This window comes from Pseudonaja textilis, chromosome 1 (genome assembly GCF_049901715.1).
Source record: "Pseudonaja textilis isolate UNSWEBS1 chromosome 1, rPseTex1.2, whole genome shotgun sequence".
In the NCBI taxonomy this organism is placed as follows: Eukaryota; Metazoa; Chordata; class Lepidosauria; order Squamata; family Elapidae; genus Pseudonaja; species Pseudonaja textilis.
Window position 1 is genome coordinate 180,610,039 of NC_141990.1, and position 576,716 is coordinate 181,186,754.

At 37.5% G+C, this 576,716-nt stretch overlaps 1 protein-coding gene and 2 long non-coding RNA genes across 3 annotated transcripts; 1 reads left to right on the top strand and 2 right to left on the bottom strand.

Moving 5' to 3' along the window:
- Nucleotides 1-43,507: 43,507 nt before the first annotated feature.
- LOC148127951 (uncharacterized) lies at nucleotides 43,508-44,078 on the bottom strand. Its single transcript, XR_015741233.1, has 2 exons — nucleotides 43,818-44,078; nucleotides 43,508-43,689 (listed from the first exon to the last, which is right to left on the bottom strand). It is a non-coding gene; the product is annotated as an uncharacterized LOC148127951 (long non-coding RNA).
- A 32,524-nt stretch (nucleotides 44,079-76,602) lies between these two features.
- ZNF804A (zinc finger protein 804A) lies at nucleotides 76,603-330,630 on the bottom strand. Its single transcript, XM_026696720.2, has 4 exons — nucleotides 329,787-330,630; nucleotides 142,373-142,516; nucleotides 93,316-93,446; nucleotides 76,603-82,420 (listed from the first exon to the last, which is right to left on the bottom strand). Exons 1-4 carry the CDS (start codon nucleotides 329,895-329,897, stop codon nucleotides 79,174-79,176), a joined length of 3,633 nt encoding a protein of 1,210 aa, XP_026552505.2. The 5' UTR covers nucleotides 329,898-330,630; the 3' UTR covers nucleotides 76,603-79,173.
- A 151,251-nt stretch (nucleotides 330,631-481,881) lies between these two features.
- Nucleotides 481,882-493,784, top strand: LOC148127952 (uncharacterized). Its single transcript, XR_015741234.1, has 3 exons — nucleotides 481,882-482,038; nucleotides 488,433-488,583; nucleotides 493,187-493,784. It is a non-coding gene; the product is annotated as an uncharacterized LOC148127952 (long non-coding RNA).
- Nucleotides 493,785-576,716: the final 82,932 nt, after the last annotated feature.

Consider the following 576,716-nt stretch of genomic DNA (forward strand, 5'->3'; position numbering starts at 1 on the left):
AAACCTCCAAGGTACCTTCCAACTCTGCAATTCTGTAATTCAAGTCTTTCACATAGTTTGTTATTTCCTCATAAATGACAAGTGTTTAGGAAAGGATTTGATTTGATTATGGGCAAGTCTGACCTCAGGTGAAAGATCATTCTTGCCCATCAGGCTATTTGCTTCATCATAAGGCTATTTGGGGGCAAGCTAATCCCAGATCCTGATGTAAAGTGAGAAATCTTTATTGTTTTAAACAACATTTCAGCCCTGTATCTTCACCAATCTTCCATGCTGAGCAGAAAGGATGCTTTTTGAGCTACAACAGTTGTTTTAACTGAAGTAGAAACTACTTTATTTTATGGGAAAGGACAAGAAATTCATCTCTTATCTCTCTACTCAGCACCTGCTGATCAGCTCCAGAATTTCTGTAAGAGACATAATTATTTCTTGCAAATATCTGTTTGAAATGTGGCATTGGTATGTCCATGTGGAATATAATAGTATCACAAATCACATTTTATCCCCAGCAGCAAAGTTATAGACACTTGGAGGGGAAAAAAACCCAAAACAAAAAAGAAAATTACAAACCTTTACACTGATTTCTGCAAATTGTGAGGCTCTCTTATTGCCTTATAAAGTTGGACTGCACTTTTTATACTCTTGGGCTGAGAAAACATTACCAATTGTGACTTTCCTATAATTTGGGAAAATAAAGTGCTTTCTTAGTCATTTACTTTTTCTTCAGATCTGGACAACAAATCTGACTTGTTTATCTCCTGGCCGATGTATACACGTTACTTATTTCCAGAACTCTAGATTAGGCCTCCAAACTAGACAACATTCAGTTCTGCTCTACTTAATGCCAAGTATACCTTTATAATAATTAGTTTAACCATCCGGCTTTCTAATTTCTGCTGCTGTGAGTTAGCACCAATATGTCTTCCTCATAATGCCATTTGAAACTGTTTGGTAAATGGCCTATCGCACAGAAAACACGAAGAATCTTTAGTTCATAACTAGAGCAAGATAAAAGATTTGAGTCAGTACAATGTGTAAAACTCTTGCTTAATACATTTTAGAGCTGAAAGCAGGGTTGGCCCTGCTATACCTTGCCTTAATTTAAACTGACAGCTCACTTCAAGTTACACCAGGGTATGAAATTGCTGGTCCAAGACCCTTTCTTCACAGACCGAGCTTGACAAATTGGATTAGAAACTTTTGTCAATATTAAGGCAGATTGGTGCTCCTTAACCCTTTTATGCCTAAGAAAAGAGAGGATGCACCTTTATGAACAGGGTTAAGTGCTTCTTTGCCTTGGGCTCATAATTCACTTCCATTTAAGATAAACCATATATTCATATTCTGTTTTGATGTGGGAATTTATATCAGGCAGGCCAGAATCTATTATGTGAGTCACTATCTGGTTCTTTCCAAATCAATGTCATAATTTATGAAGACAAATGGAAAAATACTCTATAATGGCTTGAACATTATGGTTCGAATGGCTTATATACTAGTAATAAGAATAATTTCAAATCTGTTTAATTTTAATAATGTCATACAACTATATTAATTTTTGTCCGAGACCAAACAGTACATTTTGGACAATAATTCCATCAAGCCACTCAAAGCCTTTATATGGCTCTTTGCCCAGATATAGTTTGAAGGCTTGTATTGTATATACTGTAGCTGGATATTAGTGATGCTTTTTTGTATGTTTATTTCCATGGAATGCTGCCAGATAAACTGAATCTTCTAAGTTACATTGTAGTACATATGCACTTTATCATATCCTGCAGTTTTGCTGATCATTAGTATGTAAATACAAATGAACCAGAGTAAAAAACCTAAGAACTGTGTACTTTTCCTAGTTGTTGGTAATGTGATTGTCACTGAATTGATGTCAGGTGAGGACCTTGTAGAGGAAAGTAAATGTAACTTCTGAGTAGTGGCTCTCTCTGGATTACTTTTGATGCCCCTCAAAACTAGCCTGCCATTTCTGTATACTGGAGAATTGTGGGACATCACAGGGACAGGCTGACAGACAAACAAACAGAGGGTTTCTTTCCCTCTGTTGGTTTAAATGTTGATTTAAGATAAGATTGCCACCTGGGATGACATCCTCTTCCATTCCATACAGAAATATTGGCTAATTTTTAAGACTAGCAATAGAACCAGTTTGACCACCATATCTGAGGAAAACATTCTTGTTTCATAAGTTCAGGGCACTTCTGCCATCTGCTAGTTTCTAATGCCTGAAGTAACTAACTTGCTTGACAAGTCAAAAAGAGGTGGAAGTGCCAAAAGTCTTTATTTTTTCAAATATTTAAAATTGATTGCCTCAATCTAATCCCAAATTTTCAACAAAGATGCTCTTTCATTTGAAGCTGCTAATATAGCAGTGGCAATAGCACTTAGACTTATACACTGCTTTATAGTGCTTCACAGCCCTCTCTAAGCGGTTTACAGAGTCAGCCTATTGTCCCCAACAATCTGAGTCCTCATTTTACCCACCTTGGAAGGAGGGAAGGCTGAGTCAACCTTGAGCCTGGTGGGATTTGATCTGCTAAATTGCAGGCAGCTGGCTGCAGCAGAAGTAGCTTGCAGTACTGCACTCTAACCACTGTGCCACTCAGGCTCATTATTTCATATTTTTCAAATATTTCAGATTTACCCTGTGGTTTAATTGGGAAGCCTTACCCATTCATTTTGAATGGTGCTTTATTGGGCATGAGGTACCTTTTGCTTGAATGAATCTTCCTCCAATGATGTCTTCCACAATGGGATCCAAATGTGAAAGGGATCAATTATATTGTGGATGTTTCCTGCGGAAAATTCCAACCCATAATGGCAGATGGCTGCTCTGATCACCAGAATCCCATTTCTTAATGGTTCATCTTCAGTTCATCATTTCCATTTTGATAAATAGCAGCTAGTTTATATTAGGGACTATATTTTGAACTGAGGAAGAACTGGCATGAAAGCCTGGGGCATTTGGAAGTAAAAGCCTGGATTTGGATGAAGCTTAATAGATGGGAGTTTATTGGAGTTCTTGCTCACGTACTGCCACAGGCAGACCAAATCTGGGAGGTGAACCTGAGTGTAATGAAAAAAATAAATAAATTCCTGGCCTAGATCAAGTGAAGGGAACTGGCCCCTGCATTATCTTCCAGCCTGAAATGAGACAAAAGGATCATTAATTAACCTTTTACTACTCAACCTGTAAAACAACAGAGGTTTCAGCCTATTGGTAAAAAGCTGTTTAAGTCTGTCTTCGGCTCTGTTTCACTTACAGACCTAAGATCTACAAATTTGGAAATCCATGTAAAATTATGGGCAGAACACATTTCTTATCTGTCCTCAGGATTTGCAGTGTGATTACAGTACAGCTACTCCTCAACTTACAACAGCTCATTTAGTGATCATTCAAAGTTATAATGGCACTGAAAAAAAGTTTTTCACACTTATGATCATTGCAGCATCCCTGGGCTCACATTATCAAAATTCAGATGCTTGTCAACAGACTCATATTTATGATGGTTGCAGTGCTTTTGGGTCAAGTGATCAGCTTCTGAGACCTTCTAACAGGCAAAGTCAATGGGGAAACCTGATTGAATTAACAACCGTGTAACTTAACCAACACAGTGATTCACTTAACAACTATGGTAAGAAAGGTCGTGAGATGGGGCAAAACCCACTTAGCCATAGAAATTTTGGACTCAATCACAATTGTATATTGAGGACTAACAATACCATCTGGCAGATGCTACAGGATATAATAAAAACAAGGACAAATAGGCTGAAAAACAGCTTCTATCCCAGGGCAGTAACTCTATTGAATTCTACTGTATCATGCAATATTAATGCAATATCAGGGGTTTTCAATTCAATGTATAGAATGTGAAGGATGTGTGTTTGTGTTTATTTTCATAGTCATAATGTGCACTAAAGATGGTATTTAATTTTGTTGTACGAGGTGCAATGACAATAAAGTAAAGTAAACTAAACTAAATTAAACTAAACTAAACAAGTGATAAAAAAGGAATCAGATTCAATATTTCTGATTTCAGTCAATAATGAAGGAGGAAAATGTAGAACATAACTAACTGTACTTAGTATTTTAATTTGATCTTTTTGCACACCAAGATCCATGGAACATTCTTCTGAGAAAATGTGTCAATTACTGTTGGAAACATGAACTACTTCGATGAAGTGTCCATTTATATGTCTTTAGGTGTTCCGTCTCATGCAACTTCATGTGCTTTACACCTTGGTTTTATTTTTGCTGCATGGTTATCTCATCTTTACCAGTCATTTCTAGTGATGAGGAAAGCTTTCCTAGGAGGAGAGACATGATCATACATTATTTCAGATCAAAGCTAGCTGCCTGAAAGAAGCCAGCTCAGTCTTAGCCAGACCAACAGATAAATTTCATTCTTTCCATGGGGATAGTTCAGATGGACCTTCAAAGCAAAGAATGGATTTGGGGGAACTAAAACCATTGTGACTAGCCTCAGATTTTAACAGCTTGTATTTTTCCAGATGTAACTTGAACAGGATGGATAGCACCTGCAGTGCAGAGTTCATATCTGTTGCTACACTAAAGCAGCTTGAAAACAAGAAAACAAGGAGTGAAAAGTATTAGTCTGCCTTTGTGCAGCTCTTGTAAGTCACCTTTTCATAGTTTGATGGGGGAGTTTAAGGAAGATAGATTAATCCTCACAAACATTATCCTACTACACAATTCCACGACACAAACCTACCTGTCCTTTCAGTTCAGTATCTGTACCCTTTAAAAGCCTATTCTTATCTGCAGAGGCAGAGCTCTTGATAACGCTCCTACAGATGAAGCTTTATATATGAAATTCTTGTCCCAGATAGTTTGGGACTACTCAGCCTGTTGTAGTTGAGCAATGAGAGGCTAGACCAGGGCTAGGATGCAACAAGACTTTATTGTAACAATAAAGGACTGAACGTGTTAGCCCTGCCTGGAGCAGGCCACAGCGATCAGCGGCTGGCCGGACCCTGCAGCTGGCTTTTATAGCCGGCTGTCGAGGGAGGCCAGCCAATAAGGGGCAGCAAACGCCCCCGCAGCATGAACGGACCTGGGTGGGGACTTTGGCAAGTTCCAGGGACATAACACCCTTCCCCCAGATGCGAAAACGCATAGTCATTTAAATAAGCGGGCGGTCTGTGCTGGCGCCCGAGCGTCGTAACTCCGGTGAGTTACCAAGTGTCTCAGAGTTCAAGGAAACCGTTAGGGTTGGTGATGGGGTGCAGCCTCGCTCTGAGGTTTGCGCTGGTACCGTGCAGTGCTTCTGGTCGGCGATGTCGTGGCCCCGTCTGCTGGTTCAGGTGGAGGACCCATCGGGCAGTCCCGGTCTACTGCCTGCTCCTTGGTCCGGGGTGGTGGCGAAGAGCTTCTGGCATGGTCTTCGATGAGAGTTTGGTGTGGCACCTGGGGTCGACCTGAGCCCACGATCCGGCACTGGCAAAGGTACCCTGTCGCTTCCTTAGCTGATCCAGGTGTCTTCTCCAGATGCGGCCATCTTCCAGCTGGACTCGGTACGACCTGGGACCGGTGATGGCTACTATCACTCCTGGAATCCAAAGTGGGTCTCCGGCATAGTTCCTTGCAAATACATGTTCCTGCAAGACAAAATCTCTGACCCCCGTCATTGAAGCAAGAGGGTGTCAGGGCAATAGTGAGGGTGGAGCCTATCCAATACAGTTCTTAGGCGTCTACCCATCAGAAGTTCAGCAGGGGATTTGTTGGTAACCATGCAAGGGGTCGAGTGTTGGCTTAGCAAGAAACAGGAGAGTCTGTGATGCCAATCTTCTTTGCTGAATCTGGCTAACGCTTCTTTTGTGGATCTAACGGCTCTCTCCGCCAGTGCGTTGCTGGCAGGATGAAAGGGAGCCGTGAAGATATGTCGGATGCCAAGATTTGTGGCAAAACGGCTAAATTCTGTTGAGGCAAACTGGGGCCGTTATCCGAAACTATGGTATCAGGTAGCCCGTGTGTTACGAATAGGCGAGTTAGAGCCTTGGTGACTGCTAGCGTGGTGGTCGTGGATAGTTGGGCCACATCAATCCATTTAGAGTATGAGTCTCACGACCACCAAGAAGGTTTTGCCGTGTATTGGACCCGCTAAGTCAATGTGTAGCCTTGACCAAGGCGCGTGGCGCTCTCCCACTTTGTGGGGGTGGTGACTGGAGGGATGGTCTGGATTCCTGGCAGGGTTGGCATGAGCTTACCCACTTGACGATGTCGTGCGTCCAAGCCAGGCCACCAGACGTAGCTCCGTGCCAACGCCTTCATCCGGACGATGCCCGGGTGGCCTCGTGTAGTGCCTCTAAGACTGGTGTGCGAAGTGAGGCCGGAATAACAACCGGGTGCCCCACAACAGGCAGCCCTGTATGCTAGACAGTTCCTGTTGACGGGTCTTAAAAGGTGTGAATTCGGCTGCGAGGTTAGAGCCCGGCCACCCCTCCTCACCCAGTCCAGTACCTGGGCGATGGTTTTGTCCGTCTTGGATTTGGCGGCGATGTCGAGGGCGGTGACAGGAAGGTCGAGCTCGGTGACATCGAAGATGGCATGGACTGGTGCCGGGTCTTCCGCTGGAGCTGGTAGGGGCAGCGGCTGAGGGCGTCTCTGCGTGGCTTAACGTTTTTCCTGGGCGGGGATGAGCTTGTACGAATAGGCCGCCAGGAACAAGGTCCACCTCGTCATTCTGGGGGACAACACTTGGGGAGTCTGCTTGTCTCCAGAAAGAAGACCCAGGAGAGGCTTGTGGTCCGTGATTAGCTCAAAGTTGTGGCCAAACAGGAATTTATGAAATTTCTTAATCGCGGCCACTGCGGCTAAAGCCTCCTTGTCGATCTGACTTTAGTTACGCTCTGTCGCTGAGAGCGTTCTGGAAAAAAAGCGATTGGTGCCTCGGAGCCGTTGGGTAGTCTATGGCTTAATACGGCACCAATCCCAAAAGGGATGCATCCGCGGCTAGTACCAGTGGAAGGTGTGGGTCAAATTGAATAAGGACCCGCGCCAGATGTGAGCAGTGATTTGACTGCGCAAAAGCGGTGTCTTCCTTGTGTCCCCAGTGCCAAGGTGCTTTTTATCTAAGAGCCTGTGTAAAGGCTCTGCTACTGATGCTTTGTGAGGTAGAAATGATGCATAAAAGTTCAATAATCCTAAAAGGCTTGTAGCTCGGCTTTAGTGGTTGGTGTGGGTGCCTCGTGAATTGCCTTGACCTTGGACTCTAGGGGGTGAATGCCTGAGGCGTCAATTCTATAGCCCAGAAAGTCCACCTGTCTAGTGGCAATGGCACATTTCTCCTTTTTTAATTTGAGGCCATGCTGTCTGAACCTGTCTAACACTGCTCTGACTCTCTGGAAGAGTTGGGGTCTGTCCCTGGCCGAGACCAATATGTCGTCGAAGTAGGGCACTACGCCAGGAGGCCCTGAAGTATACGCTCCATGAGGGATTGAAGATGCCCAGGGCAACACTTACGCCAAATTGGAGACGCTTGCACCGGAAAGCACCCCTGTGGGTCACAATGGTCTGCAGTTCGGCTGTTTGGTTGTCAACAGGGAACTGTTGATACACTTGTGACATGTCCAATTTGGCAAAAATGTTGCCAGGCTCAAAGGTATGCAATAAATGTTGAATGACCGGGACTGGGTACGCGCTAACTTGTAGAAAGCGGTTGATTGTTGTTTTGTAATCTGAACAAATTCTCAGGCTGCCATCCTTTTTAAGGGGTGTGACAATTGGCGTCTCCCATTTGGCGAAGTCTGTCGGCTCAATGACCCCTTGCTTTAATAATTTATCGAGCTCTGCGTCCAGTTTAGGCCGAATGGCGAATGGGACTCTATGCGGTTTCAGCCGGACTGGAACCGCTTGGGGGTCAACTGCAAATGAGATGGGGGTACCATTATAACACCCTAACTCATTGCTGAATACGTCTGAGTAGTCAGTGAATAAGGAGTCAGTGTCAGAAGCTGAGACAGCATGGACTCCTGTTAACCCTAGGCCGAGGTAGGGGAACCAATCAAGCCCCAGAAGACTGGGAGGTTGCGTTAACTACCACTAGAGGCAGGTGGCCTTTGAAAGCTTTAAAATTAACAAGGAACTTGCCTTTGCGAGTACTGGAATGTCTTTTCCCTGATAATCCCTCAAGGAGATCTGGCACTTCTGGAGCTGGTTTCTGGATAGTCTGGGCTGGATTCTCTTGAGGGTGCTCCAAGAGATGATTGAGAGCGCTGACCTCGTGTCAACCTCCATACGACAAGGTTTACCTTCTAATAAAATGGAGAGTGTTATTTTACTAATAGAGTGACAGGTGTGGTTAGCATGGTAGCAAGTGTGACAATTTAGTACTTGCCTTTGGGGCCCAGAATGGGAAAAGGAAGGAACCTTTTGTGCTGAGTTGTGCGCGGCCTGGCAGACTCTAGCGATGTGGCCTTTTTGTGGCAATGGTTACAGATGGCACCCTTGAACTTGCACGTAGCTCTTGAGTGAGGTCCGCCACAGGGTAGGCACAGGATGATGTGTTTGGGTGCGCTGTTGCTTTCTTGCCTGGCTCCTGCCTGTGGTTGTTTGGCATAGGTGAGGCGGTGGATGTCTGTTTGATCGTTAGGGTAGTCTTCGTTGACTACCTCTTCTGAATGAACGGTGGCGCAGCTTTGTTTAGGAATGGGGCCTTGAATTTCAGTGGCTGACTGGGTTGCCAGCTCTGCTGCCAAGGCTTCCTCGACGGCCTGGGATAGGTTGAGGTCCTTCCTGGCAAGTAGTCGCCTTTGGAGGTGAAGGTCTTTGACCCCGCAGACGAGCTGGTCGAGGAGCATGTCATCAAGATAGTTCCCGAACCCGCAGTGGAGGGCTGCAGTCCTCAAGGCGGCCATATATTGGTTGATGGTTTCTTTTTCCGCTTGCTTCCTCATCCGGAAGGTGAAACGCCTCGCGATTTGTGATGGTCTGGGGGAGTAATGATTGGTGAGATTCTCTAGCAACTCTGCCCAGGGGACATTCTTTAACTCATGTGGAGCGACGAGTGCTGTGGCGGTATCATAAACGATGGCTCCGCAATAACTGAGGAAGAATGACTTTTTTCTGTGCTCCCCAGCATCAGCCAGACCGATAGCGTCGATGTAGTGGTTAAAACGATTCTTGTATGACTCCCACTTCTCCTCTTCCGGCTTGAACAGTGGGAAGGCTGGGTTGGAGTTCATGATGAGGACTCCTGCGCGTTAAGCTGTTGAGAAATCTCTGGGACAACAAAATGGCACTTTGTGCTCTTGTCAGGCTAGTGACTACAGCTCTGGAGAGGCTCCACAGACCCTCTCTGCTCTCTCTCTGGGCTACAATTGTGGCTAAAGCTGCAACGGCTGTTGGCAGCGTTTTGAATTTCGCGCTCCTGGAGAGCGTAGGCAGTGATGGCTTGCCGCCTCTGATAGCACTTTGAATTTCGTGCTTGCGTAAGTGTCAGTGACTCGGAATAACAGCACCGCGCTGTATTCCGGCAAGAAATCCAAACGACAGCCGTTTGAATTTCGCGCTCTTTTGTATTGAGCGGCTGCGGCTCGCAGCGCTTCACTTTCCCCTGTAGCTTGCTAACAAGCAGCTACAGACGCTTATTACTTTCGCTCTTGCTGACCGAGCTCTCCGGCGGCGCGGCTGCGGCTCAGCGGTTTTAGTGATTTCAGCTGTTGCGAATTGCCTCTGGTAGCCATCCCATCCTCGTCGCCAGTGTTGTAGTTGAGCAATGAGAGGCTAGACCAGGGCTAGGATGCAACAAGACTTTATTGTAACAATAAAGGACTGAACGTGTTAGCCCTGCCTGGAGCAGGCTCACAGCGATCAGCGGCTGGCCGGACCCTGCAGCTGGCTTTTATAGCCGGCTGTTGAGGGAGGCCAGCCAATAAGGGGCAGCAAACGCCCCCGCAGCATGAACGGACCTGGGTGGGGACTTTGGCAAGTTCCAGGGACATAACACAGCCCATCAGCTCCAATACCATTGGCCAAGATTTCAGGCACCATAGCTAAAACAAATGTGGAAAGAGAAGCTGCTTAAGCCATGTCTAAATCACCATTTCATTATTAAACAAATGACATATTTAAAACATTTTATGCTGCTGTTGCTTAGTTTTATATTTTTGTGATTTGTGTATATGTGCTTTCACACATTCCTGCTTGCCATTGCTCTTAGCTTGGCATTGGTTTTATGATTCTGCGTTTGTAAATTTTTCCCTTTGTGGATAGCAGGCATAACAGCAAAGAAATGCACACCTGATGTTCTTCTTTGTATTCCACTTAAAGGTGGAATAGAAAAAGGAGAAAACGTATTAAGTGGTATGTCCAATCTGCAGTTTGTGGTCACTTGAGTGATCTTTCTTATAGAATATAGGACTATAGAATATAGAAAAAGCTTGTAGAATATCCTGTCCTTGGCAGCATTATTTTCCTCCTGCTTTGGTACAATTATTATAATTACTGCAATAAGCTTCAGGAGGCTTAGCGCATTTATGCACTATTTCCCAAAAGCTGTCTGCAAATAGCCATTAAATTATTCCTCTCCTGTAATTTTTCCTCACTGAGAAAAGCTTCTTTTAGCCTTTGCCAATGAAAACAAAAATAGAAACACACCCACTAAGGAGCCAAAATGAAGCCCAAAGTGTGCCTTCAATTCCTGCTTTACAGAACCCGGGAGACCTAAATTTACCAAATCTAAGTATACATATCATGAGGAAAGATCTACTGGATTTAGCAGGACTTGCTTTTGAGTACAGAATTACACTGTTAGTCATTTGGTCCTATTTTAGGCATCCTATTGATCTAAAAAGATTGATAATACTCTACCAGTCATTCTTCTGCTGACCTCAGAAGAACAATTTATCATTCACCAAAGTGCTTATTTCAAATTTCTGCTACATCATTTGAAAATTGACAACTTGATGCTTTGGATGGATGGCAGAAGATAAGCTGCATTTTAAATTGGCATTTTGGCTGCTCCATTTTGCACACTTCTGTACATTCCTCAATGAACATAGAACAACAGAGTTGGAAGGGACCTTGAAGGTCTTCTAGTCCAAACGCCTGGTAGAGCAGAAAATCCTATATCCATGATGGTGAATGTATGGCACGTGTGCCACAGGTGGCACCCAGAGCCATTTGTGCAGGCACTCGAGCCCCAGCCAAACTTACCTCACTGCACATGCACGTGCCTCTCAGCTGGACCTGTTTCATCACTTCCGGTATTTCCGGATATACCGGAAGTGATGAAACGGGCCTGTTTTTCGGCCTTCAAAGGCTGCAGAGGCTCCCCTCGAGCCTCTGGGAGGTTGAAAAAGGCCTCAAATGGGCCAAAAATCAGCTGGGAGGCACACACATGCACAGTGCAGGTAAGGGAGCGGCAGGGGAATTGCACGTTCTTGTGCAGGGGGCAGCCCCCCCCCTGTATGCATTGCCTTCTTAGTGCTGGCACGCGAGCATGCAAGTATGCGCACGCAAGCACGCACACAATTTTTTGCACAGGAGCCCAAAAAGGTTAGCTACTACTGCCCTATATCATTTCACACACATAGTTGTCCAATCTCTTCACTAAGATATTGTTCAAATCTTTGACATCCATATGCAAATAATTATTAGTACCAGGAGGATGCCTGGGCTATACAAACTGGCTCAGCTATCAATCTTAGAACACACCTAGTTGTTGTCCTGTTTTAGTCAAATCTTAAGGATTAGGGATGTCAGATAAATCTGCTATACATTTTCATGGGTGAAAACTGGCAAAATCATGGAATGATTGCCATGGAATGAATTGGCAGCAGTGAAGTGAGCTTGCAAACAGCAATAATGGAACACAGGCACAAAGAAAATTTATGTTCCCCCAAAATGTTTGTGTTGTGTTCTCATTTAATGGAGGTGATTTTTTTTTAAAAAAATAGAGGTAGATTATTTTTTAAAAAAAAGATTACATTGTTCATAAAAGTCTATATACTTTTTAGGGTAAAAACAATGAATATAGATTTCTTAGCACACTTTTTAAATTCTCTGTTCTTTTTTAATTCTAAAATGGTCTCGTGCTAGATTCTGATCGTTCTTCATATTTTTGTATGTAACACAACAATATTTTTCCTGGTTTGTCGTAATTTCCTTTGTTCATATTCTGGTAAGAATTAAATCAAATTAAAAATTCTGCTTTTTCTAGGAGATAAACAGGATTGAAACCAAAATTAGGAATGTTAATGGATTTCATATGTCTCCAGTTTTACATGACTAATAGAATATGATGCCTTAATGGAAATGCTTTTTTGGCATTTAATGACAGCTTAGATGAATTATAAAAAAATGCTTCAAAGACCTTCAATGGTTTTTTTGGTTTTTTTGGACCTGCAAAGCAAACCTCTGCACCAGATCTTTGGTGGCAGCAAAGAAGTCTATTTTGATGTTTTGCTTGGAAACTTCGAGATGGAGCATCTTGCTGCTAAATCTGAGGTGCTGTTACAGACCGAATGGTTCTTTTGATACGCTATTTGATTTGATCTTGAGAGGGACCCACATTTCATAGGCTTAACAGATACCTGAGAGCAAATTTGGGTTTGATATACTTGGTCATGGTCTCAAAGAAGAGAAGACATCTTAGGAATTCCCCAAAGCCTCATCATTAGTTTCCAGTTTTTAGCATTTGATGTTTGCTGTAGTTTTCAATTCCTTAATTCCCATCTCTGGCAATTATTATTGTTGCATCTGTGTATGAAAACAATACACTCTTGATGTGATTCAGATGGAATTTAATGGTCCTTTTCTGCTGGCAGAGCTCCCTCTTCAATGGAATTGGGAGAGGAGGTTGATTCTCCCTCCTACAGCCTCTTGTTTCTTCAAAATTTGCTTAAAGGGGATTACTGAATCTTTCAGACAATTGAAACAAGTTACAAAGCAATGAATTGTGTATCCTATATTTGCAAATTACAAATTCTGTTGAAAAAAAAATCAACATTTAGGATAGAAGGAATATATCTAAATGTGATCCAAATGTGATGAAATACCCCACATAAAAGGATTTGTCTACTAGTCTACACTTGCTCATAAATTGTTAAGAAACATAGTTTCATGGATATAAATTTTTGTACACAATAATCAATCCAATATTCTATTTAGTAAAGTTTATATTGTATATATTGCTTTATATATTGCAATGAACTGTGTATATCTATATATATAAAAGTAAAATACCACTCATGCATCATCACAAAATTTCAAGAACCGTAAAGCCTACAAACTTGAAATTTGGTATGTATGTTCCTCTTGGCTTCTAGGTGCTCACTAAGAAAGGATTTTTCGAATTGACCATCAGATCATTAGTATTTTGTATATTATTATTAATACGCTTTGATGCTAAGGAGTCCTACTCTCCCTCCCTACCTGAAAAGAAATCTGTTTCAAATGCAAGACACAAGCACAAGAGAGGAGTTTCAGTTGCAGTTTTAGTTTCACAGCAACAACCATCTTCAGTACAGAACAGTTGAGCTAAGCAATGCCCAGGCTTCTTGCTGTCTTCTTGTTCACACAGCAAATACTGTTTCACTTTCCAAACAGCCCTCAACTCTCTCACACAATGACAGGACACTAGCCAGATGAATACCAATGGATGCTGGTAGGCAGAGGCAGATTTTTTTCACCTTATTTTCCACCCCCAAAACTAAGCCCAACCAGATAGTTTCATAGCCAAGCATAGGTATCGAGCTAGTTGTATATATTGCAGTGAATTATCAAAACTTGGCAAATATCAATTTATCTGTAATATAGAAAATATCAGATGAATAACTTACATAAATGCACACAAAAAATGACTTTTTTTTGCAAGGTACATATTTACAGGATTTCTGATGCCTAAATGACCATCAATATTTTGAGTTTTAAGCCGGGGCCAATAACATGCAAGCTTATTATTTCACATACATAATTTTAAAATAAATGTGTATACTAATTGGCTGAAACCATGAACCCATTGTAGGAAGTTAGCACCCACTCCTCTCCTAGAAAATTGAAATAGCCTAGGACTGATTAAAAAGGCAGAATATTTCCTTTAAAAAGAGTAGAAACTCAGAAGCAGAAACTCACCCCAGAAGCAGAATCTCACCCCCACCTTTGTTAATGGGTGGGCCATTAAGGCCTGGGCCAGAATACTTTACATAAGAAAGATCTCCAAGGAAAGCTATAACAATTGTCAAAAGCCCTTTTAAGGGCATAAATCATCCAGCAAGCTAGACCAAGCCTGGAACTCAGGACAGCCTACAGCAGGGGTCCCCAACCACCGGTCCCCGGACTGGTATCGGTCCGTGGAACGTTTTCTACCGGGCCGCCGGTTTGCTGGGCACCGCCATCTTGTTTCGATGAGAAAGTTTTTTTAAAAGACTCCAATTTTTCTTCTTTCCTTTCTCCCAAAATGAAAATACAAACAATGAACTGCATAAAGTTCTGCTACAGCAGGCATTCTTTCCCCCAAAAAGGAACTCACAAATTACAGAACAAAAAAACAAAGAGAGGTAGGACCAGGGTATAGGCAGACGCAAAACTTTATATGCAAAAAATAGCCAATCTGGGTGGTTAGCCCTGAGGGAAGTGTGGGGGGACGGGGAATGGTAACAGCCGGCACGCATTTTTCAAAAGAACCACACAGGCTGCTGAGCCCTGGTCAGAAAGAGTGAGCCGAGTAACATTTTGTTGCTTCCTGATTGACTAATTTCAAGCTCCCAGCTGCACTAATCGGGCAGGGCCTTGTCGCTCACGTGACCTCCAGGCGCAAAATTAAATTCAAATGGCCGTGTAGGAGGATATCAGGGAGTCGGTTGCACCGCTTCTGAGGGAGAATCTTTTCCTTGCAAGGCAAGCGGGTGGGTAAGCGCCGTGAGGTGGGGGGGGTCAGATGGGGTGCCGCTGTTAAAAAAAAAAACTGAGCGAAAACAAATTTAATTTGGATTTAGTGGAAGGACAAGTTTTCCACTTTGTCGGATGGGTTCTAGTTGAACAAATGAAGCCGAAAAAGGGGGCTCTTGCTTTGGGGTCGCTCGGCTCGCCTTGCCTTGTCATGTGTGCTGTTGCCGGTACCGGGCCACGGATCATTTTGTGATGCCAGTACCGGGCCGTGGCACAAAAAAGGTTGGGGGCCACTGGCCTACAGAGTTGCCCATGGGAGTCTGACAACCAATCAGAATACAAGCTCAAATTCAAATCCCAACAGAGGGTTTAAAACCCCACTTGGAACTGAACCCAGAAGGATATTTCTTTCAACATCATATTATAGAAGTACAAGCTCATCAAGTCATTTTGATTGTTTTCTCCCTCTGTTTCTTGTGGAACCATCTGGTTAGAACTTTTTAAAATCACTTATAAACAAATACTTTTATTTCAGTATAGAAATGAAACCTTGTTTTTGTTTTAATGTTGGAACTTTAATGTTAGAAATAAGGAATGCTACTTGGAGATAATATATGTGTGGGTGTGGGTGTGAATTTGTGTGTGTATATATTATTTTGAAATATCAGCACACAATATAAATAATTCATTTCCATATGAAGTAGTTTCAACAATTCCCTTTAACTGAATGCTTTTTTTCTTCCTAAGCAGCCTTGCAACATTACTGAGATATTAGTATTAACATATGTCCTCATCACCCCACCCTACCCCTTGTCAAAGCAAGGCCCTTCTTCTAAGAGATGCAGCCTTCATTCAATTAATATGCTTTCATGCCACAGGACTATTATGATTTGACAGATCTTCTGCAGCCAAGTAAAACATTCCAGCCAACTTATGAGACAGGAATCCTGCCATTTCAACAGATGGCTGGGATTGCTTGCAGCCTAGAGACCATGTATGTAATTCATGTGTGGGTGTTGACAGAATTTACAAGCTGAAAATCCAAATGGCAGTCAGTCTCTGAATGTGTCAAAGAGAGGTGGTCACATGATTTGCTTGAGAACTTCTCTGTTTTCTCTTGCTTTCGGACAGGAGAAGACGCTTTTGCTCAAACATTACCACCTCATCTGATTGTAGCTTTTCTATTGCCAAAGGACCCTTTGAGGAAGTGATAAGGGAGCACTTTGTTGCATATCCTCCTTGTAGTGTTCTCCCAGCACTTGGGAAAATGATAATCTTTCCTGGTTTATGTTAGATCTGGGAGGATGGTTCAAGAACGGAGGCAAGACTCAGATAGCAACAACAGCTCTTTATTAGTGACTTCAGATCTGAGCGAACTATCCCAGCCGCAGCAGCCCCTTATATAGGGCTGGCTGCGGCTAGGCAGCCAATGAAGGCGATTTGAGTTTGCCGCTCTTGGCAGGGCCAATCGCGGCAGCCCGTTTACTGGCCAATCGCATCAGTCTATGGCGACCAATCATGATCGGCTATCCGCGGGCCAATCAGGTTTGCAGGCTTCGAGCCTGCTAGTCCGGAACAGTTTATGCAACTGCTGGAAATTGACAAATCAAATAAATAAATAAAAATAAAAATTCTGTGAGGAGACTGTTGCCTTGTTGCTTCTTTTTAACCTCCTCTTTGACTTGAAAAATCTGTTCTCACTGAAGCTCCAGGGCCAGAGGACAAATGATGAGGGCTGAAAACCACTTCCCTTCACTCTGAGACCGGGAGGAGGGGCATATTGCCATAGAAAGCAGCCTCATCCAAATGAAACTTCAAAAGAGTTGTACTTGATGTTGTGCATAGATTTATTATGATGGCTTCCTTCCAGTGGGCTTCCTTCCAGAACCTATTCCACCTTTGCTTCCTGCCTTGGCAAAATGGTTCGGATGATGCTGTATTCTGTGTGGGGTTCATAACATCTGATAAATGACTAGAGGAGGTCTTTTTCTTCTTTTACCCCCTCTGTCCCTTCTTCCCCACTTTTCTCCTTCTTCCCTCTTGTTCTTCTGCAAGCATTGCTATCATCATCTTGCATGTAAGAGAAAAGCTTAAATTACAAAAGTCAAGGGAAAGCATAAATGTTTGCCTGCCTATGACATCACTTATATTTTTGTCATCATCAATATGTATATCAATAGGTCAAATACCCCTTAAAAGTGTGTGCGTGTGTATGTGTTTTCACTATTTGAAAAAGTTAAAACAAGATGTGATTTGTTTACAAAAACACATCTTGGGGGAAAAGGTGTAAAATATTTAAGTTATAAAAATTTGGGATTTTTTTTCAGCAAAAAGGAAAACAATGAAGCTATTTCCGATATAAACTCCCCAAACTATATGCAAAACTTCTATTGACTGATGATAATGGCAATACTTTTGAATGGAAGTTAATTTACAGGAAATTAAGGCTTTGATATTGAGTATTTTATGCCCCACGTGAAGATAGAAAAGCATTTTAAAAAGACCTATGGGTGAACCTATGAAAATTGGTGTCTCCTGAGGGATTATAATGAAGTACTTTCTCCATAGAAAGATAGAACCTCTGAGAAAAATATCAAAATAACATATGATAGAAAAAAAGTTTAATTTAATGAATAATTTAAAATTGAGTGATGCATAGAGCTATAAAATTGTGATTCAAAAGAATATGCTTATTTTTCTAAAGGACGTAGATGTAGATCTTTTTCAAAAATAGAGAAGATTTGGCTCTCCAAGACTTTTCTAATAATGTTTATAAAATGGAGATATTAGCAAAGACATTTTTAGATCATATTCCAGTGATTTTTGAAATGAAGAATGGATCATGTAGGTAGAGTTTGAATAGATGTTATTTGAAAAAGAAATAGTGGTGAAAAATTGTAAAAAGGTGTCAAAGGAATTTTTTGAGAATAATCTTAATAAAGGTACAGAAGTAAGGACGGTTTGGGATGCAAATAAGGTTATTGTAAGAGGCTATTTCATACAATGTAATAGTGAATTTAAAAGGGAATAGAAATGCAAATAATTTTGGATGAGATAAAAAAGAATAAGAATTTTAAAAATCTCCAGGGGTAACTAAGGAGAGAAGGTTGGCGTACAAGTTGAAGGGGTGGGAAATGGAATTAATATTAAAGTTATAAGAAGGAGTTAATGTAATAACAGATAATGTGAATATACAAAAAGTGTTTTATCAGTATTTTACTATTTTATACAAAGATCAAGAAATTTCCTCTGAAAAAGTGGATGAATACCTATAGAAACAAAACTTATCTAAGATTACAGACATCAGAGATAAGATGTCACAGTGTTCTGTGGTCACATCAATACAGATACGTGTGACCTTCACTGTTGGCTTCCAACATTAAGGCAAAGTCAGTGGGGAAGTTGGCAAGAGGTCATTGTAATGTTGTGTCAGGCAGTAGCTAAGTGCCAGACAATTGGTCCTTTGAGGATCCAGAGACAATGAACGCACTGGTAAGTAAGGATACTTTATTAGTAAATTAAGTAGACAGATTTAAATAGAAACACAAAAACACAACATATGAAGCAACTGTTCACCGGGGACTCCCAGTGAAACAACACTCACATTAACATATGATCTTTAAACTATCATATGGACATTTTGTTTCATAAAGTACAAATTGTTTTTAAAACAATATTAGATCAGTTGAAAATCAGAATTCCAAATTATCTTATTTATTCAAGGCAGATATCACTTTTTGACCAGTTCTATACTCGCATTAGTAAGTCCAATTATGCAACAGACCTTTTATATTTTCTTTTTCAATTTTTGTCTTTTCTTTTCATTCCCAGGATTTTCAAAAACTTCAAACAGGAAAAAAAATAAAAATAGTTTTAAACAGCAAAAGATATATGAAAAGAATAACCCCAAAGCCATCAGATGGTCTCTGAAAAGAAAAGATTGTGATTTTGCTTTTCATAATACAGAGAATAATTCCTGGGCAAATTAATTTATATTTCACATACTTTGTTAAATGTATTAAATAGTTTATAGATATATAAAAATGCTTAAGTTGTCTTTGTTAATAAAATGTTCTTATTTTTTGAAGACTGGCTTCCCCATCCATCCCATCTTGCTTTGAAAATTCAGAACTAAATTCATAAAGTATATTAAATGACCCAGGAAGTGGCACTTGCTAACATCATACAAAACTTTCGTCAGAAAATTTGGATTAAAAGGAAGCTCAGTAAAAGATATGAAGACATGAAATACACTTATGCACATATACTCAACTACACAGCTAGCAAAATGGTAGAATGGAGGGGGTTTTTTAGTCAAAGGTTATCCTACAAGAATAATTTACTATAGAGTTAGAACTACCTTGTGCTAGTATTTCTCTGGAGCTGTATCCTTTCAGACGAAAATTCTGTTTTTGCAGAGTGGTATTAGTGTTGTGGTCTTCAGACTCTCAAGACATTTCAGATCCAATTTTGAGTGTTGAGATAATTCTTGACCCTGTGATCCAAAGCCACTGAGACCTTTTTTCTAGAATGATCCGAATTTATGCTATACATTCCTGTCTTCGTCTTCTTGACTGAGACTAAAATTTTATACTCATTTATCTGGCAGAGCTTCACTATAATCACAAGTGATCTTTAAAGAGACATGCATTATAGAAATGTAATGTAATGAAGAGGGATGGATTTTCTGCATCTGCTACCGTTCCCCCTTTTCATCTTTTCATTCTCTTTGCTTTTCATTCTCTTTGCTTTTCATACTCTTTGCTGAGCTGATCATGATGGGTGACTGAAGGGTTTGCAATGCCAACATGCCCTTATGCTAGTATAGTAATATAAGGGCCTCACTCATGTGGAATTGCCTGAGATTCCCCGCAGACATATTCGGTGAACATTGCAAGGAACCAGCATAATTAAAACAATAATAGCAGGCCTAGTAGTTAACTGATAATACTATGGTTTGACAATGCCTGGACAACTGAGTGGCTTGATTGAAATACATGATTTTTAAAAAAAAAGTGAGCAAGAAGGAATTAGTTTCCTTCCAGTTTTTTCTTGATGTCCACCACCCTCAACAAGCATTCTGTGCATATTTTGTTTCTAATTTATGCTTTCCATATAGTTTAGCACCCCATAAGAGAGGAGGTAAACATCCTAGACTGTTGTCATTTTTACTTTTCAAATCTATATGTCTGTGTACATGTACAATAATAAAATGTTGAAACTGGAATAGATCCAGGTTCAAATCTACTTTCAAGCACAGAAGTTCCCTGTTGATGTTGAACCAGTCTTTCTCTTAACCCAACTTAGCTCCCCCTTTTTGGGAAGAGGAAGTGTTCTGTACACTGCCTTGATCTCCTGATCAAAATAGAATAGAAATCTAACAAATCTCTCTCCCCCTCCCTCCCCTCCCTCTCTCCTTCCTTCCTTCCTTCCTTCCTTCCTTCCTTCCTTCCTTCCTTCCTTCCCCCCTCTCTCCAATCCTCTCTCCCTACCTGCCTACCTCTTTCTGTAATCCAAATAAGCTTTGGCAGTCTCAAAGGGCCATCTCTTTGCTTAATCAGTTCACTACTTTAAGCTACTAATCAAGAGAGGTGCTCTCTATGAAAACACCCTCCTGACTCTGCTTGTGCCTACCAAAATTGCTCCAGAAACCAGCAGCTGCTTCTCCTTTCAACAAAGGAATATTATTCATGGGATGTTTTCACTTCCTCCAGGAATTGATCCAAGGGCTTGGCCCTTCAACACCGGAGAACAGAAGGCAATGTGGGACCTATCCCTGCAACTCCTCAAGCCAGCTGCCACATTGTTCAGCAATCTCCCAAGGCAAGATCTTCTCCCGCTTTTCCTGCAAACCTTCTAAGAAAAGGCTCACGAGCAACAATTCCAACATGAAAAAGGAGGGTCTTCCAAACAGATGAATCATGAACCATGCACGAGATGCTCATTTGAATTTCTCCTCTAATTGTAAAGGCCCCCTTGAGGAGAATAAATAAACTCTGCCGTGTCTCTTAATCTTACCATATTGGCTGTTGAGTGCCACGTTCGCTCCTAATGATGACACAAAAGCTGTTGTAAGCTTTTCTTTTCAACCTCGACTCCATACATCAGCTGTTATTCAGCCATTCGGTCCTAAATGAGAAGGGATTTTTTTTTCTTTTTTGCACTTTTCATTCTTTCCTCCCAGAGGGCAACAGATGTAATAACTTATTCCCTGTCTAGCACATTAAAGCTTGAAAAATTAATGCAGTGCTGCTCTGTTCTCTGCTTTTCCACTGTACTTAGAATTTAGGTGAAAATATATTAAGTAATAAAAAGCTTATTTTAACATTGTTAATGTACTTGTCTGTTTTAATGCCTTCTTGGTGGGTTTCTTTTTTCTTTTTCCCCATGAAAGAAGGATTACAGTAGCTAATCTTCAGGAACCTTTTCAGCTAATTTACAGTCCTGCTTCTCTTCTTCTTCTTCTTTTTTTCCCAGGGAATCAGCTACTATGAGCATAGTCTATAGAGACTAAGAACTACAGTTTCCTATTTATTTCAGTAGATGATTTATTTAGTTCTCTCGCACTAAAGTGGGGAATTCTTTAATGTAGAGGAAACAATAAAGCTTGCACTGCTCTGGATTCATAATGCCTGAGTGGAATTACATTCAATAAATGATTTGAGAAATGATCCTTGAACATTTTTGAATGTGAAGAAATTAGCTCACTCTCACTTTTTCCTCATCCCTGTTAACCCCCGCTCCCCCAAAGTATCCTGTCCATGTTTTCCATCTACTATAGCCATCCAGCTTTGCTTGCTTGCCTTGCTTGTTCATTCATTTATTTATTTTATATGGCCACCCATGCCTGTGTGTATCTATAACTGAGACTTTGGTTCATCTCATAGAATAGAATAGAACTCTTTATTGGCCAAGGAATCATGAAAAGAAAAGGATAATGTTTCAACCATTTGTCATGCTTACTTTGTGTCTCTGTGTATGTGCATACATACAGATTCATGCGTAGTACAGGGGTCTTCAAACTTCACAGCTTTAAAACTTGTGGACTTCTATTCCCAGAATTCCTCCTCCAGTCATGTTAGCTCAGGAATTCTGGGAGTGAAAGTCCACAAGTTTTAAACTGCCAAGCTTGAAGACTCTTGCATTAATATTTCTGTGATACAAATGGCCCTTTGCAACCACAAAGGCAGATCTTTGTGTTCTGTCAGTTCACTATCAACAGGTTTTCTTAGGCTACCGATCAAAGGAGGTGCTTTTTATAAAAACACCCTCATTGCTCTGCTGGGTGCCTGCTAAAATTGTTCAAAAAACCAGCAGATGCTTCTGCTTTGAGGCAAGGGAGAAAACCTTCATAGTGTTTTCATTCTTCAAGGAATGGATCCAAGGCTTTGGCATATTTCATTGCACAAGAGCAGAACATAACATAGGAACTTCCTCTGAAACACCTGAAGTGGAACTGTCATTATTGGCCCCCACTTCTTCAATGGTTCATATTTTGGATCCAGTTTTCCAAACAAAATAAAAAATTCTAGGGGAAAATGTATTTGGCGGGAAGGGAAACAGTGGTATACATGGGGTGGATGGGAGATTTCTAGTTAGCTGATAATAAAACATGATAATAAGAAAAAAATGTCCACAGAAGTTTTACATTAAGAAAAATGTTCCCCTTCCGGTTTGAAGTCTCTTCGGCAACAGACAGAAATCTGCGATCGTGCACAGTTTCAGTCTGGGCTCGCTGCTGGAGTGCCCCGAGCAGGCTAGTTTCAGGGCTAAGCCACCCCGTAGATGTGGTGAAGAGGGGGGAGACCACCAGCAGGGTTGAGGAGAGCCGCATCTCTCCTGCTCAGCTGGCCATTTCTCCCTTTCCCAAAGGCAGTTGCAGCGGTGGTCAGAAATGGCCACCACAAAGAAGAACTAGACCAGAAAAGAATGTGCAGGAGAAAGATAAGAAGTGAAAGTTTTGGCTGACCGGGTTAAATTGTAAAAGTAACAACTAAGGTACCCTGGAATTTAAACTAACATCGCTCCCAAAGAAGAGTTGGAAGCAGTGAGGGAAAGTGAAAAGGGAAAGGTTTGGCTTTTTTTTTCTCTCTCTCTCCCCTTCCCTATACTGACAACTAAGAGACTTAAATAAGAAATCGGAAAAATCCGCTTTGACATCAATAGGCAATTAAACTGAAAATAAAACAAAATGCCAAAGGGATAATAAAGATTTCTGGACACTATTTTTTTTTTTCATAAGCAGGAAGGGAGAGAAAAAGAATAAGGGCAGGATCTGGAAGAGGGAGGAGACTGCCTGGAATTAAAAAGAATCTACAGTAAAACTTCAACAAGACTTCTAAAAGATACATTTTAGCTGAAACTTTGTAACTAAATAGTAACCCCAAGAAGAAAAAGTAAAAAAAAAAGAGCAAAAGGAAACAGCTTGCATGTATTTGGATTATTTGGTGATCTTTGCATTCTTGGTTATTACATTTGAATGACTAAAATTAATCAGGTGGTTGTTTAAAAATTTATACAATGGTACCACTTCTGGATGAATTGAAAATGGAACTTAAAAAGTACAAAGAAGATGCACAAGAAGGGAAGGGTTCTTTTGGCTTCATTTTTCAATTCTTAGAAATGGAGATTTGGAACTATGAGAAACAACAAGAAACATCTGCAAAACAAGAAGACTGGGACAAAGAAGAAGCCATCTTTAATGAACAAGTAATTTTATGTGGGGAAGAAAAAGGAAAGGGGGGAAAGAGAATGGAGAATTTAAGATTTAAAAAACAACCAAAGAAAAGAAAAATAATTCGAAAAATAAGCATAATACTGGAAAGCAACAGAAAAGGGGAATACAGAAGAGAGAAATAGAGGTAGAGAGACAAGGGGGTAAAAAGGGGAGAGAGAAGAAGAGAGGGAAGAAGGAAAGGAAAAGAAGTTACAAAGGACCGGAGCAAGATATAGAGAAACAGGACCTATTTAGAGATAATGGGTGAAAATCTAACTGAAAAAGGGATTCTGTAAAGGTATATAAGATTGTATTGTTATATTAGTAATAGAAATAACTTTAGAAAATGTATGATTAAAATGAGGGATAAAATAGTTAGCGTAATTTAGTGAAATGTTTGTGAATAAAATAAGTAAAATAAAATAAATGAGAAAATTGAATTAGGAAGGAACGGGAACATTTTAATTAGTTAATGTTTTATAAAATATAAGTGAAGAGTGGGGGAATTAATTATGGAAAGCTTATAATTGTTCCCATAGAAGTATGATATTTAATTGAAAAGTAATGTTAAAGAAGTTAAGACTTTAATGAATATTAATATTAATGATAGAATAGAATTGGAATGGAATGTGTTGTTTTAATTACTTACATTTATAATTTTTTCTTTTTTTAAGAATATAGTGTGTATTTTAAGAATGTACCAAGCAGAATCCGAATGGAAGTGATGTATTATATTGAATGTTATAACTTTAGGGTGTATATTGAAGCCTAAATAAGAGTTAAATGGATAAACTTAAAAGATATAAAGGCGTCATACTCCAATCAGTAACGACAGGAGAAATTTTGTTTTATGAGAAAAGATAATAGGTAATTGAAACAGGACAGACAAAAAATATAAATACAATGATTTGAACTGAGATGAGATAATTAAAATAAAATCGAGAAAATTAAAAGAGGAGAGAAGCTATGCAGAAAATGTAAAACAGTAATAAGATATGGAATAGAATATAAAAATGAGCATGAACCTGAATTTGTGTCTGTACGAAGAAATGTAATCCGGGATTATGCTACTTTCAAAAAAGATGTTTTATTTGTATTTTTTTTCTCTTTGTGAAAACTCAAATAAAATTTACAAAAAAAAAAAAAAATGTCCACAGAAGTGTTACATTAAGAAAAATATGTGCAATTACAAATATGTGTGTGGCTGGACAAATATGTATGAAAATTTATACAAGTCTTTGTTTTAGTAAGAAGGGCGCCTGATCCTGATATTGTTTGAATAAATTTAAAGCTGAGAAGCATGAAACCAAATTGAAATGAATTTGAAAAATATAGTGACAGTGACAGCTCCAAAGGTCATCCACTCAGCAATTATTTTACAGTGTATATTTTTATTTACTACACTGTATACAATTGTACTTTGTTTTTAAGTGTTAAAAGAAAATCACAAAATATATCCCATTCTCACAGCCATCTTTTTGGATTAAAGAAAATAGCTATAACCAACATCAGAGTACACATATGATTTGGCCTGTGGGGGTATTCAAGGAACAGTTGATGGAATCACTAGATGGGAATAAGGTTGTAGTTCAATTTTCTTTTCTTACAAGTGTATTCTGCAACTCTCTTACTTCTATACCAGTGATGGCTAACCTTTTCAGCTTGGTGTGTCGAAAATCGGGAAAAAGTGTCGCCTTCCTCGGATCATGTGTCAGTTCAAGAAATATCAATAATTTCGTAATATTTGCAGCCCTAATAAAGAAAGTTATATTTTTAATATATTTATTATATTTATTAGTTCAAAAAGCTAAAAGTTTTGGAGATTTTTTTTGGAGGGTTTGCATGGTGCTCTGTGAGGATGGTGAGAAGCAAGAACTGCAAGAGCTGCTATGGAGGCAATTAAAGCTTAGAGGAGCTGGAGAGGGGCTGAATGCTGCAGACTAGACATCCAAGCGTTTTACAGTGGGAGAGAAAAAGGGAGAGCCACAAAGACAGAAATGCAGATTTTAGTATTAATTGCACTTACAGGACAGCCACCCGATGCTGCTTATCGTGAGCACTGTGTCTGGTTGTTGTGGTGCAGTCCTCCTGCGATGTTTATGACGGACTGGGCTGGAGTGATCACACAGGGCTGTGAAACTCGTCTCCCTGGTCTCAGGGCTGCAGGTGCAGGATGAAGGCCATCCTACAGGGCTGTGAACCTCATGGATCTCCTTTCCTCCTGTAGCGTTCCTGAGGTAATGAAACTGACAAACCTCAGTTTATGGCGGTTAAAACTGGTTCTCTGCTGCAAAGATCTCGCAGCAGCGGTGACACCATGCCTCCATGCAACAAGCAGGGAACAGGGATTGGAGCAGAACACAGGCAGCCTCTAAATGTGCAGGTTTTCCCCACACCAACAGGCGTGTCAGTCAAAGTGCCTCGGCGTGTCACGAGTGACACGCGTGTCATAGGTTAGCCATCACTGTTCTATACCCTTTGATTATCAATTACTCTGCCCTGTGTCACCTTGCTTGCATTAGGATCCCATATAAATATCTTAAATGAATATATTGTACATATTTCTTTATTAAATGTATACACCATTGTACCTTATGATTCGTCAACCTAGAAATAAGGAGAAATTTCTTGACAGAACAGTTAATCAGTGGAATGGCTTGCCTTCAAACTGACTTTTTAGAAACTGGACAACCACTTTTCTGAAATAATATAGAGGTTTCTGCTTGAGTAGGGGGTTAGACCTCCAAGGTTCCTTCTAACTTTGTTATTCTGTTATTCACTTCCTCAATTGCATTATTTGCTAGGACTCTATTCTTCTAAAACTAACCCTTATGAAGTCGCAACTAATTCTTTCTTCTTTGCATCAAGGAAGTAACAATATGGTGAAAAAAGCTTAATGGAAAGATTTTTCTCTAATGAATATGTACATTTCAAATTTAAAAAGTACAACCATGAGGGGGTCAATGGCTGTGACCCACATGTATGCATTGATTAAAAAATGAAAAGAGAATTGAAATTAGTTACATTTCCATCTGGTTTTCATTTAAGCTCCCCAAATGTCTTATTCTTGCTAAATATAGATTTTTCTAAATTCCTTTTGGTACAACTTGTGAATTGTGCAGCACTGCCCTAATTATATTCTATGTCTCTATTGCTTTTATCATCTCAGCATAAAGCAGTGATATTGAACTGAGTCTGTTGCGTGTGGTTTTTCCTTTTCCTTTTTGTTTTTTCTAAAGTCTCATTCATTCACTTTTATGAACCAGATACATTTACTGATATATAAGAGCAGCAGGAAATGAGAAAAAATTAAGTACTAGGCTATGCAGAGTAGCTTTAGGGTTACAACCTCATTATTAACACCGTTTAATGAAATAGCATTATATATTCATAATTTTGTTATCACCTGAGATGCTATTCTCTGATATGTTATTATATTTTTATTTTAAGTTTGTTTGACTGCTTCTGTTTAATGCTAGTCATTAACCAAGGCAAAGATTGACTACTGAGTTATATAGTTTTATAGACTTTATTTTACATCAATTACATTTACTCTAAATGTATGAAAAAATTTGACACTTACAGAATGTAAGCCCTAGAAGGGGGACAGAGGGATGTCAGCAGCAAGACTCAGTCCTATTCTACCTAAGATATGAAATCAGTAAACGATTTTTAGATACACAGCTTGTGATGTAATGTCCCAACAGCCTGCAGATATCTCTGCTATTAACAATTTTTTCTGTTTCTGTTTGACTTAAAAATAGCTCATCATCCCTACTCAGGTCTGTGACACCGGCCTGTTCCAGACAACCTTTAGATATAGTGTTTTCCCTTTTCCTTCTTTCAAGTCTAGGAAGTCCTTACTACTATAGTGAATTTTCCAGATTTCCCCAGTGACTGATCTACTTATTTCTTACTATCACTATCTTAAAAAAAATAAACGGTACCTTGGAGTTTATCTGTTTCCCCCACGAAGGCCTGCGGGGCCAGTTGTGGATTTGCTAAATAAATATAGTGGGGGAAGAATAACTGCAGAATAAACATGCCTCAGCATAGCCATCTGGTCTTTTTAAGGATGCTACTAGTCTCCAAAAATTAAGTTTCAGATCATTGTTCCCAAGGTACATGTGTGGTTATGCATTCTTAGATTCTTAGAAAATGCACAGAAAATGCAAACAAGCAACAGGCTTTCTTGTCTAATCAGTAGTGATCTCTTCTACTCAATCCCAGTTGATCAACAATGGAAACTCAGAAAGGCAAAACCCATTTGCTCTATATATACTCTCTTCATCTATCTAATTTGGGAGATAACTTTTCCCTCCTTGCCAGCTCAAATTACTTGTTTTGGGAATATTAGATTCCATTTGGAAGAAAACATGCCTCATCTTCTCAGAGATGAGATTAAAATTCAGCCAAAATTGATGTCCATTTCTAAGAAACTTAAATGAATTATTTACTGAAATCATAGGGGAAAAAATGGGACAAAATATTCTTCTCTGATGTGACTAGGAAATGAAACATCCTGAAATAAAAATTTCAAACTATAAAAGCCTGCCCTGCAAAAATGTAAAAGAGACAGCGAGGAAGACATTTTTGGATTCTTCCTCCAAAATTTTTAGCAGCATTAGAAATTTCTGCATATTCTACTGTCACCATTGGTTTAAGCAACTGCTTTCATTCTTTATTCCCAGCTCAGAAACGTACCTGGTGAGAAAACAAAAGTTTCTCTTGAACAAGAATGTGAGACTAGCTAATATTGTCAGGTGCAAAGAATCAGGACCATATGTTAAGTTCTAGTTAATCTGATTTCTTGCTAGACACAAGAATCTAGCCAACTAACAGTCAGTACTAAATTGGCACTAGATACGAGTTAATGACATTCAAGAGTTGTTGGACTTAGACCATTGGTGGGAATGTAAAAACTCCATACTGATTCCTCTCTGGACAGGTTCAGCCTCCCCTTTTCCTAAAATATTCTTGTTTATTCTTGTGGTATAGTGATGAATATTGAACAGTTTTTTGCTTCTTAGAAAGAATAGGAAATGTGGTTATGACATGAAAAATGACCATAAACACCTGTTGGGGCAACTGCTCTGAAGAACAGTAGGAATTTTTTGAATCAATGCCACTGCAGGCAATGAACAACAGTTTAACCCCCTTTCTGAAAAAGCAGAAAACCAGTCTTCTGCATGCTGCTGCAATGTGAAATCCTTACACCGACAATCCTTACAAATGAATCAATACATACTCTTTTCTCCCTTCTTATTTCTAAAGGATGAAATCTCACTGATGGTGTCTTTGTTTGGTCAGGTTTCTATTGAAGGCATTCCTATTGCATAGCAATCATGGCAGAGATTAAATATAGGGTCAAAATATTTTAATATTTTAGATTCGCTAAAGTAGCCAAGTTTATTTTTCTATCAAAAAGCAAAAATCTACTATTACAGAATCCCTGCTAGAGGTATATTCTCAAAGTTGTTTCTCCAACTTTCTCCTCATTGCTATTTTTTAAATTTTAATTATTTTAGTATTTGTAGTGTTTTAAATAACATTGGCCAGGGAACATTGGCCATGCATAAAATAAAAGCACAACAAATAAATATTCATAAATAAACATGGGCTGCAGCCTCTGAATTGAAAAAAAAATGAACTGAAGGAAATTTTATATTTGAGGGCATTTTGTTCCACTTAAGAGTAATTTGTATCATCAAAAAGTACTTCAAATCTTTAAACCAACTGCTCTTTTATTTCATTTGCGATGTTCATTTTAAGTCCTATCTTCTGGAGTAATCTAAAAGAAATTTGTACAGATGATTATACCATATTCAACTCTTTCTCTCTTTAATGGTCCAGAGTTGCTTGGAGTTGAGTGGCAGATAAATATAAATAAACAAACAATAAACAAACAAGCAAATAAACAAATAAATAAAAGCAATATTTAGATTTATATATTGTTTCATAGTGTTTTGCAGTCCTCTTGAAGCAGTTTATAGAATCAACATATTTCCCCAAACAATCTGGGTCCACATTTTACCGACCTTGGAAGGATGGAAGGCAGAGTCAACCTTTAGCCTGTCAAGTTCGAACTGCTGCCAATGGGCAGAGTTAGCCTGCAATACTGCATTCTAACCACTGCACCATCAAAGCTCTCTAATTAACTATAATATTTAACTGTTTCATGTCTCATTCAACCTGTGTTCAAAGATCTGCTGTTGACAGTTCCTAGCATCTTCCTTGCTGTTTTCTATAAAGTTCTCTATTGCAGAAATTGAAACACGTGCCTATTATATACACAAGTTGTACTGGACAAGATTAAAAAAAAATAGGACCCATAACATCCCCATCATGAATCAAATCAGTTGGCCATCAAATTGACTGTGATCTGCAAAAGGAACTAAAGACTAAAACAACTTTATTGGGGCTACAACACAAGAACAAAGAAACAAATACTGATGTAAGTGGATGAATCATTTTCTCACCCTTGTTTATTAGTGGTTCAGCATTTCAAAGGATTACTTCAGTCTGATGAAGCTACAACATAATGACACAGTAAGTGAAGTGGACACTTGCTTTGAAGCAGCAAATGGATTCAGCTGACTTTGAGGCACTTTGTATTTCTTTGAGGCACTCCTCGGGTTTGATGTTTTTCTATAGCACTGGGGTTATTAGAGACCAGATGCAGTGTTCTATAGGAAAATTCCTCCCACACATGGGTAATACTCTGAAGGAGGAAAGTATAGAGATGTGGTGGGCTTGCTGACATGGACATGAACACTTATTTTTAACATCTCATTCAATATCTGTTCTTCAGAAATCTTCTGGGGATGACAAAAATATACACTGCCTGAGCCTTTACTCACTTGCTTAACTCTAAACTTCTTCACTGTGGCTGGATACAAGCTTTACTTTGCTCTCTGTTTGATAATAGGAGATGGTTGATTATATTATCATTATTTTATATGCCATACAGAGTTACAAATTATGAAAGGGACAGTCTTATCAATCAAATCAATCCATCAATCATCTCCCCTTAATCATCTCCCCTTGAAGAGCATTTGGAAGCTACAACCGGTGCAGAGTTCTCAGGGTTTCCACAGGCCTTGGGCTTCCTTTCTGCTCTGCTCTTGAAACCCAGACACACAGTAAAATGTCAAATCCAGACAAAAATAAGTTTAACGGATTTTTTAAACAATAAGTAAATGAAATAAAATAACACACAGTCACCATAAAGCTCTGGACTCAAGAGGAATCCTGTACCACCATGGCTTAACCAGAGCAGCAAGGGTCATGGGGCACCACTCTGGTGTGGAATGAGCAGAACTGAAGGAGCTCACACTCAATCCACATGGTAGCAATGCCCAGCAACCCTCATTGCTGCAATTAAGCTAAGGTGACCTTAGCCCAGGCATCAGGAAGAGTCCTTGTCTAACCAGGCTGTGGTTGCTGACCAACCACAGATTCGAGAACCTCCTGCATTTAAAGGAACATCTCCTTTAAAAGATACTTAATCCATTTCCCCTTTCTCTCCAAAAAAACAAAAGGTTTAATTAATATCTATTATGTTTTGGGTTACCCACGGTCCATGATTATTGTTAATGTTATAAAAATGTCAATGTTTACATTAATAATAATTAAAGTTTAATAAGTTCAGGATACATCTAGAGAAGAAGGAAAGAATGGGGGGAAATGAAAGAAAGGGACTATTCAAATGCTTTTTGTATACAGGTTTTCTTTCTTTGTCCTTTCCTTTTCAAAAATTTCTTTCATGGTGGTATCAAAATCCTCTCCCCAACAAAAAACCTGAAACAATTTTTTTCAAATAAGTTCTTTATTTTCAATATAAACATACATATTTTATGAACATTGCATTGTCTGGGTAAAGGCTTTTTTAAAACAACAATAACAATAATAATACCAATAAATATATGTAGTTCTAATCTTCCAACTTCCACAACTTCGACAAGGCTAATCTTTTTTCATAATCCATTTCTCATTTTCCCATTAATTCATTTAAACATAGATAACATTTCTTTGCACCTTGTATTTATAGTCCCCAAATACTATTATTTAACATGTTCTAAGAATTATTAATAGTTCCACCATAATTTCAATATTAGGGTTAATAATAACACTAAATAGTGAAACAATTTAAATGCTTCCAAATATGCATTTGTGATATGTTATGCATTAATGATACCTAAAGAAGGCAGCCCTATGAGATTAAGACATACATACATGTCAAATTAAGTAGAAATACATTTATAATTGCTGTCATATATGCTGTCATATATTGTGGTGCACACTTTTATACTTGGTCTGGGAACAGCTAAACAAAGCTGTTTTCTTCCATACACAGCATGTCAGAATTTAGACGGCACATGGAATGGGGCAGACTTAGGTCTCTCAATAAAAGGAGAATGTATCAGGTTAATACTCCAGACATTAGCTTTAATCTTTGCTATTTTTAAGAAGAAACAAGGGCATGAGTGACTTGCCCTAAACCCAGGTTTTTGATCTCCTCACTGCCCCTCCCTCTGTCTCTGGCATTGTACTTCATTGTACCATCTGCCTCTCTGGCTTATATTAGCTAGCATTGAATATTGCCAGCAAGTCATAACCTGATCTACTAGAGTCTTGCCACTGATCAGGTGATCCTTCTCAGAGCAGTCCAAGCTTGTTGATGAGTTTTGCCAAGGTATCAAAGCTTGCTACTCTCTAATGTCAGGCCAGTGGTCATTTTTCAGTATTATGCCAAGTCTGGCATTCCCGAAAATAGAATATTAGGTTTTCCTTTGGAAACAACTGTTGAATGTTTTCATGCTTCAGTTGGATTGTACACATTTGGCATTGGTTTGACGCCATTTGAGCTGGTTTTTAGACAATTTAGATTGACTTGGCTGTCCTTTTCTCATCCTTCTGCCTTTAGAGGAGATGAATACAAAATATTTTAAAATATACATATATATTGCAGTGAAAACCTTGATGATATCCAGCTGAAAACTTTGGCAGGGTTAATGTTTTTGAGGCAGCAGTTCAGAAGCAAAGTGAAAAAATATCATGGAGTGTTTGGAAGTTGTTTTCTAACACCTGCTGGCAACTCCATAAAAAGGCCTCCAATATTAGAAGGAAACATCCCCTTTTTATTTTGACAGTCAAAGGATAAGATATCCAAATGCTGTTTTCATTAGATGTTTTTTGTTATTCTCTTGCTTAGTCTGTTACTTATTTGGAGTTTTCTGTATTGTATGGCATAATACATGGTCGTTCTGGTGAGTTCACATACTCATGGCCCAGATGGGAAGCCAATAGTTTTTTGTTTTCTTTTTAAGAGAAAGGAGCTGATTCATTTTGTCTGGTCTTTTGCATTCGTTCATGGGAATAGCAAATCAGCTGTTCCCAGAGTTGCAGTGCCCCACTGCAGAGGATAGCTGGGAAATGTGTGCAAATTAAGAAATAATGGAACTAGAATCAGATTAGGATTTGTATTTTTTTTAATGAAAAATGATTTGGGGTGTTCCATTGTTCTACATGTTCTGCCTCTCTCTTTCTTTTATTCCTCTCTTGGTTTTTGGATAGGTAGTAGCAGTTACTAAGATCTTCCTTCCTCCCTCCCTCCCTCCTCCCTCCCTCCCTTGTCTGCTTCTTTGTTTAAAGTTAGAAGGTCACCCAAGTCAAAAAAATGACTGGTTAGCTGACTGTACATAGTTTAAAAAAGAAGAGAAAAAAAATCAAACAACAGAAGAACGTATATGCCAAGATTAAAACATAACTTAACACATGCTAATTCATGTATGAAGTTTCTTAGCCTCAATAAGTCTCATAAGGACTGGAACTTTTATTGAATCATTATTTTAAAAAATAAAATAAAACTGAAATCCTAGCACAAGTCTTTCCCAATCAGTAAAGCTACAAAATGGACAGCAATATGGGGAGGATATATCACTTTTACCTATAGAAAATGTCTTTACCAGGCTCATAGCATTAAGTGGCAACTAGGTTCTCTCAACTAGACAACACGTTGCAAATCTTGATGCCAATTTTGTTTCCTGTACATTTAGTAGGTTCCCATTTTTAACTTGCAACACTGCTTCTTCTTAGCTGTCTTTTATGTAATCAGCCAATGCACACTTTCCTTCTTCTTTGACAGTTTGTTTGACCTGAAATAAACCTTGGCCTCCATTTCTGGAGCAGGTATGCTCTTTCAATATCACTACAGGGATGTAGTATATAGTGAATAGTTATTGGTTTCCATGTACTCTGGTCTTTGGGTCCAAACTTCAGCTTTTGTCCAGTTAATCATTCCAATACAGCATCGTATCACAATTATGGCCCACTTTTTTGTGCCTAAAGTGGGACTACAACTCACAGAGTCTCAGTTTCTAGCCTGGCGCCTTTCTCACTGCACCAAACTCATTTTCAAATATTAATTGATAGTACAATCTAATTAAATTACTGTATCATGTTAGCATATATTTTATTAAATGATTATATTTCAATATAATTAAATACTGGAGAATTGGGAAATAGCAGCTGCATGATGTGTAGAAGGGCTGGCATGTTTTTTTGAAAAACTCTAGACAGACATTGCTAAACAGTGTCAATAGGAGTGAATGAGGATGTCAAATCATTTGGTTTGGCATGAAGCTGCTTCCTATGTTCTTAAATCAGAGGAATGTTTTGGGTTCCTATTTGGGGGAAACCATTGTCAAGGATTTAGCTCTATTTAAGTGTAGGTCTGAAATGGCATCATGGACTCATGTTCTAGTAATGCATGACTTCATACACTACTGATGTATACAAGATATACATGGGGCTGTAGTGGTGCAGTGGTTAGAATGCAGTTCTGCAAGTTACTTCTGCTGACTGCCAGCTGCCAGCAGTTTGGCAGTTCAATTCTCACTGGCTCAAGGTTTACTCAGCTTTCCATCCTTCCAAGGTTGGTAAAATGAGGACCCAGATTGTTAGGGCCAATTGTTATGCTAACTCTCTAAACCATTTAGAGAGGGCTGTAAAGCACTGTGAAGTGGTACATAAGCCTAAGCGCTATTGCTAAGTGCTACATATCAATATATATTTATTTTATTTATCTCTTTCTGATTTTATCTATAATCGACACTGCCTTCTTATCAAAATAAGCTGAATGACATGCTTAGCATCCTGGCAAGGGATGGCTAGTTATTTGAATTTTTGCAACTCATGGATGTCATTTATCAATGGGTTCCCTTCCCTTCTGCATTCCTTTCCTCAATCACCACAAACCTTTAAGACAGAAAGGTCACAGTGGCAATGTCATAGTAGGGTAAATGTCACTGTTGAAAAAGGCTGGATTGGGTTGAGGTACTATCTCTAGAAATCCACATTATTCCAATTTATGAATGTGCTCTCTGTATTGTAAATGTGATGCTCTCCACATGTACCTAGCATAAGTATGATGACGTTTGCATCAAAGCTACAAGACGTGGTCCCACAATGTTGATATATGTTTACTACCTCTGTTCTCCTTTGTTAGAAATATTGGAACAAATGCAATAATGCACTCCCAAACTGAAGCAGGTAAAGCTGCCTTTCTAATATTATTTAAAAGCCTATGGATGTGGATTACACAAACACTTTATCATCTTCAAATCTACTACCTACTGGCTGAAGAAGAATAAATGGCTTGTATTTGTTTTATTGGAACACATTATGCTATTAATCTTCTCCTCTTCTGAACCACACTGAGGATTCTTTTGGGTGAAATCACTCCTGAAATAACCCTCAACAATTGAAAACCTGATTTAATTTGCAGTACCAAAAATGCACTGCAAGAATAACAAACCGTTTCCTAATTTATGATTATTGAGAAACTATCTGAAAGAAGAATGCTTAGACCTGCCTATGATTTTGTATGGTGCTAGTGGGAGACGGAAGTGGAGGGAGCTTCCCTTAGAGACAAGATAGTTAAAGCAAGTGAATTAAAGTAGACAATGGAAATAATATGAGCAAATGGAGACATATTGGTTGAAGGTTCTATGGGTTATATTGCATATATTACATATAATATATGTAATAGAACCAATATATATTAATACATATAGGTCTAGGTGTGTTTGGGCCTTTACATATAGTTTCGGGTCTAATACATATAGGTTTATACATATAGCTCAATCAGAGGGTTGGACTAGAAGACCTCTGAGGTCCCTTCCAACTCTATTGTTTCTATGAAAGACAGAAGGACAGGAAAGTTGAGATTGTGCAACTGTGGTCTGGGAGCCGAGAGGGATGGTTTAATAAAGGTCTCATTCATACAGTATATTTAAGCCATCACAAATCATAATGGCTTGCTTCCCAATATCATTTTGGGTCAAAACCCAAACAAACCATACTATAGCTTAGAAAAATGTGTGAATTCAGCCATTATTATATCTGAAATCTAGGCATATAATAGAAGGGAAATTGTCAGGCCCCAAATAAAGAATGGCATATGGCAGATCTTCACAGCTGAGTTCTTATGGTTTCATACCTATAGACAAAATCTTTTCAGACTAAAAGACTCTACTATCTACATCTGCTATATATTTTGTGAGGGAGGTGCTGTCTTTACTCACTTTCATTCACACAAAATATCACACATATTTCTCTCACAGAGTTTTCCCTTACATCTTTGGAAATCACTCCCTCCCTCTTGGGCATTCACCTCATTATTATTCCACAATAGAGACTGCCTATTATAACCTCTTAGTTCAATATAGTATTATGACTGGATTCTTTATATTCACAAATATCTACCCACGTACCTTGGAGTTAATTTTATTGGACTCAGTGGGACATATTTTTAGATCAATGTATGCAGGACTGCATTGTGAGAAGATGACAGTCAAGAGAAAGTTGTGGCTGATAGGGGTGAACTGCACATATGGATTTGAATTAACCAGCCAATTCATCACTGCAGCCTTTTAGTGCTTCCAGCATATGTTAACATGCATAATGAATGGGCACAACTTCTGAACACATCTCTGGCTCAGAGCTAAAATTAGAGTTTCTCTTTTATTCGCTTGCTAGAAGAATTAGGTAATGTTAGGAACAAGGGCTGTTCCTGAACTATGGTACTGCAATTTCAAAGAAGTGCTCACACATTCCATATCATTTCTTTTTTTTTTTTCTTGTCCCATTATTGCAAACCTTGCTGCATAGCACCATTGTTGTCCTAATAATTGAGTTATGTGCTTGTTGTTTCTTTACTGGAGGATCCAAGCTCTCCACATTCACATTTCCTCTTAAATAGCCCTACAATGAAAAAATTAGGACAGCTATTTTAATTTAAGAGTTTTGGGGTGGACACACAAAGACCACTTCCTACTTCAAGTTAAAGTATGCATGATTTGGGGTTTTAATCTGACTCTGAAGCAGGTGTCGCATCTGCTTCCTCCATCAGGCTATCACCCCAAAAATCAGATCATGATATATATAGTCATTACAAGGGGACACAATGTTATCAGCTTTTCAATAGCTTGCAATTCAGAGAGGACATGGTGAGAGGTTGGTGTGGTTATGACTGAAGGCTGTAAACTCTCTTCTTATTTATTCAAATGATGTGCAGGATATATCGAGAGGTAACTGTTCTGACTCATCCTTCACGAGCCCCACTCAACAGCCTACTCGTGAGGAGAAATCCTTTTTTATTCAGAAAGGCAGGAACATACAGCATTCACTGACAAAGCCCCAGGTCACACATTTGAATTCACAAGATGTAATTCACCGAGTTCCACAGGAAGCCTCAATTAGCACCTCAATCCCAACACAAAGAGTCCTGACCAGGGGTGGGATTCTACAGGTTCGCACCTATTTGCTAGAACCGGTTATTAACATTCTAAGCAGTTCAAAGAACTGGTTGTTAGAAGAAATTACTGGCCTAATCCTATAAGGAAGGCAGGAAGGAAACATTCTGGTGTTGCTTAGAGAAACTGCCTCTCCATTTACCCTTATTACATTCTTGACAGGACTAGACTTCCTGTCTCAGGAATTTCTCTGGAGTTTTTTCCCCCTTCTTTGCTGGTATTTTGCTTGTGTGGAGTGACCATTCAAAGTTATAATGGCACTGAAAAAAGTGACTTATGACCATTTTTCACATTTACGACTGTTGCAGCATCCCCACAGTCATGAGAGGCCAGGTGAGGAGATGCGGTGCCTCGATGTGAGTGATGTTGAGTTGGCCACACCCAGCCAGTCACATGACCACAAAGCCATGCCCACCAACTAAGCCACGCCCACAGAACTGGGTTGTTAAAAATTTTGAATCCCACCTCTGGTCCTGACCAGCTTGCTGAGTGGCAAGGAATCCACTGGAGGGAACTCTTCTAGAACATGAATGGATGTCTCTGACAACCATGCCTCCCACACCCCTCCTCCATATATCCCAGCCAGGGAAGGGCTTGTTTTCCTGGATAGCTGGCCCTCAGTCCTGCATTGCTCTCCTCTGCACTTCTCTTCTCTGCATCTGGAACAGGACCCAGCTGTTTCTTCTCCTCGCTCAGCTCAGCCCCCCAAAACAGTTGTCTCACTGCCTGAGCATGAGTAGATGGGTCCTGCTCTGCATCTAGCTCTGAGACCTCCTGCTCCTCAGAGCCCTCTGCCAGCTACTAATCCAGGCACCCCCTCCTTCTCCTCTGACTCATCTGATTCGACTGCCATCTCTATTGGCAGTAGACGAGCCACAACAGTAATTGGAATAATTAGATTGTTAAAAGGTAAATTAAAAACAGAGGATGAAACATCAATAACCTGTGCTATGCTGAGAGTCAAAAATACAAAGGATCTGTAATCTCTAGCAGTGAAAGCTAAGGAACACCATAAAGAAACGAAACTATGATTCATGTAAAGAAAACCAAGCAAATGACAACAACTACAGAGATTACAAATGTCAGTCAACTCTAACTTGAGTGGATCATCCATTGATCCATCAGTCAAGAAATCATACTTGCATCCAACAAGCACCTATCCTGAGAGTTGAATGTTTTGGGAACAATTCTCAGGCCAAGATATTGTAACTAGGATCTTCCTTTTTCACTAATACTAATTATTATTGATTTGGTTTATGATGTCACTTTTGTTTCTGATATACTGCAATGTTTGTAAAGACCTACTTTGAGAAATATGAAACAGAACAGCAGTAGGCCTAGTAACCCTAGTTGGTTTGTTGGGATGACAGATTAATTAATAAGCAAAGCAAATCATAAGGTGGTCTTACTACTGTAATCTTGAATACTTGATTGAGATTCCTTTAATTTCTCTAGAAACAATATCTCTAGAAGCAATCTTTTATATCAGGAGTCCCCAACTCCTGGGCCATGGACTGGAACTGGTCCACATCCTGCCAGCAATTGGGCTGCACAAATGAGCAAAACTCCATCCATGCAGGATCCAAGTAGTGTGTAAAACCATATCCCCTAGTCCAAGGAACCCTCCCCCCCAAGACCCAGTCCCTGGTGCTCAAAAGGTTGGGGTCCACTGCTTCATATAGAAAAAGGGAGATAAGAGGCTCTTTAAAAAATACTACTCAGTAAACAAATCCACTTCCTTCTACTAGCTTCTGTAACTTCCCCTTTGACCTCCAATGTTCAGTTTCTCACATAGTCTCAGCTCTCCTGTACTAAATTTTTCATAAAGCCATATTAGGGGTTGTCATCATAATCTGCACATGGAAGGAGCCTTGTTCTGTCCAGGAACATTCTTTCTAAGATTTTAAAATAGTGAGATTGGGTAAGAGAACATCTTTCTGTTAACTGCTCTACTATTTTATTTTTCTTTATACAGTATGTATATATTTTGCTCATACCACTGGTCACAAACAACCAAAAGTGAAGAACTCCAGCCCTTCCTGGACTAACTGAAGGAGGTTTTTAGGCCAGCCTGTGGAAAGGCCTTTTTCAAATACCTGACTTGACAGAAGAGGTCAGTGAAGTGATGAGGAACATCCCAAAGAGGGAATGTTGTAGAAGAGCGGTGTCAGAAACAAGATGGACACAGGCTTGACTCGTGTGAATAAAGGGTTGCTGCGGCTGCCGGGGCTAACTGGCAGTCAGCTGGCAGCAACAGCTGATGCCGTTTGACAGCTCCTTTTATAGCCGGCTGTCAAACGGCATCAGCCAATGGGAGCGGTCGGCACTCCCACCCGGATGGCGGACCGGAGTGAGGACTGCTGTCAGTCTATGAACACAACACTCCTTTCCCCTGGCCAGGAGCATACGTAGTCCTGCAGTCGGGTAGGCCGCCTTCGCTGGCGGCCGGATCGCTGCAGTCCTGGGGACTCGCTTGCTGGTAAAGAGTCTCTCGCCTCCAGGGCTTCACTGGAAGCTGCAGGAGCTCGACTTTGGTCCTCTGATGCCCTCGCCCGAGTGTCTGGCTGCTGACCAGGTAGGTCCCTCTGATCGGCTTGCTGTGGGAATGGCTCAGGGTCCGGTGAGTAGACCGGATCGTCTGGCGGGGAACCATTGGCGACCGCTGGGTAGACCGGTTCGCTCGGCGGGTAGACCTCAACATTCAGGTGGTAGACCGGTACATCTGGCGGCCCCTGGGAGTTAATGGCAGCTCTTTCCCAATGCCTTCTTAGCTGGTCTATGTGTCGGCACCATACTCGACCGTCCTCCAGGAGGATCCTGTTGGACTTGGGCCCTGTAATTGAAACTATTTGCCCTGGCATCCATAGAGGGTTCCCTGCATAATTCCTGGCATAAACCAGGTCTTGCAGGATGAATCCCCTGGCATGGCTGTCAGCACCTAGAGGGGTGCCAGGGGCATAATGGGGGTGCAATCTGTCCAGAACAGTCCTAAGGCATCTGCCCATTAACAATTCAGCAGGGGACTTGTTGGTGGTGGTGCATGGGGTTGTATGCTGTGTGGGCAAGTAAGTGGACAGTTTGGAGTGCCAATCCACTTGGCCAAACCTTGCCAAGGCTTCCTTTACAGACCGAACAGCCCTTTCAGCCACCCCATTGCTTGCAGGGTGAAAAGGGGCTGTGAGGGTGTGCCTTATGCCCAGGTTGGCTGCGAAAACTTCAAATTCACAAGAGGTGAACTGGGGGCCATTATCAGATATCAAAGTGTCAGGGAGGCCATGCGTGACAAACAGTCTGGTCAGGGCTCTTATGACAGCCAGCGTAGTTGTGGAGGGCAGTAAGGCTACATCAATCCATTTCGAGAATGAGTCTACTATGACTAAGAAAGTCCGCCCATACACTGGGCCAGCCAGGTCAATATGTAGTTGGGACCAAGGGGCCCCAGCATCTTCCCACTGGGTAGGGATGGCTGCAGGTGGTGCTGATCTAGTTGCCTGGCATGGCTGGCACATGCTTACCCAGCTGGAGATCTGGGCATCCATGCCTGGCCACCACACGTAGCTGCGGGCCAGAGCCTTCATCCTCACGATGCCTGGGTGGCCTTCGTGCAGGGCCTTTAAGATTGGCTCTTGTTGTGTAGTGGGGATGACCACTCTTGTCCCCCATAGTAAACAACCCTGTAGGGATGACAACTCTTGCCTGCAGATCTTGACTGGCATCAATTCAGGGTTGTACTGAATTGCAGGCCACCCCCTCCCCACCCAGTCCAGGACTTGGGAGATTACCTTGTCCCTTCTGGAGTTGGCAGCAATATTCTCGGCAGAGATGGGCAGGTTGAGTTCGTTGCGATCAAAAATGGTGTGGATGGGCATGGGGTCTTCTACTGGTACTGGTAGAGGGCATCTGCTGAGGGCATCTGCATGGCACAGGTTCTTTCCTGGGCGATGTACCAGCTTGTATGAGTAGGCGGACAGGAACAGGGTCCATCTGGTCATCCATGGGGATAGTACCTGTGGGGTTTGCTTGTCTCCTGCTAAAAGGCCTAACAGTGGCTTATGATCTGTTATAAGTTCAAAGTAATGACCATAAAGGAATTTGTGAAATTTTTTGATAGCAGCAACTGCAGCCAAAGCTTCTTTATCAATTTGACTGTAGTTTCTTTCTGCTGCAGAGAAGGTTCTTGAGAAGAAGGCAATTGGAGCCTAGAGCCATTTGGCAGCTGAGCACTGCCCCTACGCCAAAGGAGAAAGTGTCTGCAGCCAAAACCAGGGGAAGCTGTTGGTTAAACTGAATTAGCACTGCATTTGAAGTCAGCAGGGACTTAACTGCCTGGAAGGCATGAGCTTCTCTTTGTTCCCAGTGCCAGGGAGCTTGCTTATCTAAAAGTCTATGTAAAGGTTCTGCTATGGAAGCCTTGTGTGGGAGGAAAGCTGCATAGAAATTTAGAAGCCCTAAGAAAGCTTGGAGTTCCGTCTTGTTGGAGGGTGTGGGTGCCTCATGGATGGCCCTGACTTTTGATTCTATAGGATGTATTCCAGAGGTGTCAATTCGATAACCTAGGAAGTCCACTTGCTTAGTGGCAATGGTGCACTTGTCTTTCTTGAGTTTTAACCCATGCTGCCTGAAGCGGTCAAGAACTGACCTGACCCTAAGCAATAATTGTGTTTTGTTGGTGGCAGAGACCAAAATGTAATCAAAATATGGGACTATGCCTGGGAGTCCTTGGAGAATCCTCTCCATAAGAGACTGAAAAATCCCAGGGGCCACACTAACTCCAAATTGTAAACGTTTACATCTAAAAGTGCCCCTGTGGGTTACTATTGTTTGTAAATCAGCAGTATGTTTGTCTACAGGAAACTGCTGATATGCTTGTGACATATCTAGCTTTGCGAAAATTGTACCTGGCTCAAAGGAGTGCAACAGGTGTTGGATTACGGGGACCAGGTATGCACTAATTTGGAGGAAACGGTTGAGGGATGTTTTATAGTCTGCGCAGATTCGCACGCTGCCATCTTTTTTTTTAAAAAAAAAACAATTTTTATTGATTTTGTAAAGACAAACAAAACATAAAACATAAAGGCATAAAACCTCCTTTCTAAAAATTACTTATAAGTTTTAACAAGACAAATAAAACATTATTTTTTAAGACATAGTTCCACATTATCACATTTCCATTTAAGCACATATATATCTTTTCCAAATTTCTCATTATTTCTCCCTTCACTTTTATTCATTTATATTTCTTTCTATCAAGGTTTTATTAATTCTCAATCAAATATAAACATTTATACAGCATGGTTCCAGATTATCACATTTCCATTTAGACACCTATATATGTTTTCCAAATTTCTCATTGTTTCTCCCTTCACTTTTATTCAATTATATTTCTTTCTATCAAGGTTTTATTAATTCTCAATCAGACATAAACACACAAAATACAAAACATAAAACAAGACATAAAAGCATAAAACCTCCTTAATTATCGTTTATACATGTCTTTTCCAAGTTTCTCATTGTTTCTCCCTTTAGTTTTATTCCTCCAAGGTTTTATTAATTCTCAATCGAACATAGCTAACCAAAACATAAAACATAAAACTTCTTTTGAAAAGTGGCTTAGCCCTGGGTTACATCTTTTTTTACAGACCTATATCAAATTCATGCTCACCTTATATACCATTCTTATCTTATTTACCATTCTATATTTTCTATATAACTTCTCCCTTCTTTTCACTCTCTTAATTATATTTTGTTTATTTCATCTTATTTTAAAATCATTATATTTGTATCTTTTGTCCGTTCTTTTCCAATTATCTATATATCACTTCTCTTTAACAGAAAATTCCCCGTGTGGTCACTTTTAAAGTGTAACGCCTTTCTATCTTTCCCCTAAATTAACACTTAAAACAGTAGATAATTTCCATTCTGATTCTGCTTAGTACATTCTACATGTTGCATTTTAAAATAAAGAAATAATAAATTTATAATATCGTTAGGTATATAATTTCCATTCTAATTCTAATTCTACTTAGTACATTATTTTAAAATAAGAAAATGAAATAATAAATTTATAATAACATTAAAGCAATAACAAGTTAAACTGCAACTAAACATTAATCATTTTACACATTCTCTTTGATATTTTATTGAGTATTGAGATCTATCATTATTAAATATTTTAATATTTTAATATTTTATTAAATCTTGTAATATTCCAATGGACTATTTCAAATGCAAATACTACAATACTATCTTATGTACTCTTGCAGAATCTTTCCTCAATACTCTATCCTTTATCTCTGAAAAAATATGCTTTTTTACATCTTGTTTCAGGCCTTTATGGCTTTTTTTCCCTTTTTCCCTCCCTTTCTTCTCCAGTCTGGTCTTTTTGCCGCCCCCCCCCCCTCCTAACCTCCACCTTTTTAACTTCCCCCCTCTGTTGTATTTCTCTTTTCTGTTGCTTTCTAACATTGTACCATTTTTTTCATCTTATTTTTCTTTTTCTTGGTTGTTTTATTAACTCTTAAACTCTCATTTTTCCTTCCTCTCTTCCTATTTTCTTTCTTAAGTGGACTTTTTTGTCCATTAAAAATGGCTTCTTCTTCTTCTTCTTCTTCTTCTTCTTCTTCTTCTTCTTCTTCTTCTTCTTCTTCTTCTTCTTCTTCTTCTTCTTCTTCTTCTTCTTCTTCTTCTTCTTCTTCTTCTTCTTCTTCTTCTTCTTCTTCTTCTTCTTCCTCAGCTCCTTTTATAGCCGGCTGTCAAACGGCATCAGACAATGGGAGCGGTCGGTGCTCCCACCCGGACGGCAGACCGGAGTGGGGACTGCCGTCAGTCTATGAACACAACAGGGAAGTTGTGACATTACTGTGCCTTGTTGAAGTAAATTTTGTTGCTTTCATGATATAAAGCGCCAAGGTAAAGTGAACGGCAGCCACTACACATAGGCCTACAACCAGATTCTGTTGCTGTGGTTTTTTTGCTCCACAAAGTATCAGTATTCCCTTCACTTGGGAGCACTATTAGCCAGAATGCAGCCTGAAAGTTTGGTGAGCAAAAGTAGTAAGTCTATCAAATAAGTGTAGGAACATGCTCTTTCCATGGTAATCTCACAACATTCTGTTGTAAATAGAAAGTGACATTTTAAAAGCATTTGGACAACGTCTACTTATATCTTTCAAGACAACCTCAAAGAAGAACTCAACAACATATTATTCATTGCCATTTAGTAACAAAGAAAGAGCTTGTGAGAGAGCCACTTTTCAATAATTGTAAGGCAGGTACACAAAGCCCAATAATCAATTACTTTTTATAGATAATAATGTATTAGCCCTCATGTTCTTTGTGGAAAAGGTGAACATTATTGTTTTCTATGAGGGGACCATAAGTCAGTAATTTGATTTTAATTATCCATTGAACTTGTCCTCTCTAATTCACATTCTCTTTTTAATATACATCTGATTTTCAAAACAACAGTTGAGTATACACATGTTTGGCACAAACAAAGTGCAATACCTTGGCAATGGGGTGATATTCTTATGGTTTTCTGTTTCCAGGCTTAAACCCTCACAAGCAGTGGGTATATTTGTTTTAACTTCTGCCAACTTCAAATGTTCACAACAAGGAACAGATATGAATAATTAATATTAATTCTATCTGACACAAAAAGGAAAGAACGAAATGCAATAGCCTGGCATTTTGCAGGCTATTTGCATGCCAGTTTGTCTCTTGCTGAAGAGAGGAAATTTGACCCAAAAAACCTTTCATGCTCATGTCTGGGTTTTTTTTGGCTTGGACTAAGGAGCAGGAACTATGAAACCATCACATTTGCATTTCACTTTGGACCAGCATTTTCACATTTTGATACTGTCATCATCTTCTTTTAATGAACCCATAATACCTTGTGGGGTGGAATGTAGAAAGTTAGCATCCACCCCTCTCCTGGAAGAATGAAATATTCTAGTAAATATTAAAAAGGCAGAATATTATATTTCCCTGGGTGAGAAAAGGACAAACATGTTTTAAAGACAAAGCAGTTTTCTGCAGCTCCCTGCCCCACTTCAGCGATGGGATTAAGACATGGCCCTCAGGAAATGATAGGATTACCCATCTCACCACATGGCATCTGAGAAGATTGCATTAGCCGGCACTCAGGTGAAGCCATGTGCTCCAGACAAAGTCTACCAAGTTAGCTAAGACACCCGCCCCTGGGAGTCTGACAGCCAATGGGATACATTTCTTACATGGGAACAGGAAACACTAAGGTGGGGCCCAACAGAGGGTGTAAAACCAAGGGATTCTCAGCATCTCTTCCCTTTTTGCCCAGGAACTCCAAGGCATGTGGTTCTGTCCACCATTAAACCTTCTTTGCATGCAACTTCTATGAATCCAGTTCCATGAATCTTTTTCCCCACTTGGAACTGAACCCAGAGGATATTTCTTTGAACAGGAGTCTGGGCATTCAGTTGGCCAAACTCCTCACATTTTGATACTGTGACCCCATAAAATCAATTTGTGTGATTCCTCCATCCCAATACTACATGCAATTGTTGTCCAAAAGCTGAGAAGTGATATCCCTGTACAATTTCTTACACTGCTTTGTTTTAGCAATTAAAATTACATATGTATGTATGTCCCATACACCTATGATACAAAGTTACAACTTTGTAAAATAATATTGTTTCATTGGAAATAAGGAACAAATAGTAACATTTAAGACTATGTTTTTAATGAGAAGGATGAGCTGGCTTATTTTTTGCATAATTTCTGAAACCTGTGCTTCATTTTGAAGCAAGAAAAGCGAAGAGAAATCTTAAAGTATTGCTCCTTGGCTAAGTTCCCAGGACAGCCATACTGAGATAACAGCTCATCGTCTTTTCCTCCCAGTCTCATGCTTGTAAATTCCATGCCCACTCTTACCACTTTGGCTGCTGAGAGCTGAATTGATTGTGGTGGGGTAGAAATGTAGTGCAGAAAATAAAAATAACTGTCCTTCTTGCTGAACCCTGTTTGTGTTTCCCCTCCTTTTCACTGAAATTCCCTCTGTAGAATGTCATGTTGGAAGGTCAGAGTTTGCAGTAGAAGCCTCCTGCCTTCCAGGTCTGATTCATCTTCCTTTGAAAGTCAAATGTGGCATGTGGAAGCAAAAACAAAAGCCATAACAATAGCACTTAGACTTATATGCTACTTCACAGTGCTTTACTGTCCCCTCTAAGCAGTTTACAGAGTCAGCATATCCCCCCCAACAATCTGGGTCCTCATTTTATTGACATCAGAAGGATGGAAGGTTGAGTCAACCTTGAGCCGATTAGGACCGAACTTCTGAAGTGAGCAGTGAGTTAGCCTGCATTCTAATCACTGTGCCACTATGGCTCTTATCCTGCTGCATGACAACACTCCATGCAGAGCTCTGGAACTGGCATGCTGCTTTGTTTTCTTCCCATTCTCCCATAAGACTAACAAGCTTTCTTTGAAGAAGGCTTGCAATCTCCACTCCTTCCTTGCCTCAACACTCCAAAGTCACAAACCCTGCTCTCAAAAGCATGTCCTGACAGGGCCTGCTCAGCGGGCCTGAGCTATGGTAATCAACAGGAGGATTAAACCAAAAGATCTCTCCAGTGGGAAATAGATGTCCTATTTTGCCCTATGACATTCTTAAAATACAGATACATTAAGACTTTCAACCACACAGCTGCAGAGCCAGAAATATAACAATCCACCTCTCCAATATTGTGATTTCATGGGGCCTACAGGCCTATTGCTCCTTTCAAACAGATGTAGAACAGTCATGTGGAAGTGGCTCAAAGAGACAGAAACACTGAAAGTGTGTTTTTCTTAACCCCAAATATATTATATATTATTGCCAGTCATTAGCCCATAGACACCTTGTATTGATAATGCATGAACAGCACATTTGATTTTAAGCTCATTACTGCCAGTAGAACACAGACCATCCCTTCCCTTCTCTTCAGGCACCCATGCATTTTTAAAGAAATCACACAGACTTTTAAATTAGATCCAGCAGCTCAGTGTGCATTGTTGTTCCAGCTTTTCTGGTTTGGAATCCTGCCCTCTGACAAACGTATATGATGCTTAGACATGGTCTCCTGGATGCTTGCACTTGTCCCCATCTGTTGCAATGGCACCATGCCTGCTCACAAGGTAACATGCCAGTTCTGCTTATGCGCCAAGCAAAATGAGTTTGATGGTTAGCTCACAAATGGCACCACTTGGAGAGGACATTTGTCTTCTTTGGTTTGGAGTTGAATTAGCACTGAAAATTCACCTAAAACAAACTTTGAGGAAAGCAGAGCTCCATTTTAAGCAGAATTTCTGAGAAGGTCGATTTGAGTTTTAGAAATGGTCAGCAAAATTTGGCCTGCAGGCACTCACATGCACACATCCCTAGGCCTGGAGTTAACCTGAAGCCAAATTTAGAACCAATTGGGAAGAGTAACATTGAAGAATGCCAAAAAGAATGCTTAAAAGCTAGTAGATTGCTCATACTCCCCTATATTGGACAACTATTAATTGGGTTTCATGAATTGCACTAGCTCCCTTAGCCCTGCAAATGATTATCCATGCAAACTTGTTAAGCCATATTCTATATCCAGTTGGTTTCAAATGGTTTTACTGTGGAGCAGATGGTTGAGAAGTATTAGATATGTTTTATTAACACTATCATGGAAGAGGATGTCCATCAGAAATATTTTGTCCAGCTAACTTTGCAGAATCAGCTACAGAAAGTAAAAGCTCACAAACACTTTTCCTCTAAATTCCCCTAAGACAGCTATCCATGGTGAAAGATTCACTGCCTAAATTGCCTTCATGATGGTTATGGCCTCTTCGTTCCCTTCAGGATGTTTTGGCAGGCTAATAGTATGAATGGCAGAGAGATTAGTAAGATGACTGCTACAACCAGCTTATTCTTCACTGTAATACCCACAGTCACTTATCAAAGGAGGTCTGTTCTGAAGCTGATTAAAGCATTATGGGAAGCTGATTTTTTAAATAAATAAATACATTAATTTACTTACTTACAGGACATATATAGCTAGCTATCTCATGCAATAATTTTCAGTGGCTCAGAACAATACATAAAACATGGCTAAAAATGAAGGTGTTCTGTCCTCACTACACATTTGTCTGTTTGCAGCTTGACGTGCAGCTAAACCCACCTATCCTCCACTAAAATAGACTATGTGCATAGATCTGGATGCTTTATAGAAAGAACAGGATATGATGAAATTGGGGAAAATAGGAATGCATACAATAAGAACCAAATACAAGGTAGGCAGCATTGAGTTATTGCTGAACTAAAAATTAACAAAACAAGTAATCTAAATTTCACCAATGATGTTCTGTGTGTGGGATGTGGGTTTGTCCCGGATGAACATGTGCCACAGATTAAGATGGATTCTTCTTTGTGTTTGTTCCTCCTCCAAATGTTAAAAGAAAATGGAGTTGACTTCCCAGCATGTGCTTGTTTTGAGAGTGTGGACTGATGGGTAAAGGGGTTGGGTCAACTTCAAAACAATATCATTGGTATTTGTCCCTCTGGCCACTAAATGGGGCTAGAGGGCAAAAACAAAAGCATATAAAGATTATATGTTGGGGCATGATAAAAGGTACTCTTTGCTCTGGGGACCAGGCAAACATTCTCATTGATAAACTCATTCTTGACCAACAATGAGAAAAGATCCAGGTTTTCACAGTTCTCCAGAAGGAAAAAAAAAAGGGAAGGGATCCCTCTGATCTCAGGTGGGATACCTACAGTATGACATGAATGTAGTTGTATAAAACCAGGCCTGGGAAAAAAGAACTTGTTGTTGTCGATCTTTCATATTTGCCATTGTTCATTCTAACATGGCTGACTGGACCATCACATTGTAAAAGCTGATGGCTTCCAGACAAAGTGAAGTTACTCTGTACCTATAATACCTCTGATTGTTTCAGAAAGCACCTCCTGTTTTGCTTTTGATTTTTTTTTAATGTATTGAAGCTATAGTCTGAAGAAAGATATAAGCAGATGATTAGCAGGGTGAAAAAAAAGGAAGCAATATTATTTTGTGAAACATTATCTTCAGAAAATCCCATTTCAGCCTAAACATTTTAATTGGTAACTTTTAGTGCAGCTCTACTTTCCTTAATACTTTTAATTGCTTCATTTCTTACCCTTCCCTTGGCAATTGTGAGCATAATTACAGATTAGGTTGAGATGAAGATCATTTCTGCCATCTTGCAAAACTGCACACAATCATGGACTTTGAAGGCTACCACCAAATGAAGCAACTGACCTCATTTAATCTTCCCACTGACATGCATTTGATTTTATAACATGCACTCTGATTTATTAAAACAAGTCTGTGTATTTTGAGTTCCTTTTCTCTTTATAAATGTTCATTTCCAAACCATTCTAAAAATTATCTTTTAAAATGATTATTTGGGACCAGAAGATAGTGTAACCTGGCTGACTTTTTCTTGGCTTGAAAGCTAAACACGGTTAAGCCAGGTTAATACTTGTGTAGGAACTATACTGGGGAATATTAAAGCTGTAAGTAGAATTTGAGAATCAGGGAAAAACAAACCAACAAATAAAATGGGATCCCACCTCTCTGTATTGTTGTCAAGAAAGCTTTTGGATGTGTCCATGAAGCCAGCAGTCAGAATATACTCAAACAAGGTTTATTTTACTTACTCCTTCATTGCTTTAACATGGAACTGCATGGAACATTGCATTTTTACAGTAAAACTTTATGTCTTCTCTTTGTCATAAAGTATGCTTTCTTTACACAATACCTTGATATTAACAGCAGCAGAATCTAAAAGCACAAACTTGGCTATTTATATTGATGCGGAGGGCATTTCATCTGGAATTATTGATAATCCAATGGGACTAACCCTGATGATGTTTATGGAATAACATCCTTTGATGAATGTTACTGGGCCAACATTGAATAAAAACTCCTGATATAACTCGAACCACAAGCCCAAAGACCAATCAAGTTTTTAAAAGGGACTTTCAGGATAATCAGAGAAGAGCTTCAGCCATTTAGAACAGAGGTGTCAAACTCAGTAGTCATGGCATCATCACATGACGTATCAAATTTTTCCCCCTTCGCTAAACTGGGCATGGACATGACCAGTGTGTGACAACTTTGGCCTGTAGGCCGTGAGTTTGACACCTCTGATTTAGAACAATTGCAGTGTTGTTTCAGTAAACAGACATATCATATTTTAAGGTAACAGCTCATTGTAGCCCATGTGATTTAGACAATACACTGCTCTACCTTGGGCCAGGAAGTAATTTGCTCAGAGGAGAACAGATGGGGATATTATCAGGCTTAAAAAACATCAAAGTTTCAGAAGTCTAATAAGAACAGTAAATAATATAGCTAGGTTGGTGTCTCATATGGTCTATTTGATCCTACTACTTCAGAGTGCTAGGGAAACTCTTTCTGAAACCCAGTTGGCACCTTTTGTATTCTTAAAGGTAGTAGTGTTTATATGCTGGAGTAATGAAGCACCAATCATAACCTCTGAGAAATGTAATGAAAAATGAAGTTTACAAGAGATGATGTAGCAAACTTTTGCATGTTTTTGACTAAACCTAACTGAGAGCTAATTCTCCTTCACAGGGAGTACAATGGTTGTAAAAGCCACCTTGATTGACAATATATCATACCATGAAAAACAGAAATCTAAATTACTGCTTTGTGTCTATTCCATTTGGATATCCTATTTTGTTTCTGTTAACTTCTTCAATTGGATGATCTAGTATTTACAGAAAAGCAGTAATATATGGAATACATAAGTCAGTTCACTGAATTTTGATAAATGAGGGGAAAAAAAATGAATGAACCAGCCAGATAGACAGACAGACAAAATAGACAGTCACAAAGCTTTCCTATTTGAAGATAATATATTATTCATTACTGCCTTTGTTGACCTGTTATAACTACCCAGAGCCCCTTTAGCCAGGCTGTTTCAGGGTGACCCAAGAAGTCTGCTGTAGCAATTCTGTGACACAAGGCCATGCCAGACTTCACCCAATCCTAGCAAATCCTTACTTTATCTTGTTACCACCTCTCATGATGTGGATATAGGGTTGGACACTGAGAGGCAATAGAGCTATATAGCACTGGGAAAAAATATGAAGAAGGAAACATTTTAATTATGCTTTCTTAGCTATTCTGCACTTTATTGTTGAGTGTCTTTATTTTGGGAAGGAAAGCATACATCAAATATTTAGGCTGAACAAAATATAAGTTGACTAAAAATATTAGGAGGAGTAAAATGAAAAGTGGTAATAGTTGCCAGAGAAAGAAAATGGGAAGGCAAGGCAACCAACATTCTGAGTGATCCTTTCCTTTTGCTGAATCATATTTCCACATGCTTTATTTATGTAAATAAACAAATAGGTCAATAGGTTATGTATGTAGCTGAAAAAACCTTGGACCATGGAGGAAAGGGCCCATGGGAAATGAATCCTATCAGTCATTCTTTTATTATAGTCAGAGATCAGAATTAGAATTAAAATATTAAAACGGTACGGAACAAGATGTAATAATACATTACAGTTAGTGGTGAGATGATCAATAGATGGCCAAAGTCTGCTTATTTTACCGAGAGTATAGCAGAATTTAGTTACCTTCAAAGAAACTCTATCATACCGATCTAATAATAAAAGTTGAGATCAGAATTTCCCAGGTTTTTACCAGATAAGGATTTGTAAAGCGGGTTCTTGAGCCCTTATAGATGGTGCAATATAAGATGACATGAGCTGTGGTTTCAATGGGCCCTTATCCATGGGGGCACAATCAGGGGTGGGATTCTACCAGTTCGCAGTTATTTGCTAGAACTGGTTGTTAATATTCTAAGCAGTTCGGAGAACCGGTTGTTAGAAAAAATTACTGGCCTAATCCTGTAAGGAAGGCAGAAAGGAAACATTATGGTATTGCTTATAGAAACTGCCTCTCCATTTACCCTTATTACATTCTTGGCAGGACTAGACTTCCTGTCTCAGGAACTTCTCTGGAGATTTTTTCCTCTTCTTTGCTGGTACCTTGCTTGTGTGGAGTGACCATTCAACATTACAATGGCATTGAAAAAAGTGACTTACCACCATTTTTCACACTTACGACTCTTGCAGCATCCTCACAGTCATGAGAGGCCCGGTGAGGAGATGTGTGCCTCGATGTGAGTGATATTGAGTTGGCCACACCCAGCCAATAACATGACCACCAAGCCATGACCACCAAGCCATGCCTACCACCTAAGCCACACCCACAGAACCGGTTGTTAAAAATTTTGAATCCCACCCCTGGGCACAATCTCAACTGATATGGAACTTTTGGGGTTTAGTCTTGCAGAACTGCTGTGGGAAAAGCATTACAACATGCTAGAGTTAGTGCCCTGTGAAATTTATAGATAGTTATATAATATAATTATCTCACTGGTTTGTGAAGGAGGGCTTGACTGCTCAAGAAAATGTTTTTGGATAGGAGAAGAACCCTATTCACTATATAGCAATAGCAATAGCACTAAGACTAATATACTGCTTCACAGTGCTTCACAGTCCTCTCTAAGCAGTTTACCGAGTCAGCATATTGCTCCCAAACACGTTGGATCCTCATTTTACCAACCTTGGAAGAATGGAAGGCTGAGTCAACCTTGGGCTGGTGAGGATCAAACTTCTGGCAGTGGGCAGGATTAGCCTGCAATCCTGTGTTCTAACCACTGTGCCACCTCGACTCCATAGCATAGAACGTTAATACCGTAATATGTTGATTACAGGTTCTGAAATGTCATCAGAACTATTTATTTCTAAATTATCACTTCTTGCTTTTGAACAAGCTCCTGAATTTGATTTGTCTTATATTTTTGTGTATGTGTGCCTTAATATTTTTTTTGAGAGCAAGTACTCTGCCCAGTATCTCATGGGCTATCTCTAGAAGCAGATGGTCTGAACATTTATGTCTATCAAAACAGAGCACAAAGAAAAAAGGTAAAGCAATTTCATGCTTGTCATTAAGCTGTGAAATACACAGTACTATATTGAATTATTTTCAAATAAAGCTTCTTACTTTCTATGGATCGCAGCACATAAAATATCAGAATATATTAATTCGCTGATCATGACCTGAGACTACAGTGCATTGTAAAAGGTATAAATCAATGCATTTGCATCCACAAACATACACATACCTGTTTTAGCATCCTGCTATTTATAACTCCAATTTGAAATGGAAGAATGGTTTTGTCCTATCTTTTTTTTAACCTTGAATCACCTTTTTTGTTTGTTATCTTTGTTGATGTAGCATTCAAACTAGAAGTTGAAAATTGTCTTGAGTAAAAGTTTCAGATATTTCAAACTTTCCTTAAGTAATCTCATATTCCCTATTTCTTCTTCCTCTGTTAGACTTCCATATCTCTGAAATTGTGTAATAAAAACTGGTATGGGTTGTGTTGTGTTGAACAGTAAACTTTTAATAAAACCTTTTAATAATAGAAAACATTTAATAATAGTAAAGTTTTCATGTTAAATTATTTTTAGTCATCAGCATACAAATTATTACCCTATAGTCATTCACCCAAACTTCAACTCCCTTGAGTAGAAAAATCTGGCTGATCAATGGAAGGAAACAAAGAGTGAGCCTCTTCTAAATTTTTTTGCTACAATCCAGATCTTACTCAGATTGGTTAACCTTAGTTGAGACAGAAGGAGTTGAATCCAAAGGAGTAGATCTTTAATTTATCTGAACTCTTATAGGCTTTGGGATTTTCTAACCATCACACTCAGAACTTCCATTCTCTTCACTAAATACCTTAGTTGTTGGGACCCACAGGCATCCACAGTGAATTGACATTATCTCAAAATGACAATACATGCATAGTGACAACATGGCACACAGCCCAACATTATATTCTTGCATTTTGTATACTGCACACCTCCCTAGAGGAAATAAAAGTAGCAAACACTTTGGGGAAAATAAACTGTGAAGCGCTAGGGTTCTTATCTTAAGAGTAACTAAAACTGAATATGGTTAAACATGAATTTGAGCTAAATAAATGACCTACTTTCATAAAGTCAAGCAATGCTAAGTAGGATCTCATGGCAGAAGAAACTAATGAGAAAAGGACTCAAAATTAGTGGGAGTATTAAATATTAATAATTATATTCATTATGTAAATATAATTTATATACACCCGTATTACTATTATTACTAATTTAATATGAAAGGCAACATTGCAAACCACCCAAATGGAAGAGGAGGGGGAGAACAGAAGAAACCAGCATGTCTATGCTAAACACTTAGAGAAGCTTTGAAGACAGAGAATACAAATGGGGAATGCAAACTAACAGTGATAAAAGTACAAACAGTTAACTCAGAACTGTGTCCGCTAAGTGTAAGTTCAAAAGAGTAGAATTAGTATACTAGCTATTCAATAAAGGTGATAAAATGCATAACTATTCCACAGTTACATTGGTTCAGTTCTTATCAATTAAATGTACATGTTCCTTCAGATAACTGGAAAAACCCATATGAACAGCAGGACAGAAACATTTGAATACCACTTTACTTTTAATGAGTTTAAATCTCCAGGAACAGATGATTTGTACAATAGGATACTGAAGCAACCAGGCCAAATGTATTATGTATTATTTTTAAGAATTCTAAATTTTTAAATTTCTTAGTCTGGCCTATTGGTTAAGTAAGGCATCAGGCCAGAAGTTTGACTGTGAGTTCTAGTCCCATTTTAAACATGAAAGCCAGCTGAGTAATTTTGTGTCAGTCCCTCACTCTCAGCCCAACTCAGCATACATGGTTCTTGTGAAGAAAACAGAAGGAAAGAGTATTATGTATGATTGTCACCTTGATTTATTTATAAAAATAATAAGGTAGGTTTTTTTTTTTTTAAAAAAAGGGTTTTAAAAAATCTTGAACAACTTGCAAAATGCCAAAAAAAAAAAAAAAAAAACCCAAACCCTGGATAAAAGGGTCTCAAAAGAGTGAACAAGGAGATCCAGTCTGGCTGAGATAATTGAGAAACTTTTAGAGCATTTCATAAAAAATATTGGATTGAAAACAATTACCAGAATCAACATGGATGTTCCTAGAACAATTTTTCCCAGATTAACCTTCTCTCATTTTTTTTGATTGGTTCAAAAAATTATCCTTAACAGATGGGAAAGTTGTAGATGAAATGTAGGTTAATTTCAGCAAAGCATTTGACAAATTACTCTGTGACAACATGCTGGTTAGGTATGGATGAGTTTGTATGCCATATTTAGTTCAAAAATGTACACCGAGAAGACATAGGTGATTTCTTGTGAAAGTAGAGCTCTTAAGAAAGTTACCAAAATGAACATTCCTAAAGATATTCTTCTGTATTTTTTATTAATGAATTGCACAAAGAGATAGAAGGTTCATCAAATTTACCAAAGACACAAAATTAGGTAATATAGTTAAAGCCCTAGAAGCGATAAATAAAATTCAAAAAAATCTCGATAAGTTACAGAAATCGGCTGAAAGAAACAGAATAAAATTTAGTGGAAGATTGGGGGTTCCTATTCAGTGAATGTGTTTATACTTTCATATGGATATTTTCATATTATTTTTTCATTGAATAGAAGGAGGGACATGATGGGCTAAATGACTTATAATGCCATTAGTCAAATGCAATGCATAAAATGATCTAAAAGATTCCCATGCAGCCTTAAAACCCAACAGGCTTTGTATCCCTGAAGTAAATATTTAGAATACATGCTGATGTCTGGATCAGGTCCAGGATATGTTCTGTACTGTAGGATATATAAAGAAGGGTGAGGGTTTTTTTTGCATCTGACTCTCAGGCTAGGCCCTGTTCTTCAATGGCATACAAATTTCTGTACAAAGATTTCTTCCCTAAAAAGAAAAAGAAGCATATGCAGGCAGAATTGCTGTTGGGAATATTCCTCTCTGAGCTGTCATTCTAAATTTCAAACAAAATAACCCCTCTTTTGTATAGAACTGCTCACAAAAGACTGAATGAGGCATTTCTGTTTTTTCAGATGAAGTCAGGTGCTTTTCTCCTTGTTTGCATTTCTGAACCAATGACATTCTTATTTAATTTATTCCCCTGTGCTTATTGTTACTCAAATTAAATCTCACATTAATGCATAATGGTCTGTGACCTGTGCCTCCTCTATCTACCTCTAAAAGAATATTAAGCAATTGTTTGAAAAATAATTTTGATGGGGGAAAAAAGGGTTCCTGGAAGAATACTAAATCAAGCAGAAATGGAATTGTGAACTGGTAAATTATCCTGGGGAAAAACAAATGCCAGTTTATTTGATAGGACAGGATGTACTTCTTAGATATTGTGCACACAAAGCTTGGAAGTAATTCAGCTGATTTTTTTTCATGCTCAGAAATAGAAGAAGATGTACTTATAAACCAATACTATAGTGGGATGGGAAGATCCCAAGAAATTTTATTTCTTTAACTCTGCATATCAGCATTTTTCAAGTTGGGTACTTTTCTAGTAAGAATCTTTTTTTAAAAGTTCCCCAAATATTGGTCCAATCTGATAGGAGTTATGCTATTTTGTTGAGCATACAAGTTAGCTGAAGTGGCTCTTGTAGTTAAAATAATAAATAGAATGTTTTTTAAAGATATTTTGTTAGCAGTTGTGAGCTATTGTGGAGGAAAGCAGTTTTCTTTGATTTCTAGCATTTTGTGGAATGAAGAGGATGTTGTCAATATGAACCTTTGATAGACTAGCACAATCCTATTCATGAAAGGGAAGAGCAAAGTTGAACTGGAATGAAACTAAAGGAAGGAAAATTCACAGAAATTAACTTTGAATTTAGGATGGAAGTGAGGAGATGGAAATGGATGCCTCATTACTAAAAAAAAACATTGATGCACATTAAAAAGAAGGGTTTTACTTGTGTGGTCATGTCCACCATCTTGGCATCCAGAGCACCACTTATACTGGTTTTTAAAAGCCAAACAAAACTGAACCTTTTCCCTTTTTAAAGAGAGAAGGGAGAAATGTCGTGTTTTCATTCAGTGAAACATCCTCAGCATGGAAAAGCCATGTTTTAACAATAACAGAATAACAGAGTTGGAAGGGACCTAACTAAAGCAGGAAACCTGTAATATTCCAGTCAAGTGGCTGTCCATTCATGTCTTAAAAACCTACAGAGTTGGAGCACCCACAACTTTTTAAGGCAAGTTGTTCCACTGATTAAATATTCTAACTGTCAGAATATTTCTCCTTAGTTCTAGGTTGCTTCTTTCATTGGTTTTCCTTTTTTGCTTCTTGTCCTGCTTTGGAAAATAGGTTGACCCTCTCTTCTTTATGGCAACCCCCTAGATATTGGAACATTGTTATCAAGTCCCACCTAGTCCTTCTTTTCATTAAAGTAGATATACCCTATTCCTGCAACTGTTCTTCGTATGTTTAGCCTACAGTCCCCTAATTATCTTTGCTTGCTTTTCTCTACACTCTTTCTAGAATCTCAACATCATTTTTATATTGTGGCAATCAAAAATGGATACAATATTGCAAGTGTGGTCTTACCAAGGCATTATAAAGTGGTACTTCATATCTCATGTTAATCATGAGGAGCTGGTAAAAAGTTAGGCATCGGTACTGAACAACAAATATTGAAAAGGTAAGTGACCACATATCTCTGCTTTTCTTCCCCAAGCATATTTGAAAATCTCACTTTCTTTTCAGCCTGAAACAAATGAGATCTTTTCAAAAGAAAGCCATTTGCTGAAGCACAGAAGAACAAGCTCTTAATTTCCGCTTACATTAAACTGGTTCATTTTGCAAGTTCTGTGCAAGGAATCTGTTGATGTCCCATCCATTAATTAATCCACATTAATGTGATGAATGTGTTTCTGTATGTGTGTTGGAATTTAGATGAGGGAGGGAGGGAGGGAGGGAGGGAGGGAGAGAGAAAATGGACTCAGGATTATCCTGGATCCAGGCAAAGCAACCTTAAATCAATGACAGGTCAATCAATAGGGCAGTCTAATGGGACCAGAAGAACACAAGATGAAATTGTAGAAGCTGAGCACAGATTTTGAATGAATCTGCCGCTATAAATGAACAATAACTTAAATTATATGGAAGAACAAAAGGCCCTGTGACCTCATTCTTTTTTATGGCACAAATCAACTGGAAATTGAATTCAACTGTGAAATAGTCAATATAAGTAATAATTCCCATAATAGCTACATATGAAGGGACTGTACATATGGCATATATATTTATGGTACAATTGTTATTTCTTCTTGTTCAGATAACACCACAGAAAAGCTGAAGTAGATTGAGTTATCAGCTATATTACGCTGATATTTTTTTTCATAAGTTATTGTAAATGAAATACAATATCTTTTTCCAAGCTAATTCTGAACTTTTATAATAGAGGCTTTTTCAGAAGGAGAAAAAAAATACATTTTATGTAATAGGGGAATCCCTAACCTGATATTTGCTGGAAATAGAATATTCCAAAATTTAAAATGTAAGCGTCTTTTCATGTGTTATAACCAGAAATATAGCTGTTCCATTTTTCTGTTAAAGAAAACACCAGTAATTTATAATTCTGAGAAAGAATGATCAATTCCCCCTGAATTCTCCCAGGTTTTGGTTTAGAGTGTCAGTTGAACATCTGTTGGAAGGTGGGGGGTTTTTCTTTTATTTCTTTATGTTTGTCTTTGGGTCATTCATATTTTCTGGGAGGTTTTTTTGGAATTTTTCTTACTCTTTAACTCTAAGCCACCCAGAGTCATACAGAGCTGAGTGGCCTCCAAATTAAATAAACCAATAATTTAAAATAAACAACAACACTGTATGGAAAGATAATCAAATAAATATAGTGTCAGAGGTCCTTGGGGGTCTCAGAGCTTGCTTGTTTTCTTGCACATGTTTCATTACCCTAACTAGGTAACTTCATCAGTGCTAGTAATCGAAACCACTTTTTTAAAGTTGTTTTATTGGACTGCTTTCCCCAATGTGAGCAGCCTTAAGGTTTGTCGTCTTTAGCTTCCAGAACTTGCCAGCCATCATGGCTATAGCTTTATTCACTAACATCAAAAATGTGTAAGTAGATGAAAGTTGTTTTAGGAAAATGACTTCTCAAGGCACAAATTTTCTCTTCCATGTCCTGTTTAGATCCTGCTGTTAATAAATTAAAATGGCAGAGTCAGCTGGCAAAGTAAGCAATACAATGAAATATAAGCATCTGGACAGAACAAAAATGAAGGAAATGAAGAATGGGACAATAAAGAATATTTAATGTGACTGAGTAGTTTTAGAGAAAAATGAACACTATTTATAAGAATGGGGATGTAAATGAGGAATTCTGATCGAACAGTGATGTGATTCATGTAAGGAAAGAAGAAAAGAAAGAAGGAGTTAAATTCTAGAAATGTACACCAACGTGTGTAGAGAAACGGTCAAACAGTCTGCCCAAAGCTGGCTCTTTAGAAAATAGTTCCATTCTCCAAACCAGAAAATCACAAAGAACCTTTTCATTTTAGTGATGCTTCTAATCAAGTCTAATGGGAATCCCGAATGTAGGAATTTTAAAAATTGTTACAATACTATATCCTGGATGTGAAAATGTCAATGGGAAAATGAACTATGCAGATTTTTAAAAATATGCTTGTGTAAGCTTGGCCTTTTATGCTTTTTCAAGGATTGTCTATGCCTTTCTCAAAATGTCTTCAGTTTGAGGAAGCTGAAGGACTTTCAGGAGCATCCAAAAGGTATGATAAAACAATAAAATTAAGACTGTGGCCTTGGCAGTGCAAACAAATTCTGCCCATTGTTTATATGCATAATTTTTGACCATACCTTGTGGACAGCCCTGAAAAGTTTGACTGTTGATGGTCTTCCTTGTCACAAAAGGAACTTGTTAACATAAACATGAAAGCCAAATCTGCTCTGTCTTTTTAAAATATACATAAATGAATGAATGAATTCAGGTTACAATCTCTAGCATGATTGGTGGATTTTATTACGATTCTATCAATCATTTGTTTTCTTTCTGAATGAATGAAGCTACACATTCTCTATAACACAGTACTTAAAGGTAATTAAATTAAGCTGTATTCTTTATATACATTACAGTTATTATTCATTTCAGGATTGGAGCAGTTTAACCAAGAGGTTATAGTTATTATGAAGTAGCCATTAAAATGAAGTTATAGTCAGATCTATTTTTATAGTTGTCTGAAGCCCTGTGATTTTTTTCCCAGGTAATTACAACAAAGGAACCATTTTAGGAAAGCTTTAACATAATTTGTGGAGTATACTGGTACTGTAGTGTAATAATTGCTTAGCACAGGTATGCAGGGTCCATTATTTCTACCCATTCTGCTTAGCATGTAAATCGGGTTTTTTTTTTACATTTTTTTCATCAAAAGTATTTAGGTTTAAGTAGCAATTTGTCTCTACCATCCAGTTATGGAATAATTTTGTTGTCTTGAAGAGTAGCTATTTTTTAAAGAAACCACGCACCATATTTTGAGTTGAATGAGAGAAACCAGATAAAGGATATTTAATAGTCTCCTCCCCAACAGAGGTTGTAACAATCTCAGGTGCCCATAACACCAAAATACAAAACTCTTACAAACAAAGACAAATCAGCAGCTGTGCACTCAATAAGCATAGCAGAGAGATTAAGGCTGATATATGGAAAATCTAAGAGCTGTGTTAAGGTTAAATGTAATAATTGTGGTTCTCTAATAAAGAACCGGTAACTTGAAATCTTTAATTTGGTAACAATGTAGACATCTGCCATTTCTTGGGCAAAGGATTGACTGAAGTCTATTACCCAGAACTTGAATTCTAATTGTTATCTTTAATTAATAAGTGGGTAGGGGGAGGGAGCCAGAAGGTATCATGCATATCCATACCAGCTTTCTTGTATCTTCTTTGGAATTTCCATCCTTTCATCCCCTCTGTATAAGGCAGAGGTGGTATTTAGCAGGTTCTAAACAGTTCTGGAGAACCGGTAGTGGAAATTTTGAGCAGTTTGGAGAACCGGCAAATACCACCTCTGACTGGAGATTTTACAGTACCTTTCCCCTGCCATGCCCACAGAACCGGTAGTAAAAAAAATAAATTGAATCCTACCACTGATTAAGGGCCAGATGCCAAACTTTTCTGGACAATATTAGAAGTGTACTTGGTATGAGGGTGGAGCACTGAACAGAAACAAAAACTAGTCCTTATACAATTGTTTACTGCCAGTTTTACCTTCCTGGTTCCCATTTTCCCAGGGTTTTCTAGGATTTGTGCCAGACATGATGCCCTTGAAATTCTCTCTCTCTCTCTCATTAATTAAAGAGAAAGAGATTTTGATAGATAGACAAAGACAGACAGACAGACAGACAGACAGATAGATGAGATATAGATACAGTTATTCTATCTACTGTATCTATCTATCCATCTTTCGTCTATCATGTGTCTGTCTATCTATCTATCTATCTATCTATCTATCTATCTATCTATCTATCTATCTATCACCTGTCTATCTATCTATCTATCTATCTATCTATCTATCTATCTATCTATCTATCTATCTATCTCTATCTCTATCTCTATCTCTATCTCTATCTCTATCTCTATCTCTATCTCTAAATACCTATGTCTACATCTATCTTTATCTGTGTGAGCAGCTTTGACTCTAGAATTCCTTGGACATCATTTAGTTAACCATCAAGCTACTCAAAATTAACTTATTGCCAACCTTTTGTTTATACCCCTGCATAATACTTTTTCTAATTTTTGGCAAACCTGGTTCTTGCAATAGCAGCTTCCACAACTCAAAGAACCAACAGCCAAGGAATACTTATTGACTGCTATAGTTATCCAGCCACATAGCTTTGTTCATGACAAATGGAGAAAAAGCTTCTCACTATGCAGTATCTTTAAACCATACATAATTTAGGGTATTCTGTATTTTTGTACTTTATCTCTTGAGGGCTGAGCCTTGGCACTGGAAAACAATCTTCAGAAGACTGAAGATTCAGAAATACTTTTTATCTTCTGATTAGAATTGGCTCAAATTGAGCTTTCTGCTTTCACATTACCAGTCCCAGCACACCATTGTTTGAGATAAAGTTTCACATATAATTTTTTAAATCTCTTTTTAAAAAGAACTCATGCTAATTCTGGTTTTTTGAACTCACACTAATTCTGTTTTTTGAGCAAGCTGTTTTTCCTGTTGTCTTGCTGATGCAGCTGCTTATGTTATGTCAAATCAAATCCATCATCTAAGTTAAGTCACTTAACCGTGCACAATAATGAAAAACGATGGGCAAAACTCACGTAGGTACTGATTATCACTGGGTGAATCTCAGGCAGAGAATGTGAAAGCAGCCAACTTAGATCCTCCCAGTTGCTTAGGCCTTTGAAGAAAGAAAAAAATAGGCAGTGCTGGTGTGTGGAAGCTTTTACTCAGTGTGAAAACGAAAATATTCCAGTAGGTGTTGGCTTCTGAACTCTTTGCAGGTAATTAATCTTTTTGCTGCCTGAGGTTGCTGAGAGCTACTGCAATTAGTATGAATGTCACACAGCTTTCTATCAAGAAAGCCCATCTCTTCTATATCTGACATGTATGTGCAGTGTGTAAGTAGGTGCACATAGGGTGTTAGAAAGGGAAATCAATTCTTAATGAGAAATTGATAAAGGAACTCAATGAGCTTTCCTGGAGTTGTTACTAATTTTTCCTTCAAGTCATATCACCACTTATGCTGAACCCGTGAATAGTTTTCTGAAGAAATGTGTAAGTTGCACTCTCTTCATTTTCTCTTTCAGTAGCCCCAAACATTTCTCTTTTCAGGTGTTTATAGTTACACCTTGGTCTATAATATGGTTCAGTAAGGCCAAGAACTTTTTTTTTTCAATTTACCTATTTATGCTATTTTGTATAAGAAACAAAAGCCTTGTCTCACAATGGACAAATGGCTGCAAAACTTAATGGAGTTAGCAGAGATGGCTACATTGACTGCTTCGATTAAAGAAAAGAATACAATTAATTTTGTTTCTATTTGGAAACCACTTCTAGACTTTGTTCTTGAGTGGAAAAAAAAAGAAACTTTGACTTTGGGTTTGGTTGATTGGATAGGTTTTTGTTGTTGTTGTTGTAGAAATGGCTAGGATATATTATTATGTAAAAGTAAAAAGTTGAGGTTTGATATTATTATCTTATTCTACTGCACCACAGTGAATATTTCCCCTTCTTTTCTATCCTTTTCCCTTCCCTTTTCCCACCCCTATTTTTCCTATTATTTGTTTTTGTATTTTTGTATGTTATTAGTTTATTGTACTGCACTGAATAAAAGGAAGTCAATTCTTTCTTTTTTCCTTTTCCCTTTAATTGTACAATTGTTCCTCTTTCCCTTCTCCTCTCCTTTCCCCCGTTATTCAAATTTTTCTTTATATTTCTGTATTTCAGATTTTAATAAACTAATAAAAATTTGTAATCAAAAAAGGAAGCTTTTCAGAGTCAGAAGTCTGCCTTTTGCATACCCCTGACAATTATTCAGCTTGCTGGAAACACATTTTCTGTTTTTGCTAACTTTTCGAAGGAGGAGTGCTCCTCATGAGGTTTCTTCGGGTTGAGAAATGGGCACATATAGGAAGGACATAGAACAAGAGAAAAAAGAAGGAAGGAAAACATCGGGAACACTGTTCCATTTAGCAACAGAGAAGCTTCTGAATATAAGAGTAAATGTTATCCTTAGAGGGCAACCCTGAGAGATTTCTTGCCCCCTTTTCTTGCCCCCTTTTCTTCATTATTTTTTTATTTATTTGATTTGTCAATCACTTACAAGGTAATAGATATAAGTATAAAAATGGGTAAGAATACAGGAAATAAATATAAGTATTAACATGAGTAAGAATACAGGACATAGGTACAAATAAATGGGGACAATAGGACAGGGATGGTAGGCACAATGGCGCACTTATGCATGCCGCTTACAGACCTCTTAGGAATGGGGTGAGGTCAATAGTGGTTAGTTTGAGGTTAAAGGAGTGGGGGTTTGAGGATGTAACAGCAGAGTCAGGTAGTGCATTCCAGGCACTGACCACTCTTTTGCTGAAGTTGTACTTTCTGCAATCATGTTTGGAGCGGTTTACATTGAGTTTGTATCTGTTGTGAGCTCTTGTGTTGTTGTGGTTGAAGCTGAAGTATCATTGACTGGTAGGATATTGTAGCAGATAATGTTGTGTGCTACGCTTAAGTCTACCCAGGGGTGGGATTCAAATTTTTTAACAACTGGTTCTCTGGGCGTGGCTTAATTGGTGAGCATGGTTTGGTGGTCATTTGACTGGCTGGGTGTGGCCAACTCAACATCACTCACATTGAGGCATGCATTTCCTCGCCTGGCCTCTCATGACTGTGGGGATGCTGCAACAGTCGTAAGTGTGAAAAATGGTCATAAGTCACTTTTTTCAGTGCCACTGTAACTTTGAATGGTAACTCCACACAAGCAAAGCACCAGCAAAGGAAGAAAAAAACTCCAGAGAAGTTTCTGAGGTAGGAAGTCCAGTCCTGCCAAGAATGTAATAAGGGTTAATGGAGAGGCAGTTTCTGTAAGCAACACCAGAATGTTTCCTTCCTGCCTTCCTTACAGGATTAGGCCAGTAATTTCTTCTAACAATCAGTTCTCCGAACTCCTTAGAATGTTAACAACTGGTTCTAGCGAATAGGTGCAAACCTGTAGAATCCCATTCCTGAGTCTAACCATAGGCGGCATAGTTCAAGGTTATGTTAATTTTCCCTAGACATTGGGAGGCAGGCAAATTAAAAGCATCTGTTTGAAGAGGAAATTGCTTTCAGAGACTTGTCTTAAGCAGGCAGAAGAGCCCTAATAATGAATTCTGTCTTTGTGCACGTGAACTCATTTGTACTATGATGAAACCATCTCTTGGAAAAGAGAAATATCCATTATCCTCATGAGAAGGAAACCTGCTAGAGCCAAGGAAGGAGATGGCAATATATAAATCACTCTTGTGACATGGTAGATGAGATAGCCTAGTAGACAATATAAAGGCAGTGAAGGCAATTCTGCTTCTTCCCTCTCTGAGACTTAAATCCCATTGTATCTCAAAGTAGAGAGAAGGAAAACTCCACTGATCCTTGCAGAGGCTATTATGTTACCTAATTCTTCACTGCAAAATGTCTGCAGTGTTTCTAAACAGGCCTTGGGAAAATCTCACCGTACTTTAGACTTGTGAAACCTTTCCAACCAAAGTAGAATGAATATCTATGCCAAAAAGGGAAGAAAGAAGAAACATAGTATGCAGGAAAGGAGGCATGATGGATTTATTTTATCTGAATGAATGAAAAGTTGGAAATTGCCCCTGAAAGTAGCCTTTGCATGATGCAATCTGTGTTGTTGTATTTTACTTTTAGGATATAACAAAACATTAGAAAATGTATTAGAACAAGAAAATGCTCTTTTTTTTCTAGAAAAAAAATAAATATTGGATTGATATAGATCCTGCAGCAAGACATAAAGTATAGGTGGTAAAATATGTTACAATCATGGTGACTTTTTTCTCCACAATCATTGTGGTATTTGGTGGCAAGTAATCCTCTGCAGTGGTAGGATTCAATTATTTTTACTACCGGTTCTGTGGGCATAGCATGGAGTGCATGGCGTGGCATGGTGGGCATGGCTTGATGGGCGTGGCAGGGGAAGGATACTGCAAAATCTGCATTCCACCCCCTACCCGGTAACCTTCTTTCCAGCTCCCTTCTCCTGTGCAGTACAACAAAAGAAGACCCAGCCAATCAGCTGAGTCTCAGGAGGCAGAGAAGAGATGGGGGCGGGGACAGTCAGAGGTGGTATTTTCCAGCTCTCCAAACTACTGAAAATTTCTGCTACCGGTTCTCCAGAACTGGTCAGAACCTGCTGAATACCACCTCTGATCCTCTGGATTGAATGCTCCCCAAAATATTTTGGAATCTAGAGGGAATACAAATCTATCTAGCATCTATCTGCAGGTTTGGAAAGTAGATTCCGCCCCCTCCACCACCACCACCCCGGAAATCACATGGCAGATACAGAGAGCAACTCTGCAATTATGGGAAAAATGCACTGCTTTCAAGAGTTGCAGATAAGTGCTATATTTGCGCTTCTGTGAGCTCTGAAGTACCTTTCAAAATTATTTATGAAGTGCTGCACAGCTCTAATAAGCATATCTTGAGCCAAGTACATAAGTATTATTTAACTTTCATTTCAAACATATACACTGCGGAGTATGATGGATGACTGTTTCAGTTGAAAAGTAGGCCGTTGGAGTGAATTGACATCTATGCTCTTGTGATCTGTGATGGTTTTTTTTTATATTGAATCACTGAAAGGGATAGAAAGTATCTTAAAGGTAATCTAGTCCCGCATTTTCCAACCTCAGCAAGTTTAAGGCGTATGGACCTCCATTCCCATAATTGCCTAGTCAGCATGGACATTGCTAAGAATTCTATGAGTTTAAGTCTACTCATCTTAAAGGTTGGAAACACTATCAACTTCCTGATCAGGTCAAGGAATCTGTTATTACAGAAACCTCAATGGTTGGCCATCTAGCTCTTGTTTAACCACTTTCAGTGAAGGAAAGTGTCCCTCCACTTGAGACAATTTCTTCCATTGATAAACAGCTTTTTCTGTTAGGAAATGTTTCCTGCTGTCCAACCCAAATATACTCAGTTGTATTTTAAGCCCACTATTTCTCATCCTGTCTTATGAAACAATAAGACATTTTCTACTTAACTTCTCTTCAGATACTTGATCACAGCTATCATGTTTCCCTGCAGTTTTTTTTCCTCTCCAGGCTAAATACATGCAGTGTTTCCAACTGTTCATAATTTTTCTCTCAAGGAATGGTATCATTGTGGATGTTGTCCTTTGGACAGTTTGTCAGCGTCCTGCCAAAATATGTGATGCCCAGGATTGGATATAATATATTAGGTGTACTGTGACTAATGCAGAATAGAAAAAAAGAATATTGATAATTTTACTTCTGTTGATATGGACTAACATTTTTTCTTCTTTTTTTTTATTGCTTCTTTTGCTTCTTTGTCTCTTGGTTCACATTTAACTTCTGATTCATCGAGAAATCCAGACCTTTCCTATTTACTGTTACAGTGTCATTTAAGGTGTTGGCTATGCCCCAATATCTTGTTGATTCTGCAAAACATATGTTCTAACCACTCATTTGAGTCAGATGCATAGATAGATAAATGACAGACAGATAGAACTGTGCAAGGCCTAGACTGAGATCTGTAGTATGACATTTGCCACTTCTATCAAGTTTGATGTGGACATATTAATATAACGTATGTTGGCTATTCATCAAGCATTGTTGCCCACATTTTCTGATCAACTCTACAGAAACTCTTGGGAGATTTTGTCAAATGGTCTGCTGAACCCATAACTTGCTGATACATAAGGGTGAAGGTTCATTCTCTGAGCTTGTGGATTGGTTTCTGAACATTTTGTTACCAGGCTGGGTAACATTTTCAACAGAAATTAGGGAATGTGGTGTTGGTGTTATTGGTGTTCTTCTGCTTATAAGGGCTTCATGTTGTCATTCAGTCTTGTGATGGGTCTTATAGTGGGGCTCACATTGGTTGAGGGTCATTGGGAAGGGAAGTGCTGGTTGGGAAAGATGGGATGGTTGTGTGGATTAGTTGAAATTTGGGACTGTTGCTAGTGAGTTGTGTGGTTGATTTGAAATCTCATAGGCTAGTTGTAGGTCAATGTGTCTGTTAATGGAATTGTTTGTGGAGTGCCAGGCTTTGATAAATTCATGGGCATGGCAGGTGCTAGTGTAGCCAAGGATATTGCTCAAATCGAATTGGTGCTGCTTGGTGTCAGTGTGGGTAGCGATTAGAGATTTAGGATCATGGCAATTGACTGTCAGCTGGTGTTCATGGATTCAGGTTTTCAAATGACATGATGTTTATCCCATGTAGAATGTTTGACAATTGCTACAGTTGATTTTGTAAATTACATTGTTGCAATTTACACTTCACATGACCCACATCTGACCCCTCACACAATCCATCACAAGACCCTCACTGACATAACCCACACCTGACCCCTCACAAGACCCCATCACTATCCCCTCACCTGATGTGACATTCCCTAAATTCTGCTAAAGATGTTACCTAGCCTGGTAATGAAATGTTCAGAAACCAACCCACAAGCTCAGAGAACAAACCTCCACCTTCATCCTAGACCCGAGCTACAGATATTCACCACTATTGCTGATACATTCATTATATGATTCATAGTTACATGTATATCAGTTGTTTGATATGTTGAGAAACCTTCCAACACCTACCAAATTCTAGGATTAAATAAACAAGGAGACAACAAGGGCTTGCTCTGTCTAGATGATCTTCATAATCTCCATGGTTTTCCATGTACCATGACTTTTATCTTAAAAAGAAAATATGTAAGTGTCCCCCAGCTATAAAAGATAACTGTTTTCATGTTAAAGGACCTAAATATCTGAAAATAAATTAAGAAAAAATATTCATAAAATCTTATGTGCAAGGATTTTCTCCATAGTGGTACCTTTATCTAGTTTTGTATCACACAGCACTAATTCAAGGGGATGTAAAATACAGAAGATAGAACATTCTACAGCTTTTCAATGAACAATTGAGCTATGTAGGCCTGTAAAAAAAAATGGTCCTAGAAGGTCTTCTTATATTCAGGTTTTCTCCTCTAGAATATGTTAGTGGTGTATAATCTACGTAGCAAGTAGAAAATGTATTTGGAAATTTCAGCACTGAACACTTGAACAAAAATCATATAATCCATACAGCAGTACAATTTTATTTGTTTTACAAATAAAAATACAAAAAAAAAATTCTAATCCTTATTTATTAATATAAATCCTAAGAAACTTTAAAGATGTCACTAGCTGACAAACAAGAGAAGATTAAATTTTTAAAAAGGGCCAAAAGAGAAAAGGAGACTGAAAAGTATCAGGAAAACATGTTTCAACATCTAATTGTTATATTACATAAATCCAGAATGCTCTACAAAATGCATATATACATATTCTATAGCAAGTGACATTAATTTATTTTGCAATTAATCACATTTTATACACAACCTGCTTTATAAAATCTATCTCTACAGTTGATAAAAAATAGTTGAAGAAATATGATAAAACTTTATAGTAGGGGGGTGTATATTGGATGTGTTGGATATTATGATTATGTATATGGGTATTTGAGAAAATAGACTGCAATAGAAACAACGTGAATATATTTCAAATGTTATTTAAATTAGTTTAGGTCCCAACAAGATGTTAATTGTACTTTGTTGGATTAATATGTGTTGGATGTAGTCACACTGAAGTTGGAACACCAATTATTCAAATGGAGAGAATAAAGGTATACCAGGTGTTTGTTTGTTTTTTTATTACTGCCTATGCTAGAGCTGACAGGTGTCACTGGATCTTGAATTATCTGTTTATTTAAAGAAGCCAAGACCAGCTTGAAATTAGCTGGTAAGGGTGGTGGCACTGAGCAACAAGATTGATGTAACAAAGAATCTCAGGGAGAAGTTCTGAAATTTTTGATTGATAATATATATACATACAGTCAGCCAGATGTTTAAACTGGATTTGCATTTTTATCTAATTATTGAGTCTTTCCCAAGGACCAGGGTTGTTGTTATTGCTGATGCTATTATTATTACTGATGCAAATGGAAGGATGCCTCTGGGTTTTGGTTCGGGAACAAAATTCACCTTGATATGAAAACCATGAAAAATACTTGAATAAACAATACTAAGGTATTAAATCAATCAGTTATGATTTAAAACCTCTCACTCAGGGCAAAAGAAGATGTCTTAATGGCAGTGGGGGTATTTGGACCAGTTTGGCCAAACCAGTAACTCTGATGATCATCTGTGAGCGAACTGATTTGCTCCAACGATCACCTGCTGGGCCTTCCCACCCGCCCTGGCTCTATGCTGATCTTTATTTCCTACTTTTCAACCTCAGCTGCTTTGTGCAGCACAAGCGATTGCCATGCGTCAGCTGTTTTATACACAGGGCTTGCAGCAGAAGGTGAGTGGCAAATGCTATGCCCAAACCAGTAGGATTTTTTTTTGAAACCCACCACTGGTTAATGGGCCACTCGGTTTTGATTCGATTTCTACTTTATGAAAGACAAAGATACTTTATGCTACTGTGATTGTGTCTGAAAGCAGGGAAGCTACTGGCCTCAATATCGTGAAGGAGGGCCCCAAGCCTAACCTACTTTTTTTCTACAGTGTCTGCCGGCCAGGCACTTTACCCTCTTAGGGAAAATGGAAGGAAGGCAAAATGGAGCTCCTTTAACAGCTTTAGGTACTTGACAACATCTATATCTTCTGTAATAAGTAGAAAGACAATTTCAAAAAAGGTGAAAAACACGAATGGCTGTTAAGACAATGGAGAGTTTGTAGGATGTTCTATGAAACTCATTTTCATTTTTCGTTGCTGTTGTTTCTTTCTTTCTTTTATGATACATACAAAGTGCCAAATTGTGAGCAGGGAAGTTTATCACCATCGTCACCATCCTCCTCCTCAATGTGGTTAAAGGCAGAGGCGAATATTGAACTTCAGTCTGCTTTTGAATTTACACAATTCAGTCTTTCAGCCTTTCTAAATGAATAAAAGTAATGCCTTCTTCTAATCCAGCTCAAAACTATGACGTAGAACACGGTTTATGCTAAAATCATCCTAGAAATGTCTACTGTTTTAGCAGGTTTTTTTAATTTTTTCCTATTTGTAAAAAGCCTCAGTAAATAATACCAATATAACAGAAAACCAGCTATATCATACCTGTGTCTTGATGTGCTTGTTGTCGGATTAGTGTAATTTATGGCTCTAATATATTGTGGCTTAGCATCAAGTGGAATGAGGCCGCTATGCATTGCTCAAAGATTCATTGTTAAAAGGTGTAATGCTTGTGCATTAAATGTGACTGACATTTCCTCTCAAAAAGACATAGTCAATTTTCAAGTGCAGCAATTGATAGTAAAAAGTGAAAGGAAGTGACATTTATTCTACTATTTGCAAAGTGTCTCATTGTTACAGCTTTATTAAATATATTTCTACAACCTCTCATCTGCAGAACTTTCTTATGGTTTTCAGCAAGGCTTCTCTAATACTGCACCTTCCATACTTGGAATTACAATTTCCCTAATCCTCCAGCCTTGATATTGGGGGAAATCCAAGTACAAGGTACCTTAGTTAAGATACCTTAAGGTACCGCAATGGGAAAAATGTTCTTAAATGTTGAAATTTGGAAAATACCAAAGACAAATACAATCCAAAAGTTATCTTTGATGCAATGGCATCTGCAATGGAAGTCAAAAAGGCCAAGATGGTGGCCACTATGGCACAATTGAAGCCTCCTCCCTTTAACAAGCATTAATGTACAAAAAAAAAAGCCATACATTTTATCATGCTGCTGCAACCCTCTTGACTTTCTACACATTCTTTTGATGGCCCAGTAAAGCTGTTTTATTTTGTTTTTGCCTGGCATTAGCTGCAAATAATGCTTGGGTTCTCAAACATATCAGAACATGATAGGGAGGCAATGTGAATTTAGAGAACTTCCAGATGTTTTGACTTTCTTTAGTTACCTTTAACCATGCAGAAGTCTTGGGACTTCCAGTTTGGGTCTCTTCAGTGATAAACCGAAATCCGCAATCGTGTGCAGTTTCAATCTGTTCTCGCCACTGGAGTGCCCTGATCCTTTGGATTCGGGGCTGAAGCCACCCTGTAGAGGTGGTGAAGAGGGGGGAGATTGCTAGCCGAGTGGAGGGGAGTCACATCTCTCCTCCTTGGCTGGTCTAAACTCCCTTCCCCGAAGGCTGTTGCAACGGTGGTCAGAAATGGCGATCTCAAAGAAGAACCTGACTGGATAAGATTGTGCAGGAAGAAGACAAAGAGGAAAGCAGGACAGACCGGGCTAAACAACAGAGAACATCTAAGCAAAGTAACCTGAATTTAAAGTACCTAGAGGGATACTTCTGAAAGAAGATCTTTAAGCGACGAAGGAGAGAGAAAAGTAAGTTAAAAACCCCTTTTTAAAAACCTTTATATTGACAATTACAAATGGTATGGAAAGAAATTTATATTAATCTATTTTGACACTAATAGGCAACCTTAAGCTGAAATCTAAGTGTCAGAAGGAGAATAAAGATTTTTTTTTCTTGGTCATTTTAAAGCCCTAAAAAAGAGAAGAGTGGAAGCAAAAGGGTAGGACTTGGAATAATGGAAAAATGGAGTGCCACCTGGAAAAATAAAGAGGATTAACAGTGAAACTTTGAAAAGACTCCCAAGGATACATTGTAACTAAAATCTTATTAAAAGATACAGTAACCCACAGAGAGGAAAAGTAAAGGAAAGAAACAAGAAGGAACAGTCTGGGATCATTTAGTGATTCTAAAAAAAAGTTTTGGGTATTGGTTTTTTCTTTCTTTTTCTGTTTTTACTTAATCGGGTGGTTGTTCAAAAGTGTTTAAAATGCCATTACTCCTGGAGGAATTGAAGATGAGTCTTAAAAAACAGAAAGGAGATGCAGAAAGGGGAGGAAGATCCTTTGGCTTCGTATTTGAATTTTTTGAAATAGAAATCCTGAACTATGAAAAGCAAAAGGAAAAGCTTCAAGAGCAAGAAGAAGGGCGGGACAAAGAAGAAGCCATTTTCAATGATCAAATAATGCAAAGTGTGGTAATAAGGGGGAAAAGGAGGAAAGGAGTTAAAAGTTTGAGATCAAAGGGAACAACCAAAAAGAAAAATAGTCTGAAAAAGAAGTATAACAGCAAGGAGAAGCAGAAAAGAAAACTACAGAAGGGAAAATTAGAGAGAAAAGGGTATAAAAAGGGGATGAGAAAAAGGGGGGAAAGATAGAAAGGGAAAAAACTTATGAAGGACAAAAACAGGAAATAAAGAAAAAGGGGAAACGTACTAGGATTAAAGGTATTTGCTCAGCTAGAAAACACAGAGACAATGGTTAAATTTAGTTAAAAGTGAGGATTCTGCAAAGGTACAAAAGATAGTATTGTGACAGTAGAATACTGTAATGAGTTAGAAATGAAATAAGTAAATAATCTATGAGATAAAACTGTATTGCTATGTAATGGTATGTTTATTTATAATTAATGCAATAATAAAGAAGAAAGGGAAACTTGCAATTGTTTCTAAAGATTGATAAAATATTGAAAAGAAATGTGAAAAATTTATAAGGAAATTTATACCAGTTATTAGAATGAATTTGAATTATTATTTGGCTTGTTAATAGTAAATAATTTATAAGATAAAACTGTATGACTACCCAATGGTATGCTTATTAACAGTTAAGTAATAATGAAGAAGGGAGGGAAACATTTCAGTTGTTCTCAAAGATTGATAGATATTGAAAAGAAACGTGAAAGATTTACAAGGTTCACACCAGTACTAGAATGATTTTGAATAACTATTTTGTTTATATATATTGTTTTTGCTATGTTTTCAGAATTTTTCTTTTTACATGTTCAAGGGGAAGTATCAAGCAGAGTCTGAATGATGAGATCTACATGATATAAAATAGATATTAGAAATTTGAATGTTATAATATTAGAATGCACAAATTTAATGTTTAATGAGATTTCATATAATAATAACAATAAGATTTAAAGGTGTTGCACTTCGATTGGAAATCATAGGGGGAAATTTGCTTCTTAAGAATGTTGGAAGAGAACATATAAATTGTAAACAAGACAGACAAAAGTATAAGTACAATGAATAAAAAGATATAGAAATTTAGGTAAAAGAAATACAATTGAATAAGAAGAAAATGAGATAACCGTAAAAGAAAATTAAGAGAAGTAAAGGGAGAAATAGTGAGAAGTTGGAAAAAGAGTAATAAGATATGAAGTTGAATACATAAGATGAATATGCATATGTGTCTGTATGGAAATGTGATAATACGGAACGATGCTGCACTCAAATAAGATGTTTTATTTGTTTTGTTAAAACTCAATAAAATTTTATTTTAAAAAAAGAAGTCTTCAGCTAGATGTATTTGAGTTCAGGCTTATATTGTGATTCTCCCCCCGCCCCCACTATAGTTTGGCAGTTACAGTTTGTGACAAATTAAGAGCTATCTAAGGAGAGAGTTCTGATTCCTATTCTAGCAAAATGACAAGCATACAAAAGAAAACCTCCTTCAAACTCTTGTTTTATAGTACATGTTATCTGAGAAATTATAAACTTCCTAAATGTTTGTGGAATGGTCAGATCACTGTTTTCCAAGGTCAGGGAGTTAAAAAAAAATGATATTTCTCATTTAGGTGGAACATATTAACTTTTCAATCAATTGCCCATGTTTCTCTTTTGGGAACGAGAAGCAATTTAACAAAATCTATGATCTCATTTAGTATATCATTGCAATCCAAAGATTAATTAATTGTGTGGACCCAAGAGATTTAGAAAAAAAGAAACTTTGAAGAAACAAAACAAGAACAAAACTTGCTAAACTTTTCCAAAGCTTGACAGCATTATTCAGAGTAAAAATATTTAACCATATGGGAAACTGACAGAAGAATTCCAGCATAGCTGATATTCTTGTAATTGAATGCTTCTTCAAAATTGCTAGTTTTAGTTGAATTTGTATTCTCTAGAAGTAAGTTCACTGGATTTATATCTTCAGTTTTATGGTCATCCACACAAGCCCCTTGACCTGGTTCTAAGAAGGGTTGTTTACCAATTAGTGGAGAAGTGCTTATATCAGAGCTTTTATCTTGGAATCATTCTGAGGGAAACTGAAGCTGTATGGAAATAGTCTAGACAGAAATTCGGTTCTCCAATGGATTTGCAAAGAGGGTGAGCCTAAGGGTGGTCAGCAATCTTCAGGGCTCCAATTGGTCACTCCAGGATAAATCCTCCCATCCCGCTACATGGTGCAAAGAAACCCTTCCCTGCTCCTTTTCCTCCAAAAGCAAGCATGGCAACTGTTTGCCCTTTGTTGTGTGCAACATTTTTGCCCTTGTTTTCAAGGCAGGACCAAAGGACCACCTTTCTTCTACTTCTCTATCAGGAAGATGACATAATCCTGGAGATCTGTGGAACTGCTCTTAGACAAATAGTTACAGTGCAATACTATTCTGACAACAAACATCCTGCAGGACCCAAAGCTCTGCTAACATAAATCCTGCAAAGTGGGAAAAAAAGGAAGATGTAGGAGATAACCAGACTGAGCCCAAGGGAGGGGTCAAACACGTCATCAGTCTTGGGTTCCCTTGCTCCCACAAAAGATCTAAGTCCATTCCACCTTGAATTCCATTGGCTCTTCTCTACCACCAATTTGCTTTGACCGTTCAGATTCTTGTAGAAAGCTTTAGCATGCAATAAATCCTTATATACATTTGAACTGCCTGAATTACCTGATGTCCACACTTGACAGAAGAGCAGTATTTCCATTTTCCTATTCTGGAGGGAGGGTGGGAGAAAGAGAGGAAATGGATGACCAACCATGGCTAAAATATGTATCAGTCCCTTCTTGAAAATCAGGAGGCTATGGATCCTATAAATCCATATCTTATCTAAATTAATGTTCTGGACCACTCTCAAAATGGGTACAACTCAGCTAAATTAACATCCAATATAATAAATACTGGGGAAAAATGTTATATTTTCCAGAGAATTTAATTTAGACTTTCAGCTCTGAAGGTCAGCTTCTCCCTCTGTTGCTGATGGAAGAAACTGTATAGGATTGCAGCTGAAAGAATATCATGAAACAAGCATATTGAATATTAAGAAATAAGCACATTTGCAAATTAAAAATAATATTTTGGTTTATTATTTGATTTATTAACAAACTATCTAATCAACTATTTTAATATCTCATTCTTGGCCTAATTACACATTCTCATGACTGTTGGCAAGATATTCACAGAAAGCCACCAGGGAAAGGAGACTTCCTCTTCCAACTTCTGAGACCCAGAAGCCAAACTGCAATATGAAAATGTGATACTACTTGTCTATCACTTTTGTTTTCAGTTCTACCTCCATCATCACCTTTGGACTGGAATTGGAAAAAAAAAAAACCTAAGAAACCCATCATGTTGTATCATCAAGGCAAACAAGTATGTGTTGAATAGTAGCAAGGTCCTTTTCATTTTGGTGTTTAAATTTTTTGATTATAATGTCATTTTATCTTGAGTAGATTATTAGACATTCCAAGCATCACTTTTTGTCATATAAAAGAAATGAATAAATGTAGCATAAGCAAAGTAAGGGGAATACTAGACACAAAACAAAAGGTGATCTGTTTTGACTATAAAAATGGCAGTGTGAACCTAAGAAAAAAATCAGAAGTAAGATGTTGTAAAGGTTTTATCCATTTAAGGATCAATCTCAAGTGTAAGGATGCTACTATTCTTGCAAAAGTGTAGTATTCTTGAATGCAAAGTTAAGGGTTGGTTCTTACACACATCATTTTATTTCTCTATGCTTCCTTGTGCACAGTTGCTGACAGCTCAATATCAATGTTCAAAAGGATGTTAATAAAAAGTATTGCATCTATGATTAAGACAGGTCTCCAGAGGCTTTGCAGCTCAACTTTCATCAGTTTCAGCCAGCATCACTAATGGCACAGGATTGTGCCTGTTGTTGACCAAACTGGGATGAGATTTTTCACCAGATTTTCCTCTTCAAAGGGAGTGCAGAGTAATTAAACTGCAAAGAACTGAGTAATTTGGGAATTTTTCATGAACAGACAGTGTTTCTTCTCTTTTTTCACATCAACAATTGTGCTGGTGCCCATGAATGCTTGCACAGGAGAATGGGAGACAATTGACATATTTGTGATGACATCATCATGCAAATATGACTTACATAATTGTGTTAGATGTTGTGGCATGGGTATAATGCATGATATTACCTGTCATTTTGACATCACTGTAGCTTGTTCTGAATACTGCCACCATGACTCTATATTGTATGTTCTTCTCTCTACTCAAAATCTGTTGAGAGAAATTCAATAGGCCCTACTCAACTGTTATTTTTTGAATTGTTCCGTTTATTTGCCTGAACCAGTGTTCTCCAAACTTGACAAGTTTAAGGACTGGCAGCATTGGCTGAGGAATTGTAGGAGTTAAGTCCACAAGTTGCCACAAGTAGAGAACCCTGGCCAAACCATTTCTGTCCATAAATCCATCTTAAACAGAAAAGATGTTGTACCTAACAAATTGAAAATCTACCTTAAATAGCTAATTTGGAATAATGTCGAACAACTAAGAAGTGTTGAAACAAGGGAGCTTTTGTATGGGAGAGCATGAAGAAATATAGGCTAGACAGTTAATGTAAAAAAAACAACCCTAGGAAAAAAGCAATGACAAACTGCTTTTGAATGATTATTAAAAAAAAGAAAATTATAGTTACCAGAAAACAGACACAGCATGATAAATGTTTCATATTTTTAGACTTAAAGCTGATTACTTGTCTTGTGAGTTTTCTACCTAGCACAATAATCGTTAGGAATACACAGCCACCACTTGCCATCAAGATCACAATCCATTCCTCATTTATTATTGGCAGTGGGCGGGGAATCATAGCAAAGTGATCCACTGCCAAATATTTCTAAAAGTTTAAGGTGGGATAACTGACCTTTGCTGAATTCCCCTGCTGAACCTGCCTCTGCCTCTGTGTTGATTGCATTGATGGAGTTAGCAGGAAGTTTCACTCTTTTCAGCATGAGTATGAAGTATAAAGAAGATGGAATCAACAGCATTTCCTGTGGTTGTGACCGGTTGCTTGAGGCAGTCAGGCTAAATGATGGGATTGGATTATTTGATTTCTCACTCTGGCTTTGGAGATTTTTTAAACAAACATGCAGAAGAAGAGTTAGAAAAATCAGAGGAGTAACGACTTGACCAGAGCTGGATTTTGGAATAATTCTGTTTACCCAGAGGTTGGCTATTAACCAAAATAAAGCATCTGCTTTCCTTTAGATTCCCACCCCCTCAAATTAGCCACTGAGGCATACCACAAAATTGGGGGATATTGTCTCAATCCACAGCATCAAGCTGCTAATACAATCAGATCAATTACCCTTTGTCTTCTGTTCAATAAGATTGTTCCCCTTAAGGATTTTACTTCCTGGTCTTAATGATAAATCACAGTATACTTGGAGTTTTGATTATCCAAAGCTAGAGGAAACTACTGTTTAAATGGTAGAAAAAAGTATATATAAGGCTGAGAATAAATGCTTTTTCAAAAAACAACAAATTTAAATTCATAACAAATGAAGATTATTGCAGGAGAAATTTTCTCACTATATTTATGTTTATAAGGAATGTTGTACAAAACATAGTGCATCGGCTTTGTCTAAACATTACTTAGGTGCAAATACACAAATATATTTAAAAAAACAAAGTGCATACTTTACAACATAACTTACAGTACTATAAATATAGTTTATATACATGTTAACATATTTTAAATCATGATCTTCATACATACATACATACATTTATATCTATATCTATATAAAGACTATTCAGTGCTTTAACTTTATTATGAATCTGCACTTTACACATAAATATTTGCATTGTTAACCCAATAGCAAATAAATTCCCAGTCCGGAGGCTTTAATAACCTTTTAATTTTAGGCTACTTGTAGAAGGATTTCTCTTGGATTTTGATCAACAGTATTTGTGTTCCTTCAATGTAAGATTTCCTCTTTCATTTAAACTGTTCAGAAGGTCCTAAAAGAGGGGCTGCAATGGAATAACAGCAGGATGTGGGGACAGGAGGGATGGGAACAGAGTGTGCGGCAAAGGTGGAAAAGCCAAGTGGCTTGAGTGGAGTATTGATGCTGGGATGACCGGCAACTGGGGTGGCCCAACCATGGCTGTGTGGCCTGTAGGACATAGCCTCGGCCCAAGGGACAAATGAGGTAAAGGGACTCGTGAAAGAGCTGGGACCTGGGAAAGAAATTGCTGGTGAGGCTGAAGGACCTTAAACGTACTTGCTGTGGCAGCAGCGGCGGCAGCTGCCGCCGCCGCATGCTGCTGAAGAACAGTGTGGTGGATCATGGTGACAGAGGTAGAACAGAGAGGCTGCTGCTGCAAGGGGAGGGGTGGGAGAGGAGCACTGGAAGGTTGAAGCACAGCTGGAGGAAAGGTCAGCTTCATTTTACTTGCCAACATGTTTTGCTGAATGATCTGGTGGTAGGCCTCCAGCTGTAGATCCTTGAATTTGTTATGGTTTTCGTTGGGCAAGAGCAGAGCATGTTCAGGGAAGGTGAATGGAGTGAGGATCTGTTCTGTGGTTAAGAAAGCATGGCTGTTCATGTGAGTTTCCTTCAAGTGCAAAGGAGGCATACTGTTCAATATATCCGGGGCATACCTCAGCCACTCGTTGGCTGATGGATTTCGTTTCTCCTGTGGTGCAGGCTCAGCAGCTTCATTAGGACACAGAAAGCCTTTAGGGGGAGATTGGTTTGGATGTTTTTCAGAGGTGGACATTTTAAGGGAAACCTGGATTTCAGGGGCATTCACATTTTTCTGTTTTTGTCCTTCCAGCATATCCTTGGATTTTCCTGTTGCTGAAATGCTATGTTCAATAACAGGAGAAACAGAAAGTGTGGATTCTTCCAGACAAGGAGTAGGCTCCGTGATGGAACAATTTGAGTCTTGGATATTTTCTGATGAAACTAGATGTTCCGATGGTGAATCAGTTTGACTTCCAACTGGCTGCATTTTGCTTTCTATGCTTTTTGCATAATCTGCACTGGAATGGGAATTCGTTTGCTCTGCATTTTCTTCAGTTAATTTTTTGGGCAAATCCTCAAATTTCACAACTTCGGTTGGAGATCCAACACTGATATTCTTTCCTGGTATCCTCTCTATAAATATATCATGAATCCTGATTCTTTTTCTCCTTCGCTTCCGTTTCGGCTTATAAGCTACTTCTAATTTGCTAAGCTGCCTGACGTTCTCTTCTGAAAAACATGTTTGTGCCGCTGAACTTTCATCTGAAGAATAGGAGTGGGTATGATATCTTCGCTTTCTGTGGGATCTTTCTGGTTCATCAGTGACAGAATTGTAAGCTCTTTTGATGGGTTGTGACTGATTTGTGCATTTTTTATCTGAATAATGGCTTAAATGTTTATGGTCTGGGCTACTGCATTGTCTTGTGGTGGTCCAATCACAAAATGGTCTAGAATAAACTGAATTACAGCTTCCAGAATTAGATCCCACTTTATTTGATTGTCTGTGGCAGATTGGTTTGCTCTTTGTCCATAAATGGTTAGAATTAATGCAACAGTTCCTACTGTCATTTGTGTTACAAATTGTCTGAGGACTTTGATTCCTATGGACATGTGTAATTATAGATATAGTCCTAGGATAGTCATCGTCCTCTTTCTCAGGAATTTTGTCTGTTTCCTCTAATTGTTCCAGAACTGAATCTCCTAACTGACTTTCATTTATGCCTTGTTCCATGGTGCTGTGAAGCTTCTGATGTTTATCAAATTCAATAAAGTTATTTTTCTGTTCGGCTACTGGAGAAATTTTAGCAGTGAGCTCAGTCATTTCCTCATAATGGTGATAGCACTGCTTTCTTCTCCTTTTCCTTTTCTTATTCCTATAAAATCTTTTTTCATGTGTCCTTTTGTTCCAGCCTTTGTTTTCTTGTTCACCAGCAGACTTGATAATGTTTTGATGTGTTTCATTTTTCCCAGTTGACTGTGAAGGATCTAAGGATAATTCATCTTGTTTTTTCTCAAGATTACAGCTCTCTGTTGAGGAAATTGGTGCCACAGCTGCACAAACACTATTCTCTGAAAGAGATTCATTTGGATGATTGCAGTCCAAATCCTGGCCAGACTCAATCTTCTGCGCTGAATTAGGAATATTTGATGGCTGTTTATTTTTCTCCAGGGACTCACTTGATTTTGATGACCGGAAGTCAAAACATAAAGGATTACAACTGTATGAAATAGATGGCTCTGTTTTTGTGTAAAGTAACATTTCACATGGCCACTGAAGGATAGTGTATCCATGTTTGTTAAGTACAGGAACAAATGGCTCACAAAGCCTCTTTGATGGAATTTGTTTATTAGGCAGAGTTCTAATTTCCCCTTCAGAATTAGCTGGAATTGGTCCATCAGGTGTGCATTCTTTAACTTCAACTTCTGAAGTGACTGAATCATTGCTAATGTTTGAATCATTGTCTTCTTGGGTATTGTGCTGTGATAAATGTTTTTCATTCACAGGTAAGACTACACCTTCATTTCCCATGGATTCATTACCATTGCTTTCCACAGGAAGGGTTTGGCTCCCCAAAGTTCCCTTGGTTAGAATTTCATTGGGTAATGCTAAAGAATCTACCTCAGTGCCACAGCTGTCCGAATCAACAAACCCAGGTCCTTTTATATGAGAAAAAGGGTGTCTCAATTCTGGAAAATGCTGTATCCCATTCCCTTCAGTGGGTGGTCCATTCGAATCTTGTGCTGGGATTGACTCTGCACTGTCAACATCATGTTTCTCCATCAATGGAGCAATGGAACTAGGTTTCTCATCAAAACACAAGGCTATTTCTTCTGCTGATGAGACTGGAAGATTCCCTGGCCCAGGAACAAACCGACTTCTTCGACTAACTCCATGTTCAGCTGATGTTTCATCATTATATTCATAGAAAGCAGCAGCTGAGGATTCTAGTTTGATGGATGCTTTTTTTGGAAATGCAAAAGAAAACCCTACTTTATGCCCATGGAATCCCTGTAGTTGATCTCCAAGCTTAATGTCTGGTCCACTGCTAGCCGGAGTTTCAGGAATCACTGGTGCAACAGATGAAACATTGCTAGCGGTCTTCGAACTGTGCAACAGAGCAAAGTTGAAGTTTTGTTCCTTTTTGGTAGAGTCAATGAGACTACATTGAGGAATTTCATTAAAATTATCTCGGACCATAACCGTGGTAGATCTGAACATAGGACCACTTCCTGGAGCACTGAAACAAAACAAAACAAAACTTTTCTATCAGTGCAAATCATACTGAATTCAAATGCATGAGAAATGCTCAATTAATAATGCAGCGATGTTGTTTTCTTTTATAATATAAAGTTTTACAATATAAACATAATCCTGACAATTTAAAGTCAAAAGCTTTTCATATACAGGTAATTCTTGATTTACAACCATTTGTTCAGTGACTGTTTGAAAGTATGGTAAGGTTGAATAAAGACTGATTGATAAAGTCATAGCTGTTGCAGCATCCCTGTAGTCACATAACCAAAATTTGGGTCCTTGACAGGCACTTAGAACCAGTGGGGCACTTTATCCCACCACCTAGGTCCCCCTCATCTATGCCTTTTCAGCCTCCTGCACTCTGCCATCTCTGCCACCCTGGTTGGTCATTTCTATCTTGCTCCTGCTGTTGACCAAGCATTCCCCAACTGACACTTTGTGGGGCGACTGTTGGCTGCATGCAACATTCTTCCCAAGGTTGCCTAAGATGACTTTCTCATGAAACCTGGGTAAGATGGCCTCATGTGGCCAGCAACTGCTAGGGCAGGAGCAACAAAGGCAATATTAGGAGCAAAAAATATATATATGGAGAAGAGTGGAATGTGGAGTGGCAGAGGACTTAGTGTGAGGCAAGTGAGGGCAGTTGAGCTGCCATTTGCACCATGCTTGTAGAGTTTCCTGTCATTTTATGGCTTTGCACCATGTTATTTGGTCTTCTTGCAATGCTGCAGCTTTGCTCCATGCTGTTGGGGTTGCCATGGCTTTGGGCTGTGCTGTTGGGACTTCCCAGGGAATGGTGGCTTTGTAGTACCTGGCTGGGATGGGTGGAGGGCAGCTGCAGCTTTGTGCTACACTGCAGCTTATGGCCTTCTCGCAACCACAGAGCCATGGCATGCCAAAAAGCCCATGAGCCACAGAGAGACAAGAAGCCCCAGATTTGTGCAGTTCTGAGACTGGTTGCCACTCTGCAAAGAAAGGTTCAGGCAGTCAAAACAGCACAGATGGGGAGGGGAGATGTGTTGGGTGCAGTCAAAGGCAATCCCTTACCTTATCTTAGTTTGGAGCTGGAAGGGACCAAGCCTGGAATGGCTTGACTTGGGATGGGTCATCAGCTAATGACCTATGGAATTTGCTTAATGATAGCAGTGGGGAGTGCAGGGAGTTCTGCTGCTAAGTGACATCACACTTTATGACCAAATCACTTAGTGATAGAAATTCCAGTCTCAGTTGTGGTCATAAGTGGAGGATTACCTGTACTGACATCTTTTTTTTAATTTCTAAAGACAGTGTTATATCCAAACTTTCTTAGGCTTTTATGGAATAGTTACTAGTAATTTATAACTTCTATCACCAGCAGCTTTAATTCTTCATACTACTGAGCACAAATTGCTTTTCAACAGCCCATCATCCTCAGATACCATATGCTTGGCAAGCAAACAACACACAACCCATTCACCAAAATTGAAACATACAGCTTCATTCCATTAGCCAAACAACTCTCATTCAATGCAACTAATCAGTTCCACAGACTCACCAGCTGTCTTCTAAGTTTCCCCTATGTTTCTGCTTCACTTCCTCTTCACGTGTGATTTTGAATTTCCAATCAAATAATACTGGCTAAGTGGATGATTTCTCCAAGGGAAAAAAGTTCCACCAATCATTTTTCAAGGATATGTATTCCCCTTTCCAGTAACAGCAATACTGCCACTGAGAAAGCCCAATGGGAAGAATTCCCTCATGACATTTTCCTTTGGAAATGATAGAAGGTATCATGAATGCAGCTGTAAAATTCCCATATGTTACATATAAGAATTTTATCTCAGCCTCATATATATTGAAATTCTCTCCTCTTCTGTAATAATTTCTAAGCTTTTTGTTAGGATGGCATAAAAAGGGGTAAAAATAAAGGCAGAAATATTTCTCTGCCCAGAAGTAGTTCCAAGAATTTGGAGTTTCTTGAGCATGATGTTCTCAATGGCTCGTTGGGAACACCTCTCCCACCTTTCCATTCCCTTCTTCCACCGACTTGTCCTTTTCCTCTGAGATCAATTTCTGTAACTGCCTGCACTTAGCCAGCATTCCCTATTTAGACATTCTGCAAATATATTAACGTAACTCGTAATGAACTAGAATTCTTAGAACCATTAACCTAGGTGCCAATAAACTATAGAAAAGCACATTGAATGAGAGTGAATGGATTGCACCTTGCTTTTCTTTCCCTTATGATTCCTGGGGACACTAGCTCCTCAGATTGAGGAGCACTAATACTGAAGAGGATACCACTTACAACCTTCGTGAGGTATGGATCTTGTAATTGTCCACTGATGACTCACTTTAAAACCCCGATCAACACCAGAATTTCTGTTAGATAAAACCTGCCTAAACAAACCATTCTCTAATGTTTTTTTTTTTCCTCTTGGAATTTTTAAGATTACCCCTGCATTAAATATTACCGAAGATTCTGGAACACAGATCAATGTGTGCAACTGCTTGACACTTTATGTTAGTCTTAGTAACACTCTATCCTCACAAAGAACCCCTATTGTTTACTGTGGTGCCTTGAGGGATTTTGATATAAATAATATGCATTAATATTTATTGTGGTAAAGACAATTACAATTTTAAAAAAAGAAATATAACAAGATGATCTAATAAAACTTTTACCACACAGAGAAGTATGCTGCAAAAATATTCAGGTATTCCACTCAGCCTCATTAATTAGGTCACATTTCTTTCCATGCAAAAAATTCAGTTTCCTGGAAAACTGAGCACCTATACAGTAGTGAAATCTTTCATTTGGTCTAATGTAACCATCTTTTATGGAAAATGTACTGTGATTCTAGTCTACATTTAACTACTAGCTCCTTCCCTTATATCTGGGCAAATGAACTAGCCAATTATAGTATCTGCAAGCTACAGGGACAGAATAACAATTGAGCATTTTCCATAGGCTTTTTGTGTCAGAGAAAGATAGACACAAAAAGATAGACTTCTGTTGCTGAAGTCGTATTTCCTGCAATCAAGCTTGGTGTGGTTAACCTTGAGTTTGTATCTATTGTGTGCTCTTGTGCTCTTGTTATGGTTGAAGCTGAAGTATTCATTGACAGGTAAGTCATTGCAATGTATGATTTTATATACCATACTTAGATCAGAACGAAGACGGCATAATTCTAGGTTTTCTAGTCTGATTTTCTAGTCTAATTTCAACTCTGGTGGCATAAGGTATTCTACAACGAGTAGAGGAGTGGAGAACTCTTCTTGTGAAATATTTCTGGACTTTCTCAACTGTGCTAACATCAGATACATAATGTGGGTTCCAGACTGATGAGCTGTATTCGAGTATTGGTCTAGCAAATGTTTTGTATGCTCTAGTTAGTAGTGTGATATTACCAGAGAAGAATCTACATAGGATTAGGTTAACAACTCTTAATGCCTTTTTGGCTGTGTAGTTACAGTGGGCTCTAGCACTTAGATCATTAGAGATGAGCACTCCAAAGTCCTTTACAGAGCCTGGATCATCAACAAGGTCTTGACTATTCAGCTTGTATTTTATTTTCTGGTTATTTTTTTGCCAATATGTAAGACAGAGCATTTATTTGTTGAAATTTGAAGTTGCCATTTGTTTGACCATTCTAATACATAGTCAAGATCTTTCTGAAGGGCAGCAGTATTGTCTGTGGCATTGAACAGCTTTACATCATCAGCGAAGAGAACGCAGTTGCTCTTAATATGATCACAGAGGTTTATTATGTCCAGATATGACATGGTGGCTCACATGGTTATGCTGCTGGATTGGAGGTTAACAAGCCCGTGTTTGAGACCTGAGTGCTGCTGCATGGTGGGGTGAGCTCCCTTCATTCACTCCAGCTCTTTGATGAGACATGAAATGAGCCCTCACAAGTGTCCCACTACAATGATGATGTCATGATAATGGTGCTCCATCACTGGACACTTTTAAGAAGACTGGATAACCACTTGTCTTGAATGGTATAGTATCTCCTTCTTGAGTAGCGGGTTGGGCTAGAAGACTGCCAGGGTCCCTTCCAACTCTATTATTCTGTTCTTATGTTACTCTGTTATCAATTAATTCTTTCAACCCAGAAGCGGCTTGAATGGTGCTTCAATATGAACTGGACGGGGACTTGTACTCTCTTGAAGAAAATGACATAAGCATAAGAATGAGCACTATTCATGAACAATTCTGTGCACTATATTCAATTTTTTTTTTCAAAAGATGAACATAATTAACTTCAACAATTACAGGAAAGAAATATAATTTAATAATTGAGATGTAGAGATATGATTCTCATAATTAGAATTGAACAAATGGATGGGATTTATTAAAAGGAGGACTGGAATTGCTTAGTCCTCAACCCAGTGCTCTTTTAAAATTTCATTAATGGGTTTGAGAAAGAAGTGAAAGTAATACTCATTAGATTTTCAAAAGGTTCAGAATTGGATTAGAAAGATAAAATAACAGATAGAGATCTGCTAATTCAGACAATTTTAATTGATCATGATAAGTTAGAGAAATGTAACCAAGACAAAGTTCTCAGGGACAATATCAACTGGGCAAGTATATGATGGAGAATATCTGTGAAGAGGTTCTTGGTATTCTACTTGCTCATCATTTGATTTGGTTTCCAAAAGGCAAATGTAACTTTAGGCTGCCTCAACATAATTTCCAAATTATGGGAAATATATTTATTCTATCAGACACATCAAAACAGAAGGATCCGATCCTTGTCAGCACACTTTAATAAAGATTCAAATAAACTGGGCTCAGCTTATAGCAATCCAACTAGGATGGAGAAAGGGTAGAACGTGAATGAAGACTAGTTTGATGGAAAAGGCAGTACTGAGCTCTGGGATATGTAAGAGAGAAGACAGTGTTCTTAAGATATCTGCAAGGATGTTTCACAGAAGGACAAGACCTATTCATTCTGGAATGCAGGGTGAGGAATAATAGATTTAAATTGCAGGAAGTCAAACTTTAACTTATTAGGAAGGGGAGGGTACTTTTTGACTGTAAGAGAATGTAGCAATAGAACCAATTACCTAGATAAGTTGCCCCCCCCTCCCTTCAGTGCATATATTTTAGCGGAAGCTATCATGGATGTTTAATCTGGATTTCTGTTCCTAGCCTGGAGTTGAGTTTGATGAGGTAAATGGCTCCTGCCCACTGTATGGTTCTATGGCGTGCTCTCTCAGGTGACTGGGGCTCTCTAAGCCCTTTTAAGAGTCTTGCTGTTGATGATGATTTCCAAGGAAGCAATCACAGCTGAATCAGAAGCCTCATAGCAGCCCCCTCTCTAGTGTTATTAACTACTTTTTAATACATGGTGTGGAAACAATTTTAAAATGACCTTTAAACACATTCCTATTAGATGCCAAAATTGTTGTGAGAATAGAAGCATAGAACCTCCTGTAGTCATTTGGAACAGTTGCTTTAAGAGCCACAGCAACCCTCTACCAGCCGGGCTTGCATTTTCTCTGATGTAGGACTCTTTAACTGCAGTTCTAAAACATTTATAGCAGCATCTAAATGTATACTGTACCCCAGGGATCCAGCTTGCAATTTCAGATATGTATAGGTTGATCCACTGTCCTTCACCCTCTCTGAAGTACCCCCATTAATAAATATACCATTAAGTATAACACTATCATTAGCACAGCATGGGGAGTTGGATATGGCCCTCTAGCTGTGAGTTATTTAAAGGTTACAAAGGCTTGAGAAGCAAGAGAAAAAGAAATAATATAAAAGCTAGGCTGCAACAAGCAAAATTCTTAGTTTTATATTGCTTAGCGGAACTCTATGAGGCTAAATATTTTTGGTGAGCCAGATCTTTGCTGTGTATTAGGTTAAAAGAAGGACCTGAATATCACCCATTTTAGTTACTTAGGTTCTGACTATATAAATTAATATATTCTTTGATACATTTTCTGATTTGGAGTAAAATACATCATTTAACACAATTAAAGCCATGGGTAAAAGAAATAACGTAATCAACTAAAAAGTATTAATTTAGCTTTAGTGGAGATCCAGAGACAGAGAATGTAGAAGAAACAAGAGTTATGTTAATTAAAACTGTTGACCTAACTGCAAACTGAAGGCAAATTCTGAAGATCATCTTTGCTTTTCTGAAGACTTGGACAAAATGGCTCCCCCAAACCCCATGGTGTTCTTCTGTTCTACAGAGCAGAGGCATCTGTGGGTTTTCCTCAAATGGAAGAAGCTCTATGCCATTGCAAAATAAGGTCCAATCATTTGATTGATGAGTGTGACATTATGTGAATAAAATTTATATAATGTACATGTACAAAAGAAATGGAATTTGTATTGTTTCCCCCTTTGACTCTTCATGCTGGCATGAATAGCTACTGCATTTTGCTAGTATAACAAAGAAACTCCTTTCACTGGAGTGTTGTCTCAACACTTACTGAATCCAGGCAATGCTGCTTTTCCAAAAGCTAAAAGATTTTGTTTTTACTTCTACAAGGCCTTATAAAAATTTAAAAGGGCAGAATTTTAGAAGTAGGCCTAGGAACAAACAAATTCAAGTGCCTGGTCATTGAGATATCCCTGAAATGGCACAAACAATATCCATATAAGTGGAAATAAAAGCAACTACTAAAAGGATAAAGAATTTATGGCCCCTCACACTTGGCAACCTAGATTTCATATCTATTTGATTTTAGAAAAATGATAAGCCTACCATAGAAAATCGTGGATTTGTTTTGATCATGGATAAATTGTGAAATGAATTTTTCATGTTGCAATTCTTTCTTGTTAGCATTCCCTTTGCTGGGGAATCTTGTTTTTTCAGAGGACTGTAATTTTTCCAGTCACATTTTTATCACTGGGGAAAAAATAGCCACCATATTGCGATAGGTTTAATATTTCCATAATTAGGGCAAAGCTGAAGCACTTTCAAAAATGAAGGAAATGACATTAAAATGGCAGCCAGACAATTTAGAGAGTGCTAAGAGGTTATGATATACACTATTAGCAGTTTGAATGTGTGGCTGCATCTCAGTAAAGGTTGTAAAACTTGAGAGATCTAAAAGTATGACAGAGTTCAGCAATCACAAGGCATCATCAGTGTTCAGTTTCTACACTATAGGTTGACTTGTGTAGGCTTGTGTGGGTGTTACTACTTAATGTAATTAAACATTTGACTAATCATACATTTTCATAATGGTTCCCAGGTTTTTGAAGATCACCTTATGTTTGTCTAATTCCAGACTGTCAAGCAATTCGAATATTTGAAGACTATCTTTAGGGAACATACAAGGAGCACTGATAATCAGCAAAAGATGGAGTGAAATTATTTCCATTTTAGATCTGCTTGACATTCCCGTGTTACATCAAACTAACTCTCTCTGGGTTTATAGCAAATGCACCAAGGACAGAAAATGTACATGAAAAGGAAGGCCATATTTCATATTCGTGTTTCATCCTGTAGTCTTTAAATTAAACCTTTATTTGTGGCTGCCAGAATGTTAGAAATCCAGTGTCAATTTTTGACAAACTGTTTAAAAATGGTGTCGTAGTTTCTCACCTCTGTTTTATAGAGGGGAAGAAAAAAATGATACAGAAACATATGTTATGCTTATACATTCAACAAATACTCTCCAAACTTTTTGGGAAAAAAAGGTAAACTATAAAGTGTCTGTTTATTTCTGTAAAATCATTCTGTCACCTTTCTCTCAGCTACACTTAGGCAAAATAAAACAGAACTTCAGCCAGTAAAAAGTTATCTGTCCAGACTGAAAAAGTCAGCTTTGAATAACTGTCACATCTGTTTTTCTTTGCTCTGAAGGTTTTTACAAATATCCAAATATTCTTAAGGAATTTTATCCCTGAAATGGTAATGTCTATTCTTTTTCATGTTCTTAAATAGCTTTCAACTACTGGAAATCTGACAGCTTTGATTTTGCTTTGTTTCCTATTTTTTTTAATCTCAAATCTTTAATTTCTGTATCGTTCTCTTCCTTGTTGTATAGCTTTCTTCTAATATGTGCATTTTTATACATATTTTGAAGCTATTTGATCAAATATGTTTTTGTGTAATTTCTTCATAATATCCATGTTCTTATGTGCAATTTCTCATAATGTACAGAGTTTGTATATATGTTTGAGGCAAACTGTCTCCCAAATTTCAGAAAAGGTTATATCAACTTTATCACATCTATGTTCATATACAGGCTCAGGAATTATATTGTATTAAACTGCTTCCCATCTCTACTTGTTTCTATGGACTTTATTTTCAGTTAGGCAGTAGTCCTGGTAATGAAAAAGAACTCTTACATTGAGGTTCTCCCACTCATGAGTTTTTGGATCATTGTGGCCTTAAAATATTCAGCTATTTGTTGACATGAGATTAATGGGAGTATAGATAGTCCTCAATTTATGACCACAATTGAGCCCAAAATTTCCATTGGTCAATTTAACAATATTGCAAATTATAAATAATTTTTGTCCCTGTGGACACAGACTCAGATTGTCAACTATGTACTTTTATTTCAAAACTTTAACAAGAAGAGTCTGATTTTCCCTATATTATGAGCTATACCTAGAAGAGTGATTGGTAACTTTCTATTTAAAGAATTTGTTTTGTTTACTTTGCTAAGAAAACGGCTGAGATATTTTACCCAATTATAACTAAGAGTTCTTGCTTGATTCTGTTCTTTGTTACGCATCTCATGATAACATATTTAATCTATTTATATCAGAGATGTCAAACTCAATTTGATAGGGTAGAGGTGATGATTTTCTATCATTTCTATTATTCATTTTATGCTATACTTTTTCTGAATTCATAATATCAGAAACATGATCCTTAGGAAGTAGACAGGCCAAGATGGAATAATTTTGTTACACTTATTTTATTCATCCTTTTCCCCAATAAATCATGGGAGACATTGCACACATAGGAAGGCAGAAAAGGGGAAATATGAGCATAGTTGACTATATAATAGCAGATTATATTCAAGCCTTTGGCAGACCACTGGCTATTAATTGCTCATATGTGTGTTAATAGGCTGTCCAAGACCATATTTCAGGTATAGTATCTATATTATCTACATAGCAACTTCGATATAGATGCTTCTTTACAGATTAAACTAAAAGAAATACCTGACATGAAAGCTTAAATATTATTTTCCAAATTATTGGTATGTAATAGGAAGTTCCCAAAACAGGTCCGATATGTGATGAGGTTGAAGTTTAGAAATAGAAATAAAATAACAGAGTTAGAAGTCTTCTAGTCCAATCCCATGCCTAGGCAGCAAAAACTCTACACCACTTCAGACAAATAGCTATCCAATCTCTTCTTAAAAACTTCCAGTGTTGGAGCATTTACAACTTCTGGGGGCAAGTTGTTCCACTAATTTATTGTTCTAACTGTTATCTTTAGTTCTAAGTTGCTTCTTTCCTTGATAGGTTTCCACCATTTGCTTCTTGTCCTACCCTCAGGTCCTTTGGAGAATAGCTTGACCCTCCTCCTCTTTGTGGAAGCCCCTGAGATATTGGAACATTGCTATCATGTCACCCCTAGTCCTTCTTTTCATCAGACTAGACATACCCAGTTTCAGCAATTAATTTTGTCACTTTGTCATAGAATGCAATAAGATTAGTCTGGCATGAACTGTTTTTGACAAACCCATGTTGGCTTTTGGTTATTACGATGTTTGCTTCTAGGTGTGGGCTGATTTGTTGCTTGATTATCTTTTCCAGAACCTTCCCTGGTATTGAGGTCAGGCTGATAGGTCTGTAGTTTCCTGAATCTATTTTTTCCCTTTTTTGAAGATGGGAATTACATCAGCTTTTTCCCAGTTCTCTGGCAATTCCCTGGTGCCCCAGGATCTTTGAAAGATATAATTCAGTTTACTATCCATATACTGATTTAATTAATAAATGAGTAGTAGTACCCAAGTTCAGAGCAGCAGTACCCAAGTTCAGAGTTATGACCAAGTCCAAATGTTACAGGAATTGATGGAACACCTACTGAAATATGGCAAGCAAAAGAAGAATAATTTAAGGTTCTAAACAGCTGTGCCAGCCAATCTGAAGGACAACACAGGCCAACAGATTGGAATAAGTCCATTTACATTCTAATTAAAAAGGGGGGAGACAACAGAGGATGTAAACTATCATACAATATCCTTACTTTCACATGCTAACAAAATAATGGTTCATCCAATACAGATTACGTGGAATAAAGAAATTACATAGCAAAAGAGATGCCAGCTGTTCCTGTCAAGGAAGAAGAACTCATCTCACCTTCTTCTTTTGGCAGAGATAGGAGAGTCTGTCTCCCTCCCAGCAGTATTAATGAAAATGTTGCATAGAGTCAACAGCACACCAAAATATCTCTTTCCTTCAAATACTTAAGTTATCTGTCACTGACTTTAATTCCTCTGCTTGCCTTTATCAATAAATACAAACATATGTCCACACACACACACACACATTCCTACACACACACACACACACACACACACACACACACACACACACGACACAATCAGTGGTATCTGAGGGTGAGTGGTCAAACTGATGCTGGATGTGTCATCACAGCCTTCAAATGGGATGAGCTTGCACTGAAATGGTACTTCTGCCATCCCATAGACAACACTATCAATGATGTTTTTAAATTAAATGTATGCAATTTATTCAATGTTTAACTTTCTTGAAAAGCAACAATATTTTTAAAATGCTTATTTCTTTGCATTGTACCAAGTCTAATTGTCATGTACAGATTATCAGGAAAAAATATTTATGTTGTTCTGCTTTGGAATCACAATGGTCAATTATATCCTTCCTCCCTCCCTTTCTTTGATTTTTTTTTTGCCTTTTAATAACTTCTCACTCACCATGCAGCTTCTTTTCTGAGTTCAGCTAACTTGTGTAAGCGTTGAAGAGCTTTCTCTTGTTTCTTTTCATCCTTTCTTGATTTGGATGCTACATTCCGAGCAAACTCCCTCTGCTTTAGCTCCTTGAGCCTCTGTTAGAAATAATTGGAAGCAAGCAAGAAAAAGAAAAACATTAATGCAAAGAAAGGAACTTCTATGAAGATATCACTTTGCAATACCACAATTTAGTGTTGACTATGCTATTTGACAGGAAGAAATGAATATGCTCTGGCATTGCTGTGATGAAATTTGGGGCTGCTTATATTTTTATACGTAGTAAGATCTGCCTTTCAATTTCTCAAAAATTCTCTTTCTGTGTTCCATTCTCCTATCTTATTCACAGGCTACTTCAGAATTTATTTCTCAGCATGGTATTTTTGACTTTATTGATAAATATGCTTGAAGTGGCTGTAGTGGTTATTTTTCTTGTTTGTCTCACATAGCTTCATCACTCTGAACAACCCTGGTACTCAGTGGAAATAGTTTAGAGGAGGATTACTCTACACTGTCTTCCATTGGGAAGTTGATCCATGGGAAGTTAGCAAATTTGGGATGTTGGAACAATAATTGAGCACTGAAACATTATACATTTTAAAACACAGTGTGGCCATCTCCTAACCAGGAAAGTATCAGAAAACCATATTCTAAATATGAGGTTACTGAGAATTTCTTCTCCTTGAAATAATTTTCAGCAGTTATTCTTTTTCATGAAATCCCATGAGAATTGATCAAGAAAAAAATAAAGAAGTTCCTGGCAGAGACTAAATAAAATGCTCTATTTCTTTATTGTTAAAAATATTAGTTTAACATGAGACAGAATTCCTTACATTTAGGGGAATGTGCATTTTGGGGAATTGTTTTTTTTTAATTTCCAAAAACACTTTGCCTTATAAATCTCAGTTTCCCTTGAGAAAACCTCTATTCAAAATTAATTGTTTGACTGGAAGATTCCCATTGTAAGATATAATGTTTAATCTTTCCTTATTAAATGTCATTTTAATTGTCCAGTGAAAGATTCTCACATTGCAAGCTTATGTTTGTTATCATTCAGAAGTCATCTTCACTGATTTCAATGGGCTTTAGTCCTAGCTGATTTGTGGTCTTATACTATACATAAATAGCAGAATAAAACAATCACCTGGTCTGTACCTCAAAGTAAGTTAAAATGTTTACTCTGGACTTAGCATTTTATGCAATTTACCATTATCATTACAAACCATGGTTTATGGGTTACCTTATTATATAATCAACTATGGCTTATTTTGAAGAAGAGCTCTTTTAAGGAGTTGGTGATCTGCACCCTTCCTCAAGAACCATGCTGGATGCAATAAGGTTAGATAATTTCCAACCAAATTCCAACTTTCTGTTTTGGGGAAAAGATTGTAGATGAGGTTACCAGGATCAAAGAACACTATTGGAAGCAGATCTAGATTCCTTTCAGTAGATTCAGAGCCATTCTGAGTATACTTTTGGACAACCTCTGGCAGGACTGGAATCAAAATAATGCAGGCTTTCTAGTCCTCTAGTCCTTCTCACTTAATCGGTGGCTTTCAATATGTATGTTAATGGTGTGCTTCTGAACTGAATCTGAGGGCTGAGAATGGGGAGAAGAGACACTATTTTGTTATAATTCTACTCCTTTCTCCAGGGCTGATTCCATTAAATGTTAGTGGGGAGAGCTCAAACCCAAGGTCACTGGTTTGTGGGATGCCACAGGAATCATCACTCTCCTTGCTCCTATTTAACCTCTACATAAAGCTGCTGGATGATGTATGGGACAACACAGATGAGGCATCATTGGTACACCAACCATAAATCTCCATCTCTAGACATACAATCATACTGTCAGAATTCTGTTACAGTTTCAAGAGGCTATGGGAGATGTCACCTTGTTAAAGTTTCAGGTGGTCTTTAAAGACAGCCCAGCTGGGTGCTAATGAACGCATAGGTTACTGTACTTAGGTCCTCCTACACCAAGTTGGATCACAACTGGTGCGTCAACCAAAGCTGAGAAAATATGTCATTAACCATGGCCTCAACTTGTTGCTCAAGCAAACACCATGAGTCTTGAAGATTCAAGACAGATTTCAAACTTTTTCCTTCTGCACATCTAGAAGCTACTCTAATATCAACAGAAAATCTGAATGTACAAACAGTAACTCTGTTTTTCTTGACTTTTCAACTGTCCAAAATTTGTCCTAACATGTTAGAAAGTTAGGAAGGCATGCCTGCTGAATATATTTTTGCCCAAGGCTGCACTAACCCTCAGTCCAAAATGAACACCTTTCAAGTTATGACCAAAGTGACAGTATTTTTAAAGCTGTTTTAGAGTTCAGCCTGCACAGGCACAGCACAAGAGGAGTGTGCATAGTCATTCCATTGAGTTAATCAAAGATTAAACTTTTCAATCTGCTGTATATCCAGACAAGCTCCAAAAATCAAACCCATTACATGTTCAATCTTGGAAGATAAACACATTCCATTAGTGTAATAAAAAAGGCCAGATGAATCAACCAAACACTGCACCACTTTATTAAGAGCAATCTTTAAAACAAATATTTACACTATGGTGAGCAGTAGCAATCCTTCTCCTGCAAGGCTGCCCTAAAACTACTACCAGTTGTGACAAGGATCCTTTTTTTTAAAGCAAGTTTGAATTCATAAAAATGAAGCCTGTGATGACAGATATTGGGATAAACAAATTGCAGGAAAAATATTTTCAGAGTAACATGAATACCTGCAAAGAAACAGAATTCAAGTCCCCCCTCTCTTTCCCTCCCTCCCTCCCTCCCTCCCTCTCTTTCTCTGTCTCCCTCCCTCCTCACTCCCTCACTCCCCCCTCTCTCTCTCCAAAATTTCTCAATGTTTTGCCCTATGGCTTCATTAAAAAAGTTTGCTCTGATTTCCAAGTATATAAGGAAAATATATTTTGCTGTCTATCTGAGCACTTATATTAATATAATCACAGGTTTTCTTAGTAACGAATTATAAAAATAAAACTAGTAAGTTGGAGAAAATTGTTCATATTGAATTTTAAGATGAATTTATTTAATGCTGCATTTTAAAACTAGAACAGAAACTGAAAGTAAATAATCCAGTGAAAATATGTAGCTCTCTAGCAACAAATGTTAATGGAAAATTGCATCCAAAATATGCATGTTTTGAAAACTGAATAAAACAAAATGTTTGTGAAATATGCAGTGAGAACACCTTGTGGTAGTCCAGAATATTGTCAGAAGAAAGGGGATAAACATTATTCTAAACCAGTGCAGCTAATGATGACTTAAGCCTGTTTTTTATGCCCTACAAACATGCAAATGGAATAAGACTTCATCTTTGAGTAATGCAACTCAGGGGGAAAATAATCAGAATAATCAGTCCTTCCACAAAAACGTTACTTGAATTTTCTCTAAACCTTGTATTTTGCAACCAAATCAACTCTTTGTAATACTTGTTCTGCAGCATAACTTACTCAACTGATTGTTCTTCACTTGGTACTCCTTACTTCTCACCTATTTACTTCAAAGATTTGGAAACTTCTTGGTTTGATGTTAGAGTTAGAAACACTCAGCATATTCATATATATTTGGTTTCCGATTGATAGATCTCATTTTCCTTAGGGTGTCTCCTGGGTTTTTCTTCTTCATTTGTATTTCTTTCCTATTAGACTTTCAGCTGTCCTGAAGGATGTTTTTTTTTTCCCCATTGCTCTTAGTTTCTTTTTATTATTATTTTCTATTTAGCTGCCAGGATTTTGCTTCTTTACCAGTAGCATGCTTTATAGAGATGTTTTCATTTCATTTTATTTGGGAGGCTAATATTTACATTTCCTTTTCTCCGTGTTTCTGTTCTTACATAGTAAGAGTAGTAAATACACATTTACTATGCAGGTAGCTTCACACAAGGTGTGACAGTACTGTGATCTTGAAACTTCAGGCACTAACCTAAGCTTCCCAAATATAACTTGGCTCCTCAACTGCTTTCCTGAATACAATGATGAAGTCATGTATGTATAGAAAATATGACTACTGCAGAGAATGGAAACAAGGTCTTTCAGTAAATGTGCCTTAAGGTTTACATTCTAGGCTCTTTACTCCTGCCTTTTGAGTCTATAGACTTTTAGCGTCTACATATAAAATATTATTTCCTGACCTGAGAATTGCTGCTCCTTGTCTTACCAGTTTTAGCTGTCACCATTACAGACTCCAAGTTTTTAGTTTACTTTTGTTCTTATTTTTTAAAAATTGAGAACTGTCTTGATTGGATCATAGCATTCAACCACATGCATAAAGTCATTAATGAGTAGGTATGAAGTGATGACCTGCACTTATCATTTGATTGCAGTCTTTAGGATTTAAATAAAGCCACAAAGTCTCTGGGGACCTTCAGACTTTTGCAATTCATTCTCTCCTTCTCCTTCCTTAAGGGACTCCAATGCATTTTAAGGAGTACCAATACATTGTACAGCCATTTAAATAATCATGACTTCTACTATTACTATTTTTCAGATGGAGCTTAAAAAACTTTGTAGGTTCTAGCAATAAGAAAGTAGTCTTGTTTGAATAAAACATCTGGATCTTTTAAATAGTAGAAATCCTCACCCTGAGACTTCTTTTTATGAAAGTTAATTCTTCTTTGGATTTCTCTCTCCATCATAAGAGAGAATACTCTGCAGCTATGATCCTGGACATACTCTATGTTCCTTTTTTCTCGTTAGACTCCAAGTACAGAAACTGATTTAATATTCATGTCCTGTTCTTTGAATATTAATGTGGCCCCACAAGAAGAATGTAAACATATTACACTCTGGACCATTGTGTACTATTCCAGTACTAGGCATCACACTTCAGCAAGATTCAGAGAAACTGGAACAAGTGCAGAGGAGTATCAGAGGAGCCTTAGTGCAATATACAGAGAGAGAGATAAATGTGGTATGTTCGGCCTTAAAATAAACGTATATGATAGCATTTACAAGTTTTGGAAGGAACATTAAAAATTATACTGAAAACTTTACTTAGAGAGATGGTGGACTTTCTTCCACTAGATGATCTGAAGAAGAAGCTAGACAGCAGCTGAGGGTGTTTTCATTTAAATTTCTGCAATAAAAAGTGGCCCTTGATGCTCTAATAGCCCCTTTATAAACTCTGATTTTATGAAATGAAAGTTCAGCATTGCTGTGTGCATTGGGATAGATTCAGTGGACAGTGAGAGTCATTGTGAAATAGGTATCTGATGGAATGCCAAGCTGTAACCTTGTAAGTTTCTTAGGTAGATATAAGACAATTGAGAGGAACATGGCCCATCTCATGGGCAGGACTGAATTATAGAAGTCCCTAAAATTATAGCAGGAGATAGGAAGGCATACAGAAGAACATTAGAGGCACAATAAATGGAAAGAGGAAATAGAAGAGGAAATGGATGTGGGTGGCAGAAATTCAAGGATGGGTTTAAATTACGAGTGCTCTGTTTGTAGAATAGGATTGGGCAAGGGACTTAAGCTTCTATGAATAAGTGGAAACTTTCACATGGGTGGGAGAAATCACAGGACCAATATAGGGATGTTAGCAGTATTGGGAATAAGGGAATCGGGATGTGCAGATCGATTCATTTAACAAGGTCGTTGTGGGGAAAATAAGAGGAGGAAGGTGCATTGGCTAGGTTCGCTACCTTGAGTTATTTGCAAAAATAATAAAGGCAGGATACAAATATACAAATAACACTACATTTGTTTGAAGAACGGAACATTTTAATATTGGGGAAACCTGTTATTTTCCCCTTTCTATATACTTATTTGTGCCAGGCAAAATATCCTGACCTTGCTGTTTGAAGACATTAAAATATGCTGAACTAGTTTACCTGGCTTTAAAGGAAAAAAAACTATCAGAAGTGATCTGATATTTTTCTTTCATTTAAATAATGTTCCAGGGGAGTAGTCAGTGACCCTAATCGGGATCCTCCTAGTGGAGCCGTGGGCAATTTTCTGAGTACATACCATGATTAATGCAGCCTAGCACTAAAAGGAGTTTAGAATTCAATTACAATGCATTTGGATCACTGAAGATGTTAGGCACTTCAGGGTACTAATAGCATGACAACCTCCTTTCATAAGCAAGGAATTTGGATCAAACCCCCCCCCCTCTTTTTTTGGTTTATAATGTTTGACAATCCATGATTAGCTAATTATTAAAAACAATGAGGCTACAGCTGTCTTCAGTGAACATGAAATTCTTTGATCTTTTTCATGTCAAACTGGGCCACCATTAAATGATTCATTTTATTTTATGGGCATAAAATCCTTGATGTTTAAAATACTATTTTGGCAAAGTATCAGCCCAGCATGAGGGAAGAGGTTATTTTCCCCCACATCTGAAGAATTTTTCTATCTATCCTGAAACTATCTGTCTTGAAACTTTTTCAAATGATAGTCCTAGAGCAGTAGTTCTCAACCTTGGCAAGATATATGGACTTCAAGTTCTGGCTGGGGGATTCTGGGAATTAAAGCCTGTGCATTTTAAAGTTGTCAAGTTTCAGAAATACTGCCTTAAAGTAACTAAGGAGGCATCCAGTCAGTGGTGAAATGCTACCGGTTTGGCCCAGTTTGGCTGAACCATTAGCAAAAATTGCTACCGGTTTGGTCTAACTGGTAGTTAAAAAAAGCTCCAACAATCAGTTGAGAGGAGAAAGAAGAAAAAAAGCACTGGATGGGCCCTCCCACCTGCCCCTGTACTTTTCTGTTCTTTATCCTCTCAGTTGATGGGTGTGGCAGAGCCTCAGCTGGTGTTTGGAAAGCTGCATGCATGCGCATTAGGTGCGTGCAAAGTGTGTGATCACTGAACTGGTAGGGAAACTGGTAGAATCCCACCACCGCAGTCCCAAATTCTTCCTTCCAAAGGCAAAAAAGAGATATCCAATGGGAACACGAATGCCTCCTCATCTCCAAGAAAGATGCTTCTGCCTCTTTTTCTAGCATTAGCTTAATTTTACATAAGTGATTCTTTGCCTTCAGCTCTATACTGCTAAAACTGCATCTCGATCTTGATATATTATTCAAATAAGGCACTGAGGGATGGTGGAGGATGGATAAAAGCAAGTGTTCTTCAAGCAACAAACTATATTGGGTTGATAAAAAATATAATAAATCAAATTAGAAAGTGTGCTTGTCAGTTCATTAACAAAACAGGGCTGGCAACACTGCTTTATTTATTATTTACACCCATACATACTTATATATTTTATTGTCATCCATCTACCAAGGCACTCCGGGTGATGAACATTTGAAGACAGCCAGTCAAATCACAATCAAACATTTTCTGTTTCCAATTCATTTAGAATGCATGCCTGTTAAAATGCACAATAAAAAAAACCATGTTTTGGGCCTAAAAAAAAAATCCCAGTAGAAACATGACAGCTACAGCTGCAACTACATCACAGTCTGCTTTGTGGACTTTTGTGGAAATAGCCAGGACTTCATAGCCTTCTGGAGATTGAGGAGAGCCAGGGCATTCTCACTCTGCCCTATCTAGTAGGATAAGTGGGAACTATCTGGGAGAGGTGGTCCTGTATGTAATCTGGTTCTGCTGTCTAGAGCCTTTAAGATGATAATCAGACCCTGAATTGCACCTGGAAGTCTACTGGAATCCAGGGCACCACATACAAAGTATTCTTATATAGAGAGCACCCAATACTACATATGCTGCTTCATTTTGGATCAGCTGAGCTTTCAATGCTATTCAAGGGTAGCCCATGTACAATGGATTGCAACAGTCCAAATGGGAGGTGACTAAGGCATGGGTTTCCCCAAGCAATGCCTCCTGAATAGGAATAGATGCAATTAGTGTGTAAGTGATAATTGTACAAAGGTTCTCTTGGTCATAGCTCTCACTTGTTCCTCAAGCAGGACACGAGCCCAAGAAAACCCAACAATTATGCACCCGCTCTGCTTCAGGAAGTGTTCCCCATCCAGGGTAAATGTTGGAAATCACTAGATGCAGAGTTCCCAAAACCCACAGTCACTCAGTCTTTTCAGACTTGAACTGATTCTTCCCTATCTGGACTGAGAAAGATTTATAACTGAGTCTCATTAGCATATTAAAGATATTTCACACGCACACACGCACACACACACACGGATGAGAGGACAAGGAAGGTTGAGATAGATGCACTGTCCCCATCCCAGGGGCACCAGAGATCATCCATGAATGTGAACAATTTTGTTTTGGTACCAAATCCCATCTTGAAATTCAACTGAAACAGTGCCATATCATCTGTTTCCTCCAGAGCTTGCTGGAACTGCAAGGCTACAATCTTCTTCACATGGTTCCCCAGAAAGGAAAAGTTGGAAACTGAATGGAAATTGTTTACTACTGCTGGAACCAAGGATGACCTTTTGAGAATATGCAAGAACACGTCTTTTATGGTTTTTTTCCTCTTACAAATGGACATTTATCTAGAGTATTGCTGGACATATCTAAAATCACTGTTTTTTCAATGAATGAAAAAAAAGCATGAAAAGAATCACTGGAGGAAAAACCTAACATGTTTGCTAGTGAACAATGAACATGTTATAGATAGTGTTTTATATGCTCTAATGCTCAGCAATGATGCATTTTAAAGCAATCACCCAAACAGTTTAAGGAAATGTTTTAAACATGTTATCCCATAGGTTTTTTGAGTCAAACATTTACTATTTCCAATTCATTTAGAATGCATGCCCATTAAAATGCACATTTCCATCTTAGAAATAATTCATTCAGTGAAGTAGTCCCTTCCTGAACGACAGAAAACTATGATATGGAGCAGATTCAGCTATAGTTATGAAATGTGAAGTATATACAAGCCTATCACAACAATAAGAATCTCTCTGTTCATATTGCTTAGACTGGTCCTAATTATTCCCTCGATGTTCCTTTTCTAGTTGTAACATAAAGTAACAGGCTTTCTAAAATGTAGAATTATAAATTTATAGAAATTATGCATCTTTCTTTTATGACTCAGGAAGTTTGGTAGTTTGATCCATACTTGCATTGCCTTTTAGCATAAATAAATAACTGAATATTCTGGAAGACAAATTGTTAAGAATTTCAAGTGTAATATGATTATACTTAGAAAGGCTGCACATTTTGCAAAGTTTTTTTTAATGAAAGTGTCTCATATGTTCGATGAAAATGACATGAGGCTATCATTTAATTAAATGATAAAATTTGTAGATCTCCAATATTTTCCTTTCCTTTCCCCCATATGGTTTACTATGACCCATTGGCACCTAAAAGATTGCTTAACATTTCTCCCTGCAATACTTGACAAAAATCATCTCTGGTTGGGTTTGGTATTGTTGATGAAAGGGATTGGAAGGGGCTTTACTTCCTTCCACTGTTTTCCCTGCTCTGACAGCAATTACTAATCAGCAGACAAATATGGCTTAACATAGAAAGGATTTTTCTGAGATACAGTAAGGCTGAGATGCATTTTAAACAGGGTGATTACATTCATCATTTTCACTTCATTCTTCCAGTCCAGTTTTGAATATGATGGGTAAATTTAAATGTTGGGTGTATAGAGGACTAAATTATAAGCTATCACAATTTCAGGACACAGCACATCATTACTATGAGGCTCAACCCATAAGGCAATATTCTTAGCTTCCAATTCCTTGTTCTGTGGAGGTGAAGTCAACATGAGATTGCCTATGCTTTGATATTAAATCAGGATATTTTTGCAAGCCACTAAATGCATTTGGTGACAGAAGGGGATGTAATATTGTTCCATTCTGCTTCAATATGACAATATTGAATTTATTGAAGAAGTTCTTGCTTATTTTGTGGGACTTTAACTAAACTTCCTACTGCTTTTTTTCCTATTTATATTGACCTAGTAGTCCTTTAAGCAGATTCAGGCAATTGTCTTAAAACACACCAATGCACACATTGCATCCACAGGAAGACAGAAGGTTTTTTAATGCTCTTTTGCAAACCCACACACGATGTTCTTCATTTTATAATCAGATTGCACCCATCCGATTTTTGTTATAGCCGGAGGCTTGTGGCAGCTTTCCTCTTAATATAATGTTGTATCAGTGGCAGTCAGTTCTAGAAATGGCATCATAAAATAAACACAATTCTGCCTAGCAGTTGCCAAATATAGAGATTAATGTTACTAAAACTTGGGGGACATCAGTTTTGAGTGCTCATCATATTTTGTCCAAATCTGGCAATTAGAAAAACAAATCTTGCTTCAAAAAATTGGAGGGTTGCGGGTAGGGAGAGAGAGGATTGATCAAAATCTATTACTGTCGTACAGCTTCAAGCAAAAAAGAATAGCAATATTTTATTCCATTGTGGGCAATATCTTTGAAGTTATATTTAAATTAAAAGTTCCCCTAAAAAATTCCATTGTTTGCATTTTCAGTGTTCCTGATAATTTGTTAGTACATTCTCCCTTTCATAATAATGTTGGGATATATGTATGTATGTATGTATGTATGTATGTATGTATGTATGTATAAATTCAGCTTTGTTTGGGTATTTTCCCATGTCATTATAGTTGTGGTTTTAAAGTTGTAGCAACGTTTTGGCAGAATCTCATCTGCCATCTTCAGGCTTCTGTATAGTGTTCATCTGTGAGTCAGACTTTCACAGCCGTTTCTGTTTTAAATTTGGTGCTAGCCTATGCTGTACCAGAATGGTTTTTTCTTCAACCTGATTGGTTGGGAGTCTTGGTATATGTTTATTTGTCTTGGAGTTTGCTGTGTTCTACTTGATTGGTGTTTCTAATATCTTCTGTCGGTTTTGTAGCTTTTTTTGTCTTGATTGGCTGGCAACATTGTGTTTTCTGTATTGGAGGCTTTTAGTGTGGCTTGGCTCCCAGTAAACGCATAAACACATAAAGACTGAACTATGCACCCTGACTAAAGTACTGACAGTCAATGGCTTCCACAAAAGCAAAATCACTGGTTTGATCCACAAAACACACTGAGACATAATGGAGACCTAGAAGATGAACAGACCTATGGAACAGCTGTCCTGTCCTACATAAGAGGTACTACAGACAAAATCAGTAAGATACTACACAGGCATCACATCAAGACTGCCTTCAAAACAGAAAAATAGTAGCCATCCTAAGAAACCCCAAAGATAAAATTGACCTGGAAAACCAAGGCATATATGAAGTCCTCTATGCATCATGCCCTGCCACATACATTGGACAGACCAATAGAAGAATAAGTACCCACCTAGATGAACACAAAAATGCAGTATAAAAGCTGGAACACACTTCCACATTAGTCCAACACATGAAAGCCACAGGTCATAGCATTGACTTCAATGGCACCAAAACCCTAGCCACTATAGAAAACCCCAGCTACAGAATTATCAGAGAAGCCATAGAGATTGAAAAAAGACCTGAAAGCATGAATAGAAGAGATGACTCCACCAGACTGTCAATTATCTGGAAGCCTGCACTCTCAAACAAAAAAAATTTCCACACCACAAGCCAGCCAAACACCTGGGCACAAACAGACTCCCCCTGATACCTCCAGCTCAAACACAGCCCAACCAGGCACCCAGATGAAACCTAGCTTCCTAATAAATGATGGCCATCCATTTACTTGGAGCCAAGCTGCACTAAAAGCCTCCAATATAGAAAACACAATGTTGCCAGCCAATCAAGACACAAAAAAAGCCACAAAACAGACAGAAGATATTAGAAACACCAATCAAGCAGAACACAGCAAACTCCAAGACCAATAAACACAGACCAAGACTCCCAACCAATCAGGATGAAGAAAAAAACCATTCTGGCACAGCATAGGCTAGACCCAAATTTAAGACAGAAACGGCTGTGAAAGTCTGACTCATAGATGAACACTATACAGAAGCCTGATGATGGCAGATGAAATTCTGCTGAAACGTCACTACAACTTTAAAAGCCCAACTATAATAACATGGGAAAATACCTGAACAAAGCTGAATACCATATATATATATATATATATATATATATATATATATATATATATATATATATATATATATGAAGTTTTCGTGCGTATTTGTATGTGGATCTTTGGTTATTCGGGTTTTCCCGTGGAAAATTGGAAGTATTTAGTGACGTTTGATGAAGTCTCATTCATCATCTTCAGGCTTGTATCTTGCTTTGTCTTCTCGGAGTAAGAAGAACTTACTCCGAGAAGCACAAAGCCAAGACACAAGCCTGAAGATGATGAATGAGACTTCATTGAAACGTCACCTAGATACTTCCAATGTTACGTGGGAGAAAACCAAATAACCAAAGATCTCCATATATATATATATATATATATATATATATATATATATATATATATATATATATATTATATATATATATATATATATATATATATATATGTATGTATGTATGTATATATATATTTATTCGTAGATTTTCACGGGTACAGGTATGTAGGTCTAGGTGTGTTCGGGTCTTTTCCCATGTAAGATTAAGAGTATCTTGGCGACATTTCAGTGAAGCAGTGACCCGAACACATCTAGACCTGCACACACACACACACACACACACACACACACACACACATATTATTGAGAATGCACAGATGATTTGCTTTTCCTTAATGTTATTCAAAGTAGAATTCACACATATGCATGTGATCCAAGAACTGGTATAGACCAGTGCTGAGCAATCAAATTTTCAGTTGTTTTTGTTAAGATTTCTAAGAGGTCTGGAAAAGATTAATGTAACTAATGGATTATTTTAAATGCAAGATTACAATGAGCAATTTCTATGCTCTTCTTGCATTGCTCCAATGTATGCCTGCTGCAATTAGCAACAATCATATATTCATATATTGCATATTACTTTGGGCTGATTAACATAACTCAATTTTTAGAAGCTAATCAGTTCAAATTGCATATTGAAATATTATTTAATGCCATGTTCAAATACTGTAATAATGGATATGCTACAAGAATCTGAATGGAATTTAATGAGAGTTTAAATGACTGTTGTACACAATTTAGTGTATTAATTTTGCATTTAATAGTAATTATACCTATATACTAACCTAGCAAAGAATTCAGAGCATTACTAAATAAGTTCAAGAACTACAAATACCCTATAAAATAAAAGAACAATTTATTTATGCCTATTTCAATTTTTCTGTTTTCTATAGAGCTTATAGTTTACAACATTTTATCATCAGCAGTGATAGCCGTTTCAGTCTTGGCCTAAAAATATTCTTGAAAATGCCTGGATCTTTAAAATGGTTTTTTACTGCGTAAATTCTTGAAAGTACTTCAAAAGTAGAAATTAGCCTACTTCATTTTTCTTTCATCAGACTGTGAGTTTTAGATGGTCATGTTTTCCATATAGTACTACAATAAGCAATTTTCTGGTTTCTGTGGTGAGTAAAATTATGATTGAGTGAATAGATATAAACTTTGTACTCAGACTGTGCAGATGTAGAAGCTATTGCATGTTAGCATGCCATCTGCTTTTGAATTCCCAGCTGTCTTGTCTAGGAAAGGAGAAAAGTTCCCCAAACTGACAATAACTACATCTATATGCCTGTTTGGTTCAGCCTTGTAGCCATAAACTAGAAAAAAAGTAGCTTCTATATAGCAGGTGTTGTATTTCCCTGACCCAGCAGTATAGCTTTGGTATTTGGTCTCCATTCTGTCCTTCCACCTTTTACTTCAATAAATGAAGGCAGGAAGGGAATTTTTAGAACATTTCCATTTGCATTATTTTGTTAAGTTTGCTTCCAACTGCCTACTTCTAGATCTGTGTTGTAACTCTGCAGCACAGAACTATTGGAAGACTGTTAGAAAGGGAGAATTGGATGCTGCACCACGTTCACAGTAGACCATCAAGAGAGCTGCTGCTGCTGCTTCAATTTTTTTCTTATAGATAATGAAAAAAAGGAGAAAGTGGGGGATTGGGAGGGATATCACACAGCATGTGTGAAATCTATAGCAAAACCTTCCACCATTCTTTTAAGGAATGTGCATCATATTATAAGAAAGATGTTAGAATCACCAAGAGACAAACATCACACCCTAATTCAGATCATATTTTCTTCCTGTGTGCTGCCTCTATACTTCACTCTCAAACTAAGGTTGCATTTTTATCAGGTGTTAAAGAAAACATGGACAACAGAAAAGATTCATAGATTAGGAATGATGCTTGATTCACACATATGAAAGGGCACCAGGGGCTGAGAGCTTTCCCATTATAGGTGATTACTGAATTAATTGCATTTTAGTTGCAGTATCTTGGTAGGGCAGCAATTTAACTGTTTTAAGGGAAATAAAACTTTATTATTATTTGATTGATCAGGGTATAGGCCATATCAATGTACAAGGTTTGAACATGTGTTACCAATAAAATCAATTTAAAATAAGAGTAGGGTAAATACAATAGTTATAGGATAAAATACAATTATTAATATGTAAATATGTAAAATAGAAAAAAATGACATAAAATTATATTATTGTATCACCCCTGCAATCTACCCCAATCAGGCCCACATATGCTTATCTCAGTGGGACCATTTTAGTCAGAAATTGTGCTGTATTATATGTCATTTTCAAATTCTGGTCATATAGGAGGTATGTTGTTTTAATATGTGGATCAAGGTACTTATCTCTCACCTCCTTATACAAGCAGCAATTGAATAATATATGTCAGATCTTCTACCTCTTCAGCTCCACAAATACATGTATGATCATTGTATGGGATAGAATGGATAAATAAAACTAACTATTGTACCAGATCTGAGCTACAAAAATATAGACAACCACTGGATAGAAGCAAAGACTCTTACAGTTTGTCATGGTCTAATGATTATCCAGATCTGGTAGTCCTATTATTGTATTCCTGCACTTATTCAATCAACTAAACTCACAAAACTTTGGTTAAAAACTCTGATGGCATTAGGCTGCTTTCCATAGGAAAACAAAACAAACAAACAGATCATTGTTATCTCAAAGGTTTTTTTCTTTTCATTCACTCAAATAATTATCTACCTTATGATGCTGATCTTCCAACAATTACTTGGTTATTTTTCTTCCATGAATAAGAAAGAAGTTGCTTAGAAGGGAGAAAAGACCAATCACATCTTGTCATTCAAGCTACTCAAAATTTCCACTACTGGTTCTCCAGAACCTGCCAGAAGTGGCTAAATACTACCTCTGCCCTATACCATTTCAGACAAGTGACTATCCAGTATCTTCTTAAAAACCTCCAGTGGTGAAGCACCCACAACTTCTGAAGGCAAGCTGTTCCAGGGGTTAATTGTCCTCACTGTTAGGAAGGTTCTACTTAATTCCAGGTTGCTTCTCCCCTTGGTTAGTTTCCATCCATTTTTTTTCTTGTCCTGCCTTCTGGTGCTTTGGAAAATAAATTAACCCCCTCCAACCTCTAAAGTGAACATCTAACATGAACCTTTAGATGTTGCTGTACTGAAATTCCCATCCTAATCATCAATGGGGTGGAAAGAAAAAATGCTTTGAAGAAAGCTATACTTACCACAAACCCTATTTTAATGAAGCTACTGCTGAAAAGGAGAGCCATTCCAACATAGAATTATTATACATCCGTAGTCATTATAATACCTACTGCTCTTTATAGTCCCTCAGATGTTTTTAAACTTTGGATCAGGAAGTCAACAATTTCTTTTATCTTAATTTTGTGGGTGATTCTTACCAGTAAAATTGCAATAATACCCTTCTCATGGTTTTCTTCAGTCAGGATTACCAGATTTGGGCTGATGCCCCTAAAAACCAATGAAGAGACACAGAAATCTGCTTTAATTTAATAGTCCTCTTGAGTTCTGCAGCCCAGATCTGGCAGCCTCTTCACTGAAATACTGCTCTTAAAGCAAATTAATCTTAGAATCTAGGCCTGTGGAAGCCCTCATGGTTATCAAATGAAAACTTGGGTTCCAAACCATCCCCATGCTTCTAGCTGTTCTAGCCACCTCATAAACAAGAGGCATGGTGCATGTAAATGTGTATCTAAAGTTGAGCAAATGGCAAAGTTTTCTCAGCTTTTTAAAATAAGAAAATTGCTAAGGATATTGTGTTGAATATCATGGGAGATTTCCGGTTTGCAGCACTTCGGGGCAGACAGGAATCTGCGACCGTACGCGGTTTCTGCCTGCGCTTGCTGCCCAAGTGCCCCGAGCCACCCGGCTTTGGGGCTAGCCACCTCCGTAGAAGGTGGCGAAGACAGGGGGGATCTGGCAGGGTCGAGAGATATCGCACCTCTCTTCCTTAGCCAGCTAAACCCCCTTTTCTGAAGGTAGCTGAGCGGCAGTCACAAATGGCTGCCACATAGAAGAGCTCAGCCAGGAAAAGAAAGTGCAGGAGGAGCTGTGAAGAAGTGAAAGTGTTTTTTGCTGACCGGGATAAAGTAACAGCAAAAGTACCCTGGAACTTAAAATTTGCCAAAGATACATCATTTCCAGAGTTTTAAAGCGGCGAATGGAAGTTAAAGGAAAAGTTTTTTTTCTTCTTTTCACTCTCCTTCCTAATATGACAGCGATAGAACTGCAAGAGAAATCAGAAAACCTGCATTGGAGGTAATTAAATGCTAAAGGGATAAGGATTTCTGAACATTTAAAGAAAAATCTTTTTTGCTGTAAGTGGGAAGGGAGAGGAAAAAAAATTGGAGCAGAATTTGAAAATAAGGAGGAGATTGCCTAGAATTTTAAAGAGCTATTAAAAATTAACAAGACTTCTAAAAGATATATTTTAATTGGAACTTTGTGATTAAACAGCAACCCCAGAAAGAGAAGCTGAAGAAAGAAAATTTGGATTATTTGGATTGTTTGGTGACTTTGGAACTTTTGGGAAATATTTTTGGTTAAAAGCACTTGGGTGGTTGTTTTGGAAAAACTTTTTCTCTTTACAATGGCATCACTTGTGGATAAACTGAAAATTGAATACCAAAAATACAAAAAAGAAGAACAAGAAGGGAAAGATTCTTTGGGCACTTTTTTTCAATTTCTAGAAATGGTGGTTTGTACCTATGAAAAACTGACTGTGCAGCAGGATGACTGGGATAAAGAAGAAGCCATCTTTGATGAACAAGTGACTATATTTGGGGAAGGAAAGGAGAAAGAGGAAAAGAAAAGGGGGGCTTTAAGATATGAAAAAACAGGTGAAAAGTGGATACAAGGTTAGAAAACAACAGAAAGAGGGAAAGCAGAAGAAGAAAAGGGAGGTGGAGAGACAAAGGGGTAAAAAGGACAAGGAGAAGAATAAGCAAAGGAGAAAGGAAGGGATGAGAAGCCTCAATGGTGGGAAGTAAGATGTAAAGAAACAAAATTCATTTAGAGACAATGGGTAAATTTAATTGAAAAGGGGATTCTGTAAAGGTACATAAGATTGTGTTTTTACATTTGTATTTAGAAATAATGTTAGAAAATTGGAAACAACATGTAACCAAAAATGGGATAGAATATTTAGTGTAATTTAGTGAAATTTTTGTGAAGAAAAAGAAGGCAACAAAATAAATGAGACAATTGAAGTACGAGAAATGGGAATATTTCAATGATATAATGATTTAAAATATGTGATGGGGGTGGGGGAATAACTATGGAAAGTATAAGTGCTCCCATAAAAGTATGATATTTAATTGAAAAGTAACATGTAAAATGTTTAAGATATAAATGAATATTAACATTTATGATTAGTTCTTTATTGGCATTGATAGTTGTTTTAACTACATCATATACCTATAAAAAAAATTTCTTTTTTTTTTATAAAATACATCGTGTAATTTTAGAATGTACTAAACAGAATCCCAATGCAAGTTATGTATTATATTAAGTATTATAAATTTAGGGGAAAGAGTTAAAGGCATCATACTCCAGTCAGTGTACAGGAGAAGTTTTGTTTAAAGAGAAAAGACAAATGGATAGCTGGAAACAGAACAGACAAAGAATGATTATGATTTGAACTAAGATGAGATAAATAAAATAAAACTAAGAAAGTTAAAATAGGGGAGAAGCTATATAGAAAATTGAAAATGGTAATAAGATATGGAATGGTATATAAAATGAATATGAATTTTAAATTTGTGTCTGTACGAAGAGTTGTAACCCGGGATCAAGCCACTTTCAGAAAAGATGTTTTATGTTTTTATGTTTTGTTTGTTTGTGTATTGTCTTTAAAAATCAATAAAATTTCTATAATAAAAAAAATATCATGGGCAAAGTTTCCCTGAGTAGAAAAGCAGGACAACATGCAGGGTTTTAAAGATATTTTTGTTAGCTTCAGCAAAATCCTCAAGAATGTTTCATAAATATCACCACAGAGAAGGCTGCTGTAAGAATGCTGGAATGAGCTTCCTGCTTTTCAAACAAATTTAAATGTGTAATCAAACAAGCATAAAATTGAAACCCTTTGTATTGGGGTAAAAGAGTAACATGTGTCACTGTTATGAACTTGGAAGGTAATATTTTTGAAATGATTTTGGGGAAGCGCCATTCTGCCTTTACTGAAGTTGATGGCAAAAAAAAACCCCCACTCTCACTGACTTCAGTGGGGATGGTAGAAACTTTCTAATTATAAAGATAAATTTGCTGTAATTCCTTCAAAAGCTTTCCACAACCAGGGAAATTAAAGAAGCATCGGAGTCCTTTTTCTTTCTTTACTTTAAATTTCACTTGACATTTCAATTCCATTTCTGTATCACACTGGCCTACCATTTCAAATCTCATCCAGCAGCAAATATATGAAGATTCTTCTTTTTTTCCTGAGCACAGCCAGGATAGATCCATGATTACCTTCTGACACATGCAGTGTTTAATGTACCAAAGTGGCTAATACAGACGCCTTCTGAGTCACATCAGAACAGCCATCCTGAGGCTAAGAGTCTATTGGTGGTAATAAAAAGATATGCTGCAAATATGTGTTTCAAATCCTTAGTTGCCTGGTTTTCCTTCTCTCTCTTTCTCTTCCAAGCATATGTACTCTCTAACTAGTATTGGGGTGGAGCTCTTGAAAACATAAGAAGCCACTTAGTACATCAAAGCAAATATCTTCTTCCTCAATCTTTTCCATTTCCACTATGGCCCCCAGTAATACTTTCTCCTGCAGAATGAGCTGATGCATTGTTACACATTAACTGGTATCCTGTCTCCAGAATGGAACTTCTCGATTTGACACTTATAAAATCATCCACTTGTTTTCTAAGCTAGGGGGCACTGAATGTTGGTAATAGCTTTTGGCCCATTGCAGCTCAAGTAGTTTTAAAAGACTTCAGCTGTTGGACAGAGTGTTTCCAACAGAGTTAACATTTTGTTTCTAAAGAATAATATTTGGGGTTTTTTTGTATTACTTCCATTCTTTCTACTATGGTGCAGCACTACTGGCACTGAGAATGGAATTGACAGAGAACTGAAGACCAGCAGGAAGGCAGTTGAGTATTCAAGTGGTTGAGCAACCAGTCAGAAATAATCATAATTTTTTTTTTAAAAAAAATCGCTAGTCTTGGACACACTTCAGTTGGGGTTGGACAACTACTTTATAAGCAGAGAGCCTTTATTTTTAGTATAAAGCAAACACATAAATCACTGAGGAAAAAAAAAACCCTATCCTGTTGTCTGTCTATGGGGCCTAGATATTTGCTCTAATAAGAAGTCTTGCTATTCCTGCTTTGCCAAGGTCTAAAACATTTGATTCACTTGTGAATTTACTGAAGGATCATTTCTCGGCTGCACTATCAGTCAATATAATGACATTTACATTTCATGAGCAAGTTCAGCAACCTAGAGAAGCCACTGTTGTTTATATCACAGAGCTGTGTAATGCATCTTAGCACTGCAATTTTAGAGACTCCTTTTTAAAAAGAGATGCTGAGTGATTGACTTCTGTGAGGAAAAGTGCTCTGTGTGCAGATTCAATGATGTAGACTGCAATTTTTGTTTTTTTTAATATGCAGGGAATAATAAAGGCCAGCACCTGTATATGGGTGAGAAACAGGTACCTCGGTCTATATACCAAACAAATGACCCACTGGCATCCCCATATCAAAACAACTTACCTTATGTATGGCCAGAATCTGAAAATAACATTTAACACAATACAATACTTAAGCAAAATAGTTCAGTTTAGATCTGCATGTGTGGGACTGATTGGGGTGACACTGAAGTATAATTGTATCATATTTTATCTGTATCTTAAATTATTATATTCTATTCCAATTTCATTTTAGACTGTATTTTATTCCAATTCCATTTTAAATTGTATTATATCCAATTCAATTTTAAATTGCTTTTATCAAATTTTAGCAATAATTTGTTTCTGGAACTTTGCACTTTGATATGGCCCAAGGACTAATCAATAAATAAAGAATAAAGGTCAGCAACATTCCAAATGTTTGTAAGGAATGTTTGTAACAAGAACCCTCAAAATGATGCAGTGCTTCTGATGGGGATCAAGATTGAAAGATGGAAATGGACTGTGAGGTAGATCTATAATCAGCAGGAGTGGATTCTTGCTCCTACGTTCTGAGGAGCCTCCTTCCAAGTTGTTGAGGCTACTATGTTTTCTCCATGACTACAGCAGCAAGAGGGGTGATTTTGCTGGAAGCTACCATGCAGATGTGCAGGAACAGTCTTTCCGAGAGACACTTCCAGTCATTGTTACAGAAAGAGAAACAGAAACATTTTAGGAAGGAATTGGCTCTTAGTACTGGAAATCACTCTCTGTGAGGTGCATACTACTATCACTAATAGGCTAACAAAAATAATAGATTCCCAGAACTGTTCTCTGAGACACTGGGAACATGTAGTGGGAAGCCACTGTCATCCCATTTAGATATATTTACAGAAACAATTAATACAAAAGTCAGCCGTGTGCGTTTGACAAACTGGCAGATATTGAAAGAAGTACTTGACAATATTATCAAAGAAGGAATTCTTAAACCAGTTAAAAGAGACCCTGTGAGATATACCAATTGGGCCAGTATTAATACCTAATTGAAAGGGGTTAGAAATGTATTGTAAATAAGGTATTTAGATATTTGACTGCCTGCAGCCAATTAGTTGCTTTCTTTTTTCTTCAGAAGGTGGAGGGTGATGAAGCCTTTGCAAAAGTTGATCTATGCCAAGGATACAATCAGCTAGTTGATAATACAACAAGCAGATGTCCAATCTATCATCACCCATCATGATATGGTCTATCTTCCTTCTTTCCAAGCCAATCCATTAAACTAACTGCAGCAATGATTGATGGGAGCAAGTGATAGCCTTTATGCCTTCTCTATTTCCCTTCTGAAAATAAAGGATGCAGGCTAAAAAAAACAATGGGGCAGCTAAAATTGCATTGTAGTTGCTCTTTAATGTGGCATATGTACGTGTGAAATCCAATCAAAACTTTCTTGTAGTCCTTGACCAGAAACCCAATATAATAAATAAGACTTAATAATAAGAACACATTCAACAATATTCATATGTAAGCAAGATTACTTCTTGCAGATATGAGCTGTGTTGTTAAGTTGCAAATTTTGCACAACATAGGTGAGGTGAGTATTACTTTCATCTGTAAGATGGCTTATGTAGAAATCTTCAGTATGACTGGAACATTTTAAAACAGTGGTTGGAGTAGCTGTTGTCTAGACCAGAAAAAAATGTGCAATCCAGAATAAAAATTCAATCATATTTGATATACGTGGACATGGGCACAGGATTTTGGGAATTTGCCCTCTAAGGGTAGTTGAAAAGAGAACATTTAAAGTGAGCCTTGAAAAAGCCTCTTCTAAAACGGGAATATGTGAAAGAATGCAAATGTTTTGCAGATATTTCCCTCAGTAGTTGAGAGGAAAATGGCTCAGCTCATTTTATAATTGTGTTACAACTTCAATGTGGTATTTATTTTTTCCCCTTTGGTTATATCCAAATCCAAAATTAACAGGAACTCAGGTGACAGACCAATTAGATGTATTTTACTTATCATGTGTTTCCACCAACAAAATCTAAAACTATCTTTCAAAATTAGACAAATGATTCTAATAATAGAATTAACTTGCTGGGTGATATGCACAGATGAGATAATCTTTTGCTATTCTTGTTCTATTTCATCCCCAAGCCCTCCAACCTCACTTCAAAGTTCATCCCAGGTAAAGTCAGCAGATCTTTTCAAAAACATTGAAAATTTTACCAAAATATTGCCAAAGTATTTTCAAGCTAATCAAACCATAACAAACCAACAAACCCAAAATGAATCTGTAGCCTTTTTTACATTTTAATTCTCAAAAGTTTCACAATACTTGAAGAACAGTGTGTTGGATATACTCACAGCTTTGAGTCATCTGTAAAAAACATGATAAAGGCAAGATACAAATAAAGAAAAAAATAGGTATAAGTGTTGATTTGTGTAGATTTGCTGATACTGACATTGATACTGTCAGGCCAATACAGTCTTCTACAAGCGTTTCCCCTCTTTCATTTTCAGCTCTTTGGAAGCTGTCTTGACAAAAACAGAAGGCAATATAGCAACAAGTATTGTCAGCAGAATGGACCTAATGGACCTAAGGGAACATTGCCTCTGGAAGGTGATACATGACTTAAAATGCCCCTTGAGATGCTTGTGATGGGTCTTATTTCCTCTTCACTATGCAATAGTTCATGAGGAAGACAGGTTTCCCTTGGCAGAGGCTAAATAGCATCCTTTCCCTCTGGAAATCTTCTTTCTTTTGGAATTACTATTCCCAGAACTCCTAACCACCCTGGTGTTTGGAGCAGTGGAATCTCAGCACTTTCAGAAAGCACTAATCTGGGGAAGGTTTTATAGGGGTGCAAAAAAAAATTCACAGAGGCCTACTTAAAAAAAACCTCCTGATTTAAGAATTTTACCTCATTGTTTCTTAGCAAAATGAGACTATTATCTAGTCTATTTTTATTTAGAAATAATACGTATGTGTATGTATGTACTGTATTTAGCCACCCAACTCACAGTGCTTCAAAGTAACTTTCAACATTAAGGAATTATTTATTTAATTTTTATCACACCTTTATTATTTTTTTCAAATAATTAAAGGCAGTGAACATATCCAACATACCTTCTTCCTCTTATTTTCCCCACAACAATCCTGTTAGAGGAATTGGGCTAAGAGAAAGTGGCCCAAACTCACCCAAATGGCTTTCATGACTAAGATGGAACTTGAATTCAAAATCTCCTGCTTTCTAGCCTGGTGCTTTAACCACTAGACCAAACTAGATCCTCTGTCTAAGTAGGAGATGATCCATCCTTCCTTCCTTCCCAAAGATTATCAAAATGTTTAACTTTCTCTTGAATAGTATTCTACAGATTAATCCCACTAGCTTGATGTAAAGGCCTTCCTTAACCATTTTACATTAAGCTGTTTAGATATATTAGGAACCATTTTACATTAAGCTGTTTAGATACATCTTTTCACCACACGCTAAACTTCATGAAACTACACAGCTTCTCTCCTGTCACAACATTCGTATAGTGAACAAGAATGATAAAAAATTCTAACTAATTTTGAAATTCAGTATGTAACTCTATATATGTATCACTATGTTCACGTGATTTACTTCACAGTAAGCTCATGTATAATACAAAATGCAAATAGAAATACAAGGAATCTCAAAAAACCACCCTTTTATGTCAATGAACACAATCTGAGGCTCAACTGCCTTTTTCTCCTTATATTTAAAAAATCATAAGATTTAGTCCCTAGATTCTACCCAATCTCATTGCCATTTTGTGGCCCATTAAAATCCCATTTGAAGAGATACTTTTGGATCCATAAACCTTCGTTCATAACTTATAAATTAAACATTGCTGAATTTCGGCAATTTGTCAACAAAAGTGCTTCTAGTAGTAAATGTTCTGCCTTATTTTGGTCTGTTTTCTTGCATAGAAAGTTGCCCATTTGCTGCCTAATAAAATTGTACCAATTATCTCAAAGATTTGTTAGATGAAGAAATTTTATACCAAGGACAAATGAAAGTTAGAACTGGCAGTGTCATCTAATTAATATTTGGGAGATGTCAATGATGCTCAAGAAGGAGGAGAGAGCTAAATAAAAATATTTCAAAGTATTACCAAAGCTTATCTTTTACATTCAAAGCCTACAATCCTATGCATATTTACATAAGAATACTTTTTTTAAAAAAAAATCATGTTGTTAATATAAACAGCAATAACATGTTTAAATTTTTAAGTCAAATCCTTAGAACTAGTTCTTTTTTTAAAAAAAATATAGTTTATTAATTTTTACAATTAAAACCAGTCACAATACATACACAAATAAGCAAAAGAAAGAAAGAAAGAAAAGAAAGAAAAGAGAAGAGGAAGAGAGGGAAAGAATTTTAAGAAAAGAAAGAAAGAAAGAGGTTACAGGATTAAAAGTATTCTTATTTTAACAGTTTGCAAGATCTTCTTTTGTTTTCATCACCTTAACTTGTGTCATATAACCACACCTGTTTTTAACTTATATCGCTACCTCGTTATTATGTATTGATACTTTTCTTTTATGCCTTATAATATATTATTTATCTTTGGTCAATCCAATTATACCAACAATTCCAGCTGTCATAGTATAGTGAAGTGTCTTTGTTTTTAGCGCCAAAGTCAATTTATCCATTTCTGCGCATTTTGAGATTTTTTCAATAATCATTTCTTCTGATGGAATTTGGTGTTGTTTCCAATGTTGAGCGAAGGCTAATCTGGCCGCTGTTAAAATGTGTATTGTTATGTATTTGGTTTTTTGGAAATTTGCTTATCAAAAATCCCTAGTAGGAAGGACTCTGGTTTGTATTCGATCTGCTCTTTGGTGATTTCTTCCAACCAAGTTTTGATTTTCTTCCAATACTTTTGGGTTTCTGCACAGGACCACCACATATGGAAAAAGGTTCCTTCTTTTTCCTACACTTCCAGCAATGCGGACTCATGTTGGGGTGCATCTTCGCTAACCTCGAAGGGGGAGATGCCATCTGTAAAACATTTTATAAAGATTTTCCTTGTATGCTGCCGATTTGGTAATCTTATTGTTTCTGCCCCAAACTTTCTCCCATTCCGCTAATGTGATGCTGCGCCCTACGTTCTTACTCCAAGCAATCATATTTCCTTTTACGATTTCTTCTTCTAGTTCTGTTTCTAATAAGTAGTTATAAAATTTTGTTATGTTTTTTTTATTTGATCCTAATAAAATTTTATCTAACTGTTGCAGTTTGTTATTAATTCCGAATTCTTTTTGTCTTGTTTATATCTGCTTTGAATCTGAAGATAAACCCATTGATCAATTTTATGTCCTTGCTCTTGAAGATCCAGCCTCGGTTTCAAATTTCCTTGTGGGTCTAATAAGTCTTTGTATTTAATCATTTTGGTAAGCTCCAAATTGTTTGGGTGAATCATTGCCTCCATTGTTGAAATCCATACTGGTACTTTTGTATAATGTTTTTTCCTTATTTTCCTCCAAATTGTTAATAGTGCGTCTCTAATTAAATGTCTATGGAAATATTTTTGACTGGTTTTCCCTACGTCCCATAGAAAGGCGTGCCACCCCTTTGTAAATCATGGCCTTCTAGAAATAGTATTCTTTTATTGGTTAAATTCACCCAATCCTTCAACCAAACTAATGAGGTGGCCATATGGTATAACTCCCAGTTTGGAAATGCTAACCCTCCCGGCTCTTCATATCCTGCATTGCTTTTACATTTATTCTGGGTTTTTTCCCTTGCCAAATAAATTTCAGGGTTGTTCTATTGAGTTCTTCAAAAACTTTTTATGTAATTTAATTGGGATCGTTTGGAATAAATACAAAAATTTAGGGAGAATGTTCATTTTAATAGTAGCAATTCGCCTAGTAGTGAAATTTGAAGTTTCCACGATTCTAAATCTTTCTTTACCTGATGTATCAGTTTATCATAATTGTTTTCTTTAAGTGTCTTACAGTGTGGGGTTAGCCAAATTCCTAAGTATTTCACTTTCTTTGTCACTTGTATCTGCATTATTTCTTCTAGTTCTATTTTCTGTTTTTCTGTTAGGTTTTTGGTCATTAATTTGGTTTTTTTTTTGTTTATTTTAAGTCCCGCTACTGCTCCAAATTTCTCTAATTCACTCATCAATTTTGGTCCCCTGTCTTTTGGTTCTTCAAGGAAGAAAATCATGTCGTCCGCAAACGCTTGCAATTTATATTCCTCTTTCTTAACTGTTAATCCCTTTATATCTGAATTCGCCTAATTCGTGTTAATAATGTCTCTAATGCTAATATGAAGAGCAGGGGAGAGAGTGGGCAACCCTGTCTCACTCCTTTTTCTATCTTTATTGGGCGGTGCATTCCCCATTCACTATTATATTAGCTTGTTGTGTGTCATATATAGTTGTTATAATATTTTCAAATTTGGTACCCAGATTCAAATTATAAATTTTTTGAATTAAAATTGCCAATTCAAATTATCGAAAGCTTTTTCTGCATCTAGAAACATGAGTGCTACTTGTCTCTCTGGGTGGGCTTCATAAAATTCTAGTACGTCTAATACTATTCTTAGATTATTCTTTATTTGCCTAGTTGGAAGGAATCCATTTTGATCTTCATGTATATACAAGTTTAGCAATCTTTTTAATCTGTTTGCTATAATAGAAGTGAATATTTTATAATCAGTATTTAAGAGTGAAATCGGCCTGTAATTGCTTATATATCTGGGATCTGTATCCTCCTTCAGGATCAGCGAGATCAGTGCCCCCCTCCATGAGTCCGGCATCCTAGCTGCTAGTAAAACGTCATTAAAATCTTCCACCATAAGTGGTCCGATTTGATCTGCTATTGCCTTGTACAGCTCCCCTGGGATCCCGTCTGGGCCCGGGGTTTTATTATTTTTCTGGCTCTCTATTGCTGATTTCAATTCCGATTCAGTAATGTCTTTATTTAATAGTTCAGCCATTTCTTCCCCAATTGCCTTATCCTTTACTTCATCTAAATAATTCCTTATTCTATCTTCACTGACATCCTCTCTTTTGTATAAATCTTCAAAGTATTTATGAATGATTTCTTTTTCTGTTCTATTTCCTGGTATGTATCTCCTTTGCTATCTATTAACTGGTATATCAGTCTCTTCTCTTTCTTTTTTTTCAATTTATAAGATAGCCATCTTCCTGGCTTGTTGGCATGTTCAAAATAGATTTGTCTAGTTAAGTTCAAATTCATAGTCATTTTCTCTTGATCAATTAAATTCAATTTGTGTTTGACTATACTTATCTGATTTTGCAGTTTGGATTCTTTTGGGTTATTTTGTAGAAGGGTTTCTAGCTCCTTAATTCTCTGTTGTAATTTGTTTTGTTGGGAATATTTTTCCTTGTTTCTCTTAGCATTATAAGAGATTGTTGTGCCTCTTATAACCGCCTTCATCGTATCCCAGACATTTTGTTTCGTGGTTTCTCCGTTATCATTTTCTTTAATAAAAAAATCAATTCCTCCTTTAATTTATTAATATATTCTTTCTCTCTTATTAATTGAGTGTTTAAGGTCCATCTTTTCTTTGGTTTTGCCCTGCCCTTCCATATTACCTGTATTGGATTATGGTCTGCCCATTCATTAGGCAAAATTTCCACTTCTTTTGTCTCATTTGCTATCTCTCCACTCATCCATGCCATATCAATCCGTGTCCATGTTTGGTGGGGATTTGAATAAAATGTAAATTGTCTTTTTTCAGGATGTAATCTTCTCCATATATCTGTCAGATTTAGCTCTTTCATCATTTCCCTACGAATCTTGGGGAGCACTCTCTTCCCCTTTTTATTCTTCCCGGCATTACTGTGATCCTTTTGGAAATCAGCAATGGAGTTGAAGTCCCCTACCATACAAATATTTCTTTTTTGCAATTCAACCAATTTTCCATATAGGTGTTTAAAAAACTCTTTTTGGTCTCCATTGGGGCATATATTACTACTAAAAGAATTGGAATATCATTAATCCAGATCTGCAAACCCAGAGTCCTTCCTTCTATAGGGGTGCAAAAAAAAATTCACAGAGGCCTACTTAAAAAAAACCTCCTGATTTAAGAATTTTACCTCATTGTTTCTTAGCAAAATGAGACTATTATCTAGTCTATTTTTATTTAGAAATAATACGTATGTGTATGTATGTACTGTATTTAGCCACCCAACTCACAGTGCTTCAAAGTAACTTTCAACATTAAGGAATTATTTATTTAATTTTTATCACACCTTTATTATTTTTTTCAAATAATTAAAGGCAGTGAACATATCCAACATACCTTCTTCCTCTTATTTTCCCCACAACAATCCTGTTAGAGGAATTGGGCTAAGAGAAAGTGGCCCAAACTCACCCAAATGGCTTTCATGACTAAGATGGAACTTGAATTCAAAATCTCCTGCTTTCTAGCCTGGTGCTTTAACCACTAGACCAAACTAGATCCTCTGTCTAAGTAGGAGATGATCCATCCTTCCTTCCTTCCCAAAGATTATCAAAATGTTTAACTTTCTCTTGAATAGTATTCTACAGATTAATCCCACTAGCTTGATGTAAAGGCCTTCCTTAACCATTTTACATTAAGCTGTTTAGATATATTAGGAACCATTTTACATTAAGCTGTTTAGATACATCTTTTCACCACACGTTAAACTTCATGAAACTACACAGCTTCTCTCCTGTCACAACATTCGTATAGTGAACAAGAATGATAAAAAATTCTAACTAATTCTGAAATTCAGTATGTAACTCTATATATGTATCACTATGTTCACGTGATTTACTTCACAGTAAGCTCATGTATAATACAAAATGCAAATAGAAATACAAGGAATCTCAAAAAACCACCCTTTTATGTCAATGAACACAATCTGAGGCTCAACTGCTTTTTTCTCCTTATATTTAAAAAATCATAAGATTTAGTCCCTAGATTCTACCCAATCTCATTGCCATTTTGTGGCCCATTAAAATCCCATTTGAAGAGATACTTTTGGATCCATAAACCTTCGTTCATAACTTATAAATTAAACATTGCTGAATTTCGGCAATTTGTCAACAAAAGTGCTTCTAGTAGTAAATGTTTGCCTTATTTTGGTCTGTTTTCTTGCATAGAAAGTTGCCCATTTGCTGCCTAATAAAATTGTACCAATTATCTCAAAGATTTGTTAGATGAAGAAATTTTATACCAAGGACAAATGAAAGTTAGAACTGGCAGTGTCATCTAATTAATATTTGGGAGATGTCAATGATGCTCAAGAAGGAGGAGAGAGCTAAATAAAAATATTTCAAAGTATTACCAAAGCTTATCTTTTACATTCAAAGCCTACAATCCTATGCATATTTACATAAGAATACTTTTTTTAAAAAAAATCATGTTGTTAATATAAACAGCAATAACATGTTTAAATTTTTAAGTCAAATCCTTAGAACTAGTTCTTAAACAATGTTTGCATACTGCTGCAGTATAGGTATTACATCCTCATTGCAAAAAAAAAAAACCCAAAAAAACTTTGAGGCATCATTGTGGTGCCAAGATTCCCTCTCAAGTGTTCATAGAAAAATATAAGTGATAGATGGACATGACCAGAAGAAGGGAAAGACTAATTTGTTTCAAATGCATTCCAACTTTATATTTTGCACAGTTCAGAGAAAGGAAAGCAAAAGAGGACACTGTAATCAGTAGGCACAGCAGGAGGAAATTAATCAACAGGATATTTAATTACCTGACTTAGAATTTGGTGAGTATGGGAGGATTGACACCCCTGTATTAACAGGAGTGTTATGGGAGTTTAATTATCACAAGCCATTAGGGGATAGTTTTATGTCTTTAAAAGATGGCTGGGGCAACAACTGCACAGGGACACATTTGGTTTAGTATGGGTTCACAAACAGCGGTAGCTAAGTGCTTACCTCTTCCAAGGGATCAGCACTTCTTAAGAAGATCTGACTTTTTTTCTTGCAAGTATCACTTCAGATGCTGCTTCAGTTTAAAGCCTACTCAGGAATGTGCTACTTATTTGGGCTTCCTCAACAAGCTTAAATTCATTTGTATTAACAAATCCCTACACAATGATTTGCATTTATTTCTACATGTTTATTTATCGAGTTCATTCCACAGGATCCAAATAATAATAATAAAAATAAAAATGAGAGAAAAAAACAGAATGCTACAATTAGAATAGCAAGTTGGGGGTGGGGTATTAACCCTGTTGGCTTCTCTAGCACATGATCTTACCTACCTCATAGGATTTATTGTGTGGATAAATAGGGGTTGGGGGTTGGGTGACCTTGAGTTTTTTGGAAGAAAATGGGATTGTACTGAAATAGCTCAATAAGTAACTGCCATATTACAGCTATGTGGCTCAGAAACATCATTTCTCATTGTTGTCAAATTGGGAACAAATGTGGGTTTTCTCGGGAATCTGCAGCCACAAATATGTAACTGTGTCAGGAGAGGCTTACCTTTTGGCCCTGCTGAGATCCTGCTGAAATGACTCCCCACCTAGTGCTATTAAATGTAGAAGGGAAGACATCAGTAGAACTAATGGGACATGAATTGTGTGATGGGGAATCTTTCAGAGCAGTCCTAGCCCTCTTCAGAAATTTCTTCAGGTAGGGACTATTATAGAAAGTGTGAAAGATCTTAAGACTTCTCTTTCCTCGTGTAAAAAATTAAAAGCCCAAAGAAAGAGCACCATACTCCGAAGTGCCCAATTTGGAAAAAATAAGTGACAAGGGCTTTCAAGATTTCAGGAAACAAGGGAAAACCCACATAATTAAGCTGGCATATAGTGTGTTCTTCTGAACAGAAAACTGTGGTGAATTTGTTTTGGGACAATTGTATTTAATAAATTGACGTGTCACTTACTGTGTGGTTACTTTCTAAAGCACACCATTAAAGCACATGAAAGGCCAAAGCCTCATGTACTCCCTGTCACATTAAATACCAGCTGCCATTATTTCATATTTCAGGCAATTTTATTGTCAGTGATAGCGCTTCAAATGGGGAAATAAAATCGGTTTCCCAGCAGTGCACCAAGCCACTTTCGTGGCAAACATCATCAGAACTGCCCACTCACAAAGATAGTCAGTATTTCATATTTTTCCTATTTCTCTTACAAAACTCATACACACAATAGAAAATTGATTGAAACTGCTGACTTCAGAAACCATTCACTTTCTTTATGTTGCAGAACTGCTATATTATTTCTTTCTTTTTTTCCCCAGAAAGACTATACTATTTTCTGCTTCTTTATTTTTCTAATGGTAACTTGGTTGTTATATTTGTTTCACTTTTTGTTATTTTATTTTGTTTTTAGAACTGGGCTATCCTTGTGATTAGAACATACAATTACAATGGGAAGAGTCACCTTCACAGTCCTTTTAGCCATGAAAATCAGTGGACCACCCTGGACCAATTATCTCAAAGACTTGACTTCAGTATGAACACAACTGGAGTAGGGAAGAAGGATAGGATCATGCACAATGTCTTGAACTCAGGGAGAAAAGCAAGGTATAAATGCATCATATTAATTGATTTGGGATGCTGAATTTAGTAATCCTGATTCTTGACACTAAAAGATCTGAATTTACAAACATAGGTGTGTTTGTTTTTGTTTTAACCAGTCATGCCTGACTGATTAATAATAACAATGTAATAATATTAATAATAATTTTGTTAATTGTAACATAATAGGTATGTTACAATTTAATAAATTTACTAAGTTTCAGTTTAGGAAAAACATGAACAATTAGAATTTGTTGTACTAATAGGCATTCATAGACTTAAAATGACAAAAGTAGCACTGCACAATTGCACCACAAGATCTCTTTTGAACATACATTTGTTTTATTTATTTATCAAATTTATTTGCTGCCCATCTTGTGGGTTACAAAAATAAAACTAAAAAACAAAGGTTTGGAGGGGAGAGGGGAGGCTGCCTTCTCTATTAGTGCACCATGAAGTTTCAACAACACAGGGAGTAAATAGGTGGGGCTTGCAGGGTGATTGTGCATCTCTGATTTCATCAGACTGCTTAATCATCCCCTTTATCACTGCTGTGGTATTAAATTTTTCTAGAGATAAGGATATTAAAATTAACATGGGGGTAATAGTTAATCATTCAGACTGCATTTCAGTTCTGGAAATGTCTAGAACCAAGGAGTTCCATTCCTTGAAATATGAAAGTTTAGTTATTCTTTCCAAAGATCTGGCACAATCATTGGGAGGGCTTAACTTTTATATGCAGGGTGCATATACACTCTGCATGTTAATGTGCAGAAGATACTGGCTTAAGTTGCTGCTCAAATGAAGTGGTATCTGCTTTGCTTCACTGCCAGTGCCAATTCTAGCAAAAATACCTTCTATGTGTGCATATTTACATATAGTCCATATGGAAAGGCCCTCAAAGCGACAAACATTTGCTCCATCCTTAGTGATAATGCTGAAAATGAGTGGCCATGATCCTAGCAGCACCTGGAAGTAGTCCACAGAATAGGCAAAATTGCATAGGAATAGGCAAGAGAATATCTCCCTTGCCTTCCCAAAGTAAACAAGAGACAGAGCCAGCTACGCATAACTCGCAACAGGAGGTTTAAATTGACCTTCCAAGTGGCCTCTAAGTAGACGGAATGCTAATTTTATACAAAAGTATCCAAACGGCTCTAAATCTATGTTCAGAAAGTAAGTCTAATGTTTGTTCAAAAGAGTCCTTAAACCCTTTTACTTATTTATTTATTGGAAGACCTGATAATCACCTCAAAAGATGCCAATTAGGCATTATGATGACTGGCATCCTTTCCAAAGCCAGATGTCCAATCTCTGCTTGTCAAGTCAAAATAGCCTTGAAAATCCAAGAATGGGGAAGGAAGGGGCAAAGACTTGCAGTAGCTCAAAATGGCCAATAAGAGCGTGGGACAGCCCAACTCCTGGTCACATGATCAACCACATTACCAGTGACATATGCTAGATGGTGTCCATGAGAAAACAGAGAAGTTGCTACTTTAAAACTGAAATAATTAAAGTCAACCTTTAAGCTGCTTCCTATGTGGCCTTTGGATGAGACAAAAGATGCTTCAGGAAGATACATTGTATAAAAGGTTAGAGGGGCACAATCCCGTTATGGTTAATGTAAGGCAGTGGTGGGATTCAAATTTTTTTACTACCAGTTCTGTGGGTGTGGCGTGGCTTGGTGTGCATGGCAGGGGAAGTGGGGGAAGGATACTGTAAAATCTCGATTCCTTCCCCACTCCTGGAGGAAGGTTACTACAAATCCTATTCCCTCCCCACCCCACTAATCTGCTTTCCAGCTCCATTTTCCTGTGCAGGGCAACAAAAGAAGATCCGCTGGGTCTCGGGAGCCAGAGAATAGATGGGGTGGGGCCAGTCAGAGATGGTATTTGCCAGTTCTCTGAACTATTCAAACTTTCCGCTACCAGTTCTCCAGAACTAGTCAGAACCCGCTGAATACCACCTCCTTGATCCAAGATGGCGCCAACGATGATTGCCTCAGTGATATGCTGTCTAATGGTTTCTTTATTCTTTATTGTTCTCTGCAATTCACTATGGATTTCATACTCACAAGATCATCTGCTAAGAATTGGGCAGTTTCTTTATGGAGCAGCTTTCTGATTCCTCACACACACACACACACACACCATCTTTGTAATTGCAGAGGAGATTCTAACTAATTCTTCAGTGCTATGGATTTACAACAAACAAAGAAAAGAAGCGGTTGCATAGAAAAAGGAAATGAGGTAAAAGATCAGGAATTTTAAATAGACTAAGGAATAATGGGAAAAAACCCTCTCCCTTCAATCTTTCTGACTAATTTACGCTCTGGTGTAAGGGCAAGTAAATCTGGTACCTTTCTGGGGATTTTAACTGCAAGATATTTTAGAAACCAATGTTGGGAGAAAAGCAGGAGAAAAGGATTATTTTACTATTAAAATTAATAGAGCAAACTTTGTAGAAAGGTACAGTTTGATATAGTAATTAAAGTATCAAGGTAGCAACCAGGAGACTGTAAATTCTAGTCCTGCCTTAGGCACAAAACCAACTGGGTGACCTTGGGCCAGTCAGTCTTCTTCACTTCTAGGAAGCAAGTTATGGCAAACCATTTATGAAATAGTGCCAAGAAAACTTCAGGTATTAGTCCATGCGGATGCCAGGAGTCAGCAACTGAATGTTTCCCCCTACTCCAAAAAAGAAAGAGCGAGAAAAGAAGATAGAGAGAAAAGAAAAAGAAAAACTTTTATAGAGGATGTAGAGTCTGTATTCTTCCAAAATTTCTGTACTTGCAACAATTCATTAGACAATGGACAATGGCATATAACAAATTCAGTGCTATGCTTAGATAACACTATTCATTAAGATGTATAGATCAGACTAAATCAGTTTTCTGTTCATATTAGTGATGCAGTATTTGGGACCACTGGGATTTAATAGAACTGCAGAAGAAAAACAAAACCAACTTTTGCTAATAAAGTTCCTTGGCATATAAAGCTTTTATTCACAATTTTCCCTAATGGAGCTTTTAACACAAGTTCTCTAAAATCCCATTTTAGTTCTGCTTTTTTAAAAAATGTTATTTTTATTATAAAGGTTTCCCCAATAAAACATTATCTTCAAAGCATAACTCTCCTTTTTCACTTTTCACTTTCAAAAGTATGGGGCCTTTTCTTTTTAAAAAATGTACTTTTATATGCGTGCATATTTCATCAATAGTTGCCGTGAGAAAAGTTTTGGCTTGAAAAAGCTTTTAGCAGGTTCTGTTCAGTGCTATTTTGTATGCAATTTGTACAACCTTGAATAGTAATCATCATCAACATTGCTATCATTGTTATTACAGTTAGTCCTCGGCTTAAAACCACAATTGAGGCCAACATTTTGTTGTCTATGGAGATTCTCAGTCATCCAGGTCATGGTTGTCCCAAAGGTGCTTTTTTTTCAAGAGGCAACTGGACTTTCTGGTGTTTCATTGAAGACATTTTGCTTCTCATCCAAGAAGCTTCTTCAGTTCTTCTTGGATGAGAAGCGAAACGTCTTCAAAGAAAAACCAGAAAGCCCAGTTGCCTCTTGAAAAAAAAGCACCTTTGGGGCAACATTGTTGTTTTTCAGCAAGACATTTGTTAAAGTGAATTTTGCACCATTTTATTACCTTTCTTGCCACAGTTGTGAAGTGAATCTGGGTCCCCCATTTGACTTTGCTCATCAAAAGATCGCCAAAAGTGATCACATGATCCTGGAACACTACATCTGTCATAGCTATGAGTCCGTTGCCAAGCTTCTGAATTTTTATTATGTGACCACGGGGATGTGGCAAAGATCGTAAGTGTGAAACATGCGACCTTTTTCAGTGCTGTTGTAACTGAACAGGCACTAAACAAAACTGTCGTAAGTCGAAGGCTACCTGCAATGTTATCATCATTGTCGTTAGAAAGAACAACTGATTCCCAAAAATGGAATTGGAGATTCTGTTAATGTCCTTCATTTCATTTCATGCCTATATATTACCTTGACCTTTAGCAGTAACAGTGCTGGTTTTATATATGCAGTGCCAGGATTGAAAAGTGAAGCTGCTGGACAGCATATGCTGAAAGATGAATGAGAGCGATCATTATACTGCTGCTGGAAATGTTAACATAGCTGTACTTGGGGATGGGGAAGGCTCATAAGCTGGTCAGAATATGAATGTAAAATTGTTTGCGCTTGCCCATTGAAATCAATGTGTGTGTGTGTGTGTGTGTGTGTGTGTGTGTTTTCTTAAGTTTTCGCGGGTACACACACACACAGACACACACACACACACACACACACACACACACACACACATAAATAATACAAACAGCCTAGAAGCCTCCAAATGAAAAAAAATGTGCACATCATTCCCAAATTTGAATTTGGGAATGATGTGCCTGCTGGGGAAAAAATACTTAGAAATTCTGGATGTGGATGTAATACTGACTGTATGTGTGTGTTTCTGCTTGTGGGGGAGGTGTAAAGCATTGTTGGTCTGCAATGTGCCTAGATATACTGTAGATGATTTGTCATAAAGTGTCACTGCTATGGCCCGACAGAGACCACAAGAAGGCATCTTTCACTTAAGAGCTGTGGTGGCGCAGTGGTTGGAATGTAGTACTGCAGGCTACTTCTGCTGCCTGCCAGCTGCCTGCAATTTGGCAGGCTCAAGATTGACTAAGCCCACCAGGCTCAAGATTGACTCAGCCTTCCATCCTTCCAAGATTGGTAAAATGAGGACCTAGATTGTTTGAAGAGATATGCTGATATGCTTAGAGAGGGCTGTAAAGCACTGTGAAGTGGTATATAAGTTCTTCATCTCAAATTATACCAAGGGGGCCTGTTAAACATTCCATTGCACAGTGATCTTCCATCTAAACTTTGGGCTATGTAAATGACATTAGATGCTTTTGTCCTGTGACTCTGTGACTATTTGGTAGGGAGAATTGGGGAGAAGTAACATCCAACATCAGTCAATGATTTGCCTATTCCCAACATAACAGCATTTTGGAAGGAAGGGAAACCTTCTAAATTGGAGCTGTACAACCCCTTTTGGGGCCAGAAGGTTGCATTTGAGTGATATGCCAGAAAGTATATTCCAAAAAACTAGGTAAAAAAGATCATTATTTTTTCTTTAACTTTAAACTGAATTAAAATGAATTAAACAGAACTACGTAGTTATCCAAAGTTCCTCCTTGTGTTTTTTAGTATTCATCCCTATCCTAAATGACAATTTAAAAATTCTGAAAAATATAGCATATATTGGTATTGGTATTGATTCTCTGATGACTAGAAAGCATTGAAATTATTAATTATTTGGATTTACATTGTTTTAGTAAGCATTTGGGAGCATTTGGGAACATCATTATTCTAGGGGGCGTGCATAAGCGCACCAACGTGCCTACCGCACCTGTCCTACTGTTTCTTTTTATTTTTCTTATATGTATCCATTTCATGTATGCATAACTATGTTTATACTTATACATGTTATCTTATAATTGCTTGAAAAAATAAAAAAATAAATAAAATCATACCTTAAAGTGTGCTTCCTATGAGCTGCCAACACTATGCTGTTTCAATGGTCTTAAAGGGCTGTATCTTCAGCTTGAATCTTTCTTATTACAATGCAGAAGTACTTCCTTACATGACAGCATCCTTTAATCCCAGATATAATACTACCATCACCACCATCCACCAATTTTGGATATAATATTCTAATGGTATTTTTGAACGATAGCTACTAAGAGTTCTGCTGTTTTTTGCTTTTCGTTTGCTTCTTTTCATGTTCCAGAGATGTCTTGTTGTTTTAGAAATCTCGTCTTATGCATGAGAATTTTCATGTCAACACAGAATGGAGGAAAAGTAACAAAGGGCACATTGCAATGATATCATTCTTTCCCTTGCAATTGCCATTCTCCGTGTGGACTGAAAATATTCCAGTTTATGGAACCCTAATTGCAATTATGCAGATAGTGATACCATTAAAATAAAGTTATTAAAATGCATTTCAGATAAACACCAAATGTATCATGTGGATTTTCCTTTTGAGTCTATTTTCAGATTTTGTTTTCAAGAAACCTTAAAAATGATAAAAGATTTTTCAGTGTGGTGAATAATTAAGTTTCCAGAACTACATAGCAGTGAATGATAGCCTATTTTTACTAATTTTCTGTGTGTCAAGTTTTTGTAGAAAGTTTTCTGGTGGTAAAATATATATTCAGTTTTAAAACTGAAATGGCTGTGAAAGTCTGACTCACAGACAAACACAATACAGAAGCCTGATAATGGCAGACGAGATTCTCCCGAAACGTTGCTACAACTTTAAAAGCACAACTACAATGACGTGGGAAAATACCCGAACAAAGCTGAATTTATACACACACACACACACACACACACACACACACACACACACAGAGTATATATGAGGCCTAGCTGTGAAGTGAATGGGTGAAGTGAATATGTCTCCAAGATCTCCCCAGAACCTTCTGTAGCACACAGGATGGCAGCATGGCACTACAAACGATTGATTCCTTATTCATAACTTGGAATCCAGAGAGTGAAGAGATTAAAGTATTGGACTAAGATATGAGAGATCTAGATTAAAATTTCTAGAAAATTCCATCTGCTATCTGGTATTGACCTGAGGGGAAGAAGGAATGGAGGAACATCTCCTGATACAAATTGAGTTGATTAAAAATAAATGTAAAATCTTGCATTTCAATCATTATCCCAATCATCATAACTGGAATTCGGGGACATGTAAAATAAACAAAAGATCCACATTTAATTGCCCATTTGACTGCACATTTAAAATTGAACTGCAAATAGATTCAATTTCAACCTTCTCTGCCAAATTAAGAACATTCAAGCAATGATGCCTTCCAGACTATGGTGTCTTTTTTAAGCATCCCATCAACATGACAGAGGATATTATTATTGTAGACAAATACATTTGAGGCTTTGTCATAAAATCATTTATATGCGACAATGATAATGGCTGCAATAATAGAGAAATCTTCATGAAATTATCATGGGGTAAATCTGTATTAGACATGGTACCATACAACTATAGAAATAGAGTTTTCTTATTTTACAAAATCTGGCATTGTAATTTTGGTTTCGGCATTTCTTCTCATGTGCACATTTTGTACATTTCTCAGAACAGAGTTGGAAGGGACCTTGGAGGTCTTCTAGCCCAATCCCCCGGTCTTTACTTAAAAGCCTCCAGTGAAGAAACACCCACAACGTCTCTTTTGTACTTAGTCCTTCATACTTTTTACTTCTTTAGCTTGGTGCAGTTTGGTGCAATGTTTAATGATCAGGATAGAATTTGGGAGACTGTGAATTCTAGGCTTGTCTTTGGCATGAAGCCAGCTGGGTGACCTGGGCCAATCACTTGTTCTTAGTCCTGCGAGAGAAGAATGTCTAACCACTTTCAGATAACGTTACCAACAGTGGTGGTATTCAAATAAAGTTGCCACTGGTTTAGTGGGCATAGCTTGGTGGGTGCACTTTGTGCACGTGCACACACTTTGTGTGCATGCAAATGCCAAATGCACACTATACACAGGCACAGAAGCATTTGCGCAGGTGTTCTAACTCGATGCTGGTCGCTGCAGCAGCTGCCGTGCGGCACTATTCTGTGCCGCACAAAGTAGCTGCGCTTTGAATTCTGGCCATAAAAGTGAGTATGGGAGCCCAGATGGGCAGGTGGGGCAAACACAGAGCAGTGGAGAGAACCGGTTCGGTCTCCACTGCTCATCGCTGCTACTGGCTCTCCACAACCGGGCAGAACCAGTCGAATGCCACCACTGCTTACCAAGAAAATGGCAAGGACTTGTGCAGGCAGTTTCAATTGAATGAAAGGAAAAACACAACCCTCTGTACTTTGCATTTATTTTTACTTCTTTGGAATCAGGTTTATATTTCTGTTAAAAATTGTGAACTGTAAGTATCAATTTATCAATCCAGTTTGCCTGTAGATTTTGGAAATGCAGTTTCAGTCAGGACACAATGAAATGCAAAGGGAATGAATTTGTGGGATACATCCGATCTGTATTAATAAAGCTAAAAATAGCAAAACAACTGTGTTGATATTTAATAATGAATGTTTTTATATTAAATGCACAATGAATGGAAGTGTTAATGATATCCCTCCCCCATTTCATTCAGTTTCTGGTTAGCATGTGCTATAGATAATGTATGATAAAATCTATCAGGCATTGTGCCAAATTTGTACATATTGCATTTCTGAAGTAGTTTGATTAAGTAGTGAATACTGTTGCCTCAGCCACAGAACAAATATCAGTTAAAATTATACTGAAAAGCAATATAAAATTGATTACTGTAATGTTTTATTTCTAAGCAATGTTAACCATAAATGTATTAAAACTATTGAATAAATTTAGAGAAAGGTAAGGCCATAAAAAGATTGCACATTATTAGTTATAAAAGATGTCACTTTTATCATAGTATTGACAAGACTGTTTCTACTCCTTTTTTAATCGATTTAAAGCTAACCATGGGGTTTTTTTTTTCACATTACCATGGTTTTGCAAAGCAAAAAAATAAAATAAACAGTGCTGATTCTCAGAAAACAAAATCCAGGTATAATCCCATATGGTATAATGTTAGCTGCCCCATTGAGTATGAAGCCAGAAAAATGCAAATATTTTGATTTGTACAAAAAGTTTTGCACACTCCATGTTGATGAAGCCAGCCGTTCTCAGTCTTGCTTGGAGAATACACAATGTGGCTTTAATTTCAACCTTTTTCCATCCAAATAAAGTAAAAAGCTGTTCCCATGAAAAAGAGGCAGCTTTCATCAAATAATTTTTGTAGTTAATTGCCTGAAATAATGAGGTGCTGTCTAGGAAAAGTGAACAATAGCAACATGGATCCAATTAACTGCTAAAAAGTAAGATCACGGTAATAGGGAAAAACTGGAACCAGAAACAACTATTTATTTGCTGTGCTATCCTAAAGGGAGAGAAATGATGGATGTCCTACTTCACAGTAGTAGTAGTAGTAGTTGTAGTAGTAGTAGTAGTAGTAGTAACAGGAGGAGGAATGCTAAGAGATATGCAAATATGATTATTATTTTTCATAATTTGTATCTTTATTTTCTTTTTATATTCTCGACATAAATATGAAAGAAGAACAAAACAAACTATATAAAATGACTCTTAACAATTAAAAACTTGTATAAAAACTTTTTTGTTGTTTTGCTATTTTACATAGAAAGTATGCTGGGATAGAGGGGACTTGATGCATCTTCCTGAAGGGAGCAAATTCCATGTTGCATCCCTGAGCACCAAACAGATGGAAAACTGTTCTATACTAAATAACCAAGATTCGTGTTTCTTAAGCAATTGGGTAACTGAGCAGGTTCATAATAAGATAGGCATTTTTCTGATTCTAAACATGTTTCAAAGCTCAGCACCAACATCTTAAACTTGGCCTGGGATGCAGTGGACAATAAATACATCATGGAATCCATTGCAGATAAATACCAACCCTAATTTTCTCATTCATGAGAAATGATGACAAAACCTCCTAGTACTAAAAGAAGAATAAACCCTTGGTGCTAGTTTTTCAAAGTCCCTTCAACTGCACCACTAAATTTAAATTTCTTGATATTTAAAATAGGTTTAACGGTGTCCTCGGTCAAAATTCACAGTCCTCTCAACCAAAAGAGAATTTAAAAAGAATACATCTGTATATTTCTCACAATGACTTTATTTTGTCAAATATTTACACAGCATGCTAACAAGCAAAACAAAGTAAAATAATTTATCCTCCTTAAATATCCTGTTTGCTTGTCTCCAGTGAGATGCTCCATTTTCCATGCTTCTGTATGAATCATAATCACAAACCACTTAAAGGTTGAGAGGCTAATTTATGTGGTAACAGATTACTGTTTACTTTAGCTAACAGGCCAAATGACAGAAAAAAGCCTTTGGTCTCATGAAACATTTCAGAGAGGGGAAAAAAATGAGAAGGAAAAAAATCAGGAAGCCTTCACTGGAGGTGGAAATGTGTCAGACAAATTAAATAAGACTGAGTGAAAATGCTCCCTTTAAAATGCATTCTCCCTCTCTATTCATAGACAGCAGAAAGGCAGTTTGGGGAAGATCTATTTATATTAAATGTTCCCCTTTTAAAATCAATCACTCAATCACCCAATCTATACATTTTACTTATCATCTGATAGTAATTAAGCATTTATACTTATATACTGCTTCACAGTGCCCTACAGCCTTATTGCTTATTGCCGCCCAATAATCTGTGGGCAATATTTTACCAAACCTTGGAAGACTGAATCAACCTTGAGCCCCCTTGGGATTGAACTGCTGGTAGTCAACAGAGTTAACCTGCAATGCTGCGTTCTAACCATTCCGCCACCGCTGCTTACTGATGCCAATATTTCTCCCTTTTCTTTCTTTTTCTTCTGAATTTGGGAGTGAAAATGGTCCTGTTGCTTTTCAATGTTCTCTTCCCTAGTGCATTGTGGGGAGGATAACATGGGGTTGGGTAGCACAGGTCAGTTCCAAAGGCTTGTCTAAGAGACAATAAGAGGAAATCTCTTCTGGCAATGGTCCTTTGCTCAGGATGCATCCTCAAATGGGTTTGCCGCTATTCTCAAGGTTTTCTAGGATGCAAAATGGCAGCTGTCAGTGAGGCTGCAGCTGAACAGTAAGTACATGTGGGAACTTTCCTGACTTCTTGACTTTTCCAATTTTTGTTTGAAAAGGTCACTGTTGTAAACTTTAATTTCAGTCAGTGAATGATGCAGTATGTGTCAAACCTTATTCTCAAGCACCCTTTTTAAAAATTTACATTTACGCTGAAACAATTTCATTGAAAACTAGACTCTGTGGAATTCAGTGGGGATTGCTTCGCAATACATGAGTTTAAATTCTACATTAAAAATATTTGAAACACCTATATGTGTAGGTGTGTGTGTGTGTGTGTGTGTGCGCGCGTGCGCGCACGCATGCAAATGCATAAAAGCAAACATATGTAGCTCTCCTAAAAGGGGTAATGTTATTGCAAGTAAGGGCAGGAAAGTAAAAGAAAAATAGAAAAGAAAGAACAAATGATACAAAGTAGTGTTACAACAATTACAAATACAAATATAAATTTTCATCTTACTCTAAGATTACAACTTGATTCTCTTCCTTCTATAATCTAACCCAGGGATGTCAAACTCATATTGTCATGGTGGCAACACGTGACATATCAGTACTTTCTCCCCCTTTGCTAAATCGGGTATGGACGTGGTCGGTGTGTGACGTATCCGGCCTGAGGGCTGAGAATTTGACAGTCCTGGTCTATCCTATCTAATCCTCAAAACCATGAAAAATATTTTTGTTTTATGCAAATTTCCATAAGGAGTTTCCAGTCAGCCATAAACATAGATATTGTTTTTGCTCTGAGCAAAGAAAGTAATTTTGGCCATTTTCAGGAAGTTCTATCCCTTTGACTAACCACTCTTCTACTGCAGATAATGATAAATATTTTTATCCTTTAAAATCCTCTGAATCAGTCTATGTATTTGAATCCAAATTTTTCTAGCTTTTTACAACTCCATCCAAAATGATAAAATGTCCTTTTTTGTTGTTCAAATTTTCAGCATAAATCTGAAGTCACTTTATACATTTTAGACAATGAATCTAGTGGCAAACACTAATAGCACGTCACTTTATAAAAGTTCTCTTTAAGACTATAACGATGTCAATTTCAATCCTTTAAACCACCTACTTTTCCCATTCTTTTATCTGTAGGTATAATTTTAGTCTTATCATAATTTTTTACTTGTTCTATTGCTTCAAGTTTCAATAAAAATGTATGTATTTTAGCAATTACTTGTTCATAATCTATACAAAATTCTACTCAAACTTAATCAAAACAATATATTCTTTTACTAAATCTAATAATGGGTAATTAATAGAACTAGTGATAACTACTCTACTCTACTTCTCTACTCTCTGCTATCAATTCCTCTCTTGATTTTATTTTACACTCCCCTGGACAAATTCATATCCCATACAGTGGTGGGATTAAAAAATTTTTACCACCAGTTTGGTGGGTGTGGCTTGGTGGGCAGCTTTGCATGCACAAACACACCAAACACACACTTTGTGCAGGCACAAAGGCATTCCAACTCATCCCCTGCAAACCTGCACTCTCCTGGTCACTTCAGCAGCAGCTGCACTTCAAAAGCAAAAGATAAAAATGATTATGGGAGCCTGGGCAGGTGGGTGGTCCCAACAGCAGAGTGGTGGAGAGAACTGGTTCGGTCTCTGCTGCTCATCACCGCTACTGGCTTGGCAGAAATGGGCCAAACTGGTAGCATATCACCACTGATCCCATATGAATGATACATATAACATAATGTTTTTAAAAACCTTGACTTCATCATATCACAAGTATCCATATCCCACAAATCTCAGATTATGTCTTTCAAACTCCAAAATCCTTCTATTTCTCAGCAGCTCCCACTCTTTTATCCAAACTAAAGCTCCAAAATACAATTTCAAACAGCCACTGTTTGAATGCTGTATCAATTGTCCATCAATTCTGTTTGATGTACTATTTTCATTTTTTTTAACATTTTCCTCATCTGTTTATTGATTGTAAAATCTGTTAAAGCATCACATTCTTTTAATTTTTCCATTAATATTTCAATCCACTTTAAAGGATTTTCCATAATCAACACCAAGTCATCTGAAAAAGCCTTTAATTTATCAGTTTCTTTTTTTTAATCTTTATTCCTCCAATCCTATCAGGAGACAGAGGGCATCTCTATCTTATTTCTTTTTGTATCTCACACAGCTTTATTAGACCTCCATTAACAATTATGTGTGCTTTCTGTGAAACATAAATCAATCTTACCTATTTTATTAAGTTCTCTCCAAAGATCATATCTTCCAAAACTTTGAAAAAAGAGAGCCCAATTCAAATAGTCAAAAGCCTTTTCTTCATCTAAGAAAATCAATGTTGCTTGTTTTTCATTGTGTTGCTCCAAATATTCCAAAATGTCCAACACATTTCTAATATCATCCTTTAATGATCCTTTAGGTAGAAACCCACAAAAAAAACCCCTTATGAATAAATTCTTGCAAAATTATTTTCAGTCTATCAGAATCATTGTAAGCAACTTATAGTCAGTATTCAATAATGAAATCAGCCTACAGTTTCTTGTTAAAGTTAAATTAGTCCCTCTTTAAGTATTAGTGCTATGTTGACCTCTTTCCAACACTCTACTATCTTTCCTCCCTGTAGAATAGAGTCCACTGTGTTTGGTAGAAGTTGTAAAAGTTCATCCTCGAACATTTTATAATAAAAACTTGACAATCCATCTGATCCAGGAGCTTTTCCTGGTTTAATCTTCTATATATTTTCAGAGATTTCCCCTTATTGTTATAGGTCCATTCATAATCTGCTTTTGTCCCTCTATAATCCTCAGTAATTTTGTTTATTTCATTATACTCGTCTATACAAAGTTTATGTTTATAGGCAATTCACTCATAGGTGGAAAATGTAAGCAGGTCTTCAAAGAATTGAATAAATTGAGCTCTACATTTGTATTTCAAATGCTGCAATATCAATCTTTTATTCATAGAAATGGTATGGAGGACATTTATGAGTATGATTGTCAAATTCCTTGTAGTAAATACAGGTAGTCCTTGACTTATGTCCACAACTGAGCCCAAAATTTCTTTCGCTAAGTCAGACATTTGTTAAGTGAGTTTTGCCCCATTTTATGACTTTTCTTGATACAACTGTTAAGTGAATCACTGCAGTTGTTAAGTTAGTAATGTAAAATGAATCTGGCTTCCCCAATGACTGCTTGTCAGAAGGTCACAAAAGATGATCACATGAACTTGGGACACTGTAACTGTCATCAATATGAGTCAATTGCCAAGCATCTGCATTTGAATGACATAACCATGCAGTGGTTGTAATTATGAAAAATGGTCATAAGCCACTTTTTTCAGAGCTGTTATAACTTTGAATGGTCACTAAATGAACTGTTGTAAGTCAAGTACTACCTGTATTTAATTAAAAAATATTATCCTCTGAAAATTGTAGCTTTTACTTTCTCCTACTTTCTCCCAAAACATGGTAAGCATAGGACATTGTAGTAACATATGTTTTAAAGAAGCATTATACCTGCATCTCCAACAAAATGCTGTTTTTGACAGTCCTTTTCTATACAAACATAATGGGGTTCAATAAACTCTAAAAAATAAAGTATAAGTCTTAATTTGAAGTCCACTGATACTCTTGCTATAAAAGTGAAGGCATTCTCCCACTGTATAGGCATTTAGTTGAAATACCTCAACTCCAAGTCATTGAACTCACAAGGCTGGCAGAAAAAACTCAGTTCCTGCAGTTTACTCATAAGGAGCAGCTGTCTGGAATGCAAGTAGGTGATCTCACAAGCTCTCCTTCGTCCAGAAAGACTGCCCCAGATAAAGAAAACAAATCATTGCCTGGTTTCCAATCTTTACCCTAATGCCATCCCAATGCCTTCAGGGATGATCAGTCTACTATAAATATTCATAAGAAACCTTTCTATACATTTCAGTTCAGAGGTAAATGTTTACAGTGGTCATTCCCAAACTAAGTTTCCTTTATATGTGTGATCTTTACTTTTCAAAATTCTCTGCCATGACTTCCTGACTGGGAAATGTAATACCAGGCAGCAGCTATGGTATGGATTAAAGACTGGATCAATTTGGAAAATAAAAGAACACTGTTGATAGAAGGTCACGATTTGCAGAAAGGGTGGCATAGCTTGGGATGGGATGGGAAAAATAAACATCATGCATATTTTCAGAGACACATGATCAGAGACTCACTAATTCAGATAAGGAACAAAATTAAAAAGAATCATTATACCAAAATACCATACTGGTTATAAACTTTGGAAGCACAAATATACCCAAATGCAATAAATATGGAAAAAAAGAGGAGTTATAAAGATTCATTAGATGCACAAGGAAGGTTGAAAGTGATTCAAGAATTACATCAACAAAACATAAACATAAACTGGTGGTCATACATACAAGTTCAGGCAAAATATAAAAAAGACAAAGAACAATACAGATTTCATATGGAAAAACACCAATTAGATGGGATTCTACAAGGAATGGGGGAAAATGATTTCAAGAATATATAAATTTTTACTAGATTTTAAAATGGAAGAGGAGGTGGTCAAAGAAATGATGGTGGTATGGGCAAAAAAAATGTTGGCCACAATATAGATTTGGAAAATTGGGGAAAAAATGTGGGGACTAAATTACAAATTAACCATATCCACAGCATACAGGGAAAACCTGTACAAAATGTTCTACACCTACACCCCCCCACCCCGCTAGATTGACAAAGATGTTTAATTTATACCTAATTGTTGGAAGTGCGGGGAAAAAAAGGCACTTATTTTCATATCTGGTGTACATGCCCAGAAGTGAAGAAATACTGGAATACAATCAGACAATGTCTAGAGAAAATTATAAATCAGAAAATTGAATTTAATCCAGAATTTTTTAAATTAGGTATAATAACACAAAAATGTAGTAAAAAAGATAGGTACATTATATTACATATACTAACAGCTGCAAGGATTTCATATGTGCAACTTTGGAAGGAGAAAAGGATACCATCAGAGGGCATGGTTATAAAGAAAATAATAGACTGTATAGAGATGGACAGGCTAACGTTGAAATTAAAAGACAAAGAAGATTCAATATATTATAGAGCCTGGGATGCCTGGTATGAGTGGTTTAGAAATAAAAAGAAAATAAAATGGCAATTGGGAAAGAATGAGGAAATATGTAAATATGTATATATGTAAGATGTAAGATGTGTAAGATGAAATATATTGATTTGTAACAAGAGTAAGATGTAATGGTAATGGAATATACATTGAAAAATGTAAAGAAATGTAAAAGATGCCTTGATGTTGATAACAATGCATATAGTTTTATTTTATGTTTTTAAACTTTGGAATATCAATAAAATATTTTTAAAAAGAACAAAATTCTCTGCCATGCTTGAGGTATTGGTTGAGAAATTTTGAGAGTTGTATCTGTAGTCAAGATGCCCAAGTTGATGAAATAAATGCAAAGCAGTTCAAAAGAACTTTTTCCCCTGGTTAACATAAACCACGTAGCAGTAATCCTCTACAACCAGTGTATAAACAATCAGGATCTTTTTCCAAAGCATGATAATTACAAGCCACTAAAATAATTATGCCTTAGTGCTTAATGGAATATAAGCTTGCACACACATACATAAATAATGTGGTGGAGGTGTCCTTCTGTTTTCTTCCAGTGCATATCCCTAAGATTTTCTTCTAGTCCTTCCCATGGTACCCTTCTACAGGTGTGTGTGTGGTGGGGGAGATCTGGTTGGCTGCTGTCATAATCCATTCTTTACCAAGAAAATCCCTTTGTGAAAAGAGGAAACCAGAGGAAAATGTCTATTCTCTGCTTTCTTGCCTTTCTGCAGAGTGCAGAATGGGCAACTTGTTTGACAGATTAAATACCTTGTAGGAGTAGGATTTCAGAAGAAGAAGAAGGTACAAGTCATTTGTTATGCAAATTAAGGCTAAAGGGGCTAGTGGAGAACTGAATGGAGGAAGGAGGACAAAAATATTAAGAACTGTGCAGGCTTTAACCCTCAGGCAATCTTTCAAACATCCATACATACACCAGCAGATATAATGCAAGGAGAACAAGAGATGACTAAGGATACCAAGTAACAGCTTTGATCAATCCATAATATAAATCATTAAAAAATAAAATACAAACACCCAACAATCCTAATCGTATATTAATCCAGATAGGTATTTACTTCTTCCAACATAGACGGATTTCTTACCTGGCTGAAGTCAGTTGCAGAAAAAAAAAATGTCTTCTCTGCCCAGGATGGAAGGCAAAATAATAAAAAGTACATAGAACTGCTCTTTTCAAAAGCTCATTTGAGATTGACAGAAGCCTTGTAGTTTCTCAGTACACACAATGTCAATTCCCCAGGCTTCACTGGTCTCTTCCTACTCTCTAGATTGTCCCCTTTTCTAAAAATGTGCATGTGCTTTGTAGATCACCAGGACTGGAACTTAATAGAATGCATAAATCCAATTAATATTTAATTGTTAATCCAAATCAAGGAGCATTACAGATGCAGTTATTCAATAGGTAAATGCCGTAATGTAAATGCTATTAATAAAACAATACTTTTGGCTGATGAGAGGAGTTGACTAGACACTTGCTAGCATTTTGGAACTATTTTAATCCAGTGCATCAGCATGCTCATACATTCTAATTTTTGGATTGAAAATTCCTTTTTTAACAGAAGAATTTTAATGATCCTGATGTGAATATTTTTATCACACAAATTTTCTCTAAACTTTATCCAACCTTCAGGCAAAAAAAATGGGCAGAAAAACTGTGCTCCTAATGTAAAAAATACCTTTACTACTTGAGCCTTATTATTAGTAAATACATACACATTGCTCACCTGTTTATGTGCATGGTCATAGGAGTTGATGTGATTGTCAAATTCTTGATGTTTGTAATATTGTTTGTCACAAAGTTCACAATAAAAGTTAGCTTTAAGGTCTTCCAAAGCCTTGGCTATCGTATTCTCCTTTTCAGCATAATCCTATGGAGAAACAATGGGGAGAACAAATGTTATTTTGATTCTACAGAGCCAAGGCTCTTGTGCTTTATATATTAATCCAATTTGTTAACACATATAACAAAAAACTTACAACTACTCATTTTATCAGCAGTGAGAAAGAGATCTTTTTGCACTCTTCAATTTGCACTCTAACTGATACATAACGTTTTAGGAGACACATGGCTTAAAAATATTTTTAATCTTATGAAAATGAAAATAAACAAAATGAATGTTTATTTTGCCGAAGGCTATATTAATGTTAATTTCCAGGAGATAAACACACAGAGACACAGGGACATACATTCAAAGTCAAAGCTAGCACTGAATAAATATGTTTTAGCAGAACACATATGGAGATTAAAATATTCATTTAATTTTGTTGTAGGGCTGCTTTCATTAAACAATAATAAACTGCTGAATATGAGAAAAGAGATCATTAAGACTGGGATTGAATAATTATTTATTTCAAGATTCAAAAATTAACCTGTGATAGGCTCAATGTTGCAGTTGACAGGGACAAAAGACAAATACTTAACTGTTGGGCCTTCAATACCAATAGAAGTATTGAAAACACTACTTTTAGGTGGCATCAAGTCAAGCTCACCTCCCAGCAGCTACAAGGAAAATCATTCTTATCTTGACTTGTCTCTAGCAACCATCAATAGCTCTGTGAATTTTCTGACCACAAAGAAACTTTTTTTCCCCAACCTCCTCAACCTTGCCAAGCATTCTTATTTTTTTCCCAATCAATCACCTGGTCATGTCTAAACGTGTGACATTTGTTTCCTGATCATTGCTTCAAGGAACAATTTAGTCTTTATTTGCTTTGGGAGTGATTAATTGGTTCATCTTATATACCATGGTACACTTAGTAACATCTTCCAGGTACATAATTTGAAGGCACCTGCCTTCTTTTTTTTGCTCTTTCTCAATGTCCAGCTTTTAACACCAGAAAAAAAACATTGTTTTGACAATTTTGATGTTTGTTGTCATGGACATATCCTTAGTATAATTCTTCTCATGAGAATACTTTTTTTTCCTCCAGCACACTGATCATCTGAACCAAAAAAAAGGCAATCTGCCTACCCTTCTCATTTCTTTACAGCCAACTGTAAGGTCAATATGCATGTAAATTAACACTATTCTTATCCTTTAAAATACTTAACAGTAATCCACATTTTCATTTTCTTTATGAAATCTTCTAGGTCCTCCTAACAACACCTACAAACTTAGATGTTAATGTTTCTGCCTCCTGTTTTGATTCCACAAATCATCACATGCAATTTTGCTAATTTCTTATGATACATCTGTTGCACCAGGTAAAGGATTATGAGACCAATATGCATCTTTGTCCATTCACTTCCACATGCTAAACCACTTTGTTTCTCCAGGCATAGTTCATACAGTAGCTTCTTGTTCACTCTAGTGGTTTCTCAGAAGTATGAAGAGGATTTTTTAGCTTAATGTACTAGGCATGACTTATACAATCAATGGCATTTTATAGTCAAAAAAGCATTGGTAAATTGTGTTCTTAAGCCCCCATTATCTATCTCAGGGGTGTCAAACTTGTGGCTTCATGCAGCATCACATGACGTATTGGGACTTTTTTCTCCTTTGGTAAACTGGGTGGGGCAAGGCCAGCACATGACACATCCGGCCCACAGGATATGAGTTTCACACCCCTGATCTATCTACTGTTAGCTATTTGATCGCATATCCTTCTGCTTTTTTGTAATTTGAATGTTCATTTTTCCTTTCTTTTTCCAAGCAAGGACTTATTCTTTTTCATAAGGATAAAGTAAGATTTTCTTACTTGAGGGATTAATGTACCAATTTAGCAATTTGCTCATTCCATTCTATATTTTGCCTGTTCATTTGCCATTTGTCATTAGAAATATATAACGGCTACTGTGACATGTTCAACTGCTGATTGAACAACAGTAGGTATGTGGGTGAATGGCGGTGGAGAAAGAGAGTCTATATGGAACAAAAGAGAAGGAAATTCTTCTAATGTTCTAGTTTAAACTACATGGATACTCAAAATAATCCCCCTGAATCCTGTAATAACAAAATAGGTAGAATAAGAGGCCATGCTGCTTTCTTCTTCTTTATCTATGTTAAAAAATATTGTCAAAGAGTATTTTTTAGAAAGTGTACACATTTTTATCATTGCCATAAAAAACAATAGGAATACATATTTGGCCCACCTGTATTATTAGTTGTAAAGAAGAAAATGTGGCATGATTCAAACCATAACCCATAGCAAAACACACACACACACACACACACACACACACACACACACACATCTGCAAAACTTTCCTTGCTATTGACTTGAGTTTCTCTTTTTTCCTAATGCATAAGTACAGTAAGCAGTTCTGCATTTGATAATCTGCCAACAGACAAAAACAATGTATACTATTTTCATTAATGACATCCTTAAAATCTCAGTAGCATTACTAGGAATTATCATGAAATATATAATAACTTTTGCATTTGTCTAATGAGTGTAGCTTTTAAAAGAAAGCACAAAAGAATATGTAAGAGCACTCAAAAAAGAACCAATAAATTGTGCATTATTCATAGCAAAGAATAAAAAAATAGTAAACATATCTAGTAGGCAGGCATGCCACTGAGGCAAATCTGCATTAATCCTTAAAGCTAGCATTAGCCATTCAAAATTGTTTCAAAATTCAGATGTAGTTCTCTGTTTAATGGCACAAACGGCAGCAGATTCTGTCTTTGTCATACTATGCCTTTTCTTCACATGCTTTCTTTCACTCATTTGATATGTTTGTGGATGTATCCATGCTTCCAACTTTATTAGCTCTATTGGAACTTTAAAGCACAAAATAAATAAATTGTAGTTTAATAGGTCTACTAGAGCCGAATTACAAAATTTCAGATCACAACTCTATGTCAGTAGGTTTCTTTCTTTTCTATTGAAAGGTCATCTGGATCTTTTCAACCCAGATCTGGTAGTCTTAAAATTACAAACTAATCACAACTCTAGAAACCTTGAAAGAACATTATTAGAAACTCTCCCATTTTTATATGAAGCTCAGAATAAAGCTCAATTTGCATTGTAGGGGAGACAGGTGTGCTTTATGACTGCATCACTTAGCAATGGAATTCCAGTTCTAATTATTGTAGTTAACCGACTAAATATATACCTACACAGTATGTGGGAGAACAGTTCTAGGTATACTGCAGGCCTCCATATCCTTACTTATTTCCATTAATTAACAAATTCCATTTTCTGTTAGAAAAAATGAAATAATTAAAAACCAGCAATTTTCTATAACCTTTTTTATTATCTTTCTATTCAAGACACAAATGCCAATGTTCTAATAATCCTATTTTCAGTCACATTATGTGAAGATTCAGCTCTCTAGAAAAGGCTGTGATGCTGGAAAACATGAAAGGAAAGAGAAGAAAATGTTTTGACCCATAGCAAAGTCAGGTGGTCTCAGTTACTGGAACTATGGATGCATTGTTGGAAAATATGAGGGACCAGTTTGTGGATAGATCTTCAAAAAGAAAAGAGCTGATACTGACTTGATGGCACATAATCAGTCTATTTTTTATGACTGGAAAGTATTTTTAGATTGAGGTGGAGATCTCACTGAAATTCTTCAAAATTTTGTTTTTATACTGAATAATGTAATCTAACAGTGAAATTAATCATAATTAATTGGACTGTTTATTAAGTTTGATCCTGCTAACATTCTTGCATATGGGCATCAAAGACCTAATTAAGTGTCTGTCTTAAATTATCTGTAAAATGTAACAAATCTTACAACACAAATAAAAACAAAACAAAACAAAAAACCCCAAACAAATCCAGAAATAAAAATAGAACAAAAATCTTCCTTGCTTCATACTATTTGTGCTATTTCCAAATAAACAGCATATGGATTTTTAAAAGGTTAAAAATGACTAGTGGATGTTTGATTGCTGAACTAAAAATTTGTACAAAATTCTACAAAATTCTTATGGCACTTCCTGAGAATGACTCCCCCCCCCCTTTTTTTTTAGAAAGAAGAACCTGAAACCTACCAACCATAGCTTTAACAATGTTAATTCAATTTTATATAAAAACAATTCTTACTAAAGTTCATATTGTGTTGGGCCAGGGAAGAATGATTGCCACATGCTGCTTGTCAAATATATAAGGTGTAATGTATGGTGCATCGTCTATGACCTTTACAAAGCCTTTAATGAGCCTTTTAGGATATTTCCAAAAACTTAATCTGACATATAATTCATCTCATCCAGGATGAATGTGGGGCAGCAACATCTGTGGGGCAGCAACACCTTCTCAATAATCTTATTTATAAGTGGCAGATTGGAGATTTGGTTGATGCTTAGCTAAGATATACAGAATGGCTTTTCAAGTAGAAGACACATTAATACCTCCTTCATGGCCTGTGACATTATTTCCTCACTTTCAAACACACTTCCTGGCTTCTGGATCCAAGTTGTTGTGCTCTCTCTGGCCACCTATATTTTCCAAGAAAGGCAAGGATCTAATTTATGGGTAGGTCCAATTATTAGAGGCTAAACACTTGGGCATTTGGTAGGGGATGCCCAGGATCAGCCCATTTGCCTATCTTATTTAACTTGTACATGAATCAGTTGGGAAGTCATTCCTCAGGTTTAGTTTTTATACTGTTATAGCAATACCAGTTCTATGGTCTTTCTTTTATGCTTATTAGCATGTTTGTTTAAATTAATGTGGAATTCTTTATTTTAGCCTGTTAACTTATCATTGATTATTAATTTTGGTAGATAAGCAGTTGTTTGGTATTCTGCAGAATATTTTAATTCAATTCAATCTTATTTTGATTTAATCTGTTAGAGCTTATTTAAAGTGTTATTTATTGAACATCCACACCATTATTAAAGCTCTGGTTTTATCAGATTATTTAAATGAATAATCTATTTCGTTTGCTGCTATCTCTGAAATTTGATTAAGCCCAGATGACACGGTGCCTGTTCCTGTTTCCAGTTAGTATAGTCTCTTAAACTTTTAGCATAGGAATGGCAATTTGGCTTTACTACTTAACCAAGATTCCAAATATTTGCATTTGCCTTCCGAAGTTGCCAGTATGTCTTCTTAAATTCTTAGTTACTGACTTGACATTTTCATTACAGTGTTTAATTGCAGCGTAATACACAGACTATTTGTCTCTAATAGTCATTTTATCAAGGAATTTTCCTTGTGACTTTTTGCATCAGTATTGTTGCTTGAGGATTTTAACTTTTTAATCCTTATACTTTTGCATCATTTATTAAATTTTTGTGCTGTCTGACTCCATACTACTTTGGTCAACTCTCAATTATCAAAAATATTACAACAAAAGCAATAAAACATAAAGATAAATGATGGCAAGTACAATAAAGCAAGTGTCTCATTCTCCTTTGCTAAAGGCTTAGGTGAAGAGCCAGGTGTCCACAGCTCTTCTAAACAAGAGCAAATGTGGGGGGGGGGCATCCAGATTTGAGGGGAAATTTATTCCAGAGGGCAGGCATAGCTAGAGAGAAGGAACACTTCCAGGATCCTAATAGATAACTTTGTTTAATCAAAGGAACCCTCTACATACCAAGCCTATAGAATTGATTCAACAGGGTAGATGCTATGAGGTAATCAGTCCTTATGCCAAGGCTTACCCATCATTGCCTTAGTCATTGCCTTATGTTGGGTAGTCTTCACAGCAACCCTATGTAGACCATTGAAAAAGTCAAGCTTCAAGGTAAGTAGGACATGACTGCCTGCCTGAACAGGGTTTTTCTTTCTGAGCTAGGAGATTCTGTTACTGCTTCACCAAGTCAAGTTGTGCAAAGGCCGTGCTAACTATAGATTCAAGATTCAAGCAGGCTCTATGAGTCCAGGAAGACCTGTGGCTTGCATACCAACTTTGAAGGGAAAATACAACCCCATCCGAAGTCAAAGTTGAAATATCCCCAGAACTGGCTGTTCAAATACTGACAGCCACTTGGTCTTAGTAAGATAGAGCAGGAAACAATTCATCCCCATCTAAATCCATACAGCTTCCAAATACAGTAGAACCTCTGGTCACAAATGCTTCTGACCATGACCAAATCAGGTCCTGACCAAAAAATTCACATTTTTTTCCCAATGCCGATTTCCCCTTCCACACCATTTTTTTGTAAGCATCAAATTTCCAAAATTAGGTTCGGGTTACAACCAAATTGGGTTGTGACCAACGTTATGGAATGAATTCTGGTCATGACCAGAGGTTCTACTGTATCGGGAGAGAACTTGAATAGTCTCACTTGGCTGCCCATGGTTGAATGACATAAAGATATCAGGGGTTTGGGTAAGGATGTTTATACTTTGGAACTTTCCTTTGTCCTAAGATGGTTATCAGGAGTTTACACAGTAGAACCTCTGGTCATGAATTCGTTCCATAACTTTGGCATTTTTTTGTCTTCTAATGTTTCATCTTCAGGAATTTCTGGGTCAGAAGTCATGTCTGATTACCAGTATGTGAGTTTGTGTTGTATGTGTTTGTGACCAAATTCAAAAATGTTGTGAATTTTTTTGGTTGGAATCCGATTTGGTCTGGTCAGAAGCATTCATGACAGATATTCTACTGTATCTTGCAAATTTCATTTGTCGGAAGTTGGTTAGAAACACTTCCCAACTCACACACCCAAAAACATTGGTACAGTAGCACCTTCAATTTAATTTGGACTCAGAATTTGTACTAGTTACTAAATAAGTGGTAGTTAAACCATCGCTGAAGCTCATTATTAATCTCCTCTACTTTTTTCTAAAATGTGTTTCATTAAAAAAAAACACCTCCTCATTACCCTTTCAACCCTATGTGTATCTATTACCCTTTCAACCCTTTGTGTATCTATTATGTTTATTTATTCTGATGTTCTTGACTAGGTTAGTTAATTATTCTTTTGTATCATATTCTCTAAAACCTGCTTAACTCCACCTCCTTAAAAATGCTTTGGATGCTTCATTTTGTTCTAATTATTGCAGAATGTCTTCTCTTTTATCTTTGTCCAAAATCACTGAACAAGTTGTTTTCAGCCAAGTTTTCTTCTTTGTCCTTCTACCTGAGTCAGCATTAATTCCAGTTATTAATAATTTGCTCATGATTCTGGCAATTTATTGATCATCATGATTAGTAAAGTTGGATTTTTCTGCAACAAAATTATCTGCTACAATGTCCTACCAGTCAATGACTACTTCTGTTTCAATCATCACTATACAACACACAACAGATACAAACTCAATGTAAACATTCCAAACTTGATTGCAGAAAGTATGACTTCAGCAACAGATTGGTCAATGCCTGGAATGTACTACCTGGCTCTGTTGTTACATCCTCTAACCCCCATTCCTTTAACCTTAAACCATCCACTATTGACTTCACCCCATTCCTAAGAGATCTGTAAGGAGCGTGCATAAGTGCACCATTGTGCCTCCCGTCCCTGTCCTATTTTCCCCATTTATTTGTACCTATTTCCTGTATTCTTACTCATGTTTATACTTATACCTATTATCTTGTAAGTGATTGAGAAATAAAATAAATAAATAAACATCTGATACTCTTGATCTGTTATCATTTCTGAATTCACTAAGCATCTGTGATACATTGGTTTAAATATTATACTTCCCATTACTGTGGGAAGTGCAAGGGTCTCTGTTCTAGGCCTTTCTAGATATTTGTGATCATCCATCAGAATTCAGTCTAAAGTCCACCCTTGTTTATCTAATGGACATTGTCATCAATTTATTATTATTTCTTATTTTCAATTTAACTGTTGAATCTTCATTGTGAAAATGGTACAATCACATCCTCCAGCTCTTGAAGCTGCTGACCCCTATCTCACTTCACTAAAGCTCCCAAATGAAGAGGAGTGTTTAACTGATCCAATTGTTCTAATTTCTCTTTTGCATGGACATCCATAATTTTAAAAGGTGAAATGGCTTTCATTATTTTTGCTTAAACACTGGGTCCCAAATATAAAGGAAGCCAATAATATCCCAGGTTCCTTGCAAAAGATGTGGTTTATTTTATCCCATTTTAAAAGGTGTGTGTGTGTGAGGATGGAATGGGACTATCGCTTGCTACTAGACCATACTTGAGCTTTTTCCTGGTCATTTGGATATGGCTTCTTTTGATTCTATATAGTATTCTGCTAGCCTGGGTGTGGTTGGAGATGACTGTGCATTGTGATTATTGGTATCAGATTCCATGGGAAACCATCTTCTCTTTAGGTAGCAGGATGGCTTGTCTAGTGCCCTATCTTAAAAAGGCGAAGGAAACAAAGGACAGAAAAAGAACTGCTGCTGGATAAACTTTGGGTGGGAAAATTCTGATACAATATATAGCAGCTTTCCATTCCTAAAAGGAAACTGTCACTGCTGAATACTTTCATCTCCCATTAATATTAATCTCCTCTACTTTTTTCTAAAATGTGTTTCATTAAAAAAAAACACCTCCTCATTACCCTTTCAACCCTATGTCATAATTCTGCAGCTAAGCAAGACAGTCATTCTAGATAGTGGCATTTTCTTCAGAAGGCTCAGATAAGATATTGAAGCCAAACTGAAAACTCAGCTAAATTATGACAAAAAGAATGGTGCAAGCTAGTTGCTTTTTTTCATTCTAAATACAGCCCTTGCAACTATGAAATTCTCTCTCTCTCTCTCTCTCTCTCTCTCTCTCTCTCTCTCTCCCTCTGCAATTATAAAATAGCTTCAGTTTCTACATTTTAGAAATGCAGCTGTGCATGAAAATGTGACTATTATGCATTATTTATAATATCCTTCCCATACTTTAAAAAGGGGACATTTGTTTTCTTTCTTTTAAGTTGTAGTTTTTGAAGATGTTCATGCTGTGAGAGCTATAGTCAGCCCTGTGGTTTCATTTTTGCTGACTAAATAGAGGTCCTCCATCTTTGCTTTCAGAGTATATAGCCAATTTGCTTTTATTGTTGTTCATCCAGTGATGTCCATGCATAGTGTCTTTCAGGTTGTTGGAAAATCACATTTGGTATAAACATTGTATTTTCTCAGCAAATGACTATTATTACTTGTGATTTAATCATTTTTAAATTTTTTGTTAATAATTATTTATAATGGTTTTAGGTAATGATTGCTTTACGTTTATTATTTTGTTAGATAGTTATACACCACCTAGAATCTCTTTCCGTGAAATCAGCAGCCAAATTTGATAGATAGATAAATAAATAAAAAAAACTAGTGTCTTGTTTTCCTTCATCCAATGAGGTACACTTTTCAAATTATTCCTTGTGCTACTCTATTTCTAAGTTTAGTATTTCAGACTCTTATAATAGATAAGAAATATTTTCATCTGTTTTACATTTTGCATGTTGCCATAGAACTCTAAAAGTTCTATTTCTTCTTCAACTGTAGTGGAAGCACAGACTTCAATAAATTGAATATTAATTACCAGTAGTTTGTCTTGAACTTGAATTAAGATCATTCAACTTTTAGACTGCATCAACAGATTTGAAATTTTGGGGGGTTAATAAAGGATACTCCATTTGTTTTTGTTTTTTTGTTTTTCTTGTTCTCAGTAGAATTGATACTGCTCTGTCAATTTCAGTTCACTGACTCAAAGTACCAATTTTTAAATTTTGACATTTTTGCTCTGACTTTAGATTTGCCTTGGATCGTGATTATCCCTAATCCCAAAGCAATGCCCTAGTTTCTTCACCAGTACTTTATATAGTGCATTGTCATTTCTCAGCAATAAGAACCAATTGCCTTGGACAGGAATATGAGTTTTGTGCAGGAATTCTAGAGCAGACAAATTAGACATGGACAGTTTTAGAAAAACTCACCATGCACTAAATATTTTTTTCAGAAAGGGACACACTGTACATTCTTATATAAAAACATTATCCTTCAACTCCTCAAATCCTAAGGCTGCATGGAGTTTGAGCAAAGATGAAAGAATTATGGGAACTGAAATTCAACATGTTTTAAAGGTACCAAATTGGAGAAGGTTGTCTTAAAACATCACTATGAGCTCTGTTGGTACAAAGTAGTACTGCCATTAAAATGAAAACAAAGACCAATCAACTTCTTTATTCCAATTTGAGATATCTATCTAAAGTCCAGTCAGGGACATTTGTCAGCAGAGAAGCCTTAAGCTTGCAGAAGTTAATAAACATGCAAAAGCTGCTTAGAGCTACAGTCATTAGTGTCTCAAGAGTTTATATTCTGCTTGGAGGCCAAAAGTGTTAACAGATGGAAGAATTTAATGTGGGATATGTGGCAGCTGCCCAATTACTCTTGACTATTCATCTTGCTTTGATTGCTGAACATGGAAGCCAAAAGGATAGGGAAGGGACTACATTCATTTCTTTTTCCAATGTATGCATTTCAGAGGTGATAATATATCATATTTTGAATTGGGTAATGGCCATACAATATTGTTAAAAGCCTTTTTAAATGTCCTAAGAAATGGGGATATGTGGATCAATTTAAGTCCAGTCCATGCCACTTTGGCACACATTCAAGTGTTAGTCTATCAAATTTCTGTTAATTATTTGAAAATGCCTGCTGAAACCCACATTTTCATTTAGTCTGAAACATGAATTGTATATTTGAATGTAATTAGTCTTAATGACACTAGTCAGATTAAAGTGGAAAACAAAGTAAACCAGTAAGCCATTATATGATCTTGAACCTATACAACCATTTACAAGAGCTTCATCAAGAATTGTTCTGAATATGAAAAGAAACTGCTAAAGACCAAGATTGGTTTCAAATAAACATTTCCCTAAACATATTCATTTCTTATATATAATTTTCAAGCCAGTGAATATTTCAAGGCAGACATGGGAGTACATTCCATAATTAATATATCCATCTGTGCCACAACAAATTTCATACTGTTTCACTTGAAAACAAATAAAAAGATTTATTTATTTATTTGTGATATTTGTGACCCATCCATTTCACAGAGTCCTAATGATTTACATGGTCATAAATTTAATAAAAGCAATTTTTAAAATGTGCAACTTCATAATCTAAACTTGCATCCATATTCAGTAGTTATATACAAATTCATAAAATCTTGATCAAAATCTTTAAAGGAATAATTAGAACAATTAGATTCCTACTGGGAAGATATTACAGCAGCCCATGGAGGAAATATAAATTCTCTAAGGCAAATCAGAGCATCAGTCCATTTCATACAATATTACCTATACTGCTTGGAAGAGACAACCCAAAATTTCACTAACCTTCTCAAGCCCTGGTTTGAAAAATGAAAGACTAAACACAAATACATGGCATATAATATATGTGTTGTGCCAGATAGCTAGATCACCCTCTAAATTTTCTGGGGAAAAAAGCCCAAATTATATAGGTTGAGTGTATGAAAAATGTTAACTCTGTCTTATTTGTTTGTTTGTTTGTTTGTTTTGCTACCTACTTGCACATGGCAACTCAAGGCAGTTTACAAGGACATAAAAACAGCATATAAAAGAAAGAAAAATAATAATAAGATAATAACCCACTTTAAAGAAACCTCTGGAGCTGCCTCACAACCATCTTCTCAACAACCTTCTCCAAAAAGGGAAGATTGAAGACAGGTTGGAAATTATCCAACAGAGTGGAATCCAGAGATGGCTTCTTGAGAAGAAGGCAGACCACAAACTCCTTAAAGTGCTATAACTAGTTCTTTGTTAATCATGAAATTAGGCAAAACAGACTTTCCTATTCAAATTGATACTTCAAAATTGTTCAAAAATTAAAAAACAGTATTTATGGATCAAATAAATATCATATAAATTAACCTTCGCCCTATTAATCAAACCATAGTCACACATTTTGATGTGTCATTAATTAAGTTTGGAAAACTTTGGACTTTTAGAGTTGCATTGAAGAAGCCATTTTTTCTTTTGACCTATTCTTTGTCCCTCCCAGCATTTTTACAATGAAGACTTTAAAAGGCTATCATGAAAAAGCCTATCAAATATTAGCTATACTTAGGTCATTTATATTATTTCTCATTCTTCTTAAGCATTGTTATAATCAGTGGAATGACTTCCTATCAAATAAATATATTTAACTATTCTTTTAATTAAATACACATCAGTGACAACGGATAATGCATCTTAATCATTCAATCTTTGGACATGATCTTAAGATGTCTGTGAAGTGAAACAAAATATATTTTATCTTTTATGAACAAAGAACTTTAAAATTTAAATTATGTATATGTATGTCAACATATTCTAGATGGAATCCAAGGAAAAGTTTTGATTTTTCTTTACAGAAAATTCCACACTCCTATTTCCACTATACAATGTCTTTTCAATCCATTAAGGAAATTTACCATCCTTTTTCTGTCCTTTTATAGCTTTAAGAGTCTGTCTTCTTTGCAATTTTACTTAATGTATTATGAAGTTGTGCAGTCTAAATGATTATGTCATTAAAAAAATAGCTCCCAACTGAATAGATTGGTTAGGGAACTACCCTATATCTGCTGTTTCTTCTTAAAACAAAAAAGTGATGCTTCAATATTGCCCCAAAGACTTTTTATTCTACATTCCTTGCCATAAAAAATAGGAACAATTCTCTGCTAATATTGCTAATAAATGGAAACCAAATTCAAATGGAATTTTAAGTTAATTGACTGCCTCACACTAAGCAGAATCCAATTTGGGTGCAAATGAAAGTCTGATATATGGGGGGGGGAGTGTTGGTGTGTATGCATATGCACATGCATTTGCATACACACATGTGAGTCCTTGCTTTCCAACTATTACTTCTTATGAAGCACTTTCTGCCACTTATCAAATAAAGAGGAAAATTGCTTTAATGTCTTCAGAAACCACTTAAGCATATAAAACCAATTCATGGGTTTCTTAACATCTTCTCTTAATCCAAATAGGTGAACACAAATTCAGAAGTACAATACAAAAATCCTAGTGATATGTAAAATTCCCTTCTCCCCAAATATTTGATGCTTACAAATGTTCTCAAAAGCATAACCTGTAATTTTTTCCTCATTTCTGATTTGCATTTGTTAGCATTCAGATCATCTAATCTTCCTATTGTCCATCCTATTATTTCCCTGAAGGTTAAATTTCACTGAAATTCCCAGGAGGTTTTGTCATTGGACATCTTGTTATTTATTTAAAATAATTTTATACAGCAGTCCATCTTATACGAAACTCTGGGTAGCTTCCAGTCAATTATTAAAATAATATAAGTAATAAAACATAAAAAAATATCAAAACTATTTAAACCATAAACATTTAAAACCAAACACTCTTGCACCCTGAAACAGAGAACTCTTACAATAATCTTATATATAAATAACTTAAATATATTTATTATTATGGTTGGTTGTATGGTTGACCAGATATTTAAACTGGATCTGGCATTTTTGTCCACCTGTCAAGTCCTTCCCGATAGGTAGACATTGTTGTTTAATAATATTAAAGTTATCATCCCAGATATAAGCTTTTCCAAGTAAAGCCTTTTACAATTGACTGATGATGATTTTGTCAGTGCTGGTACTGTTCAAATAATGCTCCCTGGTGGTTTGGGATTGCACCAAAGGGCCTATTACCATTGGTACTATCTTTGCTTTCTTTTGCAACTGTCATTCTACTTCTATTTGAAATTTTTGTAAAAAAAATATTTTGCAATTTTCTCTCATTCTTTCTCTTCTGTAGAGTCCTCGACAATCTCTTAGCTTAGTTGTTTTCTTGCTAAGGTTTCATTACTTGATAGGCAACATCTTCAGTGCTAGAAGGAAGTGGGGTTTGTGCTCTGTTTGTATATAGTGTTGGTGGGATGTTATGAGATTACAGGCCAAGCACCTTTCTGCATAGGTCACCTGACTACAATGGGTACAACAACTCAAAACACGTTTGAGCTGCCTCACTCATTGGTGATATTGAAATGTAAGTAATAATAGGGGGATGTGGCAGGAAAAGAGGTTGCTGGACCAGTTCTATAGCATGGTGAGGTACAAATAAAGAACAGCCCTAATTAGAAAATAACATTAATAATTATGCTAAAATTGGATTATTATTTCCTTTTCTTTTAGAATACTGGTTTCATTATATTATGAGATATAAGTACATTATATTATTTAAATAGTGATATTTAACAGTTCTGAATAGAGATTAAAATACTCTAATATTGGAAAAACTTAGTGACAAGATTGATTGTGTTTCTAATTAAAAGCTAAAGGTGGCAAGATCTTTTATTAACTGTTGGTCTCATGATGAATCTATACAATGAGTTTAATGGAGCTTACTTTATAGGATTGCTACCATCTTCTGTATGAATGCCTCATTTGTTTATTTTGACTTTGCAAAGGAATCAAATAAAACAGCAGTAACAAGATAGTTGTTTCTTGATCTTGTTGGTAAATCAATAATAAACATATCTAGAAGTGTAATGATATCTATTTAAATGTTCTTATAAAATGTGTACAATATCTATGAAAATAGCCCTTGGATCAGAATAGCTGAAAAGTTCTAATTATATAATTAGCAATGACTAGAGTTGGGGCCAATCTTATTTCTTATGGGAAGCCATTTTAGAGAGCTAGCCCATGTCAAAAATTGGCCTTATAGATGTCCCCAAATAGGGGATAACTAGCTGTTTCTTCCAATATGAGATCAGGCTGATTCCAGTGAAGAGATGCAGTTCTGGAGGTAATCCAGTAACCTATAAATAACTTCATAGGTTAAAGCTAGGATTTTCTGTTGCATTTGGAAGTAAGTAGGGAGCAATTCAGGAGCTATAAAATAGATGTAATATAAGTTGGTGGCAAGTACCTGTGAATACTACTTTCACTAACAAAAATTTCTGGGTGGTTTTCAAATGCACCTCCATGTAGGAACACAATGCAATAATTTATTCATATGAATAAATGAGCCACTGTACTTTGGTTCTCCTGCCCCAAGTAAGACCACAATTAGTGCAGCAACAGCAAATTTGGCAAGTTCCCCCTCACAGTTCTTTATTACAGGCTAATGGTTGTCTTTATTACTATGACATTTGTTAGGTAATATTTACCAAACATGAGTCTAAAGTTATTGACCTTCTGCAGAATTAGATAATCATTTTGGAAGGTTTTTTGAAACAAATTCTTTCCTAAATTAGTTAAACATTAGCAAGCAGACACATTCTATCTTTTCCAATAAATATTTTCTTCAAGCAGTTTCATTTTTTGGTTCTAATAAATTTGTTTATGGCCTGACAATCATTCCATCACTTCCGAACACAAATTCTTATACACATTTAGAAGAATAAAAAAATTATTTGGCATTATGATCACACCATAGACTCTAAAGGAATACAAAATTTAGAGATAAAATAGCATTAGGATAAAGAGATGCAAATTGTTTTATTATGCATTTAATCAGTTATTTGAAGCTACAAATCAGTTCCCATGAAACTGCTATAATATTATAAAATGTTAGAAGTAATATGCACGTACTATGGAAAAACAAAGTTGAAATATGAAAAGAAAACATATGAAAAGAAAACATTCTACTACATCTCCACAAGTATAATCTATTCTGTCTTTTCCTCATGTCAATATGCACAAATGATTCTTTGCATGCAATAATATATCAAATTAGGTTTTCTTTCCCCATACAATGAAATAATTTCTCTAGAATTAACCCAGAGAATAGACAAATCTGTTTTGCTTTCTTGTAATATTTGTTTTTCTGTGTTTTATTATACCCCTACATCACTTTGGAATTTTTTCTTTTAAAGTTTGTGTCATACATACAGAGATTCTAATGCATTTGCTTGGTTTTGTATATGATATGTCCTAATGTATGCATTTGACCTGTAGTGCAAAATTTACAAATATGAAAACGGAAGGATAATTTTATTATTGCCTGGATCTTCCTTCAATAACTATTCAAATGAATGATCCCTCTTGATTAGGATTAATGACATTTCTGAAGACTTCTTGGGTTGTACAGTTCTCCTATAGGATGCAGTACAAACAAAACTAAAAGTCTTCTAGGAAGCAATCCATATGGTGTGAGTCAGAGAGATTCCTTACTGTGATGCTCAAACCAGCCCAGAGCTCCCTTAGTTAAATACTCAGGTTGCACAGCCCAGAAACATTTTGGCCACTTCTGGGGGAAGCTTAGGAGGAAGCTTCTTCTATAGTACTTGTTTGAAGAAGGTTGAGGACGGCTTGAATTGAAAATCAGATTATCTTTTCACTTCAGCAAAGCACGGCACCTCCATGGAATGAATGCCGTGGATCTGATATTGCTTCACTCAGGCCTAGTATTTATCTGAATGGAAGATGATTTTAAGATGAATCTCCCCAAAATGTGGACCAATTAGAGAAAAACAGAAAAAAAGCCTTTGTTGCCACAAGTGAATCACTGTAGTTGATAAATTAGTAACACGGTTGTTAAATGAATCTGACTTCCCCACTGATTTTGCTTGTCAGAATGTTACAAAAGGCGATCACGTGACCTTGGGTCATAAGTATGAACTAGATGCCAAGCACCTGAGTTTTAATAACATGATCATGGGGCTGCTACAAAGGTTGTAAGTGAGAAAAATGGTCATTCTTTTCAGTGCCATTATAACTTTGAACGGTCACTAAATGAACCATTGTAAGTTTAGAACTAAATGTATGTCCTTCACTCCTTTTAATTGGTCAAAGAAAAATGAGAAAGAGGGGGAGAAGAGTCCTGTTTAGATGTTAGAAAAACAGTTATATTCAGTAGACAAAGATTCCTGCTCACCAGCTAATCTCTAGGCTTTGCAGCAGCAATGGTAAGAACTAGATGGACTAGATGAGCTACAAGGTCCCTTCCAATTCTGATTATCTGTTATCTGTTACCTGTGCTGAAATCAGCAGATGACCATTAGATGATCATCAAGTCAGCAAATATACTAGATGTCCCGGTTTTTGCAGCCCAGAAATGTTAGACTTGGATAATACCTTAACAGAAAACAGATAATCAGAGTTGGAAGGGACCTTGTAGCTCATCTAGTCCATTCCCCTGCCCAAGCAGGAGACTCTACACCATTTCTGACAAATGGTAGTCCAATCTCTTCTTGAAAGTCTCAAGTGATGGCACTCCCACAACTTCTGAGGGCAAGCTGTTCCATTGGTTGATTGTTCTCACTGTCAGAAAGTTTGTCCTTATTTCCAGGTTAAATCTCTCCTTGTTCAGTTTCCATCCATTATTCCTTGTCTGGCCTACAGGCGCTTTAGAAAATAGTTTGACCCCTTTCTCTCTGCGGCAGCCCCTCAAATATTGGAAGACTGCTATCATGTCTCCCCTGGTCCTTCTCTTTACTAGACTAGCCAAGTCCAGTTCCTGTAACTGTTCTTTGTATGTTTTAGTCTCCAGTCCCCTAATCTTCCTGGTTGCTCTTCTCTGTACTTCTTCTTTGCAAAACAAGCCATTTACCACAATTAGTAATATAAGAACTGCTGTAACATGTGATCCACCTTCCAGCAGAGGTCTGCAAACTTGGCAACTTTAAGACTTCTGGACTTCAACTCAAAGAATTCTCCAGCCAGCATGGCTGACTGAAGAATTCTGGGAGGTGAAATCCACAAGCCTTAAAATTGCCAAGTTTGGAGACTCCTGACCTGTATTATATCAGCAGCTTCAGATGAGGACAGGCCATAGTCTGATTTAAAAAAATAACAACTGAGTGATAAAAGGCTCATTTTCAGCTGGTTTTAGCAGAATGGGAGACGTATTCCTCTTCTTATTTTCATATTCACTTTTAGGCACTGATTCTTATCTCACCAATTTTCAATCCCCAAATTTAGGAAAGTTACTGGATTTGTTCTAAAGGGGGGGAAAGTTTAATTTATATTAGAATGAATCCAGCAATGTTGGTGATGTGTGGCAACTTACATTGCTGATCCACAAGTGTGTGTGTGTGTGGTGTATGTGTGTGTGTGTGAGAGAGAGAGAGAAATAAGCATATGTCTCTTTTAGTGTTACAAGAAATAAGAAAACATGCACACACACACATGGCCCAGACATTTTAAATGTGAATTGAAATATTTCCTATCTCCATTCTGCAGACAGGGGCTGGTGACAGGGAGATTCAGAATAGCTGGAATTGCACTTGTTTCTATTGTGTTCAACTTGCATAGAATCCCATGGAAGTAAAATATCAAACTTCATTCCCACCCAAATTTTGATGGAGTTTTATTTAGTCCCATCCATTTCATAGAGTTTTCAGAATTACTAGAGCTTTGCAGATAAAATGCAGCATCTTTGCAGAATCTCTTACTTAGAGATAGTTAAGCATGAAAAATCCATGAAAAAGCATGAGAAATCAGTTCCATATAGGCAATCATAAATCCCTTCACTTTTTAGACTAGTATGGTGTGCAAAACATAAAAGATGCACAAAAACTGCAATCATTTTGCTATTAACATTTTAAAGCTTTTCAGTAGATTTCCAAAGGCAATTAAAAGAAATCTGGGAAGGTGCATGAAATATTTAATTCAATCAAACAAACAATAATGTTATGTCATTAACCATTTTTTAAAGGTGACTTAATCATGAGTATTTCTCTCTCAATAAATATTGAGGATATCTATTGAAGATATAGATTTTCTATAGCTTTATACTAGCTGCCACACCTTCTGGCTGCACAATATATAAATCAGGGGTATTAAGGTCGAGGTGGTTAGATTTAGCCCACGAGGTCACCCTGGAAACAATGAAGGACCAGCTTGCAATGCCTCTGCCAGAAAAAGCAGAGCTCAGGAGGGCCTCCCGAGCTCCATTTTTGCTGGCAGAGGGTTGTAAGAGGCAGTTGTACCTGAAAATGGAGCTTGGGAGCCTGTTTTCACTGGCAAAGCACTCAGGCCCCCACAGGTGGCCCCGACACGAGTGATGTTGAACTGGCCACACCCACCCTGGCCACACCCACTTTGGCCACACCCACCCCAGCCTTCCAGGTCAAACACAACCCTGATGCAGCCCTCAGTGAAATCGAGTTTGACAAACCTGATATAGATTGACTTTGTTATATCTACCAGTGCACTGGATTCCATCATCCTATATATTAGAGGTGGGGAACGATAGCTCCATTTCTGATTTGTGGAATTCCCAGACCCCTGCTATATATGAAGAATTGGAAGAATAAAATGCTGGTCCTACGGGTAGCTTCACACCTAATCCCCCCATTTTACTCACAGAGGGAATTTGAATATTTTATCTCATGTTATGTTTAGAAACATCAAAGCCTAAAATGCAAGGTCTTAAAGAGGGTAAACAGTTTATAAAGTGATGATTGACACCAAACAACAGCAGAAAATCCTGGTCCCGCTGACTTTACATAATTGCCCCACCCACAGTTGCACCAAGGATACCTGAAAAATGTGATGCCACTTATCAAAATTTTGCCTGTTCCTGAAAAATATGTAAGAGCTTTGTACCACATCCCACGCTTATCTGCACATGAAAGCCATATGTATAATTTCACCGTGTATTTCGTCAAAGATTTTTTCAAAATGCACATGTAAAAGTTATCCATGCTTAGAGAGCTATGCTTTATACATTTTTAACTTTAAAGAACAATTGTTGTGACTAGAAAATGTGCCTTATGGCACATTGTAGATAAGACTGAAAAGAACTCCATGATATAGTCATTTTTCATGGTATATTTGGATAAGAGCCATGGTGGTGCAGTGGTTAGATATATTGCAGGCTAATTCTGCTGACTGCCAGCAGTTTGAATCCACCAGGCTCAAGGTTGACTTAACCTTCCATCCTTCTTAGATAGGTAAAATGTGGACCCAGATTGAGTCAGATATGCTGACTCTGTAAACAGCTTAGAGAGGGCTGAAAATAACTGTAAAGCGGTATAGAAGTCTAAGTACCATTGCTAAATTCATAGAAATTATGTAGATATGCTGAAATATTTTTTAATATATTTTTTAATTATTTTCAATAAACAAACATACACAAACAAAACACAAAACATGAAAACATAAAACTTCTTTTGGGAAAGTGGCTTAGTCCCGGGTTACATCTTTGTATATAGACATAAATCAAATTCATGCTCACTTTATATACCATTTCATATTTTATTTACCATTCCACATTTTTTATATAGCTTCTCCCCTCTTTTCACTCTCTTAATTCTATTTTATTTATTTCATCTCAGTTTAAATCATTATGCTTGTATCGTTTGTCTGTTCTATTTCAATTATCTATTATCTTTTCTCATTAACACAAAATTTCTCCTGTAATCATTGATTGAAGTATGATGCCTTTATATCTTTCCCCTAAATTTAACACTTAAAATAATATATAATTTTCATTCTGATTCTGCTTAGTACATTCTAAAGCTACGTACTATATTTTAAAATAGGAAGATAATAAGTTTATAATATAAATAGGACAATAATCCATAGCAAATTAAACTCTATCATTAAATCTTAAGCATTTTACACATTCCTTTTAATATTTTATCCCATTTTATAATCATATAATGTTCCAGTTTTAAAATATTTTATAGAAAAAATATGCCAACTATATAAAAAGCATCCAGATTTTTCCCATCAAATATTTCAGTAAGACCGTCAAATAGCAAGGGGGCAGAGGACATGGCCACTCCCATTCATACATGGTGGAGGAAAATTGTTTTATCTATAATTGTTGAGAATACTACAGACCTACCATGATCTAAAATACATTTTGCATCATTTTCAGCATTTGTGTAATTCTTATTAGTTTTCTGAAGAACATTACAAAAAAGAAATGAACATATAATAAGCTATTATCCAACATGTAATGAACATTGATGATGCTTAGTGAGTTTGAATATAGATGAGTGGAACTATCAGTAAAATGATGTTGTGGTTGTTAGTTTCTATTTATCTCAGTTTGTCATTTTTCCTGTCTTAAGTGTAATTCAGCCCATTTCAACATCATTTTTTTTCAAAAGTTGCAACATTTATAGAGTTTTGTCTACATTTTAAAAAATATATTCATTTTTATTTGCAATTTTGTCTGCTACATATTTCTTCTCAATGTGGAACATTTCCACATACCACATACATTAATACAAAGACTTTTTCTTGTACAATTTCCTTCAGTATGAAAAACACTATAAAATAATATTTCTGTCAATATTTTTTACTGAAATACTGCATCAAAATAATTCTGAATGTTAAAAATGAATTGACTTGTGACCATGTAGTAGCATTAAGCTAAAATGTAAACCAGTAAGACTATTTCCATATCACCAGATAATTTGCCACAGTTTTTATTCTCTGCTTTTCAAACTTTGGAACAGAATGTTTTTGATAGGAAAAAATATATACACTATGGAATGAGCATGGTAGTCGAAACTTCTTTTATTTCTATCTGGAGTTAGTTCCTTACACACACACACACACACACACACACATGTGGAAAATATATATACATGGGTGCCTTTTTGTGTACCTGTACAGCAAACGTTTTAAACTATTTGAATCTATTTGTTCTACTTCTTTATGAATGACTGAGAATGTCAATATACATTTGAACATATATTTTCGATATAGAAAGGTCAGACATATAATGAAACCAGCAGTACAAATGTCATTGTATGTATTCCACATCTCAGTTAAATTATTCTTTAGATACATTTTTAGCCATGATCGCAAATAATTAATAAACTTGGAACAACTTGTCTCCAGAAGTTGTGGGTGCTCTAACACTCAAGGTTTTTAAGGAGACATTGGACAACCTTTGTCTGAAATGATCTAGGGTCTCCTGCGTGAGCAAGGGTTGGAGTAGAAGAACTCCAAGGTCCCTTCAACTCTGTTATTCTGTTAAACATAATATGTGAGGTGGAGTATTTAATCTTTGTAGTCAGGCTATATTATCAGCACTGTAGACTGTTTTGAAAAATCTATCAGAAACTGATGGTTTTTTTAATAGTCCGCAAAGGGCACACTGGTCATATCTGTCATGTCTTTCGTTAAACTTTATTTTTTTCCATTATGAACATGTGCTAGCATTTCATTTTCTTAAAAAAAAAATGCATCAGCCATGTACACATTAAGAGTGCCATTGCATAAAAATAATATCCTTTCATGACTTGTAAAATTGAGAAGAAAGGAGGGATGAACAAACTGAACTCATTCTAAAGTGATGTTTGATTAAATACATATGTGGGCAATCATTTATATTTACCAATCCAGCTGATGGGAAGGAAGGAAGATTAGTTGATCATTATAGTTGGACTGAATGTCAGATTCTTGCTTTTACCATATAAAGCCCTGGTTTCCAAATTGAGTTTAAAAATACTATTACCGTAAAGCAAAGGACCTTCAGAGTAACTAAAATTAGCTGCTCTGAATGGCATTCAGCAATTTGAGTTGATTGGCAAATGTAGCTAAATCAATCAATAAAACAAACAAACACCGTTTTCATATGTCAATCCACAGTATCACTCAGAATCCTTGGACTAAGTTCAGGACTCAAATTTGCTAAAATCCATTCTGAAGAGGCTTTCTATAGATCAGGATAGTTTAACCTTTGCAACTATAATCAGTTTCTACTCAAATAGAAACAAACCAATTGGAATGTGTTCCTCCACATAAATATAAGTGCCTATATTATTTAATACTTTACTAGTGATAGCAATCACACCTTTCAAATATTTGTACTATCTATTCGTTATTTTACATTTCCTAGAAAATAGTATCTTGGCTACTACCTCATAGTATTGCATTCTGCAAAATTTGAAGTGCATGATCTTCCATAATGATAGAAATCAGGTAAATGCAAAAACTGCACTATGAGCATACCTTGCAATGGAACAGTTCCAGAGGTGTATCTCCCTTCTTGGATAGCACAGGTAATCCTCAACTTACAACAGTTCATTTAGTGTGTCAGCTTTGGAAGCCATATTAGCACCAGAAGCTTCCACACTGCAACATTCCTGTGCCTGGGAAATTGGAAGGGGGGATTTTGTAGAGTGTATGTAGTTAGACATAATAGCATTCTTCCTTGCAGTCAAGGTCATGTCTTCCTGCACCTGGATGAGGAGTGGTTATAGAATGTCTCAAGTTGGGATGGATGGTGACGGGACCATGTGATGGACTGATGGGTGCAGGGGATGGATTTGTGTTTTCCAAAGTGAATATGCCATTAATGTCATTATTCAGATCACAGAGCCATGTCAGTTGACATTTGCATATCAGAAGTTTTCAGAAATCTCTATGTGATCTGATTTCACAAAACATATATAATTGTTCTCCTTTATAGGCTCTTGCTACTTTTTGATATTTGTATATTGAGATGAGGGAGAAGAGGCAGGGATCTTTTGCAGACATAAAGCTTTCTCCTTCTTTCCTCATCTTTCTCTCCTTCTTCCCCCCACCCTCCCCTTGCATGACAAGTGGTGAGCAATTAAATCAGGTTGCTATCTTTGGAATATTTAAACTTCATTACTTGATGGCATAATGATTTTAATAACTACTTTCATTATAACATGTTGACAAGTTGACATCTGAGGTTTATGTCCTGCAATTTATTTTCCTTTCTTTTCTTTCTGCTTTTTTTTTTTTAGCATTCTATTGTTATGCTAGAGGAATGATAATGCAGTGCGGAATATTTTAAAAAGTAATGCCTTATACCTCCTTCATATATACATGCAAACTTACTCTGTATTTTCCTCCCTTTCACTTGACAATCAAAAGATGTATGAGGAACGTAAGCTGTATCTTGGCACTAATATTGTGTATGTTGTCTCCCCTCACCCCTCAAATGCCTATTGTTTTATGGTAGATTTGATTCCATCGGACTATATACATGGAAGCTTCAGCGAAACGAGCACCCAGCACCAGAAGGTTTCCCACTAGAATCTTTAAAATATACTAACTCAAATGCAAGTGTAACCATTTTCATGTAGAGAAGGTGAAACAAGTGAGGCTAATAGCTTTGAGATAAGGTTGGCATACTTGCATGAAAACCTTTAGCAAAAAAGCAAGCAAGCTTCTTCAACCTAAAGAATGCCTCTCTAGGTGGTCTCTGCTAAGTCTGAACAATATGTATGGGCTAATAGTGATAACTGTTCTGAGGTACAACAATAAAAGAAATTTTAATATGTTGAACTCCTTGACAGTCAATTAAATAGCAATAGCACTTAGACTTATATACTGCTTTACAGTGCTTTACGGCCCTCTCTAAGCAATTTACAGAGTCAGCATATCGCCCCCAACAATCTGGGTCTTCATTTTACCCACCTTGGAAGGATGGAAGGCTGAGTCAACCTTGAGCCTGGTGGGATTTGAACTGCCAAATTGCAGGCAGCTGGCAGGCAGCACAGGTAGCCTGCAGTACTGCACTCTAACCACTGAGGCACCGTGGCTCATTAAAATAAATAAAGAGAGATTCACAGAATGACAACATGGTGGTGGTGTTATGTCCCTGGAACCAAAGGCGACTGCTTGCCAGGAAGGATCTCAACCTCTCCCAGGCCGTCGAGGAAGCCTTGGCTGCAGAACTGGCAACCCAGTCAGCCACCGAGATTCAAGGTCCCGCTCCCAAACAAAGCTATGCCACCATCCACTCAGAAGAGGTGGTCAACGAAGAGGATCCCAACGATCAAACAGACATCCACCGCCTCGCTCATGCCAAATAACCACAGGTAGGGACCAGGCAAGAAGGCAACAGTTCACCGAAACACATCACCCTGTGCCTATCCTGTGGCGGACCTCACTCGAGAGCTACCTGCAAATTCAAAGGTGCCACCTGCAACAATTGCCACAAAAAGGGCCACATCGCCAGAGTCTGCCAGGCCGCACACAACTCAGCACAAAGGGTCCCTTCCTTTTCCCATTCTGGACTCCAAAGGCAAGTACTAAATTGTCACACTTGCTACCTTGCTAATCACACCTGTCATTCTATTAGTAAAATCACACTCTCCATTTTATTAGAAGGTAAACCTTGTCGTATGGAGTTTGACACGGGGTCAGCGCTCTCAATCATCTCTTGGAGCACTCTCAAGAGAATCCAGCCCAGATTATCCAGAGACCAGCTTCAGAAGTGCCCGCTCACCTTGAGGGACTATCAAGGGAAGGACATCCCAGTACTCGGCAAAGGCAAGTTCCTTGTTAATTTTAAAGCTTTCAAAGGCCACCTGCCTCTAGTGGTAGTTAACGGCAATCTCCCTAGTCTCTTGGGGCTTGATTGGTTCCCCTATCTCGGCCTAGGGTTAACAGGAGTCCATGCTGTCTCAGCTTCTGACACTGACTCCTTATTCACTGACTATTCAGACGTATTCAGCGATGAGTTGGGGTGTTATAATGGTACCCCCATCTCATTTGCAGTTGACCCCCAAGCAGTTCCAGTCCGGCTGAAACCGCGTAGAGTTCCATTCGCCATTCGGCCTAAACTGGACGCGGAACTGGATAAATTATTAAAGCAAGGGGTCATTGAGCCGACAGACTTCGCCAAATGGGAGACGCCAATTGTCACACCCCTTAAAAAGGACGGCAGTCTGAGAATTTGTTCGGATTACAAAACAACAATTAACCGCTTTCTACAAGTTAGCGCTTACCCAGTCCCGGTCATTCAACATTTACTGCACACTTTTGAGCCTGGCAACATTTTTGCCAAATTGGACATGTCACAAGCGTATCAACAGTTCCCTGTTGACAATCAAACAGCCGAATTACAAACTATTGTGACCCACAGGGTGCTTTCCGGTGCAGGCGTCTCCAGTTTGGCGTAAGTGTTGCCCCTGGCATTTTCCAATCCCTCATGGACCGTATACTTCAGGGCCTCCTGGCGTAGTACCCTACTTGACGACATTTTGGTCTCGGCCAGGGACAGACCCCAACTCTTCCAGAGAATCAGAGCAGTGTTAGACAGGTTCAGACAGCATGGCCTCAAATTAAAAAGGGAGAAATGTGCCATTGCCACTAGACAAGTGGACTTTCTGGGCTATAGAATTGACGCCTCAGGCATTCACCCCCTAGAATCCAAGTCAAGGCAATCCATGAGGCACCCACACCAACCACTAAAGCCGAGCTACAAGCCTTTTTGGGATTATTGAACTTCTATGCATCATTCCTACCCCACAAAGCGTCAGTAGCAGAGCCCTTACACAGGCTCTTGGATAAAAAATCACCGTGGCACTGGGGACACAAGGAAGACACCGCTTTTCGCGCAGTCAAATCACTGCTCACATTGAAGAAGGACCAGAGAAGGAATATATTTTATATAAGTTAGCTAGCTCCTGAGCATATTATAACTCTCTGATCTATAGGTCATAGGGACAGAGGGCAACTCTGTCTGTGTTACGCTAAAGAATTAGGAAATCTATTTAGAGGAAGTAACAATGTATTTAAAGTTGAAGAACAAGGAAGCTGCAATCAAGGGAAGGTCATGGAAGCATTTTTCGTAAGTGTAAGATAATGGCAAAAGATAAAATATACTTACAGACATCCTGTCTTCTCTACCACATCCTCTTTCTTATGTTTTGTTTGCAGGACAAAATATGTTTTTAGAGTATTTTGTAAGCATAAAATCCATATTTGGTAAATAGGTCATAGATGAACGCCCAGGCTTGGGCTGAAATCATCATAAGGTATAAAAGAACTAACCCTAGCATGTAATGGGGGTTCAGAATTTGTCATGTTAATGCTCTGAACGCTTTGCGCAAATAAACCTGAATTCTTCCACCTCTCGTGGTCTCTTGTTCTGTGTTGAAACCGAGACTGCTGCAACATTTTCTGGCGAGACTCCGCCGGGACTGGAGGGGCCCTGAGGCCCTCTGGGTGGTCCATCCCGACAGTCAGTGGATCGGTGAGTTGGAGGGAATATCCCAGGCGCCATCGGACCCTTTGAATCCGAGGGACTTCCCCAGACGGCTGACTGCTGCTGTCGGCGATTGACAAACCCACGAACCACTGGTGAGAGGTGAGAAGAACAGGACTGGGGCTGGCCAGCAGTGAGAAACAAAAAGGAGAAGACGCCTGCAGGCAAGTATTGGATGGGAAATATAATCCCTCCCTGTAAGCAGGGACGGAGGAGAGGACTGATCACCCTCTCTTAACAGATAAAGTGGATGGACTTGTCAAGTCTGATTGGAAAAGAGAGAGAGCCTACTGCAGTTCCCATTGGTGACTGTGAGCCTCCAGCACCGTGGGTCAGTAGAAAGCGAGTGGCGTCCGCAGTTCCCATCGGAGACCGTGAATATCCGGCTCCCTGGGTCGGGCGTGTGTGAGTGGGTGTCTATGTGAAAAATCCCCTGCTGTGTTTGAAGAAAGTGGGACCCTTACCCTCTTCTTCAATTTCCTCTCCTCTCTCTCTCTTGTCTGTTTATGTGGGAGGATTATGGGTGGTAGACAAACTAAAGAGGTAACCCCTCTGGAGGTTATGATGAAACATTTTAAGGAGGCTTACCAATCTCAGGACAATGGGCGTAAATGGGATAGGCAGAAATTGCGAAAATTTTGTGAAATTGAATGGGCCAACCTTGGGATTGGGTGGCCCCAGTGGGTACACCTGATATTTCCACTGCCGTGCAGGTACATCGTAGGGTCTTCCACCCAATGTTAGGCTACCCAGATCAGGGTCCATATATAGATGTGTGGCTGGATTTATTGAATCATCCACCCCTTGGCTACGATGACTTAAAATGCAGCTGTGTAAAGCCTTGTTATCACGACATGTTACCCTTAACAAATTACAGAAATCTGTACAAGTGCTACCTAGTTGTCCCGAGGAAGTTCCTCACCCCCCACCTTATGTACCACCGGAGGTTTCAAGGAGGGTCAGAGGGGAGGAATCGGGAGGAGTGGCAGACTTTATGGCACGATTAGATCGACTATCTCCATACCAAAAAAAAAAAAGTCCCCTAAGGTCAGAGGCAATGGATCGATCGGTCCAGGTGGATAGATCACAGCTTTCAACATCCACCCCAAAGGAAAGGCCCGTGGACCCTACCCCATCCACTTCAGCGCCGAGTACATCTGCTATGACTGAACCGGTCGCAGCCAGAACTCGGGCAAAAACAGAACAGGCTTCCCTGACAGCACCCTTGAGGCAAGTGGATCAGTTGGCAATCAATCCAAAGGATCCATCTGAATCAGTCACTCTGTCTTTATTCCAACATGTACCGTTCACTTCTTCAGATCTGTTGAATTGGAAACTTCACTATGGCCCATTTAGTGAAAAGCCCACAGAGGTGGCAGATCTAGTTAAGACTATAATGGATGCACATAACCCCAACTGGCTAGATATTCAACAGTTATTGGGGACACTTTTAGCCCGGAGGAAAGGGAGAAGATTAAGAATGCAGTGACTGAGATATTAAAACCTGATGTGCGGTTATATCACTCAATGGAGGATCTTTTGAGAGAAAATACCCCTCGAGTAACCCAGAGTGGGATATGTACCGGGATGATGGGAAGGATAGACTGAGGGATTATCAAGCTTTAGTGGTGCGAGCAATACGCCTTGCGGGAAGCCTGTTATAAATATGTCAAAACCTTCCTGGTGTTGCAAGAACCCACTGAAACTCCGGAAGCATTTTATACCCGTCTTATTGACTCCTACCGTATGTATACCCCATAGATCCCACAATCCCTGAGAACGCCAGGATGTTAACTATGGCGTTCATTTCCCAAAGTGCTCCGGACATAAGGCGAAAGCTACAACGACTGGAGGGAGCCCTGGGAAAGCCTATAAGTGAATTAATGGAGGTAGCTCGAAAAGTCTTTGCAAATAGAGATAAAGAGGAGGATAGGAAAAAGATCAGAAGATGCAACGAAAGGCTGAACTAATGGCAGCAGCCATGATGTGGGGCACCACGAGGACGAACAAACCCACGAGGTGCGGGTCCGGCTCACAGAGGGGCCGGGCAATAGTCGGGAGAAAGGGGAAGATGGGAACTCGCCATAACCAATGTGCTTTATGTAAGAAATATGGGCATTGGAAAGGTGAGTGTCCCGAACGTGAACTACCCAGAAATAGGGAAGGACCCCCACGAAGCCTCAGTTTCGTGGTGGAAAATGGTCAGAAAAGGCTGACCCAGAGGGGTAGAGGACCGACAGAAAGTAGACGGGGGTTGGGCGGACCCCCTCTGGTGGGCTTGGCCCAGGCAGAAGAATGGGACTGAGGCCGACCGGGTTCAGTCAGCCTCCCTGAACCCATGGTCAGATTGAATGTGGGAGGCAAGCCAGTTACATTCTTAGTGGATACTGGAGCTACCCGATCAGTTTTAACCCAACCCTTAGCGCAGGCATCCCGTGAGACTATTAATATTCAGGGAGCGACAGGGACAACTTTACAACGTCCCTTTCTGGAGCCCCTCGAATGCACCTTAAAAGGGCAGGCTATAACACACCAGTTTGTTTACATGCCTGACTGCCCAGTCCCATTATTAGGAAGGGACCTGCTTTGTAAAATGAGGGCACAATTATCCTTTAATGAGGATGGTTCTATGAACCTGGGGTACGGAAAAGTAACCTTGTCGGTACCTTTGGAAGAATCCTGGAGGCTTATGGTAGCGAGGGAATTTGGGTGCGCTGATAAGGAAGTCTGGAGGCAGTTTAAGGTTCCTTATTTGTGGGCGGAAGATAACCCCCCTGGTTTTGCAGCACACCATCCACCCATTCTAATTGAGGAAGTGCCTCTGAAAGTTCCTGTGAGAATTCGACAAAGGGCATACCCTCGCCACATTATGCAAGCTATCCAGGATATTATTGACTTATATTTAGAACATCATATCCTGGTACCTACTGAATCGCCCTGGAATACCCCCATATTGCCAATTCCAAAAGGGGATGGTCGGTTTCGCCCTGTTCAGGATTTGAGGCCTGTAAATTTAGCTACTATAACTATCCATCCGGTAGTTCCCAATCCCTATGTCATATTGGGACTTATCCCTCGGGAGGCTCAGTGGTTTTCTGTTATAGACTTGAAAGACGCCTTCTTCACCATCCCCATACACAAGAAAAGTCAGCATTTATTTGCCTTTGAGTGGGAAAACCCTAATACTGGTAGGAAGCAGCAATATACCTGGACCAGGCTGCCTCAAGGATTTAAGAATTCACCTACACTTTTCGGTGCAGCTCTGGCCAGGGATCTGGAGGCTTTACACGTACCAGCCCCAGATGTGGTTTTACAATATGTGGATGATTTATTAGTAACAGGATATGCAGAGGATGCGTGTTGGCAAAATACAGCTGATTTACTTTCACTACTGCAAGATTTGGGCTATAAGGCTTCTAGGAAGAAAGCACAGTTAGTTCAGCAAAAGGTCAGGTATCTGGGTTATGACATTGAGCAAGGGAAGAGGACGTTGGGCCACGAGCGGAAGGAGGCCATATGTCAACTTCCTGTTCCAACCAACAGGAGAGAATTACGAGGTTCCTGGGTGCGGCTGGTTTCTGCCGATCTGGATTCCCAACTTTAGCCTAATTGCAAAACCGCTCTATGAAGCTACGAAAGGGGCAGAAAGGGCCCCCTCTTTTGGAGTAAAGAGGAAGAAGCTAGTTTTCAGTCCCTTAAACAAGCCCTCCTTCAAGCTCCCAGTTTAGGTCTCCCGGATTTGGAGAAACCATTTCAGTTGTTTGTTGACACTAAGCGAAACGTTGCAATAGGCGTCCTCACCCAGATGATGGGAACATGGCACCGGCCGGTAGCATATCTCTCTAAGCAACTAGATAATGTAGCCAAGGGATGGCCAGCCTGCCTTAAAGCAGTGGCTGGCACAGCAATCTTGACTCAGGAAGCAAATAAGCTAACCTTTGGTCAACAATTGCACATATATACACCACATGCCCTTAAGTCAGTTCTAGAGATGAAAGGCCACTTGTGGTTAACAAACCCACGGATGCTTAAATACCAAGGCCTTCTGACCCATAATCCTATGATTACCCTCTCTCAGTCTACTACATTAAATCCAGCCACATTATTACCTGAGCCTGAAATAGCAGTAGAGCACAATTGTGTTCAGACTATTGAGGAAACTTATGCTAGTCGTCCTGACCTGAAGGATGTTCCCCTTCCCGCCCCAGATTATACTCTGTTTACTGATGGTACCAGTTACTTACAAGAGGGAGTGAGAAAAGCGGGATATGCGGTGGTCACACTGGATGAGGTCTGGGAAGCAAAGCCACTCCCTCCCGGAACTAGTGCTCAATTAGCTGAACTACATGCCCTCACCCGGGCTCTAGAGCTAGCCCAGGGACTGGCAGTGAATATATACACGGATTCCAAATACGCTTTCCTCACAGTCCAGGTCCATGGAGCTCTGTATAAAGAAAGGGGATTAATAACTGCAGGGGGAAAGAGATAAAGTACGCCCCCAGATATTGTGGTTACTAGACAGTGTGTGGGCTCCGAGCAAAGTAGCAGTCATGCACTGCCGGGGCCACCAGAGGGTGGTGACAGAAATACAAAGGGGGAATGAGAGAGCTGACAAATTTGCACGTGAGGCAGCCCGATTAGACTTTGTTCCCTTGAAAAGCATCTTGCCATATGGGTGCCCGATGCTCATCCCCAACCCCATTACTCGGAGGAGGATAGGGACCGGCTAAAGGCACTCGAGGCACACCAAAAAGGCCAGTGGTGGGTCTTACCAGACAAGAGGGTGTATATTCCTGCTCATTTGGCTTGGGATGTTGTATGTCAGTTACATAAGCAATTGCACCTAGGTAAGACTGCCCTCACAAAGGCGCTTAGGAGGGAGGTATATATAGATAGAGTTAACAGCATAGCAGCTAATGTATGTGCCCGTTGTGAAATATGTGCAGCCAATAACCCCAGGCAAGGCCCGCAGCCACCAATGGGCCACCAACCCCGAGGCTGTTACCCCTTCGACTCTTTGATGGTTGACTTTACCGACATGCCTCGTTGTGGCCCTTACAATGCACTGCTGGTTATTGTCTGCACATATACGGGCTGGCCAGAATGTATACCTACACGCACAAAGAAGGCCACTGAGGTTGCTCGAGCATTACTTCATATTGTAATACCAAGGTATGGGTTACCCTCCGGATCTCTTCGGACGATGGTCCGGAGTTTATTCACAAGGCAACACAGCAGCTAGCAAAGTTTTAGGTATTACATGGAAATTACACTGTAGTTTCCACCCCCTTTGGGGGCCGGGTGGAAAGAATCAATCGAACAATTAAGGACAAGCTGGCAAAGATATGCCAGGAGACACATCTCAAATGGACTGATGCCTTGACCCTAGCTCTGGTGGCGATACGTTGTGCACCACGCAGGTCTCCCCTTTTGAATTATTGTATGGCAGGGTTCCTAACTTGGTTAGGTTTGATATGCATGACACCACAAATGTATCTGATGTTATTAGGTTAAGACAACTCAAGGCCCTAAATGAAATTATCCATAAATTACAGGAATATGTGTTAACATGTAAACCTCAGGTTTGGGTAACCTCCCCACAACATGCGTCCAGGGCAGGAGGTTTGGGTTAAGGATTGGAAACGGGAAACATTGTCTCCCAAATGGAAGGGCCCCTATACTGTAGTCATGTGTTCTCCCCTTGCTGTTAAGGTAGCGGAGATTAAATCATGGGTTCATTGGTCTCGGGTTAAATTAGCTGCGCCTGCCTGTTGGAAAGTCAGATCTCAACCTGACTTTCCACTCAGGTTGACCTTTAAAAAGGTGAAGAGGACTCTCTCCCTAGTGGTGACACTCCGGAAGCTGTCCCTCTACCTACGGGAGACGAAGAGGAATTGCCCTCCCTAGTGGTGACACTCCGGAAGCTGTCCCTCTACCTACGGGAGGCGAAGACCACCAAATCCCCACTACTTCTAGTTCGGAGGGTCTTCCCTGGCGGCTTAGGTCTCGCGCCAGGCTTCCCTAATAAGTTGGGAAAAGGGAGAGGGAGGAAACAGTAGGATATGGAGCCTAGTCAAAGGCTAAGGGAAACTGCTTGTATCCGAAGGGGTCTTATGCCATCTGTCTGGGTTGTAACCATATTACTGGTATTAAGTGTGGTAATTAATTCATTGTATCTTTACTCAACGCTGATAAAGGGAAAACCAACCCAGGACGATCCCTTACCCCAAGAGATAGAGCAGTTGGAGGAATGGTATTCTCCTGACCCTTTTTATGATGAACCTCCCCCAGTTATAAACCCCAGGAAAACGGAACAATGCGTTGATTGCTTCCTGGTTCGTAATACTGGGAGACACTTTACATATACCAACACTAGGCCTCCAGGTTGCCATATCACAAGTCTCCCACAATGTGAATACCAAGGGACGAAATATTGGCAATGTGTACAAATGAAACATTAAGATGTTACTTTCTCCGTTCCCCATGGGTCCCTGTCCGCCGCAATCGGGTACCCCGTACCCTGAACTCCCTTCATAGAGACCAGAAGTGTGACATCCATGTGGAATGTAAGGATGGAAAGGGGGGTCTCAACTATAGGGTAGGAAAGCCCACAATGTGCACAGACTTCACCCTGCCATGATGTAAACATACCACATGGTCTCCTCCGACCTCTTGTAATGGCACTAAGCGTACAGGGGTAATGAGGGTTGAGATATTTGTCAATCGTTATCAGGGAAGCAGGGCCTGGTTTGTTATGTAAATGACAAAGCAGTGCCTACCCCATTTTGGAAGAATCCTAAGGAATATCAAGCCCAGCCATCATTGTATTTGTAGGGATCCTGGTTGGGGCTTGTGTCATCTTGCCATGTGTGATACCTCTTTTGATACGTACTATTTCAAGTTCTGTCTCGTTGTTAATTGAAAAGACAACTACTGAAAAGGTAATGGCTCTTATGGTAAAGGACCCTGTCGGTGTTTATGAGGAACTCTTTCCCCTATGTCCTCCTTCTCCGGGAATCTGAAACTACACAATAAATCTACGATTTGGGTGAAGTTTCAAAGGGGGAATGAAGAAGGACCAGAGAAGGAATATATTTTATATAAGTTAGCTAGCTCCTGAGCATATTATAACTCTCTGATCTATAGGTCATAGGGACAGAGGGCAACTCTGTCTGTGTTACGCTAAAGAATTAGGAAATCTATTTAGAGGAAGTAACAATGTATTTAAAGTTGAAGAACAAGGAAGCTGCAATCAAGGGAAGGTCATGGAAGCATTTTTCGTAAGTGTAAGATAATGGCAAAAGATAAAATATACTTACAGACATCCTGTCTTCTCTACCACATCCTCTTTCTTATGTTTTGTTTGCAGGACAAAATATGTTTTTAGGTATTTTGTAAGCATAAAATCCATATTTGGTAAATAGGTCATAGATGAACGCCCAGGCTTGGGCTGAAATCATCATAAGGTATAAAAGAACTAACCCTAGCATGTAATGGGGGTTCAGAATTTGTCATGTTAATGCTCTGAACGCTTTGCGCAAATAAACCTGAATTCTTCCACCTCTCGTGGTCTCTTGTTCTGTGTTGAAACCGAGACTGCTGCAACAACATCAGACGCAGTCCTTATTCAATTTGACCCACATCTTCCATTAGTACTAGCGGCTGATGCATCCCCTTTTGGGATTGGAGCTGTCTTAAGCCACAGACTACCCAACGGCTCCGAGGCACCAATCGCCTTCTTTTCCAGAACGCTCTCAACAACAGAGCGTAACTATAGTCAAATTGACAAGGAGGCTTTAGCCACAGTGGCAGCGGTAAAGAAATTTCATGAATTCCTTTTTGGCCACAACTTCGAACTAATCACGGACCACAAGCCTCTCCTGGGTCTTCTATCCGGAGACAAGCAGACTCCCCAAGTGTTGTCTCCCAGAATGACGAGGTGGACCCTGTTCCTGGCGGCATACTCGTACAAGCTCATCCACCGCCCAGGAAAAACATTAAGCCACGCAGACGCCCTCAGCCGCTGCCTCCTGCCAGCTCCAGCTGAGGACCCGGCCCTGGTCCACGCCATCTTCGATGTCACCGAGCTCGACCTTCCTGTCACCGCCCTCGACATCGCCACCAAATCCAAGACGGACAAAACAATCACCCAGGTACTGGACTGGGTGAGGAGGGGGTGGCCGGGCACTAACCTCGCAACCGAATTCACACCTTTTAAGACCCGTCAACAGGAACTATCTAGCTTGCAGGGCTGCCTGTTGTGGGGCACCAGAGTTGTCATTCCGGCCTCACTTTGCACACAAGTCTTAGAGGCACTACACGAGGGCCACCCGGGCATTGTCCGGATGAAGGCGTTGGCTCGGAGTTACATCTGGTGGCCTGGCTTGGACGACGACATCGTCAAGTGGGTAAGCTCTTGCCAACCCTGTCAGGAATCCAGACCATCCCCTCCAGTCACCACCCCCACAAAGTGGGAGAGTGCCAACGCGCCTTGGTCAAGGCTTCACATTGACTTAGCGGGTCCTATATACGGCAAAACCTTCTTGGTGGTCGTGGATTCATACTCTAAATGGATCGATGTGGCCCAACTATCCACGACCACCACGCAAGCAGTTACCAAGGCCTTGACCCGTCTATTCGTGACACATGGGCTACCAGATACTATAGTTTCGGACAATGGCCCCCAATTTGCCTCAGCAGAATTCAGCCGTTTTGCCGCCAATCTTGGCATCCGACACATCTTCACGGCCCCCTTTCATCCTGCCAGCAACCACAAAAGAAGCGTTAGCCAGATTCAGCAAAGAAGACTGGCATCACAAACTCTCCCGCTTCTTACTAAGCCAACACTCAACTCCTTGCATGGTCACCAATAAATCCCCGGCTGAACTTCTGATGGGTAGACGCCTAAGAACCATGTTGGATAGGCTCCACCCTCACTATTGCCCTGACACCCCTCTTGCTTCAATGATGGGGGTCAGAGATTTTGTCTTGCAGGAACATGTCTTTGCAAGGAACTACGCCGGAGACCCACTTTGGATCCCAGGGGAGATTGTAGCCGTCACCGGTCCCAGGTCGTACCGAGTACAACTGGAAGATGGCCGCATCTGGAGAAGGCACCTGGACCAGCTAAGGAAGCGTCAGGGTACCCTCGCCAGCGCTGGATCGTGGGCACAGGTCAGCACCCAGGGGCCTCACCAAACTCTCATCGAAGACCGTCCCAGAGACTCTTCGCCACCATCACCCGAGCCAAGGGAGCAGGCAGTAGACCGGGACTGCCCGATGGGTCCTCCACCCGGACCATCTGTCGGGGACACGACATCACCGGCCAGAGGCACGTCACCGATACCAGCTCAGACCTCCGAGCGAGCTCGCACCTCATCACCAACCCAACCTGTTCCTTCGAACTCTGAGACACTTGACAGCTCGCCTGAGTTACGCCGCTCAGGGCACCAGCACAGACCACCCGCTTATTTGAATGACTATGCGTGTTCGCATCTGGGGGGAAGGGGTGTTATGTCCCTGGAACTTGCCAAAGTCCCCACCCAGGTCCATTCATGCTGTGGGGGCGTTTGCTGCCCCTCATTGGCTGGCTTCCCACGACAGCCGGCTATAAAAGCCAGCTGCAGGGTTCGGTCAGCCGCTGTTCGCTGTGAGCCTGCTCCAGGCAGGGCTAACACGTACAGTCCTTTATTGTTCCAATAAAGTCTTGTTGCATCCATGCCCTGGTCTAGCCTCTCATTGCTCAACTACAACAGGTAGAGGAAGGGAAAGCATTTGTTAACATTTGCAAGGAATATTAAATGTTACCAAAATCCAAGTTATGAATGAAATCTCAGTCAGTAAAGCTGCATTTCATCTGAATAAGTAATCTAGCTACAGCACTTTGAAGTAATTGCGCTCCATTTACACTGACCTATTTCAGTTCAATAGCAAGACTTGTAATTAAGACTGTATCATTGATCAGTGTCTGTAAATGGTTTCAAACATATCAAGCTCAGCTCTGCAAACAGCTTAGTGTTAAAAATCAATGAGATTGCTCCTATGAATTGCCATCCTTAAGAGTTAGAATGTTTGAAAGATCAGGTATGCAGTTAAGATCCAAGCTAACAGGTGAGTACATGATTTTCTTTACAACTAAACAAATTGGAGCTCATTATTATCACAAATTGTCATTATACTAATATGCACAATTTGTGCTACACAAGGAAAGAAACACTGCTAGTTTCAAAATACTGAAGGAAAATGTTGCTTCAGCCACTGCGTAGTCAACCAGATCATTAAGATCAACGTCATAGTTCTGGCAGTCAGTTAAGTGGGCACTAGTTTGCCCTCTTCTCAAGAAGCCATAACTAGACTCAACCATGCTGGACAATTTCCAACCAGTATCTAAGCTTTCCTTTTGAGAAAATTGTTGAGAAAGAAGGCAGGACAGCACCAGGAAGAGCCTTTTCTGCTGTGGTGCCCATCTTTGGGACATAATTTCCCCAGAATTTATATTAAAACTTACCCTTCTGGCATGTAGGAAGAGTCTGAAGACTTAGTTGTGCCACTATGCCTGGGAGTCCAGGAGCGGTAAGCCTAGGCAACTGCTATATTTTAGGGATACATGATTTGTATTCAGTAGAAGACTTATTTTAGTAAAGTAGATTATATTTCAGTAAATTTCTCATCATGGTTTTATGATAGTTGTATGATGATTATTTTTTACTGGGTATAACAAAGAAAAAAAACCTGAAGGACAAAATAAGTAGACACAAAGAGATGAGGACAAAAATATACAGGTGAAGAACGCAAGCCTCTTCCTGTAAAAGAACAAGAATGTATATGGTGAGAAGATTGCAGGGGAGGCTAATGGCTATAAGATCTAACAGTTGCTGCAGGTATCCGGAAATTTTCATTTTCCATCCTTTGACATTACCAGCCTTTTATCTGGCAACAATGCATTTGATCTTTAACTTCAAGCAGCAAAATGAAATGAAACAGTTTCAGGAAAGCACACGAGAGATGTATGATAAATTGAGAAAATGGGCTAGTGGGTGGCTCAGATTTAAGAATGAAGAGAACTCTCCATAAACGGTCACAGCACCAGTCAAAGCCACTAACAGACACAGACACCAAGCGGCTTCTTGTCATGTGAAATACAATTTACAGATGCTTGCTAACTTGGGCTCTAGGAATACCATAAACAAATTGATGTGGTGTTTTACTGAAATCTTTTTCAGTGAAATTTTCCCAAGTTTTTAATCTACATTATTTTCCAACCTAGTGATACAAAGCAGATTCTTACTGAAATTTTTGACTCAACTGGGGGGGAGGGGAGAGAGCAGGGAGGGAAACAATAAATGCCACCTTGTGTTTGTATTATTACCTGAAGAATAATTTTCCAATTTTAGACCTGAATCAGTTCAATGCTTTCATTCTAACACGAAGGTGAAGCAACAAATAGAAAAATACATCTATTGCAATTAGACAGAGCATCTTATTTCCCTGTGGATAAATAGAAAGTTTTTATGATCATTTGCTTCACAATCTCAAAATACTACTCGGATTAAAAGAGTTGGAAGGAATTAGCCACTAGAGGGAGAGATCATTGCAAATATTTGCTTAGTTCTGCTAACTTCCAGATGGTGGCAGTGGTGCATATGTAGAATCCAGAAGCTAATGCAATAGTGGAGAATTTTAATGATTCCCCCATAGTTGCTTGGGACAGATTAAGCAAGGTTTCAAATGCAACACTAGGTTGCTCACACCAATAACTAAAATCAAGAGAAGGATTCACTCTTAATTACAAAAGTTGATTGGGAGATTGGGAGAGAGATATTTGAAGCTGGTGGGCTGAAAAGACTTATTAACAAGAAGCTGCTGTTTACAAAATTACGTTGTCTTTAGCTTCCAGATGTCTTTTGTTTATGGCTGCTGTTCAATACTAAAGTAATTTTAGTTGCTATACAACAACTGAGTTAATAAGAAAGAAAGAAAAAAACAGACTTTGTTACTCTGTTGCTGTTTGCTCACCAAAAATAGTGGAGACAACTAAATTTGATTTAAAATTTAAATAAAATTAAAGATATCTAGCCATTTAATAATTACCAACTTTTGTCATATTAAGATTACAATTAGGTAACAATGTTGGGAAGTTATTTGGTGAACTTTGGGGGGGAGGGTCTGCATCACCCTTAGAACATTAGGTTGTATCTTATTTCACTAACTGATTTTGTTGAATATAATGCAATCTTTGAACCCTGCCATTTTGTACCTGGCTGATCATTTGTCTAAGCCATACCTGTTAAACTCATGGTCCATGGGCTAGATGCATCATGTGTTGGCCACACCCACACCTGGTTTAGCAAAGAGGAAAAAAGTCTCAATACATCACGTGATGCCAATGTGACAATGTGAGTTTGACACCCCTGGCCTAAGCAAAAACACACACATTTTAGTTCAATCCTTATTTTGGCAATTAAATCACAATTTGCTGTAGCTGTCATCCAACTGGCTATGGTTGCTTATTTTTGTGTATATCAAAGGCTGCAGGGTGGCAATTGTGGTGCTACAACTAAAGCTCTGCCTCCATTTTATTTTCACACAACATCACCGCATGCACTGCATACATCACTGGTTGCTGCTGCGTCTGCCTTTTTATAAATTTTGATCACTATAGGTACCATAGCAGCTTGTCTTGCACCCTGAGTTTAAGAAAATCCAAACTTTCACTAATAAAGGAAACCTGGAAATATCAAAAATCAACAAAATGGGGTGAAATTTGCAAATATAATACAGCTCTGCTTGGTTTCAGAGAAATGGAAGAGACAGAAATAAAGTCTTTTAGTTTTTTTTATCAAATGTTATCTTTGTAGGAATGGTCACCCGTTTTGGGAAATAGAACTTGCCAGATATCTAGCTGACTCATGAGGAGGCCCAACATAGATAGTATTTATGTCAAAATGAAAGCTTCTCTGGTACACATGGCAGGAAAGGCATGAAGCCAAAATCTTATTTTACCATGGCTGTCCCTCATTTGAATTGTTCCTATTATCTTTTATTAGCCTTTATTTTAATGAGTACTTGGCACCCACCACTTGAAATTGCATCTAATTTAGCATCTAGATTCTGATCTCATTCCTAGATTGGTGTTTGTTCAGCATTTCCTTTGGCAACTGCTTTTTAAATATCCTACAAGGATATGATTTGTTGATGGTTGGCAAAGTGCTTTATTTTGAATACTTTTGGGGAATTTCTGAAATTTTGAAATATTGATATTTCCTTTCATAAGATCATCCTGTTGTTTTATTGCAATCCATGAGGCGAAAAGAAACAAAGGGAACCCATATCTGAACTGATTATGAGATAATGTCATCTTGGTGGCACACTTTCATTTCACCCACAGCTAAGGGAAATGCTAACAACATTCAACTTTGAAGTCTTTAAAAAAAATATCCCTGAGTTGTCTCAAAGGCTGGGGAATTCATTTAAAAACAAACATATAAAAAGCTGACTCAATTTGACAAATGTCTCATTACTCACCATAAACAATTCTAGTTTTTTCTTGTCCTGATTTTTAAATCTGTTTTTTAAGTTGTTCAATAAACTATGTATTAAATAGATCCCAGATTTTGAATTACATTTCTTTCTCTAGCAGATGAAAGAAGGTAATGATTAAATTAAAAGGTAAAGTAAGGCCATTACAAACAAAAGTCTTCAACTCAGGCTGTTTCTATGTTAGAAATAATGAGTAGGATATCACACACTGCTGGATTTATATATTCCATTTGTTCATTCATTCTGCAAAATTATACTGTATGGACACCCATCTTAATCATATAATTCTGGGTAACTAAAAAGTTTTAAAACAAAAACATACATATAAAGACAATAAAAGCAATAAAATATGTACCCTTATTAATTCCTTAATCAGTGCAAGTCAAAACAGATACAAAGGCCCTAAAACCAGAGGAAGGACCCATGTTCATAATGCTTTATACTTTAATTTGTACTTTATTTCAGCATTATTTCATTATTTTTGAATAAAATAATTTGTTGGACAATATTAATTCCTGGTTAGCTTATGTCATTAGAAGTAGAATATATGAAAGGTTGTTCTCCTGTTTTGTTTTTTCAGTTGCTATTCATTTCATTGGTCTATATACTGAATAAGGAAATGAATCTGCTATACTTAAAAGAGACTTTGTGAATAAAAATACTGCAGAGTAATATATAATGCATAAAGTACCAATAGTTTATACATAATAGAGTCTTAAAGATTGCTACTGAGCATCAATGACATCTTGACATTTTTTAAGGTCAAGAAAGATTATCTTTGTTGTAGAAAGTTATAGAACAACTGGCTGACAAGGAACATGCTCTCTAATAGAAAGGGATATCTTTATTTTATCTCTTATATTAGGTAGTTTCTTTTCATGCAGAAGCATGAAAACTGCATATTTTCATTATGCCTTCAGCGCAAGGTCTGAGATATTCATGTACAGAAGCGATACACATATAATTTTGCTGCCTCCCACAAAGCAGATATTTTTTAAAAGTCATAGAGAAAACCATACCATCTTGTAACATGCAAGAGCTGAGAAAACATTGCCCATCAAGTAAAAGCATTTAGGCATACTTTTGTGCATGATTGAATGCATAAGCATTTCAAGTTTCCATTAATCTAGAGAATCATCACCTAGGCAAGCATAAGAATGAACCCTTAAATAATTGCTTATAGGAAATTGATTTTTTTAACACCAGTCAAGCATGGGATAACTTGATCTTGTCTCTGTATTCCAAAGATGATCCTGGCCCAAACAACATTTTTTTTTCCTCTCCAAAAGCTATTAAGCTATTATTATCCATTTATTCTAACTGAGGTGTCCTGCATATTTATTTATGAAATGTTTAAGGATTCTCAGTAATCCACAAAGAATAACAGTAACAAAACAAATGTAAGGAATAAAACATATGCGAGTATGGTAGAATTTAACAATGTTATCATGTTATATTAACAATTACACATATGGCATCAACAACATTGCACCAGACTTGGTTGGACATCCAAAGTAGTCAAGTTTTTTAAAGGTTCTGGAAAACCATCTAGTGAACTAACTAAAGTTGGAAAACAGCTCTTCTGGCCACAGCCTTCACCTGTTTATCCAACAGAACCCATAATGGGAGACCCATGAAACTCCCTAATTGTGAGCCTCCTGAGAGAAAAAGCTGATAGAATTCCAGATTCAGAAAACATCTAAACAGCCAAAAATGCTTTTTGTTTCAGTTGAATTCCTCCCGCCCATTGACAGCCTTTAGATTGTGGGGTAAGGACTTCTAATGCATGTCCCATTTGACTCACACTTGAATGTGTTTGTTTATTTATTGTATCCTGCCTTTATTGATTTTACAAATACCTCAAGGCAGTGAACATGTCCAACACATATTCCACCTCCTATTTTCCACAACAACAACCTGTGGAGTGGGTGGGCTGAGAGAGAATGACTGGCCCAAACTCACTCAGCTGGACTTCATGGCTAAGGCAAAACTTTACTCACAATCCCTGCTATCTAGTCTGATACCTTAACAGTTAGACCAAAGTAGCTCTTTAATTAATTTAATTAATTAATTAAAAAACTAATTAATTAAATTCCTTAAGTCCCTCAAAGTCATCATTTCTTAAGTATTCACAATTGTAGGGCTCTACTTCTTTTATGATAGCATAGTCTGATTGGAATTTCTTAATCATTTACAGGTATTGAAAATAACAATTTGGTATTAAGACTATTTATTTACTCTTCATACCTGTATTTCACACTCAGGAAAAGATTTAAAAAGTGTAGACATAAAGTTTGTTTAACAGAGCTAACATGTATGCCATAATGCATAGTAACTGTTCTATTCTTATCTGTGAAAGACTATAGTAGCAGCTGTGAAAAGGTGTGCCAAGTGCTAGATAAAATTTGAATTACGCGAGACAAATATTGGATCATTTTTTAAAGAAATATGATTTAGAAGGCAACACATCTGTCTGACTGACTGACTGACTGTCTGACTATCTATCTCTGGCTATCTCTTTGTCTATCATTTATATCTACCATCTAGCTAACGAGCTAGCTGGCATCAATATTGTATTGTAATTATGGTATGTAAAAACAAGAAGTGCAGACATGCAATACAGTAAAGAAATAAATGTGTTGATCTTTTGTCATAGTATTTGTCAAGCATATATGTATTCTGTATTGTAATAATATATACTAGATTTTGATAATGTTAATAGTTTTAAATGATTTTTTATTATGTCGATAAATCCAGTGGGAAAGCTAAATTGAGAAAATGTGTAATGTAGCATTTGAAAATGCCTACCATCTGGCTTCAAAAATATCTTCAACAAATCATTCTAAACTAGCCTTTTTTCAGATCACTTTGGTTGTGGGAGGACAGAAGAATCCTTTCCACCAATAATATCACATTTACACAATGCAAAAATGCTTATTGCATGTTCCATGTTACCTACTAATATTGATTCATAATTAAAAACTGGTGTCTCTTAACCTACAGCAGATGTTCCATGGTCCTTCAATAATCACACCTGATGAGTGTTATATGTAACTCAAAAAGGGCTTTAAAAAAAGCTATCCCCCCAAAAAGGATCCCCCCAAAATGAAATATATAATATTCTACAATGCTAATAATACTGTAAACAGTGGAGAAATTATTTATGGGCTAATCTTCTCCAGTTACAGTTGAGATACAATTGTCCAGAGAGATTAGAATATAACACTATTCCTTGGTTGCTGGGTTTTTTTTTTTACTGTACCAACAAGAGGCATTGGGGCTTATTGCATCTTATTACACAATGCAGAGGCTGCAGTATTAGGGGCCCTACTGCCAAGGAAATTATTAGCGTTAGGAGATTGGTTCACTGTACCTAAGAGGAAGCCATTCAATGTTTTTTTTTCCCCTGCACATCAGTGTATTTTGTTTCTCAAAAAGAAATGATGTAGGAAAAGCCCACATAATTAATTCTTCCTCCATGTGGCTCAAAATTTTATATTTTATAAATGTTTCAGATGGTGAAATTCTTCAAATTTTAAATTTAAGTTCTTCAGTTAGTGCAAGAATGAGTAAGGGAAGAATGCTGTATCCGTTCTCAAATATGCAAAAGTGGGTTTATATGGGGTTTTTTTCCCCACTACTCTTTGCTAGTTTGCATATTTTAATGCTCTTTTTAAAGATGGGATAAGATGTTCTAGAGGACAGGTGTTACAACAAAGAAGGCCTGTCCCCTGTTATTGGTATATAGAGAAGAACAAACTTTTAAAGCAAATCTTGGGAAACACTTTTTGTAGAAACTAAACTGCAATGTATTGCCTGTGATGCCAAAGCAGAAAAACAAAAAACAAAACCTCTTTTCCTCCTCCCACTCTTTATAGCTCCAGCTCTCTTTCAGCTGCAGATTAACCCCCTATTTAACAGTTAATCATATGAAGGTAACAATCAGCTTAAAACTATGGAGACATTCAAAGTTTGTGACTTCTGATGCAAACTAATCTGATCCCTATTTCCATAGATACAGTAAGAACCCTGCTTTCCAGTTATTTCTATGGCTAAAATAATGTATCAAAATCCTTCCAAAGAAGGGTGAGAAAATATATTTAAAAACCAATGAATCAGAGTTCTTCCACTCTCTTTCTGTATCCTTCATATGCACACACACAAAAATACTTTGCAGTCTGATTCTAAATATCTGCAGATTTTTTTTCTACACAATAACTCATTATGATTGCTCATTTAGTCTAAGGAAGTAACTATCAGACCTAGACAATATTCTCAGTAATACTTAGTTTAATGTTGTAATCAACTTCATTGCAATTTGTGTCATTTGGAAGACACCCACAGAAATATTTTTCCCCCATTACTTTCCTTCTGTTCATTTGTAAATTACTCTATTGGTAATTTAACAGTTGTATTTTGTTAACATTTATTTAATAATCTTACAGTACATTAGGGTCTTAATGGCACTGTCATGAGCCATGCTGCATCTGTGATATTGTCAAAATAGCAGGAGAAGAAAGCTCTTTTTTGTGGGGGGGAGTGAGGATCCATGAATCCATTAAATGTTTTCTAAGTAGATCAGTGGGCTCTAGAGTATCTATCTATGGGCTGGACAGTATCCTGGCACTGAAACATGTGGGAGAGTTATATGGAAGAAAGAAAAAAAAGCATGTAATCAAATGCAAATATTACCCACAACAACCAATTAAACAGGAAAGAACAGCAACATCAAATGTACAATCTCTGCTTAATTATGTTCTGGCAGTTGGACCAGTGTCAACTACATTGACCAACCAGTCCTTTGAGCATTCTGTTATTTCAAGCATAATCTGGCTAACATCCACTTTCCTATTGGTTTAGGGCTTGACCTTCTGGGAAAGTGAACAATTAAGGAAAGTTATTCTAGGAAGCAAGGCAGCTCTTGGCATATGTCTGTCCCTGCTAACCGGCTGTTATGGTTAGCCATACGAAGTAAAATGGAAGGTCTGATATACCAATATTTAATGTAAAGTGAATTGCAACTATCATGATCTTGTTCGGCATTTTCTTTCTTCCTTAGGTGTCGGACATTAAAGGTCACTACAGCAAGCACCCAGAAACTGCTAATTTTTAAAGTTCCAGTTTCCCAATAAGTGAGAAGGATTTGGTAAGCTTTATTTATCTCTTATAAACTGTTCCTGGAATGGATGGAACATCATCTCATACTAAGAATACCAGGCAGTTGTTTGCATAGCCTCTGCATTTTAAATATATGGGATGGAAATTATGCATCTAGTATAATAATTGGGGAGGGGGGACCCACATCCTTGATCTAGATCAACTGAATCCAAATAAATTATCAGATTTGGGGAAGCTTGAATTATTATATTAGGAATATAGTAAAATAAAAATAGCTTAATTAAGAGAATTCTTCACATGAATTATTAAAGGCTCCCCTGACTGACATGGAAATAGGACAGAATGAAGTTAAGATTGGGAAAATAATTTGAGCAAAATAAAAAAAAAATTTCAAAATATTCATAAAGGGTAAGAATTCCCTTGTATCCGAGATGATGATAAGTTGCCAACCAATATTTTCTCTAATTTCTGATGTGCCTTGTATGGGGAAAAAAGGTTTTGTGTAGCTTTTCTCAAGCCAAGTATATAATTCTGCAACACAGTATATGGGTAAACTGCAAATACATGTAATAATGACATCTTAAAATACTTATATATTACTTAGTCTAAGTATGGGAGTGCCATTTAGCATAGTTGTTAAGGCATTGGGCAAGAAACCAGATGGCTGTGAATCGTAGACTTGCCTCAGGCACAAAACCTATGATCTTGGGCCAGTTCCTTTCTCTCAGCCCTTGGGTGATCTTGGGCCAGTCTCTATCTTTCAGACACAGGAAGCAAGCAAGGATGAACCACTTCTGAAATCTTGCTAAGAAAACTACAGGAACTAGTCCAGGCAGCCAGAAGGAATCAAGACTGATGTGAAGGCACACACACACACAGGTCAAAATATGGGGAGAGCATAATAGTATGTCAAACTCATGCTTGAAAGTTGTTTCTTCAAGTCATTTTTTACTTACACTAATTGCCCCCTGCAGTTTTCTTATCAACATTTTTCAGAATCTGTTTTCTATTGCTTCCTTCCTAGGCTTAGAGTGAGTGAAAAAGAAAGAAAAATGTAAAAAAAAATGTTTTTACAAAAAGTATGTAGATGAAGACCTCCCCAACCTCAATTCTGTCCTTCTCTAGATGTATGCTGACTTTAACTATTGATTTAAACATTTTTTAAACAAAACTAATTATCATGGACCTTGTGATGTTTCGGAGGCATGGTAGTTTCTGTTGAGCTAGAGGCCTCGGAAGTACTATGCTGGACTCCTCCTCCCACAGCTGTCCTGTTCGGGGTTGTTCTTGCTAATATTTCTTTCTGCGGGGTTGCTGATTCCCGGGGTCTTGTTGTTGTCAGATGTGTGTTGCATTGTTTGGCTTTGTGTGGGGGTTGAACTATGCGGCCCCATAGTTGGTCTATTTGTCTGTTCCATGTTTTTCCCCCTTCTACCTCCAGTCTGTACTTTCGGGTCTAGTACTTTTGACTATTTTTGCCAGGGACCCAGTCTTCCCCTCCTGTATAGTTGTGTGCATACACTGTGTCTCCTGGTGTGAATGTTCTGCACTTCCCTGTGGAGACTAGACGGGTGTCGTTTGTATAGTTTAGATGGATTCTGTCCAGGATGGACCTTAATTTCCTGTTCATGAGCATTTCTGCTGGGCTTCTGTTTGTTGCTACACTTAGCCTTATGTGTTGGGTTAGCAACAATTTGTCGATTTTTTCCTGCTAATCGCCGGAGCCTAATTTTGTGAGAATAGTATATAAAATTATACATTGCAATATCCTACCTGTCAATGAATACTTCAGCTTCAACCAAAACAATACAAGAGCAAACAATAGATACAAACTCAAGGTAAACCGCACCAAACTTGATTGCAGGAAATATGACTTCAGCAACAGAGTGGTCAACTAACCCTAACCCTAACCCTAACCTTAGACTGTCTACTATTGACCTCACCCCTTTCCTAAGAGGTCTGTAGGGGGCATGCAAAAGTGCATTAATGTGCCTACCATCCCTGTCCTGTTGTTTCTTTTTTATTTTTCTTATATGTATCCATTTAATGTATTCATAACTATGTTTATACTTATACCTGTTATCTTATAATCGCTTGACAAAATAAATAAATAAAAAATAAAAAAGCACAATAACTTTTGGAGAGAAATTAAATATTTGTGGGAGAGTGGGTGGTGGTCTGTCATGCTGTTATGGGCAAAAGACACAAGCTCCTCATCTCAGCAAGGACCACTATCATGTGATGCCCTCACTTAGTCTATGCCATGTCAGAAAAGATGACATTCCCTAAATACAAATTATACCTTATTGCCTTGTCATTTTTAAAGAAGATGTTAATCTTTTCTCCCCAAAAGAGCCAACCACTTTTTAAAGTGAACTGAAGTTGGATACTTAGCATAGATTAGGACCCACCCTGTCTAGACTGCAAAATCTTCTCACTTTCATGGCTCAGATATGAGAGCATAAAAGGGATAAGAAAAAGATGAAGGACATAAACTCAAGAGGCAAATGCTTTCAGGAGAGGATGTAGTGACATATGATTATAATATAAATTAGCTGCTGGAACCCAGGATTTAAAAAAGGTATTAATTCCTTAATTCATATTAAAACAGGATAAATCTCCCTTTTTTTCTTTTAAAGTACTGAAGATTTTATTTTAGAAGGTTTTGCCTTTTAAATGCCACCCTATGGATCTTGTGTGTGACCTCTACCCCAACAAGTTGCTCTTGAATTGAGATCCTTAATATTCCATGCAGCCTTTATTTTGATTGCAGCCAATTTTTGAAGTAAAGCCACTTACACCTCTTTTAAAATAAAATAATCTGTAGAGGAAGATTACTTGGGATCAACCGTCTAAAAGATGGAAACATTCATAATTTCTCTCCTCGTTTCTACTTATTAAAAAAAAAAAAACTTATGAAAGTTAGGAAGTGAAAGGTTCAGTTACAATGAGGTTTTAAAATCTGTCATATACAGTATTTGTATTCTGGCCAAGTGGCAGAGCAAGTATTTTTTTCTTCCTGCTCTTGGGATTCCAAACACAATTCCTGACTGTACCTTACTTTTCAAAACATGAAAAATAAAGAGATAGTTCCATTGTCAATAAGAGATGGAAGTATTTCACAAGAAATAGTTCCACTCGATATGAAGAGGAAGAGGGAGAAAGGGCTCGTTGGATTTATAAATTAAGATTGTGCATGATTATCCATGAGTAAACTACTGAATTCAAATGAGGCTTCTTTTATACAAATATATTTGCATAGCATTGCATTTCACAAGTTAGGTGTGGACTAATGACTTGAGGAAAATAATTTCCAATGAGTCTCCCACTCTAACGTTGTCATTGTGCAAGTCTGAAAATTCCCCTTTGTTACATATTTAAACCTTGTTCAATCTGTAAGACATTTTCTGTAGCCAAGAACATACAGTAGATTTTCCTTGGCTTCATTTTACCCTACCCAGAGACAAATGTGATTCAGGGCTAAAGTCTACCATTTTTATTAAAAAAGTAACCATGGTGGTACTTTAAAATAAAAAGTCTCTTGAGTTGTAAGCCTGGGGGAAAAATCTCTTTGAGAAAAGCAGCTCAGCAAGCAAAACTAGGTTAAAGGACCGTGATGGGGAAGAGATGGACCAATTATGCTTGATACAGCATGAAGTCAACTTTAAGGTGTTTTAGTTTTCACCTTCCACTGGATTTTATTGTTTAAAACAGGAAATTATTGATGTTGTTGAAATTTTATATCCTCATGTATGTTCAGATTTGCTCTCACAGTCTCTTAACTGATGTTTCTGCCGTTGCATCAAAGAGTTGGAAGACGCAATCCAGGACATTCACTGCAACCTTTTGCTCAGTGCAGAATCTGAAATCATTGGGAAAATTAGATGCCCAGATATGCTCGAGCACATCTATGATAATTGGATCCATGGATGAATAGCTCTTATAAATAAACCCACCAGCATTTGTTTCCTATAACTAGGACTATTCTTCCATTTTCTGCATTATGAGACGATCAGGAAGAGATCATCACCTTTTTCTTTGTGATGCTTTTTCAGATATTTGAAACGTGCTCACATACTGCTCTCTGCTTTAGTTTCTTCATAAATGGAATTCTCTCAAACACCTTTTTAAGACTGTTTCCCAGCATCCTAATATTTTTCATTGCTCATCATTGTGCAATTTGCCTGAATATTTCTTAAAGTATTTTACTGAGAATCACTAAAATAAAGTACTGCAGTAGATCTGCAGTCCTAATGTGTTCCCTTTTCTTCATGTTTCTACCAATGGATATCAAGTTATTTATGCATATTTTTTACTTTCAGAATGAATGCCTGATGTGCAAAGGGTTGGTCTTGTTGGCATGAATTTCCTTAAAGCATTCTGAACAATGCCTTCACAGCACAGCTTCTAATTCACATGCTGGCTAGCTGGTATTCTGAGAACAACCTGACCTCAACAGAACTTGACATGCAAAGTCAATCATTGGGAAAGAACAGAAACACAGCGAGAATTGAAGAAAATTTTCAGAAGAAAGTTTTGAATTTTTCAGTCTCTTACCCAAAAAAGTCAACAGATATGCTTTTGAATGAAAAATAAATGAATCATATGTCCCTAATATTTATTTCTTCAGAGGCAAATACCGTAATGTTTGATACAAAGAGACCTTGGACAAAACAGTCTATGTATTTATAAATTTTGCAACTTACTTATTATTGATAAAACAATTCAGTATTTGCTTTAACATGATGTGTTAAGTGAAAAGGATGTTGAATTTTTCTTGAAAAGGCTCACATTTTTAGCTGAAGTTGTTGGTTGCATAGCAAAGTTGATTTTAAAATTTCATGTTCCACTCTACCTATAAAAAAGGATGCTAGTGGGATATTAATTCTTTAGCAATCAATTGATTGCATATAGTTGCTGTTTTTCCAGGTACAATCCACTTCAAGCTGATTGCAAAACAAGAAAATAATACCCCTTATACATACACATTGTGTGTGCTTACAAGGCAACATTGATGTTGGAACAGCTTGGTTCTTAATTTGGATATGAAGTGAATAAAAAAAGCCTCTCCTCCCCCAAAAATCCCGGGATCCAATCTCCTATAAACCTCTGGGACCAGAGATTTAGTCTTCTGAGCTGTGTTGGAGTCCATCTTCAGGGAACTTCTCCCTAGTCTTTCTGTACCTTAAATAATCATCACATGTTACAATTCTTCTCATTTATTTAGATACAATTGTTCAGAATTATCTTAGGAACAGACATTACCATTACAACTGATCAGTTTTGCATATTTCTTTTTTTGTGAGAACAACATAGCCCACAGTCCATTAACATTATCAGAGCATAAGAAACCGCTGCAACCATGCAATTCTTAGTGGTATATGAGAGAAAACTTCCACAGTACAATAGTATACATTAGTATACCATAATACAAAATACACAGTACTATGGTGGTATCTTAACTAGATAAAAAAAACTCTTTTGAAAAATCTCCATTTAACATGTTTCCAAAAGGGCAAGAGGCTCAGAGCAAGCCTCCTCACCAGTGGCAGACTATTTCACAACAAGGATTATTTCATAATAATGGAGAAGCATCTTCCCCAGTCTAGGTTCTCTAACATCCTGACAGTTGGGACAATCAAACAACTCACAACAGACAGGTCAATTCAGGTTCAGGGGGGATTTACCTTAGCACCAAACCACTGCTGGTACAAAGTGCTTCCATGCTGCAAAGACCAAAATGAAGCAGCCGCTGTTCTTCACTTCTATTCAGAAACCTTATCCAGTATTGTAGTAGCTAGCCTAGACTACAAAGCAAAATAAAGTCATTTAAAGTTATGCAAAAGGAAAACACACTGAAGCAGGGATGTTTGACAGGCCATTAGATTCCAAAACAGATACCTAAAGGGTCCATGCTACTCATAGAAGACTATATCTAAAGGGACTATGTTTTGCATAGAAAAATAAACCCGTGGTAAATCTTATCAGCTGCAAAGTATTTGTGATACCAGAGAAATAATTCCCCATGAACACAGAAGGAGTCCAAATTAGTTTTAAGAAATACAGCACAGCTTTATTTATTCCGATATGTTTGTGCTACTGTTTTGAGGGGAAAAAAACCTCCTCATGGAAATACTAAGGTACCACAGTAATTAAAAACAGAAACCATACAAAAACAGATAGAAAAATACCAGTTTCAAGATGTGTTAAGACAATTGAAGCCAGATTTCTCAGCCAACCATGTTATATAGAAATTCTAGGAGTTACAGCACAAATACACCTGGAAAGGTATCAGATAGGAAAATACAGGTTTAAGAAATTAGTGCCTCTTACCCAATTGGTATTAAAGTATTTAATATGCTATAATTTGACTTTAGATGGGATGATATGGTATTTTGACAAAAATTAACAAGAACAGAGTGAGAATTGCATTGATTCCCAAGTTAATTGGATCAATTTTCTATTTAAAATAAAAATAATGTTTAAAATATTAATTCAGAATCATTTCATACAAGATTCCCATGGTGGAAAAAGAATCAACCCCATCCAAAATTCATCTGATTTCTATGGAAGACTAATAAGGAATGGGGGGGATGAAATAAAATGAAATGCAATGAATAAAATGACTGACCCACAGCAGCTAGTATTGTTTGGAAATGATACTTCAATTTAGTCTTACTGAATTTGGCATTCTCTAGGTATGATTGAATATCAAACCTCATCATTACAGCAAACCTACTTGGTTAGTGATCGGAGTTGCTTTCCAATCTTTAATAATAGGCTGAGGATAGTCACTCTCACAGAAAATATATACTAGACTTAAAAATGTACTAGTGCTTACACTAGCAATACAATTCCATTGGAAACATTGGAAAGTAAGCTTTATCTGTAGTAATGGGAAAATATTTAAACACTGAAAAATATTCACTTCATTATTCCCTCTATAAAGAAAGTACCATAATTCTAAACTTTGTTTGGTTCTTTTAAAGAACTAAAGAACACCAGCTTTTTGGATCTATATTTTCTTCTAATATTAAAAGAACATTCATAGTTGATCAGAATTTCTGATAGGAATAACATAAACACTCCTGAGCCACTGCAAATCCCTTTTTTAATTATTAAAGAATGATAGGCACAAAGTAAAACCCACTAGCTTTGTTTTTAATTGCAAGTAGCTACACCAGGGGTGGGATTCAAATTTTTTAACAACCGGTTCTGTGGGCATGGCTTAGTTGGTGGGCATGGCTTGGTGGTCATGTGACTGGGTGGACATGGCTTGGTGGTCATGTTATTGGCTGGGCATGGCCAACTCAATATTACTCACATCGAGGCACACATATCCTCGCCTGGCCTCTCATGACTGTGGGGATGCTGTAACAGTCGTAAGTGTGAGAAATGGTCATGCCACTTTTTTCAGTGCCATTGTAACTTTGGATGGTCACTCCACACAAGCAAAGTACCAGCAAAGGAGGGGAAAAAAACTCCAGAGAAGTTCCTGAGACAGGGAGTCTAGTCCTGCCAAGAATGTAATAAGGGTTAATGGAGAGACAAGTTTCTGTAAGCAACACCAGAATGTTTCTTTCCTGCCTTCCTTACAGGATTAGGCCAGTAATTTCTTCTAACAACCTGTTCTCTGAACTGCTTAGAATGTTAACAACTGGTTCTAGAGAATAGGTGCAAACTGGTAGAATCCCACCCCTGGCTACACCCGCAAATAGCTGTCATCTAACTAGAAATAAAATTCAAAGCTGGGAAATAGTTTACAGAAATCTACCTTGTGGGTATGGATAAAGTGCTGCAGGACCTATTTGGAAAACAGAAGAGACTTTTCATCATTTGTTATTTATGCTGCATTCACCCTTTTTCAAGAGGGTGAAAAAGAAAATGAGCTATAATATCCAGGGACAACCTGTTGTCTTGAATTTCAATTCTAATTCTGAGTTATCTTATTTTGCAGTTTTAAAGTAGTAAAGTCATTACATTACTGTGGCAAATTATGTCACTTCTGAATCATCTCAGCTCATTAAGTGTCATATCATATGATTGCTACTTCCTGACCACTTCTCCTGGGACTTTGGTCTTTGGAAGTAGATAATTTTAACTATCAGAAAATTTGACAAACTTACATTATTTTGGCTGATTTAGAAAGAAACTGTCAAAGCCATTATGCAAGGACATATAATAGTACTGACTATCCTAATCACAGCCATCCGATTTCTGTGTTAGCAAATATTCATATTCTCTAGCTTTCTATTAATGGTCAACGTTAGCATATTATTTGGAGCATGTTCTCTCTCAAGTCTCAATTAGTAGGCTCTCAGTACTTGAAGTAATTAACTCAGTTTGAACAACACAAATAAAGGAGGACAACCAAGTTAGATTATTGTGCTTAAAGTTGTATGCCTCCTAAATTGCCATTTCAGATTTGACTTAATGCAATTTTAAAACAAATGAATGGTAAAATAAATACAGATAAGGCAGCGCTTACAATTGTCAGATATTTTGTTACTGAATCCTTGTTTTCTCATTTTTCCAGGCTTAAGTTTATGCTTTCAAATACTTTCCCTTAAGTACAGTATATTCCTTTCTGCTCACATTCAGATCTTGATTTTAAAAGATCTCTTACAATTTATAAAAAAAATGCCAACAATGTTCAAAAAAAAAAAAAAAACCTCAGCCAAAATTGTCCCAGAACCACTATGAATTGTTACAAATAATAAGAATGTAATGTCTTTTATAACTTGGATAAAAAAGCCATTTGCCAAAGAAGTATCAATAGAACAGTACTAAAAGGAACAAAGTTGTATGCATAATTAATATGATTACATTAAATTATTTCTTATGCAGTAATACTTATATTTTCATGTAAAATGAAGCAAGCATACCTGTTCCTAATTATACCTATTACAATGTTATGGCCAGCTGCGTTTCTTGACATGATTAACCCACATAATTCAGTTCAATTTTAATTCCCTTTAAAGAGAATTGAGGTTATACAGTAAAACTGTTTGAAGGTCAAAGTAAAACCTGTTTGACTGAACAATTCACTAAGAATGTCTAGAAATGACTATTTTATCATGTTTTCATGGTAATATGCAACATTTTAGCTGTTATGGAACACTATGACCAAGAAGCTGGCAAGTCTTGAGAAGATCAGACAAAAGAACTGCATTGCCTCTGGTAGTTGCCAGCACATTTAATAAACCCAGGTCTACTAGCTGTTTCTGTTCTGGGATTTTCATATTTGAAACAGATTTAGGACTTAAATTTAAGTTATTTTAAATTACTGACTGTGTTTCAAATGTTATTTTGCTATTTTATTGGATATGAGGAGGCGTCCTGACAGCTTTCAGCAGCAGGCTATATTTTAAAAAGCAGACAAATATTTTAACTTAAGTCATATAATGCCAAAGTTGTTCCAACATAAAGACAAGATCATGCTGGAAGAAGCTGTGGGAAGTCAGAGGGCCAGAGCCTGGAGGTATTTCTCCATCATGGGGTTGGTCCTTTGGAATGACTTCCTGTGAAAAGTGTGTTTGTCTCAATTCTAACTATGGAAACTTGTGAAAATGGGGCTTTCCTGGAGGGCTTGGGAGCTTTTGCCTGATGGAATGTATGTCCATGAATTTTTGGCAGCAGGTTTTGCATTTTGAACGTCTCTTGTTATTTATTGTTTTTCATGTTGTGACTCTCTGAAAGTCTGCATAAATATATGTACATCAATACATTTGTCTGCAGTTGGAAATGAATATTCTCTAAGAGTTTTACATTTCTCTGTTTCAGTGTCTCCAGCCTATAGATAAGTTATTGATATATCTTCTCAAATGTTAGGTAAGATCAATTTTAATCTAATGGAACATTAGGATTGGATTTTTTTTAAAAAAAACTTTGCCATTGTGCTGCAATATTCAGAGTACAAAAGCCAATAAATAAGTAAGCTTAAAACATTACTTAAATATAAGGGGTGTGAAATTTGTGTGAATTCACAAACATTGAATCAAGCCTTTGCAGAAGTATGTATCAGCATTTCTACTATCTTCAAAATATAAATTGTATTGCAATACAACCTCATTATATATCTTTATAGGATTTTATGCTAATAATATGACAGTGGTAAGCAATAAAACAAGGCTAATATTCAGTGTTCTAAATTAAGTCAGATCAATTTAGAATATCAAGTCAATGTTATTATTCAAACTAATTAGTTCAGAACAGATTCAAAATGATTTGAATATTTTCTGTGCATATTCATATGCATTTTAATGTTCTGAATCAAATTGAATTAATTTAAATCTTTCAGTCCCTGGGTCAATTCAAAGGTACCTATTAGATCATATCCATTTTTTGAATCAACTGGAACATTGAAATTGAATATTAAAACTGTACAAATTGATTCAAGCGTCCAAATTAAATCAGAACTGATAGACATACTTCTGGTGAATAATTCATAGGTGCCCAATTTTTCAGTTTGCTATAATCAAAGTGATTCACTCTGTAAACCTATCCTATTTATAGCTTAAGGATCCTAGATATATCTTAAGGACAAGAACTTCCTAAATAGTCTTCTCTTATTCTATATTATTATAAACTTTTATTCATTAAACATGTCTCAGTCAACTGAACATTTAAAAATGTATCTGATGGTTGATTTGGATTGCTGCCAGCATCCTAGGTATTGACCAATATATTCTGAAAACGTGTGATGTTCCCAGTAGTACAGTCTTTTGCAGCTCTGCTGGTACTATAGCAGGAAGTTGCAATTTCTTGATGTATTTTGCAAAATTATTGGACATGATACCCTGATGACAATGGGTATCACTGTTACATATTTCAACCATAATCATATAGTTTCAATGGCCAGGTCGCGATATTTCAGGATATTTTCCAGTTCTTTTTCTTTGACTCTGGCATCTCCTGATACAGCGATATCAATAAATTGTACATTTCAGTTTTCGACAACTGTGATAACTGACACGTTGTGATTTTTCTAATTATTATTATTATTGTTATTGTTATTATTTGTTTTATTCACTAACCATGAAACTCAGTCAACTGAACATTCAAAAATGCATCACAAATACCATTGACTGGTGCTAATGGTTGATATGGGTTGCTACCAGTGTCCTAGGTATCAACCAAGTACCTTCTTAAGATGTACAATGTTCTGAATAGCACAGTTTTTTGTAGTTCCGCTGATGTTATTACAGGAAGCTGCAATTTCTTGATGTATTTTATAAAATTCTTGGTGCCAAGTGTTTCATCCATAATCATGTAGTTTCAATGGCCAGGTCATGGTATTTTGTGATTTGTTCCCATTCTTTTTCTTTGACTCTGGCATTTCCTGGTACCGCAATATCAATAAATTGTACATTTCTGTTTTCGACAACTGTAATATTTGGTGTGTTGTGTTCCAAATGAAGATCTACCTGTATTTAAATGTCCCAGCTTCTCATTTTTGATAACATTTTCCACTTTATTTTCCCATAACTTTTAGGATACAGGTTAGTCATATTTTTTAAAATACAGGTTAATTTAGCAACCCGGGTGGCGTAGTTTGTTTGTTCAATATTGACCACACCATATAAACATCAACTTGTCGTAAAAGTCAGCAATTGATTGGCACCAGTATCTTTGCTCTTACACGCAGTCTTGAGCAGCGAGTATTAAACCTTCCATTTCTTTCTTGCTGGTTCCCATCTTAAGCCATGCCCATGTCAAGTTGTCATCACATTTTCCTTCAATGTTTTTCAAGTGCTGTCACAAAGCTTTGGTTTTCCATCTATTTAATCTATCATCCAGCTGTATTTCATTATTATTATTGAGATGTTTTGAATAAGGACTATTTTTTTGGTTCACACAGAGGTTCAAGGGACATTTTACAGCAGGGATGTCAAACTTGATTTCATTGAGGGCCACATCCGGCTTGTGTTTCATCTCAGGAAGCTGGGGGTGGTGGTTGGGAGGCGTGGCCAGAGTGGACATGGCCAGCTCAACCTCAGACATTGAGGCTCCATCTTTTACCACATTTTTTACCACCTCCTCAGGCCTCCATTTTCACTGGCAGAGGGCTGCAGGAGGCCATTGAGGCTGGAAACAGACCCCGGGTGGGCCTTGCACAGCCCTCTTGAGCTCCGTTTTCACTGGCAGGACTGCGGGCTGGTCCTTCACTGTTTCCAGGGTGGACCTACAGGCCAGATCGAAACACCCTGTGGGTCAGATTCAGCCCCTGGGACTTGAGTTTGACATCCCTGTTTTAGATGGTTACTAAATATTATTTTATTTTACTGAGCTTGCAATCTTAGTTAAATGTTAGTAGTGTACACCTCTGTAAATCTCTGTGTTCTTCTTACAAATTAGGTTGTATATCATTAAAAAATGAAATAGGCATGTTAGCATTTCTCTCTTTAAGATTATTTTATTTATAAATTCACTCATTCTGTCTCCATAGTCATAGAATGTCAGGGTTGGAATGTTCCTCAGAGGTCATCTATTCCAATCACTTGACCAGTGCTTGAATCTTCAACTACAACATCTCCAAGAAAATATCTTTTGGCTTCTGTTTTAGCACATTTATTGAACAAAAGTCCACCAACTCTCAAGTAGATTAATCCATTCTTTAATAGATGTTACCATTACAAAAATTTTCCTAATGTCTATACAAAAGGTATCTCCTTGTAATTTAACCTCAATTCTACTATGAATTCTACATTGGATCCTTTCAGAAATTTGAAAATGACTATCACACCTCCATTCATTCTTCTCTTCTTCAGGCTAAACATATTCATTGTTTTCCATTGTAAGATTTTCTCTGCAAGACTCTTACCACCTTGTTTGCTGTTCTCTGGAAAACTCAGGTATTTTAATGCCCTTCCAAAATTGCAGTGTTTGGAACAGAGTGCATTCAATTCTGTATTAGGTATGATCTGATCAATAGCAAATAGAGAAGAATGATTATTTTTGATATTAGTTTATGTTTATGCTACCCAATAAAGTCCCTCTTTAATCATGCAGTATCTACCTTTGATTTTTCTTTTAACCCAAATATAGGATTTCACATTTGTCCCTATTGAAGTTCATCTTGCTAGTTTCTGCCCATTGAGAACCAGCTTTTCAAGATCCATCTGAATCACAATACTCTTCTAATAAAGCCATATTTTTGTCAATTACAGATTTGATAAACATATTTTCCAATCCCTTGTCCAAATCATTTATCAATATGTTGAACAGCATAGAACCAGAACATAGCCATGAACTTCCTTCCAAGCTCGAGGCAGGCTGCTGTTGTGTATTCATTGGGTACAATTGTTTGGCAGCTCTGTATAGATCTAACAATAACATGTCCAGCATATATTTTGCCATTTTCTTTCTGCTAGAAGTTCATATCAAATGCACTGCCAAAATCAAAATGCATTATATCCACCACAATCCTATGATCGATTAAACTGGTCACTGTGTCAAAAAGAAACAAAACTGCTTGGCCAGAACATTCTAAATGAACCCAAGTTGGCCCTTCCCAAACAATACATTATTTTTCTGAAATTTTACAAAACAATTGTTTAACAATATGTTCAAAGTTTTCCCCAATATTGATATAAAGCTGGTCTGTTATCTTTCTTTTTCCCTTTCTGGACCTTCTGGCGTTACGCCCTACCTTCATAATGTCTGAAAAATCAAAGAAAGAAGCTCCAAATTAATACTCACAAGCTGCTTCAAAATGCAATTGAACTAGTTCTTGGATGCAATTGAAATAGTCTTGGGGACAAACTTGTTCAAGGTAACCAAATGCTCGCTAAACATTTCTTTCTTTCCTTTCACTTCTGTCTCTGATCTGCTTAGTCTACTTGAACACAGTCCTCCTTTGGGGCGAAGATCAAATCAAAGTAAATGTTGGGGAAATCTAGTTTCTCTCTATAACTATCCTATCAAATTCTCCTTTCTTGGAATGACATGCTAGTATACATCCATTATCTTATTTTGAGAAGCTTCCGGTCCTGTTGTACTTTTTCTTTTTTTTGACATCAGCATTTCTGGCCACTGATCCCACCTTATTATTTCTCTATGCTTGCTGAAGCATAAAAGCATTGGCTCTCCTAAAATCTCATGAGGATGACTAAATGTGCTTTCCTTTTCTCTAACATCTTGTGTCCCAAGGCAGGGTCTTTTTTCCACTGCTTTTACTTCTTCTCTTTCCTGTCGATTAGGACCAAACTAGAAGAGAGCCATCCCCTATATCTCCTCTTGAATATTTTGTTTTTAAATGAAACATTCTCTGTAGGAGCACTGAAGAATTTTAGAGACCTTTCAGTTGGTTTTTCAAATGGAGCCCAGATAATTACAGGTGGACATATGAATAGTGAAAAATACCCTTTCTATTACTGTTATACATTCTGAATATGTTAATGGGTTGCTATCATTTTGTCTTCTAATATTTTTAATTTAACCACAGATTAAATTAATAAACATTAAGAATACTGAATATGGTCCACTCCCTTTTGTGTGCATAACTCATAGTTCTCTGTAGGTTTCTGACCTTTGATGATTCATAATACTGGAATAGAAGTTTGATGTGTATTATGTCCTATAGAAGCCGCTGTGATCCAAATCCATGCCTAGAAGTTATCCACATTCTGGGAATAAATCATTATTACAATGAATGATTTTGCAATGGCTGAATGAGAAATATGAACAAATCTGATTCTAGATACTGGTGAATAGTTCATGCACAGGCTGCATTAAGGACTCCATAACATTTTTAGAAGATGCTTTTCTCTATGCAGTTATAATCCTTTACATTTTCAGTCTGATCTTTTACTAATAATAAGTCATTTTCCTTTGTACACCAGAACTATTGATGATTAAAGGATGGCATAGGAAGACTATAAAATTGATAAGTATGAATATGTACAGATGAACAAAAAACAGAACAGAACAGAACAACAGAGCTGGAATGGACCTTGGAAGTCAGCTTGTCTAACCCGCTGCTCAGGCAGGAACCCAATACCATTTCAGACAAATGGCTGATCTATCTCTTCTTAAAAAACCCCAATGATGGAGCACTCACAACTTCTGAAGGCAAGCTGTTCCCCTGTTTAATTGTTCTCAAATTTCCTGTTCTCAGGAAATTTCTCTTTAGTTCTAAGCTGGATCTCTCCTTAGTTTCCAACCATTGCTTCTTGTCCTGCCTTCAGGTGCTTTAGAGAATATATTTTCCCCCCTCTTCTTTGTGGTAGCCCCTTAGATATTAGAACACTGCTATCAAAAGAGGCAACTGCCTGTGTGCATTATTCATAAATATGATATAAATTCTTGCCTGCTGGTTACCCCTTAAAATTCCTTTATTGTTCACATATTCCTAGAGAGAAAAACAGTAAGGCAGCATTGCAATTACTTGTCCATAAATGCACCATAATAACCACTCTCTCTATGGAGATCTTTAAAATATATATGTTTTCAAAGAATCATGGCAAAAGAAGCTTATCCCAGGTTCACAACAGTCAAAGCCCTGTGAGTATATATTTAAGAGGAAAGTGCTTGGTATTTCTCTTATCCAAAGGCTTCGTGCAATCGCACCCACTGGCTGATTAATTATTCCATTCTTCTCTGATGAAAAAGGAAGTTGTTACACAGCCAGAAATCACCCAGGTAGCATATGGATTAGAAACTGCACCATTACCTTTCCTGCACAGTCAATAACATTAGGATACATCATCCTCAAACTATTTCTTTCACAGCGGAGAAAAGGGGTGGGATCACTTGGTGTCTTATTTTCCATCTCTATTTTGCTACTGTTGTGCACATAAAAGGGTAAAAACTGTAATAAGCAAAGATCCCTCCCTTTGGAGTTGTCTACATTAATTGCCCACAGTATTGTTTCTAGTCACTGCAAAAATCTGTGCATCTGTGCCTTTTCATCTATAGATAATATACGGTGTTAATATTAAGTTTTCTGTCCTTTTATCTCCTGCTGGTTGTTACCTCCATCTCTTCCTCTCCCTGCCTTTTGCCCCATTTTTCCAGTTAACTTTTTCCTTTACTAAATAAGCATCAACCAATATTTTTGCTATCAGAAGCGAGTGGCATGTGTATACTTGCTCCGATTTGGATACAAGGATTGACTGGGAATATACAAACTAAACTGGAAATTACCCATAGTAATTTCCCAACAAATAGGAGGCAACCTCTGTATCCTTTCTCCTGCCAATGATCCAATGTAGTAAACCAAGCCTGCCCTCCAAAATTGTATTTCATACTTCTAGTACTAGATCTGTATTATGCCAGCTGCTCTCCTCACAGTAATAGGCTCTGGAGGTAGATGATCGGTTTAATAACCTAGCCAGCACTGCAGTTTTGAGTGGCTGGGCACTGCTATTGAAGCTAAATCTGCCTTAAAAGAAAATGCTATTTATATCAAAAACAATAAATGGAACTCTGTGACTGCCTCTGGTGCCAGAGGTGAAATGAAGATATTGTTTCAGGTTTGTTCTGAAGATAAAAATGAACAACAGGGTCACTCATAAAAATATTATTATAACTTAAAGAGATCACCTATAAAATGTTATCTTTAAAGGGTACATTAACCAATGATGGATGGACCCATTTAAATTTTATGATGAAATGTAAAAATAAAAACCACCAAGAATTTGTGCTTAGTGGCCGCTATGCACCATTTGTTCAGATCAAAACACCATTATTTAAAGTTTATAAGATTTCCTAGCACCCCAAGGAATGGCGCTAGACTCAGAGACATTTTTGTTCTGCCATTTTCAGCACTTTGCTAAAGGAATAATTCTCATTAAATTCAAAAGAATTTACCACTGATAAACAATATATCATAATTGCAATTAGTTTATCTCAGAAATCTCATCTTTTTAACATCTTTTCCAATGAAAAATACTCAGACTGAAAAAAACTCTCCTGAAATATTTGGTGAATTTTATCAATTAGTTGATAAACATTGTCCTATTAATATTTCATGAATGTATTCCATGAGTCTTAAAATCTTGTCTTAAATTCCAGCACCCAAATTCCAGAATGTAATGCTAATTCCATAATTACCCAAACTCATACAGTCATCATTCTAGAATCTGGTTCTCTTTTTTTCCTGTGTGTGTGTGTGTGCATGCCTGCATGTATGCACGCACGTGCCTGCATGTATGCACACGCGTGCCTGCATGTATGCACGCACGTGCCTGCATGTATGCATGCACATGGATAAGGGGAAAATAGAAAACATGCAGAATGAAAAGCACATTCTCCAAAACCATAAACCTGTTTGGCTCTACTGTGACGATATGATACAACCCATCCAAATGTATTCCATTCAGCCGGCTGGAATTTATTTATTTTTTCTACACTTGATTGTGCCAGAATGCTTTAATGAGGAGATTACTAGTTTTTATTCTTTTGTTCCCTGCACAGCCAAACAGTTAATTTTGTCGAGCTATAATAATCTTCCCTCCTTTCCTCTTATGTAAATTGTTCCAATTTCCTTCCTCAGCTGTAATTATGAAATTGGTTTTCAGGATGGTCAGGCAGGGGCAGAGTGCAAGTTTTTCAACTGTGGCATTCTACTTTCTTCTGAGAAATGTACCATAATCAGCATTACCATTTTTTAAAGAGCTGCCAAAGGAATAATGCTGCAGAAAAGCCGAGACGCCCACCCTAAGAATTAAGGAACATATATGCCCCCTTCAGGAATTCTTCCAGATTTGAGTGAAGGAAATTTACAAAATATGTAACTTTACAAAGGCATATTTGATCTTGGCTCTTCAGTCCCCAGTTCTGCACATTAAGACACTGAACTTCACCTTTATTTGCTTAAACATAGGAATGTTCTTAATACAATTAAGGACCTAGCATTATTATGGTGTGTGATGCTACAAACTACTCTGTTTGCAATCATTCATGATTCAACTGTATAACCAAAATTATGTAAAATACAGTGAATGGTTGAGTAATAAGGGAGTTTAATGAAAATAGAGGCATTAAGCAGGATAGACTACTGACTTTTCTTATTTTCAGATTTATGCTGCCAAATAAAATCTGGTTGAATGATAATAATCAGAGATTTCAATTAAAAACAAGGAAGAAAACAGATTTATCTGCTGATGCTGTTTTTTTCCCTTGCAAAGACAGACGAATCTCTGAAAGCAAATTTGTGTATGTTTTTTATTCTTGTGTAGGCCTTCAGATAAATTTGCAAACATTAGAATGCTTGGTTTTCATTTTTCAAGATGTAAGAGAAAAAGAGAGAGATAATTTGGGCCAGTCTCACTCTCTCAGGCCAACTACCTTAAAGCATTGTTGTTGTGAATAATATAGGAGGAGGAAGGCATGTGGGATCTGTTGGAATTATTTGTAAAAAATAATAATAAAGGCAGGATCACAGAAACATTGTCAACCAAGAGAATTTTATATTTGATTTGAGAAAATCTACCTAAAGTTATCTCTAAGCTTTTAAAATTAAATATTCCCCATTGATTAAAAATACTATAAAGGCTTAGTAATTTAAATTTGTCATGATTGGGGAGTAGCTATAATTAATACAAATATATACTTCAACTATTGTTAACTGATATTTCAGGATTTAATTGTAAATTTTAGCAAAACTAAGTACATTATTAAAAAAGGGCAAGGGAACTATGGCTCAAGAAAAACACTATTGATATGTAAGCAGGGTAGGGTAGGAGTCCAAACAAGTTGTGTTTAGTTATGTGAGAATTATTTGTAACAATCCAGCCCAGGGCATTCTCAAAAATTAATCTTACAAAATGTTACAATGCTGGCCTCAAAGAGTTAAATAGCTCCTCTGAAAGATTTGGAAGAATGATATCTCTGGGTGACAATGTATGAATAGCATGTAACTCATCAATTTTCTCATATGTATATCTGCCAGAATTAGGGAAGTTAACCTTAAAATGATTCATGGGTGACATTTGATCCTCAACAGAATACAGTATATTGCTAAAGGAAGAGTAATCTTTGTTGGAGGAAAATGTCTTGGAGAGATTGGTACCTATTTTCATTGACAGTGGCAATATTCAATCATATAAACGTTTCTGGATAGCATTTTTAAGGTGTGCAATAGAATTATTGAAAAAGAGGCAACCAGGACTCTTAAATTAGCCTTATTGTCAGTTCCTGGTGATTTACATATAGAGTAGTCAGATAAAGAGTTATTAAGTTTTGCCACCCATCAAGTTATAGCCTACTTATGGAAGAATTAAGTAGGATACTTAATCAATGATGTAAAAAGGTTAGAAACTAGCCTTGGCTTCACATTTAACTGGTTGGAGGAAAGTAGAAATATTAATTATAATGACAGGTTTTCTTTAATACAGTCTGTTTTAGTGTTTTTTTATCATTAGAGGTTGAGAGCATCTAATCTTTTATGATCCATGATGATTTGGGGGCAGATTTGTCTAATGCAGACATTTTTGTTAACTGTAATTATTAGCTTTTATATGGTTCTTGGTATGGTAAAATGTTTTCTGTTTTTATTACGTTTATGAACGTTGTACTATGCTATTGTCTATTCTTCTTCCATTTTTGTCATTTGCATGTGTACAGTTTTTACAATGGTGTTAATTATATCTGTTTATTATATACATTGTTTAAAAAAGAACTTTAAACAATGAGGTCTGTTTATTCCAATCCTGGAGCAATATGTATGCTTCCTTGAGCTCCTGAACAAAAGACAGGAAGGACATAAATCCAATCATCAATCAATCAATTATCATTATATCTCCAATGGTGTGAACTACAATTTTTCTACAATATTTCAGCAGGCCCAGCCAAGTTATTTTAAAAGGGATGGGGCGTTGGTGATACGCCCATTCTCTTTGAGCTGCGAAGAGCATCCAGTAGTGGGAGGTGCTTCAGTCTCTGCATTCATAAGCTGAGCTTGAATTGAGGAACGCTCCTCCTCCTCCATGTGACTCCTCCATAGCGTTCCCCAGTTTTGCGAAGATGAGAGGAAAAAAACGTGTTCTCATCCTAACTACCTAATGGATCATTGGCCGAAACAAGACCCCCACCAGACGGTGAAATTTGGGTGGGGCTGGATGCTCTTTGCAGCTCAAAGAGAATGGGCATATCAGGTAAGAACCAACGCCCCTTCTCGGAGCTGCTCAGAGCATCCAGTAGTGGGACATACCAAAGCTGGGCCTGTCCTAAAGGAGGGACTCCATCTGGTGTGGAACTGCCTCAGGATCTCTAAGAACCCACTGGAGAACCCATCTACCAAAGGAAGCCTCTGCTGAGGCAAACACATCAATCTTGGAGTGCCTAATAAAAGGTGACGGGGATGTCCAAGTCGCCACCCGGCAGATTTCGGTTATTGGTGCCTGAGTGGCCCAAGCTGCCGAGGTCGCCACACTCCAGGTGGAATGAGTAGTTATACCTGTAGCGTTGTAAATTCGAATGGTTGAGTGCCGTCTGGCAGCTAGAATAGTGTCAATGACCTTGCTAGAGAAGTTTTCTCTCTTCAGGCGGTCCCACTCAACCTCCAGATGGCTAATTGGAGCCATTGAGGATCCAGATGCAAGAGGGGTCCCTGGGATAGAGAGATCCTGTCTGGAGGGATCCTCCAGGGAGGGGCCACTGAGAGGCTGCGGAGGTCCACAAACCATGGCCGTCTGGGCCAGTAAGGTGTCATGAGCAGCAGCTCCGCTTTCTCATGCAGCAACTTCTGGATAACCCTGGGCACCAGTGCTAGTGGGGGGAATGCGTACAGAAGCCCTGTGGGTCAAGGGCAGCATAACGCATTGTAATTCTCCACCCCTCGGGATGGGTATCTGGAGAAGAATCTCGGGAGCTGAGCATTGAGGGGGGATGCTAACAGGTCCACTACCGGTTGCCCGAATATTGCTGCCGCCTCTTTGAATAGGGATGGGTGGAGGCGCCACTCCAACTGGTCTATGGTGGCCCTGCTTAACCAGTCTGCTTGAGTATTTGATAGTCCCGAGATGTGGTCTGCCCTGATGGAAAGGAGATTTTTCTCTGCCCAACAGCAGAGGTGCTCGGCCTCCCTCTTTAATCGTATTGATTGTGTGCCCCCCTGTTTGTTTATGTGGGCTTTGGCCGTGACATTGTCTGTTAGAATGAGAATGTGTTGTCCGCGTACCTGAGGGAGGAAGCTGCGGAGGGCCAGGTGGACAGTGTGAAGTTCCAGCCAGTTTATGCTGCAAGATTGTTCTGTTGCAGACCATCTGCCCTGTGATGTCGGTGACTGAACGTGGCCGCCCCATCCAAATAGACTGGCATCTGTGGTGACAGTGAGCCTTTGGGGCTCCTTGAAGAAGCAGCCTTTGTTGATGGCCAGTTTGACCCACCAGAGGAGGGACGTGAGAACCCTTGGAGGTACCCTGACCGTGCGTTTTGAGTTGCTTGTGCCGGATCTCTGGTACGGAAGCAGGAACTACTGGAGGGACCTGGTGTGTAAACGGGCCCAGGGAATAATAGAAATGCATGAAACCATTTTTTCCTAATAACTTTGACAAATCTAGTAGGGACACCCTTTTAAATCGCCTGATCTCTCTGACGGATTTTTGGATACTGAGTAGTCTATCCGAGGACAGAAAAACCATCCCTTTCACTGTGTCAATCACCGTCCCCAGATGGGTTATACGAGTAGATGGAGATAATTGGCTCTTCTTCCAATTTATAAGAAACCCATGCTCTTGGAGAGCAGTTAGGGTAATTCTGGTGTCCCTCGCTGCTTGATGTTCAGAGGGGGACAGGATGAGGATGTCATCCAGATAACAATGAATATGCACAGGGAGGTTCCTGAGATGGGCCGCTAGCACTGCAAGAACCTTGGTAAAGGTCCTGGGGGGCAGAGGCTAATCCAAAGGGGAGGGCCACATATTGAAAGTGATGATTATTATAGCAGAACCTTAGGAATTTGTAATGGGAAGGCTGAATGGCGATGTGTAAGTACGCCTCTGATAAGTCTATGGACGTGAGCCAGTCCCCTTGTCTGGTTCCCAGGAGAATGGATTGTAATGTATGCATCTTAAATTTGCAGTGTATCAGATAGCGATTGAGTTGTTTTAAATCTAATATCACTCTCCACCTCCCCAAATGTTTTGGGACCACAAACAGGTGAGAGTAAAAACCCCGCCCTCGTTGTGCGGTCGGGACAGGTTGGATGGCTCTTATGTCAAGGAGATGCTGGATAACGGAATCCATTAGATTACACTTGGTGTGGTCTCTGGAAAGAGGGGATGCCATAAAGAAGTCGGGTGGGTGGACTGAAACTCAAGGGCAAGACCGAACCTAATAGTGTCTCTGACCCAGGCATCAGAAGTAGAGGAGTCCCATTGGCTGGCGAAGAATTTAAGATGCCCGCCAATGGGAAGGGAGTGTCGTGGCCTATCTTGGGCACCAGAACAGTCTGCTTCCTGATCCCTGAAAACGCCTTTTGTAATTGCTGCCCCTTCTATTCCTGTCTCCCGAATCAGCATGATCCTGGGGTTGAGCTGACCTAAAGGATAGGGGCCATTGGTACCTGGGGGAGAAGGGAGTCTGGTAGAAGGGCTGAAAGGACCCTCTCCAAAAGGGCTGTGAAGTTCTGGATTCTGACCTCCACATGAGGGAGGGGAGAAATTTTTTCTTACTGCGGCTCTCCATCAGTAAGGGGTCCAGGGCCGGGCCGAATAATTTGCCTCCCACAATGGGAGCGGATGCCAATTTGACCTTGTTCTTAACGTCTGCTTGCCAATGTCTCAGCCATAGCAGATGGCGGGCTGTGACATGTGATGTGATTGCTCTGGTGGAGAATTTGATTGAGTGGTAAGTGGCGTCGGCAGAGAACTCGGCTGTGGCTGTGAACTTGGTGATGTCCTGATGTGCCCTGACATTGGATGCAGGGACGTGTTGTTTGAGCTGGCAGAGCCATCGAATCGATGACCTTGTGAAGAAAGATGCAGCCATAGCCGATCTGATGGCCCAGGCATCTGATTGGTGTGCCTGGCGCAAGGCCAGCTCAGCCCGCTTCTCCTCTGCCCTCAGGGCCTCCAGTGCATCACTCGGGGTCGAGGAGGAGGCTAGGCCACTATGGGCTCGTCAACCTCAGGGGTACTCAGTAGTTTAGAGAATTCTGGGTCCAAATTGAAAAATCTCTTATCATGGCCAGACGGGGCTGGAGGTGCCACTGCGGAGGCCAGCTGTTTTAACACCAGATCAGAGAAAATGGGTGGAGTTGGGATGACCTCAGCCTCCACCACAGCTGTTTAAAGATAGAGTCATCTGGCCCCTCTGGGACTGCAGGAGGGGGATCAGAGGGTGACTGCGTATTTAGGCCTGAGATATTCTTGGCCTTGAATTGTAGGGGCTTAAATAAGTGTGGCTTGAATAAGCCCACAAAGGCGGGCTGATCGGGGGTAAGACCCTCATCCTCGGACATCTCCCCTTCCAATGGCCTTGCCTCCAATAGGGACTCGCTGTACTGCATAGACCCCAAGTCGAAATCTTCATCTTCCCTGAACTGATCCAGATCCCCTTCCTCCTCCTCTTCCTCCTCCTCCCGTTGTGTACGGGGGATGTCCCTCTGTAAGTCTACCTGGCCATGGAGTTGTTCCAATCTGGGCAGGGATCTTACAGATTGAGATTTGTGGTCAGGGGCCATTGGGTAGAGACCGGGCCTGGCTATTTACTGGATTCCTGTTGCGATCCCTTGGCGGATAGCCAACTCCATCCAGGATCTCACTCTCTCTGGAACCTCGTCTATGAGTGAGTCCTCTTGGCATAGGCCAGCAGCTGTAGGGGTGAAGGTGGCTTCAGGGGCCCTTCTAGCCAGGAATCAGAGCCTGCTGTACTTGTGAGGGCAAGCTGCGCCTGGATAAGGAGGAAAAATCTAGAGGGGGTGGAGCAGAGGTAGAGGGAGTAGAGGGAGGGAGGACCGGAGGCACTGCAAGTGACTCTTTGGTACGTCTGTTAATCTCTTTTTCCAGGGCCTTGTGACGTCTTAAAGCATCCCTCTGGGAGGCTTTAGAGGTCTCCTTAGCCTGCATGCACAAATGATAGGTTTTGGCTTTGGCCTTCAAAGAAGGTCCTCTGGAGGTATTACCATCTGCCATTTCAACAAGTAATAAGTAAATTGGAGGATGTGATAGGAATCAAGTTGAAGGCGGTTGGCACGCCCAGGGACCGACCTGCGACAAGACCGGATGCCCTGATAATTATTTCACGTCCCCCCCTTTTTTAAAGTATTGTATTGCTCAGGAGAGTGGTAAAATCGTTATCTTGGCAATAAGCAATTAAACCCTTGCTCCAAAGATAACAGAGGTTTGATGCCAATAAAAAGAAAATAAGCAGGTAATCCAATCAGCCAAAATATGAACGCCTAAGGCCCAGTGAGAAAGGGAACTAGGGCCTTCAGCAGCTTCCTTCCCAGGTGGAACTGGGTGGGTGCTGTTGCTTCTGCTACTGCGCCACTGAGTAATAAGCTGTGGGATATGCCAATGACTCTTGAAATAGATGGCTCAGCCTCAAGTGCTACATATAGCTAAATGAGGTGAAACAGCTCTGAAACAGGCCTACAGGTCCTGTATCCTCGAACTAAATTTACACCATAGCAAGATATTGAACAACAAAATGGTGCCCGGCCATGAGGAGGCTCCCAAAATGGCGGCCGCCTACGACACGAGGGATTCTCGGGCCTCCCAGTGGCGAATTTGCCCCCCCCCCCAAGGACAAGCCAAGGCTTTAAACAGTGAGAGGGTCAGGGAAGGGAGAGAGTAGCTCTTCCCGGCATTCGGCGGGGGGGAATTAACAGAACGACTCAAACGAAGGCAATTCAAGCCGTTAGCAAAGAAACAAAGGGAAATGAAGCGGCAAGGAAGAAACGGCAGGGTAAGGAGTTTTGGCTATGGGAGGTAGTGCAAAGGCACTGATAGCCCTCCACTTTGCCACCCTCTGGGGGCGCAAAAAGAGCTTCCCTAGGGTAAATAGAAGTCTGGATTAAACAATTGTGCAGGGCTAAGAGAGAGAGAGAGAGAACAATTCCAACCTGTAAATGAACGAAATTGAAACTGAATAGAGAATTTCTTGATTCAACCAAGGAGCTCATCAATGCACTGCCTGTCTCGCACGAGGCTGAGCAAAGACTGGGGAACGCTATGGAGGAGTCACATGGAGGAGGAGGAGTGTTTCTCAATTCAAGCTCAGCCTATGAATGCAGAGACTAAAGCACCTCCCACTACTGGATGCTCTGAGTAGCTCTGAGGAGAACTATAAACTTTCCCCCTCACACAGACATGTCCCTGAAAATAATTGAATTGTGTAGCAGTTCTTAATGAAAATTGTGCTAATAAGTATTTGGGCAGAAGGATACTAGATGTGAAACAAAAAAAATGTGCATACTTTTGGTTGAAGGATACCTGCCTTAATAATGAAGTATAAGAAATACAGTATATGGTTCAAATGTCAATGTTAGTGAACTGAATATGAGCCATCAGTGTGGTATAACTGCAAAGAAGGCAAATACACTTCTCGGTTGAATCAACATTCTGTACATTTTATGTCTATATAAATTCTATGTGATGACCCGGGGGCGTGGCACAAAGGCAACACAGTCAAATAAGCAATAAGAGTCCCTTTATTATCTCCAACTTTGCCCCCAATGTCCAGGTTACCTTCGGCTGGAGAAAAAAAACCCACCCAAGAACAGCCTTTAACTGTAGAAAATTCAGTCCAAAACAAGGTACATACAAACTGTAACTAAAAATCCAAGCAAAACCAAGCTGAAGTAATTAGCTTGACAGGGCAGGAGAAGGAATTTCAGACTTGAAAGCATGGTAAAACTTTTATACACTGTGTTCCCAGCTTCAGCTAATGAAGGGAATCAGGGCCCTTTCCTCCCCCATAAGCCATGCAACTCACATTGCTCCCTTCCCCGTTCCTCACTGCGTGCCCTAGGATGAAGGGGTGGGGTTGGGCCTGGGTGTTCCTCTGAATTCCCCCTCCCTTGCTCTACCTGTCCCCTGCTCTGCCCAACCAGACGTTGCCCTTCCCCAGTTTTTTCCACAGGCAATGAAGCCACATTTCCACTCCCTGTCAGCTGTTCGGCTTCCCCCTCTGAGTCAGATTCTGACACGGGTAGGACATTCTATTTTGTTTGGGTTAGTCCCCATCTTGAATACTATTTTAGTTTTAGGGACTGTACTCTAAAATTAAGAAATCATAAAGGAGGTTCTGAGAAGAGCAATGAGGAACAACAGAAATTGAAAACTATGTCCTATAAGAGATAGTAAAAGACATGTTTAGCCTTGAATAAATATGACTAAGAAATACATATCTGAAAAGAATGTGAAGAAGTAAGTTTTGACCTGTTTCTTCTCATTCCACATTGCCAAGCATGGAATAATATATTATTATAGAAAGGTTGTTTCCTTTTTTTTTCAAAAATAATATTTACACTGTGGAACCAATTACTTGGGTAGGTGGTGGGCTCCCCTTCATTGGCTATATTTAATTGGAAGATGCTTCCATTTGGCTTCCCAGGGTAAGAGTAGGTTAGACTGAAATAGCCTAAACAGCTTTCCAACTGTATGACTCTAGGATTCTATATAAGCTAAAATGCCAAGTTTTATTCATTCCCTTCCATGTTAGATGCACTGAAGATTATCAGTGCATTCCCTGCCATTAAACCATATTGTTGTTAGAAGTTAATAAACATTAAGAATGGATCCTGGAAACTTAGATCTGATTTTTAAAGATTGGTTTAGGATTTGCTATTTCACAAACATGTCATATCTCCCTCTCTAGCTTTCTGTGGCTTACTAGAAACTTATATAGAACCGGCGGCTATTTTCTATTGATATTGTTGATCTTTAGTACAACAAATAATTAACTGCTGATTTTCAAATCCAGGGATCATTTTGCTTTACAGTTCTTTCAGAACTGTTTTGTGTTATATATCTTACTGCATTCTACTAAACACTAACATTTGGTACTACTTTACCTGTCTTGCCTGCTAACTTTTAAAGTAATTATCAGAATGTAGTTATTTTCTTGTGTCCCTTAGAATCCCTTGAGGATGGATCCAAAATTTTCTTTAAATATTGCTTAAGAAGAACGTTAATATTTTAAAACGAAGATATAATGGCATGCTAACCCATATCATAAACATTTGCATTTTATTTATTTACCTGGACAACTACAGGATTAAATTGAATTTTAGATAATGGTAGTTTATTTTTAGGATTAACAATATCCCTAGCAAATAGTTTTCTTTGTCAGAAATATGTTAGCAATCATCAAACAAAAATCTATATTCTCGACTAAACAAGAAGTATTTTTCACTTCCTATATTATATTTTAGAAAAAAAACTCAGTTTTAAAGATGCTATTATTAGACTTGTACAATTTTCCTCCCTGTATATAGATTTTTGTTTACCAATAAAAGAAATAATTCCAATTTTAATGCATGTTATTTGCATTGCAGCTTTTAAATGTATCTGCAAGAGAATTTCTTTTCTTAATGAGAATTAAATAACTATCCAGTGTTCCTTCAGAGACCTGCAAGTCTGCAACATATACAAGTGCAAGAGCTAAAGTAATATAAAAATACTACAGCTATTAGCTAGGATAAAAACATGAGCATATAAGTAATGATTTGACTTTACAGTTTCATACATATATTTAGTGTTCAAAAGGCAAATGTTCAGCAAACCAAATTATGTTCATACAGTAACTGGATAAGATAGTATTATTTTTTCTCTCTCCTGCTGCTCACTATTACCTGCATGCATGTGTTTAAAATTCACTCCATACATATTGACATGTTTGTTAATATTATATTCAGTTATCAAGTAATTCTTATCTTAGCATTATTCTGAGATTGGCAGGTTCTACATCAAAATCTGCTAACTCACAGGCAGCAACTTATTTGAGGATTACTTCTGCCTACTCCTATCATCTTTATATAAGACTCTGTCTATACTTTCAAATAAACTGTTTTTTCTTTAACTGATCATGATTCAGGTACCAGATAGGAGCTGAGAAATGTTGATGTTCCTCAGTGACCTCAGGGGAACAACTGATCACGTATTTCTTTCCATACCTTTGATCCTGATTAGCTAGATGAAGGTTACTATTTCAGTTCTATCTCTTCAAGAATAAATAAAGACTTCCAAGAGGTTGCCCATATAAAGACAAAGGGAGAAAATTCCCTCTGTGGGAATAACGTTCATCCATCTGTCCTCCCTTACAACTCACTTATTTTAAATAATAATTTGGTGTATGCCACCTATTGTTCTTTGTATTTTTGGGGAGGGGGAAAGTGCTTTCTTCATTGTTTAACATCTGTTCCTTATGAGTGATATATTTTATGCTTCACATCTGTTCCTATGCAAAAGAGGACACTTCATCTGGAAAGCTTTGAATAGAAGCCAACCATTGTCAATATACTTATTAGGTCAACAGTGTTGTCAATGTACTTGTTAAAGCTTACCTGTTAAAGCTTACCTATTAAAGCTTACCTGTTAAAGCTTACCTGTTAAAGATTATGAATTTTGCCATCCTTTGATTGCTAACCACATTAAAAATATGGTACTGTGAATACATTCTTAGTCACATAGATAGAAACAGATAGCACACATAGAAACAGAAAATATTTGCAAACTTAAACAAATATTGGTTCCTTATTTATCCTCCTCCCTCCTTCATTTCATATTTTCCTTAGTAGGTTTGGAAATCCTTGCCATCCAACCTTTTTGTTTCATCTAAGCAATTTGGGGATGAGAAAAATACTCTGGGAAGTAATGATCTGGTCAACCTTTATAATATAATTCAAGACTATAAATACTGGGGGGCATACAACCATAGAATGTAAAGCCTCAAATGGACCATAGCCTAAATACTTGCTTTATAGACAATTTGATTTGTAATAGCTTTAATATTATTCTTGCTGGATTGTAAAAGAGCTCAAGGATAACTGTTGAAGTAATTCCCCATTAGGAGAATGAGTGCACACAGGGAGATGTAGTGAGAGTAGTGAGGAATAACACACAACCAGCACACAGATACACTGTATAGTAATATGTAGGTTTTTACTTCCAGTAAACAGTTAAGCTAAGTCCAACAAGCAGCCCAAGTCATACAGGTTAAAGCAGTCAGTTTTCAGTCCAGGGAGAATCCAAATATCAAAGTCCAGTATCATAAATAGTTCAGTAACAGACTTACAGCAATCCAAGAAGAACGACGATCAGCAACAGTAAATAGGGAAAAATTCAGGAACAAAAAACAGTGAACAGAACATCAACCAACTAGCAACTATCAACAACAGGACTAAACAACCCAGCTGGGCGCTGCATTGATGCGGAGCTGAGGAGCGGATCGCCGCTCTGAAAGGGTCCGATTTTCACTGTTTGGTGGCTTCCAGGAGCATGTTGGACCTCGGAGGGGTAGACAGATGAAAGGGGAAGACCTGGAAATCTCGGGGAGATGCCGCGATCCCAGAGATTGCAAGAGAATCCCCCAAAAACCAGCAGCAGAAGAGGGAGATCATACAGATTGGAACCATAGACGTGGCAGCCCAGCAGCTTAAAGAAGAAAGAAGGAAGCAAAAAGTGGAGAACAGCAAATTGAGTAGTGGAAAGGTGAACTTAAAGAAGATTTCCAGAATATTGATTTATACTACAAAGGGAAATTTAAAATTGAAACTCCAAACTGAACAGTGCAGCAAAGTGGCAAAAATATCGGAAGGAGTACTAACTAAAGAAATGGCAGTAATTTATGCTGAGTAATGGAGCACTGAAAACGGAGGAGCTGAAGGGTGAGACAACACCATTTACTTTTACTTTGGGAGTTGAAAAGGGGTTTCTATAACTATATTTTTTCGCGATTGACATTTGAGAATTGTGGGAAAAAAGAGAAAGTGACAGTGACGTGTCCAAGTGAGACAGAGAGATCAGAAGAACAGCTGAGAGTGAAAACTTGAAAAGAGGACAATTGACACTTTAAAAGATTTAAGGAAAGGATTGAGGAAAGAAACCTTATAATTGTAATATTTGTCTGATAAATGTGATAAAGAAAAAAGGAAGAAATGAGATAACTCAGATTTATAAGTGAAACTAGGACTGTGTGGAGAAAACGAATAAAGGAGCAAGAAGAAGAAGAAGCCAAAATAGAAAGGAGAAACAAAATGGTGGAAGTGACTGTGACTGTGCAAATTTAAAGAGGACATTTATCTAAAAAAAAGAAGAAGAAAAAGAAGAAGATCCATGGACATTATTCAACTGGTCAATCATAGATGTAACTAAATAATATTGGTAGAACATAATCTTAATTGATATATATGTGTTAGAATATTGAGTTAAGAATACTGGTTAATAATTTTTGAATAACTGGACAATTGAAAATGTGTTGTATAAATATAGAACTCAGACCTTCAAATAATAATCATATAGTAAGAAATTGAGGTATTCTTATCCTGAGGTAAGCATATAACTAAGAACTCTAAAAAAAATAGATTAATTGATATTTATATATAGATAAGAATTAAATTACTTTAATGAATTGGCTGCTTTAAATTAATTAATTAAGCATATAAGACTGTTGATTTTGTGAGTAAATATATCTGTATTTGATTAATATAGAATTCTCTTAAGTATTGTAATAGTTGAATAAGTTCAATAAGAAAAAATAGAAAAAAGAGCTGATTGTGATTTTCCATAATAGAATTTTGGTAATTAATAATATAATAATTTCTGTATTAATATTATGATTGAACTGAAAAGGAGAGGAAAATAGCACTCTACTAGGGATAGTTGATGGTAGATTGGAAAGAGCTGCTACAGATAGTTAAAATGGCGATAACATCAACTACAAATGTAAAATCAGGAAAGAAAACTACAACAACGACGTCTTCACCTATGGGGCAGAGATCTATAGATGCAATGCTACTAGCAGAAAAAAAAACTAGTTCAGCTCAAAGCCTGCAGACAGTACAGGTAACACTCACTATGATGCAGGAAATGATGGCAAAAACCCACGAATTGATAGCGAGGAACCATGAAGATATAAAAATAGAGATGAGAACTGAAATAGGACAAGTGAAAAATGAAATACAAAATTTGAATAGTAAGATTGGAAAGATGCAGGAAAAAGTGATAAAAAATGAACAGAAATTAAATTTAGTAGAGGCAAGAATGGAGATGGTGGAGAAAAAAATTAGAGGATTCAGAACAAAATTGGAAAGTGCTCTACTGCGAACTCCGGGATTTGACGGTACACATGGAATTAGAGAAGGCATCATTTCATCTTAGGTTCCAAAATGTGGTGGAAGACAAAAAGGAAGATTTACATGTAATTATGATGAATCTGATAGTGGCGGTTTTACAGAAACCCAAACTAAAAATTGAAAATGATGTAGACGAGATCTACAGAGTATATACACACTATGCAAGGAGACATAGACTACCCCGAGAGGTTCATATTCGATTTGCGAGGAAGATAACACAAGACCTGCTCTATAGTAAGACCAGAGATGAACCACTTGTATACAAAGATCATGAAGTGGTTACACTGAAACAAATACCTGGGAGAATCAGAGAGCAGAGAAGGGGCTACCATTTTTTTTTTGAAAATTATTTTTTTAAAGACAAACAAAAACAAACAAAACATAAAAAAACATCTTTCATAAATATACAAGCAGTGTGTTGGTTGGTTTACCAATTTTTTGTGCATCCATTTCGTAGTCTCAATTACTGTTACATTGCATGATAACTCATATTATCAATCAAAAATTAAATACCCTAGTATCACTATTAAACAATCATTGGACTATAATTTTATTCATTCATACTTTGCGAGATAACTATAATTTACTTAGTTTATTTTATAACAATTCATATAATCCTCCCAAATCTATCCTAAAAACATTTTATAGATATGATATCAAAAAAAAGAAATATATCTTTATATATTCATTATTTTCTAAAATTCTAGATGTTCTATTATTGTATTTTATCATCTAACCATTGATAGAAAAGATCCCAAATTTTATAAAATTGTTTATCCTCTTGTTCTCTAATTTCAAATGTCAATCTGCTCATTTCAGCACATTCCAATATTTTCTTAATAATTTCCTCCTGTAATGGTATTTTCTCATTTTTCCAATTTTTAGCAAATACAATCCTAGCTGCTGTTAATGCATTTACAATCAGGTATTTCAAACCTTTACTATATGTGTCAGGTAAAATTCCCAATAAAAAAATCTCTGGTTTCAAGTCTATGTGTTTCTTTGTCATTTCTTCCAACCACATGCGAATTTTAGTCCAATATTTTCTAGCGTCCTCGCAAGTCCACCACATATGGTAATATGAACCAGGTATCTGATGACATTTCCAACATTTTTCGGATTTATTCTTGAACATTCTTGCTATTCTTGTCGGTGGAAAATGCCATCTGTAAAACATCTTATACAAATTTTCTTTATATGCTGTTGACATTGTCATTTTATAATTTTGAGACCACAATTTTTGCCATTTCTCTAAATCAATCCCATATCCAAAATTCTTCCCCCAAGCAATCATAGCTTCTTTAACTTGATCTTCCTCTAGTTTAATTTCCAATAAATAACCATATAATTTTTTAATCACCTTTTCACCAGTACCTGTCAAAATCTTATCTAAATCAGTCAATTTATCATAAAATACTTCTGTTTTAAAATCCTCATCATACCTTGAGTGTATTTGCACATATGAAAACCAATTCATCTTTATACCTTATTCCTCTAAGATATTTGAGAAACTTAAAAAAACAAAATGCTGACATAACTTGTATCCAAGAAGTGCATATTCCAGATAATCAAGCAGACCTCTTAAAGAATATAAATTCGGGTAAAATGTACTCGGCACTTGCAAATAAAAAAAAGGGGGTATTGTAGTATATGTAAAGGATTGATTGCAACATAAACAAATATACAAAGATCAAGAAGGGAGAATGCTCTTTATAGAAATAAATGTAAATCAGAAAAAGATGTTATTAGTTACAATATGTGCCCTGAATACAAACCAAAAAGACTTTTATAATAGGCTTCACCGTAAAATAACAGAATTTGTGTATGCCAATGTATGCATTGTAGGAGACTATAATGCAGTCCCAGACAAAGATAAAGATTATAGAACTGCCCCCCAAAAAAAAAAAAAAAAGGAAAGGAGAATACTCCCTTCGTCTTTTAATAATATGGTAAGAGAACTTAACTTGAAAGATGTATGGAGAGAATTAAATCCAAATAAAAAACAATATACTTTTTTTTCGAACCCCCACCACTCTTGGTCCAGAATAGATCAGATATGGATGGACCCTGGGTTAATGGAGAATAATGAAAGGATCGAGATTTTGCCAAATCTATGGGCTGACCATAATCCCATTCAAATTAAATGGAAAAGAAAGAGAAAAATTGGAAGATGGACATTTAACAATGCCATATTAAGAGATAAAGAATATATTGAAATGATAAAGAAAGAATTGAATGTATTTTTTGAAATAAACAAAAGAGAACATACCTCTCTACAGAACCTTTGGGATACAGCCAAAGCCTATGTGAGAGGTCTAACTATTGCTTATAATATTAAAAAGAATAAAGAAAAAAGACAGCAACAAAACATATGGAGGGAGAAACTGAAAGATTTGGAAATAAGTAGACAAAAGGACCCAAACAATTCAAACATTAAGAAAGAAATTGATCTGGTAAAACATAAAATAAATTTAAATGTACAGGAAGATTTGGCCTGAAAAATTAAATTAGCAAAACAAAATTATTTTGAAAACGCAAATAAGCCAGGGAGGTGGTTAGCCCATAAAATTAAAAAAGAACAAGAAAAGAGAACGATTGTAGCTCTCCAAGATCAGGAAGGGAAATTATGCACGCAGACCCAAGAAAAGAAATAAATTGCTAAGGAGTTTTTTATGAAATTGTATAAACAGGAAGAAATACCAGAAGAATTTGCCCAAAATGACTGATGAAGAGAAACAAAATTTGAATAATAAAATATCTATAGAATAAATTAGGAAGGCAATTGGAACACAAAAAGCAAATAAGACCCCTGGCCCAGATGGAATTCCTTCAGAATTTTATAAGGAATTCCAAGAAACAATAGAGGAGATATTGGTCGACTTGTACAATGAAGCCCTGGAGAACGCTAACATGCCTAAATCATGGTTGGAAGCATATTACTCTTATCTATAAAGAACAATCAGACCCACAAAAAATTCAAAACTATAGACCAATATCACTTTTAAATGTAGATTACAGAATAATGGCTACAATATTGGCAGAAAGATTAAAGAGAGTATTAAGTAGAATTATCCACACTGATCAGAATGGCTTCCTCCCACATAGGCAAATAAAAACAAATATAAGAACCATTATGGATATATTAGAGTATTATGAAGTACACTCAACCAAGACAATAGCATTGATATTCTTAGATGCCCAGAAGGCTTTTGACAACCTGAATTGGAACTTTCCTATTAAACAACTGATAGGCATGAAATTTGGTGAAAATTTTATAGGATTCATTAAGACAATTTATAACATGCAAACTGCAGAAATATTAATAAATGGGGAAAATACAGATACCATAAAGATAAATAAGGGAGTAAGACAAGGCTGCCCCCAGCTCCTCTACTGTATATATTGGCAGAAGAGACTCTCTTAGCATAAATTAGGCAAAATCAAGAGATTAGAGGACTAAAAATTAAAAAAGAAGAATATAAACTCCAGGCCTTCACCGATGATGTGGCATTTATATTAGAAGAACCCTTAGAAACTAGCCCTATACTACTAAGAGAAATAGAAGAATATGGAAAGGTGGCAGTGTTAAAAATTAACAAAGAAAAAACAAAAGTGTTAACAAAAAACTGTACAAAGGAGCAGAAGTAAGAACTAGCAAATAAATTAGGTATGCAGGTGGTAAATAAAGTAAAATATTTAGGGATCTGGTTGACTGCTAGATGTTCGTCGATTAAAAAAGATAACTATGATAAGTTAATAACACAAATAGTTAAAGATTTAATTGGGCCAAATTGCAGTTATCGTTATTGGGACGTATTTCGACAGTAAAAATGAATATTTTGCCAAAACTGTTGTTCCTGTTTCAGACAGTGCCAGTCAAGTTGGAAAAGAACTTTTTGTAGAATTAAACAAAAGTATATCTAAATTTATATGGCAGAGGAAAAAACCCAGAGTGAAATAAAAATTATTACAGGATGCCAAGAAAAAAGGAGGATTTGGCCTTCCAGATTTTGAATTATATTATGATGCTGCTATAGTAAATTGGCTTAGATAAGTGGGAACACATCTGGCAAACAAATTACAAATGAACCATGTCAGTCTCGTATAAAGAAAACTTATATAAAATGGTTCATCACTGGCACCTACCTCCTGCGAGACTGGCTAAGATGTTCCCCAACCTATCACCCAACTGTTGGAAATGTAACTACGCACAAGGAACATATTTTCATATGTGGTGGACTTGCCCATGTGCTCAGAAGTTTTGGAGAAATATTAGAAATTGGATTTTAAATATAACAAAACAAAATTTAAAACTTGAACCTGAAACCTTTCTGCTAAGTATGATAGATTTAAAAATGGAGAAAAAATATCAATATTTAATTTTGCACATCATAACTGCGGCCAGAAATACCTATGCACAAAACTGGAAACTGTATTTCATTCCTTCAGAGGATATGGTAATTAAAAAAATACATGAATGTGCTGAGATGGATAGCCTAACCAAATTGTTAAAAAAATAAGCAAGATAATGACTATTATGAAATATGGAACATTTGGCATGATTGGTTAAAGAAAAGGTAATATTTGATATTTGGATAAGTTATGGAAATGACAGAAGACGTGCATTTAATTATAAACTATATAGAGAAATTAAAACATTAAAAGAACGAAGGAGTTATTGTAACAAGGCAGATCACATCAATGATAAAGATAAAGGAAAAAAAAAACTTAACCATTGCTCAATATATGCTGTAAAATGTATATATGTATATATATATGTGTGTGTGTGTTGATTTGTCTGTTTTAAATGTATGTCAAATAAATGGGTTTTTTTTCTAGAATAAAAATTATATATATATGTATGTATGTACATATATATATATATATATACACATATACATATACATATATATACACACATATATATATATACATACATACATACGTGTGTGTGTGTGTGTGTGTGTGTGTGTGTGTGTGTGTGTGTGTGTGTTAAGTTTTCGCGGGTACTTACATGTATAGTATTCAGCTTTGTTCCGGTATTTTCCCACATCATTATAGTTATGCTTTTAAAGTTGTAGCAACATTTTGGCAGAATCTCATCTGCCATCATCAGGCTTCTGTATTGTGTTCGTCTGTGAGACAGACTTTTACAGTTGTTTCAGTTTTAAATTTGGGGCTAGCCTACTGCTGTGCCAGAATGGTTTTTTCTTCATCTGATTGGTTGGGAGTCTTGGTCTGTGTTTATTGGTCTTGGAGTTTGCTGTGTTCTGCTTGATTGGTGTTTCTAATATCTTCTGTCTGTTTTGTGGCTTTTTTTGTCTTGGACAGAATAGAACAGAATAGAACATTGACCAACTAGCAACTAGCAACAACAGGACTAAACAACCCAGGTTTCTGGCTCCATCTTATGGCCGCTTGAGGAACCACACCCAATTACTATTAACTATACCTAACAAGAAATGCCTTTTATTTTATTTGGATTTGCTAAGGGAGGGATGGAAATTGACTCATCAATCCTCCAAGGTTTTGATGTGGCATGAAACATATAAAAGCTGAGGAGATGTATGAACATGGCATGAAGAATATAAAGGCTGGGAAGATGTAGGATCTTGGTGAGGGAAAGGAAGGGAAGGGAAGGGAAGGAAAGGAAAGCGAAGGAAAGGAAAAGAAAGGAAAGGAAAGGAAAGGAAAGGAAAGGAAAGGAAAGGAAAGGAAAGGAAAGGAAAGGAAAGGAAAGGAAAAGCTTTTAATGTGCTTAATTTCATATTTTTAATATGGCATTTATACTGTTTATCACTTGATTGGGAGCTACCCCCAGTTGGTTGTAAAATGGTGACTATATGTTTTAAATATTATAAATAAATAAATGACTGAGTGAGTCAATATAGCACAGTTGTTAAGGTTTTGGAGTAGAATTAAGAAGTCCTAGTTCAACTCCATCCTGAGACAAGAAAGGTAATGAGAGAATAGTTAAAATCTGTCAGCCCAACCTCCTTATTTCATGAGGAAAGCCATAAAAGAAAGGAGAAAGGAAGGTATGCAATTTACTTGTGTAGAGTCTTTGGAGAAATGGTATACCACCTATCTAAAAATAAAAGAAATGCTAAATGTGATTACATTCTGTTGATTTCATTATTAAGCTGTGCTCCTTCAGGAAATGTACAGTACATGGGTAACATTTTCTGTTTTCTTTTATGGCAGTTGGAAAGACATGAGAGACATTCTTTTCTTGAAGTCCAGGGATTGCTTTAGTTCTTATGATAATATATACATCAAATATACCAAATAGTCGGTTAGAAAACACATACCATAAATAAACATGGATTAATTGATGGATTAATTAATTAATTCTAGAAAAGGCTAGAGGTATTGTATGTGTTCTTACATTTACACTAATCAATACCTCTAGCAATTTATCGAGATAAGATAGATAGATAGATAGATAGATAGATAGATAGATAGATAGATAGATAGATAGATAGATACACTATATATATATAGTGCCATATATATATATATATATATATATATATATATATATATATATATATATATATATATATATATATATATATATATGGCATTCAGCTTTGTTTGTAGTTGTGCTTTTAAAGTTATAGCAACGTTTCGACAGAATCTCATCTGCCATCATCAGGCTTCGACAGACAGACATTATCAGACAGACGAACACTATACAGAAGCCTGATGATGGCAGATGAGATTCTGCCGAAACATTGCTACAACTTTAAAAGCACAACTACAATGACGTGGGAAAATACCCGAACAAAGCTGAATGCCATACATGTAAGTACCTGCGAAAACTTAAGAATATATATATGTGTGTGTGTGTGTGTGTGTGTGTGTGTGTGTGTGTATCTTATACCAGATAGTTGATTGGAAAACACACAATAAATAAACTTGAATAAAATTAAATATCTGAGACAAATAGTAGAACAATTTAGTTAATATAAGAATGCAGAATATTGGTTCCATTAATTAATTTGTGGTTATATTTATATTTTAATCTTACAGAGGGAATATGAAACAATAATACAAATAGTACACCAGAAGCTGCGTGACACAGTGTGTCAAGCCAAACATTGAAGTGATTTATGTCTTAGATGGGAGCTACTCTGCCACTAAACATGAATGAGTCAGAACACCAGTTTAACATGATGCTAGCAATGCATAGCCTTGGCACTTCATTTGAATTTAGTGTTAAATCTCCCAATGATGTGTAGCAGGATTTTGTTTTGAATTTAATATGACATCCAGTGCTCAGATATCTATTGGCTCACAGACAGAACCAATGAAATAAAGCTTTTAATACAATATAAGAAGAAATATTTTCCCACCAATTACCTGATCTTCAAACAATTATATTTTGCTAGGAAAACGGGAAGTAACTATCTAACCTTGGGAACCAGACTCAGAATTTCACCAAGTAGAATGTTGTGAGACTTTTTTTCTTTTCAAATTTACCCAAGGAAAAAAATAAATCATATTGCAGAATTTTCTCTCCTAACTTTTTCCTTTGTGAGCTACTATTTTCCACCATAACTGAGAGCACTGTGGAAAATGCATAATGACGACTAACCTACTAATATAGTTGCAACTGTTGTAACTTGCAGATAGAAAATGTGGAAAGAGAAGAGAGACACAGAGAAGGAAAAGAAGCTGCAAATAATGAACAATTCAAGAATTTAAGCATTCCCTTGAGGATTTTTTTTAAAAAAAGAAAAGGTCCATCAAAGATAGTGAAAAAGTTTTCTTTGAGAAAATATCTATCCACAGTGCTGCAAGGCAATACCATATTTCAGTAAGTTGTTAGGCTTCCTTTCCTCTATTATATGAATAGACACCAATAAAACAAACGAAAAATAAATTTGGGGATGGTTTTGAGTTTACAAAAACATTTTGCTTTCTGCAACTCAAAACTGAATGAATCTAGCATTTTACATCAACTTGAAACCTAAAAATAGGGTAACTTGACCATAAAAATAACTCTGAAAAGGCACATGATTTGGGAATGAATTCTTCCCCCCATTCCTTTCTTTTTTTTCCTAAAAGTTTTTTATTTTTTAAATTTTATGCATCTTTCCGCATGAGCAACATGTTTCCAGGTTATAACACTTGTACATGGTCATGCTTTCATTTCCATTAATCTTATATAATATTAACTCATATTATTATCCATTTCACTTATTTTTAAATAAATTTGCATTTCATATTTCAATTCATTAATTCAATATCAATATCATTTCATCCATACATAAGTTTTCAAATCTTTCTCCCCTATTATTTCCATTTTCAGCTTACCACCTATTTTATTTTACTTTACACGTCATTGTTATTCTTAGCTTTCTCTAAGCTGATATATAATGAACAATCTAAAAAGAGTAAAAATATAAATAAAACCAATATATTTAGGATCCACATCTTATTTTCCATTCCCCTACTTTAATCATAATAGAATATTCTCATTGTACAATTCTAATGTCCATGAATTAATCAACTATATATATATAGTTCCTTTTGCATTCAACATCCTAATCAACATTTGTTACTTCAAATAATTGTCTGAACAATCAGCTTGTCTGTTCTCATCCCCTTCCATGTTATAAATCCCTGAGGATTGTCAGTTTTCATTGACTATGATTTTATTACTCTGAATTCAGTGTTGCAAGCATATGTATAGATATTGCTGCCATTAACACATTTAACTCTCTGGATGCTGTGGTCAAATTAAAATTCTGTTATGGATCCTGAATATGTAATGGTTCATCCAGATCAAGGGAATTTTGAAAAATTGAGAGATACCATAGCCCAGCATAGAGAAGGGCTGTCAAACTTGCATCATCATGGCAGTGTCACGTGACGTACCAGGACTTTTCCCCCCTGCACTAAACTGGGCATCGGTGTGACCAGTGTGTGATGCATCTGGCCCATGGGCTGTGAGTTTGACAGCCCTGCCACAAAGGAACCCATATTGAATCCCTGCATAATACAACAGCTGATTCATCCCTGAATAGAGAAATTTTGGTAAAACAAAGAAAATTATTTGACAAATATCAGTTGTTGCTTTAGTTAGTCTGCTGGGGACATGGATTTTGCCCATGAGCAAAGAAGGGAAGTTACATTCTGAAAAGAATTGCTGCCATGGACCAAAGTCAGAACTAAGATTTTAACAACATCTGCTCTCAATTTGATCTGAGTTGATATTTAAGGAAGCAAATCTGTAGCCTTCTAGAGGTTGCTGAAAACAGTCGAGATACTTGTTTTAAAATTGACTTTTATCTGGGAAATTTGATTTTATCTTGTCTCCTGTGCAAGTGTACAAACACCATCATCACGTTCTATCAAGATCTTGAGGAAAGATCAATCTACTTTTATCTTTGTTCTTGGTGAAAAAAAATAGAGTCTTCTGAGAAACAAATGATAAACAAGCAGACAAATCCATCAATAATATATAGGACATCTGAATTGAGATACTCCTTTGTATGACTAGAAATTAGGCTGGAATTGACACAAATACAAAGATTTTAAAATGATCTCTCTAAATTGGATGAATTGAAATGGTAACTGCAATTGATGCAAGCAATGTGCATAATGGCAGATTTAAAAAAAAATATCTAGAAAGAGATAATTGAAATACTACCTACCACAACTCTGTGAAAATCAAATCCAGTTTGAAAAAGGAGAAGAAAAGGAGGAAGAAGAATTATATGCCAAAGATAAAGATGTGGAACTAAAAATAATGTTTTGGTAGAGTGATTATGGAAAGCCATTGACATGATCCCAGAGAAGACAACCAGAAAATGTTAGGACAATCACTGCTGGAAGAGAAATTCTTAGAAAGTGAATGGCTCTCCTTTGACTCCTTAAGAGGGACAACATAGCAAACTTTCAATATTCAGTTAGTAGAGTCACACAATAAAGTAGAATTCTGGTCATCCTATGGAGTCAGTTTCCTGGTGTGTCTATCTTGTAGGGCTGATAGCAATGCTCTTTTGAGACTATGTTGATGCTTTGTTCCTGAAATGAAAACATAATTCTGTAGTTTTTTTAAAAAAAAATATGCAAGAAATCGATTCCAAAGTGAATAGATGGGCATGCAGCTCCCCTACCAGGAGAATGTGTATGCCTCAATGTCTGTGTTTTATAAACAGCTATAAAATCTAATAGACTTTTTTGTAGAAAACTATGCTGTGAAAACAGGTATAAATTTGAAATTTCCTGTTAAGTGGAAAGCAGCCACATCCATTATATTGTTTTATTAGGACATAAAGAATTGAAAAAGAATGGAGAGTAGCTTATACTGTAACAAGGATGAGCAAATTAGTTTACTCTCTAGTTTTGCTTTATTATTGCATTCCTATTTCCACATTACCCTGCATTTGAAGAAGAAAAAGAAGGTTCCACTGAAATATGCAGATTGCTGGTGATCCACCTCCACGAGGTACTTCACCTTGTGAAATCATGCTGTACTCCTTTCATGCAGTAAAGTGTCTCACCAAGGCACATCTGACCTCCTTGGACAAGCTGCTCTAAGGATGCTTTGCTTGAATAACACCATCTAGGTGTTTATTTTCCCAAAGATCTGCATACATCTTTTCTGATCAATGAATGCATGCTGAAATATTTGTGAAATGAGCAGCAAATAATTAAGTTCCTATCTGCACATTAATCTCCATGCTATATATCAGGACTGGGTAAACAAGGACTTGCAAAAATAAAATACTCAAGATCCATAGTTCATAGTTCATGATTTATGGCTCCCCTTCTGCAGCCTAAACCTAAACATATTTTTAAAATAATAATTGAAAGCAGTGGTACTGCCAAGTTGTTATCAATGATCTTTCCGCAGGAATAAACAAAAAATGTAATCACTGAGGTTTTAATATTTCTGCATACACTTCGGAGGAACAATCTATTTTCTTTTTTTCCCCACTGGTAAAACGAGGCTTTTTCTTATTTTCCTCTCTCTTTCTTAAAATAACAAAAACAAATTGGAAGATGCTAGGAAATTCAAGAAAAGGGAAATGGAATGACAGATTTGATTTGCATTCTAGTCACATGAACTTGTAAAACAACATATTTCTGGCACCGTTCTAGCCAGCAAGTTAACTACAAATAAATGATAGAAGAGCACAGATGTCCAGAAGAGGTAGGAATTAAAGGGCAGTAGTGGTGGCTGAATGATGCTAGTATTATGTCAGGACTCATGTTTGAAAGACCAGAGTTTTCACACTGTTCTATATTTTGCCATGTTTTATACAGTGGAACCTCTGGTCACGAACACTTCAGACCATGGCTAAATTGGATTCTGACCAAAAAATCCACAACATTTTCGAATCAGGTCACAATTCAAAAATTGGGTAGCAATCAAACACGGCCATGGCCAATTCCATTTCCATGTCAATTTCCCCTTCCACACTATTTTTTTTTTTTTTTTTGGCACATGTACAGTCAGTCTCACTTCTGGTTATGACCCAATCGGGTTGCGACTGAAGTTCCAGAATGAATTACGGTCATGACCGGAGGTTCTACTGTAATTGCAATTTATACAAAAACCCCAGGGGTGGGATTCTATCAGTTCTCAACCAGCTAGAACTGGTTGTTAATTTTCTAAGCAGCTTGGAGAACCAGTTGTTGGAATAAATTTCCTTTTGTTTTTTCCCACCCTTTTTACATTCTTGGTAGTATGCCTAGACTTACTGTGTCCGAAGGAGGTTTTTTTTTTTTTTCTGGTACTTTCTTAAAGGGGAAGGGTTGTTTTAAGTTTTTTACACTACTGTTGGGAGGAAATACTCCCCTGGAAATACTTCCAGCCTCATGCAAACATCAGCACTTTGAAGAAATAATTGAATAATGAAAAAGAACTGCCAGAAAGCAGCTTTTAATGACAAGGAAGCAAGATGAGTGACATTCAGCAAGGCTTCTTGGCTAGCTAGAAAGATTGACATTCAAACCTGAGTTTACATATCCTTTCTGAGTTTTTGGTCTAAAACTGGTTTTTGGTGAAGTTTAATTCTGTCCTTGGTGATGGTTAATCCTGTGTTTATTGATGGGATAATTGTCCCTATTCAGCTTTGTTTGGAAGGAAAAAAAATAATCTCTGTTCCTGAAAAGAAACTGGATTGAGAAATCTGGCTAGCTCCTGTGTCTATTTGTTCTGGTAATTGGTTTAACAAGCAACAGCAACTGTTGTGATTTAATTATTTGTATTGTGTTTGAATTTTTTCCTGCCTCATGATTTCTTTTTCTATCTGGGGAGGGGGTCTTCCTTCACTGCTTTAGTGGTAACTGACACTGTCCTTTTGGGGTATACTTTCAAGAGGCAGGATGCAAACTTGGCACTAATTTTTTATTGCCTTTCTGGGGGGCATGTGACCTTTCCTTAAATCTGGATGATTTTCTTAGAATATCTTGTGAGGTAAATGAGACCAGCTGGTATCTTTAAGTGGTACAAATGGATCTAAGGATTGCTTCTCCTGGGTGTGCTCTTTCTGGAGAGCTTAAATAACCTCTCTGCTAAAGGGTTTCACTTTATGAGCAAGAGTTGGCTGCTGATAGTTATCATTGAATTTTAACTATTTTAATTCCTCAAGGTGCTCTGGCACCCTGCTTGATTTGTAACTCTGGCTTGCAGGTATTTTTAATCTAATGAATGGCATTTAGAGCAGCTTTTTGCAAGCAAAGAAGCTTTTTGTATTTTTGTACAGGTAATCCTTGACTTACAACAATTCATTCAGTGACCATTCAAAGTTACAATGGCACTGAAAAAACTGACTTATGACTGTTTTTCACACTTATGATCATTGCAGCATCCCCACTGTAATGACAGGCCAGGCAAGAAGAAGTGCCCCTTGACGTGAGTGACGCTGAGTTGGCCATGCCCACCCAGTCACATGATCACCAAGCCACACCCACCAACTAAGTCATGCCCACAGAACTGGCTGTTCAAAAAGCTGAATCCCACCCCTGAAAACCCCCATATAGCAGAAGTAATGGACATAGTTCAATTTGTCACATCGTATAAACCCTCACATGTGAATAAATATTTTCTGTGCAAAACAGAAAAAAAGAGAGTGATAAATTCTTTGAAAAACCTTATGTTGACAGGAAATGGCAGAGCACCTGGTCTGTTAGCCCATTAATATATTTCTACTGCCACTTGGAAGAACATTTGCTCTAGGGCAAAATTCATTCTAACAGAATGATTTCAAGAGATATCCTGTGAAGAAAGTCATGTTAACAGCAATCTAGTCCCATTACTTTTAGGGCAGCTACTGGCATATTTTTCCAAGAGAAAAGTATTTACCTTTATTTTTTGTACCATATGATTATTGGGTAGAGGCTTTGCTTGTATCACTGATATATGACTCCTACAAATTCAGTTTGATAAAGAAGAAATGCTGTATAGCAGGGGTGTCAAACTCGATTCACTGAGAGCCACATCAGGGTTGTGTTTGACCTCAAGGGGGCAGGGGGAACGGGCAGGGTATGTGTGGCCAGCTCAACATCACTCATGTTGGGGGCATCTGTGGTGGCCCAAGTACTCTGCCAGAAAAAATGGTCTCCTAAGCTCCATTTTCAGCCACAACGGCTTCCTGCAACCGTCTACCAGTGAAAATGGAGCTCGGGAAGTTCACATGTGGCCCTCTTGAGCTCCATTTCTGGCTGTGACTGTCAGCCACAATGGTCTCCTCCAACCTCTACCAGCAAAAATGGAGCTTGGGAGGGCTGCACATGGCCCTCCCAAGCTCCATTTTTGCTGATAGAGGCACCGCGGGCTGGTCCTTCACTGTTTCCAGGTTGGCCCTATGGCACCCCATGGTCCGGATTCAGCCTCAAGTTTGACACACCTGCTCTATTAGAAGGGGTTTGTCCAATCTTTTGATTTGCCTGGGCCTTGTTGAGTGAAAAGGAATTGGTCCACATATAAGATATATAATAAGGTATGCAAATAACAAACTTCCTTTATTTTTTAAATATTTTTATTATATCTTGTGGGCTGCAGTAGTAGCTCGCCAGGACTGCATGTGATTCAATGGCTGCAGATTGGGTATAACTGCTTTATGGTGTACAAAAACAAAAAAGTCAGGAAAAACATTCAGAGCTTGATCTCTGTAATTCTTTTCAACTTCTCACTACTCGAGGTCATGTGATCAGGAGGAAGGCCTGGAAGTTTAATTTCTAAAGTTGAGGCTAGACTGAAAGGGTCTGCAACATTTTGAGCTGCTCCTCCACTATTTTTCCCAATAAGTATGCACAATTGGTGGAATTTGGACAAATGCAGCTAATTACAAACCTAACTTTTCTTTCCCCAGCTTTTTCACTCATACCAAATTTAACTCCACTCTGTTCTGTTTTCAGATCTATTGATGGACAGATACACATGATGCCTGGATCCTTTTCATAACATATATTTTTTTTAAAAAAATCATTGGTTTGGAAAGAATATCAAGGCTGAGAATGCATGCAGAGCTTGGGCTCTAAAATTACTTACAACTTTTTGTTCATAATAGCCACAGAAGGTATTTGCATTTTCTTCTGTAATAATGTAACAAGTTGTTCTGTAATTTTGTATAAGCAGTCCTTGACTTACAACCAGTGGACCTCCCCAGTCATGGTCACATGATTGCATTTTGGGTGCTTGGCAACTAGCCCATGTTTATGGTCATTTGCAGTGTCCTATGGTCAAGCAACCATGGTTGGTTGACATTTTTGCTGCAAACTCATTTATTTCTGGTTTCCAGCAAGCAGTGGCCATTGGGTATAATGGGTTCACTTAACAACTATAATGGTCCTTTACAACTGTCCATGTGCTAAATAATTTTGCAAAAAAAAAAAGTCATGAAATTGGGGACAATCAAGTAGCAACCCACTTAACTGCTGCCACAACTTATGACTAAGTTATAAGTTATGGATTACCTGTATCCGGTGCTAGGATACAGCATTGTTGGTGCTAGGAAAGATGAAGGAGAAGATTTGCATATGTTTTGCTTTGGATTTACCTGGCCAGAAAGGGGGAGAAATTTGAAACAGAGCAATCAGCAATGTTACTACTTTGTAGGTCAACTTCCCCTTCTCAACACGAGGTTTTGGGTTTGTTTGTTTGTTTGTTTTTTGTCTCCCTGAGTTTTGTCTTTCAGTTTCCAGGTTCTTTTCCATATGCATTGATTAGTTTTCTTCCTGTCGCCTTCCACATGTTTAGTTTCTATGCATATATGAATTGTTCTGGAAAGGAGCAGGGGCATGCCCTCCACCCAGCCTTCTAAGGTGATTTTCAACCATATAAAAACATTACATACTATCAGATGTTACAGAAAAATGACCTGCACATGGTATAATAAAATGCTACACAGTCCAATCTGGGTCAGTCACCAGGACCAGCGGTTTAGTTTTCCAAGCTTTTGGACTCGTGCTGGAGCCCATCTTCTGGGAACTTCTCTCTCACTGGAAGGTTGAGATGTTCTCTCTCACATTCAGCACAAGTCTGAAAGCTCGGAAGAATAAACCTCGGGTCCCGGTGGCCAATCCATATTGGAACCTGGGACATGTATACTTGCCTTCATTATAATAAAATGGAAACAAAGAAATAAATGTTTGCAAACCCAATTAAAGGTATTCCTTGACTTACAATTGTAATTAAGCCTCAAATTACGGTCAAAAGTCAAGGTAGCACACATAACCAGATGTAATTTTCCAGATTTTTTTTTGCTACAGTTGTTGAATGAATATCAGAGTTGTTAAAAAAAAACAACAACACCTCATTCTTCTAAATAAGCTTTTTTTTTTTTTTTGCCGGAAACTGGCAAAAAATATTGGAAACCTGCAAAGCACATTGCAAATTGTAGTGATATGATTGCAGAACAATCACAATGGGTTGATCCACTTCACAAGCAATCATAAGAGGTAGCATAACCATTTAGGATGGCTGGGGATGTTTTACAGGTACCCATTCCATGGTTGAAAGCTTGTAGAACAACTGGTTATTAAGTGAGGACTACCTGTAGCCCTTTTAATCATTACTGAGTCTTTATGCAATATAGGGCAGAAAGTAATAATAACAAGCTCAATCAATAGACTGTTCATGGATACAATTCACAATGTAATGAAATATGGAAAGGGTTTGGGGTTTTGTTTTTTTTTTTTGCAGATGATAGGAACTTAGAATATTTGGAATATTTGGCACTGCTTTGAAAATATCTAAAGGCAATCCAACATAGCTCATTACAAAAATAATGCCCATTAGCATTTAATGTGCTTTTAATTGGTCAAAATAGATGTAATTGTCTAGCTGATTCTTCAGTGCATAATTAAATACACTTCAGAGAATTGCAGTAAAGCTGACATGGCTCTTCGTGCCAGCTCTGCAGGCACTCAGCTTAGGGACTGTAAATTTTCAGGGCATATTGCTGGATTTACAAAGAAGATTCGGCACTGTAGATAAATCCTGAAAACTGCTACAAAACTAGAGTCAGCTGTCAGAAGTGATGCACTTCCAGTCTCAGTGACTCAAAGTAATGCCTTTTGCTTTCTGGTGCATGATCATGAATTATTTCTACTGCACTTCTCTGCCATCTTTTGCACACAGTGAGGACTGAGCAGGTTTTTGGAGGTATGAAGCAGTGGGCCTGCATCTGTGCTGAAGCCCCCTGGGGATCCACAGCAGCCATGTTGCAAATACAAACACATGGTGTTAGTCTTCAAGTCAGTCCAAAATACCCTGCATCTGTAGCAAAGTAGGACGTTGCACAAATAAAATTTAAGTGCTGGCATCATATCTATTAAATGCTGCAATTAATTCTCGAGCACTAGATAAAAACCACTCTTTCTGTTGCGGTGATGCATTGTAAGTCAGTGGTAAAGCAGTTGCATTTCCTCCTCCTTTGTTTTAAAACACAATAGTCTATTCAAAGTGAGGTTTGAAAAGGAAAACTTGCTTGATTTATGGGGCTACATAAAGCTACATTTGTAAAGTATAGCCTAGAAATCCTGTTGAATGAATACAGTGAAGTAAAGAAAGAATATAAGGAAAAATATATAAATATATAAAGAAGTGACTCACATCATCACAAGTATAAGCAAATTTAACAATTCTTCATCTTCCATAAGTTACAGATATTTTTTCATCTCATATCCCATCCCTTATCTATAAACAAATCTATAAAACATCCACTTCAATCCTAGTGTTAGCGAAAACTCCGCAAAGGGTTGCCAAAATGTGCAAAAAAAAACCCAAAGAGACAGATTTAACCTTGATCAAACAAACCAACTTTATATTCCTTCCTTTTGCTTTTAATAGTCTTAATTTTTAATTCAATCAAATATTGTCATAGGAATTGAATCTTTTCCATTCCTCTATATCCAGTTACATAGATTTCTCAAGACTTTAACAAGTCTCTTTTGTAGATCCAATAAGAAAATATTTTCCAGGTTATTCATTTGTATTTTTCTTTTGACTTCTAAAATTTCAGCCGGTTTCTTTTGTGTATCTGCTAAAGGATCCTTTTCCAAACAATTGTCTTGGCCTATTATTTGTAGTTCCACTATGTTTTCTTGTTATATAAAATTGTTCCCACAATGATGTGTGAAAGAGCTTGAGAAATGGGGCAAAGAGTTGCTGCCCAAGGAACAATCAGAGTACCCAGCCTGCAGCTGCCTGATGACTAGAGAAAGAGGCTCAAAAGAGACTCTCCTTAACTTCTCGGGATGTAAGGAAAATGTGGGAGATTTGTATTGTATTTATATTGCCTTACAAAATTGATGTCTACCTTCTCAGGTATAGTAAATAAGAAAGAGACCAGAAGAGCTATTTTATTGTAAGGCGACATGAACAGAATCTTGTAAGAAATGATTGCTAGTTGTAATTGTTTTATGGAATCTTATCTTGCTTAACTTATACAATCTGGGATTCATCCCATAAAATGAGAGGATTTAACATATTTTCACATTTTTTCCTTCTCGATAAACTGAGGAAAGCTTTGATTTATGAACTAATTCAAATTAAAGCCTTCATTTGATTCAGATTTGAGGACTGAATGCAGAAATACTCAATTTAAATTTGAGACTTGAATTCCTAGTCAGTATTTGTACTTCTATTTCATTGCCAGGAAGAGATAAAGCTTGGGTGGCCTATAATAGCTTTATTTTTACAGCATTCATTCATTGTTGAAAGTTGTGATGACATAACTGAGCCATAAAGTACCAGACTGGAGTGGAAGGTAGGCTAGAATTTCTCAGTCTGGAGAAGATAGGCAATTAGCATCAAGGGAAGATTATACCAGAATATCTTATTGTCAAACTGTTTTAGGAAGGTTCATTGCCATTGTATTGCATTATCTCTGTAGTGCAAACATTTCAGATCACTTCTATGTGCCAAATACTGGAGGGATACTATGGTTGATTGTATTAAAAGTCAAGAGAGGTCAAAACTGGCAAGGATGGATGCCTTATCCTCTTCCTGCCCACACCAGAGGACATAAATGTGTTTTTATCCCATACCTGGGTTTTAATCCTGATGGAAAATAGTCAAAATAATCTGCTTCCTTTTGGAACTGTTGCACAACCACCTTCTCTACCATTTTCCCCAAGAAAGGGAGGTGTGATATTGGCAGCCTAGTTTCTGGCATGCTGTGGACCAATGCCTGTCCACAGACTGGGAGTTGGGGGTCCCTGATATAGACATATCTTCTCCTGGTTCATCTCTCTCTCAGTATATCTGTCAATTATGGAGAATGATGAGTTCCATCAGAGGAAAGAGGAGGCAGACAGACACCTCCTTAGTTTTACAGGAGTATAGGGTGATGTTGGTGAAGTAAGACACAATCAGACTTGCAATATTTTGTCATTATAAATAAAGTAGTGTTAACCTTTTGGAGACCTTTTTTGGTCTGGTTTCAAGTGGGGTTGACAGTGGCTGATAATATTGATAAAAGAGCCTTTCCTTTATAAAATAGTATATTTGCCTGGCTCTGTAATCTCTGTGACTTCATAGTAAAGAAGAAAAGGCAATAGAAACAATTTTGTAACTTCTATACAATAATATAATAAACATTAAATTTGATTTTAAAAAATGTTAAAACACAAAGAGCTGCCTTTCTATTCACCGCTAAATCCAGTATGTGTATAGAGGACATAACTGCACAAAAAGAGGACAGATACAGGCACAAAAGAAGTGACACTAAATGCATGCATGCACAAAAGCAATAATGTTAATACATGAACAGTATACAATTTTGGAAAAAAGAGGACTTTATCCAATAACTGCATATAACATGTACACAAAAAAAAATTCCTTTACATCCCAAATCCCTTCAAATAAGGTGTTGCATGTTTGTTTCTCTAAAGCAAAATGTATCTGCATATGGATTGTACAAAAGGACTTCGTTGTGCTATAGAATCCAATGGAAATTCTCACTTATTTGAGAAAGAACCTTGATTATCATTCATTCTCATTTTCAGTGTCCCTTCCACCAGACCCTTTTATACAAACATCTTCTTTCAAAGAAACTGTGCTCCAACATTTAGTGAATAATACTGTAATTCAGGATTTCTTTTCTCAGCACAATTGAATTCATAAACATAGCTTTTCTACACTGTTATCATCTTCTAAACAAATTTAGCCTGATCTAATACAAAGATAGGATGAGTGAAAAAGATGTCAGATTTAATGCTAGGGTACATAGTATCAGCCACCCAAATTAATAATTGCAGATACACATAAGGAACATACTCTAACTAATATTTTAAAATATACATTCATACAGTTGAATGGGACTATGATAAGCAATGACTGTATTTCCAATGACAACAAAATTAGCATAATTTAGTTTTTAATATTAGATGTGATCTCCAGTTAGTTTAAATATTTATCTTAAATGTGTTTTAGATTTGCATCTAAGTCAACTGTTTCGTGCATCAAATTCCCTAAGTTCCAAGTACATTTTCCATGGCATTATACAATGCTTAATTTCTGAATTCCTTGGATATTCATTTAATCTGCATCTCACTAATGATGATTATTTTTTCTTACAATAGTCTACTGTGGCTATTATTTTGGAAACTTTAAAAAAATGGTTATCATAGTATTGTGTCAATCAAAAGTTATAGATGGCCAAGTTCAGAAAATGAAAGTTGCTATTTTGTTAAGTCACAAAGGATTAATTGGGCACTCGTGAAATTTAGAAATTAAGGATAGTTTGTATTATTTTGATGCTAAGTCAAAATGCTACAATTATATCAAATATATGTAAATATGCATATAAGCATACAATAGTCAATGTGCACTTCCCATTGAACTTATTAACCTTATTGAAAGCAATTATTCCTACCACATTAGCTACTTATCACATTTTTAAAAAATGCCGAGGCTGAAGTTCAGCTCTTAGAATTTTTAGTAGCAGGGATTAATAATGAGTCTCCTCACATTTTTATATTAGACCTGAGTCTAGTGTCTCCTTTTTTACAAGACAAATTATGTACAAAACTACACAAACATAAAATGAAATTAGATATATTATAAGGCAATCATTATTTGGGTCATTATACACAAGAGAGGCAATTAAAAAGTAAGTTAAACCATTGCGCGATTTCTGCACCAATAAACCTGCTTAAGACTCCATTGTAAGATTTTCTCATGATAAATAACATATAATATGATTAACAATTCATATGCAACATGTGTAAACAGAATGTCATATATTATGGGGTGGAGGGGGTCTACTCTCTGGATGCATCATAATGCTATTTGAATTCTGTATGAGATTGTAATCCTACTGAATGTTTCACTTTACTTTACTTTGCAGAAATTGGGTGACATTGTATTAAGGAACTGATTATAAACATTCAGGTTTTGTATCAGCTGAGTCAATAGGCAACATCTTCTTTCAAGAGCAGTATAAATAGATGTTAATTTTAAAGAAGACACCTAATCTCAAAGTACCAGAGGCAATACATAAATTCTACAAAAATCATAATACATGTAGTAGAACAAAGCAAACTATGAAATGCAAATAACATGAAAAGCTATTAAAAGTCTCTAAGTATAACAGCAAACAACAACATTTTCCCCCCAGAACATCTCATGAGCCAGATCTGCTGTTCATTCAGCAGTAAAATACTTTTAAAAAGAAGAAAGTTAAAGTTCGATGATGGCCAAAGAACAAGAAGACACCAAGTTGGTGCCCTTTGGGAAAACATTTTATATCTTGAACAAAATTAATATTAAAATAAACTAAGATCTTCCTTCATACTGAAAACCATACATTCATATGATTAGATTAGAGCAGGAACCCTCATCTAACTGGAACTGCTTTTATTACATGATCTGACATTGTACAGATGTTCCTTATGCAGTCTAACCAAGGTATGACTGCAGAATGAGATTCAGGTTATGGACTCTGATTGAACACAGAGGGATATTTCTCAGCTTCGGGGATCTAACAGTACAAATCCTTTTTTTTCTGTCTTAAACGTAATTCAGCTTTCAGGGAAACTCATTATCTTTGAGGCATTTCTATAAGCCAAAACCAGCATGTGATATTATGCGTTGCAGGGAATTAATCCCGATCTCAAAAAGGAGGTCAAGGAAATGGTTAACTATTACATGCAAAGGTTGAAATACTTAGGCTTCATTACAAGGGAACCTTGGCCATGCAGCAAATCTGCCTGCATCAAATAATTCCTACAGCTTCCACATGGATACTTATTCTGCACGTGTTCAGTTGGTTAGAGATGCATCTGGACCAAGCAGCTACATGAAAGTAGAAACAAAAAAGGCATATAAGAGTTCTTTTGAAAGTTTGGAGATTAATGGATTATTGTGGAGAATAGCACTTATCATACTTGAACTTGAGTAGTGGGTAATTTCCTATAGGAGTGGAAATAAGTGGACAAAAGATGAATGATTAATAATTATGCTAATCTAGATTTACTTACATAACTATTCTCTACTGCACAGAGATGTTCAGCAGGATAGGGAATTAAGAGCAAACTTTACATTTTCCTGTAAAATCTGATGGAAGAAAAATAACGTCGTGTGTGTGATTAGGCTCTCTTCTTCTAAACAGTGGCCTCTGAGTTGTTAAGGAGTCAAAGATTCACAACCTGAGACCTCTGGGTGTCAAGGGAGGGCACTGTGGGGTAACCCCTTAGAATGTTTCCCAAAGTTATAGCCCTTAATGTGAAAGAAGGAGAAAATTATTACATTCAGAGGTAATTCAGATTGGTATGTCATTTATTTATTGTTTTGCTGGTGCTGTTGTTTAGTCTTTTATCTAAGTACAATTTTATTAATGTTCTCTTATGTAAAAAGGGTTTTGCTATAAAAGAAAAAAATATAGCAACTCCCCAAAACAATGTATTCACCTGCCATATTGCAGATATGGGAACTCCTTAAACTACCTTTCAGTCCAACTATTTATTTGTATCCTGATAGCATCTAGAAACAGCATAGAATGTTATGAGCAATCACTTTCTTGTGTCAATCAATATAATTTCAATTTTACACTTAGCTTGATTCCAAATACTTTGTCTTAATGCAAACTAGGAAAAATGGGATTTATCTGGGAGAAGGACAAGTATACTTTCAATCGGCTTCTTAGCATGAAATTCAAGCAGAATACTACACTTTTTGCTATGAGACTTGAACAATAGCACTAGATCGCACACAAGCAAATTTCAAGGATTGAGAAAAACCTTCAAGTTGGAACTCCTTAAACTACCTTTCAGTCCAACTATTTATTTGTATCCTGATAGCATCTAGAAACAGCATAGAATGTTATGAGCAATCACTTTCTTGTGTCAATCAATATAATTTCAATTTTACACTTAGCTTGATTCCAAATACTTTGTCTTAATGCAAACTAGGAAAAATGGGATTTATCTGGGAGAAGGACAAGTATACTTTCAATCGGCTTCTTAGCATGAAATTCAAGCAGAATACTACACTTTTTGCTATGAGACTTGAACAATAGCACTAGATCGCACACAAGCAAATTTCAAGGATTGAGAAAAACCTTCAAGTTACAATTCTGTTCCCTGGAACAAAGGAGGTCCATCATGGCCAACTTTTTATTAAAAGATACCTCAACAAAGTCATACTCCTGTCCATCTCAGTTAAACTTTAGACATATAAGCTCAGTCTTAAGGAGCTTCCTCTGAGGTAATGAGATTATCTTGCTTACCCCAGAACTATTGAATTCTCATCATGGTTTTGGAAAATGTTCAATACTGCATTTTAAAAAATATATATGTTTATTAATCACATTTGTATAATAGCCCATCTCACAAAAATCAATATTTATACCAATGTTTCTTACTGTAGAGCTCTGACCATGGTTTGAAGATTAAGAATTTCTCTGATTCTTTTCAAATCTGATTAGGATGAAGGAATTCTTCCATTATAAGCAGCACACATAAGGACTGACAATGTATTACATTTGGTACATATATAATACATTGGTGGTATTCAGCAGGTTCTGACAAGTTCCAGAGAACTGGTAGCAGAAATTTTGAGTAGTTTGGAGAACTGGCAAATACCTTCTCTGACTGGAGATTTTACAATATCCTTCCCCTACCACACCTACCAACCATACCCGCAGAACCAGTAGTAAAAAAATTTGAATCCCACCACTGGTACGCAATGCTTTCCTGTTACTGTATGCTGGGAGCTTTTATTTCTTTGCTGCTATTTTAGTTCAGAGATATTGATCTAAAGAGACTGCTGTTCTCTATACATTTTTGACTTCAGTTCCCACCAGCCCAGTTAGGAATTGCAGAAATAGTTCATCAAGACATTTGAAAGACACTAATGGCATAGCTGCACTTACCATTTAAGTCCTGCTTTTCCAATTCAGAGTCTGATTCATCAGACAGGCTCATAACAAAGTAGAGGATAAATATCAGCATGTCCTATAGGCAATATAACAGGAGCAGCTATAGAAACAAGCAATGTCTCTTTCCCCAAGAGCAAGTAAACTATAGCTGCTAGGAGACCTACTGAAAGCATCACAAAAGGCAGTAAGAAAACCATATATTTTAACTGTTTGTAGCAGTGGGACAGAATGAAGAAATGGAACCTTTCTTGAGATAGGAAGGGTTACAAGGAAATGATGTGAGCAGATCGACAACTTTCCAAGTCACTTGTAGTGAAGTTTAAAGATAGTCAATGTACAAATATTTAATGTTTCATTTTCAAAAGCAAAACAAAATGTCAAACAATTCCTTGACTTCATGTCGTTAGTTAGGCGCCTTTGGGAACACATTTTACCCTCAGGTTGATATTGCTGTGAAGAGTATATATTAATACAGGTAATTGTCTATTTGTTTCTAGGGGTGTTTCTCCACTAGGGATTGTAGTACTATCACTTGGTTTATGGTAGAACTTCCTAGCTTAAAACCAACTGTTTTTAATCTAAGATATTGTTATCTTCAATCTAATCAGCAAAAATTGGGGGTGGGGGGTGGGCAACATTCAATTTTATTTCTGCAGACCTCACCCAGAATATGGTCATTACCCAGAGCTTTATTGGGCTTTAATTGCTCAGATGGTTGATTTATTTCTCTATAATAGATACAAATAGCTGGTAAGGTAGCCAAAGGTGCTTTTTCAAGAGGCAACTGGACTTTCTGATTTTTTTTCTCTGAAGTAGCTTCTTGAGTGAGAAGCAAAATGTCTTCAAAGAAAGGGGGGAAAAAAACCCCAGAAAGACCTGTTACCTCTTGAAAAAACCCCTTTGGGACTTGGATGACTGAAAATCTCCAGAGACATCTAGTATAGTAGGATTTCAAGACTTATTATGAACTCTAATGGAATTGTGACATCTATGCTACTTCATGGAGCAAGTAGAGACTGGAGATAGGGTGGAAGCTTTGTACAATGTGTAAACCCAGTCAATATATGTAAAATGCATTGTACCTCAACATACATTGTAAAAAAGCTACTTTATATTATTTGAAAAGATCAGGACTGTCAGCAGACTTATTTCTCTTTGAATTAAGCCCTTTGCAACAAAATGGAACGAAGCTATTATAATCAATCTGGATTCAATCTATTTCATATAATTGTATTATATCTTAGTGTCAGATTAGAATGTCTTCCTTGTTTGATTGCTTGATAAAGAGGTATCATAGGTGTTAGTTAAAAACTGAAGATACAGGTAAGCTAACATCTTGTAAAGCAACAGAACAAGACATAATCTTAGCTGTACATGTCAACTGCTTTGCATTTATTACAGTGTAATAAAAAAAGTTGGCTGAACATTAAAACAAACCTCCCTGAGGTATCTTAGATGTCTATAAGCTTTCAGTATTTAGTCTTAAAGTAGTTGTATGTACTGAATTGGAACGTATACAGGAATAGTAGTTACATATTTTTTTAAAAAAAGCTGATCTTCATGATAAATGAGGATATGGAACAAAAAAATAATTTGTTCCACTTGTCAATTCTGTTAATGTTAAAATGGTGAGAATAGCTGCTTGGGGAATCTTGCAGGGGATAAACAGATTTTTACAAGTCTCTCTATTGTGTTTTATATTTTTGTTAATCTTTTCACTTAAGTATGTAAGTTTGACAGATTCATTTTGTTTGCAATCAAGCACTAAATATGTAGCTCTGAGAAAGTGCAGTACATTTATTAATGTGTATGTTGGAAAAAAATAAAAAATACTAATTAATACACTGGTACATTCAGAGGCCACCTAGCAGTTCAAAGGCATGCAAATGCAAGTAAATTAATTGGCTTTGGTGGGAAGCTAATAACGTTCTCTGCATATAGTCATGTTGGCCACCTGACCATGGAAATTGTCTTCAGACAAAGCTGGTTCCTTCAGCCAAAAAATGGAGATGAGCACCAAGCCCCAGAGTTGGACATGACTGACAGGGAAACTTTACATTTTTTTTACATTCAATGCAATGGATACAGTCATTAAAAGGTTTAGCAACCCTGATATACTGTTTTGATGTGAAATAATGATCATTTTATTCACTTCACAATGTCAACACAGTTGAACACAGTATTGATATTGTTAGAAGCTTAAGGATATTTTTTTAAAAGTGGGCAATAAATTAGAAAAAAATTCCAAAACTCTAAAACTCAGCCAAAAATCACTATCCCATTTAAAAGACAGCTCTTCGCTAAATAACATAATTTTAGTTGGGAACTGTGAGAAGAATGACTATAATTATAATATTGCTCAGAAAAACTGAACATGTTTGCCTACTCTCTTTCCCCAGTTATTTATATTTTACATCCTCTAAAAAGCACAAAATACATTAATCACATCCTATGAAAACCAAGAAGAAATTGATTCTTGGATAATTTGTACTGGTTTTCAACACCCAATAAAAAGTGTGAAAAACAATGAAAAAACTGTGGAAATGTAAATGATTATAAGCTGCTGTATTAATAAATAAGAACTATTAACAAAAGATAGGTAGCCAGGAAGCAGTCTCCTTTTCCTAACTGGTAGCATTTCAAATATATAAATAATAGAAGATTGAATGAGCTAAATGTCAAAACATGCCTCCAGGGAAGAGAATTCTAGAACAAAATCTTTCTTGATAAACTATTTTTCTATATATTGTTGTGTATTACATGAATACACGCTTATGTGAATTCATACAGATTCAGATATTTGAAATACCACTAGCATATCAAAGAAATACAGTAAGAATCATTCTGTAAGCTACCCTGCACAGGATAGCTACTATGTCTAATCTGATATTTAGCCATTGTATTCTGGTCTAACAAGTTCTTTTATCCTGCCAGTTTTACACAGAACCTCTAAATACTTTAATTACCCCATTCCTGTCTGGCAAAACAGGATGCAACAATCAACAGTATAAGCAATTTCTACTTTCTAACATCAATCCTGAAATAACATACAATAACATACAAGGTTGCCAGGTTCTGCATCATGACATGCAAAATTGGACAAAGTATAATTAAATGCAATTAAACATGCCTGATTATGGTTAATCTTAAATGACTTTGGGGTAAAAATGGCCATTGTACTACCATTTTTCTCAGGGTGTAAGAGAAGTTTATAATTCTTAAATCCCCTTGGGATAATATTTTATTTATGAATGTGTGTGTGTTTCAGAGGTGGTATTCAGCAGGTTCTGACCAGTTCTGCAGAACCGGTAGCAGAAATTTTGAGTAATTTGGAGAACCGACAAATACCACCTCTGACTGGAGATTTTACAGTATCCTTCCCCTACCACCAAGCCATACCCACAGAACCGGTAGTAAAAAAAAATTGAATCACACCATTGGTGTGTTTGTTGTCTGTGTCTGTGAGAAAGAGAGAGAAGAAGAATGTGTGTGAATATGTATATGTATTTGTATAATATTTGTATTTTAAATCAGTATTTCAAGTTTATATTATCCAGATTGCTAAATTTAATTTCTTATTGTTGCATAATATGGCCTGAACAAACTTTTAGTTATTCTGACTTAATATCACTGTTAGCCAATTTTTTTTCTATATATTCTTTTCTTAACTATCATGACATGATCATTTTACTTGTGGATATTCTGAATATTTGAATTCCAATTCTCTTGTGTTAGTTAATGGCCACAATACAGTTAAGTAAGTATTCTTCTCTTAAAAGTTCACAACTCTTCCTCCCAACTCTTCAGCATAAGTACAAACAATGCCCAGAAACTATATATTTTTTCATTAAGAAAGAAAATGGTTTCCAAAGTTTACAGGAGATATGGCAGTGATGACTCCAGAGAGAAACAAATTTTATCCTTTTTTTTTTATGAGAGGTTGGATTTTTCCAAGAAGCAAAGTAAGTTTATTCAGCCTACCACAGGTTTCATACTTCCATTTATTTATTTTTATGATCTTGCTTCTTCATGCATAAGGGTCACACTGCTAAAACTTGTTATTAAATTTGGTACTATTTTGCAATCTTGCAGAGTCTTCGGTGACAGCAAAAATAGAGTTAAGGAGTTGAGTGAAGTCAGCAAGCCTCCAAGTTTGTTAACTTTTTTCTGAAGCTATCTAGCTGAGTCAGAGGCAGCTGCTATGTTTCACAAGGGTAATTTGGAACTATTAAATATTCTATACTATATACAGTATCATTGAGACAATGCATAAGGAGAGCAAATGTTTTGTTGAGCAGTCTCACAAAGATAATTGATATCAAGATCACACATAACATGGAAGTCTCCCTCTCCCTACCACAATATTTGGAGGTACTGCAGTAGGGAGAGGGAGTGAGGACTAGTGAATTATATAACTTCTAATGATACAGCAGTTGCTCTCCATTACTGGTATTTTCTGAATGTCAATATTTGGATGGTGATAGATATTTCTGCATCACAAGAATGGTACAGGAGAAGAGAGGGGTTTTTTCCCCCCCAACTTTTCCATATGCCAAGAGACCATGCTATTTCTTAGGGTTTACTGTTCTATGTGAAGTGCTTTGTGCTCTCTGAGATTGGTTGTTTGCTTGCAGACATTTCATTACCCAACTAGGGTAATAAGTGCTGTGATGCACTAACGATGTTACCTAATTGGGTAATGAAACATCTGCAAGCAAACAACCAATCTCAGAGAGCACTTAGAACTCTACAGTTCAATCCTGAGCTATATAGAAGAATAGTAGTGTGTTGTTCTTCACTAAAAATAAGGGAAAATAATCTTGTTCTTATGTTTTTTTTCTTTTCTTCTTGCCTCCAACATATGGCTTAGGCACTCACTATTTTCAAGACCACCTACTCCGATGAGATCTAGCTATCCTACATGTTCCAACACAGAACATATTCTTTGAGTGCCTATTCTGTAAGAAATCATGGGGATTGGGGCCCTGAAAACAACATTCTTGGCTATAAGCCCCTCTCTGGACTATTATGAACCTCATGATCAAGTCAGTTCCCATTCTTTTAGCCTTGGGAAACTTGTAAATATAGAGAGTATCCCATTAAGGATTTAATTAGAGGGAATTTTGTCAGCTCTATTAAGTAGACTGAACCAAAAATTCAACTCTACAGGAAGACTGAGATAGGATATAATAACAGAATTTTGCAAGCCTGATTGTGCTTAATCTCCCCTTCTTCGTACATCTGAGTAAATGAGGGAGGTGTTTTCCTGAGCTGCTACTAAATATCTTGCTTCACAGGACTTAAAGAATGTTTTAACAATATTTGTCTTGGCAAAGTTCTTACATATTTCTATCAAAGTCATCTGCTTTACTCTCTACAGCAGTGAACTACACTTAGGTACTTTATTGTTTTAATTTGTATACTAATTCATATTGTAAGTCATCAAGAGTCATTTGAGCAAGGGCATATAATTTTTTATAAATAAGTAAAACTATTTTAAAAAGCTGGGTTGAAAAATTCAACCACTCTCTAAATCAACTCTGTGATTTTCAAGCATATAACATATCTCATGGGAAAATAAGGAATGGGAGGAAAGGAATTCATGTTATGCATTTATACCAAGAAAAAGAATTTATGCTCAGGCATTAATATGTGAATAAAATGAATCTTTCATTCTTTTTCTCATGCTTTTTTTATAAGGTGAGTATATTATGTATCTTCACATCTTTATATTTGCATTTCCCCTGTTGGAAAGAAAATTGCTCTCTGTATTAGATGCTATTAAATAAGTTTATAAAAAGGATTCAATTAGCTCTCCTGTGTGTTAATTAATCCACTGTTTTATCTTAAGGATTGCTGACAAGAAAAAAGTACAAGTATTTTGTGCACAGGAAGATGACTTTATAGGTTTTTTTTTTTTTAATATGCTAGCAAAGAAAGAATTACAGTAATATATGCTGACATTTTATAAATGTTTAGTGAGATCTTTCAGAAGGCAGAATACAATTCATGAATTCAGGATGCTTATTTTGGGAATGTGTGCGTAGAAACCAAAGCAGTGCCAATATGCAATGAACCATGTCATTTTGATGCTGTACCTTATGGATATTCATTATACATGCCATAACAATATCAGCCAAGAGCCATTTCATTTCTCACTTAATAATTGTTGTCCTTCCAGACTATGCAGTGACCTGTCACTTTAAGGAATGTTGGCACCAGCCACACACTGTTACTCTATGGAATGAAGCCAAAAGAAGAGTAAAGCTTCATTTTTTGTTGTTGTTAGAAGGAAGATGAGAGAAAGGTGTGCATTACTATCCCAAAGTGTAGATATGAAGAAGTATTACTTCACCAGGGCTTGCTTTTGCCAGGTGTTAGGTATGAGTATCTGGATAAGAGGTATTTCCCTATATATGGAATATGGGGGTGACTGTGGGAAAGAGGAGGAAGAGTTAGAGTCTAGAAAATGGTCTGATCAATGAAATCTGAGTCTGAAGGAAAAGAGGTGGTTAGAAGAAGCCCTTTCTAGTTTTCCGGAGCATAAAAATCAGGGACAGGAAGGATACTTTCAGACTTGCAAGATTCTACTAATATATCCTTACAATAAAGAAAGAATTAATACTTCTGGTTATTCTTGTCTGAACAAGGATAGATTCAACTTGGAAATAAGGAGAAACTTTCTGACAGTGAGAACAATCAACCAACGGAACAGCTTGCCCTCGGAAGTTGTGGGAGTGCCATCAGTTGAGATTTTCAAGAAGAGATTGGACTGCCATTTGTCAGAAATGGTGTAGGGTCTCCCGCTTGGGCTGGGGGTTGGACTAAATGACCTACAAGGTCCCTTCCAACTCTGATTATCTGTTATCTGTTATCTGAACATCTTGAAATGCTAACAGTATCTTTCTTCTTCATTAAAATAAACTTGATGGGGACTTCCGGTTTGAGCTTCTTCAGTGACAGACTGAATCCTCGTCTCTGTGAGGCTTTGATCCGAAGGGGAGACTGCCTGCAGGGTTGAGGAGAGCTGCATCTCTCCTCCTCAGCTGGCCATTACTCCCTTTCCCGAAAGCGGTTGTAACAGTGGTCAGAAATGGCCACCACAAAGAAGAACTCGACCAGAAAAGAATGTGCAGGAGGAAGAAAAGAAGAGAAAGTTTTGGTTGACTGGGTCAAACTGCAGAAGCAACAAATAAGGTACCCTGGAATTGAAACTATTAAAAAAAACCAATAACATTGTTCCCTAAGAAGATTTTTAAGCTGCAAAGGAGAGAGAAAGGGGAAAAGATTGTTTTTCTCCTTTTCCTATACTGACAGCTCAGAGACTTACACAAGAAATTGGAAAAAAAATCCACTTTGACATTAATAGTCATTTAATGCTGAAAATAAAAAGTCAAAGGGATAATAAAGATTTCTGGTTAATTAAAAGCTTTTGAAAACAGGAAAGCAGAGATAAAGAATAAAAGGGCAGGATCTGGAAGGGCGGAGACTGCCTGGAATTAAAAAGAACTTACAGCAAAATCTCAGCAGGACTTCCAAAAGACACATTCTAACTGAAATATCGCAACAAAAACCCCAGGAAGAGAAAGTCGACAAAGAAATAAGAAGATATAACTCGGGGCTATCTGGATTACTTGATGATTTCTGGATTCTTGGTTATTATTTTGAATAACTAAGATCAATCAGGTGGTTGTTTAAAACTGTTTAAAATGGCTCCACTTTTAGAAGAACTGAAAATGGAACTTAAAAAGTACAAAGAAAATGCCCAAGAAGGGAGAGGGTTTTTTGGCTTCGTATTTCAATTTTTAGAAATGGAGATTTGGAATTATGAGAAACAACAAGAAATGCCTGCAGAACAAGAAGATTGTGACAAAGAAGAACCCATCTTTAATTAACAAGTAATCTTAGATGGGGGAAAAAAGGAAAGAGGGGAAAGAGGATAGAAAGTTTAAGATTGGGAAAAGCAACTCCCCCAAAAAAGTGAAAAAAGTGAAAAATAAGTATAAAATCAGAAAGCAACAGAAGAGAGAATTAGAAGTAGAGAGACAAGGGGGTAAAAAGGGGAGGGAGAAGATGAGAGGGAAGAAAGAAAGGAAAAGACTTTATAAAGGACAGAAACAAAATATAGAGAAACAGGGCCTATTTAGAGATAATGGGTGAAAATTTAAGGGAAAAATTAATTATGGAGATTATATGTGTTTTTAAGGAAGTATGATATTTAATTGAAAAGAAGTGTTAAAGATGTTAAGATTTTAATGATTATTAATGATAGAACTGAAATGGAATGAAATGAGGCTTTAAAATTACATATATTTATAATATTATTTTTCTTTTAAAGAATATAGCGTGTATTATAAGAATGTACCAAGCAGAATTCGATTGGAAGTTATGTATTATGTATTATATTGAAAGTCATAATCTTAAGGTATATATTGAAGTTTAATTAAGAGTTGAATAGATATAATTAAAAGATATAAAGGTGTCATACTCCAATTAGTAACTACAGGAAAAAAATGTTTAATGAGAAAAGATAACATGAAATTGAAACAGAACAGAAAAAAGTATAAATATAATGATTTGAATTGAGATGAGATAATCAAAATAAAATTGAGAAAATTAAAAGAGGGGAAAAACTATATAGAAAATGTAGAATAGTATAAGATATGGAATAGAACACAAAAAGGAGCATGAAATTGAGTTTTGTGTTTATATAAAGAAGTTCAACCCGGGACCATGCTATTTTCAAAAAAGATGTTTTACTTGTATTTTGTATGTGTGAAAACCCAAATAAAACTTTATTTAAAAAATAAATAAATAAACGTGATGGTTCATTTTCCATCTTCTTTGCATCCATCCCCTTGTTCTGGAGATTTGAGATTCTTCTCATTACCCTTCTGTGTATTATAATCAAATGACAATCAACAGGAAAGGTTTAGTGTGTTACATACAGAAAATGGAAATTTGTTACATATAACTCATTCACCTTCTATCTGAAGCAGTAAGGTTCAAATTCCTGCTACATTAAACTGAAGCCTGAATTTTAAGCATCCTCGATAAGGATCAGTCTGGATTGTATAGAGTAGTAGTAAGTTCCACCTGGCAATTTTCCCAGCCAGATGGCACATACCTAATTTTCCTCAGGGCTCTAGGCCAATCGCTGCTTTGACTATCAAGCCCTTGTGTTTTGAAGCCATAACGATGGAGAGAAAGACTGTCTTTCATGGCTTTTCAGTAAATATAAACAGGCTCTACACAGATATAGAAGACTTCCAAGATAGGCACATCTTTTATGCCACATTAAGTTTTCAGAAGCTTCTTTCTTTTTAGACATAAAAACTGCAAATCTTCTCCCCTCCCCTGCCACTATCATAAAGGTCTTTGGAAAAACCTGTGTGTGTGTGTGTGTGTGTGTGTGTGTGTGTGTGTACATATATGTATATTAAGAATATATATATATATATATATATATATATATATATATATATATATATATATATATATATATATTCAGCTTTGTTCGGGCATTTTCCCACGTCATTGTAGTTGTGCTTTTAAAGTTGTAGCAACGTTTCGGCAGAATCTCATCTGCCATCATCAGGCTTCTGTATAGTGTTCGTCTGTCTGATAATGTCTGTCTGTCAAAGCCTGATGATGGACGTCCATTTACCCGGAGCCAAGCTGCACTAAAGGCCTCCAATAAAGTAACACAATGTTGCCAGCCAATCAAGATACAAAAAGAGCCAAAAAACAGACAGAAGATATTAGAAACACCAATCAAGCAGAACACAGCAAACTCCAAGACCAATAAACACAGACCAAGACTCCCAACCAATCAGGATGAAGAAAAAACCATTCTGGCACAGCAATAGGCTGCCCCAAATTTAAACCTGAAACCACTGTAAAAGTCTGACTCACAGATGAACACTATACAGAAGCCTGATGATGGCAGATGAGATTCTGCCAAAACGTTGCTACAACTTTAAAAGCACAACTACAATGACGTGGGAAAATACCCGAACAAAGATGAATGCCATACATGTAAGTACCCGCGAAAACTTAAGAAAACACACACACACACATACATACATACATACATACATACATATATATATGAAAGTTTTCATAAATGATCCATAATGCAATTATCTGAATTAGTTACTGAGAGCAGCAGAAACAGCCTACATTGCCATCCAGCTTATAACTTACTAACCAGCTGGTGGCATGGTTTTAGCACTAGGCTAGAAGCTAGCAGACCATCCACTCTAGTCCCACTGTAGGCATGAGGCCAGTCATTTTCCCTCAGTCCTAGGAAGAAAGTAAAGCCAAACCATTTTTGAAAATGTTGCCAAGAAAACTCCATAGATTCATGCAGCTAGTTGCCAGCAGTCAAGACTGACCTGAAGGAACTTGTCTACTCAGGTTACCAATTTTTAACTAGCCTCCATAGCCTTACTTACATTTTTCTTAATTTCAAGATTTGAATATCATTTAATCTGACTCTTCAGTGTGGTATCAGAATAAGATTATGCAATTGTCAGCTTCCTGAGTAACACATCCAAATAAATCAGAACCCCAAGGCAGGAATGTTCTTTAGAGAACATGTTTATTGGATACATTATATATTGGCAGAGCCAGTGAATTGTGAATCTCTATATTGAATTTCATTTTGTTAGATTTGGCCCAGTGTTCTAGTCTGTCAAAATCCATCTGGATCTTGAGCCTATCTTCTTGGGTGTTAGCTGTTCCTGCCAGCTTAGTATCATCTGCAAATTTGGTAAGTTCCCTTTCTATTCCCTCATCTATGTCATTAATGAAAATATTGAAGAGTACTGGGCCTAAGATGGAACCTTGTGGCACCCCACTGCTTACTTCCCTCCATGTAGAATTAGACCCATAAAGGACTACTCGTTGAGTACGGTTTGCCAGCCTGTTGCGAGTCCATCTAGTGGTGGTGTTATCTATTCCACTTTTTTCTAGCTTACTGAGAAGTAGGTTGTGGTCTACTTTATCGAATGCCTTGCTGAAATCTAAATATATGATGTCCACAATATTTTGCTGGTCTACTAATTTAGTCACTGTGTTGAAGAATGAAATAAGATTGGTTTGGCATGATCTGTTTTTAACAAACCCATGCTGGCTGCTAGTTATTCCTTTACTTGTTTCTAGATGTTGGCAGATCTGTTTTTTAATTATCTTTTCCAGTATCTTCCCGGGTATTGATGTTAGGCTGACTGGTCTATAGTTTCCTGGGTCTGTTTTTTTTCCTTTTTTGAAGATGGGAACCACATCTGCTCTTTTCCAGTCCTCTGGTAGGTCCCCGGTGCTCCAGGATTTTTGAAAGATATGGTGCAGTGGTTCTGAGATGATCTCTGCCAGCTCCTTTAAAACTCTGGGATGTAATCCATCAGGCCCCGGTGATTTGTTTTCATCAAGATCAGACAGATGTTCTCTTACTATTTGTTTGCTTATTTTAACTTTTATTTCTGGTCTGTCTTTTACAGTTATGTTTTTGGTAGGTTGAGCTATACTTTCTTTTTGTGTGAAGACAGATGCAAAGAATGAGTTAAGCAGTTCTGCTTTGTTTCTGTTGCCTGTTACTTCCTTGCCATATTCTCTCTTTAGTGGACCAACTGTTTCCTTGATTTTTTCCTTGTTATTTATATGTTGGAAGAAATCTTTTTTATTATCTTTGACTTTTGTTGCAAGTCTTTGTTCATTCTGAGCCTTTGCTATCCTCACTTCTTCTTTGCAGATTCTGGCTATCTGCTGATATTCTGCCTTAGTTGTATGTCCTTCTTTCCATTTTTTCTACTTGTCTTTTTTTTCTTTCAATTTGCCAGAGAGATCTTTGTGCAGCCATGCTGGTTTCTTCTTGGGTTTCTTGTTTTTCTTTCTCAGTGGTATTGTTCTGGTCTGGGCTTCTATGATCATACTTTTTAGAGTTTCCCAAGATTCTTGAGTTGTTTTCCCTTTTAGGATTTTCATCCATGGAATCTTTCCCAAGTTCTCTCTGAGTTTATTGAAATTAGCTCTTTTAAAATTCAAGACTCTGGTGTCATTATGTTCTGTTGCTTGTGTTTGTGTTATGTTGAATTCTAGTATGACATGGTCACCCTCACCCAAGGTTTCTGCAGTTTCAATTCCCTCTATCACTTTTCTGTTTGTAAGAATTAAGTCCAGTATGGCTGTCCCTCTAGTTTCACCCTCTACCTTTTGGACAACAAAGTTGTCAGCTAGGTTGGTAAGGAACTTATTTGATTTCTCACTTGGTGCAGAATTAGTTTTCCAATTGATATCAGGATAATTGAAGTCTCCCATCACTATTGTTGTGTGTTTTCTGCAAATGTTTGTTAGTTGGCTGGCAAAAAGGACATCTATTTTTTCTGCTTGATTGGGTGGCCTATAATATACGCCTATGGCCATGTCATTCTTTTTTTCTTTTATATTGACCCATATGCATTCTAGGAGGTTTTCATCTTTGGTTTCATGCATTTCTGTAGCAATATAGTGCTCCTTTACATGCAGTGCAACTCCACCTCCTCTTTTATGGGATCTGGTTTTTTTGAATAGTTTGTATTCTTCTACCAGTATATTCCAGTCATGGGTTTCATCCCACCAAGTTTCTGTTATTCCAACTATATCATATTTACCTTCATGTATTCGTAGTTTGAGTTCACCCTGCTTGTTCCCCAAACTTTGTGCAGTTGTATATAGGCACTTGAGATCTTTATGTCTGACACTGTATTTACTGTCTACATAACCTGTGTTGTGCCTGCCTGCCCCTACTTTCTTGCCACCTGTTTGATTAGTGCACATGGTATGGCACTCACTATTAAATGCTTGGTTTTGGTTGGCATTGGCTTGCCTCCTCGACTTGCCTCCTCCTACTGCCACCTATTGGGATGAAGTTGGTTCCCATCAAAGATCTTATTTCGTCTACGAGATGGTCTAGCTATTTCCCCCTCATCCTCCCCCCATAGTTCATGGCAACTATGAAGCAACAGAAGATGACTTCAGCCAGGTTCAATTCAGCGTTGACAGCAATCAATGTAAAATATATGCTGCACATTGTTCAATATATTGGTGCAAAACCTTGAATAAGAAACCAAATGTACATTTATTTGTTTGTTTGTTTGTTTGTTTGTTTGTTGTTTGTTTATTTATTTATTTATTTACTTACTTACTTACTCATTTATTTATTTGATTTATATTGCTGCCTATTCACCCATGGCAAATTCCTTAGTCCCCACTACAGAAAGCTCCACCTACTGATTTTCACAATTCAATTTGCTGTTAAATATATAACAAACTAATCCGTTTCTTGTCAGTCAAAGAACACATCTACTCACAATGACTTTTCCTTATGACAATCTATATATACTTATGGCTTTTCCTTTTGCCTTGAAGTCAAGGTCTACCATCAAGGATCTCTTTCACCCACTTGATTTGCCAATATTATGGAATGCTTCCACCTGGATTAATAGTAAGTTACATTCTTTTTTGCAATAGTTAATAATTAATGGGCATTAATTTCCTTGAATGGTAAATCCCACATCATCTTTTTTTAAAAAATCAACAGTTTCTTAATGGAAGCAGTAAGAGTTCAGTGCATTACTTAATCAAATTACAGAAACCAGCAATGTTATCGTCATTTCTTAAACAGTGAAGATATTCACTGTTTGTGAAAATTCAATGGTATAGATATTCAAACATCTACACCACGGGTGTCACATTGCAGTCGTGATGTTTTGTGACATTTTTCCCATTTGCAGAGCTGGGGTGGATATGGCCTGCATGTGATGCATCCGGCCTGCAGGCTGCCAATTTGACACCCCTGATCTACCTTTCTATATATTTCCGTAGCAAGGAAGGTAAAGCAGGAATGGTTAAACTGAATACTTTATTTAAAGAGGAAAATGTTCTTATTTGGATATCACTTCTGGAATTTGTGCTCATGAAGAAAAAAAAATGAAACTTTGATTTTGGTTTTGTTGATTAAAAAGGTTTGGTGTTATAGAAATGGCTAGTTATATATTAATATGTAAAAGCAAAAAGTTGAGTTTGGAGCATATCTATCTTGTACTGTGCTAGAAAGAGTTGGAAGTCAATGCCCCCCTTTCTTTCTTTTTCTCTTACCCCTTATATTTCACACCCCCTTTTCCCATTCCCTTTCCTTCCTTTAATGTCCTCTTCTTTTTTTGTATTTTATACAATAAAAATAAAAATTGGATTGAAAGATACCCCTGATCTACAGCATTCTGTGGCCTTCAGGTTTTCTTGGATAACCAGAGTTATTTTACAACATGCTTCATTAATCCTTTGTTGACCAGATATTCCCACTCAAATCAGTGGCAGTTGTTCTGTTTTCAATTCATTACAAATTGGATTCAATTTATTTTATTTAATACATACCCTTTTTCCTAATGGAACAGCTAAGGCTGAATATGTATGTATTTCCAATCAAGTCTTGCATTTAAGAGGAAGAGAGACCTAAGAGCTAGTTGGAAGAATCCAATAATAACTGGGGGGAAAAGAACATATTTCCCATTATAACTGAATGTGATTTAAATTTTTTTATCAAACTTAATCTGTAATTTAAGACATGATAGGAATACATAGTAACAGTATGTCTCACATGTGGTTGGTTGATTAATATGTCTTTTTTCTTTTTATAGAAATACTCTCTGAAGAAGATACAATCAGAAATGTCATGGAAATCCAGTAGTTATCCCCGCACCAGCAAAGGAATGCACTGAATTATGATGAACGAATCTGTCAAGTTCTATTTCACACAATTTTTCATCTTTCCAGCCTCAAGTACATTACATTTAATTTCTGCATCTATTCATGAATATGTTATTTCTAGCAAGAAAATTTAAATATTTATATTCATAGCTTCAATTATATGCATTATATATGCACTCTTAATATATGTATTGAATTTAATATTCTCTACAAATACATGTTTATGAACTTTCTTTTATCTAATTTTGTGTGAATTTTGTTGCAAATTTTTGAAAAGTGCAAATGTCGGTGTACAACTGTAGTATCTCAGCATGCCTATAAATTGAAGAAATATGAACTGGGAAAATGTGTGTGAAAATAAAAACCAAACTGATTTTCCAGCATTCATAGAACTAATTCATTTTGGCTTCTCTAAGTAAACAAATAATACTACAGTGGTCCCTCAGTACTCATCATTAATTGGTTCTTAGAGGTGCGATGAGTACCAAAAATGTTGAATACCAAACAATTTTTTCCCATAAGGAATAATATATAGTGAGTCACAAGGCAGCCGAAGCTAACAAGTTCTAACTTGAATGTTGAATACCAAACAATCTATGAGTAGTGGGACAAAATTTTTGCATCAAAATGCATTGAGTAGTAATTCAATGAGTTCCAAAGCAGTTGATCATCAAGGCATCACTGTAATAGCAAGAGGACAGAATGTACTATCACATATTTTTCATGCTGAAGATTTTTGAGATTGGCGGAGGAAGGATTTCAAGTTGAAATCTTGGACAAACACTGTCAAATTGGAGTAGACAGTCCTGAACTAAATGGATTCCATACTAAGGCAGCTTCTAAAGTCCCTCCCTAATCGATTGACTATAGGTTGCCCTTGATCTACCACTGTAATGGAGCCCTGAATTTCCATCATAAGTCATGACAGTCATAACTTGAGGCACCAACATGAATCAATCCAATTTTATGACTTTTTGGGCAGCCATTAAGCAAACGCAGCAGTCGTTAAGCAAATCAATGTATTCATATGAGTGTTTGTTTGGGGTTTTCTTGCCGGAAACCAACAGTTCAGAAACCAACAAAAGATGTAAACATGGTCACATGGCCAGGGAATACTGCAACCGACCATAAAGATAAGCTGGTTGCCAAGCACCAAAATGTGGTCATGTATGTGCATCTGTTAGAACTCTAGAATTGAGTCATAAATAGCTTTCAGGAACTTGTAACTTCAAATGGCCACTAAGCAACCAGTCATAAATAGAGAAGTAGAGGAATACTTGTATGATGAAACTGGCAGCATAGAATCATAACTGCCTGAAAGCCACTGAGCACAGTATCAAATTCCTACATGGAAGTCACTTCCACTACCAATGCAATTATTTATTGCTTTCCAACACATGGGTACTTAATCTTTAATCATTTCTATTTACTTCAACTTTTCAGAATCTATTCCTGCTATACAACAATACTTGGGAGCAATAAAGGGATTGGAAATCATTGCTAGAAGGCACAGAAACATGTAGGCAAGAGAATTTGTAGACAAAATGTTGATAGCTAACTTTTCTGAATATATAGAGCCTGGCTTTTAATCCAAAGTGGTATGGGGTTTCTTTTTTTCCCTTTTACTTAAAAATCTTGAATGGTTTGATCACCAGTTTTTAATTGATAAAACTGAATCTGAAATACATTTTTCATTTATCTGATTGTCCAGTATACTTTAGTTTCCCAGATGAAGGAGTTTTCATTGTGTTTTCTGACTGCTAGTTGGTGTTTTTGACTGCACTCTGCAATGAAAATTCCTTAACCTCACAATACATGTTTATGTGATGCTTAATCTCACAAACACAGTTTCAACTGAGAAACTGTTAGCATCTTAAAGCAAGCCAATGCCAAAAACACTAGGGAATTCCTGGACGCTTGGCATTCAGATAAATAGGTCATCAGCAGACACAGACAGATATAAACCAATTTTAAATATTCAAAAGAGACAATAAAAAAGCTAAGAAGAAATCAAAAAAGAAACAGCCAATATCCTTTCCAGCAGTAAGCCCCCAAGTAAGCAGAGATTGTGCCCAGTGTTAACCTGGGCACAAACAGATGCCCCCCCCCCATACCTCCAGCTCAAACACACCCCAACTAGGCACCCAGATGAAACCTAGCTTCCTAATAAATGATAACTAGCCATTGACCCGAAGCCAAGCCACACTAAAAGTTCGTGTCTGACGAACACAATACAGAAACCTGATGATAGCAGATGAGATTCTGCCGAAATGTTGTTACAACTTTAAAAGCACAACTATAATGATGTCGGAAAATACCCGAACAAAGCTGAATACCATATATATCTATATCTATATATTATGTATTATATGTATATATGTGTGTATGTGTGTATATATGTGTGTATATAATTTTGTGGGTTGCATTATTATTTGTGGGCTGCATTATTAACTGTCCAGGGCCACATGCAGCCTGTGGCTTGGACCATCTGCTCTAAATAATGAGTTATCCACATTTGAGCTACAGCATGTTTCAGTAAGGTACATATGGAATAACAAACTTTATTACTAAGCTACCATGTTTCCCCTGATCCATCTGGAGCTCTGTTATCGGCTATGGAGGCCTTTCCTTAAAATAAAACCTAGTACATTTTTGGTGGCAAAAAATATAAGACAGGGTCTTATTTTCAGGGAAACATGGTAATATACAATGAAGTAAACTATGTAGATTATTCAAGACACAATGGATATTATGTTATAACCCCTGAAGAATGTTCTTTTGATAGATCCATTAAATTCAAAGAAATATGCACAATCTCTTCATGCCCCATTTTGAACATTTTTTTCTTTATAATTGTTACATATATTAACAGTTTGATTCATAATCCTAATCCATGCCTTGCTTTTACAAAGCTCTATCAGTCTTGGATCTTAGCAATAATAGAACAAAATATGTGAAAGATTTGATTATGCTCTTGTTCCCCAGAAATTCTTTGTACCCTGTATTTTAGGATTGGGGAATAGATATGCATTGGAAATGGAAATAGAAATGGAAAATGTTAAAATAAAATTGGGTATATTTGTTTTTTCCTGACTGGTGCTAATTCAATCTTGGTATAGCAGCCGTTCACGCCTTGTAGCATGGTGTTCAAGAGGAACACTTACATCTCTAAAGAGGATTTTTTGGGGGGGAGAGGGAAGAGGAAATGCATTGTTCTTTGGACTGAAGGCTCAGCTCTGTAACAATCATTATACTAATTTACTTTGGATGAAAATAACTCATTTAAGAGAGTTGAAAATTGAATTTCATTTACCTGATTTTATACAGCTGTAATATTTAAATGTAATTATATATTTACAGACTTCTTTTTTCCTCCTAATGCTTGTAATCCACTATGCTATTATCCTTCTAATAATGTCCTAAACACTAATGGGCAAAATAAATGTTCACATCCCATTGGTTGCAGTGCTAGGAATCCAATTTTTAAACCATATTTCATAATTAAATGTATTAAAGGAAACACACAATGAAATCTTCCTAGAAACTGGACACAAAATGTAAACATTATTTTGTATTGTAAATACACTAAGCTTATACAGTTACAATGTTCTAACCCTAATATATTCTTCATATATTGTTGTCTGTTTGGCGCTAACACCTATTTTGTGAGGAAAGGGGACCTATTGAACTTCAGATGTATATCGGTTCTTGTCCTGATAAATTCCAATTTATGTTATCTCGTACAAAGCAGTAGTAATCAACCTTTGGATTTCATTGGTACACGAACCTTAGAAAGACTGTCTCACAATGTTTTGTTCTTTGAATTTTAATTATCTGATTTCTTTAAAGAGGCCTCTTTGTCACAGGATGTGCACATTGTATACACTAGTATAAACTGTGTTACACTACTCATTAGGACCAAGCACAGAAAAGTGAAATAATGGATCATTTTCCATTAATATTCCAGGTAGCTATGATGATCCCCTTTGAAGTATACATTCTTTACATGATTTGGACTATGTGAACAAACATTGATTTCTAAATATAATTAGTAGTTGTTTTGCAGAAAATAAATAATGTTCTATCAAATGCAAAGGGGTATATCAAAGCTTCTCAGAAAACTACAATTTCTTCTTAAATTGGACTGAAGATTCTTGTAGCAATGTAGCAATCTGAGTTGATAGTAGAGGTAGGTTTAAGAAATTTCATGTGGAAAACATCATCTGTGCCCTGTGTGAATAACACATCTGCTTTCCCAGTGCCTAGAAACTATGCAAGTGAATCCTAACAAGACAGAGTAGCTTTAGGGCCATTAGTGATTTGCCATTGTTATTTCAGGATTGAATGACAAGGCTTGGAAGATTTACAGTTAAGAGAAGAAATAAGGGGAAAAGATATTTTGTTGTATTTTAGGAAAAGTTGATACATTACTGAAATAGTTGATACTTGCAGTGAAGAAGAAAATCATTGATTAATGGATTTTTCTTTTCTATTTTTCTTTTTTCATTCCTGTACTTTCTATTTTTTACTCTTTTGTTATTTGTATTAATTTTCATCTATTTACTTGTAACTTTGATGGTGATGATGTCATCCATTCAGTTTTGTCTGAATCTTGGCAATTCTGTGAACCAGGTTTCTCCACATCTTGCATTGCTTCTTTGAGTTGTCCTATGCTCTGGCTAGTGTCAGCTTTGATGGTGTCCAGCCATCATGAACTTTGGCTGCCTGGTTTCCTTTTACCTCTAACTATTCCAAGCATAATTGCTTTCTCAACTTTTAATAAAATTGCTATTTAAAAAATTAATATGACCCATGAGCTCCTGTGAAACGTCAAACTTGAGAACAATTTCCTTTTGAGTATTCTGCTTTGTTCTTAAAACAGTTCATGTGAAAATGATTGGTTGCTCTCACAGGTTGTTCAATTTATTCTTGAACTCACAAATCAGCTGTTCAATGTTCACTATCTTTACAAGTATGGCCTAGCATGCACAGTATTCACACTAACTCTAATTATCACAATAAACAACCAATATCCATAATAGAATTTTCAATCAGAGAGACTCTTGGCTAATAAAAAATTCAACCATGGTGAATTGTCTACTCTAAAGCACCTTGATGCAGGCTTTCATTTCAGAAACAATTGTAATTCAACCTTTCCTCTAATCTTTCTGCCAAATGAAGTGATAGAGCAGATGCTACAGGACATGCCATAGCTTCTTATGTGTCAGTAATGTTACCTGTTGATAACTTATGTAACATTGAAGGCATTATTTTTCATTCAGCCTTCAAGTACATATTCTTGTTCCAGTTCTCAAAGAATTTATGAAATTTTACATAGGATCTGCTTCAAAATTGTGTATATAGTTTTGTTATAGATTTGAATTAATAGATTGTAAAGTACACAATAATTTGCAATTTTCTTAGTTGTGCTTTTGAATTGCCTCTGAAGACAGAAGAACTGATAAAACAGAGAAATGTCATATGTTTGGATTAGTTCATCATGAATGATAGAAACTACCGTATTTCCCCATGTATAAGCCACCCCTTTTTTCCAAAATTTTCAAGCCCAAAAAGTAGGGGGGTGGCATATACAAAGCAGGTACACTTTTTATACGTGAAAAATGCATAAAATAATAAAGTAGGAATAAACTACATACAAACTGCATACGCTAGGCATCGGCCTGAATGCTTCGTTCCTACTCTCGTTCCGATGCGTAGATTGCTAGCATCGCCCGCACCGCTTTCGACGTCATGACCGAAGTTGTAGATCTAGACGTCGCGGACGACTTTCGTCTGAAGCTTTTTCGTCTGTCGCCGCCCATACGGATGCCGACCGGGCTTGGCGGCGACCATCCAGTCGACCTGCCGGCGATCGCGGGGCAGACGGTGTTGCAGCACCGTCGTTTTTTTTCGTGCGACTTGCAAGATTGTACACAGTATTCATTACTGTGTTATTTTGAAATTCTAAAATGGCTGAAAAATGAAGAGACAAGCCTACACTGCAAGCTTTAAGTTAAAAGTCATTAAGTTTGCCAAAGAATTTGGTAATCATGCAGCTGAGCGGGAATTTGGACCTCCACCAGATCGGAGGGCAATCATCAGATGGAGAAATCAGGAAGAGAAACTTCGAAAAATGCCAAGGATGAAGAAGGCATGTCGTGGAAAGTCTGCCAAGTGGCCACATTTGGAGAAGGAATTGAAGACATGGCAACGTCAACATGGTGTAGTTATTACAACCAAGATGATTTTGCAAGAAGCCAAAAGAATAGCAAGAGAAAAAGAAGTTGAAAACTTTACTGGTTCAGCAAATTGGTGTTATCGCTTCATGAAGAGAGAGAAGCTGTCAATGAGGACTCGCACCAGACTTGCTCAAAGAATGCCTGAAGATTATGAAGCAAAAATAGTGGAGTTTCATAAGTTCATCATCAACCTTAGAAAGCACTGGAATTACGATGTTTCTCAAATTTATAATATGGATGAAACTCCAGTCACATTTGACTGTCCAAGCAACAGAACAGTCGATCTGAAAGGTGCCAAGACAGTTTCCATAAAGACAACTGGAAATGAGAAGAACAGATACACTGTCGTCTTGGGTTGTGCTGCTGATGGAACCAAGCTAAATCCAATGTTGATTTTTAAGAGGAAGACTTTCCCTAAAGAAGAAATTCACAACAGAATACTTCTTCACATGCATGAGAAAGGCTGGATGGATACTGATGGTATGCAAATTTGGTTCAAGAAGATATTTGGATGCCGACCAGGAGCTCTGCTTAAGAAACCGGCTTTGCTTGTCTTCGATTCCTTCAGGGGACACTTGACTGAGGATGTTAAGAAGATTGCCGAGACTATGAAAACTCAACTTGCGGTTATTCCAGGTGGCCTGACTTGTCAGCTTCAGCCCCTTGATGTTTCCATTAATAAAGCTTTTAAGGTGGCACTACGAGAAGAATGGAACCACTACATGACGACGACAGCAGGAGACAATCTTACCAAAACTGGTCGACTGAAGAAACCATCAATTGGAGAAGTTTCGAAGTGGGTAAAGAAGGCTTGGGACAGTGTGAAGATCGAGATCATTGTCAAAGCCTTTAAAAATGTGGAATATCTAATTCTCTTGATGGTTCAGAAGATCATTTGATATATGAAGATGACGATGAAGATGACACAGAGGAAGAAGAAGAACTGTTAGCTAAATTAGATGCCAATAATATTGAAGAAGACGTGGAATGTGATGGAGCAGATAGTGATGATGAGTGTATGAGTGATTATTATGAATCTTGAATTTTGTTTCTTTGTAAATTTTCTTTCTTCATAACTTGTTTCTCTAATAAAATATTTTTTTCAAAACTTCACAGTCCAAAAATTGGGGGGGGTGGCTTATACAAAGGGGGTGCTTATACATGGGGAAATACGGTATGAGCACAAGTGGGTGAAATCCATGGCATGGTAGTTAATTTAATCCAAACAACTGGTTCAATGTTAAATTATTGTAAGAAAGATCTACATTGCGTGCCATAAATAAGTAAATAATGTTGCCATTATTAAAATGCAAATATGGCAGCATTATTGCATTTAATTATTTATAATTTATATTAACTATTACATTATCATGCTTAAATTCATTATTAAATTTCAGTCAGTAAAGTGCTGATTTTCTTCTTCTTTTATCTTCTTCTTCCTCTTCCCCTTCAATAAGGCCTTCGTTTTCCCAGATCCAAATTGTTTTGCCACTATTAGAGTTTTCCCTTCTTACCTATTTTCATTTGCCTTGACAATGTATTTTAAAAAGCAGTAAAGCAGAAAGCAGTAAAAGAAGCAATAATGAAGGGAGAGACATAACAAAGTGATCCTTAATGGATTGTCAGCTCATGGAGGCAATTCACAAGCTGTGGCAAAATGAGTTCTATGTACAAAAGAAATCAATACTCATTGTAGAATCCTTCCTGCTACACTGCAATTTATCAGCTAAACAGAATACTGTCACATCTCATAGGCCTTTGAAAACTAGTTGCTCTCAGAAGCAATATTTATTCTACATCGCCTCAACTACAGCAGAATCAGATTTGTGTACAGCACAGGATGGCTGTCTAGTGATTTGAAGATGTGGGAAGAAAACAGGAAGCAAGATAAAGATAACAAACTGAGAGACAATTGGTTGTTTTGACAAAATACAATCTCAAAGCTTGAAATATAACATCTCCTTTTTCATAATTTTAAACTCAGGACAGCCTGAATTCTATAAACTAGTTTGAATCTTAGACTGGTTTCAGAAATAATCCAGGAAGCAACCTATTACTACTGTATATACCGTAACTGTACTTATAAAATTCACATTGCAATTTGGGCCCATGTTTAACAGAAAAACAGAATGACTGAGCTGGAAGGGACCTTGCAGGTTTCTAGTCCAATCCCCTGCTCAGGCAGGAAACCCTATAACATTTCGACAAATGGTTGTCCAATCTCTTCCTAAAAATCTCCAGTATTGGAGCACTCACAACTTCGGGATGCAATTTGTTCCACTAATTGTTCTCACAGACAGAAAATTTCTCCTTTGTTCTAGGTTGGTTCTCCCCTTGTTTTATGCAAATGTTCCCCTTGTCAGTTATCTGGCCTTCTCAAGCTTTCCTATACCTCCCATGCCATTCCAAAGAGTATACAGGGCTGAAGTCCATCTTCTCCTGATGTGAAGTGTTAAACTGTGCTCTCTTTCCCCAGCACTGCAGTCAGATGAAGTAGCAGAGTTCAGCAAAGTGTCCATGAGATGTCACTGCTCATTCTACCTCACAAAATATTTCTTCTGAAGCAAGTTCATCAGTATATCCCAGTGTATTCTTTGCATCTATGTATTATATTGTTCATTTAGTAACTTGTTCCATTCTTGAACAGTTCTTACAAGGTTTTCCCAACATTCAGCCAGAATCTGTTGTATTGTATTATTATTAATGCTATTATATTAGTACAATATAATAGTGTAATATTATACTAATATAATAATATATAATAGCATATTGATATTATACTATTAACTACTTTAGGTTTTAGAATAGAACAGAACAGAACAGAATACTGGCCAAGTGTGACTGGACACACAAGGAATTTGTCTCTGGTGTGTAAGCTCTCAGAGTACATACAAACAACAAAGTGATAGGTCATAGTTCATAAATCACAGTTACAATCATCAATCATAAGATACAAACAACAACTGATAAATCATAACATATCTATAGGAGAAGATAGTAGGAAATATGAGAAGATGAGAAGATGGGAAGGATAATAACACTACAGCCTACTACATGGGTAAATGTCTTTAGGCCTAAGACAATGCTGTGGGTATCAGATGTTAAGCAAAGCGATGGCATGGGGGAAAAAACTGTCTGTGTCTAATTGTTTTGGCGTGCAATGCCCTACAGTGGGGTCCTGAGGAGAGATGGTGAAACAGTTTACATTCAGAAGGGTGCTTTTTGCTCCATAATATGCACTTCCCCACCTCAAAGTGGGTTGAAATGTTTGTGTGTCATATGGAGTGAGTATTGCATCACAGACCAGGAAGTGTATTACCTCAGGGGTCCCCAATAGCAGCCAGACAGCAGTGGTGGGGTCCTTTTACAGTGCTGAACCCCGCATCTTCTGTCTTTGTCATTGCCCACCTCTTCTGCCTCTTTTCCATAGTGCAGGAGTCAATAAGCAGAGCTGGCACATGAAAGGACAACTATCTGTGGTCCTCTCAGGCTCTGTCTGATTTTTTTTTTCCTCCTCTAAACCTAGGTGCATCTTATGGTTAGGTGCACCTTATGAAGCAAATGGTCAGGCTCCATTTTAAATGTGTCCAATTTTGGGCTCTACATTTTAAAAGAGACTCCAATAAAATAGTACAGGAACAAAAAGGGGCAATGAAAATATGCAAAGTGCAAGATAGGGAATGATGGGCTTAAATTACAAGGTAACAGATTCTGGTTGAATTTTGGAAAAAGCATATAAGAACAGTTCAAGAATGGAACCAGTTACTAAATGAGGGACAAGCTCTACTTTGCTACATTTATCTTCCAACAGAATCTGGACAGACAGTTTGTTGGGGATGCTTTCATTTGGGTTCCTGCTCTGAATAGGGAGTTGAACCTGAATGCCTATATTCTGTGATCTTACTCAGTCTTCTCATATGCATTGAGAATATTTTTCAATCCCCGATGCAATTAAAAGGTTTAATTTAATATAAGAGCTTACCAATCAACCAAAGCAAGTTTATAAAATAAATTACTTAACAGTTTAACAAAACCTGACATTGGGAACATGAAAAAAAGAATATAATATAGGTTTCAATCAATAGAGAAAACTGGATATTTCTTTATAAGCAGGAAAAAAGCATATAGCTATATACAAATTAATTTCACCCTGCTTGCAAAAGACTAAGTAGTTTGTTCAGGCAAGCATATTAGCATATGATTTATAAGGTTAGATTTATAGCTATCCCATTCTAAAAGCTTATCTGCAAAAATATTCCATTGTTCTATTAGAAAGAAATATCACCATGAACTGGGAATAAAGAACACATACAGTTCCTTGAATCGGAGGTGATGTTTATTCTGAGAGCAAGACATACAATCAACTGTCAGAGATAACAACGAGACCATCCTCTCATGTCCCTTATATAGGAAAGTCTTGCTTTTGTTCCTCAAAATTGTACAAAAGTATGTTCACCCTCTAGAAATTCCCAGAGTGCACATAGCCGGCTTTCCTACAGGGAGCACTCTGGAATCAGGCACCCTGCTGTGTTGTACCAATAAAGGAGAATGTTTGTAGCTTGGGGTTGAAATGAGGGGTTAGAGTGGTGCTAGCACTGATGATGTTACCTAATTTTGGTAATGAAATGTCTGCAAGAAAACAACCAAGCTCAGAAAGCACCAAGGACCCTAACCGTGCTGTGTTGCAGTTTCTGCATTTTGAGGAAGGGCTCTTTTGCTGTTTAATTAAGAAGATACTGTATCTAGCATGGTGGAAGGAATGTTCTCCTGATTGGCTGGCTCCTGTTGCCACACTTTAATCTTTGCAAAGTCTCATTCCCATAGTTCTTATTATAATATTTCACCTTTTCCCCCTGATAAAGGTGGAGAGGCAGTATGGGCAGAGGAAAACCGGATGGTGGGAAGACTTGATTTCCTTCCCACAGAACTCCCTGGTTTTGTCTTTGATTTATCCTTGAATCCTGCAGGCTGACTAGTTATACCTTACAATGCATCTGAAAGATGTCAAGGCCTAAAATGCAACCTAATTAAGGAAAATCCCCCTCCCACCCCCCCAAAAGCCCTCTTGTTTTATCTTTAATGACTTGGAAACATCATTCTGAATGGGTCTCAGACACCCCAACTACAAACAAGTTAGAGACTAATGAGTCAAGTGAGTTACATTTAAATCATTCAGAAACCATACAGTGAATGGCCAAAGTGAGGTGGATTGGATTTACAATAAAGCATATTTAGTGCATTTAATCAAGAGAAAAATTCTCATTCTGAAACTTGTTACTAAGTTAGTTGCAGTGCTGCATTCTATATCATGATAATATTGATTATTTGATCAATAATTTTAATTGATTGCAATAATCAGCTTATTTTAAATTATAAGTTATTTTAACTATTACTTTATATGTCATATTATATAGCACACATTATTTGCTAAGCTTTTGATTAGTCAGAAGTATTTGAATTAGTTAGGTGTAATATATCCTTTTAAAATTCATGGCCTTAGTCATTTTGATTATGACTAAGTCAATATTGTACTGGTTCTGCCATAGATGGTTCATGGTTATTACAGTATGTCTTGAAAATATTATAGAATTGGTTAAATTAGTATCAGTCTCAACTTGTTTCGACCTGACAAAGTAGCTTTAACTGTTGTTGTGGAACATAGGTACAACTATGAAGCCTCAGGTTTTATTTGATTCTTTAGATTGTTCAATCTATTTTATTTGCTGCCAGAAATGCCAATTAAAATCTGATCATATGGTTGTAAACCTTTCCCAAGGGAAATTTCAATTAGTGCTGGCTCAGGATTCTCAAATTACAGAGCTGATTTGCTGTCATTACTTACCCATCTACATCTTCCACAGATATTGGTGGTTCTTTTGAATCATTTGTTGTTGAAATTAAATTCTCACTTCATTGCGCAATAGCAATTATAAATCAAGCTTTAAAACTCAATTTGTTGAAGAACTTTCCTTGTCACTCTTTTCTTTCTTAGAATTAGATGTTTTGTAATTACTGCTTAAGAATTTTGACACTGCTGAAATTTCCTCCAACTTAAGTAAATTTCATGACTAACTTCTTTAGACCTAACATTGGTTAGAGGTTTTTTCTCTCTCTTTCAGTCTCATTGTAATATCCTTAATTTAATTTGGCTAGGAATTGACACAATACGATCTGACTTCTTTTTCTTCCCCTTTCAAGAGCCCTTTCTGGGCTTCAATTCATCATTAAAAAAATTGATCCATTCTTTGGCTATTAGTATATTTTTTTCCTGTATTAGTTTTTTTTTTCTTCCTTTCAGGACTGATTGCATCTGAATTTTAAACTACTGCATCATTAAGAAAAAACTTTTAATTATGTCATCTGAGCTGTGCTTGATCTTTTTCCTCCAGGCTTTGAAAAATTAATCTTAAAAAGGAATTCCTCATCCATAGCTTGTTCTGGGCTTATAGAACATTGAAGATATTTGCAAACTGGAACAAAAAAAATACAGAAAGATCCAATCTGCTGACAGTAGGAATTCTTTTCATAACCTCTTCATAATTTTATTGCATTGTTGATACAATCCAAGCAATGTAATGATCAAAGTTTAATTTCATTCAAGCAAATTTCTTCAACTTTTGTTATATTCCAGTCTCTTTTATTTAAATTTCTGCAAGAAGTTGCTTCTGTAGAAAGTTCTACTTGACTTATATCTGAGGAATTTGGAATATAGATTTTGTCTAAATTGAACTATTTCAAACTTCTAACCCTATGTAGGGCTTATGAACTTTATCTCTTACTCCAAGTTATTCTTTATCTAGTTGTAAATTTTCTCAATTGCTGAAGCAATAGTGAGCAAAATAGTTTCAGAAGACTCATCAACTAGAAGTGTTTCAGATCATTTTCTTTCTTTTCTTATTTGTTGTTTTTTACCTAGGTTAGCTAGTAGTTCTCCTGTGGCAGATATTTTCCCAAGCTCTTTGATACATATCTATCTTCACTTTATTTATTTGAAAAAAAAAATCCTTGTTCTTTTCACACTAGTTTTCATGTCTTCTTTTATGATTTTTTTTTTGCTGTTTTAGTTGTTCGACAACATAACTTTTTTTTGTTTCAGTTGTATAGCAGGTTTTTTGTTGTTTATTTGTTTCTGCTGAAGACCTGCCTTTTATCTCTGGTGTTCCTCAGAGTTTGGTTCATTTTTTCTCACTTTGTTGACTTTGTTGCCATCATTTTCTCTTTGTTCTGTTTTATAGTTCAGCTATCATATGGATGCCAATGACATCTACACTTATTTTTCAATTGCAGCCTTGGATGGTGGTTTTCCTTCTCCACATCAGTGAGATTTCTACCATAAATTGGAACAAACCTAAGGTTATCGTCTTTCATTTCAATAACTTTTCTTTCTTTTTTTTTGTCCTTTTTTTTTAACTCGTCACAATGAAGAGATGCCAGAAATTGCTATGTAATTTAGGCATTCTTCTATATAAGAAACTTTCTCTAAAGCTTTTCCTTCATAAAATTATAAGGACTTTTATCTTCTTAATTAATATTTAATTTTATTAAATATTTAATAGACTTAATATTTTATTAATTATGAATAAATATTAACAATTAATATTTAGTGACTAAAACAGCCTAAGTCCTCAAATTTCCAACTATCACAGAGTAGTTATTGGTTCAGACAATTTAGTTATATTTATACATCAATTTCCATTTACTTTGTAGTGTAGAACTAAAGATATGAATTTTCTTTTCTGAAATACATAGTGTTTTGACCCTAATCTTTCAAATTAAAATGTGTTAGATATTCTAGAGTCACTGTATGAAATACTTTTGGGGTCATTGTGGCTCATGCAGTTTGAAGAGCCGTACTAGTTCAGAATTTGCCAGCATTCTTGACAATCAACAATTAGCCAACACTTCATATTGATTTAAATTGAACCATATTTGTCAGTAAATTGACTATTCACCCAGTGTAAGGATATCTGTCTGGGGTGTTCCCAATTATCTTTAATTTTTTATCACTTTGAATAGTGTAATATCATTTACATACATGGCCAGCTCACTGTTTAACCCCAAATTAAAATAGTTTTTCAGTTTTTTAAAAAATTATTGTATTGCTTGTTGACAACTAATAGAGAAAAAAAGGAGCAAAACACCAAGTAAATAGTATTGAGGAAACATTCATTGCCAAAGAGAAGAATGGGGGGATATGTTAAGACCATTTAAAAACGCTTTAACAAAAAAATGAAAGAGATACAACAAAGAAAAAACATGAAAGGGTGGTGTCAATGTGTCATTATAACAGCCGTTACAATTCTACGTATACTTGTCTAATACAAATATTATTCAAACATTTATATGCATGTGTATTTCCAATACATTTATAGGACTATCTTTTTTAACCTATTATGTATAAATGAATTCCATATTTCATTATACTTATCCATGCAGTTCATTTGTAAATGGAAAGTGCTATCAGGTCTTCAATCCATTTGATAAACAGAAACTTATATTTATTTTCCCAATCCTGCAACATCAATCTTTTAGCCATAGTAAAGGCATGAAAAATCGATCTATGTTCTCCAGTTATTAAACTCCATGTACTAAGTATGTAGTTGAAAAAGAATATTGTCCTCTGAAATTTGTCACACAATCCTATTTATATAATCCACTACTTTATCCAAAACTCAGTAAATATAGGTGATTGTAGAAAGATATGTTTTAAAGCTGTATCTTTAGTACACTTCCAACAAAGTGCTGTTTTTGATAGTCTTTTTCTATATAAACATAATGGAGTCCAATGAATTCTAAACCCATTCACTAATTATTTATTTAAATTATGTTATATTATATTTATTTTCAGTCAAGATTAAAACACCAGTTTCAACACAGAAACATGAGAAACTCCCCCTTTTTTCCTTTTTTTCTGTTGAGAAAATTTGTCATTTATTTCTACACTGGGCTATATTCAGTAAAGCACTCTGAATACTTGGAAATATGAAGTAATATAAAGATTATTATAGTGACATAATTCTATACTCATAATTCTATACTCATTATTCAGAATCTTTGTAAGATATTTTCTAATAAGAAATGAGAGCACTGGGTTTCAGAAAATGTCTTTTTAAATTCTTTTTTATGGTGAGAAATTAATATATAGTTCTCAAAAATCACCTGAGTTTATTACTTTCTCATATATGATTTCAATATTCGAATTCCCCCATTCCAACAAAAATCACCTGAGTTTATTATTTTCTCATATGTGATTTCAATATTCGAATTCCCCCATTCCAACAATGGAGATTTATGTGCTGAAGCATTTCTCAGTGTATTTACTATAGCTATTGAACTCCTCAAGGACCAACAGAGTTATTTCCATCTATTTAATGTAATGAAATATAGAGAGAGCAAGGCCAAATGTATCTAGTTACTCAATTTATTTGTGTCCAGGGGCCTCCAAAATCGAAAGTCATTTCAATAATATTAGGCCAATCAGGGCTGTAGATTCCTATGTGAAAGGAAGTGCAACCACTACCTGGCCCAGTCAATGATGCATGCTCATTTATTCTATTGGTGCATCTGAGTATGTATAACATTAAATTTTCCATACATGATGTTCTATCCATCATTAGCTCCATATTGAGGTCATGCTTACTTACATTGATCAAGATATAAATGACATTGTCATGCCCTGTTGGAATCTGATTTGGAGGGGGAGGCTGAGCAGGTGACAGGGAGTGGGAGTGTAGCTCTGGTGGCTGTGGAAGAAACTGGGGAAGGGCAAAGTCTGGCTGGGCAGAGCAGGGGAGAGCTAGAGAAAGGGAGAGGGAATTCGGAGGAAGATCCAGGCCCACCCCCTCTTCATCCTAGAGCATGCAGGGAGGAACAGAGAAGGGAGAAACTTGAGTTGCCTGGCTTATGGGGGAGGAAAGGGCCCTGATTCCCTTCATTAGCTGCAGCTGGGAACACAGTGTTTAAAAAGGGAAGTTGTGCACAGCAAACTGTTGGGAGCAAATTGTGAGTTACCTTTATTGTCAAGGCTTATCTGGGTTCCTGGCATCTTCCCAACTGTGTGTGTTTTGCTGGCCTTTCAAGTCATTCCTTCTCCTGCCGTGTCAAGTTAATTATTGCAGTGTGGTTTGTGTGGATTTTTATTTACAGTTTGTATGTACTTTGTTTTCGGACTGAATCTCCTCCATTTAAAGATGGTTCTTGGGAGAGTTTTTTCTCCAGCCGAAGGTAACCTGGACATTGGGGGCAAAGTTGGAAGTACTAAAGGGACTCTTCTTACTTATGTGACTATGTTGCCTTTGTGCCATGCCCTGGATCATCACAGGCATAATGGGAGTAAGAAGTTGTGCTGCTGTATCTCATCCTGACAGATACTGTGTTGTGGTCCGCTGCTGGCCTGCGGAGCTGGCAGCAGAGTCGAACAGTGGGGTGGAACATGGGACAGTCCTGAGGTCTGGGGAGACTCAGATGAGGGATCTATGTCTGACACAGAGATGGGTCCAGAGTTATATGCTGACTTCAGAGCCTCCAAAATCTGACATCAGCGAGGCAGAGGAACAGAGGAAGCCTGTTCCCAGTGTGCACTTGTGCAGAGCTTCCAGAAAGCAAGAACAGTTAAGACAAAAGGGGCGATTCAGGAGTAAAGCTTGGAGATAATTGGCCCCTCCAATAAGACATTAAGGAGGAGCAAGGGGACATGAGCCTTTGCAGGAAGCAACTTTGTTCATTCTGAAAATATTTGAATTTTTTTTTTAGATTTCAAAGAGATATAGATCACTTACTCTATAGAATGGCTTGTAAATTCCTACAGAGTTTATATAAATACAAGAGTTTTCCGGGCAGATGGTACAATCTAACTGTTCAAAATCATTTTCCTCGAGACAAAAAACTACTGATTTATTTCAAGCAGCACCCTGGCTCTTTGATTAAGTCAAGCTGGTATTACAGGGATTTCCCATCTAACATTGGTAAAAGTCTAACATCTGCTGTGTACTGAATTTGTATCATGAAAAACAGGCTGCCAAGCTGCTTTGGTTCGGTAAGGTCACTTTTTCAGTTTCTGTCTCTGTGTACAAATAATACCTATAAAAGCTGGACATTGCATGATATCCATGAATGATTTTCTTCCTGTATTCTGCAAATAGAAATCCCTTAAATACACCAGCGAATTATTCCCCAAATAGTCAGTACCTAAGAATCTACCTTTTAGAATGGTAATCTTTTGCCCTATATAATTCATAATTATCTGCTTTAACTAGGTATCATTTGTCAGAGACTGACCCTGTGGCCTTCTTTATTTACAAGATACACTCAAGCACTGCCTCTAGACAAGGTCTGATGAAACCAAGATCATGGTTTTCAGTGGTTGTTTGCTGACGACCATGATCTTGGTTTTTGAGGTGTTAAGCTTCAACCCTAATATCTCCAGAGAGCTGACTAATTAATTCATTCTACTCTCATCCAAACAACAATAAACACTCCTCCTTGGGATTCTCTTTAAGAATCATAAGCTCTACATATGTTTAATCATTGATATTGTTTGAGTTCTTGCTGATATGGTATACTTTAAATTACCCATAAAATTGTTCATGGACATCAAGCCATGTCCAGCTTTTCTAGGTGTTATTTGTACACAAGGACAGAAGCCTGAAAAGTGACCTTACTGATGTAGATCCCAATCTGTATACACACTTTTTTTACTGTAGAATCGTCATAGCAATATATGAATATGCCATATCCTTTTCCCACATGCATTTTTAAATTCTAATTATTTTAAAAATTTCAGAGGTTAATGATTTTGTTAAGTTGCTACTAAAACCTGAGCCAAACATATTTCTTATCCATCTCCAATGTCAATTTTCAGTAGGCAGAGTATTCTGGCATTGGCCTTTCAGAAGGCCTTAAGGCCAGGATGTTAACTGAGCCTGGCTCGTGTTTTGCTTTAGTTTGATTGAGGAGTTGATTATTTTTACCTGGCATCTTCTGCTGTTCTCTTTGTTTTTATGTATAATTTTGCTGTTATGACTTGTATCTGCCTGGAGTTATTTGGTTAAGATGCATAACTATACAAATTTGCAGGATAAGTATATAAGTAAATATTAGTGTGTACTTGCTTATGATATAGCTTTTTGCCTAGTTTTTTTGGCTAGAATGGTTAAAGTTATTTTCAAGGAATGTGTGTATGTTTCTCATTGTTATCCAGTTTTGGCATCTTTTTGTTCCTTTGACTTATTGTGTTGTTTCATTGTTGTTTTTTGTGTGTTCTTACATTGGGAACTGGGAGTTGGGCAGTGTATTAAATAAATAAATAAATAAATAAATAAATAAATAAATAAATAAATAAATAAATAAATAAATAATGCTTTATTTGTGGTCACAGACCAAAACACAAGTACAACAAAAGAAGAACAAGGGAAAATTAGTCATGAACAATTGGTCACCAAAAACTTGACTAAGGGGAATTACAGCATTCTCCTCTGATGGTTACAGCTCTTTAAAAAAAATTGGAAACCTGAGAAGTGATGTATGTATAAATGAGCAATTCAGATACATAGGATTTGACCTAAGCATAAAATCATACAGTAGGTCTAGCTACTAGGCTATATTGTTTCTCACAGGGGCAGTGAATCCTTCCCAATATTTCTACTAGATTTCCTTATAAAATAATCAGCAAGGTTAATTAAATATGAATTTAAAGCTACAGTAGTCTACCGTTATTTTTTAATTTTTAAATGACCTATTTAAGAATCTCCTAATTTAAAATGAAAATCAGATGATGAGTAGTTAATAGAAAATCAGATGATGAGACAGGGACTGTGTTTCCTCTGCTGTTCCATTGCAAATATAGGACCCACAGCATTTCTATGAAAGCTTATAAAGACTGTCATGAAACTGGCATAGTCATCTTCTCTTTTTCCCCCACACCGGTGCAAGGAAGGCTTTCCCGCTTTCTTCTCCCTGCTCTTTCTCCTCCCCTCATGCCAGCCACTCTATTGCCCATTTCTCAGTTGCAGCTCAGCACCTAGGATCCACTTTGATAGTGGGGTGATGGTAATTTAACAACCAGTTCAGGTTGGCTGTCACAAGAGGCTCATTCCACATGTGCAGCAGAGCTGGAGGAAGGGGATGGGCCACGCCTCCCAAGATAGCCAATCTGAGCCTGGACGAACCAATTGTTAAATTATTTGAATCACACCACTGTGTGTGTGTGTGTGTCTGTGTGTGTGCACACGCGCGCGCGCGCACACACACACACACACACACACACATGAATGTCAGTTTTTGACTCCTGGCAAATGCCTGCACAAGTCCTTGCAATTTTCTTGGCAACCTTTTTCAGAAATAATTTGTCATTGCCTCCTTCTAGGGTTGCGAGACAGGAATTAACATGTATTTATTAAGAAACATTATTTAATAAATAATGAAAGTTTATTAGTAGTAAAGCTTACAATTGTTTTCCTTTGTTATGAATGAATTACTGAGCCAAAGCTATATTTTTTCATGTTCTCCCCAGAATTTAATTAACAATATATCCTACGCTACAAAATTCTTGACAACACCAAATCTCAGGAAGCATTTTTGTAAGTCAATTTTATAGCTAGCCCTACTTACTAAACAGCAACATTATGAGTAGGTAAGTTAGGGTATTTTAATCTCAAAGAATTTTCTATAAACCATTTAAAAATCAGTATGTTACACATGAACAGATGCATGTGCTTTTTCTTAAATATATACAGTATATTTTAATAATGTAATTAAAAAATATATAAAATATATAAGGAGAGCCAGTTTAGTGTAGTGGTTAGGCCATCAGGCTAGAAATTCTGAGATCAGGAGTTTCAGTCCTATCTTAGGTTCAAAGCCAGCTGGGTGACCTTGGGCCAATCATTTTCTCTCAACCCTAGGAAGGAGGCAATGGCAAACCACTTTAAAATAACCTGGCTGAGAAAACTTTGGGGACTTGTCTAGGTAATGTCTGAGAATCAGACATGAGTGAGCAGAAATAATTTTAAAAAGGCCTAGTCTTTTAAAGCTATGACATAATTTAATTTCCTAGCTAAGATTACAAAAGGTATTTAATAACACAAGGTTAATCACTTGATGGAACCTCCACAAGGATATATTAGAGTTCCAAAGTAACAAATAATTCAAATTAGGAATTCAAATTATAGTTGGAAATTGCAATCCATCCTGTATTCAGTTATACAAATTCTGACATAGGATATATTTTAGGTAACAGGCCTGTGCAAACTAGCTTAAATGAAACTCAGTGAACAGCTTTATGCCCTGGAGGTGTTATTATTCTCTCTTCAGGAAAAAGAAACACGGTTTACTTACAAGTACTTTGCATTGCATCAAAAATATCCCCCTTTAAAAAAAAAAAAATTCCTCCATTTGCAAAAGCTAGAAGAAGTTTTTACACAGGTGCAGTGATGGGGGATTCGAAGATAAGGCTGCAGAGGAGACCAATGTCTCCAGAGGTGGTATTCAGCAGGTTCTCACCAGTTATGGAGAATCAGTAGTAGAAATTCTGAGTAGTTAGGAGAACTAGCAAATACCACCTCTGACTGGCCCTGCCCCTATCTATTCTCTGCCTCTTGAGTCCCAGCTGATTGGCTGGGTCTTCTTTTGTTGCCCTGCACAGGAGAATGGAGCTGGAAAGCAGATTAGCAGGGTGGGGAGAGAATGGAGATTTTGCAATATCCTTCCCTGGAGTGGGGTTAGAATGGGGATTTTACAGTATCCTTCCCCTGCCACATCCACAAAGCCATGCCACGCACACCAAGCCATGCCCACAGAACCGGTAGTAAAAAAATTTGAATCCCACCACTGAATGTCTCCCAGCTCCCTCTGAACATCCCCAGCTCTTGCAAAAGCTGGCATATCTTCCAGCTATTCCAAGTACCAGAGGATTGCCTCCAAGGAACTTCTTAGTGTTCTCTGCATATGCAAAAACCAGAAGAGGCTGCATAATTGCATTTTGCAAATTCTAGAGGAGACTGAGAAAAGCTTGCAAAGCAGAATGATGCAAAGAACATGACCCCTTCCCTTCATTCATAGGAGCTATGTAATGTGGCAAAGTAACTTCATGAGGTTGTGTCACTTTTTGAACCCTAATCAAAACAAATTATCCCCTTGAAGATTTTGCCAGCATTAATGGGCAACCTGGTTTCATAACTTTGCAAAGGCATGACCTGCTTGTTTGAACTATTGCACTATTTTTAGCATAAAACACCTACAGGAAATTAAAAGCAGGCATAGAATACTGAACAACATAGAGACAGAAATTTGGAGAGGTGGTCTCCATCCCTTGGTGAAATAATTCAATTGTTTTCTAAGGATTTATTTAGATTGGTTTTTCTACCAGGTCTATAAGCAGGTTTTTAGGCCTCACAATTGCAAAAAATGGCAGTAGCTTACAAGATGATGACTATGACAGAGTTGAGGTATATTTAACTGAAATTATATCAACTAATATCTAAGTATAATATATAAAATCATACATTGCAATGTCCTACCTGTCAATGAATACTTCAGCTTCAGCCATAACAACACAAGAGCAAACAATAGATACAAACTCAAGGTTAATCGCACCAAACTTGATTGCAGGAAATACGATTTCAGCAACAGAATGGTCAATGTCTGGAATACTCTACCTGACTCTGTGGTTTCTTCCCCAAAGCCCCCAAACTTTAACCTTACACTGTCTACTATTGACCTCACCCCTTTCCAAAGAGGTCTGGGGGGGGAGGTGCATAAGTGCACGAACATGCCTACCGTCCCTATCCTATTGTTTCTTTTATTTTTCTTTTATTTTTCTTATATGTATCCATCTATTCATAACTATGTTTTTACTTATACCTATTATCTTGTAAGCAATTGACAAACCAAATAAATAAATAAAAAGTTTCCATTTGCATTTATTTAATGGCAAAATCATAAATATCAGTTGCAAGTAATGATTAATAGGAATAAAAGGGCATAACGTTCAGTCATATACTTCTCAAAGAAAAACAAAGGTACTGTAAAGGACTTATAGAAAACATCTTACAATGTTTTTACTGACTTTATGCACTTGTTGAATTAGCTGGATTAATAATACTCTTGCACGAAAGCCTCTATACAGTATTTATGCATTTATTAAAGTAAATTAAAAATAAATGCAAAATTAGCATACTTTAAACTTTCCTTCTCTCATTAAGAATCCATTAAAATTAACTCTGCAAAGTTTTTTTTTAAAGAAATAATAGTAATAATTGGTTATCTCTGATAGATAAATTATTTTTAAGGTCAGTTATATCAATATAATGTTAGCAAAATTTCTTTCCTGCTGTTTCTTTTGGTTAATGTGCTGGCCTTTATCCATACTTGGCAAAATTGTGACTTTTTAAATAATACAGGGACTTGAGTAAATGTCCTGGGAAGAATGAAAAATGTCATTAATGCACTAACATTAGTAATTTGCCAAGTTTCATTCCATTCCATTTGTCACTATGATTCTAATTATACAGCCAATCATTTTACATTATGTTGTCATCAGCTGACAGCATTTGCATTTTCAGAGCAAGTGCATGGAAGGTAAACATGCCAAATAGCATTTATTATTGCTGTTGCATATGCACGAGTTTTACCAATTTCATACCACTCTTATTTGAAAAATTCATGCCTGTTAACTGCTCAGCTATTATATCTCAAAAAAGTGAGGGTGATGGTGGGGATGGTGTATAAATCCCATATTTTGTTCATAATATAATCAAAATTGTCAAATATTTATTTAAATTAAAAGATACATTACAAAAAAACAAATGAAATTGCCATAGCTAAGTGACCTGGTATTTGAAGAAACAAAGATTTCATTCTATCTACAGGAGCTTAGTTAAGAACAAACAATTTGTATTGTTTTAAGCGACACACAGAGCCAAGTCTTAGTCTTATTAAAATACCAGAGAGTAGCACAGAACACATAAGCCACATGCTATTTACCATTTTCCTGCATATCAAACAATTAAACATGAAAGATAAACATAAACCAAGCCAAATATTAAAATAGTATAGTGAAGATGTTATAAAATATATTACAAATACTGGTTGGAAAGGCAGGGAAGGGAGAAAAGTCAATATTGAGCTGCTGAAAGACTCCCCAGCAGCTTCACCCTGCTTTACCCAGAGATCTAGGTCAGAATGAGACAACTCACTGCAGCCAACTTGCCATGGCCAATTCATCACGGCCCATTCACCATGGCCAACTTGCCACAGGAAAACTCAACATGGCCAACTCATCATGAGATCACTTGCTACAGAACAATTCAACAATTCAATTTAATTATTTAAAATAATTTTTAAAATATTTTAATTTTGTCATTCACATTTCATTTTGTCCTGCCTTTGGCATCCTTTCTTTAATAATTCTATTTCACTATTTCTTCAATATTAGTGTAAGTCTTGTCCTTCTGTGGTTGTTCTGACAGATTTGGGATTGAGACATGAATGACCTCCACATTCACGAGCTAGTATCAGCTGGCTTTCCTATCTTAAATTTGAGAATTATCTCGTTAAACAATTGCCCAGTTAGAGAACAGGAAGAAATAGTTTATATCTTACAGGCTAAACAAGTTTTCTGAACCCTCAGAACATCAAACTTAGATTTTCTCCATATATTGATATAGTTTACTGTCACTCAGCAGTAGAAAAGGGAATTAGAGATGCAACAAATAAAGGAAGTTATTATAGTGAAAGGCTTAAAATTGAGCCAAGGATACCACAAGCCCAAAATAGCATTTGTATCCCTGTATTTGTGAGAACCAAGTACATATAATTGGTAACTGTGGCAAATACCTGGTGTATGTGCTATTTGATCCTTATTTAAACCCAGAACAGTGCTTGCCTCTTTCATGCAGTGCAAAAAAAAAACAAAAAAAAAAGTTCACCTGAAAAAAAGAAGAGCAAAGCGGTATTTTCCCCCCTAAAACTGACTTGAAACACAAAGGTCTTAATTTGTCTGTGGGAGATCAATGGGGAAAATATTGTTGAAATTTCTCTCAGAGGGGAGTTCTACTTTATAAGGCCATGATCCCTGTAAATACCTCACACAGCTGGTCAAAAGAAGCCTGGGAGAGCTTCCCTGTTCATGAGAAATCTGTATAGCTGCAGGTGTTTAATGCCTTTTCAAGTGAAGCTGAGTAGAATTTTCCATCAAACTCAGGACTACTTACTTCTGCCATAAAGAAAATATACATGATGTGATACATTTATTGTCAAATGTGTCAGCCCTGGATCCATCTTGATTCAGATTTAGGACTGCCACAGGGGGGATGGGCAGCTGTGGAAATGAAAGAGTGGTGAGAAAGAAGGATAGCCACAGCAACATTCTTACATCAGAGCTCAAGGTAAAGTCACTGGAGTTTGGAGGGGAGTGATTGGACTTGGCAGGAGTACAGAATTGAGGGCTGGGTATGAGTTAGTGTGGCATAGGGAAAATGCTGGAATTCAGATTTGGGTTTTCCCCAGTTGTGCCAATATGACTTCTCTAATAAATTCTTACTTGGATGGACTTTGTCTCTGAGTGCTTGTAATGCTGACAAAGTGTTGAGAAGTTATTGAGCTCAGGGGGGTCCACATTTTAAGAACCATATCATGGTACCTCTTAGTCATTATTCTGTGTCACACATATTGTGGGAGGAGACTTAGAGACCATCAACTTAGGTCTCACAATTTAGAGCACAACTTACTAAAAAAATAAAAGCACTGGAATGACCCAATATTCAGTCTGCAGTAATGAGAGATCCCTACCCCCTCATTTTTCAATGCCCAATTTAGCCTTCTCTAACCTAGGCATATCCACATGTGTTGGATAACAACTTCCAGAATTCCCCAGCCAGGGACAGCATCTGTTTGGGGAGGCTTAGAATATTTTCAACCAACTAGAATTCTATCTAGCAACATTTAATCTACTGTAGAATTAGATCCAATAGATTTGATTAGGTTTCTACTAGCATGTCCCCCCAAAAAAACAGACCTACCTATAAGTCAGGGGTGTCAAATTCACATCGTTATGTATTAACATGACATATCAGGACTTTTCTCCCCTTTGTTAAACCAGGTGTGGGCATGGCCAGCATATGACACATCTGGCCCATGGGTTGGGAGTTTGATAGCCCTGTTATAAGTCGTCCTGTCCTCACAGAGGTTTTGCCATCCCCTGTTTCAGTAATACATCCCTCCAATTTTCTATTTGTTAGCAGTTTCATTTTTAATATTTGTGTTTCTTCTATGAAAGAAATCAACAAATTTGGTTCCTTTTCACCAATAGTGTACCACATGCTCTGAAATACCAACCAGTTAAAAAAGAAATCTGAAGAGTTGGTGAAAAGGGAATGATGAATTATTTTCTGAGGAAGGGTTACTTAAAATATATACCTGCATTCATTCTGGAAATAAGTAATACAGCATGATTTATATAAAAATGTCTTCAAGTTGTTTAAAGATCTGGCCACCAAATCTCATGAATTAATTCATGAATCTATGCCTTGATTCTACACAAATAAAGCCCATATGCAAAGTATACGCAATACAATAGTATCAAATTCTACATGAGAATTATTCAATCCTAAAAAAAAAAAAATCATAATAGAAGCTGCATCTTGCTATCTCATTCTAAAGAGCATGAAGCAGGAAGTCAAATATTGTGTCACTAAGGACCTTGTTCAAAAGGCAAGTTATTATTTCCATGCCTCATTGTTTCCCCACCTCTGGTGATAATGTTACTGAAAATAACAGTAAGAAAACAACTACCTTGGATTCAAAGCAAGCAAGCAGAAAGAGGTGGTGCAGTTCTGTCCTTCCCTAAAACAGTAGTGTTCTCATACACAGTAACTACAATATACACTGTATTGGGATACAAAATATTAAATATTAAATACACATTAAGAGCAATTGTGTTCTCTTCGCTGATGATGTAATGCTATTCAACATCACTGACAATAATGCTACCCTTCAAAAAGACCTCAAATATGTATCAGTATGGTCAAACAAATGGCAACTTCAAATGTCAACTAATAAATGCTCTGTCTTATATATTGGCAAAAAAATTCAGAAAATAAAATACAAGCTGAATAGTCAAGACCTTGTTGATGATCCAAACTCTGTCAAGGACTTTGGAGTACTCATCTTTAATGATCTAAGTGCTAAAGCCCACTGTAACTACATAGCCAAAAAGGCATTAAGAGTTATTAACCTAATTCTGCGTAGCTTTTTCTCTGGTAATAGCACACTACTAACTAGAGCGTACAAAACATTTGCTAGACCAATACTTGAATACAGCTCATCAGCCTGGAACCTGCATTATGTATCTGATATTAATACAGTTGAGAAAGTCCAGAAATATTTCACAAAAGGAGTTCTCCACTCCTCTACTCATTGCAGAAAACCTTATGCCACCAGACTTGAAATTCTAGACCTAGAAAACCTAGAATTATGCCGCCTCCAGTCTGATCTAAGTATAGCACATAAAATTATATTTTGCAATGTCCTACCTGTCAATGAATACTTCAGCTTCAACCATAACAATACAGGAGCACACAATAGATACAAACTCAAGGTAAACCACACCAAACTTTATTGCAGGAAATACGACTTCAGCAACAGAGTGGTCAAAGTCTGGAATACTCTACCTGACTGTGGTTTCTTCCGCAAACCCCCCAAAATTTAACCTTAGACTGTCTACTATTGACCTCACCCCTTTCCTAAGAGGTCTGGAAACGCACCAGCATGCCTACCGTCCCCGTCCTATTGTTTCTTTTTATTTTTCTTATATGTATCCATTTCATGTATTCATAACTATGTTTATACTTATACCTGTTATCTTATAATTGTTTGACAAATAAAATAAAATAAATAAATAAATAAATAAATAAATTAAATGAGAAAACATGATTATAGGCTGAAGTGTGAAAGCTTTCATGGATTCGAGGATTGGATAATGAATGTATTCTGTAGATTTGGTAGCATATTTAAATGCAGCATCCTATTTCTTAGTCATAGCAGATTAACTAACATTTGGTACAACTCAGTCTTTTTGCCTCCAATATATATTCCAATAAAATTATTTCAAATGTAGTTTTATTTTTAAAAAGGCAGTTTATTTCCTTGTTCTTTTTTATGCTTATACTGGAACATCATTATGTGTTTTAAGCCTACTCAGACCACTCTAAATAAATGGCAAACAACTGAAATCAACTGACAAAACTGTTTTTATTCCTTGCTTAATAACAGAAACATATGTGCTCTTCATACATGGCCTTCTGCTTCTCCTCCCCCATACCCATAAGTCAGCAGAGAGTGGCAGATGCATGGGTAGCTTTAACAAGATTATCCCCCTCCCCATCACTGAAGTCAGACTATTTAGTTTGGAGCCACAGTGCCTTTTAAAGCTAGCATTTACCCTAATAATAAGATAATGTGCTGAAGGATTGTCAGATACGTTTTAATATTTGTAAATGGTAATGTAAATTACCACAATTGCACTAAATTGCTAACAAGAATGTTGGAAGACTAGATGGAAAGGCACCTGCCTCTGAATCTAAACTCAGATTAACTGGTTAAAGATAGGGTCTTCGGTGTCATACTTGCACAATTTGCATCTTCATCACTTCTATTCATGTTTGTGTTTCTCTTAAGGCAGGGGTCTTTAAACTTGACATCTTTAAGACTTATGGACTTCAACTCCCAGAATTTTTCCTCCAGTCAGGTTAGTTCAGGAATTCTGGGAGTTGAAGTTCACAAGTCTTAAACTTGCCAAGTTTGAAGACCCTTGCCTTAAGGTATGAAAACTTGGTTTATACAGTACTTGCTTTGCTATTGGTTGATCACTGTGATCAAGCTGCAACATTGTCACTCCAGGAACAATTAGATCATTTAGAAAGTAACAGACTGTCTTGACCCCTTTTCTCATTCTAAATTGAATTTATGTGGAAACCCATTTTTAAAAAAATAGGAAAAAGATGGATAGAAGTGGGAATATTAACTTTAGACCAATTGATAGATGATGAACATGAATGTTTAACATGTGGTACAAATATCATTTATCTCATCACCACGTCACGTTGCCATCATGTGATGTTTTGTGACTTTTTCCCATTCATGGAGCGAGGGTGGGTTTAGCCTGCACGTAATGCATCTGGCCCATGGGCCACCAGTTTGACACCCTTGATCTATCTGATGAAACTCAATGGCAATATTTATAGGTACACCATTGTTTGGACCAGCAGCATTTTCAGCTTCTGAAACACCTGGTATAACTTGTTCAATTCTTTAAAATGAAGAGGAAAAAAAATCCCTGCTATTAGGTCTTACAAATCAACAAATCAATATGTTAATTATCAGTAGATCAATTTTATTGATTGATATATTTGATATGCATATCAATTTTATTGTTTGATATATTTAATATGCAGGTGCTAAGAGTGAGTGAAATAAAGAATCAGAACTTCCCTTATTGCCTAGAGAGTGGGAAAGCACATTAATTTCTAAATCATGTTCATGGACCTCAAACTACAACATGTCCAAAATAACAATAACAGTAACAAAAATAACAACAATAATATAGAATTCACTAGATTCCATTACATGTGTATAGAAAAGCACTAAGCCTTCTGTTGGAGATGTAATGAGGATAATGTTTCTTTAAAACCTGTGCTTTTACAGTGTTCTATATTTAGCAGGTTCTGGGGGTAAGCATTAGACTATATAAATAGAACTGTGCAACAAAACTAAACTTTTCAGAAGAACTTTTCTTTGGGAATTCATTACATGGAATTTGACAACCGGACAACATGCATGGATTCCCTGCACCCTTGCTATGGCCAAAAGACTAATGTTGCAGCATTGGAAAGATAAATGTAGGATAGATACTTTGTATGAACAAGTATATTTCAATAATGAAATTATTTCTTCAAAGTACAGTAGGTTAAAAAAGAATGAAATTTATACCAGAATATTAGTAACAAATACACTTGAATAATATTGAATAATATTTACATTAAAGAAGTAGATATAGAATCTATTATTATAATGTTATTAGACTAGAGTGTACTTTGTTTACTTTTTCTATCTAGTTTTTTCATGTTTAAAATACTTTTTATATAGTGCATTTTTCCTTTGAGAATGTATATATTTGCATTGTAATTTTCTTTGTGTTTTCTTTTTCTTGTTATTATTTAACCAAAAAATATTATTTTTTTAAAAAAACCATCACAAGCACTATGAATGCGTACAGATGGAAACAAGCTGCAATCACAATCTCCACCTCATCTTCAAATGCTCCCGTTAATAAACTTGTGTGTGTGTGTGTGTATTTCTGTGTAATCAAGATAGAGAAAGGAAGAGAGGGGGAGGGGAGGGGGAGGGGAAAGGAAGGGGTTTGCCCCATTCTCTATCCCTTTCAGATCTCAAGAATGCTCTCTCTTTACCACTCTCTTTTTTCCCTCCCATTGCTAGGGACCCACTTCTCAAGAATGAACTTGAGAAACAGATAGTCCACATTTATCGACTGCCTTGTTTAAGATTGTCTCATTTAGAGATTGTTCAAAATTAGGATGAAAGGTACTTTTATGACCAATGTTCATATTCACAAATCTGTAAAGCAATGGAAAGCTGAAATAAGATCATCAACATAGTCGCAGTTTCATTTGGCAACTGCTGACAGCTGCTTCACTTAACAACTGAACTGCCAATCCCAATTGTAGTCATTAAACAAGGACTACCTATAGTCATCAGTGTTTATGTCCAAGAATAGAGACCATATGGTAACAATAGAAATTATCATGTTGCTTTCATGTTAAATTTGATCGTTTAACAGAATAACAGAGTTGGAAGGGACCTTGGAGGTCTTCTAGTCCAACCCATTGCTCAAGCAGGAGACCTTTACCATTTCAGACAAGTAATTGTCCAATCTGTTCTTAAAAAGCTCCAGTATTGGAGCATCCATTATCTGTTCCACTGATGATGCCCACTGAGTTTTTAAATAAAAGTCAGGTTGGCATCAAGAAGAATATCCTTAAATATATTGGTACTCTAGATACCACAGTCAGGGTTTATAATGTTTAGGCTGTTCGTGAGACCATTGAAAACACTTGCTTCTATTATCCCCCTCCCCCCATGCATATTTAATCTATCCAGATTGTTATGCACATTCTGTTGAAATTGTTCTTCTATGACAGGCAAAAAGAATAGAGACCATCTGGCATTCTTGAATACTGTGGCTTGAGTAACTGAAAATCACTAATGGCAGGAAGCAGCTAGTTATTTGCATGGAAAAGTCACTACACTAAAAGCAACAACAACCCACCCATCCGTCCTTCCCACCCTTCTTGGATTATTTTAAAATTAATGTATGATAGAAATACATTGCATAATAGAATATACATATAACATGAAAGAATAATTACTGTATACGCATGGAAAGTATATAACATTAGATGAAATAAATGAGTTACATTCAATATTATACTCCTGAACTGAATTGTTATATCCTAAAAGGATTCTGTACAGTCTTGCATACACAAATTATATCTAAGAAAAGAAACATGCTCCTTGAAAATCTATTACAGGCTACAAATTTAAACAGGCAAAACTAAATCAGCTCAAGGTCTTTTCAGTGTCAAATAACAAAATTACCCATGCCTGGGAATCATGTATCTCTAGTTTATGCTTGCCAAGATTTTACTAATAGCTCTTTCTAAGATTTGGCTTCCCACAGTTGTAGCCAGCTGTGTTGAATAGCTCCTGTCCTTATGCTGGCAATAGGCTTAAGCCAGCTAATACGCTAATGTCTTGTGTTGTATATGTTGTATACAGTCAAGAATCTCTACGGTGCCTTGTACAATTACGAATCTCTACAGCCAAACCCACAACTACAATTCGTGCATTTTCACCTTTTTTTCTTTAGTATCAAAGTAGATTAAAAGACCTGTCATATTACTTTTTCTGTATTGATCATGCAGCTAGATGTTAGTACAGGAAGCCATGGTTCTGGTTGATTAAATCATTCTCTAATTAAATCTGTATTTCATTCCCAGGGCACAGGTCTTTCTGAAGACTAGATCAGCTGGTTCTACCATGATTTGATTTTTTAAAACAATTATATAATGTGAAAAAAGTGTTTAATATTTATGACAGCACAAAAAGCCTAAAGAGAGGTGAATTCTACAGAGTTTTTTTTTAATGTGCTATATAAGCACACAAAAAATGCTTCACTGTGATTTTTTTTCTCCCCAAAGCAGGGAGGCGTTTAACTGTTCACCTTCATAACTGATTTGTACTTCAGACATATATAGTTGTATGCACCCCAATGTAATATTTAGGAAAAGTCACAGCAATTAACATGTCTTAAAATATGATTTTTAAAAAATCTGATTTAATGATATTTGTTAAAGGGGGAGGGAAGGTTGAGTATACAGAATGTTTTCTGTGATATATTTATGCAAGACATGATACTTCCTGGAATAAATAGACTATGGATTATTATCAAAATAATTGCTGTTTTGAACAAATTTTCATTAACCACCATAAGCCTGTCACTTACAGGTGATACCAATAGCAATATTCAGCGGGAGCCCAGGGAATTTCTGATATGAGCTTTGATCCAGTTACAATCTGTTCAAGCATCAAGAATATATTGTGCACAGAAATGGAAGGTCACCTTGATTCCCACAATGGATGAATGGCTACAAAAACTGATGAAGTTAGCAGAGATGGTAAATTGACTGCTTTGGTGAAAGAAAAAAATACATATATTTTTAATTAGTCAATGTTTTATAAAATATAAGTGAAGGGGGGGAATCAATTATGGAAAGTTTATAATAGTTCCCATAGAAGTATGATATTTACTTGAAAAGTAATGTGCAAAATGTTAAGATCTAAATGAATATTAATATTAAGGATAGAATTGAATTGGAATGGATTGTTGTTTTAATTATATTATACATGTATAATTGTTTTTCTTTTTTCAAGAATACAATGTGTAGTTTTAGAATGTGCTAAGCAGAATCCAAATGGAAGTTATGTATTTTATTAAGTGTTATAATTTTAGGGGAAAGATATAAAGGCATCATACTCCAATCAATGATTACAGGAGAAATTTTGTTTAATGAGAAAAGATAGGATGTAGTTGAAACAGGACAGACAAAGAATATAAGTACAATAATTTGAATTGAGATGAAATAAATAAAATAAAATTAAGAAAGTTAAAAGAGGGGAGAAGCTGTGTAGAAAATGTAGAATAGTAATAAGATATGGAAAGGAATATAAAAATGAGCATGAACTTGAATTTGGGTCTGTATGAAGAGATGTAACCTGGGATTATGCTGCTTTCAAAAAAGATGTTTTCCTTGTATTTCTTTCTCTCTTTTTTTGTGAAAACTCAAATAAAACTTACAAAAAAAAAACTATACAGCTGTATTCAGGTTTTTTTTTTAAGGAAATTTCAGACAGAAATTTTCTGTATTGTGTGTTCCTAGATAGCCAGCACTACGTTAAACTAAACGTATATTCTTAGGCTCTGCATCACAAGAAACAAATTAAAATATATTATTCTAAATGATGTAACAGCAAATTTGCATCTATTAGGGATGTGGTTTGCATAGTTGTTCATTTACTGTATATCTAGCTTTGGGAGAGCAATGTTAAAGAACTGAAGTTATATATTGTACTATTTGACCTCCAGAAAACTTCATTCACAAAAAGCATTTTAATTTCTTGTATTAAAACATTTAAAAGGAAGGAACATATTTGTAATTGAACTGAAATTATTCATCATGAAAACACAATCCTTCCACTTGCAGATCAGGATAAAGGCAAAATGTAGAGCCATGATGCACAAGGTCTTTGCTTGCAAGCTGGTATCAGTATAAAAGTAAGAGTAAAGGTTTCCCCTGTCCAGTCATGTCTGTGGGCATCTCCATTTTTTTAGCCAAGGAAGCTAGCATTTCCATGATCATGTGGCCAGCATGACTATATGCTGAAATTTCTGAATAAGACTTTATAAATGCATGAGGTTTACGGATTTTCAGAAATGTCAGTTTAACATATTTCCTTTATATAATTCATATTAGTCCTGTCAAGTAGAATTTTCACAAAGATTACAGTATTGATTTTAGCTTTATACATATAAAATAAAGATAATACAAACACTACTTTGAGTTATTATCTTATGCTGATACAGAGAGAAAAAATAAATTTAATCCAGTTGGGATATCCCATCAATACTTAAAGGTAATTGCTGAGGATATTTACTTATTTGGCAAAAAAAGAAACAAATACATAATGTTTTAGTTTCACAGCTAATTAAAATGTTGAATACTTATCCTTATACATGTCTAGCCAGATGCAAGTCCTGCTTTTTTTAATGGATTTTTTTCTCAGTTACATTTACATAGGACATGTCATTGTTTATCATAGCCTCAAATGCTGATTCCTCTAGATTAAGAGTACTCTTACCTGGGGCTACAATTCAGCCTTCCAACTCTCTGGGCATTAAAAAAAAATCTATCAGGTAATACTGTGATATTACCAGGAAGACCCAAGCTGAACTTTTAATTCTCACATTTCCACCTTTACAAATTTCTTAAAAACTCTTAAAAATAGGTTAAATTGATACAATCAACATTTGGTCTATTTACCATTAAATTTCTTTGGTCCAATCTCAGATGCTGGTAACTTAAAATGGGAAGCTTGGTCTAAAGAGTTTGAGCCCTTGATTTAACAACTTACAACAACAACAATAGACTTTAAAGAACATTCCTTTCTCCAATTACTCTATTAAATAGAGGGCTTACACAGTGGATTTACATTCAATATTTGCCTACTTTAAAAGGAGAAAAAATGGAAATTCAACATAAAGGGAAATTTAAACTAATTTCTAAGTGATCCTCTAACTGAAACTTGGTCAAATTTGACATAATGGAATATATGGGCGACCTTGGAGGACAAGGACAAGAGATCCCACCTAGGAAACAATAAGACAAAACAAGGAGTCCCCAGTGGATTAATGATCAGAGGAAGAAACCTAGGAAAGACCCATCTTAATTGATCAGGCAGTTTAAAATGGAGGTGGGAAACTTGTATCTTCAAACTTGCAAGATTATATTATTGTAGCCTTATAAACAGAATTAGCTCATCCCTTCATGCAACTGTGTTGACGTAAAGCTATTCAACACCACAGACAATACTGCTACCCTTCAAAAAGACCTCGACTATCAGAATGGTCAAACAAATGGCAACTTCAAATCTCAACAAATAAATGCTCTGTTTTACATATTGGCAAAAAAAAATCAGAAAATAAAATGCAAGCTGAATAGTCAAGACCTTGTTGATGATCCAATCTCTGTAAAGGACCTTAGAGTACTCATCTCTAATGATCTAAGTGCTAGACCCCACTGTAACTATATAGCCAAAAAGGCATTAAGAGTTGTTAACCTAATCCTACGTAGCTTTTTCTCTGGTAATATTACATTTATAACTAGAGCATACAAAACATTTGCTAAACCAATACTCAAATACAGCTCATCTGTCTGGAAACCACATTATCTGATATTAACACAGATAAGAAAGTCCAGAAATATTTCACAAGAAGAGTTCCCCATTCCTCTACTTGTTGCAGAATACCTTATGCCACCAGACTTGAAATTTTAGACCTAGAAAACCTAGAACTATGCCACCTTCGGTCCGATCTAAGTATAGTATATAAAATTATACATTGCAATGTCCCACCTGTCAATGAGTACTTCAGCTTCAACCAAAAAACAATACAAGAGCACACAAAAGCACACAATAGATACAAACTCAAGGTAAACTTCATCAAACTTGATTGCAGGAAATACGACTTCAGCAACAGAGTGGCCAATGTCTGGAATATTCTACCTGACTCTGTGGTTTCTTCCCCAAACCCCAAAAACTTTAACCTTAGACTGAATTGCCAGAATGAGTGTTTGTCCTTGGATTATAACCCTCATTGCTATGTTTAGTTGCTTTATCCTCTTGTTGGTTTCCATATCTATGGTATGCACTTCAAAAAAGCATGATCATTTACAAAAAAACAGTGAATCATTCAAAACAAAAATGAATTATCTCATATGGAAAAAGGTAAAGGTTCCCCTGCACATACGTGCTAGTCATTCCCGACTCTCATCTCTGTTTCAAAGCCGAAGAACCAGTGCTTTCTAAAGATGTCTCCATGGTCATGTGACCGGCATGACCAAATGCCGAAGGCACACAGAACACTGTTATCTTCTCACCAAAGATGGTTTCTATTTTTCTACTTGCATTTTTCCATGCTTTCAAACTGCTAAGTTGGCAGAAGCTGGGACAAATAATGGGAGCTCACTCCATTACACAGTAAATATTTGAACTGCCAACCTTTCTGATGGACAAGCTCAGCATCTTAGCCACCGAACCACCGTGTTCCTTATCTTATATGACTTCTAGCTAAAAAGAGACCACTAAGATGCTGATAAAAACTGTATTATGAGAGCCAATGTGTATTTTGAGCACCACATCTGTAACCAAGATGTCTTCATGAAAAGATCCATAACAGTCAATTATATAAAAACAACATTCTTTCAATTTAATCATAACTTTAAATCTAAATAAATATTATTCTGGATGCCAAAATAGTTTGGACATTCCAGTCCTCTATTCCTTGCCTCCTTCAAATTTTGAATATTTAATTTTGCATAGTTTCACAGTTTCTTGTAAATAATAATAATGGGTTTATTATGGATAGAGCATCTGATGAATTCTCTATAAATTAAAGAAGTTTTGAAGCACTGATAGTTCGAGATGTCAAAAGTATTTAGCTGGATTTATTACTATTATTTATTTATTTGACAAAATATTGTGTGTGTGCATGTGCATGCATGCTGTGGCCCCACATAAGAAAAAAGTTCATATTACTAATTGCTTTACAGTTCCATTTCAAATCTAAGAACAGAAGAATAATTCCATACTTTTAGAAATCAGCCCCTCCACTATATAAGGAATATTGCAGAATCAAAAATAGACTATGAGAGGCCATCTTTTGATCTGAGACAAATCTCAAAACTGAAAACATCCTTCATTAATTGGCAACACGGTTTTTTTGAGTGAAACTTGGAGATACATTTTAAAAATCTAATTACAGCATGTCAAAAGCAATTCAAAGGATAGGTCATCCTTACAGATAGAAAAAAAATACATCTTCATGCTTGTGGGCATAGGAATTAATATGTTTGTGGGTTTGGATAAATAAGAAAGGAAAGGTAAATATGTGTGACAGAGAAGATATTTCAGCTCCAACAATTATTCACATATTGCACTCAGAAGGGAAATAAGTCCTCGGAGAGCAAAATAATTCAAACAATAAGAATAACCACAATAATAATAGTAATCTACTTACTGTAGCATTTTAAATCTATAATGCTCTGTTTACCTTACAGTATTTTATTTTGCTTATATGTAACATGCAATATACAATGCAGGATAGTTTACAATATTAACCCTCTAGCCTCAATTAGATTTGAATCTACATAGCATTCAGAAATCTGGGTTTTTTATGCATGGCATGGGTTTTGTGTAATTTTGATATTACCACAAACACTAAATGTCTCTGCTGAATATTTCAAACCTGATGTACACAAAAGCTTCTTTCTAGCTTTAATAAATTTCAGAACTGTCAACTTGTTCAATGTTCATTTGGCTCCCTGCCTATTGCAAAATGACTGTTGAAAACAGTAATTACCTTTTAAAAATATATCATTTGACTTGTCTCCACAGGTAAAAAAAAATGGTTGATCTGAATACTATATTGACGCCAGAATTGTGATTAAAATTATACCAGATTTCATTTTGTCCATTACCTCATCATCAATGTTTTTATTTATTATTTACCACTTTCCCATAGGAATCTTTTAACAGTGCACATAGCAATTCACTTCTTCCATGATGTCTGCAAGAAGTAAGCCATTAATGCCTACCATTTAAGCCATTAGTATATTAGCTCTTATATTTTTGATCAACCTTATGCTTAGATAGATATTATGTGCTTCTAAGTGCTTATGGAAATGCTATTTCAGCAGTTTAGCTGCCAGACAACATTACTTCCGTGTTGTTAGTGCCCAATGTGGCTCTGATACTATTTGAAATAAAGTCCAATTGCAAATATGACCCCAAGAAGCATTTTTTTAAAAAACAACAACATGCTCTAAATATATTTCCTATTACCACAATTGCTATCCTGCTTCCAGCTATTTAATGCAGATAACAATCAAACTATTTTAACTATGGTATTTCTTATTCTTTAGGAATCATAAACCGGTTTGTTTGAAATTATACTGGTAACCCACCTAATCATTATGTTTAATAGAACTCAATTGTTATTGTTTCTCATTTCAAAGTCAAATCTATATATACCCATGAAGAGAAGAGATACATAGAGGAAATTGAGTCCAGACCTAGATTTCTCATGAGGATGACTTTGGTTATCTAACTGAATACTTACATTGTAATAAAAAATTTAAGAGTGCCTGGATCTCTAGAAGATCTTTGATATTATAATTATAGTTATTATTATTATTGTTGTTGTTGTTGTCATTGTTGTTATTACTATTTATTTCCTTTTGAAGCTCTTGAAGGAACTGTAAAATGGAAGGATCATCCCCTCGTGACTTTGATCTCATCTTTTTGAGTGCTGTCAGAAGAACTATTGCAGACATTTATTCCACTTTTACAAAGTCCTTTTTTGGTATGAATTATTATACCATATGTGGAATCAGATCTAACTGCCACCAGTGTATGGATATTTGACTATATCATTTCCAAGAATTCAAACATGTAAATTTGGAGTGTGTTCATGCATTTATGTTTCTCCAAGGTGTAAGGGATCAGATGTGAGAAAACAAGATGAAGTTTGAATTTGGACGAGATTGAGTTGCTACTGACCCTGGGGACTGGATGACAGGATTCCGGTGATACATCAAATGCCAAGATATAATTTCAGTCCACAGTAGTACATTTGTGGATATTTACTTTCCAATGAAACACCGTTGTTTTGCCTAGTTTGTTCTTACATGTGTTTATGTAAAAATGTTTTTTCTTAGTTATAGATCTTGCTGCTTTAAAATAAGCATCTTTTTTTCAAAAAAAATAAAAGTAATTTATTCAGTACAAGCAAAGACCACTGCATAAATCAATAACAACAAAATAGAATAGGTATATCAGATATCTAAATTCGTGGAGTTTATGATTCCTCTTAAAAAATTAGTAAGGAAACCTAAGAGGTCTCTAGGGGGCATGCATAAGTGCACCAACATGCCTACTGTCCCTGTCCTATTGTTTCTTTTTTAAGTTTTTCTTTTATGTATCCATTTCATGTATTCATAACTATGTTTATACTTATACCTGTTATCTTATAATCGCTTGACAAAATAAATAAATAAAATAAAGATTCTAGTTCTAGTTAGTAAACAAAACAAATACAGTATACTAAGACTGCTTCCTAACAGTTTCCTAAAAGTCTCCTTCCTTTTTTTAAAAAAAATTCATCCAATAAATAGGAAATAGAAGGCCAGCCTATTAATATATGTAGTGAAATGGTCCCTTCATGCAGGAATTAGGAAGAGCAGAAGCTTAAGACAAGAACCTCACCCACTTCTTCTGACCTATTGCCTGGAGTGATCAGCTGCTACAATGCTTCACCTTAAGGACTCTTAATGATGAGCTATTAGAACACACCATAAATCTACAGAGCTATAGGGCAAGGGTGACCTCAATGCTTCACTCAGTCATCAAAATGAGGAGCAAAGCCTTGAGGGTAAGGGCAGAAGTAGATATAACCATCTATTTTACTATACCATATGTAACAGAATAATGGAGTTGGAAGGGATTTTGGAGTCCAACAAGCAGAAAACTCTATACAGTTGCAATCAACTCACAATGTCTCATTCCAATGATCCCCCTTGAAGCAGGAAATGTATGTCTTCCAATGAGTCTCTTGGTCAGGGGAAGGTAGTTAGGAAGAATGAAGGCAGTTGTAATGGCAGTAGGAAAACAATTTGAACAGCAGGCAGAACAACCTTGAAGGTAGTGGAATTTTGTTCCATTTTGAGTTGATGGTTACAACTGATAGCTTTTCTCTGATTACCCTTGGGGATTAATGTCCAAATAGAAGTATTGTATGTGAATTCATTGTTGAAATAGCACTATTTTCTATGAGGCTTTATAGGAGTGCTACTTGTAACATATGATCTGTGGTAGTTAACTCACACATACATGTTTGCCACCTGATGGCACATTTATCACATGAGGAATACATACATATGAACGTATTTACAATGTGGGTCTGTAATTATTAGTCAAAAGGTATAAGGTCCCTGTTGTTGTGGTTAGCCGGCAGCAGGTGCAGACAGCTGAGGAGAGCGAGGACTCAGATGAGGGGCCAGGACCATTAGGGAGTGGACTGCTGCCTTCAGAGATTGTGAGGGCTGGCAGCAGTGATGAGGAGGTTCCTGAGGAACCTGTGCACACAGGATTGCTCAGAGGAAAGAGCAGCTACAACAGCATGGGTGACTCGGGAGTAAGGCTGCAAGGTAATGGCCCTTCCTTCAAGAAGATAAAAGCCAGCTGTGAAACAAACGTACTTTGCAGAAGGCAAAGAAGTTTTGAAACTCCAGCCTCATGGACATTCCAGTATCCTGAGTTTGTATTTGAAGATTCTTGTATTGCAAATTATTTCTGTTATCTTTTGGCAAGTCTTGCACAGTTTGGCAAAGTTTGTGCTTATCACAGCTAATTATTTTGCAAAAGCATTACAAGGTTTCTGTTTCTTTTGAATTGTGTTTGATTTGTTGGAAAAGGGTCAGAACACCTGTTCCTTGCCGTAGTCAATGTATATTTTTCCATCAAGCTATATTTAAACAGTGAGACAAGAGGCAGAAAATGGGCACAACAAATGTAAAAAAGAAAATGTGCATAAGACAGAGAAAGATGCACAGTTTGGCAGTGTTTAAAAACTACCTGAGAATAGAAGCAATCTGAGATATTTTTTCTCCTACCATATTAGATAGCTTACCACTGTGTAAGACTTTCCACCCACCCATCTCCCACTCTGTGAGCCAGAACATTTAGAACTACATGGCAAAAAATATCCCCATCAGTATGAGACATTTCTACAAGGCCTGGAATCAGAGGACTATTTAAACATTTTTCTCTTTTACTTAAAATGAAGAGAACTACACAAAGTAATGCCCAAACTACTGTGTTTCTCATATAATAAGGCTGGGTCTTATTTTATTTTTTTGAGCCCTGAAAAAATGGCTAGGCCATCTTTTCAGGGGTGACTTAATTCCCCCCCTTGCATCTTCAGGTGGGCAGCGATGGCTTGGATGTTGACCTCAGCGTTGGGGGGGCACTTCATATTGGGGTCAATGCAGGCAGCACTATATCCGGGTGTGCAACAAAAGTACTTCCTAATGGCAAGGCCCCCCCACCATCCCCCCCCCATTCCGCATGTTTTAATATAGGCCTTAATTTGGGGGAGGGGCTTAATTTCATTTCATGCCTATAAAACATGCTGGGACTTCCTATTGGGGGAGGCCGTATTGTTGGAGGAACAGGGTACATATGCATTTTGTTGATTTAATTGCCTGCACTGTTGGATTGTTCGCTTAGCTTCAACATTTAAATCTCTACCTGGCCTGAAAAATTCATTATTTAAGACAGTATGGTCCCCAAAGGAGAGAGAAGGAGATTAACTTGCAGCGTTTCAATAATTTGTCGAGTGGAATCTGGGACATTACACAAGATCATGGAATGACACTTAAAGTCAGGAATGTTTGTCAATGCTCTCTTTTGGAGACCAGATTTTTTTCTCCTATATAATTCCACTTTCCTTCAATTTATCAGTCAAAATTTTCCTAAATACCATATTTGCCCCATCATCGAGAATTTCATGTTTTTCAACCTTTTTGGAAACAGGATATTTTGCATAATTTTCTCTGAAACCAGTCTCTTGTTTTTAGGAATGCAGAAGTTGTCACTATTGTTGCATCTCATTCCACAAAGCCCTGGAACAGCAGAAGCTCAGGAGAATTATAAAAGTTGCTAGCTGTTGCTGCTAGCTAAAGGATATATACGGTTTTAGTACTGCATTTAATTGTTGTTATTTTAAGTTTTGTCTTTGTAAACAACTTTGCAATTCTCCGAAGGGCAGTATCTATCTAACTAACTAAAAGTATTTTGAAATGAATGCCCAATGCATTTTTTTTCCTTTAAAAACTAAGGAAGAAAGTAGCCACTTGGCACATCATTTTGTTTTTAATTGCTGTCAATCAGCAAGACTCTGATTCAGTCCCATACTGATTCCAATATGCCACTTGGAGAACCAAGGATTAGTTTGCATACTGATGCATCAGTGGGGGGGGGGGAACCCAGAACAGTATACAATTTACATCTATTCGTATTTATGAATAGATGCAAATTCTATTTAAAAGATATGCAATAGATATTGTTATGGTGCTAAAGACTATAAGGATGTATGAATGTGCTGCTCAATCAACTGTCCAGTTAATTGGTGGACGGGCAATTCCAAGATTCTTCTTTCCCCTTTTTAGATCTTTTATTTTAAACTCAGATTGGACTTTATGCCCCTCCTAATAATGTGTCACATGTAGGAATGAAACTATATGGCTTTAGTATTTCTTACAAATCATGGACAGCCAGCATCATTTCTGTATCTTATTCCTTTGGGATGTTGCTTCTGATGTTTTTTTCCTGCAGGAAGTAACCATGATATTGCTCAAAACTCACATGGTGCTAACAAGTTAGAAAAATGGAAAAAGATTTCTGTTTCCTTTAAGGCTAGGTAATTGCATTTTGAAATTCAATCCAAAAAATTTCTCAGTTAACAGCTATTCATGATGCATAACTCTAAAATTATTTAGCAGTTTTGTAATCTAATTTTACCTGCATCTTTCAATCCAGAACAAGACCTACAAGGTGACTCTTCGATGTAATGGTTAATAGAGTCTGTAAACAGATCAATAAAACCATATCAATACTAAATCAGAATCAGATGTATTGACCTCAGTGCTCACGAGAATGAGTGCTGAAATGACTTTAATGGTTTTCTCCTTTCAAAAGCCTTCTAGTGAAATTGATTTTGGTGTACAAATAAGCAACCTGCAGTACAAATGTCCCATGCCGCATATGCAACAAACAGTACTTGTGTAGATAAACACTTCTTACTCACTAACACAACTATAGCCACACCAGGCCACTAAAACTCATATGCCACATCTAAGCCCCTCTAAACTTTTTTTAAAATCTCATATGCATTTGTATTGAATTTAATCTTGGTTAAGTACAAAAATACTTCCTCCACTGGTCTCCATTTTAGCCTTCATTGCATTTAAATTAATTCCAGATTTGTCTCTAGGAATAATATGTTTCCTCGATCCAACAAAATGATACTGTTTGATAAAAAGGACCCGGAGCATACTCTCTCTGCTGTTTTTATGTTCCTTATCATGCTACATTTATAATGTTATTGTGTGATCACCATTTTTATATTTTCAGTAAGATCACCATTGTAATAAAAGACCACGTTGTTCTTAGACCATTTCTGAGAAGATTAGTGACAGAGATTCAGAATTAATTATCTCTCCCTTCATATCAATTTCAAGGCATGTCTATCATCTACATCCCTACCTTCCCATTGTCTGAAGTCCAGCTGTCTTTAGCAGCTCAGAATATGTAACTATGTTACTATGCCAGCCAATGTCAGCCAATTAGGCCAACAATGTATAATGTATTAATGTATAATTAGGCCAACAATGTATTTATTAATGTTGTCATTGTAATGATTGGGAGATAATCAGAAGCTTTGGAAGTCTGATGTATAAAGGTAACCCACAGAGCAAAACGAATCCTATGTAAGTTTCCTAGCTCTGTTAAAAACTAACTAGCAAAACTATTAACAGAATCCTACTGCAGTAGTTAAAAGAGAAATGAAAAATTTAGCTCTTTTTAAATGGGCAATGTCATTAATTCATTGTTCTTTAATAGTACAAATCTAACATAAACAGAAATAGAAAGATAATTAACTACTTCCTAAAGGCTGAGAGTTTGGTGGCCATCAATTGTACTGGTGTAAAGTTCTAATAGCAACACACCCTGTGAATTTGTATAGCCCCTACCTTTTACTTATATCTGCTGCTGCTAAAGGGATCTTAAATTAAATTTTAATCAGGTGTAACATTCATATGATACTTAAATGGAATTGCTCTCATTGCTAAGTAATTAATAAAAAGTAGTGCAGAAACCATTTCTGCATTATACATAATTAATGCCACTATGTCCATATGTGACTGCTAATTTTGGAACACTCTCCATAATGTTGGAACATAAGGGATAACATGTTCTTTGTTTCATTTCAGCAAGCGCTTACTGTTCTTGCTAATGTGAAGAATTGGAAAATCTACAAGCAAAATACTGTATTACCTAAAGAACTCATTATAGCAGGGGTCTTCAAACTTAATAGCTTAAGACTTGTGGACTTCAACTTCTAAAATTCCTCCTCCAGTCATGTTAGCTCAGGAATTCTGGGAGTTGAAATCCACAAGTCTTAAACTTGCCAAGTTTGAAGACCCTTGCATTATAGGGTCCTTTCCTCCCTTCAAAACAATCCTCTTTCAAAAGATAACTTTGGCTTTGGTGACAGCTGTAAAGAGGGCAGCGTGTTTCACCTTCCCTTGGAGATTTAAATCAGCTAAAATAAGATCATTTTCCTTTTAGATAAATATGATAGTAATCATATTCATATTGTTTGGTTGCACACAAAAGCAAATCAAGCCACATTGACCCATAACAAAAACCAACCTTTGCACCTCAGGAATTGCCTCAGAGAAGAAGTATCTATTGAGTTGCCTCAAAGAAGAAGGATCTATTCTCCAAAGCACCTAAGGCAGGACAAGAAGCAATGAGTGGAAACTAATCAAGGAGAGAAGGAAACTTAGAACTCAGGAAAAATATCTCAATTAGAACAATTCATCAGTGGAACAACTTGCCTCCAGAAGTTGTGAATGCTCCAACACTGGAAGTTTTTAAATAAGAGATTGGGTAACAATTTGTCTGAAATGATATAGGGTTTCCTGCCAGGGGGTTGGACTAGAAGACTTCAAAGGTCCCTTCCAACTCTGCTATTCTATTCTATTCTATTCTATTCTATTCTATTCTATTCTATTCTATTCTATTCTATTCTATTCTATTCTAAAATCTCCTTAATACTAATGAAACAGTTGCACAATTTGCTTATCTGTTCAACCTAGAAGCCCTTGAAAGAAACAACTGACACCACTCCTACATTCCACCAGTCTGTCCAAATACAGAAATTATATGCATCTGCCATTTGCACTTTTTGTTTCATGAAAACCATCTTATCTGATGAAGTGTTCTTAAGAATTTGAAAGCTTGCACACTATTTGTGATCTTGAGTTGGTTTAATGAAAGTATTGCCTTAATAGGATCAAGACAGATTATTACTGCATGACATTGAATTAGCTTTATAAAACAGTGGCTTTAGTATGGTTGGAGACAGACAGAAAGAGAGCAGAGCTAAAAGCCTTAAGCACCATCAAATACTTTGACAGTGCACATTCCATGGTTTTAAAAACATTTACCACAACTTTCTACATTACTGTTAGTCTTGACAAAGGAATTTCCTGACTGTAAACTATGTTTTTTTTCCTTCTTATGACTAGTACAACTTGGTTTGCTTTATCTATAGTTTTGAAAATAGTAGAGCTGTGAATAACATTTGAATGACATCTTTCACAAAAGTGGTCATTTTCTTTGAAATAAAAGCTTCGAAATTAGTATACAGTATGCTCATGAACAGCAGCTTAACCTTGCTGGCAATCTGTGGGTGCCTCAATGGTACAATTAAGGGTGTTTCACTCCTTTGTAAAGCACCCTTTCAATTAATTTATATTGTCAGGATCAGCAAATGCATATATACCAGGATAGAAACCTTCATATCTGGAAATTATCTTCTCTGCAAACATTAGGTAATATTAGGCAGCATTACTAAATATGCTTTCTAATTACTTTTTTTTCCTCTAGTACACTTGTCAGTTAGCTATTAGAAATATGTATGTGCTTGAATATAATTGCATTTGATAATTTTATATACAATTCTTACAGCAGAAATGATATATCTTTTTTTAATGTGTTGGGTTTTTTACCCTTTAAAAGAACACTTTCTTATGTGCTTTTTTCTTTGATAAAGCATATATTTTATTCTTGTGTTTTGTTTTGTCTTTCTGTCATAATTCTAAAATCAATAAAAATAAAAAGGAAATTGAGTTAAGTTTAATTTTAAATTTCACCTCATCCTTAGCACACATCCAGAAGGCCATATGTAATTTATCTCTGCTGGAAAGGGTTTAATATAGTTGGATGTAGGAATTCTTTTTTAAAAATATTTTTTTATTTTATTTAAAATACGTACATTCAATTCATTTTCTGTAGGAAAATGAATTCTAGTTTTAATCTTAAGTTACAGATTTTGCCCAGATTTTATTAACTCTCATGAGCATCAGTCACTGCCTCTCAGAAGAAACTGAGCTGCATCTATAACTTTACACTAATGTCCATCCACCAGTTAACTGGACAGTTGACTGAGCAACACATTCATATGTCCTTATAGTCTTTAGAACCATAACAATTTTATATTGCTTTCTAAAGGGTAGTCTAGTCATACCTTAGGTAAGAATAATGAAGTTCTCATGATTAATGTTACCTCAAAAGGGAGAATGATACTGTCAAGCTTCAAAGGGCACTTTTTGCTGTTGCAACTATTATTGCTTCTCAGCTTGCCAACTAACTACGGGGTGGGAGAGGGAAGGAAGAGATAGAACTTAGCTCCAGACATCAAGTTGCCAGCCATGGGAACCAAAGATACTTTACCAGGTGTTTACCAGAGCCAAAAGACTTTCTCACAGAAACAACAGGAGTCTCCATTGGACAATGTGACCTGGTCTAATTGGGGGTCTGGTTTTGCTTCATTCGTGCCAGAGTGATGTACTCAATGGAGGTTTGCATTAAGAGATCAGATCATTTCGACTGTGCTTGCTTTGGTTGGTTTGTCAGTCGGAACCTTGACAGATACATTTTGTCTTGATAGGCCTAGAAGTACTGATGTCTGACAACCCAAGAGAGGCATCCAGTTATCTATCTATAGTTCTTCAAGATTTTGAACCTAATAAATTTACTTTGGTAGTTTGCTGTGGCAATTGAACATACTCATTTTTATTTATCTAAAATATTTATATGACTGCCTATAATGCACTGCCTGACTCTGTGGTTTCTTCCCCAAACTCCCCAAACTTTAACCTTATACACTCTACTGTTGACCTCACTCCATTCCTAAAAGGTCTGTAAGGGGAGTGCATAAGTGCACCAACGTGCCTACTGTCCCTGTCCTAATGTCCCCTTTTATTCATACCTATTTCATGTAATCGTAATCATGTTCTAATTATATCTGTTATCTAATACATGTATGACAAGTAAATAAAATAAATCAATAGCTAAATAAATAATGGAAAACACAACATATATAGTTCCAATTACATACAATAACCCTTCATAGGCAAGCAGAATTCACTATTTCTGTTCTCCTCCAGAAAGGATTCCAATCATTCCAGTCCCAGCAGCCAAGGAAAAAGCCATTTTTATGTCTTCCTAAAAGTAAATAAGGCCAGTGTTGTTCATGTGTGAGGAAAATAGAGGATATTCCCAGAGGGCAGGGGCTGCAACCCAAAAAGTACGCATCCTGGCTTCCGTCAGAGTCATTCAAAGAAAGGTCACAAAGAGTATGTGAGGTGGACCAAAACTATTAGAGAAATGGTCCTGTAAATAACCCAGTACTATCACATGAAGAAGGGCTTTATAGGTGATGAAAAGCATTCAAAAGCTGGTAAGAAACCAGTGCAGCTTGGTAAATCAGGATGTTGCCTTCATCTCTGCATTCTAGACCAGCTGTAGTTTTTTTATGGTTTTCCTATACAGTATATCCCATACAGAGCACATTGCGAAAGTCCAACAAGTAAGCAAATGTGTGAGTGAGAAGAACAGAGCCTTATAATTCAGGGAACAGGGGTAATTACTACACAATTAAAATTGTGCAAAGGGTTTCCTGACCACAGCTACCATCTTTTCTTCAAGCAGAAGCTAAGCATCCAGGAAGACTTCTCGATTGGTCTGGCAATTCCAATACATCCGTGCAGGGAAATGAATCCCTATCAAGAACAAAAGATGAGAAATATCCGGTTGCAGGATCCAGGAGGTCACAGCCTTGGTCTTGATAGACATGAGTCAAAGCCTACTGTTACCCATTCAGATTCCTGCCGCCTCCATGTATCAGGAAAGAGCCTTGACAGCCCAACGTAGAGGTTAGAGGAGGCTATATACAATTCAATATCATCAACATACTGACAATGCTACACCCATACTGCACCATACTCATGGCTGACTTCATGTAGACATTAAAAAAAATAAGGCTATAGAATGAACACCTTACATATTCTGAGCAGTTTTTCAGCAAAGCAAGTGGTTGCTAACCATTCTACCAAATCATCTCATTGTATGGCTTGTGATGGTTCTCCAATTAGCAAAATGAGTAGGTGATATTTTCCTATCTTCAGTGCAGATGCTACATATCTAAGTAATTCTTCTTAGTCATTTATTTGTTTATTTAACTGCTTGCTGTCATCAAGGCAGTGCATTATAATTTGATTATAAGTCAGTTGAACTGTCTCCATATTCATGAAAGAAGAATCCTTGAGGAATTGACTATTCCTGTGTGAAACTTCAAAGATAAAACTAATTCTAGAGGCATGACAAAATCTGTCTTTAGTTACTTCTTCTATGAAAGAAGAAGCACTTCTACTTTATTCTCAATATGTTTTAGAAACTAGTGTATTGTTATAGTGTGTCACATGATTCCTCTCCCACTTAAAATTTTTTCTATTCCTCCTCAGTGTCCTGTGCTTCCTACTTTAAAACAAGAGCAAAAATCACATACATGGCATTTTTTAATCATTAAAACCAGTGGGTTTTAACTGTTTATGTGTTTTAGCCTCCAGCCCCTTAATCATCTTTGTTGTCTTCTCTGCACTCTTTCTAAAGTTTAAATATCTTTTTTATGTATCATGGTGACCAAAATGGTGCATTATTCCAAGTGAGTTTTTACCAATGAGGATTACCTGTATTTCTAATCAAACTGCAAGAATTAGCAAAAGCAGAGAGCAGTATTGCAGTTGTGAGGTTGTCTCCCATAAGCCTTCCTATTGTGGAAAACCACACACACAGGTTCATCATTCTGATAATGTTATTGTGTCATTTTGTAATGATCTGTTCAGATCCCAACAAAGATTTAGCTGATAGCATGGGAGAACAACTGCTTGCCTGCTCTTCAGTTATCTTTAGAGCAGCCTGTTCTTTGATTCACAAAAAAAGTCATTAGGAATAGACTGAAAAAATATATTCCCCCAAAACAGAATGATAAATTGGGTTCCAAAGTGGAAGTAATCCAATTGCTACAATTTCTCTAATCTTTAACATTCAGGATTCATCCCAAAGCTTGCTCCTAGCAGTTCACATATCCTTGCAGGAACCAAGAGAAACTCTTTGTGCTAGTTTGTTGAAAAGAAGAAGCTGGGAGTATTGCATAATTTAGTTTTTTTCTAGGAAACCTTTCAATAGGAGAAAGAATAGAAAGGGTCACAGATGCTGAGCTGGCAGGGATGGAATTTTAAACTCTGGGAAATAGAACTAGAAAAATGGAAGCAATTAAGAGCTATGTGGGCTGTAACCCTGAGTTGGAATAGGCAGTGTTTATATTGCTGAAGGCTTCTTTTGGAGGAGAAAATATACCTTGTCCAATGCAGATGGATATGATAGGGGGAGTGGGGTTTGAAGTTGACAGAAATGCAAAGGTTTTACCCATCCAGAGAAAAGATGGTAACCAGCCTGACTCACAGAGGGAAATTTGGCACCAGGATTTATAACTGAAGTATAATGATTTTGACTTATTTGCTTAATTGGGTTCTCTTTAGCTAATTGTAGGCTCTGTGTGGAGAGCAGGTCACATTTTATATCATACTTATGCAGAAATATTGAAAATTATAAAGAGTATGCAAACTTTTAAGTACCACTGTACAATGCACTTCAACATTTTTGTTGGTGTGATGTTATCCCCTCACTATTCTGTTTATTTGAAATGAGCATGCAGGCAGAAAAGAAGTTGGATTTATTTTTATTTTTGTACAGTCCCTGCATACCCCTGTGTGCTACTGATAATAAGCTAAGCAGGTTATGCCCCAATTATGTACAGTGATAAGAAATCTGTTCCATGGCAGCTTATCACTATGCAGTTCTCAGGCTTTCCTGACTTATTCCCTGTTTGCACACAGAACAAGTTGCTCTTTAGTTTTCACCTTTCTTCTCCTCTGTAGCAATTAGTGTAGAATAAATTTAGAAGCTGTGGAAATGAACCAGACATGATATTAAGTCCAAAGATCACTTTCTTACAACCAATAGTGCATCTGCAGAAAGTATACTATTATATACGGGTAGCTTTTGCTTAATTATCACAATTGGGGCCAGCAACTCCATTATTAAGTGACACAGTCATTAAGTGAGACATCACGTGATGACGACTTGTGATCTTACTGCAAGCTTCTTCATTGATTCTGTTTGTTGGAAGCCAGCTGTAAAGTGTGCAAATGGCCTTTTCACAAATAAGTAAATTATAGGCTCACATTACTAGACAAGTCTTTGGGACCCATTGTGAAGCCTAAAGATTTTAAATAAAGATGAGATCTAGTGGGTATTAGTGGGGAAAGAATTCTACAAATGAAGAAGCACCAACATTGAGAAAGCTTTCTCTCTTTTATTTGTCAACCTATTTTCAAATTTAGAAACTTTCAAATATCAAGTAAAAGATTTGTTGGCAGGCCCTTAATCAGCTTTAAAATTTGATCGATTGATTGACTGATTAAAACTATGTATACAATCCAATGGTGGGATTCAAATATTTTTTACTACCAGTTCTGTGGGCATGGCTTGGTGGCCGTGGCCACCAAGGAAGGATACTGTAAAATCTCCAGTCAGAGGTGGCATTTGCCGGTTTTCCAAACTACTCAAAATTTCTGCTACCGGTTCTCCAGAACTGGTCAGAACCTGCTGAATATCACCTCTGATGATACAATCCAACTGTAAGAAAAAAAAAAGTGCAAGTAGCAGATTTTAACGAATATGGTAGCTTTAAAAGAATCTATTAAAATATGTTTCAATTGGAGGATACAGTCAAACATTATTTCAAAAAGTAAAACAGGATTATTTAGTGCCTGTTTTCAGGTTTGGAAATATAAACTTTTGGTCTCTTTGAAAACAATATTTTGAGGACAGTGTTATAATTCTTAAGAAGAGAGAGAATGTTCTTGTGCTGTTTAGGAATTGGGAAGGGGAAACTTCAGGAGTAAGCTTTATATTTAATTTTCTACTTATTAATAAAATTATCACTGGTAGTAAAACAAGTTCTCTCCATCTGCAGCATCATCTGTTTTTACATGACTCACATAACTTCCTGAGGCTGAAGACATGGACTATGCTTTAAAGAAAGAATAAGCAATATATCCCCTTAAACTTGGTTTGCAACTTAATGCTACCCCCTTATCTAAGTCCGAAGTGAAGAAACATCTTTGCTTTGTTTTGTACTGTTTTATGATCCCCTGTGGCATTTGTAATTGCCAGCTGAGGCTGCAAAGAGTGGCTTTAATCCCACTTTAAAAGAGTGGGATTTAATCATTGTAACAGTCTGTAGAATGACATTAATATTAATCTACTGTCATTCATTCTGAGTGATTTCTCTCTCTTTTTACTGTTGTAATATTCTACTCTATTTGAATAATGCATATATCCACAAAATATCCTAGTTAAAGACTTGCCCAAATAACTGGTTAATAAATAGCCTGCATATTTATTTTAAGATATCGATGCAGCCTAGAATCAGTTCAGGCATGAGACCTTCAACACTGCTAGCTGTGATAGATGGTGTTCCATAAATAACTATGGGTAGTTCTTGACTAACAACCGTTTCTTTAGTGACCATTCAAAATTACGATGGGACTGGAAAAAAGTGATTTACAATCTCCTCACATTTATGACCATCTCAGTATGACATGATCTAAAATTCAAACATTGGCAATTGGCATTTGTGGTGTCCTGTGGTGATATGATCATCATTTGTGCACTTCCCAGCTAACATCTGACAGAATAAATGGGGGAAAGACATTGTGATTCCACATGTTGTCTATACATAGAGCAGAATGAATCAAAGCATGCTTGGATCTCAGTTTGGATACATAAATACAAACATACATGCATGTATATGCACAAAAACACCCCCATATACAATATAATGCAACAAGATGATGTTAAAAAAATCTATATAGAGACTCTGCTGTAAAAGTACATTGCTCAAATAATCTGAGATTCACAGGGCTTGTTACTACATTCCACTTCCCTGTTCCTGGAAGTAAAGGTAGTTCTTGCCTTATGACCATTTGTTGAGTAACCAATCAAAGTTACAATGGCACTGAAAAAAAATTGACTTATGACCATTTTTCATGCACTTATGACCATTGCGGCATCCCCATCCTAGTTCTTCCCACTTTATCCACTAAAACCTACAGACATTCTGGATACAATCCATACCTCAACCTGGCATCCTTCTTGATTCTTTAACAGTAGCCTTATTGCACAATGGAATCTCAATGGGTGCAATGAATGTGACTTCCTATGAATATAAATATTTTTAGCTCATTCCAAAATACAGGAGACCTTAAAAAGCAATTAATACCAATTGTATATGCAATTCTATAAACCAAAATGCTGTTTGTTGCTTGGCTGGTATGGAAATGACTTCTCAGTATGCCACTATTTCACTCATCAAGGTAGAATGCTATTCAGAAGATTCATTGCAGTAGTACACACACAAGATAAATCACTCCCTCACTGCTGACAACAATGCTATCCCAAGACTCTTTGGTACCCAAGCAGACACAGTATGCAGAACTCATTCCTTGAATCATGAATCCCACAAGCTTCATTCTCTTCCTCTGTCAACCCTTCCACAATTGGTTAAATAATTTACAACTTAATGATCTTTCAAAATACTCAAACTAAGATGACTTCTGGTTAATGATTGAGGCATCCAATTATTTCAGTACATCCAAAAACAGCGTAAGTCTCTTAAAAGAGGTAAATAAGTCCATCAAACTCAGTTCTCACAGCTTGTTAGGTATGCATAGAGTGAAGAAAAACCAACAAGACATAAACATCTATTTCCCAAATAAGTGAACCCATTCAGGCAATCAGCATTCCTTTGGGTAGATTTACACCTGAGCTTTTGGAGCATTTTCAGCACTTGTTTCAGCTGAGAATCTCTCTCTCTCTCTCTCTCTCTCTCACACACACACACACACACAATTTGTGGACAACCACAAAGCTCTACTTTTTCAAGGTTCAGAAAATGTAAAAAAGATTTTGTCTAGACATCTCTTTGAATAGGAAAACATACTCCAAAAGCGTGATTTAAAAACTAACTTATTTCTTCTCCTTAGCAGCCTCTCAACACTCCTTTTATATGTCTATTGCAAATTTCCTTCCATAAGTTTTGTCCTTTCACCTCTATTCAACACACATTGGTGATGGCTCCTTAAAAGCCTATCTTCTCTTTTCATTACACTCAGGATATTCAGTAGAGACTAGCAGTTTTAATCTTCTCAGAATAAACCCAACAGGTTTTTATGAACCATATAATTCTTGAAAGTCTGTTTGGATGTATGGGGTTTTTTTTTGTTCTTTGTTTTTTGGTGTGTGTTTTTTTTGCTACAGGTGACTTCTATAAAGCTCCTGTGTAAGATAAAAATCTTACATACAAAGATATAATAGACAATAATGTATCAGAGAACAAAGGGAAGTATTTGATACCATCAAGAGAGTAAAATAACTGAAATGAAAATGTGCTGGCCACATAGCAAGAAGAACTAACAGCAGGTGGACCAAGGCAGTCCTAGGATGGATCCCACTTGATAAAAAGCATCCACAAAAGAGACTTAAAACAAGATGGATCGATGACATCAGCAAGTATTGCAGGCCTATTTGGCAAAAGAAAGCTCAGGATCGTTTTGGTTGGAAACACATGGAAGAGGCTTTCATCCTGCAGAAGATAGACAATGGCTAAAATAATATCATTTTATAAAACAGTTCATTATACTTATAGTGATCCTAATTTGATTAGTGTATCTCTTTGGACTACAATGTAGGCTTGAATTGTCATGTCACAATCTATCCTAAAAGAGAGGTACACAAAGCATTACATTGATCTATTGAAGATTTCCATGAGAATTACCGTATTTTTTGGACTATAAGATGCTCTGGAGTATAAGCACACCTAGCTTTGGGGTCAGAAAACAAGAAGGAAAAAAAACTGTCTCTGCATCTCCCTCCCAGCAATTTGTCTCCTTGCAGCAAATAGCACATAGCCTGGTCAGCTTCTGCACAGCCTGATTTAGCACAAGCAGCTGATTGGCGGTTGGATTGGCCTCCCAGAATACCACTGATCAGCTGTTTAACACTGTGGGGATCACCGCCACCCATTGGTGCTGCTGTCACCCATTGCCACTGTCACTTATTGCAGCCTCCATGTGCCCCATTTTTGGCCTCTGCACATCCCATTTTTGGCCTCTGCATGTCCCATTTTCAGCCCATTCCAGTCGGCAGCAATCCCTACCATCTGGAATGGGCTGAAAATGGGACACATGGAGGCCAAAAATGGGGCGTGCAGAAGCTGAAAATGGGATGTGTGGAAGCCGAAGATATTTTGACTTTAACCATTATTTTCATTAAAAACCTATCCTTTTAATGACTGACTAGATTTTTTTACAGTTATTTCCATTAATAGCAGTTAGCTTTTACAAGCACACTGAGTAGGGTAATTACAATTTGGATGGAGTTTTTAATCTCACTGAATTATTGGAAGCCATACTGCTGTCAAAGAGATGGCAGCTTTTGCCCATTATTAAACCATAACTATTCCACTTGTTTAAGTCAAGAAGGATTTTGAAAAACAAAACCGAGCAGAGGGCAGAGACTGGAAAATGCAACGCAATCATATTTTTGCTTGAAATAAGCAAAACACCTGGGTTAGCTATGATGAAAATGCTCACAGCACTGTAATCACTGAAAAACAAATTCATGCACTTGAAGATTGTAGCCTTTGCTACTATCTGCAATAAATTTGCTGACAACATAGGCCCTTGAATAATTCATCGTAATACTGTCCACAATACCATGGGTTGGTCACAGATTTCACAGAACTAAGCATTTAATAGCTGCTTTGCAGTCTTGAATTAAAATCAGAACTATTGTATTCATTCAGTACATGAGAGCAACACAGAAGTTTCTTGACTGGGAAGTTATGTCATTAATCACACTAATAGACATACTCCTAAGGACTTCAAGAATACAAATTCAATGTACCAGATAAAGAACTTTTTTTGTGATTCCACATTGTTGTGTATACTAATAATAATTTATTACATTTATATGCCCCCTGATTCCTGGGCAGTTTACAATGGTTAAAGCATTATAAAAACAAAGGACAACACAATACAAAAACATAGAAAAAGCATGAGACAAAGGAACAACTATGGAAAAGGGGAACAAAAAGGAAGAAATGGGTATCGATTGCCCTCTCAAAAGGCCTGGGATGAATGGTCTCCATTTTGATTCATCTTTTATTTATATAGGATTATAGAGTCCACAGTTTTGGTGGTGCTGTGCCTTCAATGTTTTATTATGGTTTGCAATTCCTTTTTATTGTTTACATCCATCCCTGAGTTCCACTGATATAAGGAGCCTGATAAATATTTCAATAGCTAAATAAAGAAGTGCCTTTAGAAACCAGAGAGCATAGAAATACTGGGTAGTAATAATAGCATAGCCTAACTGCATTACCAATATTAAGTAATTATTATATTGTTTGAAAATATCTTTTTGAATAAGAAATAATGCATAATTTAAATCGAATCATTAGATACATACACACAGTACATGAGTACAGACAGACCACACACACAGAGAGAGAGAGAGAGAGAGGAATGATCAGAAGAAATTTCTTTTTGGCCAAGAATGATGAACTGAAGAATATCTATATTCAAAGGCAATGTGCATATTAGGTATATGAAGGTATAAAAACACAAATGAATTGTACAGGAGCTTCTGAAGTGGTTTGAAACAAAAAATTGAGTGTACACTTGGAATATATTTATATCTTTTCTCAATCTTAGCTTTTATTTACAGTGCAGTTTTTTCTCAGTCATACTAATCAAGTCAGGATTTCAATTACATTATAGTACTCATTTAGATTCAATTTATCATCACTATCAGTTACTTGAAAAGCACTTAAAATGAATTGAAACATTTTTCCCTATGTAAGATATTTGCCTTCTTAATATGCAGCTTATTTGAAGCATAAGGGATTCCCAACATGTATATCCTAAAATATCTTCCCTGTTTTAATTGATGCTTGAAAGTTGGCTTCAAGAGCTTTAATATTTTGTGCTGTTGCATAGCTCATATTTGTAGCAGTCATGTTTTCACTACTTGCGCAACTATATTTGCATATCTGACACTATTTGAATGGTGGTCAAGGAATGTAGACAAATCTGACAAGATGTTACAGAGAAGATAAGCTGACAATATACAGACTGAGCGACAGATGGCAATTTTCAGAAGATATTTATAAATCTCAACATTATAAAAACTGAATAAAAACACAGCTCGACCAAAGAACCAAGAAGGTTATATTTTTTGTTTAGGATTACAGCTGATTTTGAGTCTTACAAGTATGAAGAGCCCAGAGCAATATCACAAAATAAACAAAATGAAGATTTTAAAACGTTATGTTTTAAAAAATGTACGTATGCACAAGATAAATTATATACTATGCATCTTTCCCTAATTGAGTCAGGGTTGCGCAATACAGAATTCAGAGGGCATTATTATTCTCAGCATGAAATTCAGAGAATGCTCAAATAAATGAAAAGATCTACTCCAATATGAAGATTTTGTAAACAGATAAGAAATGCAGGACATTTTAAAATTTTTTTACTGTAGATAAACTATAAAGAGAGTTAATTCGATATAAGCAGTCTCTTTTTATATTGAAATTGGAGCAGTATGTGTAGCATGTATAAGACTGAGATCAGGGAGACCCAGGTTTAAGTCTACTTTCAAAACTTCCAGGGAGAACTTTGGACTATTCACTCTCTCTCAACATATTTTTTGTGTGAGGAGAGGAAATATGGAAGAGGGAGAAGTATGTACGCCATTTTGGGTTCCTGAGAAAATTGATTGTCTGCTGTCAAGTTACTTTTGACTAGAGGCTGCAGGAATTGGGTATGGATAGCCTAGTGAAAAGAAGGACTGGGGGTGACATGATAGCACTGTTCCAGTATTTAAGGGGCTGCCACAAAGAAGAGGGGGTCAAACTATTCTCCAAAGCACCAGAAGGCAAGACAAGAACCAATGTATGGAAACTAATCAAAGATAGAAACAACCTGGAACTAAGGAGAAATTTTTTGACAATAAGAACAATTAACTAGAGGAACAGCTTGCCTTCAGAAGTTGTAGGTGCTCCATCACTAGAGGCTTTTGAGAAGATATTGGATGGCCATTTATCTGAAATAGTATAGGGTGTCTGCTTGAGTGGGGGGTTGAACTAGAAGACCTTAAAGATCCCTTCCAGCTCTGTTATTCTGTTAGCGACCACATAGATTGATTTTCTCCATGATGATCTATCCCTCACCTAATCTTTCATTCATTCATCACCCCCGTAACTGTAACTGTAACTGAGTCTGTCCATCTTGCTTCTGGTCATCCTTATGTTCTCTTTCCTTCCACTTTTTCCAGCATTAGAGCCTTTTTCAGAGAGCTAGATCTTTACATGGTATGTCTGCAGTGGGATAATTTGAGGTTGGACACTAATGCCCCAAGTGAGAACTCTGGATTGATTTGTTCAATGATCCATTTGTTTTCTTGGCTGTGATTTGGGGCTCTTAAATGGATTAATACTGAAATACTGCAGGGTTTTGTCAGAAAGCTTTTTTAAAAGGAGATTGCCAGTGCCTCCTTTCTAAGGCTAAAAGAGTAAGTGATTAGTTGATTATGTTTCGATAGAAGTCATTTTGTGAATGTGAGAGCATTCGCATCATTCCCTATTATCAAACATTCCAAATGTCTCCAGTAGGCCTCAGTGAGGATCCCTAATATACCTTATGTCTGAACTAAACAAAGAGTTGTTTCATTTCTCTGGATTTAGACAAGCTGGTTGTTGTAAAGACTGTAGAAGCTAGATAACAAAAATAGCCCTGGGTTGTTATTTTTTAAGCAAAGAGAGAAAATCCCTCTTCAGACGTTACATTTTTAAAATAGTGTAGAGAAAAAAATGTAGCACTTGTGAAAGAATATCTGAAACTGACATGCAACTGGTATTAATTTGGACACTGTTTCTAGCTGAGAACTACCACTGGTAGTTCTACTGGCTACACATAATTATATTACATGCAGCATGTGTCTCTTATGCACTGGGAGAAACTAAAAGCTGTACTTTTATTTTGTAATGTCTATCAAGATAGTTAATTAAAGTACATTTCTCCAATTCAGTCAACACCTTAAGGACACTCAGGTCTGTTTTATTCTTTTGTACTTTTATTTGCTACAGATGAGGAAATTATCCTCAATGTGGCAAACATTTTATGTAATAGCTTGTAAAATTAGAGAGAAGATAACAGCTACATAAACTACTATAATTTGGTGCCATGCTGGTGAATTATATTTAAGCTGATTTTAATAAGAGTGCACTAATTACTATTAGGAATTTTAATTCTGTTTGTAAACAATTTGCATGGTTGGCCTCTGGTTGTAATACAGATGAGCTTGGATTTTTTGTCAGGGGTACTACAGAAAAGCACTACCTTTTGGCCCACCACTCTTTCGGCACTAACTGCAATATTCTAACCAGATGGGTGGAATAATATTTAGCAAGGCAATCCCTGATATATCCAAGTGTGATGCCATACAGTGCTCTATATAGATAACAAACCCTTGGAATTGGAACTGATAACCGATGCAACGACCTCAGGATGAACATAATTCTGTAATAGTGAGTTTCCCCAGTTAGCAGTATGACCACCATATTGGTAGCAGCTGCAGCTTTTGAATCAATCCTGTATACAGTGGGGCACTAATTCAATTGTATTACGATGAGAGCATGAATCAGTCAAAATGCCTTCTAGTTTAAATAGATCCATAATTGATATACCTGTTCAATCAAAATCTGCCTCAGCCACTCCTCCCAAAAGCAAAAGTTGTAAATATAGGATACCCAACTCTTTTAGAGAGAGAAGTCTTCCATTCCAGGTCTCAGTGAAGATCATCTAGCAGTGACCAATGAAGTTTCTGCTCCAAAACTGGGCCTAAATCCCAACTAGATCAAATACAAATCTGCAAGGGAAACCCACAAAATCATCTAGAAGTCTTCTTATCCCACATCCTTCCTCACTGAGTTTGGATCAGTGGAACATGCCAGAAATCCACAAGTACATTACATGTTTAGAAGAACAGCCACTTACTTCTCTGCTGTTATTGCTATTGACTTAGGTTTCAGCCTAAACACATAGCAGTGCTGATTCATAATCACTTTTGATCACAATTGTTCCAACAATCTTCTCAATTTCATTCTAGGAAAACTAAAATGTTTCCTGGTATCAGCAATCAGAATAAGGTCTCACAATCAAGTTTTGGGTAGTCTGTTCCAAAGATGAACCAGATGAACATGAAAATGCTTACCAAATTGTTAAGAAGTTCCTAAGCATGCCCTGGAAACTCTCAAAAGCCATACACACCTACAAAAGTGTGTATGTGTGTGTGTGTAATTTTGTTTGTGTGTGATGTTTTAATCAAAATTACTTAACAATTGCAGAAATAAAAGGTGTGCATTTATTATTGCTTTAAAACAGTTTAGTAAAAGTTTAGTTAAATGAAGCCACATTGAGACATTTTTATTAATTACAAAACCTACTGGAGGACCAGAGTCACATGTCAGGTGACAATTTTTAATTCTGAGATTAAAACCTGATGTGAAATTTTCCTTGGTATGCTTAAAATTTATAATTCACAAGGCAATTGAATCAATTTACTAAGAAATTAGTATGAACAACTTTAGAATTATGGGTCTATAATTTCCAGCAGTATCCAAGGGGCAAAAGAATATTACTCTTCTTTGAGCAATCCCTAATGAACCAAAATGTATTTCTAAGCTTTCATCATCAGCAACTTTCTGAAAGTTGACTTTACTTGCAGCAATACCTTCCTCCCTCTCAAGTTAGTCTGATCAGAGGGTAAAGCAAATATCTTCTTTATTTTAGTACTGTATTCACATTAAAATATCATCATGTCAAAAAGTAATTTCCAGCACTAAGTGCAAATGAGCAGACTTCAGCAAATAAGTAAAACTTGAATGCTTCAATCTATTTTAGTTCAGAATTCCCCTCTTCAAATCATGGGTCTGTTACTGAGTTTGTTTTATTATTTCACTATTTAAACCCAAACACAGTGTTCTCTAGCTTGCCTCTTTTTTATCATACTGTACTTCAAGAACTTTGGGGGTGAAACAAAACATTACAAGAATCATTGAATTTTCCATCGCAAGAAGTTATGTTAAAGAAGAAGATACATAAATCATGGTCAGATGCTTATATCACACTTGTCCCAAAAGAGGAGGCCGATCCATTACAAATCAAGAACTATAGACCTATTTCCTTACTAAATGCAGATTATAAAATTTTTGCTTCAATATTGGCAGAAAGACTTAAAAAATACTTAAACAATTTTATCCATCCTGATCAAAATGGATTTCTGCCAAAGAGACAAATTAAAGACAACATGAGAGTAATCTTGGACACTTTGGAATACTACAGGGCACATCCTGAAAAACAAATGGCTCTGATATTTCTAGATGCACAGAAGGCATTTGATAATGTGAATTGGCAATTCATATTATTACTGCTGGAACAGATGGGCTTTGCTAGAAAATTTATTCAAGCAATAGGAGCTATATATCATAAGCAAATGGCAAAGGTAATGATAGAGGGAGAACTGACAGACTCTATCGATATAAGAAAAGGAACAAGACTCTATCGATATAAGAAAAGGAACAAGACAAGGGTGCCCACTATCACCTCTGTTGTTTTTGTTAACTTTGGAAATGCTAAATAGAAGTATTAGAGATGAAAAGAATATAAAAGGGATGAAAATTAAAAAGGAAGAATTTAAGTTGCAAGCATTTGCAGATGATCTGGTTTTCATCTTAGAAGACCCACTAGAAACAGCATCAAAATTGATAGAAAAGATAGAGACATATGGAAAGGTGGCTGGTTTGAAAATAAATAAAGATAAGACAAAGATCTTGACAAAGAATATGCTATCAAAACAAAAGGAAGAACTGGCAGACCTGTTGAAAATTCAGGTTATGAATAAGATCAAGTACTTGGGGATATACTCGACAGCAAGATGCAGTACACTAAAAGAGAATAATTATATCAAACTTAAACAGCAGATTGTGCTAGATTTGGCGAAATGGGAAAATTTACAACTGTCATTAATAGGGAGAATATCAACAATCAAGATGAATATATTACCCAGAATTTTATATTTGTTTCAAACAATTCCAATTAGGCTTGGAAAAGACTACGTTGAAGATTTAAATAAAATTGTGTTGAAATATATATGGCAAGGTAAGAAAGTGAGAATAAAATGTAAACTTTTTCAAGATGCTAGAATAAGAAGAGGATTTGGTTTGCCTAGTTGGGAGTTGTATTACCAAGTTACAAATTTGATGTGGGTTAAGGAATGGATAACATTAAGAAATACTAGATTGTTGACATTAGAAGGACATGATCTGTTGTTGGGGTGGCATGCTTTTCTATGGTATAAAGGAACTAAAACACAGGGGTATTTTAGAAGACATTATATTTGGGAGTCTCTGTGGTTAAACTGGGAAAAGATTAAAAGACAATGTTATTTGAAAATTCCAGTCTGGCTATCGACTATTGAAGCATTTTTTTATCCTATAATATACAAAAAGGAACAAACAGTTAGATATGGTGAAATATTGAATGAAAAGGGTGAACTTAAATCTATACAAAAACTAGAGGAACAAGGTATAAAGATGAATTGGTTTTCATATGTGCAAATACATTCAAGGTATGATAAAGATTCTAAAACAGAAGGTTTCTATGATAAACTGACTGACTTAGATAAGATTTTGACAGGTACTGATGAAAAGGTAATTAAAAAATTGTATGGATATTTATTAGAAACTAAACTAGAAGAAGAACAAGTTAAAGAAACTATGATTGCTTGGGGGAAGAATTTTGGATATGGGATTGATTTAGAGAAATGGCAAAAATTGTGGTCTCAAAATTATAAAATGACAATGTCAATAGCATATAAAGAAAATTTGTATAAGATGTTTTACAGGTGGCATTTTCCCCCGACAAGAATAGCAAGAATGTTCAAGAATAAATCTGAAAAATGTTAGAAATGTCATCAGACACCTGGCTCATATTACCATATGTGGTGGACTTGTGCGGATGTTAAAAAATACTGGACTAAAATCCACACGTGGTTGGAAAAAATGACAAAAAAACATATAGATTTGAAACCAGAGATATTTTTATTGGGAATTTTACCTGAAATATATAGTAAAGACTTGAAATACCTGATTGTAAATGTATTAACAGCGGTGGATTGTATTTGCTAAAAACTGGAAAAATGAGAAAATACCATCACAGGAGGAAATCATTAAGAAAATATTGGAATGTGCTGAAATGAGTAGATTGACATTTGAAATTAGAGAACAAGAGGATAAACAATTTTATAAAATTTGGGATCTATTCTATCAATGGTTAGATAATAAAATATAGTAATGAAATATGTAGACTTTTAGAAAATAATAAATATATACAGATGTATTTTTTTCTTATTATATCTACAAAATAATTCTAGGATAGATCTGGGATGATAATATGAATTGTCATAAAACAAATTAAGTAAAATATTATCATTTTGTAAAACATGAATGAATAAAAGTATAGTCAAATGATTGATTAATAATGATATTAATGTATTTAATATTTGATTGAAAATACGAGATTATATACAATGTAATTATAATTGAAGATTATGAAATGGAAGCACAAAGCAATTTGTAAACCAACCGGCACACTGTATGTATATATATGGAAGATGACTTGATGTTTTTATGTTTTGTTTGTTTATGTTTGTTTTAAAAACCAATAAAAAAAATTTTTTTTAAAAAAAAGAATTTTTGGGGTGATGGATCTAGCCCAGAATGTCAAGCAGCTATTATAAACTGGACTATCGAATTTCTGGAATAAAACGTTACAGGTTATGAATGTTACAAAGGAAACTCCCTAGATATTTTATCTGATAAAATGTTAACAATAGCTTAGAGATACGAGGATCTCCTTGAGGAGAGCATCCTATATACTACCAGTAGGACATCCTTTCATCTGATGGGTGTGCTTCAGACTAGAGAAAGTCTGAAGTAAACAAAAGTGCCTTTTGTATATATATCATTAGTTTTATACATTTGCACACCTGATGAAGTAGTGGGTCCAAATGGCATGCAACAGTGGCTCTCAAGACTCCAACTTCTCATCCAACTATGTTATACAAGTCTCTAGAACCAATAAGCCTCTTAGCAGGAAATAACTGACAGCTGCAAATCTATCATGGGTCCTAAACCCTTTTCACAAGAGGACAGTAATCAAAAGCATGCATTATTCTGTTTTTTTTTTAAATTAAAGTCCTCTTCTAATTTATCTTGCCCTTTCACTGAAAGAAACTCTCTAAAATTTCTTTTGTAGCACAAAGATAAGATAGAAATGAAGAATGAAAAGAGGTCAAAGGAGAAACGACTTGGTGCACTTCATTAACGGCCACTGGAAAATGTTCTATCTAAATTAGATTGTTTTCATTGTTAATCTTTCTGCATATACCATTCACCTTTGACCCTGACTCATAGCATTTAAACAATCATACCTACTGCTTATTTTGCTATACAAGACATTACTACCAATTATATCCAACACAATAAAAGGGTACAGAAAATGTATCACTTTGGATTTCACTTCATTAAGATTTCAGATATGGACAAGGTATAAAGAGAAAAGAAAAATGTCTATATTAATTCTTAATGTTTATTTTTAATCAAGGGAGTGAAAAACTAACAGTGACTAAAAAGTGATGTGATAATAAAAGAAATGTTTTTTGTTTTATTGTTAATGAAAGATCCATCTGGAAAGATGCTTGTCTCCTTAACCATTGTATTGTTATGAAAAAAGGTCAAAAGTGAATTATTGTAAGAATGAGAAATTCTTATTTAAATTTCACATCAGTGATAAATTAGTAAACTTGATCTATTCTAGGCAAATATGATTTCTGCTTTAGCTTCCATCCCACAGCATGAAGGGGATAGTGCTGCTAGAATGAATCCCTTTCAATTGTTAATACAGGCAATCCTCAACTTATCACCACAATTGAGCCCAAAATTTCAGTTGCTAAGTGAAATAATTGTTTAATGAGTTTTATCCTATTTTCAACCTTTCTTGCCACAGTTGTTAAGTGATTCACTGCAGTTGTTAAATTAGTTACATGGTTGCTAAGTGAATCTTGCCTTCCCCATTGACTTTGCTTGTCAGAAGGTCACAAAAAAGTGATCATATGATCCCGGGGCCCTACAACCATTATAAATATGAGTCAGTTGCCAAGTGTCTGAATTTTGATCCTGTGACCATGGAGGTATTGCCATGGTCATAAGTGTGAAAAATGGTCATAAATTGCTTTTTTCAGTGTTGTTCCAACTTTGAATAGTCACTAAATCAATTGATGTAAGTAAGGATTACCTATTTTATAATAATCCGTTGTTGGGGGTAGGGATGGGAAATTTGAAATCATGACTCAAATCTATAACAAGCTGTTCAATTATCTCTTTAGAACCGATTCAGACCAGGATGGTCCATCTTCCATCGGAGATTTCTATACTGAACTGGGGATACCCATATGAGAAGCAGTTCCTATACACAAAACTATCTACTACCTGAATTGGATTAGTATTATCGGTATACAGTATGTATTGGAAATCCCATTAATTATTTTTTTCCTTTGAAGTCAGCAGATCAATGGACTTTCCTGCTCTTCCTTCAGATCATATTCCTCTCCTCCATCTGCTGTTAGTTGCTGCTGGGCTTTTTTTTTTTAAATAGCTGCCCTAAACTAAAAATGAAATTAATACAGTTGTTAATTTTACAAAAGTTATTAATTTCATGAATCTTAGAGCAATAAAAATATTGAGAAAGTATCACTAAGTAGACTTCATTAAGACAAAGCCAGAATTATTTTGAATAACTTTGATGACCAAGCTAAATTTCCTTCTACTTTATGAAGCATCTCTCTGCCAATTTCATGTCATTGTACTTAATTTACACCTTCAAGGTGAATGCAGAAATCCAAGTCTTTCTCCTTTGGCACAGGGAGCTACATATTCAAGCTAGCATTTCCTTTTATTTACTCATACTGAAATCTGAAATGACTATATTTTTAAAAAAATATTATCTGTTATAATTAAAAAAAAAAAAACATACATGAAACCAAAAAGATCTTATGCTACTGTATTATTTATGCTTTTTTCTTTATGCTGTTTTTCTATATGATTCAGGCACAGCCAGGATGGAGAAACAAAATCAACGGTACCTTTTACACAATGTTAGATTTATATTTGGATTATGGACATATTTAAATATGAATCCATGTAAGATTCTATTTTATAAAGCTCTAAGTATCATAAAAACTGTTTTTAAAATAAAAAGATGACACTATATGCAAGTTTAATTAGAATTAAAACCCTCAGTATCCAAAGAATTTTAGGTGTCAGGATTTTCTGGAAAAAGATATATTGACTCCTTTTCTATTTTTTTTTTTCCTTTTTTCAAATTTCTCCCTACCCTAGTCTAATAAGTACGGTATAAACATTTTTATTAAAACACATTTTCCTCAGCCTGATATATGATACATAGAGGGCTGAAGAAATGGGAATTCCACAAAATCTGTATTAACAGTTAAGAAATAATCAGTCAGCATAAAGTGTGTTATGTTCTTTCCCCTTATCACACTGCATACTGTGCTGCCAACAACATATGCTGACACTCCATAAGGTTTTCACTTCCACCTCCAACAGATACCAAAAAGCAATATGTTTCTTCAATCCAGCCTCACTGGTTGCCGGAGATACCCTTCTAGCAGCAGCAAAATTGGTTTATGCATATGCCATGCATTCTGTAAATTGGCAAAAATATGTTGCATTTATCTAACTGGACTGCTCTTAAAGTCAGTCACTAATGTTTAATACTATTCAGATAAGAGCAATGTTGGAAAGAATTATATGTGGACATTTGTGGAACTTACTTTAAATGTATGCAGTCTGCAATAAGCATCAGCAGAAATATTTATGAACATACAATGGAATAAACATGTTTTTAAAAATGATTTCAAGGAAAACTTTCCTTGTTATTTCTATAACTTATTTTTAATCCTTGGAGGATTTAAAGTAGAGATGGAGAACATGGACCTTATACGAGTTACTGACAATGTTGGTTAAAGTTGTTGGACACTGGAGTTCAGTACTATCTGGGAGGCCATAAGACAATCTTCAGAGCAAAGGGTACAACTAAGTAAAACAATATTGGACAAAAGAATAAACATTATATTGTCTGCTGAGTTCAGTTCTGGTGAAGAAAACAACATCGTATTTCATAAGCAACTTACCCACTTAAACCATTAAAGACAACAAACTGAAAATATGATTGGCTGAATGGTCAACTTGTTCTTCAATTCTCAAGGGTCTTTATGTTTTCTATATAACATAGTCCAAAAACTGCTGTTGTAATTGCCACATCCTGATCAGTGCTTCTCAATGACAGCCAGATTTTACAAGCAAGTTAACAAGTCTGGATGATTGTACTTGAAGAGACAAGTTTGCTGTCAAGAAATAGGTTGAATCTGTGCAACAATATGTATAAACAATAAGCACAGAAATGCACTGTTTTTCTTACACATGCACTAACAAGCATATTTATCCTACTTTAATATACTTAGATACACCATGGCCACATAATTTTACTATGAAACCTGGAATAACTATTGCAAAATTGGACTATAAGAGCTTTCAAGACATTTTTGTAGCTATCCTTAAATCTTTTAAGAAAGTCTATTACGAGTGGGTATTGGCAAATGATGGAAGATACAAGAAGTTTTAAATATTACCACCATTTTAGTTCATTGAATCTTAAAAAAAAAAAAAGACAAGTACTAAGGCTGCCAAACAATCCTAACTGAAATTTCCAAGGAATTAATTAATAGCTCTTAGAATGTTTTCCTTATAAAAGGACACTATTCTACAACAAAAGCCCTGGTCCTGAATGCAGAAATGTCTAACTTCAGAGCTTAGTAATTTCAGTTAGAAGGAAAAATGGGAAACAGGGAAATCTGAGATTGCTAGCCCAAATTTGACGTTTTTAAACTTTCTACCCTATTAATGGACAGCTATAGAGCGTGGTGAGGAAGAGTTTTGAAACTTTTTAAAAGTCCAGTTACTCTGACGGTTTTTTAGGAGGATTTTCTTGTTTTTTTCTTTTGAAGACATTTTACTTCTCATCCAAGAAGCTTCTTCAGTTCTGACAGGACAGTGGGGAATTGAAGGAGCTGAAGAAGCTTCTTGGATGAGAAGCAAAACATCTTCAAAAGAAAAAAAACAAGGCAGTCTAGTTGCCTCCTGAAAAAAGCACCTTTGAGACAACCATGATCTGGATGACTGAGAATCTCTACAGATTTTCTGACTCTGATTGCTCTCTTCACAAATTCTATTCCATGTCATACATTTTTCTATTTTATAAATCACCCTTTGCAAACAGTTTAAGTTTTGGAAGGTTCTATAAAATGGTATCTCTTGACACATTTATAACTATTATTTAGTTGGGGGAGGGATATTTATGGTTGGTTACACAGTTAGCCAGATGTTTAGGTTGGATTTGGCATTTTTATCCACCTATTGAGTCTTTCCCAAAAACCTCAGATGGGCAGACGTTGATGCTTGAATGGTGTTAAAGGTATTGTCGCAGAATGTAGTCTCTTTCAAATAAAGCTGAACTTTGCAATAGATTTCACTATTTTCCCCCATTTGATGAGGAGTGTGGCACATTTGTCCCCATTGCAATACCTTGGTTGTGTATACAGACAGTGTCAATAGCAATAGCAACACAGTAAATAGCAAGGTTATTTAGGGGAGATCTCCTCCCATTCCTTGCTCTTTCCTGCTAAGTTACATGGATACAGAACTCTAGTTTTATAATACAAAACTATCTACATCCTAAAGTTTGCATATAATGTTATACTCTTTTAGACTGCAAACCTATTCCCATTTATCAAGACATCTCACTGAAATCAATATTTGCTTCTGAGTAAACATATAATATGGAGCTCTTAGAAATTTGACTTCTATCAGCTTATTCTTTTTTTTCTAAGTTTTTTCTTTCAGCTCTATTGCTTTTTTAATGCAGGACTTAAATGTCATTTTCTGAAACCAGTTTTTTTTTAAAAAAAAATCTCAAATGTCTTTCATATTAATCTTACAGATATTGTCTCTTACACAGCCGGCTTCTTTGTTCTCTGCCTTGCAACCACCTCAACCACTTCATACAAACATGTCTATCTCCTATGAGAACTGAAATTCTTGTGTATTCATGTTATGCATTTCAAAAATAGTTATGTCTATGTTTGCACATTTTGTTTTACCCTTGGAATTTAATGTTCAACTGCTATATTTTCAGGACTTACCCATCGATTCCAGCATCATGTGCCCTTCTTTCTATCAATAGGATTGGGGGAAAGATGCTATGTAATACTTGAACTTTGTGGAGGGTTTTTAAATCTAGTATCATTTGGCCATTCAAAGACATTCCTTTACATGTCTTACTCTGAAGATCCACAACACAGAGAGCAACATTGCTTAAAAGAAGAAAAAGTGAGCTGAAAAGCAGGGGATAAGTTGCTCAGCAGTGGCCCCTTTTGGTCAAGGAAATAAATTGCACAAATATGAGATAGGAGAAAGAAAAGGGGGGGAGAGATAAACTTTCATTTCAAATTATTGAGAGCCCTTTCCTTACCTTTCAAACTATTCTTTAAAACATAAGCCTAGCACTAGTGCTTCCAATATTGATATTTTCTATTGATTTGTGATGCTGACCAGCAAAACGTTGCGATGCTGACAGTTTAAAATTGATTATATTGTGCAGATATCATGAAGTATTTCTGCTTGAGCAAGTCACTTGTACAATATGTGCACAGTGGAATGGAATTTCTTAATCCCTTCAGGTAAAATCTAAGCCCTGAAATTCATTAGTAATGGAAGTTACCTCACAGACTCTGAAAAAATGGCTAATTATCTAAATAATCCACGTATCACAAAAGTGTTCCCTAAAACTATCCTAGAGTTTTTAATGCTGGTTAGCAGTCTATTTTAGGGGTACAATTTCAAACCATATTCTTCATTTTTGACAGCAACTGGAGTCAGAAACATCATGGATGTGGTTACTGGAAGTCAAGCTTGACTCAAAGCCATTTTATCTTTAAACAATGCTTCTTCTTTTTTTAAATAGTGCTCTATATCAGAGATCTCCAACCTTGGCAACTTTAAGACTTGTGGACTTGTGGATTCCAGCTGGCTAAGGAATTCTGGGACTTGAAGTCCACAAGTCTTAAAGTTGCCAAGGTTGGAGACTCCTGCTCTATATTGATAAGAGTGCATGTTAAAATCTGTAATTGTTTTAATAAAAGTTTTTGTAAACAATCCCCTGAATGGAAGGACTGATTCAAGAGGCATTCTTTTTTCTTCCTCACATGAAATAAAAAGCATCTTCTAAAATGAGGCCTCATGGAATATGAATTATCTAAAACAACAAAGCTTTTATCTTATTTTAATAAGCAAATGTAGGCATTTATTTTTTAAAAAATAGATTATATCATCATATGTTCTCCTTTATTGGGGAAGTTTTCTACTTTTATTTTGGTTTAATTTTTTTGAAGCCAAACTTTTTCTACTATATAAAATAGAAGAAACAATGTGTTCTCAAAGTTACCTAGTTTATATATTTTTTCTCACTGAAAATCCCTCATACTTGATAAGATTTTCTGCATTCCATAACTTTAACCACTTTTAAGCTCTGTGAAATAAAATTACATCTGTTCTCTGCTTCTTTTTGAGAACGTTAGATTATATTAATTCACTACCGTTACCTTTCAAAAATTTGCTATACTACTTTCAATAAACTTTTAAGCTTTTTAAATCCAATGCAAAGTCAAATATAAGCATTAACCTAGATAAATTCAGAAAATAATATTACTGGATTCAATTACTGATTTCATTTCTAAATATATGCTAAATATATATTTAAAATAAAATTGCTCCCAGTTATGCCCAAAGCAAGCCCAAAGCAAAGTGAATACTGAAGTTTCATTAGCTTTGCAGAAGAAAATAGACGTGTTTAGAATGTGATCTATGTGACACTATACAAATTTCAAAAGAATTCAGATATAACTTTTAGAATAACATCCACACACATGTCAGCTTAATGGTATAAACCTCCACTGTTATATTAAGTATAATTTCCATATGTTGATCAAAATAACAATCACAGTAGTTCATCCTCTATTGAATTTTTCAATACATATTTTGAGTTGAGCTCACCTTAACCTTGGAACATTTACTAGGAGATACTAACCACTGACTTTATAGGGGCCTCCTGTTTAATCATTATGTATAGGATAATAGCAACCATAAAGAGATGGAGTGAACTGTACAAAACATGTACTTTCATTGAATGGTCAAGTTTGGCATAGTCTAAATGGAGTTAGGTAGAGAATTACAAAATGCAGCAAAATATAAATACTGGATCATTCCTGCCATTACTTCTCTTAAAAATTAATGGTCAATTTGTCAAGTTTTGTACCATTTAGTTTTGATTAATTAATACATACGTGCATGCATACACATACCTACAGATGTCATTTCTGTCTATTTGATAAGACATAAGTGAAAGATAATTTAAAGTAGATAACATTTCTGGAAAGAATTTGAAATGTTTAGGGTGCAGAAAACCATATATGTCAAAGAGATGCACACAAAACTTTTTAATATTATTCATAATTATTTAGAATTTACCACACACTTTCTTAATCATTGTATTTATACAGTAAATATTAATAAATTTTATAGGAACCTTCCTGTAAGTGAGATATACATTGAGTTTCCCTATAGTTTGTTATTATAGAAACTTTCAGAATGAAAAGGTGATGAGAAAGCAAAACCATCTACCTTACTTTCAAAATCTGTACCAGCATTATGGAACTTCTAAAGGTTTTATATATATATAAGATTTTTTTCTCTAATTGCAATTGTTCTGGACACTTCCAAGAACATTCAAAGTAACTTAGTTGGCAACATGAATATAACCCCAGCCTCCCATTTAAATTGTGGTCCCATCCATTCTGATTTCAGGCCATCTCAAGAGAGTGAAACCAATGGTCTTATTACATTACATGCACTCAGAAGTCCCACTATAGTTTATAAAGAATGACTGTCTAATAAGAGGATGTGGAAGCAGAGTCCTAAAAGCACATTAACAAATATCAACATAATTCCCTTGTGAGAAAATATGGGAACAGTTCTTAAATCTTCCCATCCTGACCAGCCATGAAAAGAAAAAAGAAAAAAAGAGAACGTTTTGAATTTCCACCCATCCTAATTCTTGAATAATCGTCTGCCCCAAAACTCGTTTTGTTATTTTCCTTTATTCTCTGAATACTTTGACCCCTTAAATCCAAACTGGACCATGTTGATGTTCACCAAAGTAAACCCAGAATGCCAGATCTTTTCCATCTGAGAGCTTTTACAGCTTGTTCAGCACTCTACCTTTGAGGAGTAAGGAGGGCACGAATGGACTAAGTGTTTCTTTCAACGCCATTTAAGAGTCCACTGGATTATCTTACACCTAGCCCCAAATCAAAGTGCTATCGAGAAAGGATCTATAGAAACAGAAAGAATCCGAGAGGAAAACCCGGGTACAAACTAACAATTTTCTTCTCCTTGTGTGTGTGTGTGTGTGTGTGCGCGCGCGCGCTTTGGGGAAAAGAAAAAGAAATCTCCAAGAAACCGACCCGGACTCTCTCGAGGAAAGCGCACCGCTTTGAACTGTCCAGCTTTCCGGAGTGCTGAATACTCCAGACTGAAGATGTAAAGGATGAAAGGGGGCGGCGGGGAACTGGGTGTGGGGAGATAAAGAGAGGGGGGGGGGATAAACGGAGGGAAGGGAAGGACACAAACACCTTACCAGAGTTTTGTTGCCGTTTTTGCTGAGGGGACCTCGGAAAACTCCCTTGATGTTGCGAAAGTGCCCATTGCTGAGATGCGCGGAGCTGATGACAATGTAATAACACTCCATGGAGCAGCGGCCTCGCGGACTGCCGCCGTTTCCATACACCCCGAAGGCTCCAGACCAGGCACAGGCTGCAAGGCGTCGGGAGTGGGGTAGATGATTGGACTGGCCGGCTTGGCTGAGACCAGGAAGAGGCGAAGGAGCTGGTTGATCCGGGGAATAACCAAGCTATACACAGAAGCATATACTGCTCTCCCTCCGGCTGTTGTCTCCAAGTAAAGCGGCGATAATCGCAGCAGCAGCAGCAGCAGCAGCAGCCTAACTCTCCCTTTCTTTTCTCTATCTCTCAAGGTGGGGAGCCAGATCGAGCGGCCGGGCAAGCTTAGCTACAGCAAGAGCCGGCGGGCATTCATCACAGTCTCTTTCCGTCAGCGCAGAGCGGGCAACAGCCAAAGGAAGAAGGGGGGCGGCGGCAGCAGCATTAGCAGCAGCTTTCCCGGGCTTCGCTGGAGGAGTCTGAGCTGCTGCCTCTCGCAGGCATGGCGCTATTATAGCGCACAGCCTTGCCGCTCCATTGCACTGAGCCAATGGCAGGGAGCCACTAGGCTGAGCTGGGAGCTGTCAGGAAAGTGCATCTGTCACACGCTGCCGTCTCCTCCCCCTTTTCTCAGACCCCCCCCCACACACACACAGGATTCTCAAGCGCTCCAAGGGAAAGAGCAATCACAGGGCGGGAAACGGAGAGAGGACCGGCATCCCTATCGTAGCAGGGGCTGCCGCCGTTGCCCAGGTATAAAAAGGAAGGTGGCGTTCAGCTTCCCTCCCCCAGAACAGAAGGGAAAGGCGACCGTTTGTCTTTGACTGGCTGGCGGAGGGAAGCCTTTCCCTCCGCGGCAGCGAATCCCCCTTTTCCAGGGAAGTGACATTCGCAGCTGCTCCCTTCCCTTTGAACGGGGGAAGCGGGGGCAGCTCTCCTGCCAGTTCTTCGCTCGGGGAAAAGCCGCACCGGGTCCCTTTTCGAGGGTTTGTGAGACTGTGAAGGAATTTTTTTTTTTTTTTTTTTTTTTTTTTTTTGCACAAGGAGGAAGCTGCTCCGATGGAGATCTGAGGAAGAGGGATTTAAAAAAATAATAATCCCCGAAAGCAACATGGAGCCTCTCCGTTCTGAGGCCGTCTATCTGACAACCGAACGCTGAGACAGTTACAGCGCGTTTTCTCTCAAAACTGCCTGTTCGGAGAATTGCGACAAGAAATGCCTTTTGGGGGAAGAAATTTAAAAAAAGAAGCAGCGAAATGTGCTGGAAAGGAACTTCCACCATCCCAAGACTCGGGTGGACTAGCGAGAGAGAGATGAGAGAGAGTGTGGGGGAGAGAGAGACTGTAGTGCGGCACATCTTGGGGCCACCCTGTTGGAGGAAATTACCATTGAAAAGGCTGTGGTTCCCGGGTTTATTTATTTATTTATTTATTTATTTTAGGGTCCGCTCCCCTCACACCGTCGCCTGACGAGTTCGCCTCACGTCAAATCTCAACCCTCGAGAGCCAAATGTCACAGCTAACTGAGGGCGGGGCAGTCCCAGGAAGCGCGAGATACATTCATAGATGAGGTGGGAGGTAACTCAATTCGCACGGGAACAGGCTTACAGTTTAACGCTGCAACCCCATTCACTTAAAGCACAACCGCGCGCACACGCCGGCTTCTTTTATAGGGTTTCCCCGCCCCGCCCCCTTCAGCGCCCTCCTTTCCCCGCCCCCGACTCGTACCGCCTCCTCCTCCGGGTTAACCCTTAATGGTCCGCTTCTCGAGTCTATAACAAGTTCTGCTCGCCGGAGCTCGCTTTGCGAAAAAGTGCCTTTTCTTGCCAGTAGCGCCTCATCTGTCTTGCCGCCCCTGTTGAGCGTACTTTATTGGCATTAGCAGGCACTTAAAGGGATCGATAACAGCCAGCCGACAGCCTGGGGACCGCGCCTTCTTCAATGGATTTACGAAGAACTTTTTTTTCCCTTTTCCTTTTTGTAACTTGAAGATGACTTAATAATTGGTTAAAGCGGATGGCTACAGACTCTCTCCGGCGTCTTTAAAACGCGTGGGTGCAAGACAGTTGTCTGGAGTCTCTTTGCACCCTTATCACACTTCGCTTGCATTGTGATGCACTGCTGTATGAACTAGGTGCTGGTGTTTGAGAGTGGATAATGAGGGGGAAATCCTTTTTCAAGATTGGCATAGAATTAAAATAAAGTATAACGCTAAAGTGGAAATTATAAATTAAATTCAGAATTTAAATACATTCAGAAGTAAATTGTTGATGTTAAGAACCAATTCTAAAAAAAAAATAGTTTACATGCAAGAACATAGTTAGCTGGTAGTGGTAGATTGTAGTAAACTTTTGTTATTTAACCTAGTATGATTGAGAAAATGCAGTTAACTGGATATTGTGATTCTAACTGCTAACCACTTACATGATTTATATTATCAACAACTGGGTTTATATAATTTGTAAATTAAATGGATGATGTTATGGGGCAGAATAATTTCTGTGAATCCAGTTTTTATTCCTTATAAGAGGAGTAGGTGAATTTGTGGTTTGGAACACAACTTTTACGGTTTCTAGTCACTGAAGCTGGACTCTAAGGGAGTTATAATTCAAAACAGGTGGGAGGCTCAAGCTCACTCTGTGTTTTACAATATTATTTCTGAAGCAATCCATTTCACACAATATAGTGAAAATATTATAGTATCACTTGGTTAGGAGGCTATTGTTTATATACATCAATCTGTGAGAAATTAAAAGGTCTTCTAAGCTGTACTGTATTTTATGCAGTTTGTAGGGTTGTCGCATATCAGAATACTGGTTTTCAAATCAGCCATGACAATCCCCTGTAATCCTATGCATTTGTGGATAAGTCCTAATACATTCACAGTCTAATAAAAGAATGGTCAACCTAAGTTCCATCATGTTTTGGATTATAATATCTACAACTGTATCACAGTTGGTGATATCCCAGAATATCTTCTTCTTACCCTAACAAGTATATTTCATTAAAAAGGATAACATGGGAGATATGTATAGCTGAAATCAAGTGTAAACTAATCTGGGTTCATATATGAAAAAAAACTTTCATGTAATTGTATGATTAGTCTTAATGTAGTTAATCTATTTATACTTTATGATTCAGTACAATATTCTGGCTATAGCTTGTTTAATGAACCATGATTACACTAAGCATAGTATGGTATGCTTTGAAGACTCATCTACAGAGGTTTAAGCATGAATTTTTAATGTGAAGATTTGTGAGTGAATACCTTAGCTTTGAATGGACATTTATATAGTTTAACTATTGGTATATGTATGAGTGTGTATGTGTTTGTTTATATGTACATGTATATGTTTATATATTTATATAAATATGTTAAGCAAAAGTTGGACTGTGAACAAACTAGATAGAATATTGATATCTTTCAATTTCATTGTGGTGAAGTTACGTGAAAACATTATGGATCACCAGGCAAAGAAACAAATGGATCATTGAGTGAATCAATCTAGAATTCTCACTCAAGTCACAAATGACCAGGCTCAACTTGTCCTACATCTAGCAGTTCTCTAAAAGAAGCTGTAATTCTGGGAAAGATGGAAGGAAAGAGAAGAAAAGAACAAATAGCAGGAAGATGGATGGACTTGGTTACCATGGCAAAGGGTGCAATATTCTAAGATCCAAAGAACCAGGTTGGAGACAGATGATCCTGCAGATTTATTTGTGATTGCTAAAATTCTACCCCAATTTAATGGCACATAATCAAAGTCAATAAAATTTTATGACATCTATTTTTTAAAAAATAAACTCTTATGTTCATTATTTCTGAATTAGGCTTTGAAATGAAAAAGTTACTCCTTTGTCATGTGTTGGTGCTACAGAAGCAAATTGTCCCTGGTCCTAAGAAGAGTGTAGGCAACCCTCCTCCTCCTTCCCAAGGTTTTATCTGAGAAGGTTACCAGAGATGTCTTAGATGTGAGGTGGAGCAGAGAAAGTTTAGAACAGTGGTGGCTAACCTTTTTGGGCTCCCGTGCCGAAAATTGCATGCACACTTGTGCATGTGCACTCGCATGCCAGCAGCCAGAAGGCAATGTGTGCGGGGGGGCTCCACACACCCCATACACATGTGCACATGACCCTCCTCATGCATCATGTGTCTGCGCATGCGCCCACGATCCTACTTGCACTGCGTGCCTTTGTACATGTGCGCAAGACCCCCCCATGCAGCCCACACATCTCTGCGCATGCATGCATGTCTCCAGTCCCCCCACATATGCACGCCAGATAACCGACAATCAGCTGTTGGGCGGGCCATGCGTGCACATGCACAGTGGGGCTCTTCTGGGTGACCTCTTGCGTGCCGGCAGAAGTGGCTCTGTGTGCCACTTCCAGCACACGTGCCATAGGTTTGCCACGGAGTTAGAGCATAAAATCATATGCATAATGACTTATTGGAGAATTCTTATTTTCACAATCTGTTCTAAACTGCATTTCTGTGTTATCCACTTGGGGGAGTCTGGAAATTGTCTAAATAAGCACTATGTTTGCAAAGTTTAGGTTAAAGTACAAATGGCACTGGTTATTTTAAGCCATCTTTTCAGTGTGAAGAAGAAAACTACACTGTTTGGGATGGAAAATGTTATAGTTCAGCAGACCTGGAAAATGACACATTGCAAAACATTATTTTCAAATGATTGCCTTGGCTATTCTTCCCAAGCTTTAATGGATAGATAAAGAACAATTAAAATCTGAGCCAAGGCCCGGCCTTTAGAATCACCGTTTTGAGGCATCAGCAAATGAAGCCACTGGACCCTGGGTATTAATTTAGTACAGGAGAGATGAAACATATTACATTAACTGTTGGATATCACTTCTTTTAGAATTTGATATTCATGCTGTAGCCTACTGCTTATCTGACCTTATGAAAGCCTTATATCTTATATGCAACTCATGAAAGAATGTGTTTACTTGTAATGTATTTTCACTTAGATGTTAGCAAACATTTCAAGAATCCTAAAGTCAGAAGCAGCCAGGGAGGCCCTTTCATTTAACTCCATCACAGTGTAGATTATCTCTGACAGATGGCCATTCAGCTTCTGAAGACTAGCAAAGGAGAATTCAGTGCCTCATGTGGCAGCCTCTCCTTCATGTTGGACTATGCCTTAAATTTGAAACCCCACATATATTTATCTGGATGTAGAATCCCCTGGACAAACATCTAACTAATTATGCATGAAGTTACCTGGTAATTTTTGTGGCTCATTTCCTAAATGTCGTCTAGAATCTGTTACTGTCACATGTTGCAATCCTCCAGCGGCTCAGCCAATATGGCCAGAGGAAACAAATGTTGGGAGTCAGTGTTCAGCAACATCTGAAGAACTACAGGGTCCCATTGCCACATTATTAAAAGCTTTGTGCTTCTGCCTGTGTACAATTTACACTTTTATTTGGGGAACTTGTTTTGAAAGATTTATAGGTGTGATTAAAAATGAAGAAAGCATTAAATGTATAATATTGGTCCCACTTTTAATTATTCTCAAAATGCTACACCTTCCCTTAAATTCACCATTGCCCAGATAAATTTGTACATAGTCTTATATCTAAATTTCCAGCAGCTTCAAAGAGTAAGGTCAATGGATGTTGGAGCTGAACCTTGCAAAATGTAGATGGCTATAAATTCCATTCTTGTGATACAGCCTTCTGACCTGCTTCCCCTCCCCTCGGACTTCACTTCCCATAAATCCCGGTCAGCGTGGCCCTGGTTAAGAAAACACATACCTGGAAGGCACCCTGATGCTGGTAGCTGCAGAAAAATATTTTCCAGACTGTTTTGCCTCTAGCTGCAAAATAAGAAGGTTGTTTTATTCTACAGTTAGAAAAGTGAAGGTATATCTAAGAAATACTGATAGATGTCACTTCCCTGTCAGTATTTGCTATCTTTACCATCTGTATCCATGATAAGAGAGGCAAAAATTTATGATAGGCAGTTTCCACTTACCGGAATATGCTATCTTCCTTAATACTCATTTCAACTTGGGGAGATCATTTTGACAGCTGTCATTCACTCACCTACCAAGATTTGCTATCTATTGCAAGTTGGGAAGTTACAAATTGGGAAGGACAAGACATTGTCAGGATTTGTTCCTTTCAGTTAAATAGCATCTGCTTCAATCTGAAGAAGGTGGTGATTTCATTACACAACAATGATGTAAACTTGTTACATATAAACACACACACACACACACACACAAGCAGAATGCATCAGCTACTTATTCTCCATTGCTATTCAAAATAATGTCACTCTTAAGACTCATGCCCTACATCAGTATTCTGTGTATTAGACATGATAATAAACCCTCCCCCAAATTGATACTATGGCAGCATTTCATTCTTGATTCACTGAAAAACAAGGCACTCCAATTTTTATATTAGTTTTTTGTGACAAACTTATACAATATTTAATTTAATGTGAATAGCACTTTAAGACCTAGTCAACATGTCCCTGAGATTGCCAGAATGTGATCTGTATTCATTCGGATTGCGAATGAAGATTTTATATTACTAAATAATCCTTTGTAAATAAGGACATCACTTTCTTGTCTTGCTAATACATTTCTTTATACATGGATGCACGCACACACAAACACACACACACATGTATAAGTTTATAATATAATATACAAAGAGAACAGAAGTAAGTATTAGGGGAAGTAGGAAAGAAAAAAGGAAGTGAATAGTGGGGAAAAGGAAGAGAAAAAGAAAAAAAAGGCAATGACTTCCAACTCCTTTGGTGCAGTAAAATAAGGCATTAAGAACTACCCTCAGCTTTTTACTTTTACATAATAATAAAAACTACAATTTATGCAACAACAAATCTATCTAAGTGGTAAAACTCAAGGTCAAAGTTTCATCTTTTTCCACTTCAAGCACAAAGTCCAGAAATTGTTCCCAACTCAAAGTAATGGTGTTTGTGGGTTTTTAAAAAAAATCAGAGTAGCCAATTTCACCATCTCTGCTAACTTGGATTTTGCAGCCATTCATCCATTGTGAGGGTCGAGGTAAATTTCCATTTCTCTGTGTAAGTAGTCTTGCTGTCATCAGCATGTATAAAATCAGAGTTCTAATTTTTTTTCTCCAAGTCTTGTACCATTAAACAAAAAAGTAGCTGGGGTTTTTTCTCTTTTCTTGCTAATATATTTCAAGTATCAGAACCAAAACGTAAACTACAGAACACCCTCGTGTGTCTCCCACTGTACTACAATACACCCAGAGAGATACTATACAACCGTATATGTGTGGGTAAGATGAACGGATGAACACAATGTTATATTTTCTCCAAAAGGTTCCAGAAACCATGAAAGGTGAGACTTATCTCTAGTGATCTGGCAATTATGGGTTTGAATAAGAAGAGGACATTGTCTATTGACATGGTAAAATAATGAACAAATCTCCAAGCCCCAGTGGTATCCAATCAAGAGTTTTAAGAACTCAAATGTGATTCTGAAGATGTTCAAATGAAATCATAACAAATGTTCCAGGATCATCTAGTGGCCCAGAGGGCTGAAAACTGATGGCTGCTGTAATATCAATGTTTATAAAAAGAAAAGCCTTTCATTTATTTTAATGCTGCTTCTGTATAAATTGGCAAAAACATATACATTATATTAAGCTATCATTTTCCAATGAACTAGCTATCTGGGTTGACAATCATACTAACCTACCAACAATAATCTACAAACTACAATTCATTTCATACATTGGGTGAAGCCAAAAATAAACACACTTTATTATACCCTAGCAAAATGTATGAAGCTGGCCAATGAATGTAACTGATTAGAAGACATAAATATCTCTAATACCCATTCTTAATACATTCAGGTAGTTAAAACAGTAAAACCTAAGTAGTGGGTTGTGTCACTGTGTCTCTTCAGTAGAATCCTTTGCAGATACTTACCTACATAAAATGTCTACTTTATAAAAAATAAAACAAAACAAATCAAATGATCTTGATAAGTTAGAAAAGCGCTAAAGATGACTGGATGTAATTCATCAAAAGAAACGCAACATTCTTCAAGGGGGAGGGAATCAAACTCACCATGTTATAGTAAGTGTGAAGCTGTAGTCAATGACAAATTGAGTATGAATCACTAGTACATTATTGACTAAAATGGCAAATGCAAATTTAAGCTGCCTCAAACTGAAGCTATAAGAAGTTATTGTTAGCTCTGTTTAGACTATATCCTAAGTATATTCTAAACAGTTCTGGCATTCTATCTTAAAGGAGAATACTTGTAACTCAGGATTGAAAGTTTGGGATCCTTGTAGTGTTTTCTGAGCTTAGTTGTTTTTCTGGCAGACATTTCATTACCCAAACTCGATAATATCATCAGGCACTGATGTTACTCAGTTTAGGTAATGAAATGTCTGCATAAAAACAAAGAAGCTCACAGAGTACCAAGGACCCCTCTTCCTATTTTAAGAAAAAAGAAACAGGGGCAGGTTTCTGATAAGGATAAGGAAAAGGAGAATGAATATGATGGAGGAAATTAAGTCTTCAGAAGAGACAATCAGGGAAATGGCTAGGGGCTAGGAGGGATAAGATGTCATTTGGTGGTACAGTGGTTAGAGCGCAGTACTGCAGGCTACTTCTGCTAACTGCCGGCTGCCTGTAATTTGGCAGTTTAATCTCACCTGGCTGAAGGTTGACTCAGCCTTCCATACTTCCAAGGTCAGTAAAATGAGGACCTAGATTGTTGGAGGGCATATGCTGACTCTGTAAACCACTCAGAGAGTATTTAAGTCTAAATGCTATTGCTATGCTATTTGTCAAGAACTCAAAAGAAAACCATACAAAGATTACAAAAGGCAAAGATTTTATTCTGTTATCAAGCTAAAGGCAGTTTTTCAGGTAGGCTGCAGTGTAGGACTCATTTGCTGTATTTAAAACAGGAACTTTGTTAATTGAACATGTTTTTAGCATTTAACAACCATGATCTGTGGAGGGAAAAAGAGTCTGTGTCTATATTATAGAATACTCATTAAATATCACTTTTCAATTTCTTTTATGATGATTTTATTGATGTTCAAAATAGACAGGTAAAACACTAGTTCATACTAAGAAAATTATAAAAAAGAAAAAAGTAAAGAGGGAGGGAAGGGGGCTGGAAAGGGAGAAAAAATATTGGTTTTCATTTCCTGGAATTCCTTTTACTTTTCTACTTTTGTCTGCAGTGCTGATCCTAGTAAAAGGAATTATGCAACATTATGTAATTGTTGGATTTCAGATCCCTAGCAGTAAATGCCTCTAATTTATCATCTCTACTACCTGCACAGTTTCTGAGCAGCTTATGGGAGCACAAAGCAACATGTACATTTCATTCAGTCATTGATGCATGTTGTGAATGTATATGTACCTGTGTCTCTTCATTTGCAGCAGATATACAGTAAAGATTAATATCCTGCCACTTTAGTATTTCAACAAACTCTCGTTTTTATGAATAATCCCAGCATAATTAGTAAGGGGCAAGTCTCCACTAGAAATTTGCATTTGATTGTGAACAGAAAGATGCAATCTGTCACATATTAATATCTATGTATTTTATTGCCAAGGAGCTCTCTCTCAGATGTACATTAGTAGCCAAGCCATTGAAGTTAAAAGACTTTTTTTAAAAAAAATGAACATGTATATTTTGGTCCTGAACAGTTCTATCATTTCCTATTCAGGGCTTTGACCTATTCAAGGAAATTATTCTTGGACGCATGGGTTATTGTCAACTTTCTTTATAAAAAAGAGAGAGAAATAGATAGGAAGAGGCAATAATTATAAAACTGTCTTTCCCCATTACATTCTACTTTTTTAATTTTAGTAAAAGGGTGTATTTCTTATGCAAATAACCAAAGTGAACTGGCAAGACGACAATGGCAAAAGGTCATTAAGTGAGCATATACTTGTTTTAATAAAGTGATGAAGCTATCAGAGGAGCACAAATGGTATTGTGCAAAATGTACAATGATGCATTCCAAAAGTAATTAATTGTCTTTCTTTCTTTCCTGCTCTTTAAACCTCTGTAATAAAGAAGACACCCCCCCCCAAAAAAATAAAAAAAAATCAGCATTTTTTCACAAATTAAGACTTCTGACAATGTAGCAGAGCCAAAAATCAAGAAACATTGCGGCAGTTTTTATCATCGTACTGAAAACTACATAGCTATTATTAACTCCTCCCCCCGCCCCCAAAAAAAATCACATAAAATAATATTATCAAGTTCCAGTCTCAAGCTCAGGGAGCCTGTGTAAAGATCAGCCAATTTTGTAGAGTACAGAAAACAGTAAGTTCATTGTTTAAATGTCAAGAACAAATGAAATATTAATACAAACTAAGCATTTCTTCCATAATGTCAATCCAGAAGTAATTCTTATTGATCTCAGTGGCACTTACTTGGGACTGGCACTGTAGGAATGCAATCTAACAGCATGATTGTTGGCAGTACCACTTAGAAGATACAGTATGTATAGAATCAGAGTCTTCACCATCAACAATTCAGCCATCTATTTATCTTCCAGTGCACCTCATATTATCATCTACCTTCTATCTGCTACATGGAACAAATAGGTCAGTCACTCCTCAATAGAATACGTGGGTACAGATCTGCTGTCAGCTAGATCAATAGTCAAGAGCTAATCACGAAACAATATCTCTGCCTCCTAGGACATTCTGTGTTTGATATCCAGTCTAGTATAAGGATAGGGACAGGGAGCTTGGAATGGGAAACTGATTAATTACTTCTCAAAAACTCTGTTCCATTATATGTAGTTTGAATAAAGATAACATACTGTATTTTAATCATCATTAATAATTCAGTTGCTCCTCTTTACATTGACTAAGTTTCTTTTTCTGTCTTTGTAGTATCTGTGTTTATAATGATAGTATCAGTGTTTTATCAGTGTTTATAATCCCAGCTCTCTTGCATGCATAAGTGTATGTATCTGCATGTCCTTGGGTGTATACGTTCCACATGTCTCTGGAGATTCTCAGTCATCCAGGTCATGGTTGTCCCAAAGGTGCTTTTTCAAGAGGCAACTGGACTACCACAAAGTCCAGTTGCCTCTTGAAAAAGCATCTTTGGGACAATCATGATCTGGATGACTGAAAATCTCCAGAGACCTTTAGTGATGCACTTTGGGATAAACACCCTTCTAATGATGTGGGAGTATGAACCGTTTTCCAGAAAAAAATGCAGATTATAAGAACCGTTTGCACTTCAGTTTGAGATGCAGACAACACAGACTCATCCCCAACAGCCTGCACCTGCCTTCAACAGTAAAGGGACACAGAGTAGAAAACATCCAGCAGAAAGCACAGCTCCAACTTCTCAATGAAAGAATAAGGCAAATTAATTTTACATACCAGAAAGTCCAGTTGCCTCTTAAAAAAGCAGCTTTGGGACATACGTTCTACTTTTTCATCATCACAAACTATCACATAATGTCCTTGTATCTATTTTTATTAGGATAGGTTGAAATCAATTTCTATAATAAATTTAGTCCAAGCAGGGTTTTATGATTATTTCATCTGTCTCCTTTCCCCTGCTATTTGTTTGAAAAGAGATTCCTAGTGTTAAAAGTGTATCTGTTGCCAATTACCTTGGACACCTAAAGTAACATATTGATTAACGTACATAGGAGCTGCCTTTCACACAGAGTTTCAGAATTTGTAATGATCCAGAGCATGTGTTGCTCCAAGAAGTAAATAATTACTCCTCTCTTACACAGATTTTTCCATACCCCATAAATAAACTCCCATCAACTGGTGAAGAAGGTAATAATTAATTATGAACAGATGCAGTCAAATATTATGAAGAAAATACATCAAGGGCAGAAACCAATTTTGAAGCATTCATATAATATAAGTACTCTCATTAATAATTGTCATTTTGACCTGACCTCATATAGCGTTTCTATTGGTTGGAATGCTTTCTCTAGAAAAATAGTATCAAGACAAAGCAAGACTGTGAGACAACTTGATTGCTGTTATTTCTCCTATTTCCCTGCTTTTTACCAAGAATTTAAAATGACCCAATGATTGGGTATAAAAAAAATATGCCTTAAGTCAGTCCTCACACTTGCAACCATTGCTGTGTACCTGCAATTATGTGATCAAAATCCAGGCACTTGGCAACCAGCATGTATTTACAATGATTTCAGTATCATGTGATCACCTTTTGTGACCTTCCCACGGGGCTCCAGATACACAAAGTTAACAAGGAAAGCCAGATTTGCTTAACAACCATATGATTCTCTTAACATCTGCATCAGAAATGTTTGTAAAATTGGCCACAACTCACTTAAATGACATCACTTAGCAATGGAAGTTCTGCTTGCATTTGTGGTCATAAGTTGAGGACTGCGTGTGATAAGATGCTGTAGCCATATAATTACACAACAGAGTTGTAGGAAATGACTGTGGTTTTGTTCAATGAGGCAACATTATTTGAAGTACTGCAGTGAAATGATTTATGCAGCTGCAGGGTCTCCTGGTACTTTCAGGAGCTTTCCTGAACCTTTCAGAATCCTCTTCTGACCACTAAAATTACCAAAGATGTCCTTCAGAAATAGCCCCCAAAATCTTTCATGTATTACTTAAAGCAGAGGTCCCCAATGTTTGTGGCTTGGCGGTCTTGCAGAGTGGAGGAGAGGAGAACCAGGCCAGGTGAGTGGTGGGCTTGTGTGCATATGTGCTCAGCTCAACTTGTGCAAGCAGCAGGCAAACACACATGTGCATGTGTGCATAGTTTGACTTGTGCAAGTTGAGCTGTGTGCATGTATGCACATACACATCAGCCCTCCACTGGCATGGCCCAGTTGCAAATAGGCTATGGCCTGGTAGGGGTCAGGACCCGGGGGTTGGGGACCCTGGCTTAAAGGATTGTCAAAGGAGCCTCTGTGGTGCAGTGGTTACAGTGCAGTATTGCAAGCTACTTCTGTGGCCAGCTGTCTACAATTTGGCAGTTCAAATCCCACCAGGCTCAAGGTTGACTCAGCCTTCTGTCCTTCCGAGGTGGGTAAAATGAGGACCCAGATTGTTGGGGGCTATATGATGACTCTGTAAACTGCTTAGGGAGGGCTGTAAAGCACTATAAAGTGGTATATAAGTCTAAGTGCTATTGTTATTGCACTTAGCAATTGCACTTGCTATTGCATTGCACAGCCTGCCAATGCACAATACAGGTACTCCTCATGTAGCTACGACCTCATTTAGTGACCATTTACAGTTGCAAATGGTGATGGCAAAGTAACTTTGTGATCAATCTTCAGATTTACAACCTTCACAGCAAAGGAAACTGAAGTAAGGTTTTAAGCACAGTGACAAATTTATTTAGCACTAGCACCTAGACTTATATACCACTTCACAGTGCTTCACAGCTCTCTCTAACTGGTTTTACAGAATCAGCCTATTGCCCCCAACAAACTGGCTCCTCATTTTATTGACCTTGGAAGGATGGAAGGCTGAGTCAACCTTGAGCCTGGTTAGATTCAAACTGCCAAACTATAGGCAGCCAGCAGGCAGCAGAAGTAGCCTGCAGTACTGCATTTTAACCACTGTGCCACCACAGCTCATTTAGTAATCACTTTATTTAATGATCAAGTTGCCGTCTCCAAATGTAGTTGTAAATGAGGACTACTTGTAATTATTTATTTCTAATTCTCTCAGAACCAAAGGTGCCTGTCTTTATCTGGAACAAAAAAGGATTAATGTAGATGCTGGTTGTGCTCTCTTGGAAAGAAGGAGGGGGACACTCCATCATAAACCCTTCTCTGATATATATGATTCTTCCCCAGCCATTGCATATCACCAGTGAGGAAGGTCACCTTCCTTCTTTCCTTTCTATAATTTAAAACCTATTATACTTTTATGTGTTTTCACCATCCAAACAACTGGAAATGGCATTGCCAGGTTCACAGCTGTGGTAAAAGGGAATTTCTAGAACCATCAAAAGAATTGTTGCAGATGCTGCTTGGTTTCATAGGTGATGGGCTATCTTGGTGTACGACCACTGATTATATCATAAGAACAGAAAATATAGTACCGCCCCTACTATTACCACTTCTGCTACCTATACTGCTTCTGTAACTCTTGCTACTATTGCAAGCATGACACCCACATCTGATGCTTCGTTCTACTGAACAGCACTGTAGTACATCAGCTGAGAAGACAAAGAGAAATTAAGTCATAAAGAAGCCTCTGTAAAGAAGGGTGAAGGTTGGTAATAGACTCTGCTCCTTTGCTGAATGTCTCCTGTATGAAAGGAAAGATGGATGGAAGATTGAAACATGCTGTGCAAAAACCAAACCTGAAAGATAAAACAACTGAATGACCAGGGCAACTGTCCATTTTTATAATTATCACATTGCCAACTCTTATGAGTCTTATGCCCACTTAAACCACCAGGTTGAATATGTGAGATACTCTTTGACATGCAAATGATAATTAAAGGTCTGAAGGCAATTGGCTCCTGTTAAAAGCATTGTTAGGTTGAAATCATGACTAAAATCACTGAATAAATTATTCCAGATATTGGGTATCTCCGTATGCTGCTTGTCTTAAATAAGAGCTAAATATGCTGATTTTTTTTCCCTCAGGAAGGCAAATATAACTCATCACCCTTTAAAAGATGAAGGTACCTCTCGCACGCACATACATGCTAGTCATTTCTGGCTCTAGGGGGTGGTGCTCATCTCTGTTACAAAGCCAAAGAGCCAGAGCTATCCAAAGGTGTCTCCATGGTCATGTGGCCGGCATGACTAAATGCCAAAGGCTCATGGAACGCTGTTACCTTCCCACCAAAATGGTCCCTATTTTTCTACTTTCATTTTTACATGCTTTCAAACTGCTAGGTTGGCAGAAGCTGGGACCAGTAATGTGAGCTCTCTCTGTTACATGGTGCTAGGGATTCGAACTGCCGAACTGCTAATCTGAAAGGTCAACAAACCCACTGTCTTAGCCACTGAGCCACTGCATCCCCTTGAGCCATCACGTCCCCTTACATTGCATCACCCTGTACATTTTCCCAATAATCCATAACCTGAAAAAGTCAGAGAAAAGCCTTTGAATATTGTCCAAGGGGTTTGTCTTGCTTGATCCCACAGATCCTGTGGGAATGAAATAGGAATGATCATTGTTGATAGATACAGATATAGATATTGATATATAAAGTACTAATATAAGTACATTGTAGAAATCAGTGCAATACATTTATAAAAATTCTGCACTTTGTAAAATACAGTGAGACTGGTTTAATACAGCATACCATGAATTTAACTCGGGGGAGTTTGTACACTTACTATATTAAATTTGTTTCTCTTAATAGATAACATGTGATGGGAATTATAAACCCTAACCCTATCCTTATCCCTACCCCTAACCTTATCCCTACCCCTAACCCTAAAAAGGAAGGAGGCTTGAGTAAATAAAATAATAAAATAAAGTCTTGGACCTAACGAAACAATTGTTTGTTTTTAAACAATTTGATCTGGAGTTGGATATAAACTATTGTAACAGTTGGTGCTGTTCTTCTGAAAGAGGGAATTTTGGATCTGTTCTTTGGAATTCTTAATTTTGGAGCTGTTCTTGGCAATTGCTTGCCCAGTTTTGTTGAATTACCAGCCATATTCTTTCTTCAAGTTTCCTATAGATGACTGTTTCATACTCTACATGGAGCTGCCCTTGAAAAGTATTTGGAATTTACAGTTCCTGCAAAATGTAGCAGCTAGATTTAAGTAGATGACACTAAACAGGCTTTGAAATACTTTTTCTGTCCTCTACTTTATAACCAGGCACAATGAGGGGCCTATTTATATTTGATACTTCCATAAACAGTTTGGAGACAGGCTAACTTGTAAGAGTGCCTATTTTCATATGAATAAGCCTGTGAACTACAATTTTTTATGTATTATGTGTCCTGCCACTTATAGATGCTATGTTGGTCGGTATCTCAGATAAGATCTTTTTGACAGTAGCACCTCTAACGTGAAACACCACCCCGTGAATGAGATGGACCCCTCCTTTGCTCTATTTGTATTATTTCTTCCTATTTATTACATCACTCCCTTATTCTAATGCTAGTTTCATATTTTATTGTGCACCTTTTACTCCTTTGTTCTTGGGTTATGGTGCTTAGAACAAATATTGAAGTACAGTGATATGGATATCTGGTGTGCAAAGGGTATAACATGTAAATTTAATAAGTAATGTAACCATGCGATCTGTAGATCTTTAGAATCTGACTCATACCAAGTGATATCATTGGATTATCTAACTGACTATTTAATGGAAATTATGGGTCTATCTACTTTATTCAGTAACAATTGGAACTGTATTAAGTACAGGGATTGGGAACACCCCTGCAGGTTGTCAAACAGTATTTTTTTTTTCTACTGAAAATCATGAGGAAAAAAAAGATGTGCAGTTAACTTTTTTACCTTGCTAATAACAAGAAAGACATGTGCATAAAAATCTCTAATGATGAAACCCCAAATTTGGAATAAGCTTCCTAGAGCAGTGGTCTCCAACCTTGGTGATTTTAAGTCTCATGGACTTCAACTCCCAGAATTTTTATATATAAAGGGCTATGGATTTTCCTCCTTGTTTAGTCTGCTGGGCTGCCTTATCATGGTGGTGTGCATTTTCCTGCGAAGGGTGAGCAAAGATTTCTGTCAATGTATGCCAGGAAAATATATTTCCAATAGAGTCACTCAATGCTGAAGGTCATGTCCAGCTACCAAGCTAAAGCAAGCAGACATATAGATTGGCTAGTAGCAGTAGAGGAAGATGCTGAAAGCAGATGACAACTTCAGTGACAATGGCAAAAGCATTCTTTGTGTGAAAAAGAAGGCAATGGCTTCAGGTACAGTGGCAATGAATGCACCATTGGAATACCTGAAAGGTTAGGGGTAGATTGTCATGGAGAAAATCTATAAGCTCACTAGGAGTCAAAAATGACCTAATAATAAAATAATCAACCAGTTAATCGATAGATTTATTTCCCTGACAATTTGTGTCAAAGTTAGGGAGAGTTAACCATGCTGCTGATGGTTAATCGCAATAGCAATACCACTTAGACTTACAATATATACCACTTCACAGTGCTTTACAGCACTCTTTAAGAGGTTTATAGAGGCAGCATATTGCCCCCAACCATTTGGGTTCTTATTTTACTGACCTCCGAAGGATGAAAGACTGCAGTTAACATTGAACTGATGAGAATTGAATTGCTGGCAGTCAGCAGAGTTAGTCTGCAATACTGCATTCAAGACACTGTGCCACCAGGGCTTTGACATCTCTTGTTCAACCTTCAAAAATCAAAGAGATGGGTAGGAGGACTCAGGGGGTAGATTCTATATTTGTGTCTGCATCTTTTTCTTTCTTTTAGATCTCAGTACCAAAAGCTCCAACTTGTTTGGTGCCTGCTTGGATCTATGCAGCACAGATTTGGAAGCCTGACTTTATAAGGTGCTTGGATTCTAGAATTCCCTGCTCTCAGAAAAAAGGGACAAGGAAACATTTTATGACTTGAATTCACAACAGATTTATTTAGTTCTTGCCTATCTGTTCTCCTGCCTATCACTTGAAATATGAAGGCCATGAGCAATATAAATAATCAGAGGTGCCTGTAGGATTGAAGCTTTGGTCAAAATAACAAAAGGAACATCATAGTTGTAACATGGATTCTGTATGTCCATGTAGTGTCATGGCACATGTACAAAAGGGGCAGAGTTTGTGTTGTAATGGCAATTCTTCATTTGTCCTTCCTTTCCCCTTGCCCACCAGGATATCTCAGTAATATGTTCTTTTAAAATTGAAAAATCCAGCAGCGATAATGAAAAAGAGCAATTTACCATTTGATCACAAAGGCTGTTTGGGAGTGTCCAAGAAAGATAGTGCCCAGGTTTTAAAAAAATATCTCAACTTAACTTCAAAAAATATTGTAAATTTAGTGTCACGTGTATCTCTCTGAGCAGCATGGTGCTTCAGCAGTTAAGATTCTGGGCTTGTCAGCTGGAAAGCCAGTATCCCACGTTCAAGACCTGAGCACTAGGTGACAGGGTAAGCTCATGTCCTCACCCCCCATCTCCTGCCCACATAGCAGTTTAAAAGCATGCAAATGTGAGTAGATAAATAGGTACCATTTCAGTGAGAAGGTAACAGTGCTCCATGAAATCATGCTGGCCACAGGACCATGGAAATGTCTTTGGAGAGTGCTGGTTCAATGGCCTTGAAAGGGAAAGGAACACCACCCCTATAGTTGGCAATGACTAACGAAGTAAAATCCTCAGGGACTCCTTTCCTTTTTTTTGTCTTGTATCTCTCTAGGACAGTGGTCTCCAACCTTGGCAATTTTAAGACTTGTGGACTTCAATTTCCAGAATTCCTCAGCCAGCTTTGTTCCAGATTGATCCAGAGCTGTTATCAACTGCAGAGGCCTTCAGGAAACCCTTGCTAGTCTCAGAAGAAGTTTCTGAAGTCCTCTGACAGCAAAAAGGAGGACGGGGATGATGCACGCAAGTGAGGTGAGTCAGTGGACAACATTCCCTCCAAAATAAGACCTGGTGCCTTTTTTGGTGGCAAAAAAAAATATAAGACAGGGTCTTATTTTGGGGAAAACACAGGTAAAGAAGTTGGAGATCTCAGGATGCCCATGGAATTGGAGGCTAGCCCATTAATAGCATGCCAACTTATTCATTTATTCAAAATTAGTTTTATATTTCATTTTTAGTGTGTTCTGTTGAATTTATTACCATGTAAAGAGAATTTATGCCTGATGTACTAGCAAGGTTTATACCTCAGACCTGAAACACTACCATAGGATAGGAGCTGTTCCCTGAGATAGAATTTGCTTGACCTCTGCTGCTCTGTTCATTCAGTATTGGAACTGGATGTTCAGTTTTCCTTGATGTAAATATGATCCTCAAATCAGTTGAAAAGCATACAAGAAAAAAAACTGCCATCTTGATAAACAAGTTGGATATCGCCAACATTCTCACTCACCTAAGCCATTGCAAAGTTCTATAACAATTTCACCTAGATGGCAAAGAGTGAAATGGAATGATTTGTGAAATGAAATGCCTTGCCCTAAAGGGACAATTGGCTCCTTAGCAAATATCAGTCATGAACAGAGGTAGACAACTATTTTTAAAAGAATATATATATAATATATATATATATATATATATATATATATATATATATATATATATATATATATATATATATATATATATATATATAGGATTATCTTGCAATTTATAAGAGTCACTTAGGTGAGATGGAAAGTGCAGAAAAAGGCAGTGTAGAAACTGATAAATCAAATTTAAAAAATGAAATAACGTCTATTTTACAAACCAATGTAGGCAAAAATCTGAAGACTTCTTTATAACTTCAGAAATAAAAAGTAATTGACAGAAGAGGACTATTGCTTTAATCAATATGAACAGCAATATTTCACATCTTTCATGAATCAGCATTATAAAGTAAACAAAATAAATATATTTTTATCCACTGGCTAGAATCACAGATAGTCCAGAGCTGTGCAGCTACCAGTTCCTTATATGTATCATAAAACCCACTACTTTAAAATACGTCTGTCCTTCAAATATTTATATATGCTGCAATTCTTTTCCTGGTGAATTGAAAGTCCTAAAGGTTATTCCCATTCACATAATTGTGAGGCTTGTGATATCAGCAACATACATAAGCAGCCTTCTTGTCCAGCTAAATCCTGTTATGGTGTTCCCCATGGAAAAGGACAGATAGATTCCTCATTCTTTCCATACTTTTTCCTATCCACGTTAGAAAACAAGGGACTAAATGGAAATAAATTGAGACAGTGGATCTTTCTAAATCCTGATTTGCTATTCAAGGGCCCCATGACTAAGGAATCCCTTTGAAGACTATGAGGAGTCCATGCGGATTTTACTCTGCTAGCTGTTGCCGACTCTAGGGGGAAATGCTCATCTCCATTTCAAGGCCACTGAGCCAGTGCTATCTGAAGACTTTTCTGCAGTCATATGGCCAGCATGACATCAGGGACCACTCTTACCTTTAAATTGCAATTCTCTTTAGCTTTGCCAACAGTTAAAGATGGCTGGACTAGTGCTTTAAATTGCTGAGTTGTCCCAGCCTTCCTGGAAAAGATGACGATATTGCAGGGGTCTGCACCTTAAACACTCGAAAAGCTATTTGGACCTGTTTCCCACAAAGAAGAAAACACAAGGAGCCACAAACCTGGGTGGGTGGGGCTAACTCAACATCATTCCCACCCAGTCACATGACTCTTTCCAGCCATGCCTACCCAGGTTTTGTCACTCCCAGTGTTTTCTGTGGGAAATGGATCTCTCTTTCTTTCTCTCTCCCTCCCTCCCTCCCTCCTCCCTCCATCTCATTTCTATTTTTCTCTATTTTTCCTTTCCCTCTCTTTTTTTCTTTATTTCCTTTTTCTTTCTTTCTCCCCCCATTCTCTCTCTCATTTGTTTCCCGCTCTTTTCCTTCTCTCATTCTCTTGATCATCTTCTCATTTCTCTCTCTCTCTTTCTCTCTTTTTCTTCCCTTTTCTCTATCTCATTTCTCTCATTTACTCTCACTCTTTCTCTCCTGCTCATTCCTGTTTTTCTTTTTCCACTTTCTCTCTCTTCTTTCTTTCTTTCTTTCTTTCTTTCTTTCTTTCTTTCTTTCTTTCTTTCTTTCTTTCTTTTTCTTTCTTTCTCTCCCTTCTCTCTCTCATTTGTTTCCTTCTCTTTTCCTTCTCTCTCATTCTGTCCCTCCATCTTTCTCTCTCCCCTTTCTTATCTCTCTCATTTGTTTATCTCTTTTTCCTCTTTCTCGTTCTCTTCCTCCATTATTTTCTTATTTTTCTCTTTTTTTCTCCCCCTTTCTTTCTCTCATTTCTCTCTCTCTCTCTCTCTCCCTCTCTTGCATGCACGCACATCAGTGAGTATACTCTCTCTCATGCATGAGTGGGGATACCCTCCTCAAGCAAGTGGCAACGAAGGTGCACAGAGCAGTTGGATTGACCAGCTGAAGAGTGACTGTCTATGATGAAGCCACTCTGGCTTTCTCTGAGCCTGACCCTTGGGGTGGGTAAGTGAGGTTTGGTGGAGCCAACCCCCTTTCCTGCTGCCCTGAGCTTCTTCAGCAGGGTGGTGCTGTCACTGGCTTTCATTGAAAAGTGTCCTCCGGGTGGCGAAAGTCCCCCATGCAAGATTTAAAGCTGTGGCTGGGTGCTGCAGGCCCATCCCCTTTTCTGACATCCCTTCCTTCTGGATGGAGCTTCTTCTAGCCCTTATTGGTGCTGGTGGACCTCAGTCACTTGGGGAGATGTGCAACCTGCTCTGTGCGCTGAGACTCTGGCCCAATGTGGCTGCGACTTATGCTGGCCTTGCTAACATGAGGGCTGGCTGGCTGTGAATGGGATCTGGGAGGAGGAGATGTCAGAAAGGGGGATGCCTGTCAGCCGGTGGACCCACTGACTCCATGTACCTTTGCTGCATCTTGGCTGAGCTCGGCCGCTCGCTTGAGGAGAGTATGCCTGCTTGCATGCACTTTCCCAGCCCTGCAACAGCCAGTCAGAGGATTGCGTGAGAAGGAGGGTCATCTGTGGCTCGTGCTCATTCCTCAGTTGTGGGCCTATCCCCTTTTCTGTCATAGCTGCCCTCATGTTAGTGAGATTGGCATCGGCCATGGCCAGGTTGTACCAGTGTCTCAGGGCGGAGAGCAGGTCGCAACCAGGTTGCAGGGAGCCTCATGTGGCTCCTGAGCCATGGGTTGCCGACACCCAGGATAGTGAGTTATTTGGCTCCTCCCAATCTTCCTCCCCATTTCAGAATCATATGAATATATTAATTCTGAGCCATGATGATGCAGTGGTTAAAATGCAGTACTACAGGACTAACTCACTGCTGACTGCCAGGACTTCAATTCTGAGCAGCTCAAGGTTGACTCAGCCTTCCATCCTTCCGAGGTTGGTAAAATGAGGACCCTGATTGTTTGGTGCAATATGTTGACTCTGTAAACTGCTTAGAGTGGGCTGTGAAGCACAAGTGCTAAGTGCTATTGCTATTAAGAAGTGGAATAGCATCAGGTCCCAGATTGAGTTATTTTTTGCTTCTTTTTAAACATTTATTTTTGCTACTTTTTTTCATAACTATTATCTGAAGAAAGCCTGCATCTGTTTTTCCTCTCCATTTTTGGCAGTATATTTATATGTGATGCAAATAGATTTCTAAAAGTATCACAAGGAGAGCATTTCTAATTGTGTGCTTAAAAAAAATAAAGTGAGAACACAGGATTTCCCACATCCTGTCTCCTGTTTTTCTGCTTTAGTCTGTTGCACAGATCCATAAAGCTGTGCTTCTCATGTACTTACCATTTATAAAGTTAAAGTTAAAGCAGTTCAAAGTGAATGTACATGGTTCTTTTTCCACAGTGGTATCCTTTGAATACCTACTATAATCATATGCTGGTCATTAGTAGAGAAATGGTCAGAAATGTGTGCGTGTTTGAGAAGAAAGCAAGAACTATGTTTATAAAGTACTCAAAGCAGTTTGAAAATGAGCAACAGATACTGACTTTCTACTAATTCACAGAAGAGCAAGAGATGTCATCCATTGCTCTGCTACTCAGGTTGGCACAGGTCTGGCAGCAATCAAAATCGCCTCATCCTAATCTCCTTTACACAAAAGGAAATGAACAAAAAAATCCAGAGTAGCTGACATTTTTCCCTGAGGAAAACTGACAGAGTCTTATTAATATCCTCTCTGGTTGCTTGTGTAGGCTTGCAGAGAGGAAGTTTTGAATGATCAAGCTAGAATACCCCTATTAGGACTCTCTAATATCACCAAAGATCAGGAAGAAGGAGGGAGTAAGAATTCCTTAAAATTAGAAAACAGAAATGAATTGAATCTTCTCAACCCTGTGGCATCACAAAAATTAGGAGCTCCTTTCCAATGGAAGCAGATTTCTTATTCAAAAGTATCTTATGTTTTACTGCTTTCTGTTGTGTCCATTATGAAAATAATATCCCTGTCTGTCCGTCCCCTCCAAAAAAGGCTAGGATATGCATAGCCCTCATTTAACCATCATGGTTTAAGGTAGGTTTAATAATATTGAATTTCCATAGGTATGATCTATGTTTGGAGTAGAATTTTTAGTTAGAATAGCTATCATTGCATTTTAATTTAACTCCCTGTCCCTCTGTGAAAATGTGTTCTAGGAGACCATTCCTGGAACTGAACATACAGTCTTAGTCTTAGTCCAACACTTTGTCTGAGTCCCATAAGGTATGTGGGAGGGTTTTTTTAAAAAAAAATCTACATAATTTCCCCTGTATCTTTTCCCCTTCCTGCATTAAATTAATATGATCAGATGGAAGGGAAATCAAGTCCCTTGGAATGTGTTAAAAATCTCACTCGACTCAACTCCTGCCATTGCAAACTGCTAACTATTGCTCAAATCATTCATTTTTGGAGTGAGAACATTATTGGTAAATCATACATTTAAAAAAAAAAGCCCATAAAAATAGAACACTGGCAAATTTTGCGAATTGAATTTCTATTATATTAGAACACAGTGTAAGACCAAAGTAGCTATAACACTCATTGTATTTAAAGGCTCAAGGGTTATTATTTTAATATAATTAGTAGTGCCTGTATTCAAAGGAAGGAAGGAAGGAAACTTGGGTCTATTCTTACCTATATATTTTGCTACATGGATATTTCTAATCAGATCTCAAACGTTTCCATACACTAAGCAGTGTTTTGTAGAAAAACGGAATAAAAATATTTTACAATTAAATAATAGATGCTCAGATCTGCTTTTCTTTTCAGCATTCTCATTTAGCCCCCCTCCCTCACACACACACATACACACATGGGTGGAACAAGTCTGCCTTGTTTGTGGATTGTCTGAGCTGAGGTTGCAACTCCCAGAATTGCCAAACATCATGGGACCTATGCTTGTCTACTTTTGGTGAAAAGCAAACTACAAATAATACTCATTATAAGAATGCTTCATCTGGACACTTTGATTCTAAGCAGTGATTGGATAGTATTCCAGAACACCCTACTTCTGAGTCAACAGAAGGCTTTATTTTTGCTGAAAATTTACCCTCTCAAGCTGTTCTTTGTCCAGCTCAAAGACATGGAGATCAAATAGGAGGAAGACAGGTTTTGACTAGAAACTGGCACAAGTCCTTCACTCAGATCAAAAGCATACTTCAAAACCGTTCTGTCTTTTCTTAGAATAAAACATGCCCAGTTCATTTATATTTTATGGATTTTTATATTTCATACTCAAATAGATGTCCTACTAATTGTTTAAAATAATGTGTCTTTAGGACTGTGTCATGATCTCATCTCCTCCTCACATTGTGGACAAGTTAATTTTTGTCTTTAGAGCTTCCGGTTTTAAATTTAATCCACCAGAGGTTTATGCCGTAATTCAATTTATAAATCTTCCTCAGACAGCGTTTGGGATTCTCCCTCCCTTCAGTTGATATACTGGCCTGCTTTGGGCATAACCCTGTCCTCTAGACACTGGGCACTATCCTCCCAGTGTCCTTGTTCCTTGGGCTTTAGAACAGACCAAATCCTGGTTTCCACAATCATGAAATGCCTGACTGATATTTCAGAAAGCTCCAGGCTTTGAAAGAGTGTTTCTACTCTATTTCTTAAAAAAGGACCAGCACTGTCATGAAGGGCTGCACAGAAGCTGAGGTTAAACTAGGAAACAAAGCTAGGTTTTGCCAAATGTGTATTGTTCAGTAGACCATTGAGTGCTTCACTGATATTACAGCAAGAAGCTTCACATGACTGCTGTCAACTATAAAACTATTTAATTGGAGTAACTTCGAGAACTCTGTCAACTGACTTGTTTAGTGATTTTAGTTAGTGAGAGGTAGCACCACTTTGCATAATCCACATATTATCTGTCAATGCTGCTGGCCATGGTCACCCTCTGCCCATACTGCCATTTCTTTACAGTATTTCATTTAACCTTCACCCTCTGTTGCATCTCTTATCCTAAGTAAGAGGTCAGAGACACTATTCCCAAGACACCTTGCAATGCTTCCACTTCCACTTGTTACCTGAGCTTGTTTTGAATATAGTTTGGTCCAAAGAGTGCTAGACTCGTGTTCAGAAACAGTCAGAGTGATAGGTAACAATCAGGTCATGGGGCACTTCTATGCTAGCAACCTGTTAACAGAGTAAATGAGTGAGAACAGGTGTTAAACTCACTATTCTAAGCACCTGCTTATCTTGACCCCACCTTACCATGCCACATACAGAGAATGATCATTGGTTGCTTTGTCTCAGATGGGTGGCACTATACTCAATGGGAGGAGAAACAAATTTAAGGGAAATTGCCAATCACTTTCCTTAATCTACCCACATTAAATCTGTAAGGACAATGCAAGACAGCAGCCTCATCACAGTCTCAGCACTGAGGCAGGGTGAGGTTTGGCAGTCAGGGCAGAGGAATTTGGTTGGTTTATTTTTTCTGCCAACTAAAAGAATGCACTGTACATTAATATGACATGAGAAAGAGCTTTCTATCATGGTAGTTCAACTTTATGAGGTGGCACTTTTTAATCCCAGTTACCTTTGATAGGTTCCAGTCTGCAGATATGTCTTACTTAGATCCTATCTTTTCTTCAGGAACTCAAACTAGCTTCCACAAAAACCTCCCTCCATTATATCTTACAACAACACAACAACTTTGGCTGAACTGAGAGAAAGTAACAGGCTCAAAGCTTCCCTAAAAATTTCCCTGGTGAAGGTGGACTTGGACCTCAGTTTCCCTAGGCCTACTCTTACCCATTAAGCCTAGCACCACAATACAGAGCCACAGATATTACAGCTGCATTCCAAACACATTGTTCTAAATTCAGCAATGCTTGCACACCTGTTCATTGTATTTGCATTTGCGAATTCATTGTGAATAGGTATATCCAGGAACGATGAACGATGTTAACTTTCTCCTTGGAATTTCTCCTAATTCCTTTGTTTAAAAAAAAAGGTAGGGGTATCTCAATGCAATTGACACTATTTGCTTTTTGTAGCTTAGAGTTTATTTATTTTTTCAACAAAAGAAAAAGTCAGATCTTTATAATAACAAAGGATCTTGCATCACAGGAGGCTAAAATAGGGTTGATTTTTATTTCTAACATAACCCAGCATTCATTACATAGGATCTTTATTGTTGTCACTCAGTGTATTATGCAGCCCCATAGAATTTTCTCCAGTGAATTAAACATTGTATGTATTCTTTTGTATTAAATGGTTTGAACATAATGGAGAAAAACAGTTGATGAAACATCATCCCAATGGGTCACTACCGACACATGCTTCACTTTGGTTTTCCAGTCATTGCTGCAATTACAGGATTACCAATTTGTTTACAAATTAGCATTTTTCCCCCCAGAAGGCATGTTTGTGATTAAAAAAAATACTATTGGGGTAATATAGCATAAAAACGAGCTGATAAAAATGCAAACCATTTTTTTCTCCACATAACAAAACAGTCATGGTTGGCAGAATCAGTTCTAATGCAGATGAAACTTTACAACTTCCCCCCTTTTTATATTCCATTCTGTTAACATAATGATTCTCTCAGAATACTCCAGTAGAGAAGTTTATTTTGCTTCTCAAAATTTCAACAGTCCAGCAAGGGCAAAAGATAAAGTAGTTCGGTGAAAAGATATAAACAAGCGATGCAACCAAATTTAAAATATTTTGGTGGTTCTGGGATAGGTTCCCAGAATGCAGTTATCTTATAGGTTCACACACCTTTTAGCAAACCAAATTGGTCATTGGTGACCTAAAGGATAATCCCCACAGGAATGTGTAATATCATTTGGTTTCTGGTCACTTGATTCCTGGAAAGACTTAGGGCTGTTGGAAGAAATGTCCATCTGGGTTCAGTTCCAAGTGGGAAGAAAGACACTGGAAACATGGAGGCTGCTTGCAAGGATATTTAATGGTGAAGCAGAACCTCCAAGCACATGCGATTCTGGGTATTTGACTACATGCAGTGGAGAGTGAGATATATTTATCCCCTCTCTTGGACCTTGCAAGAAATGTATTCTATTGGCTGTCAAACTCCCATGGGGCTATGCAGGGGTTCATCTAACCTTGTAGGCTGTCCCAGACTTGGTTGAATCTTGGTGGGTGATAATGTAATGAAGAGGCAGTGTATTCTTGGTGGGTGATGATGTAATGAAGAGGCAGTGTATTCTGAAAGGGTGTTGGGCAATTCCTATTATGGCTTAATGGCTTTGTCTTGGTTTGGATCTTGAGTGAGGGCTAATCCTATCACCCTGGAGCTGAAGAGCCCTTGTAGATAAGTTGGCATCAGTCTTTCTGGGGCTATTAACAAAGGTGGGGACTGTTTTCCAAGAGCATGTTTCTCCTTTTCTCATCTAGGGAATTATAATATTCTGCCTTTTTAATATTTCCTAGAATATTTCATTATTCGGGGGTGGTGGGATGCTAACTTTCTACAGGGCTCTTGATTCACCAGCTTTACTTAGTATCTCTACAAAAAAATTCAAGCATATATCCACTTAATCTCCCAGGAAAGGAAAGCCCACTTCTGCTCTGCTTCCTGGATTCAATAGAGTGAGCTGTTTAGAGCAGGGGTCCCCAACCACCGGTCCGGGGACCGGTACCGGTCCGTGGAACAATTTCTACCGGGCCGCCGGTTTGCTGGGCGCTGCCATCTTGTTTTGATGAAAAACTGCTTCCGGTGAGCTTTTCCGGGTAGAAAGCGGCATTTGGGTGCTGAAAGAATCCTCGCGCCTTAGTTTCATCGGGGGGGGGGGGCCTTCGAACAAAACTAAGGCACGAGGATTCTTTCAGCATGCATGGCAAGGTGAGCCGAGCAACCATCCCGAAGCCGTCCCGAAGCCCATCGACACAGGTACAAAGGAGGAGTTGAAGGTGGCGGGGAGAAGCGGGGGGCGACTGGCTGGCCGGTCACTCGGCTCGCCTTGCCATGCATGCTGATGCCGGTACTGGGCCGCGGATGATTTTGTGATGCCGGTACCGGGCTGCGGCACAAGAAAGGTTGGGGACCACTGGTTTAGAGTATTAAGGGATCTTGGCAATCAACATTCTAAACTTCAGATGGAGGCAGTGTCACTGAACTTTCTCATGTGTTACAGGCATTTAGGAGACACACAAGAAAAAACCCAAGAGGTGTCAGTAAGTATGTTTTACTCCATTAGTAAAATAAACCTTAATAGTCTGAGATTACATAACACATAATCTATAAACTAAACCATGGTGGCTGGATTTATGCAATGTTTTAGACAGTGGTGGTATTCTACTGGTTTGGCCCAGTTCTGGCAAGCCAGTAGCAGCGATGAGCAGCGGAGACCAAACCGGTTCTCTCTGCTGCTCTGCTATTGGGCCCAACCGCCCACTTGGGCTCCTATACTCACCTCTATCTGCTGAATTTGAAGCGCAGCTGCTTTGCGCAGCACAGAATAGTGCCGTGGGGCAGCTGCTGAAGTGTGCAGGAGGCTTGCAGGAGGTGAGTTAGAACGCCTCTGCGCCTGTACAAAGTATACGTTTGGAACACGCGGGCACGTAAAGCACTCCCACCAAGCCACGCCCACTGAACCGGAAACAAAAATATTTGAATCCCACCACTGGTTTTAGGCCAAAACCTAACAATCACTTAACATATAACCCAGTAAATATAGACTATTCTTTACATAAACTATTTATTTCAAAATGACTTAGGGAAAATACTTTGAAAAGGCTCATTTAACCATTTAAACAACTCCTACCTTCAGTCATTTTATATACTTTTAGAAAGCTGGGCTCAGAGCCATTTCAATATATTTTATTGCCTCTGGAAGAAAAGTAAATTGAACAATTCACTCCTAGTCTGGGAAAATTGCATTGCACACCAGTATGTTGTTCTACCACTTACAGTAAGCCTTAGCCATATTGACTGGATATGTTAGGGTGAGCAAATCTGGATTGTTAAAATCCAGAGAAATCATAGTGGTTTGTGAAGTTTTTCAGACTTCAAAACTGGTAACCTTCTGATTTAATTTATGGAGAATATAAAATTTGGAGAGGTTGCAGCACAATGCAACACTGATAAAATGATAAAATGAGATTCTGTTTTTATATTTCCTACGTCCACAAATCTGTTAAATGAAGGTGCATAAAACATGAATATTATCCCATTTATTTAGGCACGTGGTTACACACCCTAGTAATAAAACATAATATTACTCTGTCTAGTAGCAGGAACAGACACAGCAGGACATGAATGAAAAGAGGCAAGAAGAAAGACAGAACTAGAAGAAATGGAATGGGAGTAGAGAGAAACAAATGAGACAAGAGATATGGACTGAAAGAATAAATGAATCGACAAAAGAAAGAAATCAAAAATGAAAATAAGAGAGAAAGTGGGAAAATAAAACAAGAAAGGACTATGGAGGATCTGGAATATGATAAATAAAAAACATGAATTTATTAATTAATTAACACTGAAATTTTGATTCAGACAGATGTTGCTTAACTTCAAAATAACATTTAAACTCTGGCATTGATTTCTCAGTTTAGAGGAGGAATACCCACTATAGTTAAAACAGATACCCAAGTGAAACAAGACACAAAAATGATAAAATACTGAAATATCCACAATGGAGGAGTGGATAGTGAAGATTTTTGAATTTGCAAAAATGGCAAAACTGACCTGTTTGATCAAGTATAAAAAAAGGTATGTATTTTCCTAAAAGATTAGAATTTTTTTTCCTGAAAATGGAAAAAAGTGAATGGGGGATTTATGATTTGCTGATTAAAAAGGATTGAATAAGGCAAGAAGAAACCATGTAATGTAATCTTATATACCAGGGGTCCCCAACCTGTGGGCTGTGGCCCACTAATGGACCATGAGGGGTTTGCAATGGGGCTGTGGAAACAGCTGGCAAGCACACACTTGTGTGAGTAGTGGACGTGGGTGTGCTTGTCAGCTGCTTTTGATTACCATCCAGGAGTGGGATTCCACCAGTTTGCACCTATTTGCTAGAACCGGTTGTTAACATTCTAAGCAGTTCGGAGAACCGGTTGTTAGAAGAAATTACTGGCCTAATCCTGTAAGGAAGGCAGGAAGGAAACATTCTGGTGTTGCTTACAGAAACGGCCTCTCCGTTAACCCTTATTACATTCTTGGCAGGACTAAACTTCCTGTCTCTGGAATTTCTCTGGAGTTTTTTCCCCCTCCTTTGCTGGTACTTTGCTTGTGTGGAGTGACCATTCAAAGTTACAGTGGCACTGAAAAAAGTGACTTATGACCATTTTTCACACTTACGACTGTTGCAGCATCCCCACAGTCATGAGAGGCCAGGCGAGGAGATGTGTGCCTCAATGTGAGTGATGTTGAGTTGGCCATGCCCAGTCACATGACCACCAAACCACACCCACCAACTAAGCCACACCCACAGAACCGGTTGTTAAAAAAAATGAATCCCAACCCTGGTACCATCCCCTTCCTTCTGCTAGTCCACAAAGCTGGAAACGTTGAGGAACTCTATTACAGAGGGAGGAGAGATAATAAATTAGTTTGTAATTTGTGTAAAGAAGATTGGAAGTGACTTATATATTATATTTCTTTTTGTGTCTCATTTCCTGCACTTTTATTGATCTTTTCTTTAATTTTTCTTTATATTTTTCATGTTTATCTTTTACTTATGTTAAAATCTCTAATATAAATAATTTCAAAAAATATTGACCATTGAGGGTCAATGGGACTATCCAAGGGATTAATGAATGTCTGGGGATTGAAAAGGGGTCAGTAAATGTCTAAGGATCAACAGGAACAATCTGATCCTCATAGATCATGGTGACTTAATGATTAAAATTCATCAATCTCCAGCCCTTCACCAGCCTTGTTGATATGCATCAAACACATCCTCCCCATTAATGATATCAATGTTCAGTAAGAAAAAGGTATGTTAAATCTTATTTTTTCATATTTTACCTAATTTATGAAGTCATTATTATCTATTATTATTATTCAAAGTACTAGTAGTTAAAGTAGTGCTTATCACATTATTTTCATATAATAAATATTTGGAGGTCAATAACAGTCTGAAACCACATGAAGGAGGAGTTGTTGAAGTGAAAAGTTTGGAGACCCCTGATTTAGGCTATGGGCAGCCATGCCTAAAAGTGCATCACTAAACTCCTTGTTGTGAAGGGAACAGAAGATGGAGGAAGGATTAGTAAGATGTTCTGAAATGCAGAGGGAATGTATGGATGGTCTTGGGGGATGAAGGGACGAGATGCTATCTAGGCAACAATCAGACAAGAGAGGTAGGAACCCCAGATAAATAGTCAGAGAAAGAAACTTGTGAAGGACCCACCATAATTGCTGAGATGGTTAAAAGTGGTGGCAGGAAGTTGGTACCTTCAGACTTGCATGATTCTGTTAATGTAGCTTTACAATAAAGTAGAAATAGCTCATCTACTTGTGTTTCCAAGCTGGTTTACCCAGAAAGACTTACATCAACTTAGAGGAAGCCTTATGATCAAACTGCCATTCACAGTATCTTGGCAGGTGTGAACAGCTCTTGGAAGGCAGCTGAAGTTTTACTTTCATTGCTGCATGTCATTATTTTCCTGTCTCCTTAGCAGGTCTAGGATGATGCTTTGTGGTGTTGTCACTAGCCAGCTGATTGATAGACTATGAAAAAGATCAGGGAGTTAATCTCACTGCCCCCACTCCCCAACAATAAATTCCACTATATTCAGACAAGGATATCATTACTGCTTATGATTACAAGTTCTCTTGTCATTGAACCTTCTCATTCTGTCTGCTTGAAATTTGTCAATTTTATGCATTCTTCCTTGTTGAAAATAGAAAGTTATGGAAAATCTACTAAACCAGATTTTAAATGACATCACTTGAAAACAGCAGCATTGATTTCCTTGACATTTGATGCATGCCTCATTATATTTGAACTTCCTGGCCAATTTTATCCCATTTTAAAACAAACTAAATGTATTCTCTGGGCTAGATGTTGCAAAGGTAAAATTAATTTTTTCTAAATCACTGTGTAAAACTGGGAGTTTGCTGTCAACTGACTAATTTAGGGTTAGATTAGATTCTTGTAGATGAATATCAGGGAATGTTACATGGCTATGAGAGAACCATTGGAATGGTGTAGATCAACAGTGGTTAATTTCCTCCACATAGGAAAAGAGAAGGCAGGACCTGACTGGATTAACAACCTTGAGCACCTACAAAAGAAGTGATGGAAACTTGCATTATTATAACAGATTGCAGCTGGGGTAATATAATGCAGTATTACTATAAATCAAAAGAGATTTCCTAGCACTTTCCATTATAATGTTCTAGACTAATATTCGTCTTAGATGGGATTGCTATGTTAAAACCTGTGACCTGTTCCTTCACTTTCTTTCAGTACTGATGCCAAACCCGAGACCACGAAAAAGGCTTTTAAAACTGTTTTAAATGTAAGATTTATTTTTTAGCTCCAAACTTCCCCTGCTCTGATACCTTAATCTGCCAGTGGAAGTAACATTCTTTATATTTTTACTATCTCTGTGCCTGGAATGACAAATGTTCCGAATTAGAAGTATAGTGCCATGGCCAAGGTCCCTTCCTTCAATAATAGAATTGATTGATCCCATGGCTTTCCTAAAGACTGCCACCACTTAAAATCTTTGCAATGTCCTGGGGCCAAATTTTAATCTCTCACCATATCAGTGACCAAGCATCACTCAAGAGTACTGTGTACAATTAAAAAGCTGGTCACCCAGTGCTAAACAGTGGAGGGGGGAATCAGGAAGGCAAATTTTGCCTGGAATAAATTATCTTGATTATATGAGACGGTTTTGTGGTAATGGACCTTATGGACATTATCTCATGAATCAGTCCATTGTGACTACTGCTGGGGTTTATGAACCAAAAGAGACTAGACCGAAATGCTTAGGCTGGGATAAGAATCAGATCATAATCATAGCTTTATTAGGGTTAGATATTGTATGGCCAAGTCAACGGGAAGAGTTGGCAAGATGTGTAGTATCTCACAATGGTTTCCAACCTTGAGATCTGGTGAAGGAGGCTGTCATCTCACCATTGTTGAGATAGCTTCAGTTGTCAGCCTTATCCTATTCTGTATATGGAATTGGGGAAGGACGTGCCATTTAATCTTCAAGTTGCAAAATGTCTTTGAGCATCTTTGAGCAGGGTACAGCTTTCCTTACAGTAGCATGATAAATTGCACCTGCCAGAATTCTCCTTTCTGCATAATTATTTAAAGAACGGTGTTCTCTTTTTCAATTGGTCAAGACAACCCTCTAGTAGGATGGGGGAGTTAGAGACATATTATTCATGACTTTCTTCAATTTAAAATAGAAAATTATGGTTCTCTTTCTAAACATGGCCTTTCTTTCCTCCTTTCTTTCCTTCCCTCCGTCTTCTAATAATATTTAAAATAAGAGAAAATTAGCAAGAATAATGCAAGGTGCACCTAAATTTGCAAAAGTAGCTTTTCTTTTAAATTGGCAACCTGCAAAATGGGCCCACATTCTAACTATCATATTGAAAACAACATTTGAAAAACAAAAGGAAAAAAAAAACATCATTATGTCAGAGAGAGAAAACTGCACTGCTTTTAGAACCTAACCCATTTTTAAAAATACGTGCTAGGTGTTTGCAATATATTTTGTAGTTGGGGGAAGGGGGAAATCTGTTGGGGGATGGGGAGGTAATTTATAGCAGCTGGGCCCACTATATTTTGTTGGCACTGAAAGAACATGTGCTGCAAATCAATTGAGAGAATAAAGCTTTTTTTTTTTTCTTCTGTTCTGTGAGGAGGTCACAGCAACTCAACTGTAAGTTTTGTTAGTTTCCCATGTTTTATCCAAGCCTGGAAGTTGGATATTTTATGATATATGGGGAAAGTCTGGCAAAGAGCCAGTTATCTCTTCACCTGGGGGAGAGAAAAAATAATGTTCAGGGGATCATGGGGAAAAAATGCTCTACTAATCTGGGATAGGATTTTTAAAAAACCAAAACAGTTCTGTTTTGTGTCCTAATTTTATGCCCTGAGGCAGAATTGCCTTCCAAAGGTTATTCTCAGCTATACACAGAATACCATGTGCCACTCTTGACCATAGATATTTCAAATAAAACAAGAGTACTTTTATTTAGATCTCTAATCTAAAACTGAATTGTTTTTGATTCTAACTTCTATATTAAAAAAAAATTACCACATACATGGAAGGAGCGCAAGAAAGTTAAATTTCTTTCATATAAAAGCATGGCTTATGCATGCTTTCCTTTTACCAGAAGTTTAAAAATATCTTTGTATATATTTTTCTACCTCTACAATGTTAAGTACAAGTCTACATAAGAGCTTTTCACTGTGATTCTGAGTATTTTTACTCAAAATTGGTCTCATTGTGAACAATATTGTAAAATGGTAATTGGGCATAAGATTGGAATGTTAAAAGGTACTCTTATTATTTTGTTTTCAAAATCTGGATTCTGAGTGTCTTTGTGAAATCAGTAATAAAAGCCACACATTGGAGGCATGCATACATAGAGCCAGTTTGGTATAGCGATTAATGTATCAGGCTAGGAAACTGGGCGATTGTGACCTCTAGACCTTTCTTGGGCATGAAATCGTGTGTGTGTGTGTGTGTGTGTGTGTGTGTGTGTGTGTGTGTTTTCTTAAGTTTTCGCGGGTATTTATATGCATGGCATTCAGCTTTGTTCGGGTATTTTCCCACGTCATTATAGTTGTGCTTTTAAAGTTGTAGCAACATTTTGGCAGAATCTCATCTGCCATCATCAGGCTTCTGTATAGTGTTCATCTGTGAGTCAGACTTTTACAGCCATTTCTGTTTTAAATTTGGTGCTGGCCTACACTGTGCCAGAATGTTTTTTTCTTCATCCTGATTGGTTGGGAGTCTTGGTCTGTGTTTATTGGTCTTGGACTTTGCTGTGTTCTGCTTGATTGGTGTTTCTAATATCTTCTGTCTGTTTTGTAGCTTTTTTTGTCTTGATTGGCTGGCAACATTGTGTTTCCTGTATTGGAGGCTTTTAGTGTGGCTTGGCTCCAAGTAAACAGATGGCTATCATTTATTAGGAAGCTAGGTTTCATCTGGGTACCAGGTTGGGGTGTGTTTGAGCTGGAGGTATCAGTGGGAGTCTGATTGTGCCCAGGTGTTTGGCTGGCTTGTGGTGTGGAGATTTTTTTGTTTGAGAGTGCAGGCTTCCAGATAATTGACATTCTGGTGGAGTCATCTCTTCAATTCATGCTTTCAGGTCTTTTTTCAATCGCTATGGCTTCTCTGATAATTCCGTAGCTGGGGTTTTCTATAGTGGCTAGGGTTTTGGTGCCATTGAAGTCGATGCTATGACCTGTGGCTTTCATGTGTTGGACTAGTGAGGAAGTGTGTTCCAGTTTTTTTACTGCATTTTTGTGTTCATCTAGGCGGGTACTTATTCTTCTATTGGTCTGTCTAATGTATGTGGCAGGGCATGATGCACAGGGGACTTCGTATATGCCTTGGTTTTCCAGGTCAATTTTATCTTTGGGGTTTCTTAGGATGGCTGCTATTTTTCTGTCTGTTTTGAAGGCAGTCTTGATGTGATGCCTGTGTAGTATCTTACTGATTTTGTCTGTAGTACCTCTTATGTAGGGCAGGACAGCTGTTCCATAGGTCTGTTCATCTTCTAGGCTTCCATTATTTCTCAGTGTGTTTTTGTGGATCAAGCCAGTGATTTTGCTTTTGTGGAAGCCGTTGGCTGTCAGTACTTTTGTCAGGGTGCATAATTCAGTCTTTATGTGTGTCTTGTCTGCCAGGAGTTTGGTTCTGGCAATTAGTGTTTTGGCCACAGAGTTTATCTGTGCTGGGTGGTGGTGGGATTGGGTGTTGAGGTAGCAGTTGGTGTGTGTTTTCTTCTGGTATATGATGTGTCCTAGTGTCACATCTGTTTTTTTTGTTGTAGATTAGTACATCTAGGAATGGTAGTTGTTTGTTTGTTTCCATTTCCATGGTGAATTTGATTTTGGGGTGTGTGCTGTTTAGGTGTGTTAGGAAATTGTTTAGGTTTTCTTTTCCATAGGGTCAAATAACAAATGTGTCATCGATGTATCTTAGCCATAGTTTGGGTTTGTGGGTGGCATTGGCTAGGGCTCTGGATTCGAATTCTTCCATGAACAGGTTTGCAATGACGGGTGACAGTGGTGATCCCATAGGGGCTCCTTCAATTTGTTTGTATCTTTGTCCTTTGTATATGAAATATGTGTTGGTTAAGCAGTGTTCTGTTAGTTCCATGAGGTGTTTGGGTGGTTGATATTTATTTTTGATGATTTTGAGAGTTTCTTTTATCGGGACTTGAGTGAATAGTGAAACCACATCAAAACTTACAAGCAGATTTTTTTGTTCCACATGTAGATATTTGATCATTTCCAAGAGATGGTTTGAGTTTTGTACATGTGAAGCTGCTGTTTCAGCATGGGGCTGTAGCTGCTTTGCTAGGTATTTGGCTAGGTTTTGTAGTGGTGCTTCTTTGGCATTATCTTTATCTGCTGGAAATATGATTATGCTGCTGTCGTTCGTTAAGGCTTACAGGGCTTTTAGTTCCTCTTTGAGCAAGTTGCTTTTGGGTGGCTTGCTTGTGCATAGGATGTTAGTGACTTGGGGTCTTATTCTATCAGCTTCATCTGTATTTAATTTAGTTAGGCTGGATTCCACTCCACATATGATGGATTCCTCACTAACACTTGAAAACCACAGGTCATAGCATCGACTTCAATGGCACCAAAACCCTAGCCACTATAGAAAACCCCAGCTACAGAATTATCAGAGAAGCCATAGAGATTGAAAAAGTACCTGAAAGCATGAATAGAAGAGATGACTCCACCAGACTGTCAATTATCTAGAAGCCTGCACTCACAAACAAAAATATCTCCACACCACAAGCCAGCCAAACACCTGGGCACAAACAGATCCCCCTGATACCTCCACCTCAAATACACCCCAACCAGGCACCCAGATGCAACTTAGCTTCCTAATAAATGATAGCTGTCCATTTACTCGGAGCCAAGCCGCACTAAAAGCCTCCAATACAGGAAACACAATGTTGCCAGCCAATCAAGACAAAAAAAGCTACAAAACAGACAGAAGATATTAGAAACACCAATCAAGCAGAACACAGCAAAGTCCAAGACCAATAAACACAGACCAAGACTCCCAACCAATCAGGATGAAGATAAAATCATTCTGGCACAGCGTAGGCCAGCACCAAATTTAAAACAGAAACGGCTGTGAAAGTCTGACTCATAGACAAACACTATACAGAAGCCTGATGATGGCAGTTGAGATTCTGCCGAAACGTTGCTACAACTTTAAAAGTACAGCTATAATGACGTGGGAAAATACCCGAACAAAGCTGAATATCATATATATGTGCATGAGAAATAGACCTGAGGTTTGTTTCATTTATAGTGCAAAGCCTGAACATGACAATGATGGTATGAATCCTTTGGTGAAGTTGTTAATGTTAATAAAGCATTCTTTTAAGTGTTATTTTAAACTGAGGAATTCAAACTTTTACTTTTGTTTTTAATTTTACATGAAGGTAATTCTTTTTCTGAGTTCACACATTGCACAAAGCCTTGGTTTGTTAAACCCGATTCTTGAATTAAATCACCATGAGCTAGATTAACACCAGTAAAGCAGGGGTGGGTGGGAAACACTCTATGGTTTAATTTAATTTCCAACTCATTGTGTAAACAGAAGCAGATTCCCTGCCCCCAATATAAGTCCAAGTGAATTTGTTTGCTTTTGTTTTTCTACAAAACAAAATAAATGCATTTAGTGTAGTGTGTGAATAATCACCACACCACATTTCTGTATTTTCTTATCAACTGTGACTATGATTTTTGTTCATTGTGAAATGGTAATAGGAAGTTTCAGAACTGCAGTTGGGGATTTATCTGGACCAGACCTCTTATATTACCCTTACTTTTTAGATGATGTCACTTGTAGTTGCACTGTTGATCTGAGAAGTCTAAATATGGCACTGTAGAAGATTCTTTGAAATAATGAGGTATTTGGAAGTTAATTTTAGAGATGAATGATAGTTCTGGAGGTAAAAGGTTGGGACCACTGCACCTCCATATCTCCAAGATTATATCAATGGATGAGTCACACAAAGGAAAAACAGCCATTGCATCCTGATGACTCAAATGATGGGTTGTGTAGAGTTGAGGCTATACATGCAGTTCTTGACTTTTGAACTCAAAATAAATTTTTACTTATGAGATTTAGTTCATATGGTAGGACACCAAGTTATCTGCAGGTAAAATTAATTGGAGAAAAACTTCCTTATTAAACATGATAAATGATGCATGATATACATAGCCCTCTCTTTTTTTTAAACAAAGCATAACAGAAGGTCAGCAAAGGCAGACCAAAATGATTGAGTCAGTACTGCAGGGATAATGAGAGAGATTTTTTTTAAATAAAAAAAAATCTAAACACATTGTAGCTTGTTTTATCAGCTCCTGGTATTATGAAATATGGCAGGATCCAAACAAATTTACAAAAGCCAAGTTCACATTAATTTAGGAAGAAAAGTCTGAAGCCTGTACTTTCCTCTGCCAGTAAAATATGTGGTGCTTTGAGACCTCCTTGGCATTGACAGGGTTGCGCTCCTGCAGTTCCACACTAAATTTATTTATTTATTACTCAACTATTAATGAACTTTGTATGGCTGCCCATCTCACAAAGAATAATTCTGGGCAGCACACAACAATCAGATAAAACAACACATCTATGAAACAATCCTTATAAAAATATAAGAATCAATATTAAAAGTTAAATTATTGGAAACAAAATATACCAACTCCAGGTAAAGAGAAAATGAATATATCCACCTCATCTGGACATGTCTCCAGTTCCCTGAGATGCCCAAGCCTGGTGACAACCCGGAACATATAGAGGAATGGAGCAAACCTAATTTCAGGGGGAAGAACTTTCCACAAAGTGAGTGCCATGACAGAAAAGTTGCACCACCTGTCATGCCCCTGTCGGGATCTAATTCAGAGAGGGAGGCTGAGCAGCTGACAGGGAGTGGGAGTGTGGCTCCATTGGCTGTGGAAGAAACTGGGGAAGGGCAAAGGCTGGCTGGGCAGAGCAGAGAAGAGGTAGAGCAAGGGAGAGGGAATTCACAGGAAGACCCAGTCCCGCCCCCTCTTCATCCTAGGGCACGCAGGGAGGAATGGAGAAGGGAGCAATGTGAGTTGCATGACTTACGAGGGAGGAAAGGGCCCTGATTCCCTTCATTAGCTGCTGCTGGGAATATAGTGTTTAAAAAGGGAAGCTGTGCAAAGCAAAGTTGTTGGGAGCAAGTCGTGAATTATCTGGTATCATTGAGTCTTATCTGGGTTCCTGGTGTCTTCCCAACTGTGTGTGTTTTGCTAGGCTTTCAAGTCTGCTATTACTTTTCCTGCCCTGTCAAGTTAATCACAGCAGGGTGGTTTGTGTGGATTTTTATTTATAGTTTGTATGTACTTTGTTTTCGGACTGAATTTCCTCTATATAAAGACTGTTCTTTGGAGAGTTTTTTCTCCAGCCGAAGGTAACCTGGTCATTGGAGGCAAAGTTGGAGGTATTAAAGGGACATTTCTTGCTTACTTGGCTGTGTTGCCTCTGTGGCACGCCCTGGGTCATTACATTACCTGTGACATAGCAAATGTACATTCCTTGTGGATAGTACCTGCAGCAGTCTCCTCTATCAGATCTAATTGTGTGTGTGTGTGTGTGTGTGTGTGTGTTAATTTAATCAGGAAAAGATGGCTCATCCAACAGTAATGCTGTTTTTGAGCAAGAAACAGAACTGTAAATTAGCTGCACAATTCAAAACTGAGCTGAAATAGATCATTTGTATCTCATGCCAACGTAGGACAACCCTACACTGCTTTTTATTAAAGCAGAGGAATTTTTTTCAGGCTTCTGCATGAGCCAGAAAAGAAGATGCAGCAACTGTTTTAAATCATTAAAAGTACTTAAAGCAGTAGCCACAACTTTTCTTTTCAGTTTCTGCAGAATGATTGCTTTAATGAATAATGAAGAGGCACTGTGCTCTATGAGTTCCAAAGATGTTCTTCCAAATTGTTCTGGGAATACCCATAAATTAACCATTTTTTGTTTGGTTTTTGATAAAAAATTAAAATTCATTATTATGGGCCTCTTTGGATAATCAATATCTCCTCTCAGAGCAGCAACAAATAAGAAATTACAAGGGTTTGGTATGATTTGTGGCAGATGAGATTATATTTCCAGCATTAATACAAACTCATTGATCTAAGAAGAAAATTAACATTTCTTGGTTTTATCTTGCTAATTAAAATAAAGAAGTGCCTACTGATGGGGGGTGGGGAAGACCAACAACCTTCTTTTAATTTTTAATCTGAATTGTTTTAATTAAATAATTGAGGTGTCTCATTCATTCTGATATCTGTATTGATCCATAATTATCTTTCCCATAGAACCCCTTCCTTATCTCGATATGTATTTAATGAAACAAAAGCCAGTATGTTAAGTCCCACCCCACCCCTTCTGTTGAAACAATCTTTTTCACAGTTTCCCAGGGCATACCTAATTCCCCCCACCCCCCTTTTAAAATGATCTTTTCCAGAGATTCCCAGGACACATCTCACTGTGGAATTCTTATGATCTTCTCATCTCCTGGCTGTGCCTCTCAGAGGTGATAGGTTCCGGCCATCTGGGTTTTCTCCCTCCATTGTATCATGTGTAAGTTATACAAATTCGATATAAGATTAAATATATTCAGGTTACATCAAGAAAGGATTTCTTTATCAGTCTCCCTCTCTTTTCTTCTTCCACTGAAGAAAATGACAGATACACAGATCTGACATCAATAGTAGTTCAGCTTCTTTGTTGAATCTTATCAATACTTTCTAATTAATCCAGATTTTTTTAAAAAAAGGTTTGTGAATAATAAAACCTATTTTACCAAAGTAATTATTTTTGATTCTCAGATTTATGATAATAAGATTTGTTATCTTCCTGATGAAGTATTTTTTTATATGTACAATATCTTTAAAAATAATTTAAACCCAATAGAGGCATGTGGATTTACTATAATTAGAACTGAAGCATTGTTTGGATTTGGGACATAATCTATTCAGTTGTAGCAGTGCTTCAGTCTGAAAAATTGAGTCATTTCTGAAGATTATGCATGTGGATAAGACTGTAGCAGATGAGCAGGCTGAACCCAAGGGTGGAATTAAATGTGTCATCAGTCACAAGAGAGCCAGGAGAATTTCATTGATCGCTATCTACTGCCAATTTAGCTTGACTGTTAGTAGACCAGATTCTTTTGTACAGGTAGCATGTAATAAACTTTTAATGCTTTGAACCAACTCCTCTTCCCAGTTACTTGTGCCTAGCAAAGACCCTCTCACCATTTATACTGAAAGAGAAGAGCCATTGTGTTCTCACAGATCACTTTGGTAAGGTACTTTGCTTCAAAGCCGTGTTGTTCAATGAATCAAAATTTTGTTGAAGGACAAAGCAATATGCAGTCCCCAAAGCTATCCAGATATAAAAGAATATTGAGCATTGAGCTAGGATTCATGAGACCCAATTTCAAATTTGTATTGATCTCCAAATGATCTTAACTTTTTCACTAACATTCATTTTCACTTACCCTAGATAATTTGTAATGGTAAATACATTAGTATTCTGAAAAATACTAAACCATGTATTGGGCAAAAGCTACATTCTTCAGAAGATCAGTACACAAAATATCTTTGACTTCAGGGGGCTGTCCTGGGTCTTTTGCATTGAAGAGAAGGACAGATAGTTCTTATTATGGTTTATTCAGAAGAAGAAGTCAAATCATGAAATTTGGTCCGTTCTTTGATTATGGCATTGATTGCTGATGGTAAGAGCATACTCTTCCTCCAAACTGCCAGTGGCCTGCAATTTAGCATTTTGAATCTCAACAGGCTCAAGGTTGACTCAGCCTTCCATCCTTCCAAGGTTGGTAAAATGAAGAGTCAGATTGTTTGGGACAATATACTGACTCTTTAAACTGGTTAGATAGGGCTATAAAACACTGTGAAGTAGTATATAAGTCTAAATGCTATTGCTATACCATTTCAGACAAGTGACTGTCCAGTCTTTTCTTAAAAAACTCCAGTGATGAAGCACCCACAACTACTGTTGGCAAGCTGTTCCATTGGTTCTCACAGTTAGGAAGGTTCTCCTTAATTTCAGGCAGCTTCTCTCCTTGATTAGTTTCCATCCATTGTTTCTTGTTCTGCCCTCTGGTCCTTTGGAAAATAAATTGACCACCCCCTCCTCTTTGTGGCAACCTCTCAAATACTGGAATACTGCTATCATGTCACCCCTTGCCTTTCTTTTCTCTACACTAGTCAAACTCAAATCATCCAACTGTTCTTCATATGTTTTAGTCTCCAGGCCTTTGATCATCTTAGTTGCTCTTCTTTGCACTTTTTCCAAAGTTTCAATATCTTTTTTTTTAATGTGGTGACCAAAACTGGATTCAGTATTCCAAATGTGGCCTTACTAAGGCTTTATAAAAGCAGTACTAATAGTTAATGTGATTTTGATTCCATGCCTGTTTATACAGCCAAGGAGAGTATTAGCTTTTTTGGCTGCCGCTGCACTCTATTGGCTCATGTTTAAGTGATCATCCACTAGGACTCCAAGGTCCCTTCCAAAGTCATATTGGAATCATATTGATATAATATGGCAATTGTACATGAAAAATAGTAGAATTTCCCAGGTGTTTTACTAGGTAAAGAAGAATTGAGGTGAGTCCTTAAATCCTTTTAGAGAGTACAGTACAGCAGGTCATGAGCTGTAGTTTCAACAGCACCTTGTCCATAGAGGCAAAATTTCAGCTCCAAAATTACTCTGCATTTGGAGAATGGTGCCACATTTTAAAGTTAATGCTTTCTAGAATTTGGAAACAGTTATGTAGTATATGTATTTTGCTGATTTATGAAAAAAGGGATTTGAACTGCAGCCACTATTTTTTGATCATTTTTTATAACATGATTTTGGTGTTTACTATGGTTTGTGAAGCTGTGGGAAAATATGCCCAAATATTTAAAATATGTCACTTGTTCAACACTTTGACTGGTCAGGGTGTATAGAGTGAATGCTTTCATAACATCAAGTCCAATATGTATGTATATTGAAAAGCACAAATTAAAAGATATCTAAGAAAGAAATGATCCAGATTGTACTGGTGGCCTAGGCAATCAGTGACAATCTAAACAAATGTTTGCTGTAAGGCAACTCAAAAAGCTGCCAACACAAATGCTCAGAGAGTCAAGAAGAGGACAGATGTGGCCATTTTATTAGTGTTTTCACAAAACATTCCTTGCTAGCCGCATGCAGAAAAAGAAAACAAAGATTTCTGCAATATGAAAAGTAGCCTGTTTTTAAGAACAACAATTTGACACAAAGTTGAAGAACAAGATAGAGAAAGAAGAGTGGATTTCTTTGATTTATGGGGGTAAAAAACAATTCCATCCGATCCTCCTGCATCTACAGTATACAACCAAAATCCTCATGCAGAGAAAAAAGTATAAAAATTTTCACTAAAGAATCTTTCAAGCTCAGCCTGACAGAATGCTGGCCTAATCAACAAAGGATTGTACATTTAGAGATATAGAGAAATCAGATAAAAAGAAAGTCTGTCCCATTTTAATATTTGTCTGATTTCCATTCAGTTTTTCAAATGGATTTTTAATTCATAAGCATAAAAATGCCAAATGATGTTAGGGACAGGGTTGAACTTACTTACTGATTATAAGGTCTGGTTAGGGAGAAGTTCTCCTATTTCGATTTAAATGTGCATTAGGTTCATAGCAGCATGTGGCTCTTCACAGAAAAGCTTCCTGAAACAATGTACAGTCCACAAATGTTGGAAATAGGGGAGGGTTGAATGCTTGCTGGATTTCCTGATTTTTTACCATCATGAATCTGTGGGAGCAAAATGTTGCTGGAATGAGCTTAAGACAGATCTTTGTAAAATCTCCTAATGAGACAAAATATTCAAATATCTTAAAATAGAAGGAAAAAGCTTTAATAAGAGGAATTTAGTGAAAGCTCATCAAATTGAAGAATCAGAAATGGTGAAAGTTAGAGTGAGTTTTCACTGAAGTTTGGTCAGTTCTAATAATCATTATGGCATAAAACAGGAAAATGAATGTTGGCAGGACTGCATATGTAAAATTGGATCAGTCACATTAAAAAGTAGAAGCCTATGAAAGGTGTGCCTCAGATATAGTGCTGAACAAGATGAATATGACTTCCAGATGACTTTGGGAAGACAAGTTATAGTTCTTGACCATATTACTCATCAGTACAAATCGTTGCATTCTCAGTTACTTATAAAAATCATAGTTAGATTTAGAACTGTATTAATTTATTGGGAGAAGTTATCTTTCAAAAGAAGAAATTGAAGTAGGGTTTTTCTTTTCTTTATGTCTATCTTTATCTTTGCTGTAGCAAGCCCTGCACAAATAACCTTATGGCTTTTTTCCTAAAAGAGCAAAGAGAATCTTTTGATCTGCTATGATAATCAAGTTAATGTTCACTTTTCTACATTACTATAAATCTACTTTCCCTGCAGACTCAAACCTAATTACCTCATGCTATAAACTCAGACATTTCAACAACAAAATCATTAAATCAGACAATTGTCTGAGGAGGAATTTCTCTACTTCCACAAAACTTTTATAACTAACACATATCTATTCTTGGTTGATCATAAAATTTAAAAGACCTTTTCCCCGAGTTTTAGATTCTGAATATAGCCTTTGATCTTAATTCTCTTTCCAATACCGAAAACACTAGGCCCAAAGATCTGAATCTCGTTCTACTCAACAATGCTTGTAGAGCCTGGGGCCAAGACATTTATTTTCTCCCTGTACTGTAAGACAGACATTTAAACAATAACAACACTCTACCCACATTTTTCAAAGCAAATTGGTATTACTATAATAGATGAGAGTATAAGAAACTGCTCTAGTTGCCTATCTAGCTGATAATGATTCATTTGCTGCTTTTTACTGTGCTGTGCCATCTCAAGTTGCAGATGCACAGATCCACAACTGATGATTGATTATTATACTGTGTTGTACATTATTCTGTCATTAAAGTTGAAATGGAAAAGTATGACAAAGAATAGAATCACTCGGATGGACACTCACTTCTCATTACATAGAATGCATATATTCAGGGGTGGGATACCACAGGGTTAATTATGGTTCGGGATTTACGAGCTTCCCTGCAGGCTGCAAACCAAGTGCCTGTAAATCGTCATCAGCAGCTGCCTGCAGAGAAGCAGCCTTTGAAACAGCCCTCTTTTCTTGCTTTTCTAACTGCAGCTGTGCCTCGTTCGGCAACTGAAGTTGAAATATCAGGAAATAAAGATCAGGTAAGAGCCTGGGTGGGTGGGTGAGTGGGCAAAAACATCAGCAGACATAGAATCGGTTCTATGTCTGCTGCTCTTCAGAGCTACCGGTTCTACAGAGGTGGACATAACCGGTAGAAACCCACCCCTGCATATATTCCTATGGGTTCCATTTGGGTTCTAACCACTATAGATTTACTGTTTGGGAATGGGTTAACAACTACCCAACATCCCTATAGACTTACACTAACTCTAAGAACAGTCTTAGAGTCACATTCATTATTCCACTTCAAGAGCTATTACTGGGAAAGTAGGGTGTTTTAATGATGGTCACAGATCTTCAGAACCTTTTTTCTCCTTGGGAATTACGTTCACTTTCGAGAGAGCTATATCATGAGAAACAATATTTTTAGACAACCAGGAGCCCTAACCAGCAGGAGCATTGTCCCTCTGCTTGATACATCATATTACAAATGGAAGATTGAGTTAAGATCATAAAGTGGGGCTCTCAGGGCATTTAGGCAGAGATGATGTGTGCTGTTATTCACATTGAAGAAGAGAAAAAGAGGTGTCTTCTCTTTCAGTGAAAAGAACTCAGAGTAGGAATAAGAACTGCATCAACTACTGCTGCTGAGGTGCTAAACAAAGGACCAAATATGCAAAGATACCAATTCCCAGTCCTACTAGCTCACTTGCCTGTTTTGTTAAAATAAACAATGGCCTATTCTCATTGGAAATATTTGGCTTATGTCACAGGGGTGTTTTTTTTAAAAAAAAACATGTCCAATTGGATTGATCTGAGATGTGTTTTACTTATAAGGGTTGGGGAAATGTTTTCTTTTGTAAAAAACAAGCAAACATATAAAAAGTGATGTGTGAATGCTACCTATATTCTGTTCTATTTCTATCTCTACACTTTCATTATAACAATTATTATTACTATGACAATTGCTGTACTGCTATTATTATTCAATTACTATTATGACAAGGTTTATACTATTTTCCATTACTCTATTACTACTCCTATTTATTTTGAAAACTCTATTCTTATTTCTATTACTCTATTATTCTATTTCCTATTACTTTATTACAATTACCTTTCTATGCTCCATACTACTACTGGTATGCATCAACATTTCCTTCTTATGCGTGTTGTTACTTAAGCCCTCTCTCTCTGAGATTTCTTCTTCTGTCTCATGTAGAGTTTCTGGACCTTTTTTTTTTTTTTACATAGCTTCTTGTCTTGCTGAGCCTCTATACTTCTTTTCATCTCTTTTGGACCAGCCACTTATTCTAAAGGTGGGGAGAAATGTCTTCTTTCATTTGCCTACTGTACAGCTTGCTGGTAACTGCTGAGCTCCAAAACATACACTTCCTCAATTCTTCTCCCAAACCTGTGTCAAGGCTGCAGTTTTATTGCCAACTCTGCCATGCTGGGGACAAGGTTCAAGGGTGGAGGAGAAATGCAGCAGAGGTGCCTGTTTTTCCACTGTTTAGGAAGCATCTTCATATATGTTGTAACTTAGGTAGCTTCTTCAACATTGTCTCAAAGCCTCGCTGTTCAATACCACTTTGATGAAGGCTACTGTCCAACACACTGACGCTGCCTTCCAACTTATTTGATGCCCACCTATTGGGTAAATCTTCTATTTGGGCTGGCTGCCTTAAACAGCAAAATTCAAGCACCTGGCAGGTGACCATCCCTGTCTGGCAGGTTTCATTTGATGTGTGTCAACTTGTGAAGGCCAATTTAATCTGTTTCTCTAAAGATAACAAAGGCTTTTTAGAATTACTCTACGGTCTGGTCAAAGGAACAGTGTATAGCAGCATGTTTTTATAGAAATAGTATTGGAAGTTTATGAACCAGATCCCCAGCTGCTCCAATTTCCTGTTGTTCCTTTGAAAACAATTGTGTCAAATTTATAAGTTGTCTTTGCAAATGGAAGGAATACTTCTTTCTGGATTTGGCTTTAATAGGAATGGATGCTATTTGTTGAGCCTATCAAACCCCGCCAGCTGTTTTTAGTATAAAGTTAAGACAGCCATGCTTTTCTTCACTGTGCACAATCAAAACAGTAGGAGAATTCTTTAATTATCTTCTTATTTCCTTCTGAGGTTTTGCTAAAACAGTCAGTTGTTTCTGTTATTTAAAGTAACCATATCTAGGAGGAAAAATATTTGTACAGATAGCAGGTCAAATCAATACAACAGTATCTTGTTTGCAATGTGGGTAATGACTGACAATGTGTATTTTGTCTCTAACTGTTCAGTACTTTTCACTAAGCTCCTTTTATGAATATATACAGTATTTATTTACTAAAATATATCTCTTATATTAAGATTTCTTACTGCATTATTTTGCTCATGGCTTCTTTGGGGATCAAATAATTTAAAGTTCAAAACCAGACTTAGCATACCATAATGTTAACCTCTCATTCATTGTGTTAGGCAGACAATTCTTTAAACTGGGGGTGGATGGTAGGGAGACCAATTCCACGAAATTTTATGCATTTCTGTATGTTCAGAATGCAACATGTGGATGTATGTTTCAAGTGTGCTTTACTCTGAACTTACATTCTAGATATACTGCAAGACATTGGTTTGTTGCCTCCAATTATATGGAAGACAAGGTTGCATAGTGCAAAGCCAGGCATTAACAATTGTCCTCCAGATATTTGTGAGTACGATTTTTACAGGCACTTGCCAATTGTCAAACTTACTGGGGTTAATAAGGGTTGGAGTTCAAAAGCTCTGAAGGGCACCATGTGCTCATTCTTCCAAAATTATTAATAGCACAGAAGGGAGAACATTTTATGCTTAAAGGTTGGCTATCCCTGCAACTGTGCATTGCAGATGATCAGACACTAATTGTGCAATAATTAAACAGGCCATTATTTATGCCACTCTCACACTAATTCTTAGAGTGGTTCCATTAGATTAATTGAAGTTAATAAATGATACATTTTATGACAGCTTTGGGAAATCTGTAACCCTCCAGATGTGGCTGAATTTCAATTCCAAGCAGCCTCAGCCAATCACAGCTATGCCAGGTGTAGTAATTCAATGATATATGGAAAGGCATAGGTTCCCTATCATTGTTTTAAAGCAGAGGTGTCAAACTCATGTCCCGCAGGTCAGATGCATCCGCTGTGCCCACACCCAGCTTAGTGAAGGGGGAAGAGTCACGATATGTCACGTGACAATGCCGTGATGATATGAGCTCGACACCCCTGCTTTACAGGGATATTGTCTCCTATGGCTCAACATACATACATACACACACACACACACACACACACACACGCATGTTGACATATACATATACATGAATGATGAAAATGTCACATTCCTCAACTGACATTTAAAATAAATAAAAGCAATAGCAAAATTTTGGAAGCGATCAATTTCTAACATGTAATGTCAGCAATGAATCAGTCAACTGGCAAAACATGATTACAAAACATTCAGAAATTAATGATAGGCTTCATTTACAGTTCTGTGTGTACTGTAATTAAGTAGCATTGCCTAGTCCGACAGTGTAGGATTGTGGTCACAACCATGGAGATGGCTAACAGATTTCAGTAACTTAAAACAGGTTGATTTCAGGAGGTAACTTTAACTAAGCAAAGCTTAAGCAAAATACAATGAATCTGATGGCCTTAAACATGCAACTATTTTAAAAATCATGGCTTTTTTAAAAAATCCCCAACCCTCCTGCAGCTCTTCAAAAAATAATATGACAGGAGAATGAAAGACTGTCCTTTTTCTGAAATGCATCACTGGATTTTAATTTTGGCAGCTAAAAATACTTGATAGTATTGGGGCTATTCTTTCACAGTCAATGAATAGTGGTAATTTGAATACTTTTTAACTTCAGCCATGAGTCAGTGAATTGGAACTCTTTCCAGAGGCTTTAAATGGCTTTTTTTTTTTTTTTGCATTTTCCCATCACGAAATTGAGGATGACCCTGAGAAAAATGGGAACCGGGTGACAATTTTACCCGTATGATGGATCTATTGTTACCCAAACTTCCACAAGATATAGAACTGTATACCAAATGGGAGGATAATTTATGTAGAACTAAATACACCAGTCATTTTATTCACACCAAACCAACACTAATGCCAGTCTATCAATGCTGGTATCGAAGTTCTCATGCAGACTTGCTTTATGCATCTGACTTAAATGAGTGCAATTTAATCTTGGTTTACTATATAAGTGCAATGGAATGGCAATGGAAAACCTTTGGGAATGAGGGGAAGAGGTACTGTCTAGGAAACGATCAAACAAGAGAGGCTGGAGCCCCCAGTGGCTTAAAGGTCAGATAAAGAAATGTTGGGAAGAACCTGCCTTAATAGATCAAGCAGTTAAAAGTGATGCTTGGAAGCTTGTACTTTCTAAGTTGCAAGATTCTGTTAATGTAGCCTTACAGTAAAGTAGAATTAGACCCTTTAGTTGTGTTTCCTGTCTGGGTTATCTGAGAAGGCTGAGAATAAGTTACAGTTGGTTGCATTCTTACTCCATGAAATGCCACACCAGATAATAACTCAGCATGAAGCCAAACATTAAGAAAGATCCAACTTTCTCAGATATTTCTGGGGAGCTAGTTACAATCCTGTCTTGATCCACTGGGATCCAGAAATGAAACAGGCTCTTACCATTAGCTGTGCACTGTGTAAACCCTAAAGAAAGCACTATGAACTTCAACAGTAAACACACAGAGACATGCTCAGGAACAATAACAGGAAACAGCAAATAGACAACAGAGAGATGAACTATTTGCATGCAGATAACCAACAATATTAACAACATTGGTAAGAAAATATGTGAAAGTAAAAATGGTTCTTTTTTTTAAAAAAAGACACAAATCCTTTCATTAGTCTACATGATTATGAAGTATAACATGAATGAAACTACCCATTTTAGAGACATTGTTTGATGTAAAATACTTTGGATAGGCTGATAAACTGATAAATATAAATAAATTGATATAAATATAATAAATATAAATATAAATATAAATATAAATATAAATATATATATATATATAGATAGATAGATAGATAGATAGATAGATAGATAGATAGATAGATAGATAGATAGATAGATAGATAAATATAAAGACAATATTCACAATACTAGAATATTTTGGCTCTATTTATTCCTGCACTGAAATTCCTGATATTTATGTTCAAAAAAATCCTATTTCTAAATTAGTTCTTTGAAAATTCTAGATTTTAGTTTGTATATTAAGCATTAATTCAATGATACAAGGAACCTATTTTTGTATTCACAATGTAAGAATTTTGTGAGAGTACTTTTTTTTTCTTTTGATCTTTGATTCATTGCTGACTTTTGGCGACAATGTGAACAAATCCCTGAAGTTTCTTGGCAAAGTTTTTTTAAAGTGAAAGGACCTAATGGTAAAGACTGCAAAGATGACACCATTAAAGCCAACCTCTTTAAGACATGCTTTGGCTCAGTATTGGTAAACAGCAATGGATCATGCCCAGTATTTCCTAGTTGAACCACAGAAAACTACAATGATCTAATACATGTCGATTTTACAGAAGACAATGTTGAAAAAGCACTATGCAATCTAAAACCGTCTCTATCTATTGGACCGGACCGAATATGTGCCTACTTCTTTAAAAAGCTATCCACTGCCATAGCCAAACCTCTAAGCATAATCTTTGAAAAATCTTTCAGGACCAGCTCCTTGCCAAAACTATGGTCACAAGCCACAGTCATCCCCAACTTCAAAAAGTGAGACCACAGCCTAGTTGAAATTACAGACCAATCTCTTTATGCTGCATCACCTGTAAAGTCATGGAATCAATTATTAACCAATCCATTATCCTCCACTTAGAGACAAACATCCTACTCTCTAATAAACAATTTGGTTTCAGAAAAAAACTATCCTGTAATGTGCAACTCTTACACTTCAAAAACATATGCACTACACAACTCGATCAGGGCAAAGCAATAGACACAATCAACATAGACTTCTGTAAAGCCTTTGATTCAGTGATACACGACAAACTATTCCTAAAACTAAAATCTTATGATATCTCTGGACACCTGCATAACTGGATAGAAGCATTCCTGTCAAACAGACAACAAATGGTCAAAATTGGGAGCATCCTATCAATTTCTGTACCTGTTAACAGTGGTGTCCCCCAAGGCAGTGTTCTAGGACCAACTCTCTTCATATTCTTCATAAATGACCTCTGTGATCATATTAAGAGCAACTGTGTTCTCTTTGCTGACAATGTAAATCTATTCAACACCACAGACAATACTGCTACCCTTCAAAAAGACTTCGTCTATGTATCAGAATGGTCAAACAAATGGCAACTTCAAATCTCAACAAATAAATGCTCTGTCTTACATATTGGCAAAAAAAAATCAGAAAATAAAATACAAGCTGAATAGTCAAGCCCTTGTTGATGATATGAATTCTGTCAAGGATCTTGGAGTACTCATCTCCAATGATCTAAGTGCTGGAGCCTACTGTAACTACATAGCCAAAAAGGTGTTAAGAGTTGTTAACTTAATCATATGTAGTTTTGGTAATATTACACTACTAACTATAGCATACAAAACATTTGCTAGACCAATAGTCGAATACAGCTCATCAGTCTGGAACCCACATTACATATCTGATATTAACACAGTTCAGAAAGTCCAGAAATATTTCGCAAGAAGAGTTCTCCATTCCTCTACTTGTTGCAGAATACCTTATGCCACCAGACTTGAACTACGCCGCCTTCGGTCTGATCTAAGTATAGTATATAAAATCATACTTTGCAATGTCCTACCTGTCAATTAATACTTCAGTTTCAACCATAACAATACAAGAGCAAACAATAGATACAAACTCAAGGTTAATCGCACCAAACTTGATTGCAGGAAATACGACTTCAGCAACAGAGTGGTCAATGTCTGGTATACTCTACCTGACTCTGTGGTTTCTTCCCCAAACCCCAAAAACTTTAACCGTTGATGCGTTGCGGGTCCCAGTACCGGGATGAATCAGTCAGCTGACGACCTGCACCCAGGCAGACTGTCTGGGCGGGCTCCTCTTGATGGCAAAGATGACAGCAACACAAAGGTTTCTTTTGGTGAGAGGAAGCCCAGATAGTACTACGCACCTCTCTTTTATTGTGCAGCAAGCAGGGGGGGGTTAGGTTACACATGAGGAAGTTAGACAGGAATAGGGAATATTGCCATATATGGCTAATCCTTATGCTATAGCCAACTCACGTTTTACACGTTGCTGTTCCTATAGTGTCGCCCTATATGTGTATTGTATGTGTATTGGGTTTTCTGTGTACGTGACTTCCTACTGATGTGTCATGATATTGCAACAAACCTTAGACTGTCTACTATTGACCTCACCCCTTTCCTAAGAGGCCTGTAGGGGGCGTGCATAAGCGCACCAACATGCCTACTGTCCCTGTGTTATTGTTTCTTTTATTTTTCTTATATGTATCCATGTATTCATAACTATGTTTTTACTTATACCTATTATCTTGTAAGCAATTTGCAAACCAAATAAAATAAATAAAAAATAAAAGTGGCTTGCCATTGCCTCCTGCCCAGGGCTGAGAGAGAGGGATTGGCCCAAGCTGTCTTTGTGCCTAGGGCAGGACTAGAATTGACAGTCTCCTGGTTTCTAGCCAGCTTATACCAAGGAACCAAACTGATCCTCGCATATGCTTATAGAGATAAATAAATTGTAAACACTTCACATTTTATATCAAAGCATGTGCATTCTCTTTATATTTGTTTTAACACCAAATCATGCTATAGTTTTAAGGACTTTATGTATACCTTTATCTGAAACCCCATCATGCCTTGTGTGATCAATTGCAGGCTAGAGTAAAATACACCATTTTTAAACTACATAAATGCTAGACTACTTTTTATATTTCACACATCAAAATTTTATGTGAGCATAATTTAAAACTGCAGATCTATAATGAAGCGCAAAGTGGTAAAGAAATAAAATAAATATAATACAATGTAGGCTAAAAAAGAAAGCAAAGAGTTAATACTGAATGTGACAAAATGAATATGCTAATAAAACAAGTTGAAATTTGAATTAGAAGATGGATTGCTGAAGGGTAGTTAAAATGAAATAAAATTAGTATTCCTTCTGTAATGGGTTACATCAATGACTGTCGAATATAATCCATCATCATGAGCCAAATAAAGAAGCAAACTTTGCTTCTGGGGAAATGATCAGGTAGTTGCCATTTAAATATTTTCCTCTGTAGACTTCCTAAATAGATATACCAAGCAGTTAATTTGGGGAAATATGGTTTTACTGTCTAGGTTTTCAGACAGATTCTAGTATACTTAGGCCTTGCTGGATTGGTTAACCTCAGGGCTGTCAAACTCTCAGCCCATGGATAGATGCGTCATATGTGCTGGCCATGCCTGATTTAGCAAAGGGGAAAAAAGTCACAATACATGTGACGCTGCCATGATGCCACAAGTTTGACACTTATGGTTACATCAGGGGTCTGCAAACTTAAACATTCAATAAGCCATTTGGACCTGTTTCTCACAGAAAAGAAAACACCAGGAGCCAATAATTTAACAACTGGTGTGACTGAGTGGGCATGGCCAACTCGACATCACTCACTCCCACTCAGTCACTTCCTGCTCTGGAATATGGAGCGAGTCTCCATCCTCCACCATCATCCTTACCTTCTCAGGCCAGGCAAGGAGTGATGGGGAGGGATTGAGCCAGCCAGTGGTGGGATCAGCCGACAGGGAGCCACAGCAGAGGGCCGAAAGAGCCACATATGGCTCCAGAGCTGCAAATTGCAGGCCCCTGGCTTACATCGTTAAACTTAAATATTACAGATCTCCGTGTGAACCACTTATGGTTTATATGTATCACTTGTATTTATCTATTGAGTATTTTCTGTCAATAGGCTAAGTAGGACAAACTTTCAAAGTAGCTAAAATGAAATTGCAAAAGGATGAGTGATTGCTCTTGCATTAATCTGAAGGGAAATGAAGAAAATTGGATTTCATTTGGGTCCGTGGTTAAGCTCCTAGTTTGATGACTTGGAAAGAAGTGCCTAGGCATATTTTTGAAAACAGTTTTCCTCACTTCTGATATTGTATGACATATGCCATGGCTTTAGCTGATTAAGGCCAATTCATTTATATTTTTTTCATGAATTCATTTTGGTGATGGTGGCTATTACTGGTAAGAATTGCTCAGAAATCTATTGACACATCATGCAACCTGAATTTTCTGGACTATGAAAGATATGCATACATAGTAGTAAACCAAGAATGACGTAACATGGAACTAAGTAGAAGAGACAAACCATCACATTGTTATCACTTTGGGGCTAGCATTTAATTTGTCTCCATTGCATGTTGAATGACAAAGGACAACATTTTGGCTGATCTGACATGCTAAGGAAAACCAGCCTTAGGTGGTACTTGGATTAGGACTATATGAAAAATCCAAGAATGTAGACTAGACAAGGAACTTTTTAAAAAATCTTAAAAAATATCAATGGCAATTTCAAATATATGCTCATATAAACCACCAAGAATCGTGTTTAATTCCAAGAATATGGTATTGTGATTTGTTAATAGGGACCACTAGGACAATGTTTTTCAAACCTGGCAACTTTAAGATGTGTGTGGACTTCAATATTGAAAACCAACCTTCCTCAACCTAGAATTCTCCAGGAAATTTCCCACAGTTCTGCTGAAACATCAAGTCTGCAACTGTATAAATTAAGCTCATTAACCGACAATTCAGAGATAATGCTGTTTTTTTCTACACAGACTATACTGGAAACATTCTGTTAAAAGTTGGAGATGTTTCAGCTTAACCTTTGCAAGAATTTGCTCTTTTACAGCTTGACGTGTACCCTATGACATGCAAAAAACATTTGCAACACACCAGATACACATATGCTAATAGAAATTATTTCTTTTTCTACCGAGACATTTTTATTCAGGTGCTATAGTAATTGAAGATGTATGGATTAGGGAAGTATTTAGTCTGCCAGAGCCACTTGGTAGGTTTTGAGGACTAGCAGCTTTGCTCTTTTCGAAACTAAAATAATTCCAAAAAAATGGATAGTGAAATTATACTGAATCAGGAGCATAAACATCTTTGCAAGAGAAAAGTTTTTCTATGCAGATATCACTCTTCTAGAACAAGAAGAAAGCAAAAAAAAACAAAATAATCAAATAAATTGATGCTTCTGCCACAGTAATAAGATATCCTTAGTAATGGGCAATAAAAAGAAATACCACAGTTTCTCTATTTCCAATTAAATTATTTGGGAAAATAAAAGAAATAATTGAATTCTTACAAATAAACAGTTTGTGTATAGACACAAGATAGCCTTTGCATTAGGTTGAGCAGAACAACTACTCCAAAAAATGCCCAAATTTCCCCTATTTATTTTAGCAATTCCCTCATATAAACTGTGTGACCACAGTGACCAACTGATTCAAAGAGCATATCACTTTTGCCAATACTTGTCCTAAGAGTTGTCAAACGTTGGGAAAATCAAGAGATTTAGGCAGTTCAAATGAGTATTAAGATTTATTGCAAGCTTAAGCTCTCTACAAGAATCTGACCAACTGGCCATTAAGGGAAATGAGTGGGAGATAAGAGAGCCATTCAAGGTGTGCTAGACTTAGATCTCTTGCGGGCACTTTAAGGGTCTTGTGACTTATGGCCCCTCCCTCAGGCTCAGCCTAGGCATCTCCTACAAGATTCACTTGCTTCAGTAACTACCATCATAATCTAGCTATGCCCTTGGTAGTCCTTGCCATGGACAGTTTACAGATTACAGATAATCAGAGTTGGAAGGGACCTTGTAGGTCATCTAGTCCAACCCCCCACCCAAGCGGGAGACCCTACACCATTTCTGACAAATGGCAGTCCAATCTCTTCTTTAACCCTGTAAAAGAGAGAGTTAACTCTATAAAAGAGAGAGATGGTCATTTGGAAGGAAATGCCCCTTCACTAATTTAGTGGCGTAGGGGAGACATGATACCAGTGTTCCAATATCTCAGGGGCTGCTACAAAGAAGAGGGAGTCCAAGAAACAATAGTTGGAAACTAACCAAGGAGAGGAACAACTTAGAACTAAGGAGAAATTTCCTGACAGTTAGAACAATTAATCAGTGGAACAACTTGCCTTCAGAAGTTGTGAATACTCCAACACTGGAAGTTTTTAAAAAGAGATTGGATACCCATTTATCTGAAATAGTATAGGGTTTCCTGCCTTAGCAGGCGGTTGGACTAGAAGATCTCCAAGGTCCCTGCCAACTCTGTTATTCTATTCTATTTATCTTTTAAAATGGAGGATCATCTTAGATTTCCTGAAAATATAATAATGGAAATTATTTTTTCCTGCCTAATCTTTCTACCCATATAAGAGATGAACTCCACTTCCAATGTTGACATCTTGAAAACTAAATTGGGTTGAATCTGGCTAGTACTTATATGGAGATCTCCAGGATACACCAGGGCTACAGGATGTTGGGGGGAAATAACATAATAAAATTTCCAAAAAAAAATCCTTCTTTGAGGGAAAGTGGCAGGTCAGAAATATGAAAAATAAAATGAAATAATATAATATAAATACAATATAAATAATATGGCAGTGATAAACCACTAAAAACTCTTGCCAAAAAAATAACATTGACATTCAATTCTTTATTGCATAGATGGAGGGAACTATATTTAACATAGCTTCATCTTCATTGCTTTCTTCATCTTTTTATCCAGGATAGATATAAAGGAAAAATAGATGATAGTGAATCAATAGCCGAATTCAGGGATACAATGGAAGCAAACTATTATGAAAGAAAGGCAATTACTCTTAGCTGTTCAGCTGCAGTGCGTGTATGAAGACAGGGAAGATGGAAGATTATTTTTCTGGAAAGGAAAAGGAAAGAAAACACTGTTTGGGGCCTGAACAGGAACATTTGATGCACAATGTTGTTGCACAATGTTCCACTAATCTACAGGTGTATTAAAGCAGAGATGGAGAATAGTGATCAAACAAGAAAACAAAGCAAAACTAGGTAAACAGTTTGGCCTGGAGAGGTGCATTCCACCTGAATTAGATAAGGAAAATATATATTTGCCAATCACATTGTTAAGTTGATACTTATTTGAAACAATGGCAAGAGAGCAGCCTAACAGTTTGAGTTGATCACCCACACAAATTCAGAAACATATATACACACACTGGAAAGGTAGGATAAAAATCTAATAACAACTATCTTTTGCAGATCTTGATCCTTAAAGTAGGAGCATCAACGCCAATGCTTCCTAGGCAAAACTAAATATCTTATTGTGGCGAGAAAGTAACATTTACATGGAAGATCACTTCTCAGAACAAGAAAATAGGCAATAATGTGTAGGAACTAAGGCTGCTGTAGTTGCTGTGGCTGCTCGCTCCTTCCACTTTCCCCAAAAGCTTTCCCAAAGAAGCAGTAAACTCAGTAAAGTTTAAAGCAGTAAAGATTAGAGCTGCCAGAAGTTCTAGCAGGAACATTTCTCCTAATATTGAGCAGTGATTTAAGCCAAACAAACAATTGGCTTTTTTTTTGCTTTTTTTCATGCCAGATGCTGCTCTTCTACCCAGCAAAAGTCTCTATATCTGCTGCCACAGCCATAAAATATCTTGGCTTGGTTTGTAAACTGGCAAAATTAGTTTAATTAAAGCTTTGACCATTCCCTTGAAAAACTGCAAATTTATTTTATAATAGACATTCAACTAAAAATACAGGAGCTGCAACAAAATGATACCTGGAAAACAAGGAAATGAAAAATATTTCTGTTTCTCCTCAGGTAATCTCAGAGTAGTTCTAAACTCTAGACCATCAAAAAGGCAGGCAGAATAGTCTAATATTAGAATATTGATTAAATAATGAAATAGAACAGGGGTGTCCAACCTGAGATCCATTAACAATTTAGACGTATTGTTCCAGTACCCATATGAAAGTACAGTTATCTCTCATTCAGCAATTGCCCTGTTTAGCTACCATTCACAGTTATGATAGTGATGAAAAAGTAACTTTATAACCATTCCTCGCAATTACAACTTTTGCAGGTCTGCAGAGCAAATGAATCATCTTAAATTAGATTGTAAGCATGGTTGCAGTTTCACTTAACGACTGCTTCATTTAATGACCAGGTTGTCATTCCCAATTGTGTTTGCTAAATGAGAAATACTTGTATAACATTTAATAGGAGAATATGAGGGAGTTATTGCCCACATATTTACTAGACCACCCTGCATACCATTGGGTCATCCTTTGATTAAAAAAAATATTGTGTAGTCTGATGTGATAAAAATGAACATTAAATGTTAGGGTGACCATGTTTTTTTAGCCCAATGCTGGGTGATCCCGTAATCATCTAAGAAGAGTATATATAATAAATAAAAGAATAATTGCAGGGACAAACAAATTTCAAATATAAGTCAATTCCGAAATAAATAATAAAAATTAATGTGGGTACGCAAAACAGCAGCAGGAGGGGCAGTGACTTCCAACTTCCTGCTGGCTTCCCCATTGCCTTTGCTTGTGGAAAGCTGGCAGGAAGTGTCAGAAATCATGATCATATGATTGTAGGGAGACTGCAGTGGCCACAACTTTGCAAATAAAACTGGTCTAAATATCATGGAAATTTCAATTCCATAAGATTAACGAGTTCTGGATTATTTATGATTATTTAAGGTAGAAGATTTTAGGTACCTTGATTCAAAACTTGTTGCAGTATTTGGCTAATTTGAGAGTACAAATAGACCAGCAGATAAATACAATGAGAATTTTAGATACCATTTAAATTAATTTCCTTTTATATTTTAATTGTTGACATGCCACATGCATATATCTGAGTGCAATCTATGTGTAACCTTCCCCTCCCAATGAATAAAAGATTGTGTATGCCAAGATGAGAAGACTTCTAGGACCATCTTCATGAACCAAAAGGCAGCATGATATATGTATGACTCTGGTACATCAGAAATGCTCATTGAGTAGCCAAGCATCTCCAGTGATGTCCACTTTTATCAATGCAGTGAAATTAATAGAACTTTCTGATTATACATTGCTATTGCAGAAGTGGTGGAAGTAATTACTTTCAGCCCACCTCAGTGATATGGGGTAATGGTAGTATGATTCCCTCATTTGGGAAATTTTGCAGCTAAAATTAGGAGATGGGAAAAGTTTGATCTCTGTCTTCTGTACTTGAACATATATCATTCAGATATCTATGCTTGAATAATGATTATCATGAAACACAACTTATCGGACTCTTTTTAGTCCAACGCTCTACACTCTCGAGAGCCCTTCAAAGTCCTTGTTGCTAATGGCTGGAATCCAAAGCTCTTGTAAGTAAGGGTCATTGATTTTAGTGATACCTACACATGATTAAGTAGCTTATGAGTAGAATCAATGCTACTGCCATTCCAGAAGTCACCTTTGTTTACAACTGATCCATTTAGCTGAATCAGCCATATTGGTTTGAGACCATTGACTGAGCAAATAAGAGTTTGCGACTATAGACTTTGTCCATGCTGAATCGTGGGTTTTTTTTTTCTACTTCTCCTGTTTAGAAATATTATAATTTCCCCTACATTTTTAAAGTATATTTTCAATAGCCTCAGTCATGATGTCTAATATATTAAATATGGTTGGCTATGAAATTTTGTCACACAATATTAGATTATCCTGTAAATTTTGTTACAGGATAGTAAGAATTCACTTATAATTTTCCCAATATATATAAATGTAGTAAAATAAAATATAGTTCTTATATGGTTTAAAAAACAACAATTCTTTAATTTCCTATTACTTTTTAGGTATGTATTCAAGAGCAACTGCATTCTCTTCACTGATAATGTAAAGCTATTCAACACCACAGACAATACTGCTACCCTTCAAAAAGACCTTGACTATGTATCAGAATGGTCAAACAAATGGCAACTTCAAATCTCAACAAATAAATGCTCTGCCTTACATATTGGCAAAAAAAAAATCAGAAAATAAAATACAGGCTGAACAGTCAAGACCTTGTTGATGATCCAAACTCTGTCAGGGATCTTGGAATACTCATCTCAAATGACCTAAGTGCTAGAGCCCACTGTAACTACATAGCCAAAAAGGTGTTAAGAGTTGTTAACCTAATCCTTCGTAGCTTTTTCTCTGGTAATATTACACTACTAACTAGAGCATACAAAACATTTGCTAGACCAATAGTCGAATACAGCTCATCAGTTTGGAACCCACGTTACATATCTGATATTAACACAGTTGAGAAAGTCCAGAAATATTTCACAAGAAGAGTTCTCCACTCCTCTACTTGTTGCAGAATACATTATGCCACCAGACTCGAAATTCTAGACCTAGAAAACCTAGAACTACACCACCTTCAGTCTGATCTAAGTATAGTATATAAAATCATGCATTGCAATGTCCTACCTGTCAATGAATACTTCCGCTTCAACCATAACAACACTATAGCAAACAATAGATACAAACTCAAGGTTAATCTCACCAAACTTGATTGCAGGAAATATGACTTCAGTAACAGTGTGGTCAATGTTTGGAATACTCTACCTGACTGTGGTTTCTTCCCCAAACCCCATAAACTTTAACCTTAGACTGTCTACTATTGACCTCACCCCTTTCCTAAGAGGTCTGTAGGGGGCGTGCATAAGTGCACCAATGTGCCTACCATCTCTGTCCTATTGTTTCTTTTATATTTTTTTATTATTATTTTTCTTATTTGTATCCACGTATTCATAACTATGTTTTTACTTATACCTATTATCTTGTAAGCAATTGACAAATAAAAATAAATAAACAAAATAAAAAATATTCTCTTGGGGATATGAACAACAGACTCATAAGACATTTGAAGTTCAAAATACTAAGAAGTCCTTCTGTGCAAGTAAGCTGATTATTTCTTTATTTATAATCTATTCACTTAAGGCATAAAAGACTACAAACCTCTGCAAATTTATGCAAGTCAGGAAAACATGGAATCCTTCTTCCTGCTCTTTTGAAAATGGCCGAGCCTCTTGGAGACTGAAATATATCTACCTTTTATGAATACTCCTTGCACTCAATATAGGCATGGTGATAAAAATGACTCCCTATTTCATACTTACACCTACTTCTGGGGAGATAAAGGGTTTCCATATATAAATATTGTGTCTTAAACATTTTCATTATTATTTGGAAAAAAAACCTGGTTATACTCCAACTTTTTTTCTGGGTCTTTGGGAGTAAAATGAAAGTAAAATATTGAGAAAAGAGAGGAGAGAGGGAAATTTCTCTCCTCCTCCTCCCTTTCTTTTCTGAATCTTTACATCTTTGAAATCCCACACTGTGATAGCATTGGTATTCTCTGTGCAGAAAGGAGTGGGAATCTGAGTTCCCTCTAAGATACGCATATACATGAACATGCTATTCATGAAGCCCATGCACTTGGTTAAAAGTTGAGCACATACAAAGTTGAGATTTAAGAATTGTAATACTAAATTTAGTCACCAAAAAATTCTGTGCTCGAGAGGAATCCCGTACATGCTCATCGCCTCAGCTTAACCACAGTATCAGGGATCAAAAGGCACCACTCTGATCCAAACTGAGCAGAACTGAAAGGAGTTGTCATTCAGTCCCTGTTGTGGCAATGCCCAGCAACTCTTGTTGCTGCCATTAAGCTAAGCACAAACAGCAGGCAGAGGGTCCTTGCCCAGCTAGGCAAATGGTAGCTGACCTGAACAAATCCCCAGAGCCTCCCCTTGTTCCTCCAAAGGAACATTTTCCTCATTAAAAGACTCAACCCATTTCCCTCCTCCCTGCAGAAAAAGAATTAATTAATATTGAGTTTTTCGACCATCCAAGGTCCATGATTACTCAACTTTATAAAATGTCAATTGTTAAATTAATAGTAATTAAAGTGTAAATAAGTTCAGAATGCATCTAGAGGAGAAAGAAGAAAGAGATGGACTGTTCAAATGCTTTTTATATAATGCTGATCCCTGGATTACTTGTAGGAGACACACAGACCTTCCATGAAAGACTAGAGTCAGGGCAGTTCTCAAAGCATAAGTGGAAGTCCACTCACTTTCTTCTGATAGATCACCTAGCCTAAATACAGAAATCTGTCCTCACCACCAACTTTTCCCCCTTTAAGGCAGGAGTGAGATTCTACTGGTTTGGACCACTTCTATAGAACCAGTTGTTATGATTCTGTGTAGTTTGGAGAACAGAAAAACATGCCCCTGGCTGACCCCGCCCCTCTCCACCCATCCCTTCACTCCCTGCCCAGTCAGTCTTTATCACACATTTGCGACATTCTGCACATTCCCAACATCATAGGCTGCATTCTCCCCTGCCCAGTCACTCCTTAAGATATTTCTTTTTTCCCCCTCCTGACGATCAGCTGTTTCGATTATCAGCTGTGCCGGGATCCCCCTTTCTGTCTTATTGCTTTGCCCAGGAGACTTCCCCGTGGCCCAGGAGGCAAAAAGGGGCATGCGGTGGGTGTGTGGGTGCTGTGTCCACCTAGCCCACCCCTGAGTTAAGGATATATGGAGTAGTGACAATTATGACCATTTTTTTACTCCGAATGTTGTTGAATCTTCTCCTTACACAAAATTCAATGATGTGAAGCAGATACTCTATGTGGGAAAAGATTAGTTCCCATTTTGCTATGACCATTTTATATATTACAGAAGGGGTAGGTACTACAGCATTTTTGTACCAATGTTTGGTTGCTGGGTCAAACGGTTGAGGATTAAGAACATGTGATGGTGCTGTGTCACACATACGCAAGCAACACTAGAGGGAAGGAAGCATCCTCAAGTCCATCTCCTCAATAATTCTGCTATAGATCACATTGCTCATGATAGTGGAGAAATAGCAACATTAACCTTATTTTAAAAAAGGCAAGAAACCAACAAAGCTTCTTTTTCGCCCCACTGATGCTACTCAAGATTGCTGGTTTCCAGCCACATTAGCAATGGAGAAATGCTTATCAGGCTCTCACAGGCCAGCTAATCTTTCTGATCATCTTGCCAGTCAGAGCTCAGGTATTCCACAAGATACAGCTTTACGGTCCAACAGGTAGTGGGCTATGAATCAAAGAATGGCTATTTACATTGTAGGAAGGATGCCTTGCTTTACTTGGGATTATTTGTATTAATGCTAGTTTTTGTAGTTTGTTAATTATAAATTTCCAGATAGCTGCTTGAGTACCACTGAACTAACCATCTGGATATCAAGAAAAGAGACTTGACTAAGAACAGCTTGTGCAAAAGTGGATATTTCAGGTGCATTCACACCTACGGTGTATTAAAAGCTACTATTTGGGTGAACCTCAATCTCAGCTATTAATTGAACAGAAGGTTTTTTTTAAAAAAAAGAGATAGTAGTATAGAGCACCAAATCCGTAAAAGAAAGCATACTTTGTTTTCATAAAATAATTCTACTGGGATAAAGGATATAGATGTCTAGTGATTAGCCTACAAAACTGCTCTTGGTAAATGGGAGGAACTTTAAATTCAAAGTATTCAAAATATTTATAACTTTATTCCAATAGTGACCACTCCAGAGTTCCATCAGTAGCTATGTGCTGGTAACAATAGCAACCATGGACAGGTTGATTTAAACATGTAACTTATTATTAGGGATTTATATTAGCCTAGCTAGAGCCTCTGTTGGTTGTGTGGTAGGTTAAGTCTATCTATAATGTTGAATAATGGTGGTTATTTTAATCATAGTTTTCTCTTCTTTTTATGGTTTCTTCCTAAGGTTACTTGATCATACCCAATACATTTCTCTAATCAATAATTTTATAGTTTGAATTACTGTAATTTGCTGACTTAGAAATACTGGAAGATTAAAGCATTTAGATATAATGGAACGGTTTATGATTTGGGGAATTCAGAACAACTGACATTTGGCAAGCAGGGGCAGATTCCAAAGTGAACAGCAGAAAATCTCATTACTAATTTAATCAGATCAAGCATTACAGCCTCTCCCATCCACCCAAAACTGCTTGGTCTCTCATGATCTTTTTTTCCAACATAAAGCTCTGGCTTTATCATTATTATAAATAAACATTCTAGTGTTTTTCTCCAGAACATGAAGCATTTGGTAAAAAAGAGAGGTTAAAATTGTTTCACAGAGCTCCCTCCCATCAGATGGTGGTAGAATTCGATACACCAGGGTGTAGAGCTTCTCCAACATCTTTTAAGTCACTGAGTTACCACATCTCTTTGACAGACTTAGGCAGAATATAAAATAAATATAATGGAAAAAATCAATCAAAAAGCTTAACTAATGCCTCAGTGGCAATCTGCAATAATTGGCCTACATTGGATGAAGCTTTTGAATAACCAAGGAATCAGGGGAAAACATTACACCTGTATTTATCTCAGAAGTAAATAGTTTTTGAGCCCTGGGGTCTAGTTGATAGGAGGAGTGGGCAGAAGTTTTGAAGAGGTTGCAAAAGCCCCGTCTGATTTGACAAAACTAATATTGGTCTAAATTTGGCTGAGTTGTATGGATCAAGGGAAAATACCTCCACTGAATCTATCAGAGGTTTAGCACAACTATTTTGCTGCTAATTAATTCCCCTTTCAAATAATGTGTGGTGTTCGCAATAGACTAAGCTGAAGTCTTCACTCCGATCCGTGTTTCCAGCGGGAACACGGAACGTTCCTATTGGCTGATGCCATTTGACAGCTGGATATAAAAGGGAGCTGTCAAACGGCATCAGCTGTTGTCCGCCAGCTGGCTGCCTTGTTAGCGTGGCAGCCATGGCAACCCTTTATTGTTTCAATAAAGTAAAAGCTGGAAGTTCACTCCGAGTTTGCCTCAGGTTTTTCTGCCACTCTACAACACTAGCGACGAGGGTGGGATCCCTATAAGAGGCAACCGGGCAAAGAATCGCTGAGCGAAGTCACTACAAAAAGGGCCGAAGTCACTACCAAGCTGATCATCATTTTAAGAGCTACTGTCACTATTTGCAAGCATGAATTTCAACTTTCCTCAAAAGATACGGCACCGCTGAATCGAGATGACTTTGAACCCTGCTTTCCCGCCTTTCAGACCAATGGCGGAAACATGGGAGTCCTACAGAAACCGATTTGACTGTTTTCTAGATGCCATAGACCTTGCTGACATTTCCGAACATAGGAAAAAGTCCTACTTTTTAAGTTTTTGTGGAGCCACAGTGTTTGACACTGCTACGGCATTATTGGCTCCACGTTCAGTTAAGACTGTTCCATGGGAAGAATTGCAGGAAACTCTTTCCAACCACTATTCCCCTAAGCCATCCCAAATTGCCAGGTGGCATTCTTTTAGGAGACGGATTCAGGCTGAGGGAGAGACTATTAGGGGGTACATGGCTGCCCTACGAACAGCCGCCTTGCATTGTGGGTTTAGGAACTATCTGGAAGACATGTTATTAGACCAACTACTTTGTGGAGTCAGGGATTTAAGGCTACAAAGGCACCTATTGGCTAAAAAAGATTTAACCCTTAAAATAGCAATTGAAGAGTCTCAAGCTGCTGAACTATCTGTGCTTTCAGCAGCAGAAATTCAAGGAAATCCAATTAGCCAGGGCAGCTCAGCCATCCATTACAATGAAGCCTCCTCAGAAGAAGGCTCTGAAGAGGCTAATGATGTAAATCACCTCAGGCAGCAAAAAAAACTAGTCAAAGGGAGAACAGGCCTAACCCCATTCTACCTCCATGGCATCAGCCCATTTGTCTAAGCTGTGGAGGAAACCACCTCAGGGCATCCTGCAAGTTCAGAAATGCCAAAGGAAGGGTCATTTAGCCAGGGTCTGTCAAGCAGGAAAAACTTTTGCCCCAAAGCCTCAGACAACCCAACATTTCCAAAAACAAGTTGAAGACTGTTCTACCTGCTATCAAGCCAAGCTGACTAACAAAGCCTCTAACAAAATTAGTGTTTTTGTTTCTATAGAAGGAAAACCTTGCAGGATGGAGGTTGACACAGGCTCAGCACTATCCATCATCTCATGGAGCACCTTGAAAAAGCTACTTCCCAGAATGGCTAAGAAGAAGCTTCACGGCTGCCAGTTAACCCTACGCGACTACCAAGGCAGAACCATCTCAGTCATTGGAAAAGGCAAGATTTTTGTACAATTTCAAAATTTTAAAGGTCACTTGCCTTTAGTGGTAGTGAATGGTGCACTCCCTAGCCTGTTGGGATTAGACTGGTTCCCTGCCCTTGGCCTCCATATAAGTGGAATCCACTCTATTACAAATGCTGAAGTGGACACCTTGTTTAATGACTATGCTGATGTGTTTAGTGAGGGGCTGGGCTGTTATTCAGGAATCCCAATATCTTTCAACTTGGACCCTCAGGCAGTTCCAATCCATTTAAAGCCTCGAAGGGTACCATTTGCAATCCACCCCAAATTAGACATTGAGAAAGAAAGAAAGATGGGAGCGTGAGAATCTGCGCAGATTACAAGACGTCATTGAACAGATATTTACAAATCAGCGCCTATCCAGTCCCTGTTATCCAGCACCTTCTACGTTCTTTTGAGCCAGGAACCATTTTCACTAAATTAGACATGTCACAGGCCTATCAACAGTTCCCTGTTGATGACACAGCCACTGAACTACAAACTATTGTAACGCACAGGGGTGCTTTCAAATGTAGGCACCTCCAATTTGGTGTAAGTGTAGCCCCAGGATTTTCCAATCCTTAATGTAAAGACTTCTCTAAGGATTACCGGGCATAGTTCCGTACTTTGATGACATTTCAATATCTGCCCCTGACAAGCTTCAGTTATTGCAAAGAGTCAGAGGAGTCCTCAATCATTTCAGACAGCATGGCCTTAAGTTAAAGAAAGACAAGTGCACTATTGCCACCCCACAGGTAGAATTTTGGGGATACAGAATTGATGCCTCTGGTATTCACCCAATCGAATCCAAAGTAAGGGCTATTCATGAGGCACCCACGCCAACTAACAAAACCGAGCTCCAGGCCTTTTTAGAACTTCTTAACTTTTACGCTTCGTTCTTGCTTCACAAAGCTTCCGTTGCAGAGCCTCTGCACAGACTCTTGGACAAGCAATCCCCCTGGCACTGGGGACCTAGGGAAGCCCATGCCTTCCACACTGTCAAATCATTACTTACATCCAATGCTGTCCTGATACAATTTAATGAACAATTGCCTTTAGTTTTAGCAGCAGACGCTTCTCCTTTTGGAGTAAGTGCTGTTTTAAGTCATAGACTGCCTAACAGTTCTGAGGCACCCATTGCCTTTTTCTCCAGAACTTTTTCCCCAGCCGAGCGCAATTACAGCCAAATTGACAAGGTGGCTTTGGCTGCAGTTGCTTCTGTCAAAAAATTCCATGAGTGTCTATATGGACACTATTTCGAGTTGATCATGGACCACAAGCCTCTGTTAGGCCTTCTGTCTGGCGAAAGACAAACTCCTCAGATTTTGTCTCCAAAAATGACCAGGTGCACCTTATTTCTGGCTGCCTATTCCTATACATTGGTTCATCATCCTGGCAAGAGTCTATGCCATGCTGACACTCATAGTCGCTGCCCACTGCCTGTTCCTGTGGAAGATCCTGCACCAACTAATGCTGTTTTCCAGATCAATGATCTCAAACTCCCCATCACTGCCCTCAATATCGCTGCCCACCCTTCCAGGGGCAAGGTAATCACCCAAGTTCTTGACTGGGTGGGAAAGGGGTGGCCAGCAATTTCTTATGCCCCCAAATTCCTGCCTTTCAAAATTCACCAGCAAGAACAATCTTTTTTGCAAGGCTGTTTACTTTGGGGAACTAGGGTAGTTATCCCCTCCAAGTTGAAAGACTCAGGCCATCCTGGCATTGTCAGGATGAAGGCCCTGGCTCGCAGTTATGTATGGTGGCCAGGCATGGATTGTCAGATTACAAGTTGCGTGAATGCTTGTCAGCCATGCCAGGCTACCAGACCTGCTCCACCCACATCCACTCCAGGCAGGTGGGAAGATTCTGTGGCCCCTTGGTCCTGGATGCAGATTGATCTGGCTGGCCCTGTTCATGGGGGTACATTCCTGGTAATGGTTGATTCTTTTTCTAAATGGGTAGAACTGACCTTGATGACCATCACAACTTCAGAAGCCATCACTAAGGCTCTATCAAGGATATTCGCTACCTATGGCCTCCCTGACACCATTGTGTCTGATAACAGCCCCCAGTTTACTTCCTGTGAGTTTGAGATCTTCCTAGCCAACCTAGGAATAAGGCATGCACTTACAGCTCCTTTTCATCCTGCCAGTAATGGCCTGGCTGAAAGGGCAGTCAGATCAGTTAAGGAGGCCCTGGCAAGGTTTGGGACTATAGATTGGCACTCTAGGCTCACTAAGTACCTCCTGACCCAGCACACAACCCCCTGTGCCACCACTAATAAGTCTCCAGCTGAACTTATCATGGGTAGACGTCTGAGGACCACCCTAGACAGACTCCATTCACATTATGCCCCAGTCACACCCCAGGGTCCAAAAGCCAGGCAAGGGAGTTCGCTGAGAATGACCAGGTCTATGCCCGGAACTATACGGGACACCCTTTGTGGATGCCTGGGCAAATTGTGGCGGTAACTGGTCCTAAGTCTTACAGGGTCCTACTGCAAGATGGGTGCATCTGGCGCCACCATATCGACCAGCTTAGAAGGCATTGGAGTGCATTTGCAGATGGCCCTCAAGATGTTCCTGCAACAGAGAAACCGCCAGTGCCCAAACAAACTTCCCTCAGATCTGACAAGAACGTAAGCCTATCTGAACAGCCATGGGTCCCTTGCCTGGAAATGCCTGAAGCCGAGACGCCAGCTTCATCGGCACCAGAAGTTGCCCAGCAAGTGGAGAAGTTCCTTCCAGCAGCAGCTTCACCAGGACTTAGAAGATCTGGCCACCTGCGCAAGCGCCCGAGTTATCTCAAGGACTACACATGCTCCTTTCTGAGGGAAAAGAGTGTGGCATTCGCAATAGACTAAGCTGAAGTCTTCACTCCGGTCCGTGTTTCCAGCGGGAACACGGACCGTTCCTATTGGCTGATGCTGTTTGACAGCCAGCTATAAAAGGGAGCTGTCAAACGGCATCAGCTATTGTCCACCAGCTGGCTTCCTTGTTAGCACGGCAGCCGTGGCAACCCTTTATTGTTTCAATAAAGTAACAGCTGAAGTTCGCTCCGAGTTTGCCTCAGGTTATTCCGCCGCTCTACAACATAATGCAAAACAAATCTATCAGAAATTGATGTTTTGCTGTTGAATTAAGGGAGCACAATTTGGGGAGGGGTCCACATGCAATCCATACTGTGTGATATGCCCACCCTTGATCTATACCATTTCAAAATGGTATAAATCCTGTTGGATTCAACTCGGCTTACTTCTGATTTGAGATACACTGTTAATCAAGTGTTCTGTCAAATATCTGTCAAATGCTCTGCCTACCACAACTAATAATTATTGACAGGACACTGTTTTTAAATATTAAAAATATATAAAAATCAATTTCTAACTTCACGGATAATTCATATTTCATAAGTTGTGCTCTTAAAATGGAAAAAATAATCATGGACAATGATGCAATTTGCTATGTTACTTTGAACTATTTCTATAAACAAAATCCTGCAAGGGTAAACTTTACACATACAACAGAAAATGTTTAGTGATTCCAAGTATTCCCACTAGGGAAGATTTGATAAGCAAAAGGATCAAAGATAACTTCAATTTATAAGAGGTCTTCCAATTTTCATGAAATTACATACAGTGTGTTGTATATGTGTATGTATGTTTATACACATATATACACACAATATATGTTCAACACATCCCCTCATGTGGAGATAAAATGACTTCTGAATGACATTCATTGAGCTAAGCTGTCAAAATGTTCTGAAAAGAACTGGTTTTGTTTGGGAGAGGGAGTGTGGGAAGAGTAGAAGGAAGGACACATTGAAATATTTATCAGTATTAGTTATCAGCAGTGTGACAGCCACTTAAATTCTCTACTAATCTCCCATTCTAGAAATGAGAAGTGTCTCTTTACAGTGGAACAGCCCTTATTTAAAGCTACAAAACACTAAATGATGGTGTAATCCACTATTTGACATTATTTTAAAATAATCTTATTTTGACATTGTGAGAAAATGCCCTACTCTTTAAAAATATTAGGTTTACAATGGTTCCAGATTTCTGGAAATATCATTTACATCTCAATGTAAATGTATTTGAATTTTTTAAGTCTCTGATCAGGAGGAGGAGAAGGAGGGAGGAGGAGAAGGAGGAGGAGGAAGACTTGATGCTGGAATTATTTAAAACTTTGAATGCCATAAAAGCAAAATAGTGTTGAAGTAACTGGTACAATGTTCTTAAATGTCTTTTTATATTCATGTAAAATACAGCATTAGTAGAATTTTTAATTTGTATAGTTCACAGAATAAAGCAATTGAACATTCTATTGTCATATAATGAGAGAAAATTTGTGAACTGATCCCTTAGACTAGTGAACTAAAATCCTGTGAAAAGCATTTATGCCATAGTTCCATTAGAGAAAATAGGGAGGGGACTGAACAATTCTTGATGACAGTCAGAGTAAGTTATTTCTTGCTTTACTCTTCTGAGACCAGCTTCAAGAAATGTCAAGTCAGTAAATTACTCCACTCAAGCTTTGTAAATTGTGTCAGTTATTGAGCTGTCATTCATCAACTTAAGTCAGGAGGACAGTGTTTCTTATAAACTGGCCTGTCTTTCAGTTGACCAATATTACTTTGTTAATTTTGATTGCAAAGTTATATAAACTGTTTACAATCTTTACTCCCTTAATCTGATCCTATATATCTCCTTTGCCTGCTTCTATATTTTGAAGGTCCTTCCTTTCCATGTGAAGGATTAACCCACGCCTTCCTATTCACTGACTTCATGACATATCAAAAGTTTTCTACTTTTGCTCCAGTCCAAAGAAACCCACAATTAAGAAAATGCAGAACTGGTTCTTGATGGTGTACTCACAGAGGGTTTTATTGCTCCCTCTGCTTATTTCACCTTTGAATAGATTTATAAACTACTTTTGCAATGGAAATTTCTGAATCACATATGGCACTTTGTGAGAGATCAGGAAGCCTGGAAAATGGGGTCATAAATCATTTCATGATTGTATGAGATAACAGGTATGTTTCATATTAGTAGCTATGAAGCACCTCTTCTTTTCTTCCTTAATATATCAAATTACTGTACAACTAATTTATTCCACGTCCATAAAGAACCAGGAAAAGCATTAGTTTGTTCCAGTAAAAAGACTAAATCTTATGGCACCCAGGAGATTAAGAATGAACTAGAACATAAGCATAATAAGAGCCATGATGGCACAGTGTTTAGAATGCAGTACTGCAGGTTGACTCAGCCTCCCATCTTTCCAGTTGGTAAAATGAGGACCGAGATTGTTGGGGGCAATATGAAGTTCTATAAACTGCTCAGAGAGGCCTGTGAAACAAAGTGAAGTGGTATATAAGTCTAAGTGCTATTGCTATAATAAAAAATCACAATCACTTATATTGCTTATTGAAAAGGCAGCTATCATTGTAACCAAGAGTTGGGCAACCACAATCCAAGGAGTGCATGTAACTTCCAATACCCCCTTTGTAGTCAATTGTGTTTTCAGAGGAGTTTTCCTGGCAACTGTGTATGTTAATTCCTGCAGTTTTCTTGGCAAGATTTTGGAAGGAGAGAGAGACAGAGGTAAGAACCATTGCACAGTCTGCAACTTTATCTTATCTAAAATACGTATTCCTGAGATACACTTGCAATGATCATAGTCCATGATAAAAGGACTAGCAACCTGGAGGTACTTTCATGTACCTCTCTTAAAACTTACTGTTATTATTTTTATATATCTAAGATTTATTTTTATGTCTGAATTTTTGCTGCAGCAGTTTCAACAGTATTTTGCTGCCAAAAATATCTTGCTTTCTCATTTCCCTCTTAGATTGAAAAATAGGAACATATCCATTCCAACATCTCAGAACTGCTTATTTAATACATAGTCTCTAGGATATGGACTCAATAAGCCCACCCATCCATTTTTAACATAAACATACAGAAGAAAATGCTTTATAAAATCACTTAGCTTGGGCATTATGTTTCATGATCCTTAATAAATTTTTTGTGGTACAGAGAGCAAAACAAAACTTCAGTTTGTTTGAATCAACATATCTTTTTTTTTTCTTTTGAAAACTACATGAATTAATCTAATGATGTTAGATCTGTTTTTCCCGTGATCGTGGTTAGGATTACTGATTTTCTTGCTATATAGAGAGGGCTGTAAAATTACTGTGAAGTGGTATATAAGTCTAAGTGCTATTGCTATATTCAGAAATGAACTGTGAATCTCCAAGAGAGTTCTCCGGAACTAAAACAATTCTCCGGAACTAAAACAATGATTTCTCCAAAACCAATGATAGAATTTACCTATAAATATTTTCTTTGAAAATTAAATCTTATATGTGATAACCCCAAGAGGAAAATATGAGAACATAGCTGTTATCATGAGTGCTATTTCAAACCACAAATGTGAGATATTAATTAAAGTAGTTTGTTTTATTTTGCAAAAGATCTAGAACAGAAATCCTTTCCCACAGCTTTCAAGAAATATTTACATTCATTCCTCATATTTTCAATAATAATGTTAAAGTTCACTGTTACAAAGATTTTAAAAAACTCATACAAACTTTAAAAAAGGAATCAAAGTGGAGAAAATAAAATATAAATATAAACAGAGAAGGGAAAAATAAGAATATAGTAATGAAAAAACATGACTTCCCCATCATCATAACTATAAACAATTTCAGTAACTAATCACCTTTTCTGAAAATATAACAAAATATATCTTCTTCTCATATCTCATCTCTTTAAGTATAAACAAATTCTTAAAACCTCATCCTTCACAGTCAGCAAAAGTTCACTGTTACCACAAATAGCATATACTTGATTGAAATAAACCAAGTTTATATTCCTTTCCTTTGATTTTAACAATCTTGATCTTTAATCCTTTAAATAATGTCCCAGAACTTCATTTTTGTTCATTTTCTCTGTCTTTTCTCATCCCTCAAAACTTTAACAAGTCTCTTTGCTAAATTCCAAATAAGAAAGTTATCCAAGTCACTCTTCCAGTTTGTTCTTTGTATATCCCTATTCAGACATCAGCTGATTTCATTTGTATAGCCAGTGTAACTTTTTTCCCCATATCATTCTTATAACATGGCCTAGGTAGTGGATATTTGCAAGACCACTTCTATCTAAGATTATCTACCCATCCCACATGTCAGATCAGGTGGGTATGCTCCAGATGCCCTTCCTGAAATCTATGAGACCTCAGAAATATGCCTTTTACATTGCTGCCACTATCTTGTGGAACACCTTCCCAGCAGCTATTCGACAAGCCCACACCCTTCTAGCTATTTAGAAGGCCATTAAGACCTGGCTTTTTATTCAGGCACTGGGATTGTATAGGTAGAAGATATGGAAAGGGAATAGCTGAACCTGTTATGGGGCAACCCGGGGGGAGTGATACAGCACAGGAGTATAACAATTTATATCAAAATAAACAATTTAAACATCAGCTAATATTCTAAGCCCTAAATCTCTCAAATGAGTACTCAAATCCAGCAGTCTCACATTTATTCCAATTTCTAGAATAATCACTCTATTCATTAATTTCTCCAAATTTACTTTTAAAATACTATTTTTGTTGTTAAAAATATAAGATTCACGATAGAATCGGTGAATACCATCATCCAGCACTATAATAGAATGGAGTCCAAAAAGAGATACACTTAAGGTAATTTCATATCTTCCTCTAAATCTCAGACTTGCAATGTGTTCTCCATCAAAATAATGTATGGTATTTTTGATCAAGTGAGTATGTTGCTCTAATGCAGGGGTGTCAAAGTCTATTTCATTGAGGGCCACATCAGGGTTGTGTTTGATCTTGAAGGGCCAGAGGGGTGGGCATGGGTGGTGTGGGCATGGCCAGGTTGGGCATAGCCAGCTCGATGTCACTTGTTGAGTCTCTATTTTTGGCCATGATGGCCTCCTGCAGCCCTCTGTCAGCAAAAATGGAGCCCAGGCAGGCCTCACACAGCCTCCCTGAGCTCTGTTTTCACTGGTAGACGGCTGCAGGAGGCTGTTGCAGCCGAAACGGGAACCCGGGACTCCCAATCTCAATTTTTGCTGGCAGAGGCACCATGGGCCAGTCCTTCATTGTTTGCAAGGCGGCCCCATGGGCCAGATCTAAGCATCCCATAGGCCGGATCCAGCCCACAGGCCTTAAGTTTGAGACCCCTGCTCCAATGACATGGACAGCAGGCCACATGAATCATTTTAGTAGTTCTTGAACAGCAACTTACTAATCCATATTAAGAAGCAGTAAAATTTTCACTGATGGAATACTCATACTTACCTTCTTCCAAATCGTAAAAAATTGATGTCAAGCACAATTCCAGAGTTTATATAGTGTGCAATGAGCAAAGGGAATTCATTTTTCCTCTGAAAACCTCTTCACCCTTAATACTGCTTCAGGGAGAAGTTGGGACCAATGGATTGTAAAGGTCAGTAAAATAGGCTATTATGTATTTTTATTACTTTCCAGAGCAACAGGGGAAATAATAAGAGTAAGGCTTTAAGATGAAAAGTGTAAGGTACAATGACATATAATTGCTCAGCAAGATCACAGGATACAGACTTTCTGCTTTTGATGAGCAATGTTTAAGTAAAGGAGCAAAACATATTTGAGTTTGAAAATATAATTTGAATCCCTTGGAGGAGATATTATTGCTTCATACCCAAAGGCAAATTGCAACCAATGAGAGCAACTATTGCTCATCATAAACCAATTGATATTTCATTTTGACCAAAGCTGCAATGTTAATGCATATTTTACATGAGTTAACTCCCCCTTGAAATAGTTGGCACTTTAAAGGCACAAAAAAGCCATCTCATCTCAAGTAAAATATTTTCTTTTGAACAAAATATGGTTGCTATGGCTCTCCAGAATTTCTAAGAAAAGCCAGAAGTTGAACTGTTATTATTTTTGTCCAGGACAAACTGATGTATAAGGGAATGTAGGGATTGTCTTTTGAAAAGACCATTTGAGGAATGATAAAAAAAAGAAACACCATCATCCTAATCAGCCTATAGAAGACAAATAATAACTGGAGCAGAACAAACATTAGCAAGAAGACAAAAATAATAATACATTTTTACTAAGTTTCAGCATTTAAGGACCCCACAATCCCCATTGCCAAAAAACAAAACAAAAACCCAACAGTGAGAAATTGCATTTTACTTTTCAGCCCTTTGAAGATATCCTTCCCTGGAGATCCCACATGACTTTCTGGCACAGTAGACCAAACTTGGCCTGAAGAACAAATTTAGAGGAAGAGCTCATAAAGTACAACTCCATGTTGGACTCCTGTGGTTACAAAGGAGTTTCAACATTTTGGAAAGTCCTATCTGTTCCTGCTCCTTCGAGACATTGAGGATGTCACATAGCAAATGGAAAGGCATATAGTTCCGTGATAGACAAGAGGATCTGCACGCATAGGCCCCTCCCACTCCAATCCCTGGCATTTCTAGTACAGCTGGGAAAACTCCTCTGTGAAACCCTGTGAGAAAAAGGAATCTGATATTATAATGGATGCATCTATTCTTGGGCATCTCTCTGACTCAATTGTCCCAATCCCACTATTGCTTTGGGCTGATTTTTACTGGTTTAAAAGCAGGAATAAGCTTTGCATGGTGGCTTTCTTAGGATGAAACAATTCTATTTACTTCTGGAAGATGTTAAGGGCTATCATTGCCGTAAATCCTATTCTGGATGCCCTGTGTTTCTTCTTTCCCATTGTATTGCTAGCATCTTTATATCATTTTCTGTTTGGGGGCTTTAATTTACATGCCACCAGGACACCTTTTTATTAGCTCTACCTCCAAATTTATAGCCCACCAATGAGATTCCTGTGCTAGCAAGTAAGTGCATAGGATCTGTGTTCGCAAGTGTAACGTCTTATGCAAAATGTCATTGCAGTATTTGTTATTGGGTTAGTAGCCTGCTGTAGGAAAGAGTGAACAGTGGCACATTTATTAATGAAATGTTAAACAAGTTTCTCTCTCTCTCTCTCTCTCTCTCTCTCTCTCTGTGTGTGTGTGTGTGTGTGTGTGTGTGTTGGCTGTGTGTGTGTGTGTTGGCAGTGATAGCATATAATTGAGCTAGAACTTGAAAGTATTATGTTATATAATATGCATTTATTTTGACAACTATCCTCTTTTAATTAATCTGGAAATCCTTTGAGCCCTAAAAGTACATTTTCTATGACCACTGATCATTGTAGCTTAGCCTTTTAAATGCGAAAATGACCAAGTTATTTTTTTCAGAAGCAAAAAACAGCTGCAGCTCCTGTCCAATACTTTTTCTTCCACAGGCTTAATTAATATGCTGCTCATGCATGTTAATTTGGCATTTCATACAGCATCTTGATAAACTGTCACTACACTTTTTGGAATGGCTACAACCTAATTTGTTACAGTCATCAATTTTTTGATATTGATGACCATGCAGGATACTTACCGTAAGATTTCAAATGATACTGCACATCTCCTTAGGGGCCTGGTGACAGATTTTGAAGCTTAGATAAAATTCCAAGCCCTAGATTTTTTTTCCCCCAGTGCTTTCCTTTTCTTTCATTTTGAGAGGGGAAAATAAAATATTTTCAAGTAAGACAATTCGGGTCAATGCAGCACTCTCTCTTTCCCTCTGAACCTATGAGGGGAATAATATATGCATCATTTGTTATTTGAGGCCCCCCTTTCTCTTTTCCCTTTATACAAAAGCATCTGCATTATTTAAATATTTATTAAAAATCAATACTGTATGGGGGTGAATCTTATACATTTGAAATGCTGACTTCAGCTGTAAATGTTACTCGCAGGCAGGGTCACCAAAGTGCCCTGAAACCACGTGCCCAACCACTTTATTACAAGGCTGTGCTGGGGTGGTAGATTGAGCAAATTAGTATTAAATATTGATTCATGAAAAAAAAAATCTGCACTTGTTTATTGTCTTGTAGACACACAGATGATAATAAAGAAACATTATTTATACCATAAGTTGAACAATAGGCTGCCCGCCATTGGTTGCTTCATCAAATCGGCACGTCCACAACCACAACCCCTTGGTAAAAAGAATAAGCAGCAGCCTGATCCTCCTGCACCAGCTTTCTCTAAATTGTCCTTTAATTACCTCTTCTTTTACAGTCAACAAATCTGATAGATTTAGCATACTTCCCATTCTGAAGGTCAACAAACTCATCACAGTCAACAATGAAGGTTCCTGAATTTGCATGAACATCAAGGCTGAAAGTTGAACCTTATAATCAAATGCTCTACTGTGCAGGCCACTGACCTGTGATCCCAACTACAGCCAAAGCCATACATTTTCAGTGGTGGGTGACTGAAGCCTGGGGTTAATATTCTCACAGGAATCGATTCCATTTAAATGTATCTATTGTTACCAAATTCCTTAGTCAGGCTCTCTCCTATGATTAACACCATTCTCTATCTTTCTTGTTAATACACACAAAATATTGGTGAGTGCTTCAAAACGCTGACTTGAAATGTCAGAAGAGGGCTGCTGGAGAAAATAGCCAGAGCAAGCAATGAAGCCACAGGCATCATCAAAGCAAATCAAAGGAGAGTCACTTTGGTCTAGTAGTTAAGGCACCAGGCTAGAAAGCAGGAGACTGTGAGTTCTAGTACTACCTTAGCCATGAAAGCCAGCTGGGCGATCTTGAGCCAGTCACTCTATCCCAGCCCAATTCACCTCACAAGGTTGTTATTGTGGTGAAAATAGGAAGAGGAAAATGTGTTGGATATGTTTGCCTCCTTGAGTTATTTGTTAAAACAATAAAGGAAAGAAATGGGTAAATAAATAAAAATAGATAAATAAAACTCCTTTCCAATATGAACACAGTCTTATTCAGTGATTTAAATATTATACATCAGAACTATTTTTACTCTTATGCAAAATACTTTTCTGATAGCATTGAACACCATTGGCAAACACACACCCCAGTCTCTGATTTTCAGCACTGTAGTATATAATCTTGAACATGCATTTTAATGGAAAAATATGGAAAAGGGATATGTATAAAATATGTTATACATATGAGATTTGATTCATGATGCATTTCCACCATGCCCAAATTGGTTGCCTATTTCTATCTTTTTAAAGGAAAACAATGAAATGTTTGAGTCAAATGCTGAGTCCTGGAGTGTTCAGTCTACCTCCATGATGGTGAACCTATGGAAACTCTCTCTGCACACACAAGCCGTCACCTCAGCTCAGCTCCACTGCACATGCATGCTGCTCCTCCTGCCAGCCAGCAGTCTTTGGTCTCTGCTGTGCATGTGCAGGGAGCAGAGCATGCATGGGGGTTGCATGCACATGTGTTGGAGGCAGGGTACACACACAGGAATCACACGCACATGCATGAGGGTGAGGCACAGGTGGGGGTCTTGCACGCATGTGCGGGGGTCACACATGCATGTGTGCTGCTTGTGGGGTGGTCATGTGCATGCGCAGGGTGGGGCTCATGCAAGGGGCACACATGCATTGCATTTTGGGGGTGTGCGATTTGGGCATTTGGGGCCAAAAAGGTTAGCCATCACTGCTCTAACTCATCGTTTATGTTATACACAACCAGCCAAATACTAGTCTTTGCATTTCAGTAACTATTATTCATACCATTGTTGTAATATAAATATATTCTAATTAAAAACATACAAGCTGAATCTTCTAAAAATAAGGAAGAAAATACTAGAATTTTGGAATTACCATTCAGATAACCAAATAAACACAATGAAATGGCCACATGAATACATGCTATAGAAAAACAAACAAAACCTGAATGAATGGAATTGTAGAAGCAGCAGAAATTGTAAAAGAACAAACTACTAGAACATGGACAATGGGAAAAATAAACTTCATGGATTTAGACTCAAATGTCTTTCCATTTTACATTCCATTTTGCAAATCTTTTTAATCCAATGTTGCAGGAAGGATTAATTGATGAGTAACTCATCACAGAATGAATACTTCTGGTCATGCAGTTGAAAATAAAGCAAAAGAAACATCACCAAGCAATTTTTGCCCAATCACTTATCTGCCTACAACATTCAACACTATAGAGCAAAAAGGAATTTCAAAATTCTAGAAATACAAAGACCAACTTTTGATTAAAAAACACTTAAAAATATCTGACATGCATAAAACAAGCCTTTGCATGATTTGGCTTGAGAATACAAACCAGAGATTTCATTATCACAATGTTAGATTAAAACTATTTAGACATTCTTGGAATTAAGGAGAAAATTGTATTTTTAAAAAATTATTCAATGAAGAAAGTGGAAAGTAAGATTGATGGCAAATACAGAAGTTGGAAAAGTCAAAATTAGAAGACTTTTTTTGACGGAAAGGTTTTAGAGTATCACCATTGCCTTTCAATATGGTACTGATTCCATAAATGATAATTTTGAATAAGACGTTATCAGGGTATAATAAAAAGAAAACCAGGGATAAGTATGTAAAATAAGTCAGAACAAAATTTAAATTGAAGCTGAATGGTGACAATACAATCAAAGCCCTTAATACAGGGTGACTGTGCAGTACATTCACGGCAGGCATTGTTGTAAACTAGATGTTTTAAACTGCAAGACTCCAAAAACAAACACTGTTCATTTTTACTTAGTAAGACAAATTGGCATCATATTTTAGTGCAGGCAAAATAATGGAAAATGAAATCAGAGGTCTAAATGATTATATAAAAGTGATAAAAGAGAGGATATTGATAAATGCTTGCAAGTAAAACATTTTAAATATGACAGAATCAAAGGTGGCTTACAAAACTGAACAGTTTCCATGATCAATGAAAAATCGGAAGTGTAATTCTTTTCATGGTCAGTAAATGAAAGAAATGGAAGGCAAAATGAAGGGTAGCATGATTTGGCAATTGTTTCAGATAAGATCCCTCAGGAAGAAAACAGAAGGCTTAATATTTAAAGCACCATGGGCTGGCAACAAATACAGTAAAAATGTAAATTCACAAAAGCAGGAAAACAGGAAATATAGATTATAGATTATGCAAAGGAAATATAGATTATGTGAAGGAAAAGATTAAATTATTGACTATCTAATCAGCTACTATAACAAAATCACCCAGATTATATAACAAGTCTTGATCATATGGCAAAAATTACATATTGGAACTTAAGCAAATAGTATGGATTTGATGTATCAAAGTATTGGTATCATATTGAAAAGGTACTTCAGAATAATCACATAAATATTCTATGAGATTTCTGAATTCAGATCCAGAACACAACTTTCTGGAGATCATAGTAACTGAATAAAAGAAAGTTATATTTATAGATGCATTAATATCAAATTATATAGACTATCTCAAGAGAAAGTGGAAAATATTATAAAACAACTAAAATAGTGGAGCATTAGCAACCATAGCAATGAAATTGTCATAACAGCTGACAAAACTAGTATTATTTGTCTTTACAATATTTATTCACAAAAATAGTTTTGCTTAGAACAATAGAAATATTATAGTAGCATTTGGACAATTCTTAGGTTTGGGATAAAATTTGAATTGACACTAACTTCCCAGCATTTGCTAAACACAGTATATTGTACTTAGGAGAAGACTATATAACAACTGCAACAATAGTAATATTACTAGCTATCACACAACAATACTTTAAAGATTATAATTATATGAATTTTTGTGATTATTTCATACTCTATTTTGGCAGGCAGAAGTAAAATAAAAGTGTGAAAAGATATTCAATGCATAACATTTTTAACAGGTCTCCCATGTGTCATCTTAAAATAGGATAATGTGATGATTTTCACAGACAAAGCAACCTGGACTGTGCCCAGTTGGAATATATAACTGAGGTAGGGTTAGATCTAGGCTTCTTTTCCACAGCACTTCTTTTCATTAAAAAGGGTGGAGGCCCATCAGGAGCTACCCTGTATAGGATGGGGGTCATTCACTGGTTTTCATTAACTCATTCAACCCCTTTGGTAGTAAGAGATGTTCAGTCCCCTTTCTTCCATCCAACCTATCTGCATATGTGAGTGTATGTATGTACAATCCACACAAAGATAGAAATCATATAAGTAACATTGGAGGCATATCGGAGGAAATGAACTGCAACTTAAACATTTTTAATGTATTTTTCATCTTATTGGCAAAATGATTCTTTTCCTAAATTAATGAAACATTTTTTATTCCCCTCCCCGCACCCGTTTTTGACATCATATCAATAAAGACATTTGGCCAAGAATGATTTTCCCTTAATCTCTACTGGAGATTAATAGATTGTGGAAATGCAATTAAACCCACTGTTTCATCCAACATTCTTAATCCAGGGGAAGCAGGCTACATCTGTTCCTTTTTCCAGGCTACAACTCCTATTACGCAGCACATCTTTCAATAGATTGCAGAGGGCAGATGGATTCAGTGCGGAATTTTCTCTAATTCACTTGTAAACCTCTCTTGCGAAGGTCAATCCAGTTTGATATTTAATTTTTTCTTTCTTCCAATGAAGCCCAGACTCATTTTGCTTTTATGATTGCTTAAAACTCCCAGCAAGAGCACCAAAGGCACCAGAGTGGCTACAGAAGGGTAGTGAGTCAATGAACAACATGCTCTGCTTTTGTAAGCCCCCTTCAGCAGTAGATGGATGGCTCAGCCACTGGGCAAATTAGAGTTCTCCTTGAACTGGCAGGTGGGTAGCAGAAACTCCACTGGGATGAAACATGCCAGGTTGAAGCATGAAGGTCAAAGGGTGGAAACATGGCATGAAAGAATGTTTGAGATGAATCCTTTAGACAAATAGATAAATCCCCTTCTTCTCTTTGCTTTATTCTCCTTCCTTTGAAAGAGAGATGGTTTATGGATAATGGCCATTAAGGTGGGAAAAGTGGGATTGGTAAGAAAATACCAAAAGTCAGTATTCCTGTTGCAAGTTCTGACCAACCAGTTACACTATTCTCTGTAAAACTTTCATCCCCTAGTTTTTTTTTTTTTCTAGTTCCAGTCAAAAAGATACAGTCAATCCTTTGCAATTTTCTCTTTCTACCTTGGCATTTTCTTCTCTTGATTATTCCCCCGCTCCATCTTTTTTGATATTCTCAAAGTCTTTGAGTAGGGTATGAATGTGAATAGGAATGGCTATTGTTTCACAGCTGAATTCTGTGTACGAAAATCTAAATTTGTTCTGGGTCCCCTTTTTAAAGTCTTATGGGGATTAGAATGTACACATTCAGGGTGCATGTCCCTGACCTTTGGAACAATCTTCCTCCAAAATACTACAATGAGTCCCAATCCTGCTGACCTTTCTCCCCAGGACATTGGGAGTAGATGAATAGAATCCCCTATTGGTTTTTTAAAATCTAATTTCATCGGTTCTCTGTTTTGCACGTTTGGGTTATTTTAATGTGGTATGGTTTTGCTTCATTTTTTTTCTCAGTTAAGTTGGGAGGCCGCATAAATGCTTGTGATTATATATCACTGTGAAGAGTGTTATTCTCACAGTTCTAAATGTATCCATTCCTAAACTCATTCAAGAGTTACACAGGGTATGCAAACTTGTAAAGTATGTGGGAGACATACTCTTGATTCCTTCTCCAGGATCCCCAGTTCCATGTACCTTCTTCTCAATCCCACTGAAAAACTCATTTATTCATTATTCAAAACAAATCAAAATCCCCATACTTGCAGTTATAATATTCAGATAGAGATCAGGGACTACTGGAGTCTGGGGCAATACTCTTGGGATTATTAGAAGATCTGACATTATCCCATGACTATTGCAGATATTTTATTCTACATTTGGACATCATGTCTGAACATTACCTTTTGTAACTTAAAAAATATCTTTTTAAAAAATGAATATTGTTATGAATATGAGTGTGATTTGTATTGTTGAAAATTATAATAAAAACAATTAAAAATAAGAAAAATGAAATGATTAAGAAATAATCTTTCCTCTCTATAAAAAAAGTTCAGAATTTACTTCCCATGTATTTCTTCCCAACCTCCCTTTTTTATACACTAATTAGATTTGTGTAAGCTAAACTTATTTCGTATTGTTACCTCAGTCTTATTCAATTCATCCTAGAACCATTTTGATATTTTAAAAAATACAACTTTCCAGTTATTATTATTAGCATATGGTGTTGTTACATTATCCAGGAGAACATAATGGTATTGCAGAGGAGTAGTTCAGCTGCCAATTTACCAGCTCTGTTGTAGGAGACACTCACACACTTCCCAAGATGCATCACAAGAGGGCAAGTTGACTTTGCACCAGAAAGAAAGATGAGCGGCTCTTCTTGCAGCAGCATCCAAGGCCCCCTTCCTTTGCTGGAGCCACATTGTAAACAGGCACCACAACTGGGAAGATTCAGAGCCAGTAGAGTTCTGCCTGCACAAAGCACCAACTTTCTCACCACCAAAGTGGTACTTATTTATCTACTTGCATAGAACATGCTTTCAAACTGTTGAGTGGACCGAAGCTAGGACAACTCCAGCATCATTAAGCCACTGAGCCACCATACTTCTCTGTCTTTCCTGTCAATAAATATTGACAGTATGCCAAAGTATACATCTACTGAATCTTTTTCAGTTCTCAACCAATATTTATTTGATTCAACATTGTATCCAAATATCATCACTGTTATATTGGATGCAACAGGATGTGTTAATCAGCCAATCACCAAATTCTGCAAACTCTAAATGCAATATTAGCAGAGCCTTAAACAAGTGTTTCCCAGTTTGCACTATAAACTTGCATCATCAATCACATGCAAAGTTAGTTGGTAATATTAACTAATCAGTTGAATGGATGACTAAACCTCCAACATCCAACCTAAATTGAACTACTATTTCTTCCATTCTGAAATCAATGATATGGAATCACTGAGATGGCATATCATTTTTCTTTTCAGAAAAAAAAAACATGCTGCAATTCACAAACACTTGAAATAATTAAAATGAATGTTCATGATATTTTTCGGTCATGTCAGAGAAGTTGTGTGAGAAAGTTGACTTTGATAGGGCTTGTACTAGGAGTTTACTATTTAGCAACTGTGTTTTGAATTGCACCTGGAATACCAGATGCAACCTGTCAGTTTGTGCAGTAGGTACTAAAATGCCACCTTTCCTTGAAAAATGGAACATACGGTTATTTTAATACTTTTTGTAAAGACAAACTCATATTGTGAGGTACAGTCATACAATATGTATTCTCTGAAAGTATTTTTGTACACATTATTTTAATGGTACACCTTTTTTTTCCATTTTCATATGCGCACATTGAAACTTAATACCTGAACTGTCCTGTGGTCATTCTATTAACACAGAGGAATCAGGATTTTGAATGTTCTCAGTTGCTGGAAATAAAAATGAGGACAAAGCATACTATGTGCTTTGCCATCACAGTGGCCTTTGCAAAACATGCCCCAAATGTACAAAATGTACATGGAAAGAGCTAAGAATTATAACACATGTAAACATTTTATTACCTGCCAACAGAAGGCCTTCATGTATTTGAGTATGGGATAAAAGGCTTTCTACAGGTAGCAGTCAGATTTTAATTCTGTCAATATAGTCTAGCTTTGAAATCTCAGCAGGCCCTACTGATTTTCTGTCTTACTGGACACTCTGTTCTTTTGGTACTAACTTGGAAGTAACTGTACCACTCCTTTAGTCAGGAGCTGATCCCCACAAACTGATTCTCTGGAAGATGTAACTCAGCTGTCCATTCAACAATTGCTGCATTTATGTCCTGATAACCCCATCCTAAAAACTGGGGGCAATTAGGGGCTTTCTATATATTTGGTCACCTTCCCCTCTGCTCCTACACCTAGTCGATGTCAGAAGATTTTGAGAGGAATAAGCCAATCACTAACTTATTCACTCCTGTTGTAACCTGAATGACAACCAAGCTCTATAAAGAGACCTTTCACCCAATAATGGTTACTGGGTTCAGCAACAATGTTGTGGTAGATCAGTCAGGATCACTGTAAAGTTTTGTGAAGGTGCACAATACATTTGTCTGAGTAATTTGTGAAAATATTATAAGTCTTCTCTTCCAATAATCCAATTTATTCAGCTTATTGCTGCACTACTAGTTCCATAAAATGTTTGACCAATCCTGGCAGATAAGACATATAACTAAATATGTGCAATGAACCACTAAATATGCTACATTTTCTCATATGTGCTTCTGCTACTTTACATTCTTAGCACTTAACTAATATGTTGGAGCAAGAATTCTTACCCAACTGACTTGTGTATAGCAGACATTTCTTAAATCCTAACATAGCTGAATTAAACCATATTTATTCAGGCATTTTGTGATTTACTGACAAATCCTAGCTGAGGGAACCTGGTATAAGGTGAACTATTCAACTGACATGTTTCTGGCTCACTTTGGCTCATTCACTATTGATCCATAATGCTTTGAAATGAATGAATACTCTATACATACACATACACATATACATACAGTACATATACACGCTGACAAGCACACATACACACACTACACAAAGTAATATATAAGAATATATGCTGTGTGACTATATAATATTGGCTAATATGACACTAGAAGATAAGATATGTGAATATATCCTGAATTTTATATATATATATATATATATATATATATATATATATATATATATATATATATATATATATATATATATATTTGTTTTCTGAGTTCTGGTATTTGTATGTGGATCTTTGGTTGTTCGGGTTTTCTCCCGCGTAAGATTCAAGTATCTAGGCAACGTTTCGATGAAGTCTCATTCATCATCTTCAGGCTTCTGTCTCCGGCTCTGTGCTTCTCAGAGTAATGTGAGATTGCAGCTGCTTCCTCCTTTTAACTGCCAGTGGGGGTGGGACTTGATTGGGTGGGGGCTTGGCTGTGTTCTGATACAACCCCCAAGCACATCCTAGATCTAACCAACCACTGCCTATCCAATACATACTTCACCTACAATGGACAAAAATACAAACAAATAGAAGGAGCACCCATGGGATCACCCCTCTCACCTGTCATATGCAAACCTCTACATGGAACACTTTGAAACACAAGCTCTAGAAAAATACGACCACAAACCCAAACTCTGGCTCAGATACGTAGATGACACCTTCATAATCTGGCCACACGGGAAAGAAAAACTGAACAACTTCCTCACATACCTCAACAGCCTACACCCCAAAATACAATTCACCATGGAAACAGAAGCCAACAATCAACTTCCCTTCCTAGAAGTCTTGGTATACAAAAGATCCAATGGCTCCCTAGGACACACCATCTACCAGAAGAAAACACATACTAACCGCTATCTACATGCACTCTCACACCACCACCCAGCACAGATCAATTCCCTAGCCAAGACACTCATCTCCAGAACAAAATGCTTAGCCGATGAACAACACCAAAAAACCGAACTACACACTCTCACCAACGTACTTACAGCCAATGGATTCCAAAGAAAGAAGATTACCCACCTAATCCAAAAAGAAACCCCAACCAAAACCCAAGACAGAGAACAAGAAAATGGCAAAGCCCTCCTCCCATATATAAAAGGCACTACAGACAAAATTAGCAAGATCCTCCAAAAACACAACATCAAAACAGCATTCTGCACAAACAGAAAAATATCCACCATCCTAAGAAACCCCAAAGACAAAATCGAATTAGAAAACCAAGGAGTATACGAAATCCCTGCACTGCCTGCCCTACCACATACATTGGACAAACTAACAGAAGAATAAGTGCACGCATTGAAGAACATAAGAACTCAATCAAAAAAGAAGAAACGACCTCTTCCCTGGTCCAACACCTCAAAGCCACAGGACATGAAATTGATTTTAAAAATACCAGAACTATCGCCAAAACCGAACACTTCAACAGCAGAATAATCAGAGAAGCCATAGAGATAGAAAAACGCCCACACAGCATGAACAAACGAGATGACACCTCCCGCCTTCCAGCCATTTGGAAAACCGCCCTCATGAACAGACGAGTACCTAACATGAAGAAGGACACCAGACCCACAGCCATGAGAGCCACACAAGATGCCACCACCACACTTCCATATAGAAAACAGACTCCCACCCATTCAGAAAATGAGACACGACCATGGACCAGAAGCTGCACTGCAGCTGCATCACTACCCACTTCAAACCCCTCTGAGCCATACATGAAGCAAACCAACACCCACTATGAAGATGCAGCAGGACCACGTACTAGAAGCCAAACAGCAAGATCACAACTCACCAGCTCAAATCCCCCAGCAACTAAGACTAACCTGAGCACAACCAAGCCCCCACCTGAACAGAACACGCCTCCAACCAATCAGAACACGGCTAACCCCCAACCAATCAGAACACAACCAAACCCCCACCAATGAGAACACACCCCACCCAATCAGAACACAGCCAAGCCCCCACCCAATCAAGTCCCACCCCACTGGCAGTTAAAAGGAGGAAGCAGCTGCAATCTCACATTACTCTGAGAAGCACAGAGCCGGAGACAGAAGCCTGAAGATGATGAATGAGACTTCATCGAAGCGTTGCCTAGATACTTGAATCTTACGCAGGAGAAAACCCGAACAACCAAAGATCCATATATATATAATGTTTGCCTGGGTGTTCAACAGTACAGTTGAACATTATAAAAAAAGACAAGCTAACTTCAATCTTAGAAATTGTTCTGAGATGGTAGAACTCCTAGTACTATCCTTGAGAGCATACTTCTTTTTTTATTTTGTGAACAAATACCTGTACTATTCATCCTGAGAGAAAATTAAAGCTGTTTTACAAACACTTTTTAAAAACCTCAGTTCCTTGATTCTCTCAGATTTAAACAGGGATCCCCTGATGATAATTTCTGGAGCCTTGACATTATAAATGCTTTCCTCCAAGAATGTATAGACAAGTCCCAAGATTACAATGACATTTTATTGGTGGTAACATAAAAAAAACTTTTACGATTATTGAAAAGCTGTTTTATTTTACTGTTCAGTCATGCTCTTAGTTTGACTTAATTCTTTTTTTATTTATTTTATTAGACAAACACAGAAAAGAAGAAAAGAACATTAAAAACAATGAACATGGTACAATCCTCCTAACCCACATAGTTGTCTCACATTGCTAAGTCATATATAAAAATAGTACATATTAACATTCTAGATACATAGTATATAATATATACATATAATCATTTCTTATTATCTTGATCCTTCCTCTTTTCTAACCAACAATAACACTTACCCATACTTTGTAATAATCCAATTCTTCCATATTTTTAAATTCTTTTGTCAATTTTTCCATTTCTGCAGACCTCCAAATTTTCCTAATTATTTCACTTGGAGTTTCTTTACATTTCCACTGTTGTGCATGGGCCAATCTTGCAGCAGTAATTACATGAATTATTAGGTATATAATATCTTTATCATATTTTCCCACATTAATACCTAACAAAAAAATTTCAGGTCTATATTCTATTTTGATCTTACACATTTCTTCTAACCATTTCTGAATTTTCTGCCAAAACTTTTGAGCTTCTTTACAATTCCACCATAATGTTTGACTTAATTCTTTTGATGACTGAGTATTCTTCCATGCACAAGTGAAGCGGGGTCAAAATTATCTGTCAACCCTTTGAGATACTATATGTCAAGTCAAGAAACAGAGTTCAAAAGAATTACTGAACTCTATCTTACAACTGCAGAATATATAGAATTTTGAAATCTTGACAGAGATTCTTTTACCCCGTCTTATACCAAAGAAAATCAAGCCAGGCCAATCTTGAGTTCTTTCTCACTCACTCCTTCCTTTCTGGATTCAATAAGAAATATCAATGAATGCCTTTTCAAGACCATCTTTTCTATGCCACTACCCATCTCAGTCAGTTACCACTCCCACATACAAAGGAAACACTGACAAGGTATTGTGGAAATCATCTACAGACTCATTTTCTCCACCTACACTTGGCAGTTCTCTAACATCACTGGGCATATCTTGCTGCATAGAGTCTAACACAAAAGGAATATTTCCTTCTTTGGATCACAATGTGGCCGGTATTAGAGATATATTTTGACAGAAAGCACAGAGTCTTCTTCATCCTCTGATTCACTCTCTAGTAATAGTGGTGGCAGATCAAAGGAATTTCCTTGTTGAGTCTATTTCCTGACCTCAAAGGTTTGTCATTGAGGAGTAAACAGGTACTGTCAGGCCTGAAAGTAGACTGTAAAGTTTCTTCCTTCTACTATCCCCTTTGTGTCTCAACTGCTCCAGTCATCACTCTATTAACATACAATGTTTGAACAGGTCTTCCAAATTCTCTGCTGTGCCTTGTCTCACTAACTCCTTTCTCCATTCATCACCAAGACCTTCTCAGAATTGGTAAATCAAAGCCAAACTATGCTGTTCCCTACCATTGACAAATCCCATATGCACTCATAAACCCTGTGGTTGACTATGGTTCAGGTTGTAAACCTTTAAATTTGCTATTGTTCTCTTGCCTATATTGTCAAATGCAGCTGGAAATCATTACATGAAATTCTTCTAATCATCCAGAAATGGATCACGATGGTCAATGAAGGATTCAGTCCATTTGGTCTGTCCTTCTACAGCACTCAGAACAAATGTCATCTTGGAGCAATCTTTGGGGCAATCAATAAATTATTGTGGTCAATCTGCCTTAAAATTTGCACTGAATTGTATACTTAAAATTTGATCCTGGGATCCTCCAAACATCTCTATTAATATTTCATGAGAACAAAGGAAATAGCAATTTTATAGGTTTGGCAGGCTATAGACTTTTTAGTTGTTTGTGGGTGAGATAAGCCTTGCTCCAAATGATGCATTAATTGGATCATGGCAATTTATTATTTGTATGTCCACTTACTATTGATGTTTTAACAATGCTTGAGCAAGCTGTTCTACATACAGTGAAGTGCCCTGAGGATCTGGTGCCATCTTCACAATCAAAGGAAAAGTTCAACAGCTCTCTGATTCAACAGTTGTGAGATTTTGAGGTTTGAGGCAGGTCAGGTCAGGAAACAAACCTCACAAGAATTCCTGGAACTCTATCATTGCAGGGTATAACACTATAACAGAATCTTGAAAGCTGCCAAAGACTTTCTTACTCCCCTCTTTTACCAAAGAAGATCCAGGCAGGATAATCTTGAGTGTCTTTCTCACTCACTCCTTGCTTTCTGGGCTGAATTGCTAGTAATATAATAACTGATGAATACCTTCTTCAAGGCCATCTTTTACTCCTCAACATTATTCTTTCCCACAAAATCCCTATTTAGTTCTGTAACTTATTTTTCCAGTTGCAAATATATAAATGTCTGGCATGATTAAAATTAATCCTCTATTCTTGCACCAGTGCAGATTTGATATTTCAGCTGGCAAACAGATTGAAGCCATCAGATTAAGCAAGGGCAATATTTGTATGAAGCAAAAGTCAGAGGAATTAACTGAAGAAATTAAAATCAAAGAATTAAGATCTTTTTTCAATATGGCAGTTCTCATATAGTTTGGTTACCTATGTTGCTGCAATATATAAACTAGGAATACACTGACAGATTCACCTCCTGCCTCTTACTTACTTTTGTTAAACGTTTTACATTTTTACATATGTACTGTATTACATATATGAGAAAATCGCAAGGAACAGATAGTAACTTAGACAGTTTGCAACAATAAAAAAGATGCAAAATAAAATACCTATAGACCATGCTGGAAAAATTTTGTGGAAGGAGAGTGTGATTTACAGGGTCAGACCCATCCATAAATAAATTCACATTCTGTACACCCATGCATGTATACACACATATACACCTCCAAAGGACAGATATGTATATGTTGCTTTCTGGACATGGAAGTGGTTTAAAAAAAAAACATGTTCCAGGAAAGTTCCACTGATAGACCCAGAGGAGGTAGTGGGAGGAAACAGCAGATAATGAGTATGCTCTGTCCTTGACTAGTATAATAAAATAATGTCAGTGCTGACAGTGAATAATCAAGGAGTCCAGCTCTAACCTTGTGGGTAACACCCAGAAGATAAGGGTGAATGGCCATGGAGAATATTGACAATGATCATCATCAAGGCTCTCAGTGTATTGAAGATGCCTGTATGTGTACACTTGGTAAATGCCTGGACAACCTAGCAGGTTTTTTCAGCAGATTTCAGAAGTGGTTTGCCCTTTTCTGCTTTCTAGGGTTAAGAGAGCCAGGCTGGTCACCCAGTTGGCTTCGTACCTAAGGTGAAACTAGAACTCACACTTTCCTGGTTTGTAGCTTGATGCCTTAACCACTTCACCAAACTGGGTCTCAGTTTGGAATATATGGAAAATGGAATAGAATAATTAAAATGATCATAACCTGCCAAAAGTATCCAGTGTGTGTTGCACAAATAGCCACAGAATCTGCAGCTGCTTGATCTTAGCGAAAGTTCTTAGAATTAATATCAAATGGTGAGGAAAAAATAGAGCCTTAGAGTGCCTTATCTACAAGCAGTGGAAATCCTCTAATGGCAGAGCCATTGAAAGAACAAACCACACAGAACTGGCAAAACCCAGTTTAAATTGACCATATGTAACCCAAGACCAGTACTGTTTCAGAAAACCTTTGACCCCACATGAATGAGGAGCCTACGTAGGTTCTGACAAGTGCTATAGAAAGTGCAGGTGAAACATTACTCTGTGGAAACAGGTTATCCAGTCTCCCCTGTGTTCCAAGTCAATGCAGCCACTAAACTGGTCTCCAGTAATTGGGAAGACTTACTGCAGCAGCAAGAGTAGGCAGATACCATCCAACAATCAAATGACTTGGGAATGAGATGAAAGCATCAATGAGGACATGGCAGGAAAAAAAAGTGTTCATTCCACAGTTAGGAAGAAGTCTGTTCATTCCACATTTAAGGAGAAGTGAGGAAGAGTTGATATCCTAACATATTGCTGGAAGAAGGGAGAAATTCACTGTTGAATTTCTGTTCTTCACTAGGTGAAGAAGATCCAATATGGTTTGTTCTCCTAGAGGAGAGAGCAAAAATTCTGCATTTGCTGGGAATGCTTGGGAAAATTATACAAAAGTTATTTCTTGTTGCTGGGGAATTAGCAGGGAAAAAAAATAAAGAAAGGGAGAAAGAGAGTGAAGGTCGCTACTGAAGTAATGTTTCTCCAAATATTTGTTAAAGTACATTAATGAGCTCCCAAACTATGTTCACTGGAACAGTACAGGGAGATAAAAACCCATCAGATGAATTTTAAAGGTGCCTGTTATTGCAAATATTTCTGTTTGTGCAAGATCAAAGTTCTGAATTTTGGTTCTTTTTGCCCCTTGGGGCACAATCTCAGAAGCAATTTTAGGGAAATATTGTAATTTACAGAGAATAGAAGGAACTGGCAAAATTCCAATAGGCAGTTTTTTTGTTTTTTGTTTGTGTAATGGCCCTTTGGCTCTAAGCCCAATTATATAATTTAGTAATAATCTATTGTCTTCTTAGTTTCTTTTCTGAAGGAAAGTATGTTAAAATAATGAAGTGAAAGAAAAGAAGAAGAGAGAAAGATTTAGCTGGGGAAAATATTTTATAGCTGAACACATTTCATAAATGTATTAAACACTGAATACGATTACTACCGCTCCATTGCCAGACATCCCATCTTTTATTCTCTCTCTGAAATGGTAAACTTATCAGGTTTTCTGCAAAACTGCTACACGTTTTAAATAAGCCTCTGCTTAATGAAATGGCTTGTATCCAAGCTTAGGGGAAAGCTGCATTCTCTGATGGGTGACTGCTGTAGTTTTCTTTATATAAATTATTGACCATGGTTGTGTTTGCAGATGTCAGTGTCTGCATTAAACAGTCATTTCTGAGCCAAGTCATATGGTACAAAACATCATTCCGCCAGAGACCTGAGTTTTATTCGTCCCTGGAATTTAATACTTGCTGAAGTTGCTTTATTTAGGAATTCAAAGTTCAAAACTATGTATTTATTTTGCTCACTGATTCCCATCTGACTGTGATTGATCTTAACTCCATAGTGCCACTGTTGATAACAGTGTTTGCTCATAAGACCTACTACAATCACCTAATTACTCCGCTAGCTTAGTATCAGCAAGAGCTAGCTATAGTAACTTTCTATGTTACCCCTCCTCAATTCAATAAATGTATTTAAGTAGGACAGCTATCTATCAGCATAGGAGACAAGGATGAGGGCACTTTCTTGGTTCCATGTCTTCAACAAATCTAGACCTACCAAAAATATCTGAATTATAACAGTCTGGCTAAGGAATTAAATTCCTCCTCAGCTAAAACCTTTGATGCTCTGAGATGCTGAATATAGAGGGAAAGTCCAGAGCTCAAATTTCCACATATTTTGACTCTACAAATACTTCATATCTAATCTGCAAGGAGCGGATAGCAGATGATGTGAAAGATGTTGGAAAACTTGTTGGAAAACTATTGCCTGGTGAACCAAATGTTCTGATCACACTTAAGCATGGCCATTGTCAAGTGGGAAAAATATACTGTACTGTATCTGTGATGATATCATCAGATATATGTTGAGGCTTAACATATCTGCATCAATAGTTTGATGCAATTCCATATCTGTTTGATGGAATTCTATATCTGTGATGCAGATATGGAATTGCAGGATGCATGTGATGTTATCATTCCTCATGTGCAGTCCCTCTTTTGTGATTAATGCATGAGATAGATCCCTATGTGCTAAAAGGCAATCCCATTATACTGCATGAGCACATCTGCTTAAGGTCTTAAGCCCCACTTTGCAATATATTTAAGTTGCTTGTTAAATCTGTTTTATGGCAAACTATCATGATGTAATTAAGTTATACTTTCTGCAGTACAAAATCCAAATTCCCAAAGGTCCTTGCTTTATGTTTCAAGGAACAATTTCTAAAAATGGTTTGCCAAGAATGGATGCCACTCCCTTAGCGTTTCTTCAGGATTTATTTTCACCAAAGGGGAATATTCATTTTCTTTTACAACTAAAATAAAACTATTTAAATATAGCCAAAACATTGTACTGAAACTTGTAATGAGCATGACATTTTGTTTTCAAGTGAGCCAACAAAGAAACTAATTAGATGTTTTAATGGTTTTTATTGTTTTAAAGTGTTTTTAAGATTTTAATTGTAATATATGTTTCTGAACTGTGAGCTACCCAAAGTCATTTGCTGAGATGGGCGGCTATAGAAATGAACAAATCAATCAAATAAGTAAATAAATAAAACATGATTTGACAGAAATATACAATACACATGTTACTTTTCATTTTAATTAGTGTTCTGAAGTTTTTGTCACCCAGTTTCACTATATTTCTATCATCTTTTGGAACAATAAAGACAACTTGTTGTTTACTGACTAACACTTTTTATAAATAAAAAAACTCTGAAATATGTTTTATTAACTTTCTAGTAAACTAAAAAAAAGTCTTGGACTTTTATTCTATTAAGACCATGCTTCCATTAATGTTTTTCTTCTAACATTGTTATGGATTAATTTATATTGATGTGCTTATCTACACTGAATGTACACATGAGAATGAAATCTGATTTGAAATTCCTGGATTTATTAATAAGCAGAAAATAAATACTGTATACTGCAGAAAGTTAACATTCTGCATACAAAATATTTCCCTCCCTGGATAAAACCAGAATAATTAAGGCCTTTTAAAGCAATTGTTTTGTTGCTGTTAATAACGAGAAGAAGGATTTTTTTTTTTATTTTACCTATGAAGTAACTTGAACATTAATGCCAGAAGGCAGAAGGTACCTCTTCTTTGTGGATTGTCCTCATTCAAAACCGAATCCAAGAAATTGAGTTTGAAAGCTGATTACAAATTATACAAATTTAGAGTCCCCCTCTCCCAATGCTTCTTGATGTCAGGTCCTACAGGAGGTAGCTGAAACTGGTTCAATAAAACACTTCACTCACAGTCTTGATGTAGCAATGATGTGTTTAGTTTGGCTTCCTTCATCAGCAGCAAGAAACGGAAAGTCCGAGTAAAGCCAGAACTGAGAGCGTCTGCCTCTCAGTGCTGTTTATATTTCCCATTCACCCCCCATTAATAAGCTAACATCCGCCCATTGCAAAACACCCAACATCCATCTACAGTAATCTCGTGTGTTACCACGCAACCCCCCAAGTAACACCTTCCCCCTCCCCGAGTGTCCATCCCAATATCCCCTATGTGGAATGCTGACCAGCCAAAATGACATCCTGAAGTATTTCCTGGCTGGTAAAGGAGAAGAGTGGGAGGCGTTGTCCTTAGAGCTTTGTAAAACACCGAACAGCTGATAAGGCATTTTCCCAGCTGGTCGCACCAAAGTGGGGAGAGGCAGTTGCGCCTGGTTTCGTCAGCTGCCATCAACATTGACTTGGGACCTTCAAGGTAGGTACCTCTCCCACAACCATAGCGACATGTTGGGCTTCATTCCATCGGCAGCCCGTTAGAGCCATTATACAACATCCCAGAATGGATGATTGCATTGATTTGTGTTGCTTTGATTCAGAGTTCAGAGTCAGAATTAGAGTTAAGTGCTGGGGTTGGGATAATGACTGCCATGACTTATCAGCTCAACAGATGAAAAAGTATGGTTCATATGTTTTCCTTTATAAGATTACCATGGCCAATATCAAGCTTTTGACTATGAATTGTAAAGAACACATTCTTTAACTAGATTTGTTGGAAGCTAAAAGAAATTAGATTGCAGAAATCTTGGAAATTGAATATTTTTGTAGTAGCACTTAAATTCTTTTTAAGTTTACTAGAGCAAGCATTTCTTTCTTCTTTTATTAACAGGAGTTGCCCATCTGTTTTCACAATTACAGAAGAATAAAAAAAAGTTCCCCAAACTGATAATATTTTGCAAGTTGACATTCTTTTTCCCTCTGAGAAGACTATTGTAACTTATATTTCGTGTGTGTGAGTATTAATTTAATGAAATTTGCAGCTGTCTTGACATGTTGGAAGAGCTCAATGAAAATGCCAAAAGTGAGTCATGAGCTCCTAGTAGGATCAATTGGGGTAATTTTTCATTTTATAAGATCATACACAACTGGAACATGGAATGTGAGAAGCACAAACTAAGGAAAACTTCAATCACTGAAGTTAAAATGACTTCAGTTATTTGAGTTATTTAGGAATAAATGAGATACATCAGAATGGACCACTTTGTTACACGATGATTATTCAGGGCATGAAAGACAATATGAAAGGAAAGAATATTAATTATACTCAAAAAGGCCATTGCTGACTATCTGCTCAAAGATAACCCAAGAAAAAATAGTATATCTATAAGGATTAGTCAATGTTCAGTGAACCTCAGTGTTATATCACTTTATGCATTTATTACAGATGCAGCAGAGAAAGACACTAAAGAATCCCATGATAAATTATAAGAGGAAGTATTAAGTGTAATATCTAAAAGGAATATGGTACTGTAGGAAGTTAGCACCCGCCCCTCTTCTAGAAAATTGAAATATCCTAGGAAATATTAAAAAGGCAGAATATTTCCTCTAAAAGGAGTAGAAACTGAGAAGCAGAAACTCACCTCAGAAGCAGAAACTCACCCCCACCTTTGTAAATGGGTGGGCCATTAAGGCCTGGGCCAGAATACTTTACATAACAAAGATCTCCAGGTAAAACTATAGCAATTGCCCAAAGCCCTTTCAGTGCATCATCCTGCAAGGCTCAACCAAGCCTGGAACTCAGGGCAGCCTACAGAGTTGCCCCTGCATGGCCCCATGGGAGTCTGACAACCAATCAGAATACAAGCTCCAATTCAAATCCCAACAAAGTTTATAAAACTCAGGCACTCTCAGCATATCATCCTTTCTTGATCTCTTCCTTCACCTTGAAGCATGTGATCATCCTTCCTTTTCACTCTGAAGCTCCAGGCCATGTGGTCCTGTCCACCATTAAACCTTCCAAACAGCCTCCATGTTTCCAGTATCTTTTTCCCCACTTATAACTGAACCCAGAAGGATATTTCTTCCAACAGTACAATTTATGAGTAATTGTAATACTGAGATTAGAAACATGGGAAAATGGAACTACAGGAAGATTTGGAGTCAATAAACACAGTAACACAGAAGTAGATTAACAGGATTTTGCAAAAAGAATTATTTGTTTCATGCTAACAATTGCTTCAGGCTATATGAATGCATTATTTACCCTTGGGCATCATTGTATGATCATCATCGGAATTGTATCAGTACCATTATAATACCAGAAAAAATGCACTTAATTCTTAATTTAGAACATAAAATAAAATGTGTGCTAGCAAGACTTAATCTGGAAGACTTGGTCAGAATATAAGGTCAATACAAGGAACAGATTCAGGATACCTATCTTTTGTCAAGCAGAAGTGGAAGATCTACAGAAAGAAATAAGAGACTGGAAAAAAATAAGCCAAAAAAGATCCTCCCCCCCACCCCCAATTGCAAAGAGGAAAAGAAACTAGTGGTTTTCAGAACAAGCTATCTTGATAACCAAATAAGAACTTTAGCAACAGGATGGATATACATACAGTACATGAATTGAGAGTATACTTTTACCATCAGGCAAGATAAGACAAGAAAAAATATCTCAGCCATGAATGTCAATATTAGAAAGGGATTATGAGAAATAAAATAAGATTCTTTTAGGAAGATCAAAAAGATCACAGGAGAGCTTACAGATAAGATACAACTATTATGGAAAATATATAAAAGAGGCAATGAAAGAAAGATGGCAAGACTATTTTGAAACCTTTAGTTAAATATGATTCTAAAATGTCAGAAACGTTTGTAGGTGTGGATTAGATTAAGGAACTCTCTCCACTAGAAAGTAAGAAATAGCAAGGAATCAGCTAGCTGTCCAAGCAGCACTTAAAGTATATGTTCTTCAACAAACATGGAGCAAGACTGTGGATGATCTAGAGGTTGGGGGAAAATGGTGAATATATCCATGCAAAAGAAGGAAGGAAGCTATTGTACTAACTCCTCACAGAAGCAAAGTTTTGCTTAAGTTTCTGCAAAGAACAATGGAACCACAGATAGACAAATATTAGATGAATAGGCAGGATTTAGTAAAAGAGAGGAACAAAAGAATCTATAGCAGCAACAACAATAACAAAAAGAGAGGCAATGGAATTGTGAAGGAAAGGGTGGCCAGAGCTAACCTAACCAAGGGGTTTTGATGGTAATAAAAATGCTGAAGTTTAAGAATGCTTTGTGTTCCATCTGCCAGGCAGGGCAAATATACTATATTTTTCATTGCATATGTTCTGCCCTCTCAACTGAATATCCAAATTTTCTTTTTCTTTTACATTTATCCCTTTGTCTATCTTTTCAGCCAAGATTGGGAGTGTAGTGGTTGGCCATCTGACTCTTGAATCTGCAAGTAAGTATATTTTTATACTTGTAAACTGTATGATTATTTTCCTGTTTCTTGTAAACTGTATGTTATTTGAGCAATCTTGAAAAATTCATGGGAGTAAGTATTAAGAAAAAGAATTATTTTGCCACTATCTAAACCTACAGCAAGGTTTATAAAGGAGAAGTCCTACTTAGAGTGCTACCTAAGTGTTATGTATGCATGAATGAATGTGTAAGGTTGGAGGTTTCACAGTCCACGTAAGAGTTCATGAACCACTATACTTAGATATAAGCTCAAGGCTTTAGATGATAATTAAACATAATGAGCAATTTTAGATTGTGCTGCTAGTTTCTTTTGTATATATGGTTTTATTGTTGTACCTGGATTTCAAGAGGATGGCATGCTTACCCCAGCCCTTGATGGATGATCCCATGACAAGAGGAAGACTTAAGGCCTGCATTTACCATGGCCAGTTACATCTTATTTAAGATTTGTTAATAGAAGGCACAGAATGCATAGTGGGGGTTATCAGGGAGATTGTTTTTCTCTGTATAACTGATTGGCAGTAAACTAAAAGTCCTCTTCAGACTTAATAGAGTGAACAAGAAAGACATTTACCTTTCTTTCATCAAATAAGGTCCTTGTGTAGATAATGTCAGGATGTGTAATATATGAAGGCAAACAGGTATGCCAGAACATGGGATTATCCTTTTCAGAATCTTTAGAATGAATAAGAAGCTATTGTTACAACTGAGTTCGAAGAAACAGAATGATTCAGAATAGGTGAAGGGAATGAGACAAACAGACATATTATCCCATATGGGCCTGTTGGGCATAGGATTTGCAGAATTGAAAGAGAAGACAACTGGAATCAAAATTGGAAGATGAGCTATTAATAATTTGAGATTAGAATATGCCCCTGTCTTTTTAGCAAGTTAAATTTTTTTTAGAAAAGCTTATTATGAAAGTAAAAAATGAAAAATGAAAAATCTGGATTAATGTCAAAGTGAAAAGTGTAGCTAGTTTTATTTTATTAGGCTCAGGAATAAATACAGATAGACATTGTGCCAGGGGAAGTAATGAGTAGATAAATAAGAGAGAGGAAATGATAAATTTAGACAAGTTCGGAAGGAGAAATACTTTTTTTCAAACAAACATCAAAATAGTTGAAGCAATGCTTCTTCGAGTGATAATATATGGTTGTGATAGCTGGATGTTGAGCAAAAGTGGAAAAAGGAGACTGACACCTTCAAATTATGAATTGCTGGAGACAGTTTCTAAGACTACCATGGACTGCAATAAAAAACAGTCAATCCATCGTGCACAAGACAAAGCAATTGCTGCCTTAAGATAGTGATTACCAAGCAGAGACACAACATATTTGGGTCATAAGATATGAGCAGATGATAGACTAGAGAAAAAAATGCTTGGCTATGTTGAGAGAAGTAAAAAAGAAAGAAAGACAAAAGGATTTAAGAGATCACTGAAAAGCTCTATGTATGTATCCCTAGAGACAGGTCAATAGGCAGGCATTTTTTCATATAGTCACCAAGGGTAAAGCTAATAACTCTTGAATACCTTCAACAGATACTGGGTACCTACGCAATTGTGATCAGTTTTGTGAGCAAAATTCTTCTGTGTCATGGATATATCATAAAATCAAATTGCATGATAGACAATTTGATTTTACGATACTACAAACAACAACATTTTTCAAAGAGCCTATCATTGCAGATTTTTACCATTCTGGATTCTATTTTGAATTGAGATATACATCTGGCACTTTCATTCCTACAAAATATCTCTCTGAAAGGAAAACCTTTTGGGTTGTATAATGTCAATCAGTCCATAGCAAAGCATGCATGGCTTGCTGAAGCCTTCATCATTTACTGTACATATGCAGAATTTTCAGAAGATGTTGATGGCACATGTCTTTTGAGAAAACTGAAGCAACTTTTTGCAGATGCAAGTGGGTGAATTGATGAAATTAGAAACCCATTACTTCTACTGAAGTTTAGCTTATCTAAAATCCAGAAGTCCCTGTTTACATCTTGATTTGACTATGTGGATCTATCCATAAAGGTGCTTTAGTTTTAATTGGTACAAAATGTGGCAGTTAGCTGATTAATTAGAACATGATATTAGGAGCAATTTTAGGACTCTGTCTAAGACATCAACTGTTTTTCATATTGTTTTCTTAGCACAAGTAAAGATATTGGTTTTAATTTTTCAATTTTTTTAAAAGTAACTTCAGGTTTTACCACCCAAACAAACATTTTCACTGAGTCTGAATCACCTGAGACATAAAGTTCAATGACAAAAACTTTAAAGGATAGTCTCATTTTCTGAGTGTTATTTATTGAGCCTTTTCAAATCATGCAACATATATCTTTGACAGTGGTAAATTGCTTGCATCATTTCTGCTTTTAAAAAATATCTTTGTCTTTGTCCATACTTTTTCTCCACATAGTTTGAATACTGCTTTAAATTGTTTCTCATAAGATTAAGTGTTTTAACTGTTTCAATAAATATTTGTTGACTTTCCTGGACAGAAAGGTAAGATATAAATCATGCAAAATATTTAATTAAATAAATAAATCTAAAAGGGAACATCTGTTTTGCATCTCATCTTTCCTCCAAAGAAATCAAAATATTATTACTTCATTGCAATATCATAACACTGTTGTGGATTAGGTTAATTTAAGAAATGATGCCTAAGTAATTGGCCTGATTGATGACATGGAAACTTATATCTCAAACTCCTTTTACAAGCCCTTAGTAACTCCTTGGGTAAAAATAATTTGCAATTCAATGTTTCTTTCTAAGTAAGTTTCACTGTCCCCTTAGTAATATGTTCAGATTTGTTGCCATTGTTCATATTTTCCACTTTAGCATCCAGAAAAAAGGGAATTAACTTCATTTTTATCAATAATAACAAGTTTATTTCTGAATAACCCAGTCAATCCAGCTTTCTCAGTTCATAGATAGGAAGAAAGATTGTTTAAACAAAAATGATTAAACTGAACATTATTTCAGCAAATGAACAATTCTACGCCAGCAGCTTTTTTATGTATTGAAATGTCAACTCAACAATGAGAGAAATGTCATGAAATCATAGGCAGTTTTAATTCAGCAAAATATTGATGTCAACTATGAAATACCTAAATGAACTTCTAGGCTGGACTCTTGGGGAAAATGTTTCTGTTAGTACATGCCAATCATATATGCGACTGTGTATATTTAACTATAAGCAATACTTTATGATGTCAATTATAAATCAATTGATATTTCCTAATTAAAATAATAAGAAATGCTGTTAATTTCTAGGCAGCTGACCATTCTTGGTCCCATTCTTAATGTGTCATGCAAAAATTGTGCATTTATAGTGCATTATTACCTACTATATAATAATGCAAGATTTTCAAGCACAAACATTACCACAGTGTAGGTAATAACCACCATGTCCTTAAAGTTATGATTGATAGGACAGGATATTCATCTGATTTGCCAGGCAGGTTCCTTACAGCTCATCTCCAGCTTCTAGAAACATAATACTTTCTTTAGCACCCTGCTGGACCTAAACCAAATAAATGTTCTGGCTAAAAATGTTTCTTTAGATAAGACCATGATGAGTTCCAGTCTCCCACTGACACATATCTCAGCCCACTCTTTTGAGTATGTGTCATTCATGGTCTTTTTCAAAGAGGTTTCATGAGACATCTTTACAGTTCAATTATTCTATCAAAATAATGGACACATCAAGGATTTGCAATCCATTATCATTCTTCTGTATCATTCCACCACAAAAAAGTTGGAACAAATGCAGATTATTTATCAATCAGTAATGCTAGGAAAATCCATTCTAGAACCCCTCTGAAAATAATAGCCTTTTATTTCAGTTTCTTACATCTTTGTCCAAGGACATTTAGATATTTCATAAACTACCTTTCATATATCAACTTTTGCTCTGATACAATCCTTTCAAAATTCTATGCTGTTCTAAACTCTGCAGCCTCCAAGCCCAAAGTTTCGTAGTTCCTCATTATAGGAAATAAGAGAAAATACTCCTCAAAAGACTTTGTGTCATTGGCCTTTACCCTTTAGATGCTACCTGCAGATTTGTGGCTGTAAATGTTGTCTCCCAACTTCAGGTTGAGTGCACTAGTTTGCCATGAAAGAATTGCTCATCTACCATGAGATATGATTAAACAACTCAGTGAGTTAAATAATTCAATCTCTGGTGAACCAACCATCAAATAGCAATGCAATTAGGTAATTTTAAATTCCAGATTAGCTTTTAGACAGATGGTGAAATTCTGCTTCACTTGCTGCAAAATATAATAAGGCAGTTCCCCTGCATGTGAGAGACACTCTTGCTTATTCTGGCAAAGGGGGTTCAGATTTAGGCCACTAAATAGTCCCTGATGTTATGAGCAATGCTCTGGTAGTATTTTGAGTTGCCTTATGTTGGCTGTGTTCTAAGCAGGAGTCAGAATAAATTAGTACATCAGGCAGAAAGATAAGCATCTGAGGGCAGATAATACTTAATTATCCATCTCATCCAACAGTCGAACTATACGAGGTCTGAGGAACTTGAATCACACTCCTGAAATATACCAGAACCTGAACTACAATTCTGAACTATTAACATATATCATATCTAGCATGCTTATTGCTGAGGAATGCTGGGATCAGTAATTAACATAGGTTTTCTATTGCTGTGCAGCCCTTCAAATTCAAAAGCAAAAAGGTGTTTTGGACTGCACAGAGGTACTTCTCTAGCACCTTTCCAACAGCTTGTTAAAATAGCTAGACCCCTTTTCCCAATATCTTCAAAAGACATGGCTGGGGTAGGGATTTGCAGCGAGATGTTCTTAAGAATGCCTAGGTACACCTATGCACATTTAGCCTTTGAATCCCAAGCACTGGGCAGTCTCTTTGAAGAGTGAGGTGTATTTCCAAATTTCAGTAAATGTATCTGTAGCATTTGGCTACATTGAACAGTGATGTATTAAAATGTCACACAGGAAAACAAAACTGAGCGTAAATAGGTAAGCAGCTTACCTCCCAGTCTCTTTCTGTCGTCTCCAACTCAATTATTAGACCCCTGTGATTACTTGAAGAAAATGCACTTTTCAGATGCAAATTTTACTTCAATCATAAATTGGGAATTAAAGTGAATTTGCAATCCTTTGGAGTCAGGTGTTATAAATATGCTGATAACATTTAATTCTAGCATATGTATGTATAGAAAACCCCTTTATTGTTCAACAGTTGCATCTGCAGCAAAATATCAATGTTCAATGTCCCATTCAGTCAGCCTTTCTCTATCCCAGAATTCTTAATCATATTCATCCTTCTACCTGGTTTCCCATTGCCCCCAGTACCCTGAAACCATTGAACATGTTTAGTCCTCATTCAGCTGCTGGAGGGAGGGGGCTCCAGCTTTAGGGGTTTTCTTTCTTTCTTTCTTTCTTTCTTTCTTTCTTTCTTTCTTTCTTTCTTTCTTTCTTTCTTTCTTTCTTTCTTTCTTTCTTCCTTCCTTCCTTCCTTCCTTCTTTCCTTCCTTCCTTCCTTCCTTCCTTCCTTCCTTCCTTTCTTTCTTTCTTTCTAAATTTATCTGTAATTCTATAAACTGTGGGAACCATTAAACCCCTACCCACTTTATGTAGATGCTAACAAACAAGCTGTTTAGTACTGGAGTAATGCTGCAGAAAAATTTAAATGAACTAGAGAGAATAATCCTGCTCCAGCTCTTTCTAATAGATGCAGCTATGGAAATCTCACTGTTCTTGTCATTTTATATTTTCCTTAATTTCAGTTAAGGAAAAAAAAAAACATATTCTAACAAAATCAGTAAAACAGTCAGGCTTAGAGAGGTTCCAGGAATGCTTTGGTTTGAGGAAACTTCAATGAAATCGCCATATTGAAACAGTACACAAATCAAAGTGAGGATTTGCTTTGAAGCAGAGAATTGAACCAGGTGGCTTCTAAACACTTTGTAGCCTTTCCAACTGTTTGATTATTTGTGGGTGTCTCTTACATTATTTGGGATAATATGCAGTTGCAACTTTATTTCCATAGAAGGTGACTGCTAAGCACAGGCCTCTAACGCGAATATATTAGCTGGCCACTGATTCTTTTTGTATTACCCATTAAAATCTCTGACAGTTGGATCTACTTTGGGGTAGCAAGACTAATATTGCTGTGGGGATCAGGACTTTTCCTCAATATTTAGTGGCCTCCCACAAGTCTTAACTTTGTTATCTGTTTTTGGGAAATGCTACATTTCTGTGACAGTCCTGCCTACCCAAGTGAGAGTTCAGATTAGCTGTCTGATCTCTGAATAAGATTCAAGGCTGATCAGTCTGATAATCTCTTGAGTTAAAGCTTGCTGTTTCTGCACAGTAGTATATATTCAATAATTACAGAATACATACCAAGCTATTGTTTCATCTGCTGATTAACCAACTGAATATTGCTGGCATGAACTCTTGGTACAACCTCTGTATATGTGTCAGGGATGAGGGTCTCCTTCCCTGGAGGAGCTGAGCTATTACTGAAACCAATGATAAAAGCTTTATCTGCAGGTAAACTTCTTTTGTCAAGACTTGAAGCAAGCTCAAATTAAATTAATGCTAAATTAAAATGGCTCTTAAATCACATGGTCTGATTGGACCCTGCCATATTTCCATTTTAATTCCTGTCTAGCAGGCTTGGATACAAGCATGCCAGATTCCCCCTGGCTTTCCTTTGGTCCAACACCCCATCGAATTAGGTCAATTTACTTTTACCTGGCCATCTGGTCTCTACTCCTTATAATGGAAAGGATGGAGTAAACAGGTACTAAAACCAAACATTGATAATCCATGTCACAGATAAGGATAGGTAACAAAAGAAAAACAAGCAAACAAGTGGCTCATGTGAGAAGCAAGGCATCCTATATCCATGCAAGCACTGAAAAAAAATGTTCATTCATTCATTCATTCACTCATTTATCAACTTTATGTGCCTAATGATTTCCAATATAGATACAGATTCCACTAAGTTACATTGCAATATATTTCTTTGGTGAAATAGCATTTCAGCTACTATTGCCTTGATTGAGTTAAGTTCCAAGCACCTGTCTTTAAGATTGCTTCAAGGCCTGGAATTCCAGACCTTCAGGGCCCCAGGCTTACTTCTGACAGGCAACATCATCTAGAGTTTCATAGACTATTCATTTTAATAGTTTTCATAGCAGCATTCGAAAATGAAGTTAGAGAGAAGAAAAAAGAAACACAGCTTGACTTTCAACTCCCATGTCGAGTTTGCAATTCCAGCAGCTTGAAAAATCATCTATTGACTTGTCAACAGAGCCAATTTGATCTGAAGCTAGTGAAAGAAAAATAGATATTATATATGGAACCCCACTATGGCATTTTTAGTCATGTTTCCTTTTCCAACTGTGCTTTAATTTGTTAGACTTTCAGTCACACGTGGGTATGGTTTCCTGGGAGACCAGTCTTTTAATCCACAGTTCAAAACAGCAACCAGACTGGAAGTGGAATGTAATTAAACAAACAAAAAATGGAATTCAGGAATAGTCTTATTTCTGTATAGACTTATAGACTTCCTTCCTTCTTCCAGCCCTCTCTCCTCCTCCCTCCCTCCCTTCCTTCCTTCTTCCCTCTCTCTCTCCCTCCCTCCTTCCTTCCCTGTTTAACATTTAGAATTTCCTGCTTCTCACCTTATAAGAAGGTCCACATATGCCTTCTTGCAGATACCTAGAGCTTTATGAATATGGTGGGTTTTGTTCACTTCCCACAAAGACAATGAATTAACTGCAATCAGTTCTTTTACTAGGTAGTACCATATTGAAGAGTTTCAGTGCCTGGCTCCAAATCTTCTGTTTATACTGTATATTCACTGCATATATTATTCATTATCAGTTTAAAAATACTACTGAGCATGTCTAGTTTAGTAATAATATGTCAAAAACTTGTACACATTAGCCATTGCATATCCTTCTAGAGAAGCCTTCACTCTCAAATCCAGTTTAAGACCAATCTGAGGCATTTTTGTGAATAAGGCTATTAAAACGCACTTTAGGTTAACTAAAGTTTAAGTAAACTTACCCCAAAATGAAATCCTTGAGGCTAATATATTTTCTTCTGTTCAATAAGTACTATTTATTGTTCTCCCACAGAGCCACTAATTGGGTTTCTTGCTTGGGGTAAGGATATTTTTATGCTTTGAAAACTGAAAGACTTTTTCTGCCATTGAAATCAGAATCAGAATGCAGATGGACTTAATAAGCAAGAAGGTGGAACAAAATTACTGAAAAGTTCAGTTCTCTAACTTGACCATTGCATATGTATGTGGATATGGTTGCATCCCAAACTCTGTTTCCTCAAGAAGGAAATTTTAAAAAATAAAATTTTCTTCTAGAAAATCATATTGGAACTACCCCTGAAATGACTGCCAATTTTTTTTAAAGGCAGAATTGGAAAAGATGCAGGAAAGAGTGAACTACGATGATCAGTGGCCTGGAACAATTCTACTTTGTGGAATCATGGCATGGAGAAAGAAGATAAGGAGACTGCTTGTTTTTCTCTCTCAGAAAAGTAGAATGTAAAAAGTAGAATACAATGAGCCTGAGTAGTTGATTCTGATTCAGAGTAGTAAAAGGAAACAGTTCTCACTTGGCATAGAGTTAACTATAGATTGTGGTGTTGGAAGACATTGTGACGGTTCTCAATGAGGAAAAAGCTATTATGGCTATTAAGCATTTCAAGTCTCAGTTGCTGGGCAAAACAGCTAGGAGAATGTATCTAGGCTTCCCATAAGCTCTGTCACTTGCCGGTCTTCCTTCAGGGCATAATTAAAGTATATTAAAGAGCTTAATTCACTTCTGAAGAGTAATCATATTTTTTAAAAAAATGTCTTGGCGGAAAGGCTTTTAGTGTAGCCCTTTAGCACTAAAGTACAGTGAAAAAGGAAGGAACGAGTAAAGAAGTCATGATATGAAGCAAAGAGCCCCATATCAATTATTAACTTCCTGAACATGGATATGAATGCTCAAGGATTTTGTGCAATATCTATTGTTCAGTGAATCAAACTGATTTGCATTTTCTACATTAATACACAAGTTGAAACTAATATTTGCATTTGGACATTATCTAGTTTTTTATTTTTAAAGTTTTTTAAAAATAGGCAAAAGATGAGTATTTGTGGGAAACAAAGTCACTTCAAGATGCTTTGAAAACACAGATTGGTCCAGAAATTGAATAGAACAGGGCTGAATGAACAAATAAAACACAACAGAGAAGAACAAATGGATGCCATGCCTCAAAATTGTGCATGACTAAAATCTTTAAGGCTTTCTTATATTTGCATTGTCATGGGCATTTTGGGTTTGATACAGGAAGAATACCAATATTAAACTTACTTGTGCTCCCATCTGTACAAATATGTGAGAAATCAAGTTGTATTGGACTTCTAGTAAAGAAATGGGATGTTGAAGATGACTCTGCTAAAAGTAGAAGGAGATAACATGAGATTGTCCATAACTCCTCAATGCTTCTCACAAGAAGGCCACAATACAGCCATCTCCAACAGGTTTAGAGCTGTGGGAGATGAGGGAATAACCATCATTTTGTTCAAATCATGGTCAGCTCCTTGAAAAGGACACTGGATTCACATACTTCTTTTTCTTATCAGTTTTGCAAATTGCTTGTTAACTGCTTTTCAGCCATTGGGAAAATCAGTGGTATTAACCATTAAGCAGAGTAAGTATGTGCTTAGGGTACCAGGCCCAAAGGAGGCACCACAAAGTTGAAAATATGGCTTCGTTTGTACAGTAAGCACAAAGGGGGGGTTGGGGCACCAAGATTTGTCAGTGCTTAGGGCACCAGTGAGCCTTAATCCGCCACTGGGGAAAATAGTTGAAGTCTTAAAGATGATTCAGCATCCAGTGAATTTTTTTCAATCCTTAGTAAAAGCAGATTTAAGTTTAAGGAATTTTTTAAAATGTCATTTGGAATAAATAGAGAAAGAATGATTAGAAACTTTCAGCATCATTATTTTTTTTACTTTGGCTTCACCTTATATTTTATACTAGAAATTCTTCATCCTTCAATATTTGTCTGGCTTCGTTTCTGAAAGCTTCTAACACTTTTCAATCATTTTTTTCACTTTAATTTCATACGTTAATTCATCTTTTATTCCATTTCTTTGCTACTTTATCACTTCATTGGTGATCTCTTTCTAATCTCTATATCTCACTCTTTCATTGTTATTTTTCTTTTTCAATGATTCATTTTATTATTATTTTTAAGTGAAATCTAATTAGGAATGTTTAGAACTATTTAAATGTGATGGGAATCGGATACATTTAATATGCACATTGAAGCATGATATAGAATCAAAAGTCCTCACTTCATTCTTTGGGTGTGATGGAGGAGGAATTACCTGTTCAAAGGGATGCTGTACATGAAACTTCATCCAAGCAAAATGCAACTTCTAAGCTTACTCACCCATATACTATGTGTGTGTGTGTGTGGGGGGGGGCAGAGATGCATGTCAAAATATACACAAATTTAGAGTCTGAGTTCACATGAACTGAAAATAGACTGGATGGAGGCTGATGTACATTTCTTACCATTCAAACAGTTGATCAGGTTAGCATGGTCCAAAATGGTATATTTTGGCTTCTCTCATCTCAGGAGAAAGAAGGGGTGGGCAAAAAAGCTTCTAAAAGAAGCTTCTCTAGCAAAAAGCTAAAAGATTTATGTGTTCTGAAGAGAAACCAGAAGAATTTCAACATTCAGACAAGTGTATGTGGACATAAAAAAATAATTAAATCCCATTCAATTCTGAGGGCTGAAATTAAAGTGAGAGCAAACGGTAGGAAAGAGAACACTAACTGAAAAGAGCAGCAACCGGGAGATTTGCGTTGCTCTGAGCCCTTTGCCCAACAGTTCACCATGTATTACCTCTGCTTCAAAGTGCCTCATTGAGGCAAAGCTTCACTGCTTTTCATAGGCCCAGTAATTAAATTGCAGCTTCAGAAAGTTAATTTTACAGTTTTTTTCTGCCAATCTTTGCAGTTCTCAGTGACATGGGTGAAAGGAACATGCACTGGACAGATTTCTTTACTTTTAAGTTACTTCTGTAAACTCTGTCTGTCCTACATAGGATTCCAAATAGGCTGAGAAAGATTGGCAAAGCTTTAGAGGAATATCACTTAATTCCAATTCATAATAAGAACAAGGTGGGTTTTCTAATGAAGCAATCACAACTGCATCTTTTCTAATAGGTCCTTCAGTGGCAAATTATGTAATAGAGAGCTGCATAAACGAATGGGTACCAAGAGCATATATACAATGTGATGTTTGAGTTTAAGAAACTATGATCTGGCAAATAAAACTCATAGAGAGACATAAGCTATGTTTTCTTTTCAAAGATGCCGCTATTAGAGGATGTCAGCAATCTACCAGGAAGCTCTAAAGAGGACTAGAATATCAACACCAAAAGAGAGAACCAAAGCTGTTCAAGCTCTTGAACTTTGTTTTGGAACATTGAGATTCTCAGTGCAATGAAAGAGATCAAAGGTAAAGATTTCCCTTTCCTGTCATGTCCAATTCTAGGGCATCTATTTCTTGACCAGTGTTATCCAAACACAATTTCCATTGTCATCTGGCCAGCATGACTGTATGCCAAAGGAGCACAGAATGCTGTTACCTTTCCACCAAAAGGATACTTATTTATCTACCTGCATTTGCATGCTTTCAAACTGCTAAGTTTAAAACTTAGGAACTGGGGCAAGGAATGGGAGCTCATCCCATTGCATGGCACTTGGGTCTTGAATCCAGACTGTTAGCTTTTCACCTGGCAAGCTCTGTGTCTTTAACCACTGAGCCCTCATGCACCCGCAAACAAAAAAAATCAGACACAGATGCAAGACCCAGAGTGCTATCTTTAGTACTCCAGAAACACAAGATAATTTTCAGTTTTCTTCTTCTTAAGATCACTTTATTTTATCCAAATGCCCTTTCAGAGGCTGGGGACCCTGCTTATGGAACAGGGGAAATACATTTGTTCACCTATTTTCCTCATACCCATGGAAACGTTTTGTACACAGGCATAAATTCCACATTTGGTGTTGTCTTGCTGTTGCCATTTCAGGGGGAGGAAGATAAAGTCGCTTTTGGTAGGTATCAAATATAACATTCTTACTATCACCCAATCAAAGAGTTCTTTAGGGGAGAAGATTGGAAGAAGGAAAATGGCTGTGTGGAGTTTTGATTACCAGTAAGTAACAATTTGAAATAATGTCCCTTTTTGAAATGCTGGGTCAGATTGACTGTGTCAGTCCAATCTGAATACTAAAATTAATGCTTGCTCTTTTCACAGGGTCAAACTAGCCAACCAAATAAGCTCTTCAGAGCAGTTGCATGATTTCCGGTGAGGCTTCCGAATGAGGTGATGTTTTGAGGAAGAATATGGCTTCTTCTCATGGGCCTGACAGTTATATTTATATAGTTAAAGAGATTTTAGATCAGCAGTGTAAGAAGATTAACAAAGACTGAAATATTTCCACAATTTTGAAGTGTTTCTTAGCTAGAGAGCCAGCTAGGGAATGCTATAGATACATTCCCACCACTTATTGTCTTTAGTTTCAAGATTGTGTTTGAATGTGAAAGATGCATGATGTGGAACAAGTTCTATTACCAAGTTAAATTGTTCAGTTCATAAAAAACTAAAACTGAGTATTATTGATTTGATTGTTCATTTAGCAATATTTATAGATAACTACAACCTGGTCGTCTCTGCATGGTGTATGTGTACAAATCAGTAATTAGTGCCTAATATCTTACTAATTAAAAATAGCCAAACCAATGACATAGTATAATTATATTCACAAATAGTAATTGTGGGCAGATGGGGGCAGAATGACAAACCAATGTGTATTAGTCACTCTAGGGCACAAAAGCTTGATGAAATAGAATTATTTTAAAGACCTTTCTGAATGCAACAGGGTAGGTGCCAACTATGACTCCAAAAGAAGTGTTTCCAAAGGTACATGCTGCTACTCACAGTCCTTTCTCCTAGTCCAAATCTCCTTGGCCTCCTATGTGGAAGGAATTAACCTTGTAATGTTTTCAAAGGCAGCATTGCTGGAACAACATCTCCAATATGGCCCCACTCTATCCTTATATAAATGAACTATTAATGCCTGGCTCTTTCCAAAGACTCTGAGTTCCTTTGAGGACATTTAGTTTGTCTAATTCTGAAAGTGGTTCTTTTTTCTATTTCTACATTTCCTTTTTGCATTGTTTGCATTGTATTGTTGTAAACTGCTATATATTGTATGCCACCCAGACTCGTGATGGAGTTGGGCAGGTATATATTTAATAATGAGTATAATAAATAAACAAGCTGTAGTCCAGTTGTGAGATTTTCAGAGTGTGAGTTGCTATCACTAGAGCATCCTGGTCCAGGTACAACTACAACTGGGGCACTAGTTGTTAGATTCAGCCCCCCCCTCTTGATTTACCAAGAGTAGAGTCCAAGAGAATCTATACGTTGTAAGCCAGCTTTTTCTCAGGGACTCCATCAAAAACCATTATTGGTACCATATTAATAGATAACACTGAAGTATATAAACATTTAATAATTACATCTTAATGAGGCCTAATTTAAATTTGTTTTTCCTGCATTCAAATATTGGTTTACACCATCTCTTTCTTGGCCAAAATGGTGGTGTAAAATTAAGTATCATAAGCATATTGCTGATATCTCACCTCAAATTGATGGATGACCTCTCTTTATATCTTATCTTTATATAGCTTTTAAATAACACAGAGGATAGGACGGAACCCTGTGGTACCCATACAAAGTACCCAAGTCTCAACTCTCCCAGTTAACATTGACTGGATCCATCCATTCAAATTGGTGTGAAACCATAGTAGTCCAGTGCCTTTGACTCTCACTTCTTTAGAGATCCAAAAGTATCACAAGGTATTTTCCTCCATAAAAGTCCTAAGGAAGAACTGTGCTGTATCTTTTCTTAAAGAGTTCTTAACAAGATTCCAAAATAAATTGGAACTCACAACTCTTTATTACATAACAGTCCCAGAGTAAAGACAACCCATAACTAAGAAAAGAGCACATTGTAGCAAAATTTGAGTTAAATACCCAAAGGTTCAAGTTAAATACCCAGTGCTTCACGTTCATTACTACTTATACTATATTACGCAGTAATACTCTTCCAGTTTATATACAAGTTCAATTTAAGAACATCCTTGAGAATGGAACTCATAATTAAACTGGGAACTACTTGTTTAGCATGCTCACAGTTCTCCATTTTGTTTCTCCACTCTTCTCTCTGCTGCAGTGGCTGTACTGTACAGTATTTCAGAATAATCAATCCTGTTTCGGTTCTCATTACCTGGAGTTCAGGAATCAAGGAAAAAACCCCAAATTTCAAACTGCTCCTTCAGGTAGAAGTGTTTAGAAATGGTTGAACCCCAGCCTTTTTACTCTGTCTGCATTTAATTTCAGTTTGCTCATTTAGCCTATTATTGAAATTTGGCAAACTTCGAGAAAATCAATTGCTACCTGGAAGTTTAATGGTAAGGAGCAGTAGGACAAGGGTCATTAATACATTAGTTGGATCTTGCTGCAAAATGCCAATCAATCTTTTCCATAAGGCTCTATTGAGTTATTATAGTCCAGTACTAAAGATCATTTCCTGTCTTTTGCTCATTTTATTTCTTAATCAAAATTATATATCATCCATCTTACCATCTAAGTGGCTCTGAGCAGTTTTGAAACATGGCATTCCTAGAAAGGTACCATAAATGATAATAACAAAAACTATTAAGACAGCGAGCTATTATAAGATCCAAAAAGCAATTAAGAGATTCAGGAAAACAAGTGAAATCACTATTCCTAACAAATTCACAATGACTAATTTCAGTCCCATATCCCAAATGAAAAGACTAACGAAATAGGCCTAGCTACAGTAATAGGACATGTTAATGGAGTACATGCAAATTGGACCCATGGTGCATTTTTAAATAGACAAGGAAATGAAAAGTAATGAAGGGGCTTAGTTAAGTAATGAAATATATATTCATGAGACCTCCTTTAAAACCTCTGAAGCTGCTATTAAGGGTGTACGTTCATATCAGCATCTGCAATGTTAGTCTCAATCATCAACCAAAAAAAAAAGTTGGTTGGTATCAGGGCTAGAAGTACATGGAGGTTTGGTCAGAAGCAAGACCCACTCAGTTAACTGCTTACTAAAGTTATTATTATCCTCAGCTCAATTCAGCTTTATATTTCCACACTATAAAACCAAGACCTACACTCTGACTCCAATTATTCATTTGCTAATTTAAAAAGGTAATTTTTAACCAGTTTGTTTTAGGTGCATATGTACCTATGGTGCATTTATCTGTTTATTTCTGTGAAATAATTCCCAATGATCTGAAAGAGTTCTCAATTGCTAGCCAAACATGTTGATTTGTTTCCAAGAGTACACTGGATAAGTACTGGATTGTAGCCATAGTATCCTTCATCCATTTTCTGATTGTTGTTGTGCTTAGCAGAAACTAGTTAATCTTTTCTCTCACTCCTACCATACACATTGTTGAGCTAAAATTGGTATGCAGTATAACTAAACTTATAGAAATGACTAAATAAATCCAACTATGGCTATTAACAAGTGAAAGAATTAAAAACCAAAGAAGCTGTTCCTTCCACAAGAAGAATAGGGCTTATTAATCTTGTCCTGCAGAGCAGATAATGGTAATAACTTTGTCTGGCTCTGACTCTTAGAGTAAATTATGAAGACTGCAGCTGACTGAAGCTCGGTAATTTATCCTCAGTCATTCTTAAACAGCCCCACTATCACTGTCACCAAGAAAACAAAACTCACCCAGGTTTGTTCAAGCTTTTAATTTTCTTCCTATTGGTCCTTAGGTCTCTTTGTATCTTGGAAATGGGAACTAGAACCATGACTATCTCTACAAACATTTCTAAAAATGTAGTATTACTCTGCTTGGTGGGTAGCCAGATATGACAGGACAATGTGTCTAAAGCTCAAATTCTAAAGCTAAAAAGCTCATATTATCAAAAGCAAATTACAAGCTGGGCATGTTAAGCTTTCTAGTTTATATAATTTTAAACACATTAGCAAGTTGGAAGGGCACAAGGCCACCAGCTGACCCATAGCAAGGCAGCACTGTCATAGAAAAATCTTTGGTTTCATTTAATTAGATGCATACTGGCATGTGTTTTTTGTTAATCCAAGTTTCCATGGTGGTACAAATGAAGAGGCAGTCCCCTATGGCCCCTAGTATTTCCACATGAATTCTCCTCGGGTCTCCTCCAACACCCTCAGCAATATACACTTCTTGTGGTTTTGAGACAGAGGAAAGGACACAACTTCAAAAACAACTAAAACCTGCCCCCAACACAGGGGTGGAATGCTACCAATTCATTCCGGTTCTATAGAACCGATAGCTCTGAAGAGCAGCAGACACCGAACTGGTTCAGTGCAATGACCTTTTGGTCATCTGTTTGGCCCACCCACGGCACAGCTGAGGTTGAAAAAGCAGGAAAGAAGAGGATTTTCAAATGCTGTTCACCCATGCACAACGATTGCCAGCTGTCCAGGTGGCACAGCTGATGGATTTTTGGAATTGTTTTACACACATGCACAGCACATGTCAGGCATGTGTGTGTGCAAAGCACGCACAAGCACACAAAAAGCACTCTGACCAAACTGGTAGTAACACTGGTTGAATCCCACCCCTGCCCCAACAGCATTCTTCTTCATGCAACTCCAAAACATGGCCAGCAAAATTGTAACCCACATATGGAGCAAGGGAAGTCCCAAGGTAAGGGAAGAGTATAAAGGATGGAAGGCCCCACATCTGCTAGAGAACAAAAAACTCTTTCTACTCTATATCATCTTTAGTAAATGTGGACACTTATTGGGCAGGAAAAAAACCAAGAAGCAGAGATTACTGGCAGGAACAACAATCTTAAGATGCCTAAAAATAAATAGTGTCGGTTGACAGAAAGGCTCTGTTTTCTCCTTCAGTCAAAGCAGAAATGATAATTGATTATGTGCCACCGTGTTGGTTATCAATTCTTAGCAACCATACAGGTATTCTCCACAACAATCTGTTCCTAACCTGGTCTTTCAGGTCTTCCAAAGTCTCATTTTCATTTCCTTGATCTTCTTAGTTGTCATAGAAGTATGGAACCCAGTGGTGGATGGGAAGGGAGGATTCTGCCATGAGTCTATTGCAGAATCTTCCTCAGTCTCTTTCTCACCATAATTCATAATGTTTACATAGGATAGGGATCTCTCGGCAACTTAAGACTTATGGACTTTCAGAATTTCCCAACCAGCATGGTTGACTGAAGAATTCTGGGAGTTGAAGTCCACATGTCTTAAAATTGCCAAGTTTGAAGATCTCTGACATAGAAGGTTATACTGCATTTTCCAAAGGAAAAAGGAACTTTCTCAATCACTGAGGCAATCTGGCAGTGAAATGGAGGCTACATTGTGAGGACTTACCCTCAATAAATTGTTAACAGACCCTATCTTTACTAGGGTGAGGAGAGTATGTGAATGAAGGACTTTTTCATGTGGAGAGCTTGCCAATATGTTGCTTTTGAGTGCCATAGCACTGCTATTCCAAAATAGCTTTGGAAAAGAACTATGCCACATTTGCTGTCTATCCCTGTGATAGATGGCACACAAGAGTAGCATCACTTTTGTTATAAATATAAGAGATCCCTTAGCCAAGTGGAAGATCTCAAGAAGCTATTTTTTTACTTCCAAGATATTATTTATAGTCCCTGTTTTAACTCATTTTAAATGCAATTGCTATGAACAAATAGAATGAAATAAATAAAACTTTTCTCCTCTTCTTCCACGCATCTTTACTAAAAGGAACATCAAATTGGCACGTATTCACACAGAACAGCAACTTCCACTTCTACTTATTTGAACTTTAAAATATGCACAACTCCATTATTTTCTGATTTCCCCAAAGCTTGTTATCAACATTATCATAACTATCGATGTTCTGAGTATCATGGTAATGTGAAGTAGCAATAAGGCTCAGCTCGTTCTAGCTCATGACAATTTATTTTTACTGAAGACTCAGGTTCCTACAATAGGTTAACTACATTAGGCTTTCACCAAATGTTATCCCATCTCAAAACAATTCATTAATAACTTCCATGCCCAGCCAAGCTTATTCTACACAGTTGAGCTGATTTCCATATGCATAATTTGACAGGAGATTAGAAAAAAAAGTGACATTTGTTGGACTGTTAAATTTTCTCCAGCTTTAAACATTTGCCTTCTGAGTGGAGGTTGCATGACATAACGACTGGAACAAAAGAATAGGCAATTTTTTGCTAGATCCCCTTTATATGAACCTTTACTTTTAAAATTCCATATATTTTACTGTTATGACCACAGTCCCATTTCAGATTGTGCCCTTAAATGCTTCTGAGGTCATATGAAATTACATATTCACAGTTGTTTTAATATCTTTATAGATAAAGATGTAAAGATGGGATTTGAATGCACATAAATTTTTATATATAGATGATACTATGTTGTTAAATAAGAACCCACATCTTTACCAGAAAATTATGGATATGTGAAATGAATAGAGGAGTTTGGATTAATTATTCAAATACTGAGGTAATTATGCTTTTTTTAAAAAAAATTTATTAATGAATAACAAACAGAAAAAACATTTAAAAACAATGAACGTGGTGCATACATAACAAAAAAAAAATACAAATTTACATATGTACATAAATATTAATCATCGCTGATACAGTTACTCCTTTCTTTTTTAAACCAGTAATAAAACTTCTCCCAAATTTTGTAGTAGTCAGATTCAGTCTTATCTTTTAATTCTTGAGTTATTCTACCCATTTCAGCACAGACCACATTTTTCCAAATACTTCCATCTCTTCTGGCATATCATTTCCTTTCCATCTTTGGGCAAGTGCTAGTCTCTCAGCAGTGGTGACATGAACTATTAGATATATTATCTCTTTATTATATTTCCCCACATTGATTCCCAACAGAAAAGTTTCAGGTCTGAACTCTATTTTAATTTTACACATCTCTTCTAACCAGTTTCTAATTTTCAGCCAATATATTTGGACTTTTTCACATTTCCACCATACATGGTAATATGTTCCAATTTCTTTATTGCATTTCCAGCATTTAGGGGATAATTTCAGGTCCGTTTTTGCTAATTTTGATGGTGGGATATGCCATCGGTAAAACATTTTTAGTAAATTTTCTTTATATGATGCCACCAAGGCAATTTTCCTATTCCTGTCCCATAAAATTTGCCAATCTTCCAAATTTATACTGTATCCAAAATCTTTCATCCAGGCCAACATCATTTCTTTCACCTTTTCCTCTTCCAATTTACATTCCAGTAATACTTTGTAAAATTTTTAATCAATTTCTAATCTGTTCCTAATAATATTTTCTCTAATTCTGTTTTCCATTTACTAATACCCCATTCTTTCATATCTTTATTGTACCTTGATTGTAATTGTAAATAGGCCCACCATTCTATCTCAAATCCCAAATCTTTCAGCTCCTGTCTTGCTTCTAACTCTCCCTTCTCATCTTATATGTTCTCATATGTAATGATCTGTCCTCGTCACAATAAATGTGGGTACATTAACACTTCTAATGTAGATAGCCAAGTTGGTATTTCAACATAGAATTGATATTAAGTTTTATTCCATGCACTTAGTAAGGTCTGCCTAATTTTATGCCTTTGAAAATAACCATGAATTTGATGTTTGTCCTGCCACAAAAAGACATGCAACTCTGCCTGTAGATTATATCCTTCTAATGTTAATATTCTTTTATTTTTGACACTTATTCAGTTTTTAACCCAGGTCAGAATGGCCGCTTTGTTGTATATTTCCCAATCCAGTTGGCCAAATCCTCCTCTTTCAGTAGCCTCCTGCAACAATTTCAGTCTAATTCTGGGCTTTTTTCCCTGCCATATAAATTTTTATATGAGCTTAACCAATTGATTAAAGAAATTTTTCTCTAATTTTACCAGAGTGTTTTGGAATAAAAACAATAATTTTGGTAATATGTTCATTTTTATAGACACAATTCTCCCCATAAGAGAAAGTGTTAGATTGCTCCATTTCCTAAGGTCTTCAGTTATTTTTTTGATTAATGGGGTATAATTGTCCTCTTTAAGAGTTATACATTTTGCCAAAATTACAATTCCCAAATTTTTAATTTTATTTGTTGTCTGAATGTCCATTATCATTGTAAAATTTTCTTTTTGAACACTTGTCATATTTTTGGTAAGCATTTTAGTTTTTTCCTTGTTAATTTTTAGCTCCACTACTTCGCCAAATTCCTCTAATTGCTAATTGCTTCCTCTAAATTACAAGCGAAGGCTTGTAATTTATATTCTTCTTTCTTTATTTTTTAGTCCTTTTATTTCTGATTCTTTTCTAAGTATTCTTGTTAGTGCCTCTAAAGTCAAAATAAATAATAATGGTGATAATGGACCTCCCTGCCTTGTTCCTTTTTGTATTTCAAATTTATTTGTTGTATAGTCATTTATCAATATCCTAACTTGTTGGTTATCGTATATTTCTGATACTACATTTAGAAATTTTTGCCCAAAATTCATGTACTTAATTTGTTGCAGAATGAAACTCCATTTTACATTGTCAAAGGCCTTTTTAGCATCCAGGAATAATAATGCTACCTGTTCTCCACTAGGATCTTCATAATACTCTACGATGTCTAAAATTGTCCTAATATTATTGCTAAGAGGTCTATGTGGAAGGAAGCCATGTTGGTCTATGTGTATAAATTTATTTAGTATTCTCTTGAATCTTTTGGCTATTATAGTTACAAAAATTCTATAGTCCACATTTAATAGAGATATTGGCCTATAATTTCTTATCTTTGTTTGAACATTTTTTTTCTTTTGGAATAATCATAATCATTGCTTCCTTCCATGAGTTCAGAATTTTTGCCTTATCCAGAACTTCATTAAATAATTTAAGTAATCTGTCGCCCTAATATTTCTTGTTGGGTTTTGTATAATTCAGTGGGGACTTCATCTTATTTTTTTGTTTATTTATTGCCCAGGTCACTTCTTCAAGGTTTATACTTCTATTCAGTAAGCTTTTTTCTTCTGATATTCTTGGAAGGTTCGCTTTCTTTAAATATTTTATCACTTTTTCTTCTGTTACAAATTTTTGTTCTTCTTTATATAAATCCTCATTGAATTTCTGGGCTATATTCCCTTTCATTTCTTCTTGATAACATATTTTCCCCTGTTCATTTTGCAGCTTGGTGATCCATCTTTTTCCACTTGTTTTTTCAATTTCCAGGCTAGCCATCGTTCCTGGTTTATTGGCGTTCTCAAATATATTTTATTTTATACTTTTTATTTTGGGGGCTAAATCTTTTCCAACAGATTTATTTTGTGTTTTATTAAATCCATTCTTGTTTTTAACCTCTTTCTGTTTCGGTTCTTCTTGTAGTTTCATCTCTAAGTTTCTGTATTCCATTTCTAATGCTTCTTGCTGTCTCTTCTTTTTCTTATTTTTATTCGCCATTTAGTTTATTGGCACTCCTCTTATAACTGCTTTAGCTGTGTCCCAGGTGCTTTGTAGGGATGTGTCTTCTTCTTTATTTTCTTCAAAGAAGAGTTTCATTTCCTTTTCCAATTTAGTTTTAAATTTCTCCTCCTTTAAGATTGTTCTTTGTAGGGTCCATCTTGGAGTCTTGGGTCAGCCTGCCCAACTAAACCTGATATAACTGAGCCCACAAGCTGAGTTCAATTTCTATTTCAATTATTTCTGAGATAAGCTTCTTAGGCATCCATACCATATCCAGTCTCTACCAGGACTGATGTCTGTTTGAGTAAAACATGAATTGTTTCTTATTTGAATGGTGTTCTCTCAATGCAATATAAATCTTGAAAAAATTTTGGTAATACCTTTCTTGTTATTTTCTTATTCTCACCTTTATAATCCTTTGTTTTATCTATAATTACATTAAAATCACCTAGGATGCAAATGTGTCCATAATGCCTTTCCTTAATAGTATTATATAATTTTTGAAAGAAATGTTCTTATGGGCAATTCAGAGCATAGATTTCTATCAAAAGAATATTTTTACTTTCTAATTCTATCTCTACCATCATATCCTACCATCTTTTTCTTTAAAAATTTCTTCAGTTGAAATCCAGTCCTTTATGTATAACACCACACCTCTTTTCTTTTGCTTATCTAATGACATAAAAGCATTTCCTAATTTTCTATTATCTAACAAATATTTTTGTTTCTCTTTTATATGCACCTCTTGTATAGCTATTATATCTGTGTTGAATTTTTGTAAATTATGAAATATTTTCTTCCTTTTCTCTGGGGAGTTTAGACCATTAATGTTCATCAAAATTACCTCACATTTCTCTCTTTTTTTATCAATTTCTTTGCCTCGTATTTCTTGTTGCTCTCATTTCTCTGGATTCTGCATATTGTCTTTCATATATTTCTGCCTTTCTTCTTCCATATCTCCTCTCATTATTGTCCAGTGAGTTTTCTTCCTTATTTTCTACTTCTGCTCCTCTTTCCTCAGCCAAGTCTTTTCTTCCTTCCTCTTCTTCCACTGCTGTCTCTCCTTCATTAGCAAATTGTTGAACATAGAAATCTTCCACTTTGTCAATGTCTCTTAGTTGATGTCTCTTCTCCTGCCAGTTGACTATAATTCCATCCAGCATCAACCATCTAAAACTGATGTTGATTCGTTGTCAGAAAGTGGTAAGGTTTCCTCAAGTCCCTGACTCTTCTCAGCACCTGTTTAAGAACATATCTCTGGATCATCTCTTGTTCTATATAGTATTTCATTGCACGTTGACTTCTTGATCAGTCGGACATGAACTTTTCTAGGAAGATTGTGCCTTTTTGCATAGTTTGTCTGCACTCTGTATGTCTTGTCTATGTCCATCACAATTTCTTCTTTTTCAGTTTTAAATATTTTCACAATTATCTCACCCAATACATTTGACAGATGTTCTACGTTTTCCTCCTTTATATTTTGGAATCTCAGATAGTGAGCTGCTTTTTCTGCTTCCAGTAGAATTACCATAGCTTCCAGCTCTTTATTTGCTTGTATAAACTTATCAGTGAGGTCTTCCACTTTTTTCTTATCCATTCTAGATTCTATTTCTGTTATTTTTTCTTGGTTTTTCTGCATCTCTTGTTGATAGGACTCAAATTTTTCATCTATAATTTGTATTTTTTTTCTTTTAGTTCAAATCTTATTGATCTTATCTCTGTTTTCAGGTCTTCATGTTTTTTAGTTAGCATTTCCTGCATATTCAACATTAGTCCTTGTAAGTCTTTTATCGAGTTCAATCTCTCCCTTGGTAACATTTTGTCTATAGCTCTGTGTCTGGAGGGACTGGCCATTGAAGTTGTTGTCCATGTTTGGGTGGGTATTTTTTTTCCAGCTCCCAGTTTAGGTATATTTGTATTACTTGTCATACTAAATATATTTCCTATAATATTCTTTTTCCACCACTTCTTCCAGTTTTTCTCTTCTCTTACAGATCCCTCCAGTTCCCTCCAATTTTATAATTTCTAACTCTAACACTAACACATCAAAGTAACCAAGTATCCTTTTTCTTGTAACAGTTTCACTTCAGTTCAATAACCAGCAGGTATCTCTCACGAAGCACTACAATGTCTCTTTGTCAACTTCAAAATTGCAGACTCATTTTCTACCATCCATTTTAATTAGTTCCAGGTTTCTTTTTCAGAACAGTTCAAAAAGGGATATAAAGCCAAAATCCAAAAAGAGTCCAGTTTCACCACGATATTTAATCAAAGTTATCAATCCTCTCAATTTTTTAAATCAAATCCATTAGATCAAAGTTTTTTAAATCATTCCAAACCTGTCCATTTTTATTTTGTAATCCCACCGATCTCTCATGGATCCACGCTAGGCACTTTCAAAAGTCACCCTTCTCCAAGTATAATCCAAATTTTTTCCTTACATTAAATCCAAGCACCAAGCTAATTGTTTTTTCTTTTACAACTGCATGCACCAATCTTCTCTCTTCTGTTCACCAGTTTTCTTTTCTTTTTTCTTTTGGCTTCCCTATCTTCTTCTGATCTCTTTGCCTGCCATTAAATTCATCACTCCTTCGTTGTTAACTAGGGCTGACTTTTAATGCCAGGTTTTCTTTATATCATTCACTTTTGGTGCCCTTTTTGTTTTACTCACTTTAAAGATGTTAAAGCTGTCCATTTTATATGCACCTTCGCTCCACTATTTCACCGATAATGTGACCAGCTGTCTTCTTTTTTTAAAAAAAAATTATTTGGGTTTTCACAAAACATAATACAAGTAAATTTTCTTTTTTTGAGAATGGCATGGTCCGGGTTATCACTTCTCCATACAGACACAAATTCAATTTCATATTCATCTTTGTGTTCTATTCCATATCTTATTACTATTTTAACATTTTCTCAATATTTTTTCCCTTCCCTTAGTTTTCTCAATCTTATTTTTAATTATCACATTCCTTTCTAAATTCAATTATATATCTTTTTCTAAGTTTCAATACCTTTCTAGTCATCATATTTATACTTTTGTCTGTCCTGTTTCAATTTCACATTTTCTTTTCTCATTAAACAAAATTTTCCCCTGTAGTTAACTAATTGGAGTATGACACTTTTGTATCTTTTAATTTTTATCCATTCAACTCTTATTTAAACTTCAATTTATGCCTTTACAATTATAACATTCAATATAACATATAATGTCCAGTCGAATTCTGCTTGGTACATTCTTAAAATATGCACTAAGTTCTTAAAGAGAAGATAGATAGATAGATAGATAGATAGATAGATAGATAGATAGATAGATAGACAGACAGACAGACCTAGATATAGATATAGATATAGGTATAGGTATAGGTATAGGTATAGGTATAGGTATAGGTATAGGTATAGATATAGATATAGATATAGATATAGATATATATTTTCTGAAGTTCTCTCCCGGGTATTTGTATGTGGATCTTTGGTTATTCGGGTTTTCTCCCGCGTAAAATTGGAAGTATCCAGGCAACGTTTCAATGAAGTCTCATTCATCATCTTCAGGCTTGTGTCTTCAGCTCTGTGCTTCTCAGAGTAATGTGAGCTTGCAGCTGGTTCTTCCTTTTAACTACTAGTGGGGGTATGACTTGATTGGGTGGGGGCTTGGCTGTGTTCTCATTGGTTGGGGGCCTGGCTGTGCTCTGATTGGTTGGGGGTGTGTTCTGTTCAGGTGGGGCTTGGTTGTGCTCAGGTTAGACTTCATATCGAGTTCAACGCAGGCAGCACCATATCCAGGTGTGCAACAAAAGTACTTCCTAATGGCAAGCCCCCCCCCCCATTCCCCCCCATTTCTCATGTTTTAATATAGGCCTTAATTTGGGGGGAGGGGCTTTATTTCATTTCATGCCTATAAAACATGCTGGGACTTCCTATCGGGGGAGGCCATTGTTGGAGAAACAGGGTGTGTGTGTGTGTGTGTGTGTGTGTGTGTGTGTGTGTGTGTATTAAATAAAATACGTATTCTATTCCAATTCAGCTCTATCATTAATGTTAGTTATAATCTTTGACATCTTTAACATTCCTTTTCAATAGGATATCATACTTCTAGGAACACTTATAATATTCCCATAATTTTTTCATGTTTCTTTCATATTCCTCTCCACTTAATTTTTTATAACACATTTATAATAATTAAAATGTTCCCCTCCTTTCCTAATTTCATTCTCTCATTCTCTTTATTTCATTTATTTATTACATTACAATGGGTATTTTATCTATCATTTTAATTACACTTGTTTCATATTTTCAAAGTTCATTTCTATTTCTAATATAACAATACTATCTTATGTACCCTTGCAGAATCCCCCTTTCAATTAAGTTTTCACTCATTATCTCTGTGTCTTGTACGTTTTCCCTGTTTCTCCATGTCCTTGTTCTGTCCTTTATAATTTCTTTTCCTTTCCCTCTTCTCACCCTTCTTTTCTCTTTCCTTTTTGACCCCTTTCTCTCTAATTCTGATTCTCTCTTCTGTAATCCTCTCTTCTGTTCCTTCTTAATGTTATAATTACTTTTCAAACTATTCTTTTTTGGCGTTGTTTTTTTGGATCTTAAATTTTTCACTCCCTTTCCCTCCTTTCCTTTCTTTTCCCCACATAGAAGTACTTGGTCATTGAAGATGGCTTCTTCTTTGTCCCACCCTTCTTGTTCTACAGGCATTTCTTGTTGTTTCTCATAGTTCAGGATCTCCATTTCTAAAAATTGAAATACGAAGTCAAAAGAACCTCTTCCTTCTTGTGCATCTTCTTTCTGTTTTTTAAGTTCCATTCTCAATTCTTCCAATAATACCATTTTAAAAACTTTTAAACAACCACCCGATTAATTTTAGTCCTTTAGATCCAATAGCCAAAAATCCAAAAATCACCAAGTATCCAGATTATCCAAAGCTGTTTCTTCTCGCTTCTTTTTTTCCCACTTTCTCTTCCTGGGGTTCTCTTATCTTGTTACAAAGTTTCAGTTAAAATGTATCTTTTAGGAATCTTGTTAAAGTTTCACTGCTAATTCCTTTCACTTCCAGGTGGTCTCCTCCCTTTTTACAGATCCCACCCTTTTGTTTTTTTCCTTCTTTTAAAAGTTTTTGAGAATCCAGAAATCTTTATTATCCCTTTGACATGTTATTTTCAGCTTAAATACCTGTTACTGTCAAAGTGGATTTTTTTCCAATTTCTTGCTTAAATCTCTTAGTTGTCAATATAGGGAAGAAAAGGAAAAAAAAACCAAATCCTTTCCCTTCCCTCTCTCATTCGCAGCTTCAAAGTCTTCTTTGGGAACAATGTTGTTCTTTATAATTCAAATTCCAGGATACCTTGTATTGTTGTTTTTCCAGTTTGACCTGGTCAGCCAAAAACTTTCTTTTCTTATCTTCCTCCTGCACATTCTTTTCTGATCGAGTTCTTCTTTGAGGTGGCCATTTCTGACCACTGCTGCAACCGCCTTCCGGAAAGGGAGTAATGGCCAGCTGGGGAGGAGAGATGCAGCTCTCCTCAACCCTGCCGGCAGTCTCCCCCCTCTTCACCACCTCTATGGGGTAGCTTAGCCCTGAAACCAGCTGGCTTGGGGCGCTCCAGTGGTGAGCACAGATCAAAACTGTGCACAATCACAGATTTCAGTCTGTTGCCAAAGAAGCTCAAACCAGATCTCTAACCAGCTGTCTTCTTCTATGGACGGTCTGCTGATCATCCTTCCTTTGTCTGCTCAATCCAGGTTCTCTCTGCTTCCCCACATGAACCACTGCCTGTGTAGGTTCTTCGGCAGCCCTACATTTTGGAAGCTCTATGAGCCTCCTTTTGACCCCTGAAAGGTCCCACAAAATGAAGTTTGAAAGATCATGCTTTGCAGAGAAATCTGCTCACATGTCTTCTCTCCTAGACAGCTGGCTCCGCCCCCTTGAGGTAATTATGCTTGACATGAAAAACAGAAGGGAGAATTGTAAGTTATATCAAAATGGGGAAAAAATTAGAGCAAGTTGATGAATTTGTGCACCTGGGTAGTATGTTTACTAAATGTGGGCAAATTGATGGAGACATTTTAAGATGTGCAAATGCTGGTAAACAGTGTGCCAAAATGTACTGTGGAAGGAATCTGTGTTTATTAAAATATGTGAAAATGGCTGTGTATAAGAACATGCTTCTGCTTGCTTTGTTATATGGAAGTGAAAGTTGTATATATTAGGGAGAAACATAACTGAATGTGGAGAGAATGAGGTCTTAAGAAACACATTTGTTCTAAAATAAGAAGTGATAGGACCAAAAAAGAATGAACGCCAAGTAAATGTGGATTGATTAAATAATGAATGACCAAAGACATAACTTGGGTCAAATATAGAGAGGGAATGAGGATCAAATTGCCAAATTAATGTATGAAGGAAGAGTGAAAGGGTCAAAAGAAGGGGAAGTCAGGGAAAGTCATATTGTAATTGGATGGAGCTGATGAGATTCTCAAAAAGAGAGAGCTAATAAAGCAGTATATGAATATAGTGAAAGCAAGAATAATTTGCAATGATAAGAATAGATAGTCTTACTGAATGAGGTTAGTATAAATTCTTTTAGCTACGTTTTCTTTCCTTTTCCTTATCTGTGCTGATAACTACCAGCTCTACCTGATTATAAATTTCTCCCAAGGCAAAACCTCTTCTCTCCCTCCAATTTATTCTTTCCCATATCAAATTATGTGCTACCATATTTATGATTCAACAATCAATGAACCTGACATGATTTTATAAGCTACCCATTCCATTATGGCCCCAGTTAAGAGCCTTTAGCAATGAATTTCTAAAATACATGAACAGTTGGCCAAGTCCAAATCCCAGACTTACTGAAGGTATGGAGAATTGCAAGGAATATTTGAGGGGAAGGGATGGCAGAATTACACATATCAATTTGAATCATATTCTGAACTCCACAAGGCATCCTAAGAACAATGGTCTCATAATAGCTTATATATCACTTTATTTCCTTTTCTACCACATCTTTGAAAGACAGAAATGTGTTTAAGAAACACTTGAAAGAAGCTGTACTGCAGCCACGATATGATTTCACAGATATGTCAAGTTTTTGAGGTGACACACAGAAGTGGCAAAAATTTAGGTGAGGGTGGCACAGAAGAAGCTTTGGCTTGAAGAATTTCTAGTAGAAAGATGTTTGCAGAGTCTTCAAAGAAACCCCCCACAAGAGTGTGGAAGATTGGTCTTGGATTTCTAATGAATGTGTATTAGACTTTATAATGTTTTTGGAATGAGATTTATTGTATAAATTGGCAAGAAAAGGAAGCATTTCAGTGGCTTGCATGGAGGAGGCAGCTAAAATAAATAAAGAGGGATCAGTGTGAAAATGTAAAAAGAGTAAATCTCATCAGATATATGCATTTCTTCCGCTGCACTCACCCTTTTCCCCCATCTAATGCATAGCCTGGGGAGCAACATAATGATGTGAAATGAGTTAACATGAGACGTGTCTAAATAAATGTATTGTCAATTTAGAAAGATGTTTCATTTACAACTTCCTGTGCATTCCATGCCGAACAGCATTTTTCTCATAGAGAGAGGCAAGAAAGGATGGGGAATTAACTTAGGGACAAAAGAAACAAAGCTCTACTATTATCCTTTTTCCTTCCATTGTTGTGCTTCCATAGTCCCATGTTCCATTGGCTCATAGGATGTGCTAAGATCATAAACACAAACAAATAGAAAAAACTGTTCTAGTTAGAGAAATGTAGTAACCCACTAGCAACCTTCTCCAAGCCAGTACCCTACAGATTATTTGACATTAAAGACTCGTGAAAGTCAAGTCAATGGAGACAATTTTGCATGCTACAGTAGTTGGGGTTTATGGAAACTATAATCCCAATTTATATTGTGGGCAATAAACTGGGAATGAGATATTTTAATTATGTGAAAATATATGAAAAACTGTTCTTAGGAGGTATAGCTAGCAAAAAGGCTGTTGATGACCTTTGCTGAGCCTTTCTGAGTAGAACCAGTATGATCTAGTGGTTAAGGCACTGGGTTAGAAATCAAGAGACCATGAGTGCAAGTCTCACTTTGGTCATGAAAGCCGGCTAAGCGTCTTTGGACCAGTCACATACTCTCTCAGCCCAATTCACTTCATAGACTTGTTGTTGTGGGGAAATAGGAGGGGGAAGCTGTTCGATATGTTCACCATCTTGAGTTATTTGTAAAAACAATAAAGGTGGGATGTTAATTAATTAATTAATTAATAGAACTTCTAAGCAGTTTGGCAATGGCATCTTCTTCTGCCATGAAATAATGAAATGTTCAAGTAGATATTGCGGTGCACATCTGTCATGTGGTTGATTCTTTTTTAGGTTTTGAATAAGTGCATAGAGTCTAGGCCTACTTCAACTCTGCTGACATGTCACACACATATACAAACCCCAGACAAAAGAGAAACAATTTATAACAAATATTAAATTAAATTACATTATTTAAATTTAGTATTAAATCCTTAATACTACTACTTAATTGTAAATATTTTTCAAAATGCCTATCTGAAACAGATCCTGGTCGCAGAAGGTCTGAAAACTTTGGAGAATGCTCTTGCCTGGTCTCTGAAAAAAGTGAAAAAGTACACCTTGTTCTCATGTGATTGTTGGATGCTCCTGAGGCTAGGGCCCTCTTGTATAACTTGCAGAAGGTCCAAAGGCCTAGCATGTTATGTTGGGTTTGCCATCACAGGCCTAGACCAACAATTGTGTGTAAAATTTGTTCAGAGTTTTGCAGCATAAATTCAGTGCCAGAAAAGTAAACACAGATGACTGAGGCTTCGTTTAACTTCTTTATAAACACAAAATAAATTTTACAATACCAGTTGTAGATTTCTCCAACTTGGAGCAAACTCAGACAGAAGCAGACATGTTACAGGTTCAGAGCAGAGTTCTAGTTTTCAGCAAGCAAGCAAGTTGCTCTTTCACTTTTAGAGCTGAGTACAGAGCAGAGATAAACCATGCCCAGATTCTCTCTTTAAGTTTCAGCCCTCCATTTAGCTCTCATTGGCTGACCTTGTTACTAAGCTCTATTCCAGTTCATGAATATACTCTGATAAAATTATTACTGTGCATAAGATGCACAAAGTAACGAGGGACTTAAATGGCTGTACTCCTCGCTAACGGATATTACAGGCCTCACATTTATTTTATTCACCTTTCTCTTATTTAAATTGGAGTGTCTAAAAAATCAAGGTCAGTGCTTGGTGAGTATGACTTTGCATATGTGTTTGTCATTTTCTTGACAACATTATGCCAGTGTGGTCTTCTGGGATGCTTCTTCAATTTCTTGCAGTCTTGCCTACAAACCTGGTTATTTCCCATTGAAAAGATAACCTGGGGTCACCTACACTCTATGTTTGCAGCTGATCTAAAGTACAGAACACAGGTATCAAACATGGTATCATGTTGCCATCACATGATGTATCGTGACATTTTCCTTCTTTGCGGAGCTGGGGTGGGCGTGGCCTAAGTGTGGCACATTTGGCCCACTGGCTGTCAATTTGACAGCCCTGCTCTAGAACATTGCTTCTCAACCTCAGCAACTTTAGGGATGGGTGGACTTCAACTCCCAGAATTCCTCAGCCAGATGGCTGATTGCGGAATTTTGGGAGTTGTCCATGCATCTTACAGTTGCTATGGTTAATAATATACTGCTCTAAAAATAGGCAGATGTGGACAGATAAACAGGAAAACTATATGATTTTTGTTCCCTTTCAATTGGTATATGCATGTTAAAGAAGACAATGTTAGCAAATCTTCCTGGCCATGCTTGCACACATATTTTCCCTCCAAAATATGCTCATGGACTGCAAATCCCATAAACTTTTCTCACAGCCCTTCAAATCTTGCTGAAGCAGAAGCAATAAAATCCCCTCCTCTCTTAGCCCACAATATTATTACACTTCAGAACTGAACTGTGCGATGCCTTTAAAAAAAATGCATTCTTGTTCTTTTATACATTGGTATGGTACGGAAAAAAATGTCCTCCACTAATTCTTTCTGAAACTATGTAATAACCCAGATGGCATTTACCGTGTTAGATATGAATGCACATTTTCATCCCAGAACACGGCTTTATACAAGATACTAAATATTCTTAATTGTCACATAAACATTGTGGCATTTTGAATATATTGCAGGAGGGCAGCCATAGCTTTCATTGGCAAAGCTAAAAGGCAAATGACTCCCCACTTTCTAAGTGCTCAACCCATCCCTAATTAGAAAACTAATTACGAATTACTAAGTTTGAAAAAGACACGTATCTTGTTGAAAGAGATTTAACTGCTTTTTTAATGGTCGGCAGTGCTAATAAAGAAGGCCGTGCAAAGTTTTAAAACTGTGATTTGATTCAAAGGAGATCCTGTCGCATCATTCCTTTGGAATAAATCTTTGAATCAAATCTTCAAAATGAGTCAGACACTGATTTGAACCAGAGTCCTTCAAATTTCATTCAGCAGCCTTTTAAGTGATTTTTTGGGGGGTGGGGTGCGGGTGTCACTTTTGTTCTTGAGTTTTCCTGGGACAAACCGTGTGCAGTATGCAATGTATGAATGAATGGCTGAATAGCATAATGGATTGCCTTATATTGGCAGGAGCAGATGTCCCCCAGATTTTATCAACTCTACAAAACAAGCCTTGTCTTATTTGGAGGACAGACATGTAAAATGTCAGTGGCTGCTGGAGTATTTATGCCCGACTCTTCTGCTAGGATTTATTTAATCAGGTTTGGTTGGAATAAGAACAACAGCTTTTGTTCCTTTTTCTTGTGCATGGGCTTCTCAAAGGTATTCTGCTGCTCTTTAAAAAAAATTCACATGTATGTAATCCTTTCCCTAAACCTACAGCCTTTTATTTTTATCCTTAACTGTTAGTCTGTTTGTCTGACCTGTAGGATAGTAGCATATATTTATTGCTGCATCTTGTGGGCCCAAAGGTCCTCAGTTCTTTCAGTTTAATTCTTCCCACTTCCATAAAAAAACTTCTGGTAACACCTTTTAAGCCCTCCTTGGCTTGGTGCCCAGGAACCCAGAGAACAGGTGGAAGAAGGATATTGGTATGTTTGCTGCCTTGAGTTGTACATATAAAAAAAAAGACAGGATAACAAATTCTTAAAGGACTAATAGCAAGCACAGCCTCTGAGATACTCTCACACAATAAGAAGGTAAATTTGCTAAATACAAAAGAAGAGAGAGGCAGACAAGAAGCAGAAAGAAACAGATTTGAGTGTTTGTGACTTTTTTATATGATTATTTATAGACCTCCCCTTTGAACAAAGGAATTAGCGTGGCTTACAATTGAACAAAGCCTATTCAAACAGCACTCAAGAACCAATTCTAACTAACTCAAGTAGTTTTCTCTCCATCAATGTCAATATCGCCTGCAGAACAATGTAGTTTTTAAAGACTACTTGAAGGCCAGGAGTTTGTGGGTGCTCCTTTTCTCAGTTGGCAGGTTGTTCCAAATGGCATGACTGCTCCTGAGAAGACACATCTAACTTTTTAACATTTCGTTTGTTTCATCTGCAGTTCAATGAATGAATATGTTCGTCAGGTTGTACTCTTATCAAATCAAATCTTAACTAGATTTTTTTCAAACACTGAATCTAAAATTGGAACTGTACTTTGGTTAGGTGCATTCCCTATTAAGATATGGCAGTATATTCTTCCTATTAGAAGTATAATTTTCTCCCATTGTTTATAAGCAGGGTTGTACAAATGGAATAATTAAATCATTCATTACTTTAGCCAATAGGTGTGTTTTTTAAGGATACCAACAACTCAGGGAGGTGATGTTGAGGATTGTATTTCCCATAAATCTATGGTTTGATTTAACCATAGTTTGATTTAACAGTTTCCTAATGGTGAGAACAATTCCCAGTGGAAAGTCTTGCCTTCAGAAGTTGTCAGTGCTTGATCACTGGAGGCTTTTAAGAAGAGACCGGACAGCTACTTGTCAAGAATGGTATAGGATCTCCTGCTTGTGCATGGGATCGAAGACCTTCAAGATGTCTTCCAACTCTGATATTCTGTTAACCCTGATTACTTAGCCAAGCAATAGTGGCTTAGTGCTAAGGCAATGTGTAACAAACTATGTAGGTTTAATGTTAGGGGCAAACCTAGCCAAAATGTGTCTCTATCATAGTACTGGGCCAGGTCTGATAACATATTTCAGAATTATTATCATAGTTTAAAGATGAGGTGTTGCTCTTCACCATCATATGCGTGCCATTTGTGTTAGAAGGGTATCACCCTTCACTAAGACATGCTTCTCCAACTGAAAGCAAGAAGCCAAACACTTGTGGAAATCAATCCAAGACTAAGGTTGTGGATCATATGCAGGAACATATGCAGGAAACACACAACAATAGTAATGGGAGACTTCAATTATCCTGATAACAATTGGAAAACTAATTCTGCACCAAGTGAGAAATCAAACAAGTTCCTAACCAACCTAGCTGACAACTTTGTTGCCAAAAGGTACAGGGTGAAACTAGAGGGACAGCTATACTGGACTTAATTCTTACAAACAGAGAAGAAGTGATAGAGGGAGTTGAAACTGCAGGAATCCTGGGTGAGAGTGACCATGTCATACTAGAATTCAACATAACACAAACACAAGCAACAGAACATAATGACACCAGACACTTGGATTTTAAAAGAGCTGATTTCAATAAACTCAGAGAGAACTTGGGGAAGATTCCATGGATGAAAATCCTAAAGGGGAAAACAACTCAAGAATCTTGGGAAACTCTAAAAAGCATGATCATAGAAGCCCAGACCAGCACAATACTACTGAGAAAGAAAAACAAAAAATTCAAGAAGAAATCAGCATGGCTACACAAAGATCTCTGGCAAATTGAAAGAAAAAAAGGACAACTACAAAAAATGGAAAGGAGGACACACAACTAAGGCAGAATATCAGCAGATAGCCAGAATCTGTAAAGACGAAGTCAGGATAGCAAAGGCTCAGAATGAACAAATACTTGCAACAAAAGTCAAAGATAATAAAAAAAGTTTCTTCCAATATATAAATAACAAAGAAAAAATCAAGGAACAGTCGGTCCACTAAAGAGAGAAGATGGCAAGGAAGTAACAGGCAACAGAGAGAAAGCAAAACTGCTTAACTCATTCTTTGCATCTGTCTTCATGCAAAAAGAAACTATAGCTCAACCCACCCAAAACATAACTGTAAAAGACAGACCAGAAATAAAAGTTAAAATAAGCAAAAAAATAGTAAGGGAATACCTGTCTGATCTTGATGAACACAAATCACTGGGGCCTGATGGATTACATCCCAGAGTTTTAAAGGAGCTGGCAGAGGTCATCTCAGAACCACTGCACCATATCTTTCAAAAATCCTGGAGCACCGGGGAACTACCAGAGGACTGGAAAAGAGCTGATGTGGTTCCCATCTTAAAAAAAGGAGAGAAAAAACAGACCCAGGAAACTATAGACCAATCAGCCTAACATCAATACCCAGGAAGATGCTGGAAAAGATAATAATAATAATAATAAAAAAAAACAGATCTGCCAACATCTAGAAACAAGTAAAGTAATAACTAGCAGTCAGCAGGGGTTTGTTAAAAACAGATCATGCCAAACCAAACTTATTTCATTCTTCAACACAGTGACTAAATTGGTAGACCAGCAAAATACTGTGGACATCATATATTTAGATTTCAGCAAGGCATTCGATAAAGTAGGCCACAACCTACTTCTTAGTAAGCTAGAAAAAAGTGGAATAGATAGCACCACCACTAGATGGATTCGCAACTGGCTGGCAAACTGTACTCAATGAGTAGTCCTTAATGGGTCTAAGTCTACATGGAGGGAAGCAAGCAGTGGGGTGCCACAAGGTTCCATCTTAGGCCCAGTACTCTTCAATATCTTCATTAATGACTTAGATGAGGGAATAGAAGGGGAACTTACCAAATTTGCAGATGATACTAAGCTGGCAGGAATAGCTAACACCCAAGAAGATAGGCTCAAGATCCAGATGGATCTTGACAGACTAGAACACTGGGCCATATCTAATAAAATGAAATCCAATGTAGAGAAAAGTAAAGTCCTACACTTAGGCAAGAAAAACCAAAAGTACACATATAGACTGGGTGAAACCAGGCTCAATAGCAGTAACTGTGAGAGGGATCTTGGAGTCTTAGTGGACAACCAGCAATATATGAGCAAGCAGTGTGCAGCAGCCACCAAAAAAGCTAATGCAATCCTAAATTGTATTAACAGAGGGATACAGTCAAGATCAAGGGAAATACTAATACCACTCTATAAAGCCTTAGTAAGACCACACCTAGCGTACTGCATCCAGTTTTGGTCACCACATTATAAAAAAGATGTTGAGACTCTAGAAATAGTACAGAGAAAAGTAACCAGGATGATTAGAGGACTGGAGGCTAAAACATACAATGAACGGTTGCAGAAACTGGGCTTGGCTAGTCTAGTAAAGAGAAGGACCAGGGGAGACATGATAGCAGTCTTCCAATATTTGAGGGGCTGCCACAGGGAGAAGGGAGTCAAGCTATTTTTTAAAGCTCCTATAGGCCAGACAAGGAATAATGGATGGAAACTGAACAAGGAGAGATTTAACCTGAAAACAAGGAGAAACTTTCTGACAATGAGAACAATCAACCAATGGAACAGCTTGCCCTTGGAAGTTGTGGGAGCGCCATCAGTTGAGACTTTCAAGAAGAGATTGGACTGCCATTTGTCAGAAATGGTGTCGGGTCTCCCGCTTGGGGAGGGCGTTGGACTAGATGACCTACAAGGTCCCTTCCAACTCTGATTATCTGTAATCTATAATCTCTGGATGTAATTACTATGATGCATGACTACTTATCTATCCAGTCCTGACAGAAATTACAAAAATTAAAAATATAGTATTTGGACTGTCAAATATTTCTGTGTATTTCACTGGTCTAGAACAAGCTTTCCTGTCCTGCTAGCAACCAGATATATTGCAGTTCAGTTTCCACCATTTCCACTCTTCATTTCTCTGAGAAATACTGTAAGTGAGTAGTTAGTTAACACCTGAAAGTCCAAGTTTGGGGAACAGTACTGTTATGATATGTACAGAATAACCCTTGAGTAACAAGGAAATGCACATGGAAATGTTTATGAGAATAGTTATTGTTATGTCTTTAGGACTGGTTGGAGTCCCCAACCAGGTCCGCTGTTTGAGCGGGAGCACCAGCAGCTCCCATTGGATGGCTCCGTTTGACAGTCAGCTATAAAAGCCGGCTGTCGAGCAGAGCCAGCCGTTGTTCGCTTGCAGTCTGCCTTGTTAGCTGGCAGATGCGACAACCTTTTATTCCCTAAATAAAGACTGTTACTTGTATGCTCTGGTCTAAGCCTCATCTGTTCCATCGCTCTACAACACTGGCGACGAGGATGGGATATGACCGCAGGCTAGCCAGAAGCACTCGCATTCAAAAGAGCTGAAATCGCTCTAGCGAAGCCTCGGCGCTGAACCGCAGCCGCCTCGCTTACAGAGAGCTCAAGCTCAAACCGCTGCGATATGAGCTGAAAGTCACGGCGCTGAAGCCTCAGCCGCCCACGCTCACAGAAGAGCGCGAAATTCAAACCGCTGCCATTTGAATTTAGTCACTCAAGCGAAGTACGGCACTGTAGCCACAGTCGCCGATGCTCCCCAGAGAGCGCAAAATCCAAACTGCTGTCACTAAGCTGAAGTCAGTTACGGCGCTGTTAGCCGCAGCCGCCAACGAGCGCAGAGAGCGCGAAATACAGACTGCCCTTACAAGAGCCGAAGTCACTGAGCGAGTCTAGGGCGCTGTAGCCGCAGCCGCCAGCTCTCACGATAAGCGCAAGCCCTAGGGGCACGACCACCCAGAGAGATAGTTCAGTCTGCCAACGACACCGAGGGTCCCAAGATGAACGCCAATCCGGCATTTCAACCATTCAAACCCAACGAGGAGACGTGGGACTCCTACAAGAATCGCTTCAGCCATTACATCGATGCCATTGGTTTAGCTGACGCCGCGGAGCATAGGAAGAAATCGTACTTCCTTAGCTACTGCGGGGCTGCAGTCTTCGACACTGCCACGGCACTTTTCGCACCACGTGACATCAGAAGCGTTCCATGGAACGAACTACAAGAAACACTTTCAAACCACTACTCCCCTAAACCTTCCCAGATTGCAAGACGCTACGCGTTCAGGATGAGGAAGCAAGCCGAGGGGGAGTCCATCAACCAGTACATGGCCGCCCTGAGGACAGCAGCTCTACAATGCGAATTTAAGAATTATTTAGACGACATGCTTCTCGACCAACTCGTCTGTGGGGTAAGAGATCTGAGGCTCCAAAGACATCTACTGGCCAGGAAAGATTTAAATCTTTCCCAAGCAGTAGATGAAGCCCTAGCTGCTGAACTCTCCGCCCAGTCAGCAGCTGAGATTCAGGGCACCACACCCAAGCCTGGTACTTCCACCGTCCACTCGGAAGAGGTGATGACCGAAGCTGACCCCACAGAATTTTCAGACATCCATCGCCTCAAGCAGTTGAAACAACCACAGGTAGGAGTGAGGCAGAGAAACAGCAGTGGCCTACAACAGATCCCTTTGTGCCTAACCTGCGGAGGTGCCCACTCCCGGGCATCTTGCAGGTTCAGAAACGCCAGCTGCCTAAACTGCCACAAGAAAGGTCACCTTGCAAGAGTCTGCCAGGCAGCACGCGCTTTTCCTCAGAAACTTTCTTCATCTCCCGGCCTCCAAAGGCAAGTAGAAGACTGTTATACTTGCTACCACACTAACCACACTTCCCAAACGCCAAATAAAATTAAACTTTCTGTTTCCCTAGAAGGTAAACCTTGCAGCATGGAAGTAGACACGGGCTCAGCACTCTCAATCATCTCCTGGGATACACTGAAGGAGATTCAACCCAGACTGACCAGGAAGCAGCTACAAAAGTGCTACCTCACCCTGAGAGACTACCAAGGCAAGAACATCCCTGTCCTCGGGAAAGGCAAGTTCCTTGTTAAATTCTGAACCTTCAAAGGCCATTTGCCTTTAGTGGTGGTTAATGGTGCCCTCCCTAGTCTTTTGGGGTTAGATTGGTTCCCCTCTCTTGGCCTTAGTGTAACAGGGATTCATGCTGTCTCAACTTCGGATGTAGACACATTATTCTCAGACTATTCCGACGTCTTTAGCAGTGAGCTGGGTTGCTATAATGGCACACCCATCTCTTTCTCTGTAGACCCCCAGGCAGTTCCCGTCCGCCTAAAATCTCACAGAGTACCTTTCGCTATCCACCCCAAATTGGACGCGGAACTAGACAAACTTCTCAAACAAGGGGTAATAGAACCCACAGATTTCGCCAAATGGGAGACCCCCATAGTCACTCCACTAAAAAAGGATGGTAGTCTGAGAATTTGTGCTGACTATAAGACGACCCTCAACCGTTATCTTCAGGTTAGCGCATATCCTGTTCCAGTCATCCAGCACCTGTTGCACACATTCGAACCCGGCACCATTTTTGCCAAGCTGGACATGTCACAGGCATACCAGCAGTTCCCTGTCGACAGCCACACAGCAGATTTACAAACCATAGTAACACATAGAGGGGCATTCAGGTGTAAATGTCTCCAATTCGGCGTTAGCGTGGCCCCAGGTATTTTTCAGTCACTAATGGAGAGAATTCTCCAAGGTCTTCCAGGAGTAATTCCCTATTTTGACGATATTTTGGTCTCAGCTATGGATAGGCCCCAACTCCTCCAGAGGGTCAGGGCAGTATTAGAGAAGTTTAGACAGCATGGTCTCAAGCTCAAACGGGAGAAGTGCACCATCGCCACTAGACAGGTGGACTTTCTAGGATATAGGTTAGACGCCTCAGGCATCCACCCAGTGGAGTCAAAAGTAAAGGCCATCCACGAGGCACCCACACCTACCAACAAAACCGAGTTACAAGCCTTCCTGGGGTTATTAAATTTCTACGCTTCGTTCCTACCCCACAAAGCATCAGTCGCTGAACCTTTGCACAGGTTATTAGATAAAGACACTCCGTGGCACTGGGGACCCATAGAATCCCATGCATTTAAAGCAGTCAAATCTCTACTCACCTCAGAAGCCGTTTTAATGCAGTTCGACCAACGCCTTCCCTTGGTCCTAGCCGCTGACGCATCCCCTTTTGGGATAGGAGCTGTCCTAAGTCACAGACTCCCCAATGGCTCCAAGGCACCAATTGCCTTTTTCTCCAGGACTTTCTCCATGACTGAAAGAAACTACAGCCAGATTGATAAAGAGGCCCTGGCTGCAGTAGCGGCAGTTAAAAAATTCCACGAATTTCTCTTCGGCCACCATTTCGAACTCATTACTGATCACAAGCCGCTTTTGGGACTTTTATCGGGGGACAGGCAAACTCCACAGGTACTGTCCCCCAGGATGACAAGATGGACCTTGTTCCTGGCGGCCTACTCGTTCAAATTGGTCTATCGCCCAGGTAAGACTTTAAGCCATGCAGATGCTCTCAGCCGCTGTCCCTTGCCGACCCCAGTCGAGGACCCCGCTCCGGTGCACGCAATCTTCGAAGTCAACGAACTCAAGCTGCCAGTGACTGCAGATGACATCGCAGCACACTCCAAAAAAGATAAAATACTCGCCCAGGTTCTGGACTGGGTGGGGAGGGGGTGGCCAGAAACAAAGTATTCAGTTGACTTTACCCCATTTAAAACACGTCAACAGGAATTATCAAAACTCCAGGGATGCCTGCTGTGGGGTACCAGAGTCGTCATCCCAACCACTCTTCGCGTGCCTATATTGAAGGTGCTGCACGAGGGCCATCCGGGCATCGTGCGAATGAAGGCATTGGCTCGCTGTTACGTATGGTGGCCCGGGATGGACGATCAGATCACCAAATGGGTAAGCTCATGCCAACCCTGTCAAGAGTCCAGGGCAGCCCCACCAGCCGCCGCACCCACCAAGTGGGAGAGCGCCAATGCCCCATGGTCGCGGTTACACATCGACCTGGCCGGGCCTGTGCATGGCAAAACGTTCTTAGTGGTTGTGGACTCTTATTCTAAGTGGATAGATGTGGCCTTACTTCCCACAACCACCACACAGGCAGTTGTTAAAGCCCTGACCCGGCTTTTCGTAACTCATGGGCTCCCGGACACGCTGGTCTCCGACAATGGCCCACAGTTCACATCCTGTGAATTTAGTATGTATGTCGCGAATCTGGGCATCAGACACGTCCTCACGGCCCCTTTTCACCCTGCTAGCAATGGGATGGCGGAAAGAGCTGTCAGGTCAGCTAAGGAGGCACTAGCCAGATTCGGTCAGGAAAACTGGCATTCCAAGTTGTCTAGTTTTCTCCTCAGCCAGCATACAACACCATGCACAAGCACTAATAAATCCCCAGCCGAACTTTTAATGGGGAGACGCTTAAGGACTACCCTAGACAGACTGCACCCCCATTACTGTCCTGACACCCCGTTAGGGTCTGTCAGCCAGGTCAGAGACTTTGCCTTGCAGGACTCAGTTTTTGCAAGGAACTATGCTGGAGATCCGTTGTGGGTGCCAGGGCAGATCGTGGCCGTCACGGGTCCAAGATCCTATCGGGTCCAACTGGAGGATGGTCGCGTGTGGCGGAGACACCTGGACCAACTAAGGAGGCGGTTGAACAGTCTGACCAACGCTGAACCGAATCCACCGGCCAGCCCTCAAGTTCCCGTCCAAGTTCCAGAAGGAAGCTCCCTGAGGGACCAAACATTCCCAATCGAACAGAGTGAGCCGAGAGTGGATCCGGACTGCCAACCCGAATCTCCACCTCGTCCACCCAGCAGGATCACCAGTCATCCGGACCGAGACGGTTTTCCGAGCCAGCCCGAACGAGGGGAGTCATTCCATTCCCAAGATCCCACGCCACGCCAAGTTGATACCCCGGCGACCTCAGAGCCTTGTTCCATGGACTCGATGCCTACCAGCAGTTTCCCTGAACCACGACGTTCCGGTCGCCAGCGCAATCCACCCACGTATCTCAAAGACTATGCATGTTCCCAGCTAGGGGGGAGGAGTGTTATGTCTTTAGGACTGGTTGGAGTCCCCAACCAGGTCCGCTGTTTGAGCGGGAGCACCAGCAGCTCCCATTGGTTGGCTCCGTTTGACAGTCGGCTATAAAAGCCGGCTGTCGAGCAGAGCCAGCCGTTGTTCGCTTGCAGTCTGCCTTGTTAGCTGGCAGATGCGACAACCCTTTATTCCCTGAATAAAGACTGTTACTTGTATGCTCTGGTCTAAGCCTCATCTGTTCCATCGCTCCACAACAGTTATGAATAATTATTCAGCCACACACAGATATACTAAACTGAGTTAACTTTAAGAAATAGCACAGTCCAATAAACGGTCCAGGTCATATACGTTTAACAGTCCAAAGAATATCCAATTACAAAGTTTTCTTACCGGTTGCCTTTGTCATTTACAGTAAACAAAGATATCAAAGTATAAGCACAGCATAAATACAACAGAGATCCTTAGATAGCAACAGAATGTCAGAGAGACAGAATGTCAGAGAGAGCAAGCTATGATCTCTAGCTCCCTCTTATGGTAATTTGCAACATAATCAACCAATCAGAATATAGTATAAATCAATACAGTGATTTTGTCTTAAAGCTACAAACATACATTGTTGGTTTATATATTGCCAACCCAACTAATTGGTGGACAGATTCCTAAGAAGTACTCTGAAGTTTCAGTTACTCAGAGTCATCCTTGTTGGCTAGTATGCACATTCCACACAAAAAAGGTAATACTCAGATTCACTGATTGTATATATAAATCTTTTCAAATAATATTTTGGAACACAAACAGCTCATTCTGTACAAAACCATTAGCAAGAATACCTTTGAAATGATAACATGACTCACAGATCAACCATCCAAAAACAAAAAAAAATATTTACCATTTACTAATCAATGATTCTGCATTAGTTTATTGTGTGGCTCTTCCAACAGATCTTCAATCTATAAGAAAGGTAGGGACCCGTATCCTGCAATGGTGTTATTATTGATTTATTCATTTATGTATTGCATTTAGACACTGCCAGAATCCCAAAGGACTTCTGATAGTGCACAGAAATGAAAATACACAATTAAAATGCACAATGAAAAGATCACATCCCGATTAAAACAAACAAAACATAGAATGCAAAATGTAAACAAAAAAACAATCCACAAATCTCAACTAGGTAGTATTACAGCCCAAATATTCTCTGGGAGAGTTCTACTTTGAGCTGCTTCCAAAAAGCTGTCAAAGTGGGAGCAAACATAATGTCAATGTTCCTTCATTCAATAACAACCTCCCAGATCCAGGAAACTATACCCAGCTCCTCCGGTATACAAAAAAAGCAGGAGGGGCAAAGATCCAGTCCAAAGGTTGCAGAAGTCATCCTACAGAACATCCCATTAATTTCACTGGTGGTTGTAAGTCCAAGCAAATCTCAAATAACTAGCCAGAAGATGCCCCAGTTATCATCAGAGTCCTTTCTCACATGGAGTCAAGACTTAACCAAATCTGAGTGACGTTACTAGCAAAATGTTGCACTAATTGATCATAGCAGTCAATGGAGAACTCTTTATGCTGGCTGTTTCCTAATGGGGAATTAGTCACTGTAAACATGGTTACTGGATGACAACCTATTAATTTAATAAGAAAGGAGAAGTAAATATGCTTGGCCTCTCCTATCACTACAGAACAGATGGCATATACTGTATTCATGCTGAACCAGATTCCCTTTTGTTTTTCTTTACTGATCCCCCTAGGTTTAAATTTGCTGCTTCCTTTCCTGGGAGCCCTAAGTAAACCAAGGAGCAGGGTCAGAACAGAGAAAGAGTTGCTACTTGGAATGATTTCATTAAGGGCGCAAATCATTTTCATCTTGCCATCAGTGACCTTTGCCCGCAGCAGATTCACCTGTAAGATTGTCAGGAAGCTCCCCAAACAATTGCTGAAAACTATCTGGGTCCATAAGGCACTTGGGCCATATTATTCACACAGAGGTCATGGGTGGATCTCAATTGTTAAGTTTGAGCAATGAGAGGCTGAACCAGAGCATGAGTGCAACAGTACTTTATTTTACAAATAAAGGGCTGACCGTGCTTGCCAAGCCTGGAACTGGCTCGCAGCAATCAGCAGCCAGTTGGACCCCGCAGCCTGCTTTTATAGCTGGCTGCTGGGGAGAACCGACCAATGGGAATGGGGGAATAACGCCCACACAAAGTGAGTGGACCTGAGTGAGAACTCCTTGAGTCCTCAGGACATAACACCCTTCCCCCAGATGCGAACACGCATAGTCCTTGAGGTAGATGGGGGTTTGTGTTGGCGCCCGGAGCGGCGCAACTCGGGAACATTGTCTGACTGTTCGGCATCAGTCTGTGACGGTTGAGCTGGCATAGTGTCGCCAACACTCTCTCTGGACTGGGCATCCTCGGAAACCACCGGGTTGGTTTCTGGAGTCAAACTCTCGTGGGTTGGATCCGGTTGGTCAACTCTCTGGGCGCTGTTGTCCGAGTTTGGGCTGACCGAACGACGCTGGCGCAGACTGGTCACTGGGTGCGGTGTGGCTGGGTGGCGGATGGGACGGTTCCCTTCGACTGGAGACTCTGGATTCTTGTTTGCGAGGTTGCTGAGGCGCCTTCTGAGTTGGTCTATGTGTCTCCTCCAGACGCGACCATCCTCCAGCCTGACTCTATATGATCTCGGCCCGGTGACGGCGGCGACCTCGCCCGGAATCCAAAGTGGGTCCCCAGCGAAATTCCTTGCGAATATCGGCTCCTGTAACATAAAATGTCTAACCCCGAAGTGGAAGCGAGGGGAGAGTCAGGGCAGTATTGTGGGTGCAGTCTATCTAATACAGTCCTCAGGCGCCGGCCCATCAGAAGTTCCGCTGGGGACTTATTGGTGACTGCACAGGGGGTTGAGTGCTGGCTCATCAGGAACCGTGAGAGTTTGTGGTGCCAGTCATCTCTGCCAAACCTAGCGAGGGCCTCTTTGGTGGTCCTGACGGCCCTTTCAGCCAACCCATTACTCGCAGGGTGAAATGGGGCTGTGAAAATGTGGCGAATGCCTAGGTTGGCTGCAAAACGGCTGAATTCTACTGATGCGAACTGTGGGCCATTATCGGAGACCAAGGAGTCGGGTAGTCCATGTGTAATCGAACAGGCGCGTTAACACGCTGGTGATTGCTAGTGTGGTGGTCGTGGATAGCTGCGCCACGTCCTATCCACTTGGAATAAGCGTCCACGACCACTAGGAACATCTTTCCATGCACGGGCCAGCCAGATCGATATGGATTCTAGACCAAGGGTGCTGGCGCTCCCCATCTGGTAGGGGTGGCGATGGGGGAGCAGGACGGGATTCTGGCAAATGCTGCAGGAACTTACCCAATTGACAATGTCCTCGCTTAGACCCGGCCACCACACGTAGCTGCGTGCCAACGCCTTCATTCTCACAATGCCGGGTGTCCCTCGTGCAACGCTTCCAGGACTCGGGCACGCAGCGAGGTCGGGATGACCACTTGAGTGCCCCACAGTAGACAACCCTGCAAACTGGACAGCTCCTGCATGCGAGTCTTAAAGGGTGCAAATTTGTTATCAACATTGCCTCCCGGCCACCCCCTCCTCACCCAGTCGAGCACCTGGGCGAGCGCTTGGTCTGCCTTGGTTTTGGCGGCGATGTCAAGGGCGGTGATGGGCAGGTCCAACTGGGTGATTTCAAAAATGGCATTGACAGGAGCTGGGTCTTCAGCCGGAGCGGGTAAGGGGCAGCGACTGAGCGCGTCAGCGTGATAGAGTTTTGCCCGGGCGGTGGATAAGTTTGTATGAGTAGGCCGCTAGGAAAAGTGTCCACCTTGTCATCCGAGGGGAGAGGACTTGAGGTGTCTGTTTGTCGCCGGCCAGTAGGCCCAGGAGGGGCTTATGGTCGGTGACCAGTTCGAAGAAGTGGCCAAAAAGGAATTCGTGAAACTTTTTCACGGCTGCAACAGCTGCTAGGGCTTCCTTGTCTATTTGGCTGTAATTTCGCCCCGTGGCCGAGAGCGTCCTGGAGAAAAAGGCGATGGGGGCCTCGGCGCCATTGGCGAGTCGGTGACTAAGGACCGCCCCAATTCCAAAAGGGATGCGTCTGCTGCCAGTACTAAAGGAAGGTTGGGGTCGAATTGGATGAGCACTGCCTCTGACGTAAGTAGTGATTTGACGGCGTTAAATGCCTGGTCTTCTTTGTGCCCCCAGTGCCACGGTGACTTTTTGTCTAGTAATCTGTGTAGGGGTTCGCTACTGAGGCTTTATGGGGCAAAAAGGATGCATAAAAGTTTAGGAGTCCCAAGAAAGCTTGTAGCTCCGTTTTGGAGGTCGGTGTGGGAGCTTCGTGGATCGCCCTGACCTTGGACTCCAGGGGGTGAATGCCAGAGGCATCAATTTTATAACCCAGAAAGTCCACCTGTCTAGTGGCAATGGCGCATTTTTCTTTTTTTTAACTTGAGGCCATGCTGTCTGAACCTCTCTAACACTGCTCGCACTCTCTGGAAGAGTTGGGGTCTGTCCCTGGCCGAGACCAAGATGTCATCGAAGTAGGGTACTACACCAGGAGGCCCTGTAAAATCCGGCCCATGAGGGATTGAAAAATACCCGGGGCAACACTTACGCCAAATTGGAGACGCTTGCATCGGAAGGCACCCCTGTGAGTGACGATGGTCTGAAGTTCCGCTGTTTGGTTATCAACAGGGAACTGTTGATATGCTTGAGACATGTCCAATTTAGCAAAAATACTGCCCGGTTCGAATGTGTGCAATAAGTGCTGAATGACGGCACGGGTAGGCGCTAACTTGTAAATATTTATTGATTGTTGTCTTGTAGTCCGAGCAAATTCTCAGGCTACCGTCTTTTTTGAGGGGTGTGACAATGGGCGCCTCCCACTTGGCGAAATCTGTTGGCTCAATGACCCCTTGTTTTAGTAGTTTATCCAATTCAGCGCCTAGTTTTGGTCGAATAGCAAATGGAACTCTACGTGGTTTTAATCTGATTGGGACTGCCTGGGGTCAACGGTGAACGAGATGGGGGTTCCATTATAACACCCCAGCTCCTCGCTGAACACATCTGCGTAGTCAGCTGAATAAGGAGTCAGTGTCTGAGGTTGAGACAGCATGGACTCCTGTTAACCCTAGGCCGAGGTGGGGAAACCAATCGAGCCCCAATAAGGTGGGTAGATTGCCGTTAACTACCACTAGAGGTAGGTGGCCTTTAAAAGCTCTAAAACTGACAAAGAACTTGCCTCTGCCGATCACGGGAATGGCCTTCCCTGGTAGTCCTTCAGACCGAACTGGCATCTCTGAAGCCGGGTAGTAGATAGGCTGGGGTGGAGTCTCTTGAGGGTGTTCCACGAGATTATTGAGAGCGCTGACCCTGTGTCAACCTCCATGTGGCACGGTTTACCTTCTAGGGAAACGGAGAGAGAAATTTACTAACAGAGTGGCATGTACGCCTGGCAAGGCGGTGCGTGCGACAGTTTAATACTTGCCTCTGTGGTCCCGAGTGCGAGGACGGGGGTCTTTGTGCAGCGCTTTGGGGGCTTGGCAGACTCTCGCAATGTGCCCCTCTTATGGCAGTTGTTGCAAACGGCTCCTTTAAACTTGCAGGTGGCCCTTTGATGTGATCCCCACAGGCTAGGCACAGGGTGATGTGCTTGGGTGGACCGGTGTATTCTTGTTTGGCCCCTACCTGCGACCGTCTGTCATTGGTGAGGCGATGGACATCGCTCTCATCGTTGTGGCCTTCCTCCGCTTCCACCTCTTCGGAATGGACTGGGAACGCTGCTAGCTTGGCGCTTGGGCCCTGAATTTCGGTGGCTGAGTTCGTTGCTAGCTCGGCTGCTAGGGCCTCCTCTACCGCTTGCGCGAGGTTGAGGTCTTTTTAGCTAGCAGTCGCCTCTGTAGGTTGAGATCCTTGACCCCACAAACCAATTGATCGAGAGCATGTCCTCCAGGTATGTTCCAAACCCGCAGTGCAGGGCTGCTGTTCTGAGGGCGGCCATATATTGGTTGATGGTCTCCTTACTTGATTGCTTCCTCATTCGGAACGTGAACCTCCTGGTGATTTGTGAAGGTCTGGGAGCGTAGTGGTTTGTGAGGATCTCAAGCAACTCGGACCACGGAACGTTTTTTAATTCTCTCGGCGCCACGAGTGCTGCAGCGGTATCGTAAACGGTGGCTCCGCAGTAGATTAGGAAATAGGATTTTTCCGATGCTCTCCCGCATCCGCCAGGCCGACCGCATCGATGTAATGATTGAAACGGTTCTTATACGATTCCCACTTCTCTTCGTCTGGTTTAAACGTTGGGAATACTGGATTGGAACTCATGGTGCTGGAACGGCTGGGCTACCTGCATGGGAAAAATCTCTCTGGGACTACGAACGCCGTGAGTTACTAGTGATATCAGCTCTGGAGAGGTTTTTGCTACCCTCTCTTTCTCTCTCTGGGTTACCACGTTGGCTGCTAGCCGTTGGAGGTGTCTTGATCCGCGCCAAAAAGTGGGCGTTAGTGACTCTCTACAGCGCTGTGCTGTGATTCCTACTGGCTCGAAATTCAAATGACACCCGTTTGAATTTCGCGCCAAATGCAGAGCGGCTGCGGCTCGCAGCGCTTCACTTTCCCCGTAGCGAGGCTAACAAGCGGCTACAGACGCTTCTAACTATTTGACTCAGACCGCTTTCTCTGGCTGCGGATCTGCGCTTGCTCTTTTGATCGCTCGTTTCGCTAGCTGACCGCTCTCTGGCTGCGGATCAGCGTTTCCCTTGTCGCCAGCCGATCGCTCTCTCTGGGCTGTAGATCGGTGGCTAGTGACTCAGCGGTTGCAAGGTGCTTCTGGTAGCCATCCCATCCTCGTCGCCAGTGTTAAGTTTGAGCAATGAGAGGCTGAACCAGAGCATGAGTGCAACAGTACTTTATTTTACAAATAAAGGGCTGACCGTGCTTGCCAAGCCTGGAACTGGCTCGCAGCAATCAGCAGCCAGTTGGACCCCGCAGCCTGCTTTTATAGTTGGCTGCTGGGGAGAACCGACCAATGGGAATGGGGGAATAACACCCACACAAAGTGAGTGGACCTGAGTGAGAACTCCTTGAGTCCTCAGGACATAACATCAATCACATCTGGATCAGAAAGTGATCTGACAATGGTAAAGGGATGATGGTCATACCCTCCTCTTCTAGGTTGCCATTGCTTGAAAACAAAGACAAGGTTTAATTTGTGTCTGCCCTGCAGGCCCAGCCATGAGAGAAGCCCATGGTTTCCACAAAACCTCTGAGTTCCTAGACCAGACTGAATCTAGCATTCATCACATGGAAGTTAAATCCCTTACCCCAATAGGCAGACTATCTCCATCACCCATCCAGAATCCCAGAAAATATGGTTCTGGGCAGCAGGTTGACATCAAGAAGACCCTAAATGAGAAAATACCATCACAGGAGGAAATTATTAAGAAAATATTGGAATGTGCCGAAATGAGCAGATTGACATTTGAAATTAGAGAACAGGATGATAAACAATTTTATAAAGTTTGGGATCTATTCTATCAATGGTTAGACAATGAAGTATAGTAACGAAATATGTAGCCTTGTAGAAAATACTAAATATATAAAGATGTATTCTTTTCTTATTATATCTACAAAATGATTTTAGGATAGATTTGGGGTGATAATATGAATTGTCACAAAACAAATTAAGTAAAATATGATTATTTTCTAAAGCATGAATGAATAAAAGTATAGCCAAATGATTGATTAATGATACCAATGTATTTAATATTGGATTGAAAATATGAGATCATATACAATGTAATTGTAATTGAAGACTACAAAATGGAAGCACAAAACAATTTGTAAACCAACTGGCACACTGTATGTACATATATGGAAGATGGCCTGATGTTTTTATGTTTTGTTTGTTTAAAAACCAATATTTTTTCTTTTTAAAAAGGAGAGAAACAACCTAAAAAAAAGAAGAAGACCCTCAGTCTGTCCTTATGGTCTAATTTAACATATAAACAACTTGCCCTTGAAGGAACCCTGGTTACAAATTAATCTTAGAACCAGAAATATTTCTGGCTAAAGTTCAGAAAGGTCAGTAGTATTATCTTCACCTAACCAGATCTTTATAATACATCAAAGTTGCTAGTTGTCCATCCCAAATCATGCAGGCTCTATAGATAGTCCTGGAATATACTGACTATATTATCGGTCGCTTAAGTTCAAATGCACTGAAGATACAGCCATCAAGTCCCTGAATTGGGACCTGGTATTTAGGTTCAGTCTGGCTGATATTGTTATTCTACGTACTTCTTTCCACCATATACCTCTTAATTTCTTTCCAAATCCCGTGTTTGCATTAGGTATTTATCAAAAGATGCTGGAAAGTACCAATGTTTCCATTTTGTTTTCCACTTGATTCATGAAGCACTTCTAGTAATATGAAAAGCAGTTCATGAATTGCTCAAGAGCTGGCACAAGAATAGTTTGTGTGGCCATTTCCATATAAATGGTCTTTTTACTATGCAGACCAGTGATAATTTATGAGCCTGAATTCTCATTTGCAAACAGAGGTCCTGCTGGCACTGCCCTTCTGTTTATATGCAAGTGAATTATAATTTCAACATCATTATAGTAATATAGATTTGCAACTGATAGAGGTGTACCTAATTTTGACCTAGAACAAAATGCTGATAAGCCTTGGGGGGGTTGGGGAATAATCACAGGCTCTTTAGAATAAGGCATGCTTCATTTCACCATCTGAAATATGTCTACAATCCATGTTCATGTTAGAAAATATTATTGAATAAGGATTGAAAGTTCTCCACTAAAAGGATAATGAAAGTGGAGGGAGCTTTTAAAACTCTGGAATACCTTGATTGAAACTCACTAGACATGTTGGGACTGCACTTCCCAGAATATCTCACAACTTGACCAATTTAGATGAGATTTCTGGGGCTTTTAGTCCTACCAATCTAACACATGCTTGAATGGCAGCTCTGAATGGGCATCTACATTTCCACATTTATCAAAGATCAGATCATTTGGACTCGGTGAATGTAAGAATGCACACACTAGTGCAACATAAATTGCATAGAGGGCTGTGGCCACATCCATCTCTTTTGCTGGATCAAAGCATTTGACTTTTATAATACCAGAGTAACAATATTCTGCGTGCTTAAGATATATGTAAAATTTCAGTGAATCAATGCAGTGTCATGACCTCATTTTATTTCCTATTGATGACACTGACAGATATCTTACAATTTAATAAAATATAAGAAACAAAGAAGGATGTTTGTTTTCATTTAACATATTTTATAGACATGGTTTTGTTTTGTTTTTCTAATTCAGTGAATTCAACATTCTGGGAGTTTGTGTTCAATTCCTTATGGTAAAAGTCACCATGGAGCCAGGATAGCTACCAGATTTTAGAAGATGTCCTCCAAATAAAACAAAATAAAGTCCTGAAAGTTTATATTTTATATTATATTATACAAATATATTTATTCTTATTACATTACATTATTTTTATTTTATTATATTAATATAATATATGTTTTAATATTATATATTAAATATTTTTTGGATCTGGAACACTTAACCCAGAGAGCAGTGTTTGATCACAATTTCCAAGTAAATGGCAAAACTGCATCTTTTTCACATGTCATTTTGATTACTGTTACATTTTGGTTTTTTTCTTGTAATTATTGTAAGCTGGTTAGATGAGTTTGGGCCTGTTACTCTTCATTGGTTCATCCTTCTTTCTGAAAACAAAAAAACAAGAACCCTTCCCCCAAATAATATAAGAAGGGAGGGAGGGAGGGAGGGAAGGTGGAAGGAAGGAAGGAAGGAAGGAAGGAAGGAAGGAAGGAAGGAAGGAAGGAAGGAAGGAAGGGGCAAAAACATACATGGTATAGGTTCATTTATTAATTTTTATAGCATATTATGCAGAAACACCTCAATAAATGATATCTATATTTCAATACAACATCCAGACTTAATCAACATCAATTACTCATATGATAAGCACATAATGTTATAGACCATTGGATAACTGGGTCATACATTTCCTCTTCCGGTGATGAAGACTACTCTGCATGTGACCCAATTATCTTCCCTCTCAGCTATAGTGTGAATACGCTAAATATGTGGAGATGTTCCCAAAGCAAAGATGTCAGTTAGAACAACAGCCAACAACAGCTCAGCTTCAAAGTGATGAAGCCCAGAGCAAAGAAACATGGGAAGGGTAAGAAATAATAGCAATTGTTTTACATTGCGGGTGGCTATAATCAGCTATTTCCATAACTTCATTCCAGTAAATAAGAAAGTTCCTTATCTCATTGAGCCATGCAATGTGTCTGGCAGACTTTTGCTTTTGAACTGTGTCAAGTTGAAGGTATTGTGTCCTGGTTCAGCAACTGCACAATTCAGAAAGAAACTCGGGATAATTTTGCAGTATTAATACTAGAGGTTCAATGGGAGCAGATTGTCAGCTTTAGAAGCCATATTGAGATTCGATGCTCCCATGCTGCCACAAGCCTGAGAAAGGGGGAAAGGGGGGATTCAACTGAGTAGCTCTAGGTAGACAAAAAAAAATTCTTTTGTTAGTTTAAGGTCATTGAGTATGGCACAGAATGAAATAAGGACCTTATTTTTAGATGGATTGTGATTGGGCCATGTGATGTGATGATGGCCAAGAGGGGATGGATTTGTAGTTTTGAATATTGCAAGGAAGCCTGAAAACTTTCAGATTCTGGATTCCATAGATGTGCCAGTTTACTATCCAAATAAAGGTACCTGTGATGGGATGGGATACAAAAACAACAAAGTCACAAAAACAGGTGAAGTCCCTTTAATTCCTTCAACTTAGCTTTAAAGGTCCAATTATCATTGACTGGTGAAAAAAACTCCCCCATAAACAGTTGTGAAAAGGAAGAACTTCCATTCAAACTCAAAATACATATAAATTATAAATAGAACAAAAGCAACACAAATCACACTGAATAATTAATGAGACAAGGCAGGATAAGGGCTTGAAGCCATCCACAGATATCAAAATACACACACTGAGAAGGATGCCAGAACTCAGATAAGAACTGACAGGCTAGAAATATTTTCACATTTGGCTTCCAGCACTGGCCCATGCTCAGTTTGGAATGGAAGTTTGCTGGAACGCTGACACAGATATCCATGACCACTGATACTCTGCTTTCCAGTAACTTGACTCTTCCTTCTCTGTAGAATAAAGATGCCATGCTGCCTCATCACCATTTCTTCCTGCTTTTCAAAATAGGTGAGTCTCCTCCCTTTTACTGAATTAAGGTCCCACCATTATTTCAGCCCATTTTTTAATTTGATTTTTTCCCCTGGTTTTTGTTTGCAAAAACAAATGTAACAAGGAAACTATGGGGATGGTGGTATAAGATATAGCTAACACCACAGTTATTAGCTATGTGTTTAACTGAAATATTTGTGTTACATTTTATCTTATGTCCTCGTATGATAATTTTATCATACATAATCCAGGCAGTGTATAAATCCTCAAATAAACAAGCAATTAAATAAATGAATAGTCCATTAGCATTTACACCATTTCTTAGAGCATAGTTCTTAACACGTGAGACATTTAAATGGAGGAAGCATAAATTCTTTCCAGACCTATTCTCAACTCATTATCTATGTGTTAATTAGTGTTGTGGGTGTGTGTTTTGTTGCCCTGTCTCTTACTGAATTAAAGCAAACTGTGTGTTCTCTTTAAAGTGCAAGAAATCAGAACGTATCTTCCTATTGAAACTAATTTGTTTTGTTTTGGTTGTGATTCATCTGTAATCTGCACGGCATGCTTGCCATTTCTGTACAGACCAAAGCTATGTTGTGAAATTATAATACAGTAGTAAAAGTCATCTCTCAACAAGAAAAGTGTGGGTGGATGAGTCTCACATGCTGTAACCCATATTCCATATTTTTTTTTAATCCAGAAGATGTTCTAAAATGAAATTATGGGATGGATTGGATTTCCCTCTAAATAATTAAATTCTGCTAAATGTTATATTTGATTGTTTTTATTTTTAGTAATTAAGCTTTTTGTCAGGACCAATACATTATGCTATCAATGGCACAATTAATCATCACAAGTAACTACATGATATTATAATGTTCTTTATTTCAGTATATAGAACAAATTAGGATGCAAAATATTATTTGATTAATCTTTGGATTTAATGAGGTGCAATGCATTTGTAAGTTTGGAGTAGGAAAGTAACCATAGTAGTCACCATCTACAGCAATTTATGACAGTAATTGGAAATACAAATATTTGATTATTCATTAAACTATCATTTGTTAACCCAGTTTATTGTTATTTTTCATTCTTTCTAAGTAGCTTCAAAATTATTCTACTAGTTCAATTCATATTTTCATCTATTGCAACATTAATGTTTTCTGTTAGCTTCACAAAATAGCAGGGATGCTAAATAGAGACAATTTGAGATGTCAGACCATTGGAAGAGGATCAAGAATAGTACAGGAAGAATGAAGGAAAGAAGGCATGGACTTCTCTGAAGACTTCCCTCTTACAGTATCAATGGCTACAATCTTGGCTCCAGTTAATAAAACACTGAGGCACAACTAGACCCACCACCTTGAAGGATGTGAAAAGGAAAAGTCCTAGGTTGCATCAACAGAGGGATAATTACAAGATCACGTAAAGTGATAATATCAATTTATACTATACTGTTGAGACCACACTTGGAATACTGCATCCAGTTCTACTCACCCTGATACAAAAAAACATGTTGAGACCCTAGAAAGAGTGCAGAAAAACAAAGATAATAAGAGGTCTTCAGACTAAACCATAAGATGAACAATTGAGGAAAATTGGGTTTTTTCTAGTCAAACTAAGAGAAGGATTAGGGTGATATGATAGCAGTCTTCCAGGACTTAAGGAGCTGCCATAGAGAAGAGCAGGTCAATCTATCCTCCAAAGCACCAGTGGACAGGATAAGAGGTGAAAGATCATTAAAGAGAGATCCAGTGTAGAACTAAGGAGAAATTTCCTGGTGCTAAGAACAATTAATCAATAGAACAGCTTACCTCTAGAACACCTCCCAACCTTTTCTTCGCCCTGCACCCCTAAAGAAATTTCACTCGAACCTCGCACCCCCTGAAATTTAGACTTTAGGAACTACTGAACGAGTTAAATATATGGTAGGATTGAATCTTTTCAGCTATGTATGTGACGGCCACTAAATAACGATACTTAACTCTAAAATGAAAACAAAGTTAATCCATTGCAAAAGAAAATAAAAATGCCAACATATAGCCAATATCCTATTATTTACCTGGACTTTTCTTGCGCCCCCTGGAATATCGTCTCACACCCCCAGGGGGTGAGAGCAACCCAGGTTGGGAACCCCTGCTCTAGAAGTTGTGGGTACCCCATTACTGAATTTTTTCAAGAAGAGACTGGACAGCCATTTATCCAGAATACTATAGAGACCTCTGCTTCAGCAGGGAATTGGATTAGAAGACTTCCAAGGTCCCTTCCAACCCTATTATTCTATATTCTATATTCTAATAAATCCTATTATACTTTAGAGAGAGAGACAGTTTGGTCTACTGGTTGAGTCAATTTGCAATTACATGTTGGGTTGGTCATTAAATTACAAATTTGTTAAACAAGAATTTAGAAGGAATGTTCAAAGATGTATTTAATGTTCAGTAAAGTAATATCAGGAATGATGAAAGAGAAAAAATGAAACATTGCAATCCCCAAAGACAGTCACCATAGTACATGAATCAAAAGGACATGTTAATTAAGAAAAACATCCAAAATATTCCAAACCTACGACTTTTTTTTAATGGTGTAGCTTAAACAGAGCCTTTTTTTTTTTTTTACTCAGAATTCTTACTTATGATCATTTCAACCCTAGAGTTTACCTTTCTGCTGCCATAACATCTTCGGTCTGTCTGTAATACCAAATGTTTATTTTAGACCTGATACAACAGTAATAATGCTTCCAAAATTGAATGTGACTCTTTGTGGAATCAAAACTTCCCAACCCATGCAGAAAGATTAAAATGTGATTTAATAGATTTAGTGGAACAGAAAAATATGTATAAGCATTGGCAGATGTGTAAAAAAAAATAGAACTTGAAGCAAGGAGCAGATGGATTGGCTGAATGACTGATCCTGAAAAGGAACACTTCACATCACACTTTTTGTTGCAGGGCCCACTTATAATTTATTAACACACTTACTTTGCAAGATAAATAATCCAGGGGCTTTTGCTTGCCTAGCCGAAGAACCTCCAGCTAAATATATGGCTGAGTAGACCTTTTATGCTCTGTGAGTCATTAATCAAAAAATCAAAATGTTAACACTGCTTCACTGTAGATTGCAGCCATGCTCCGCCAAGCAAAGGTAAAATCAAAACATTGTGTCTGTTTTTCACAGAAAAGGGAGGAAATGGCCACCTAATCTCTAGCATGCAGCTTGTTACGCCTGAATTCAGTACAGCTTATGAAAACTAATTTTACTGTTGATTAGATAGGAACATTTCTGTTAGCCCAGGTTTTAAGTTAACAGAAGGTGAGGGGCTGGAAGTCTTTCTTGTGCATTGACTATTCCCCCATATCATAATCAGAGAAGTTTAAAGGTGGAGAAAACCAAAATAAAAGCCAAACACCCCATCATTATTACAGACTGTATTATTAAAATGGTAGTATCCACAGAAGGGAGTTATAATGTTCTTCTGCACATGAATTACTTTGAAGAAAGTGCTAATCACACTCTAGTAAAAATAAATATATAAAAGAGATAATAACGATCAACTTCATACCAGCTGCAAATACTTACTGTGCTTCCAAATGCAATGGCTATACAGGTAGCCCTCGACTTACAACAGTTCATTTAGTGACTGGTCAAAGTTACAATGGTACTGGGAAGAAGTGACTTATCACCATTTTTTGTAGTTATGCAGCATTCCCACATGATCATGTGATCAGAATTCAGATGCTTGGCAACTGGTTCATGTTTATGACCATTGCAGTATCCCGGGGGTGTGTGTGTCATGTGATCCCCTTTTGAGACCATCTGACAAACAAAATCAATAGAGAAGCCAGATTCACTTAAGAACCAGGTTACTAATTTATCATCTGCAGTGATTCACTTAACAACTGTGGCAAGAAAAGTTATAAAATGGGGCAAAAGTCACTTAACAAATGTCTCACTTAACAGCTGAAATGTGGGGCTGAATTTGTTCCTAACTAGAGAACTCCCTGTACTATATTTCTATGTGCTTGTCTTAGTTGTATGTATCTTGATGCCCTCAAAATACAGTATTTGCATTTAGGGGATTTTTAAAAAAATTAAGATTGGGTTTTGATAAGTGCAATTTAACAGGTTGCTAATATTTGAACATTTCAAATGGGACAGAAACATGTAAATTATAAAAACTTCCCTTAAAAACAAAAAAAAAGAATTCTTCCTTCTTAAGATTATTCACAGTCTCTACATAATTGTTCATAAATATCCCAAACAGCTGCTGAGCTCAAGGATCTATTGAGAGTGTAAGATTATTAAAATGTATTAATCATTAAAAAATAGTCTGTTTTAATTGATAATTTACACAGAGCCCTGAGGAAAAGACCTCAGGACAAAACCCTAGGATGACATTCACCTCTCAACTTAATGAAGAAGAGATGCTTACAGGTTTGAATTAATAAAATAATATGCATCACCCTCCATAAAGTTTCATTAAATTAGATCATCTATACTGGCCAAATGCTACCCACTGTAATGTATGCAGAGGACACATTCATTGTGAGGCCAAAATCCTGACATGCAATTATCAAAAAGGTGGATGTTATACCGTTTTGGAGAAAAAAAACTTCAAAAGAAACCTTATGAATGCCAAACAGATATAAATTCAGCTGACCAGATATACACATCTTTCTCTACAACAGCAATTCTGCTGAGAATCATTAGAGAACTGCAGCTGACAAAAATCTTTAAAAACATATATTCTGCTCAGAAGGTAGCTTTCATTGGTAGCTGAAGTAAAGAAGCAACTCAAACGTGACCCATATGGTCACAGGAAATTCAGGCAATTGAAAGTAGTAGAGTCTACATTGCTACATTGCTATTTGGAGGGTGTACTTTTTATGCATGGTACAGTTTCTATTTGCTCCAACTAGCTTTCTCCCTATCTTGAATTCCTCAGATTCAAGTCGGTGAGAAATCTAATAAACTCTTGCCAGAACCTTTCATTTCATTGGGTTTTTAAAAGGGTTACTAAGCAATCAATATGAGACATGGACTTCCAAAGGGATAGGAATCTCCACAGCGGGAACCACATTAACAAGCCTTGTGACATTCTAAATATCACTGCATTTTATTGTGGAAGCTTAATAAATAACACATCTGTTTGCCTTCAAGATGCCCTGTGCCTTTTGCATTGTAATAAGGGTATCCCATCAATAGAACTCATTCATTCAATAGCATCTTTTTCACTGTTCAAGATCATTTACCTTGTAAACTTTACAAAATTTTAAACAAATGCTCTAAAACAGATATCCCCAACTCCCAGTCCATGGACTGGCACCGGTCTGCAACATGCCAGAAACGGGGCCGTGCAAACAAGTGAAGCCCCATCTGCAGGATGCAGGCAGCACATGAAACTACACCTCCTCTGGTTTGTGGAAAAACCTCTCTCCATAGAATCAGTTCCTAGTGCCCAAAAGGTTGGGGGCCACTGCTCTAAAACAGAATACTTTATTTCAAAGCACTTGGGCATATCATCTAAAATCACTAGATACAATTAGCATGTCAGGAAGCTGTTGTTTCAGTGACATAGCCTTGACCAAAAATAAACTTTCTAATTTACAACACAACATAAGGAAAATACAGTTTCTTAGGCAGTGATGAGTAAAACAATAGCAGGAAAAAAGAAATACAGATAACAAAAGATGCATATCACCCAATCTTATACACACGTAAGCTTTGTTTCATTTAGATACAAGTTCTAAAAAGGATTGGGCAATGGCAAATCTTAATGTTTTCTAAGAGGCTAGGATTTTCTTCTACATGTATGATTATTACAGTAAAATTTGTCCTGTACCATGGACACTATATGGCTGTTTCCTGATGTTAGGATGTAGGAAGTTGTAATCCCAGGGTAAGGCATCACATACAACTCTATAAATTGAACAATAGTGTGATTAATTCTACATTTGATTGATAAATTTTATACATTTACAAAATAAGCAAAACAGTGGTTGAATTCAATTTTTTTTACTACTGGTTCTGTGGTTGTGGCTTGCTGGCCGTGGCAGGGGAAGGACACTGTAAAATCTCCAGTCAGAGGTAGTATTTGCTGTTTCTCTGAACTACTCAAAAATTCCACTACCAGTACTCCAGAACTGGTCAGAACCTGCTGAATACCACCTCTGAAGCAAAATCTTATGCAAGACGGTATGACAAAAGAGATTACAGAGAGAAAATGCCTAAGGTTAGATATTTTTTTTTATCACATCTGAATTTCAACCTTAATTACTGATCCTGAAAGCTAAGATAAGCATACAATTTTAGTTGAATAATAGTATGTTGTTTCTGCAAAGTGCCCAGGATATGGAAAACAAAATTACTTTCTTGTTTTCTTCTGATGTTGTTTTTTTTCAACTCTCAGGGTACTTTATAAAAACAGAAGTCCTAGCAAGAACCATGGTGATGCTGTAGTTAGAATGAAGTAGGCTACTTCTGCTGATTGCCGGCTATCAGAAGTTCAGCAGTTCGATTCTCACCAGCTCAAGATTGATTCATCCTTTCATCCTTCTGAGGTCAGTAAAATGAGGACCCACATTGTTGCGGATAATATGCTGACTCTGTAAATTGCTCAGAGAGGTTTGTAAAGCACTATGAATCAATAAAAAAGTGCAAGTGCTATTGCTATATTTCCTATCCAAAAACAAACCAGAAAACTCAGGTCCTGCTTAGGGTCCTCAGCCACTGGGAGGTGGGCAGCATATACATTTAATAAATAATTATTAAAATATTATTTATATAACTGTCAATGATAATTTTATCAATCATAAGATGCAGGTATTAGAAATATTGCAAATTCCAATTTATATTGTTCACCTTTTCCTTATAGTCAGATGCTGCTACCTCCTGAGATTTTCTACATATACATACATTAGGATACATGTAAATTAGGAGTCATGGAAGTGCAATGATTAGAATGCAGTATTGCAGGCTAACTCTGCCCACAGCCAGGAGTTCAGTCTTGACTGGCTCAAGGTTAACTCAGCCTTCCATCCTTCCGAAGTTGGTAAAATGAGGAGCCAGATTGTTGGGGACAATAGGCTGAAGTTTTAAACTGCTCAGAGAGTGCTACAAAACACTATAGATTGGTATGTAAGTCTAAGTCTATGTAAGTGCTATTGCTACTGCTATATAGATGATTTCTCCCATTTTCAAGGAACATGGGAAGAGAGCCATGAGGTTGAACAACATTTTGATTTTCTATGTGCTACATCTGATCATCATCAGACTCTAATGAAAATGAAACTTTAATTCCTCAAGCAGAAAAGCTCTTATATACAAGAAGGAACCTGTGTTTTGGGGGAATCCATGTATAATGAATAACTACTTATGAATATCTACTGGACAGTCATTAAGGTAGGGGGATATTTAATTATGCAAGTTCCAGGATGAAAAAGAGATCTCTTCCCAGGTCTCTTTACATATTCATTTAATTATTCATTAGTTAAGTTCTAAATTGTTCATAATTCTTATAATTAAGTTTTCTAAAACATTTCCCACCATAAAAAGGAATTAAAGAGGAAACTAGATTTGGTCATTTTTAAAACTGATTTATCTTTTCAATCTCTTTCTAAATTAGAAATCCAGAGCTATCTCTGCTATTATATCATTTAAAGTTGGTATCTTTGAAAAGTCATAGAGAGAAAGAGAGATCTGTTAATTTACTAAAATAGGAAACATGGGCATATTGCTATTTTTCAGTATATAAAATTGGCTACCCTGTTCTGATATGTGCCACTGGAAGTTGGGCAGCATATACATTTAATAAATAATTATTAAAATATTATTTATATAACTGTCAATCATAATTTTATCAATCAAAGATGCAGGTATTAGAAATTTTGCAAATTCCAATTGATATTGTTCACCTTTTCCTTCTTTCTTTTTTCTATCTTGAAAATAACACCGTTTGTAAATAAAACCTTGCAATATTTTAAAATCTAGGCCATGTGCTATATTTTAATATTGATTGAAAGAAAGCTAACGGATTGAAAATGTATTTACAGAGTCTAAGCTACTGCAATTCTTTAAACTGTATTCCGAGCTTCTTTTGTGAGCAGAATTGCCATTTGAATTCTACTGTATTCACTTCACTTGCTATACCACCAACTACTATAGCCTCTGCACTAACAATTATCTGATTTTAAGAAGACACCTTTGTGCTACAGGTAGCTATGCATTATATAATGGCTCTTCAACTTTGCAGATATCAGAAAATTGGCAAAAACCTGTTTTTTTCCCCCTCAACACTCCCATTTATGTTACTGCTTCCAGAAGCTAACATTTGTTCTTGTTTTCTTCTATAAATATCAAAAAGAAATTTAACCAAGTGAGGAGTAAGTGACAGGGATCCCATCTAGAGATAAATAGAGAACATGAAACCATAATATTGAAAAAAATCTTATTTACGAGAAGGGCAAATTTTTAAGCACAGTTCTTTCAAGATTCACATTATATTCCTATACTGTTTATGATAACTTAGAAATTAAGTGTGCTAAAAGTAATGTGACTTCTTTCTAGGTAACCATATAGATGAGTACTGTTGAGAACATTTGTAAATCTTTTCCTTGTGAATTTGCAAGTTTCATTGCAATTTTTAAAGAACGATCCAGCAGCAAATGAGAGAGTTGGATGAAGATTTCAGAAATAAAATTCTATCTTAATTAAAAGGGCTCATACTGTGTATTAGAACTATAGCAGGGCCACAATCATTTTGAACACAAATGCAATTTGTGTGTTTATGGACATACTGGTTGGAGTGAATGGGAAATGCTATCTGAAACATTGGATGAGTGCCATATTGGCTAGGAAAGTTCCAGAAGACATTTTTGTCTTTTAAGGGTAGAGGCATTGCATGAAATTGACTAGAAAGTACCGAAATTGTAGATATATTTAGTAGTTTTGATTGCTAGAAGTTCCTCTTCTTGAAACAGCATGAGTTGATGAGCAAGTTCACACACAAGTTACTTTTCATTTGGAAAAACAAAATAACTTGTGTGTGAAATTACCCATCAATTCACTGGTGTTTGATGAAGAGGAATTTCTAGTAATCAAAACTATTAAAAGTATCTACAATTGCTGCATGTTCTAGATCAATGGTTCCCAAAGTGGGTGGTACTGTCCCCTGGGGGGCAGTGGGATGCCTTAGGGGCTAAGAGGTAAGGGGGCTAAGAGGTAAGTAAGGGGGCCAGCAGGGGGCACTAAGAGGCAGCAGGGAAGCCTTCAAGGTGCCGGCCCTGCAGGCTCACTGACTGCTGGCCACGCAGCCCATTGACTGTTTCATCACTCCGTAGCCAGCACCTCAAATGCGGAACCCGCACACGGTGAGTCTTGCCAAGCCTGTGGGGGAGATAGTGGGAGGTGGTGGAAAGGGGGCACTTTAGCTTGCAGGCTGCCCTCTCCAGTGGAAGCAGCAGAGGTGCGCCAGAAGGCCCGAAAGCAAAACCTTCCCAAGGCATGCAGTGGAAGGGGTGGGTGGTCCAGTGTTAGGGCCCCCTTCCCCGGAGGAGAACAAGGGAGCATGCAGCACCTGCCTGGCCTCTGCCTCTCTAGCCAGCCAGGCTTGCGCGCAGAAAGAGGGTGGGTGCAGCTGCAGCTCTCCAAGGAATGTGGCTCAGTTTGGTTCAGCTCTATGTGGCTGTCCTGGACTAGGACCTAACCTTCCTCTGCAGCCCAGTTCTTCCGACCGAGCCCTGCGCTTGCTTGCATGCTTACTTAGTTCCCAAGTGATTGTTCTCTCCACCTCTGCCAGTCTGGGCTGCTTCCACATGCCTTCCTCCTCCCAGGCGGAGCGTAAAGGTGGGCGGAATGCTGCCATGAAGTTGGGAGTCTCTGAGCATGTGCAGAATACCTCCCCTTTCTTGAGCCGATGGAAGTGGACCTTGGGTTGAAGCAAAGAGGGTGAAGTCAGCCGCATTGCTGCCCCAGGGAGGTTGGCATTGCAAAATTGGATGCCAAAGAAAGAACTGGGGCAGGAGGCTGGAGAAGGGGCAGAGGGGCAGCTGCATTAAGGAGCAGGAAGCCATGGTTTAAGCCAGAATCAACCAGCATGCTAAACTCTAAACCAGAATGGCTGAGTTGATATATTCAGCCCATGTTTCTCAACCTTGGCAACTTGCATGGGCTTCAATTCCCACTCTGGCTTTGCTCTACTTTCCCAAAGTGCTGCCGCTATCGCATTCTTTCTGTCTGTCCATCTGTCCGTCCGTCTGTCCGTCCATCCATCCATCCCAAAGGCCTGCCTGTCTGCCTTCCTGCCTACCTACCTACCTACCTGCCTGCCTGTCTTTCTGTCTACCTATCTACCTACCTACCTACCTACCAATATAGATCAATCTATCTATCTATCTATCTATCTATCTATCTATCTATCTATCTATCTATCTATCCATCCATCCATCCATCCATCCATCCATCCATCCATCCATCCATCCATCCATCCAAAATGTCTGGCTGCCTGGCTTCCTGCCTGCCTACCTACCTGCCTGCCTGTCTTTCTGTCTACCTACCTATCTACGAATATAGAGCTATCTACCTACCTACCTACCTACCTATCTCTCTCTCTCCATCCATCAATCCATGTTCGAAGTGCCAGCCCCGCAGGCACATTGGGAAAATAGAACAAAGCCAGTCTGGGAGGGAGGGAGGGAGAGAGAGAGAGAGAGAGAGACCTGATGCATCAGATTGAAACGAGGCCTAGTTTAGACTGAGGCCCTTTTCCACATTGAAACTTCTTTGGCTTCTATTAAAGGTTTTGTGGACGAAACAAGGTCAAGGAAGCTCTCACATTTTGTTGAGGCTTTAAACAGGATCCATTGGACCAGATCCCCAATGTATTACCGTGCCAATTCTGAAGAAGGCAAAACCAAAATGTACTGGTAAATTACAAGGAGAACACACACACACACTACCTTCTAATCCTGCTGGAGCAGGTGATTGGACTAGAATAGATATCTCATTATCTTTCTCCCTCCCTCCCTTCTTCTTTATTTCTTTTTCTTTCTGTCCCTTCCTTCCATCCCTCCCTCTTTCTTTGTCCCGTTTTCTTTCTTTCCCTTTTCTCTTTCTTTTCCTCTCTCTCTCTCTCTCTCTCCCTCCCTTCCTCCCTCCCTCTCTCAGGCTCACCCCATTGACTTGACTTGCTTGGGCAGGTCCCTCCAGTGCAGTGGGCTCAATGGGGTGGACCTGCAGGGCCGGCACCTACAACGCGGCAGTGGCGGCATGTTTGAAAAGTAGAGCAAAGCCAGAGGTCAGTAATTTTTCCTGCAAAGAGTCACAAAATCTTCTGTGTTGTGCACCAGAAGGGACACACATGTCAATGCAATTCAGCAACATAAAATAAAGAGCTACAAATAAAACAAATCAGCAAGAATCAGCAAAGCATCTCTGATTAGATTTTATTCTCTACCAGAATCTAATCAGAGATGCTTTGCCGATTCTAGTCCAATGACTTGCTCCAGAAGGGTTAGAAGGCAGTGTGTGTGTATGTGTGTGCATGGCTGTCAAAACTCCAAAAACAGGTCAAGTATCTCTGGGGAGACCAGTCATAAATTAGAACACTTGCTAAACAACCGGCCATTAAGTAAGGACCACTTGTTTGCCAGTCACCTGGCCACTCCCACCCAGTCACATGACTACCAAACCACACCTAACCAGTCATGTGACCAGCAAGCCATGCCCAGCCAGCAAGCAACACAAGCCAGTCATATGACTAGCAAGCCACACCCTCAAATTAGGCCACACCCACAGAAATTTGAATCCCACCCCTGGGTGGGGGGCACCGAGGATGAGTTCATAGCACCAAGGGGGCAGTGGACTGAAAAAGTTTGGGAACCACTGTTCTAGATAATTTTGTGCAATGACCCTGCCCTTAAAGCAAGAGAAAGAGAAAAGAAGGAGAGGCAAGGAGAGGCAAGGAGAGGCATGGCGAAGAGAAGAGAAGAGAAGAGAAGAGAAGAGAAGAGAAGAGAAGAGAAGAGAAGAGAAGAGAAGAGAAGAGAAGAGAAGAGAAGAGAAGAGAAGAGAAGAGAAGAGAAGAGGAGTATTGCCAGTTCATCTGTTGTTAATTAACCATTCATCATTTTGGGGAGCAATACTTTCTTTATATAGTTTCCATCAAAATTGCCATCTCAGTTCACCCAGCTGTGAGCAAGAGAGCATCATGTTGTGACATCCATAGGAAAAGTGGCATTAAAAGCATTCCATAAAAGAAACCCTACTGGTCCTTTGTCTTTCTTATTCTGCTGCAGATATGTTATTATTGTGGCTTGGGAAACAAATTGAAAAGAAAAGGTAAAGACTTTTTTAAAGTTACATTTTTAAAAGCTTGAGGATTAAGGTTATTATTATGGTGAAAGAATCAATGGGACGTGATTTTCTTAGAGTAATTATAGATAGAACACTAGATTTTACTGAGCAATGGGTACAGAATAGCATAAATCTGTCTTCACCAGCATGGTCATCTGCTTGGTCCCAAAGATAGTTAAATGTGGAATTATGAGGGGAAACTGATGACCCTGCCAAAATTAAGTGCATTTTATGTCCACACACACACACACACACACTTACCCCATTTTAAAATGAAAAAGCTGGGCACAGAGTTAAGAATTTGAAAGAGGTAAGAAAATAAACCCATGGCTTTACTGAGGACCCAGCAAGGGAAAGTATACTTAGAGCCTCCAAGTAGACCTGGATGTTTAAAGAATACTATGCCGGTGTTCAAAGAAGGCAACCTGAGCTTGTCTTTGAAGGCTGACTCTTCTTGCAGTCACAAAAGGTGCCATTCATCTGTATGTTTGCTATCCATGTAAACTACCTTGAGCTCCTAGAGGCAACAAGCCTCATTCGCATGCATTCACACTTATTCAGGAATCACACACATATTAATCTCCTTCCTTGTCCCTTTTCCCAGTTGACCTTGAGCAAGATCTCCAGGAAAGCAAAAACAGTAAGGCAAGCTTCCGTGTACTAATCTCTTAGAAACGGGCAACCTGCCACTAATTTCCAGTTGACCAGAGAAGTGGGTTAAGATACTGGATGGCTTTCCCTACCAAGGTTTTGTAGCATGGCTGATTCAAGACAGAGGAAACGGGCCTTTATTAATTTGATCCCAATAGTTTGAATTCTGCTTAGAAATGAAATAGGAGCCAATGCAGTTGACCTTATAAAGGAATTATAATTTATCTACTGGTGGTATTAGTCAGCATTATTTCATCGACTTAAAAAGCAGCCTTGTTGCTGCTGCCTGAGCACTTATGAATAAAAACTGCAAACCTGATCTTAAAATCCACTGACAACAGACTGATGACCCTTTGTCCCTGGGTTAGTTATCATTCACAAGGATTGATTTGTTAAGATTTGTTAAGATTTCATTTCCATTTATCCATGGCTAGTCCATCATATCTCTCAGACTATGATTTCCAGGACTAAGATGGTAAAGAAACAGAGAATTACTGCAGGGGTGGGATTCTAGGTTCACACCTATTCACTAGAATGGTTGTTAACATTCTAAGCAGTTCAGAGAACCAGTTGTTAGAAGAAATTACTGGCCTAATCCTGTAAGGAAGGCAGGAAGGAAACATTCTGTTGTTGCTTACAGAAATTGCCTCTCCATTAACCCTTTATACATTCTTGGCAGGACTAGACTTCCTGTCTCTGGAACTTCTCTGGAGTTTTTTTCCCTCCTTTGCTGGTACTTTGCTTGTGTGGAGTGACCATTCAAAGTTACAATGGCACTGAAAAAAGTGACTTATGACTGTTTTTCACACTTACAACTATTGCAGCATCCCCACTGTCATGAGAGGCCAGGGGAGAAGATGTGTGCCTCGATGTGAGTGATGTTGAGTTGACCACGCCTAGCCATGACCATCAAGCCATGCCCACCAACTAAGCCATGCCCATAGAACCAGTTGTTAAAAATTTGAATCCCACCCCTAAATTACTGGTTTACTAGATGTCATTGGCAGCAGCCAATTTCCTATTTCTGGAGTGAATACATTCACACAGATATACCACTGCATCCATAGAAATGCCTTTACCATCCATATAATCATTAGTGACAGAGCTTCCCCTCTGCCTCTCATGTTTCAATAATAATATCTCCCTCTCTACTTATAAAATCATTAAATTGGAAAAACATCCAAATATAGACATTAATGCTATTGTGTTTCTATATTTCTAAACTGCTGGGTTTTCAAGAAGTGCTTAAAAAATATTCCCCTGGAGAACAAAAATGCAAAATAGCTTGATTTCTTGTAAATCTGGGACACTTTCCAATTACAGTTAGACTTAAGATCCTGCAAGATTCAAATCAGGCATGTCCAAATGTTGGGCAAAATTACCTGCACCAACTTGCTTGATTAAAAGCACATCCTGCCCCTTATCCCATTTGTGAGCAGGTAGGTGTATAAATATCTTCTTTAGGATTCCATGAGCTTCTTCCTAAATCAGCGCAAATGAGAAAATTCACAGGAAACAGGAGTATTTTTTCCTCGACACTCAAGAGATTTAAAATATGTTGACAAGACTATCATGTGCGTTTTAAGAAATATTAGCTACTTGTCTTCAATTGTTTTGATAAATTGATCTTGTTTCCACCTTTGTCTCATTAGCATTGTGTATCCAACCATTCAAAGCAAGCTTAAATCAGCAGGTCTATTTTCACCACCTCTATCCCTTGTGTACAGCCAAACAAGTTATGAGTTTAACAGGGTAGTTGGTTTATAAATCCATGTCTGTTATTGTGCATGTTTTTCTTAAAAGTGGTGAGGAATGTCATACAAAGTATTAATAAGGCAGAAAAGTATAAATGACTAAACTCTGGATCCTTAGTAGCATATATACTTAACGCTTTTCCCTGTTTTTCTCAAAGCAACTACTTTTTGAGGTGAGCTGCGCTGAGAGCCATGACTAGCCCAATATCACTCAGCTGAGTTTTACAACTAAGGGAGACTACAACTCTCAGGCTTCCAGCTTCTAGGCCACTGCGTTTAACCACTGCACCAAATTTCTTCTGTTAGTGTTATAGAATAGCATGTATACTAGCAACACAATCTAATTCTATCTACATTTACTTCAGTGCAAAGATTACTGATTTGAGAATCTTCTTCAGTTTTGCATTTACTGTTCCATATTTTTAAATGAAATCAGTTCTATATTACTCCAAATTTCCCATGCAGTTAATAAGAGAGCATGAAATGTGCTATATCATGAATAATTTCCAGTAAAATATGTTTATGAATATGCATGTATATTTTAATGCAAATTATAAAGATAAATAAATTAAGCCACTTAGTGCAGAGACAGGCTTATAATGAAAATGTGCAAAAATGTCAGTCAGAAAATGGTCCACCTATACCTCTTTGGGGTGTGTGACCAAATACAGGAACAATTTGCACAAAATTGTAACCATGACGTGCAATCCTAAGCGTATTTGCTTATGTCGTTTTAATTAGTAATCATACAGAAAATTCCTGCTTAGCTTTTCCTTCATTATTGTTTTTTTATAACTGGTGATTTGGTGCTCCTTATTTCATAGTCATAAATCCCAATAGTCAAAATGCCTGTTTCTTTGGACCGAGTTTGTGCTGTATTGTTTAATTTAGAACACGCCAGCTTTCTGACTTAAAAGGATGTGTGGGTGTGTACACATATTTTAGATTACTTCCCCTGCACAAAGGCATGTACACACCCACACTGACATTTTTAATGGAACAAGGAAACTGCATTAATTTTGACTTTTAAAAGACAGCTACAATTATACACTCTCATTTTGTTCCATAGGTGAACCTGCCCCACTAAATGATAGACCAAGTGAGAAGGGTTTTTAAAATGGAGAGACCTGGAAAGTAAGAAGCATTTTCCAATGGAAGCCAAATTTTAAGCCTAGGGAGCTCTATAAAAATCTAAATAGAGACTTATGAAGTGAAAACATTACCTTTAGTTTTTAATCCTGGAGCGCAAGAAATCATGGCTTCTTGACACAATGTACTAATGCACTCTGCGTTCAAGCAAGCGGTGGGATTCCTAAGCTTGCCAGCTAAATGCCTTTCTCGCTGGCAGCAGGAAGCCCCAAGCATTACTGTGTCCTCTCCTTTCCTAATTGGTGTATAAAAACAGAAGAATTCATTCACCTGCATCTTCTTTCTTTCCTTCTCTTTTCATTATCCATGTGCCCCTATTTTCTCTCCTAGTTGGTACTCACGCTCTTTGGCTTTTGAAGAAAGTGCGCCATTTCATCCACAGCTAGAGCTGCTGCAGCCAGCAAAGCATTCTAGGTGTTAAATGGAGCCTCAAAAATTGGGGTAGGTGGGAGGTAACTGAAAGCACCAAAAAATTTTACCTCAGACACTGAGAGCTCTTTTGATGGCCTCCCCCAATCTTACCCAATTTCTTAACATAATTCATTGGACTAAGTTGCACCAATCTTCCTGATTGAAAATGCCGCTATTGGGGGATTGATCTATTGCTGTTCTGCCTCTACAAAACAGGATGAAACCTCTTATGTGGAGCAATCCAGTGGTGGGATTCAAATTTTTTACTACTGGTTCCATGGGCATGGCTTGGTGGGCACGGCAGAAGAAGGATACTGTAAAATCTCCAGTCAGAGGTGGTATTTGCCAGTTCTCTGACCTACTCAAAATTTCCACTACCAGTTCTCCAGAACTGGTCTTAACCTGCTGAATACCACCCCTGGAGTAATCTCTGCTCAGGCTAATTGCTTGGCTTCACACAATATGCCAAATCTTCAATCTGGATTTAAAATATTAATGAACAGTAGTTGTGCTCATACAACTATTCTGTGTCCAGATGAACCACAGGGTGGCTTAATATAGAGAGCTAGTTCACCCCAAATATTAACAAAATGGCTGGGCATCTAGCAACTACCCATCTCCATTTTAACCTAGCTTAGCTTCTTGCACAAACTCAATTGATGAGGCACTTTCTAGATCAGACTGACTGAATGAAGGCAATGATTTCAATATGTGATCTCCTATCATCAGAAGAAGACCAAACATCTTGGATATTCTGTAAGTTCAAGACTTCACCCCACTCCATCCTTAGCCTTATAAATAAATGTGTTAGTGCTTTGGTTAACACTGGTTTTGTTTCAAGCTAAAGTGGTACAGTACTTAGATCCTGCTGGTCATCTGAAAAATGGTAAAGTCTTGCTATTTGGACATACCCTCTATTCCTAGTTCTTAGGATAAAAGGGATGCATGTTTCTTCTTCCAATTATTTTCCTAAAATATTCTATTTATTTAAAAGTATGTATGAAGAAGTATAAAAATACTAGGTATTTTGAATTAAAATATCAAAAATATATACAACTGGATTCCACATACATCTTTTGAATATCCCGATAGACTAATAGAGTTGTTATGGTAACTTTCGTTCATGGTTTAACATATATTCAGGTCGCTGTACAGCCCTCAAATAAATTGCTTTGTTTTGCTGCCTTAACAAGATTTGTGCAGTGCTGCTGAAACTTTCTGCAGAAGTTAGGTAGGGTGGCGGAGCATAAGGCAACAGGGGTCTCAGAATGCAGGGTGATAAGGATGAGTGTGGATGGGGTTTAGTCTGGGGTAGTTGCAGGTACCCTTGGCAACAAGAAACTGCTTTGTGCCATGCTGCTGGACTGGACTGGGGCTGGATTTCACACTGCACTGCAAATCAAAAGCTTCTTGTAGCCACCAGAGCTACATCAGACCAAGAAGCCCCGACCTTGCTGTGCTTGCACACTTTAATGTACATACCCTGTTCTCTCTTTCCCCAGGCTCTCTGAACTCAAATCACAGTGCAGTATCCTCCCTGCCCCCAATTCATCCACAGCCTCCTCCACCGCTGTGCTGCATCCCCAACCTCCTTACCTGGTTCCAACTTCCACTTCCTGCTTAATGACCCAAACATCTGGAGTGATAACAGCAAGTAGGACTGCCAGGATTGCCCTCACTTAGTGATGAGGTCATATGTCATCCCACTTTACAACCACCTTACTTAGTGACAGTAATTCCAGTCCCAACTGTGTTTGTATGACCACGACTGCCTGCATAGGAGAAAAATTTTAAAGGAAAAAAAAAAAAGAAAGCCTCCATTATTGCACGTTAAAACCCTGGCAAATCATATTATCAGATCTTTCTCGTATACACTTTGGCCCTTGGCAAACCTGTGCTTGAACTACTGTATTCCAAATGAAAATGAAAATTACCTTAAATGTTGAAAGAACAGGTTCCCTGCAGGGTTAAATATTGCAAAATTACCTCTCATAGATTGGGGATATGTCGCTGCCCTTTTCAAGCCCATGCTGTACTTGACTGGTTTATGAGCAGTGCGCTGGTCTCACAGGCTTATTATGCTCAAACAAGGTAGTAACAGGACTAGGATGAAGAAATGACTGGAACCAGGGTGGGGAATTAAATTCAGGTTAAATTATTAAACTAACATGTTTACAGCCCACATACTGAAAATTTGACCTTTCTCTTGCATTATAAATAAAAGTTCAGCAAGTTTCAAAGGGATTCTTGGTGTCACTGGCCACTTTCAAAAGATTCTTTATCCTTCTTCTAAACTTTCACAGTTATCCCTGTGAAATTTTTCTCTCTCCCTCTTCTTCCTCCAAACACCTCCATCCCAGAAATTCCTATGACTGCACCAGTGTGCCAACTTCTCTTCCAACTGAGACTTAGTTCAGAGTGAGACTAATTCTACTTCTGATGAACAGAAGAACACAAAATAAGATGATTCCAGGAAGAAGGGAGGGACGAGGAGGAGGAGGAGGAGGAGGAGGAGGAGGAGGAGGAGGAGGAGGAGGAGGAGGAGGAGGAGGAGGAGGAGGAGGAGGAAGCATTTCTACATACTTCAGCTGAAAAATGCTGAGCCCGACTGTTGATCCATGATTGCCATGCATAACACCTAACAGTGGTAGAGTGGTTTGTCCAAAGTGTGTGACTTGAGATTAATTATTATTTCTTGCCCCACCTACCATGGAGGCTAGTTGTGCAGTTCTAGCTCTCTTGAGAAGACAATTTAACCTTTTAAAATCTTCTTTATCAATATTTGTGCTGTAGATTAACTGCAAGCAGTGGACAAGGGTGGTTTTGAAATCTAACCCCAGGGGCAAACATTGACATCTGACAAAAATGAACAGTTCAAAGATGTTGATAGGCACAAACAAACAAATGGTTACCATTTGTTGCTACTCCAACCTTTCTCAATTTGAAGCCAACTGCTGGTGACCTTTCATGGATATGTCAATGTGTTTCTCTGACAATATGGAAATGGTTTGCAATGTCTTCTGCCAGATGGTTTTTGGTTCATACAGAAAATCAACATGATCCCATCCTGGGATTTCCTATTGATTTATCATCCAAGTACCAATTTTATCCTTGTAGCTGGGCTTCCCCATTTGGTGTGGGGTGGGGTGGGGGGTTCTTGACTCCTAGGTCTAGGCTCTGAGTTTTCTTCACAAGGATTTTTTTTCCAGAAGTTTGCCATTGCCTCCTTTTTATAGCTGAGAGGGAGGAACTGGTCCAAAGTCACCCAATTGACTTTGTGTGCAAAGCAGGACTAGAACTCATGGTCCCCAGTTTTTAGCCCAGTGCCTTAGCCACTACATCAAACTGGCTCTCTTTTCCCGATTTAGAATCAGTTAATTGTGCCGTGTCTAATTTCCACCCAGTTAGATTGGTGAAAACTGGGAATTCTTGGAGAAAAGTTACTATTATATTAGCAAGTGACAGGCTGGGATAATTGTTTCAATTCTGGTTTTCAGGGCTGCAGATTCAACCCTATTTTGACTGACCACAACTAAAATAGCTCCTGTTGTTTGTTTGTTTGTTTATCAAATTTCTAAAGCCACCGAATTCTATAATGACGAGGATATACTGTATTTTACAAACATAAATATCATAACCAACAAAAAATAAATGTCCAGAAAAAGAGAGCAATATTTCTCTACACCCCAACTCCAAATATTCCCCAAGTCTCACTTCCCAACCCAGGAGCTGAGGAAAGAGTCAGATCTTCAACACTCACTTAGACCAGATTAGAACTGGAACCATTTGAATCACTGGTGGGATTTGCAGCTGGCAATCTGCATCCCCTTCCATACCCCACTGAAGAGCTGAATAAGCTTCTTGGATGAGAAGTGAAACATCTTCAAAAGAAAAAACAAGAAAGTCCAAGTGCCTCCTGAAAAAGCAACTTTGGGATAAGTATGACCTCGATGAATGAGAATCTCTACAGATTCTACAATTTTGGGATGAATGGTGTGGGTGTAGGAATGAATTTCCAGAGAAAAATTGCAGACTACAGGAACCAGGAACACTGCTCAGGTGACCCTGAGGACAATGATCAACCTCCAAGTGCTTCAATAACCCTTTAATAGGGTGCATATTACCAGCTGTATGCAAGGAATATAAATTCTTCAATTCCCCACCATATAGTCAGAGCTGAAGAAACTTCTTGGATGAGAAACAAAATGTCTTCAAAAGAAAAAGCAAGAAAGAACAGTTGCCTCCTGAAAAAGCACCTTTGGGACGACTTCATAGTCATTTTTGCTTAGTTACTGTGCCACTGAGACCGTTGACCCTGCTAGCAGACTTAAGAAACATTTAAAAAAAACAAGAGGGAGTGGAATATAAAAATAAGTTCCTTCTTCCACACTTTAGCTGCAATTCCTTGATCTTGTTTTGTCGGTTCATTCTTCTTTGTTATTGGAGAAGGGTTTACCCTGACATTTCCACCATCATCCCCTGCCAAATTTGGGTGTTTTTTTTTTTAAAAAAAGGCCAGCCACTGACTTTCCATGCCTGTGGCATTTTCCCTACCCCATCAGATTTCTTTAGCTGATACAACTGAACCTCTGGTGAAGCCAAGTTCCCATTATCAAATGTCATGAAACTCTTCAAATGTGTACTAGATAAATTGGAATACTATAAAAGGCTATCAGGTTCCACTTTGGGAGTTATTTATGAAGGAAATGAGCCTGAAACACACCGAAGCAAAGTCTACAGCTCTGTTCACGAAGGAGAGTTTGCTATGATCTAAAAAACATAAAACCTGCTGAATATGCTGACTGGATACTCTTCCTTTTCCCATATTGATTTCAGAAAAAAAAATCCTCTTTATCCCCAAGTTGAGTAATGTTATATTTGTAATTGGATTGTTACTTCACTTACCTATAGAAATGAAATAGAGTCCCTTTTCTTCTAAGACTGCCATAGATAAGGCTGTGCTTACAATTGAGCACTGCATTGGAGAGGCTTAATTTAATGTGCAGGGATGCTGCTGCTATAGAAACATTAGCATTGCCTCTCAGATATAGCAAGAAATGTATACACACCCACATACACAGAGACAGAGAGTTTTGCAAAAGCTACGTAAATCAGGTTAACACATTATGATGAGAAAAAGAGTTTGATGGTGTTGGCCACCAAGGAACAATAGCACTTTAAAGTGGTTTCTAGACTCCAGTCTAGGAATTTGGAGAAACCAACAAACAAATGGAAATTTGATGACCTGGCCAAGAAAAGTTTCTATTGGAACTGAAATATGACCAAAAAAAAAACAAAAAACCCTCAGACCTGTGCTTAAAACAAAAGCAATAATCTCTAAGAAATCAGACAGTGTTAATTTAAAATGATATTACAATGAAAGTTTATTAGGGCCATGCATCATTTTTAAATGCTCAAAACCTACACTATGATTTCGGGAAGCCAGACCCTTTTCCTCATATGGAGTATGTGCTTAGTCAGCAAAACTGAGGTAACTAGTTATCCTACGGTCACTGATGCCATGGTTCAGAAACGCCACAGCCGTGCTCCAAAGATCTGGGAATAATGAACAGAGTTGCTGTAGCCTGTCCTTCCACAACTCCCATTTTATTATCACCCATTTTGTCCACGAGAGTCTGCACTTCAACAATTCAGTTTGTGAATTTAAAACTTCAGGTAGAGAAAATATATTCCTTGGGAAAGGGTTGGCATTATTTCTCATCCTTAAAGTTATGTTCTTCTAAACCTAGTACTCTTTTCTATTTGTCCCCTTATTAGAGATGTGCAAGAATTTGTTCTTCTTGCAGGGGCCAAGGAAGTTCTTCCTCAATATTCAAAGTTCTTCCTTGCTATTTTAGACCCTCCAAAGAATTTTAATTATTTATTTATTTTATTTTATTTATTTTGTCAAGCAATTATAAGATAACAGGTATAAGTCTCAGCTGTTTCACCGAATTCCAGGCAGGAAGGGAAACAAAGGTCTCAAGGTAATGATCAAATGAGTCTTTATTCGTTCATACAATGTTCCGGATTCAGGTAACAACGAGTAACCAAAAGGAATTAAAGTCATCTCTGGTGCACCTCGCAGCCAGAGCTGTATTTATACACCAGTTAACAGCTTAATGAGTTTATCCACCATCCGGTGAGCACTACTGTATCACATCCAGTTACCATGTAACACCCTATACACTGTGCTTTTATCCATTAATTATTTACCCCTATTTACTATACTTGTACAAATAACATATTCCATCATTGTATTTACGCCTATGAAGTGACCCTCCACCCCTCTCGAGATAATTAGTTCAATAGGCAGCATCCTAATCACTTTGTCTACAACCACCCACAGGCTGTAACAGCTCAGCGTGTGACATCAGCAAGGCTTGTTATCTCCGTGGAAGTCGAAGCCCCAAGTTATCAGCATTTCCCCCCTCGATAGCATAGCCATGGCACAATGCGTGGTGTCATGGCTCCAGCATGCCCTGGAGACATGACAATAAATATAAACATAGTTATGGATACATGAAATGGATACATATAAGAAAAATAAAAGAAATAAAAATAAAAAAGAAACAGGGATGGTAGGCACGTTGGTGCGCTTATGCATGCCCCCTACAGACCTCTTAGGAAAGGGGTGAGGTCAATAGTAGACAGTCTAAGGTTAAAGTTTTTGGGGTTTGGGGAAGAAACCATAGAGTCAGGTAGAGTATTCCAGACATTGAACACTCTGTTGCTGAGTTGTATTTCTGAAATCAAATTTGGTGCGGTTTACCTTGAGTTTGTATCTTTTGTGTGCTCTGGTATTGTTATTGTTGAAGCTGAAGTATTCATTGACAGGTAGGACATTGCAATGTATAATTTTATATAGTATACTTAGATCGGACTGAAAGCAGCCTAGTTCTAGGTTTTCTAGGTCTAGAATTTCGAGTCTGGTGGCATAAGGTATTCTGAAGCAAGTAGAGGAGTAGAGAACTCTTCTTGTGAAATATTTCTGGACTTTCTCAACTGTGTTAATATCAGATATGTAATGCAGGTTCCAGACTGATGAGCTGTATTCAAGTATTGTCTAGCAAATGTTTTGTATGCTCTCATTAGTAGTGTGATATTACCAGAGAAAAAGCTACGTAGCATTAGGTTAACAACTCTTAATGCCTTTTTGGCTATGTCGTTACAGTGGGCTCTAGCATTTCGATCATTAGAGATGAGAACTCCAAGGTCCTTGACAGAATTTGGATCCTCAACAAGGTCTTGATTATTCAGCTTGTATTTTATTTTCTGAAATTTTTTGCCAATATGTAAGACAGAGCATTTATTTGTTGAGATTTGAAGTTGCCATTTGCTTAACCATTCTGATACATAGTCAAGGTCTTTTTGAAGGGTAGCAGTATTGTCTGTGGTGTTGAATAGCTTTACATCGTCAGCGAAGAGAATGCAGTTGCTCTTAATATGATCACAGAGATCATTTATGTAGAGTATGAAGAGAGTTGGTCCTGCCCTGGGGGAACATTTATGATGGCCCAGACCCACTGTACCCAACTGTGTATCTAGATGTGCTTACTTTTAGAAAACTATATTGGATAGGGATTCTTTGAATTTCAGTTCCAAAACCTTTATAAAGTACAATGTTGCAGAAGGCTGGGATATAGGAAGAAGCACAAGGAGCAGAACTAAGCTTTCTAAATTTAGATAGTCATATAGATAGATCTGGTGGCTAAAGGGGGCTTGAATGAGCTGTTAAAACTGTAGATAGATAGATAGATAGATAGATAGATAGATAGATAGATAGATAGATAGATAGATGATAGATGGATGGATGGGATGGATAGATAGATAGATAGATAGATAGATAGATGATAGATAGATGGCTAAATGGATAAATGGATAAACTCATCTGTGTCTTATGACAAGAGTGATAAAATAATTTAATGGCTTCATAAATATATTTTATTAACTTCCACCAAATAAACAGAAGAATAAAAAACATTATCTTACATTCTTGCATCGTAATGAAAAAGAAGGACATTTATCAGAATGATTTCATCATACTGATATGCTTTAACAAATGTATTTTGGTACTATTTTTCCTTAATCTTCAAGGGGCTAATTTTGTATTTTAATCTATTGATAGCCAAATTCCATACCTAAGGATTCATAAACAATTGATTTTAGTAAGTTGGGTTCATAACTGAAATTTTGTTCACTTAAATCCATAGGATTTAAATTACAATTAATTTGACCCATTAATTCATTATAAGTTCTAAATTTAGTCTGGATCCCATCAAACTGGGATGTAAAACAGTCTACATGCACATCAAATTACAACTTCAGGCTGAAATAATACACATACTTATCATGGAATCATTGATACTGAATGTGCTTCCTCTTGCTCAGATGTTGCTAATGTATGCAGATAATGTACTAAAATAGTGACTATCTCTAGACAATGAAAGAGATTGGATAACCAAGTACTCATGAAGCACATGTGTGAAATAACTTTATCCATTTTGCAATCAAAATATCACTGGTTACTTTATTCATAGTGCATGCCACCTTTTTCCTTCCAAACTTAAGTCACAATGTAGCACTTGTTCTCAACCCACCCTTTGAAGTAACATAGAAAGATAATAATTGGCTCAGATCATCCAGTAAGTTCATGACTGAATGAAGAAGCCCAGTCCTCATCCAGCACAGCAATCAGTACACTGTCTAGCCATCTGGTTTTGGCACCAATGTTTTTTTATGTAAACAATTATTTCTAAGGGTAATTCAAGGAAGAGCTTTACAAAATATAGTGACAAATTTTCTATAAAAATGTGGAGGTGGAGAAGTTCTTCAATTGTTGAAAAATTGGCCCATATCTGCAAAGAAGATTTAGCAAAACGTCTGTTCAATCCCCTTGAAGTACTATTTCATATACATGTATTCTCCTTTTTCTTCAGTAATACTTCCTTTTCAACAGTACTTCCTTTCTCATCCTTCCTTCACTTCTTTTTACTTTCCCTGAAGAAAGAGCTATCAATTGGACAAACATCACCGCACCAATTTTATTCTCTGTCCTCCCATCCCTGTTCAGCTTATGTAAGGCTGAGATTGATACACAGTTGCATACGTTAAACAGAAAACTAGATTGATGAGCCTTGTCCTTACACTAACTCTTGATGTCATTTCATGTCCCCTTCGAGAGTAACTGAATGATAGTGTGGGAAACCCGTACAGAGCATTTTGGCATTGTTCCCCCCCCACCCCAGTGAAGTTAGAAACACTCTGCTTTGCAGCTATACGTGTCTGGCTAGGGAGAGAGAGAAATGACTAAGGGACATTAACTGGTACTGGTAAAGTTCCCAGGGAAACATCAGCAACCATTTAATAAAATATGAACCAGCAGTGACAGAATTTTTCCATTGCTTCCAAATCCAGGCCACATCTGTTACTGGGATACCACACAGCCTCTGAGAGTAAGGGGAGAGATGCCCAGTCCTCCATATACTAACTCTTCCAAAGCTCAAAGCACTGAAACTCTTTTTCTGGCTGTCCACCTGCAGCTCCTTCTGTGGAGTCCCTTCAGCAGTTCAAAGACCTTTGCTTACTTGAGACCTGAAGCTTGTACATAAATAGATATGTGAGGACCTGTGCAGCTAAGCTTTGGATTTCTTTGATCTCATGGTTTCCAAAAATGTACTTATTTGATGACAGCCTACAAAGTAATCACTCTTCCTATTTCTAAAGTGTGTCAGAGTAGTCCCACTATTTTACTTTACCTTATTTATTTGTTTGTTTGTTTGTTTGTTTGTTTATCTTGGTGAATGGTTAAGGGACCACGCTAGGAACCAAGTGATTCTACCCCTGCCTTTACCTAAGTCAACTGAATGTGTTTGGACCAGTTCCTCTCTTGTAGTCTTAATAAGAAAAAGGCAAGGACCAGCTACCTCCAAAAGCCCTTTTCAAGGAAACTGAAGGACTGGTCCAAGGAGTGAACAGGAAGTAGGCAGTCAACAAAAGGCAGCAACCCAAAAACACCAATACACATTGCCCTTAGCTATGTTTCATTTCTAAATGTTTTGTAGTTTCTTTTGTTCGATCTTTAATTCTCTATTTGGCTGTTTCAACCTGTTCCCAGTGATTTTGGACCACTTTGTTCTTTTTGAAAACAGCAAATGGGTGGAAACTAATCAAGGAGAGAAGCAACCTAGAAATAAGAAGAAATTTACTGACAGAACAACTAATGAGTGGAACAACTGGCCTCCGGAAGTTGTGAATGCTCCAACACAGGAAGTTTTTAAGAAGAGATTGGACAACCATTTGTCTGAAATGGCATAGGGTTTCCTGCCTGAGCAGGGGATTGGACTAGAAGTCCTCTAAGGTCCCTTCCAACTATTCTATCTTTTCTGTGTCCAGTTCTTCAATCACCATTGGCAGGAAAACAGAAGGCATAGATTATAATGAAGACATCTTCTCTTTTCTGTATCTTTTATAAGGAGGTTGCCCTGTGCAACATTCTCATTCATTTTCCTATCTCATCCGACTTTTTCCCTGTCTGGCTTCTGCTTCTTTCTCTGCATATCCTGTATTTCTGTGCAACTATTCTACCTTCAACCATATCTCTCCTTCCACTGTTTTAGTTGTATTGTTTCTTTGTTTGATAAAAGCACATATTGTTGCGACCAGCAAGTCTTCACTCTGGTCCGCTTTTTGAGTGAGAGCTGGAGAAGGTCTGATTGGCTGAGTTGTTTGACAGCGCCGAATAAAAGGAGCTGTCAAACGGAATCAGCTGTCTCTCTCTTAGCTGCTGCCGCATGCTTGCGGCCGCGGCTGAGATACAATTTATCAATAAAGCCTGTTAGCTTTATTTTCGCCTCTGCCTCATCTCTCCCATGCACCAAACTCAAAACATATAATTCTCACTTGTCTAATTTGATCTCCCAATAGCTACCCTCTAAGGTGTATTTTGCTGGGAAAGAAGCCTTCACAGGGCTCCAGAATGGCCTGGTAAGTAAGTAAGGTAATAAGTTGATCTGATCCAGTGTTGCAGAGTTTACAGAAGAATTAGCTGTTGGAGATTAATATATAAGCATTCCTACAATCTTCTCCTATATCTCAAGTAAGTACTCCAAAATCCGAGGAAGTGTGTCTTCCACACACACCCTCAGAACCTTGTAGCTCAAATTTTCTTCTTATATAGACTGGTTTCAAAGAGCATGTGCCAATGACAACTCCTGAGTCAGCATGCAAGAGCCTTCTGCATATAATGAAAATCAGGAAGGAACATCTTCAGTCTTCTGTGACTGCTTACAGATAAGAATAAGATACCATCTTTTGCTTAATCAAGTGAAAACTAAATTTTTCTCACAAATAGGGGAGACAATTTTCAGTGAGCTTTTTTCATTCAACCCTCTTTTTTTACCTAGGCGTACATTTTTTTACAAAATGTATTCTCACAATTGACTTCATCTCTACATTAATCTCTCTCTCTCTCTCTCTCTCTCTCTCTCTGTGTGTGTGTGTGTGTGTGTGTGTGTGTGTGTGTGTGTGAGAGAGAGAGAGAGAGAGAGAGAGAGAGTGTTAGTCTTTATCTATTTCTGGTGTAATGTTTGGACTTTTCTTAAAGACAAACAAATCAGATGAGCTATTCCAGAGAAGAAATGGAGTCCCTGTGGGAGGGTGGGAGTCTTTGGTGTAGCTGTCCAAGAATAAGTGGTTTATGAAGTTCCCTTACAAATCACACAATAGAAATTGTATTGCTTGCAGAAAAAGAAACTGCAGCTAAGAGTGGTTTTTTTAAAAAAACAAAAAAACCCAATATATCCTTTATTTGCCAACTCATTCTGATTTTCACTGGGGTTCCTTTGTTTAACATTTCAATAGATTGGCTCTAACATTAACATACCGTTTAGTCAGATGACTAAATCCAGTCCAAAAGACCTACTGACATAGGCATAAAATATTACTTAATGATCAATGCTCCTTGGATTCTGTCACATTTGTATTTCCAAACTTCTAAAATGAAGATGTAGAGGTAAATGGCATCAGTAGAAATAAAATCCTACAACCTAAAATGTCATTCTAATCATTCCTAAGTCAACATGTATAGACAAACTGATGTATACATTTGACAGCTTGCAATTAAAACTGACTTAGATACCTCATACACCACAATATTATTGCTGACATTTTGTCATTTATATAATCCAATAATTTTGTTTTGTTTCCTAGATATGTGTTAGATGTGGTAAACTCACATCATATGGATATTACTTAAATATAATGGTGGGGGTGTGGATAACATGCTATGGAAATGGGTTAGGCCCAATTCACGAAACCGGTACAGCTTTACCAAAATTGCTGTTGTAATCTCATTAATCTTTTCACATACTGTTGTAATCTCATTAATCTTTTCACATACACGCTGGTGGGTATCCAATATTTTATACATTTCTTTGACTTGCATATTGCATTGATTTCCCCACCCCCACCCCCCTTTCCCGTCAAGTAATGCATTGCACATTCTAAGAGTGTCACACTTTTCTGGCACTGTTTTCTTCTACCTTTGCATATGTACTTTCAGAAACAATTCTGCATGGCCAGTTTTTCATCATTTACAGATCCCATGCAGAATATTCTTAGACTTTATAATTGGGTTTATACAAGATGCCTGTGGGCAATACAATATTTTAATATTGTAATAAAACCCAAGTACTATATTTGTATTCCAGATATCTCAAAAGAATATTTTAAAAAATGGTAGCCGAAATTATTTGCAAATTAGATTTATTTTTTTTTTAGAAAAAATGTCTTGGTGTAACATCTTTGAGAAATAAGGGGTGCTACACAGAACTTATTATTAACGTTTCATTGTGAACAAATGCAATCTGTACTATGAGGTAGGATCAGATAATACCCAGGCTGTTTCTAGAGGAAAATAGTGAAGGCTTAGAAATCAGAAATAAAAACACAATATGGTAATGAAATGGGTGTCTGAGGAGTAGGGATTTGTATCAATAGTTAAAATTACAGTTTCCAGAAAGCCAGGCAGTTCCTTCTGAAGAAAAAGAGACATGTGGTTTGCATGCAGAAATCAGGGATGCAACTACGATGGGTTGTAAGTAAGGTTTCAAATTCTGAGGTGTCCTTTCAATATTTGAATGTTGTTTACAGTCCTGGGATTTTTAACTCTTTCAAAATGCTAACCAAATCCCACTGAGCCCTAGTTCTGAGCCCAACCAAGGGCAGCAAGGCTCATTGCTAGTACTGAACAAGGGACCAGAATCTCACAGCAAACAGTATGGGTAAAAGGAGCAGGGGTGGGCTTCAAAAATTTTAGCAATGGGTTCTCTGCCCAGTTTCTGCATGGGCATGGCCTAGTCGGCCTCCTGCACCACAGTGGCGGGGGGAGTTGCCCTCTCCAGGCTCCGAAGGCTTTCCTCGAGACTCTGGGAGGGTGAAAACAGCCTCCCTGTGCTCTAGAGGCTCTCTGGAAGCCAGAAACGAGCCCGTTTCTGGCCTTCCTGAACTTCTGGAAGGCCTATTTTTTGCCCTCCCCGAGCCTCCACACGCACCCTGCACTTACCTGCATCTAAAACGGGCTGTGTGAGGATTCCTGGGAGAGACAAGGCAGGGTGGGCAAGGCCAGCCAGGAGTGGGATTTGTGGGTTCCCTGAACTGTGTAGAATCTTAGCTAGAGGATCTCTTGAACCCCTGTGAGCCCTCAGCAGCCCACCCCTGAAGAGGAGCCAATATTTAGAGTACCTTTAAATAATTCCAAAGTGCTTATTCCTAAGATAGGTATAAATCATTATTAAAGTAATTTCCTAAGAACACTGATTGATCTTGCTTAGTAAGAGGAGCATGAACAGTAGTGGTGTTTTACTGGTTCGGCCTGGTTCTGCCGAGACAGTAGCGGTAATGAGCAGCGGAGACCAAAACGGTTCTCTCCGCCACTCTGCTGTTGGGCCTGCCCGCCGGCCCGGGCTCCTGTACTCACCTTTATCTGCTGAATATGAAGCGCAGCTGCTTTGTGCGGCACAACACAGTGCTGTGCAGCAGCTGCTGAAGTCACCAGGAGAGCACAAGCTTGCAGGAGGTGAGTTGGAACGCCTCTGCGCCTGTGCAAAGTGTGCGTTTGATGTGCACATGCAAGCAAAGTATGTGCATGTATGCAAAGTGCACCCACCAAAGTGCAACCACCAAAGTGCGCCCACCAAACCGGTGGTAAAACTGAATCCCACCACTGAGCATGATGCAGTGAGAAAGCCATCGGCTTAGAATAAAAAAAAAATCACTGCCACTCAAAGCAGACAATACTGACATGAATGGATTGTTCTGTGCTGCATATAAAGCAGCTATATATTGATGGCAAATTAAAAGACAGCAATGGCTGGATCAGTTAATTTCACTTTCTTCCCATTTTTTCCTCATTTTTTTTTTCAACAGAATCCTATTTCTTCATCACTTTCAATGTAGAGTTAATCTGACAAACAAAAGTATCGGGACATTAATTAAGGAAAATATTTATTCAAGGAAAGCATACACATTATTAAACTCCAGATGGCAGCTATAGAAATATGTTGTAGGAAGTATGAAATGCCTTGGGATACCTTAAAGATTCATACCTTTTTAAACCACAAGCTATTTTGAACTGTTATCAGACAAATTAAATGTTATCCTAATTTACATCTCTCTGTCTGGTTATTCTGAAGCACATAAACCACATGACCAGGAGAACGATAAATCTTAAAGACAGAGAGAAGTGAAATACAGGATATGGGAATGGCAATAATTACATTATTAAAAATGGCATACACAAAACAACTATAGATACACAAGCCCTTTTAAAACAGTGAAGGAACAGATGATGGATAGTAACGGGATACATCTGTTTTAATTCCAGCCCTTTAAGCCTCATCTTCTTCATGTTGACAAGAAATATCTGCAGGTAGGCATAACTTTGACAGACTGCAGTTATAATGTTCAGCAGGATTGTTTGTGAGTTTTTAACAAATGTCTTCAAAACCCAAAGAAACTTAAGAGACAATTCTGTCTTTTTCAGGATGTCATCCCCTTGGTTACATGATCCCTTCCTATCCCTTTTGATTGTCACAGTCAAAGCTGTACATTAAACACAGAATTAGCCTAAATGCATTACTTCTCATTGCAGGTCTAGATGGATTTTTATTTCACTTTATTTTTATTTCACTTTATTTGAAAAGATAAAAAGGAAAGGGCAATATAATTGCCTCCTCTTATTTTCTTCTATGCCAAAGGATTGTATCAAAACATTGTAATGATCCAACAGAAAGTGCCCTAATGAACTCATAGGATTGTGATACTCAATCGTTGTTTTTATGAAATAGTCTTAATGTACTATAGATGCTGAATATTAAACAGGCACATCTAAATTATTTTATATAAAGCAGGTCTTCTTGTTTCCTTCTGCCTGTTTTCCCAGGATATCCTTCACATACTGTCCTGTATCTATAGAAATAATATTTGCACACAAACTTGTGATCTTCTTGTAGCCAATCCTTCTTGCTGAAATAGGATCTTTTTATCTGTGATGATAAAGATTTAAGCGAGTGAAGGCTTCCTCAGTAAGGAAGTGGATCTTTCTTTTCAAATATAATTGCTTATATTGGATTATCTTTCTCAGTCATCTCCAGGCTCCTAAGAAAGGATGAAAATATTTTTTAAAAAAAAATGTGTATTAGGTTCGATTAAAAATGTTCAGCTCCATCAATTCACCTAACTTGATTCACCTAACTCCTTCAATTCACCTAACTTGATTAGAGCAGGTTATGATACAACCAAGCAGAATGATAATTATTTCCCTAACATAATAATAATTCATCATTTCTAGTACTCATGGATTATTATCTTGCTCTCACATTCTGCACTCTCACTCAGCAGAAAGTAAAGCTCAACCATTAAAATAGGTTTATACAATAAATTCCAAAGTAATTTTATTCTCTATCTTTTTGGAAGGATTTATCCTACAGTTGTCCACTGCTAATATAGTGTTTGTCCAGAATGAACAAAAGAGATTTGAACAAAATAACTCATTTTCTCTCTATTATAAATTTATTTACTTTCATAACTGCATGTGTGGCATGCCAGATAGTTTTCCATTATCATTTTTAGTAAAAGCTAAACAGAGAAAGAACAAACAAAAATTCTATAAAAAAATAGTCATGACAGAAGAGACATAAGACAAAGTTTGAAAATAAACATAAACATATTCAAGTTTTAAAAAACAGAGTGGAAACAGAAGTGACAATCAGCTTTTGTCTTTTCCTCCCCCATCCTGGAGAAAGAAAGAAGAAAGAAAAGCTACAGCACTCAGCAGATTGTCTGAACAGAAGGCTGGAAAGTCCCAAACAGTGACACACATATTTCATGTGAAATATAACTTTCACACCCCAAATGCTTTCCAATACTTGTATGCAGGTGACTGGTCTGCCTCTAAAAAAACTCCATCAGCCTTCTTTGCAAAAAAAAAAATGTATTTTTGATTGTTCTGTTATTTCTTGGGAATTTTGATTGAATTATATATTCTGTAAGAAGTGAAGAATATGTTTGAAGAAAGGAATCCTCAACTATATGACACCCAGATATATGAGCATAAGCCAACATGGAAATGCCAATATATCTTATGACACCAGCGTTTCTCTCAGTATTAAATTAAATTTGCACAAGGAAAGTTGCTCAGAGGCTCAGAAAGCTTAATTTTTAGAGAAAAGTCTGTTTTCCCCCAAACAGTGCAATTTTCTGATGACCAAGAGGGATTGCATCAAAACCACAATAGCAGTACTCTATAGAGGTACCGCTTGAGATATGACCGTAATGAAACCTGCCCATTACAGTCACTTGTTGTGACTGTCATTAAGTGAAACATGTGATTTAACAACCCTCCCATCCCTGCTGTCCCCAATGAAATGTAAAACTAATGTGTCAGTCATTAAGCACAGGATGCCTCCTGGCTGGGAGAGACCATTGAAGGCCTAGTTCAGGCCTCCCTGCCCTGGCCATCCTGATGGCCAAATCTGGCCCCAGGTTCTGCCTTGGCTTACTTTTTCCAAAAACAATCGAGACAGAAGATCATTTAAAAGCAATTTATTAGAATATTCTGATAAAATGGGGGTCCCTGTGAAAAGGCAGAACCTGGAAAAATGGCTTACATTTACTTTTATATTTAGTACAGCAAAGAACTTCAACATAAAGCTGACTGGTTTAGAAATAGTCATCTGTCCAGTTATACCACAAGAATTAAATAATATGCATGCATAGTCATAGAAATGAGTATTGTATTCTGGATAAAAGTAAAAGAAAAATGGGCAAAAATATCAGACTGTGTATGGGTAAGAAATGGGTAAGATACATTCTTAGTGCTTCCCAAAGTTGGGCTTGAATGTTTGTTTTATTCATGGAGGCTTGAGAAGAGCTGAAAATGAAATTATCTACAATGTATTGAATGTTCTACCAGTCCTGGTTTCAAAAAGGGAGCCTTTTCTTGAAGGTTGAGACTTATAGTAAAGTATTAGCAATACATTTGAAAAAGCAAATTTAAAATACAGGAAAACTCATGTTAGTTAGTATTGCTCCAATTTGCTGACGCCGTTTGACAGCTGGCTATAAAAGGGAGCTGTCAAATGGCATCAGCTGTTGCCGTCAGCTGGCTGCCCTGTTAGCTCGTGACAGCTGCGGCAACCCTTTATTTTTAAATAAAGTTTTGGGTGAGGGTTACTCTGCGTTGTCTCCGTTATTCCCACCAGCTTCTTTTTAGTTAGCAAGTGCAACAGTATTACAAAAACCATATTGCAAATATTACTAAATCCATCCTGTGTGGCTCTCGGTCCCAAGGCCTATTCCACCTCTGAGAAGCCCCATGCTCCACTTCCCCACCTTGGGTCCCAACAGGCCTTTTCTCATTTTCACCAGGCCCACCCAGGCCTTAGGATTGATTTTCACCCCACCTTGTAAACACTCTTATCACTTTCCTTTTGAATAACTCCAAAGCTGAAATGATTTCTTTCTTTGTGCAGCCATGTGGCATGATTCTAAAAATGGCCACCATTTTGTCCTATCCACAGAATGGTGGCCTGCATTTGGGTTGCCATGCAGAGGTGGTATTCAGCAGGTACTGACCAGTTCTGGAGAACCAATGGCGGAAATTTTGAGAAGTTTGAAGAGCCGGTAAATACCACTTCTAACTGGCCCCATTCCCATCTATTCTCTGCTTCCTGAGTCCCAGCTGATCAGCTGGGTCTTCTTTTGTTGCCCTGCACAGGAGAACAGAGCTGGAAAGCAGGTTAGTGTGGTGGTGGGGGAATGGGATTTTGCAGTAGCTACCTGTGGTGGGTCATAAGAGTGAATGATGGCAATCTCACTGCAGCCATAATAACTTTGAAATGATATCAAATATAGCTGGGGGGGGCATCATAATTTTGAATGTTCATTAAATGTCCTGTCATACCTCAAGATTTATCTGGACTTCACTAGTGAGACCAGACTTGGAATACTGGTTACCAAGATACAAAAAAGAGGTTAAGTTGGGGACTTCCGGTTTGAAGGGCTTCGGCGACAGAAAGACAGAAAGAAGAACTCGGGGTGACATGATAGCAGTCTCCAATACTTGAGGGACTCTTACAGAGAAGAGGGAGACAACCTATTCTCCAAAGCATCAGAGAGTAGAACAAGAAGCAATGGATGGAAACTCATTAAAGAGAGTTTCAACCTGGAACTAAGGAAAAATCTTCTGATAGTAAGAACAATTAACCAATGGAACAACTTGCTTCCTGGAGTTTTAGGTGCTCCATCACTAGAAATCTTCAAGAAAAGATTGGAAATCCATTTGTCTTGGGTGTAATAAGGTCTCCTTCCTTAGGCAGGAGATGGACAAGAAGACTTCCAAGGTCCCTTCTAGCCCTATGATTCTATGATTGTTAAGAGGTTATCATTTCAAAATCAGCTCTACATACCACCTTCCAAGCCAGAAAACTATGTCAAAAATCTGTCTAAAACTGAAAGCATTAACACAGGCAGAAGAATTGAGAGGCCTTTATCCTTCCTCTTGCAATTCTTGCTGGATTGAGTTATCAGAGCCAAGATGAATTGGATTGAAAGGTAAGTGTAATTAACATTTATACTGCTGTAGGAAATATATCTATCTATCTATCTATCTATCTATCTATCTATCTATCTATCTATCTATCTATCTATTTACCTACCTACCTATCTTGGTACTGGTAGTAGGATAGATCTATGCTGGAATTGGGACAATGCTCTCTGTGATTTCAATGGTAATGAACAGCCATCAGGATTAATGGCTATTGATAGAGCAATGCTCCATGAACTTCTCCAATCACCTTTCAAAACGGTGGCCATAATCTCATTTTTTGGCAACCAATTCCATTGTTCAAGTATGTAAAAAATTAGTTCAGGCACAGATCTTCCCAAATTAGTAATAATCAGGCCCCCAAGTTCAAATATTGTGAGAGAAGGAAGAACCTTCTTTTTATTCCAATTCTCATTTTCATCCCTGCTTGGAAATTGTACATTTTATTGACACAAGTGGAAAATTGTGAATGGTGGGGGATAATCATGGCATAATTGGCATAAATGAACCAATGGTCAGCTTTGTCCTCACTATTTCTTCTTCCTAACCCCATGTGCATTTGGGAGGTAGGCTCAAAGGGCCCAACAGCTAAAGGAACTGACTGTATTGAGCAGTGTTTGTGAACTTTACCATCTTTAAGATAAATGGACTTTGACTCCCACAATGCCACAGCCAGCATGTTCCTCAGCAAAAATTCCCCAATGTAAGAGTTGAAATTGTTATTGTGGTTGAAACACATTATCTGAGAGGAGGAACTTATACATCCTTGTTTTAATCAAACCTTTATTGTCAATGCACAATATGTATACAATGAAATTGAATGAGCCTCCCTTGGTGTCCCCTCCCCCCACCCGAAACACAAAATACATCTCAATAAATGAAAGAAATAGAAATCCCTAAACCCAAAAGTAATAACTAACACACATTCCCGTATACCTATATGTATCTAACATTATATTACACCAATATGAACATGTTGCATTTTGTGTTGGTTCTGCAAGCCTATCATATTAAACCAAATTGTGGTGTTATGTTCAGGGGTGGGATTCTACCAGTTCGCACCTATTTGCTAGAACTGGTTGTTAACATTCTAAGCAGTTCAGAGAACCAGTTGTTAGAAGAAATTACTGGCCTAATCCTGTAAGGAAGGCAGGAAGGAAACATTCTGGTGTTGCTTAGAGAAACTGCCTCTCCATTAACTCTTATTACATTGTTGGCAGGACTAGACTTCCTATCTCAGGAACTTCTCTGGAGTTTTTTCCCCCTCCTTTGCTGGTACTTTGCTTGTCTAGAGTGACCATTTAAAGTTACAATGGCACTGAAAAAAGTGACTTATGACCATTTTTCACACTTATGACTGTTGCAGCATCCCCACAGTCATGAGAGGCCAGGTGAGGAGATGCATGCCTCGATGTGAGTGATATTGAGTTGGCCACGTCCAGCCAATAACATGACCACCAAGCCATGTCCACCCAGTCACCAAGCCATACCCACCACCTAAGCCACACCCACAGAACCAGTTGTTAAAAATTTAAATCCCACCCCTGGTTATGTTGTGTTCAGAAGTCTGACAGCCCAGGGATAAAAGCTATTTTTCAGCCTATTCGTTTGGCTGGCTATGCTTCTATATCTCCTGCCTGATGGTAGGAGAGTAAAAAAGTGCTGACCAGGGTGTGAATCATCCCTGAGGATTTTCCTCACTCTGCTGAGGCAGTGGGTCCTGGCAATTTTGTCCAGTGGTGTCAGGGGACAGCCCATAATTTTTTGTGCTGTGCTCATCTCCTTTTGTAATGCCTTTCTGTTCGTGGCTGTCAAGCCAGCATACCATACTGTAACACAATATGTAAGGACACTTTCTATTGTAGACTGGTAAAATGAAGTCATCAGTCATTGTTCCACCTGATTTTTCCACAAGACCCTAAGGAAATGGAGTCTCTGTTGAGCCTTTCTGGCCACCTGAATCATGTTATTTTTCCAGGTGAAATCTTGGCTAAGATGGACTCCCCAAAATTTGTAAGGGGAAACCCTCTCCACACAGTGCCCCCCCTTGATGTAGAGTGGGGTAGTTTCCTCTCTCTGCTTCCAGAAGTCTAACACTATCTCCTTTGTGTTGCTGATGTTTAGATGCTAATTGTTTTCTGAGCACCATGTGGATAACTTCTGGACTTTTTCCCTGTATGCTAATTCTGGGTATGAAAGAAAAAGTTCTGTGAATTGAAATATTTTTGCACATGGAATATTTATGGACAAATGTATAGGTTATTATACAGAGTTCAAGAGATCTGTTGTTATATATCCCCTACTTAATAGGATTTATATTTTTGAAACAATTTTAGGGTTAATATTTATTGCTTAATAAATGTTATTGATTGTAAGCCTCTAGGTGAGATAGGTAGCATGTAAGTTAAACAAACAAAAAGTGGAATGCAGATTCAGATGCGCTTTTGATGCAATGGGAAATATGGATTATAAAGACAATTTAATTGGTGGAAGTCACATCTGCTTTCATAATAAAAATCATAAATTTCCCATCACTTATAGGATATTAAAAAGCTTAGGACTCATAGGATCCTGTCAACTAGGAAACAAATACCAAATGTTTAGTAAAAAGAAAAAAGGAAGTTAAAAACTCCTCGATAGGGATGAAGAACTTGGTACTTTCCAGAAAGCTTGGACTGTGTCTCCCTTGGTAATTAGGAGAGGCAAATTTACCTTTTTAAGAATAGAATAGAATAGAATAGAATAGAATAGAATAGAATAGAATAGAATAGAATAGAATAGAATAGAATAGGAATACTTTATTGGCCAAGTGTGATTGGACACACTAGGAATTTGTCTTGGTGTAAATACTCTCCGTATACATAAAGAAAAGATACATTCATTAAGAATCAAGAACCATAATATACAACACTTAATGATAGTCATAGGGTACAATCAACAATCAAATCATACGAGGAAACAGTCAGTATAAATTATAAGGATACAAGCAACAAAGTTACAGTCCTACAATCACAAGTGGGAGGGGATGGGTGATAAGGAGTGATGAGAAGATTAACAGTAATAGTACACTTTGTAAATAGTTGAACAGTGTTGAGGGAATTATTTGTTTAGCAGAGTGATGGCTTTCAGGAAAAAAATGTTCTTGTGTCTAGTTGTTCTGGTGTGCTGTGCTCTATAGCATCATTTTGAGGGAAGGAGTAGAAACAGTTTATGTTCAGGATGTGAAGGGTCTGTAAATATTTTCACAGCCCTCTTTTTGATTCGTGCAGTATACAGGTCCTCAGTTGAAGGCAGGTGGGTAGTAATTGTTTTTTCTGCAGTCCTAATTATCCTCTGAAGTCTGTGTCTGTCCTGTTGGATTGCAGAACCAAACCAGTTATAGAGGTGCAGATGATAGACTCAATAATTCCTCTGTAGAACTGTATTAGCAGCTTCTTGGGCAGTTTGAGCTTTCTGAGTTGGCGCAGAAAGAACATTCTTTGTTGTGCTTTTTTGATGATGTTTTTGATGTTAGGTGTCCATTTTAGGTCATGTGATATAGTAGAACCTAGAAATTTGATGGTCTTTACTGTTGATACTGTGTTGTCTAGTACTGTAAGAGGTGGTAGTATGGGAGGGTTTCTTCTAAAGTCTACCACCATTTCTACATTTTTGAGTGTGTTCAGTTCCAGATTGTTCCAGTTACACCACGAGGCAAGTTGTATAACCTCCTGTCTGTATGCAGATTCATTGGTGTCTCAAATGAGACCAATCACTGTTGTGTCATCAGCAAACTTCAGTATTTTAACAGGTGGATCATTTGAGAGGCAGCCATTGGTATATAGGGAGAAGAGAAGTGGAGATAACACACAGCCTTGGGGCACCCCTGTGCTAATTGTACAGATATCGGATGTGATTCCACCTAGCTTCACCTGCTGCTTCCTGTCTGTTAGGAAGCTTATGATCCACTTACAAGTGTGTTCAGGTACTGCTAGTTGGTTTAATTTACTTAGAAGAGTGTCTGGAAAGATGGTATTGAATGCTGAACTTAAGTCTACAAAGAGGACCCTTGCGTAAGTATTTGGAGATTCAAGGTGTTATAGGAGATAATGCAGAGCCATGTTAACAGCATCATCTGTTGATCTATTTGCTCAGTATGCAAACTGCATGGGATCTAACAGCGGATCTGTGATGGTTTTCAGGTGGGACAGCACAAGCCTTTCAAAGATTTTCATAACTACAGACATTGGAACAACTGGTCTGTAGTCATTCAGTTCCTTGATGGAGGGCTTCTTTGGCACTGGGGTGATAGTTGAACGTTTGAAGCAGGAAGGAACATAGCACATCTCTAACGATCTATTGAAGATTCGGGTGAAGATGGGGGCCAATTGGTCAGCACAGATTTTTAAGCAAGAAGGAGTTATCTTGTCTGGCCCTGGTGCTTTTCCTGGCTTCTGTCTGTGTAATAGATCTTGCACTTCTTTTTCTGTGATCACCAGAGGTTGTGAGCCCAATGGATTGGGGCCAGTTGTAGGAGGCTTGGCTGTTGTTGGTGTGTTTGAGATGTGGGTTGTGGAGATAGGTGGCTGTAGTTTCTTTTCAAACCTGCAGTAAAACACATTCAGGTCATCTTCTAGTTGCTGATTTCCTTCTGCCTGGGAAGGAGGTTTGCTGAAGCCAGTGATGTTTTTAAGAGTTTTCCACATATTTGCTGGTTCATTTGTTGAAAATTGATTCTTTAACTTTTCAGAGTAGTTTCTTTTTGCTGCTCTGATCTCTCTTGTTAATATATTTCTGGCCTGGTTGTATAGCATTCTGTCACCTTTTCTGTAAGCTTCCTCTTTGGAACAACGTAGCTGCTTAAGTTTAGCTGTATACCAAGGTTTATTGTTACTATATATTTGCAGGTTCCTTGTTGGTACACATAAGTCTTCACAGAAGCTAACATATGATGTTACAGTATCTGTGAGCTCATCTAGGTCTGCAAAGGCATCTTCAAAAACATTCCAATCAGGGCAGGCCTGGAGTTTCAGCTTTGCCTCACCCAACCAAGTCTTCACTGATTTAATGGTTAGTTTAATGGTTTTAAGTCTTTGTCTGTAGGCAGGTACAATGTGAATCATGCAGTGGTTAGAGTGTCGCACAGCTGCTTGTGGTAAAGACCTATAAGCATCTTTTACATTTGTGTAGCAGTGGTCTAAAGTATTTTTGCCTCTGGTGGGACAATTTATATGCTGGAAATATTTTGGGAGCTCTTTCCTTAAACTTGATTGATTGAAATCTCCTAAAATGATGGGAAGGGAACCTGGATGTTTGGCTTCAGCCTCCATAATTTGATCAGCAAGAGTTCGTAATGCCTTATTTACACAGGCTTATGGAGGAACATACACAGCTATTAGGAGAAATGAGGAGAACTCATGTGGAGAGTAAAATGGCTTGCAGTTGATGTGTAAAGACTTTTCATCCCAAAACTTATATATTATAGTTATATCCCGAGACCAGCTGTTATTGATATATACACATAATCCTCCACCCTTTGTTTTGCCTGATGTCTCTTCAATTCTGTCTGATCTAAATGTCTGAAATCCTGGGATGTATATGGTGTTGTCCCCATGAATTTGTGGTTTAAGCCAGGTTTCAGTAAAACAAAGAACAGCTGAATTATGAAAATCAGAATTCCATCTATTTAAGAGATGAATTTCATCCATCTTGTTAGCCAGTAAGCGTAAATTAGTCAGAAAGATTGAAGGGAAAGGAGTTTTTTTCCCTCTATTCCTTAGTCTGTTTAAAATTCCCACTCATTTACCTTGTCTCCTCTTCCGGCGTGGTCGCTTCTTTGCTTTCTTTGTTAGCACCAGGAAATTGGTTAGAATCTCCTCCGCATTTGCAAAGACAGGTAGAGGTGGGGAATCAGAAAGTTGCTCCTTAAGGAAACATTGCCTAATTCTTAGCAGATGGTCTCGTGAGTATGAAATCTGTAGTGAATTGCAGATAATAATAATAAGGAATAAAGAAACCATTAGAGAGCATTTCACCATCGTTGGCGCCATCTTGGATTCAATCCCTTAGAACCTGACTATTTAAGACAGGTGGGGAACCATGGCTCTTATATGACTTATGGCCTTCAACATCCATGCTGGTTCAGGAATTCTGGGAGTTGAAATCCATAAGTCATAAAAGGGCTGTGGTTCCCCATCCCTGATCTAAGGGAATGCTTTTCAACAGATGATGAAATCTGCAGGAGAAACCCAGAAGCTGTGGTGATTTTTAAGATGGATGTAGTAGGCAGATGGAATGTGGCCTTTTCATGCATCATTCCCAGAATTTGAAAGACACTCATTAAGCAGCTGCATTTGGCTACCATTCTGTCTTTATAAAATACATTAAAAATCCACTTATTTTTAGTATGGTCTTTAGAGATCAAGACGGATATGGTGGCTCAGTGTCTAAGACGCTGAGCTTGTCAATCAGAAAGGTAGGCAGTTCAAATTCCTAGCACCGCATAATGGAGTGAGCTTCCATTACTGGTCCCAGCGTCTGCCAACCTAGCAGTTTGAAAGCATGTAAAAATGCAAGTAGAAAAATAGGGACCACTTTGGTGGGAGGGTAACAGCATTCCGTGCACCTTCAGTATTTAGTCATGCCTGTCACATGACCATGGAGACGTCTTCGGACAGCTCTGGCTCTTTGGCTTTGTAACGGAGATGAGCGCCGCCCCCTAGAGCCAGAAATGACTAGCACGTATTTGCGAGAGGAACCTTTACTTTTACCTTAGAGACCAATGATTTTATTGCTTGGATTTTAATTTTTCAGTCACACATTTTCATTATTGTAACTATTCCTTTAGGTCCTTTGGATCAGAAATATTATTTATTTGCTTATCTTTTTATGCTACTTTAAATTATAAATTGCCCTGTTCAACTGTTGTCCTACACAGGATCATTCAGACTAGAGGAACTGGAAGGCAAATACTTTTAGAATTGTTCAAAGAGTCACACCTATCTGCACAAAGGTAGAGAAACCCGAAATTTAACAGAAATAAGTAAAATAGTGCATGTGCTTTTCATTTTTATTATAATCAAATTTATAAAGTTGGTGAATCTGAGAACTTTAAAAAATGTGAAAATATTTCATAAGTTGTTTGATTAGAGTTAAAATTATTTCTTTTATCCTGCTTTTTCTTTTTACTAAAAAAACCAAGCATCAGCTATTCAGATCAGGGGCAAAATCAGACCATATCAGATTGTAGAAAGCACAGTAGTACTTACTTGATGTCATAATTTCAGAAATCTGTGACAGTGCTGTTAATTTCATCCCTACTAATCAAAAGGCTGTAGGATTATATTGAATATATTTTGGACAATATGAATAAATTTGATAACGTCAAGCTCCCTTATCTTACCTCTTGTCTCACCTGTCTTAATCTTTTCTGTACAGACTGTACAAAAGAATTGGACTTTAATTTTGAGAAAGTCAGAAATATTATAGGAAGGAGCTGCCCAAGGGGAGCCAATATGGCAAAACAGCTCAAAGGGTTGTCATGGACAGGGGCAATAACACCACAACAGTCACTAAATGGCCTTGAAAAAGATTGCCTGTCAGTATAATCTGTATTTCTGGATAATCAATTTGAGTCTCTGAAAAGAAGGCAGGAAAAATGTGGAAAATCAGTTTAGTACAGTTTTTAAAAGTGATTCATGAATCTTAGTAATGTAATAAAGTAATATTACAAGATAAATACATCAACAGTGCACATTTCTATTATCACACTAGAGCATATGGTGTGCTATAATATTTCATAATGTTTACTATGAATTAAATACTGCCATGCTGAATCATTTCCAGTAGCATATGATGCACAGGATTCAATTCTTTAACCAGGTGAGGTACTTGGAAAAAGCAACAAATGGCAGCTATCTTTTGAGACAAAGCTGCCAAGGAGAAGTAAAACAAGAACAACCAAAAGGAACCAAAGTAATTTCTACTAATTTACCACATTTGATCCTGCATTAAAATATATTTTTTTTGTGCTCAATATGCCAACCATGGTATAAGAATCCCCAAAGGAGAGTTCAGAATGGCATTTAAAAATGTCTGGTTTGGATGGTTCCTGCAGATTTTTCAAGGCTTAATTTTATCTTCAAGACTTTTCATGCTTTGCATGTAAGCTGTTGGTAAAGATTTCATTGCTGCAGCACCAACTAATGTTGACAATATAGAAGAAAACTGAAAAGAGCTCCCACAATCCTAGAAAATCAGACCAGCATTGCTAAAGGATTTTCCCACAAGCTTTAATAGGAGCAATTAAAAAGTTATCAACAGAAAGAGCATTTCTTCATTGTTAGATAAGAAAAGCATTAAATATTTGCTTAATATATTCTGAGGCTTCCAACTTTGTCTCATTTTTTTAAATATAATTCCCAATCCCAGAATTGTAAACATCAACAAGGAAACACTAACTCAAGGTTTAAATACTGAGGGTACAATTTTAGCAATTTTAGAGCCTCGATGGTGCAATGGTTAGAGTGCTGTACTGCAGGCCACTTCTGCTGACTATCAGCTGTTCAAATCCCACCAGGCTCATCAATATATGGTTAAACCAGTAGTTTTGGCCCCTTAAGCAATCAGGAAGAAGAACTGCCTCATACAAAACATCTCATATAGCAACTACCATTTTTATCTTTTTCTTCTATACCTTGAAGAAATGTTTATCAGCTAAAACTCTTGCTGAGGCATCAAGGACTAAAATTATAATATGCTGCACAAATGAGATTAGAGTTTTCTGGGAAGCACAGCCAGAACAGAAGCAAAGTTATTTTAGTATTAAAGACTAATCATGTGTGATATTTAACACCAACCACTTCCTTTGACTTCAGCTTTGGACATGGCTGCTGAAAGTATGAAAAGCTTGGAAGGATGAGTTCTCTGTTCTAAAGGGACATCATGACATATGCCACAATGGGTCATCTAAGAAGTATTTCTAAGGGATAAGAATAATGGGAAAATGTTGTCCTTAGCAAAATATGTACTAGAGTAATAATCTATCAGAAACTTGATTCATATACAGTCTTCTGGAACAAGAAACATTTCATTTCCAATTTAAAATACAATTGGCTTAAAAGAAATAAGCCATGGAATGACCATTGCTTTTTAAGTACAAGGTTTCTAAGAGGATAAACTTACTTACAAGCACACGATGAAAACCTAGCATGCTCTCATTTTATTCTAAGCTTTAGCTTTTGTAAGTTCCAGCCTAAGTAACCAAATAAACATAATCAAAGTTATAATCAATGTGCTTCTTCTTCAATTATCTTATTTAAAACAAATCAAAATCCTTGCTGAAGCAAACAAAATATCCATTTAGCTGTGAGAAAAAAAGCACTTCTCAGTTTCACGTTCCATAACCCTTCATTGTTAATGACAAGGGATGGTGAAAATTATAGGCTAAAATAGGGAGAGCTCATGATTTAATCCAACTCTTGTTTATTAATCAAGTCCATTTCATACTTAGTCTTTTCTCTAAAACACATAAAAATGACTTTTCCTAAAATTATCCCTACAATGATCCAGACAAATAGGTTAGAGTAGGAGAGAACTCAGAGACAATGTGAGAGCTCTCTATTTGAATGGGGATGAGCCTGAACCTCCCTAATCCAGATCCACTCTAGTATTTCTGAGAGCCCCCCTCCCACATGATATCAAACAATTATATCTTTCTTTCTGTTTGTAATTTTAACTTACTTAAAAATAAAATCCCTTGTAGAAATATATCCAATATGTTCATTCTCATATTTCAAACATTGGGTAGAAACTGGAGCTATCAAACATGGACTGCAACAATCTATAAAACACTAGGGGTGCAGCAGAGATTTAGAGTTTTCTTCATCTTTCTGCTAACACCTAGTGATTATGTGCATTTTTCCAAGTCAGATCTGAAGCATTGTTTTCCTTCTGATGCCTGGGAAACATTCTAGAGAAGAGACTAGCTTCTGGAGAAGGACTGCAAGAAGTTTAACAAGCTGAAACAATACAATGCAAATGTGAAACAAGCACATTTGGTTTGCCCCATGGGGACTGATTTTCAAAAATTGAAACTTTTTCCCCTTGAAACTTATGGCAGCATGAAAATATTGTCCAAATTTGAACCTCTACTTTGACATTCTTTGATAGTATGTCAAATCTTTAGTATAAAAAGTCATTAAAGAACCCAAAGATAGGGCTTTAAAAAAATAGTTATAACTGTCACAGCCTGAGTCATAGTCACTTGGGGGTGTGGAGTAGGAGGGTAGCAGAGACAAAGATTCATCAGAGACCAAATTGTAGCTGCAACACTGAAACAAATGGTCTTTTCAGGTTGTCAAATCAATATGTATTAGTCTTTTGTGCACAAAGAGTGTTTAAACACAGAAAGGAGATTAATGTTTTCCTGAGCTGAGATATACCATGGATTCTGTTCAGAATATGTGGCAAGATGTTCTTTGAAAGACTTGGGATAGTGATGATGGTGGTGTTGACAGTGGTGGTGATGTTGACATTGCCCATCATTTACCAGCTGAGACCCTTGTTTCCTCAAGGACAAATTTAGAGTGTGGTGGGAGATGAGGATCCCATTCTCATAGGATCTGGGACAACTCACCATGCAGCCAATTTGCTGCAGCCAATTTGTCATGATCTCACTTTGGACAACCTGCCATAATCATCTCACCACAGCCAACTCACATGGGCCAACTTGCCTTGGCCAATTTACCATGGGCCAATTTGTCATGGGACAACTCACTGAGGAACAATTCTATGTGGGATAACTCAATGCGACAATGCCTCTGCTGTTTCTTCTACACTATTTCCATTTTTGTCAATAGAAATAATGTTGAAAAAATAATGGCAGGTAACATTTATCATGTTGAGTTATCCTTTATAGAATTGTCCCATGGTGAGTTGGCCCTGTTGAGATGGCATTGGCAAGTTGGTTTGTTGCATTCTGACCTTTCTCACATCCCTTCTCCCTTTCCCTCCTTAGCATGCCATGTTTTTTAAAAAAAATGGACGCAAAACAAATCAGGCTGAAAATCAGCCATATTACTTTTTTTCTTCCCAAAGAAAAATTATTCACAACAGCAAAGTAAAATGCTATAAGTTTATAAGAAAATAATTCCCCATTGGCTGGAGCAGCACAGAATTCTGGGAGATGAATTCCTAAAACATCAACAAAAGACTTAGGATGAGAAAGATTGGAGAGGAGTAGCTGCAAATTGTCATGGTTAACATTAATTTGTGGGCAAATATAATAATACGCTCAGATATTAGATAGCCTTTAGATCAGGCATTGCAGTGCTGAATTAGTAACTGATGACAACAGAGTTATCTTTCATCCATATATGAACTATGGCCTTCCTGACCTTATAATTGCTATCTGCATGATCACTTTCTGACAGTCTGATTTATTGAAGCCTGACCTCAACAATGAAATAGACTATGGCATTAACTATAGATGACTCAGTACAATTCTTTGCAGTTCTTACTGCTAGTTAAACACTGGTATTTAATATAAGGATTTAATACTATAGGGGAAATTTTAGCTAATTTTCTCAGTTGTTGGGAAAGGGGAGATTGCAAAAGCCAAAAAATTTGCCCAGATCAATACTAAGTTTATTTTTCTGAATGTGGTGTTCAAATAACTGGTGCTGATCAAATCCAAACCTTCTTGGATAATATATATTTTGGATCAGTTCCAATATAGGAGTCAAGCCCAATTTTTACTTAAATACATTTAGAATTTGATGGGAATGTGATTTTGTGGAAGACTTGTTGGATTTATGGTGGTTTTCAAATCCATCAGTCTTGGTAAGGAGAGATTGGCTGTGTTAAGGATTGATGAAATCCTTTTGTGGTGGTTCTCCTTAAACTAGAATATCCAAAAAGTGGTTCTAGGGGATTTCTTTTCTATCTTGTGAGATATTGTATCTTGTTGTTGAACTGTTATGTGAAATCACTGGATGGGATTTGGCAAATTAGATAAAATACCAATAACACATAACATTATATCTTCTTATCAGATCCAGATAAGGCAGGGAAAATGGTGAATCATTGCCTTGCTGCATTTGTGGATTGAAGGAGGGCAAAGTGAGAAAAGTTCAGTCATGACAGAACAGAGATGCCATGAGTGAATAGTTTACTTGTGGTTTGGTAAGAGTTTTCACATCTCAAAAAAGAAGAAATCATAGGTTGGAGGTGCTTGTTGACGATCTGTCATTAGAGGCATAAAGGTCTTCTGTAGCAGAGGAAGAGGTGGAGAAGGAGAAGGAGAAAAGAAGAAGATGAAGAAGGGGAGGAGGAGGAGGAGGAGGAGGAGGAGGAGGAGGAGGAGGAGGAGGAGGAGGAGAAGGAGGAGGAGGAGAGAGGGAGGGAGGGAGGGAGGAAAGAAGGAAAGAAGGAAGTATTACCAGCTTAACATAGTTGTACTAGTTACAACTCTGCTAGACAGAGGTAGCCTTGAAGATGTTTCAGAAAAATTGGTTACAGCAAAATGATGCAGCAGGAATATTGACCTAGAACTGGATATTATGAAAATGTTATGCCAGTGGCTCCTAGTTCATTTTTAATCATTTTAATTAACCTATAAAACCTCTTATAACTATGATTATAGAAACTGAAAGAATGTCTTTTCCTGTATGTACTGTATCAATTTGTACCTTAACTTCATAGCTTCTTCTCCAGGTGCCTTCTCATAGTGGGTACAGTGCTAAAAGTAGGCCTGTAGCAATGCAGTTTTTTAATTTTATAGTACTTTTCCCAGTAAGGAGTATGTGGTGTTATTTCATTGGTAAATATATTTTTATTCACAAGGCTTTTAATATATTCATCCTAACTTTAGAGTCAATTTCTTTTCTTTTTTTTGAAAATTTTATTTGGGTTTTCACAAAAAAAAACCCCCATAATACAAATAAAACATATTTTTTTGAAAATAGCATGGTCTCGGGTTACACTTCTTCATACAGACACAAATTCAATTTCATGCTCACTTTTATGTTCTATTCCATATCTTATTATTGTTTTACATTTTCTACATAGGTTTTCTCCTCTCTTAATTTTCTCAATTTTATTTTAATTATCTCATCTCAATTCAAATCATTATATTTATACTTTTGTCTGTCCTGTTTCAATTTCATATTTTCTTTTCTCATTAAACAAATTTTCTCCTGTAGTTACTAATTGGAGTATGACACCTTTATATCTTTTAATTTTATCCATTCATCTCTTATTTAAGCTTCAATATATACCTTGAGGTTATAACATTCAATATAATACATAACTTCCAATCAAATTCTGCTTGGTACATTCTTAAAATACACACTATATTCTTAAAAAGTGATTATAAATATACGTAATTAAAACACTCATTCCATTCCAATTCAGTTCTATCATTAATATTCATTAAAATCTTAACATCTTTAACATTTCTTTTCAATTAAATATCATACTTCCTTGGGAACACTTATAAGCTTTCTGTAATTAATTTTTCCCCCCATTTCTCTTCCCTTTTATTTTACAAAACATTAAATAATTAAAATTTTCCCATCCTTTCCTAATTCAATTCTCTCATTTGTTTTATTTCCTTTATTTATTAACAAACATTTCACTAGATTACAATAACTATTTTATCCATCATTTTAATCATACACTGTTTCATATTTTCTAAAATTATTTCTATTTCTAATATAACAATACTATCTTCTTTTCCTTTCCTTCTTCCCTCTCTTCTTCTCCCTCCCCCTTTTACCCCCTTGTCTTTCTACTTCTGATTCTCTCTTCTGTATTTACCTCTTCTGTTGCTTTCTAATATTGTACTTATTTTTCAAACTATTCTTCCTTTTCTTGGTTGTTTTTTCAAATCTTAAACTTTTCATTCTCTTTTCCCCCTTTCCTTTTTTTTCCCCACATAAAATTATTTGTTCATTAAAGTTGGCTTCTTCTTTGTCCCAATCTTCTTGTTCTGTAGGCATTTCTTGTTGTTTCTCATAGTTCCAAATCTCCATTTCTAAGAATTGAAATAAGAAGTCAAAAGAACCTCTCCCTTCTTGTGCATCTTCTTTGTACTTTTTAAGTTCCATTTTCAGTTCTTCTAAAAGTAGTTCCATTTTAAACACTTTTAAACAACCACCCAATTGATTTTAGTCATTCAAATGCAATAACCAAAAATCCAGAAATCACCAAATAATCCAAATACTCCCAAGCTGTTTCTTCATGCTTCTTTTTTCACTTTCTTTTCCTGGGGTTCTACTATTTTGTTGCCAAGTTTCAGTTAAAATGTATCTTTTAGAAGTCTTGTTGAGGTTTTACTGTAAATTCCTTTTAATTCCAGACAGTCTCCTCCCTTTTTTCCAGATCCTGCCCTTTTATTCTTTTTCTCTCCTTTCCTGCTTTTAAAAGCTTTTAATTATCCAGAAATCTTTATTATCCCTTTGACATTTTATTTTCAGCTTAAATGCCTATTGATGTCAAAGTGGATCTTTTTTTCAATTTTTTATTTAAATCTTTTAGCTATCAGTATAGGGGAAGGGAGAGAAGAAGAAAAAAACAAATCCTTTCCCTTTTCTCTCTCCGTCGCTGCTTCAAAGTCTTCTTTGGGAACAATGTTACTTTTTTTTAGTTTAAATTCCAGGATACCTTAGTTGTTGCTTTTGTAGTTTAACTCGGTCAACCAAAACTTTCTCTTCTTATCTTCCTCCTGCACATTCTTTTCTGGTCGAGTTCTTCTTTGAGGTGGCCATTTCTGACCACTGCTGCAACCACCTTTGGGAAAGGGAGTAATGGCCAGCTGAAGAGGAGAAATGTGGCTCTCCTCCACCCTGCTGGCAGTCTCCCCCCTCTTCACCATCTCTACAGGGTGGCTTAGCCCCAAAACCAGCCAGCTCGGGGCGCTCCAGCGGTGAGCACGGACCAAAACCATGCATGATCACGTTTTCAGTCTGTCCGCGAAGAGACTCAAACTGGAAGTCCCTAGAGTCACTTTCTATGGCAAGATTCATGGCATATAAATCTAAATAAATAAACTTTAAATGTATATATCCAGAAACTATTGGAGTGGTTGCCTATAACAAATGTAAATCAAATAATGCACAGAGATAGATGATAGATGATAGATAGATAGATAGATAGATAGATAGACAGATAGATAGATAAATGAGTGATTTTAGTATTTGTTTTGCATTTATTTTATTATGTATTAATTATTATTCAGACTATTTCAAATGTATTTGAATATTTCAAATGTCATTTTAACATATTTCAAGGTGCCCCGAGAAAAGGACAGCATTTATAAAAACATACCATCAATCTATCAGGACATGAGCATACAAAAATTAAGTCTCTTTTTAGAACAGTTCATGTCCTTCAGCTGTACAGATGTCAGCTTGGTTCAGTACTGTATTATGAATAATTTGAACAAAACACAGCTTAATTTGGCCATTTTTATACTGCATTGAAATTATATAATCCTTCTAAGCCTCTGAGAGAACTAATACATTGGGTGGCCAATAGTAATACCATAAAGAAATGATTCATCCAAATGGATATCAAACAGGAACAAGAGGATTCTTATTGATGCTTTGAACTTATCTCTTGAAAATGCAATTCCATGGAACATGTGTACCTTTAATACCATTTTTAAAGACTAATTTAAATCCCTGACATACCAGCATTTCTTATTCCACCTCAGTTGGTTAGATCAGCTTCCATTTACATTTTGTTATTGTTTCAATGAATACAGTATGTCTGTTTTCGGAAGCTGCCATAAACTCACAGTTCTTCTATTATTGAAACATTATTATTAACAAGTTCCCCTTTCAGTTGTTGCAGCAGGGTGAAAATAAACATATTTCTGTTTGCCTTTCATTAAGTTATGCTGCACCCAATATGCAGTGCTTTGATGCAGTTTGAAAGGTGAACAGATGGGGTTTTATTTTTAGCTCCCATTAGTACAATCCATCAAACATTCATTTCCCTGATATATAATCATAATATAACTTACTACTTAGTCTTTAAAATGTAGTTTTGCTTGATTTGGGAACACAGAAATGACAAAAGAAAAATAGGCAATAAATACTTAATTAGAATCACACCCATTTGTTTATCACGGAAAACTAGTTTTTGTAAGCAAATATAAAGCCTTTGGTGTGATAAAGTACAGTGTGAGACTAGAGAGCAAATTTGTTTTCAGTTCAAAGCAATGAAAAGGTTTTCTCTTCAGTGAGTAGAATGTTAAGAGCAGATTGTCTGGCCAGGAATTTGGGGAGTTGCTGTTACTATATAACTGTAGTGGGATACTACAATAATTAAGAATGAGCTGGAAATTTGATGAGCATGAAGAATGAACTCTTACTAGCTGATTGAGATAATAACATAAATGGTCAGGAATGAGAAGCTGGGTGACATTTTGTACAGCAAATTATAAAATAAGGGTTTGATTTTCATGGTCAACAGCACTTTCATTACAACAGTCATTCTGAGTTGAGGGTAGACCTCCTGATTAATAAAACTAATACTCCCCGCCACCACCCCATAGAATTTTACTTAAACAATGAAGGGTGTGGATGTTATTTCTGCTGCACCTGTTACATTGCTATGCTTATAACACCAAAGAGGTGGAATTCAGAATTGGTCTTTGTAAGGGAGTAACATAAAAATGTGTTCAGCTTATTATTTTAGTAATATTAATATTTCACTATATTACTTTCAAAAAATACAACATTTTGTTCTTGGCACACTGAGTACTGATGAATCTCTGGATGAGAAGTTAAACTATAGGAGCTAAAGCAAGAAACATCAAGAAGGGCACTATTTCTAGAACAAGCTGAGGATGGGTCAGAAATGTTCCTGAAGAGGGAGACTTAATCAGGCAGAATTGATGGATTCTGCCTGTTCACTCCATGAAGTAACTAAGCAGGATGAATGACTGAAACAGAGACCTTGAGAGAGCAAGAGTTCTAAGAAGTGTTGTAAAATAAACTATATCTTACTCCAAAGGGATGCCCAGTTGCAGCATTTATGTCTGTTCTTAATGGTCCCAGAAACTATCAGTATTTTGGTCATGGCCACTTATATTTCTTTCTTTGTTCCTTTCTAAATTTGCTTTTTAAAAAGCTTTTTCTGCTTATGCCTCAAATCAGATTATATAAACAGCCTATGTGTCCGTGGAGATTCTCATTCATCCAGGTCATGGTTGCCCCAATGATGCTTTTTCAAGAGGCACCTGGACTTCCTGGTTTATCTTTGAAGACATTTTGCTTCTCATCTAAGAAGCTTCTTCAGCTTTAAATCCTTCCATTACCCACCATCCAATCAGAGCTGAAGAAGCTTTTTGGGTGAGAAGCAAAATGTCTTCAAAGAAAAACCAGAAAGTCCAGGTGCCTCTTGAAGAAGCACATTTAATTGTTTTCTGATTTTTCTTTCTACTCTTTTTTCTTTCTTTCCTTTTCCTTTCTCACATTTATGTATGTGTTGTTTGTCTTTTTAATTGTAAAATTAATAAAGTTAAAAAGAAAAAGAAAAAGCACCTTTGGGACATAAACAGGCTATATCCAGTGAACATGGAATCCAAAAGGAATCTGTCCTTGATGTACAGGCAAGAGATGTACGTTGATGATGGATTCCAAAAGAACAATGTAACAGGAACTATATTCATAGATCTCATGGCCACATATTATACCCTCAACCTTAGAAGACTGAAGCAGAAAATTGATGATATGACTAAATAATTTAAACTTAGATATATCATCAGGAATCTGCTTCAGAACTGTATGTTTTTTGTGGAACCAAAGAAACAGCTTCCCATAAGGTTGTGTATTGAATCCAACTCTTTTTAATATTTACAGCAATCATCAGCTGCACCCTGAACAACTATATATATGCTAATGATCAAGCAATGGCTGTACAGGGAAAAACATTTGAGGAGGTTGAACAATATTTAATTAAAGCCCTGGTAGAGCTGGATTGATACTATTGTGATAACCAGTTAAGACCAAATCCAGCAAAAACTCAGGTATATGTCTTCCATCTTTGCAATAAGCAGGCTGTTACAAAGCTGCATATTATATGGAAAGGGACCTTATTGGAACACTGCCACAGCCCTAAATATTTAAGAGTCACTCTAGATACAACTCTAACATATAGGCAGCATTATACCAACACTAAACTGAAGGTCAGCGGACAAAATAACATCCTCAGGAAATTAATGAGTTCTACCTGTGGTGCCAAATCCAAGGCCCTTAAGGCAACAGCTCTAGCTCTTTGCTACTCAGCAAGTGAATACACCTGCTTAGTCTGTATAAATCAGCACATGCTGGGAAAGTAGATGTTGCTCTGAATGAAGCTAGCAGAATTAATACAGGATGCCTTAAACCTACCCCTCTAGATAAGATCTACCACTAGACAGCATTACCCTACCTCCTGTTCTCAGAAAAGAAACAGTGCACAGAGAGAGGCTCAAATCATTACTATCTAGACAACCCCTTCTCTATGGCCTACAACCAGCTCATCGGAGATTAAAATTCAGGAAAAGCTTTCTTAGGTCAATGGAACATTTTGAGGAATTTGACAGCAAGTGGACCTATGGAAAGCTACAGAGAACCAACACTGAATGGAACCAACAGACAAGCTGTCATCTGGGTCTGATGAAAGCTGGGAAGTATAGAAATCATTGAATAGACTGCACATGGATACAACAAGAGCCAGAGACTCTCTGAACAAATTGTGCTATTGGCTGGTTTCTGTTCTTTGAAATTGTGGTGACATACGGACAACACATATGTATACTTGCCCTTTCTGTCCCAATCAGTGTACACTTGAGGACTTCATGGCAGTGCAACAGAATGCAATTAATTTTGGTAGTTTCTGGGCAAGATCTGTTTAATTGGAACATATATTAAAGTTGTATTTTATATTTTAAATCTATATTATACAGTGTGCCTTATATTAATTGTGATGCTTCTGACATGAATAAATGAAAAAAAAAATCATGAGGCAACACTTTTCTCCGTTATATTGTTCTGCCCAATAACTAAGATTAATTGAATACAATTCATTCATCCCCACGAATAGTATGACCTGGTTAAATATTTAAGTCATTCAGTATCAGGATATCAGACCAATAAGAATAAGAGCCAGATGATTACATGGAATTTACCTGAAGAAGAAGAGCAATCTCTCCAGCAATTAAAAGAATTTACTACTGCTCATTAGGGAATATAATAAAAAAGAATAAAGACTTATTTAAGAATAATTATTCACAGATTTGAAAATACACATTGGCAGATATTTTACAATGAAGAAAGTTAAAGCTGTTCCGATTAGGAAGGATAACAGCAATAAAAATGAATATTTTATCAAGGCTCAATTTCCCTTTTTAAATTATTCCAATAAAAATAGAAAATGAAATATTAAACAAGGGCCAGTGACAACTAACTAACTTTATATGGATAAATAAAAGTCAGAGGATCTAGCTTAACATTTTACATGACCTGAAAATGATGTGGATAGGCATTATTAAATTTCAAACTGCAATTTGAAAACCAGCTATGTAACTTGGATTATAGACTGGATTGTCACATTACAGCTGAGTTAACTTCCAATAAAAGTGAAGGACTCTCAAATAGTTTGCATAAATATCTTTGGTATTATAGAGACAGAAATACACAACCTGTAAGAAATTATTCAATCATAAGTTGTGCATTAAAAGTAAAGAATAAACACATAAAAAAGAATCCGCACAGACAAAAACCTTTCCTTCAATATTAAATATTTATTTATCTGAAATTGAATGTGTTGAGGTAATTCCCCATTAGGAGAATGAGCGCATACAGGGAGACGTAGTGAGAGAAGTGAAGAATACCACACAAACAGCACACTGATACACTGTATAGTAAATGTAAGTTTTTACTTCCAATAAACATTTAAGCACATTCTAAGATAAGCAGTCCAAGTCATTCACAGGTAAGGCAGTCAGTGTTCAGTTCAGGGATAATCCAAATATCAAAGTCCAGTATCAAAAAACAGTTCAATAACAGATTTACATCAACGATCAGTAACAGTCTTTAGGAGGAACAGCAACTCTCTCACAGAAGAAATAGAGACTCACTGAGACTCTTCTGAGACTAAACAACCCAGGTTTCTGGCTCCATCTTATGGCCATTTGAGAAACCACACCCAATTACAGTTTTAGGATTCTCTTAAAGATACAGTATTAAAATGTCTATCTTAGTTTATATATTTCCAACCCAAATAACTGTTGGGTGACTTACATTCCTAACAGAATGTACAAAAAGTTCAGCAATAGAACAGACAACAAAAAGCTAATTCCAAATAAAACAAAAATGAAACATTTGGTCCTTTTTTTCAGAATGGTCAAAATCACTTTATTGATATCAATATTTCCAGATTGTGTAGTTGAAAAAGATTTTTTTAAATGAGACAGAATCCTTAGAAACTTGACCAAATCTGAAAAATTTATAACACAGAATTCAGAACATGGGGATTATTTACAAGTTATTATGAAATACAACTCAGAAATTAAATATACTTAAATGGATGCAGAATTTAAATAGGACAAACAATTACAATGTTGGGAATATCAGTGCAAGATAAATAGTACATTTATTGTGAACAAATATGTACATTTATTTAGAGAAATGAAATCTATTTTATTTAGAGAATTATACTTGGTAAATTACTCCAGTGTTGACTGCCCAAATAGAGAACACATTTTCTTTAAAAAAAATTAGAAATGCAATAAGGTCAGGTCATTCCTTCATAACTGGTGGTGACATTGTAAAACTCAGCAATTCTAGAAGTTGATTTATTACAGAATGAAACAAATTTAAAGTATAAATTCATGCCACCTGTTTTTTCTGTTAAATACCAACAACTCTTTTATTTCTACAAAGTATAGAAAATTAGCTTTGTATATGATAATAACTGCCAAGACATTTTATGTCCTTTGTTGGAAATCATATATAATTTCCTTTTTAGAAGAATGGCAAATTAAACTGTGGGACTATGCATCAATGTCAAAAGATAATTTCATCTTTCAATAACAAGTCTGATTCAAAATTAAATTCTACTTGGAAACTATTTATCGATTAGAATTCCATGTATCATAGCTGGTTTAGGTTTCTCCTATGACATAAGCATTTAATATTTTCTTTTGTTTCAATTGCTAAATGCATGCTGAATTTTTAAATTAGAAACTTTTATTAATTGTTCATTCTGATTTATGACTCATATATATGGAGTCCAGGAATTATTACAGAGACAATCCAATCTACTTCAAGGGCCAGACACAAAGACTGGAAATAGCCTACTCCCTCCAGGTCAGTTTTGAGATTTGGGATAGTCCATTCAATGTGATTGAGGAAAATAGAATTCTATTCTCATTTAAAAAGTTCTTCTTACAAAGTTTTAAAAAACCCTATCCCTTTCAAAAGTTTCTTCTTTTTTCTTTTTGTTTCTTTTATATGAGCAAATACTTGGAGTCTAGCTGAAGCAGGGTAGCTAGGGCCATTGTTAATACTTTCTCTTTTTGTAAATCCTCCGAACACCACTTCTCCATAGGAGCTATGTATACAGAACAACAAATGCTTTGCATGCAAGATAGCATGCATTCTGAGGACAGTATAGAACAATTGAACAATGCTAGTGGATAATCTGAGAGGGAGAGTTCAATTTCATCTCTCAAAATATTAGCTTCACCTTCTTCTAGTCATAATTTCAGGTAACAGCAGTCTTGGTGTTTTCCAAGCTACAACACAATCGTTTATCTGAATCTAATGGGACATGTCATGTTACAGTTTCTGATTGGTTAGACTAACAGTGACCTGATTGCAGGTAGGGACTCTGATTTGCAGATGGGCCTATCAATATTTAAATTCAATCCTCCTCATTCATCTCCCCATTGTAGTATTATGCACAAGCATTAAATATGGCCAGTGGGACCCTCAGCTTTTAGGTGCAGCTGCTATAGTGGCACTGCTAAAGCTTTAGGAAATGTTTTTGTCCCCCGCGCCCCCCCCTTTCTCTCTCACACGCACACACACACACACATGTGCACACACACATGATGGGAAGTCTAGAACCATTTATTCTGTCCTAAAGACATGACAGTTTAGTCTACATAATCTCAAAACATTTTAGATTTCAAATTTAATCCAAATCCAGAGCATAGCCCTAATATGTATTACAATCCTTTTTTAGATTTGTATCTTACTATTTATCTACACAGTTCAAGGTTGTACACATGGATAAATTTACCCTACCTTATCTAATGAATAAAATGAGAAAAAATGACTGAGGTAGACGGGAAGAAAATTCTTCCTTGGGATTTCTCGTGATTTCGTTTCAAAATTTCACTTGAAAACTGAATATCCCACTCAGAGTCACTTTGAACCACAAGATGGGTGACATATACATTTAATAAAAAAATATAGATGGTAGATAGACAGACAGACAGACAATATATGCCTCTATTAATAGAATAATAGAATTGTTATAATATTAATGTAGTTAACTATATTTCATTGTGTATAGAGAACAAGCATATTATAATGCTAAGTTGCTGGTCTAAGAATGGGGAGAGTGAAGTTGGGACCTCCTAAGACATGAAAGCCAGCTGGGTGGCCTTGGGCCAGAAACTCCCTCTCAGCCTTAATGAGTGTCAGGTTCTGCAATAAGATGGCTGATAAATAACTCCTTGGAAAAGACCCTGATGTTGGGGAAGATTGAAGGCAAAAGGAGAAAGGGATGGCAGACAGTGAGATGGCTAGTTAGCATCATTGATGCAATGAACATGGGTTTAGGCTAACTCGGGGAAACTGTGGAGGACAGAGGGCCCTGATGTGCTGTGGTCCATGGGGTTGTGAGGCAGCAGACACAATTTAATGACTGAACAACAAACAACAAAAATAAATGTTTTCTGTACAAAGAACTTGGCAAGTGCAATGCAAAAATTGGTGGATCTAATTAATGTAGCACAAACACAAACAACTATGTCACTAAATTGTGTTTTAAAAATGTTTTTATATTGAATTTTCCATTGTGTTTAAGTTGCCATGAATGCTCCTCAGATGGAAAGGAGGCCACAACTCTAAGAAACAAAAGTTATTGAAAGCAAAGCAATTTGCCAAATAGATGATATGGTAATTTTAAGAAAGGACAAAGTCCTGTACCCTTCAGCTTACAGAATTCTCAGACACAGACATGAAAAAAATTACAAATATGAAATAGACATTTTCCAACACTAACTGCTTTAAAAGAAACATACATAGCAAATGATTATTTCATTGTTGTCATTGTATCTACAGTACCTCACACCATGAAGAAACTGTCTATATTTGGTGAATATTGTGGCAGTAAACTACTGCAATAAATCTGAACTGAGTGGCTACAATACACTATGCAATTAAGTTCATTTAGAGTGAATCTAAATAAATTGACTTTTATCTATTTAATTCTCCATCAGATTGTAATAAAAATATTAAAAAAATCATTTTGAGAGTGAGAAGGGTAGTACCTAAAATTGACAAATAAATAATATCTAATGTGATCCCAATTCCTTTCTGCACTGTCATTTAATGTATGCACAAAGACACTGGAACACATTACAGCTGGGAAGATAGTAGAACTTAACTTGCTCTATTTCCAAAATTAATTTTAGGAAAGTCAGACAAACCAGAAGGCAAATGATACAAAAATGGAATTTAATAAACTCATGTGTCAGTAACAGAATATAATAAAAGTTATCTTCTTAATCCTCTTTTTTCAGTCTTCTTCTAAAGTAGAATATGCATTTCTTTTTAGCAGCATTAACATTTCAGGGAATGATTTACTATAAAAAAGCTACTATGAATCATTCAGGATTACTTCACTAGATTAGTATCAGAGTCTGTTTCCAAGTCAGTGATTTTTAGAAATCATAATTTAACAAAGGTTTCATTTTTTTAATAAATAAGGAAAACCCTCCTCCTTTAAATAATCATTTCATCTGGTATCTAAATAGGAATTTCCAATCTACCTGTTCAGCTGCTCTGATCTCTCTGTTGTGCACTTTACTTTACTTTACTTTATTGTCATTGCACCTCGTACATTGAAATCAAACACCATCTTCAGTGCACATCATGACCATGAAAATAAACACAAACACACACATCCTTCACACTCCATACATTGAACCGGAAAAAAAAAACTTTTTCTCTACTGAACAATGTCTGAAATTATTATCAGTGACCAATTCACAATACAAAACTAGCTGAAATCTTTGTAACAATGTGTCTCCAACAGTTTCGCTCATAACTTAGCAAACATCTAGAATATTCTGCAGCACTCTTTGTATTTTCCATCAGAATTATCTCCGAATGCAGAATGCTGCCTTGTATTGAGTTAAAGGATAAAATGGAACCACTAATGACCATAAGTCAGAGTTCCAGTTTGAGTGAAACACATTGCAAATAAGTCAACATTGCATAATTATTATATATGCTTGCATTTACTGATACATTTCAATTCTTAAATTGCTATAAGCATTTTGGAAAATTACTAAAGAAAATTTCCAGTTTAGCTTGCACTTAGCACTCTCCCAGTCAATTCCAATATTTAAATTAGAGCAAGTGCACCCAGCTCTCAGTTCAACCAGCAAAAATATAGCTTCATGTTTATTTATTAAATATAAACAAACATCAGAAACAGTAAACTGGCAAAATATGGATAAAGGGCACCAAAACCAGGGAGAAGAATGATAGAAGTCCAAAGACATTAACAGGCAAGCAGGCAGGCAGGCAGGCAGGTATAGATAAGAGATGAAAGATGAAAGATGAAAAGGCACAGAACTTTAGAGGGCCATTACAAACAACACAGTGGTCCATTTGCAAAGACAATCCCAAAGGAGTAAGCACCTTCAGTTATTCCAGCTTTAACCATTTTACGAATATAGCAGCAGCAGATTATAGCAGAATATAGCAAGTTGGTAGATGTGGATAATAAAAGCAATAGAAGCAACCAAAAAACCAGATGCTTGGCCATTAAATGATCAATTAACACATTCTGAAGCTTTTGATGTTACCCAAATTATAGGTAGTTCTCAACTTGAGACCAGTTGCTTAGCGATTGTTCAAAGTTAAGTTGGACATCCCCAGGGGTACTTAAATCTGGTTCCAAAGTTCTGACAGTGTCTCCTCCAGTCACAGGCTGCATGTTGGGCACTTGGCAATCAGCCTGCATTTGCAAACTGTTTGCGGTCTTATGGCCATATTTTTACAATGATTTTGCTGAAAACTGGCATTCGTTTCCAGTTTTGGGCAAAACTTACCTATAGTGAACCATTGGTTTGCATTAACAACCGCAGCATTCACTTACCAACTGCAGCAATGGCTGTACAACCATAGCAATCAGTTAATGACCACAGCAAAAAAAAAAAAAAAGTCAAAATTCAACATGTTTTTAGAACCACCTAAAAGAGATGTTTTCAGTGTTGTCTTACATTCTAGAGTTTACCTTGTTTAAATGTTTGGTGATAATATTTTAAGTAAGATAAGTCCAAGTAGATTTGCTAGTTGTTCAAACATCCTTCTTTCCATTCATGGATTCGAAAAATGTGTAACCCGTTCTTCAGTTCAAACATGTGTTGAAAAAGTCTCTTCCTCTTTATAACTATGTGAATTTGCGTATGGAAGAGGAGATCCACATGAACTATTGTCCCAAAGGTGCTTTTTCAGGAGGCAACTGGACTTCCTTGCTTTTTTCTTTGAAGACATTTCGCTTCTCACCCAAGAAGAAAGTCCAATTGCCTCCTGAAAAAGCACCTTTGGGACAACCATGACCTGGATGACTGAGAATCTCTACACACATGAACTATTCCTATTTCTTTAAAAAATAGATAAGAAAGGCACAGCTAAGTGACCTACTAGAATTTTTGTAATTTTGTGTGGCATTGATGCAAATTCCTATATTATATTTCAAAGAGGAGACCACAGATTCCAAGGAATTTGCCAAGATAATCTTGGCCTATTGTTATTCTTCCCTGTCCATTACTGCATAAAAACAGTTCTATTTTATAACTATCAGCCTCATGAATTAATATCAGTAGCTATGCTTTTGTTCTAGTGTCATTTCTCTTTTCTGCTTGAATTGCTTACTTTTCACTTTTTTTTTAACTAAAGTACAAATATTTTCTTCATGTCAGTGGGCATATCATGAATCTGTCTGCTATAGCATTGTGTGAGAGTAACTTTATTTATGTCTTGTTCTGCTTCACTCCCAAATATTGTCTTTATTATAGCACTGCATGCAAGAAAAATCAGTGCTTCTGCAATTGTACGAGATTTCATAGTTTTAGCTATCTGTGTTGCTACAAAATAAATGATTTCTTGAGCTTTATCTGACACTCTGCTTTAGCAGATTTCAAGCTCTGTTCTTTTCTAGAATTTAAAAAACTCTCCAAGCACGATCAAGATTTGTCAGGGAGTTTTATCAAGCTCTTCAGTTTGCTGGATGCCTTTGCTTCACTGGCTAATTTATCAATGCAAATGCCATGTTCTGGAGTAGGATGAACTTCATCATCACACCAAGTGAATCCCAATGATAAATCACTGTTCCAATAAAAAAAACCATTCTTTTCTTCATTTTTCAAGCTACCTCAGCCTTGATTATGAAAGTTTTTTTAATAATAATATTTTTCACCTTTGTCTTTAGCATTGTTATCTTCATGTTTTCTTTCCTCACTGACAAATTCTCCATCATAATTTTTGAGGTAGATCACGGTTCTTCTAGATTTCTTCTCTAGTATTCAATAGCAAACATTGGTACTCCTCACTGGCCAAAAAACATACACCAGTTTTCCTAAATGATAACATCCCTGCCCTAGACAACTTGACCTCATGAATTAGATGTACATTTTCAAATATTATCACATTTTAACTTCTCAGTTAATTCACCTCAGAACTCTTAAAAATACATTAAAGTCTATTGTCCTTGCATCATTTACACAACAGTGAATTGTTATCCACAAACCAAGCCACATTTCTGCTCCAGTGTGTGTGTGTGTGTGTGTGTGTGTGTGTGTGTGTGTGTGTGTGTATTTTGACCTACTTGTAAAAGATTTCTAAAGGCTTTCCAAAATCCAGAGAAATGATCCCAAAGTATTAAGACTTAGTGTACTTATTGACATGTATCTCCAGAAATGTCATTTTGTACATTATTCCTTGTTACTGAGAATTATACTTTCTAAATGACATTTCTGGCAAGGTAATGGAGCATATCCAGAGAACAGCAAGGGAACATCCATGATGCTTTAAAATAAATGTGGGCAATAGCTTTACAGATTACTTCTTCACTAGGTAAAAGTGGCAGAATTTTATTCTTATATTTATTCCACCAAGCAAGCCTGATTTCCGTATTATATTTTGAATTATATACATTAGCAAAAAGCAAAACCCATTTTGTACCAGATTTTACCAACTTTAAATTCTGGTAATAATTATATCTTCAAACCCAGAGCGAAGCTTGTCATTTTAGATAGTCTTTGACTGATAGAAAATAGCACAAATAATCAGGATAATCTTGCTATGGGAGCATTTCTCCTTGCCATTCTGCTTGGATTTCATGTTTTACACTCATTGATTTTGACTAGACCCATCTGTTTTATATTTCAAGAATACAGAAAAATGAGTATGATGATCATGTATGGGTATGGGTATGGGAATGGAATTTGATCAGACAATGATTGAAAAAGGAATGTATATTTCTCCTCTATTCTTAAGGAATTGGAAATGGGTGGGATCAATTTCTCCTGCTCCCAGGCTATTTTTACCTCTATCAGAAAACAAATGTGAATCTCCTGCACTATCACATATATAGTAGTTCAGGGTAGTATCAGGATTGGATTAGTCAAAATAACAAAGGTGTTATGGCAACAGTGTCCCCAATTTGCATCAAAGAATGCTTCTCTGGCAATGCTTATTATAAAAGCAGAACGACAGGGTCATTTTTAGCTTGTTCAAGGCAGGATAGAGATAAGTCACTCTGTTCCCAATTCAAATGCTCCATGGGGCTTCTCCTTTAAGAGTTCAGCATGTTGGACAAGAATGTTAGCAACAAGATCTAACTTTTAAAAATGCTTCTTTTGAAGGTTGTCAGAGCATTAAAAGGAATGCTCAGTGAGAAAGGAAAAGAGGGATAACTCCAGATTCAATGACTAGTTTGTCTGTCTTCAAATCAAAATTTTATACAAATAGTATTAATTGTTCCAAACACAAGAGCTTTTGGGTTGAATGCGAAGAGAGCTTAGTATCCTTATTTTAGCTATTCATTCATCTCTTTAATATTGCCACTTATCTTTAGAGTGCAAGAAGAAATACACAACTGTCATATCCACTTGATTGGCTTATGGAATATATGTTGTCTTATAGCAGGGATGGGCAACTATGACCCTTCTATGACCTATGGACTTCAACTGGCTCAGGAATTCTAGGAATTGAAGCCCAAAGGTCATAAAGGGGCCATTGTGGCCCACCCCTATCTTATAGAAAAGATGTGTATAAGTATCCTCAACTTACACCCCCATTTAGGACATTGTTTTGGTTGCAAATTGAGTCAGACCCAACTTTATGGTAGTTGTTCAGTGAACCACATGGTCATTAAATGAATCCAGCTTCCTGATGGGCATTTTTGCCATCATAACTTTGTTAATGTTATTGTTAAATGGACAGTTCTAGGTCAAGGACTACCTGTATATTTTGGCCCACCCTTTGCCTCCAACAATCACCCCTAGTTCTTAATGAAGAGATCTATCATTTATTCCTTTTTCCTGGTGTTCTGGATTTCCTCTCATGAAGCAGGAAGGAACCTGAGTGACCTCACACCTCGAGTGAGCACATTTTCTAGCTGAAAATGTGGCTATGAAATGAGTCAGGTGTTGGTTGTGAAGTTCCATAACGACATTCTGTTCTTGCTCCTCATTGACATGGTGTGCCTCTGCTTTACCCTACTTCAGTATAACAAGATGGCTTCTTCTCTGGTGCAGCTAATGCTCTGCAATCTAGGGCAGGCTGGAAAGCAGTTATGATGATGATAACATTGTCTTTTAGTTCAAAACCAAGCTACTTCACTTCAATATGAAGAGAAGGGACCTCTTTTGCTTTGCAAAGACACCGCTTCATTTGAAGCTTGACTGAGGCCAAATATTCCTTCAAAGGTTTACATAGCCTGAGGAAAGAAAGCTCCCTGTTAACCAGGAGGTTGAGTCATTAAACATGTTTTATAGCCAGAGGTTTCCCTTTGCTGTGCTTCTTTTGGGTGAGAGCAAAGAATATTTTTTGCTAAGTCTCAAAATGTGAATAATAAAATCTGACCTTAAGAACAACAAAGATATTTAAAAAAAAGACATACTCTTAACCACTTATGCAAAACCAACACTATATGTCAAAGTGTGTGTGTGTGTGTGTGTGTGTGTGTGTGTGTGTGAAGAGAGGGGGAGGAGAGAAAGAGATAATAACCCCATAATCCCTTGTAGGATGGAGTCTGGGCAACTGAATGGAGCTAGCAGACTGTATTAATGGCCCGATGCCCTTCCTGTCACCAATGTGGAGTTTATTCAGCAAATATATTCTCAGTGTGAGAAATATCTGCCTCTACCTAGAATCGAACTCACAGCTTCCTGATTGTGAGACGACAGCTCCACGTCTAGACCATTGCACCAGTGGTGGGATTCATTTTTTTTTTTACTACTGGTTCTGTTGGCATGGCTTGGTGGGCATGGCAGGGGAAGGATGCTGTAAAATCTCCAGTCAGAGGTGGTATTTGCCGGTTCTCCAAACTACTCAAAATTTCCGCTATTGGTTCTCCAGAACTGGTCAGAACCTGCTGAATACCACCTCTGGTGGTACGCACCATAGGATGGATGGATGATTATATGGATGGATGGATGGATGGATGGATAGATAGATAGATAGATAGATAGATAGATAGATAGATAGATAGATAGATAGATAGAGATAAATACCTTATTTAGAGACATGTCTATTTAGATAAGAAGTGCAGACAGAACAAATAAAATGTTACACAATAAAATGGATGCAAACTTCTAAAGAAACAGGCCATCAATGGGAAGAAATATGAAACAAATTATCCCATCAGCCTTGATGACAGTTATACTTGCAGTTCAAGGTAAAAAATGAATTCCCTCTCCCCATTTTTCTCTCTCCTTCTGACCTACACCAACACAATCACAGCCATTTTCTCACATGGTCATGACTGTAAGGACAAACTTTGCCCATCCTTAACAGAGAGATACAATACCAACAATATCTGATCAGGAATTTGAAATATAGAGAGCATGCTCCATATTAAAGAATAGCTAAACTAACAGCAAAGCATCCACAGTAAAAGCTTAACCAAATTGAAGGGAAAAAATGGCTTCCAAATATATATAACATGTCACACAGCAAGGCAAATGCAAACATTTAGTGTCATTTTTAAATGTTTATAAACATAGCAAATTAGTCAGAGAAGGAGAACAAGACTAAAGACTTTTTTACATTTCCCAAGAAGATCTCTTTTCCCTTATTTTTCTTTTAGTATTCATAAATACTAAATATAGTGGAGGTTAATATAGTGGAGGTTTTAGTAGTAAGCTAAAATCTAAAATCTAAACACTTTTCATACTACAAAATAATTCAGTGTATTTTGTAACTTCTCATCAAAATTGTATTTGGTGTCACCTGTACAATTTAAGCAGCTCTTCCTTTTGTACAGATCACCCAGATTCATATTCAAACTACAGTTATTCATCATACCTGTATTTATTTGCTTACTTAATTCAATTTTTATAGCAACCCAACTCAACTAAGTGACTGCTGGTAGCTTACAATTCCAAAAGTATAAAGCAATAAAAAAAAACATTAAAACAATAAAGACACCCACAAAATAAGTAAGTACAAATAGCAGCCATGATGATGAAACAACTAATACTAAAGTCAAGCAATGGGATACTTACCATCTGTACCCAGGTCTGAGGACATAACTAAGTTTTTAAAGCATTATCAATAGCCAAGAGGGGTTTTTTTTCTGTCACCCACACTTCTCAATACATACAAGTAACTTTTTTGTTTTTTCCCACATGTGCAATTTTTCCTTCTCTATTGCAAAGAAGGAAAAGTATGCTCTTATACAATCTGTTGTTATGCATTCCACATGCTTATGCACTATAACAGACCACATACTTTTTAGTATCTTTCTACCAACAAATGCACATTTTAAAATTTCTTTATCTATTATTTTTTTTCATTTCTGGTAGATATTCTAAGAAGGTGTGTGAATTCATAGTTTTTAATTCATAGTCTACTTTTTGTCTATTCCTATCAAACAGTTGTTTTGTGGATGTCATGCATCCCTTATTACTGTCTTCTGAAAGTCTAATCACTCACTAAGCATTGCATTTATTTTCATGTATTCTCTTCTGCCTTCTTAGACCTCCTCTTATGTTGAAAGTGGGGAGTTGAACCCAAACTTCAATTCTGCACTTACACAATAAATTTGATAATTCAGCTTGAATTACTTTATCATATGCTTTCTCAAAATTGATACAAACATGCAATAATTTTTATCACACTCATTCATTTCTCAGTGAATATCAATGTACACCTTTTGACATTTAGAATTAAAGTGAAAGCTTCACCTCCCTGAATTTATCAGTGCTGCCTCACAAAATCAGACTACTTTCATTCAATTCTACTGCCTATTTGCCATTTTTGTTATGTTCACATCACACCACATATCTAATTTTTGTTCATTTCACTTGCTTACAAATGCTATCTAATCATTTATTTTTCTTACATTCTAAGTCACAAAATTCCATATACCATGGTCATCACCAAGGTACCCATATTAACCTTTAACATCATTAACCTTTAACATCATGACTTTAATCAATGAAGACTTTCACATAAGGCTATTAGTATGATAATTAAACCATATTACAGTTTTAGCTCTTTATTTGCCTACAAGTACTCAGAATGCATATAATAATAAATAAAACCTCCATGAAAACTATGAACCTAACATTAAGGAAATTGCCTGGCATTTATACACAGCTTGTAACACAATACAAAGGTTATGAAGAGTAATTCTGTAATATTTCATTTCACATAACAAAACTGATCCACTGAGTGATTGATAGTTGCATTTAATTTCCAATATTTCAGGAAGATTACATTGATTCTTTTCTTCTCTTTCCCAAAATCTAAAGATGAGATTATAATAAATTGGGCTCACACTATGATTATAGCCAAGCATCTATGCCCTGTTGATTCTATAATTCATTATAGTAAGAGACAAAGTGCATGTAATAATATGCATAACTCTGATGTCTTCACTTACAACCATCCTCCTGTTTCACAAACATTATCTGGTGACAGGAGAAGTTAATTATTTTTCCCAATGAAAATCATCTCAAATTTTGTTGTTCACTCACATGAGTATAATCTGGCATAAACTGTGGTTTAAAATAAATGATGAGGTAGAGATTTATTCTCCAAGTTTGTGGGTTTCCAAATGTTTTGTTACCAGGTTAGGTAACATCTTTAGCGGAATTTAGGTAATGTCAGTGTTCTTCTGCTTATAAGAGTTTCGTGTGGTCAGTAGGACTTGTGATGGGAGCTTCATGTCAGGTGAGGTCATGTCATGTCATGATCTTGCAATGGCCTTATGATGGGTCAAGTGTGGGTCACATCATGTGAGGGTCTTGTGATCGATCTTGTGTTGGAGAGGTCATGTAAGGTGAGGGTCATTGGCAGGTGAAGTGCTAGTTGGTGGGGTTGCATGGGTTGGTTGAGGGTCAATGCCATTGGCTGTGATGTTGATTTGAATTCTGAGTGGTTGTAGGTTGGTTTTAGTTCAATGTGTCTGTTCATAGAATTGCTTGTGGAGTGCCAGGCTTTGATAAACTCACGAACATGGTGGGTGGTAGCATGGCCAATGATTCTTGTATTGCTCAATCAAATTAGTGCTGGATTTCAGATCATGGCATTTGTCTGCCAGCTGGTGTTCATGGATTCTAGTTTTCCATTGGCATGATGTTTGTACCATGTAGAATTGGTTGCAATTGTTACAGTTGATTTTGTAAATTACATAGCTATGAGTTTGTAGGCTATTGCTATTACTAGAGGTCAGAGAATTCTGGCTGTCATTTTTGATACCCTTTTGTGTATGGTACCATGGTAGGGTTAGGTTTTGCGTGATAGTTGGCTATGGTATTTGTTGTGGTTTGGGTGCTGTGTGTTAGAATACAAAGTTTTTTGGATAGAAAACCTTTGGTGTAGAAAGACACCAAATAGACATTTCTCATCTGCTGCTTGACATCTTTCTCTGCAATAACTCCACCAGGAATTAGGAAGAACCCTCACCTAATGTGACCTCCCCATCATAAGACCTACTGATCACATGAAGCCTTTATAAGCAAACCACTGATAGTGACATCTCCTAAATTTGGTTGAAGATGTTACCTAGACTGGTAATGAAATATCCAGAGACCAACCCAAAAGGTCAGAGAACAAATCCTCATCCTACACTGAGCTACAGATATTTCCCACTATCACAAAATACATGATAATTATGCTTTGTCTATTGATAATTGCAGTAGATATGCATATGTTACATATGGGCCCTAAGATAAGATCAATTTATGATTCAGTCTTTCAACTGTATCCTAGCCTCAAGTACATTTTTGTTTGCATTTAAGAAAGAATAGATATTAGGAGATCCTTTGTCTCAGCTTAAATGTTCAGCAGGTTCTGACCAGTTCTGGAGAACCAGTAGCGGAAGTTTTGAATAGTCCAGAGAACTGGCAAATACCACCTCTGACTGGAGATTTTACAGAGTCCTTCCCCTGCCATGCCCACCAAGCCATGCCCACGGAACGGTAGTAAAAAAAAATTTGAATCCCACCACTGATCTTGATCAATGTTTCTCAACCTTGTCAAATTTAAGATATGTGTACTTTAACTTCTGGAATTCCCCAGCAAGCAAATTCTAGAAGTTGACATCCACACATCTTAAACTTGCTGAGAAGTACCAATCTAGATGGTCATTTCAAATGCTACAGTTCAAACTCAATAACACATCTCACTCAAGGGATTGCAGGAAAGCAAGAATAGTCTTCTCCGCTCCATATTCCCTCATCTTAACCTACCTTCTTAATATTTGCTTTCATCCATACCTTCTTAACGTAAGAATCTTCTTTTGTTGAGGAGGAAGAAAGCACAACTCAGTGCAGTTGTGGTACATTGGCTCTAGTTAAGCCACAGGAGCTCTTTCTGCTACCTAGTTCCATGAAATCAAACCTCACAAAATCACCTTATTGTTGGCTTTCCTGAAGCCAACCATGCTCCAGACTCAGAAGCTTTTCTGCCACTTCTATAGTAAAACCCGTGCAACTGCACATAGTATTGTACATATGCACAGATAATGTAGTTGAATAATAACAGCTTTTAAAGTGGCAAATAGCAATTAAAATGCTAACAGACTTGGCTTTGCTATATTTAAGGCAATTAGATCCTGCAGATTTGTAAGTTTATCATTGGTTTGGCTCTAATGAAACAACATATATTGCTGTCTGAAGCAGGTTTCACTACAATAGCCAATATTAATTTATAGATATAGCAAATGATCTAGTTGTTTCATTAACTATATTACATTCTATTACATTGCTACATGCATTTATTAAGTCATCAGTCATTGTTTGCTTCCACACTAGAGCCTTTTAGCACTCCGGAGGCTTTGGTTTTCTGTAATGAGCAAGAAGTGGTATTAAAACTAAGATTCCACACAGTGTTTCATATAATCCAACAATGTCTTTCCCCTTGGCTAAAATCTTTTGGTACTGCTCACCTAAGCGTCCTATACAGGAAAGGAAGCATATGCACCACAACAAGAAGTTGTCCTTTTTTAAACATTCTAAACAAATAAATGCTCTGTCTTACATATTGGCAAAAAAAAATAAGAAAATAAAATGCAAGCTGAATAGTCAAGACCTTGTTGATGATCCAAACTCTGTCAAGGACCTTGGAGTACTCATCTCAAATGATCTAAGTGCCAGAGCCCACTGTAACTATATAGCCAAAAAGACATTAAGAGTTGTTAACCTAATCCTACGTAGCTTTTTCTCTGGTAATATTACACTAATAACTAGAGCGTACAAGACATTTGCTAGACCAATACTCGAATACAGCTCATCAGTCTGGAACCCACATTACATATCTGATATTAACACAGTTAAGAAAGTCCAGAAATATTTCACAAGAAGAGTTCTCCACTCCTCTACTCATTGTAGAATACCTTATGCCACCAGACTTGAAATTCTAGACCTAGAAAATCTAGAACTATACCACCTTCGGTCCAATCTAAGTATAGTATATAAAATCATACATTGCAATATCCCACCTGTCAATGAATACTTCAGCTTCAATCATAACAATACAACAGCAAACAAAGATACAAACTCATGGTTAACCACACCAAATTTGATTGCAGGAAATACAACTTCAGCAACAGAGTGGTCAATGTCTGGAATGCTCTACCTCACTCTGTGGTTTCTTCCCCAAACCCCCAAAACTTAGACTGTCTACTATTGACCTCACCCCTTTCCTAAGAGGTCTGTAGGGGGCGTGCATAAGCACACCAACATGCCTACCATCACTGTCTTATTGTTTCTTTTATTTTTCTTATATGCATCCATGTATTCATAACTGTGTTTATACTTATACCTATTATCTTGTAAGCAATTGACAAATCAAATCAAATCAAATCAATAAAATAAATAAACATTCCTACTGATTGTGATTAAGATATTAAGTAGATTCTTAGCTTTCACTTGAATTGTCCAGTGTATCATCTTTCCTCCTGCAACAGGGGTCCCCAATCCATGGCATGCCAGCAACCAGGCTGCACAAACAGGATGCGGACAGTACACAAAACCCCCTCTTGTCTGCAGAAAAACCTTTCTCCATAGAACCATCCCTGGTGCCCAAAAGGTTGAGGGCCGCTGTCCTACAAAAAGGGTGGCAAGGCTGCAGTAGGTGAAATACTGTTGTGTTTTTCATTAATTAGTTCTATACCTACTGTACTTTTTTCTTTCCGTGTTTGAAGAGCAAAATAGCTCCAGGTTGCTAGTAAATCAATCAGTCAAGTAGTTCTTCACACATACACCAAGAAATCCTACATATTCATAGAGGTGACTAGGTTGTCATTTATTTATTCTGTCCAGACACCACATGGTGCAACCACTCTGGGACTCCTTTGCCAGCATATACATAATGCATCTTGCTATATGTTGAGCGTTGGCTGGAAAGTTGTCAAATGCAGACTGAGGAATGTGTTCTGAAATGGCCCAAGTTCTAGGCTTAGCGTGGAATTAGGCATATCTACACTTTATTCACCCTGTCCTGAACTATGATTAGAATGCCACTACAGGCCTTGACTGACAGGACAGGACAGAAAAGAACAGATAATGAGTTTAAAGAAGCTGGCACTGCAGGTAGCATAGATAATTGTTTCTGGACTGCTATTCCTTTACAGTATAATGGTCACATCAGTTTATTTCTGGATATGTTCCCATTTGGCAAGTATTGAATTGTTCTCTCTCCTTTTATGTGAATTTTGTAAAAATGCAAGGTATTTTGCATTTAAATTGTCCCTATTCCCACCCACCCCCAAATATCTATGTTTTCCATTCATTTTCTCCCACGGCATGCAATTGTGTATGCCTTTCCCCTCTAAATACATTCTAGTATGTTTGGGGCTTTTTTTTATACTTAGGAAATGCGCATTAACAGGACACCTTAAATAAAATTTTCCAAAATCCTTGACTCTGGCTAGAAAGGATGAGGAATGGAATGGAGCATGTCACACAGAAGCAGCAACAAGAGGCAAATTGGTTCCCTAATAGGAACTGCTGGCCACATGTACAGACTGATCAAAAGAAGGCAGTTTCCCCACCCCTCAATAGGAACAAAAAACAGATATGGTGGAGGCAGGGGGTGTTTTACTTAGCACCAGGAAATGCAGAATTACTGCTTGTATCTATATTCTCTTTTCCATTCTGTATGCAGCTGGAAGCTGCTGCTGACAGGCAGGTTGATTAGGAGGCAGGGAGAAACCCCAAAATCTTTCTCCTGATCTCTCCAAAGCATGCCTATAGGATACACATATTTGCAGTATGTGTTTTATTCATTTGATCTGTTTGAGATATGCACCCTAAAACAAGCCAGCTGTGCATGCAACGTGTTGTAACAATTTTAATCAGACTCAGAGGAAGCCCCCTGAAATCAATGAGGCTGGATCACAAATTAACATAACCAAGTCCTCTATTCTAAACCATCCTCCCCAGTGTAAAGATGAACCATGCGCTTCTCATGGTGGGTTCAGAAATCAATATTTTTATCATGACATGTTAAATAGCCCTATGCATAAAGATAGGCAATGCTCTAAAGATAGTTAGGTGCATCAATACATTGAAACCTCAAGCTAGACACTGCCACAGGCATAGCCTAGGGCAGGTGAAATATTATTGAAATTATTATTAACAAGGCCCAGATGACTGAGTCCTCTGACAGGGTCACATTCTCAATTCTTTCAGCATGTTAGAAGCAGATCTGGTACAGTTAATTAATTCTGGAATGGTGGCTGAATATTCTGGACATATAATTTGCAATATATTTCTAAACTGCCCATCTGGCTCAAGGAAGGGATCTGGGTGGTGTACAATATAATATAACAGATAAACAAAAGCATATACAAATTAGCATTAACATTAAAAATTAAATTAAGGTTAAAAATTTAAAATTATAGAATAACAATGATTAAACTTCAACGGGGGAAAAATCTTTTGACGGCCATTTAATATTGGAGTATTATTAGCTACAAGAGAGCTGACTGACTAACCTCAGTGCTGGAGTTATTTGGAAAACTACCCCTCTGTAGTTGGTCTAGCCCATGTTATCAACTTAATGATAATATCCCTTTGACAACGGATGCAGCTTTTTAAGACGAAGCCACTAATAGTGGCAGTATGAGACAGCCACTAATAACCTTGGAGAGCACGGTCATTATTCAGTTCTGCTGCTTTCTTTGGCAACTACACAATGGCATACTGCAAAAGTTCATCACCTATAGATGATGGTGAGACCAGTCATACTGGCAGTAAGAATGGCTGTCTTGTACCCTTTTCCATTATCTAAAGAGATGTATAGAAGTCCTCCTTTGTGGGAAATATAACCTAGGAACAATAAGTTATATAGAGGTTGATCATCCTTAACAGTAAAACAGTATTCCATTTTGTTGTGGGAATGTCTTTAAAGTAACAAAAACAACCAGACATAAGACAAATTAATCAGAACACACCCAAAACAAATGTGAGATCTTTGACCAAAGACTTGGAACAAAATTAGCTCTTAATTCAAGAACAAATCATAAATTAGAACTGAAAAGTTTCATCTTTAAATTGTATCTGAACAGTGATGGTAGGTTTATTTAAAAAAAAAACACCTCATAAATAAATCTAGATAAGCAACTCACTTCAGGAGCTTCCCATCTAAACTTTCCATTACCAAAACTTTAAAACAAGAGTTTAATACTGTTCAACAAAATTGTCTTTAAAAATGTGTACCATTTGAAGTATTTATGGATTAATGCTATTTATGTTGAAAGTCTCTGATAGTATTATTAAAACGATCAGATCAGAATTTATGCAGACAGTTCATAGATATTATTCTTATATGAAAGTGAGAAATAATTCAAATAGAAGAAGGTGATGGAATGCTTGGAAGGTCTTCAGTCAAAAAAGTAATCTGCTTACTCTCCTTGTAATATTATAGTGAACCAACTATAGAGTTATTGACAAGCATAATTGGAAAGGAAAAGGGGTTACCTGGGGCAACACATTTTCTTTATTTATTTTTATAGAGCTTGTAAAATAAGAGGGGCTTTGTGCCAATCAAGATCCTCTATTAGCACATAAAGAGAATGTAGACATAGATCAGTAAACAAGGAAACCCGCTTTTTCATTCTTCAAACATCGATGTTGGTGTCATAGTCATCAGATATGTCATTCTCCTGGCAAGGTTACACATATTGTACATTTTAGGCTGTGGGTGTCAGAGGAAGGGGCCAAATAAGAAATGATAATTCATTCATGCAAATGATGCAGTGTATATAATTGTATGATATGTTATGATGTAAGCACAGAAACCCTTTGCATGACGATGTCATGAACCATGTCTCCTTATTCTGGCATGATGCAATGGACCTTTTTTATTTTTAACCACTTGAGGGCATTCATTTGTTCTTCCTCATGTCTTGTGCTAAAAGATAGAGAATCTTGCTTCATTTTGTTGCCCTAGATGGCTGCAAACTCTGACTACATTCTCAATCCATTAAGTCTTTGCTGACAACCAGGTTGCGTAAATCAAACTGTGAGTGCCCAACCTCATGTTCACTCTCACGGTATGATACATTGTAGAAAAAGGAGCAGATACTAAGACTGCGTAAAACTTCAAAGGCTGTTTTGCTTTGATGAAAGCTCATGCAAAGCATCCCTTTGAAGCAGTGTGAAGCTACATACAGACACACAGACACACAGAAACACACTTTTAAATGTGAAGTGAAGCAGTCATATTTCTTAATTTTACCTTGCTTAAGTCCATCATCCACCTTTTTGGAAGCTGAAAGAGGCTTCTGCAACTGTGAGAAAAGTTTCTTCTAGTAAGGCAGTCAGTTTCTGACGCAATGCAAAGCACTTTGGAGGAATGAGGTTGCTGTCTCATCTCCATGAAGAAATTCACTTTGCCTCCTTGCCATGAAACACTTCACTGAAGCAAACCTAGGCACTTCACTCAGGCCTAGCAGAAACATTCTCCTCAAACTTGTAGAAGATGGATAAAAGTTGGGTTAAAGTACTGCAGAATTATAATGCCATGAAATAAGTACATGAAGTAGATGGTAGATCAAGCTAGGATCTTTGGAGATAAACTGTTGGGCAAACTCATAGGATTGGGTTGAAAATATATATATATGGTTCCATAATTCATCCACTGTAATATTATGGTAAGGGGACAATGGGAGCCTTGCATTTTTACAAACTGCCTGCAATATTAAATCCATGAGCAATGCATTTCATGGCAATTCTGATTTTAATATTTTCCCTGTATTTGTGATGGTTAAAAAGAGGGAGGTTTAAGGAAATGACTCTTCTCTATCTATTTGCACTAAGCCGTTATAACCAATTACTGGAACAATCCTTGAAGCAAGAGGGCTCCAGCTGTTTTTTTAAAAATATTTATGATGATTTTATTTACTGTTGTGAATGTTACATGCTAGCTGCATTGACAAGATTTGTAGTCCAAAGGGCAAATTATAAGTAATAGTAATGCATGCATAATAAAGTAGCGAAATAAATCTGACAAAGGGAGAGGATTGTGAGCACTAAAATTTAATGGGAGATCTTCCTTATCATTATTCACTTTTCATGCAGGACAGTCACTTCCAAAATATTGACAGTCAGTTATTTTAAGATGATCTATCACATGTGATGACCCAGGGCATGGCACAAAGGTAACACAGTCAAATAAACAAGAAGAGTCCCTTTATTATTTGATTTAATTTGATTTGATCTGATTTGTCAATCGTTTACAAGATAATAGGTATAAGTATAAACATTCTCTCCAATTTTGCCCCCATTGTCCAGGTTACCTTCGGCTGGAGAAAAATTGTCCCAGAACAGCCTTTAACTGAAGAAAATCCAATCCAAAACAAGATACATACAGACTGTAACTAAAAATCCAAACAAACCACACTGCAGTAATTAACTTGACAGGGCAGGAGAAGGAATTTCAGACTTGAAAGCCCAGCAAAACTCACACAGTTGGGAAGATGCTAAGAACACAGATAAGCCACGACGAGACCAGATAAATTCATGATTTGCTCCCAACAGTTTGCTGTGTGCAGCTTCCCTTTTTAATCACCGTGTTCCCAGCTGCAACTAAGGGAGGAAATCAGGGCCCTTTCCTCCCCCATAAACCAGGCAACTCACATTGCTCCCTTCCCCATTCCTCACTGCATGCCCTAGGATGAACGGGTGGGGGTGGGCCTGGGTCTTCCTCTGAATTCCCTTTCCCTTGTTCTACCTCTTCCCTGCTCTGCCCAGCCAGACTTAGCCCTTCCCCAGTTTCTTCCATAGCCAATGGAGCTACACTCCCACTCCCTGTCAGCTGTTCGCACTCCCCCTCTGAATCAGATTATGACAGGGGCATGACAACGTTATAAGTTGGACCATGAGCCAAATGTAGTTCATGAGGCCTCTGGATTCACAACATCTTCCATCTGGTCTTCACTAGCCCCATTCTGGGTGACAATAGACATAATGAACAGAATATACCTGAAATGGGAAAATACTTGAAAACATGGAATCAACGGGCATCGATTTTAAGCAACAACCTAACATTTCTTTCTTCTTCTCTTCTGCCTTCCTTCTTACAAGGCTTACAAGGCATTCCTAAATTTGGAAATTCTGATTTCAAAATATGAAGCTAACTAAGCTTTTCATCCTTCCAATTGAACAGGGCCATGAACTACTTCTGGGATCTTTCTGCAATGGTGCAGTACTGGATGCCTATGTTCACATACCGGATCAGTTACAAACCTAATAGCTACATTCAGAAATTCTTGGTTTGATTATTGTTGCTATGGTTTAAATATCTTTGTTAGCGGCAAAAGGAAACCAGAGCACCAAAGAACACAATGGCTGGACAACATCAAAGCTGACACCTGCCAGAGCACAGAAAAACTCAAGGAAGCGGTGCAAGATTGGAAGCTGTTGAAAGACCTGGCCCACAAAGTTGAATACGACTGTATGGATAACATCATCATAATTATTTAAGCACCTTCATTAAATTTCAGAAATAAACATTAAAATGCAAACTAACATAAAAGGAAAAAGGGAGGAAAAAGCAGGACCCATTAAAAAGTGACAGAAAAAAAATACATTCCACAAATGTATAACAAAAATGACCTGTCACTCTTTCCAGTATAGGGATAATACTTCAACAATTTCTATCAAAGTTTAAACGAATAATATCAATATCTAAAATACCCTAAAATACTAAAACATTCTAAAAAGAAAAACAATATTCATTATGCCTATGGAGATTCTCAGTCATCCAGATCATGGCTGTTCCCGAAGTGTTTTTCCAAAAGGCAACTGGACTTTGATTATTCATTGAAGACATTTGATTCTAATCCAAGAAGCTTCTTCAGTATTCATTGTTCATTGTATTTTATTCTCTTATTTTTAATCCAACGCATAATAAATGGTCAAAAATCCACAATTTTTCTCTAGTCAAATCAGATGTAGTCCTCACATCCCAAAGTCAAAATTTCATTTTCCCCTTGATTTTGATTAAGTCAGATTTTTAATGTTAATTTTATTCCATTTTGCTGCCCATAGTGTCTTATGCCCATATAAATACACCAAATAAATAAACAAGATTAGTTTTGGTTTGTTGTATCGAGCAAACCAGACAGTGAGTTTATTTAGTAAGCATTCAGTTGTGAAAACAGTCATTTTAGCCAAAACTACATTATCCCAATTCACCAAATTGTTTCTTCTGTGGTATGGAATAGAGGCAAGATCCTCTAGTATTCTACTTTCTATCTCTTTTCTACTGCTTTTATGCACATAAAATGGTTCAGGCTGGAATAATCAAAGACCACTCATTCCCTTTGCAACGATCCACAGTGTTGTTTCTAGTCACTCTAGAAAGTTATATGCCTTCTGATATATAGATGTTGGTAATGTTTCTCTCATATCTGCCTCTCTCTCTCCTCGCTGTTTGCCTGTCTTTTATCCTATTTGCCAGTAAATTATTTTTGTCATTTGCTGGTGTTTTAATAAATAAGCATTAAATTATATTTTTCCTAGCCAAACTGAGTGACCTGTGTGCCTACTATCTTCTGGATATAATGACTATGTGGGAGGGTGCAGACTAAATGGAAAATGACCTATAGCAATTTCCCAACAAGAAGATCCTACTGAGCTCTCTGGGACACCCATATATCGGATTGCAGACAAAGGGACTAAAAGTCTTTGTCTTCTGATGCCAGAAAGAATGCACGGCAACATCTTGTCCTTATCATAAGAACCTCAGATAACTCTTTAGTGGCCCCCTCTGTTCTCTTCTGAAGAGTTTGGAAGAGGGGCAAAGGGGAAATAGGCTCTTCTTGTTTCACCAAAGGGCCCCATCCCTCAGATCCAGTGAAACCCCGGAATGTATCACTAGGCAGAGAAAGAAAAGATGTGCAGTGGGAGATGGGAGACACACCCACCCACCCAGCATCTTTACTTCATAATTTGGGAGGGAATGTGCATTTTATTTCTGCCAAGAGTAGTGTAGAATGCTCCTTTGTGGAATGATTTCAGTCAGTCTTCCACTATTCTATACTCTACCTAACATTCCTTGCTTGCCAGTTTCTCTGAGTTCCCTCCTTTCCAGCTGGACCTAATGAAGATGAATTTTTCTTTTTAATTGGCTGCTTTTTGTTGTATTGCCAATAAAGAGAACACGGCTGATTTTATTGTAAATGATTGTAAATGCAAGATAGTGGAACACAAGAAAACACCTTCTGACTGCAGTTCCATGAAATGTTGAAAACTTTTTGTGGCATCCTGGTGAATTAGCAATCAGATTCCATGCTAAATGCTTCTGTGTTAGCCCAGCAAATCTTCAGATCAAGATAATTTAAAATGGAGATAATTGAAAGTAGAGATAATTGAGAACTTGGCTCTCATGCAGCATATATGATCCAACTCAACCGTTTCTCATTTAAAGTACATCATATCCCAATAATTAAAATAGTGTTGAAATAAGGTGGCCAGCATCACCACAGATGCTGAGGTCATAAGGTTTTTTTTCCCTGAGCTCTGTGAACATATTGCTTTGTGGATTGTACAGCTTGCTGAATCCTTGTAACCTTGGAGAGTTTGGGCAGAATGAGGCTGAAATGGTGCAGTGTTCATGTGGAGCAAAATGACCACTGTGAAGCATGTAGCTGAAAGCCCATTTTCAGCACAGACAATCTCAGCGGAAAATTCCCTACACAAATGGTTGGAAATTAAACTGTAAATCAACTGTGTTTGCTCATCAAGCACTATGATTTCAATCTGCAAAGCTTAGGGGGTGGAGGATGACAGTGGAGGGGCTGACAAAGATGTGCCAATTGCATACTAGTAGATCAGGAACAAATAAAGATATTCCTTAAATTAAACAATTACACTAGATAGCACTTTGCATGGCCATATTTTCTTTGAATTGATTTGTGGCAAGACATATTAACAGAAGGGGGTTGTGTTTTTTTGTTCACAGGCATCTATAACTTCAGGGTTTTTTTCCTTTGTTTTTTTGCTTGCTTGTTTTTGTAATGCATTGCACACATATGCAGTTATGTATGAAGCTGTGTAAACTTCGGACACATAAGAAATCCCAGATGAATGACACAGTTTCATTGGGTCAGATATGAATGGCTCAAATCTGCTTCAAATCCCCCCCCCCGAATCGTACAAATTTCCCTCATGAAATTTTCTTCAGCATTAATAAAATATGCTGCCTGCCTAAAACAGATGTAATACTGCCAGTGATAGATGGTTTAAGTGGTGAAAAAAACAAAAAAAGGAGAAGATTGGAAACAACTGAAATGTACAACAGGTATCACCAGTCTTCTCAGCAAGGTCCTGCACTTATCACAGTACGATATCATCCCACCTAACATTTTAGAGATAAAAATAAGAACATGCTCCGTCACAGATAATGCTGGAAGCACTGATAGCAAGAACCACCCACTTCCTCAATCTCCTATTTTGCCTAGTGTTATCCCTTGCTGGAAGCCTGGACTGTCTTCAGTATTCTTTAGGTATTTATTCTTCAATTGCCTGTCTATGTCCCTGACATATCTCAGGTAAAGATATCCTAGAAAAACACAAATTGTTCCACAACATGCTCTCAACAGCTCAAAATATGCTTCTGCTGTTTTGATGGCTGAAGCAAATGTATGAAATGGGAAGCTATTCCATGCGCTGCGTGAGATCTCAGCATAGGTGTGTTCGGATCAGTCTAAATCCAGTCTGCATCAGCAGTGCAATTTGATGTTTTATTCCATTCCATCAAATCTTTTGCAAATAGCTACTTTTGTTCTTAAAAAGAAAAAGGGAAATAAAAAAAACTGCTAGGAAATCTGCCTTGGATTTCATTCACAATTTTCTCAAACGGGAGCTTTGTGTACAACTTTCATTAAAGCACATTTTTTTAAAAAGTATTTATTTTGTTGACTACGTGGAACACACAATTATCTTAAAAGAATCAGATCAGGAAACAAAACTTTACAACAGTCATTCCAAATAGGGTGTAAATATTCTTTCTGTAAAAAAAAAATCTTACATCCAAATTTCAGATGCCTATGAAAAAAAAAATATTATTCATAGTTTCCAGGTTAATGTTGCCTATTTCTAACTCTTGGCAGCAGTCTAATAGCACAAGTTTGTAACATAATATTAATAGAAAAAAATTGAAAATGATATATTAAAAATACAGTACCATTGACTAATTCAAACAATAAAAAAGGAAAACAAATCAGTGACAGGATAGCTTGAATGATACGGATCAAAATATACTGAGGCAAAAGTGTTTATTGTGCTCTTCTTCAGTCTGGATAATGCTGAAGAACGCTGGTCAAACAGCCTAACCATGGCTGCTCAAATGGCAGAAAAGCTCCAGTAAAGGTCAGAGAATAATTTCTGAAATCGTAACTAAAACTATTATCATTTGATAATAGTTTGTATTATGTTTGCATATGAATAGAAGTAAAATGGAATGTGTGGATGATCTTGAGGGACCAGGGATGAGTTGTTGCCTAGGTAACAACCAGGCAAACAAAGGGAAAGCCCCCAATGGATTAACGGTCAGAGGAAGAAGTTTAAGAGAAATTCCTCACTCCCCTGCTGTTACTTTTAAATATTGTTCAATACCATCAAACTTGCAAGAGTTTGTTAATGTAGACTTACAATAAAATTAACTCATCCAGTCAGACTTTCTGTCTTGTTCATCCAGAGGGAACTGACAGATTCCCATATTAGGTCTAACATGTAAATCTGTACAACCTTCGGTGATGACATGCCACCTTCCTGTTTCAGCCTAAAGCTGAGAAATAGGCTTAGTGATTTCCTGTCTCCAATTTTGTACAATATAATAGGTTTCCAACCTGAAGACTAATACTAATCCTTTGCAGCCATTCTGATTATCAGCAGCAATGGAGTAATCTCCTCCTCCCCCCCAAGAACACTGTGTTAAGATTTTAATAAAGTAAACTCTTGTCCTAAAAATTTTTCCAGGACCAGAGCAGATTTTAAGCTTATACACAAGAGGACAAATCGCCTTTGGTAGTGAGACAGTATAAAAGTTAGTGTTCATGGAGAACATCTGATTCATAACTATGTTGAGGGGTGGGGAGTCTCATCATATTGACCCATTTCATGCCCTTCCATAGAAATTGATAGGGATAATGCTATTTTGTTTAGCTATATTCTGAGAGGAAGCCTTTAGAACAGGGGTGTTAAACTCGATTTCATTGAGGGCCACATCAGGGTTGTGTTTGGCTTTGGGGGGACGTGGCCACCTCGATGTCACTCATGTTGGTGGGCTGAGCACTCTGCCAGCAAAAATGGGCTCCCAAGCTTCGTTTCCAGCTGTGAAACTGAGCTCCATTTTTGCTGGCATAGGCACCATGGCCTGGTCCTTCCCTGTTTTCAGGGCGGTCTGCTGGCTAGGTCTAAGCACCCTGCAGGCTAGATCTGGCCCACTGGTCTTGAGTTTGACACCCCTGCTTTAGAAGCATGAATTATAATAAGATCTAGAAGGTTGCAATCTTTGAACTGCAATTTAGTCAAAGATAAGTGGTTTCAAAGTTCATTGATTTCACAATGGGGTAAACCATATCTCTCCCAGTGAAATCAGTGAGTCCAGAATAATTCCTGCTTTTCATACATTTTATATTTTACTTCAGTTGTCTAGAAAAGCACCTGAAAACAGATGGCAGATACTGGAATCATGGGGATGTCAAGTGACATAATAAATGTGCTTCCACTTAACTTGCCTTGGGGATGAAAAAAAAAAGCAGTTTGCAATCACATTGCTCTATGCTGAAGATGCTCTGGTTTTGACAATGGAGTTGCAGCTATGTGATCCAGGGAGGTTTCGCACGGTGAAATCCCCCTCCCCCCTCCCTTTCTCCCACGCCATCTGAGCAAATGTCTTAAACCTTTCACACACTTTTCCCAGTACATCTGCATTTAATAAACTTTCCCATTTGTCACAGTTTGATGTATGTTTCGTATAAAAGTTACATTTAACCTTTCTTCTGTGGAGCATGGAATTGAGGAAACATGCAATGTTTCGACAGCAACTGGTGTGTTTTGAATGAGTACCAGGTGCCTTCAGCAATGCTCTACAACGTTCATTATTTAATAGCTTAAATTTGTGGTCCTTTAAAGGTCAGGAAGGAGGAGGAGGAACATTTATTCCTTTTAAAGTCTTGTGTATCTGGATAGGTAATTTTTTTGTTACCTGCTTGTTTAAAAGAAAATGAGGGTTGATGATGTTTGTAACTAGCAAAATATTTAATAGTACAAAGTGGCAGAGGTTAATTTGGGGGTTTTATCACGAAGTACTCCATAATTCCATTGGTTGTTTTTTTAAGGAAATAATTTTAAATATGCACAGCTTTAAATTTCTGATGCTATATTTCTGTTCAGGCTTATTTGTATGAATTTACAGAGAATTATAACTTATTTCTTTATACAAGTCTATTTGCTGGTATATTTTTGCTAGTGTATTTGCCAGTATATCTGAAATAGTATAGGGCTGTGGTGACTAATCTTTTTGGGCTCCTGTGCCAAAAATTGTGTGTGCACTTGCATGCTCACGCTCGCGTTCCAGCACCCAGAAGGCATTGTGCCCCCCCTATGCTCCCTATGCATGTGCACGCAATCCCCATCCCATCCCATCCCGCTGCCCCCTTACCTGCACTGCACCTCACAGCTGATTTTCAGTGGGTTTGAGGCCTTTTTGGGCTCCCAAAGGCTTGAGGAAGGTTTCTGCAGGCTTTGCAGGCTGAAAACTAGCCCTGTTTCGTCACTTCCAGTAGTTTCGGAAAAACAGGAAGTGATGAAATGAGGCTAGTTTTCAGCTTGCAAAGTCTAAAGAAGCCTGCAGAAGTTTTCCTCAAGTCTTTGGGAGCCTGAAAAAGGCCTCAAACCCACTGAAAATCAGCTGTGAGGCACGCACATGCGCAGTGAGGTATGTTTGCCTGCAGCTTGTGTGCTGGCACAAAAGGCACTGCGTGCCACCGGTGGCACATGTGCCATAAGTTTGCCATCATGGGTATAGGGTCTCTCTAAGTGGTTTACAGAGTCAGCATGCTCCCCCCAACAATCTGGGTCCTCATTTTACTGACGTTGGAAGGATAGAAGGCTGAGTCAACCTTGAGCTGGTCAGGATTGAACTGCTGGCAGCTGGCAGAATTAGACTAAAATATTGCATTCTACCACCATGGCTCAGTACTGTGCCACCACTGCATATTCACTTTTTTCTGCCTCTCTTCCATACCTTATCATGTCCCTGACTCATTAGTTTACTTTATTCTCATTGCACTTTGTACAATGAAATCAAACACCATTTTCAGTGCACATCATGACCATGAAAATAAACACACGTCCTTCACCCTCCACACATTCAATTGAAAACCTTGACACCACACTCATCTGCCTAGATTTTGCTTATATGAAGAATTGAGAGATTAAACAAACAAAGAAACAAAGAAATCATGTTTGTTTTGATAAACTTCATGCACGCATCTTTGGAAAGTTATTTCCTTTTCCAAAATAAAACTGCAGGCAAATGTCTTTGAATAATCCAATGAAACTGTGATCAAGCCACTGAATGGCATACTCAGGTTGCCATTTGATTATCCACAAACTCATATAGGTGAATGATTTTTATTGTTGAAAGTGTAATGGGATATGCCTCCCCATGTCAAAACTTAAATAACTTTTAACACATGCTAGATTTTAAAAAAATGACTGAGCATGAAATTCATACTGCTTTTTAAAAGTTTTGCTCTTCTTACTTTCTTCCCCTGAAATGCTAATCATAACTCCAGAGTTTATTTATAGTTGTATTTATTTGCAAAGCTCATATCCCATTACATCATTAAAAATAATCCTTTAATGGAAGGGATTAAAAAGAATTCTACTGTTGTGGTCCAAACTGACTCATGATGGAACAACACTAGCTGAAAAAAAGTGTTGCTAATGCTCCTCCATCATTGGGAACAAACTGTTCTGAGAACATTACTTGGTGACAAGGCCATTCCAGGAAGTACTAAGAAAGAAGCTTCTGTTCTCCAAAGAGGCCAAGCAGCTGAAAGTATGCTGGGGTTTAAAACATTAGGAAGAAAAGAACCATCATATAAAGTCCTTAAAATAAGTGGAATTCCCATAAACTCATTTGATCCTGTCTGATTTTCCTGCAGGTTTTTAATTAAAAAGTCAGGGTTTTTTTAATCCAGTAAAAATACAATTCAGTAGAAACCCCACTTCATCTGTATAACAAGTACAGCCAGTGCAAGACTAAAACAAACCAAAATAAAAAGTGAGCAGATTAAAACACCTCCAAAGTCACTCCAATAAACCAGGATAATAAAGCCTAGTTTGTTTTTATTTTATTTTTACCAAAAACTGCTCACAATGAAAAATGTATCTATTGTATATTTTGCACTATAAGACACACTCCCCCCACCCCCCCAAAAAAGTGGCTGGAAATGTCTGTGTGTCTTATGGAGCGAATGCTGCTGTTGAAAGGCTTTAAAAATGCCTTTCTTCTGAGGATTCATTTTCCTGCTGGGAGAGCTCCGGTGCAAGGATACAGACAACTGCTTGAAAGCTGGATCTTTTTATTTTTCAGGAAGGTGAGAGATAGCAAGAAGTCTGCGTTCCTGGGGCTAGCTCGCTTTGTATAATAAACCCCTGATTTTTATACTTTTTTTTCTCCTTTTGTGTGTGAGTGCTTGTGTTTGTATTTCTTAATGTTTCAAATCCTGTCAGGGGTTGTCTTCATTTCCACCGGAGGGTAAACTCTGCGGGGTGGTTTGACTGGATTATCAGTTTCGTCCTAATGTTTTCTTATATTTGTTTTGTGGCAATCTCCTGTCTGCTATGGAATTTATTTCGTGTCTTTTGTCGATTTGTTTTGCTGATTTGGCATGACCTGTTGTTTGTAAGGGATTTCTTTTTCTTGTTTCCCTAGCTGTCTTAATTACTTGGCTTTTGTCTAGGGGGCTTCTTTCAATACCTTTTATTAAATCTCTTTTCCCATGCAAGTTTGTTTTATGGCTGGCCTGATGTTCCCTTTGGGCTTTTCCTGCTTGGGTGTCACCACTGTCCTCATGAAGTTCCCTTTCCACACTGCCAAAGCCCCACCCACTCACCAGCTCCCTCCCTTTGGAAGCACGTGGAGGCCAAAAATGGGCCACGCAGAGGTGGCAATAGTTGATGGTGGCAGCGATGGGTGGCAATAGTGATGCGTGGTGGCAATGGGTGGTGGTGATCTCCACAGCCTGTAAAGCTGATCGGTGGTATTCCTGGAGGCCGATCCAACCGCCAATAAGCTGCTCATGCTAAATCAAGCTGTGCTGAAGCTGACAAGGCTGTTTGCTGTTTGCCGTTTGCTCCAAGGAGACAAATTGCTGGGAGGCAGAGGCAAAAAAAAAAATGCCTTGTTTTCCTGCCCCAAAGCTAGGTGCGTCTTATAGTCTAGAGTGCAAAAAATATGCAAAAAATATGGCAATTAAGAGCATAATTTCTTTAGGTAGGAATGACAATAATTGTTGACCTATCCAAGTGTGTCCTCCCTTGGCACAACCATCCAAAAGACCCTGCCTTTCAGTCCATCCAATTTATGACTGAACTAGCACTGGGCATCTCCCAACAATATTTAGGTCTGGGAAGGTCTATGTCAGGGGTGTCAAACTTGGGCCGGATGCGTCATGTGCTGGTCCCGCCCCACCTGGTTTAGCAAAGGGAGAAAAAATCCCGATATATCATGTGACAACACCGTGACGATGTGAGTTTGACACCCCTAATCTTTGTGGTCATTCAAGGAGAGCCTTACCATTGAAAATATATTTTATATAAGATGTTCTGGAACAAATCAGCTAGGAAATGAAACAGCAATGTTAAATCCAAGGCAATTACAGGGAAAATGCAAACAAGAGCAAAACATGATGAATATACACAATGATTACTGTTGAAACTGGGGCATTAGAAATGTTAATAAGGCATTATAAGTAATGAGGTGATGGTTTATTATGAACTGGGATATCCCAGGAACAATAAGCTAACCACTAAAATAAATATCAGTCACTGAAACTTTTATTATTAGAAGTTGTATTAAATTTTGCATGCATCAAGAACCTAGATTGTGATACTATGTCAGCATAATAGCAAAAGCACTTAGAATTTACAGCACTCTCTGGGTGGTTTACAATGTCAGCATATGTCCTTCAACAATCTGGGTCCTCACTTTATTGACCTTGGAAGGATGGAAGACAGTCAACTTTGAGTCAGTCAGAATCAAACTCCTGGTTGTGGGCAGAGTCAGCCTGCAATATTGCAATCTAACCACTGCACCACCATGGCTCCTAGTATATCTATGCAGATCCAAGCAATATAGCCTCTTGTAAATTGGAAAGATGGAAATTTTATCAATGCACAGATTCTCTAAGTGCCATTCAAGTTTTTTTTATTATTGCATCTAGTGTGACAACCAAGGCCAATTTATGCCATAATCTTTCAGTTTTGATTTTGGGATGTTGATTCTTTGTGGTTTTCTCCAAAAATTTTTGTCTCATAGTTTATTATCCCATGGTATTATTAACATTATAAACCTCATCAACATTATCCTTCTACTATTATTGCTCAAAGCAGAGAATGTTTCTTTTCTAAAATAACTTTAGAAAAGATTAGACTTCTTAGGCACTTTCCCATAAAATAGCATCCTGAAAGTACAATCAAGTACACGGTTTGAGACTAGAAGCTTCCTGCCAAACAAGGTCAAACATAATATAGCTATTACTATCATCTCAGGTAGAAAATACCTTAACAAGAGTAGTTTAGCACTTGAGAGAAGTGTCAGTAATAACTTAAACAGGAAGAACGCTTATTACCAAGACAGCTGGTGAAGAAGTCAAACTTTTCAATCCAAGTTTTGTATCTCTCAAAAAATCTAGAAATTCAATAACAATTCTGAATGTTTGGACAGGATTTTCTCTAGAGCAGCATTTAATTCACCCAGTTGTGTGGGTTAAGAGGGTCATACAAATTTCCCAACTGTCACTCAATATATGGTTTTATTATAGCTGTGTTGTTCTGGCAGTTAATAAGCAGGAGTCAGGACTTCTGTGGGCAGAAGGAGGAAGTGAAAATGGAACAGAAAATGATTCTGTTAAACCATTCACTTGAACAAGGGTTAAACAAGCCTGTCCCCAAAGGAAGTGAGGACCAGATCATTTTTTTTCAAGCTACTATAGACTTTGCTTAGTTCTACCCCAAAGGAGCCTGTTTTGTCATTGAAAATATGGATAAAGCCTTTTTTTTAAGTGTCCCATTGGTAGGAATGTCTCCTGGGGGAGACTGATGGATCTCCTTTGTAACTGTTGTAATTATACTGTGGATAGTTAGGAAGGCGTGGTCTGGAAACCATTAGGAGGATTGCTTCATGAACCATCTCTCTGAATTATCTGCATAGAGTATCATGATTGAAGTCTCTTTTAAAATCTTGGAAGTTCTTTTCCATTCTCCCAAGCATGTATGTATGTATGTATGTATGTATATATATATGTATATGTATATGTGTGTGTGTGTGTGTGTGTATACATACATACACACACACACACACACACACACACACACAAACACAGAAGCCTGATGATGGCAGATGAGATTCTGCCGAAACGTTGCTACAACTTTAAAAGCACAACTATAATGACGTGGGAAAATACCCGAACAAAGCTCAATAATACATACATACATACATACATACATACATACATACATACATGTGTGTGTGTGTGTGTGTGTGTGTGTGTTTTCTTAAGTTTTTGTGGGTACTTACATGTATGGCATTCAGCTTTGTTCGGGTATTTTCCCACATCATTGTAGTTGTGCTTTTAAAGTTGTAGCAACGTTTCGGCAGAATCTCATCTGCCATCATCAGGCTTCTGTATAGTGTTCATCTGTGAGTCAGACTTTTACAGTGGTTTCAGATTTAAATTTGGGGCAGCCTATTGCTGTGCCAGAATGGTTTGGAGTTGGGAGTCTTGGTCTGTGTTTATTGGTCTTGGAGTTTGCTGTGTTCTGCTTGATTGGTGTTTCTAATATCGTCTGTCTGGTTTTTGGCTCTTTTTGTATCTTGATTAGCTGGCAACATTGTGTTACTTTATTGGAGGCCTTTAGTGCAGCTTGGCTCCGGGTAAATGGATGGCTATCATTGGTTAGGAAGCTAGGTTTCATCTGGGTGCCTGGTTCGGGTGTGTTTGAACTGGAGGTATCAGGGGGGATCTGTCTGAGCCCAGGTGTTTGCCTGGCTTGTGGTGTGGAGATTTTGTTTCTTTGTGAGTGCAGGCTTCCAAATGATTGACAGTCTGGTGGAATCACCCAGATGAAACCAAGAGGCAGCAGCACACCACCACCACCACCACCACCACCCCCAGTATTTATAGACGGCAGCTCCGATCACACACTGCTTGTACTGGCATGAAGCTGAAAGCACCATTGCTGACAAAGTAAACCAATCAAGCTTTCACAAAACACAGCTACTTCTGCTATGAGCAGCAGGGAATGGTTTTAACTGCAGGTTCTCAGTTGCTATGGCAAGAAGTGTGTTTCCACAATTCCATCTGGTATACCAGATAGCAAAGAATCAGTGGCTGTATTTGTTCCTTGGTTATATCTCGTCTTGACCACTGCATCATACTGTATATTAAATTATCCTTGTTTTAACATTGCAGCAGGCACAAGCTTAGACAATTGGGCTGCTAACAATGAAAGAAATAAAGTGAAACCACACAGAAAGGTTATAAACCAAGGATAGTTGCCCTACTTGAACAACTCTCAGTAACAATTTCTGTAAGACATGGCTATATAGTTCTTCTGGCATCTCATTATCCATCCTCGCCTGAGCAACCTGAAGATAGTTGTAGGAGCTCCACTCTGAAAGTGCTGTTTTCTTTCTTATTCTACCTCCAGACATTGTATACTACCAGCATAGGAACATTAATGTGCATGGGTAAAGTGGCCTGACATGACATGTTCCAAAGATTTGAGGTTAAAATTGGCCCTGCCAGTTTTCTGTGAGGTCCCCTTCCATTTGGTCCAGCATCACAGCTCTTTAGGCAGGAAGGACAATTGGGACTTTAAAAAAAAGTTTAAAAAAGAGGAAAGGTTAAACATTTGTTAAGTTGACCTTCAAAATACAAAGCCCTTAAATTAACCAGTCTATCCTTGGTTTATCTCCCCTCTTGATCAAATAAGAACTTTTTCAAAGATCTGTTTCCATTTTAGCTCTATTTCGGAAAGCATCCATTTTTTAAAAAATTGTTTTTCATTTTTATACAAAACAAATCTTCTATTAGCAATTAGCAGTCTTGAAAATAAACAAAACCTTAATTGCTGTGAGGGAAACGGGGTTTAGAAGAGTTCCTAAACTGGACAAAGAAGCTCCCAGTGTTGGTTCTCCATCCATGAAGTATAGGTTTTTAGTCTGAGACTGGAATCCTATAGAGCAGGGTTCCCCAACACCAGGCCATGGACCGGCACTGGGCCATCGCATGCCAGCAACCAGGTGACACAAACAAGCGAAACTTCACCTGAGGGATGCAGGCAGCACATGAAACTATGCCTCCCCTGTGGTCCATGGAAAAACCTCTTCACAGAGCTGGTGCCCAAAAGATTGGGGGCTGCTAGTATACAGTATTAACATACAATGGATTAGAGCCTGTTAATCTCAACAACACAACTATTCGGATGTATTTAATTATATATATATATGGGACCTCAGAAAACAAATATATATACACACATATACAAATACTGTAATTATTTATAGCAGACATTTCCATATCATTAAGTATTCCGAGAGCAACTGACATAATTAGAAGAAAATACAAATCTTAACAATCCTAAATATGTTCTGTAAATGCTTTTGAAAAAAGGCTGCCATAATAGCACTGCAATAAATAAGAATTGAAAAATAAAAGCTTCCAGTAAATGCCATCCCACATAGTCCACCGGTATTACTATTACTAATACAAAATGCGTTTTTAACATTCCAAAATCTAAAATACCTAGGAAGTGTGGGGGTGAGGGGGAGGCTCAAACAAAAAAACCCCATCTCAGGTCTACATTTAGCCCAGCATGTTTTCCTGTTGTACTTATGTTTAGCTGTTGTACTTGGCTCTTAAAGTAAAAGTGATCTAGTATAATTTACGTAAATTGCAAGACTAAATGGAAATTCAGTCTTGTGAATGTGATCAAATTTAATTTGGGGCTTAAGTTTCAAATTTAGTTTCAAATTTAATTTTCAATTCATTTTTAGTCAGTTTTAATTGTTTTAGTCATTTTTATTTTTGCTTTGGATTAATATTAATTAAATAATAGGATCTCTAAAGGAACATAGGAAATGCCTTATTGGTGACTGACATACAAGGATTGGCTGCCCTTGTAAACATGCCAGAGGAATGCATATTTGATAGGAAGCACAAAACCGAATGCAAAAATCCAGATGGCCACTAGATGGATGCGAAGAGTTTTCTGTACAGGTAGTCTTCAACTTACAACAGTTCATTTAGCTATAACACCACTGGAAAAAAAATGGTCATTTTTCACACTTACGACTGTTGCAACATCGCCCTGGTCACATGATCAAGATTCATATACTTGCCAAGTAGTTCATATTCATGACAGTTGCAGGGTCCTGGAGTCATGTGATCAGCTCTTGCGACCTTCTGACAAGCAAAGGCAAAGGGGAATCCAGATTCACTCAACAACCATGTTACTAACTTAACAAATGCAATGATTCACTTAACAACTATGGCAAGAAAAGTCATAAAATGAGGCAAACTCATTTAGCACCATAAATTTTGGGGTCAATTCTGGTTGTAACTCATGGATTACCTGTATTGTGGTTTTTGAAGACCAGACTTGTTAGCATAGTTTAACTAAATTTATTAAGAAGTCAGCAAGCTGCTAAAAACCACTATTTATCATTGTTACTGAATATGAAATAAAAACATATTTAAACATTTAAATATCTTCAATTTTTAGTTCCAACACAATCTGTCAGTGTTTTGCCAACCTAGCACATTGTTTGGGTTCAGCTTCAAAGAAATCAGTTAGGTCTACTTCAGACAAATCACAAGGGACCCAGGTTTGAAAAATCCTTTGCTTCCAGAGATCTCTTGTACATTGATTATAAGTATTATATAAAGCAGATTAAACATGAAAAAGCAGCTAATCAACATTGGCAGCTGCTGCTATGTGTCTTGACCTTATCTGGAAGAATGAGTTATATAATCTTGTAAGAATAACTTAACAGAGGATGTGGAAGGAATGTCAGATAGATTACAGATAGTGGAATACCTGATGTCTTCTCGGTGTCTTCTCTACTCATGTCTCAATGTCTTCTCTACTCAGGCAAAAATTGACATATTTTAGATGCTTAGGAACTGATAGTTCTGGAATTTCCAGCATAGCTAGGAATTCTATGAGTTCCACTTAGATCATATTTAGGAGTCTCCTGTCTTAACGATGTGCTTCTATAAAAATGAAGCAGATGCATGTAGAGAGATGGTAGGGCTTCTGTTATAACCCAGGGCAAGGCATGAAGACAACATAGTCAGCTGATAGTTCAAAACACCCCTTTATTGGTCCAACTTTCCCCCAAATGCCCCCATGTTTATGGCACACCCCAGAGCAAAGTGTTCACACCCACACCTCCAGCAGCCTCTGGGTGCAAGTAGTCCAGAAAAATGCTGTTACCACAGTGGCTTCAAAGTAAGAGGTCCAGAGGGACAAGGGAATAAGTCAATGAGTCCAGGAAGCAAAGGAACAAGGCAATGAGTCCAGGAAACAAGGGATATGACAAGAAGTCCAGCAAACTCCAAATGTTGCCAATGGCACACAAAACTCCACAACTTCAGCATTTGTTCCCAACAAATGCCCCTTCCCACAGCATCTCCTTAAGTCTCAGTGCCCGGGTGTGCCTTGTTAAGAGGGGCAGGGTGTTCTCCTCCCAAGTCGTCAGGTCAACCTGTGTGGTTCCTGACTCCCCTCTACTCTCCGTGCTTGGAGATCAGGAAGGGGCAGTCCTTGCTCATCACCTGAGCTCTGTCACTTTTCATCTCCATTGCCTGCTCTCTCTCAGTCATCCTACCCCATTCCTCCATGCTGGCAAGCCATTCCAAGCCCAAGGGACCAGGGGTTGCCTCGTACTGCTCCACCCTGTGTTTCTCTGAAACCAACGAGAGTGCCCCCTCAACCTCAGTTGGCCCCAGCTCCATCTCATCCCCCTCCCTCCATGGATTCAGGCTCCAACAGCTTCACACATGCTGCTGAAAATGCTGGCTTTGATTCTTTTGAGATCAATTCACTTGTCACATGGCCTCCATCTTTTCTTGTATTCCTTGTTACTGAAATTTTCATGGGAAAGACTCTGGTTCTATATATAACTTTTTCATACTTATATATATTTACCAAAGACTACGGGAGCAGAAGTGCAGATAATCTGCTTCTGTGCTGTCATAGTAAAGGCTGGAAACCCTCACTTTCATAAAACCGTGTTACAGTAGAGCTTTCTGTAAACCGAAAAAATGCTATGCACAGTCTTAAATGTTTAATTTCACTTAACAGTAAATTATATTTAAACTCAATAAGTAGTATGACAACAGAAAATCCCTTTCATCTATTTAAGATAAGAAAGAAAATAGGAAGTGAAATAACCTATGCTATTTAACATGGCTTTGTCTGATTGTGCCTTCAAGTCAGGATCAACTCCTAGTGGCAAATCCTTGCAGATTTCATGACAAGGCTTTTTGGAAGTGGTCTGCCATTGCCTTTTTTCCTAGGACTGAGAAAGAATTGACTGACCCAACTTCACCCATCTGGTTTCATGCCCAAAATAGGATTAGAACTCAACAGCCTCCAAGTTTCTAGCCTGATGCCTTTAACCAGGCGTGTCAAACTCACGGTGTCACAGCGGTGCCATGTGACATAGTGTGACCCTTGTCCCTCTTCTCGGCTTGGCCAGCATGTGATATATCCAGCCATGGACCAGGAGTTTTACAGACCTGCCTTAACCACTATGCTAAATTGGGTCTCCTATTTTAGCCCAGCTGCTCTCTTCCAATTATTACACATGTTGAAATAAGAAAGAAGAAAACAATGTTGACCCTTAATAGATGTAGAAGTGTCACATGATGCCATGGGTGGTCATTTGGGGGTTGTGGGATAGCTAGACTGCCAGGATTAAGCAATTAACACATCATTACATTGCCAGAGTCAATCATCCCCAAAGGCAATTTAGTCCATCCATTAAGATGGAAGATAATGGCTAAAGGAAGAAATTATTTGAATTGACTAATAGAAGAATACAATTTTAGGAATATCATTAACAAAAAACACAAGGCAACATTAAAAGCTGGGTGGGAGAGAATTTTGTTTGCAGCAGACATCTTTCTGACAATTGGCAGATTAATAGCATTTATATGATTGCTACATCACAGCCCTGAGCCAAGAATGTGCCATAAAATAGCAGTGACATTTCTGAAATCTGGCAACATTCAGGACAACATTTTAACAGTAGCTCAGTTCAGGGAACTAGGAAGTATGCTGTGTTTCTTTATTTTCCCAGAGCACTGATTTCAAAATGTACTCAAGACAACTGTGAGGTGTGAAGAGAGCAGGCGGAGTTCCTTGAAGCAGTTCACCATTTCACAGTTTCACCACACTCATTTGTATCCCTCAGAGTGCATTTTAAAAATAATAACATTACATTAAGAGTCATTCAATGGGCTGTGTAGAATTCTTTTTTTCCCCCAGCAGAAATTCTCATGA

Excerpts from the sequence above, each read along its gene's own strand:
- ZNF804A (XM_026696720.2), bottom strand. The coding sequence starts at position 329,897 with ATGGAGTGTTATTACATTGTCATCAGCTCCGCGCATCTCAGCAATGGG. Across the intron at positions 142,517-329,786 it reads AAAACGGCAACAAAACTCTG|GATTATGCTGAAAAGGAGAA; the intron begins GTAAGGTGTTTG and ends GTTTCTCCATAG. Across the intron at positions 82,421-93,315 it reads CTCAGAAAAGAAGCTGCATG|TGCTCCAGGAAGTGGTCCTA; the intron begins GTGAGTGAGAAG and ends GTTTTGTTTCAG.